General features: G+C 48.4%; 1 protein-coding gene and 1 long non-coding RNA gene across 2 annotated transcripts; both read right to left on the bottom strand.

Annotated features, from left to right (window-relative positions):
- Positions 1 to 65,224: 65,224 nt before the first annotated feature.
- On the bottom strand, positions 65,225 to 66,416 carry TAS2R1 (taste 2 receptor member 1). The gene has a single exon (XM_002714020.4). It carries the CDS (start codon positions 66,235 to 66,237, stop codon positions 65,323 to 65,325), a length of 915 nt encoding a protein of 304 aa, XP_002714066.4. The 5' UTR covers positions 66,238 to 66,416; the 3' UTR covers positions 65,225 to 65,322.
- A 73,598-nt stretch (positions 66,417 to 140,014) lies between these two features.
- LOC138845211 (uncharacterized) lies at positions 140,015 to 408,234 on the bottom strand. Its single transcript, XR_011382080.1, has 4 exons — positions 407,774 to 408,234; positions 365,287 to 365,418; positions 140,399 to 140,496; positions 140,015 to 140,100 (listed from the first exon to the last, which is right to left on the bottom strand). It is a non-coding gene; the product is annotated as an uncharacterized lncRNA (long non-coding RNA).
- Positions 408,235 to 457,480: the final 49,246 nt, after the last annotated feature.

Raw genomic sequence — 457,480 nt, 5'->3', positions numbered from 1 at the left:
GGAAGCAGCGGATAATGGCTCAAGTGCTCGGGCTTTTGTCACCCACTTGGGAGACCCAAATGGTTCCAGGCTGCTGGCTGAGGCCTGGCTGAGGCATGGCTGTTGCAGGCATTTGAGGTGTGAACCACTGGATGCAGTATCTCCCTGTTTCTCTCTCTCTCTCTCTCTCTCTCTCTCTCTCTCTGCCTTTCAAACAGATGAAAATAAACTTTTTGAAGAAATGAACTTGTTTTACAAATGCTACCATTGGAAAAGTAGATTTTTAAAATTAAATCTTTTTACCTATAAGTATTCAGTATCTACAAGTGATTTGGTTCATCAGAAAATACAAATGTGAATTCAATTAAAAATAATTTCAAGATAAAAATTAAAATTTATGTAATTATTAGAAAAAATTACAACAAACCCACGATCATGTAGCTGGATCACTTTTCTCTCAGTAAGCAATGTCAACAGAAAAAAAAGTATTAATTTAGCTATCCTGAGAAAAGCAATTAACAACTATATTCTAATGGGTATATCAAATACTCGCAGATTTACAAAACGTAGCCAAGTCAGGGGTCATCAAACAAGACCCAATGAATTGTGAATAATCTATACCATAAAACCAATTTATAGCATACTAAAAACCATTGTTTTAAATTTCAACAAATTTGTGGGGCCGGCACTGTGGCACAGCAGGTTAAAGCCCTGGCCTGAGGAGTGGGCATCCCACGTGGGCACCGGTTCTGGTCCCAGCTGTTCCACTTCCGATCCAGCTCTCTGATGTGGTGTGGAAGAGCAGTGGAGAATGGCCCAAGTCCTTGGGCCCCTGCACCTGTGTTGGGGATCCTGGGGAGGCTCTTGGCTCCTGGCTTTGGATCGGCACAGCTCCGGCCATTGCAGCCAACTGGGGAGTGAACCAGCGGATGGAAGACCTCTCTCTGTCTCTACCTCTCTCTGTAACTCTGTCTTTCAAATAAATAAAAATAAATCTTATAAATAAATTTCAAATTTGTAACTGGTAAAACACATTTCTAGTAACTCAGACGACTAAGAAGACATGGTGGAAGTTCGGAAAACTCACGTGCCACATCAAAATATAAACATGATGCGGCTAAAGAATAGAGCAAAAGGAATCGATGCCGTTATTACACATGAATGGAACAGACTATAAGAACATTTCTGAAAGGGCCAACAATTCCGAAGCTTCTTAGAAAGGTTAACAAAGCAATCCAACTTCTGGAAAGTCCTGTAACCTCCGAGAAAACTCCAGCTTCAGAAAACTAAAGAAGTCATGAAAATCCAAATAAAACTATAGCCATTAAAGAAACCAAATCAGTAAATACTTGCCAGGTAAAGTACACAGAGACCTGGTGGGTTTTCTAGAAAAAGCCTTCCAAATAGTCAATGCTCAATTAGTCCATTTTGCAAAACATTTCAGTGAACAGAAAAATCATCAGCCAAACTTTCAAAAACTCATCATTAGAGAATTTACTAATATAAATCACCTCATCAACACATCAAAGAACAAAGACCACATGATCATTTCAAGAGGTGCAGGACATACTTTGGTGTTTGCTTTCTATATATTCTATATTTCAACAGACACAGAATATACTTTGAACTCAACTTGTATTATTTTTTGAAAGCCTCTTAGCTAACTACTGGTAGAAGGTAAGTTGCTAATTTGATAGATCATCTACCAAGTAAATCAATAAAAAACTTGATCTTCAGTGGTGAAAAGTTGGAGACATTTTGGACACTTTTCTTCGATGTTAAAACAATGATGGAAAAGGGAGAAATATGGTCGGTGCCACAGCTCACTAAGCTAATCCTCCGCCTGTGGCGCCGGCACACCGGGTTCTAGTCCTGGTTGGGGTGCTGGATTCTGTCCTGGTTGCTCCTCTTCCAGGCCAGCTCTCTGCTGTGGCCCAGGAAGGCAGTGGAGGATGGCCAAAGTGCTTGGGCCCTGCACCCGCATGGGAGACCAGGAGGAAGCACCTGGCTCCTGGCTTCAGATCGGTGCAGCACGCTGGCCGTAGCGGCCATTTGGGGGGTGAACCAACGGAAGGAAGACCTCTCTCTCTCTCTCTAAATCTGCCTGTCAAAAAAAAAAAAAAAAAAAAAAAAAAGAAAAAGAAAAAAGAAAAGAAAGAAAAGGGAGAAATAAACTCTTAATTACAGATGATACAATTATCTCCAATAAAAACACTTGAAATCTACAGATCAGCAATTAGAATACAGAAAGTTCTGCCAATTCTGAAACACTTTCGTAAAAGTTTTATAACATGCGATTTAAATGCCCTGACACTACCCCACATCTGTGTGCGGAATGCTGCAGTTTCTGAGGTCTTGAACACTCCCCAAGGTCATTCCTGGATACACTGCCAGAGCTCATCAAATCTCAAGTGCCTTTTCTGAGGGACTTACGATTGCACAACTTGTACGCAAAGCGAGAGCAAATCTCCAAGAATGGTTAAGGGATTTCTGCAGAAGACGAACAAGACTGGTGGGAATCTGTCAGTGCTGCTCACAAAGCTATAAAGATCGAGACACTGAAACACTGGCCAGGGACAGACAAAGAGAACAGCGCAGCAGAGAGCCCACAAACAGACCTGCCTGGTCTCCCCTTGACACCCAACAAAGGCAGCATGCGGCCAGTGAGGGAGGAGGAACTCAACCAGTAGTTGACCACCTCGATGTAGAGATATGGAGCTAGATACCTCCCTCAAGCCATTCATAGAAATAATTTCAAAGCAGATTAAGGCAAATGTGAGGAAGAACAAATGAACACACTTAGAGAAACATATAAATAAGCTGTCTGAATGACCTCTGGGTAGCGAAGCAGTTATTAAGATACACAGACCATCCGTGAAGGGGAAAAAATCAATACAGAGAAATACATTAAAGTTCGGAGTTTCCATATGACCATATACAACTTAAAAGCAAGCCCGGCCTAGAGGAATTCTCAGTGCATACAAATAACCCAAACTGGTAGGCAGCACAGATTCTCCAACTCCTACTGAGCCCCTAGAAAAGGAAAAGCAGTAGGCACATGTGCTGTGCAAATGAAGCGGGAAGCTCAATGGCCAATAACCATCAGAACATAATAGAACCTTCTGGATCATCATGGAAATTCAATTCAAACAAAGAGGCACCATTTTCATATCAACCACAGTGACAATAATGAAAAGCCTGACCGCATCAACTCTGATCAAACGTTGGCAAGGGGAGCATAAGAGGTGTAAATTGGACTGATCACCTGGGAACGCTCATCGGGAACGTGCATCCCACACAGTGGCTGCAGAAGGGACATGCGTCAGACTCCCAGTTTATGCAAAGTATTTAAACCGAAAAATTCTGTCTACCTACTTTATGGGTACACATACAGTAGTTAGCACAGAAATGATCAATATCAAATTCAGGGTTTTTACCTCCAGGAAGGAAGGGGGTGGGAGGAAAGAGGATATATAGATGAGGGCCACTAACTTTTCCTGTGATTCTGTTTTCATTAAAATAAAAAATAGGCCAGCGTCGCAGTTCAATAGGTTAATCCTCCGCCTGCGGCGCCAGCACCCCGGGCTCTAGTCCTGGTTGGGGCGCCAGATTCTGTCCCGGTTGCCCCTCTTCCAGGCCAGCTCTCTGCTGTGGCCAGGGAGTGCAGTGGAGGATGGCCCAAGTGCTTGGGCCCTGCACCCCATGGGAGACCAGGAGAAGCACCTGGCTCCTGGCTTCGGATCAATGCAGTGCGCCAGCAGCAGCGGCCATTGGGGAGTGAACCAACGGAAACGGAAGACCTTTCTCTCTGTCTCTCTCTCTCACTGTCTACTCTGCCTGTCATAATAAATAAATAAATAAACAAACAAATAAATAAAAATAAGCTAGGGAGCAAATACTGCAAAGCATTAGAATCAAACAGAGCTTGTTGGGTGGGTGTGCATCAGATGATTATCCCTTTCTGTATGCTGAAAAGTTTTCCTAATTCAATCAGAGGGTTAATGGGAAGGAAGGAAGTACAGGCAGCAGGCAGAGGAAGCTCATTAGCGCTGTTTCATCCTGAAGAGAAACAAAGAGATGGGTAGTGGCAGGAAGGACGGGCGCGCAGAGCGCTGCTTTCTAAAGTGGGTCATTTGGAGCATGGTTTTCCTTTGGCTGCCACACCTCCATGGACAGGGAGAAATGCCTACTTAGTGGAAAACTGAGGTAATCCCTGGAACGAGGGCCTTGGGAAGGTAAGAGGTCCTAGGATTCGTGTTTAGAGAGAGCAGCGCCCTCCTAGAATTGTCACAGAGGGAGGACCAGGGGGAGACCAGCCACAGGAGGAATGGGTCCGTTGTTGGTGCATATAGAGACCCACTCTCCCGGAACTGCTGTCTTCCTAATGAAGTACGAGGCCAGGTTTGCAGGGGCACAGAGAGAGGGGGCGTAAAAGTCAGAAGCTGGCATCTTGGAAATCAAGCAAGCACCCTTCCCGGGAAGTGCACCAGACTCTCCATGCTGGTGCAGTGCCAGCTGAAGCTCAGTCATCATCCTAAGATGCGCCCAGCAGTACCTTGTGGGGTTTCCTCCCGTGCAAGGGAGGATAAGACAGAGGACTGGCTCCAACCAGAAGGCAGCTTCCTCCAGACAGCTGGAAGACATTCAGCTGAGACATCCAAAGACATGAGGATGATTGCCAGGACACGGCTTTAAGGAAGATCATACGATGTAAGCTAACTGAGGGGGACAGGGACAAAAATGAGGATGGTGTCAGGGGGTTGGCGGAACCACTGCAATGGAGCCTGCTGGGCTGAGGTGTCTCCGTGGCAGGGTGGCGGCGGTAGAGTTAATGTTTGCTGCAGGAGAAGACAGGTGGATCTCAGAAGAAACGGCAGCATCTTCAGTGTGTGATCAGAATGGATGCTGAAGTCTTCAAGAGGCGGGTGACCGGGGAGAGGCAGCAGACAGCCGGGCACCAAGTCATTGTGCAGGGATTTTAACACATGGTTCAGAGACAGTGAATCTCGGTGAGGTAAATCCCAAACTGGCAACCAGAGAAGCCCGACTCTATACTCTTTCCACTGCACAAAGCGCTGAGACAAGTTTCAACACAGTAGACTTCAACAACGACACCGTGGAATTCAGTGTTAATCTCTGGCACCTCGTCAGAGGAGACGGCGATAACCCGTAACCAGCATGACGAATCAGGAGTACCCGGGGAGTTTTCCACATGCTCAAGCCAAAGGTGACCCTACACCTAGTGAACCATGGCATCGCACCCCGGAGCTGTGATTTTGAAAAGCACCCCAGGTCAGTCTGCAACACAATCGCAGCTAAGAACCGTGGCGCTCAGACCAAGTCAGTATTAGAGCTCAGTTCTCTTTAAAGCAAGAAAGAATTCATCGAAGAGAGCGAAGACCCAGCATGGACCCCCATGCACAGTGGGGCCTGGTTACGGCTCCTTGTCTACCTCTGGGATTCTGGAACCTGTTCCATCCCGGACTGTATTGCGAGATATATTTCTCTATTCAGAATCTCACACGATCACTAAAGAATCTTAATATTTGCTTATCTTGCTCGAAGAATCACAAAATATCAAGTATTATTAATCAGTTTTATAAAGTGTTTTGCTTATCAGTAATATCTTCTGCAAAAATGTTCATTTTCAAACGTATTACTCTAGGGACTGCCTATGCCATTGGTTTCTCTCCCTTCCCGACCAACTCCCTGTGCTCTTCTGCCAAGATCAGCTTTTATGGCTTTGTACGTGGTGGCAGGGCCCTCCATGGGGTACGACCTGAGGAGGAAGTCCCCACTGGGTAATATCAGGACCCTGGATCACTGCTCGCCCCGCCCCTCCCCAATGCCCAGCTGAACTAGCACAGACAGGATCCTTCCACCCTGCCAGCACTGAGCTACAATAATCCAGTCTTCACCTTCACCCACCACGGAAGATGATTATCATCCCAACTCACCCTGAGGAAATATGCCAGGATCTCGGGTAGGTGAGGAACAGGCCTGCACCCAGAACATTCTGCGGCGCCTCCAGCCTCCACCATCTTCAGCGTTGCTCCCCAGTCCGAGCAGGCTGGGCTCTCTTCTCTTTCATCCCCTGAGAGCCTCCCAGGATTGAACGTTGCATGAGAGTCACCCACCTGCACTGGTGGCACAGTGCAGTCAGATCTACTGCCCTCTCACATTGTCTGTGCCGGGGACTATTACTGCCTCCACTTTATGGATGGGCACACTGAGGCCCAGAGCGGCGAGGTGGTTTCCCCCACCGTCACATAGTTAGAAGGCATTGATGGGATTGGGTGGTGGCACTGCTGGCTTTTGACTCAGCGCGCGATGCCAGGGGTTGGCAGCTTTCTCCTGGAAAGGCCTGAGGGTAGATGGCTTAGTCTTGCTGCGAGTCTAGACTGCACATAAATGCATTGTATTCCAATTGCCATTTATTTACAAAATCAGACCAGACTCGGCCCCTGGGCACCATGTGCCCATTCCTGCTCTCGGCCACTGATTCTCCAACGTGAGCAAGCTGTAAAACCACCAGGAGAGCTTGGTAAATTCAGGCTGATGTCCTTCAGCCGCCTGCATTTCTGACTCAGGCCGTCCTGCACAGGAACGCCACGGCTTCAGCCGCCTCCACTGCTTCGGGGTCCGAGGACCACCCTTTGAGGGCCACTGGAAGTCCAGCAGCAAACAGCCTCTACGCTGTCTCCTGGGAGCAAGCCAGCATCCACGGACCCGCTCACACACGCCCCCTCTCCTGATCCGCATCCTGCAGTCTGTGGCCTCGGGCACTGGGTGGAAAATGGTTTTCAGGAACGCCCACTCTGCAGACAAAACAGAGGTGGTGTTTTGTCTTCGGCATTCACAGTGCCTGGTATACTGACTGCTGGGCACAAGGTGCTCCGAAATGTTTACTGATAGAAAGAAAATTCAAAGAGCCGCTAACTACACTGCTGGGCTGGACTGTTTCCGACTATTTAAAAATGTGACCGAAATACCAAGGGTTTGGACAGACTGCCCTCACTCGGAGAACGACACGACCTAGTGTTAGGAGCTCGCTTGTACTGGACAGCGGCTCATCTGCCCCAGCTCACGCGTGTAAAGGAAACCTGCCTTGAAACACAGGGCTGAGTTCTGTTCAAGTCACAGGAAATGCAGCTGCTCAGAGGACGAGGCCCCCTCAGAAGCAGCCATCGGCTGTCCCTGCGGACAGGGCACAGAAGGAGCTGAAGTTGACAGGATTTTACAGAAGGCTGCCCCAGACCAGGGGAAAACGGACAGGCAAGGTCAAAGACCTGGGTCAGACGGCCTGATCAGATTTGGAACAAGTGGGGCCGAGGCTAACAGCCTGGACCCATTTCCCCTCCTGGTGAGCAGCCAGAGGGGAGGCAAGGAGCTGCCTACGTCTCGTCTCTGGGCCACGGCCCAACCACGGAGGCGCCAGTGCCCTGGGCTTCCCTCCACTGAGGAAAACGCATAAGAAAACATCCTCTACCCTATTTTGAATTAGAAAAAAGGGGCCGACGCCGCGGCTCACTAGGCTAATCCTCCGCCTAGTGGTGCCGGCACACCGGGTTCTAGTCCCGGTCGGGGCGCCGGATTCTGTCCCGGTTGCCCCTCTTCCAGGCCAGTCCTCTGCTGTGGCCAGGGAGTGCAGTGGAGGATGGCCCAGGTGCTTGGGCCCTGCACCCCATGGGAGACCAGGAAAAGCACCTGGCTCCTGGCTCCTGCCATCGGATCAGCGCGGTGCACCGGTCGCAGCGCGCTGGCCGCGGCGGCCATTGGAGGGTGAACCAACGGCAAAGGAAGACCTTTCTCTCTGTCTCTCTCTCTCTCTCACTGTCCACTCTGCCTCTGCCTGTCAAAAAAAAAAAAAAAAAAAGAATTAGAAAAAAGGAAAGCCCATTGGGTTCCAAAGCGTGCCTTGTCTCCCCCCGCCCCTGTAATTCTGGGACGAGGTGAAGGCGGCAGCAGAGTGAAAAGCGCACTTGCTGCCTCCTGCATGTGCATCGGGACCTTCCTGCGCTCGAATGCTAACGGGAACTGACAAAACACGCCCGCACTCTCACTGTATTTCATCCCCAAAAAGCAAACTTCACTTCTAAGCGCTTGCATTGCAAGTGTGGAATGACTTACGTTCCTGAGGTCTTCAAGCAGAGGGAGCTGAAGACGAGAATGAGTAATTGCAGACGATGAAGCTGAAAAATTAATATGACTTTGTTAATGCCAAGCTAGGATTTGAGAGCTAGAAGGGGTTTTCGAGAGCGTTGCTCCTCAGCCTCCTCGTACAGATGCAGACACCGAGCCGGGAATGATCCAGACTTTCTTGGCTTTAAAGACCCAGCTGGGGGCAGGGCTGCACCTGATGTCTGGTCTCTACCTCCTGTTCACTGCTTCATCTCCCTTGATCGGAGTGCTACAATTTTCTGCCTCCAGCCACCCACCCAAAGGTCTGTCGCCATCCATCCTCTCACATAATTGGCCCACCCAGCCCTACCCCAGGTGGCGTCCCCATGTCTCATGTCGCTACTGCATCCACCGTCAAGTCTCTCCCTACGCTACCCAGTGTTCTCCAGCCAGGTCCACGCTGGCTCCTACCAGTCTAGCAACCACAAACTAAAAGACCCATTTCCAGGCCACCCATCAGATCTGATGGCAGGAGTGGGAACAGAACTTCTGTTTAGGAAAATATCTGGTGAGTCCTGATGAGTCCTTGCCCTGGTGGTGTGGTCGGCTCCCTGAGCGTGGCAGCAGGCAGTCCCGGCAGAGCTGTCTGGACGGAGGGCCTCGTCCAGGATCCTGCATGGTCCCTCGGCACAGCCTTTATCTCGCACCTCCAGCAGGGTGGCAGGAGTCACCCAGCACAACCTCTCTCAGGGTCACCACGTGGCTTCTTTGCTAGCAGTTTCCTCAACAACTTGGCAGGTGACGACTCTGAATGAGAAATCCAGCATCTGAACTTGGTATCTCCTGTGCACCACCCCCAGTCTCCTGGAGGTGGCTCCCCTGAGCGTGCCAGGGACAGCAGCTGGGGGGGGGGGGGGGAAGGAAATGCCCTCGTTCTGATCTCCCACCTCCCGTTGCCTGGTAGGCAGAGGTTGAGGAAGACGGGATTGGCCAGCCCTACCTTCTGCCTTCGAGGTCTCCTCAGGGCCAGCTCTCAGCAACACTTCACATCAAGGTGAGGGTTTGGCTCCATCCAACTTGCAAAGTCCCAAGAAGGCTCTGCATCCAGGCAAGCTGGCTAAATGGGCCATGAACAAGTTCCTCCAAGAGAACCCAGCCGGGCAGAGCTGCTCCCTGCTGTTTTTGCCTGACGTCTGGCCGGCTCCGGTTTACATCTGCCTCTCATGAGGACTTTGCTCAAAGTGCCAACATCTGCCAGAACACAACACTGAATTTTCTGATCATTTCCCCCAGTGTTGGGCCAGGCATGCATTCTCTCTTCCAAGACACCGCGTGTGACCATGCCATCAAGTGCTTTGTCCCTCCATAACGAGGGTCGTCATCTTTCTACCCACCAGAAGCTGTGTCCAAACCAGTTCCTCTAGGCCAGTGACATCAGTCTGGCCAGCTGGATTCCAATGAGTGCAGAATGCCACATTGTACTTCCAGGTATCAACTTCTGCCATAAGGGCTCATCTGTGATCCAGACTTAGAGCAGCCTAAGCATGCAAGTATCTCTTTCCCCCATGATAATCTGGTACCTGCTCCCCCAGGTCATCAGGGACCCGCAGGCCATGGCTGGGCGATTGTTCTGGTCTTCACGCACCAGAATTTCTCACACCATGTCTGCTTTCCAGCCCGAAGGAAGACACAGTTGGTGCGCTCTTCCTTGTTGAGGCCCAGCCTGGAGGTTTCATACACCAGCTCTTCCCTGTGCCATTATTCAGGGTTTCCCCTCTGGAATACACTCATGCGGAGAATGCCGTGGGGCCCGGACAAGGGTCTGTGCTGCCTTAGAAGCCCAGAAAGCCCACAGCCCAGGACGTGAGCTGTCTCTACAACACTGCAGAGCTAATGGGGTGTAGCTTTTTAATGGTCAGCATAAATATCCAGAAAACGTGCAGTGAATTTGTAGCTGGAACTGTAGTTTAGCTACAGTATTTACATCTTACCCTCCTTATCTGCCAACAAAAAATCCTGGGAAATGTCTTAGCGAAACCTTTAGGGCCATCTCGTTCTCTCCTGTGATTTCAGCGTCCCACAGTTCCCAAGCAGTAAAGCATTCTCACTGGGTTGTATCTGATTAGCATTTCCTTATATCCAAAACAGTATTAACTTGGTAAATAAGTCTTTGTGCGACTGCTGAAAGTTCACATTCTGCCTGTATCTGGTTTCACTTCTCACTTGAACTTGCCCCTTAAGCTTTTACCTTTAATGAACATCATTCTTACTGCTGGAATTTCCATGATATTTCTGTAAAGTATTGGATTTATTTCTGGTTCCTATTGTGCTGTTAGTCATCTCAGCTAGGCTGGTTTTGTAGTCAGCGTCCTATTCTAGCATCTGAATCCACCCTTTGTGTTTTCTGCTGACTCTTGCACACGGTGGATGGTTCTTTTTGTGATCTGTGAATGTAGACTGTGAGTTTGTGATCTATAGAGCTTTATCTGTGAAAATCCTGAGTGTCCTGGGTCAAAATGCTTTGCCCCTTCCAGAAGGTGTTGGGTGTTTAGAAGTGGTGCCAGACGGCGGCTATGTGGCTGCTGCTGTTGACTTCTTTCACTGTGGGAACCCAGGAATAGTAACATCAAACTAAACCGTCCTGGCAGAAATATTGTTGCTGTAATTTTAAAGGAAGAGTTTTTCCCATCAAGAGCCCAGAAGAAGACATCTTTGTTATCTCTTGGCTGGGTGAGTGGATATTTGCCATACCATTCACTCAGGACAGTCAATCCATCGGACTGGCTTTACCGGGGGGAGGGGAGTGATTTCATCACCTTCTCTTGCAAGCCCTAAGGACTTTTTTCTACGACCACTAAAATCCAAGCCCTTTGGGTCACAGTTGCCAAGACAGGCACACTACTAACACCTTCCCCGATCCAAACCAACCAAATGGATTTCTACTTTCTCTTTATTTTTGGCCCTTGGAAGTTCTGTACTTTCATGTGAGCTCAGCTATGCATTTTAAAGCTGTTTATTTTTGCCCAGCTTTTTTAGGTATTCTGTAGTGGGAGTAGCTTCAGAATGCCTAGTGTAGCCTGTTTCCAGAAACAGAAGTCAACCTCCCAATTTCATTCATGAAGACGCAAGCCACCTCCCAGACTTCAAACAAGCAAGCACAGTGGAAGAGGCTGAATGTCTGCAGCATCTGTCAGGGATGGAGTGCAGTATGCTTGTGTAACAGGCCGTCTTTGGCGATGTGACCTGGATCCCACATGCTCTTCCATCAGTCTTACGTGCAAATCCCTGAAATGAGATTTGCACCCTCTGCGGAGGCCAGCGAATGAGCATGAAATGAATGGCAGCATGAAAGGAGCCAAGACCACAGAAAGGGGCCCAGGTTTGTGCTCCTGTATTTCAGGCAAGAGGTCAGAAGCTGTGCTAGGCTGACTCCTGGCAGCTGGGCTGGTGGCCACTGAGCTCCCATAATTCACTGAGGTCCTGAGTAGAAGTACTTTACCCAGCCAAGATGTGGACCATCTGGGTGATGTTAAATGCATAGAGTGCTAAAGAAAAAGAGAATCTTAAACTACAAGATGATTGAAGGACTGTTCAGCGGAAGAGACCTGAAATAGATAACAAACGTGAAAACTAGCTTTGAAAAAAAATGGAAAGAGGGGCCAGAGCCCTGGTATAGCAGGTTAAAGCTGCAGCCTGCAGCACTGGCATCTCATATGGGCACCAGTTCCAGTCCCAGCTGCTCCAATCCAGCTCCTTGCTAATGTGCTCAGGAAAGCAGTAGAGGGTGGCCCAAGTGCTTGGGACCCTGCACCTGTGTGGGAGACTTGGAAGAAGCACCTGGCTCCTGGCTTTGGATTGGCTCAGCTCCAGCCATTGCAGCCCTTTGGGGAGTGAACCAGTGGATGAAAGATCTCTCTCTGTCTCTACTTTGCTCTGCAACTCTTTCAAATAAATAAAATAAATCTTTAAAATAAAAATTTGAAAGAAGAAAACAAAAACGAGGCATCAACTTCATCTACCAAATTGACGAAGATAGTCAAATGTGTATTTTACCCATTTACTTGTGTGACTGTTGGGCATGTAAAATTTTCCAAATGTGATGAAGAAAAATTCTCAGCATGGGCTCTGAAAATATTTCTACCATTTTACTGCAAATTGATTCAAAGAAATAGACAAAGAAGTTTCCAGAAGTTGGGAATGGGGCCGGCGCTGTGGCATAGTGGGTAAAGCTGCCACCTGCAGCGCCAGCATCCCATATGGGCACTGTTTCAAGTCACAGCTGCTCCACTTCTGATCCAACTCTCTGCTATGGCCTGGCGCAGTGGAAGATGGCCAAAGACTTTGGGACCCTGCACCCATGTGGGAGACCTGGAAGAAGCTCCTGGCTCCTGGCTTCGGATTGGTGCAGCTCTGGCCGATGCAGCCATCTGGGGAGTGAACCATCGGATGGAAGACCTCTCTCTCTCTCTCTCTCTCTCTCTCTCTCTCTCTTTCTCTCTCTCTATCTGTGTGTGTGTGTTTCTCCTTCTCTGTGTAACTCTGACTTTCAAATAAATAAATAAATAAATCTTAAAAAATTAAGTTAGGAACAGAGTCTGTCACTGTGACACACTTACATGCAGTGAAAGATGGGAGTAACACAATTATCTCACAAGGGAGAAGAATCAAATACGTGATACTGGATTCATTATCTGGCTATAGTGGAGTCAGTTGAAGCTTACGCTCTTCTCAATTCTCTATTGCAATACATGGAAAAATGGAAAATCACCTATGACATACTCATAAAAGCTATTTACAACATAGTTATGACCTACTAGAACAGCACATATAAAACCATATGTAAAATATCCAATCCTGACATTGTCTATTTGTATAAGGGCACCTTGACAACTAACTGCAAGGATGCACGCAGATGAGTATCACGTTCTCTGATAGGAACATCTCCAGTTTTTGCATTTTCACAGACGGCTATCTCTGGGTCCAGCACAAAAGACAAAATGCGGTTGCGCTGGTTACATTGTCTTCACCAGTTGATTTCCATGGCTACAGCGCTCCTGCTCCCATTGTCCCTGGCAGACGAATCACCCTCTGCCTGCTCGGCTCTGGGCTTGGAGGAGCCCCACTTGGGGCTGAGGGACCCCTTGATTTTTCCCCTTTTTTACAGACCACTGTGTTTCTCATCCCTTTTTATGTAATCTGTTTTTCTTTCTCTTTGTTTTCCAGGATCCCCTTCTGGATTGTTCTGCTGGTCAGCGGTTTGATCACTCACTGCTTGCACTGAGTTTCCCTCACACGGTAGTGATTAATCAGACCAAAGAGCTCGTAAAGAACCATCACTGACTTCCCAGAAAACACGTCTGCTGCAACCTGCTTCTGGTCTACCTAAGAAACTGACTGGGTAGAAAAATTCTTCTCTCTAGTTGGTCAGAAATTCTAGCTAACTGTTCATCACGCGTGGACAGTGGTGCTGGGCAGAGCTCCTGGGGCACTGAGCAACACTCTCATGTCAGCCCAGATTGGTGGACTGTTACTTGTGTATTTTTTGAATAATACTTTCTTACTACTCTAAGTTGTCAACCTAGAGGGTCAGGTTAGAGTACTGACATTGAAATAAGCTTCACGTACATAAATGGATTAGTTTCCTCCTGGCTTTAATTTAAAAGAATAAGCATGGAGAGAGGGAAAAAAAAAGATGACTTTCATAAAATTTTGTGAGTTGAATGGATTCACGAGGTATTTTAAAATAAAATTTAATTTGACATGTAGAAAGCTACAGATGACTGGAAATAACATAGAAACAGAAAATGTAATTGGAAAATGTGCATTTCATGTGGAAATAGAAGAAAAATGAGTCTCGGATTTTTCCTGGTGTTCTCAAAGTGGAAGAGTAACCCGAAATTCAGTTCAGAAACAAAAGCAGGTTGCTTCTAGCAGTTCTTGGGCATCAAATGGCAAACAGGCCAAGTAGATACTATTGGTGCAGTTAGAATTCTCTTTATGACATTTTTCTGCCTTTCACTTCGGTTTAGGAAATGAGATCGTGTTGGTTTGAAAGGGATGAGGTAGCTGGGTGTCCCTGTCTAACTCAGGAGATGGTGTTCGGAGTCTTCTTTGAATGCCTGATGAGCCTGGGTGAGAACTGTGAGTGAGGATGACTGGGCCTGCGTCTCAGAAGCCAGGGAGAAAGGAGGCAGCAGCGATGGCCCGAGGAGCGTCCACGGAGGTAGGAGGAAAAGCAGGGAGCTCAGACAAGGACGCTCCAGAAAGAGACGGCAATGAACTCCACTCAGCTTTGTGAGTAAAACTCTGAGAGACGATGTGAGAAGAAAGAGAGAGGCAGAGTGCACCACTGTTTAAAGTTCTGCTGCGCAAGGTAGAGTCGGGGTGGGCGCTGTGGCGTAGCGGGTTAAGCCACATGGGCACCGGTATGAGTCCCGGTGCTCCACTTCTGATCCAGCTCCCTGCTATGGCCTGGGAAACAGTGGAGGGGTCCACTGCACTCACGTGGGAGACCTGGTGGGGCTCCAGAGCTCCTGGCCTCAGCGAGACCCAGCCCTGACTGTTGCAGCCATTTAAGGAGTGAATGGGAAGGTGAACGATCTCTCTCCATCTCTCTCTGTAACTCTGCCTTTCAAATAAATGGATACACCATTAAAAAATAAAAGAGTTGGTAGCTGGAATCCTAATAATTGCAGACCAGCTGAGCAGTAAAGAGGCCCACATCTCTAAACATCTAGGATACACACGAAAGACTCTGCTCATTCCTGAAAGAAGACACTTGGCAGTGAGATGTGGCCATTGGCAGAGAGAGAGAAGAATGTCCCGGAGTGCTCTAAAGCTTTTCTGTAACTCGAAAGTTGAAGAGGGGATGCCTTTGTTAACCTGGGAGTACACGTTTGCATTTTTTCTTTAAAGATTTATTAATTTATTTGAAAGGCAGAGTTACAGAGAGGCAGAGGCAGAGAGAGAGAAAGAGGTCTTTCATCTGCTGGTTCACTCCCCAGATGGCTGCAATGGCCGGAGCTGCACCAATCCAAAGCCGAGTGCCAGGAGCTTCCTCTGGGTCTCGCCCGTGGACTTGGGCCACCTTCCACTGCTTTCCCAGGCCATCACAGAGAGCTGTGGAGCAGCCAGGACTCAAACTGGTGGCCATATGGGATGCCGGCATTGCAGGCGGTGGCTTTACCTGCTAGGCCACAACGCCAGCCCCCAAATTTGCATTTGATCTTAGGTCTTCTCAGACTTCTGCTTCCTCACTGTCTGTAGAATGTGCAGTGCTTGGGGTACTAGGCCTGGGCCCTTGTTCAAAAAGCATGAAAAATTTCAAAACGTCAACAGCAGTGCGTCAAGCCGAGTATTGAGATCATCTGAGCATGGGGCATGACGTGGGTGCACAGGCGCCGCTTTGTCAGGACTTTGTCAGCTCACTCCCCGTGGGCAGAGAGGGAGACACAGGTGGGCTTGAGAGCTGGTAGCAGGGCAGTAACAAAGCTGGAGAACCGCTTTGACCTCCTTCAATCTGTCCACACATCACTGTCCCAGTGACGCCAACCCAACAGTCTCACTGACAAATGCAGCATTTAAGACACTGCAGGGGATCCCACACCCCACGTTAGAGTGCCGGGGTTCCAGTCCCAGCTCTGCTTCTCATTGAGACTTCCTCCTAACGCACACGCTGAGGGACAACAGATGACGACTCAAACAGCTGGGTCCCTGCCACCCACATGGGAGGCTTGGACTGAGCTCTCCGCTACTGGCGTTGGCCTGGCCCAACACTGGCTCTTGAAGGCATCTGGGGAGTGAACCATTGGATGGAAGTTTCCTCTTTCTCTCTCTTTCAAATAAATTTTTTTAAAAATAAGAAATATCCTGCTTTTAAAAAGAACCTCCCCATTCACCCAGTTCCTCTTACTGATCTGTACTTCGAATAGTCCGTGGAAATGTGTATTATAAAAAACAATGCATAGGCCTCGATTATTTTGCATCAAGGTAATTTTATCTTTTAATTCTATGTTGTCATGAACTTTTGGAAGCACATTTGTATTTTTTCCAGAGCACATGTCACCTTTTAATGAATTATATGCTTTTATTGCAGTTATTGTGGATATCTTCTCATAGTACGATTGTTGTCTGTTTTATCTTGAAGACAGTGTCACGCCCATAGTTAGTGATCAGTAATGTTTGTTGTGTAAACAAATAGGTGAATTGAGTAGGGCCTAATACGCCAGTCTTGATGTGAGGGCTTCCTGCAAAAAATCCCAACTACAAAGTACCCCTTCTGGAATCTGATGCTTAAATTACAGAGGCAGGCCACGCCTTCCCCTGTCAAGTGAAAATATTGCCGGCACCTCCTGTTATTTAACACAAAAGTCAATCAGCGCCTTTGTCTTGGCGGGGAGACCACAGACCAAGGCAAGAATGATGGAAATGTCGCTTCTAAAACTGCGAACAGCGAAAGGCAGGTGCCTGCGGAGGACAGGCAACATTTTCAAGCTGAGTCCTACACACCACGGTGCCATCGTAGCTCAAGACTGCTCCTCCAGGACACCCCGGATTCCTGGATCCTCGGGAAGATACAGGGTGCTGGTGGATGATGGCAGATGGGTAAGTGCTTACGGGGGAAGAGCTCTCCCTAGAGAGAAAATGCCAGGGGTGCAAACAGGAGGAAGCAGGAGAGAGGCACGGAGAGTGGATGCCATCAGTTCCCAGGGCCAGGGCGGCCGCAGCTGCTCACCGGAGGCTGATGGAGAAGTCTGGACTTGGGGTCTCATTTCAGGTTTGTGGAGAGCATCAGTCGCGAGTCAGTTCCTCCTTACGCTGGCGCCTGTTGCTGGTGCTCCAGCTAAGGGGAGAGCCAGGTGAAGGGCTCCTTCAGGGAGACCCACATCTTGCTGTGTCTCTGCCCTTCGAGAGCCACGTGAGAAGGTTCTACTGGGAGCACTTAACCTTCTGTTTCTTTCATTATTGGGGTTCCAGAACAAGATTATGTCTGACTTTTGGGCTTTCCACTGGCTGCCTGCTGGAACAAGTTAAGAGAGGAAAAAGAAATTGGAAAAAAAATAAAAGAAAAAAAAGCAAAGCTCAGGTGTCCAAATCCTACACTTTTCTGTAGTCCATATAAATTCCCACATCCTCCTTGGATGGCGTTGATTCTGGAATCCAAATGTGGCCCCAGCTGGGAGAAGAGCCTTCTGTCCCCCACCCCTGTTCTGCGTCACTCCCCTCAGTGTGACGACCACCTCTGTAGACCCGGGCTGGGGTGCCTCCTGGTCACTGCAGAAAGCGGGAAGGGAGGCACGAGGGGTTATTAATCCTTCCTTGGATGCCAAACTCTATTAAAACAAAAAGCAAAAATCATTCATCATTGCTTGGAGATGATCGGGAAGTCTCACCGTGGGAATTTGAAGTTACATAATTAGGAGTCAGGCTGTGCATAATATGTCAATCTTTGGGCTTCTGTATCAGTCACAACATTAGCAAGAGAAGAAAAATCTTCAGCAGAAAATTGGCAACATCTCAAAGTCAAATCAAGGGTTTTAAAAAATAGTTACAACGCTTGCTAAAGAACCCCTCTGCGTTCCAATAACGTTGAGAAGGATCAGAGTTCCAGCAGATTATAAACACCATCAAGCTCTGTAGAGGAGCAAAGACACAAAATCTCTTGCAAGGTAGAGAGACGTGGCCATTTCCGCCCATCGAGACCCCTGTGACTGCTGTGAGCGCCTCCCAGTCCTCTGCCTTTACTCGTGGGGGTGCCTGCGCTGCCATTTTTCGTGGGTTTCCATGTCAAGGGGAGTCAGACAGGGACCGGAGAGAGGGACCTGGGCTTTAGCTGGTGGGGATTTGGGAGGGTTTTATCCCCTAAGAGAGTGGCATGTGTGGCACACAGATGGAGGGACATGGGTATTTATGACCCAAAGGGTGCGCAGGGGAAGGGTGTGTTGTTCTTATCAATTCCCAGCTCTTCTTCCTGCAAAAGGACTGTCCCCTTCCTCCACACCATCACACTTGACCGTGTGACTCACCTTGACCTACACATGAGAGCTGGCAGCGTACCAGGCTACACCAGAGCGGAAGTCTGATGAACCACGAGCCGTCTGCTTCACCCTGTCTTCCTGTGATCATGACCATGGCATGGCCCAGGGATGGGCTGCTCCTCCGGCTTGGGTCCTGAAATGGAGATTCATGAGGCTGAGCCACAGAGAGCATCAAATGTGAGAGAAGTAAGCCAGAGATTTGGGGGGTGGTTCCTGCAGCAACATGCGGCAAAAATGGATATTTTCTGGAATTGAACCACTGCTCAGAGCACTAGGTCAATATGGGCAAAGATTTTTGTGTAAGTTTAAAGATTTTTGAAAACTGAAACACAGCATATAAACAAAACATGTGGATTATAGCCTAAAACTCGGACTGCGACGATGGCATGGCCTGTGCCCTGTTTGATTGTAATCATCGTGCTATGAGCATTCTTGATGCGTTCGAATCGAAGAGCAGCCTAGTAATTAGAACTCACTTGCATTCTGCATAACTGTAGCCATGTGCTGCATCTGATTCTCCTGGAAAATAATCAAAACTGACCTCTTCAAAGATGGAGCAAAATTCAGAAGTTTGGTTAGCTGAATATCTGCACTTAGAATGGGATGTCTAACCGTAACTGATTCAAATATGATTTCATTTCTCTCCTGCTTGGTGAGCATTCGTGTTAGAGGAGCGTTGGCAGCCGGGTATTCCTTGTTCTAGTCCTTTCTTTTTACCTACTCTCCTAAAATATTAAGACTTCAGGAGTCTCCTCTCCTTAAAAAAAAATAAAAAACACCGCGGCATTAGACTCCTATGTTCAAAGTCATGTGAATAAATGGCATAGACTCCTACCGCCCTACTGCACTCAGTGGGCTCCAAACAGAAGCATGATACAGTGTGTGAATGCTATCAGCAGAGGGTCTGTAACCTTGGCCTTTGGGAAGGACGGCTGAATGAAGACAGATGGGCAGTGGGCTCCCGCCTGTCACACTGCCCCCTGCCAGTTGCGGCTGTCATCACCAAGTGCAACACACAGATGCCACGGCCAGGACAACTGTTCTTCATCTCACCCAAAACCACCAGGCTGACTGTGCTGCTGGCTTTAATCATTCTAATAATGGGACGTGCTGCTCTTTGCTTGCTTGTCTGATCCAGGCTGGAGCAACATCATTTTTCAAAGAATTTTTCCAAATGTGCTAGAATTCATAGCGTCCGCGTGTGTTTCGAGCATTTTTTGGTGCAGCCATTGAGGAAGTTGGCATGCTGGAGTGCAGCCCTGGAGTGAAGCAGGCACGTCCAGATGCACCTGACCAGAGGAGGAATTTACACGCACATGTGCCTTCCTTTCCTTAGATATCAATATTTTACCTTGCCTCAAATACAGAACAGACAGCCACTGTCCATGAATGACCAGGAAACATAGAGCAAAGCCACAATGAGATAGTGGATTTGGGGTCTCTCTCTTTTTTCAATCTTCTACTTTTTTTTTTTTACAGGGAAATACACAGTACCTTATCTATTGTCATCTTGCTGTGCAGTGGAACCCCCAGAACCTCTTACTCCTATCTAGCTACAGCCTGGTACCCAGCAACCAACTTTTCCGCATCTCTGTCCTTCCCTACCCAATCTCTAGCAACCACCACTGCATTTATAACTTCCACGGGATCACCCGCTTGTGAGGACTCACTTACGAGTGAGATCGTGTGATATCTAGCTTACTTCACGTCACATAATGACCTCCAATGCCATCCACACTGGTGCAGGTGACGAGACGTCATCCGCTGTTACAGCTCAGTGCACCCCACTGTGTGTGTGCACCACATTCTCGTTCACCACTGGTGGGTGGGCACTTAGGCTGTTCCCACTTCTTGACTATGGTGAGCAGTCCTGCAATAAACACAGGAGTGGAGACGTCTCTTCAACAGATGGATTGCATTTCCCTTGGATGTATACCCAGGAGCGAGATTGCTGGATCATAGGGTCGTTCTATTTTTAGTTTTCTGAGGAACCTCCATACTGCTTTCCACAGTGTCTGTTGCTAATTTACCTTCCTGCCAGCAGTGTGCAAGGATTCCCTCCTCTCCACATTCTCTCCACCCCTGTTTTTGCTAATGCCCAATCCTGCAGGCGTGAGGTGGTATCTCACTGTGGTTTGATTTGCATTTACCGGATGATTAGTGAGAGTGAGCATTTTTATCATGTAGCTTTTGGCCATTTCGATGTCTCCCTTTGAGAAATATCTGTCTAGATCTGTCACTCATTTTTAATTAGACTATGTTTTATTGGGAAATGCTAGTTGCTGTAACAAATCATATTTTGGTGGTTTAATATAACGGATCTTCGGTTGTTTTTCATGTAGCAGTGCAATGAGAAATTCCTTTTCAGCAGGTAGTTTTCCCCAAAATAGGTTCAAAAATCCTAAAGCCTTCCACATTGTACCCGGGTGCAACTGTAGCCACCTCCCGGACTGCTGTTTCCAGCCAGCAGAAGGGAAAAAGACAGTGAACACCCAACTGCTTCTTAAATACACCAGCCCAGCAGTGACAAAATCACATCCTACCTCACTGGGAAGAACTAGTGTATGGCCAGACCCGGATATGAAATTGCGCTGGAAACTTTTGTCCTAAGATGGACCACCAGCTACCAGTAACTTCTCTATGTTAGGAAAAAGGAGTATCATGTGGGGTAAATATTTCTAAGTTTTAGTCTATATATTTTAAAATACTAGCCTTCATCTTACATCAATATTATGTTAATTCTATTTCACAATTCAAGGAGTAACTTCTACATACAGCACTGAATAATTAACATTCTGTCTCTTTCAACATAAATAATCTTCATTCCAGTTCTTAAAATATTGCTGGGTGACACTTGTGAATATCCACCTATTGGGGCTGGCATTGTGGCATAGCAGATAAAGCCACTGCCTGCAAAGCCTGCATCCCACATGGAATTCAAGTCCTCGCTATTTCATTTCGGATCCAGGTCCCTGCTAATGGCCTGGGAAAAGCAGTGGAAGATGGCCCAAGTGTTTGGGCCCTGCCACCCATGTGGGAGACCCGGATGAAGCTCCTGGTCCTGGCTTTGGCCTGGCACAGCCCTGGCCATTGCAGTCATATTCATATTCTCTCTCTTTCTCTCCTTCTCTAATTCTGACTTTCAAAATAAATACATGATTTTTTTTTTAAATTCACTTATTATTGCTGAGTCAGCTTGGAGAGTTTTAGTCTATGTCCATGATTTCAGGTTGAGGACAAGCATACTATCATACAAATCCAAAATTTCTTGCTTCAGCTATCATAAAAATATCGCATATGGTGGCCCTAGACACGTCTCTCTCAGGAAGAATTCCAGATTTCCAGTAATGTCATTCATTCACTCACTCATTCATTCATTCAGAGATATTTATTATTCTACTAGATGCCAGTCATGAAGTTTCTATTGATATTCTTCATGTTCAAAACATTCCACCTATATAGTAATCTAATCACCTGTAACTTCTCGTGTGAATGTGTGAAGGATTTTTCCACGAGGAACCAACTGTGTTAGCTGATTCATTGCCCCTTTCCCCACCATATCCACCTGCTTACTCATTTCCCGGAAGTTCTCTGGCTTCTCACTGGTCACCCTGGAGCTGTTCTCCCACGGTGCTTTATGTAAAGAGTGTGAACATTTAGCTGCTGTGTTAATCCATTTCTCATTACTACTAAGGTAGGCAACTTTATAACGATAAGACGTTTATTTTGGCTCTTGTTCTGGAGGTCCAAAGTCAGGAGCTCATATCTGCCAGAGGCTGTCTTGTGTGGACAGCCCCCTGGCAGTGCAGGCATCACATGGCAAGAGTCAAGGCAGGCGTAGGTGTACGTGTGTGTGTCTTCCGGTCTCTCTCTTCTTTCAAAGCTCAGTATGCAATCACTGGGGCTCTGCCCTGATAATCACATCTAATCCTAATCCTCTCAAAAGGTCTCACCTCTAAACACCACACTTAGATTCGGTTTCCATACTTAGATTAGGATTACATTTCAACACCCGAATCCGTAAGGGACACTCAAACCTTTCCGCGACCATAGCAGCCGGTTTTCCAGGTATGGAGCAGGAATTCACAGCTCCAGGGAGCACACACTTCACCCCCGTCCCCCAGCTCCTTCCACTGCTTCCCATCATTCATAGTATCCACCCCCTCCTTAGCCCTTCATGAGAAAGGTCACTTTTCTGAGCAAGGGACGCCTGTCGCCATGCCTTGACGGTTCCTGGTGCTCTGTCTCCAAGAGCACACTTCCAGACACGGGGGAAGAAGTCCATCCATACTGGTAAGAAGTTTGGTGATAAATGGGCTGGTGCCGTGGCTCAATAGGCTAATCCTCCGCCTGCGGCGCCGGCACACCAGGTTCTAGTCCCAGTAGGGGCGCTGGATTCTTTCCCGGTTGCCCCTCTTCCAGGCCAGCTCTCTGCTGTGGCCAGGGAGTGCAGTGAAGGATGACCCAAGTGCTTGGGCCCTGCACCCCATGGGAGACCGGGAGAAGCACCTGGCTCCTGGCTTCGGATCAGCGCGGTGCACCAGCCGTAGCGGCCATTTGGGGGGTGAACCAACGGTAAAAGGAAGACCTTTCTCTCTGTCTCTCTCTCTCACTGTCCACTCTGCCTGTCAAAATAAAAATAAAGAAGTTTGGTGATAAAGTCATATTGGTTTCCAAGTCTTGGATCACATTATAGTGGTATTTGGTTGAATTATTGGATGAAATCATTGAAAGTAATCAATGTTGATGCACTGTGGTGGGGTCTTTGGAGTGTTGCTTGGAAGGAGTTAAAAAATGGATGCCATTTTATGAAAATTTTATTTTCCATTTACTTCTGTGTATGAATTTTCTAAGTGTTTGAACTTAGAAAAGTGGTTGAAAAATGGGGATAGAAGTGATGTTGAATTCCTTTTGATTGTAGCAACAGGAGTATTTATCCAGACATATGAATCAAAAGAAGAAAATTAGGAAATAAAAATGATATGAAAAAATAGAGAAGAAAATCATCCCTCTCACTTAGAATACATTTCCCATAAAGTGCTATGTTCTTATAATTACCAAAATTTGTGAGAAATTTTCATTTGTGTTCTATTATGCCATAGTAATTATTATAATGATGACTAAATCCAGAAGTAATTATTGAAAACATAGAGTGGGATATTTAAAACATCACATGATATTTTAGAAAATTAGATTTAAATATATATCCATATTTATATCGCAGAGAAGTATAACCGAAATACACATTTAATGAGGAAAAGAAATGATGTAAAACTGTCAAAGAAGAGTTTTTTCATGTAGTTTGAAAAATAGCAGATGGTGGATATCAAATTACTTTGAAATTCAGATATCATGTGGTATATATATTTTATTTAAAGTTTACAATGTCTATAGGACATTAGAAATTATATCCCTTGGGGCCAGCACTGTGGTGTAGCGGGTAAAGCTACCGCCTGCAGTGCCGGCATCCCATATGGGCTCCAGTTTGAGTCCCGGCTGCTCCACTTCTGATCTAGCTCTCTGCTATGGCCTGGGAAAGCAGTAGAAGATGGCCCGGGGCCTTGGGCCCCAGAACCCACATGGGAGACCCGAAAGAAGCTCTGGCCATTGTGGCCAATTGGGGAGTGAACCAGCAGATGCAAGACCTCTCTCTCTCTCTCTCTCTGCCTCTCCTTCTCTCTGTGTAACTCTGACTTTCAAATAAATAAATAAATATTTTTTTTAAAGAAATTATATCCCTACAGTTACTTCAATTCAGGACAAGACATTTTGGCCCGTAGTGTAAAAGCGTGTGGAAGGACACATGGTTTTTCCACATTCTTTTAGGGAAAATGCTTGGCGATGCCCACCACGGTGTTGGTACCTCACCACATCGCCTTGCCCCAGTGTGGATTATGAGCACACAGTAAAATGACATACAGATCTTCCACTCTGACTCAAAGACCTTGAAGGGCTGGGCCATGCATATTAGTTCACAAAGGTCGTATGATGCCTCTGTGGCATAGTGTGTGACATCCTTTGGTGGGATAAAAATGGCCACATTCCCCCCACTGAGCAGGGATGTGCACTTCCCCTGTCCTGAGTCTGGGCTGGACTGAGTGTGCCTCCATGGGAAGGCAGTGGCAAGGACCTGTACACCTCCAGCCTGGGTCTCAGGAGAGCTGGGGCTTTTCTGCCATCTTCTTGGAGTTCACTCTCTCAGGATCCCCCTGCTGTCTCCCCAAGCACACGTTAGCTGGAATAGGGTAGACCCAGGCGCCCCAAGCTGGGACACAGGTGCCCCAAGCTGCGGCCTTACCACTGCCAAATACCCACCGTATTCCCTTTATAAAATTACTCTCATCCAAGAACCGTTCCTCCTCGTGAAAAGTTTGCATTTTATAACCCCGCCTTTTATAGAAGCCCGATTCTTTATCTTCTGAACATTTATAGGTTGGCGAAAATAGCCAAAGAGAGTAAGAACGATTCTTATCTATTTGAGAAGCAGAGAAATGCAGAGAAAAAGAGCTCCCATCCACTGGTTCACTACCCAAATGCCCACAACAGCTCGGGCTGGACTGAAGCTGGGTGCTAGGAACTCAGTCCAGGTCTCACACCACATGGGTGGCAAGAACCCAGTCACTTGGGCCATCACTGCTGCCTTCCAAGGTTTGCATCAACAAGCATCCTGGGTCAGGAGCAGAGCTGGAGCAGGGAGTGGGAGCCAGGCACTTAGATGTGAGATGCAGCTGTCTAAGCCACTAAGCTAGACATACTTAACACAACACATAAGTGGATGGATCCTGACAGGTGCATCCAATCAAGTTTAATAAGTCTGTTGTGCCTGGAAATTGTGACATATCACATTAAAAAGATGTATGATTTGGCCACATTTCCAGAATCTGTGAGCTTGAGACCTACAACAATCCATTGGCCTCTTTCTTTTGCAAGCAAACACTTTTGAAGAGAACCTGCATTCCACATGCTAAATCATGTAAAACAAGGTAGAAGAGAAAAAAGATTCAATTACACATAACTAAGATTTCAAAGAAAAATGATGCTAATCTCTGTCCCTATAAAACCCTGGAACCACAGTTGGGATGGACACGAATGATTAGCAGCGATCTGTCCGATTGGAAAAGCGAGACAGTTGAGTCACTGAGTTGGAACAATAGCCTCTTACTACTTAAATAAACTCTGTTAAAGATTGAGCGTTCAAGTTTATGGCTTTATAAATTAACATAAGTGGGTTAAAGGTTTGTATTTGTACATGGAGTCACACACATCTCGATTTTACCCTTTCTATGGTGAACATTGACAGCACCGTACTTAAACGTGTGCTAAGAGTCACACAGAGGTGATTAATTCAGGTGGTTTTGCTGATAATTTTTCCCTGAAAGATTGTAACTGAAATACAGAAAGTTTTCACATTTCAAAAGTAATGCAAACCTTCGCCCATTTGCCGCTCATTTTCACTGTACCAAGAACATTTGGAGGGCCGTGTGCCTTCAGGTGCCTGCATCGTAAAGGCAACCTGCGTGGCCACGAGAAGCATCCTGCGCTTTCCTGTGGCTCTGCATTTTTAACGGTTTTCACTCTGCATTGTTAAAAATGTCAACACTTCTTAAATTGGCATAACGGCATAGGCTTTTATCACGTACAACGTGAAGTTCTGAAGCACGCATGTGTTGTGAAGTGGTTAAACCCTTTAACCAATGTGACCACTTCACAGAGCTACCATTTTTGGGATGAGAGCCCGCAGCACCTTCTCCCATTTCACGTTTTCCAGGGACACATTCAGTACAGTCATCTCGATGCACCACACCTCTCTTGAAATGTGGTCCTCTGTAGGACCATCCCTGTACATCCTTTGGCCAACACCTCCCAACTGTCCACCCTGCTAGCTACTCCTTACCGCCATTCCACTCTCTACTTCTGTGAAATGGTCTTTTCTAGAACCTTCATGTTGGCTCTGGATTTCTGTGCACGGTGGACAGTGGAGTCTCGGCGCCCGGTACCATGAGGTATTCATGAAAGAAGAATAACACTGTCCCTTCCCGGGCAGTCACCTGCCTTTCTGCTCCAAGGTCAGCTAACAGCCGAGGGCTTAGGGGCTCCCACCTGCTCCAGGAAATGATCACATCCATGGCCACAGGCTCCCGGACAAAATTACTCAGGAAATTGAGGTCCTTTTGTAACTTGTTATCCAACAAAGGCAATGGCCGGCATTTCTCAAAATCTGTCAGTTCCTAAGAGCCAGGGCCGTGATGAGTTGCCCTCTGTGCTTGGCCTGCCCGGGCACTGTTCCGAGGAGGTGGACTCGGCTGAAATGAGCCGTGCTGAGGCAGAGGAGAAATGCATCAGCCTGTGCTCGCCGGATGTCGCCTGCTCACATTAGGCGGCTCGTTCTGTGGTTGTCTTAAAGCCGAGGTCAGTAATGATCATAAATTAATTGGACCAAGGTGCCGGGGGACGAAGGGCGAGATTGCTTCCCAGGCTGGAGACTGCACGTTGATGAAGTGGCTGGCCGTGCCCACGCTTCCTGGACAGCGAGCTGATTAGCAATACGTCTTTGTCATCAAATCGCAGAAAAGACCGCAAACTCCTCCTGCCCATTGCAAGAGTGAATGCCCCCGAGGGAGGCTGTGTGAGCCTCTGGTGAACTCTAGCAGGAGCTCTTGGACAACCTGCACGGTAGCAGGAGGGTGTGAAAAAGACCAGATGGACTGTTTTCTTCCTTTGTGCATGGAGAGTTAGATTTTACTAGAACAGTGCAAACAATACTGATGATACCATTTTACATGTTGCACCAGTTCTATTAGGTTGGGTTGTGTGACAGGAAGCCCTAAGCTGTACTGCCTTACACAGAATGGAAATGCATTGGTGCCTCCTGCAAAGACTGTCCAGACAGGCATCACAGACACTTAGCACCTGCTACCCTGAGTCTGGCTGACACGTCTGCTATCCTCAAAACCTGTCTCATGAGCCGGCGCCGTGGCTCAATAGGCTAATCCTCCACCTTGCGGCGCCGGCACACCGGGTTCTAGTCCCGGTTGGGGCGCCGGATTCTGTCCCGGTTGCCCCTCTTCCAGGCCAGCTCTCTGCTATGGCCAGGGAGTACAGTGGAGGATGGCCCAGGTGCTTGGGCCCTGCACCCCATGGGAGACCAGGAAAAGCACCTGGCTCCTGGCTCCTGCCAGGATCAGCGCGGTGCGCCGGCTGCAGCGGCGGCCATTGGAGGGTGAACCAACGGCAAAAAGGAAGACCTTTCTCTCTCTGTCTCTCTCTCTCACTGTCCACTCTGCCTGTCAAAAAAAAAAAAAAAAAAAAAAAAAAAAAAAAAAAAAAAACCTGTCTCATGACCTCAGTTTCCCAGCTGGATACCAGAGCTCCAGCTGTCACAGCCATGGTCCAGAGTGGAAGAGGGTGGCCCTCCCGCATTTAGGAGTACTTCCTGGGAACTGCACAAAACACTCCTTACATTTCATTGACTGAAACATGAGGCCACAGTGAGCATGAGGGACATGGGAAGCAGGCATGTGGCTTGGTGGCGAGGAAACCAGGAAAAAGCTGGCCTCTTATTTGCAAGGAAAAGGAGGAGGGGCGGCTACATCTTCAGGGGATGCTCAAACATTCACGCAAAGCGCTCACTGTGGAAAAACGACGCGTGGGTTTCAGACTCTTTTTGCACCAAAATGAGCTCATCTTTTAATTGTATTTTCCATGATTTTTTATAAATTTGCAATTCTGACCTCTTACCAGGTGAGATTCTCAATTGGGAGTTACTTTTAGATAGAGTTTTCTTTTTCAAATGCACCACATCCTGTAATCCTAGAAACAAAGTAAGTGAGGGATGCGTGCCTGATCATGATGATGATACGCTGACTTACATCCCGGCCAGACATTATCTGAACTCCAATAAAATGCACAAGTTATATATTGAATCAAGTTCCTAAATTACCACAAATATTAGAAAGATAACCATAGAGTTAAAACATAGCATTAAAGCAGGGTTCTCACTAAACTCTACAGAGACACTCATTATTGACATTTGTTTTGTAAAAAAAAAAGAATTGAAAACATCAAAAACAACATCTACCAGAGAAATTCCATTTCCCAGTTTGAAGTTTTAAAACTGAAATCACTAAAGCTTTGTAGATTAGAGTTAGGATGAAGCCATAGACGAACTAAATGCTATTATTTTCTTGGAGGAAGGGTTATCACTCTGCAGTCTAGTCCCCTTCCAACACACACACACACACACACAATTTGTACTTTGAATTCTAAATCTGGTTGCTATGACAACTGCAACAATGACACTCACTTTCATTGGGTCCTGATGGCTGATGGCTTCATTTGTTTTTGAAGAAGAGGCTGTGGTTCAGTCCCAAGGAGACAAGGATGATGGATGGGGGCCCAGGGCCCAGGGCAGAAGACTGGTTTCTATTCTCAGCTTCCAGCATTGATCTGTGGGGCCACAGGCTAGCTACCTACAGTCTTCAGTTTAATACCCACTTTCTACAAAGCATAGCTGCTTGCATTCGATACCCACCCATCAAGAACAGTAGGAGACAGCTGGGGAACTGCTGTAGAAGCCCTGCAGGTGCGCATGTTTCTGGACTGCCCTTCTCAGTTCCCCATCACACAATCCTCTCCATCACACAATCCAGTGCCATACACCCAGAGAGGTCTTTGCAAGCCTCCCTGTCCAGACAGCAGAGGAATCAGACTCGGCGGCTTCAAGATGTCAAGGAATGGTCTGGATTCAGATGTACTTGAATTGTAAGAAACCCGTTTATAAGCCATTTGCAGACTGGGCATGGAGGGGCAGGTTTCTCTGGATACTTTTTTGTGGAATGAAGACTAGAGGAGAGAGTTCAACCAAAGCTATGCGTGGTCCAATTCCAAGTCCCAGAGGGGAGTGCAGCTATGAATGGGAGCATCTGTGATACAGACCAGACCTGTCATCTGCAACACCAATGTGCCAAATGAGCTTTTTCTTATCCCGAACGGATCTCTTGCCACATCTAACCATACCAGGCCATTGCTAACAGCTGCATTACCAAAAAGTTCTGAGATAAAACTCCTCGGGTCAAAATAAACCAGTTTACTAAGAATATTCTGGCTCACGAAGAAACTTAGAGACTGCCCACACTTCCACGCCTAGCAAATCAGGCCTTGCAGGAGAGGTGTTGGTGGTGTGCCCTGTTGAGACAACACCTTTCTGTTAGGACAGGAGGAATACACTTTAGCAGTGTATTGTACAGCCTGGTGACCGCAGCTAATGACAAAGTTTTGTATTTCTCAAAACTGCTCAACGAGTAGATTTTAAATGCTCTCAGCGTGCGCGCACACACACACACACATACACATAGGTGATATGCTCATCAGTTGATTCTGTCATCCACAATGTATCCATTTACCAGATCCCACATGTATCCCATCAACATTCACAATTGTTACGTATCAGTTCGAAATAAAAATTTTGAAAAGTGGATTTTCAAGCTGAAAAAAACTATTGCGGAGTAGAGCAAAGAACTTCCATATGCTCCACACCCAACTTCCCCTACTGTTAACGTCTCACATTAGCAGCATGCGTTTGTCACAATCTATAACCCATATCTAGCTTCCCCTATTATTAGCATCTTAAGTTAGCATCTTTGTCCAGCCTCCCATGTTTCTTTAATCCAAACTCCCTCCATCTCTGCTACCCTTCCCTACCCTCTAGTAATCAACATTCTAGGTTCAGACTGAGTTTTTTGTAGCTCCCACACATGAGAACACGCAGTGTTTGTCTGTCTGTGTCTTATTTCACTCAACAGGATGTCCTCCACACCCATCCATTTTGCTGCAAATGACAGCATTTCATGGTTTTGTTAAGGCTGAGTAGTATCAGCGCAGATACACTACGCTTTCTCTATCCATTCCCCTGATGATCAACTTTGGTTGATTCCACATCTTGGCTGCTGTCAACAGCACTGCTGTAAGTGGTGCAGGCATGGCTTTGATACAGTGTGTTCACGTCTTCTGGGGATATACCCAGTATCTGGATTGCTGCATCATGTGGCAAGTCCATTTCTAGTTTTTAAAGAGCTCTCTGTACTGGTTCCCCAGTGACTGCACTAATTTGCATTCCCACCAGCAGTGTTGAAGGCTTCTGCCTCCTCCATATCTTCCCCGGCATTTGTCACTCTGTCTTTGGGATGACAGCCATTCAGATAGGGGTGAGGTGAGATCTCACTGTGGTTTTGATTTGCATGATGGCTCCTGATAGCGAGTATTTTTTCATATAATTGTTGGCCAATTGTATTTCTTCTTTTGAGAACTGTCTGTTCTGTGTATTTTTCAAGAATGTGTTAGCCAGCGTAGCCAGTGTAGGGACACAGGACTCTGTAAGAAGCAGGCAAACATACCAGGTGCCTCTGGCTGATTCTGAGACATCTGTGGCACAGCACTGGTGGCCCGTCCACTCTCAGAGCTTCAGGACAGCACTGCCAGTCACGGAGAGCTCCCCAGACTTCCCGTCCTCCCGGGATCCTACAGCTTCTGTCCTTGTCCATCTGTGGACGCGAGGGCAAGGTCCAAGGAAGGTGGAGGAAGCTGAGCTACCCTGGCCACAGTAAAAGCCCCATGAGTCGCCTGAGGATTGAAGGGTTAACTAGCACGGTTCTGAGAGTCATGGATCCCAACAGGAGAAGCCATTGCAGTTGCCTCAAGAACAGTGGTTTATTCCCAATATTGTTCTTCCCAGATCTAGAAACCACACTTTCCATATTTTTAGCTACAAATTCCACTCACTCCTCTTCTACAGATGACATGAATTCTGCTGGAGAGCATACACAAACCATGGTAATTACATAAGAAAGCAGCAGGTGGAAGAGGACACATCGCCTCCACCTATCTCCTTCTCCCGGTCCACCCTCGCCTGCCATTGCTCAGCGCTGTCCAACACGCGCACATCAGAGACAGTGGAAGGAGTGGCAGCCTGCTTTTGCCAGCACTGCTTTTAGAAGCCTGGCAATGATCTCAAACAGCAGTGTGCAGGGATGCATCAGGGAGGGCCCCGTGGGTGTAAGGGTGTGAGAGAGGAGGCTAGAGGAAGAACAGGGTCATGTGGGGTTTGGGTCTGTTTCTAGGGCAGGCAACAGAGCCTGCACCTTGCAGTCCATCTGGTGCCTCCCCATCGGAATGCTGTCCATTGAGAAGTCCCTCCTGGGTCATTCAACACTCCCCCCAAGCCAGCTCCTCCTGGAAGCTTTGGCAACTCCTGGGTTTATCCAACAGCTGCTCTCTTCCTGTGTTCCCAAATCAGCCTGCACTCAGACCACCCACCCTGCTTTCTCTTCGTCTGCACATGCAAATAGCGATCTAATCTCCAGTGAATGAGTCTTCTTCTGCATCTGGGCCTGACTAGCTCCCTGAGACCAGTGGCCCCCCGGGGAACACCTACCTCCGACGAGGACATCATTATCCTCACTCTGTCCTGGCTTAGCTGGGGTAGGAATGCGGAGGGCAAACCACGCAGGATTCCTCCAGCCAGTGAGAAGCCACACATATTGCCACTCCTCTTGATCAAAGATAGGACAACAATACGAGGGAACAGAGAACAAGGCTTTGAGGCCACAAGAGAAAGCAGTTGCATCTGCCTTTTAATTTAAAAATCAAACAGAGCTGTGCAGCAGAAAAAGGAAGTGCATCTCCAACACTGACTACCTGGGTACCTTGAAGCCAGGACACAGCCCCGGGGAACAGGGAACATCAAACCAAGCGTGCCGATCTGCTGCGAGAAGACTACCACGCAATGGCTGGAAGGGCAGGTGGCAGGGTCCCTGGCGGTATTTGTCCATTCGGTGCTCTTTGTGTTTAAGCACTAGAACTAGACCTTGGCAAACTGGAGGTGAGCGGGTCCAGCCGTAAGCATGTGCACCCTTGGGTCTGTGTGATCGTTTGAGTGCATTTGGGCACTCCTGCTAAGGACTCCTCAAATATGATCTATGTTGCTTGATCCACCGCATCTTTTCCGGTGAACTGGTGATAAGAGAACCTGAAAGTGCACCGCGCCGTGATTATAAAACTAGGATAGATAAACGTAGAGTGGGAGGAGATGACCCTTTTCTACTCATTGTAAGCGCCCCCTGGTGGACACCGCTATACAGACGGCAGGTTAGCAAGAGAATCTTAAATTGATTTAATTTTGGTTTCCATCACGTCGGGAGCCTTCAGAATAAAGAGCTGCAGATGCCAGGGACACTGAAGGTGCTTGGGCAGCCAGGTAGAAAGGTGACCGACAACAAGGGTACAGGCTAATGGTGACAGACTGGGGGGAAGCCCAGTGAGGCCAGCTCGTGCAGTTGTCCCTGGTGCCCTGTGACAGCCTCCCTTCCCCCCAGGCATGGAACACACCCTTTCCAGAATGGACTATGGTGAGCTCTGTTGGACAAGCTAGGACAGAACATCTCCTTCTGGCCAGGTCTCAGACACAAAGGCAGGGCAGAGTTCACGCTCTGAGTCGTGTGGCTGGCTCTGGAAGGAGCTTCTGGCTTCTGTGAGCAGGAATTCTAGATCCTGTCATGCCTCCAGGGGAGACCAGCAACAAGGTCAGACAGAAACATTGCTTCTGTGGCCTCTGTGTTGCAGCGTTATGTTCCAAGCCCCAACATAACACAGAGCATTGTCAGATGAGCAGATCCATGCATCAGAGAGAGAGAGAGAGAGAGAGAGAGAGAGAGAGCGCTTAGACACAAGGCCCATGTATTCTCAGTGCCGGCAGCAGCACTGCCAGAGAGAGGAAGAGATGGTGGTGCTGACGGTGCTGTGCCCACCGACTATGCCTGTGAAAAATGCTCTGACCCTGCATCACACAAAGCAGTCACGGAGGCGTGTGGATCTGAACATGGAAGAGAAAACAGGAGATATATTCATGCCCATGGGATAAGCACAGATTCTTCAAATAAGACTCACAAATTGCTGACATACAAAAAATAAGTGATAAATTGGAGCTGCATTAAAATGAAGAAAATCCGCATATCCAAACACCATTGGCAGAGGCAGCCGTGTGGATGCCTCCTGGACACCTGTGATTCCGGCTTCCTGGTAAGGTGCATTCTGGGGGCACCTGTGATGGCTCCAGTGGCTGGGACCTGCCTCCAGTGTGGGAGAGTAGACTGGGTTCTCAGCTCCTGGCGTGGCCTGGCCTAGCCCTGGCCTTTACGGGCATTTGGGGAATGAAACAGAGGATGGAAGCTCTCTGTCTTTATGTCTGTATCATTCTCGCTTCTCTGTCTCTCAAATAAATGAAGAAATAAATCTTGAAAACACCGCTAACAGTTTGGGAAAGAAACATAAAAAATTTTTTAAATACAGGCTTGAAAAAATATCTATCTTAAAAAGTTTCCAGAATATCTGAAGAACTTTGATAAATCATAAAAAAGGCGAAAAGAGATACCGTGTGCTGCAGATACACGTAAGATGCTGCAGAGTCCATAGGGGAGTGGGAATTAAACTCACAATTAGACATCACCTTGCGTCCACCAGGATGACAAAAGTGAAGAAGACAAAAGTACCAGGCAAGTGAGGATATGGGAGAAATGAGGCTCCCACACACTGCGGGCAGCAGCAAAACTACTTTGCAAAACCATCTGGCAGTAAAACTGACACTGAACACGCCGCAGACCCCACGGCCCAGCTAGTCCCGGCAAGAAGTTCATCCCCAACAGGACCGTACAAGTATGCTCATGAAAAGACACGTATAAAAATGTTCCCGGCACCTCAACTCTGCTTTTCATGGCCCCAAGCTGGAAGCACTCAGATGCCCACTGGCAGTAAAACGGATCAATTGCAGTGCACATAGACGTGGAGTTATTAACCATGGTGATGAGTGAAGTACAACTCTGCGCACCAACACGGATGAATGTCCCACACGCGGCACTGACAGAGCAGGCACAGGCAGCTCGCTGTAGGAGTCGGCAGGGGCGTGGTTGTCGGGGCATTCCCAGGTGCTGGAAATACTGTGCTGCTTCTTTTCGAGAAGATTCTTTGAGCTGTGAACTTTTGGTTTGCATGATCTGTGTATCCTCGGGATTTATGTTCTCCGTGTATACTGCAGACAAGTTCATCACACACACACAAGTTCATCAGTACGAGACTGAGAAAAAGAGTCCTCCCCGGCACCATTCTGGCTGCCAAGCCACACAAGGTTCTGTTGGGACACCCACGCCCCTACTCCATCCCTGTCTCATCATACACCAAATCTTGTCATGACCGTTTGCTTCTCACAAAGCCCACCGCTCCGCTTCTGTCTGAACTCGGGATTCTGCCCCTGGAAGTCTGCCAGCCTCGTTTGATTCCAAGCACTCCAGGGCCTCTTTCGGCTGAGTCAGGAGGTCAGGGATAATTACCGATGCCTCCGAAACTCCAAAGGCACTGGTTGTCATTGCTGTCCCATGGACTCCCAAGAGACTAATCAATATTTTCTATTGTGATTGGTGACATGGCACACAGGATAGATGACCACAGGGTACGGTTGTAAAAACAACCAGAAACCCATGTGACAAAATGACACGGGTGTTTGGTGCCTGCACTGCCCTTTATGGGTTCTGCTCATCTTCATGACCCAAGGACCTGGGTGGCTCGGGGCTCTGCTTCCATCATTGCAGACGGGGAAAGGAGCCGGTGCTGAGTCTTAGAGTTCTGTCCAGGACACCTGTTTCTCTCTGGGGAAGATAAGCTGCAGGTTCTGCTCAAGGATGGACTGCCAGCCACTGGGAGCAGCGCCGAGGACCCCGGCAGCTGCCGTGGTCTGCCCGTGGAAGGCCAGTGGCACCGATCGCATCTGTGTTCTGGGGTAGTCTGGAGAGAGCGGTACTTTGAGCAACGAGTGGGAAGATGCGCACAGCGACCTCAGCAGAGTCCACCTGGATCCTCTCTGAGTAGCTGTGCTCACACCTGGTAGCATGCTGTGTGGACAACTGTACACGCACTATCTTTAGGAAGCAAAGAAAAGACAAAAAAAGAAAGAGAGAAAATCAGCGATGCTTGTTAATACGTGATAGGAGACATTTCACAGGGGCCACAGTGGTGGTTCAGCAGGTTAATGGACTTCCTGGCTTCTGGCTTCAGCCTGTCCAGCTGTGGCTACTGTGGCCATTGAGGAATGAACCAGAGGATAGAAGACATCTCCCTCTCTCTCTCTCCCTCTCTCCCCCCCCCCTTCCTCCTCCCCTTGTTCTCTATCACTCTGCCTTTCAAATAAATAAAATAAATCTTTAAAATAAAAGAAGGACTTTATGGTGACCACCACCAGGATTACAGAGACCACTGCAATAGGAAAACTCTGCATATGGCATGGGCAAGGGATTCACGGCCAAGGAGCAGGAAGGGTGGGAGCGGATGGAAAACTCCCCAGAGGACATGTCAGGGGTGAGGGGACCCTGGCTCACTGACCTAGCAGGCTTCTCGCTGGACAAGGCTGGGGTGAGCAGACCCCCTGGGGGATGGTAGGGGATGAGGACCTGATTAGATACCCAGGGTGAGCAGACACCATGGGGGACGGTGGGGGGTGAGGGCCTGATTAGATGCCCAGGGTGAGCAGACACCATGGGGGGTGGGGGGGTGAGGACCTGATTAGTTACCCAGGGTGAGCAGACACCATGGGGGACGGTGGGGGGTGAGGGCCTGATTAGATGCCCAGGGTGAGCAGACACCATGGGGGGTGGGGGGGTGAGGACCTGATTAGTTACCCAGGGTGAGCAGACACCATGGGGGACGGTGGGGGGTGAGGGCCTGATTAGATGCCCAGGGTGAGCAGACACCATGGGGGGTGGGGGGGTGAGGACCTGATTAGTTACCCAGGGTGAGCAGACACCATGGGGGACGGTGGGGGGTGAGGACCTGATTAGATGCCCAGGGTGAGCAGACACCATGGGGGACGGTGGGGGGTGAGGATCTGATTAGATACCCAGGGTGAGCAGACGTCAAGGAGGGGATTCTGGCTGTGCTGGCCTAGCAAGCTTCTTGCTAACCTGCCTTTTACAGGGCGTGCACAGCTGAGCCTGGGAGAAGGTTCACAAGTTGGACTCAAGTTTGGTCAAGCAAAGAATCTTTGGCACTCCGCAAGTCCAGGGGAGTCTCAGGGTGATGATCCACAATTAACTTCCGTTTTCTTCTGTTGGTCCAAGGCTGCCCTTTAAAGAACATCAAGCGTCAAGCATCGCATGATCAAAACTTACGGAAACAGTCTCTCTATGGACATGAGGGGGGCCCTGCAGCTGTTTGGCTTAATGATGGGGAATGCGGGGAAACTGGCAGCGGCCGTTATGTAGGTCAGTTGACCATCCATAAGCACATTCCTCATTTTCTCCAGGGTTAGGAGACAAAAAGAAATTATTTCCTTAACAACAGAGTCAGATTGAACGTTTGGAAGGACTTACTGGGCTGCATTTTATTGTCTAGGGAGACTGCAAGGTGTTAAGGTGCTAGCAAATGTAATATCCTTCGATTAATTTCTGGATCCCCCCTTCCCCCCCATCAAATTGGGCAACATTCACTCAGCCCTTGCTCACTACATAATAAAAACAACCTCTTGTTCACAGAGTCTGATGGGCACGTGCATGGAGAACCAAGCCAAAGTGAAGTTTATGCTGCCGGTGGCCAGCCTCCATACATGTCGTTAATCATATCAGGTGAATTATTTTATTTTGCCATTTTCTAGGAGCCATCGTTTTGCCTGGGGACTAATGGAGCTGCTTCTCACTACTCAGCTCTGCTTGCAAAGGGAGGGAACCTGATTGCAAATAGCTGTGCTCGTCCTCAAAGGCCGGCCAGACGGGCTTTGAAGCAGGGTCTGTAATGAAGCAGGGTCGCGGGCTCCTGACTCCAGGTGCAGAGCTGCTTCTGATAAGATGAAAAGGGTGTTTTTTCCTACCAGATATCATTCTCTCTGCAAGAATGTTTCCCAAGCAAAGCGATCGCTGGCCAAATGGTGCCATTTATCTCACAGAGGCACAGCTCCCTGCCTTTCAGTTCCTGATGAAACGTTGGCTCCGGAGTTCTCTTGGTGATTTCTGTACCTTTGTTTTCATCCCAATTTTAATATCCCTGCATCAGAAGACAAGCTCAGAGGCTACGGTTCTGAAAGAATTAGTTTGTGATCTGAATTTTCTTTTCTTGTCAAAGCCTACCAAGTAGGGAACTACTGTCTCAAAGTTGGTGCAATTCTGTTTCATTTTTCCCATTGATTTGAAACAAAGGTGTCTTGGTACCTTAATTGTTGCTACAACTTGTTTCACAATAAAGCTGACCAACTGCAATCTTTAGCGCTAAAATGTAGAAAAATAAAATGTATCATTTTCTGTTAGAGTGCATGATTCCACAGCATTCAGCACATTCAAAATATTGTACAAACATCAGCGGGACCTAGTCCCTAAACTTACTAAAATTAAACGTGTCTCGTAATTCAGAGAGATCTTGCTTCCCGTGGAAAATGAACACCTGTTGGCAAATGACTTTATCACGTAGCACTTTCTGACCAAAATGATTGGCTGAGGATTGGGACTGGACATAAAAGGATTTTCCCTTGGAAATTCCACTCCCTGCCCACTGCCCAGTACAGGGCCCTTGAGGGCCTCCTGCCCACAGCGGAAACGGTGCCTCTGGGATGTGTCAGAGTCTTTGATAAACCTTAAGTTCCTGAACCTTCTCCTGGGTTCATCTGTGAACATCCCTGTAGAGCCCACTTTTAGCAAAATCCCTGCTAAGTGAGGTTAGCCAGAGGCCCTCCTCTGCCACATCTGGTTACCTGGATATCCTGCCTGGTTCCTCATCCTCCAACCTCCCTCCCCCCGGGTCATGTCTGGTCACCCTGGCCTTTCTTTAGCAAGAATCCTGCCTGGTCAGTTTAGCCAGAATCTGCCTTATCCCTGAGTTTCCTCCTTGCAATTTTCCTGCCACTGACACCTCGCTCCTTGGCTACCAATTCCCATTTGCCCTGGTGGTGCTTGGAATTGAGCCTGTTTCCACCCCCCCAGGTCCCCGTTCACCCACGGCAATTATCTGGAATCTATTCTGTCATTCCTGGTTTTCTGTGACCGATGACACCAGCCTACTCCCCAGGGGATCCACCTCCCTGGCCCCAGAGGGACAGGCCCAGGGGCTCCTCCCTGCAGCACAGAGCCCGATGCCAGGGAAGTGACCTGTGTTATCTCCTGCCCAGCAGCTCCTTCTCTGGCTGAGCCCCCGACCCCCCAGCCGGTCCCAGGCACTCGGGGGGTGCTTGGCGTCCCTTTCAGAAAGAGAAGCCTGGCATTTTGATACGAGCAGTTGCGAGAGTTCAGAGCCAAGTCCCACTCTGTTATTTAACCTGGAGGTTCTTCTAATTCCAGGCACAACAGGGTGGATAATTCTGCTTTCTGAGACTCCACAGGACTAAGGAGACATCTGGATTTGATTTCAGAGGGAAGGAGAGAGTGAACAATGAAACGAGTGTGTTTCCAAAGGCGACCTTTAAATCGGTGCAATAACTTGGTCCTATTTCTCCCCAAAAGCACACCCCCACTTCCCCTCCTGGGTACATGGGGAGTCAAATCACAAACCCATTGGGCTGCTTTCAATTATAAGAGAAGATTTTAATTTAAGTCCCCAAACTGAGACTTCCTCAATGGGCCAAGCTAGCACTTTGAAACTTAACCTGCTCCTGCGGATGCAGAAGCTTAAGCAAGCTGTGATAAAACCATCCTTATTAAAATATAAGCCCGGGAATTTTGTAAAGAAAGAAACTGAGTTTTCCATTGGCAAAAGCCCTGTTGTCTGAGGCTGTCACAGCCCCGCTGTGGTTCCCAGAACCCAGTGCAGGAGCTGGGGGCGACACCAGCGCTAATTTGCAGGGCAAAGACCTGTGGATGGAGGTGGGCGGTGTCCTGGACAAGGTCTTAGGACTCCCAGGGAAGACAGCAGGGACAGGGAGAGGCAGTGCCAGGGAACCTGAGCACAGCTCCCACGGAGCTCTGTCGGCTCTTGTGTCCTGCCCCTGCCTCCTCCTCCTCCTCTCCCTGCTACCCTCTCCTCCCCACATGTTCTCCTTCCACCTAATTTCCACCTTCTCCGTCTGAGCCGCTCTGCCTTCTCCCTCTCATTTGCACTGCTCTCTGCCCGTGCCCGTCTTCTCCCTTACTTACTGTTAAGTGTGGAAATGGCCTGCGTTGTATCTTGCTATACTAATTGGTGATCTGCTGCTATTTTTAAGTTTTTTCATGGAGTATTGCAACTGTATGGATGTCTCTTCGGCAACAAGCAACACATCATTTTTTATGTTTGTGGCAAAAAGAAAGAGGTGGCCACACGCAGTGGCAGTGGTTCCTGGGAAGCAGGTGCCTGTGTGGGCAGTGGCAGCCCCACTGTCTGGAACAGGTGTGGCACCTGGTGGTTCTCCCTGTACCCTGAGCACTGGAACGCCAGAAAGATGGCCGTCCCCACAGGGGAGGCAGTGACCGCCTGCCCTCGGCTCCTGCTCTCAGAGGAAAACAGAGCACAGGGCCAAGGGGAGAGAAAATTCTTCTTGAGACCCAAGATGATTTTGTTCCTTTCATCAGGTCCCCCAAGGTGCTGCCTCTTCCACCCGCAGCTCCCCTGGGGTGCACTTGGGAAGTGCAGACTGTACAGGTTGAGCGTCCCTCATCAGAAAACGCAAAACCAGAAGTGCTCCCCAGACCGAAAGTGTTGAGTGAGAACATGACAGCACAAGCAGACAGCTCCACATCACGAAACTTCGTTTTGTGCACAAATCATTAAGAATGCTTATAGGGGCTGACGTGTGGCGCAGCAGATTAAGCTGCCACTCGCAACAGCGGCATCTCCTATCAGAGTGCCGATTCCAGAGCCGGCTGCTCTGCTCCTGGTCTGGCTCCCTGCTAAGGCATCTGGGAAGTAGTGGGAGATGACCCAAGTCCCTGGGCCCCTGACACCCACGTGGGAGGCCTGAATGGAGTTCCTGGCTCTTTGCTGCAACCTGGCCCAGTCCTGGCTGTTGTGGCCACTTGCGGAGTGAGCCAGCAGATAGAAGATATCTACCTCTCCGTCTCTCTCTCTGTCACTCTGCCTTTCAAATAAAAAAATCTTTTTTTAAAAACAGAACATTGTATAAAATTAGTTTCAGCTAATGTGCATAAGTTATATATATGAAATATAAATGAATTCTGTGTCTAGACCCAGGTCTTATCCCCAAGAGATCTCATTGAATATATGAAAATATTCCAAAATTTTAAAAAATCCAAACTCCAAATGCTTCTGGTTCCAAGCACTTCAAATACAGGTGCTTCAGTCTATAAATATTTATCCCGCACGATGTGATGTCTGCATGCATGGATCCTGTGTGACGTGATCCCACTCATGACACAGCCATCACCTCACAGGGTTATCTTCGTGTGGGTGGGGAGACCACTGAACGTCTACAGAGCAGCAGTTCTTCGGTGTGCAGTAAGTACAGCAGCCCGCTCTCAACTAGGGGAGCAGGTGGAGGCCTCGCGAGGACCGGATGTTAGTGAATATCTCGTGTCTGCTCTCCCAGCTTCTGATCAGCTGAAAGTTTGCATCACAGAGCGCGATTCCTGAGTTGGTGAGCTGCGAGTCTCTATTTCTTGAGTCAGCAAATGTCCATGTGAAACCTGTTTATGGTCGTCCCTGCAGAACAATCAATACTTCTTTTTCATCATCAAATAGCCTGCTCCTTGACTTAGAGAACTGACTGGCAGATGCTGACCAGCAGTGCCAGCGTGACCCCCCCAGATGTCCTGCTCTCATGTCATCTGAGGAAAAATTGTATCCCTGTGGAAGACAGGCGGAGAACCTGAGGAATCCAGCACATCTTCTTCCAGACACGGGCGTGTTCCACTTCTCCAGAAATATTCATAGAAATGGATTTCCGTGGAGAATGGGAGAGAAACCTTTCTCTGCTTGCACCATATAAATTTGTCTTGTTGCATTTGAAGATCTGCAGCACAGTTGGAAAGGAACCAGTTGTCATCCAGCGCCTGGATCTGCCTCCATGTGAGTGTCTGTGGTTTGCCTCCTTCCTCTTCCACCTTGAATCGCCCTGGGCTTTCCCCTTCTGGACACACAGGGAACAGGCTTTGGGATGGGGCTTGGGGTAAGATGCTCATGCCCAGGCCGGCGCCGCGGCTCACTAGGCTAATCCTCCGCCTAGCGGCGCCGGCACACCGGGTTCTAGTCCTGGTCGGGGCGCCGGATTCTGTCCCGGTTGCCCCTCTTCCAGGCCAGCCCTCTGCTGTGGCCAGGGAGTGCAGTGGAGGATGGCCCAGGTGCTTGGGCCCTGCACCCCATGGGAGACCAGGAAAAGCACCTGGCTCCTGGCTCCTGCCATCGGATCAGCGCGGTGCGCCGGCCGCAGCGCGCCGGCCGCGGCGGCCATTGGAGGGTGAACCAACGGCAAAGGAAGACCTTTCTCTCTGTCTCTCTCTCTCACTGTCCACTCTGCCTGTCAAAAAATAAAAAAAAATAAATAAATAAAAAAATAAATAAATAAAAAAAAAAAAAGATGCTCATGCCCATGTTGGAGTGTCTGCGTACGGCACCCATGCCCGCTCCCAACTCCAGCTTCCTGCTAATGCAGACCCTGGGGGGCAGCAATTGCTCAAGCAATTGAGGTCTTCCACAAACATGGGACACCTGAACCGATATCTGTCTCTCCGCCTCGCAAATTAAAACAGGAAAGAAAGACAGACAGTCACCAGAGGCCTGCATTCCCTCACGTTGGTTCCCAAGCTCTTGCCAGGGCCAGATGAACAAGTCCAGAGGCAAGGCCACTCAGTGTGTGCAAGATGGGGCCGGCTGAATAGACAGAAAACAAAAAGGAAGGAGAATTAACACGCTTTGCCACCTCCACACCTGTACTAGAAATGTTCTTCTGAGGCTAAAAATTCATTTTCTTAAAAAAAAATCCAAAATCTTGTTGCAAACAAATATTCTTAAAATTGCCCTTAAGTGCACCATTTTGCTCAAGATGAACCCATTAGACATCTTTATTGTAACTAAGCCCCACAAAGAGCAATTGGAAGCATTTGTCCAAATGCTAAAGATTAGCTATCAGCTGCGTGCGAGCCGGGGAAACCAACGAACAGATGTAGCTTCGCTGAGCCCGGGAGCTTGTTTGTGTTCTGCTTTGCTATAAAGGGAAGGCAGGTGGCTCAGGATGGTCCCCTGGTGTCCTCGGTATCAGCCTACTTAACTCCCTTTGTTTGTGTCTACAGATGCGATTCACTACTGGATCAGTAACTGTGGGGAATCCTCAAACCCGGCGGACGAACACATCCTCCAATCCAGCTGATGAGCTGTTAGAGCAGCAGACCAGGGTAAGGCCAAGTAGGGCACGAGGGGTCACCCAGACAGGGATCAACCTTGTGCATGGACTGTGACATAGGCAAAGCCGGTCACCCAGCCTCCCACCCTGGCTCTGAGAATTTCAGCTGCATTTTCCCATTACATTGCCCGCCATTCTGCTGTTCATCTCTAATGCTATCTCTGGGCTTCTTCAACTCATGACTTTTTTTAAAAAAGATTTTTGTTTTATGTATTTGAAAGGCAGAAAGAGACAGACACAGAGATTTCCCATCTTCTAGTTCTCTCCCTAAACAGCCTCAACAGCTGGGTCTGAGCCAGGCTGAATTCAGGAGCTGGGACTTGAGTCCAGGTCTCCCACATTGGTAGCAGGGACCCAACTCCTTGAGCCACCACATGCTGTCTCCCAGGGCAGGTGCCAGCAGTACGTTGGATTCAGCAGCATAGCCAGGACTTAACCTCAGGTTCTCTGACATGGGGTGTGGGGATCACAAGTAGCACGTTAGCTACAAAGCCAAAGGCTTGCCCAGACTTGTGACTTCTTTGACTAATGATGACTGAACATCCAGGGAGAATGAAAATCACCGAGAGTTTACTAAACAATAAACTGAAGTTAACCACATAGCCAACAGACGGTAAACGATACGCAAGTGCAGGGCAGCCTGAATGAGAGCATTAATTATTTCCCTGGCATCTCAGTCTCATTATGGATGGGAAAACAAACTCATGTCCTTTTCTCTTCAAGTGGAAAAGAGCCTGCTGGATGGTAAGAGCTGGGTTCTTGCAGGTGAAGAGGTGTGAAGGTGGTGAGACGCTGTGGGTGGATGAAACCACACAGGGCGGGAGTCACTGGGGTGGGAAGGTGTGTGGGTGGGTGTTCTGCCAGGGGCAAGACCTGGGCTCCCAAGGGGCACCTGTTAAGGTATAGTGTGGTGGTGTCAGACTTACGCTAAGAGCTGTGAACTTTGAAGGTGCGTGAAAGATCCAAGTCGTCATATTAGTAGTCATAGAGAGTGGATGTTGTAAGATGTGTGTTTGCCTAACCCTGGGCAGACTGTGGAAAAGTCCCAGAGAAGCCTGGCGGGCCAAAAGCAGCCTGCCATCTGTTCTGTAAATAAAGTTTGATTGGCACCCGGCAATATCCATGTGTCCATGAACTATCTACTGTGGTTTCATGCTACAGGAAGCAGGATTGGGGAGCTGTGACAGAGGCCACACCTGTAGTCCCTGAAGCCTAGGATAAATTTCAGCTTGTTATCTTTTTGTAAAAAAAAATCTTCTTGAGGCTGAGAGAGAGAGTGAGAGAGAGAGAGAGAGAGTGTGAGAGAGAGAGAGAGTGTGTGTGTGTGAGAGAGAGAGTGTGTGTGAGAGAGAGAGAGTGTGTGTGTGAAATGTATCTCCCATCCACTGGTTCACTCCTCAAATGCCTGCAACAGGCAGGGCTGGGACAAGATGAAACCCAAAGCCAAGAACACAATTCGCAGCTCCCACAAGAGTGAAACTCACAGCTGCCTCCCAGGGTGCACCTGAGCAGGAAGCTGGAGGGGGAAGACGGAGCCAGGTACTCGGAAGTGGGACAGGCTTCCTCACCAGCACCTTAACATCTAGACCAACACTGCCCCCGCCCCCGCCCCCGCCCCATTTCAAACTGGCTCTTTACTAAAACACTCGCTGGCCCTGGTGGTTACTTGGGGCTACGAACTCAGAGAGGACTGTGCTAGGGCTTCTCATGAGAGCCTGGAGCCTGTGTGTCTGGTCTGGCTCACGCCAGCACGCAAGGACGTGCCATCCTCAGCCAGCAGAAGGATCAGTCACGACACACTGCACAGGTCCTTGGCCTTCTTAGTTTCACACGTGAATATCAGATGGTATTTTATGTTTACATTGCTCTATGTGTGTGAGTGTGTGTGTGTGTGTGTGTATTAGAAATGAAATGATGTGCTGCTGTACCAAACCTTAACGTATTTATACCTGCTGTGTGCTGCGTTGTTTCCCATTGTTGCTATGACAAATTAGCATCATCTTAGGACTGAAAACAACATGGATGTTCTGTCTTGCACTTTGGAGGTCAGAGCCCATACTCACTCTATGTAGACCAACATCCAGGCACCAGCAGGGCACCTCTGGAGGGTCGGGGCATCCTACTATCTCCTCTCCTCTCCCACTCTCCGCCTGTCCTTGTAAAGACCCTAGAATGACACTGGACCCTGTGAATAATCCAAGACCAACTCCATATTGCAGAATCATTATCGTAATCCCACCTGCAAAGTCCCTTGTTGCCACATAAGGAAGCATTTGCCGTTGCTAGGCAATAGGACATGGACATCCTGGGGAGCTGTCACTCAGCTTCCAGTTGACCATTCACATGGAACCATGAGGCTTTGAGGCTGCCTTCAACCCTATGAAGAACTGCCAGAAGCCCCAGGGAGACTATGGGTAATGGGACTGTTTGGGTCCTGTCTGGAGTCTCCACCTCCCATTCATCCTCAACTCTCATCCAGGAAAGGAGGGAATGCAGGCAGTCACCGGTTCCCAGCACCTGCCAGCCCCCTGTGGGTGAGAGGGCCCGGCCAGGCAGCGGAATGAGCACCTGGACAACCTGGACCTGTGCCCCCGACCTCCACGCTCGTGCCTCTGCTCCTGGAAGAGGCTCCCTTGTCCACATCGTGGTCTTCCATGGCTACAACTTAGGTGGGCGATGAGAACGCCCCACCCTAGGGAAACGGGTGAGGGTCAGTAACTCAATTCTCCAGATAGCTTTAGAGAGAGTTTCCTTCCAATAAAACAAAAGGCTTATGGTCTGTCATGGGCTGAAGCGGGTTCTCTCAAAAATTCCTGAAGTTCGAATCCCCAGAAACTCAGATGTGACTTTATCTTTGAAGGGGGCAATAAAAGCTACAATGAGGTCCACCTGGCTGGGCCTTAATCCAGTGTGAGTGGTGACCTAATAAGAAGAAGGAAACAGAGAGGAGCCTCAGGAGAAGCCAACCCTGGGGTAGGCATTGGGGCACAGTGGGTTAAGCTGCTGCCTGGGACACTGCAGCCCATTTCAGAGTGCTCGTTCTAGTCCTGGCTCGGCCTCTGACCTAGCTTCCTGCTAACAAGCACCTGGGAAGCAGCAGATGATGGCTCAAATCCTGTCACCCACGTGGGGGACCTGGATGGAGCTCCTGGCTCCTGGCTTCATCCGGATGCAGCCCTGGCTACTGCGGCCACTGGGGGAGTCAATCAGTAGATGGAAGAATCTCTCTCTGCATTTCATATAAATTAAATCTTTTTTAAAAAGATTTATTTATTTATTCAAAAGTCAGAGTTACATAGAGAGAGGAGAGGCAGAGAGAAAGGGAGGTCTTCCATCCGCTGGTTCACTCCCCAATTGGCCGCAACAGCTAGAGCTGTGCCAATCTGAAGCCAAGAACCAGGAGCTTTTTCAGGTCTCCCACATGGGTGCAGGGGCCCAAGCACTTGCGCCATCTTCTACTGCTTTCCCAAGCCATAGCAGAGAGCTGGATTGGAAGTGGAGCAGCCAGGTCTCGAACCGCTGCCTATATGGGATGCCGGCGCTTCAGGCCAGCGCGTTAACCTGCTGTGCCACAGCGCTGGCTCCTAAATTAAATCTTAAAAAAAGACAAAGAAGAAGGAGCCAATCCTACCAATTTTTAACCTCCAGACCTGTGAGAAAATCAATATGTGGTTTAAATCCCATGCATGGAGCTACGGTGTGGCAGCCCCGACAATCGAACGTGGATTCTCAGGGGGCGGCGCCAGGGGGTGGGGGGGTGGGGGGGGTTGGGAGCAGCACTGATGCAACAGCTGGGAACAGCATGGGGCGGCCCCCTAGAACAGTGTCCCCCGCAGCAGGTGAGAGCCCAGGCATCAGACGGCAGTGCACATGCCGGGCATCAACCCACATACAAGCTTTTCAGCGCTCTGAGCTACGAGACGCGGAGCTGGGACAGGACCAGCGCCTTCCGAGTCTGGACCCTGGAACGTCTTTGCGGGCAGAACATGCTGTGCCTTAGACACGGACGTCACGCAGCCGCACTGCTGCACTGTCTGCTCACCACGGGCACCTGGCTTCCCTCGACGGCTACAGAGGGTCATTCCTGCCGTTGCCCGGCGTGGGGCCGGGAAGAGCCACTGAATTCATAAAGCAGCACAGAGACCTAGGCCACGTTTCCTTCCCCCTAAATCTAGAAGCTCGTGAGGGCCCTAGATCCTGTGTGCGTGCAAAGCATCCTATTTCTTTTGTACCTCAATCCACTCACATCCGGCTGCTGTCTCTTTCCTTTCTTTCTCTGCAGAACAGGGAGGTGGATTTCTGGGGTCTCCTCGCTCCCGCCTAAGTAGATGCACCTGTCCGTGGCAGACACAGCAAACACTGTCTTCCTCCTCCCTCCAGAGTTCTGTCCTGTGACATGTCTCTCCCCTCGCGACTCCCCTGACCACCGACTCTCGAGGCACGGGATCCGATTTCTCCTCTCTCCTGTGACATCGCGCCCTGTGTGGAGCAGAACGAATAACGGAGACAACACCCACCTTTATGTTCCACACTTAATAAAGCTGCAGCAGTGACGGCATCAAAAGTCGAAGGCACAGTGAGAAATTCGATTTAGTAGCCGAAGACGCGACTGAAACAAAGCGGAATGCCAAGTTGTGCACTAATTTTACACGCTGGCGTATCCCAGCCATGACCCAGGACAGGGTCCAAACAAGCTTGCATGTGTTCTGCCTCGAAGGATGTCAGACGGAGCAGCATCAATACGCGAGGACTGCTTAGTGCAGTCAAAGCTGGGAAAGGAAGAGGAAGAGGGCTGCGAGTCCGTAAGAACTTCCTCTGCAGGGACTTTACATGGCATTGCGATTCTTCCAACAACTGCTCAATTCACTTTTCAGAAATTGAAGGCAAATAAACCAAATGGACATCCACGAGGAGGCTGCAGTCAGCCCCCACACTGCTGAGTTCCGGAACTTTCTCGGTTCCTGGTGTGAGTACAATCGCATCTAGAAGTGGTCGGTGCTGGAAGTGTAGACCTGGCAGAGGCACAGGGCTGCGTCCACTGGCAGTGGCTTGAAGCACGCAGTGGATCAGCTGGTGAATCACTGAGGACTGTGACAATGTGCGCAGAGACGTCTGGAGGCACCTGCGAGGGCCCGGGTGGCTGGGTGTCCTCAGCGGAGTGGGGCCGCAGGAGGCTCCGAGCCCCATGGAGGAGACGAGGACGGAGAAGTTCTCGGCCATGTGCAGGACCAAGGTGGAAGTCCTGAGGGGACAGTGAAGCTGCTGAGCTCAGTAGGGCCAGCCCAGGAGTGGCACAGATGAGTTCCCAGGGGCCCAGTGGCCAACAAGTGCAGCTCTGTAAGGTACCAGGGGTCCACCCTTTGTCGTGGGTGTGGCTAAGGGAAGTGATGTCATTCATCCTGACCAAGGGGACTGGCTGCTAATAGAGCCCATCAGAGCACACCCAATGCAGGACCCAGCACAGCGAGCAGCAGGTGCAGGGCCCAGTACTTTGCTGAGGTTCATAGCAGCCCCGTAAGAACAGCAGCTGTGTCCCTGCTGTGGCCACACAGAAAGAAAGTGGCTGAATTTGGAATGAGACCCAGACTTGTGAGAGCAGGGGAGCCACAGCACTGCACTGTGTCGCAGGGAACATGGTGGAGGAGTGAGACTGACTCAGCACGAAGCCGCCACCATGGCTAGAAAAACAGCTGGAAAGAGGTGGGGTCCGAATGCCAAGTTCATCTGCATCCCTGAGTGCTGGAATCAGGAACTGGAGACCCCAGGACAGACTCTACCCCGGATCAGTTCACGGTCCACACAAAGGACTTAGAGCCTCTGGGATCTGCTGCTTCCCACGTGAGGCTGCTGAGCCAAGGACTCCACGGTGCTTTGAGCCCTCAGTGACCTGTGCTCTATGGAAGGGAAATAGAGGGCACTCTAAGCAGTACATGGAAAGTGGAACTAAAAGGAATTATTTTGGTATGGAAAAAAATTGAAATCCATGAATTGAAGGTTCTTCCCCAAGTTTGTGGAAAATGTAATTATGGAAACAGTATGAATAGATACATATATTCCTCCAGACATACATGCCAAGCGCACGTTTTCCCCAGCCACACCTGCACTGTGATGGATTCCCCAGCCACACCTGCACTGTGATGGGTTCCCCAGCCACACCTGCACTGTGATGGGTTCCCCACAGCCACACCTGCACTGTGATGGGTTCCCCACAGCCACACCTGCACTGTGATGGGTTCCCCAGCCACACCTGCACTGTGATGGGTTCCCCAGCCACACCTGCACTGTGATGGATTCCCCAGCCACACCTGCACTGTGATGGGTTCCCCACAGCCACACCTGCACTGTGATGGATTCCCCAGCCACACCTGCACTGTGATGGATTCCCCACAGCCACACCTGCACTGTGATGGATTCCCCAGCCACACCTGCATTGTGATGGGTTCCCCAGCCACACCTGCATTGTGATGGATTCCCCAGCCACACCTGCACTGTGATGGGTTCCCCACAGCCACACCTGTACTGTGATGGATTCCCCAGCCACACCTGCACTGTGATGGATTCCCCAGCCACACCTGCACTGTGATGGGTTCCCCAGCCACACCTGCACGGTGCACATGTGCCTCCAGCCAGGAGCATCCTAGAACTGTAAACCCCACCACATGCGATCAGCACTCCCTGGAGTTCCTCCACAGAACTCTGGGCGCCAGAACCCCTCTGACACCATGGTCAGTGGCAGTCTCTGTCCAGAAGAGGTGAGAGGCTGTCTCTTGCAGGACTTTCTGCCTTTTTTGGCGTCTCAGCATCTTTGAATACACCTGCTATGTGTGGGGGATTGCTAGCTTTGTGAGTCCTGCGTCACCAGGTTGAGTTCCAGAGGACTTGGAGTCACAGCTCTTGGCAGGAAATAGGAATTTCCAGTTTCCCCAAGCTGGCCCTCACCCACAAGACTCTGCTCTGGGAAAGATCAGCCAAAAAGAAGGTTCCACAGGAAAATATTTTATCTGAATTTTATTTATGGTTATCTTCCACTACAGAAACATTTTATTCCACACTTAACGGAATGGATCAACCTTAGAGACTCTAGCCATATAACTAAGCATATTAATACATAATTTGAGTAAAGGACAATCATAATCCAGGAAAAAATTCTAATTGATAAGAGAACTTTAATGAAAAAATGTTAAATAAAACAACATACCTTATTAAATGCCTTAGATAAAATCTAAAGCAAACTTCTTAAATTTTTTTTAATAAAATGGAATCAGAAGTCATTCTAAAATATCACACTCATTGTAAAATCCTGAAGGCATGTCTACTGCAGTTTGGAAGTGGGATAAGGTGCAGGGTGTCTCCCCAGCATCAATCAATCTTGCTTGGAGGTTTTGGCTAATGCAGTAAAACAGAATCGAGGACTGGCATAAATACTGCCAAGAGGTGGAAGCAGTGTTGCCCTTTGTGGATAATCCCATCTTATGTCTATAACATTCTGGAGGAATGGCTAAAAGAAAACCTTTTAGAATGAATTTTCTTTATGGGATACCCCAGGAAGGTGTCACTATGTAAGATGATTATTTGAAAAATTCAACAGCCTTTCTCTACACTAGTAAAAACCATTTAAAAATTGACATGGTTAAAGATCCCATTCATGACAGCTACCATAACTACAAACAGCTAAATATAAATTTACCAATGAAGTATAGGACTGGAGTATATATTTCAATATTCCTCAATTAGTGGAGACAAAACACAGGACTCCAGCACAGGATATGTCACTTGCCTGGATCAGAAGACTCCACATCGGAAAGAAGTGGCCATCAAAGAAGGAGGTACCTTTCTCTGAACGGAGGAGAGAACTTCAACTTTGCTTATGGCCCTGTCTTAATGACAGAGTTTGTGGACTCAGAAGGCTTCCATAGCCTTGGCAGCTCATGACAAGAGCCTTGGGTGATCACTGACATTATAAATAAGGTGTCAGTTGTTAAATCAACAACAGGAGTCACTGTGCACTTACTCCCCATGTAGGATCTCTGTCCTTAATGTGTTGTACTATGAGAATTAATGATAAAACTTGTCTTCAAACTGTGCTTTATACTTTGTGTGTCTGTGTGTGTGCAAAACTGTGGACATCTTCACTTAGTATAGAGTTGATATTCTATATATAAAGATAATTCAAAATGAATCTTAATGAAGAATGGGATGGGAGAGGGAGTAGAGGGTGGGAGGGTGGGTATGGAGGGAAGAACCACTATATTCCTAAAGCTGTACCTATGAAATTTGTATTTATTAAATACAAGTTTTCTTTAAAAAAAAAAAAAAAGGAAGACTCCACATCAGAACAGCTTCTCAGTACAGGTGTGGAGCTAAAGCAACTCCAGCCCGAATTCAAATGGGTTCTTTATGTCCTCTGGTCTTGCTTGTGAAACTGGACAAATTGATTATAAGTTTCACAGGGCAGAATAAACTTGCTAATTTCTAAGAATTTTTTTGGAAAAGATGAGACTAGGGGATTTGTTTTCCATATATTTGAATGCATATTAGAATTACTCTAATCAGAACAATATAATACTGGTATAGGAATGGACAAATTGATATGTAATATGAAACATAGAATCCAGATACCAATACAAATATACTTGAATTTTTAACATATAATAAATGATAGTTGCACAAATATCTACTAATTTAGAGGGAAAATATATTCATTTATATAAAAATTATTTTTGCATAGATTGAAGATCTGGACGACAGGTAAGCTACATTCAATGTTATAATAAAATATGGAGTTATGGGCTTGTTTTTAACTATTGACTGTGGAAGGTACTTCTAGGTAAAACAAGAAGCAGAAGGGGAGAAAGAGAAAAGGAAGAAGAGGAGGAAGGAAAAGAATAAGAGGAGGAAGAGGAGGAGGAAGAAGAAGATGAAGAAGAGGAGGAGGGGGAGGAAGGAAGAGAAGAGGAGAGGGAGGGAGAAGAAGAAGAAGAGGAAGAAGAGGGAGGATGAAGAGGGAGGAAGAGGAGGAGGAAGAGGAAGAGAGAAGGGAGAAGGAAGAAGAAGAAAAGACAAGACAAAAATCTGCCCCTGATATCTTTGACTCATATAAACATATTACATTTTACAGGTTAGAATATAAAAACTAAACACGAGAATAAGTAACCCATCCAAGATCCCTGAATTTGGTGGCGACACAGACTAATTAGGGCTTCTTAGATAATTAGAATAGTTAATCCATGTAAATTATACACTTTCCCCTTAGCATCATTATTATCTGGAGTGCTTGTTCCAACAGCTACCTTGGCCCCACTTCTAGTTCCTGATTTGATGGGTCAGGTTAGAACCTGCAGTTTTGCATTTCTTGTCGGTCGACTGGCAGTCTCGCTGCTGATTGTAGATTCACACGGAGCAACATCTTGCTCTGTAACTTCTCTATGCAAAAAGTCCTGGTGTTGATACACATGCCAGTTGGGAAGCCACCAATGAACACACATTTGATTCCCACGCACTGTAGTGATGCACCCATGGTTTGGGGCAGGGGAAACAGACCGGAGAGAGGAGCAGGCACCAGGAGTCAGGATCAAGCTCCTTCAGAAGCAGGTCAGGGTGAGGTTCAGTGAAAGCAGCTTAATTGAAGGCATTTCATTTATCAAAACAAAGTTAAGTGACATCCATGAAACAGCAGTGCAAAGAGCCCTTGAGAGTTTTCTTCTCCATAAAAGCAACGAGAAAGTGGCCAGCACCCACTTTTTCAGAACTCTGAAAATTAACCAAAGACTTTGAAGTGTTTATTCAAGAATAAATGCCTGAATTTCAGTCAGGCCAGTGAGCTCAGTGAACTTGCCTTAATCCCACTCCCTGCTCCCCAGCTCCGCAGTAATCTTATAACAACAGAAGCCAGCATCCCCACTGCAGCCTGGCAGCCATGAGAGGCTGCAGGATGCAAAGCCTCCCTCTGGCTCCCAAGGAGTTGCTGCACTTTGACCTTTCTCACAGTCCCCTGGAGCTTTCCCACTTGTCAGACTATCTGTATATGACCAGACGTAGCCTGCCCACCCAAAACCCTCCTCCCCAAGGGGCATCTGCTGAGAACAATTAGAGGCAGGTGTTTCAATTTTGCAGCTGCCTGCTGTGGTGGCTGAAACCTGGGGAAATAATGCACTAAGAAAAACCTTCAAAGGGAAAACTAGGACACAAGCTATTCATAGGAGCCTAGAAAATCCCGGATACACTCCCGGGAATCAAGAAGGGCAGCTGACACTGTGCGCACGCTCCTGGTCAGGGTGCATGGCCCCACCTTCCGTCCTGCGCCCGTGATGCTGGCCACTTAGGGACACACGGAGCATTCTGACCCTGTCACTGCACTCACGGAGACTGATCTGCTCTCTCTGCTCAGGGCGGGTCAGCCCTGCTAAGGGAGCTCGGTGGGAAACCGCACCCGCCACTGAGGCTACGGCTGTGGGTGGCCATGTCCAGACACTGGTGGATTAGAGACCCTGAGGGCGTGGCTTAGTTCTGCAGTCACTCCAGTCCCCAAGGAAGCCCAGGGTTTCCAAGGACTTCCTTAGTCTCTGCAACCCCTCTGCGGTGCTTAAAGAATGACCCACTGAGCAAGGATGTGCAGCATTGTGGCTCTACCAGAGAGGCCAGGGACTCGGAAGGAAGTTCTATCAGTGATGGTAATAATAAAATTCCACCAACCCTGATAGAGGAGAGATGGATTCAGGTTTCAATTCTCTCTACAGAAAGTAGTATTGCAAAATTGTTATCAGAAGAGGCAGTGGGGCCGGCTCAGTGGTGCTGTAGGTTAATCCTCTGCTTGAGGTGCCGGCACCCCATATGGGCGCCAGTTGTAGTCCCAGCTGCTCCTCTTCCAGTCCAGCTCTCTGCTGTGGCCTGGGGAAGCAGCAGAAGATGGCCCAAGGCCTTGGGACCCTGCACCCACATGGGAGACCAGGACGAAGCTCTTGGCTCCTGGCTTCAGATCGGCGCAGCTCCAGCCATGCGGCCATTTGGGGAATGAACCAGCGGATGAAAGACCTTTCTGTCTGTCTCTTCCTCTCACTGTCTGTAATTCATTCTACCTGTTAAATAAATAAATAAAATCTTAAAAAAAAAAAAAAAAAGAAGGGGCAGTGTCCTGGTTGCTCCACTTCTGATCCAGTTCCCTGCCAATGGCATGGGAAGGCAACAGAAGATGGCCCAAGTCCTTGGGTCTCTGCCACCCGCAGGGGAGACCTGGGAGAAGCTCCTGGCTCCGGGCTTTGGTCTGGTCCAGCCCTGGCCGTTTGGGGCATGAGTCAGCAGACTGAAAATCTCTCTTTCTCTCTCTGTCCTCTGTAACTTTGCCTTTCAAATAAATAAAAAATAAATCTTTAAACAATTTTTTAAAAAAGATTTATTTATTTGAAAGGCAGAGTTACAGAGAGGTAGAGGTAGAGGTAGAGAGAGAGAGAGAGAGAGGTCTTTCATCCTCTGGTTCATTCCCCAAATGTCTGCTGGAGCTGGACCAATCTGAAGCCAGGAGCCAGGAGCTTCTTCCAGGTCCCCCACACAGGTGCAGGGGCCCAAGCACTTGGGCCATCTTCTATTGCTTTCCCAGGCCATAGCAGAGAGCTGGATGGGATTTGGAGCAGCTGGGACTTGAACCGGCGCCCATATGGGATGCTGGCACTTCAGGAGGTGGCTTCACAGTTATGCCACAGTGTTGGCCCCCCAAAATAAATCTTTTTTAAAAAAGATCAAGATTTACATTTGGGACTAATTGGCAACAGTAGTCCGACGAGCATTCAGATGAGAAAAACATGAAAAACAAAGTCACCTACTGAACAGGCATCACTGTTACTTTTGTACTCTTTGTATACTATAGATCCTTGTATGCTAATGATCCTTGTAGAGTAGCGCTCCTTATACCCTAGCACTCCTGGTACACTAATGAGCCTGTACACTAGCGATACTTGTACACTAGAAGTCCTGGCACTTAGCACTCCTCTTTTTCTTTTATTTATTTATTTATTTATTTGACAGATAGAGCTAGTGAGAGAGAGAGAGACAGAGAGCTTCCTTCCGTTGGTTCACTCCCCAAATGGCCGCCATGGCCAGTGCTGAGCCAATCCGAAGCCAAGAGCCAGGTGCTTCCTCCTGGTCTCCCATGGGGTGCAGGGCCCAAGCACTTGGGCCATCCTCCACTGCCCTCCTGGGCCACAGCAGAGAGCTGGCCTGGAAGAGGAGCGACTGGGACTAGAACCGGCATCCATATGGGATGCTGGCGCTGCAGGCAGAGGATTAACCAAGTGAGCCATGGCACTGGCCCCAGCACTCCTATTTACACTATACTTATTATGCTAGCCATCTTTTATTAAAAATAGTTTATTTATTTATTTGAGAGGTAGAGAAAGAGACAAACAGCCTGAGAGATCTATTTGGCTGGGTCATTCCCCAGATACCCACAACAACCGGGACTACACCAGAGGCAGAAGTCAGGAGTCAGGGGCTCAATCCATGCGTCTCCTGTGGGTGGCAGGGACTCACGGGAGCGAGGTGTAGCCTTGAGCTGTCGCCATTGCCTCCCAGGGTCTACACTGGCAGGAAGCTTGAAGCAGCAGTCAGAGCCAAGTGTCATACCGAGGTACTCCCACGTGGGATGTGCGTGTCTTCAGGGCTGGTCTGAACACCTGGCCTACACACGCAGTGCTCCGTGCACTGGCATCCCCTGCACTCGCACCCCAGCACTGCGCACTCATTACTCTAGTGGTGCTGTGGGGTCAAAGTCTTTCGACTCTGGGCACAGAGGAGACGTAGCAAGCTCCCATCAGATAAGGCACGGGCCCCAAGACGCCTTTGCTGCAAGCTGTCCTCAACGGGAGGGGCCGTGCGTGGCTTCTCACACGCACAGGGAGGAAGCATGGGCTCCTGCTTGCCTCTCACTTTCCCTGCGTGTTGACTACAGCAGGGACACACGGCAGGGCTGGAGCACCCTGGGGCTATCCCAAAGACCGGCTGGGTTGCCAGTGACCCTCCCTGCACACAAGGACAGCTGGGCGAGAGGGGCTCCTAGCCCTGTCCCCTTCCTCCACAGCCATCTCTGGGGGCCAGAAAGCCACCCAGAGCACGGAGCCTTTGGTGCACACAGCACTCCCCTTTGGCGCAGCCACAGTGAAGGGAAGACGGACACTTCCTCATCCCCAGAGGACTTTCATCTTCGCCTGTGATTTCTGTCCAAGCATCACTGTGAGTTTTGTACCCATGAATTTATGAAGCCCAACAACATTCCCAGAACACATGTAACCGCTCAGTGCCACTGAAATACTGTCAGTTCCGGACACGGCAGCCGTTTGTTCATGGCAATAAACAATGATTTGGAACAGGAAGGAAGGGAGAGCGTGTCCAGGCGAGGCCTTCCAGGAGAAAGACAGAAATTGACTGCGCTTGGTTCTGGTTCAAATGACACAGTTCTGAGTTTTATCTGGAAGTGCACATTCACAGAGACTCCGTGTTCTGCTATTTAATGATATGATTAATGCAACGGTCATGGATTATGTGCGAGTTACACAATTGTTAGTCTGTTAGTCCTTTTAGAGTAAAATCAGCGAGTTCCCACTGCAGTTGTTCTCAACTAGGGGAGGGCGTGGTGGTGGGTTCTGCCTCTCTGGGACATTTGGCAGCAACTGGAGGGGGTGCTGCTGGCATGCATGGGGAGACACCAGGGGTGCTGCTCTGCACCCCGCAGAGACGGACCACCCAGCCCCTAATGTCCCTGTGTGGAAGTTCAGAAAACTGATCCCGAGCCATGAGGAAAAGGGTCAGCTCCCCACGACCTCTGATTTTCTCCTAATTTAACCCAAAGAGAAAACCTGGACCCTTGCCCAGAAAAGCTCGCATGCTACAGGGGAAATGTAGGACAAAGAGGCAGAGCCAACGCCGTGCTGGGGGGGGGGGGGGCGGGAAATCAAGCACACTTCTAGCCCTGGGCCAGTCCCCTGCCTGGGTCTGGCCAGCTCTGAGGTGTGGCCTGTGTCCGCCTCGCTGTGACACTCATCAGCAAATGCCTTGGGCTGTCCTTCCCACAGCTCCCGTCTCAGCCCCTCAGCCTCTCTCTTCCTCCCCTCCTCTCCTGATCAAGGTGAACATGTTGTTCACCGTGCACCTGCCCCATCCACCCCTGCTCCAGGAAGGCCAGAGCAACACCTCCCGGGTTTCTCAGCCTCTCCCACGATCAAGCGTTCCCAGAGCCCATCTTCCAACCGTAGCCCTCCCTGCACAGGTGGGCTCTGCGTGCTGTCCCCTCTGTCGAAGATAACCGCCTGTGCCACACTGCACTACGCACTGGCCCTCCACACCCTGAGGGGTCCGTGTGGATAGTCAGTCTCTTGGTGAGTTAGAGGACCTGGGTTGAATCGGGGTGGCACCAGTCACTCACTCGCTGAGTCTCGGGTTCCTACGGGATCAATCACGCTTGACTTGGGTCTCACATTTCACAACATCAGGATCAAGGCAGCTGATGCAAATCATCACGGCTACTCTAACACACTGATTAGTAAATATTAATTTCTTGTAACCAGCTAACAGATGTTACGTTGACCCTGTGATGTGTCTATCTCCCTGCACGCCAGCCCCACAGGCAGCAGCCCGCACAGCAGGCGCTGCACGCCTGCATCACCTGAACAGGCACCTTGTGTTCAAACAGCGACTTCCTCCAGTGCCTGCTTGCTGATCTGGAAGCTGAGGATGAAAGCAGGGGTGCCGTCCATGCCGCTGGGAGGAGAGCTGACTTATCACTGTGTGTGCTAGGGCAGAGCCCAGCCCGTATCCAGCGCCAGGTGTGCTGCCAGCCTCACCACGGCTCCAGGAAGGACCAGCAGGAGCATCATCACGACTGTGACACACACACGTCCTGTGAGCCTCCTCTGCCTGAAGTCTCTGGCCTCTGCCCTGCCTCTTGGAGCGTTCATGTTACAGCAGGCACTGACAGCCCCGCTGTGCCACACAGGGCAGCCCAGGTGAGCGCGCACCTGCAGGACAGAGCAGGCCCGGGTGCTCCACATGCTGGCTTGAAGGTCTCTAACTTGCCAGACTCGAGCTTATGGAGAAAACCCAAAAGCTAACAAGGTTCCGCACACACCACGAGGAAAATACTAATAAAATGAAAAGCAAAAGCTACCGGATAATTATTTTTAAAGAGAGATTTGCAAGTTAAAGTCTCTCTCTTTGCACCTCTAGAATTAGCACACGGTTAAAGGAAAACAAGACATTTACCCAGCAGTGCTGGCCGAGATGTGAAGCCCAGCACACGGAGCCTCACTAGTGGAGATGAGAGCCCAGAGGACCCCTAGGAAAGGATTTGCTGACGCATTTCACGTCCCCAGACCTAGTCATGCTAGTTCTCAGAAATTTTCTTAGGGAAATTGTTAAGATTAAGGAAAAACACACAAAGGAGCCCATAAACTCTTATTTATAATGCAAAGAGAGACTCAAACGCAATGCCCCAATAAGGAAGTCAATAAGTAAACATGCGACTTTATCTTTTAAGCAAGTATTTGCTAAACGCCTCTACTTCTGGGTACCGTGCTAGGCAAGCTCAGTGAGCTATTTGCAGTCATCAAAATGATCAACAGAAAAAAAAAAGCACAAGAAGTGGAATGAAGTGTATATAATATACCTTTGTCATGATTATAATGATGCGAAGATTAAATATTTATATGTGCAGCATTTGAATGGGAAGGTGATTTATTAGGACGGTGGGTGCTGGGTGATTATCTTCATCACTATTTGTTATTCATTATTACATTATTTACAGTGGAGAAAATCTAATTAAAATGGCCAAATCCCCACTCTTGCAGCCCACTTGACCTGCCTTGGCACTCATGCTCCCCATCGTCATTCTCTGCACATACAAGGCAGGGACCTCCGGGGTCTCACTTGACCTTGGCCATTGGAAAACTCAGCCCTGTGGGCCGGAGTCCACTTTCCCAGGGGGTCCTTGGTTGTTTGGACCATTCTGCTTTGTTTTATTTTTGCTTTCTCAGTAGGCCAAGGAGAACACATCGGGGGATCATTTCACAAGAACTCCATGCATTGTCTTCCTGTACAAACAGGGACAGAGAGAACTTTCCATCCTTGGGGGCTCTCTGGGGACTTTCCAGGAGGAGGGACTCCCAGCCTGTCACTGACAGCCTCACCTCACAGACAACAACAGCGGATCTGAGTGCGAAGGCTGATGGCGCAGCTGTGAAACCAGGAGTGCCCCAAGAACAGAGCCTGATGGAAAGGAAAACGTATCACATTTTCACAGGAAATTGCCCAGCTGGGCTGGCTGAACCAGACCCTGGCACGACTCCTTTTGGGGCCAGGGCAGCCATGCCCGAAGATAAGCTCACACAGGGAGGTCCTTTGCAGGGCTCACCCAGGGAGGTTTTCCCTCCAACGTTCTGGAAGCATGCCATCTGTAATCAGAGTTGGTTCCCTCTGAATGAGCTACAGATGATCAAATCAGTCTCTAGCATTCCTTGCTACAACCAATGAAGCACCGCTGAGGCTCCAAGGGCTAGACTCCCCGCTCCCCGCACACTGGTCCTCAGCTCCCTCAGGACATCCAGAAAAAGAAATATTCTTTGCAGGTTTGAGATGAGTTTCAAACTAAACCCCTTCTTAGAGATGACATCAGAAACCTTGATTTTTCCTTGCTGTAATGTCAACAACCACTGCTCATTTTCGAGGTCAAGGGCCGGTGAAAGGTCTTGTGTGCTTTGAAGGAGGCGGAGTCCACATGGGAACAGCAGTTGTCTATTTGGATTCTAGAAGCGTGTGGGTGTACACCACGTACCCTTTAGCCCAAACTCAAGCTGATTCTGGCCGGGGAGGCTCATTGTGGTTTATTGAGGAGTTAATTCACATGGAGATTCACCTGTTTCCTCCCTAAACAGAACCAGAATACAATGACAGCTGTCCACCGAGCCCCTGCCCTCTTACTTTCACAATATAATTTGATTTTTGGGAATATATACATAACATTTACCTTTGTAACCATTCAGCAGTGGTAAGTACATTCACAGTGTTGTGCAACCATCACACTGCTTCCAGAACTTTCTAACAGTCCAGAAACTCTGTACCAGTGAAATAGCACCTCCTCCCCATTTCCCAACAGCCACCAGCCCCAGCAACTTCGATTCTACCTTCTATGAATTGGCTTGCTCTAAGTCCTTCATGTGAGCAACATCGTACAATGTTTGGAATTTTTGTGTCAACGTGACAACACATTGTCTTCAAGTTCTTCTGTGTTGTCACATGGATTGGAACTTCCTTGCTTTTGAAGTTGAATAATACTCTACTGTATGCGCAGACCACGTTTCATTGGCTCATGTCTGAGGGACATGTGGGTTGTTCCCAGCTAGGGTGAGCAATGCTGCTCTGAATCTGAGTGTACAACTATCCAGCTGGTTCTTCTTTTACCCAGGAGAGGAACTGCTGGATCGCACGATGATTCCTATGGGCAATAACAGCCATATCACACGTCCACGTGCTTTAGTTGTCCTTACTCTCCATGTTGACTGCCATCTCTGAGATTTCCGATATCTCTCTTCTTTACATTGGACTTTGATGGTTGACACACAAGGCCACATGGTCTTCCCACTCTTCCCTGGAGAAAGCCTGCCCCACCGGGGGCTGCAGCTCCAGGGCTGAGGATAGCCACAGGGCTGCTGCAAACCTGCAGCCACCATGTGACTAAGTGACAATAAGCCTGTGTCTGTGCATCCGTCGTCCTGTGGCCGAGCAGCTCCTGACATCCTCAGCCTCCCTTTCACATCTGCATGATTCTGCATGTTTTTTTTCTTTCTTTGCAAGGCACTTTTTCACAGTCTAATTTCTCCCAAATCGGTCCTCCTTCAAGACCTATGATTGACTGATTGACTATTAGGGTGAATCACACAAAACTGTCATTACTGCAGGTCAAAACTCATCAAAGAGCAGTAGTTTCATGTGGTTAATGCAACTAAAAACAATTTCAGTTACCAGACAAATGTCAGGTCCACTACCTCTTCTACTCCCCCCATTAAACTTGGAATCACTCCCATGCCCATTTTAAAGATGGGGAAATGTGAGGTTCAGGGTCATCGAGTCACTTAGCTCATCAATGGTGGCTATAGGTTTCTACTCAGCCTCCTGCTTATGGCCTTCTGCTACCCAACATTTTCTTCCCCACGCACTCTGCTGTTCTCCCAGTGTGTTGATGGGGGTTACCTGTGACAGGAGCTATTCCATCCCCATCACCTGAGGGTTTCATTCATCAGCTCACAGTTATCTCCATGAAGCTTTGCTAAGCATGCGGTGTGCATCATTCTTATTGTCCCCATTGGATAGATGAAGAAACCGAGACCTGGTACACTGTAGTGCTGACTGCACTGCACAAGAGTTATCTACATGACCAAAGCAAGTCGAGGCAGGTCTAATGAGGCAAGTGGAGGAGACTGTGTTATGGACTTTGCTAGCACGATGGTTTGGCTTGCCTGTGGACTAAAGATCTAGCTTTCTACAGCAGTATGCAAATATACCCAGCACCCTAATCTAAAACGTGATGTTCAAGTTTCCCTCTCGCACTTCATAGAGCCAATTCTTCAGACCTATCACCTACCAGCACCACTGAGAAAACCATGCCCTGTGATCCAAGGTGCAAGTCCTTGCTTCAAGACTTTCCCATATTTTAGCAAGCAGTGGTGAACATTCTCTGGAATATTTATCATGAAACTGGACTTGCTGGCCAAATATCACATCAGGTCAATGTTTCTGGGAGCCAATGGGCTGGCTTTTCAGTGAAGTAAGACTTAATAATTTACGACCACAAGAACAGCATCTGCCATACAAATGGATGGGTTTATGGCCAGAGGACATTCCAGAAAGCAATATTAGGTCTTTCCCATAATTAACACTTATTTATTGCCTACCTCCTTTGCCACCCACTCATCTTCAGAAGAATCTGTAGTGGTTCTAGATTTTATCATCCAGGTGGTGCTTACCAAGTCCAAGGACTACCTAGCAATAGGACTTTGAGCTCTACCTGTCCCAGATTTGCACTAGTCACGCATTAGTGTGTGCTTATATTGTTCTATAGAAATCTGTAGGAAGAGGGGAGTTTAATTAATTGAAGCTAAAGCTCTCTGAAGAACATGTTCCCAACCTCAGAAACAGAAATAAACTTACAATGTATCTTTTCTTCTCAGGAATGTTGAATTTGAAATAAAATGAATCTTAGGTCATTTTAAGAAATGGAAATGTATTCAAAGATTTAAGTAGATATTTGATTCAATATTATGGTATGTTGAGGGTGTCCTGAAGGAACATTGAAAATAGAAACAAATAAAACACTAAAAAAAGGAAATCCATATTTCATTGATTTAATATGTTTAAATTATAGGATAAAATCACCAACTCCTGATCCCCAGCCAAAAATATTAAGCAGATCCAGATGTCATATATAGGAATCCAAATGGTTACATCACATCTGAAAACCAATCATTATTTCATCTTTCAAAGGTACAGGGTAATGGATCAGATGCTCTAACCTCCAATGCATTGAGGAGAGAGAGAAAGATGTTAGATTTGTATAGAATGAAGGCAGTGAAATAAATGCCCACAAGTGATCTCCAATTTGTATTGACTCCCCAACAGCTTAATGTTGTCAGTTCCGTGAGCAGATCTCCCTGGTACAAACCCTTTTCCCCAACATAAAGGTTTCCAATGAGAATCTACATCTATTAGGTAGCAAATAGTGATAAATATAATGAAAGGGATACAATACTGATCTTAAGTTTACGTTAATACAACACCTAACTTGACTATAAACTCATTTCCTAGCAAGACCATTTTAAACCATGTGGGTCTCCTCATGTTGGCCGTTTGGATTTTTCTCCAACATTGATGCCATCTGTCAGTAACATCTGTCAGCCTGTCGACTGCCAACATCAATCTGGATGATCTGGCTGATTTCATTCTCTCTTAGATATTTTTGACTACTCGCTTCTCTTCTCATCCAAGGAGGTAGAGCTCTACGCAGACAAAAGTTAGGGAAACCACATTTCTCAAGCCCAAAAGGGAATATTCATAGGCTGAGAAGTGTGGTGGTCCTTATGCTTTCAACGAAGCATAATCTTTCACTGAAGTAACCAGCATGGGTGGTTCTGGCCTGAGGAAGGCATCGCTTCTCAGCCCTTTGGGCAAGACCAAGTGTAGCCTGAAGAAAGCCAATGACAGACACTAACTGTCGGGTTTTTCTAGGACCTTCTGGTCCAGATCATTCTATCTGCAAGCAACTGTGACATCCTAATAAGTGACTGAGAACTTAAAGGGCATTTACAAATGGTGAGACAGTTACAACTGTGTTTATTATTTACAATTCAAGTGGTTACTTGAATGCTCATACTTATAAAAGGCTGTGTCTATAAGCATGCAGGATTAATTTTCTCAATTGATATCACAACCTTAAGTCCCTGTGATGAACCCTGGATTGGAAACTGAGGGAGCCCTTTGTCACGATGGAGAGTACTCAGGGAGACAACACTCGTCTTCTGGGTTGGGGCTGCTCATTGGTCCCCCATCTGCAGTGGAAACAAACATCCCTGCTGAGTGTCTGTTCAGTAAGAGCCTGCCTCATATCCCAGATTCCCTTTTTGGAAGTATTAGCCAGAGTGGTATTGACAGAGCCATGGATTCTGAGTCTTATGGGAAGCCTCAGCATGTGGGGGTGGGGGTGGGGGTGGGGTCCACATGTGCTCCCATAGCCCAGGTTCTCAGAGGCCACATGTCTAGGTGGGGAAAGGAAGATGGGGCATTACAATAGGTCAGCTCACCACTGAACAAGAAGGACGTATGTAGTTAGCCAAGGCTGGCAAGTCCAGCTAAAGCTGGCTCCAGAGAGAAAAAGGACTGGGTACGTTTTGCTTCTGAAATCAAGTTATTGGTATCCTATACAATACCCATCGACATGATAGCCAGGTAGCATTTTTGGAAGAAAGGTATTTCTAGGAAAGCAGGCTGTGAAAATGTTTTAAAAATAGTTTCCTTTACTATGCCCTTGTTTTTTTTTTTTTCTGATTTTATTTTCAATAACTCTTGGTATCATTCAGTATAGAAACTTAGTCATACCTTAATTTTCATTGCATTAACTAGCACTACTGAGGCAGGAGTTGAGTTAAACAGAATCAGAATTGAGTGTCTGAAAAACAACCACACACAAGAGTTGTGTGATTACACATTTTTCCTTGAATGTTTGCAAGTGCAACCACTCCCGTCTATGCACCTGCAGGTACACACAGCATAGATGCATGGAGCAGGTAGTGCCTGAATCCGAGATGTGAGAAAAAGGAAAGTGGTTCTTCATTGTCCTCCCCAGAGCAGAGCAAGCGTGCTCCCCAGGGATGCCCACCTGCGTGCACCATTAGAACAACTTCCCACTCAGCCGGCTGGGGGAAAATGAAACAGCAGGAAGATGGAGGCTGTGGACTTGCTCCTTGGAGAAGGAAGCATGAGGCCCGTCTGGAGGCATCTACAGAGCTTAATTCCGACACCCAAGAAGATAACAGACCTCTGCACCTTCTGAGACGAAGTCTTCACTCCGTTGCACATCTTGCATCAGAACATCGGCATTTGAATCCATAGTACTGTGATGGGCAAATCTAACCCAGAATGGACATTGTCTCATCACACCTGGACTACCAAGGGAAGTTCAAAAAGTTCGTGGAAAAGTAGAGTTAAAAGATAAGTGTATTCTGGTGCCAAAAAAAAAAAAAAATTGAAATTCATGCATTTTTTTTCACAATGCATTTTCCATTAACTTTGTGAAGGTCCCCCATGCAAATTATAACTATATTTAAGAATATCCTTTCCTTTTTTTTACTTGCCTGAAAGCAAAAGGGTTTTGTAAAAGGGTTCTGAAGTGGTTTTAGAAATGTACATATATATCTTAGTTTCCTAAATCATCAACCAAACAGAAAATGCATTTGTGACTTCAAGCAGATGGAGACACCCCCAACGCCACCCACCCACTGATGTTGCTTCATTGGGAACACAGGCGAGGTAGTGGGAGTTCCAAATTGCCACCATCATTTGAAAGGGTCCCAAAGCCGAGTGTACCAGTGTAAACGAAGCATCTCTGCTAGCTGTTGTCTATTCAGGGTGCCCAATTAGGAGCAGCGGGAAATGAGTGTTCAGCCCCAATCCTCCTCCTCCTCTTCCTCCATCTGCCTGCCTTTTTCCCAGTTCATGGGACGCATCACCATGGCATCTAGGTTCTCTGCAGGACGGAGGAGGCGACCATGCACACAGAGACTAAGGCTTCCCGTCCTCAGCTTCCTTTCTGATCTGCAGAGGAAGAATGGCTCCGTTGTCTGTGACGCTGACAAACAGGAGAAACAATACCCAGCCAGACACGGGCTGAGCGGTCAGCCCTTCCTCCCAGGACAAACGCTGTAAGACAAAACACCAAACACACAGGGACCCCACACCATCCGTGCATCTTTCTGACATGGAGGTTCACATAGATGCATCTCTTTTTCTTAATATGTTTTGAGATTATTGTAGATTTGCATGCAGTTGTAGGAAATGATATGGAATGATGCCTACGGCACTTGCCTGGTTTTCCCCGATGGTACTATCTTGCAAGGTGCTAGCACAATATCACAACCCCGATATTGACGTGGGTATGATCCACCAGCGTGTGTTGTGCTTTGAAAATTGATGAGTCCTTTTGAAAAAGCGCCACATGCCTGAGGCTGGACAAAGAGTCTTTAGATGACGTCTTGGGTGTGTATGAAAAGGCTGCTTGGCTTGGCCGAGGGAGCCATGGCAGGCGCCGGTAACTCACGGGGTCACGGGTTCTCGGAACCGATCACAGGGCAAGAGGAGCCTCTTGGCATTTTGTTTCAGTTTTGAATTTCCTAAAATCAAGATGACAGAGTGCCCAGAGGGGTACGCTCCGGAAATCAAGAGGCACAACATGAACATGAGGCTTCCAGGCGGGAAAACTTGAGAAGAGAGCAGAAGAGCAACCACGAGGTGGGAGAAGTAGAGGAAGAGGAAGGAGAGGACTGACAGCAGTGCCCTGACGTGGGCACTCCTGCTGGGGAACCTGGCGCCCGCTGTGGGGCTTCTCAGCTGCCAGGTGTGTCTCCCCAGGGACAAAATCAAGAGCAGAGCAGCAACCAGGAAGACAAGGAACGGGAATGGGAAACCACTGAACACAAAGAAAGATGACAAAGCAGATGTTTCCTTGATTGGACTTGTTGCATTTCTGGAGAAAAAGGTCTGAAGTGCTTTTTGGAAGCTCATCCATGATTCTGTGCTGCAGGTCCCAGAAGAGATGGCTGCGCAGAGCAGGGATCCCAGGACCAGCCATGGCAGCAGCCGGGAAATCCTCATCTTTAGCCACAGGAAGAGCGGGTGATGGAAGGTGGCGATCTTGATGCAGTAGAAGACGCCAAGCCATGTGGCCAACCAGAGTCCCACCTCATTTGTAAACAGGACAATCACAAAACTCTCAAGAGACGTAGACACTTGTATCAAGGACAGAAAAAACAGGTTCATAAAGAAGAACAACAGCTGCAGGCAAATCCTAGAAACTGCCAGGCACGAGAGGAGGAGAGCCAATGGAGCCATTTTTCTCTCCTTGACCAAGTCAATGCCATTCCCCACCAAAATGATGCCATTGGCAAAAATCCCCAAGAGAAGTTGTAACACTGCAAAAAATAGAAAGAAAATGAACTGAGACTTGGGCATTGTCACAACAAAAAGCTCAGTTCCTCTCAAAAACGATGTAAAGATGTTTGGTGGTTTGGATCACAGGCATCCTGATTTCTTCAACTGGATCACTCCAACAGCGAAGGCAGGGGGCTAGGAGGTGGCATGCTTCTGCTGCTGTCACTGCTGTCTCAACTTAGTTCCGAGACAATCAAATAAGAAAGAGATACCCTAGCAGCAATTTGCCTCCATGTGATAGCTTTTGCATTTTTCCAGGTAAATGTGACTTCCAAAGGCATCATAAGCAAATAGTGGGACCTGACACCTTCAGATTGTGGGGAGAAAGGCTTGTTCACCAGACAATCAGCTGAGGCTATTAAATCTTTCCTTTCTCCTACAAATAACTAATCATATCTACAAATGTGATTCTACTTAGCATCATGGAGGTATTCTTTTCAAAAACATTTTTTTGAAATGATCACTTCTACTATAAGATACAACCAGCAGTGTTGAACTGTTAAGTAATTGTTCTCCTATGTGCATTGGTTGAATACTTCAGAATCACCTAAAATGTAAAATAGTCATATAATAAAATATACCCGATAAAGCACAAAGTGTCACAAGACACAATGGGAAAGTAATGAGGCTCACAGGGATCTGTGTGCACTAACTCAAAAGCTCAGAGGAAGGTAATGTGTGACATAATGAAGAGTCAGTCGGCACCATTCTTCCCAGCGAGCTCCTGCAGGATAATTCTGTCATTGTGACGTTTTCCTGTCATTTTTCTAAAGTCATGAGAATTTTATGCTATGAGCTGGCTGATTGGAAAGTAAAGAGAAATATGAATAGTACATGATTCACTTTGCTGCTATAACTGATTACAGAGAAATTAAATGAACACTTATTCACATGTATACTGTGCCATGTATTAGGCTATATCAGGTGATCTCAACCTTATTGATGTTTGGCTTGGACAATTTTTTGGTTTTTTTTTGGGGGGGTGGGGCAGGGTGGGTCATCCCCGGCCTTTACCAACCAGATACCCTTAACACACCCCGTCTCCCTAGGCTGTGATGACCAAAAGTGTACCCAGACAATGCCAGGTGTTCTGGTTGGCACAGTCACTCCCAGCCGAGAAGCACGTTTCTAAACTCTAGGGGCAAATGCGGATGGAATGTGCTCTCTGCTCTCAGATATTTGGAGAGTAAAGGCAGAGTGAGCCGTGTATGTAAGGTGAGATCACCCTAAGTTCTGCAGGCAGTTCACACGCAGAACACAAACGGGACAATTCACAGACTCTGAAGGAGCTGAAGCTCTTCCATCCCGCCACGTGATCAAAATGTGCTCAGCAGATCCCTGCCCTAATGGACAGGACACGTGGTCGAAAGCGTGGGATGAATCTTATGTGTGGAAAACCGGAGGGGAAACCATAGGAAAAAGCAGTTAGCGTGGAGAGGAAATCTCTAGGCTCTTTCCCTGAAATCGTACCATCTGTGCCATGAAGGACTCTGCTTCCTCCCGTCGCAACTCCAGTGAGATAAAGGGAGGGGTTAGGGACAACTTCATGGCCGTGTCCAGGAAGGCAGGTCATGCGCAGCCCCCATCGAAACAGATGCCAATTCAAGCACAACAAGGGACAGGCGTCAACCAATGAAATAATGAAACTCAGAGCTCTCCAAAGAGCAGTTATCACTTCTTCCTCGGTTTCTCAATCAGTGGTCTCTCACTGCACCTGTTCCTTCCACTGCAACTACTGCATACCTGCCTGCGCCCCGGGGGACTCGGTTCTGGGAGGGCAGATCTGGGCTTTCTCATCCTCAGATCCACCTATTCATCTGATGCGTGGCCGCTGGTGGGTTTGTTAAGGAGCATCCAAGTCAGTTATGCAAAGGCTTCATTACAGAGGAAAGCCAGACTACAAAGTCGCTTTGAAAGAGAGCCTTTGTTTTCTAAGCAACTCTGCTCCTAGGAGCCAGGTCATCCCAGCGGCATGCAGGTCACCACGTTTGCTCGATATTGCCACGGCTTTTACGTCCTGCGCCCTCAGTGTGCCAATACCGAGGGAGGAAGTGGAAAAAGAAAATGTTCGATATCCAGTCTAGAATAACAACACACGCTTTCAGCTCGGACAGAACACCAGAGCTGAAAGTCTGCGTTGTTATTCCAGCTGTGAACTGCGGAGATAACGAGATAACGCACAGGACACCAACAATTTAGAACAAATAACCATGTCCAGTCCTATTGATTCACCTGCTATTTGTCTTTTGAATTCCAGCTTCTTGAGAGGGAATTGGTTCTCAGATATTCTATTTCAATTTTTTAAAATATATTTGTTGTTTGAGAGACAGAGACAGACCAACATACAGAGAACTTCTCATTCCCCCAAATGCCCACAGTCACTGGGGCTGGACCAGCCCCAAACCAGATGTCAAGAACTCATTCCAGGAGTCCCACATGGGCGGCAGGAACCTGATTACTGGAGCCATCACTGCTGCTTCCTAAAGTCTGCTTAGCAGGAGGCTAGAGCCAGCAGCTGGGGCTAAGCATTGAACCCAGGTATTCCAGCATAGGATGGAGGCAGCCCCACTGCTGCTTGATCTGCTGGACTTTGTTAGAACTAACTTGTGGAGGAGAGGCGATCCTACACAGGGAACACTGTTTGATGTGGACAGTCTTCTGCTGTGGAAACTCCATGAATAAAAATTCGTGGAGCTTAAGCTGCATTTTTGTTTTGTTACAGAACGTTTGCCACCTGTCTCTTTGTGTGCACACACACACAGCCATGGGAAACATACCTTTCTGGGCCAAGTGCCACCTGCTAGCCCGACTCTTGCCATCTTGCACTGAAGGGTGGCGACTGTGCATTCCTTCAATTGCTGCACTAAGGCCCCATTCTGCCCCCGCCCCTCCCCACCCTGGCAGCTGCTCTGCAGGGCTCAGGTAAAGACCTCCCAGGACGCGGCCTCCTGGATGCTGCCATCTCGGCTAAGGCAGCCAGGGGCACTGGCTGTGTTCCTGGTGCTGAGCGACCCTGACACAAATATTTTAATGACCAACAAACTACATCAAATCAAGTAAAAGCATCCTTACGTATAGAGTCCTTCTGGGTCTTTCAGCCAATTTGCTTTGGTGAGAAGGAAACATCTGAGAATTTCTGGCTCTAAGATGAAAAACATGCACGTCTGGCCTCACCTGTCAGTCAGTGGCTCGGAACGGTGACAGCTTTCCATGGGCAAATGGCTCGGAACAGATGGAACAAGACCCGGAGTGGAGACATTCACATGATCATTACCCCGAATTACCCTGATTAAATCCCTTCCCTCACATTCATCTGTAACGAGCAATCAGGAGAGGAGACAACACCAAAGGTTCTTGAAGTAACTGACAGGCGGAGAGACTTGCTTATTTATATTCAAATCGTTCAGCTCCCCTAAAGAAAGTGCAACTTTTTCACACGCAATTAGATTGACGTGGGCAAGCTTTTCAGCAGGTAGCAGGCTGCCATGTTCCTCTGTCTGCTCTGTGGCACCACACAGAGGTTCACTTTGGGATCAGAGTTGCCATGAAAGTGACAGATGCTTCGAATGCATTTCCCAATGGATCTCCCCACGCGATTCCCCAGCAGACAACTCCTGCTTTAAAGATATGAGTGTGTACTCATATACATAGGCATTCAGTAAGATCCTTCAAACAGGGAAGAAATAGACTTTGGGCAAACCAACACAGGTGTCCTTTTTGAACCATCCCCGGAACAGAGCCCAATCCTTGCAAAACCTATGTGGAATTTATTCCATTGAAAATTTACAACATCTTGGTTAAAAAGCACCAGGCTCTTTCTGACTAATCGTTTGAATGCATTCATTTGCTTCTCTCCACTTGAATTTGCAGTTGGTATCTTGGACTACAATTTTTGTCTTTAATATTCAGGTCAGTTCCAGATACTTGTCCCTTTTCCTCCTCTGTTTATCCAAGTAATATATTTCTGTGCTTTTCCTTACCTCACTCAATATTCTGAAATTTATTTGCATTGCAGCAAATAGAATAATGGAGCAATGCCATACACTGAATTTACATCTTATACAGAAAGAATGAAGAGGGATTTGCAAATGAGACTCTCTTGTTAGCGACGAGGAGGAAACAGAAGTCAGTGACAGTGCACTTTCCTAACAGCTTCCAGTGCTCACAATTTCATCTTCAGCACTGAACTGAGCTCTCCCACAAAATTCCCAATCATTCCTTGCTTCTTTCTCCCTGAACCCTTTCCCACTGCCTTCCTTCCTGTGTGCCTTCCTTTCCCTCTCTACCCTCTTTCTCTCTCAATTCCTCGTTCCCTCCCAACCTTCAACAGGGGCTTACGACATGCGTTTTAGACGAGCCATGCTCCTAAGCATGGGACATCCTGCACGAAGAAGAAAAAGACTGACTCATTTTGGAAATGGCATTGTGTTGAACACATGAGAATTAGACAGGTGAAGACCTAGGTCATTGCAGGGAAGTAGCAAGAGGCAGTACTTCAGACTCCTCCAGAGGGGAGGGGCCGATGGACCTGCATCAGAGATCTGATAATCACTGTAGACAGATGGAGCGGAGGTAGAAATCTCCCCACCCCATAGAAAGAGGGCAGCCCATTCCAGAGAGAACAAAAGCCACAACGCTGTGATATCTGGTGCAGCATGAACAAGAAGATGTAAGGAGGTAAAGTCAGAGGGGCAGGAGCAGGTCATGGGGGCCTTTGGGCCCCCGGAAGCCAGGGGTCTCATCTTCCATGTGATCGGAGTCCATTGCAAAGTATGGGCCAAGGGGAAGTGTGGGCGTGATCAGATCTACACTCCTAAACACTTACTCTGGCTGCTGTTGTAAATGAAGGGCATTTATTCCGGGAAAATACTTTGGAGTCTTGGGAATCAGAAGAGGGCAAGAGTGGAAACAGAAGGACACGAGCTGAAGGCAGCTGTGGCAGCCTAGGCAAAGGATGCCATGGCTGAAATTGGGTTGATGGTAATGGGAAGAAGAGGATGGGCTTATTTTGAAGGTGGAACCAACAGGAATTTCAGATGGCATTGGTGGGGGAGTAAGGAAATGAGAAAAATCACAAACTTCTCTTGGGTTAGTGGCATGATCCCTGGTGAGTGACTGTCATTGTGCAGAGAGGAAGACTGGAGGAAGGTGAAATGAAGACACCTGTGGTGGACGTGTTGTCTGAGACGCCCACGCCCACGCAGGTAGAAACCCTGTTCAACAACAGATGGTGACTCTGACATTCGTGGGAGCCTCGGAAGTTGGATACATGCATTTGGAATTCACTAGCATATAGATAATGCTTAAAGCTGCAAGGCTGGTAAGATTATGTAAGGAATAGATTGCCTACCAATGTGAAAAAGAAATGGGACATTTTGCGCATTCACGTCACCCCGACTGTCCCACGTGATGCCACTTCTGTATGGAAAGATGTCCCAGTGAGAGTGGGTAGATGAGTCACACGTAAGTACCTGCAAGCAACCATACCAACCGTGGCATCCTAATCTCTTTATGTACGGCAGATTCTATTTGCTCTTTCATTTAGAGATTTTGCTCCCTATTTCATAAGGAAGATAGGTCTGTAGATTATTCTGGTGCCTTATTTGATAATTTGATTACTCATGTTCTGCTGAATTTATCAAAAAATTGTTAAGCTTTTTATTAAATTTTACATGCAGCAGAAGAATTTAAATAGCATTAGGAATTATCTGTGTCGTGGGGGATGGAAAAACTTCATAGTGAAAACATGCAGCCCCACAGGCTCTGGGGATGAGATAGAATACTGGCCATTGGCTCAGTGCCTAAATAATGAACAATTAGAAGAGATAGTACCGACTTTGCCTCTTAACAACTCCATGTGGTCCATGAGGTCCATGCGGTCCATATTCTCTCCACTTCGGAGGCTGGGAGTTGCTCTCAGTCACTCCAGTAGCATTTGCAGGATGTGGGTCACAAACTGACTTCAAATCCCAAGGGTATGCTGAACTATGTCTCCCATGCTGACCTCCAACATGATGCTAACGATAGACTTCAATGGTTCAGGCCTGCAGGTTAGGCCTGCCCGTTTCTCCCCTGCCTTTCTTTGGAGGAACCACCTGTCCTGCACTTGGTTTTGGGTCTCATCTGGGTCCAGCTGCATTGCTGAATCCAGGAGGCTGCACATGACCCCAGTGTGGCTGTTAACAAGCCCACTCATGTGACCAGGGGACAGCCCCTCAAGGATGACCGGGAGGCCCAAACTTGGGAAGTCGGCATTTACCCCAGATCTTGTCGTGGAGCTAGCTGCTAAGAACAGATGCCCCACAGCTTCTGGCAACTGAATGGCCAGCAGCAAAGAGAGACAGGAACCTGTTCAAGTGTGCATTCCACCCAGAGGACAGAGGCGCCAGAGCAGCAAGAACAAGGCTGGGACTGTCAGGACATTTCTGCCCTGGAACCAGCCCTCACCTGCGGCTGGCCTTGACCTTAGGTGAATCCATAAATCTCCAGTTTCTGTCGAAGCTGCCTTGTGAGTTTTTCCCCAATTCAAGTGTATTCTCACAGCTGTGATTTGTATAGAGAAGCAAGGATGTGCTTTCTTTTTTTTTTTTTTTTTTTTTTTTTTAAGACAGAGGAGAGATCTTCCATCTGTTGGTTCACTCCACAAACAGCCACAATGACCAGGGCTGGCCAGACCAAGGCCAGGAGCCAGGAACTTCCTCTGGGTCTCCCACCTTGTTGCAGGTGCTCAAACACTTGGGCCATTCTCTGTCCCCCTCCCCGGCACATCCGCAGAGAGCTGGATGGGAAGTGGAGCATCTGGTACATGAACCAGTACCCATATGGGATGCCAGCGCTGCCTAACCCGCTGTGCCGTGGCTCGAGCTCTGGGCTGTGCTTTCTCCTTTCCACATCTAGGAGGTGGAGCCAGAGGAGTCATCTGTCCAAAGCCTGTCAATGAGCCACACACGCAGGGGCCAAGTCCATGATCTCCGAACTGGAGTTCAATGCTCTACCCCCTGAACTCACCGGGTTTTCTCAAATACAATGATATTTCAATGGAGCTAAAAGATACCTTTGTTTTGGTGTCAACAAATTATAAAATCCATGTCTCTGTGTATCTGTAGAAGAATCATTTAGAAAAAGGAATGCAAATTTCTGTTTGGAATTTTCCTCTATACTTAATTATTCCGTTTGCATCACCTACTTCCTCTGACAGCTCAGATTTTTATCATGCTACAAGCAGAGTTTATAAAGCATAAGGTTACCATATGGGCACCAAAGTTCTACTCACTCCAAACGGCACAGAATATCCTTGGCACTGAAGGGCTGTCCCTTGTCCAGAAGATGCACAGGTTTTATACACATATCTGCACACCTGCTGCTTGCAGCCACTAAATTGGGCACATGGAAGAGAATGATGCACACGCTGCCTTGAAGGCTGTACCATCATTTCTGCTCTGATCCAGTAGCATATGGTCCTAGGAACCAGAGTGAGGTCTCCTGCCTCTTAGGGATGGAGCCATGACCCGGCAATCACAAAAACGCTAGAACTGGGCACACCAGTGTTCTCGTGCCTGGAGGTTGCCCTGAGCAGCCTTCTGCAACCCGGTGAGCCCTGGGAGAACCAGGAGTTTGCACCTGTTTTGCTTGCCAGGAAGCGAACACCACACTTTGAGGTTGCTCCCTCGTGTAGTTGAGGGGCTGTGATGCCACCCCTGGCAACCAGGAACAGACGTGTACGTGGGATGAACAACAATAAGAAGGAATCAAACTTCTCATTGGTGGCCAGGCTTCAGCAGTACCTGAACATCGTAACACTCCCTGCTCCCCTGGGTATACTGTGTGATTCCATCGCCAGTGTCACGATGGTGAGACGTGGTGGGGACCTTAAGAGGTGATGGCTATTAAGGAGGACCCAGGGCTTTCTCAGGGGAGTGGGTTCCTTCTTGAGAGGCTGAGTTGCGGTGGAACCAGCCCAGCCCCTCTGCTTGTCCCTCTTCCAACCACACCTGCAGTCCTTCTGCTTGTCCAGCATGACGTGGGGAGCCCTGGCCAGACTCAGCTGCCTGACCTCGGACCCTCCCTCTAGAACCAGGGGATAAAGCGACGTCTCCCCCACATAAATGGCCCAGCACCAGGGCTTCCGTCACAGCGACAGAAACCAGGCTAATGCGCCACCTTCTGTGGGCATCTGTGGCCACAGAGTGGCGAGAAGGAAAACCCGGTGACGAACGTCCAGACCAGGTCTCACTGATTCCGAGGGAGCGGGAATCCTGCATTTGGCCATCTGAGTGAGCTCAGGAAACTTCACACAGAGCCACACCACGCCAGATCTGTGGGGGAAGCTGAATCCGGAGAGGCCTAGAGCAACTTCCTGAGCCTGCCTCCAATTGGAAAACCTGTCTTTAAGTTTCAAATCCCTGGTGGCAAACACCCCAGCCCTAGGGTGCTTTTGCCTAAGGATCATTAAGGTGATGTAATAGGAGTGGCTAGGACCTTTTGCATCACAACACCCCACCCCTTGCCCGCATCGGCTCTGTACCTCAGCTATATACAGCTCCCTTTTACAATAAAGTGAGACCCTGCTTCCACTGGGCTCCACACCGCCCCTGATTGTCCCCCGGGGTTGGGGAAGGCTGAGTGGCGGGTGGCGCACTTCCCCTCCTCCGTCAAGGCAAGCTGCGGGCAGCCTGCCTAATTCTCCGGCGGTGGCGAGGAACAGTCACCGCAGCCATCGAGTGAGCTCAGGAAACTTCACACGGAGCCACACCACGCCAGATCTATAACGGTTGTGAGTGCTGACTGCGCCCACTCCTCATTGTCTATAAAGAGAATTCCAGAAAAATTTGTGATACGCTCACGCTGTTTCAGCAATCATTCAGAAGCCATGTGTTCTAGAACAGGGACTACTATGTGCATCTGTCACCGAGTCATGGCCAGTACATCTCTCCAGAGAGGCACGCTGGGTGGCTGGGACAGAGGCACCTGCTGGCCTCCCAAGGCCCCTGGGAGGAGCTGTGCTCACACCCGCCCCCTCAGATCTGTATCTCACCACTGTTGACTTCACATCTAGACACGGAAGTCTGCAACCCTTCCTGAGACTGTGAGAAAGCAAAATAAGGTCCCACATGGTACCCAGGGCCTTCCAGCTATTCCCATGGCGTGAAATCAGCTCCACACATTTTAAATTGCAACAGTAACATATCAGAAATGGAAATAGACAGGAAACCTTTCCTTGTGATTTTTTGTAGTCATTGGTACTTATTATATACTTTCAGCCCCCTGAATACTCAGATGTATTCCATGATAATATCCAAGAATCAATTTATAAAAATATCCTTTTTCGATTACTCACAAATCTGAATGTTGTCTTGTCACAGCTAAGTAGATAATACCAATTTTTGTAATGTATTCTCCCTACCTGGCACAAAACACAATTTAGATAATCACAGATTCTACTGTAGAACTTTGGATAATGTTAGCAATTAAGCAATCAAGCATTCATTTTTTCTCTGCTTACGACTTACCATAGTCATTTGCAAAGCTTACTTCCTGCTAAGGAGTCTCACAACCATGAAATAAGTATTCTGGGCCCTAAAAACAGGATGAGATCAAATATATTTCAAAAGTAATTATTGTCAGATAAGTACAAAGTGCACCGTTCTTTGATCTAAACCAGAGAAAGTAAATACGGCTGTGGATAAAGAGCAGTATGGAGTAGGGACAAGAGCAGTCCACCACACTGGAGGAAAATGTGATCTTAATCACTATAATTAATGCAATGCAAACCTCTTGTGTTGACCCAGATTGATGGGAAAACACATTTAGGCCACTTTTTAGTTTCTAACCATTTTAAAAACTGATTTAAGGAAACTGTTTCTATGTCTTTTTTTGTTAAAGATTTATTTATTTATTTATTTATTTGAAAGGCAGAGTTGCAGAGAGGAGAGGGAGAGGGAGAAGGAGGGAGGGAGGGAGGGAGAGGGAGAGGGAGAGGGAGAGGGAGAGGGAGAAGGAGGGAGGGAGGGAGAAGGAGAGGGAGAGGGGGAGGGAGAAGGAGGGAGGGAGGGAGAGGGAGAGGGAGAGATCTTCCATGCGCTGGTTCACACCCCAAATAGCTACCACATCCCTGGTTGGGCCAGGCTGAGGCCAGGAGCCAGAATTTTTCCCGGCTCTCCCACGTGGGTGGTAGGGGCCCAAGCGCTTGGACCATCTCCGGATGCTTTTCCAGGTCCATTACAGGGACCTGGATCGGAAGTAGAGCAGCCAGGACTTGAACTGGTGCCCAAATGGGATGCTGGCATGGCAGGTGGCTAAACCTGCTGTACCACAGCACTGGCCTCTATTTTTTTTAAACATTTTTTTATTTATTTGAGAGGGTGGAAGGAAGGGAAGGAGGGAGAGAGAGATAGAGAGAGACAGAGAGAGAGGGAATATGAGTCAGACAGAGCTCCTGGTTCACTCCCCAAATGCCCACACCACCTGCGGCTGGACCAGGTCAGTCAGAAGGCACAGCTCAGTCTGGGTCTCCCAGGCACAGCAGGAACACAGGCAGCAGCCGTCACCGGCTGTTTTCTAGGTTGCACATTGGCAAGAAGCTGAATTGTGAAGCAGAGGAGCCAAGACTCGAACCCGGCGCCATGATGTGGATGCAGGCATCCCAAGCCGTGACTCCGCTGCTTTGCCAAAGCCCACCGCTCACGCCTTTTTCTGCTCTCCACATTATCCATGGGGCCTGCCGTCCGACGGATCTGCATGGCTCCCGTTTCCTTGAGGACCAGCCTGAGCATCTGCAGGGATGGATAAAGAGCCCAAGGCACTGAGCCAAGGCCTCGGATGCTGGGGGCTGTGCCCAGCTGCCCCGAGTAGGAGCAGGGGCTTCAGGCATCAGCTGAATCTCCAGTGTTCCCACACCTGCTAACCCCGGGGGAACAGCAGCAAGGACAGGATGGCGCATTCCCCGGAAAGCAGGGTCCTGCGAGGAGAAAACCTCATCCTGACAGTATTTCTGTGCTGCTCTTTGTAGGGACTTGGCTCATGACGTGAGAACAGTCCACACCACCAGCCTTTGCTCTTAGTTGGATGTCATCACCGGCCAGGGGCATCCTGGACGCATTTGGATCTCAGGCCAGATTCCTTCCTAGCAAGGCCACACGCTCGTGCAGAACAAGGAGGCAGGAGCTCAGCCTCCAACTTCTCCCATCTGGAAATTCCCTCTTCCTTTAGCTCATTGCTAAATCTGATTTAACACTCTGCTTCTCTGGCACTTGTTATAGTGAGCTAGAAACATTTGCTTAATTCTAAGGGTCGACATGAAAAACTTGACCTAACCAAAGGGGTGTAGGAATGATTTTATAATTGAAAACAGCCTTAAAAGTCTGCTAGTTCATTTAGCAGCTGTCCTAAGCCTTATTGTGCACCCGGATCTTTGGCACCGCATTTATCTATGTGTCCAATGAACAAAAGCACCAGGCAGCTGCCAGCTGCCATGCATGGCACACACATGCACGCCTGGCAACACGGCAAGCAGCAGAAGGACCCGGGAGGTTCGTGTATCTATTCAAAGAACTGGTGGAAATTGCATCTGAAACAACTTTTCGGTCACTGTTACGGGGTGGGGGGAGAGTAATACGGCCACCGCTATGCAGACAAGAACAGCACTCAGCAGGAGCGGGGGAGCGTTTGCAGAAGCTGCGCCCAACTATCTGCTGAGTGTAATTGCTGCCCTCATCCTCGTTCCTCAGGGAGACTCGTGCTGGTTTATCTTTCCAAAATGCACCTGGGAGGACAGCACCTCCCTAGAGTGTAACTGCCTGCGTTTGCTTTTCCCAGTTTCCTTTAATGCAACCCCAAGTCGCCAGTATTGCAAGTGCAGGCCAAGCTTCGTCTCAAACACAGGTTTCCAAAACCACAAATGTGCCCGTGTGTGCTCCGGCTAGTCGTTCCGCACCACCCAAATGTGTAGGAAAAGTGGAACCACATTTCCATTTGTTTTGCATTTTTTATTTAAGAGGTCATAATATTCAAACTGCATCCACTCTTGTCAATACCTTCAAGCAGGAGAAAATTTCATTAAAGTGGAGTCAGATTCACGGCCAACACAGGGGCTAACATCCTCCACTTTGGGAGAAAGGTTTTCAAAGACTGCGTTTTTTAAAAAGTAATAGGCATTTATTTCTTATCAAAAAAAGAGAGAATGCTTAACAAATGTGCCTGTTTGTTTTAAACTAGGTATAATAGCCTGCATATAAATATGCAATTAAAAAGCAAACCTAATTATAAGCAGTGTGCAGGCCAAATGGAGATAGTTATACCGTCTGCAATTGGCCCTGACAATGTTACATGAAAAATAAAATTAGTGATAGCGGGAAAAAAAGACTTTTTATGATTTCTAAGAAGCAGTTTCAGAAACAGCCAATTCTTGCTCAAGATCTACGAATACAGAGTACAACAGTAAGAAAATATCTACATTCTAAGTTAAGATGACAGGAACAATAAATCTGTTCTAGCACTGCTTTAGAATTATCTTAAACACATGCTATGCTAGTTTATGGCTGCCTCCACCAAAGGAAACTTTGTCCAAATTAAAGCAGTTATTTTTTATCTCTATCAGCATCTGATTGTGCATCTGAAAACACTGAATAAAAAGTGGAGAGGAATGAAGGAAATATGAAATTGCCTGCGTGAGGCGCATTTTCCACATATTTCCAGCCATGCAGAGGGATGGAGCCACTTCCGCAGCCTGGCCTTGGTCTTCCATGGAGCAACAGGCACATCCCCCTGGGGGCCACACCACTCTGAGCTCTGACTTCACGGTGGGCCTGGGTGGGGGCAGGGCACTGAACAGCCCCTCGGAGTGACTGGTGTGCATGTCAGTCTGTGTGTGATGCCTGAAGTCTAGTTCTCTGGAACCTTCCTTCTCCACACTCAGGAGATCCTCTCCCAGTTCACACCTGCTCAGCTGTCACTCATCCTCAAGCCCCGCCCCGTGTCACCTGCACCCTTCATCCCATTCCCTCTTGTAGCCTCCCTTTGTGTCGGTGCTTACCACTATTTTTTATAATCCGTCCCTCTTCTTAGAATAGCAAATTCTCTTAGAACAGAGGCCAATATTATTCCCCGACAGATCCTCAATATATGGTCCGTGGAACATGGAAGGTGAAAACTAATTAATTAACTTGTTAATTAACTGAATAATTAAATGACCAAAATAAAAATGCATCTTCTCGTAAGTGGCATTGCCCAATGGGCCGCTAGAGAACATAGCCTGGGAAACGGTTTGTGCAACACCTATCGTTTTGAACACTTGGGAAATATCCACATTTGTCCCGTGCGCCGCTGATGGACTCATGGTGTGCAAAGCCCTAAAAGCCTGAGCCGGGAAGTCACAGACGGAAACGCCAAACACACTCCACCCTCAGAGCCTGTCGGGAGGATGCTTTGCAGATGGTCCAGGTGCCGTCCTGGAGGAGCCATGTCATCAGCTTCACATTTACAAAGGGTTTCAATGACAATGCATTCTCCATGAGCCTTTTGGAAGCCCCTTGGACATCACTGAACTGATCCTCCTTGCATCTGTTAAATCTAAACAATGTAAATCCCTTTAGTAACTTTTGCTCAAAGTAGCAGGTTAAACAATTCTTCAGAGAGACACCTGCGTGGAGGGAAAGAATTCTGGCTGATGAAGGATGCCCAAACCAGAAACAGGCAATGCAGGAGTCTCTAGGAGAAAAATGAGGCGTGATCCGATAACTGAGCGTGACTGGAGAACACCCAGTATGCTAAATTCTGTTCTGACAAAGACGATAAATTGGGAAGTGAGGATTCACATTCCTAAGGGTTTTTCATGTTAATGCAAGCATATTTAAAGGAGCAAGCTGCAACATATTTTAAAGGTTTTACCTTTTCTAAAGATTACAACTCAACGCCACATTTTTTTGAGTATCTGGATGATGGCCGTACAAGGAACTGCAGAAGTCACTCCGTCAGAGTGAGCGCGAATCAGCTCTGTGCAGGGAGGTGCTTCCTCACCCCACCACGGGGAAGGCTTAAGAACAGAGAGCTCTCCTGAGGCCAGCGGCTGGCTGAGGGCTCGCTGGAGCCCTACGCTGCCCACGCATTCCCACTCCACTTCCGTGTCAGAGCTCCCAGTGTGCACATGGATTCCCATCTGTCCACATCCTAGCCACACGTGTGGTTTTCTGATAGGATTTCCTAGGATGCTGGAAGACATCATGCGGAGAGGTCACCAAAATGTATTTTAAAAACAATTGTGCTTTCTCAAAAAATAAGAAATAACATAACAATAAAAGAAGCCACACGACACTATATCGATTACTGTCTTGGATTTTAACCAACATCCCTAAAAATGGGTGCCACACCAGGAACTATTTCCTAATGTTCAGGCTACTATTCTGCCCTGCGCGTGAGCCACACCAGTTCTCTCTCCTAAAACCATGCTCTCGGACCACGACGTGATGGCTGTGTGTGAGGGCAACAGAGCAGCCACTCTGGTTAGGAAATGATTTCTTGGGAACCAACTTGCATCATTGCATGTGCCTTGTGAGGTCACTTGAGGTCAGAGGGCCACAGCCCAGCTGAGGAGGTTTGCTGGGGGCACTTGAGCGTATCATGGCTGTGTCTAGAGCAGCTTAACACGAAATAAAAATTCTCCCCCAAAAGCAGGTTCCAGGAAGTTGAGAGCTCTTACAATGACGTTCTACAGGAATTTTGATGGTACTTGAAGTGCTAATTAAAAAGACTTCTGAACTCCAGCTAGGTATTTTGAAAAATGCTTCCTGTATGTGCTGTGCAAGAATAATACTTAATGCCGTTTTTTAAAAAGACTTAATGTATTTAATTTAGAGAGAATTCCTAAAAACTGAAAAAAAAAAATAATAACCTGAGCACCTCAAGAGAGAAACGAACAAAGGTTATAAAGCTGGGAATTTTTATTTTTATTTTTATTTATTTTTTGACAGGCAGAGTGGATTTTCAAAAGATGTATACAGGGCCACATTTTATTCTTAAATGTACGGTGGACCATCTCTAAGATAAGCGCATACCTAGAAATACAAAAGAAAAACACGCGGAGCATTGGGATGAAGAAACGGAGGATTTGAATGCAGAATTCACAAGAAAATAGAGACGGCCAATAAGCATCTCAGAGGCCCCAGCCCCTCTAGAAATCACTGAAACGCAGACACAACTGCCCGCCTCCTTGGCCCTGCCCAGCCGGCTCCCTAGCACCGTGCTCACCGCGTGCCCTGCTGTCCGGCTTTCTTCTTCTCCCCCCTCACAGACAGGGGCCCTGCCGGGGGCAGCTGCAGTCAGAGAGCGGCACACGTGGGGGCTGCACACACGCCCGGAGTGCCTGCCACACGCGGGGGCTGCACAGACACGCCCGGAGTGCCTGCCACAAGCGGGGGCTGCACACACGCCCAGAGTGCCTGCCACACGTGGGGGCTGCAGACACACCTGGAGTGCCTGCCACACGTGGGGGCTACACAGACACGCCCGGAGTGCCCGCCACACGTGGGGGCTGCAGACACACCTGGGCTGTCTCACTGAGATCACAATTTTTAAAGAAATGTTTCTTTATAAAAAAGGAACAAATTTCACATACTTCACATTTTCAGCTTTAAGAGCATAATGGTACTTACCTCCCTGTCTCCCTCCCACCCTCGATCCTTCCTTTCTTATTTCTCTTTCAGTTTTTACAATGACATGCTTTCAATTTACTTGATAATCACAAACGTAACCCTCTACCAAATAAAGAATTCCACAAGCAGCCGAGGAAGGTTAAATTGAATAAACACAGCCAGGACTGGCAAGTTTTTTAATTGTGGTGTTTTTACCCGCCACTGGCAGAAACATAAACAGGTATGATTTTTAGTGGGCGTATTAGCTTGCCTTTGCCAGAGAAACCAGACCAATCGGTTATTTGTAGAGAAAGAGATTTTCTGAAAGGGATGGGTACACGTGGTTACGTCCAAGGTTTGTTCCTGGTGAGCTGGGGTTTCCAGAGAGCTGATGGTGTGAGTTTCAGTGCAAGGACAAGCCTTTGTCCAATGGCAAGAGAACAGTGGGCACAGAAAGAGAATTCTTAGGCAGCCCTTTATTTTGCTTGGGTCTTCGGTGCACGGGAAAAGTCTCCTCTCCCCACCACCACACCCACAGATGGAAAGGGCAGTCTGACCCAGTCCTGATCCCCATGGGACTCTTACCCACAAGCACCAGCGCAGATGGACCCAAAAACAATGCTAACCAGACCCCTGGGCACCCTGCAGCCCAGTCAGACTGACACGAGATTCACCACTGCAGAAAGCCACTTCCAACATTTCCCAGATGCCATTGCAAAACTTAACCCTTTCCATCTAGCAGTTCAGTCTTTAAGAAGAAGCATTCTAAGGAAATCATCAGAAAAGTGTCCACTGCTCATTGGTTAGGAAAGAATCTAAGGGAATCATTAAGGAAATCCTGAGCTGGGTGATTCTCTCTCTCGGCAGGCCTGCTGGGTGATTCTCCCTGGAGCTTCATGGCTGAGCCCTCTTGGATTTCAGGCTCCTGTGGGCACCACAGCAGCTCTGGCCCAGTTTTAGGTGAGAGGGCATTTCACAGTCACCCACTGACCGGGGACCCGATGGGGGCTGAGCTACTGCCAGGCGTGGAGCAGGGAAGCCGACCCGCTTCTTCCCGGCCCCCCACTCCTGCAGAGTGCCGTACTCAGCAGGGAACAGCTGGCCGCTGCTCTGCTCTGTTCCTACAACATCAGAACGGGCATCAGGAGGAGACGCCATCTTCTTAGAGAGGAGAGGAGATGGCGGCAGCCAGTGTCACTGGGGCTAGCGGCAGGGGAGAACTTTGCAGATCACACAGATCTTGAGTGTGGCCTGGGGTGCTAGAGGGCACAGGGTGCCCACCTAAAGCTGTGAAGCAAGAGTACACTGCCTGCTTCCCATCCCCCAATAAGGGCTCCCGGCAAATACCAGGCAAGAAGTGCCACCTTCAAAGGTGGGTACTGCGCTGCGGCTCATGCGCGTGACTAGAGGGTTTTATCTCAGGGTAAATCCATGGTCCCTGCGGACTCTGAGTCTGGCCTGGAGGGTTGGCGGGGCGGGGTACCCTCTGAAGCCTGTGAGGCACTCTCCTTCCCTCTATGTTGCTGGCAGCTCTACTCAAACTGCCACAGCGGAACACTGATGGCAGCTGGCTCTGGGGATGCCACTGCTCTCTCAATGGGCAGAGCAGCCCTGTGAGGCTGAGACTGGGTCCCCTGCTGTCTGTGACTGTGTGAGCCCTGCACACTACAACAGTGGAGATTCCATGACTGTACAACAGGGCATGGATTGTAGCTGGGTCTCTGGGCAATCGCTGTGTCTGGTTTCATAGGCTTAGAATTCCTTAGTGCCTGGGGTAGGTCAATGCCAAGGGCTTTGTGCTCACACTGAGGACTGCACAGATCCTTTGTGTGGTTCTTGTGAATGTGTGGGTGGGATGTGTAGCCACTGTGGGCTCGCCCTGGGAATTGATCACCTTGGCAGAGCAGAGATGAGGTGGTGATCACACCAGATGATGTGATCATACCCTCCTCCCTGCTGACAACAGAGGGGATCTACCATGCCCAGTGTGGGTGTCACTCTGGACTCTCAAACCCAAGCACTGACTGGAGCTCCCTGGCCCCATCCAGCACACACTTCTGAATATCCACTAAATGACCAGACACTCCACTAAGCCACAGAGGCATAATTCAAAGATGAAATAAATCATAGCAGAAAATCAACAAGTAGTTCCACAATTCCTAAAAATAAATGTAGAAACATGAACAAGAAAGAAAATAGGACTCCCCCAAAGGAAAACAACAGCACTTCAATATTAGAATGTGAAGACAGATGAAGAGATGGATGAGATGCCTGAAAAGGAACTCAAGAGAATGGTCATAAGATTACTCAAACGCAATGAGAAGCAAATTCATGAGTTAAGTCAATACATGACATGGATGAAAAAATTTCCCATGAGAGAGATACTGAAGAGAAATCAAACTGAAATATTAGAAATGAAGAATTCAATGTCAGACAAAAATGCAGTAGAAAGCCTAAATGACAGGCAGAAGAAAGAATATCTGACCCGAAAGATATAACAATGCGTCTTTGGAAATACCTCAGTCAGACCAAACAAAGAAGGAGAAATTAGAGAAACTAAAAAAAGTGTTGGATACTTATGGGATAGCATCAAGCAACCCAATAAACAGGTCTTAGGAGTTTCTGAAGGTGTGGAAAGAGAGAATGGATTAGAAGGCCTGTTCAGTGAAATAATCACAGAAAACTTCTCTAATTTGGAGAAAGAAAAGGACATCCAAGCACAGGAAGCACATAGAACTCTTAATAGACATGATCAGAAAAGATCTTCACCATGACACACTGTAGTCAAACTTTCAACAGTAAAGAAAAGATCTCACCACTGCTATTCAATATAGTACTGGAAGTTTTAGCCAGAGCCATTAGGCAAGATAAAGAAACCAAAGGGATACAAATTGGGAAAGAGGAAGTCAAACTATCCCTATTTGCAGGTGATATGACTCTCTATATAGGGGATCCAAAAGACTCCACCAAGACTATTGGGACTCATAGTCGAGTTTGGTAAAGTAGCAGGATATAAAATAAATATACAAAAATCAATAGCCTTTGTATACAAGGACAATGCCATGGCTGAAAAAGGACTTCTAAGATCAATCTCACTCACAATAGCTACAAAAAAGTCAAATACTTTGGAATAAATTTAACCGGGGATGTCAAAGACTTTTACAATGAGAATTACAAAACATTAAGGAAAGAAAAAGAGGAATACATTAAAAAATGGAAAAATCTTCCATGTTCATGGAGGACCCAAGATAGTGTTTGAAGAATCAACATCATCAAAATGCCCATTCTTCCAAAAGCAATTTACAGATTCAATGTGATACTGTTCAAAATACCAAAGACATTCTACTCAGATCTGGAAAAAAAATGAGGCTGAAATTCATATGGGGCACAGGAGACTTCAAATAGCTAAAGCAATCTTATATAACAAAAACAAAGCTGGAGGCATCACAATTCCAGATTTTAAGACCTACTACAAGGCAGTTATAATCAAAACAGCCTAGTACTGGTACAGAAACAGATGGATAGACCAATGGAACAGAATAGAAACACCGGAAATCAATCCAAGCATTGACAACCAACTTAGATTTGACCAAGGAACTAAAATCAATGCCTGGAACAAGGACAGTGTCTTCAACAAATGGCGCTGGGAAAACTGGATTTCCATATGCAGGAATATGAAGCAGGACCCCTACCTTATACCTGACACAAAAATCCATTCAAAATGGATTAAAGACCTAAATCTATGACCTGATACCAACAAGTTATTAGAGAACATTGGCGAAAACCTCCATGACATTGGCACAGACACAGGATTCTTGGAAAAGACATCAGAGGCACAGGTGATCAAAGCCAAAATTGACAAATGAGATCATATCAAATTGAGAAGCTTATGTACTGCAAAAGAAATAATCAGGAAAGTGAAGAAGCAATCAACATAATGGGAGAAATTACTTGCAAAATATGCAATTGATAAAGCATTAATAACCAGAATATATAAAGAGATCAAGAAACCCCACAACACCAAAACAAACTACCCAGTAAAGAAATGGGCAAAGGACTGAAATGGACATTTTTCAAAAGAGGAAATGCAAATGGTCAACAGACACATAAAAAAATGTTCAGGATCACTAGCTGTCAGGGAAATGCATATCAAAACTGCAATGAGGTTTCACCTTACCAGGTTAGAATGGCTCACATACAGAAATCAACAAACAGCAAATACTGGAGAGGATGTGGGCAAAATGTACCCCAATGCACTGTTGGTGGGAATGTGAACTGGTAAAGCCACTATGGAGGACATTTTGGAGATACCTGAGAAATCTGAATATAGACCCACCATATGACCCAGCCACCCCACTCCTCAGAATTTACCCAAGGGAAATGAAATTAGCAAATAAAAGGGTTATCTGCACCCTCATGTTTACTGCAGCTCAATTCACAATAGCTTAGACATGGAATCAACCTAAATGCCTGTCAACAGAAGACTGGATAAAGAAATGAAGGGATACGTACTCAATGGAATACTACACAGCAGTAAAAAAATGAAATCTGGTCATTTGCAACAAAATGGATGAATCTGGAAAACATCATACTTAGTGAAATAAACCAGTCCCAAAATGGACAAATACCATATGTTCTTCTCCCTGATCTGTGATCACTAACAGAGCACCTAACAGGAAATCTGAAGAAGTGAGATGGACACTTTGAGAAGCAATGACTTGAACAGCCCTTGTCTTGACTTTCGAGGAACAGGTTTCTTTTTTATCTCTTCTTTATACTATTTGTTGAACTCTACTTAACATAGATTTAATCATATGTGTATAAAGTCAATTGAAAATAGATCTCAGTAAAAATAAGTGGGAATAAGAGAGGGATGAGAAAGTTTGTAACTGTAAAGCTGTATAGTTCTGCATATATTCCTATGGACTTACTTTTAAGGGTACAGTTTAAAAACTTGCCATGGGACCCCAAATCCCATTAAGCTGAATGGTAAAAATGCCATCCTACATGTTAAAGTAATCATATTAAGTGTTAAAGTGATCATATAAATAAGATCAAATGTCTGATAATAATAATAGAATTAAAAAGGAGAGAATGTTTCAACATGGGAAGCAGCCCACACAGCAGACTCATAAAATGATTGAGCACTCTGACCTCAGAATGAGCCCTTAAGGCATTTTGGTCTGGCTGAAAAGCCCATGAGAGCATTTTAGGCATGGAAAGCCAAGACACTGTGACAAAAAAATTCCTACATGAAGCATCTCTGTGAATGAGATACCAGTGGAAAGAGGTGGCCATCAGAGAAGGATGTACTTTTCTCCAAAGGGAAGAAAGAACTTCCACTTTGCTTATGGCCTTGTCTAAATACTGACAGAGATTTTGGTTTCAAAAGGCATTCATAGACTCGACAGCTCTTGTTAAGAGCTTTGGCGGATCACTGACATCATACATAAGAGTGTTATCTGTTAATTAACAAGAGGAGTCACTGTGCACTAACTTCCCACACAGGACTTCTATCCTCAGTGAGTTGTATTATGAGAATTAACCATAAAACTTATTCTCCATTTGTGTGTGTGTGTGTGTGTGTGTATGTGTATACAAGTTGTTGACATCTTTTCTTAGTATAGAAATATAGTATAGTATAGTATATTGGTCTTCTGTGTACAAAGTTAATTGAAAATTAATCTTAATGGAGAATGGGACTGGGAATGGTAGCAGGAAGGGGAGGTGGGATGGGAGTAGGGGTGGGAGGGTGGGTATGATGAGAAGAATCACTATATTCCTAAAGATGTACTGTTGAAATTTGTACTCATTAAATAAAAGGTTTCTTTGCGGGGGGGGGGGGAGAGAAAGACTTTGTCATCACTCATCCAGCCTTACAAATGATGCTTAACAATGTACTACACACAGAAACACAGAACGATAGTCATCATTATGAATGAATGGGAAGGCAGAAAATCTCCTAATAAAAGCACAAAGGAAATCCAAAGCAATCAATAGGAATATTTACGGAAAAATGGCAGGACTAAGATGTCACTTATCAATGATAACCTTGAATGCAAATAGCCTAAATTCTCCCATTAAAATACACAGGCTGGCTGAGTGGATTGAAAAACTAAATCCATCTATTTCCTGCCTGCAAGAAACACACTTCACCAACAAAGATACACTCAGACTGAAAGTGAGAGGATGGAAAAGGATATTCCATGCTAATGGAAAGCAAAAAGGAACACACAGGGCAATCCTGATAACAGAGAAAATACACTTCAACACAAAAGCTGTTAAAAGAGACAAATAAGGGTATTATGTAATGATTGAGGGATCAATTCAGCAGGAAGATGTGACTATAGGAAATGTATATGTATCCAAAGCCAGGCCAGGCCCCTGGCTATTTAAATCAAATGTTAACAGATCTAAAGGGAGACATGCACTCTAATACAATAGTAATGGAGGACTTCAATACTCTACTTTCATCAGTAGACAGATCAACTTGACAGAAAATCAACAAAGAAACAACAGAACTAATCTACACTACAGACCAAATGGACCTAACTGACATCTACATAACATTTTACCCCACAGTTGAAAAACACATATTCTTTTCATTAGTGCATGGAACTTTTTCTAGGATAGACCATATGCTAGGTCATAAAGCAAGCCTCAGCAAATTCAAAAAAATTGAAATCATTCCATGTATCTGTTCTGACCACAATGGAAAGAAGCTGGAAATTAACAACATAATGAACCCCAGAAAATATGCAAACACATGGAGACTGAAAAACATGTTCCTGAATGAAAAGTTGGTAGCAGAAGAAACCAAAAGGGAAATAACAAATTTCCTGAAAATGAATGAAGATGACAACACAACATATCAAAACCTATGGGATACAGCAAAAGCAATGTTAAGAGGAAAGTTTATAGCAATTAGTGCCTATATCAAGAAATTGGATCCTAAAGCTGTACCTATGAAAAATGCATTCATTAAATAAAAGCTTTTAAAAAAAAGAAAAAAAAAGAAATTGGAAAGTCATCAAGTAAATGATGTAACAATGCATCCCAAGAACCTACAAAAACAAGAGAAGCCAAACCTCAAATTAGTAGGAGGAAAGGAATAATTAAAATTAGGTAAGAAATAAACAAAATTGAGACAAAAAATACAAATATCAGCTAAATGAAGATATTTTTTGAAAAAAATACACAAAATTGATACACCACTGGCCCAACTAATGAAAAAAGGGAGAAGATCCGAATTAATACAGAGATGGAAAAGGAGATGTTACAACAGATACCATGGAAATAAAAGAATCAGCTATATGTTAATTAACTGGAAAAATCTAGAAGAAATGGATAGATTTCTGGACACATACAGTCAACCAAAATTGAATCATAAAGACATAGGAAACCTTAATAGTCCAATAACCAAGATGGAGATTGAATCAGTAAAAAGACCCTCCCAAGAAAGAAAAGTCCAGCACCAGATGGTTTCACTGCTGAATTCTACCAAACTTCTAAAGAACTAACTCAAATTCTTCTCAAACTATTCAAAACAATCAAACAGCACAGTCGCCCAGACCAAGTGGGATTTCTCCCCAGTGTGCAGGGGTGATTCAACATATGCAAATCAATAAATGTGATACATCACATTAGCAAATTGAAGAATAACAACCCTATGATTATCTCAGTAGATACAGAGAATAAATCTGAAAAAAAAATACAATAGCTTTTCATGATTAAAAAAAAACCACTTAAACCAATTGGTTACAGAAGAAACATTCCTTAGTGTAAGGCAAACCCACAACCAGCATCATATTGAATGGGGGGAAGTTGGAAGCATTCCCACTAATACCCAGAACCAGACAAAGATGTCCATTTTCACCACTGCTATTCAATATAGTTCTGGAAGTTTTGACCAGAGTCTTTAGGCAATAAAAAGAAACCAATGGTACACAAATTGGAAAGGGGGATGTCAAATTATCCCTGTTTGCAAATGACATGATCCTCTATGTAGGGAAACCAAAAGATTCCATTAACAAACTATTGGGAGTTTAGTAAAGTTGCAGGTTATAAAATCAACACCCAAATCAATAGCCTTTGTATACACAGATAGTGCCATGGCTGAGAAAGAACTTCTAAGATCACTTCCATTTACAATAGCTACAAAAAAAAGTAAATACCTTGGAATAAATTTGACCAAGGGGGTGAAAATCCTTTACAATGAAAATTACAAAACATTAAAGAAAGAAATAAAAGGAGACACACAAACAAAAATGGAAGAATCTTCCATGTTCATGAATTGGAAGAATTAATATCATCAAAATGTCCATGCTATCCAAAGTAATCTACAGACTCATTGAAATTCCAATCAAAATGCCAATTACATTGTTCTCAGATCTCAAAGGAATGATGTCAAAATTCATGTGGAAACACAAGACACCCTGAATAACTAAAGGAAACAAACAACAAAAACAAAGCCAGAGGCATCACAATACCAGATTTCAAGGCATAATACAGGGCAGTTATAATCCAAACAGGCTGGTACTGGCACAAAAATATACATGTAGACCAATGGAACAGAATAGAAATGCCAGAAATCAATCCACACACATACAACCACCTAATCTTTGAAAAACAAGCTAAAGTCAATTCCTGGAGAAAGGACAGTCACTTTAACAAATGGTGCTGGGAAAATAGCATCTATGCATACAGAAGTATGAAACTAGATTTCCAATGTACACCTTACAAAAAAATCAACTCTAAATGGATCAAAGATCTAAATCTACTTAGGTTTAAATCAAAGCAATTAAGTCAGATTTACTCTTTTCCTAAAAGTCCCATTTGCCATCTAATTCAAATATACCAGCTCTATTTGGTTTGGTCACTGGTCTACACTTCTCCACCTGATGGGACTTCAGCAGCACAAGACTGGGGTGCTGTTTGGGAATGGAACAGAAAGAAATGTGACATTAAAAGCCCACAGGGCTGGTATTTCCATACAGTGGAATATATGTGGCTTCAAAATGAAATAAAATTCCAATATTCTACAATATGGATAAACCCTAAGAACATTATGCTAAGTGAAATCAACCAGGCACACAAAGACAAAAATGTGATGACTTCACTAATAAGAATCATTGGGAGTAGTCGAATTCCTATAGGTAGAAAATACTGGGGCCGGTGTTGTGGCGTAGCAAGCAAAGCCGCTGCCTGTGATGCCAGCATCTCATATGGGTGCCAGTTTGATTCCCAGCTGCTCCACTTTGGATCCAGCTCCCTGCTAATGCACCTGGGATCAGTAGAGGATGGCCCAAATAACTGGCTCCTGTACCCACATGGGAGACCTGGATGAAATGCTTGGTTCCTGGCTTTGCACTGGCCCAGCTCTGGCTGTTGTGGCCATCTGGGGAGTGAACCAGCAGATAGAAGACCTCACTCTCTCTTTCTTGCAACCTCCCCCCATAACTCTGCCTTTCAAATAAATAAATGTTTAAAAATAAAATAGAATGGTGGCTTTCGGGGACTGGGGAAGGGAAGGGAAATAAGAAGTGATAATTTAATGCAGACAGAGTTTAAGCTTTGCAAGATGATAAGAATTCTGAGATTGGTTGTGCAACAGTGTGAGTGTACTTAGCAACACTGAATAATGTACTTAGAAATTATGAAAATGGTCCATTTTATGTTAAGTGCATTTTTCTACAAATTAAAGAAATAAAAGTCAACCCATCTGATTCAGTGAAGGGATCAGATAGACTAGACTTGCTCACAGTCATGAGCTGATGCATGGCTGAGACACTAGCCCTGACTGCCTGGTGGCAAGTCCAGGGCTCCTCCCCTCCACCCCATAGCCATTCAGATGCTGAGCTCTGGGTACACCACATCCATGAACACAGATACTTCTGTCTCACTCTCCCACCTGTAGCATGAGAGCAAGAAAAGCAGCAAACACCTAGAAGGTGCTTTCTCTTTGCCAGCAACTGTTCAGAGCTCACCTTGCATGTATGGGCTCAGCTACACCTCACAGTAACTCAGTTAAAATACTTTTTTAAGAACAAATAAAGGGGCCAGCACTATGGTGTCATGGATAAGGCCACTGCCTGCAGGGCCGACATCCCATACAGGTACAGGTTCGAGTCCTGGCTTCTCCACTTCCAATCCATCTCTGTCCTTTGGCCGGGGAGAGCAGCAGAGGGTGGCCCAAGACCATGGGCCCCTGCACCCACATGGGACACCCAGGACAAGCTCCTGTCTCCTGGCTTCAGATTGGCTCCGCTCTGGCCATTGCAGCCATTTGGGGAGTGAATCAGCAGATGGAAGACTTCTCTCTGCCTTTGCCTCTGTGTCACTCTGTCTTTCAAATAAATAAAATAATTTTTTAAAGAATAAATGAAAGGTGTGATGGAAAATTCTGTGATTGCTAACCTCCCAAAAGCTCTGTTCAACCTGCTCCCTGGACCACGGTCCCTGAGATTCTGACTCAGCAGTTTTTGGTCACGCCCTTGGCTTGGGGTGGGGGGGAACTCTACCAGCTCACAGGCGTTGCCAGCGCTGCTGGTCTGAGAAGCACATGTTAAGGACCACTGCAGGATACTGGAAGTGTTGCAACGAAGTACACCAGCCACTGGAACTAAATCTACTAAACAATCAATGATGGATGAGTTACCCACAGATCAAATTAATTTACCCCAAATGACTTGCTATTGATAGTCAAGTAATTGGTAGCAACACTGGTTGATAATCCAATTTAAAAGCTGTTACTTATTCAACTCTGTGGCAGTCAGCGTGAGGCAATGTGTTCGCACAACAAGCCTGCTGGGAATTGACAGGAATGCAGATCTGAGGAAGTTTGGCTGTAAAACCACCCTAACAGCAGCACAGTCTTCTAATCACCGGAGCGTCATTTTCAGAAGTTGCAGCGAACGCAGTAGGATGGTAGCATTCCCCTGAGCCCTCCTGCTCGCCTTACTCTCAGTCCACACTGCTTTCCCGGGAGAGGCTGCCTAGGATGTTAGAATCATGTCGCCTCCAGAGTCTGTCCTCCCAGCAAATTAGCAAATTGGCATCCAGGACCGACAGATCTGCCTGTTATTAGTTTCCTAACACGGCTCATGCCCCCAGAGTCTGATGTCTGATGCCGTCTGAGTAGCTTCTGGACTCAGAAGTGAAATCTAGACTCGTGTGAGTCAGGGGAGCACTGGGACTCCAAGAACTCCAGCCCCAGAGGAGCAGGGAGCAGCCCCCTCTTGGGAGACAATGAGGCTTCCATGAGTGAGGATGAGTTCTGAAAAAGCTACCTCAACCTCGCTCATTCTGACTTTTATTCCAGACCTACAGCAGCTGGCCCTGGAGAGGGATGGCAGTGCCACACTTAGGGGTGGGTCTGCACCCTAATCTTCCCACCTGGAGGTACCAGCCCAGCTCTGAGAGTCTTCCAGCTTTCAGAGCCCACCTGCAGAGCACCCACATGGTAGCCGCTGGACATAGGCACCTGCCAGCACTCAGCTCCTCTGTCAGGTCTACTGAAGACTGAGAAAGCGAGAAGAGGGTGGGGCACACGCTGGCATGGTCCCAATGCCTGAAAATAGCAGAAGGAGAAGCCCAAGATGCGGACACTCCCACAAGGTCTTAGGGATCAGGCTCAGCACTCAGATCTGCACTGTGTAAGCCGCTTCCCTTTGATCCCACCTTGCCTCTGAATGAGAACAGGATCACATCCGGGCTGGGCTTGAATGAAGCCTCCTGTCGTTAGCACTCCCCAGCCACCTGTGCTGGCCCAGACAGAAGCCTCTCTCAGGCCAGGACCATTCCTCAGGAAGAGCCAAGAAACAAGGCCGCAGGTAGATCCTTGGAGTCGCTGCAGTGAAGAGCCCCACCCCCTGGATCCGGGTTCCCCCTGCGTCTCTCAGGCAGGAGACGAAGGACGGTGAGCACTCATTCATGGAAGAATTGTAAGAGAGGAGGCAGTTAAGATACTTTTTAAAAAACAAAGAAAAGGTATGATGGAGAATTCTAAAATAGTTCTAAAGGAGAAAAAATAAGGCTAAAATACAAACTGTGTCTTCCCTTGTACAGGGCACATCTGGGTGACCACTGAGAACCTGGCTTCCCTGATCTTTTCCTGCTTAAAATGCAAACCACACACTGACCCAACTCAAAGTGAGACCCGGAGGTCACGACATCTTCTAGATGTCACCTGTCCTTCTTGTCCTCTCAGGCCTCCCTGTAGTCCACGGAAGGCTGAGTGATGGACGCCAGGACATCCATGCCTTAATCCCCGGGAGCTGTGACGGTGCCATCTTACTGGGCCAAAAGGACTTTGCAGGCTGCATACTCTGAGACTGGAAAATCACCCTGCATTCCCCTGGAGGGCCCGAACTCATAGAACGAGTCCTTAACACTGGAATAGGAAGGTGGGAAGCTGGGTCAGGGGTGGCAGCAGAGTTAGGGGTCAGCTCCGGCCACTGGTTCTGAGATGTACGGGAAATATGCCAGGATCTCGGAGGGCTACAGGAGCTGAGCCCAGATGATGGCCAGTGAGGACGTGGGGCCTTCAGGTCTTCAACACTCAGGCACTGACCCACACGTGGCCCAGTGAGCAAGAAAGTAGCTTTCTTCTAAGAGCCCAGGACAAGGCCAGAGCTTTGCCAGCACCTTGATTTCAGCCTGGTGATGCTGGCACCTGACTTCTGACATACAGAGCTCTAAGATAATACATTTCTGTTGTACTAAACTGCAGAGTTCTTGGCCATCTGGTATGACAGCAACAAAAAACCAGCACATCATTTTCACTCAAATTTCCCTCTTAATCCAAACCTTTCTGTGTTAGCCTACCCCAGCCCTCTCGCAATCACCTCTAATCAGCATTGAATTCTACATTCTGCCTCCTTCTCAGATGGAATAATCTAGAAGATTCTTCACAAGTTTTTATACACTAAGCCTTCTTTATTAAAAGCACCTGTGGAATTCCAGGCTGCATTTCAGCCCCGATCAGTTGGGTTTGACTAATCCCAGAAGGGTCAGCTAGGAGTGAGGAAACCCTAAACTCTCAAGAGAAAGTGGGTGCTCTCTTCTCTGACCCCAAAGGGTCTGGTCACATCTGGCACTGACTGGGTTAGGTATTCTGGAACACATCAGGGCAAGGAAGGGAAAGCAAAGACGTTGATGCCCTGGGCTCACAATCTGGCTTCAATACCACTCGTCTGCAGAAGAATTAGCTATCAGCAAATGACAGCCGTCTGTCTGTTTTTTAAGACTTCTTTAACATAGCCATAGCTAACCTTATCTTGATATAAATGAAGGAGATTTCAGTAACATCTGATTTCCTTGTTTAGAAAATGGAAAGTGGATCACATTTCTGACCCGACCTGCTGATGCAAGCTAATTTGGTATGTACAACCCTCCGTATGGGTCTGTATCAATAACATCTACAGATGAGTATCACACACACTCTCATATGCACGCAGCTCCAGGATGAGCTGGGTTTCGCCGCACTCTCATTCACTGCCACATACTAGCCATCCAAGGGCAGTTCTTAAAGTTTCTGGGTCAGAAGTTGAACAGGGCTCAGCTGGAGGGTTTTTCTCAGGGTCACTCATGTCACCGCAGTTATCAGGTGGCCCAGCTGGGGCTCAGAGATCCAGGGCAGGCCCATTCACACCCTGGAAGCGGGCGCTGTGGTCAGTGGCCTCCCTCTTCATGTGGCCTTCATCTAAGTGTGCCCCACGTGGTGGTCTGCAGGCCACAGGGCAGTTGAGGATCCAGTAGGTATTTGCCCAGGACTGCACCCATGTCATTTCTCTGTCCCTTGATTGAAGCAAGTCCCAGATCCAGCCTAGTTTCGAGGGACTTGGGACGGAGAACTCGCCCTTGCAGGAAGCCATGGGGTTGGAAGGCACTGGTGCCCACTTGTGCATCCATCCGTCCTCAACTCTCAAAGGTTTACTTCTACACCTGCTGTGTGTCCACCATCATCCACTGGGAGCTTGATCCCCGTTATTCCTCCTCCAGAAATGCAGGATGATGGACGCCTCCCTCCACACACTGTGCTGCGTTTGTGTCAGAGCCAAGGGAGCGACGGCAGCAATGTGTTCTGCAGGAATTGAGACGCTGTGATCCAGAAGCGATGCACGTTACAGCCAACCAGGTCACTGACCACGTAAGTCACAAGGTCACACACAGCTTCAGGGAGCAAGAGGGGACTTGTCTTAAGTCTAAGAAAAAAAAAAAACTCAAGTGTGAGTTATCAGTCCTAATACGTAGCACAACATATACACCCACACATATAGACACATATACAACATCAATTTACTAGTTTGGCTTAGTCACATCTAATATTTGAGATGACCAAATATTTGTTTGGAAATATTACCATTTCTATATTTGAAGTTATATTGTCTATTTAAATATGTTAAGAAAGAAAAAGATTTATAATGGTTTTTTCACTTCCATAAGATATTTTGATATGAAGTCCTCTATTTTTCGAGAAAGAATGATGTAAATAGAAGTTACATGTAAACACCCAATTACCTTTGATCAAACATAGAGAGATTTTTATCTTTAAATTAATTTAAAATCTATTTCTATCATGTAATTATTGCATTATTATTTGCATATAGAATTTGAAATTCCAAGTTGTGGAAGTTAGGGCTATTCCCAAATTATCTAGTGTTTTTCCTCCTTATGAGCCCTAGTTATACCTTCAAGCACTTGAAATTACATGGGATAAAATGACTTGCATTGGTCAGCGAAATTCTACTTTATATTTGCATGCTAGTCTACATTATAAAGTATTATTACATATATTAACTCATAACAAAATTATCAAGATAATTAAAAATGATTTTTTAAAAAAGGTTTATTTGAATGTCTGAGAGAGAGAGAGAGCAAGATCTTCCATCTCCTGGTTCACTCCCTACATGACCGCAGTAGCCTGGGCTGGACCAGGCCAAAGCCAGAAGCCTGGAACTCCATCCCTGTCTCCCACATGAGTGGTAGGGACCCAAGTACATGGACTGTCTTCTGCTGCTTTTCCAGGTGTGTTAGCAGGAAGCTGAATTGGAAGTGGAGCAGCCGAGACTCCAGCCGCGGCCCATAAGGCATGCTGGTGTTGCAGGTGGCAGCTCAACCCACTATGCCGTAAGTCTGGCTCCAGAAATCATCTTAACCTCAGGGAATCCCTGCTAAATTAAAGTGATTCTACAAACAACCATGAACTGAAAAAAGAAAAACAAATAATACCGAATCACCAGAACCGCCAGCTGGAACTTCTGGATCCAACTAATGGCAATCATTTTTAAGATTTAAAATCAAGGGAGAAAAACAACATACTTCTATTGTATTTTTTATATGTTCTTATTTTTCTTGTTGGAATCCTTGCAAGTCTACAATGTAGAAAGAAGAGGGGTTTATAAATTCCAGCTGCCTAAGATGGATCAGATTTCCAGAGATTTAACTCTTTTTCTTCCAAAGAATGAGCTTTTCTCTTCAGGTAGAATGTTACACAAGCATTTATCTGAAACCCAAATTTCAGAAGGCTTTTGGGCTGGCGCCGCGGCTCACTAAGCTAATCCTCCGCCTTGCGGTGCCGGCACACCGGGTTCTAGTCCCGGTCGGGGCGCCGGATTCTGTCCCGGTTGCCCCTCTTCCAGGCCAGCTCTCTGCTGTGGCCCAGGAGTGCAGTGGAGGATGGCCCAGGTGCTTGGGAGACCAGGAGAAGCACCTGGCTCCTGCCATCGGATCAGCGCGGTGCGCCAGCCACAGCGCGCTGGCTGTGGCGGCCATTGGAGGGTGAACCAATGGCAAAGGAAGACCTTTCTTTCTCTCTGTCTCTCACTGTCCACTCTGCCTGTCAAAAAAAAAAAAAAAAAAAAAAAAAAAAAAAAAAAGTAACGCATTAGTAACCCAAACTAGATCTGCCATGTCTCTTCTGGCCCCATAAGGAAACATGTCCCACGGGGTGGCGTCTCGCCCTCTTTCTGGCCCCTTAAGGCGGGTGTGGAGTGTTCCTCCCACCACAGTCACTCATGATTACTAAGGGGCAGGCGAAGGCCTTAAACACAAAGTTGTTTCAGTGTTTGCACGATGTGCTGCTTTATGGATGCCCGTGAGACGCTGGGGTGTGATGTCTAGTGCCACAGCCTCTAGTAACCCTGATGGAGTCAAAGCCTCACCCTTCTCACCTGTAGACTGGACATAACATCAAGTCAATGCTCTCATGGGGCTTCAGAAACAAATACATACATCCCACAGAATCCGAGGACACCAAATATGCAGAACGAATTACTCTTCTCCAGGATCCAATATCTACTCATGAGAATCACGTATGGTTAGGAACCTTGACCCTGGGCCAGATGATCTGGGTTGGAATCTTGTCTCTAATATACAGGAAGAAAACCTCAAAGCTGTTACTTAACCACAGCATGCCTCTGGCCTCACCCATAACCTGAGGCTGATAATAGGGTGAACCTCACAGAGCCTACGAATATCCTAAGTCACATATATATGTGCGTGTATGCATGTATCCGTCCTGAGTAATTCCTAACTCCTGAAAGGGTCCCAGCCCTTCATGAGTGAGGCCATCTCACTGTTCACTGCCCAAGCCTAGTGCTCAGAGCCATCTGGGACTTCAATGTGTCTCCTCATCATTGTCCCAGTGGTCACCAGGTCCTGCAGAGCTGTCATTTCTTGTGAGTCCACCTCCTTCTTTCCATTCTCCATTCTATAAGGAGCACGGTGGTGCAGCACACTAAGCCACCACAGCATTCCATGTCGGAGGGCCAGTTTGAGTTCTGGCTGTTCCACTTTCCAGCTAGCTTCCTGCTAATGCACTCGGGAAGACAGCAGAAGTGCCTGGGCCCCTGGCTGGCTCTTGGCTTCTGTTTGCCCAAGCCCTGTCAGTTGAAGCCATTTGCAGAGTGAATTAGCAGAAAGACACTCTCTGTCTCTGTCACTCTACCTTTTAAGTAAACAAATAAGTCTAAAAAAAATTCTCCATTCTACAGTTCTGGACATTATTTCTCAGTGTATTGAATAACGCTTCTTTTCCCATTTCCATTCCAGTTTGCACATAACCCAGACATCCATCATTTAAAAATTAAATTACAGAAACAAGGGAAAGGAATCCCTCTCACCATTGCTTTCCAAGATCATACTGGGGCTCCTAGCTAGGGCAGTAATACAAGAAAGGGGAACGAAAGGATGAGAGCTGGGAAAGAGGACATGGTTTGTCTCTGTTCGCAGCTGACATGGTTATCCACACAGAAAAGCACGAAGCATCAACAACAAAAACTACAAAAATTCCTGGAACTTAAAAGCAATTATGGTGAAGCTGTAGGATGCAAGGCTAATATTCAAAAGTCAATCGCTTTAATAGCAATGTATACCAGCAATGAATGATTGAAATCTGGAACCACAAACAAATTCTAATTATAATAATACCATAAATGACACACACACACACACATCCATATCACCACCATCACCGATGAAAGAAATCAAAGAATCTAAATAAATGGATGTTCATGGGTTAGAAGACCTAATATTGCTAAGATGCCAATATTTCCCAACATGATCTACAGATTCAGCCTAATCCCAATCAAATCCCAGAAAGCTATTTAGTAGACATCAGTAAAGTTATTCATATACACTTAATATGTATATATAATTTTATGCACCTGATTTTTTATGTTGACTCGTATCCTTCAACTTCACTGCATTTGTGTGCGTGTGTGTATAGTTCTTGAGGTTTTCCACATATAAGATCATGTCACCTGTGAACAGAAATAATTCTACTTCCTCCTTAACGGTTTATATTCTTTTTATTTCTTTTTCTTCCTCCATGGCATCCAGGATCTGTTGAATAGAAGTGGCAAGAGTGGGCATCCTTGCCTTGCTTCTGACTTGAAAGGAAAGTTTTTGTTTTTCCCACTGAGGATGCTGCTGCTGTGGGTTTCTCATTCTCATGGATGGTTTTGAACATTTTGAGGTAAATTCCTTTCACATCTAGTTTGTTAAGTTTTTAACATGAAAAGGTTTTAAATTTTGTCAAATGCATTTTCTACATCTATTGAGATGGCCATATCATTTTTATCATTCATTCAGTGAATGCAACGTATTGCATTAATTGATATGCATTTGTTGAAACAGCCTTGCGTCATGGCTGTGATTCTTACAGTGGGCTGTTTAATTCAATTTGCTAGCATTTTGTTCAGGAGGGGAAATGCATATACAGAATGGCCAAAGACACAGAGTACTCTATAAAATCCTGCAGAAAAACAAAGTTGGAGGATTTACACTAACTGACGTATAACTTAAAATAACAAACCAAGGTAGAGTGGGATTAATGAATAACAGACACAAAAATTAATGGACATAACAGGTCAGAAATAGACCCCTACAAACATATTCAGTGAATTTGATGAGGAGCCAGGGTGCATCAGGATGGTCTTTTCAACCAATGGTGTTGGAACCATTTTTGAAAATGAGCAACCATGTGCAAAAAATCAGCCTAGACACTGACCTCACAATTTTTAAATTAAAGGGATCATCAACCTGAATATAAAATGCAATTCTATAAAACCTCCAGAAGAAAACTTAGCAGAAAAGTCGACCTTGGATTTGGTGATGAGATTTCAGATACGACATCAGAAGTATGATCTATGGAAGAAAAAAATGAGACAATACACTTTATGACAATTAAAAACTTTGGCTTTGCAGAAAGTTAAAAGTATCAAAACAAGTTGCAAACACAGAAAAATATCTCATGTGTTATAAAGTTCTTATATTCAACCATACAATTAATTCTTAAAATTCAATAATAAGAAGATGAACAATTTGATTTAAAAATGAGTAGAGAGTTGGGGCCGGTGCCGTGGCTCACTTGGTTAATCCTCCACCTGTGACGCCGGCATCCCATATGGGCACCGGGTTCTAGTCCTGGTTGCTCCTCTTCCAGTCCAGCCCTCTGCTGTGGTCTGGGAGGGCAGTGGAGGATGGCCCAAGTGCTTTGGCCCCTGCACCCACATGGGAGACCAGGAGGAAACACCTGGCTCCTGGCTTCGGATCAGCACAGTGCTGGCCATAGCGGCTGTTGGGGAGTGAACCAATGCAAGGAAGATCTTTCTCTCTGTCTCTCTCTCTCTCTCACTGTCTATATAACTCTGTCAAATAAATAAAACGAGTAGAGAGGCCAGCATTGTGGGGCAGTGGGTTGAGCAGCCACTTGTGATGGCAATGTCCCATATCAGAGTGCAAGTCAAGTTCCAGCTGCTCTGTTTCCAGTCTAGCTTCCTGCTGATGTGCCTGGGAAGGCAGGCGATGGCCCACGTGATTGGGCCACCCGTATGGGTGACTCAAATAGAGTTTTGGACTCTTGGTTTTGGTCTGGCCAACCCCTGGCTATTAAGGCCATTTGGGGTATGAACCAACAGATCCCTCCCTCTCTGTCAACTGCCTTTCAAATAAATAAATAAATAAATAATACAAAATAAAAATGAGTAGAAAATCTGAACCAACACGTCAGTGAAGACATACAGATAACGAACAAGCACATATAAAGCTGCTCCACATCACACGCCATTAGGAAATTGCAAGTTAAAACAACGAGTGAGCAGCACACACCTATTAGAATGGCTAAAATTCAAAGCACTGACACTAATTACTCACCATGATGTGGAACAAAAGGAATTCTTATTCATTTCTGATGGGAATAAAAGTGGTACAGACACTTCGGAGATAGCTTGATAGGTTTTTTTTTTTTTAAATATATTTATTATTTGAAAGAGAATGACAGAGAGAGAGGGAGGGAGGGAGGGAGAGAGAGAGAGAGAGAGAATCTTCCATTGACTGGCTTACTCCCCAAGTGGCTAACAATGACCAGGGCTGAGTCAAGCCAAAACTGCGAGCCAGGAGCTTCATCCAGGTCTCCCACAAGGGTGGCAGGAGCCCAAGTACTTGGACCATCTTCTGCTGGTTTTCCCAGGCCATTAGCAGGAAGGTGAATTGAAAGTGCAGCAGCCGGGACTTGGGCTGGAGTCTCTACTGGGATGCGAGTGTCATGGGTACCAGGTTAACCTGCCATGCCACAGTGCTGGCCGTGATGGCTTCTTACAAAGCTAAACATAGTCTCTTCATGACCCCACAGTATTGGTCTTAGGCAGTCACCCAGTTGATTACAAAACTTAAGTCCATATGAAAACATTTATGCAAATGTTTATAACTGCTTTATTCATAATCATCAAAAATGAGATGCAAGCAAGATGTGTTTTAACTGGTGCATGGATAAATCAAGGAGCATCAGAAATAGAATATTATTCAAAAACAAAAATAAATGAGCTACTAAGCCACAAAAGACATGATACTCAATATACACTTCTAAGTGAGGTGTGAAAAGGTAATATACTGTATGATCACAGACATATGACATTCTGTAAAAAGTAAAACTAAAGACAATAAAGATATCAGTAGAGCAAGAGGAGGAAGAAAGTATGAAATCTGGTGGGTTTTTAGGGCTTTGAAACTATTTTGTATGATATTATCCGGCAAATAAATGGCACTGTGCATTTGTCAAAACTCAGAATTTTATAGCTCGAAAAATGAAGCTTAGGGTTCACAAAATTTTAAAGATCGCTTAGGAGTTTAGGCAATCTCAGGAAAGAATTTAACTGTCCTACAAATGTATTAAACTGCCACCCAGATGGGAATACGGAAAAAGTTTCTGATTGTAGGAACTTTGAAAATAAATCTGTTAAACTAAAGGCAACAAGGACTGGACGTGAGCACTGTACGCTAGTTAATAAAGTTATCTGCAAAGGGTATGGGGTAACAACGCTGACGCCCCTATACACACTCACTGGGATTCAACAATTACATCAACAACTGGCAGCTGATGGGACCCAGGGTTCTCACTGCAGGTGTGGACATCCAGAGACGAGCAAGGGTAGCAGGCTAGAGTGACGCATGGACAGGGGTTAGAGACATTGGTACCAACTCAGTTTAGCGATATAAAGATGTAGAGAGTTCCTACAGAAATACTCACAAATATGTGGACCTAGGAAGGCTAGTGCATGTTTCTCTACTTCCCGGCTCTATCAGCTGAGAAGGGTGAAGACTGACAGCACCCCAGCAGCAATGGGCACACCTAGTGCCAAGATTGCTCCAGGAAAGGACCCAGAGGTCCTTGGAGAAGTGGCTGACTCCAGGACTGGAGACGGAGATCCCTGGATGAGCCTGGAGCACCTGCAGAGCCCACTGATGAGGAGGTGCTGAAGGGAGAGCCCCTTGGAGGTCTGTCAGAGGAACCCCAGGGCCACTGCCTGGGCTCCCAGCTTAAAAACTGCATCTACCAGAAGAGATCCCAAAGGCTAATCATCTACAGAATCAATAGAATCATACTGGGTTATTACCAGAAGTATAAAATTAACATCCATGAGTCCACAAAGATACAAACAATGAAACAAATGCATAAATGAGGAGAAATCTCCTGCACAGAAAAATTCCCAAAAAGTTATGTAGAAACTCCTGCCTCAGGGTCGGGGTATGAGGACTTAAGTCCCAGTCCTTAAGAGTGAGGTGTGCATAGTAATGGCATCTGGGAAGCATAGTATGAAAAGAGTAGTATGAAAAAGAGTGCAGAGAAGCAATCCGGAAAATGCTGCCTAAGTCAGGTGGTCAAGGTCACCCTCCACAGCCATGCCCCTCAGTCAGGTGGTCAAGGTCACCCTCCACAGCCATGCCCCTCAGTCAGGTGGTCAAGGTCACCCTCCACAGCCATGCCCCTCAGTCAGGTGGTCAAGGTCACCCTCCACAGCCATGCCCCTCAGTCAGGTGGTCAAGGTCACCCTCCACAGCCATGCCCCTCAGTCAGGTGGTCAAGGTCACCCTCCACAGCCATGCACCTGTCGGGTGATCAAGGTCAACCTCCACAGCCATGCACCTGTCGGGTGGTCAAGGTCACCCTCCACAGCCATGCACCTGTCAGGTGATCAAGGTCAACCTCCACAGCCATGCACCTGTCAGGTGGTCAAGGTCAACCTCCACAGCCATGCCCCTGTCAGGTGGTCAAGGTCACTCTCCACAGCCATGCCCCTGTCAGGTGGTCAAGGTCAGTCTCCACAGCCATGCCCCTGTCAGGTGGTCAAGGTCACCCTCCACAGCCATGCACCTGTCAGGTGGTCAAGGTCACCCTCCACAGCCATGCACCTGTCAGGTGATCAAAGTCAAGCTCCACAGCCATGCCCCTCAGTCACGATTTTAATAAACAATGTTAAGATTTGTTCAGTAACTGCCACACATACACTATTCCAATCTAAGATGTTAACCAGTAAGGGGACATGTACGTGGAGTACATGATGACCTCTCTGTAATATCTGAATTATTCTGTAAACCTAAAACTGTTCCAAGAACTAAGACGAGTACAGTGTGAAGTTAGATGGTGACAACCTTCCTCAAGTCCTCTAATCTCTTCTACTCCATGGGGTAAGAGCAAAACTCTATTGCTAGCCTGGAGCACCCTCCCTGCCTCTCTCCCCTTCCCAATGCACACCCACTTCCATTCTTGCAGGGGCTCCTAGCACCCTCAGAACATGAACACACTAACGCCCTCCCACAACCCTTCCCTTTCAATGTCGCTCTCCTGCCCCAGAGCCTTGCTGGCCAATCGGTCATCTTTGAAGATCATAGTAGCAGTCCCCTCTTTAGATGGCTCTTGTCCGAGGGTCCTTGTCTGCACAGTGCCCACTGGGCAGTGCCGTGAGCCTTTTACCCTGCTGCTCAGTGTGGTCCATGGACCCACGGCACAGGCATCCGCCTACAGAACCCAAACCAATCCCCAGATGCTTTGGAGCCACCACGCAACTTGAAATGCTGCCGCCATCTAAAATTAGTTCTCCCCAAGCCCTCCCACGTGGCTCTCTGAATTCTTTTAATCATCTCTGTCCTCGCCACATTATGAACTGGCTGAACACAGGGGCTGTTTCTTTTCTTGTGTTTTTCTTCATCTCCTGTATGACCACGGTCTCTGGGACATTCACAGGAACAGCACTGAGTTAACGGCTGGCTCGAGGACGGATTCAGCTCAAGGCTACATGCAAAATTTTCCAGTTTTTGAGAACAACTGAGAAACGGGCAAGGACCAGGCAGATGATGTGCGAAACATCAAGTTTATTGCTGACAAGGCCGATTTGGTGGAACACGGGTTTTCTGCACAGCTTCAGCCTCTTTGTAATTTTTGCAGAAGGAGGTGGACAAAACGTTTCCCCCAGGCTGCCCCTGGGGAGTGGGCTGTGCAGGCCACGTGCAGAGAACAGAAGCAGAGGGCCTTCCCCTGCTCATGGCCCTGTGCCCGGCCTCCCGTGATGCTGTCCTGATGACCTGGCCCCCACCCAGGGGACAATCAGAGGAAGGAGAATGCAGAAGGACAGAGCAAGAAGAGAGAAAGGCGACACGGCATTTATGATCTGCAGGATGGGAATCTCATGGGGAAGCTCAGGCACTGACACTGAGACCGAGGGCACCAGTGCCCTTGACCGGACGGGGTTCTGCCCACCCCCAGAGGAGACCTTCAGACCCACTGTGGACCAGAGCGTCCAGGTCCTCAGAAGAGCCAGCCTCAGCCCAGAGCCCCAGTTAGACCGCCCCACAGTTAGACTGTCCCACTGGTGGCAGCCAGCACCGTGTCTTCTCTTTTCCATGGACTCATTGATGTCCAGCAAGCTCTGCCCCTTTGCCTACAACACTGCAAGACATGAGACCTGATGGCACCCCTAACTCGTTCAGTGTGAGTGCTAAGCAACCCACAGAAGGGGCGAGGAAGGCGAGAGGACCCTCTAACACAGGGGCAGGCATTCAACACCGAGGTTCCCCATGGGAGTGCCTGGGTGCAAGTGTCAGCTCCACTCCCAATTCCAGCTACCTGCTAATGGGCACACTGGGAAGGGGCGACTCAGGGAGCTGGGGCCCTGACGCTCATGCGGGAGACTTGGATTGAGTTCTTGACTCCTAGATTCTCTGGCAGTTGCGGGCATTTTCAGAGTGGAAATCTCTTCCTCCTGTCTCTCTCCATCTCTCCCTCTCTCTCTCCCACTCCCACCCACATTCTCTCCTTTAGTAATAGTAATAAACTTGAATTACTCAAAGAATCTGGCCCCTTAATAAGAATTTACTTTTACAAAACTAGGGGGTGGCCTTGTGGTATGGTGGGGTCAGCCATTTCTTGTGACACCAGCACCTGTATCTGAGTGCCAGTTTGAGTCCTGGCTGCTCTGCTTCTGATCCAGCTTCCTGCTCGTGTGCCTGGGAGGGCAGTGGGAGATGGTTCAAGGACCTGGGCCCCGGCCACCAGTGTGGGAGAAAGGCAGTTCCTGGCTCCTGGCTTCTGCCTGACCCAGACCTGGATGTTGTGGCCATCTGGGGAGTGAAGAAGCAGATGGGACGATGTCTTTCCCTTTCTGTCACTCTGCCTTTCAGATAGATAATAAAAATTAATCAATGCAATATAATACAAAATTACCAGGGCTCAGAACAACATTATTTAAAGTAGTATGTATTCTTTGCCTTTTGTGTACCAATGAATATAGAAAAGTTGTCTTTCTCACCAAAATGCTTGGATCTGTTATGTATGTATTTGATTTTCTAAATTCATTGACCTGTCCCTAAACATCAAGGACCCCGACTGCCTGTGTGTCACCATTACAAAGCTGTTGTTATTGGGAAAATGTAACTTCCAAAGAAAGTATTACTATGGAGGAAGAGAAGACTGATGCTGGACAAGACGGAGGCATCTGCAGGCATCTCGAAGGGGCTGGATGGCCAGGTGGGAGCCCCGGCCCCTGGCGAGTCTTTCCTGGTAGCGGCGAATCTCAGGGATCTCCTTGGGACTTGGCTTTGTCAGCTGATTAATCACACCCAAGGCCTGCAGCCTGGTGCTCAGTGCAGCTTCCCAGAGTAGGAGAGAGACAGGGAGAGGGAGGGGAGGGCAGGGGAGGGCAAGGGAGGGGAGGGCAGGGGAGTCGAGAGGAGGGGAGGGAAGAGAAGGGGAGGAAAGAGGAGGGGAGGGGAGGGGAAGGGAGGGGAGGGGAGACAAGGGGAGGGCAGGGGAAACAAGGGGAGGGAAGGGGAGGGGAGGGAGGGGAAGGGAGGGGAGGGAGAGAAGGGAGAGAAGGGGAGGGCAGGGGAGAGGAGAGGAGGGGAAGGGAGGGGAGGGAGAGAAGGGGAGGGCAGGGGATGGGAGGGAAGGGGCAAAAAGGGGAGGGGAGGGCAGTGGAGGGAAGGGTAAGGGAGGGGAGGGGAGGGGAGATGAGAGGAGGGGAGGGAAGAGAAGGGGAGGGGAGTGGAGAGTAGGAAAGGGGAGGGGAGGGGAGAAGAGAAGAGAGGAGGGGAGGGGAGGGGAGACGAGGGGAGGGGAAGGGAGGGGAGGGGAGAGAGCAGCAGGTAAAAAATAAAACAGAGAGGAATAAAAGATGTCCTCGAAAGAGCCAATTGATGGGGAGAAGGCTGCATTATATTAAATCCACAAGGTAGAAACTACATTCCTGCCAATATTTGCTTTTCAAAAAAGTTAGCATTACAAAGAAAGCCTTCTGATAAAATATTAATTTTTTACTTGTTAATATTAATTTTTAAAGCAGAATTTAAAGTGGTATATATCAGATAATTGAAATTTTATCTTAAAATATTTAATATACAGAAGACAACTGTAAGAATGAGATAATGGAATTACATCTTTAATAGTATTTATGGATTATTTTTATTTCTTTGTGTCTATTCTGTATTACTTGCCAAATAAATGTCTTCTTTACAAAGTAAAATAACAAATGTTATATATTCTTAAAATATCTGATTATCTGGTGTGCGTGCTAAACAAATATTCAAGATTAAAAATCAGTGTTTCTTTGATCCCCAAGAAGAAGAGAACTTGAATTGTTAATATATAATTCAAAAATATCCTAATATACATGATTATCTTCTAATTGAGACTTAATATATCCGATATATTTTAAACACTCTTCTCAGAACCCAGAATTTGCCAAGAGCCCAGCATTTGTTACTATCTCTCAGAATCTAGCGTAGTAAGAGCAATAACAGTAAACGTCACTGAGTGTTTAAAAAGTAAACACCCACAGGTCCCCCACAGTCGCTTTGATGCGTTTGTCATTGTAGCAAACTATCGCCATGTACAGCAACAGCCACAAAGGGCTGACCCTGGAGAGGAAAGAGACCCTAAAGCCACCAGGCAAATGTCTGTGACTCTGGGGTGAGGCCGGCGTGCATCCTGCACTTCTGTTTCATTCCCCTGCGGGAAGCAGCCTCAGACCGGGCAGACTGATGGATGGGAGCGGTGGATAGCAGGAGGATCAGAGAAAGCCTTGCTGTGCCTCAAAGACATGAGGGTCCTCAGGTGCCTGCTCTCCGTCATCCCCAGAGGCCCGGGGGCCCAGCCTTGTCCCTAGGGAGCCGGGAGCAGGGTGGCGGTGCAGGTCTGAGGATGGGCATTTGTGAGCCGCCTTTTCAGAGACGATGCCCTGCCCCTCACACCCTCTGGAGCACCGAGAAGGCCGAGGCTGTGTCACGGCTCCTGCTCTGTTCCCCTGGGCACGTGCCTGCCACAGGAGCCTCCAGCTGGTGTCTGCTCTGTACAGCTCCGATGGAATGAAGCCCTGATGAGTAGAAGGTGGGAGCCCAGGGATCAGCAGGTGCCATCCAGGGAGCGTGCTGCAGGGAAGTCCCGGGGCTTAGTGGAACCAAAGTGCAGAAAGTGGTGACCTGGACGCTGCCCTACCCACGGGAGCTCAGAGAGCTGGAACTCCCCAAAGAAAGAGTTCTCATTCTACGTTTCCATATCCATGCTAAGTTGGATTAATTACATACCAACACATATCTGGGGGCCCCAGATCACAGAGGGAGTGACTTTATTATGCTGCAGTGGTGTGGTTAGCAGAAGCCTTTACTCTTCACTTCCGCAGCTTAAATGAAGTCCTACAGGGCTAGATGGAAATGTGTCTTTTTCAGAAGCAAAAATCCTTCAAGTCTACCGAATTTAAGGAACACCTGTTGGGCTTGTGGAGCGACAAGAGACAGAGAGGGAGAGAGATACACAGCTCTCCTTCAGAGATTCTAAGTACACCTGGACTGGAACAGGGCTTGGATTTAACAAGTCCCACAGGTTAGCTGGGTGAGGGCAGCCTGGACGTGCCTTGAGAAATCCAGACTGACTTTGATATCCAGCAGGTGCCTGTCTCCCCACGCAGCTGGTAGCAGGGGTGAGTCAGCTGGGCTCTGGAAGGTGCAGCGTCCGCACCTTTTGATGGGGATAATATGAACCACTGTGCAGTTCTGAACCCCAGGCAGGCTTTGCAATGGAAGATCCTGGCTCGGGTGGATGCGCGGGGGGTTACCATGCTCCTGGTCCCAGAGGGCCCATATGTGTCACCACTTGGTGAACCACAAGGCTGCACCAAGGCTAATAGAAGGTATCAGGGAGAGGATGGAGAAATGGGGACCTCGCCCGTGTTGGTGGTACACACTTGGGGACTGGCTGCTTTGGCACTGGACACAAATCACTTAGTGGGGAAAAAAAAGTCCTCAACAAAGATAGCCCTAATCACATGACACAGCACCACCTCCATCATCTGTTCACTCGGGTATTTATTTATTTATTAATTCATTTGTGAGGGGCTGGGGGAGACAGAGACAGAGACAGAGACAGAGAGAGCAAGCGAGCCAAAGCCCGGAGTCAGGAACTCGATCCAGGTCTCCCACGTAGGAGGCAGGACTGCAGTCACTTGGGCCATCACTGCTGCCTCCCGGGGCCTCCATCAGCAGACAGCAGCAGTCAGGAGCTAGAGCTTGAACTGAACTCAGGCATCTGGCGCGGGACGTGGGCATCTCTCAGCCACCAGGCCGAGCAACCACCTGCTGCAGGGCATTGGAAACCTCCAGCTAACCAGGTGCTCCAAGAAGCTGTTCCAGCACGGCTCTGAACCGTGGGCTGGGATTCCAGCTCATTTGCTGGCTTTTATATACCCACGGCTCTGCTCTGATGTGGACAGTCAACTCTCCACCCCCTGGCCCTCGCCCTCGCCCTCGCGCTCCCCCTCGCCCTCGCCCTCGCCCTCTCCCTCTCCCTCTCCTTCTCTCTCCCTCCCCTCTCCCTCCTCCTCTCCCTCTCCTTCTCTCTCCCTCCCCTCTCCCTCCTCCTCTCCCTCTTCTTCTCTCTCCCTCTCTGGTAAAAACACCCTCTGGATTCCTAATACCATGGGCCAGTCCTTCTCCACATCAAGTGTCACCTGAACCATGAGTTAGAACCTCCAGGAAGTTTTCACAACCCACCGAGCTGAAGCTGACTTGTGCTTAAGATTGAGAACTACTGCCACAGGGATGTAACACCCACCAGACATGTCTATCCATAAATGTACATGTGGATATGTGTGTATGTATGTATATATGTGTGTATATATGTATAATGTGTGTATCTATGTGTATATGTGTGTATAGATATGTATATGTGTGTATATGTATGTATATATGTGTATATATGTATATATATGTGCATATATGTATATATAAACCTTGGTCATATATATATATATCTTTTTAACCACTGGAAGATTTGTATTTTTTACTCCTTAGAGTCTTCTTCTACATATTTTATCATAATGTAAAACGTACTTCAGGCTTAAGTATTTTTAGTGGTTACCCTATCACACTTTTCTAGAATGAAGCCATATACACATACACAAAGGTACTTCAGAAAAGTTGTAGAAAATAGAATTAAAGGATAAGTCCACCTTAGTGCAGACATTTGAAATACATGCATAGCAGAGGTCTCCCAAAAGTTCGCGGAAATGCGTACCATCAAAAACTTGTGTGGAGTGTGAAACTTTTTGTGGCAAAATAAAATCTTTTAATTCTATTTTCTACAAACTTTCTGAATCACCCTTGGGTATAAATTGTCATTTAGAATGATTTCCTCTATGTGTATGTTCTAAATATTGACCATTTCGTCAAGCTGAGTTATTACAGTTGCATGATTACAATAAATTGATAAAAATAGCATGACAGGAGGATAACATGACAAATTCATCCAAGGAGCTGAGTGAGGGCCTTTCTTCTCTCAGTAGTCCACATAACCCCGTGGTGAGCTAGACACCTGTGTGCTTTTACACGAGGGAGGAGTCAGCACCAATCCCCTTCCTGTTGACTGCTGTCGAAAAATCAGGTTTGCATAAACAGGTAGATGGGAGTAGAACAAGTTCCTTAGACATTTTCTACTCAGTTCATCCAAGTTTTCTTCTAAATTATGTGACCAAAATCACTTAGTAATCGAGCAAGAAAAATGAAATTTTTTTGACAGGCAGAGTGGACAGTGAGAGAGAGAGAGACAGAGAGAAAGGTCTTCCTTTGCCATTGGTTCACCCTCCAATGGCTGCCACGGCTGGTGCACCGCGCTGATCCGATGGCAGGAGCCAGGTGCTTCTCCTGGTCCCCAATGCGGGTACAGGGCCCAAGCACTTGGGCCATCCTCCACTGCACTCCCTGGCCACAGCAGAGAGCTGGCCTGGAAGAGGGGCAACCAGGACAGAATCCGCGCCCTGACGGGGACTAGAACCCGGTGTGCCGGCGCTGCAGGCAGAGGATTAGCCTAGTGTCCTCAGTGGGGGCCTCATGCTAACCCCATTCCGGCGATGGCCAAGGCTATGTTGGTGTCAAGGACGTCTGCATTCCAGGCACCTATCAGCGCACACCTGGAACCTATTAGCAGCCCAGGGCCCCCAGGTGTCAGTTCAGCCTTGCTCCAGGTTGGTGACTCCTAACAAGTGGGGGAGCGGGGGGTCACACTTTCAGAGCCTCGTGAAGCCGTGAACTTTCAATGGTGGCCTACACAGCCACATTTTTATTTTTGGTACAATGTTCTGGGGGTTCACGCCCAACCTGTTGCATAAGAACAGCTTTTGCAGGCTGCTCCTCCTCACTGGCTGAACCTCTGGGCATGAGCAAAATGCTCCACAGAGAGGCACGGCACAGCAGAGACAGCTGGGGGCCTCCAGCCCCCGAAATGAAACTCCGATAAACAGATGTAGAGCAGAGGGACTAAGAACTGCATTCGGACAGGCACTCTTGTAAATCTCTCCAAATTCTTTTTTCCAATACAAAGCTATTGGCATGAGCATTTGGTACAGGGATAAGGCACCACTTGAGATGCCGGCAGCCCGTATTATAGGGCCAGAGGTGAAATCCCTGCTTGCTCCAAGTTCCAGCTTCCTGCTCATGCACACTCTGGGTGGCAGCCGGATCCAGCTGTTTGGGCCATGTGGTTGGAGTCCTGCCATTCATACTGCAGGCCTCTGGGAATGAACCACTGGATGAGCACGCGCTCTCTCTCTCTCTCTCTCTCCAAATAAATATTTTTAAAAATAAATAAAAGAGTGAAGTATACTAATCTAATCCATTTCTTCAATTTCCTCTTCTGTGTATTCCTTACTCAATAATTCTATGATTGCCTCCATGATGGACTGAGTTTTCCAACAGCACTGCTGTTTCAGTTTTTATTTTAGCACACAACCAGAGGTGAGCCAGTCTTGGGTCCACTTGGAGACTGGTTTGTGTATCATGTGGGCTGTTACACAGTAGTTTAAATAACACGGCCAGTTGTTGCCATTCTCAACAACAATTTAGAATGCAATATATTTCAATAGAATTACACCGGCTGTTATACCTCAATAATCCTCACCTCTAAGTGCATCTTCAAAGAAATAAAAAATGGTAAATTGAGAAGAATGAGCTTTTTCCCCCAAAAGGCATTCAGTGTTAACAAAGCTATTAGGAGTCTGCTGTGTGCACACAGGGAGACTGCTTCTTAGAAATTCACAAAGGAAGATTCGTAACGAAGTCCCCTTTGCCAAAATTCAGACAAAATGAATCACAACTGACCCTTTTAAGTGTAGCATCAAAGACCTCTAACGCTGGTGACAACAAGAAAGCAGATGATAAGTTAAAATAATCAGAGCAAACAAAACGAAGCATGGTTTTAATGCATGCAAATATGGAAGAAGTGAGGACGATATCAAAGGGAACTTAATTTCAGTGGTTGCAAATTAAATGAGGATGAACCCAACGTGACTTCTTATCTCCAGCTTAAGGGATATCAAACCAGGGCTTTGAAAAAAAGTTATTTGCTTCCATAGTAAAGGTTAAAGAATAAGAAAATGAGATTTTGTTACTCCACTTACAAAACAATGGTTTTCTTAATTTTGACTTCAAACAACTTAATACGTGTCACTTTGTGTGTGAAGTATGTTGCCTCCTTCTTCTACCTAAATCTGTGAAAGGAAAATGGTAAAGGGTAATTTCTTTCTTTATTAAAATACTTCATTTATGTATTTTATTTTAAAGGGAAAGAGAGAGAGAGAGAGAGAGAGAGAGAGAGAGAGAGCATTCCTATGTTGGTTCACTTGCCAGAGGCCTGTTACAGCTGGAGCTGAGCTGGGCCAAAGCCAGGAGCCAGGAGCGTCACCCAGTTCCCCAGGGTGGGTGGCAGGGACCCAGTACTGCGGTATCACCGGCTGTCTCCCATGTGTACATTGGCACAGAGCTGGAATCAGGAGAACAGCCAGGGTTCAAACCCAGGTACTCTGGTGTGAGTTGTTTGACCCAAGTGGCGTCTCATCCTCTTCATTAAACGCCCTCAAGGGCCATTTTCTTTCCAATGGATTTCTATTGGCTGATCTTAATTCTAGATATTTTACATTACCTTATTTTAAATCTAGTTTTCTAAGTTATAATATTTAAGAGGAAAAGTTACGTCCATTACAACACAGACATTGCAGAGGCTGGCAGGTGAAAATTAACTTGAAAACCGCTGAAACAATTATTCCTGAGCTTTGGCTCCCCTATTAGTTAATTAGCTTAATTCTGATCAATAATATTCCATGGGAGTCACCACTGAGCCCCGCCTCCTTTTTGAGCACATTTCTGTAGAATTCACCGAATGTTTAGCTCACCATTAAAGGACTTTCGTCCTCCAATCAGTGTCGTGATCCCGAGTTGTAGCTCCTGAGCTTTGGGAGCAGATGAAGAGTTCCACAAAACCGTTTCTCATGCCGGTTCATGGCTAGCAGCAGCCTGGATTCTAGCGCTGTTGCCGGGTCAAACCCTCCTGCCGTGGTTTACCTGCTGTGTGAATTGGCAAGGCCACTCGGCAGCCCGTGACTTTTCCTATCCGAAGAATGGCGGGCATCATGTCATCCATCACACAGAGGGGACGAAGCAAAACAATTCAGTAACTCACGCCTCGTGCTGAGTCCGTGGAAAGCCCACTCTTAACAAAATTGCTGCGATCACTGCTGGTGTTGCTGTAATTAGCACTAACACGATGATTGCTTGTGTAGCTGTTGTTGTCATCTTGCTGTGGTCCCAAGAAAGCCTCGAATCTTTCTCATTAAAATTGACTTTGAGAGGCAGGCGCTGTGGTGTAGTGGGTAAAGCTGCGGCCTGCAGTGCCAGCATCCCCTATGGGAGCCAGTTTGAGTCCCAGCTGTTCCACTTTTTTTTTTTTTTTTTTTTTTTGACAGGCAGAGTGGATAGTGAGAGAGAGAGAGACAGAGAGAAAGGTCTTCCTTTTGCCGTTGGTTCACCCTCCAATGGCCACCACGGCTGGCGCACCGTGCTGATCCGAAGCCAGGAGCCAGGTACTTCTCCTGGTCTCCCATGGGGTGCGGGGCCCAAGCACTTGGGCCATCCTCCACTGCACTCCCGGGCCACAGCAGAGAGCTGGCCTGGAAGAGGGGCAACCGGGACAGAATCCGGGGCCCCGACCGGGACTAGAACCCGGTGTGCCGGCGCCGCTAGGTGGAGGATTAGCCTGTTGAGCCACGGCGCTGGCCTTGTTCCACTTCTGATCCAGCTCCCTGCTAATGTGCCTGATGATCCAAGTCCTTGGGCCCCTGCACCCATGTGGGAGACCCAGAAGAAGCTCCAGGCTCATGGCTTCAGATCTGCCCAGCTCCAGCCATTGCAGCCATCTGGGGAGTGAACCAGAAGATGGAAGATATATCTGCCTCTGCCTCTCTGTAACTCTGCCTTTCAAATAAATAAATACATCTTGAAAAAAAAAAAGACTCTGAACACACAGGAAAACCTGAAAATTCCTAGAGACACCAAGGACTAAGTTTGACCAAGTTACGCTTTTGGGAGGAGTCTATACCCACTCCAGGGCAGATGGCCCTAGATTGAGATAAACAGGGAGTAAGGCAGGGTTGCATGGCATTTGGTGGCCCCCTCAGAGTGCACTAAGAGGGCGGGGGCAGGGCGGCCTGGAGGCTGGCTCTAGCAGCTCTGAGGACTGCCCGGCGAGTCTGCCTCTGGTGATGGACTAAGTGCCTTGGAACACGGGGGGATGGCGGCCAAGGCTTGGTGGTAGGAGAGACACGAGGGCAGGGGCAGGTGTGATGTTTCGGATGTGTTTTGTCCCCTAAGGTTCATGTGCCGGAAGCGTGGCCCTCAGTGTGACGATGTGGGGGATGACACGAGGCTGGGCCCAGAGGGAAGTAAACATCATGGAGGGTACTGCCCTGAGAAGGGATTCTGGCAGCTTTGCTCGGACCCTGGGTAGCTCTTGCCGGTGGCTTTTACAGACCTGGCCCATCCCTGCTCTCCACCTTCCTGGACACCTTGAGCTGTCTACCGCTGTCACACTCCCGGCGTGGTGCCATCCACATTCGGCACTCACCAGAAGCCCAACCAGGGGGGTCTGCCTGGTCTTGGACTTGAGCCACAGGAACCTCTCCTCTTCGGGAGCTGTGCAGCCTCAGGCATCGTGTTGTAATGAATACCACAGCCTGACGACCACACCCCAACAAGGCCTGGAGGAGGAGCCAGGGGACATTGTGCAGTCAGATGTCCCCCTCCCCTCCAGGAGACAGGGTCGTGATGCCTGGGTGGGGCACGAGGAGGCCAGAGGGCTCAAGAACCCCCCCCCCCCACCACCACAGAAGACTTCTGCCCAAAGCAAGCTGAGTGGCACGAGGAGAGAATGTGAAAAGTGTGTAAGCGGTGGATGAAGACATCATGGAAGAAGGAAGAGCTACATCGATGGGATGGAAAATAAATTCCACGGCAGATCAACCTCAGGGCTACTGACAGTGTGAAGGGAAAGAAGGACACCACCCGGCAAGGACTCGTGGAGTCACCTGTTTGGGAAGCCTGATGACACTGGCAGAGCCAGAAAAGCTTCTCCCAGGACCTGGTGGGGTCAAGAGGAAGGGTGGATTTTAGCCTTCCCTTTAAGTAAGAGGCTAAGTAGCTTTTGGAGAAACTTCAAGTTTATCCATCAGACCTGGCATCCCAGGAAGGTGACGCCACCGAAGCAGAGGGCAGCAGAGTGGGTGCCAGAGGCTGGCTGGGGGGTGGGGGGTGGGGGAGATGGGTCAGCAAGTTCTGTGTCACAGCAAGACATCGGGTGCTGTGGTTCTGTGCAGAGTGGGGTGACTAGGGTTAGCAACAGCGTGTTATACAGTTCAAAACCGCGAGAAGAGAAGGATTTTTAATAAGGTGAGGGATCTTCTCATTTCTCTGTGTATTATACAACATATACATGCATCCCATCTCATCCCATAACCGCCTGCAATTATGACATGCGGATTAAAAACAAATAACGAGACTCAAGCCAGCCACTACTGTGCTCCATTCTGAAATGTTTCACATTCTGGTTAAAAATAAGGAATAAAGTAACACTGTTATTTTAGATCACTCTGCATTGTGCAGTAAGACATGGGGCAAAAATTAACCATTAGGAAAGTTCAATACAAAAGATTTTAGCTGGTGGGAATGCAAACTGGTACAACCATCATAGAAAACAGTATGGAGGTTCCTCAGAAAACTAAAGACAGATCTACCACCATATGACCCAGCCATTCCTGGGAATACATCCAAAGGAAATTATATCCGCATATGAAAGAGATACCTGCTTTCCCGTGTTTATGGGAGCTCAATTCACAATAGGAAAATATGGAATCAACTTAGATGCCTGCCAACTGATGACTGGATAAAGAAAATGTAATAATTATACACGAATGTAAACCATTACTCAGCCATAAAAAAACAATGAAAGGTGCAGCAAAATGGATGGAATTGGAGACCAATATGCTAAGCGAAACAAGCCAGACCCAGAAAGACAAATACCACATTTTCTTTTTATGTTTTAGCCTTATTTCACATTCTTAAAAACACTTTGCCACATTCACTTCAAAGGTAGGCATTGTACACATACACTTGCAGCTACTTTCTCTTGAAGACACAGACATTCATATCACGGAGAGGGATTCCTGACAGTGACCACACGTGGGGAGAGAAGAGTAGGTTGTCTTTTGCGCGGTATGATTCAGCGAGCCCATGTTTTTAAATAACAAATGATATCACATCCACACAGTTTTTATACTTTGTTATTAAATTCCCCCAATAAAAGAAAACACGTAATATTTGCAGAAGACAGCCCAATTATGTGGGCGACAGCCACCCATGTGGGAGACCCATGTGGAACTCCCGGCTCCTGGCTTCAGCCTGACCCAGACCTGGCCACTGTGGCCGTTTGTGGTATAGACTGGAGGATGGAGGTTCTCCCTCTGTCTTTTCATTTAGCTTGTTCCTAGCTAATATGGTTAATGTTGTGGTAAAAGCCTTCCCAAGGTGAGAAGAGAAAGGGAGGAACCTGTGCTGGGAATTAACTGTGGCTGCTGTCTGCTTGCCTGCGGAGTTGCTGTCTGCTTCGTTTTGCCTCTTAGCACCAAGCAATGATGTCAACCCTTGCTAGGCAGTGTACAGGCCAGCAGGTGTGGAAAAGAAACATCAGTGAATATGTGACCATCATGGGACTGTATCAGTTCCTGTGGCAGCCATGGAACATGAGAATATCCAAGCAAATATAGGCATGCGACCATATAAGGAAGACAAAGAAGCTGAAACCATGTGTAAGGAAATGCCCCTCTTTGTTTGGGGCTCAGGCTTTTGGATACAAAATTCCCCATGAGCCTTACACTGGCACAAATAAGAGAAGACAACTTCCTGTTAAAAGACCTTGGTGTCTTGTCTCTGGATACAATTCTGCTACACTCTCTCCATCACTCTGCCTTTTAAACAAGTAAATGACTCTTTTTGAAAAAAGACTTCATACAGCAGTGTTTAAAAGGTTTTCAACAGGCACATATGGGTCCCAGTTTGGGTCCGAGCTGCCCTACTTCCAATCCAGCTCCCTGCTAATGTGCTCAGGAAAGCAGTGGAGGATGGCCCCAGTCCTTGGTTACCTGCACCCATGTTGGTGACCCGAATGGAGTCCCAGGCTCCTGACTTTGGTCTGGCTCAGACCCGGCCCTTATGGCCATTTATAGAGTGAATCAGTGGATGGAAGACTCTCTCTCCCTCTCCTTTCCTCCCTTTGTCCCTTCCTCTTTCAAATGAATAAATCAATCTTCTAAAAAGAAATGTTTTCAAGGGAAATAACTTTGAACGCCTTCTTTCTCTGTGTTTCACAATTGTGTTTCTTTCCCCGCAGTATTACACAATCACACACATGCACAATCATGCATACACACAATCTCACACCCACACACTCACCCATGCACAGCCATGTTATGTTCAATGACAGGCTGTGCTCTGAACACTGGGCACAGAGTTCACTTTCACAAACCCGCGTGGTGTGGCTCCATCACCCGGAGGGGCAAGAAGTGCCAGATAGTTGGGGTGGGGCCCACAGCACATGGAAGACTGGTCCATAGCAAGCTTGCTTTATGACTAAAAGGAGTGCACTCTGAATCCATGACAAACCTCCCGCTAAACACACAGAGCAGTGGATGGTCATTCTGGTCATGGTCAAGTGCTACACAGTGCTGTGATTACACTGTTCTCTCACATGACTGACAGCACAGCTTTGTTTCCAACAGCGTCACCACAGACACATCACTGAGGTGCTGCCCATGATGTCATGATGGCTACAGTGCCCCTGGGGTATGGGGTGTTTTCAGCTCCATCTAATCTTCCGGGGCCACCATTGGTCTGTCTACTGAAACACCTCTGTGCGCACATGACCGCAGTGAGAAAGCAGGGACACCACTACTGTTTTCATAAGGAGGGGGTTTCACAGTAAAGGAGGCTGCTCACAGAACTCAGCTGCTGCGGGTCCTGGTTGGCTTCCGCGCACCTGGAACCTAAATGGAGAATATCCATGCCTGCTGGCACAAAACAAGAGAATCGAAGGTGATGGTGAAGCCAGAGAGAAAAGAGCAAGCACACGAACAGAACTTTGTCTTCGGTTCCTTGCCGACCACACCACAAACCATGAGTAGAAGTGTCGCGTTCATGCAAACACACCAAACGCTCTAACCTGTAAGTCCAGCCAGAGACGCCGTGAACTCTGCGGAGAGAATCGAAGAGATGAAGCTGGCTTCCTGGACGCAATCGCTCCCTCCGATGCTTTCATGCTCCCGTTAGTATGTGGCTCGTACAGCTTTCTGACTTCTGAGGATGGCTATTCCTGTGGGGGAGCTTTATGGGAGCTGGAATGATACAACCCTGTTTCATTACTGGTGCTGAGAGTCCTTGATCCCCTACCAAATCACAGAGATTCACATCAAAAGCCAAAGTCAGATTCCATCACCAAAATTCACATGGTCTCAGAATTGCAGGATTTCTTTTTTTATGTCCTGGCATTTAAAACGCTCAAAATACGCTTTCCCTGTGGACTCTAATTTCTCCTGGGGGCCAGGGCTGGCTTCGTAACGTCTCTGAAGTTTGTGCCAACGGTGGACAGTCGTGGTAGGGCCCCGATGTGCTCCGAGCAGACTGCCCACTGGCCTCTCGCCTTTCTTCTTTAAGCCTGCATTCTTTTAATTGCAATATGCTGCTCCTGATTCTTAACTACTTGGCTCTCGACAAAGACATTATTAGCTAAAGGCCTGCAGCATCTTTGAAGTCATAATTCGTTTTATTCTTAATCTCAACAAAAAGTGAACAGAGTCCAGGGGCAACACCAGCCCAGCAAAGAACAGAAACTGCGTCCTTCACAGCAAAGAACCAAGGCCATTTCTTCAAAGTTTGTCCGAGGGAAGGTATGCACGATTTCTCAGGTGCCCTGCTCGTCCCAGGGTCTTCATGGGCTCCCAAGAACTTCCGGCATTTCACCAAATCCTAATGTGTGAAAAACAGCACTTCGGGAATTCACCCTGTCTTCCATAAAGTCCTCCAAACACGATCAGCTGTTTTTCTCATTCTTTTCGCCACTGTCTTCTCATCACGGTTCTGAGCGGATTTGAGAATGACCCCGATTCAGTATCCAGCTTACGCTTCCTCCTGCTGAAATGCAATCATTCATCAAGTTCCCAATTTCAGAATAATGAGATTTCCAGACTACAAACTCTGCGTCAATGTCGTTCCATTCCAAGTCCGATTAGACAGACGGGGAAAGCTGAGATCCCAGGCAGCGGAGTGTTCTGCGACAGACCACACATAAATTAAGGGAGCGTGTCCATGCCTCCACGGAGGTGCCTTTCATGTCTGTGTCCTTATTTTTCACTCATGCACTTGGCTGGAAAGCAGCTCAGAAGACAGCCTGGGAGGCCTAAGCTGCTCAGGAGACCTCGAATGCATTGCCTTAGTTTGCTAGGGCAGCTTTAGCAAGATGCGGTAAATCCAAGATTAAGGTGTTAATTTCTCCCGAGGCCTCTCTTCTTGGCTTTGCTTATTTATGTATTTGATTTGTTTATTTGAAAGGCAGAGTTACAGAGAGAGACAGGGAGGCAGACAGAGCCATCTTCCATCACTGGTTCACTCCACAAATGGCCACAATGGCCAGGGATGGGCCAGGCTGCAGCCAAGAGCCTGGAACCCCATCCAGGTCTCCCCCCAAGTGGGAGGCAGGGTCCCAAGTACTTGAACCATCTTCCACTACTTTCTCAGGTGCCTTAGCAGGGAGCTGGGTCGAAAGGAGAAGAGCCAGGACTTGAACTGGTGCCCATATGAGGTGCTGGTGTGCGGCTCATCTCCACTGCCCCGCGATGCCAGCCCCTCCCCTCTCTGCATCTTCACAGGGTCTGTCCTGGGTTCTAATCTCTTTTTACAAAGAAGAGAGCAGTCATACCGGATAGAGGCCCATCCTAATGACCTCATTTTTAGCTTGCTTACCTTTAGTACCACTGGTCACATTCTAAGGTTTTGGCAGCTGGAATGCCAGCCCATGAACCTGGGGTGGGCCCACGGTTCAGCCATAAGGAACAGGAAGCCAGAGCATTGCAACATTTCTCCAAGGAACGAGGGGCCTGCTGCAACACTCCCGACATGATCAACGCCACGGGCCAGTGCAGACCAAGTGTGGGAATGGGGAAGACACTGGGTGCGTGGGTGAGCAATTGAGAGAGAGGTTCCCACTGCAGCGGCAGCGGGGCAGCCATACACGCACCCGGGGAGTCCCCTAACGACTTTCATCTATCTCTGCCCGAGCTCGTCTTTTTCTCTCTGTTTCTGGCAACAAGATGAATGGCCGCGCTTCTAGCTGGGACCTGGTTGAGTAACTGTGAGTTACTGCGTGGAGCAAACTGACAAGAACAACGGAAGGGGAAGGGGTGGCACTAGGGACTTCAGGAGTGCTCCTCGGGTCTGTGTGTCGTTGCACACAGGTGTGACCTGGAGCCATGACAAGGGGGAAAAGACGCCTGCTTCTCCGAGGATCAAGCAACCAGTGAGCGATAGATCGACGCGCACTGAAGGAAATCTAAACGCTATGACCTAGGATCGATGACTGTTTGTCAAATACGCATTTTGGAGTGTATCCGCGTAGGAACTGCAAATGTTTTCATGAAGTTGTTTCTTCACAAACTGACAAGTTTTCTCTGATTCTTATTCAGACAGTTCCTCACATGTTATGCATGTTTTAAAGGATCATTGGACTTTTCCAAAATCCAATTTATACATCAAGGTTAGCACCCCGCTTCTTTCTTGCAGTCATACTGTTAGCATTCAGGATCAAATATTTCACAAAAATTAAAGGGAATCCTCTTTTTTAAAAATGGACTCTGGGGTTGATGTTGTGACATAGTGGATATAGCCGCCGCCTACAATGCCAGCTTCCCATTTGGGTACCAGTTCATGTCCTGGCTGCTCCACGTCCAATCAGGCTCCCTGCTAGTGGCTTGGGAAAAGCAGTGGAAGATGGCCCAAGTGCTTGGGCCCCTGCCACCCACGTGGGAGACCCAGATGAATCTCCTGGTCCTGGATTTGGCTTGGCACAGCACTGGCTGTTGTGGCCATCTGGGGAGAGAATGAGTCGAGGGAAGATCTCTCTCTATCTCTGCCTCTGTCTCTGTAACTCTGACTTACAGGCTGTTTCTCAGTTTAATGTCAAGTCTCTGCCAGGGAAAGATGGACCTGACCTGTGAGCACGAAACCATCTACTTTACACAGACAAAAACAGCAAACGCAGGTTCCCATGTCAAAAGCAACTCAGAGGCAGTAGTGAGCAGCAAGTCTCTCCTCTGCTACTCCTAGGTTCTCTCATTTCTCCAAGTCAGCCCATTTCAAAGCCTTCCTTTTTCCTTACATCTGGAAACATTCAACCTGGTTAAAAACAAAAACAAAAACAAAAACAAAAACAAAAACAAAAAAAACCCAGACCTGTCCAGTAAGTGTCAAATGTTTCTAAAAGCTTTCAATGGGCGGGGATTCAATAACTTCATTCATTAATTAACTATGCATTTATTAAGCTTTTCCTCTTCCAGGCATTGCACTAAATCAGTGCTTCTCAACCAGAGGCACATTTGCTCTCCTCTCCCAATTCCTGAGACATTTACAATGTCTGGAAACATTCTGGTCACACTCAGGCAGAGGCTAGCCACCAGCATGCAGTAGGCAGAAACCATGGATGCTAAACACCTAACAAGACACAACACAGCGTTTCCAGCAAAGAATTATCTGGTCCAAACTGACAGAGGTGCTAGGGGTGGAAAATCTGTGTGTGAATCCCTGGAAATAAGGAAAAGTCACAGATGGAGACCCCAAATGGATGGAAGCCCACTCAGCTAAGCCCAGCCTGCATTGTCAACCAGAGAACCATCGTTACTGCAAACCACAAGGCTGGGGGCTTATTTGTGACACAGGAAGAGCTGATTGACACACATGGTAAAGAGTTCATCTGCAGGAGGGCCCCAAATGGTCCTGCCCAGTTAGAGGAGGTGAGAGCAGAAGCAGAGGACACTGGTGAGGCAGGTGTCAGAGCGGTGGTGGAGAAACAAGCCAGCGGAGTGACAGAGGGGAGGGAGCTGACACAGCCAGCGGCTCAAGGAAGGAGGAGAAAGCGAACAGGTGCAAGGGAGAGGCCAGAAAGAAAGGACTGGGAAGGGCCTCTTACACAAGGAACACCTCCTTTCACATCATCCCCAAGACTGGATGAAACCAGACCCCAGGAGTGTCCACGGGGACGTGGACCAGGACAGGACTGGCACTTCACTGGCCTCCTGTGAGAATAAGTGCACAGATGACCAGGACGCTGGTTGGTACCCATCATACCTCATACCAGAGCTGAGGGCAGAGCCCTGTGCCCACAGGTGCTTGTCCTTATACAGGAGGGACGATGGCTCGCGATTTCTTACTGCATAGTTTGAAAACGTCCCCCAAAGTTCATGTATTAGGAATATGATCCCCAAAGTCCTACATTAAATGTAATTGGAGGTAGGGCACTGGGGAGGTGATGAGGATTAGGTGACCTCAGGAGGGAGGGGCCCCGTGATGGCACCCGTGGTGTTGGAAGAAGAGGAAGAGAGACGGGAGGTGACACACTGGCCCTATGTCGTCCTGTGACGCCTTCTGCCGCGTCGTGGCGCAGCACAAAGGCGTTCACACAATGCCACCATCATGTCATGTCATGTTGGAATCCCCAGCTTCCAGAACCATGAGCCACTTCAACGTCTTTCTAAATCACCCAGGCTCAGGGGCTTTGTTACAGCCACAGAAAGCAAAGGAATGTAGCCATCGAGGTCTCACCGGGGCCACAGCCTGTCAGGGCAGCAGGGCTTCCGGGTGGGGGGCTATTAGGAGAGGCTACACACTCCAGAACGTTAAAACTAGTATCTCCTAAATAGAAGGCTGTAAGAAACCGATAACTGAACTTACAGTATCAGCAGGTGCTCCGACCTGAAGCCTGACGTGTACAGAACAAGAGAGCACTTGCTGGTGGGGACAGGAACAAGGCCCCTGGGGACAAGACGGGGGCTAGTCAGGGGGGTCTTCACAGGCGAACTTGCTCAGCGGGCGGCGACTGCAGGAATGCATCTGACCCATTCTTGGTGGCCACAGGGCTGGCCGTTGAGTCGAACCTGAGTGGCCATCAGGAAACCATGTGCCCTTTCTTGGATCAATGGAAAAACGAGATGTGGGGCAAAGTTGGCACTCCCAGCACACGCCAGGGGAAGACTTGGAGCCTTGCTGGCTTTGCCTCAGTGCCCACTGCCAGCCCAGTGCAGCTGGAGAGGCTGAGTAGCCAAGACTGGGTGTTAGAAGAGGGCTTTGCTGGGGCCAGCGCTGTGGCACACACCACTGCTGGCATCTGATATGGGTGCAGGTGCAGGTTCCAGCAGGTTCCCTTCCAATCCAGCTCCCTGCTAACGCACCAGGGAGAGCAGCAGAGCATGACCCAAGTGCTTGGACCCCACACCCATGTGAGAGGCCTGGATGGAGTTCTAGGATCCTGGCTTCACCTTCGCTCAGCCCCAGCCACTGTGGCCATTTGGGGAGTGAATCAGTGGACAGAACATTTACGCTGTCTCCCTCTGTAACTTTGCCTTTCTAATAAATAAATCAACTTTTTAAAATGGTCTTGTTTCTGTGCTTCTAAGAGGAACACGTTTATTTTCTCTTTAGCTGCTACACCACATCCACACTCAGGGAATTAACATCCCTTCAGACCAAGAGCTTATCTAGGACCGAGAGTTTCAACTTTATAGTAATGGAAACTGATTCAAAACAGTCAAAGTTATAAAGCTGAATTGTAGTTAAATTTTTTTCTTTTTTTTTCTTTTTTTTACAGGCAGAGTGGACAGTGAGAGAGAGAGACAGAGAGAAAGGTCTTCCTTTGCCGTTGGTTCACCCTCCAATGGCCGCCGCGGCCGGTGCGCTGTGGCCAGCGCACCGCGCTGATCCAATGGCACGAGCCAGGTACTTATCCTGGTCTCCCATGGGGTGCAGGGCCCAAGCACTTGGGCCATCCTCCACTGCACTCCCTGGCCACAGCAGAGAGCTGGCCTGGAAGAGGGGCAACTGGGACAGAATCCGGTGGCCAGACCGGGACTAGAACCCGGTGTGCCGGCGCTGCAAGGCGGAGGATTAGCCTAGTGAGCCGCAGGGCCCGCCTAGTAGTTAAATTATACAAAGTACCCATTTACCCTAAGTCCCTAGTCTGGAGAATATCTGAATGGACTACATTCTACTTTAACAGGAAATATTAATCAACACTCTGATAGAAAAATGAAGGGATCAAAACTGAGGTGTAGTGGTTTCCCTATCCCCAGAAAATCAAGGACAAAATTCACATTCAGATCCTAGGTGTCATTGCCCATGAACTTCAGTATGTCTTAATTTGTGTTTTATGCTATGTTGATCCCAGTCTCTGCATGACAATGTCTTCCCTCACCAGAGTACCTTCTTTTTTATTGACCCACGTTCCTTGTCAATTTCCTAAAGCAACAGCTCTGCTGAGAAGAAAATTCAGATATTAAAAATTAACTCCGTATCGTGAAATAGATCCCACAGCGGCAGGCTGGCTGCTTAGGAGACCGAAGTATTTAAGTAGTGAGATTGAAGTATTGAAGTGTGCATGGTTAGTATCAGCAAAGCACAACAGAAGGCTATTTGTGAGGCAGAAACTAAATAAAGTTATCCTAAACCTGTGATATTCTTAAGAATCAGGAGCATGAAGATTTCAAAAGGGATGCGGAAAACATACAGAGGACATGAAAAATTAGCTCATGCAAAGCACTAGGTAAGTGGCCAATTAACATACCACTGATGTTCACGCTACTAAAACAATGAAATAAATTCTAGATCCTCATTTTCACTATCAGATTGCAAAGACCGAGAAGTCTGATAATATTCAGGCATGATAAGAGCAGTCATTCTCAGAGTGTGAGTAGCAGGCAAACGGACACAAACTTGTGGAAGAATCTGGAAGTAACTAAGTGTGAAATGACGTCGCCAGCAATATGCTCATCTCACTTTCAGAAATGCATCCAACAGGTTCATGTGCACACGTGAGCTACAACTCCATTCACTGCAGGTTTATTTGTAGCAGTGGAAAATTAAGCACGAGCTAAATGCTTATTGGTGGCCAACTGGACATTCTTCTTCAGTGGAAGAATCCTACATGGTCATTTTTTAAAACATTTTAGACAAACGTAGGTTTGTTCATAAGGTTAGAACTGCACAAATAGAAGGCCTGCAGAAAGTCCCACTGTTTGGAAACTGGTTTGCAACCCATGCAGGCTTCTGTCTAAAGAGGATTCTATGTGTACAGAACACTAAGACTCACCAGAGAAAGACTATGAGGGGCTACACTGCTTATAAGTTCTGGGGAAGGTGGGGGGGGGGGTGATAATTTTTAATTTTTGCACTGTGCTCCTTTTTCCTGCCTAAATGTTTCTTGTGAACATGCATCTATATTGCTTTCATAATGACTGAACTTTTCAATAAAATTGTATACTTCATAGAAGCAAACTAAAAACAAAATTCAGGGGGTGGTGCTGTGACGCAACAGTTTAAAGCCACAGCCTGCAGTGCTGGCATCCCATATAGGTGCCTGTTGGAGTCCCAGCTGCTCCACTTCCAATCCAGCTCCTTGCTAATGCACCTGGGAGTGCAGCTGAGGATGACCCAAGTCCTTGGGCCCCTGCACCCACATGGGAGACCCGGAAGAAGCTCCTGGCTTCAGATCAGCTCAGCTCTGGCCATTATGGTCATTGGGGAGCGAACCAGCAGATGGAAGACACCTCTCTCTCTCTCTCTCTCTCTCTCTCTCTCTCTCCTCTCTCTGCCTCTGCCATTCAAATAAATAAAATAAATTTAAAAAATCAGTGCTACTTGATTGTGTCAAATTGCAAGTGTCATTTCCATCAACTTACTTCTGAGTTCGGGGGAGGGTAGAGACCTACTGTCGTGGTATGTACAGAGGGAAGGTTTTCTGGGATGTAAGAGACTCAGTGTTAAAACCAAGACATTCCCCAGAGAAGGAGGCCACTGCAGTGGGCCCAGTTAGAAGCAGGACCCTGGTGAGTGAGTCTCCTCTTGGGTGGGCTTCCCTAAGGGACAGTCCTTATTGGGGTTGGAAGAGAAAGCAGCAAGTCCCTTTGGCCCTTACATGTAGGCCATGTTCTCCAAAATCAACTGTGTTAGAAACGAGTATACCGCTTTGGATCCTATCAGAACGTAGACCCAGAAAGATGGGTGTTATCATTTAAGTCTTCCTCAAAACCCCGACAATTCATTCAGGGCCCTGCACAGCAAGCTAGCTCTACTTCTCATGGCAATAATTCCAATGTCCCTACCCCAACTTCAGGGATGCCGAGGCCACCTTGGACCTCTAGGGGGAGGGAAGGAGCGAGGCTATGATCTTCCTCGGGGCCAGGGGAATGGGTGTGGACTTCAGTGCTAGCAACTCAAACCCAGAAGCACAAATCAGGCTCCACTGAGGCCAAGACACCCACGAGGAGGAGCCATCTAGGGGGTAGGAGTGGCAGTGGGCGGCAGGGGACGGCGCAGCAATTCCTGGGGTCCCAGAGGCCACACCGCCATTCACAGTTCCGGTTGTTCTACCACATTCTGAGCAAAACCCAATGTGCTAGTGGGGGCGTGGCCAGGTCCAGCCTCACAGGAGGTGCGCGCTCTCAGTTACTGCATGAGGGTTTGGGGAGAATCATCCTTCCCATCCAGAAGGAAACACCTTCGCAGACCAAAGCAGATGCTGAGATGCTGAGTTGTGGCGACGATGAGTTGACCAGACGCTGGGCCGTCCGTTCAGTCGTGCAAACCCAGGTGTGTTTGAATTGATGAGAAGGCAATGAGAACTTCAAGCAAAAACTTAGAGCTCAGAGGATGCAGTGTGCTCCGCACTCCCCCACACCACCGCACCACCGCAGGGAGAGCGGAGCTCCACACCTTGGCTAGCGCTCAGCAGGGGGTGTCCTGTGCCATGAGCCCTGGCTTGGGAACCAGGAGGTGAAATCTTGCATCCTGCCGAGCAGGGCTGGGAAAGCAGGCCCTGACACCCTGACACCGAGGGGATCTTTGCAAACACTCTGACGTTTTTGCTGCGTGTCTGCCTACTTTTCTTCCCCTTAGTTCCCTGTGTCCCAGTCTCCCCGGGCAGGCAGATTTCAGTTCTCCTGCTTACAACTGACTCGGGCAAGGGAAGAGGCCACAGGACAGAAGGACGCTGAAGACACTGAGGTTCCGATTTCTAAAGGCAGTGGCTGCCCCAGAGCCCAGAGAGGGCTCCAGGCCGAGACAAAAAACCTGAAACCCAAATGTTAATTTGGCTTTGACTGCCTGTGCCTCTGAGGTCTTTTCCAAGAAGTCTTTGCCGGTGCCTATATCTTGCAGGGTTTCTCCAATGTTCTCTAATAATTTGATCGTGTCAGGTTGTAGATTTAGATCTTTAATCCATGTTGAGTGGATTTTTGTGTAAGGTGTAAGGTAGGGGTCTTGCTTCATGCTTTGCATGTGGAAATCCAGTTTTCCCAGCACCATTTATTGAATAGACTGTCCTTGCTCCAGGAATTGGTTTTAGATTCTTGATCAAATATAAGTTGGCTGTAGATGTTTGGGTTGATTTCTGGTGTTTCTATTCTGTTCCATTGGTCTGTCCATCTGTTTCTGTACCAGTTCCATGCTGTTTTGATTACAACTGCCCTGTAGAATGTCCTGAAATCTGGGCCGGCGCCGCGGCTCACTAGGCTAATCCTCCGCCTTGCGGCGCCGGCACACCAGGTTCTAGTCCCGGTCGGGGCGCCGGATTCTGTCCCGGTTGCCCCTCTTCCAGGCCAGCTCTCTGCTGTGGCCAGGGAGTGCAGTGGAGGATGGCCCAAGTGCTTGGGCCCTGCACCCCATGGGAGACCAGGAGAAGCACCTGGCTCCTGCCATCGGATCAGCGCGGTGCGCCGCCTGCAGCGCACCGGCCACGGCGGCCATTGGAGGGTGAACCAACGGCAAAGGAAGACCTTTCACTCTGTCTCTCTCTCTCACTGTCCACTCTGCCTGTCAAAAAAAAAAAAAAAAATGTCCTGAAATCTGGTATTGTGATGCCTCTGGCTTTGTTTTTGTTGTGCAAGATCGCTTTAGCTATTCGAGGTCTCCTGTGTCTCCATATGAATTTCAGCATCATTTTTTCCAGATCTGAGAAGAATGTCTTTGGTATTTTGATTGGTATCGCATTGAATCTATAAATTGCTTTTGAGAGAATAGACATTTTGATGATATTGATTCTGTACTGCAAAAGAAACAGTCAGGAAAGTGAAGAGGCAACCGACAGAATGGGAAAAAATATTTGCAAATTATGCAACTGATAAAGGATTAATAACCAGAATCTACAAAGAGATCAAGAAACTCCACAACAACCAAACAACCCACTTAAGAGATGGGCCAAGGACCTCAATAGACATTTTTCAAAAGAGGAAATCCAAACAGCCAACAGGCACATGAAAAAATGTTCAAGATCACTAGCAATCAGGGAAATGCAAATCAAAACCACAATGAGGTTTCACCTCACCCCAGTCAGAATGGCTCACATTCAGAAATCTACCAACAACAGATGCTGGAGAGGATGTGGGGAAAAAGGGACACTAACCCACTGCTGGTGGGAATGCAAACTGGTAAAGCCACTATGGCAGATGGTTTGGAGATTCCTCAGAAACTTGAATATAGCACTACCACAGGACCCAGCCATCCCACTCCTTGGAATTTACCCAAAGGAAATTAAATTGGTAAATAAAAGAGCTGTCTTCATCTCAATGTTTATTGCAGCTCAATTCACAATAGTTAAGACATGGAATCAACCTAAATACCTTCAGCAGAAGACTGGATAAAGAAATTATGGGATATGTACTCTATAGGATACTACACAGCAGTAAAAAAAAAAAAAATGAAATCCGGTCATTTGCAACAAAATGGAGGACTCTGGAACACATCATGCTGAGTGAAGTAAGCCAGTCCCAAAGGGACAAATACCATATGTTCTCCCTGATCGGTGACAACTAATCGAGCACCTAAAAGGAAACCTGTGGAAGTGAAATGGACACTGTGAGAAACAATGATTTCATCAGCCCTTATCCTGACTGTCGAGGAACAACTTACTATTTTATTCCTTTTAGTATTTTTTTTTTGTTCTACTTAATACCATTGGTTGAACTCTTTAATTAACACACAATTATTCTTAGGTGTTTAAATTTAACTGAAAAGTGATCTCTGTTAAATACAAGAGTGGGAATAAGAGAGAGAGGAGATGTACAGTTTGGCACATGCTCACTCGGACTTACCCCTAGTGGTAGAGCTAGAAATGTGCCAGGGGATTTCAATTCAATCCCATCAAGGTGGCATGTACCAATGCCATCTCACTAGTCAAAGTGATCAGTTTCAGTTCATAAGTGATCATACTGATAGGTCTAAGAGTCAAAGGGATCACACAAACAAGACTAGGGTCTGCTAATACTAACTGATAGAATTAAAAAGGAGAGAATGATCCAACATGGGAAGCTGGATACACAGAAGACTCACAGAATGACAGACGTCCTAAACAACACTCTGACCTCAGAATCAGTCCTTAAGGCATTCAGATCTGGCTAAAAAGCCCATGAAAGTCTCATAGGCACGGAAAGCCAAGACACTGTGGCAAAAAAACAATGACCTGGCTGGCGCTGCAGCTCAATAGGCTAATCCTCTGCCTAGCGGCACCAGCACACCAGGTTCTATCCCCAGTCGGGGCACCGGATTCTGTCCCGGTTGCCCCTCTTCCAGGCCAGCTCTCTGCTGTGGCCCAGGAGTGCAGTGGAGGATGTCCCAAGTCCTTGGGCCCTGCACCCCATGGGAGACCAGGAGAAGTACCTGGCTCCTGCCTTCGGATCAGCGTGGTGCGCAGGCCGTAGCACACCAGCCGCGACGGTCATTGGAGGGTGAACCAACGGCAAAGGAAGACCTTTCTCTCTGTCTCTCTCTCTCACTGTCCACTCTGCCTGTCAAAAAAAAAAATGACCTAAATCAAAGATCTCTGTGAGTGAGATCTCAGTGGAAAGAATGGGCCATCAAAGAAGGAGGTACCTTTCTCTGAAGGGAGGAGAGAACTTCCACTTTGATTATGGCTGTGCCTAAATAAGGTCAGAACTTGTGAACTCAAGAGGCTTCCATAGCTTTGGCAGCTCATGACAAGAGCCTCAGGTGATCACTGACATCATAAATAAGAGGTCAATTGTTAAATCAACAACAGGAGTGCACTCACTCCCATGTAGGATGTCTGTCATTAATGTGTTGTACTATGTGAATTAATTAATGGTAAAACTAGTACTCAAACAGTATTTTATATTTTGTATGTCTTTGTGGGTGCAAAAGACTAGTGTCTGCTAATACTAACTGATAGAATAAAAAAGGGAGAGAACGATCCAACATGGGAAGCGGGATACACAGCAGACTCATAGAATGGCAGATGTCCTAAACAGCACTCTGGCCTCAGAATCAGCCCTTAAGGCATTCGGATCTGGCTGAGGAGCCCATGAGAGTATTTTAGGCATGGAAAGCCAAGACAATCTGGCAAAAAAAAACAAAAAAAAACAAAAACAAAACAAAAAAAAACAACCATACACCTAAATGAAAGATCTCTGCGAGTGAGATCCCAGTAGAAAGAATGGGCCATCAAAGAAGGAGGTACCTTTCTCTGAAGGGAGGAGAGAACTTCCACTTTGACTATGACCTTGTCTAAATAAGATTGAAGTTGGCGAACTCAAAAGGCTTCCATAGCCTTGGCAACTCATGACTAGAGCCTAGGGAGATTACTGATGCCATAAACAAGAATGCCAAATTGTTAAGTCAACAACAGGAGTCACTGTGTACTTACTCCTCATGTAGGATCTCTGTCCTTAATGTGTCGTTCAATGTGAATTAATGCTATAACTAGTACTCAAACAGTATTTTTTTTTTTGACAGGCAGAGTGGACAGTGAGAGAGAGAGAGAGACAGAGAGAAAGGTCTTCCTTTTGCCGTTGGTTCACCCTCCAATGGCCGCCGCGGCCGGCACGCTGCGGCCGTCGCACTGTGCTGATCCAATGGCAGGAGCCAGGTACTTATCCTGGTCTCCCATGGGGTTCAGGGCCCAAGGACTTGGGCCATCCTCCACTGCACTCCCTGGCCACAGCAGAGAGCTGGCCTGGAAGAGGGGCAACCGGGACAGAATCCGGTGCCCCAACTGGGACTAGAACCTGGTATGCCGGTGCCGCAAGGCGGAGGATTTGCCTAGTGAGCCATGGCGCCGGCCTACTCAAACAGTATTTTACACTTTATGTTCTGTGTGGGTGCAAACTGATGAAATCTTTACTTAATATATACTAAATCGATCTTCTGTATATAAAGATAATTGAAAATGAATCTTGATGTGAATGAAATGGGAGAGGGAGTGGGAGATGGAAGGGGTGTGAGTGGGAGGGAAGTTATGGGGGGGAAGCCATTGTAATCTATAAACTGTACTTTGGAAATTTATATTTACTAAATAAAAGTTTAAAAGAAGTTGTACTTTCAAAATTTATATTTATTAAATAAAAGTTTAATAAAATAAAATTAAAATAAAGACAAAAAAATACTGAAACCTCAACAGGAGAAGGATTCCCCTTGCCAGCAGGGAGACTGAAAAGAGGAGACCCAAGGTAAGACGGACAGAGTACGCACGCACACCTGCACGTAGCCTCGCTCTCCCCTACACGCCCACAGTCCCCAGCTGAGCTGCCATTCCCCCAGCAGGACACAGGGCAGGGCCTGTCTATCCTCACGGGTACTTCCACACCCACGTGTTCTTAAAAGACCGGAGAACCACTTGGCCTGAAGGTGTCCATCAGCAGAGCCAACCAATGTCTCCACAGCCTCCTGTTCAGTTCTTGGCCCTGGTCCTCCCCTGACCTTTGACACTATGTTACATTCTGGAACATTCTGCCACAACTCAAGGAGGGATGTGGTGCAAAATAACTAAGTTTGACTGGCGCAGGGATTGTAAAATATTCTTTGAATGAAATTAACTGATCAATGGGTGCTTGGCATCTTCCAAGCCATGCTGCTGAAGTGAGCATGAGCCTGTGCAATAGCAGGCACACACTGTCTAGTGTGGACAGACTGTCCTCTTCCTTCGGTTCTCAGACAAGAATCCCTGAGATGCTGCATCACACGGCACACTCAGAATTGTTCACTCGTCCTACATGGTGTCCTTTGCAAAACTGGACACACCATTCTTTTCAAGGCCAACTTACTATGTGCAGAAATACAGACAAAAGAGGTAAAGGAAAAATTATGGAATCACAAAGCAATGGAGTCTTGCTTTTAGTCTTCTCTCTCTGTACAGTCTAACTGTCACACACATTGATTAAAAGCTCTACCTGGGGGCCAGTGTTGTGGCTCGGTGGGTTAAGCCACCACCTATGATATCTGCATCCCATATCAGAGTGCCAGCTTGAGTCCCAGCTGTTCCACGTCCAATTCAGTTCCCTGCTAAAGCACCTGGGAAAGTAGTGGGCCAAAGTCCTTGGGCCCTTGCCACCCACCTGGGACACCCTAATGGAGTTCCAAGCTACTGGCTTCAGCCCGGCCCAGCTCCAGTCACTGCAGCCATGTGGGGAGTCAGCCAACTGATGCAAGATCTTTCTCTTGCTCTTCCTCTCTTTCTTTCCCTCTCTATCACTTGTCCTTGCAAATAAATACAAATAAAATCTTTAAAACAAACTGGGCTCTGCCACATGCTACCCTCAGTACTGTGAGACTTGACTCGAGAGTCCAGGTGGTCTGGGCTCCAACCTCAGACCACTGACTCATTGCCCATTGTGACGGTTAGACTTGTGTCAGCGTGGCTAGGCCTCAGTGTCCAGCTGTGCGGTCAGACCCCAGTCTAGTTGTTGCTCTGAAGGCATTTCTGGGTAAAAGTAACACATATGTATATCAGCAGAACCTGAGTCTGTCTGTCTACTGTAACTTGGGGTTCATCCAAGCAGGCAAAGGCCTGGAGAGCACACAGAGGCTCTCCTACGAAAAAGGAGTCAGAGGCCTCAACACTGCAGCACTCAAACCCCACTTGAATTGCCAGCCTCCTGGCCCGCCCAGTGGATTTTGGACTTCCCAGCCCACAAATCATGTGAGTGAACTCCTAAAATAAATATCCTCTTTATGTGTGTGTGCACATACATGTATACGTGTGTGCATCTGCAGGTACACACATGCACACACGCAATCACACACACACATCGTTCCTCCATGTGCTGCTGGTTCTGCTTCAGGAGAAGCCTGCTCAGGGTGAACACTCAGGGTCTTTCATTCCATTTCTTCCAGAACTTTCTGAAGCCCCTGCGTGCCCAGCTCCAGCATTCTTCACACTTCCTATTTCTTTTTTTTATAAAGATTTATTTTATTTATTTGAAAGACAGGGTTACAGAGAGAGGTAGAGACAGAGAGAGAGAGGTCTTCCATCTGCTGGTTCACTCTCCAGATGGCTGCAATGGCCAGAGCTGCGCCGAACCAAAGCCAGGAGCCATGTGTTTCTTCCCAGTCTCCCACATGCGTGCAGGGGCCCAAGCACTTGGGCCATCTTCTACTGCTTTCCCAGGCCACAGCAGAGACCTGGATAGGAAGTGGAGCAGCCGGGACTAGAACTGGCGCCCATATGGGATGTCAGCGCATTAGGCCAGGGCTTTAACCTGTTGTGCCACAGCGCCGGCCCCACACTTCCTATTTCTGACCTCCTTGTCCTTGGTCATGCCCTTGGTCTAGCCCTACCCCCTTCTACCAGGACCTCCCCCCGCCCCCGCCCCCCCAATCATCCGCACTCCTGTAAGACTCAGCCATCACCTGCCCCAGTCACCCCCTCCTCCAGGAAGCTCCCTGTGATTGTGCAGACTGGAATATGAGACTCTCCCCAGTGATGCTGCTCCCGGAGCCCTGTCTCAACCCTCACCCAAACGGGAATAAAGCGACTCCTGGAGCAGGCCTCTGTGCCTCTGTGCTGGATGGACGAATAAATAGATGGATGAATCCTAACGTATTATTAGCAGGGAGGACAAACAGAGCGCAGCCTCAGACAAAAGTAGTTTTATAGAATTATCATGTAAATCACTGTCGAATAGAATAAATGCTTGGTAATTTAGGGTGGAACAGAAGGATTTTCTGGGCTTCTGGCAAAGCTTTTTCCCAACTAAATCATTCCAGGCACAGCTTTTGCAAATGCGTCTTCTGCTGGCCATAATTATGTGCCTCCCACCCCCCACCGCGCTGAATTACTTTGTGCTAACACCAAAATCGCTCCACAGAGACTGGGATTTATTTGCTGCAATGTGACAGGGAGAAGTGGGATAAGAGACATTCTTCACGTGGACCGCCCGTGGCCAGCACAGCTGCATTTCAGAGAAATATATTTTCGTCCTTTTGCTCCATTTCTTTTGTAATTTAATAACTGAAGTACAAAGCTCATGAAAGCTGGGAACGCGTTAGAAGGTCAGGGAGGGAAAACACACGTGGTTCGGTCAGGAGGAATGGAGGAATTCAAAGCAGAGGGGTCATTGATAACCTCTCCGGCCAGCGACTATCGCTAAAGTCTGCTGTAGCTAAAGACCAAGCACAGCTCAGAGCCACAGGAAGTGGGACTAATTAACAAACTGTGTGAACAGAATCCCTTTTGTGTCTCTGCTGTAAACCTAATTATTTGCTTAAAATTATTTCTCCGAGGTCCGAGAGAGCCATACTTTGATGTGCATGTGTGAAAGCAGTGGTGTTGGCTGGCGCTGCCCGCTGAGTGGCGACCCACACCCTGACCACCTCCGCTCACCTTGCCTGGAGCCCTGCCTGCAGCGGTCACCAGCCCCTACAGCATCCTCCTCCTGTGCACCAGCGGCTCCAGGTCAACTGTCCACACCCACAGAGGCTCCGGAAATCTGAACAGGTCCCTCAGGACAAGTTGACAGGTTTCCCTCCCTCCCGGTGGGGGAGGAGATCTCGCAGTCCTTGTTTGGTACTGCGTCTCTAAGTGGGGTGGAGATAACATCTCAGCTTCCCCGGACTAGAGTCATCCGCATCAGCGTTCACTAACAAACACAATGGGCCAACTGAACTTTGGCATCGGTGCTTTGGGGAGAACCGAGTCTGTCTCAGTGTAACAGCTTGCTGGATGTCATCGAGCCGTGCAGGGCTGCGATGAAGCCCGGAACACAACTACCGCATCCCCAGTATCCGGGGTCGGCCGCGCCATGCGGTGAGATCCTGGGAAATCTGGCCTCACTGAACCCTGAATCCCCTCCTCTCCAAGGAGGCAAATCCCAGTCTCCTTGGAGTCTCCATCTGGAGATCAGATACGGTGAGCTCAAGCCCTGTGAATACGGATTGGCACAGGAGAGATGACTGGCAAGGCCAGAAGGTGTTTAACAGAGAATGCAGACCATACCAGCCCTGTTGGTTTGGGAGTCTGGCTGCAATTTGCAACTAAGAATGGAACAAAAGCCCCTTGTGTTTCCACAATAAAGTGCTAAACGTGGACTTCCCAGGAGACCGCAGGGCCACAAAAGTCATTTGTCACGCAGCGACTGTGCCCCTGAGGTGCCTGAGGTAGAATCCCAGCTCCACTCCCAACCCAGCTCCCCGCTAGTGCACATCCAGGAGCGCTTGGCTCCCTCCCACCCCCGTGAGGTCTGGGCACCTGGCTTCAGCCTGGCCAGTCCTGACTGCTGTGGCCATTTGGGGAATAAACCAATGGATGGGAGACACCTCTGTTTTCTCTCTCTTCCTCTCTGCCTTAAAAAAAAAAAACAAAAAAACAAAAAACAAAAACAAGATTAAGAAGAAACTAGGCACATTTTAAGAAGGTGAGATAGGTGTTTAGCTGCACCACATGCTATGTAGTGGAGAAAACAGCTCCTTCGGACCCGAGAGGTGTGTCCCCCGGAGCCCAGGGCCCCCAGGAGCACCGTGGCCTCGTCCTCTCCTGGAGACCTCTGAAGATGACAGGCTGCCTGGAGCAGTGCACAGCAAGAGCTGAGCAGAGGACCCACCTGGGGTTGCAAGAGAAAGTGACCACACCCAGTGCCCAACCAGGCAGTCAAGGGGCGTGAGCTCCCAGCATGGCGGGCAGTGGTCACACCACCCCCAGCAACAAGAGAGGAGACTGCGGAAGATCCCCCTCCAGTGCACTGACCCGCTTGTAGAGGCCTCTGTGGGGCCACCAGACAACCACAGAGATGCTCTTAAGAGGGTGCCAGCTCTGGGGGCCCAGCCACACACAGAGGGGACGGGGGCCTCTCGCAGCATCGAGCCCTGAACACGTGTCCCTTCTCCTCCGGCTGCTGTGCCTCGAGCCGGAGAGCAGGACGGCTCAGAACTGAGCGTGAGCTCGAGGCACTCACTCTATGAAAACTGTTTTTTCTTTTTTTTATTTATTTATTTTTTTGACAGGCAGAGTTAGACAGTGAGAGAGAGAGACAGAGAGAAAGGTCTTCCATTTCTGTTGGTTCACTCCCCAAGTGGCCGCTATGGCCGACGCGCTGCGGCCAGTGCGATGCGCAGATCTGAAGCGAGGAGAGAGGTGCTTCTCCTGGTCTCCCATGGGGTGCAGGGCCCAAGCACTTGGGCCATCCTCCACTGCACTCCCTGGCCACAGCAGAGAGCTGGCCTGGAAGAGGGGCAACTGGGACTAGAACCCGGGGTGCCGGTGCTGCAGGCAGAGGATTAGCTTAGTGAGCCGCGGCGCCGGCCATCTAAGCAGAGTTTCAACACCTGACACTGAATCCACTCTGGAAGCTCCTCTGTGAACAGGGAAGGGAAATCTCCCAGAGCAAGGCTGAAATCAGAACGGGATGAAAATAAAGCCATTTCTTACTTTATAGGTGAGAGGTCAGAGCCTACGCTGAACTAACCATACACCACCAGGTTATTATAGAGGCTCCAAATGAGGCATGCACACCCCATTCTGCAAGCCAGATTCTCCCTCCCAGCCAACTAGCAAGGCGTGGTGGGGGTGGGGTCTCTGCAGGGCCTCTACCATTCTACTGGTGACCATCACACTTACTTCAGAACAGCCCGAGGGAGGCGTGCACACTGCTACAGCAGAGTGGGGCAAGGCTCCAGGGACAGTCAGAGCAAGTCAACCCAGGTCCCCACCAGCTCTGCGTTGTACAGTTTTTTACTTCAGTGACTTCCAAACTCTTTTTCCTCCGAAGCCCCCGCACATGAGCCAATGGATTCCCAAGTTTACACCTCAAACTATGAGCACCCACGGTCTTTCTCTCAGAAAAGACAGTGTTTCACCTGAAATCCACTTGAGAGTTCCCTGGAGGTCAACCTTGCTAAAACATGGCCCTCAGGTTTGGGGAACAATGGGAAGGGGGCTCCGGGACCCCATCCTCCCTCCCTACACAGCCACGGATTCACGTGGGCACAGAGACGGGACTCAGGGAAGAGCTGTGACAGGTGCACAGGGAGCAAGGGGCCGAGACAAGCACACACACAGTCACCCCAGGAGAGGAACTGACACAGGAAATACAGCATCAGCCCCGTGCATTGTGTGCCCTAACCTCCGCCCATCCTCTTGCGGACTTTAAATCACCTGTAGATCACCGTAATGCCTATCACAGTGCTAAATGCCACATAAATAGCTGGTACGCCTTACGGTGTAGGGAATAGCGACGTGAAAGAAGTCCATGCACACGTTCATTGATTTTTAGCATTTTGACCCACGGATGGCTGACTCTGCAGATGCTGAGCCGGCAGAGCCAGAGGGCTGATTGTGTAACGAAACAACAGGTGCCCCTTGGAGATGAGGCAGCCAAGGGAAAGGAGGGCATTAAAGGAGAGAGATACGGACCCTGCAGCAGCACAAATGCAGGCTTGAACAAGCGCTCTTGATTCGGATGCCTCAGTGCTGCCAGGATGTCAGCTGCCCCCAAGTTAATCTGTGAATGTAACGCAATCCCAGTAACAAGTCTAAGGAGCTTTTTATGGAGATAGACAAGAAAACAACACACAGAAGAGCTAGGAAGAGGCTAAAGAGGAATAGCCTGGGGAAGGGTGGAGAGGGGGACTAGCCCACCAGATACTAAACACAACACAAATCCTCCACAATTAACACCCAGTGAAGCTGGCCCATGCAGGGATGGTGGATCAAAGGAACAGAGAGCAGTGTCAAGGAAAAGATGAAAATGGGAAATTTCCATTTGGGAAAAGATACCAGCAGACACATTCCTGAAACCACACAGCAGTGTGAACTCCAAGTGGACCGAGGGCATAACTGTAAACAAGAAAGGTATACACACTAGAAGAAAACACAGGTGATGTCTCCTACAACCTGAGGATTTAGCAAAAGCTACTTCTGACTTAAAATCCAAATACAATAAAAGATTAACACGTTAACTGCATGAAAGCAGTAATTTTTAAAGTCTGGCATAACCGCTCAATAAGTAAAGATTTTTAAATGACAAAAGAAATTCCTTATAATATATAATATATATTGCAAGTAAAAGGCTTAATGTCACTAATGTATAAAGGACTTGGCCACATCAATGGTTAAAATGCCAAAACCCTATAGAAAGATGGGCAAGGACACAAACGAACTACTCACAAAAGGAAATACATAACGGCCTGGACCATATGCAATGATGCCCAGCGTCACTCGTGCTAGAAGACACGCACATTAACCCACACTGAGCAATCACTGCTCCATTGCCAAGCTCTCACAATGCAGAGGCTTGATGACCCCACGACGATGGGAGAACAGGCACTCTTCACTGCTGGTGGGAATGACCTTGGCACAAACCCCTCTGGAAGCGAATTAGGCAGTACCAAAACATTGCAATCCCACTTACCCCAAAATAATCCAGCAAAACAGAAGTTTGCATGCACAAGGTTATTCATCATTGCAGCATCACTTACAATTCTAAAATGCAAGGACCTACCAAAAGCCCAAACACAGGAGGTCAGCTGGAGTCACACAGGGGAGTCCTACACAGTTATAGAAAGTGAGGAGCAGGCTCTCTGTGACCTGGTCAGGAGAAACACAGGAGATCTCAATGAGTTAAAAAAAATGTGAAATCCATGGGGCTTATACAAGAAACAAGGGAAAATAAAAAATACACAGATCTTAGTGCAAAGATAAACCAGGACATCATGGAATTGATGACCTACCAAGGATGGGGGACTGGGCCAGTCCTAAATTCAGAGTTAAATAAAAGGGAACAAAATCCTTGATGAAGAGCCCCACATGTCCTAAGTAACCCTCGTGGGCACTGAGCAAGTAGAATCTATAAAACGTGTCACACAAAAGCTCTGTCCTCACCCACCTTTGAGAGCTGCTGGAGGTTTTCCCTCTCCATCTCATCTCCTAGAGGAATTCCACTCCGTGTTGACTAATTGTCTCACTACACATCATAGCGAACACCTGAAATTAGAGGAAAGCTTTTAACTAACTAGGGGGAGACTTTCCTTGCTCTGGTAATGGGAAATACCGCACAAAGGGTCTTCAAAATTTCGTGGAAAATACATATAAAAAACCAGGTAGAGATTTCAAGCTTTTGAGCCCCAAAATACACTTGTCTTTCTTAATGGTTTTGTTTATTCATTTGAAAGGCACACAAACAGACACAGAGCGAGCTCCTATCTGTTGGTTCCCTCTCCAAATGCCCTCAGTGACTGGAAGGTGACGCCAGGAGCAAAGAACATACTCTAGGTCTTCCAGGTGGGTGCCAGAAACCCAACTACTTTATCCATCAAGCTTATTTTTAATTCCATTTTCCATGAACTCTTTGAAATACCCTCAGAGGAAATTGAAAGAGAAGCAAACATGGTATTACTTGAGTTTATCAAATAGGCACAAAATTTCATTTCTAGAAGGTTTCATATATTTTCCAGGAAAAATCCATTGCTAGTTTTTCTGCTATGCTGCCTTCAACTTACCCAAAATATTACCAGATCAGGGATGATAGTAGTCACAGGCAGACATGCCTAGTCGCCGTGCGAGGCAGCTTCTGAAATGCCCGTGGCTGGACCAATAACTTCCTGTCTCTGAGATGAGCTTATTAAAAAGTTTGGCTTCCTCCCTGTTCTCTTCCTCTCTCCCTCTCTGTCTTGCTTGTTTGCTCTGAGCTGAACTCAAGCGCGAGACGGTGATGGAGAGCAGAAGAGGAGCTGAGACCCTCAGCCCCACAACCCCAAGCCCAGCAGCATCTGCTAACTTCCAGGAGGACCCTCAGTGGCCTGGAGCTCAGGGCGATCCTGTGGAGAACTGGATTGCAAGACCTCACGGAAGACTCAGTGCCGCTGGACCTAACCTCACTGTGCCGACTCCCGATCCACAGACACGAAACGCTCATAAATGCTTTCCTGTTAAGTGACTCAGGGTAATCTCACATGCACCACATAAATAGATATAGATATACATATACATATACATATACATCATATACATATAGATAACTAATACATCTACACTGTACCAAGTACTCTGGGAAAGTGTGGATTTAATCAAGGGGTGAAAAGGAGAAACCCAGTGAATCTCTTTTTCGTCCAGATATCTGTCCCTTGGACCCTGATGATTGTGGTGGAGCACTCGTCACAAATAGGAAGGCTCAGCATCAGAAGCAGGGCAAAGCAGAAGTTTAAATCCCTAGGTTCTTTCTACTTGTATTCAGCACCCACGGATCCAGCATCTTCCCTCCTGTGGCCTGGACTGTCTTCTAAATTACCCGTCCTTGCATTGCACCATGGCTGCCTAGCACAGGAAAAACTCCTCCTGGTATCCAGAATGCCAACACGCTGAATGCCATCCTCACCACTTACGCTGATGCCAATGCTGGATAATTGGTGCTTGGACTATGCCCGGCTCCGTCTTTACAGAGGAAGCCCCAGCAGCTGCTGCTGGCTCCTGTCTATGTAGCCTGCTGCACAACGGTGGACATTCACACTGCAAAATGGCCAGACAGAGCAGCCCACCACCAGGAAGCCCTCTGCTGTGTGACCAAGACCCCTCGCGTACAGACTGTGCCCAGTTCTTGAATGGGCAACCTGCCTCCAAAGCAGATGGCCCAGGCCAGGAATGAGCACAGAAATGTTTCGTTCTCAGGTTGAGTGGGGTTTTGGGAGCATGCTTATAAAATCCCTAGAGTTACATGTTCACTAATGCAGCTTGCAGAGGGATTGATGCTTTTCAGTTTCTTAGGCTGTGGGAAGTTTTGATGGTTTTGTCTTGGTGCCGGTTACCTGTCAAAAGGCTATAAGGCACCAAGATCCTGCCACTTAATCACAATGGCTTTGTGTCTTCTCCTAAGGGGAGAGGGACTTGTCATTGTGGTCCCTGAAGGGCAATGTCTTATCACCCATCTTCCTGCTGTGTTACGGAGGGTCAGCATCACGTCTCTATGAACAGAAGATGACAAAATGGAAGAGGTGAGACCACCTTCAACTCCTGCCTGCACTGTTCTGCAGAGGCCAGTCATGGATGATGTTCACAGCTACAGCCTCCTCTGCCCAGCGCCCTCTTCCTCAGGACCACTCCTGGGAGAGGGAAAACACCTACCTCCACTGCCACAAAGAGGCAGAAGCCTGCTGCGAGAGCTTGGGTGCAGGGAGCAGCGACTGTCTGCAACCCCGATGCTCCTGCAAGCCATGTCCTCCAGGCTCCCCCAGCAGTGTGTCTCCCCGAGTGACACTGTGTGGTGTCACAGCCAGTTGGACTGCACATGCTAGGCTCTTAGCTCAACCTGCCTCTCTTAGTCCTGGGAAGAGCTTTCCCCCAGGTCTAAGGATAAAAGAAGAAAGCACTGGAACCTTGACACTGGGGATAGTGTCACAGGAACAAAGCCACCTCTCGTGGTTCTTCTGGGCCCTCCCTTGGCACTGACCCTGTGCCCTGTGGAAGATGGGCACACCTGTCTTTCTTCTGTAGAGATGCGGCTGAGAATTACATCCACCACTTTGCAGAGTGGCCTCCACGTGAAGACCTCTCTCGGCCTCAGGGTGAGCAGTTTCCTGAAGAGCTGGCCAGCGTGTGCTTCATCAAAACGCCAGCCTGGGCCTCACTCCATTCGCACCTTCGCATTGGACCTGGAAGCAGGTCTGCGGCCCACTCCTCACCGTGTGCAAGACTGGACGGCTCTTCTTCCGGATTTATTTTCATTTCTGACCTCTAATCCTTTATGAGGCTTTTTGAAAATGACTCTGAGATTTCTAGATTGTGTATCATGTTGAAATGTCATATCACTGAGTCATTTTACAATCTCCCTTTGCAATGAGACTTGTAGAAAATAAATTACTTAATATGCTACAAGAAACTTATCCTCCAATTGTTATCTCCAAGGGGAAAAACATTTATTTTATTTTTAAATCCCACTCCACTACATTTGACTACAAATGGTAGTCTTTGGGTTGTCCCTGAGTCCATCTATCAATAGGTAAACCATTTTCTGATCTGCTGTTAAGGCAAATTCTATCCTTGAACAGAATGCAAGCAGTAACTGACCAGTGCCTGGCATCACAGGCTCAGGCTGAGTACAACACTGACTTTATTGCTTCAATAAACATGAATTTCCCTCGAGTGACTTTTGTGGGCAAGTCTTCCCTGTGGGTGTGGCTTGAGGGACATAGTTCTGTGTGGCCATTTAGCCAACGTCAGGCACAGAGTTGGAACGTGGACATGTAGGGGAATCTCAAAGGACTTTATAATTTTGAAAAACAGCCGAGGGCAATGTAATTCTCCAATAAGCAATGGAAAACTCGAATCAGAATCAATAGGACTGTACTTTGGGAATAAGGCAGGTGTTTCATGGGGCAGCCCATGGTGGTGCCTCTGTGGTTTCATAACCAGCAGTGGCATGGGTCACCGAGTCACTGGGATGCCTACCACAAGGAGTGGTCCCGGGGACAGCAGGGACTTAGGAGAGAAAGAGGGGACTTGGGTGATGGAGTCCCAGAATCTGTGGGGGCTGGGCTCTTGCGGGTCTTCTGAAGTCAACACTGGGGCTTCTAAACAGAGCAACTGAACAGCAAGGCTTCAGCAAGGCATCTCTGTGTTGATAGCAAAGCACAAGTCAGCATGAGACACCCTCTATAAAAGACCTGTCGTCTCACGAGTTTCCCTTCAGAGGAGGTTTTTATGTAAACCGTGAGCAGCTGAGGGGCACATCTTCAATGCTGGAAATGCTATCTGCACACGGCTATGCTCAGACTCTGGGAAGTGTGGCCCTGTTGCTTCATGTCGGTGGGACAGGCAGTCATTTCAGATTCTGGACAGGGATCCCTGGGCACCAAACATGCCCAAGAAACACCACGGATACTCAAGTACCCAGCGTGTGATCGCGCCTGCATGGCAGTGTCGTTTGTTCACACGCAGGCACTAAGCTTTTCATGATGGAGGCAGGTCATTTCTCCTTCATTCTATCCTTGAATTGTTGGGCTGGAAGGAGACAAGATGTTGTGCTGATAGTCATTGCGGCTTCCTGAGATCTCAGTACATTTACACCAGGAAGCAGACGTCCAAGAAATGGTTCTTTAATAAATAGAGGGCATGGAAGAGGAAAAAAATCTGTCTCGGATAAGACTTCTGCAAATTAACTGGTATTACCCCTCCATCCTCGCTTTTATTCTATTTGAGAAACAATTGCATGCAGAATCCCGAGCTCAGGGTGAGGCACTGACCATGCCTCGGGAGCTCACGGTCGAGGTCCCCAGGAAGAGGCTGTCGGCCCTGGATTCTCCCACGAGGAAGGAAAGGATTATCCCAACTGGAGGGAGGAGAAAACATTAGACTGGAAAACGGGAGCTGGGATGCAGGGCCAGGGCTGGGATGCAGGAAGACAGCACCAGTGCCCCGCACAGACAAGCTGGAGGTGGACGAGCCAGGCTGCAGGGCCACTGGGCCTGTCAGACTCCTGGGGACCAGGCCCCGGGTGGCAGGAAGGAAGCAGCAAGACCCACAGTAGTGACAGCTGTGTCGGGTGCCCCACTGCAGGGCCCAAGGCAACCGTGCAGCATCCCCAGGGTCCCAGGGAGGTGCAGGAGGAGCTAATGCTGCATGCGTGCAAGTGCCTGGCCCTGGCCCAGTGGGTATCAAAAGGAAGAGGCAGAATGAATCCTGGGTCAAGCACTAGATCTATGGATGAGCCAACCAGGAACCGGAGATGATGGACACGCACAGGAAGGTCTGGAAATCAAAGACCAAGGAGGCAGGCAAGGTGGATGCAGAATTCTGAACAGGCAGCCAAGTCCCAGCAGGGCCCTCCATCTTATGTTGCAACCTCCCTAGCACTCAAAAGCAGATCCCAGAGAGACTGGGAAAATCCAGTTTGGTGGACTCCATTTCTAACACCCCAAAGCCAGGGTTTCAAAGTGGAGGCAAAGAAAACAAAGCAAAGCAAAACTAATTTCTTGCATGTGGAGGTGGTGCAGATTGATACCCGCTCCTGGGACTGGCACTGTGCTACAGCAAGTTAAACCGCCACTTGCAATGCCTGCGTTCCATACTGCAGAGCCGGTTCTGGTCCTGGTTGCTCTGCTTCCAATCCAGTTATCCTGTTAGCGCTGCCGGAAAGCAGCAGAAGATGGTCCAAGTACCGGAGTCCCTGTCACCCACATGAGAAACCCTGCTGGTTTCTGGGCGTTTGGCTTTGGCTTGGCCCAACACCAGCTGTTGCAGCCATTTGGGGAGCAAGCCAATGGATGGAACATCTCTTTCTCTCTTTGTGTACATCCTTCTCTCTGTCACTCTGCCTTTCAAAACAATCTTTTAAAATAAGGAAATCCACCACCATGCCAATAACAAGGATGCTTCCTGCAATGCAAACGGAGGGGCATCAACCTGAGTTTAGCACAGCTTTTGTTAGTTTCATAACTGAGACATTCTAAAAATAAGAGAACAAAAGGCAAAGCTCCAACACAGCATTCTGTTTCCACAGCGTCTTGCCTACTTGAAATCCAACAGCTTTTTAGACAAAATAGTCCAAGAATGCTACCCTGTGTTTTGTGTTCTCAAATATTCAAGGTGGAGGAAGAGGTCAGGACTCTAAGAAGCCTGGTAGAAGTCAAGTTTGTAAAACCTAACTTACCCAAATTTATGGAAGCTGGCCCTACCAGGGGGACCCATTCTGAGTGGCTGTAAACAGTAATTAGTAATGGGAGCTGGGAATAGGGAAGTCCATTCACAGGTGAGCCCCAGAGAAGGCGAGAGGCATCCAAGGGCCAGCAGCACATCCATGAGTGGTGCTCGCCTTCTCTCCTTGTTTCCTTCGTCCGCCTCAAAGCAGATCCGGCAACTGGGAGTTTGGAGGATTCAGCGCACTCCCTTTCAGGAGAAAACCAGAGGCTCCCGGAGTTCCCAGAAGGGAGACCCCATGATGCTGCCCCAGCAGGGAAGACTGAGCCCCCAGGAGCTCTGATCTGCTGTCTGGTTTGGGATACAGGCAGTTGCCCTGATGAAGGCAGGAAGCAGCTCGGTGTCTGCCCACAGGGCCAGCCCGAGGCTTCCTTTGGGTTCAGAGAGGAAGAAGAGGCAGGAAGCCAAATAAGCATCTCCTGTGCCAGAGGTGCCTCCAGCCCTGCCCTCCCTTCTGATCCTCACCTCTTACCCCCATTTTATAACATTCCCAGTTGCAGATAAAGCCAGGGTGGACCCAGGCCAGGCTGAGCACAGGTGCATGTGTGTGTGGCAGGAGGAGGCAGGGGGAGGCAGGGGCACAGCTGGGGACTGCAAAGAAGTCCGTAAAGAAGAAGTGCGTCCCCACCTCTAGGGACAGCCTCTCCCAGGGGAGGAGCCCGCTCTCTGATGTCACAGGCCGTGCACTCAAGGGTGAGGGTCTTTCACAGGGTAGGGCTGGCAGCCGGGCTGGTCTGGGCCCTCCACAGAGCTGGCTGTATCTTCAGTTGTTGGAGAGTGGAGGGACAACCTTGGGTCACACACAGCTCCTGCCTCACTCCATTCCCAAGGCCTTGAATTCGGCCTCATCACCAAGCATCAGTTTGGCAAAAGCAACATTCATAGCCAGATTGAATATTGTCCTTCTGCACTTTGCCTCTGCTCCATGGCCCTGTTGATTCCTAGACACACCCCCTACTACATGCTACCACTGCTCTCCCTGCCCAAGAATTACATCTGGAAAGTTCCAGAAGCTTCTAGAAACAGAAAGCTGGAAACGGCCCTGTCTTAATTTGAAAGGAGACAACCGGTTTGCAGTAGGCATACACAAAACCAGAGGCAGTGCTTAGCTACTGGGCGCCCATGTTTCTTCAAACATTTCTTTAAAGTCTACCTGCAATCCTTTGGAAAGGTTAGTGATTAATGACCAGTGGCCTGTGATTTCAGAGCTGCATTAGCACTTTCATCCTCAATGACTTTCTCAACATAAAGAACAAGAGCAGATGCCTACACGTGGACCGATCCAGTGACCCGTCTTCAGGAGAGTAGCAAGTGCATCACATTTTGAGTTACAGTTTATTGAGTGTTAAGCTTTATTTTTCCTTTCTTTTTTTCCTCATTTTCCAAGAGATACCCACAGGCATTTTCCTATAATTTTGTGTACTATAACCAAGTGAAATGTGAGAATGATAAACAGGTGGATAAAGGAGGCAAGGATTCAGGAGAGGCAATGCTGGGAGAGGCAATTCAGTTTATAAATATATGAACACCAACTCCTTGATTTTATTTTTGGAAAAGCACTCTGTCTAATACACCCACATAAAGTCGGGGAGTAGGCTGGCAATGACTCCTATTTGTCCACATATATCATTAGGTAACCATTTTGCAAGACACAAACATGGCTTTGATGCATTCGGATTGCACATGGGCTCAGACAGAACTGAGGGGAGAATTACCCATTGGGCTGTATGGTGAGCCCTGCAAGGAGGCCACGGGAGCTGTGAACACCTTGGCTTGAAATAGAGCAAAACTGAGACAAAAGTATCGTCTTTACAAAGCTCAGCAGAGAAAGGTTTTACACCTGGCTACAAAGCAGCAAGCAAAGGCAGGCGTACTCCACCTGTGCAGGTGGACCGACTGGGCGTAGCAAACCATCAGGAGTCCAGCAGGAACCCTGGTGGCATGAGCACATCCCAGAGCATCCGGGTACAGCAGAGGTTCACTGCTGTAGTGGAGTGGGCTTCTGGGACTCAAAGACACAGAGGGCTCTGTTTGTCCCTGTAGCAATGTCCAGCTGCCAGGTGAGACCCGGTGGCCTGACAGATGACACACAGACCAGCTGGAATGTGCTGCTCCCCATGCATGTCCACGAGTGCCTCGTGCCCTCCTCCAGCTGAGCAAACTGGGAGTCCTATCCCTTCCCTCTCATGCGCTGCTCACAGCCAGTGCACGTGCAAGGCCTCAACTCTCTGCTTCTCTACCTTAGTCTGACGACTCGGCTCCCTCCTCACCTCCACGCACTCAAAGCAATGCCTTCGCTCACTGAATCTCCTCACTGGTGTCTCTGCCTCCTCTTCCTCTCTCCCATCTGTATCTACCTGCACACTGCAGTGAGACTCAACTCCAGCAAATATAAATTTGATCACGGTGCTTCCTGACCAATGCCCTTCTTCTCATGTCTCTCATTGCTCTTATGGTGGGGTTTCCACCCTACATGTGGCCCACAAGCCCCCAGGGTCTGTCCCTCCACGCCCCTGCTCCATCAGCGTCACACACCACCTTCCTGGCTGCACTTCTGCCACGTCAACCAGACTCTGTGCCTTGTGCATTCCACGTTTCCCCTGCCACCAGACTTTCCTCTTTCTGGAATGTTCCCTCAACACTCTTAATAAATCGCTACTCATCATTCTAATCCTATCAAATTATCCATCTTAATGAACGCTGTCCTTGACTCCTCACAAGGTCATAGCTTCCATTATATTCTCCATGTCTGGCCCCTTGCAGAACTTCCATGTTTCCTTTATGTGTGTCATTTTTTGGTAATTGAGTGCCATCTCGTTAGACCAGAACCTAGAACCTTGTAGTGGGCAAGACTTGCCCTGTTCTTTTTTTTTTTTTTTTTTGGACAGGCAGAGTGGACAGTGAGAGAGAGAGAGAGACAGAGAGAAAGGTCTTCCTTTGCCATTGGTTCACCCTCCAATGGCCGTCGCGGTTGGCGCACCACGCTGATCCGATGGCAGGAGCCAGGTGCTTCTCCTGGTCTCCCATGAGGTGCAGGGCCCAAGCACTTGGGCCATCCTCCACTGCACTCCCGGGCCACAGCAGAGAGCTGGCCTGGAAGAGGGGCAACCGGGACAGAATCCGGCACCCCAACCGGGACTAGAACCCGGTGTGCCGGCACCGCAAGGCGGAGGATTAGCCTAGTGAGCCACGGCGCCGGCTAAAACCTGTTCTTACAAACCACAGTAACCCTGGTGCTTAGTTCAGTTGCTGACATATAGTTGGCATTTTTTAATTCATTTACCAAGGTGTGGTTGACATTGTGCCAAGTTCCAGAGCTTACATAGAGAACCAGCCAGACACGGCCCTTGCCTTACAGGAGTTTGAATTTTAGTGCAAGAGACAGATTGTAAGACAAAAAAAAAACCTGATTAGGGGCTTTGATGTTGGAGGAAGGCTATGATGCAGAACAATCAAAGGACATACAGAGTCCCTAGCAAGTGGCATGCTTAAACAAGTGGTAGGGAAGGCAAAGTCTGAGAGATGAGAAAAGATTAGCTATGCAGGGCCAGGGAAGACTGCTCCCAACACCAGAGCAACAAGAACGGAGACCCTGAGGCAAGGAGGCTGGTGGCCTCCGGGGATGTGGCCAGAGGGCTGGTGCTCCCAGGGCTCCCAGGGCTCCCAGGGAAGGGTGATAGGTGACACCCCTGGAAAGAGCTGCAGAGACCAGCATGAGAAGGAAGCGTCTGGATGTCATTCAGAGTGAACCAGGCGCTGCTGAGAGATTGCGGCAGAAGAATTACGACATCTGATTCATATTTTCTCAAGCTCTGTAGCCGGGCTATGCGGAGAACTGATCGGAGGGGACCAAGGGCAGGAGCCCAGAGTGGGAACTCGGAATGGGGAGGAGCTGTGGAAACAGGATGGGGATGGGAGGAGAGGTGTCTCAGCGGCAAAGCCAACAGGGAGCCAGAGAGTCTGGTTTTAATCACTGGGTGGAAGTGGCACCATTTACTGAGCTCGGGAGGACGGCTGAAAGAGTGAATACCTGGATGGATGGATGGATGGATGGAGGGACGGGTGGACGGAAGGATGGACAGACGGATGGATGGACAGACGGGTGGATGGATGGATGCAAGGGTGGATGGAAGGATGGATGGAAGGACGGATGAATATGCAAATGAACATTATGTAAAGATGATAATACAACAAAGTAGATTCAGCATTTAGGTGAGAAAATGTGCTGGGCACAGTGGCTCCTGTACTGGTCAGGAGTTCTCCAGAGAAACAGGAGAGAGAGAACAAGTACATGAAGGGATGAGCCCGTGGGATCGTTTGAAGTGTGTAGGGCAGGCTCGTGGGCTGGAAACTCAGGCAGGAGCCAACGCTGCAGTACGGAGGGGGAGACCAGGGAAAACCTGTTTTTTTTTCCCTTAGTCTTCTAGTGACTGCATGAGCCACGCCCACCACCACCACCACCACGTGATTGAGGGCCCTCCTCTTTGTGCACAGGCAGCTGATCGCCGATGTCAACCACACTAGAAACCACTCTTTCCAGAAATCTGATTAAATACCTGGATGCTACAGCCCAGCCAAGAAGACACATGAAATACCTCTCGCAACTCCAAACAGCAGTTCCACGGAAACTTAGACTTCCTCAATGACGGAGCTCAGGGAGAAAGCAAACTGTCACTCGCAGGCAAAATTCTGCCAGTGTCTTGTTTTTAGCAACAAGATTTATTGGAACATGGCCACGCCCATTCATTTGTGCATCGGCAATGGCTGTTCTTGCATGACGACCACAGAGCTGAGCAATGATGATGAAAGTGGATGTCCCACAAAGCATAAAGCGCTTACTCTCTGTGTCTTTATAGGAAACGTCCTCTGAGCCCTGATATAGCTTCCTCTTGTGGAGTTACTTGAGCAAGGCCACTGCTGGTACTCAGTGGAAGAGTCAGGATTGAAAACAGTTAACAGGCTGAGCCCGGGAAGATCTGGGGGAGTATTAGAGGGAAGACCAGCAGGACACGAGCATCGCTGGGGAGAAGAACCTTTCGCACTTGGCTCCAGAGCCGCCCGTTTTCTGGCATTAGCACGCCATGACCTCACTGCTCAGAAATGCAGGTCTGGAGTCTCTGGAATGAAACACGGCCCTCCTAATAAATCGCACACAGCACATGCAGCCATCTGCACGCACGCTCGGTCAAACAGTGCCGGGACGGCAAAGCACCACCAACCTGCTTAACAGTCTAAGTAGCAATTGGGCCCAGTTGAATTTTCTTATTGCTTATTTGTTTATTACTTCAGATTACTTGAAAGGTAGTGTGTGTGTGTGTGTGTGTGTGTGTGTGTGTGTGGTTGGGGGAGGAGGGGGAATTTTTCATCCACAGGTTCACTCCCCAGCTGCCTCCAACAGCCAGGGCAGGGCCAGGCTGAATCCTGGAGCCAAGAACACCATCCAGGTCTTCCGCGTAGACAGCAAGGGCCCAAGTACTGAGCCATCAGCCGCTGGCCCCTGGATGTGCCACAGCAGGACACTGGTTGAGATGCTAAGTAGCTGAGACCTGAAGCAGGCACTCTGATGTGGGCCGCAGGCATTGGAAGCGCAGCTGAGCCCCTTGGCCACAACAGCCACCCGCACCTAATCTTAAGCAGCCCATCATCACCCCCAAAAAGGAGAAATAGCCTTTGAAAAGCTGCACTGCCCTCCTTGGAGAAGAGCTTATTATGAAGCTCTCAGTGCTAATGAAGTAGTTTTCTCACATAATTATCTCTAAGCTTTGTGTGCTGCTGGATATCTTGAAATACTTTGCCACTTCAGCGGAATCCACCCCTTTGTTTTTCTTTTTTGGAAATAAACTTAACTAAAACAAATTGATAGAAGCATCTCAATTCATCAACCAAAATAATGTTTCTCTGAGAATCTACTTTGAGAACTGACTGAGTGGAAAATTATAAGGTATTTATAACCTTTTTAAAGATTCAGTTTGATTTGTTCACAGGTGAGAAAACATAATAGCACAGAGACAAGGCAAAATAAAACTATTCTAGAAGGCGAGAAAATCTACAATGCTTGGCCAAAGACAATTGATCTTGCTGATTCGCCAACCATATGTTGACCCTTTCTGTTTACCAAGCGCTGTGCCAAGGGCTCAGCACCCTAGATGCTCTGCAAACCCCACAGGATCCCAGCAGGTGCATCCCCTTTAGCCTCAGGGTCACAGACAAGAAGCCAAGCCAAGCCAGGCCCAGCCGACTCCACAGCCCAGGTCCTCAACCACCGCCGGCAGCTACGTCCCTAATTTGGAGAGAACAGAAAATGTCTGCTCTGACTTCATAAATTATTGTCCTGCCTCACGTAACAACGAGAGCACATGCTGAGAAGTGCACCATTAGGTGATGTTCCCGTTGTGCGAATCTCGTAGAGCACGCTGGGACGAACTCGATGGGAGGGGTCAGCTGCTCCCTGCAGCTCTCCCGGGATCAGGGGAAGCGGCACACGGGACATGGCCGAGGCCACTGCACTGGAACATGGCACACAGCACCCCGTTCACAGTACCTGTTCTTCAGTGTGTGATTGTCTTCGTCTACTTCACTGATTGACAGAGAGTGAGAGATACACAGACAGATTTCCCCATCAGCTGGTTCATTCCCCCAAACACCTACAATAGCCAGGGCTGGCCAGACTCAAACCAGAAGCCCAGAACTCCATTGGGATTGCCCACATGGGTGGCAGGGGCCACTGTCTGCTGCCTCCCAGGACACATTAGCAGGAGGCTGGGTGAAAAACAGGGGAACTGATACGGGATGCTGGTATCCCAAGCAGCAGCTAAACCCCCTGCACCACAACACCCACCCCAAGCCACTTGTTTTTATTAATAGTAAAGAGTATATTTTAAAATAACAGAAGTATAGTTAATTCATAAGCCAATACCACAGCCGCTTGCTGCCATTATCACGTAGTATACACTAACCCTAACTGTACTATACTCTAACACACCTGCAGCTCGGCGAGTTTGGTAAGAGCAGCATCGCAGACACGTGCGCGATGCTGGTGCTGTGACCTTAGGACAGCTAGCACGGCAGGGACCCCCATCGTGTGCATGGCCCACCGCTGACCAAACCAGCGTTCTGCAAGGCACCGTTGTCTATGAGCTCCATACCTTGACCCACATGAACAGTGCTGAGCTGGCACTGGAAACTTTTTAAAGGAAGTGAGATTTTGAGAGGCCCTGCAAAGGTGCCTTCCAAGAATGTGATGTCACTGTGTTCACACTCAGTATGGAGACCCCTGCACCAATCCTTGTCCCACCCCTCATCCCCCAGACAGAAGCAAATTAGGGCCTAAGCAGCCACTTTCCTTGTCACCCTTGACAGGGCCCCATTTATCCCAATTAGCAGCCTGCGGCTTCTTTATTTTGCTCACTGAGGGCAATTCATAAAGCGCCTTGTGCTGCTGTTTGCAGTTTTTGCAAAACTGCTTTCAGCCTGTTCTGGGATTTTATTTATTGCTCAGCTTTTCATGAGGGGTCTTCAAAAAAGTTCTTGGAAAATGTGTGTTACGAAAAAACTGCATGTGGATTTCAATTTTTTGCACCAAAAATAAATGTATCTTTCGTTCTATTTTCCCACGAACACCCTGAAGCCCCTTTGTATTAAAGCAGTCAGAGATCCCACTGCTCCTTGCAACGTGTTATCCAGGTGCTGCTGAGAACGGAACCCTGCCACCATTCCTCTTGGGCTTGTTCTCTTGTCGTGGCCAAACCAGAAATTATCGAGAGACCCTCACCCTCTCAAAAGGACTTGCTTTTTGCTTCCCTGGCTCAGGGGCCAACCTTGACGGCTTTCTGTTCTGTAACAAAGACCTGAGGCTCAGCAGGGATGGCACAGGAATGTCCAGTCCACAAATCATCTGTTCTGGCCCTGCCAAGGCAGCTGCAGGTAGAACTTGAACTTCAACAAATCTACGGTGGGCTAATTTTTAAGGTGATAATTTTGTATGGCCACCAAATGATGCTGTAAATATACAGGAACAGGTTTCCCCACCCCTGTAAGAGGTCTATACGGCCCACAATTCTGGGACAGGCAGGTGCAGACATGGAGCACCAGTGAGGGCCCCCTGGCTGTGTCACAACACAGCAGGTCAACAGAAAGGGAAGGAACTGGCCACGTGCAGCAGGGGCTGAGGGCCTGGGGGGCCTCACTTTATCACAGCCTGCTCACCCCAGAATTCCCTGAAGAGTGAGAACCCACTCAATGATAGCCCCCACCTGCTGTCCTGTGGAGCAGATCCAAAGTATCCATGAATCATAGTCCTTTGGACAGAGGTGGTGGATCAACTGCCCTCCTGTCCCCCTTCAAGTGGGTGACCACAGTGGGAACCCACTTGGCGAGGCCCCCACTCTCTCTGCTGTGTCTGGAACAGCCCATTCCTGACTGCTACTTCCTGGGATGACCTTCCCAACAAAGAACCTGCGTTGGTCCCTCGAGATCCGCTGGGGGTGCAAACTCAGTTACTATGACACAAGAAGCAACACATTATCTCTTCTGAACTGGATCGTATGCCAGCCCTGTGTTCTACCCCACCAAGCCTCAAGAGGGCCTGGCAGAGGAGCCAGGAATGCCCCCCTGCACAGCCACGTGCAGGGTCACGGGCAGGGGCAGAAACAGCCCCGCCCACCTCACTCGGGCCCCCACTCTCCCTCTGGTTTTCCCTGCTCTCCGTTCACACCTTATTTTAAATGTTTTGAGACCTGGGTTGATTTCAGCAACACTACTCTGTATTGTCCACCCTGTTTCATTGTTCTAGAGTCTTCCTAAGGCTGTGCAAATGGGCAAATCACAACGGAGCAGGGAATGCTCTGACCTCCACGGCTTGTGAAAACGTGCAGCCTGCACCCCTGCACAGAGCAGGTGCAACCTGCACCCCTGCACAGAGCAGGTGCAGCCTGCACCCCTGCACAGAGCAGCCCTGGACCATCCTGCCTGGGGACATACGATGTAGTCCTGCCAGGACACACCCTCATCTCCTCTAACAGAGGGGCTGTTGATTCACACGGCAAGTCCAGGTAGCTACAAGGGGTTCTAGAATCTAGCCAACTTCCTGGCTGAATAACCTTGGGCAAGTTATTTAACTTCCGACTGTTTTCTCACCTGGAAATTGGGGTTACTTGCAATACCGCTGTCACAAGGTCTTCGGGAGTGTTAGGAATAATGGCAGCACCTTGCAGCTGAAATTCTGAGTGCCCCAGTTAAAAGCCCAGCCTCGCGGGGTTAAGATAATGAGGGTGCCACAGACAGGAGCCCCAGGCTGCTGAGACAGGTACGGCCACTCCATTCCCTGGCTTCTCCCGGATGGCAGTGTGGACAAAGAGAACCAGTGGACACCGTGGATGGGGAGCCACGTGACTCATTATCCACATCGATTGAACCAGAGTCAATTAGCCATGGTCCAAAGCTCTGACCCGCAGAGGCGCAATGAACCCCTGAAACACAAGTTAAACCCCTCCCCCTCATGGCTTCATTCTTTACGGGCCAAAGCCCCAAGCCCCTCCCAGACCTTTGGCCAAGGTGGGGCCAAGCTCTGTCATCAGCAGGGCTGCCCCCTCTCATGTCATGTTGTCCACTGGGATGCAGCCCCCAGAGAGGGCGCTGCCCCGCCAGGGCGACCCAGCACAGGACATGCAGCCTGCAGGCCTGCAACCTGACCTTTCGCACGGTGCTCCGGCCGCCCTCGCACTGTGATTAAAAGAATATCAAGTTCTTTCACAATTCTCACTCTCTCTCACACATAACATTTGAATCTTTTCTCTTCGAGTCTGGCTGGGTAATACATTTTTTTCACTTTCCTGGAAATCACCACTTCTTCAAGGATGATTGCCACCCCATTTTTGGAGTTTCTAAGTCCGAGGACAAGGACCTCAATCAACTGGGGCCAGGTTGACGCTGCTGCAGACAATGAGATGCCCCTGGGATGCCGCAGATAAACCCCCGACCAGGTGGCTGTCCCATTTCCTGACAGGTGAACAAGAGGATTGGAGGAAGCAGATGGGAGACAGGAGCCCCAGAAAAAGTGGCCCCCTGCAGAACGCTGGCCCTGAGACCCAGCAGAGTCCTTCCTCTGGGTGCCCAAAGGCAACCAGCACTGAACCGCCGTGTTCAGTCTGCTCTGCCTTAGCTGCTGTCTCCAGCCAGCCTAGCAGGACTATTACACTGTTTGCAGCTGCCACCCTCTTCCGTTTCTCCAGGCCGATGTGCTCGGGGATGGACTGATTCTTGCTACCACGGTGAGGGAGTAACAGGTACCACCGCATGCCTCAGGACACCAGCTCTGTCTTGACATCCAATGTCCAACATGCTGAATCAAATAATGATGGATAAACCACACGTGGGCAGACACCAGGGCCCCGAAGAACGGCTTCCAGGCCAACAGTTCTTTAGGTGAACCTCAACTAGTCTCTCCCAATGTTCACCTATGACAAAGGCCTGGCTGTAAGGTCGTGTGTCCTCAGACTGGAGACCATGGGACTCCCCTCTCAAGCTGCTGGAAACAGTTCAACATAATTACATTTTTCTGGCTATTTTAACTCAGTTTGGGGCTTTTTCCCCCAAGCTGCCTCTGTCTTGGGAAAGCTACCCAGCCACCAGAGACAAAGCAGTCAGCTTTTACCTGCTTCTGAAGCAAGAACTTGGTCACGTTGCTTCCCTGTTCTTTCCCGGAGAGATCCCATGCGTGATTTCTCATCTGAGCGGCACCTGCTAAGCAGCGTGCCGCCTCACCTGGTCCAGCCCTCATCCCCTCTCTGCCAGTCCGGTGGGTCCACCGTGTCCAGGAGAGGTACAGTGATGGGTAGTGGGGCACGCAAACTTGATTACAGACTCACTCACTTGAAAGTGGAATTAGTAACATGAAGGATTAGTGACGGATTAGTGAAAAATGCTAATTTTGGGTGGTTGCAATTGTAATATGCCAAGCAAACCCAAACCGACAAAACCGCTGAAATGCACTCTGTCATCCTTGGCAATGAACTAGCATCTTGGTTGCTTAATCTGTAAAAGGCGGATATAATGCCAAGTAATTCCTTAGAGTTATGGTGGAAGTTCTAAGCACAAAAATTATGCTTGTTAAGAGATTCAAGCATAAAGGTCTTTTAATGCTCAGAATCTCTTCCTAATGCCATTCCCATGCTCCAGTCAGGGTCTGGGAGCAAAAGCATTTCCGACTCAGAACACAGGAGTACTTGAATTCAGGAAATTTAAGGCCATCTCTAAATCAGGATGAGTGTTACAATTTAAGCTGTGTCATAGTTTAACCAGCAATGTTTTTTTTTTTTTTTCATGCAAGCATGTAAAGTAATGGTGTATTTTATAATCAGTCTCATTTTAGAATCAATGAAATACAGCAGCTAAATTAGGCCTTCCAGAATTCAAGGTCTTTTTGAAGCAAGTTAACTTTGATATTGAGTTTAATTCACAGTTCAGGAGCTTTTCCCAAAGTCCGCAGAACTTGCACCATGCCAGCCTCTTCATGGAGCTGGAAGCGATGGGAAACCGTCTCCCAAATGCAGAGACATCCAAAAGCATGGGACAAAGGATCTGTGAACCATTCGTTGGACAAAGGATTCATGTCCTCAAGGAACTAAGAAATCTCTACAACAAACAACGCCATTGGGAAAGGAACAAAGGATCTGAGTAGACATTCTTCTAAAAAAGAAACACAAATGACCAACAAATATTTGGAAAAAATGCTCAATATTACTAGCCACTAGGGAAATGCCAATAAAAACTGTGGAGGCCATCTTGTGCCATATTCTCCACGGTGTTCCTTGGTGACACAATGTAACCAAAAACATTTCTCATGTTTAATAAGTTTGGGAAGTGTGTCAAAGTTGACTCAGAGCCTCTTGTACATAGTAGAAGTGATGTTTTTGTCCAGATGGTGTTCTAGTTTAGGATTTCTCTCCCTTACTTGACCGTAAATGTTTTCTCTTAAGACAAATTTGTAGGAAGCAGTGAAGCCCCAAGAAATGACATGATTTTCCCCAAAGACCCAGCTAATAAACAAGAAAGCAAAAAACACATTCTGGGACTTCTGTATCTGGTTCCAGTTCTACAACACAGCACCATTTCAGGCTTCATTTTTCAACGGAAGGAGGAAGGCAGGCACCATGGTCCATATTCCTAACATTCTCCAAACTACCAACTCAATGCAACTTAATTAAATGCAGATTTACCCTGGAAATCAATGCCACCTAAATTGTGGGATTTTTTTGTTCACTGTGATATCCATCAGAATCTGTCACCCAGGTGCCTTCCAAGACCATGGTGCAGCTACTGGACCATGCAAGCAGCCCAGTCGGGTTGAGGGGCAGAAAGCAAGAGAGGATCAGAGCTACGTCCCAGGGCCATGTTGCATCTGACAGAGCTCGAGGGCAGGCAGGACCAGGAGCAGGGCCATTGCTGCTGGCTTTGCAGCTCCTTCACTTCTGATTATGAAAATATCCTTATTACATTGCATCGCATCGTAACCATTTGCATTTTTATTGTTTTCACTCAAAAGCTCCTAAGCTATTTAGATAAGCACCATTAAACAAAAATCTGAGTAATTAGTTCTTCTGATGCATCCTGGTGGCAGCGGAGGAACTCAAAGACATTTATTAACAATACAATCAGTCCCAAGTGGGACTTATTATACACAGAGCTTAGCCCCAGAGCACCCGCTCATTAAATCCTGAACAGGCATCAGGTATTTCTCCCTTCCCATGCAGCCTCTGCCACTTGGGTAGGATCATTCTATCTATTATACTATGAAAATGCCACAATTCATTACCAAGGCAGAGTCCCAGAGGGCGGCCAGACAACAATGACACCCTCCCTCAGAGACCTGGGAACTGGAAGATCAGGACATTCAGTTCATCCGCTGAATCTGTACAACTCAGATTCAGAACGCAAAGTTGCCATAGTATACTGTGCTGCCCTCTCACTTGGCAGGTCAGGGAGATGTAAGCAAATTCAGAGTTCCTCAAGGCACATAGCCGGCCAGTGGGTGCCAGACCTCCTTCCTCTCGCTCTGTAAACTTCCTGCCCCACCCGCACACTCCAGCATCCCCTGGGACCAGCGCCTGCCAGTTGCCTCTGGATTCTAGATATTCTGTTACTCACCAAGGGCAAACACCCACCCTCTCCCTAGAATAACAAATGTCTCTGGTGCAGGATGTGTTAATATGCAGAAACTTGCGGGATGAGAGAAAACGACACAAAGAGAAATGTACATGGGGGAAAAAAGAGTGGTTGGATCTTGTGCCTAGTGGAGGACAGAACTGTGGGGTTGGTCAGCACCTACGGCAGACAGGAGACCTGGATTCACATCTGTTCTTACTGCTCCAGGACACCCAGTGAGTGCCTGAGTTCTCCAGTCTGTCAACAGGTCCCTGGCTGGACCACAGAGGCGGAGGGTGAGCTGCTGCTGCTGAACCCGAAGGTTCCTTCCCACGGGCTTCTGGCGCTCCGCTGTGATCAAGTGCTGTCAAGCTTCCCTCTGCGAGGCGCGATTTCTCCAGAGTGCAGGTGCCTCTGACACTGAGGTCACACAACCCACAGCAGCACAATCAAGATTTTCCAGAAAAATTTGTTTCTCTCCCAATTGCTAACAGATGATTTCCAGAGCCATCATAGCAAGAGACTCTCACCTGCTGAGAAGTAGCTGCCCGACAACTCGAGGTGCAGGGGTGGGGGGATTAGAAATCTATTTCCACCTGCATCCCCACCCCCATGCATCACGCAAACCCTCACTGGAATCCTTAGCGCCACCCCGACTCCCCCTCAATGATTCAACACAGCAGCCTCTGTCTCCCTAACAGAACATCTGTCAGCGTTGCCACCCATGGGGAAACGCACACAAAACAGCAAGTCTATAGGGCAAATTCAGTGTCTTTGGATTTATCCCTAGCTTTCTATTTTTCCTCCCTTCTATATATGCGAAAAACCATGCAAGCTTTAGTGTGGATTTGCTTAACGAAAGAAAATGCTTGGGTTTCCACCCCCCCACACCCTGCCCCCGCCATAGATGCACTTTATTTCAACTCAAATTCCCGCTATCACCCATGCACCGCCTTAGCAACCCCTAAGTGCCACGAAGAAACGAGAAGTTTAATTTGTTAGACAAGGGTCAGCCGCACCTAATCAGCATCATTTTCAAGGGAAGCTGAATGTCTTTATCTGCTTGAAGACTGTAACAGCAGCAGAGAAAGAAACTAGAAAGGGAAGTGAATGACTCATGGCAGGCTCAGACCTGGACCTGCAGAGGAGACGGCAGAGACGGAGAGGGACGGACAGGGCAGGGGCAACTTCAAGGATGAGGAATGGCTGGGCCACACTTGCAGCAAAAGCAGACTCCCAGTGAGAAGCAGTCAGAGCGACACCCAGAATGTGCCAACAGGTGATGGAGCCAACCCGAGTTTGTTTCTGTGCCGTCCTGTCCAGCCAGTCACCCCCAGAAGACAGGGAGGGAGCGCCAGACCACCTTCTCCATTGCTGTGGGTCCCCTGTGCCTTCCTTGCTCCTGGATTCCCATCTGGATGCTGACGGATGGGAGCAATTGTAAGTTCCACAGTCTCACTTGAGCCGTGTTATTCTTTTCTACCGGCAATAAGGAAAAAAATAAATTAACTTGGAGGATTTCTTGATGGAAACAGTTTACAACCAAACGCCCCACTGTTGACAAAATCCACATAACTGTCACTTGATGCCTCTCTGCCAACTACATAATTAGTGTCATTACCAGGAAGTCATGGAAATATAGATGAGTGTGACTTTTACACCATGGAGTTGCATAAATATGAATATTTTATGGCACCTAAGTGATGTCGCAAATTGTACAAGACATGGACTTGGCACCTGCCTCCAGCGGATCTTAAGATCTCTCGCCCAGACGAGCTGCCGTCTGATGAGATGGTTTTAGAACGAGGTTTTGGGGCGGATGTCACCGGAGGCAAGTGATGAGGCGAGGAGGGGAAAACATTCCATTTGGGGCTGGTTTTAACATACATTAAATTGTCAGCACATTTTTCAGTTTGGGACATGCAATTTCATTTCTTACATTTTCCTAAGTGGAATATAATTTCAGAAGAAAACATTCTTTAAATAGCAGAGTTTAATGATCAATGCATCTAATTGCGCATCACCTACTCTACCAGATCATTCACACTAACACGTTGGCAAAGCTGCGAATGTTGAGATGGTGGCTCTGCATTCAAGTTGCCTGTACTCTGTTCCCCAGGGGACCTCCTCCCGGGCTCAGGACCAGCTCCAGCCACCCTGCTCTCCTTTCCTTGAGTCTCTAAAGGCTCTGTAAAGTACCCATATATCACTCTGTCCTTTTTGGTTTTGGTTACACCTTTGGAATTGCCAACATCGGATGGAGAGGTCATAGGCATTCCTTAAATATGTAAGGAAAGTCATCAAATTAAATGTGCATGTCTGTTAATCTCCATAGAAGATAAATTGGGAATGGAAAACCATTGGATGAAGCCCAGACATTCCTTTCTGCAGAGTGACAGTGTGGCCATGTCAATCAGAAACACCCATGCAGCGAAAGTTGGACAGCAACTCCTTAAGATGTGGCTGTGGGGGCTGTAATATACCTTCCTGACCAAGGAGATTATTCATGGCAAACTTAGATGCACTGTAAGGAGTGGCTGACTCATACATGGCATCATTAGATATTAAGTTCCATGAAGGGCTGGCGCCGCGGCTCAACAGACTAATCCTCCACCTAGCGGCGCTGGTACAATGGGTTCTAGTCCTGGTTGGGGCGCCGGATTCTGTCCCGGTTGCCCCTCTTCCAGGCCAGCTCTCTGCTGTGGCCAGGGACTGCAGTGGAGGATGGCCCAAGTGCTTGGGCCCTGCACCTCATGGGATACCAGGAGAAGTACCTGGCTCCTGCCTTCGGATCAGCGCAGTGCGCCGGCCGTGGCGGCCATTGGAGGGTGAACCAACAGCAAAGGAAGACCTTCCCCTCTGTCTCTCTCTCTCTCTCACTGTCCACTCTGCCTGTCAAAAAAAAAGTTCCATGAAGGATGAGAGTTTTGTGTGGTTTGTTTGCAGCTGTGTAGCAGTGTAATAGCTCCCAAAAATGTCTGCATTCTAACCTATGAAGCCTGTTAGGCTATAAAACAGGCAAAAATAAAATAGTCTTCCACTCTCTTCTTCCTATGAAGGTCCAGAATGTGTTTATCTAAATAGATTTTTCACCTTGGCTCAGTTATTATGTCTTTTGAATATTGATACCAGAAAATCTCTGAAATCTATGGCTGCACAAGACAAAGGATAAATCTACCCATTCAAGGTTCAAAATAGAGATTTCTGCTGGAGAGATGAGGGGCAGAAGGCTGGAATCCTGTCTTACAGGGTTTACAGGACACAAAGCAATTGACAAGACGACATCTGTGCTTGTGAAAACCCAGTCCAGGGACGGCACAGAGAATGACTGACTGAAAGGCGAAGGCAGAGCAGGTAGGAAGTTGTTGCATCATGGATGGTGGCAGTGGGGATGGAGGGAAGTGGACACATTCCAGGGGACTTAGGAGGTCATACTGGCAGGGGTTATTGACTGGAGGAGGGAGAGGAAGAAGTCACAGGGATTGCAGGTGTTGGGTCTGGACAACAGGATGGCTGACAATGACGTAGCAGAGTGTGGGTCCTGACGCTGAGTACGAGGTACACTGTGGTTGGGCGGGAGACCTGGTTTACACCCCTGTTTCTAAAGAGGGAGGAGATAGAACTAGCCACGGGAGGTAATGAATAACTGATATGTCAATCTGAAAGGAGATATCTTGTCAGAAAAACAGATGGGAGTCTCTGACATGTGAAGGCGGATGGAGATCTTCGCGTTGATAATGCCCATGGTAAGTGTACTGACTTAGAGCTGGGGGAAACCTCAGGGGAACACCATTTTTAAAGGTGAGGACAGAAGAGAAACAGACACAGAGATTAAGCTCATGGCCAGAGCTAAAGAAAACCAGGAGAATTTTATATTCGGAGGGCTGGCAGGGGCTTTAAGGTGATGGTCATCTCCCAGGGTACCGGATGCTGCCGGGAGATGAAGCAAGGCGGGAGGGTGAGCGCTGGGTTTTGCAGTGCGGGTATTGACAGAGACCTGGGTGAGAGGTTTTGATAGACTATGGGGGACAGAGATCAGCTTACAGGGGTGAAGAAGAGGTCACATAAGTGCAAGGGGAGAAAGCAGAGAAAACAAATGGGAGGCCTCTTGCCAGAAGTTCCTAAAACAAGCAAAGTAAGAAACAGGAGAGTCAAGTTTTCCAAAGAGAAAAGTGCTGCTCCCGTGAGGCTGGTGGAGAGGGCAAGGCTGATGCTTGAGGTGAAGAAGGTGTGACTGGTGTCCCGAGGTCCTTGAGGAGCTAGGCTGTACCCTTGCAGAGATGCAGGGACGTGTCAACAGAGGGACGAGGGACGGGACGCGTTTGTTGTCCTGGGATGGAATGAAGAAAGGCGGATGGGGTCAGGGGTCGCAGGTGAGTTTCCAAGCTTGATGGAATTGCCATCTGCTTGCTGGCTTTTATTTTTCTGTTACATGGAAGAGGGTGGCACCTCCATGCTTTATCTTGAAAAGAGGCCTTCTAGCATTTAAACCAAATGCTTCATACACATCAAGCCATTATTTTCTACTGCTCCCAGCCGACATGGCCTGGAGTTTTCAAAAACAAGAGCCCATTGGTTTACAGTCGTTCAAAAGGGGCTTCAACTGTATTTGGTGCCAACCATGGACGTGTGGAAGAGCTCGTTTGTAACACAGAAAGAACGGTCAGTTCCTCTGTTCTGGCACTCGCCTCTCACTCCCGACACTCATCCAGACTGTGCACCATCCACACCCACCTCTGCCCACGCACCCTTCCCACTTCTTGGGACATGCTCTTCAGCTCTCCACTAGGAAGGAAAATGGAAACTCAGGCACTAAACCCTTCCTTCTGCCTATCTGCTCTCCAGCTTCAAAGGGTCACATCACAAAAGACCCAGGAACAGGCCAGGCCAAGGCAGGATTGTACTCAGAAGACTATCCCAGGAACACAGCAAGAACAAACGGGGTAAAGAACGCATGCATCAGTAAGACGGGGCTGCCCTTGCAGAATGCGATGTTAACACGGAGAATGGCCCAGCGTGGCCATCACCATTGCAGCGCAGCTCTCAAATGCCGAGGGCTGCCTCCACCAGGGGACAGAGGTTAAGTGGATAAAAGGGTGATCAATAACTCTGAAAAATTGACCATGGCACAGCACACTGGCTGATACTAGACAAAATTTAAATTATTGATCATGTGTGGCATGTGCACACTTTAGGCATTAAATCTTTAGATACTAAAAGATTCCAGATAGGATGAAGAGAAATGTGGGCCACAGGACGTGCTGGAGAGCAGAGGGTGGGTGGAGCCAGTAACAGAATCCCCTCAGGCACTGATGAAGCTTGGTAAGCCCACAGGGAAATGCACAGTGCACTTAGCTCCCCCACGGAGCTGCTGCTGGAATTGCTATCTCTGCACGCAAACGAAAGGAACAACCGAACTCCTCCCCCACAAAGCGACAGTTCACTGAAGCTGTTTTATCAGTCAAGTATGAACCACAACTAAGTCCCACCGGCTTCACACAACAAAATTGGTTCCTGCTTATACCCAGTCTTTTGTGGATCCATTAACCATCAAGACAGGTGGCCACCAAGCAGTGGCCAAGAATCCCAGGCCACTCTGATAATGCATCTCCTGCAACTGAGCTCTCAGCCACCCAGAACGGCTGCCAAGGGCAGGAGAGCGCTGATGGGGTTCTGTGCTGGACATGTCCCTCTGTCCTTCCACAGGCTACCACCAGCTTCCTCCAGCTGCTGGGGGACAGGAGGCCGATGTCAGAAAAATACACAAGGAATCTGCTACCCACTGTGTTAGACCAGTGGACTGCACCAGCAGGAGACCTACGGGCAGAAGCTGGGTGAGTTCAGTGTTATTCTTCCCTTCAATTTCTATGAGTTCATGGTGGCTGGGCTGCATCCCTCTCCTAAGGGGCAGCCCACGCTTGCACACTACCCACTTCTCTCTTTGTATTCTCATCAAGGGCTCCACACCTTCCCAAGTCCGGGTGCTGCACCCAGAGTATACCACCATCCTGGTTGCACCATGTGTTAGTCCATTTTCTGTTACAGTGTCAAAAGTCCTGAGGCTGGCTACTTGATAAACAAGGGAGGTTTATTTTGGCCGACAGTTCTGGGGGTGCAAGTGACCTCATTTGGTGAGGCATTCTTGCTGGCAGAAAGCACCCCAGTCTGTGTGTCTCCACCCCTCTGATCCTAGTCACCAGGATTCAGCCTTGAGGGCTCCACCTCAGGCAGCTTTGTCTAATTCCAATCACTTCTCAAAGCCCCACTCCTCAGACCAGACTCATTAGGTTTCCATTCCAGTCCCACAGTGGGGATTAAATTTCAGCCTATAAAGCCTTGGAGGACCACGTCCCTGAAACCCATTTCACACCGTTGCCGATGCCCTCACAGACTCACACCAGCCTGGCCCCTTTCATCAACTCATTCCCCAGGATTTAGATGCTTTGGTGTGGAGGTGGCACACATCACTTTCACTGGCCATCATTGACCACGGTTAGTGACCTGCCTTGCTTAACTGCAGCAGAACCTGGGGGGTTCAGTCCTCTCAAGGATACGAGAGAAAGGAGAAGCCCATGTTGGTGAAGACCAGCAGTCTGCGGCAAAGGCCCGTCCACAGCTGTAATGGGATGCACGTGGTAGTCACAGGGGGCCCTGTCCCTCTGCCACTTCCACCATTAGAAACAGCACGCGACTTCATCGCAATTCCTTCTGTGTACTCGCAGGCAGTTGGAGCACTTCCAGGAGCAGGGATCAGGTACAAAAGTAGCAAGTTGACCCCAAATGGGCATCAGATTGAGAAAGCAGTTTCCGCTCAGGTTGGAGATGCCCCATGCGCACCTCGGAAGAACGAGCTGGTGAGTAGCACCGCTGGGGAGATGCGTCCACACACGCTATCCCGTGGACGGGCTCTCAGGGAGCAATCGCACCGCTGTCACAGAAGGAACCCATGTACACTGCTGTTACGTCAACAGCCAGACAGAGGGAGACCCAAAGCCCAGCACAGCACCGATGGGTCCAGAAGAGACAAGTGTATACAGAATCAGTACAGGGCTGGAGTTGGGGTCACAGACTGGGCTCATGCAGAACAAGCCCAAGTGCTTGGTTCACATCTCTAGTCTGGGTCCTTGTGAGTGAACTGAGACTGCTGGATTGAGGGCTTTTAATCTGTGACACCTGAGACCTGCTAAAACTATGCAAACTTTGGGATATATTTGCATGTATTATTTTTGTTTTTGACAGGCAGAGTTAGACAGTGAGAGAGAGAGACAGAGAGAAAGGTCTTCCTTTTTCCGTTGGTTCATCCCCCAAGTGGCCACTACAGCCAGTGTGCCGTGGCCAGTGCTGCACTGATCTGAAACCAGGAGCCAGGTGCTTCCTCCTGGTCTCCCATGGGGTGCAGGGCCCGAGGACCTGGGCCATCCTCCACTGCCTTCCTGGGCCACAGCTGAGAGCTGGACTGGAAGAGGAGCAACTGGGATAGAATCCGGCACCCCAACTGGGACTAGAACCTGGGGTGCCGGCACCGTAGGCGGAGGATTAGCCTAGTGAGCTGCGGCACTGGCCTTGCATGTATTATTTTTAACATATATTTGTTTTATTTGAATGGCAGACAGACAGACAGGAATCTCTGACCCACTGAGTGGTTTATTCCCCAACTGCATGCTACATCCAGGGCTGGAGAGAGCCGAACCACAAGCCAGGAACTCAATCTGTGCCTCCCATGTGGGTTGCAGAGACCCAACTACTTGAGTTGTCACTTGCTGCTCCCAGGGTACACAAGAGCAGGAAGCTAGAGTCAAGAGCAGAGCTGGGGCCTGAATCCGGGAATTCTGATACGGAATGTGGGCGTCCCGAGCAGTGGTTTAGCTGATGCACCAACAGCCAGCCCTTTGATTTCTTTTTCCTATGGAAAGGAGTCACAGTTTTCGTGAGAAACAAAGTTGAGAACATGAGACTACATGATGTCGTATGATTGTTTTAGCTCTAACATTTGATGACCCTATTGCAACTTCTTGTCAATATAATGGTGTGATGAGAAGAATGTATAATATAGTCTCATAAAACAATGAAAGTTTTTTAGTGTATTACTATATAGTTGGTCTTCAATAAAAATATATGAATCTGAGCTGTATCTTCTTCCCTAGTCTTTGGATAAGTTATTTTTAGAAGGTCATAAAAACACCTATTATAAAGGCTGTTTTTGGTTTCTTTTTCCATTTACTCAAGAATAATGAGCTCCTCACTTGCTTTCCATTCCAGATTGCTGCTTCACTCTCAACGACTGCAAAATAAGAGGTGGACAATAACTTCCTCCAAACAAGTCAGGGGACACATTTTAGCTAAACTGCTCAGCTTTGAACGAAGATTCCAAAATACCTGCTTAAGTACCCAGTAATTGTTCTGCACAAACTCTTGGCCAGAGAAAAAGAGTTGGAACTCCTTATGAGCAACTCTTAATGGACCAAATTTTCCAACTTAAATGCCCTAGCATTCCTAAAAGGCCAGCTTTCAGCCTCACTGTCCAGTTCCTTTAATTAACCAAAGCTTCACTTCTCCTTGCCTTCTAATTGACTCCTTGACTAATTACGCATTAAATATGTGGCCGTGCCCTGCAGATCATCTTATAAAGTCTCCATCTCTCTCAGCTTGAAGATGCAAAGAGAAACCAACCTGGGAAGGCTTCAGAATACTGTGCTTGGTGGTTTCTATGGAAACAAAAGGAGGAGGAAAAGATTTAAACGGACTCCGAAACATGATCCATATCCACGGGCATACATCAGAGATTGGAAACATTTAAAATAAAGTTTGTCTCAAGTTAGGTGCACTTTTCATTTTGGCATTTTTAGAGTGCACTTGGGTTTAGGCGGAATACATTTTCAGGCTCAAGAGAGGGGTGGAACATGCAGATTCCCACAAGAACAGGTGAGACCGGGTTCCTGGTATCTACCATTCTGTCAGCCAAGGTTAGCCTTGGCAGGGGCAGAAGATAAGTCTACAGGATCTCTGTACACCAGACTGCACGCACCCTGCCGACTGCTGGCTTTCCCTCTGCATGTTTGTCCCTCCACCCCAGCCCCTAACACCTGAGCCCCTGAGGTCTCCTGTCTTCCCGGGCGTACTGTGACTGTGAGTGTTGCCCAGTGTTCCAGCTCAAGCCACTCAACCACACTCTTTGGGGGCTGTGCACAGAGAATTCCTACGTGTGGATCCTTAATGCAGACATCATCTTTCAAACTTTGTTGAGCACGGGCTTCCTGTAATTTCACGTCAGGCTTTGCATTTGCTTTTTGGTAAGACACAGAATTCGTCAAGTTCATTCCAGTTTATGGTTCAATACCCCAACTCTGAATACCCCTAAAGGCAGAGCTATGGAAAGAATGTTCTAAGCATGGACCCAGCAACAGGAAAATCCTAGGAGCTGCATGGAGCTGGGTGAGCATCAGGCACTGGACCAAATCTGGTTATGGTTTGGAATACCAGGGTTTTCTGGCCTAGCCTCTGATTCCCTGGACAACACAACCCTTTACCCACCTGCCCTATTTTACTCATAAACCGTTAACAGGAAATTTTTCAAAAGGCTTATTTTCAAATTCACAGTATCATAACTATTGTGCAAATATCAAATGAGGGGCTGGTATTGTGGCATAGCAGGTTAAGCCACCACCTGCAATACCAGCATCCCGTATAGGCAATGGTTCAAGTCCTGGCTGCTTCATTTTTGATCCAGCTCCCTGCTGGTGTCCTGAGAAACAGAGGAAGATGGCCCACTTGCTTGGGCCCTGCATCCGTGCAGTAGACTCAAATGAAACTCCAGCTCCTGGCTTGGGCCTGTCCCAACCCTAGCCTTTGTGGACATTTGGGGAGTGAACCAGTAGATGAAAGATCTATCCCTTCTCTTCCCTCCCTCTCTATAATTCCACCTTTCAAATAAATAAAAATAAATCTTTAAATACATATGTTTATATATACATCATATATGGAATGTAGGTCACTGATTCAAAGAAGAATCTGAAAAACAGACATATCTAGACACCACCAACGCTACTGAAATGAATATGCTGATAGATGTGAAGTAACCCACAACATAATATCTGCAATGATACTTGTACCACCTTTTCTACATAATAGAAATCAATCGTCTCTCTATCAGATCAAACACATTTGCATTCCTGTAGACAAGAATCACTTTGATTTCTACCAGTTTTCTCCAACTAACAGAGCTGTAACATAGTCCAGTGATGACCGAAGGATCAGACCACTGTAGATGAACCTGACCCTGGAGAATCTTTTAGACAACTCAAGCATTCCATAACCTGCAAACTTCTGCCCATTTCAAAATCTTTCAAGGTATTTCCCAAAAAGTTTACCTCATGAGTCATAAATACATCTCCTAATTCCATGCTTGGTCCCCAAAACGTTGGTCTTATGAGATGTAACCTCCTTATTTCCAGGGTGTTAATTTACCACTTATTTGCTGTGTCGATTGAGGACCATGCATTACTAAGCTACTAATGAGGCCACAGAATTAACTTCTCCCTGGGGGTTTTCCTAAGGAGATTGAATTGTATTTTTAAAGCCTCTGGGACTTACTGTCCAGAGGTTAGGAAACCAAGTCCGGAAACTCTCTCCACCAGATCTCGTTTGCAGAATGAATAACTGAGCGATTTCCTCCCTTCCCAAAGTCCCCAGGACTCCTCAGGCTCTTCTCCGGCCAGGCAGTGGCTTCCTCTCCAAGTGTAAGGCCACAACCTAACCCCTCACCAGGGTGTACCTTCTCTGTGTAAAGCAGCACACCATTCCGGATTAAACAAGAATCATTTTCAAACATGGCAATCCTTAGAAAACCTTGGTTGCACAATTCACTGATAGTCTGGTAAGAAGACAGGCAGACTTGTATTAAACCTATGTGATAACTACATTGCCATAAAACTAGACACTCGGTAAGAGCTGGCGAATTCCGGGGAATCTATAAGAATGGACAATTATTCAAAAACGTTCCCTGTCCTGTACAAGGGCAGAGTTGGCGGGTGGAGATGACTCAGAAAGAACGAGAAAGGGCTTCCTAATATATACTTGAAAAAAATAGAACATTCACAAACACCAACAAAATGAAGCAACCAATCACAGCATTTTCCCCATGGTTCCTTACCTCTCCTGCCTTGATCATGAAGCCATCTGCCCCCAGACTGAGAACAGACCTGGAGCTCTTGCCCAGTACAGGGGTACAGATTCCCTGCATCTGAATGGCACCACTCGGAAGCCTGAAGCCGGGAGCCTGCCCTGGCAACACCCATAGGTCACAGCCCTGTGACCGTCCTTTCCGTGAGAGGTAAGACTACAGGCCAAACTGCAGGCCTGCTCCTTACGGTAGGGCCTCAGGGAAGCAGCTGAGGGAAACACAAGGATCTGCAGGTGACAAAGACTTACTGGCTGTAGTGGATGTATTACTACCGTCGATAACACTAGAAAGCAGAATAGAACTCCCCACTGGAACGCAATACATGATTATTTCCTAAGGGTTTGATCAGTGCTTCCCTTGAGAGCAGGACAAACCCTGGGGTTCTCCTAAGGGCCCGGAGATTCTGAAATCTTTGTATTCTTTGTGTTGTATCTCGACAAATGCAAGAGAAGCGCAAGCCCTCTTCTCGACGACTCTTCCTGCACAGCTGTTGCCACAACACCGTTGGGCTGATCTAGGAAATGCCTGGCACATCAGACTTCCCTGTTTCCAGTGTTCCTCTGTTTATACGATGACAAAGGAAGCCTGATGATGACTCTGGAGCCGTGGGGAAATCTCAATGAGAGTTTTGCGTGTGAAAAAGACAGCCTGACATTTTTCGCGCTTTTTCTAAACACAGCACCCAAGCTTGGGAAGGCAAAGTCAAAGCAGTCATCAGAGGAGGGGGGCACCCGACTTCCGCAGGAGCACAGGCGTCTGAGAGGCACCTGCGCAGTGATCGATCAAAGTGGCAGAAGATTCTGAACCACACATAAAAGGCAGCACACTCAAAAGGCACCTGAGCGCTTTCACACAAGGGAGGAAACTTTGTGCTTTGGATTTCTTTTTTTTTTCAAGTCAAAGACACAATCAAGTCAACGTAGAGATCATAGAAAAATACAGACACTGTTCGTGTCAGCACAGGCTCTGCGCTACCCAGACAGATTTCACAGAACTTAAAGAATCTTCTGTCTTATAGATGAAGGCATGAGTCAGTAAACACATCAGAGCAAGTCAGCCTATCAGGCATGAGCGGCTCGCTAAGACTTTCACAAATGCTATGCCTTCTTTCCAGATTACATTATCATAAACCAAAGGAAACAAAACTCATTGGGACTCACAATTACTCCTCTTTTCCTTGCAAAACAAAGGCACGGCCCCCCTTGCATTCCTCTTGTCATCCAGACTGCAAGGATAGTCTCAAGCATGTATATTGATTATAATCCTCACCAAGCTGAGACATCTCCACTTCAGAGAGAAGATGGAGCATGCATAATTGAGAACTGTCATTCTGCAGTGTTTTAGCAAAGTAACAGTTTGTGAATCCATATAACACAGCTTTCTACAGGCACACTCTCCCGTTTATATTGTCTTTTATGTTTCTAATGATTCATTGATTTATTTGAAAGGCAGAGTTACAGAAAGAAGGAGGGAGAGGGAGAGAGAGGGGGAGGGGGAGAGGGAGAGAGAGAGGGAGAGAAAGGAAGAGAGAGGAAGAGAGAGGAAGAGAGGGGGAGAGAGAGGGAGAGAGAGAAGGAGAGAGAGAAGGAGAGAGAGAGGGAGGGAGGGAGGGAGGGAGGGAGGGAGAGAAAGGAAGAGAGGGGGAGAGAGAGGGAGAGAGGGAGGGAGAGATTGATCTTCAATTCACTGGTTCACTCCCCAAATGACTGCAACAGGCAAGATTGAGCCAGGCTGAAGCCAGGAGCCAGGAGCTTCTTCCAGGTCTCCTGTGTGGGTGCAGGGGCCCAGGCACTTGGGCCATCCTCTGTTGCTTTCCCAGGCACATTAGAAGGGAGTTGGATTGGAAGTGGAGCAGCTGGGACTTGAACAATTGTCTATATGGGATTCTGGCGCTGCAAGCCGGGGCTTTAATCTGCTGAGCCACAGCCACCACACCCCTATGTTGTGGCAAAAATGAGTACAGCCAGTAGCATGGCCCAAAAATATAGACTCTTAGAGCAAAAAGGAATATGAAACCTAAAATTATGCCTAGTAATCAATATTTCAGAATTCTACATTACTTCCAAAATAGTAATATAGCCGAGAATTATCATTTAATTAACTCAGTTAACATTAGTTCAAGGCTTTAAATAACCTAATGACCTTGGAAATTATGCTAAAGATGGCATACTACAAAATATAATTACTATTAGAATTAAGTTTGCTAGAGGGACCAGCACACTGTGGCATAGAGGGTAAAGCCACTACCTGCAGTGCCGGCATCCCATATGGGTGTTGGTTCGAGTCCTTGCTGTTCTACTTCTGATCCACCTCTCTGCTATGGCCTGGGAAAGCAGAAGATGGTCCAAATCCTTGGGCCCCTGCACCCACGTAAGAGACCTGGAAGAAGCTCCTGGCTCCTGGCTTCGGATCGGCGCAGCTCTGGCTGTTGTGGCCATCTGGGGAGTGAACCAGCAGATGGAAGACCTCTCTGTCTCTCTCTCTCTCTCTCTCTACCTCTCTACCTCTCTGTAACTCTGTTTTTCAAATAAATAAAAATAAATCTTTAAAAAAAAAAGCTTTCTCTCAGTATTCTATTCACCACCACACTGGAAATCCTCACTCACGCAATGAGACATGGAAGATAAGTGAGTGTTTTACAGGTTGGAAAGGAAGAAATAAAACTGCCTTCATCCAAGATGACATAATTGCCTATGTAGAAAATCTCAGAGACCTACGAAATAACCCCTGGAACTGATAAGTGCCTATAACGAGGCAAAGAACACAAAGCTAGTAACAAAAGGCAATTTCTTCATATCTGAGGGGTCTGCATTAAAATGTCCAGGGAAAGCCTGTGTGATGAACATCTATGCAGGGATTTCAAAAATTTTGCACCGAAGTCAACGTTTTTTCCCACAAATTTTTGAAGTGTCCTGGCAAAGAATTGCTCTTTCCTTGTGGGACAAAGCTAATCCAAATAAGCAGGCATTGGCACTCTGAGCAATCGTGGCCAAATGAAGGAGAAAGCTCACCTTCTCTGGGGAATCAAACTTTTTATTTGCAAGGAGGGGCATAACACACACTCCTTGCAGATACTGCAGATACATAGTATTCCTCACGTTTAATTTTCTTTGGTATTCCAGGATAGGAGGTATGCAAGCTACGAGCCAGGTGTTAAGGACAAATGTCCAACCTGGTTACACCTCAGCCTCAGAAAGAAGAGAACCATGCTGTCTAGTTTCATGAAGGAAAACGGAGACTTAAGACACATCTCTGAGACACTTTGGAGACCCGGAGGGTGGGGGAGAGTGTGCTATGGGTAAAAAACCAAAAATTAGATAATTTTGTTTCGTTGCATGCTGATTGCACGAGGGCTCTCTGTCATGCTCTTTAAACGCCACCCAGACTACTTTGACACCTTGTATGTGGACCATGATGACTTTGCTCAGTTATCCAACAGGCTGTGACCCTCTACGTCCATTCTCCAAAATCCTGTGTGTGCCATCAGATGCGAGGGTTGCCACAGTAATCACCACACGCGACGGAACGGCCCTGTGATCCCGAGTGCTAAGCCCGGCATCACCGCGCAGACCACACCTCAGCCCAGCTCTGGACAGGGCTCCTGGGTGAAGCTCATTTTCCACATCTTTGGGTGAATCCCCCAGAATGCATTGCCAGAACGCCAATATGGCGACATTTCCCCAGCCCAGGGCTCCTCGGCAGAGGCAGCTGGGTCCTGGGGGTCCCCTCCTTCCTGGCTGCTTCCAAGCCCTCACCAGCCCAGAGTCCGCGGGGCACCACACCTCCTCACTACAGGACGTGGGGGCCTCCGCCCCAGCCTCAGGCTGGAAGGGATCAGCGGCCACCTGTGTACCTCTGCGGCCAGGGCCCAGTCTTCCTCCGGCCAGCACTCTCTTCACCAGGCCCCTCCCATAACCACAAGGAGCAAAGCACCTGTCCCAAGGCATTTCTCCACATAGAGACACAAAACCAGACACTGTGCCTTTCATATCTTTCGAGAGCGTCAAAGACTCCCGTCTTGAATGATCAAAATCACCCACACCTGGTTCATATCACCAGCCTCACCAGGGGGGAAAGGTGTGAGGTTTTACAGCATTCCGAAGTAAAACGCATCCCTGGTGACGCATCGTTCCCCACCACCCAGCCGCTCCCAGCGTCACCGTGTGGGTACGTGTCCCAGGACATGGCAGTGGAGACCCGCGAGTGCTCTAGGGAACGTTCATTTTTCCAGAATGGGCTTCAGTGTGAAAGTTTATCAAGATCTGCATCCTGCCCTTGCAGCCCCATTCTCAGAAGCTAACACGGAAGCTGCTAAGAAATTTAGGCCTGACGCCTCCTGGTTAGCATCGCGCAGGGAGGGCGTGAGGGGTCCAGGGCACTGGAGGAGGGCAGCTGCAATCTGCAGGAGCCCCTTATCTCCAGCACCACACAGGAGCACTCCTCTGGGGTGCTCAGCTTTGCCTGAATTAGAAACAGAAAGAACTCCCTTCAGGGATTCCTACCCTACATGACCATTGCTATTTCTCAATGGAATTCTCATCTACACACATAAAAAAAGATAAAAAAGATGCTATACCAGGAAGCTTCTCCACACACAGCCCATTCAGAGAAAAATAAATCTATGAATTTGTAAATACAGAAACTGAGCAATGGACCACAAGTATGAATTAACTTTTTGCTCTTTCTATAATATCATCAATATTAAAACCTGGCTGAAGCCTAACCTTTGCAGAATTCATTTTGAAGGACTGGACATTAGCTGAAGCCGTAGAATCCAGGAAGTCCCACAAAAGAAGTGTTAGAAATCATATGGTTGAGCAGACAGCAGTGCCAGCACTCCTTCTGACTCAGGAATCGGAACAAAAGCCTAAAAGAAGAAACACTCCACGAGGAGTTATGGTGCATAAATGGGCCAGATGTGCCACGGCAGCAGCACACCTGCTCTGCCCAGAAGAGGGAGAACAAGGCTGGTGAACCCGCACACAATGACGCCTGCAAGCCATGAAACCCCAGCAACTGGGCATTCGGCTCTGTGGAGACAAGAAGCAGGACACAAACATAAAACAGATCCTTTTCCAGCAAATCCCTGCATGCTCCTTGCCCGTCTGCAGAGCCAACAACATGGAGAATAAAAGCCAAGGTGTGTCGAAATGAAAAAGTGAAATAATGTAAAAAGCTAAGGACATCCCAGTCTAGGGAGGATGAAGCCAGAAGGCACAAAGGCCGGTAGGGAAGACCCAGAGGACCTCCTAAGCCTTTATGCTCCCCAGATTTCCGCGGGGTTGCGCTTCAAATCCAAATTCAAGGTTGTGCGACTGACCGACAGCCTGAGGAGGACGACAAGGGTCTGAGGGACAGAGGGGTGATTCCAGTTCTGTTTGGGAAAATTGAACGCAAATGCATAAGGATCACCTCTGCATCTGAAATCCTCACAAACGTGAACCAATCCGCTCTCCCGTCTCCACTCACCCGCCTGAGCCAGGGCCACGCGGGACGTTTCAGCAAACTTACTGCCACACAACTTCAAAGAGTGCTTTGGAAGGCTGGTATCTTCCAGATTAGAGTCCCCTTTTGGGTTGGGATGCTTAAGATTAAAATCATCTCTGGCTAGCATCATCATATTGAAATACCTGCAAAGACTAAAACTCATATTTTCAACAGACTCAGCATCTGTCAGCTTGTAACTTAGACTGGGGAGGAATTTTTGCTACGGAAAAGGCAAATCCAGGAATTAGAACGAGTTCACTAACACGAATGCACCTCCACTTACAAGCACACAGCAAACATTCTCAGCTTCCCAGAAGGTAGGAAAGCCCCAGGTCCTTCATGCTGATTGTGTCCTGTCTCAGACGCACTTTTCGTATAGAAGTCTCCAGATGCACCAAAGAGAAAGAGGGGCAAGGCCCAGCGTCCAGAAAGTCCAGCTCTAAGACCTCCGCCTGGTCCTGGCCAAGACCTAAGCATGGAGTTGCTTATGGTATCTTTACAGTTGCAAATGGGGGCCGGTGCTGTGGCACAGCGGGTTAACACCCTGGCACGAAGCAGCAGCATCCCATATGGGCGCTGGTTCGAGACCCCGTTGCTCCACTTCTGATCCAGCTCTCCACTATGGACTGGGACAGTGCTGGAGGATGGCCCAAGTCCTTGGGCCCCTGCACCTGCGTGGGAGACCCAAAGAAGTTCCAGGCTCCTGGCTTCGGATTGGCATAGCTCCAGCCATTGTGGCCAGTTGGGAAGTGAACCATCAGATGGAAGACCTCTCTTTCTCTCTGCCTCTCCTCTCTCTGTGTAACTCTGACTTTCAAATAAATAAATAAATCTTTAAATAAAATAAAATTGCAAATGAAGAAACTGGCAACATCATGAGAACAGCTACCTAGATGGCAAAGATTAAATAAATTATGATTTTACTTATCATGAGATTACTTACAAAAACTACAGAGAAAATTTAACAACATGGAACATACTCACTATACATTGTCAAGTTATAAAAATAGAATATAAAATATATTTATAGTATGTACCACCCAAATATATATTTACAGTATGAACCAACAATATTAAAATCACACACATACACGTCTAGAAAAATCCTGGAAGTTAATAAACAAAGAAGTTCCTAGTGGTTGCTTCTAGGTGGAGGGAACAGTGAGTGATACCACTAGGATTTCTCTGTTGTGAGCATGGCTCTTTTCTAATAATAAAAATAGTATAAATATTATTGCATGACTGAAAAATACATGCAGTGCCTGTGGAGACTTTGACTAAGACTATCACATTTCTGTTAACAGAGACAAGTTCATTATACTTTTCTCAGTCCTAGATGATACCATCTGCTCCCTGGACTGGGACGGGACACAATGAAACAATTTAACTAAAACAATATATTTCAGCGCCAGCTACAACTCCAGCACACAGGAGGTTTCACTAAGTGCCAGCACATCTGAACACATGTGATGGAAGTCACCAGGGATCTGTCTGGAAATAGAGTTCTCAGCTACAAAACAGAATGAAATCCTGTTTCTAGCAACTACAGTAGGGGGAGTCTCGGGGGCATTAAGGAAGAAAAATGAGCCAGGCACAGAAAGACAACTGCCTCGTGTCCTCACTCGAAGGTGGAAGCCAGAATAGCACATACCCAGTAGAAACACAGAGTAGGATACCAATCAGTTACCAGGGGCAGAAAAGGGTAGAGAGAGCCTGGGGAATGGGTAACAAAACACAGTTTGAGAAGAAGAATTGGGGCAGGTGCTTAGCCAGCGGTGAAGATGTTGGCTAAGACTCGCATGTCCCAGGTCAGAGGACCCTGCTCCAGCTTCTGACTCCATCTGCCGGCTCAGGTGCACCCCGGGAGCAGCAGCAATGGCTCAAGTGCTTAGGTTCCTGCCACACCCGTGAGAGAACCAGAGTGAGTTTGTGGCTCCTGGCTTCAGCCTGGCCCAGTTCTGGCCACTGTCGGCATTTGGGGAGTGAGCCGGCAGTTGGGAGCACTCTGCCTCTCAAATAAATAAGTGGATACCTTTTAACAACAAAAGCGTATAGAAGGTGTAGACATTAGACTTCATGGTTGAGATGCGGCTCAAGATGTGAAAATCCTGTATCAGAGTGCCTGAGTCTTGGCTGTGTTCCTGATTCCAGCTTCCTGCATAGTAGACACTCGGGGAGGTAGCAGGTGATGGCTACACAGTTGGGTGACCTGCATTACGTTTCTAGCTCCCGTCTTCAGCCTGGCCCAGCCCCAGTTGTTGCGGGCATTTGGGGAGTAAACCAGCCAATGGGAGCTCTATATGATATTCTCACTCTCTCCCTCTGTGTCTCTCGTATAAAATTAATGAATTCCAACAAGCAAGGAGGAATAAGTCCTACTGTTCTATATCACTGTGGGGTGAGCACAGCTTGCCACTATTATCCATTTCGAAGAAGCTAGAAGAGAGCATTTGAGGTGGTGGGGATGCTAATTACTCTGATTTGATAAATATACGTTATACTCATATTATCAAGTTATCTCACAGTGCACTAGAAACACATACAATTAAAAATAAAAGGGAAAAAAGCTCATTGCAAATCCATTTCCCCTGCCACCCCTGCCAGGCCTGGCAGCACAACATACCCATTCTGAGGGTGCCCAGAGCCTTCCACCTTCTGAAGATGCTTCCAAGCACAGGAAGCGACCCTGCCTCCGATGGGTGCCAGGTGGCTTGGAAGGCAACAAGGAGATCTCCCACAACTCGAGCAGCAAGACACAGGGAGATGAGAACCGGAAGACCTAACACAGGACTAAATGATTCAGCACCAAACTCTACAGCAAGTCCTTGCATCAGTGCCCCTGGAATAAATTTAGAATGTGGAGCTAAAACTCTGTGTTCATGTCCCACAAGGACAGGGACTAGATTACCCAAAGACATAAGCATCAACGTGTGCACGGCACACATAGGTGGCCTAAGGCAATGAGAAATAGGTTTTCATTTCACTGCATTAATATTTTATCTGAACTGCATTTCTCCTTGTCTGGTGTTCCATGATATCCTTGGCAGTTATTCATAGCCAAGATGCAACTTGGCCTTTTCAGATGTATTTTTCATTGTCTCTAAATAAAATAGTTAAATTGTATGCAGCGTAAAAGCCCAAGAAACTCTCATGTATTTTTTAAAGGAAATCAGTGTCCTGCAGCCAGAGATACAACAGCAGGGAGTATTTACATTGTGTCAGGGAAAGTCTTCGACAAACCTGGATAATCCTGAACATGCAGGTGTTTAATCTTTGCAGTGCACACAAATGTTACACACATGTTTACAAATTCTCACTTTAAATTCAACATCAGGTCCTAGGAGAAGCCAAAAGGTGTGGGAAAGAGGAGTCTAGAACACTTTTTTTAAAATTTCAAGCTGGCTGAAGATCAAAACTAGAACAGCCTTTGGGCTCTCCTCGGGGAAAGAAGGAAAGAAAACAGAAGTGGCAGGAGAAGCCAGGAGGCAGGAGGGTGCGTGCAGTGCAGCCCAGCGTGTGCGTGCAGAGCAGTCCAGGATGTGCACCTGTCGTGGGCTGCGGGCTCCCTGCTGGGCTCTACTGCAGGTCCCTCCCTCCACGTGTGCTGAAGCACAAGATGTAGAGAACAGGGTTTATTTGGAGCAACATAGAAGTGCAAGCTCAAGAACCAAGTAGAGCATGAACAACTAGCCAAAGCCACAAAAAAAGCCCCAAAGAGAAACTCCTCAAAATGTCCACAGTGAGCAAGCCTCCCACAAAGGAAAAAGTACTCCCACCCCACCAACAAGGTCAGGCCTTCCCTTTGCACCTTGCAGTGCCATGGAGGGTGATATCTGGGGTGGAGCCCAACTGAATATTCAAAAGGGGGTGGACTTTTGGACAAGGCTTGAGCACCACCTGTAGCTTTGCCCTTTTGATGAACTATCGGAAGTGTCAATGGTGTCTGATGTACGACGGGAGTGGGTATACTTACCATCATAATTTTATTATAACAACATCATAATGACCTAAAGGTCATGGCTGTTGTGGGGGTGGGGACATATCTTGCATTGTGTTGGATATTCCCAGGTAGCACATGGAATTTTAGCTGTGAAACTTGGGACTTCCACTACTTGGAAAGGGGTAGGGGCTTACTTGGGGCATGGGTGGTAGGCCTGCACCATGCATAGAAAGGCAGGCATGGGCTGTCCATAGAAGGGGACTTGTCACATGGGCTGGGCTTGCAGCCACAACTGTCAAACTCTAGGTCACTGGAGCTGTCAATCACCGACCCAGAGTCAACAAGGAACTGTCCAGCAGCAGTTCAGCAGGAACTGTCAGATCTCAGTCCTCTCCCCTAGCTACCTACGCTCCCATAACAAGATTTCCTACAGGCACGCCAGACTCCCTCAAAGAATCCCAGGAGCCACCTTGGTGGGTTGAGCCTCCTAAACCCTGCTGAGGCTATGCTCCCAAGCCAGCATCCATCCTCCAGCCTGTGATGTCAACTGGACAGAACCTCAGTGTGGTGTTGGGATCATGGGCTAGACCTCGCACTAGGTTGTCCAATGCCTCTACCTGGGCAAGTTTGGGTTTCCATTATCCCATCCAAGACAAAGCTTCCCCAGCTTGACTTGGATCAATGACTACTCAATGCCTGTTGACAAATTCAGACAAGTTGGAGCACACAAAGAGGAAGCAAGTTAATGAGTCACTGGGCAGGGATAATTAAGTTATAAACCTCAAACAGGGAGCCCACAGAATCCTCTGGTGCTTTCCTCCACCTGCTGTGTCTCCAGTCCTTCTAGGCTCCTGAGAGTGGTATGCCTCAGGCCAGCTCCTAAGCTCCCCACTCTCTCTTCTTTCTTTTTTTTATTATTTTTTATTTATTTGACAAGTAGAGTTATAGACAGTGAGAGAGAGAGAGAGAGAGACAGAGAGAAAGGTTTTCCTTCCAGTGGTTTACTTCCCAAATGGCCGCTATGGCCGGTGCTATGCCGATCCGAAGCCAGGAGCCAGGTGCTTCTTCCTGGTCTCCCATGCGGGTGCAGGGCCCAAGCACTTGGGCCATCCTCCACTGCCCTCCTGGGCCACAGCAGAGAGCTGGACTGGAAGAGGGGCAGCCAGGACTAGAACCCAGCACCCATATGGGATGCCAACGCCACAGACAGAGGATTAACCAAGTGAGCCACGGCGGCGGCCCCTCACTCTCTCTTTTTTCACATATTCTTTCTCTCCAGGGGTTGACACATAGATGGTGCCCTGACCACCTCGCCAGCCTCCACCTGCCCATGGCTTCCATGAATGCATCCACTTGCCCACCCCAAGATCCACAACAGCTTCTGGAAGGCATCTATAACTTAACATATTCAAGGTTTCTTTTTCCTCCTCCAGATTTCCTCCCTTCCCCAGTCTGCCCAACTCAGCAAACGGCTGAGCTCAGGCTCCTAGCTGGGAGTCTCGCTTCATGTTCTCCTCACTTGCTGCTCTCACACCAGCTAAGCTCCTACACAAGCTTACAGCTCTCCTGCTTCTCCCTCTGTCTGACTCCCCAGATCTCTCGCCCATAAGTAGCCTCACCCCTGGGGCAGAGCCTCTAGGTCAGTACCTGGATTGCAGGGACTGAGTCCTGACCCTGCACTCCCAGCTCAGTCAACGGTGTGTGCGTCTGTTTCCCTGGCTGTAAAATGACTCATGGGGCTGGTGGTAGCACTGGCCACAGGAAGCATCCTTCCCAGAGTCATGCTTCTCAGCAGGCCCCCTGATCAATTCTGCTGCCACTTCCTGCCCCATCACCGTCCACCGTGTGGGTGGCAGCCACCATAAACCAGCATAAACCGGATCCCATCACTTGCTTGCATCAGCTTCCTCCTTTGGTTTTTAATTTATTTGACAGGTAGAGTTATAGCCAGTGAGAGAGAGAGACAGAGAGCTAGGTCTTCCTTCCATTGGTTCACTCCCCAAATGGCCGCTATGGCTGGCGCTACGCCCATCCGAAGCCAGGAGCCAGGTGCTTTCTCCTGGTCTCTCAGGCAGGTGCAGGGCCCAAGCACTTGGGCCATCCTCCACTGCACTCCCGGGCCACAGCAGAGGGCTGGCCTGGAAGAGGAGCAACCGGGACAGATTCTGGCGCCCCGACCAGGACTAGAACCCAGTGTGCCGGTGCCGCAGGAGGAGGATTAGCCAAGTGAGCCACGGTGCCGGCACCAGCTTCCTCCTTTTTAAAAGACTCAACCCATGGCTCTCTCCTGCCCCTCTTCTGACTGCATCTGCCTTCACCACCCATCTGACACACTCACCACCCATCCACCTGCGTGTTCCCCACACCCTAAGGTGGTACTCTCAGAGTCTCAGTCTCTGTCTCTCTGTCTCTCTCCCTCCCTCCCTCCCTGCAGTCTTCATGTAGCTGGGTTCATCCTGACCCCTGGGGCTCACCCAGATTCAAGTGGTCAGAGACACCTGCCTTGACCGCCCTATTCTGCAGGGCTCCCAGCCACTCTTTGGGGTTTCACTGTGCCCACAACACCCACCATTCCTCTTCTCTCCTCCCCAGTGCCTCCCAGCATGGAACCGCATGGCCACAAGCAGTATCCAGCCAGCCAAGGACATTAATGAGGCTGTCAGCTCCACCTCATTTCCAGAGACTTTATTTCGCAGGGCAGCATCACTCACCCTACAGCACTCCCATTTCATCCTTGGCCAGCTCATCGCCTTCCGGTTCCCTCCAGTCCTCTCCTCCACCAGCCTCAGCTGCTCCACTTTCCTTACCCCATCAAGTGCTGGATGTCCTCTCTCCCTTTGTTATACACTTCCCATTCCTTTGTCAGTCGTTACCATTTCCCCTGCTTATGCCCTGAAATCGCTCGGTTCTCATACTTTGTCACATTCATCTGGCAAAACCACTACCCTGAAATCCACCTCTCTCCCAGTTGAATGCAGCTGGATAAAACCAACCTTTGACTGCTCCCTTTTGAAATTCATGATGGGGAGACTCAAGCTGGCCTCAGCACTGCAGGTGTGCCAGACCTGAGAGCCTGGGTCACTCTCTTCCCGTTTCCCCTTGATGACTATTTCAAGTTTCTCCTCTTCCCCTAAGTTCCTGAAACCTCTCTCCCCTGTTGCCTGCCGTTTGGCCCGGCCTTCCCTCTGTAGGACAATGGAAACCCTCAGGGAAGGTGACCGGAGTTGCTCCCACACACCCCACCTGACAGGCATCTGTGTTCTCTCTTCACAGTTCTACCTTTTATCCAGTGACCCTCCAGTGGCTTCAGATGCACTCTCTTGATCACTGCTAGAGAGAAGCCCACATCAAAGGCCATTCTGTGTCCTACATCCCCTCTGACCTCAGACGCAGTACTGCAAGGGGCCCTTCTTCCCTACACTGTCCATTCCCCTCTCTGCACAGTCATCCCCAGCAGCATAGAAACCTACCGCTAACCAGCCCATCTCAGAGAGAGAAAAAAAAAGACGGACTCTCACCACCTCTAACGGTTACTCGACCCCCAGTTCTCTGCCCCCTATACAGAGATGTTCCTGGAAAGAGCTACCTTTGCCTAAGCCTTCTTAACTCCCTGCTTGAATTCTCTGATAGATCCACTCCCAGGAGAGTCCACTTCTCCACCCCCCACTGCACCCCAGGGAGCCTTGTCACAGTCATCCAGGACATCTGTGTGAAATCCAGAGATCAAGTTTACAGTCTGGGTCCCTGGGTTACTTGGACACCAGCTGCACTTGACACAGCTGCTTCTGCTCACTGAGGCATGGTCTTGATCTGCAAGATTCCCTGCTCCTCATTGGCCACTCCTGCTCCATCTCCATGTCCTTGTGCTCCAACATAAAGAGGCTGGGAGGAGCGACTCTTCCTCATTTCCTAACTATAGCTGCTGTCTTGGTAAATTCAATCAGTTTGTAGCTTTAATGCCATCTGTGTCAGTCAGGGTTCTCCAGAGAAATAGAACACACACACACACACACACACACACACACACACAAGTACCCAATGACTTAATCAAACTTGAATCTAGGTATTTTGTAGATGTGATTGCCATATATAAGGTCATTTACTTGACCTTGATGACACAAGCTCAATCATGTGAGTTGACTTCATCAAATCACTTGAAAGCCTTGAAAGCAAAAATTGAAGTTTCAGGAGAAAAAAGAATGTTGCCTAAAGACAGCAGCATCAAGTCCTGTTCAAGTGTCCAGCCTGCTGGCTTGCTCTACAAGTGTCCCACACTTGATGGATGACTCCTTGATCCAATCTGTTCAAACATAATAGACCTGTGGCCTAGCTAGGAGAAACCATAAAACTCACCATCATACCATCCAAGTACATGGCCACCAATTCGTGTTTTTGGTACAAATTGCCTTGTGCATTTGCCTGCCCACTCAGTGTCTCCACCTGGGGAGTCAGGACAATTGTTGCTTGAACTTGATCTTCAGTCACCTCTGTGTGGCGGCAACTCCATCCCCCCATCCCAGTCTTGTAAATTCTGAACCATCCTTAGCTCCACATTGAAATCCCACTGGCTCAGCTTTCCCACTCCCACCATCCTTCTCCCAGCACATCAACTCCCACCCTGCCTGCTGCAGTGGTCTCTGAACCTGCTCCAGCCTTGCTGGCTCAGGTCTGATCCAATCCAGCAGCCTGAGCCACACGCTGTATCTCAGCCTGTGCAAGGAGTTCCTCGCTAGACCACACTGAGTCTGTAGTGGAACTCAGAACACAAGCCAGTCCTGCGGTGCCCTGGGGCCCTGATCTGCCCCATTCTCCTTGCTGACCTGACCCTCTATTCTGCCCTTTACGTGGACCATTGATTACACAGTGCTCCCATCGGAAGCTCTCTGCTACCTCTGCTCAGGATGGTTCCTCCAGACCCACACAGGCCAGCCCTGCCTTGCTTGAGTAATTACTTGAATGTCCCTTCCCAGAAAGTCCCCCAGAGCATGTTATGTGAACCTGACTGTCCTCAGCCTGCTCTGGCCTGTTCCCGTGTCCCCACCTTCTATTTCATTGCATTTACTGTCTCGCTCTTCTCTCCCGCCGGGGAGGGGGCAGATGTCTCTCTCTGTTTCTCAGTGATGTTTCCCAAGCACGGAGGACGGTGCCTGGCTTGTGGGGGCCCGCAGGACCTCTCTGTGGCATGATGAGCCCTTTAGTGAGTGCACCTTCTCCTTGTGCCCTCCCAACATCTCTCCTTGCATAGGACTGTGAGCTCCATGGGGACCAGGACTCGCCTCTTAGGTGCTTCTGACAGTCTGCGGCATAGGACAGGCCCAGCAAATCTTGCATGGGCTTGTCAATCAAGGTGTTTGGAGATGAAAGAGGAGGCCAGTTCCTACTAGTGACAGGCTCTCATGGGCCTCTTCTCCCGGGGCTCAGTGGGCTTGGCTTTGCAGGTTCTGGGAGATCGTCCAAGGAATACTCCCAAAGTCTCCAACTTACAGATGCCCTTGCTCTGTCCTTTCCCCTCCCTACTCTGCTGCTTAGACCAAGGTGACCTCACTGGGAGGGCACGCAGAGGTCCCTCCTACTCCATAAGCCCTGACCTTGCCGCAGCTGACCTGAATGTTTGAGCCTTCCCACAAGTCAGAGCGACACCTGTCTGTCCATGCCCGGTGTGATTTAAGAACTCGGGCTCCTTCTGCTGCTCCGCTCTGCTGCCAGAGCCCTTGTCTTTCCATCATCAATGAACACTTTAACCAGCAAGTACAAGTTGTACATTTGAGAAGCCAAGTCCTCTTCATCTGGGATTTAGAAACCCTTTTAAAGGCAATAAACTTCGTCTTTCCCATCTAATCTGGAACTAAATGTTGCATTGTCAAGTAAAAAAATTCCTACTTATAAAAAAGTCCTTTGGGGGAAAGAGGGTGCGATGCTTATCTGGAAACTGATGGGGTGAAAGGGCTAGCATTTTACAGCCGCTGTAAAAGCCAGGAAGACCTATCAGGAAGAGGACGTTAGGGAGGACAGAAACTCACTGTGCACCGGGAGGTCGGAGCCCTGCCTCTTCCGTGGGTGTTGCTGAGCTGACAAACGGCAGGCTCTGCGTGGCAGGCAGCCTCTCTGTCCTCTGCCTCCCCGGGCTGCAGGAAGAGCCTGTCTCCTGTCTTCATCAAAGCCTTACAGTCCTCTCCATTCCTTTCTCTACTGCACTTCATTAGCTTTGAAATCCACCCACTGAGAGCCTTGCATAGATGAGTCCCACTTTGCCTAACAGAACCACTGCATCATTGGGTCTCTCCTCTTCCATGGAAACCATCTCACTCAGCCACCTGGAGAGATAACCTCGGTGATTCTGCTTTAACTCCTTAGCTGTTAAGAACGATAATGAGCACCACAGGCCAAGCTGGCCATGGAGCAGGGCTGCTCCTACAGCATATGCCCAGTGTAGCAGATGCATTTGCCTGGCTGGCCCTGAGGACAGCGCAGCCAGAGTCGCCCATCCAGAACCAGATGGCCTCACCAGCGTGTCCATCTGGACCTGGCTACAGGGGCCAGGTTCTATGCATACGGTTCTGCCAGGATAGCCTTCCTTGGGTCCAGCTGGAGCTGGACCTATGTCCTTTTCTTTTCATAACCACACTGCAAATGCCTGAACAGGTTTGGCCTGGCGTCCTCTGGAGTAAGAGAATCTGGGGTCTTAACAGAATGAGACTATTTTTTCTATTTCTCTCTTAGTTCTAGAGCTTCAAAATATGAACATCAAAACTGCGTGCTATCATCTCAAAAAGGCCAAGTACTCTTAGATATAGAACTCATAGTTCACCAGCTCGGTTTAAGAAGATACCGTGCCCAGTGGATGAACCAATGAGAGTGAGGCTCATAGAACAGCAACGTGCCCAGCACTTGAATGCCCTGAGGGCGGCGCCACCTCCAGGTCACCAGCCCAGCCACCAAAGGAGCTACCCGGATTCAGATCCCAGTTGCACCTCTTGCGGGCTCTGAGGCCTTGGGCAAACGACTTGACCTCTCTGTTCAGTCTTCCATGGACAACACCTGGATGACAACAGCACCAGGCACCAGGAGGATGTGAGATTCAAACAAACTATAAATGTGTAGGACATAGGATAAAACGGACATGCCGGATGGCCGAATAGGGAGAATCTGCACTGATCTCAGCCAGAGAGAGATACCAGAGAAGCAGAGGAAGCACCATGTTCCCGGGGTGCTGACTGAGCAGGGTGGACAGAACATTAGAGACCCCACGGGGCAGTGAGGAGAGAGAACAGACACACTGCTCCTGACCGTGCTGCTGGCCACTCCTGCACCTACAGTGGCTGGCTCCTGGCTGGGAAGCACCAGCTTGCCCAGGTACCGTGGAAGGAGGTCACCGTGGCCCTTGCCACTGACAGCTTTTTCCAAAGGGGAATTGCACAGACCCCACTGGCTTAGAGTCTGGCCTGGGGAGCTGGTGGGGTCTAGACGAGTTCTTTGCTCCAGGAAGGAAGGCCATGTGGAGTCCCTCCCACTTCCCCAATGCAGCACAAGGCTCAATTTGCCAGCTGTGGTGGGATCACAGCTGAGCTCTGTTCCACCTCAGGGAACAGCAGGCAGTCTCGCTGCTGCCACAGGCTGCTGGGGCTGGGGACAGGGCAGCTTGCAGTGTACAGAGTGACACCTGCACCATGTGGGAGTTCTGGCCACTGGCCACAGAGCTGAGAGGCATGCAGGTTGTGGCTGGGTTCCTGTGCACCCACTCAGTCTGCCTGTGGAGACTCAGAGATGCCTGGACACTGGCAACAGATTTCTGCCAAGTAGGTCGGTGCTCTGGGCGATGTGCATGCCTGGGTGGGTGAGGTGTGCTGGCACCCTGAGCTCACCCTAGGCTGTGAATCACGGCACAGAGAATGGTTGGAACGGAGCGCACTAGCTGGCTCCAACATCCCCTCCCCTCACTGTAGCCAGAGGTACTCCACCATGCTCATCTTGGGGGTCACTCTGGACTCCTGCCCCACCCACACAAGTCAGCCAGAGTGCACTGGCCCTACCCAATGCAAATGCCTGGAACTCAGCTGTAAACTTTCAGCCCTACACCAAGTCCCAGAGGAACGGCTCTAGGAATAAAGCCTTCAATTAAAAAAATCCTTCAAAAGAGTAACAAGAGATCCTCTAGATGTGTAAAAATCAACATAGAAACCTAGGAAACATCAACAAAGAAGAAATATGGCTTCAAAATGAGGACCACTATACATTAATATTAGACTGTAAATAAGAGAGACTGACAAAATGCCCGAAGAAAAATTCAAAACAATAATTGTAAGGGTGCTCAAAAATACAGAGTAACAACGGAATGAAATGAGGAAGTCAGTACGTGACATGGACGAAGAATTCAGCAAAGAGATAGAGATATGGAAGAAAACAAATAGAAATATTAGAAATCAAGTACCCAACAAGTCAACTAAAAAAACATAGTGGAAAGCCGTAACAAGAGACTTGGTGAGGCAGAGGAAAGAATGTCTGATCTATAACACAGGTCTTTTGAAATATCTCAATCACACCCACAGAAAGGAGAAAAATTAGAAAGAATAAAAAGACTGTTTGGGACCCATGGGCTATCATCAGCTGACCAAATACACGAGTCTTAGAAGTTCCTGAAGTTATGGGAGAAAAAAAGTATTAGAAAATTTATTCAGTGAAATAAATAGCAGAAGTGTTCCCTAATTGGGAGGATGATAGGACATCCAAATACAGGAAGCATACAGAACCCCAAATAGACTCCGCCAGGAAAGATCTTCCACACAACACACTATAGTCAACATTTCAAAAGTAAAATATAAAGACAATATCCTAAAATGTGTGAGAGAAACTCCAGATCTCCCATCAGCCTGACAGCAGACTTCTCAAGAGAAATGCTGTAGGACCTGAGAGAATGGAAATACACAGTCCAAGTCCTAAAAGAAAACAACAAAAACCTGGAATATTTTATACAGCTAAGCACTCATTCATAAATGAAGGTGGAAGAAAGGCCTTTGAAGACAAGCAAAAATTGGAAGAATCTCTCACCACCCAGCCTGCCTCACAAATGATACTTAAGGACATACAACACACAGAAAACAGGGAAAGACAAGCAGCATCGGGATAGAATGTGCAGCAGCAAAATCTCCTTTAAAAGGACAAAGAAGATGCAAAATAAACAACAGGAATATTTATGGGAAAATGGCAGAATCAAGTCATTACTTATAAATAATAATATTTAATATAATGGACTAAATTTTCCAATCAAAAGATAGACTGAAGAGATTTTAAAAAAGACCCATCTATGTGCTGCCTAGAAGAGACACTACATAATTAATGTGCATACAGACTGAAACTAAAAGCATGGAAAAAGATATTCCATGCAAATGGAAATCAAAAGTGAGCAGGGGCAGCTATATTCATATCAAGCAAAATATAATTTAAGAAAAAAGTTGTTAAAAGAGATAAAGAATGTCATTACCCTAATGCTAGGGTAACCAGTTTAAAGGACAAATGTTAATGGATCTGAAAGAAAACATAAGCTCCAATACAATAATAATGGAGAACTTCAATACCCTACTTACATCAATGGGCAGATCAACTAGGCAAAAAAAATCAGCAAAGAAAGAACAGAGCTAATCTACACTATGTGCCAAGTGTACCCAATAACTAGCTACAGAACATTCTTTCCCACATATGTAGAAAACACATTCTTTTCTTCAGTGCATGGAATATGCTGTAGGCTAGACCATATACTAGGTCATAAAACAAGTCTAAACGAATTCAAAAAAACTGAAATCATATCATGTATCTCTTTTGAACACAGTGGGGTAAAGCTGGGAATTAACAACAAAAGAAATTCTAGAAAATATGCAAACACACGAAGACAGAACAATTTACTTCTTAATGAATAGTGGGTGACTAACAAATATCAAAAAGTAAAACAAAGACTTCCTTCAGAGATGAATGAAAATGAAAACATATCAAAACTTAAGAGATACAGCAAAAGCAGTGTCACATTGAGAGTTTATAGCAATTAGTGCCTGAATCAAGGTATTGGAATGATATCAAACAAAATTTCAAGGACCCAGAAAAATACAAACAAATCAAAACCCAAATTAGCAGAGGGAAAGAAATAATAAAAATTAGACTATAAATAAAATTGAAAGGGGCCGGGGCTGTGGCGTAGCAGGTAAAGCCACCACCTGCAGTGCCAGAATCCTATATCGGCGCTTGTTCAAGTTCCGGTTGCTTCACTTCTGATCCAGCTCTCTGCTATGGCCTGGGAAAGCAGTGGAAGGTGGCCCACGTCCTTAGGCACCTGCACCCACATGGGAGACCCAGAGGAGGTTCCCGGCTCCTGGCTTCAGATCAGCATAGCTCCGGCTGTTGCCGCCGATTGGGGAGTGAACTGGTGGATGGAACTCACTCACTTGCGCGCGCGCTCTCTCTCTCTCTCTCTCTCTCTCTCTCTCTGACTCTCCTCTCTCTGTGTAACTCTGATTTTCTGGTAAATGAATAAATCTTTAAAAAAATTGATAAACCATTTTCCCAACTAACAAAAAAGGGGAAGAAGATCCAAATTAATAAAATCATAGCTGAAGAAAGGAGATTTGCAACTGATAATAGAAAAATAAAAATAATAATCAGGAATTAATACAAACAGCTATGTCCAACAAACTGGCAAAACCAGAAGAAATGGATAGATTTCTGGACACATACAATTTACAAAAACTGAGGTAAGAAGACATGGAAAACCTAAACAGATCAATAACAAAGACAGAGATTGAATCAGTAATAAATACTCTTCCAGCAAAGAAAAGCCCAGGACCAGGTGACTTCCTTGCTGAATTCTACCAAACTTATAAAGAACTAATTCCAATTCTTCTCAAGCTATTCAAAACAAGTGAAAGGGAGGAAGTCCTCCAAAACTTCTTCTATGATGCTAGCATCACCTTAATTCCTAAATCAGAAAAAGATACAACAAAGAAAGAAAAATATAGACCAATATCCCTGATAACACAGATGCAAAATTCCTCTCCAAAATACTAGCTAATTGAATCCAATGACACATCAGAAGGATCATTCAACTGGACCAAGTGGTATTTATCCCTGGCATACAAGGATGGTTCAACATATGCAAATCAATAAACGTGCTATATCACATTAATAAATTGAAGAATAAAAGCCATATGATTATCTCAATAGATACAGAGAAACATTCATTAAAATAAAGCATCGTTTCATGATAAAAACCTTAAGCAAATGGTCTATAGAAGGAACATATCTCAACAGTAGTATATGACAAACCCACATCCAATATCATATTGAATGGGGAAAAGTTGGAAGCATTCCCACTAAGATCCAGAACCAGATAAGGATGCTCCCTCTCACCATTACTATTCAATGTAGTTTTGGAAGTGTTATCCAGAGCCATTCGACTAGAAAAAGGAATCAAAGGGATATAAATGAGAAAGTAAGAAGTCAAATTATTATTGTTTGTGATGACATGAGAACAAAAAGATCCAATAAGAGACTACTAGAATTCATAAGAGAATTCAGCAAAGTTTCAGGATATGAATCCAACACAAAAACTTCATTAGCATTCTTATACATCAAAAATGTTTTGAATGAGAAAGAACTTATAAGTTCAGTCCTATTCATAAAAGCCACAAAAATTTAAATTATTTGGTATAAATTTAAACAAGGATGTGAAAGATCTCTACAATAAAAATTACAAAGTCTTAATTAAAGAAATAGAAGAAAACAGAAAAAAAATTAAAACATCTATGTTTACAGATTGGAAGAATTAATATCATCAAAAAGTATATATTACACAAAGCAATTTATAGATTCAGTGTGATCCCAATAAAAATACTCAGGGCTTCCTTCAAAGATCTAGAAAAAAATAATTCTAAAATTAGAATAGAAACACAAAAAAGCTCAAATAGCCAAAGCGAACTTTATTTTTTAAAGATTTATTTTATTTATTTGAGTTACAGAGAGAGGTAGAGACAGAGAGAGAGAGGTCTTCATCTGCTGGTTCACTGCCCAGATGGCTGCAACAGCCAGAGTTGTGCCGATCCGAAGCCAGGAGCCAGGAGCTTCTTCCTGGTCTCCCACATGGGTGCAGGGGCCCAAAGACTTGGGCCTTTTTCTATTGCTTTCCCAGGCCATAGCAGAGAACTGGATCAGAAGAGGAGCAGCCAGGACAAGAACCGGCGTCCATATGGGATGCCGGCACTTCAGGCCAGGACTTTAACCTGCTGCGCCACAGGGCCGGCCCCCAAAGTAATCTTAAACAATAAAAATAAGGCTGGAGGCATCCCAACACCAGATTTCAAGATATATTACATGGTTATTATAATGAAAATAGCCTGACACTGAAAAAAAATAAACATGCAGACCAATGGAACAACATAGAAACCCCAGAAATTAAACCACAAATCTATAACCAACAAAGGGGGTACTATCATTCCCTGGAGAAATGACAGTTTCTTCAACAAATGGTGCTGGGAAAATTGAATCTCCACATGCAGAAGTTTGAAATAAGACCACTACCTTACACCCTTACACACAAAAATCAACAGAAAATTGATTAAGGATCTAAACTTCAGACCTGAAACCATTACTAGAGGAACCAATTCCTAGAGGAAAAGAGGGGAAATGCTGCAAGACACTGACATAGGTAAAGACTTCTTGGGTAAGACCCCAAATGCACAGGCAATAAAAGCAAAAATAGACAAATGAGATTACAACAAGTAATAGGCATCTGTGCAGCAAAGAAAACAATTAACAAAGTGAAGAGACAAGTAAAAGAATGAGAGACAATATTTGCCAATTATGAATACCATAAAGGATTAGTATCCAGACAGAATACCTAAGGATCTCAAGTGGGGCCGGTGCTGTGGCATAGTGGGTAAAGCCACTGCCTTCACTGCCAGCATCCCATATGGGCACCAGTTTGAGTCCTGGCTGCTCCACTTCTGACCCAGCTCTCTGCTATGGCCTGGGAAAGCAGTGGAAGATGACCCAAGTCCTTGGGCCCCTGCACCAACATGAGAAGACCCAGAGGAAGCTCCTGGCTTCTGGATTCAGATCGGTACGGCTCCAGTCATTGCAGCCAACTGGGGAGTAAACCAGCGGATGGAAAATTCTCTCTCTCTCTCTCTCTGCCTCTCCTTCTCTCTATGTGTAACTCTGACTTTCAAATAAATAAATAATTTGTTTAAAAAAAAAGAAATTTAACAACAACAAAATAAACAATCCAGTTAAGAAATGGGCAAAGGACATGAACAGGCATTTTTCAAAAGATGAAATACAAATAGCCAACAGATATATGAAAAAATGCTCAGGATCACTAGCCATCAGGGAAATGCAAATCAAAACCACAATGAGGTTTAATTTCACCCCAGACAGAACAGCTCTCATACAGAAATTAACAAGTAAAAAATGCTGGCAAGGATGTGGGGGGAAAGGTACCCTGATTCACTTTGATGGGAATATATACTGCTGAAACCATTGTGGAAGACAGTATGAAGATAACTCAGAAAACTCAAAATACATCTATCATATACCATTTGACCCAGCAATCCCACACCTAGGAATTTACCCAAACAAAAAGAAATCAGCATATGAAAGAATTATCTGTACTCCCATGTTTATTGCAGCTCAATTCACAATAGCTAAGATATAGAATCAACCCAGATGTCCACCAACTGATGACTGGGTAAAGAAATTATGGTACATGTACACTATGGAATACTACATACACAATGGTAAAAAAAAAAAAAAATAATGAAATCCTGTTGTTTGCAACAAAATGGATGCAATTGGAAACCATTATACTTAATGAAATAATCCAGTCCCAAAAAGACAGATACCATGTGATTTCCCTGATCTGTGGTAACTCACAGAGCATTTAAAACATAATGTATTTGACTGAAATGGACATTTTGAGATTTGATGATCTATAGCCCTTGTCGATACTGTTGCAGAACAGTGTTTTTTTCTTCATACTATTTGTTGAACTCTTTACTTGGTATAGAGTTAATCTTGTGAGTATAAAGTAAATTGAAAATAGATCTTTGTAAAAATTAAGAGTAGGAATAGGAAAGGGAGGAGGGAGAAGGGTGGGAGTGAGGGCAGGAAAGATCACTATGACCCTAAATCTGTATATACGAAATACATGAAATTTTTATATCTTAACTGAATTTTTTAAAAGTTAAATTATATAAATTTTGGAAGGCAAAAAAGAGATACTTGCACTCACATGTTTTTAGTAGCTCAATTCACAATAGTTAGGATATGGAATTAAACTACATGTCTACCAACTGATGATTAGATAAAGAAAATGCGATATATATACATGATAGAGTATTACTCAGTCATAAAAAAGAATGAAGTCCTTATATTTGCAACAAAATGATGCAACTGGAGATAATTATGCTAAGTAAAATAAACCCAAAAAGACAAATATCATGTTTTATGTTATTGTAGCTGGTGGTTAATATACAGAGATAGTATAAAACTGTATAGATAACATAGCACAGGAGCACATTCTTGGAGAAGATGCTTGCAAGCCTTTGACAATGGGCCCCTGTGAAAGTTCCATCACAGTGTGTTTTCCCCTTGATTGCCTCCACATTTGCTGTGACTTTGACACTGGTACCATGAAGTCTCAGTGCATATCCGGTTACAAATACTGCTCCACTGAGTCACATCATATAAATCACAATGGACTCTTCTTTGCCACTTTAAAGACAGAGATGGGGTGGGAATAGTAAGGGCTCCTGAGGTACTAGTAATGTTTTGTTATTAATTTGGGTGCTGGTTGAGTGTGGTCAGAGGAAAAACCTCATTCATCTGCACACTTATGGGCCTTTCTTGGTGTGTGTACTGCATCTCAATAAAATGGTTTTTTTTTTTTAGAAAAGAACATAGACTGGTGCTGGACATTCGTGTCACAGAAGGGCTCACTGTGAACGTTAGTTCTTAATTTCCTACAAATGAACAAATTTTTGATTCTGGGTATCAGATCCAATCAGGCTAGCATAAAACTTATTTCTAGTCCTTGGGAGTTCTGTCTAAGGGAGTGTCCCCAACTCCCCAGGCCAGCACCAGGCCCAGGTCTGTGCCTACAGGACCCTACTGAGACTCCATGGGCTCCCCTAGTTCGAGGACTGGCCATGTACCTGGGTCCCCCAAAGGTGCACCTGCCTGAACATGCGGCTCAGACACCTCTACACCGGCAGTGCTCAGTGCCTGGCACGTGCAGTGACACTCAGCTGGCAAAGGCACATGAACAGACGGCCATGGAGACAGCACAGGGTCTCAGCCCCGGATCCCAACGTGTCCCCAGGAAGCTGACTGGAGTATAAAGGTTCAGAATTCACTTTATGAGGTCAGCTGACTTGACACAAGATGCTTTCATATTTGGGGAGTCCAGACAAAATGTAATATGGTCTGTCCTAGCAGAAGATGTGACGACATGGAAAATCTGACAATATTATGTTTGAAAATAATATTAAGATTTTAAAAAGAATCAGGCATTGTTCCTTGGTACCCTGGAGATGTTTACTAAAGTCCCACAAACACTGTAGCTTACGACATCAGAGCGTGTTGCCCCACACGGGAGGCAAGTATGAAACCCAGATATCAGCCAGGACCTGCTCACTATGATGCCCAAGAGGACCCCCCCCCCAAAAAAAAAGAATCTTCTGGATCCAGACACTGGCAGAGCTTGCATTCCAGGCTTGCAGTAGCATCACACCAAACTTCGCTGTTGATGTCACCTGGTTTCTGCTCCGTTGCCTCCATCTTCATGTGGTCATCTCACAGGGATGCCAGTCCCACTGTATTTAGGGTCATCCCACTGTGGTGTGACACCAGCTCAACATAAATAATTACATGTGTCATGGAATCATGAAATCACAGGAGTCACCGCTTCTTTCTGTGAAACAAAATTCCACCTGGAACAGCAACCCATGTTAGATTAAAAAGGCTGCACAAGAGAAGTCTTCAAAAAGTCCAGGGATAATGTGTGTGATAAAAACAACCGTGCATGGATTTCAATTTTTTGCACCAAAATAAACCTACATTTTAATTTCATCTTGCCATAAATGTTTAAGGTATCTTCCTATTTTCCAGGGAAAAGAACTCAATGCAATTCTTTATAAAGACTTAGATACATAGTTTTATCTGAATGCCATTCCCGACACAGCTTCCCTCTTCTCCCACTAGGTGAGCCTCGTTGCCACTCTGAGTGCATCCTGCTGTGTGCCTCCACTGTTCAGATGTTCTTTGCACACCTGGGGAGGAAGACTTCTGCTGTGTAAAGATGAATCTTCACTGGAGGTTTTGGTCGCCATTTTACAAAAATAGTCAATCATTTTAAGTGCATTTCCTTATCCTTGCTCTTCTCACACAATAATATCTGGTAGATGTCCTGCCACTCCATTGAAGCAGTCTCTAAAGCATTGTTTTTAGTGATGGCTTTACATGTCCTCAGTACAGGCATTAGCCAAAAATTCACCATGATTGCCTTAAGATACTTGGGGACAGGATCTCTCCTCTTTGATATTTGTTTACACACAGAGGCTAGCACATGCCTGGGATATGATAACTGTTCAAAACGCCCAAATGTCTTTGAACTGAAGCTGAAAGGTTTTTCAGAAATCTCAGCTCACACTCTGGTAGCACTGATGTCACAGACAGCATCTTATTCCCACTCGAGAAGCACATGAACTTTTAGGGTCCCAGGGACCATGGGTAACATTCTGCATAAGCCTCCATGTTCAGCCACCTCACCAGCCCCACCAGATCAAAGCCTTCTCTTGTAGACGAGGGAGAAGGCTCAGGGGGAGGAAGGGGTGCACAGTGGTGATCAGAAACAACGTTCAAACTCTGCACTCCTGGTCTCCAAGCCCATCACTACCTGTTACGTCAGGTGTCAGAAGCTCACCACCTCCCTGGCTAGAATTGGAAGTTAAACTTAGAAAGTCTAATTTCAGAGGCCAGAGTTATGGCATAGAAGGTTACCATCACCTGTGATGCCTGTATCCCTGTGAAAACTGGTTTAAGTCCTGGCTGCTCCACATTCAATCCAGCTCCCTGTTAATGTGCCTGGGAAGACAGCGGAAGATGGCCCAAGTGCTTGGGCCCCTGCACCACATGGAGTTCCCAGCTTCTGACTTTGCTCTGGCCCATCTGGGGAGTAAACCAATGAATGGGGAAAAAAAGTCTTGCTTTGGTCATTCCAAAACCAACTTTCTAGTTTACAACCATTAAAAATGTACAGCATCAGAGGTTACACAGAAATAATCTAAGAGCAGAAGAGGAACATTACATCACTGCTGACTGGGCAGGGGTCACCAGGAACTGGTGAGATAGGTGTGGAGCTGGGCTTTCAGGCACTGAACTGAGGGAGGGCAGTGGTGGCCCTGAGACCACAGCATGGCTTAGGTGACCATGTGCACTCACTGTCTCTAGGAGCACATTCTTGGAGAAGATGCTTGCAAGCCTTTGACAATGGGCCGCTATGGAAGTTCCATCACAGTGTGTTTTCCCCTTGATTGCCTCCACATTGGCTGTGACTTTGACACTGGTACCATGAAGTCTCAGTGCATGCAGTGACTAAGCATCGTCACAGTAAGGCATTGTCGTGAATTTCAAAGGTAAAAGATGCTTAGGGTCTCCTTCCATCCTTCCCTTGGACAGCACAAACAGTACCAGGGTTCTCAGCCTTACTGTACCCACCTAGGGGACTTCAAAGAGGCTGATGCCAGTGCCTCAGCGAACTCATGTAGTTGGTTCAGCTGAAACCCACACTCCTGGGAGATTCAACTGGGAAAGACTAAAACTACCGAAAATGAGAAGGGCTGTTTGTCAAATAACAGGAGAAATAACCTGCGCTTAACAACAGGACCTTCCAAGCTCTGCCCCTGGCCTTGCTCCACTTCCACCCTTTCCTGCACTTTCTTGCTATAGCTGAAGTGGACATTCCCAGTGTAAACCACACCACTGCTCTCCTCTGGCACCTGGGTGCCCCTCCCCAGGAAAGCATCCTCTAAATGCCCCCTGCTCTTTCTTGGTGTTCCAACCTGGGCAATCCATCATGGTGAGGCTTTCCTCGGAACTTTCTGCTGTGGACTCATTCCACTGCATTCAATTGCCTGTTTTGGTACAGGTTTCTGCACTTGACCTCAGCAAACCCCAGAAAACCAGAGCTGCTTTCCTATTCACTCGGGTTCCCATCACCTCGTCCAGGGGCCAACATTGTTGACAGTCAACCATGGTCGCAGAAGGGATGGTGAGCACAGACTGTTTATTCCACAGTTGTAGCAATGACAAGTGTATGGCCTCGACAGCCACTCACGTGTAGGACAATGACAACTTGGTAGATGACATCCCCTGAAAAGTGCAAAAGAAAAGCTAATAAAAGAAGGGCAAAGGAGAACCTGCTGCATCTTTTTTAGTGCTTCTCCATTTTTTCTTTTGTCCTGATTTTGAAAAAGCAAGTAACTCAAAGGTACTTAATAGGCACATTATTTATCTTCAGCCTGATGGAAGTGGAAGATACTTAATTTCTACAAATGATCTTGCAGAAGGAATCCCTTTCCATTGGAAGATCTAAGCATCCTGTAACACACGGTTGTGAATGTTTGCTGACCTTGCTCATTAATCCCCCGCGAGCTCATTCAGAAATGACAGCGCCACTTCAGAAATGTCTGCACCTGCTAATTTATTCTTTGACTGTCTTCCCAGAAAATTAAGGACCTCACATTTCTCCCACGTGCTGTGCAACCCTGGGGCTACTCTTTCCAACAACTTTGTAGGAGACCTGTCAGAACTCCTTTAAAACAAGCCTGAAAGAAAGGACCCTGGAGAGTCTACAGTAGAGCAAATGGTGCCAACTTGTGGGCAGACTTATGCCAAATGCAACGTCTGGTTCTAAAGATGAAGTTCTTGTCCAGCGTTCCTGGCAAGCATGTGGTGAACTGAATGACAGCAACTGGACCAATAGCTTCTGAGTGGCAGATGCTTGGTGTACGCTGTCAATCTCAGTGTAGCACACAGTGAGCCTGGTGAGGGCTGGGGACAGTCACATGGGCAAGGGGCACACACAGAGTCATGATGGTCGGCCATCACAGAGCTGGAGACCAGCCTGGGCAGCCCCTTCATGCTCCTCACCCTCCGAGAGAGCTGCAAGAGCTACTGATTTCCTACTAAAGCACCATACAGGTAGGAGCAGTTATCATCGGGTCCAGTCCCAGTCTGTGGGCTTACACTGGAGCCTCTCCCTACCTAATCCAACTGGGCTATTTGCACTGTCCAAATGCACCAGTTGATTCTTGGAACTTTGTTTCTGCGTTCATCCGATGGGCAGCTTGAGGATGACTGACTGCAACAATAGGAGCAAGTCAAGTTGGGGCTGTATGGAACAGTCCCTATCCAGTTCCCCTGTGCATCACTAAAACGGCTCAAAGCCACCACGTCACCCCTGCTGGCATGCAGTTATTTCGCTGTCACTCACCATGGCTGGCAACCCTTATCTTTGACCTAAAAATCCTTGAAAGCTAATTCTAGAAAGTTAAAGAGCTTCCAACAGGTATGTGAGAGGAGAAGCACTTCTATTAAGATCTTTGTCTCTTTTTTAAAAAAATGAGAATAAAGGAGGAGATAGGAAGCCAATTGGAAATAAATGCGAGTACAGTCCTATTTGCCTTGCTTTTGATCTCGGAGAGCACTTGGGAGTCTCGTGTAGCATTTGTGTTGATCTCCACCGAACAATAGTAAACTCATCAGAAGCTATTCAATGGGACAGTTTAGAAAAGAATGCAGAGAGGAAGTTGCAAGTGAAATGAAAATGTCTTTATTCTAAAATGAGATAATTTTTTCTATGGGAGTTTCTTCATAATATTGAGACAAAATTGAGAGAAAAGGAAACAATGAAAGACAGTATGACATGAAATATTGGCCTCCCAGCCAAAAAACCACGGGCTATGCACAGATAATGCATGCATTTAGACACACAGCTGCATAGCCCTAGCTTTCACTTTCTTATCTGCATTATATTTTCACGATGAAAACACCTATTCCCATCTCCTTACCAATCTCTAAAGCAAACAAACCCAACAGAAACGAGCTGGCATCACCTACTCCCTTTCTCCACCACTACCCCCAACTTACCCATTGTTTGAAAAGCAAAAGGAACATCAAACTAAAAACCGGGGAGAGATGCTGATACAAAGCATGGACTCCTCTGGGCAGTGGATACAAAGTGACAGCTTCAAAGGCAAGGTGACCATGGGAGGCCTCAGATCCTGCTCTCCAGGAAGAGTTTGACTTTGGCTTTAAAAGTGGCACAATTTATTCCTTATTTGGAGGATGCATATACACAATCCTTTGTTCATGAGCCTCCTTGAAATGAATGAAGCCCTTGACAGATTTTTAATCAAAACGCTTAGGAGATGTGCACAGGGATGCAGCGTGTGGAACAGAATATGATTTTCCACCCAAGTGAAATGCAGAAATTCGCAGTAGAACTTGTGACGATGTTTCCAAGGCAGCCCTGGGGACAGTCACACCTTTCTTCTTCAAATGACTAAGAAAAATATTCATAAACTAAGCTACTGCAGGATGCCTCAGTGCAGTCTGTGTACAAGACACCTGCATGGGTCATACCAGTGTCTCCTGTGCTCTCCTTGGGGATTTGCCAACCCCCCTGTCTTGGGCTGCACTGGTTACCCTGAGGGAGGCAACGCTTCCACAGTGATCACGTAGCAATTCGTGTTCACCTGCTGCTTGTCTTAGGTGCCCTCATTAGTCAGGTTTTGAGAAGTTATGTTGTGGTAACAAACACTGCCCAAATCCCAGGGATTTAGGACAACAAAAGTTGAGTCCCCACGTGTGTTATGTGTGTTTGAGAGCTGGCAGTGATCTGTCCCGCAAGTCCTTATTCCTGGGCCAGGCCATAGGAACAGAGCTTTTTGGGACCTGGTGTCCCCAAGGCAGAGGTGAAGAAGAACAGGAGAACAGTGTGATGGCTCCTGAAGTTTCTCTCATGAGGACCATTTAGGAGGATATTTCAACAGTTTGTAAAGAATGGAATTCTTGGGGCCAGCACTGTGGCACAGCGGCTTAACACCCTGGCCTGAAGCGCCAGCATCCCATATGGGCGCCGGTTCTAGACCCAGCTGCTCCACTTCTGATCCAGCTCTCTGCTATAGCCTGGGAAAGCAGTAGAAGATGGCCTAAGCCCTTGGGCCCCTGCACCCGTGGAAACCCAGAGGAAGCTCATGGCTTCTGGCTTTGGATCAGCACAGCTCTGGCCATTGTGGCCAATTGGGGAGTGAACCATAGGATGGAAGACCTCTCTCTCTCTCTGCCTCTCCTCTCTGTGTAATTCTGACTTTCAAATAAATGAATCTTAAAAAAAAAAGAATGGAATTCTTGAAATTCATGCTTATGTTTTTTGCAATACATATTTTCCATAAGCTCTGTAAAGACCCAGCATATCACTCCTTTTGCACCACCTTACTCACAATCTCTTGCCAAAGAATTGACAAGGCTAAGCATGCCACCACAGGAGGTGATGCATGCTCCTGCCACAGGCAGGTGCACACAGGTGGGGCCCTGGAGGGAGGGGTCCAGTACACAGGGGCAGTGAATATTTGAACAAGAACCCCCATCTCCCATTAAGTCTTTAGCAATCATTTGCAGTAAAATGGAGAATATGGTTATTCTAGCAAAGATCAGTATTTGCTCCAGTAGCAAGGCATGGATAGCCTGCTTCTTGGTTTTCATACTTTTTGTCCAAATCTTTCCTTTAAATGCCAAATAATCGGTAATTTTTGGAAATACTTGAAACATCAATTAAATTCAACTATAGAGTCATCAACGACACACATGACTCAACTGAAATAATGTTGTTGTGACAACAGGACCAATTGTAGCCATACATAGGTGTCTGGCCATATACAGGTATTTAGCCACACACAGGTTTCTGGCCATACAGAGGCAATGTCAACTGTGTCACAACTGCTGTCAACAGCAACCACAAAATCTCATTGTAGGATGCGTATCAATTACACATTCCCTGAAATGCAGAAAAGAAACAAGTATTATAATAAATGAAATACAATGTTTGTGTGTGTGACATAAGATTTGTTGATTTGTCTTTAAATGCCTCCCAGCACTACTGATGCCACCTGGGAGCTGCGTAGAAAGCAACATCTCAGGTCCCTACAAAAACCCCTGACTTGGAAGACTGGCAAGGTCCACAGGTGGTCATGCTCCGGAGGGGGATGAGCAGTATTCCACATGGCATCAGCCCCAGCATGCGTGCACTGGAGCAGTGGGGACCACACACACATGGCTCATGGCACAGTCAGAAGACTCCCCCCCAAACCCTGGAGCTGCGCCTTTGTTGCTATAACGTAACAACTGAAGCTAGGTGCTAATACAGAAGAGAGGCTTATTTAGCTCAAAGTTTGGAAAAACAATGTGCAAGTTTGTAAGCCCCATCAGTTCTGGCTCTGATGAAGGCTTTGTGGCCAGTGGCACTGTGATGGCAGCAGTGGCTGTCTAGGACATCACAGGGCAAGGTTGGAAAGCAGACCAAGCAGGGGCCAGGCTTTCTCTTTTTCTAACCATCCACTCTTGCAGGAGCTAACCAGAGCTCAAGGTAACTACATGAATCCCTTGTGAGGGCAACACCCCAGTCACCTCCCACTGACTCCCCCTCTTAAAGGTTCTAGCACCTTCCACATCACAACCCTGGGGACCAAGCTTCCAGCACGGAACTCTCAGGGGGAAAACCAGATCCAAGCACAGCTCTGGGCACAGGTGCGAAGCGGAGAGAGCATCAGAGCAGCCCAAGCATGAGGACGGGGCAGGTGGAACATCTCTACCCTGGCTGGACCACAGAATCACCTGCACTAGCTTCTTTTAAAAGTGCTCCATCTGGGCCCTGTCCTCTGAGGGTCACATGATATAAATCAGCTGAGTGCTTACAAACAGCTGTGACAGGTGACTCAAAAGTCTAAGTTGTCTACAAGGGATAGCACGCCTGGGTGGTTATAGACTAGAGCTTATTTTGTTCGGTTGTTTTAAAAGCAGGACCAGTTCTTCATAAAAATAAAGGATGCTTTATAACTAGCCTATTTCTGGCTTCTGTACCTCTGCTTGGTTGATAATGGCCAAGGCCACCAGACTTGCCTTCTCCTGGCTGCAGCCACAGGATAACACAAGGTCAGGGACGCCATGCCTGACCCCCGCCGGGAACTACTGAATAGTCACATTTTTCAAAGAAATAAAGTTTAAAAGAAACTGGCTGATTGGCTAACTGCTTCTCGCTTCTGTATGCCTGCTTTCTGCTTGCAGAAGCCCACATGCATGATTAAATGACTGGTAAGAAGAGGTTTTGCCTTTAAACCCCACCACCACCACCACTGCAATGCAGGGCTGTCTTCTACGGATTTGCTCTGTGAGAAGGCGGTCGCCAGCTCGTTATAAAGACTCCTAATTTGACCTCAGAAGTCTCACTGTGTTTTTAATCTGTGCGCCCAACAATCTGACAGCTGTGTGGCTTGTGGGGGGGGGGTGCTTTGCATGCAGGGGGGCCACGCTGAAGGGGATGCAAGGTCTGCTTGTGAGCTGTTTGTGGCCCGGGAGCAGAGCTGTCAAAGCGCTCCTGGGAGCAGATAACTCTACTTCGCTCCCAGAGTCACTGTGGAAACACCGTCTGAGTTAGGGCACAGGAAAAGGGCTAGAGTTGCCACAGTTAAGACTCAAGTAGCAGCCGGCACCGCGGCTCACTAGGCTAATCCTCCTCCTTGCGGCGCCGGAACACCGGGTTCTAGTCCCAGTCGGGGCGCCAGATTCTGTCCCGGTTGCCCCTCTTCCAGGCCAGCTCTCTGCTGTGGCCAGGGAGGGCAGTGGAGGATGGCCCAAGTGCTTGGGCCCTGCACCCCATGGGAGACCAGGAGAAGCACCTGGCTCCTGCCATCGGATCAGCGCGGTGCGCCGGCCGCAGCGCAAGCTGCAGCGGCCATTGGAGGGTGAACCAACGGCAAAGGAAGACCTTTCTCTCTGTCTCTCTCTCTCTCACCGTCCACTCTGCCTGTCAAAAAAAAAAAAAAAAAAAAAAGACTCAAGTAGCGTCCAGATTTGACTTAACTGCAAACCCGTGTATAAAGATGCAGTGTGCACCCAATGGGAGGAGTGGGGGAGGGGGCTGCACAAGCTTGCAGCCCAAAGACCTGGAGTTGAAGCCAATCTCATCTCCTCTTTACCACTGAATTGCCAATCTACACTCCCTCTCGGCCAGCTGTCACACTGTCTCAAAGAGGCGTCCATGGAATGTAGCTTATGTAGCTGCTCCTATTAGCCTGCACTTCATTACTGCAACAAAATGCCCGAGGCAAGCTACCTTACCAACAAAAGAAGTTCACTTTGGCTCAGAGGTCTGGAGTCTCCACATCCAAGCGGCAGGACTCAGGCCTTGGCGAGGGGCCCTGGGCTACTTCACACTCTGGTGAGAGTGACTTGGTCTCTGTGTGCTCTGCTCCACCAGGAGCCAACCACAGGGCTTTCCAAAAACCCCACCAGTGAGCACCAAGGTCAGATTAAGCCCCCGCCCCGTCATCCCCTTCAGCTTGAGGATTAAATTCCTGCCTGAGTTCCCGGGGACCGGTCACTAGCAGAGCACAACAGCACTATACAGACACGAGGGGAGCTCATTTCTATAACCTCAGATACGTGTTCTTAGATTAGCTCTCTGCAGAGTGACTACCTGTGAGTACAAAGAGATCGCCTCCTACCTTCTTACCATTTGAATCTAAACTGAGGAGCTAAACTCCTGAGTTTTCACACTGTGTTTCTTGAGGCACTGGGGCTTCCTATATTTAGATTCCACTGAATATTTTCCATGTACAACTAGGTTTTAGCTTTTCTTGGTGAGGTAATTGATTTTTTTCTCCACATTGAAATTTTCTGAGAGCATATATATATATATATATATTTGATCTCAATTTGGTTTGTCTTCCAGCCTATGTTTCCACCTTACCGTAGCATCATGTGGTTCTAGTTAAGAAAAGCCCAAGATTACATCAGAAAATAAGCAGTAAAAATATTATCCCTGAGTGGAAGACTATTTGGAAGAATATTTGACTCTTTGAGTATTATTATCTTTATTTCTGATCTAATCTCAGTACTTTTTGTGATATACATATGTATATAAATAACACTTGCTTTTATAGATAATTAAAGCAGTATATTTTCAGAGTTTCAAATATGCGTACATATATACATACATACATATGTGGATAGATATATTTGGTACATACTGTGGGTAGATACAGCATATATGTAAAGTGTGTAGTATACATTCATACTCACAGGTAGCAATACTGTAGCATGGTGAGTCTCTGCCCTGGGTTGCCAGGGGTCATAGATTCACAGGGAACCAACTGTTCCACCCAGTAACCTATAAACACAACCCGGGACTGACGGCATAGTTACAGGAGGAAGCACACTTTCCTTCTGTGTTTTAACTTCGAGGTGTCTAACCCATCTTGAACCGGGTTACAGCACTGGCGACAGTCACCCAGACGTCTGAAGTGGAAATATCACTTGTTCTGCAGCTACTGACAACAGGCCTTTCATCCCAGAAGGATATAAAATTCAAAAGCGAATGTGGATGCCGGCGGTCCTATATTTCTTTGCTCAGGTGTCAATGCTACCTCTCTGGGAAGTTCCCAAATGACTACTCCTGCTTGACAGCTTACGGGGAGACACGGCAGCATCATTAATCTCCCAGGGAGAGTGGTGTGTGCAGTGAGAAAAGAATTCTATATGAATCTTGACTTCTACTCTGGGAGACAAAAAATAGGACTCCACGGGGGGCGGGGAGACCAAGGCCTCTACGATCTTCTTCCTCCACCCAGCTCTGCGCTGCATCCTTAAATTAGTGTGAGGCTGGCCAACATGCTCACTTCCACCCAGACCCTAGCTTATGCCCTTGCGGGTGGAGATGACCACACAATTACAAGGCCAGATCTTGTCATTGCACTACTAGATCATTTCATTGAGTAAAAGACGCACATTTCTAGCAAGTCCACTCGTGAAACAGACTTCTCTTGGGGCTGTCTACAAACAGAGGGCGAAAGCCAATGAGACTACACCTCAGGAAACCACTTCTAACACACCAAGAACACCACGATCTTGATAAGGAAGAAGAGTCACTCAAAATGAACTTGGCATTTTTCTCCCATGTGAGTTTTTTTTTTAAGGGAGTGGGACATAATAGGATGAAAAAAGACTGGATTGGGTTGAAGAATATTCTAGAAATTAGGAGTGCATAGAGAGTACTGAAGATGAAAGGAAATAAAACTCTCGTATTAGGGGATTTTTCTTTTCAAAATAACTCATTGTTAAGGGTAGTTCTTTCTACGCAAGTAACAAAGTAAAAACCAAGCCTTGATCATTTCAAAGGCAATCAAACACAGCAAGTGGGAAAACGTTAAGCAGAGAGAGGGAAGCCGAGTATCAGTTTGTAAGAGTATAATATAGAGCAGTCCTTGGAAGATCCAGTAAAATACATCCGTGCACCTGACGTGAAGCCAGGGTCAGGGGCTCGGCTGCAGGCCCAGCCAAGGATGCCCCCAGTCCTGCTGTCCACAGGTGATGGCCTGCGGCCTTGGACCTGAGGATGACCTGAAGCCTGTGGTCCAGAGGTGGTGAGCCTGTGGCCCTGGAGGCGGTGTGTTGAAGCAATCCTGAAAGCATTCACCGATTCGAGTGAGGGAATTAGGAGTTGTGAATGACGGGGTGTCTGTCGTAACAAGTGAGTAAGGCCACAGCAAAGCCACGGGGAGGCATGAAGACCGAGGCTCCGAGGGGCCCTGTCACCCTGTGAGCAGCCCGTTCCGGAGTTGGTTCCAGAGCCTGTGTCCCGGCCCAGACTCGGGCCACACTGCCGACCTCAAGCCACATTCCAGAGCTGGACCTCAGGTATACCTCAGCTCTTCCTGGATGATTAAGCAACTTTGTAATCAGGAAGGGGAGAAATATTTCAGAGTTAATGAAGCAGGCCTCCCCCACAGCGTTAATACTTCTGTGCTGAGTTTAGGCATGACTGTGCAACCATTATTTTAAAAACATGCACACAATTTCCATGTCATTTAAGTCATGTCCAACACCTGTGGGATTTCAGCAAATTAGAGCATGTGACATATTGGCCCTGCTTGTTTAAGTTAATTTATTTATTTGAAAGTCATAGTTACAGAGAAGAGGAGAGACATAGAGGGAGAAATCTTCCATCCACTGGTTATTCCCCAGAGGGCCACAATGGCTAAGGCTGGGCCATGCCAAAGCTAAGTGCCAGGGTTTTCATATGGGTCTCCCACATGGGTGGCAAGGGCCCAAGCAATTGGGCCATCTTTCACTGCCTTTCCCAGGCCATTAGCAAGGAGCTGGACCAGAAGTGGAGCAGCTGGGACATGAACCGGGATCCGTAAGGGATGCCAGCATTGCAGGTGGCAGCTGTGCCCACTATGCCCTGGCCTTGGGTTTTGATTAGAATTTTTAGCTCATTCTAAACTTGTAGACTTAGTTTCAAAGGAATAAGGGAGATTAAGTTTGTAAACTGTGTATAAGAGAACTGGTTTTATCTGTTTATTATATTTATATGAGCTAGAGAACTGTTTAGGAGAAATATTCCCATTGGGTTTATAAGTATGCCTCTCAGATATATGTATATCTATCTATATCTACCTATCGATAGATATCGATAGATATTGATAGGTAGATATAGATAGATATAGATATGTGTGTATACCTACATATATGTCTATTTCAGATACATTCAATTTTGAAAATACTTTTTAAATACTTTAGGGAGTTTAATTAAGTGTCCAAGTTTAGTTGATTGTTTAGGTGAATCTTTTATGTCCAATCTATGATTCTATAATTCAATAAATATTAATAAATAAGTTCAAGTGCCTATTCTTATTTTTATACTAAAATTACTGAATACATTCATGTAAAATATTTTATCTTAGCAGCCTAGAAGTAGATTTTCAACTTTAAAAACTGAGCCTTGACTTACACAAAACTTATTATCGTCTCTCACCTGTGATTTTAGTTAACTGCAGGTCAGCTACAATCCAAAAATATTACATGAAAAATTCCAGGAACAAATGTCTCTTAAGTGTGAAATGAAGCACCACCCTGAGTGGCACATGAAACTCTGTGCTGTCTTGCCCCTTCCTTCCCTGGAAGGGAAGCGTCCGTTTGCCCAGCATATCCACACCACACACCTGTTAACCACTGAGCCGTGGGCTCCCCTCCCAGACTGCCGGCCATGTGCGGCTGTACTGTGTTCACGGAGCCCTGGCTTCACGGAAGGACGGCCCCAGAGCACGGGAGCAGTGGTGCTGGTGATCTGGATATGCCCGAGGGAAGCTGTAAAGCACTCTCTGCAGACAAAAAGGTAAACGCTCTCAACTTAATAAGGAAAGGGGCAGAAGTGAGTACAGTTAAGAAGGCATTCTGAGAGAGAAGCTACATTACACTGCAGCTTTAAAAGTCTTCTATGTTATTAACAGTTACTGTGAATCTGTTACTGGGTCTAATTCATAAAATAAATGTTATCACAGTTATGCAAGCATAGGAAGAACAAATAGAGCTGCATCCGCTTTGGCACCATTGGCAGGCAGAGTCCCGGGGAGCGACCGGGGTACTGGATGACACGCTTGGCAGAGGAGAGACTATTAGAGTCTTTCCTGAGTCAAAATCCTTCCTAGGACGTTCACATGGAATCTTAACCATGATATACCTCAAACGGACTCAGGAAGGTATCACAGTTTTTTCTTTGAAATATCAGTAGGATTCTTTTGCTTTCTTCATTGACCATATGGGGGGGGGGGTGGAAATGGCCACAATATTTCAGCTGGTGTCAGAGCCCCTGCCGCACTGAATATGATCTTTTCTATTGTAACCGTTCAGCTTACACTCAGTAGTAATAACATAACAATGATCATTTTAGCACCTTGGTTTTTAAAGCATGTTCCTTGGCTTGTCTAATCAGAATTTTCTGTACAGCAACCAGAGTCTACATTTTGGCTGTTCTCTGTGTCCTAGAAACCTGAAGGCAGGTGCGCTTTTCCAACGTCATTGTGAAGTGTCCTTGGAATTGACAGCTAAGGCTACTTTGTTTCCAGATTTTTTTCCCCTTAAGCCTGCAGAGAAAAGCAACGGCTTCCAAAACTAGAAGCTCTTTAACATGAGAAGGCCCAGCCCTGGACCCAGCACACAACAGGGGCCCGACATACCTGGGTCCCCTTCCCAGCTCCCTATCATCAAGCCTTAATTGCCCTGTTATTTTCTCCAGGAGATAAAAAGTAACCAAGTCTAGGGGCCTGCACTGTGGCCTAGCCGCCCCCTGTGGTGCCAGCATCCCATGTGGGCATCGATTCTATTCCTGGCTGCTCTACTTCCAGCCCAGCTCTCTGCTGTGGCCTGGGAAAGCAGTGGAAGATGGCCCAAGTCCTTGGGCCCCTGCATCCATGTGGGAGACCAGGAAGAAGCTCCTGGCTTTGGATCAGCGCAGCTCCAGCTCCTTTCTCTCTCTCTCTCTCTCTCTCTCTCTCTCTCTCTCTCTCTAACTCTGCCTTTCACATAACTAAATAATTTTTTTAAGAAAGTAACCTAGTCTGGAAGCCAGGAAGCCCTGGAGGATTTCAGAAGGCTCCAGGACCCAGAAGACACAGCTGCGCTGGGACGCAGGCACGGCCTCTCTGCCCTGGGCGCACTCAGCCCTGGGAGGGCCCATCCCAGGCAGAGCAGGACCCACGATCCTGAGCACAGGCTCAGCTCCTTCTCCCCGGTTCCTCCACTCCTGCTCCTCATTGTGCTTTTGAGAGTCCCAGTTCAAGGTCTGTGTCCTGATCCCTATACCCGGGAGACCATGGATGAGTGTGAACAGGAGTCTTTGAATCTGTGTGCTAACTGTGGAGAAGGTATGGCAATGGTCACTTTATAGAGAGAAAATCCTTTTCCTTTAAGGGTCCCACAGCCAGAAAAGGTAAGATCAGTCCTTCCAGATGCTCCACAGCCCCCACCACCACCCAAACCTGCTGACTCTCACCTCTAGCAGGTGGATAAGTCAGTGCCAGTGCCGATGGATATGTGACCTCGGGATTACTCTTGAAGAACCAACATCAGTTGACTTTGTCAATCAAGGAGTCGGTGACATGGCTTGCCAGACACACTGACAGATGGGAAAGATGCTTTAGATTATAAGCTAAAGATTACAATACAGGGGAGCACTTTCTCTGGGCTGATACTGGCAGGAGATACACAGATGATTGCTGATGAGTGTGTGTTCCGTAGCTCTCCACTGTGGCCACTCCTGTGGACCCTCTGCCCACGCCTGCCCTCCTGTGTGTCATGAACCAACCCCAGCAGGGAGGCCAGGACCCTGTCACCCCACCCAATGTCCCAGAGAAGAACCTGCAGCTTTGAGTGGTAGGGACAGGGAGGTCACTCTTCAAGGTGGGACATCACACATGCAACTGCCTCTCCCGCATCAGGAGACCAACCATCCGGTTTCAGCATTGCAAGTCCTGTGTCTTGGGAAATCTCTCCATCCTGGCAATTGGAATCTTTGGTTGCCCTGCCAACCAAGAGCCCTGAGTTCCCTGTCTTGGAAAGCGTGTGGGGCCCTCTGCTGAGCCAGTGCCACAAGGGAGCTGCCCAGGAATCTTGAAGACATGTCAGTTAGAAAGCACGCAGGAACTTCTGTTGGGGAGAGGGGTGGAGAATTGTTCTTTGCCGCCAAAGAGCAAGGGTCCACCTGGTACAGACAAATCCCACCACTTCCTTGCTGAGCAGCTGGCGTGGCCAGTGCTGGGAAGCTGTTTTTGACTCAATCAGCACTCCACATTAAGTCGGAGTTAAATGAAAGGGTTTTCCGCCTTCCGACTGTCGTGTTTCCAGCCACTTGTTTTCTGAAACAACCTCCTAGCAGCACAAACACATTTCCCTTCACAGGACTTCTCTGATTTAGTTGGCAGGCACTGCATTTTATTTATTTGTTTATTGTAATTTTAAAAATATTTGAGAGGCAGAGACAGAGAGAGCTCCATTCATTCCCCTCAAATGTCCACAAGGGCCAGGACTGGGATAAGCTAGCTCCAGGTGGGAGAACTCAATCCAGGCCTCCCATGTTGGGGGCAGGGACCCCACTATTGAGCTATCCCTGCTGCTTAGCAGAATGTGCAGTAGCAGGAAGCTGCAGTCAGGAGACAGAGCTGGGTACCGAACCCCGGTACCTGATGTGGGACAGGCAGGCACTTAACCACCAGACTAAACACCCATCTCTCAGTGAAGATGATGTCACTGCAGTCCTTGGGAATTATTGCCACATTATTCTAGGCTGCCTGGATCCAGAGAACGTAGTCCGCTCTCCCACTGCCTCCTGGGATTCTCCTGGTCCTGAGCGGGGCTTTTCTGGCTGACTTATCCTCAGCTCCTCTACATAAAGGGCAGGGTGAAGGGCAGGGGAGTTCATAGCTGTCCACTAACCCAGTTCTTCCAACCAAGACGATCTTGCTCCCCAGACTCCTGGGACACTGACAATGTTTGGAGACATCAGGGTGTCACAACTGGAAGAATTGCTGTTGGCCTCTAGTGGGTAGCAGCCAGGGACGCTGCTGCTACCTCTGCAATGCACAGGGAACCCAGCTCCCTGCACCCCCACCCCCACACAAAGGAGCCAAGGTCAATGTCAATAGGCTAATGCCTTTCTCAGGGCATTTTGAAGATCAGGCAGCCAAAGCTCACACACTTATCACTTTCTCTAAGACATTTCCCCACTGTTGCTGAAAATGAGAGAAGCACCTTCCTTTTGGAGGGAGACAGCAGAGAGTGTGAATTAATCACAAAAAATGCTAGTCTAGAATAGAAATCATCTCCTACCCATCTCAAGTATTAAGAATATTTAGTGCCTGATAAAGGTTGCTGACTATGATACCATTGATGTCAATCATGCTGCCAATCATTTTGCAACCCACCTCTCTGCTGCATTGTGTGGGGTGCTGTTTTTAGCTTACTACTGAACTCAAATAATAAATTGGGAACATGTTGAAAATTCACTTTTTAAATACCTACTGATATAGGGGCCAGCACTGTGGCACAGTGAGTAAAGCCACTGTCTTTGGAGCCGGCATTCCATATGGGCACTAGTTTGAGTCCTGGCTGCTCCACTTCTGATCCAGCTCCATGCTAATGTGCCTGGGAAACAGCAGAAGATGGCCCAAGTGCTTTGGCCTCTGCATCCACATGAGACCCAGAAGAAGCTCCTGACTCCTGGCTTCAGATCGGCCCAGCTCTAGCTGTTGCAGCCATTTGAGGAGTGAATCAGCAGATGGAAGGTCTCTCTGTCTTTGTCTCTCTCTCTCTCTCTCGCTATACCTCTTTCAAATAAATAAATAAATCTTTAATTTATTCACAATGGCAAAAGAGAAGAAACAATCCACTCGCCCATCAGCTGGTGAACAGGTAATCAAAGGCGCATATTGCACAATGGAACGTTACTGGGTAATAAAGGAGAATAAGGTGCCGATACATGCCACATGTGTAAACCTCCAAAATGTGCCAAGTGAAAGAGAAGAGGAAACACCGCATGTTGTATGGTTCCACTAGCATGAAATGTCTTCTCTAGAAAAGGCATATCATCTAGGAAGAGCAGCCCGCGGTGGCCTACAGCTGGCGGGGGTGGGGGTGGGGATGGGGGACCTCCTAGGGCTGGAATGGAGGCTGGCAGCAAACAGGCACAAGGGACCTTGTGGGAGTGACAGGAAGCTCTGCACGTGGACTGTGCACTAAATTTAATACAAATTCATCAAAGTGTATACTTACAGAGGTGAATTTATGGTATGCAAATTATACCTCAATAAATCTACCGGACTTGGAAAAAAATCTCTGGACTTAGAAGGATTCTTTTCCTGAAATTTGATAAGAAATGTTATAGGAAGAAGACTTAATTGGAAAAAATTTTATCTATATCCTAGCCCGGATTCTACCCTTAATCAACCATGTTACTAAAGGCAACACGCTGGTTCTCTCCTGACTTCAGTAATCCTCCTATATGGTGATTGCAGCCTTGAGGTGGTGCTCATCTGTCAAGCTGTGACCTTTGGTCAACTGACTCCTCCATTACAGTAGGAAGAGCGGAAGACTACAACTCAACTCAAACGCCCACGTCAGGTCCTTACAGCAATTAAACTGCGCTTGGCTCCAATAAGTAAGGCTCAGGACATGCGACAGCTGCAGCCAGCGCTCTCCCTAACCCAGCCTCCAGCAGTGAAAAGGGGGCTACCTTCCCATCATCCGAGTCACAGAGGCTGTCTGCCATTGGTCATGCAGATCCCGCAAAGCGTTAGAGCAAGGCGTGTCATTTCATTTCCTTCCTCACAGGCAGGTACGCACACCCCCAAGGAAATCCGCCCTCTCCTCCCAAGACTGGCCCTGGTGCCACTTTATCCATTCTGTACGAGAGCCGGACCCCCAGTGTGAACCCAGAGCCTAGCGCCTTCTCACCCTCCCCGTGCCTCTCAAGTTTGTCTCTGGCTCACTGTGTATCACTGTGTGGGCAGCAGGCATTGACCTCACCGTGTACCACATTTAGGCTATCAAGACACTAGCAAGAACAAAACAAGGGTTTCCTAAAATACAGTCACTTTGCCACTCACGAATGCCCCACCCATGTCACGTAGAGTGAAGATTAATTAAAACCAAGTATCAGTGATGACCCCAAACCTCCATTTATCTACCAAGGAGGATTCCCTTAGGAAAAAGGTAGCCAGGCTGCCTTAGATCAGGGAGATGAGCTGAGAAAGCCAAAATTGAAGGAATCACCCCCGCCCCATTTTCCAGCTGGTGGCCAATATTTGTGACAGAGCATGCTGTGTCAATAACAGCAGCCTGAGAAACACAGCAATCCACAAATATCTAATTATTTCTCCTACTAAAACTGTCCAGCTGTGTCTTTTCCCATAATGTTGTTCCACTGATCCTCTGAAATCATTTGCAACTGTCACTGTATTGCTAAATTAGGGAGCGTAATTCTCCCAATTAAGCACGCAAGTCAAGAAGAAGAGGAGAAAGTAACATCTTCCGGCATATTTTGCTAAACTTAAAGACACTGAAGACTTGATTCTGCCAAGCGGTAAGTGCTAAGTGCTGAGGACCGTCATGGCTTCCAACAAGCTAACAGATGTTTGCTCTCAAGCACGCTTCCCTCTCAATGGCATAAACTTCCTGACACGGTATTCCAGCGGAAATGTTTTTTGAGGTTATTTTATTATAAAAAAAAAAAGCCAACCAGCATTTCTGAATAGATGTTGGCCCATATGAGCAGCAGATGAGATTTGCAACATAGGAGAAGCTAGCAAGGACGAGATCAAATTCATTCTCACAAACACTTAGACCTCGCTGGGCCCTGATATCCCCAGCATCAACCAGAAGTGCAGAACCAGGTCAGATTTTGTCCCCCAAATCTTACACTTCTGAGAAGACAACAGTTGGCAATGGCTGAAGATTTTCCTTTTGTTACAGCTGGGGATGCTACCGGCATCCTGAGGGTAGAGGTCAGGGATGCCACTCAAAGTCCTATGATGCACAGGACAGACCCCCAGTACTATTACCCAGTCCCCGCATGGCAACAGCTGTAGGGGTGGAGTGACAGTATCAGGAGGTAGAACCTTGGAAGCTATGTGTAGATGAGGTCATTAAGGCAAAATGCCCATGATGGGATTAGTGTCCTTATAAGAAGAGACACCAGATAATGCTTTATCGTGCATGGATACAGCAAGAAGACCAGGAAGAAGGCCCTCACCAGAACCCAGCCATGCTGACAACCTGACTTTAGGATCCCAGTATCTGAGAAATAAATGTCTATTGTTTAAGTCAGCCAGTCTATGAGTATAGTTAGATAATTAAGACACAAGTTGGTACCGAGAAGTGAGATGATGCCAGAACAAACCCTAAAAACACAAAAGTAGCTCTGGAACTCGTGATGGGTAGAAGATGGAAGAATTCTGAGGCCCATGCTAGGAAAATCCAAGACTGTTGTGCAGGGGTGCTAAAGGTGATCCTAATGGGGGCTCAGAATAAGAGAAAGCTTCTATCTTCTTAGTACATAAAAAATCCCGAGCAGAACCTTGATAGAAACATGGATGACAAAGCCCTCTCGGCTGACATCCCAGACAGCAGTAAGGAACATGTTACAAGGGCATGGAGGAAAGCCAGACCTATGTTAAGTGGCAGAGAACCTGACTAACCTGTGTTCTGATTCCAGTGTTTTGTGGAAGGTAGAACTTGTGAGCAACGAAATTGGATATTTAGCTGACAAGACTTCTAAGCAATGTGTTGAAAGGTCAGCTTGGTTCTTCCTAACTACTTGTTATTAAATGTCAGTAGAGATAAATCTATTGAAGAAGGATTGTTAGGCAAACAGAAAACAGAACTTAAAGACCTGGAAAATACTTTTTTGAAATGTTTATTAATATATAGAGAACAGATTTCATGTATTTCATAGGTAAAACCACATTTCCCTCCCTCTCCTTTTCCTTCCTTCTATCCCCTCCTTCCTTCCTTTTTTTTTTTTCCTCTAAGTTTTGCAAAAACATAATTTCAATCCACACTATAATCACGGGTTTAAGGCACAACTAATGATACTATTCAACAAGTAAAAAGTAGAAAATTCTTGACCTACTCACACTGAGAGAGAAAGAGGCTGGTGCTGAGGTGTAGCTGGTAGAACAGCCGCCTGTGGTGCCAGAATCCTATATAGGCACCGGTTCAAGTCCTAGCTGCTCCACTTCCAACTCAGCTCCCTTATAATGTGCCTGGGAAAGCAGTGGAAGATGGCCCAAGTGCTTGGGCCCCTGCACCATGTGGGAGACCCCAAAGAAGCTCCTGGCTCCTGGCTTCCAATCAACCCCACTCGGGCTGTTTTGGGCATTTAGGGAGTGTACCAACAGATGGAAGATCTCTCTCTCTCTCTTTCTGTCTCTCTCTCTGCAACTTCATCTTTCAAATAAATACATCTTGGGTAGGGGGGGAGAAGAGAGGAGGAAGAGAAAACAGGGCGTGGGAGGGAGGGTGAGTTTGAATGACAACATTGAACTGAATGATCATTTTTTTTTTTTTAATTCACAAGCTTTTATTGGGATTCCGCTCCCAGGCAAGGTTCCCCAGTCCCAACAGAGCGGAGGTCACCCTGAATGATCATTTAATAAAGAGAATTACATAGTGTAAACCACAGAGCCAATCAGCCATCTCAGTAGGGGCCAGAAGCAGAAATGGGATTAGACTGGCAAAAACTGTTGCTGGCTGGGACCAAAGGAAACACAGAAAAGGGAGAGAATGAAGGAAACCTTCAAACATGTCAACTCTCACGAAAAGGGGGGAATGATGTGAAAAGGGATTCAGACAACACCAGGGCTGCCACTGCCCCCAGCCCCAGGGGTGGGGCCGCCGCAGAGAGGCTGGGAGTGGGGTGGGGCCCCATGGAGCTGGCAGAGCAGGGTCACACTGCCAAGCCATGGACGCACAGTGGTCCTGGACGGCAGAGCACTGGACCAGACGATTATTCTACAGTCTTAATGCCAGTGGAATCGCTCCTTTGGCCCATCACCGCTTCCTTCTGTCCTACTTCTCCCTTTTGGAATGAGAATGTGTATCCTAGACCAGTGCCACTGCCGTATTTCGGTAGCAAATGATCTGTCTGGCGTCACAGATTCACAACTGGAGAAGAGTTTTGTCTCCAGATGAATCACACCTCAAGTTTCACCCTCATCTGACTCGGGTGAAATGTCTCTTTGACTTTGGAGTTTGAACTTCAGAGTGGATTCTGGATCAACTGAAGACTTTTAGGCTGTTGGGATGGGACCGATGCATTTTACAAGTGGGGAAGATTTGAATTTGGGGGGCAAAGTATGGAAATGGTACAGGTTGAACCTTGGTGTTTCCCCAACATTCGTATGGCAGAACTCCAGCTGGAAATGTGAGGGTATCAGCAGGAAGTGTTTTGGGGAGGAAATCAGGTTCAGATGAGCCTCCGTGACGGCATTAGTGCCCTTGAGGGAAATGTCAGGCCATGCAGAGGGCCATCACCAGATCCTAACCTTGCCGCAGGTCTTCAGAACTTTGAGAAGCAAACGCCTGTTGTTAGGCCAACCGGTCTACACTGTTTTATTACAGCAGTCTGCAAAGACTAAGCCAGACCCTCGCCATTTTTCTCCATGTTCGCCTTGGAACCCTTGAGCCAATAAAACTCACCAGCTCTGTCACACTCTCAACTCTGTCCTCTCTCTTCCTTTATCTTCAATTACTATCAAGACCGCCTTTCTCACAGGGGATCCTTCTACGCTCCTTCTCAGAGCTGCATGGGAATCTATACTTATCTCAAGAAAAAAGGATAAATCTGAAAAGCATGCCTTAGTCTTGAATGACTCCAACTATCTGATGTGCCCACGGTGAACACCTAAAGTTCCTGGACAATCAGGCTGGTCTGTGACCAAAAACTTTGCCTGGAAACTCTCCCCTCCATACTTCAATTATTTTCAAATTTTTTATTAATATAAACAGAACAGACTTCATGTGTTTCGTAGAGACAATTCTAAGAAGATATCTATACTTCCCAAATTCCCTCCTCCCCCTCCATCTCCCTCCTTCCTTCCTTTCTTTTTTCCTTTAATTTTTGCAATAACATAATTCCAATTCACTTTATAATCCCAGGCTTAATGTACCACTTTATTTGAAAGGCAGAGCAATGGGGAGGGAGGGGATCGGTACAGAGGAGAAGCAGAGAGAGAGAGAGAGAGAGAGAAAGGGAGCGAGGGAGGGAGGGAGGGAGGAAGGGGGGAGGATTTTTCCATCCACTGGTTCATTCCCCAAAAGCCCACAACAGCCAGAGCTGCATCAGGCCAATGCCAGGATCCCAGGACTCCATCCAATGTTCCCACGGGGGCAGCAGGGACACAAGCACTTGGCCTTCATCCACTCACTACCTCCCCAGGTACATTAGCATGGAACTGGATCAGAAGCAGAGGGGCCAGGACTCAAACAGTACGGTGACGTGGGATGCTGGCATCCAAAGCAGTAGGTTAACCCGCTGCACCACAACGTCTGCCCTCACATTTTCATTCTTTGTCACTTAGCCTTTTAGCTTTATTACTGATTCTCAGGAGTGTGGAATGTGTGTAGTCCAGGGCCTCGACTTTGCCTTGGTCTCTGGGGGCCAGGCAAGCTCACTTCCAGCTCATGTACCAGGAAGGTACACTCCGCTTCCTTTTTAATGGACCTCACACGGTCTTCTTCCTCACTAGCCAACGAAGTCGCCCTGGACAAGGTCACGGATGTCTCCATCTGCCGAATCCAGATGTGAGTGAGATATTACACGACCTCCATTACCACCTGCACATTCCCTTCGCTGAACACAATCCGCTCTCCTGGCTGAGTCTCCCGGGGCAGGAAAGGAAGTTTAGACAGCACGACTACTACAGCAACCTAGCAGTGCTGTGTTCCCTTCTGCTCATTCGGGCACCATGAGAAGGATGAAGTACAAACGTCTCCCCATACTTCCTGGCAAGGCTGGAATTCTAGGGCCTCCTGGTGCTCCACAGAAAAGAAAAAAAAAAACAGCTTCACTTGCTCTGAGTTTAATGGGCCACGACTAGTGAGAAGGAAGTGGATCTCAGGGCTGTTGCGGGTGAAAGGATCAAGATGAAGACACACAAGAGAGCGGGTGGGAGAATAAAAAGCAGGAAGCCATGGCTCCAGATGTGTCCCTGGAAGCCCGGAGCTGACACCTGGGAAACGCCTGGGAAGCAGAGGAGCCACAAGCAGGTGGCACTGGGGGAGTGGACAGAGACAGAACCATGTCCGGGGCATCGCGAGAGCCCAGGAGATGGAGAGGGCAGCCTTGCCCGCCAGCCTCCAGGTCTTCCTTCCACAGAGGAGTTTCCACTCTCTGCTCGAGGATGCCTTCCCCGGTCTCTCTCCTCAATAGAAAGAGCTCCCCTCCTCCCAGACCAGCAGCCCGGCCGTCTACTAACCAGCAGTAGGGCCCCCAGCTCTGTCCCAAGGCTCTGGGCCGCATCACATGATGGGGTCTCTGGGATGATGGTAGTGGGAGTGGGGCCTTGGAGAGACAGTTGGATTCTGTGGGTCCACGCAGGCTGCCTTGAGTGACACTGCTGAGAGAAGACCCCCGCCCAGGAAGCAGAAAGTGGCCCTCACCAGCCACCAGATCTGCTGGCATCTTTCTCTCCAACTCGCCAGCCTCCAGCCTGCAGGAGATAAATGATTCTGGCTCATCAGCCACCCAGTCTAGCGTATTTCATTACAGCAGCACAGACTAAGACTCTCCTGGACATGTCTGAAAGCTCCATGAGCCCAGGGAGCAGGCTGCAGTCACGGTGGGCATCTTCCGCCCCCTAAACTTGATGGGGAGAGGGACCCAGGCTAGGGCAGTGGGCAGGAAGCTCTTCCTCTGATCTCACTGGAGGGTTTTGCTGGTTCTTCCTCCTCACATAAGCCTAAATGAGGAGTCCCTCCAGACCCTTCCTTCCCTACCTGGGTGATCATACCCATCACCATGGCTGTAGCATCTAAACTCTGATAACTCCAAACTGACACCCCCAGTGTAGGCATCCAGCAATGGCTTCACGGCCACACTTACTTATCCCTTGACACCTCAGGTTAACTACCCAAGGTTAAGGGCCCTGTGATTCGTTCTTGCCTGTCTCTCCAGCCAAACGCCAATGTGACAGCGCAGCAGCACCTGGGGTGCGCTTTGAATTTACAGACACAACATACCTCTTCCACCACAGGGCCTTTGCACATGATACTGCTGCTGCCTAGTGGTCCCCCCAACCCATATCTCTTCAAAGAGACTTGTGATGCCACTGTGCCTAAATAAATCTGCTTACTAATTTCTTTTTTTTTTTTTTTGACAGGCAGAGTGGACAGTGAGAGAGAGACAGAGAGAAAGGTCTTCCTTTGCCGTTGGTTCACCCTCCAATGGCCACCGCGGCCGGGGCACTGCGCTGATCTGAAGCCAGGATCCAGGTGCTTCTCCTGGTCTCCCATGGGGTGCAGGGCCCAAGCACTTGGGCCATCCTCCACTGTACTCCCAGACCACATCAGAGAGCTGGGCTGGAAGAGGGGCAACCGGGACAGAATCCGGCGCCCTGACCAGGACTAGAACCCAGTGTGCCGGCGCTGCAAGGAGGAGGATTAGCCTAGTGAGCCGCGGCACTGTCCTTACTAATTTCTATAACTTCACCCTTGATAGCACTGATCACCATGGGTATTTAACTGTATTATTCCTTGCCCCACCTAACCCATAACTTCCACATTCTCAGTAACTGGAACACTGCCTGGTCTATAGAAAACATCTGACACATACTCACTGAATGAGTAAGTGAATGAATGAGTGAATGAATGAACATGGAGACTACAGCCGAGATGGGTAAACGAGAAGAGAAGTTGGAGAGGCGTCACAAGGCAGACACAGCCATGAACTTGCATTCAGCTTAGAGAATCCAGAGCACAAATGAATGGAGAAATCCAGGAGGTGACTGGACACACATGCACAAGGGTAAGAGAGGCCAAGGATAAAGACCAGGAGCCAGTGGGTTTCCAACACCGGGGCTGGAACCCTGAGTGAGGCTGAAATGCACTAAGCAAAGCCAGTAGAGAGAGGAGGAAGCCAAGCACCACTCTTCCAGGTCTTCCCCAAGTCCTGCTGCCCAGACGGCCTTGTCCAGCAGGCAGGGCCAGAAGTTCTACACTTGGAAGAGAAGCTGACAGCAGGACCTTCCCTGGACTCCTGTCTGCTTCCCGCACAGCCGGATCACAGCTGTGAGCACCCACTCACCTGCGCGGGAGCCTCCACTGACAACTGATCGGAGCAGGTGAGGTTATCTCCCACCAAGGCACCGAGGCTGCTTGCTACTGTCGGCTGGTCATCAAAACCTGAGGACCCCTCAGTTAGCAGTTACCACAGTAGCTGCAGGAAAGAGCAGTGGCAGGACAGGCAGAGCCCCACCGGCAGACAGCTCAGAGTTAGCGAGAGCAGCCGGGTAGACAACGGCTGGGAGGTGGAGATGGTGCTGCCTAGTACATTTCTTTCTCCTGTATCACAGCGGGGCGTATATATGGGTGCCAAGAGAGAAGCTGTATCTCTCAGCCTCCCTTGTGGTTCTGCATGAATGTGGACTAAGTTTTAGCTGCAGGATGTGAGCTGCAGGAGAGAGACTCTTAGGGGCTGAAGTGTGTACTCCCCGCCCGTTCATATGTTGAAGTTCTAAGCCCTAGTAGCTCACAATGTGGACTTATTAGAAAACACAGTCCTCCCTCACAGAGGCAGTCCAGTGAAAATGAGAGTATTGGGGTGGCTCCTAAACAATGCGGTTGGTGTCCTTATCAAAAGGAGAGATTTGGACCCTGATAGGCCCACAGGAGGAAGAGAATGTGGAGACGCACAGGAGAAGACGGCAACTTGCAAGCCACGGAGACAGCCTTGGAACAGGGCCTCCTCTACAGCTGCCTCCAAAGAACCATCCCAGCTGACACCTTGGCCTTGGTCACACAGCTTCCACACTTGCAGGATTTGACCTTGGTCACACAGCTTCCACACTTGCAGGATCTTGACCTTGGTCACACAGCTTCCACACTTGCAGGATTTGACCTTGGTCACACAGCTTCCACACTTGCAGGATTTGACCTTGGTCACACAGCTTCCACACTTGCAGGATTTGACCTTAGTCACACAGCTTCCACACTTGCAGGATTTGACCTTGGTCGCACAGCTTCCACACTTGCAGGATGATAGGTTTTTGTTGTCCAGGCCATGAGTGTGTGGCACTTTGCTACAGCAGCACTAGCAAACTAATACAGAAACCACTCCCTGGTCATCACCCTGCAGAGGGTTGGGCATGAACTTCCTGATGCTCCTCCCTCTCTGCCCACCCTGGGATGAGGGTCCTGAAGTGGCCATCTTGGATCCAGGGGGGAATCCATGAGGTGAGCTCGGCGGAGCCATGCTACTGTTGACAGAGCACCGTGGACTACACCCCTCCTGACTGTCGGAGCAAAGAGAAAGCTCTACTGCGTCCAAGTCACTATGCTTTGGGTCTCTGCCACGGTAACTTCATCTGCATCCTAACAGATAGATCTTGCACAAAGGCCATAAATAGACTCACAAAGACTTTCAAAGAAAGCTTGAGAGAGAACTGCACTGACCTCTATCATTTGTATACCTTCCACATTTACAGAACTTTTAGTGCATCCCGCCCACCCCGAGCCATCCAGTTCTAACTTGGATTTCGTTGTCAACCTCACTTCCCTTTTCCTTGACAACCACTCAGAACAACTCTTTCAAGATTTCTCCCTCTTACCCCTCAGCCAATCTGATTTGCAAGTTCACATACCTCCTGGATTACAAGATGGGCACCACACCATTCTTTGCAACCCAAACATGACTGACAGTGACTTCCCCAAAACACTCATCCAGCATGGCTCTTGTGTCGTGGCTTGGATGAGCCATCCCCTGGAGACCATTATGCCAAATCAAATAGCCAGACTCAAAATGAAGAGTATCACGTATTTTCTCTCATTTCTAGTAGTTAATATAGAGAGAAAATAAAAATTATGTGGACGTCAGATCATTTGATACATAGTATAAGTATCACCTCACTGAATCATAGCCCATAAATGACAATACACTCTTATTTTATGTGTTTAAAAAAAAGGAGAGGGAGAGAAATAGCGAGGACTCTTTGGGTACTAGTGTGGGGAACAGCCCGGACTGGACTGAGTTACTGGAATTAAGACTTATTCTATGCATCTGCTCTCCCACAATATGGCGCTGGGAGAGAAGTAAACAGCTTCTGCACAGCTGCCTCCAGTTCAACCAATAAACTGTAGGACTTGCTCCTGATTGGAGGAGAGCAGTGTACTCGGCGTGTGGGCAGCCGAGTTGGGATTGGCAGAGGAGGACTATAAAGGAGGAGAGAGACGGCATGCACCGGGAACATCTAAGGGGAACATCTGAGGGAACACCTGTGCAGCCCCCGAGAGAGCCGGCCGGCGGTGTGCCGCTCCCCTGCGGAAGTGGGGAATGTGGCCAGGGGGAACTGCCCTTCCACGGAGGTGGAAGGGATAGTAGCCAACCCGGGAGGAACCAGCAGCAAACCCGGGGAGGGCCGAGCAGACAGAAAGAACAGCGCAGGGTCCTGTGTCGTTCCTCCACGAAGAGGGGGAGCGACATAATGGTGCCGTGACTCGGATAGGAAACCCAGGACGGATAGCAAACTTAGGAGGGAAGAAACGGGAAGAACTGGGAAAATATCGGAGAGAGAGACTAGCAAACAGCCTAGGGAAAAGCCGGACGAAAAAGGTGCCGGAAGAAGCTATTGAAAGCCTAGGCATAGACTCAGATATGGACTACGGGGGGAAGCTGGGAGAAATCTCTAAGGTCGAAAGTGAAAGTTAGAACAAACAGACTTGGATGCGGACTGTGGGGAGAGGCCAGGAGAAATGAGGGAGGAATATTGTTGGAGGAAAGCTTGGGGAAACATACCGGGTAGAGAAAAATGTTAGGGAAATTGAAGCCGCGGGGGGCAGGCCGAGGCGGAAACGAAAGCCACTTTGGGATTCTCAAGTTAGCCCGGGAATGGGGGGCGAAAAGTTAAAACCAGAAGCGGAAACGTAAGCCTGGTTGGGATCCGTCTGATTAGCCCGGGGAGCAAAGGACGGGAAGCCAAACCGTGGGGCGGAGACGTAAGTTGGGTTGAATTCGCCAGGCTAGCCCGGGGAACTTGGATTGAATGCTAGTGGCGGAGACGCAAGCTACGCTGTGTGACTCGCGGAAGCCGCCGCGTGCAGAGAGAGCACGGGGCGTGAATAGATAGGGAACGGGGCTGGCGCGAGGCCGTGGTTCAGACGCGAAAGGGCTAGTGAGTAACCGCGGAGTGTGCGCGCAAAGCCGAGCCGCGCAGATGAGAGAGGCGCGGGCTGAAGCGGCTCAGAGCCGGCGAGGCGCCGAGAAGTAGCCTCGGGGCTGAGCCTGCCGGCAGGACGAGGCGCCAGGAAGCCGCAGGGATAAGAGAAACAGAAGTTTGGAAGTGGAGTGAGAGAAATGGGAATGTTGGCAGACAGAAGTAAAATGGGAGAAATAGGAATGCCCGGAGATAGAGAAATAGAGAAATAGAAAGGCCTCCCTACAATTAGAAGGCTTGGATTCGGTCTGCCCGATTAGTGAGGCGATGAGCACCTGCGGGCGGCTAGCAGCTTATGCGCCGCAGGTCACTGAAGACAGGCACGAATTAACATCAGTAAGGCCTCCCCACAATACAGCAATTAGGAGGCTTGGATTCGGTCTGCCTGATTAAGGCGGTAAGCACCAGCAAGCAGCTCGACCAGAGTATGAGCTGCAGGTCACCGAAGATAGGCACGAACCAACACTAATAAGTCTCCCCCACAATACGGCAATGAGAAGGCTTGGATTCGGTTTGCCTGATTGTTAGGGCTTGTAAGCCCCTGCAGGCAGAGCAGAGCATGCGCTGCAGGGCACCGAACACAGGCACGCATCAGCACCTAAAAACCTCCTCACAACATGGCGAAGAGAGGACCCGGATTCGGTTTGCCTGATTGATAGGACTTGTAAGAACCTGTGGCAACTCTAGCAAGTAGAGCAGAGTGTGTGCCACGGGACACCGAAGACAGGCGCGTATCAACGCCAAAAAATAAAAAGAAAGGGGGATCTGTGGGGAACAGCCCGGACTGGACTGAGTTACTGGAATTAAGACTTATTCTATGCATCTGCTCTCCCACAATATGGCGCTGGGAGAGAAGTAAACAGCTTCTGCACAGCTGCCTCCAGTTCAACCAATAAACTGTAGGACTTGCTCCTGATTGGAGGAGAGCAGCGTACTCGGCGTGTGGGCAGCCGAGTTGGGATTGGCAGAGGAGGACTATAAAGGAGGAGAGAGACGGCATGCACCGGGAACATCTAAGGGGAACATCTGAGGGAACACCTGTGCAGCCCCCGAGAGAGCCGGCCGGCGGTGTGCCGCTCCCCTGCGGAAGTGGGGAATGTGGCCAGGGGGAACTGCCCTTCCACGGAGGTGGAAGGGATAGTAGCCAACCCGGGAGGAACCAGCAGCAAACCCGGGGAGGGCCGAGCAGACAGAAAGAACAGCGCAGGGTCCTGTGTCGTTCCTCCACGAAGAGGGGGAGCGACATAATGGTGCCGTGACTCGGATAGGAAACCCAGGACGGATAGCAAACTTAGGAGGGAAGAAACGGGAAGAACTGGGAAAATATCGGAGAGAGAGACTAGCAAACAGCCTAGGGAAAAGCCGGACGAAAAAGGTGCCGGAAGAAGCTATTGAAAGCCTAGGCATAGACTCAGATACGGACTACGGGGGGAAGCTGGGAGAAATCTCTAAGGTCGAAAGTGAAAGTTAGAACAAACAGACTTGGATGCGGACTGTGGGGAGAGGCCAGGAGAAATGAGGGAGGAATATTGTTGGAGGAAAGCTTGGGGAAACATACCGGGTAGAGAAAAATGTTAGGGAAATTGAAGCCGCGGGGGGCAGGCCGAGGCGGAAACGAAAGCCACTTTGGGATTCTCAAGTTAGCCCGGGAATGGGGGGCGAAAAGTTAAAACCAGAAGCGGAAACGTAAGCCTGGTTGGGATCCGTCTGATTAGCCCGGGGAGCAAAGGACGGGAAGCCAAACCGTGGGGCGGAGACGTAAGTTGGGTTGAATTCGCCAGGCTAGCCCGGGGAACTTGGATTGAATGCTAGTGGCGGAGACGCAAGCTACGCTGTGTGACTCGCGGAAGCCGCCGCGTGCAGAGAGAGCACGGGGCGTGAATAGATAGGGAACGGGGCTGGCGCGAGGCCGTGGTTCAGACGCGAAAGGGCTAGTGAGTAACCGCGGAGTGTGCGCGCAAAGCCGAGCCGCGCAGATGAGAGAGGCGCGGGCTGAAGCGGCTCAGAGCCGGCGAGGCGCCGAGAAGTAGCCTCGGGGCTGAGCCTGCCGGCAGGACGAGGCGCCAGGAAGCCGCAGGGATAAGAGAAACAGAAGTTTGGAAGTGGAGTGAGAGAAATGGGAATGTTGGCAGACAGAAGTAAAATGGGAGAAATAGGAATGCCCGGAGATAGAGAAATAGAGAAATAGAAAGGCCTCCCTACAATTAGAAGGCTTGGATTCGGTCTGCCCGATTAGTGAGGCGATGAGCACCTGCGGGCGGCTAGCAGCTTATGCGCCGCAGGTCACTGAAGACAGGCACGAATTAACATCAGTAAGGCCTCCCCACAATACAGCAATTAGGAGGCTTGGATTCGGTCTGCCTGATTAAGGCGGTAAGCACCAGCAAGCAGCTCGACCAGAGTATGAGCTGCAGGTCACCGAAGATAGGCACGAACCAACACTAATAAGTCTCCCCCACAATACGGCAATGAGAAGGCTTGGATTCGGTTTGCCTGATTGTTAGGGCTTGTAAGCCCCTGCAGGCAGAGCAGAGCATGCGCTGCAGGGCACCGAACACAGGCACGCATCAGCACCTAAAAACCTCCTCACAACATGGCGAAGAGAGGACCCGGATTCGGTTTGCCTGATTGATAGGACTTGTAAGAACCTGTGGCAACTCTAGCAAGTAGAGCAGAGTGTGTGCCACGGGACACCGAAGACAGGCGCGTATCAACGCCAAAAAATAAAAAGAAAGGGGGATCTGTGGGGAACAGCCCGGACTGGACTGAGTTACTGGAATTAAGACTTATTCTATGCATCTGCTCTCCCACAATATGGCGCTGGGAGAGAAGTAAACAGCTTCTGCACAGCTGCCTCCAGTTCAACCAATAAACTGTAGGACTTGCTCCTGATTGGAGGAGAGCAGCGTACTCGGCGTGTGGGCAGCCGAGTTGGGATTGGCAGAGGAGGACTATAAAGGAGGAGAGAGACGGCATGCACCGGGAACATCTAAGGGGAACATCTGAGGGAACACCTGTGCAGCCCCCGAGAGAGCCGGCCGGCGGTGTGCCGCTCCCCTGCGGAAGTGGGGAATGTGGCCAGGGGGAACTGCCCTTCCACGGAGGTGGAAGGGATAGTAGCCAACCCGGGAGGAACCAGCAGCAAACCCGGGAAGGGCCGAGCAGACGAAAGAACAGCGCAGGGTCCTGTGTCGTTCCTCCACGAAGAGGGGGAGCGACATACTAGTATCATTTTTAATTTGGGTTTTGGTTATGATGATCAGATGATCCAAAAAACTCAGTGATCTGGATACCTAAGTGCATTTTTTGGTAAGTATGTAATATTTTAACAAAACAGTTGCTAAAAAATGAAAATGTCTTCTCCCTCTGATAGAGTTCAAAAACACTAGGATTTGGCTGGTTATTTTTGGCCTTTTTAAAAACGTCACCATGAGACTACAGATTGCTTGTTAATTGATATCTACACGCTTTCTTAACATATGGAAAAGAAAAGAGGCCAACAAATCCTAGCACAAAATGCTAGCTAATTTCTATCTCACTTTAACACAAGTCCACAGCAAGAACGTTCTCTCAACCTAACTGGAACACCTAGAGTGAGAATGCTGCACGTCACACGTAGGTTGCTTCAGTTTCCAGGATGATCTGCTTGGCTGTTCCTGAGCCACTTTCCCAGGGAGATATTCCACAGCCTGCAAGGAGGGGGTCCAGTCCACACTCCAGATCAAAACAAGAAACCACGAAAGCTCTTGTCTACAAATGCAGACTACTCCGTCTCACCGCTTTTTCCCTGTAGAACGAACAGCAACATGGACACATTTTTTCACTCAACAATGAGGTAACTTACTTCTCTATGACCACTTTTTTTTTTCTTGCAAAATTTCAGCAGCTCCGTGGACTAAAGCAGAGGATAAAATATGGAAAAATCCTCTTTCTTTCCTGGACTGTGTCAGAGAAAGACTGTTTGACCTGGGGGAGAACATGTTTTCTCTGGCTTTGCTTCCTCCTTTGCAAAACAGGAAAAGCAAAGTCCTCCCTAATTTAGCAATAAGTTATCTCATTACTGCGCATAAACACTGTTATTGTTCAGCATTTCTTTCTGCAATGTGTCAGGACACTTTGAAATTTCTGCACGAAACAGACCAGCTAATGCACCCCTTCTCCTTCTCTCACACGGCATGTCGGTGGAGGCACGGCAGAATGGTGAACACATGGACGATATAAATGAAACGCTATTTAACTTATTTTCCAACGGATAAAAGGCAATGTAATTAAGCTCTCTTAAAGCCTTCCAAAGGAACTTCCCCTGAAGGAGTAGAAAGTAGGTCGTCATTGATCAAAGCGGTTCAGCCAGCCTCTTTGACACTGGAAGATGAGGACCAGATTGGGGCACCAGGACAGAACGGTCTGTGATGGAGACCACAGACCTCACAGGATGGAGGGAAGGCCCCCGAAATGCTGACCTGATGCTGGTCAGCGCCGAGCAGCAACGCCCTCCACATCGGAGGCCGCGCACCCAGGTTTGCAGTTGCTGGAAGGGAACTCACTCACTCTCCCTTCCTCCCCTCTTCAGGCACACACAGCAAATGTGTATTATTTCATGGTGAAAATCAAGAAATCACAAACCCGCACAAAGCAGAGAGCAAGAAAGCTGCAGGGATATTCAGGCCCCTTGAGAAATGTCTCCTTTTGCTATGCCTGCTACCAGGAGGGCAGAGGAGGAGCCACACAAAACCATGACCACTGAAGAGTCTGTGCTGGGGTGGCTGTTGTAGCATAGTGGGTAAAGCCACCGCCTGCAACATTGGCATCCCATAGGGGTCCCGGTTCAAGTCCTGGCTGCTCCACTTCTTATCCAGCTCCCTGCTAATGCACCTGGGAAAGCAGCAGAGGATGGCTCAAGTGCTTGGGCCCCTGCACCCATGTGGGAGACCTGGAGGAGGCTCCTGGCTCCTGGCTTCAGCCTGGCCCAGCCCTAGCTGTTGGGGCCATATGGTGAGTAAACCAGCAAACTGAAGACCTCTCTCGCTCTCCCTCTCTATCCTTCTCTCTGTAATTCAGACATATAAAAAAAATAATGAATTTTTAAAAAGGAGTCTGTACTGTCTGTTTGCTAAATGCTGAACTAACACTTTAGAAAAAAGACCTCATTGGGACAAGGCCGCCTCTAGATAGAAACACTCAACACCCACATGTGTTTTTAGCTACGGCCAGGTTAGGTGTGCCAGTGAGTGTGGACTGCACGAAGACCACATGCTTTGTATCTGTTCCACAGTTATTCCCCTTCAGCATGTGTGTTCAGCTGACAGCAAAACTGTACTCACTTCCCAGAACTCTGAAAGCAAGTACAAGAAATGGTCACTGTTAGGGTCTTTCATGTGCCTGAAATGCACCTGTCCCAGAAACTGGCATTTTTATCCTTTTTTAAGTATAAGTGCATCTCCTGACTAATCAATAGCCTGGGCACACAGAGGCACCTAACTTTGGATTGGTCATGGGATTAATTCTTATGTATGAGCAGGGGAAAAGCTATCAAGATACAAATGTCCTCCCTGAGAGTTTATATGTCTTCATCCTAAAAATCATATAATCACTCATTTCCATCAAAGAGTAAATATTTTGTGAACTATAGTTTATCAATTGTGACACACACCTTGGATTATTATTAAAAAAAAAACATTTATTTGAAAGGCAGAATTAAAAAGAGACAGGGGAAGAGAGAGAGAGAGAGAGAAAGAAAGAAAGAGAGTCCTCTATCTGCTGGTTCACTCCCCAAATGGCTGCAAAGGCCGTAGCTGGACTAAGCTGAAGCCAGGAGCCAGGAGCTTCATTCACGTCTCCCACATCGGTGCACTTGGGCCACCTTCTGCTTTTCCCGGTTGCATTAGCAGGGAGTGCAGTGGACAGGAAGCAGAGCAGCTGGGACTCCAAATGGCCCCATATGCTACCCCAGAGTTGCAGGCAACGGCTTCACCAGCTGCGCTGCAGCACTGGCCCCCAACATTGTATTATGCAAGTTTCTCTCTCTTTCTCAATGTGATCACATAAACACACAATTAAATCTTACTTCAGCACATTGTTTTTGAAAATTTAATATCCAGTGTTAATCTGCCATAAAGTAACATATTACCAGGCATAGTAATTGATTATAGTTGATCATAGTTGATTTTTTTGGCTCATTGTCTTTTAAACAAAGACAGTAAGTATCTGAAACATTCAGTGGTTGAAACAAGGTTTTAAAACTGAAATAAAAAGTATGAAACAATGACCAGAAATGAAGCAAAATTCAAGCACAATGTAACGTCTCTGTAAGAAACCCAGTCTTTGAGTCACAGATGAGCATGAGCTGAAAAAATCTTGGCTTTCTCCGGTAGACAGTCCTCAAGGCAGTGCCACTCTCCCATTTTTGAGAGGGAGATGCTTATGGAAACAGAGAAAATGTGTCTTGGGGAGAAGCATCTCGTTACCAGTGATAAATCAGCCGGTCTAACCAGCCAGTTCTCCCGGTCTGTTTCAAAGAAGTCTGTAGCAAAAGGAATCCCCAAGAATGCACAAGAACCATGAAACACTGAAGTCCATGATTCTAATAACAGCATAATTGATAACCTACACATTTTAAATATAATTTCCTAGCAAATTCATTGCAATTCTTTAAGAGAGCACAAAATAAAAGCTTAAATGAATTACACTAAGATAACGGTGGTTAACTTAGGAAAGGGTTAATCAAGGATCAGTTTTATTTCACTCTCTTCAGCTTATGAATTATCTGAAATACATAGCAGGTATTTTATAATAACAATTTCTATATTATGTTTAATTTTTCTCAAATGTATGCATTATCCTAGTTACCTACAGAGCATCACCCAAAATATAGCTCTCACTGGATCATGTGAGCCAAGGGCTTCAATAAGACTCAGAGGTCTAGGATAGTAAGGAGAATATCATGAAAATCAGTGTCTTTTTAAAAAAGTTTTATCTTCTTAAAATTTTTTGTTTGAGAGGTAGAAAGAAGAGAAAGAGAGCTCCCATCTACAAGTTCACTTTCCCAACGCTACAACCACTGGGTGACCAAAGCTGGGAGCTGGGAGCTCAATCCAGGTCTCCCATGTGGTTCTTAGAAACCCAATGACTTCCGCTGTCACTGCTGCCTCCTAGGGTCTACACCAGAGAAAGCCTGAATCGGGCATAGAACCCAGGTTCCCGGATGTAGGACATGAGCATCTCAGTCATAGCTTGAACACTACGCTAAATGCCTGACCCTGAAAATTAATCCTGAAGCACCTGTCACAAGGCAAAGAACAGGAGCTAGTTACACTCCATGTAGATGAGTGTGAGTATCTGCGAAATACGCTCTTCTCCCAGAAAAATGGCCCCCAAACTGAAAAGGCTGGTAGACTTTTTTTTTAACACTATTGTATTTATGTGAAAGGCAGAGAATTACAGAGAGAGTGAGAGAAAGAGAGACCTTCCATTGACTGGCTCATTCCCCAAATGGCTGTAACAGCAGGGTTGGACCAGGCCAAAACTGTGGGGAGCAACTGGGACTAGACTGTTACTGGAATTAAGACTTATTCTATGCATCTGCTCTCCCACAATATGGCACTGGGAGAGGAGGAAACAGCTTCTACACAGCTGCCTCCAGTTCAACCAATAAACAGCAGGACCTGCTCCTGATTGGAGGAGAGCAGCGTACTCGGCGTGTGGGTAGCAGAGTTGGGATTGGTGGAAGAGGACTATAAAGGAGGAGAGAGACAACATGCACCGGGAACATCTATCTGAAAGAACACCTGAGCAGCCCCCGAGAGAGCCGGCCGGCGGTGTGCCGCTCCCCCGCGGAAGTGGGGAAAGTGGCAGGGGGAACCGCCCTTCCACAGAGGTGGAAGGGACGGTAGCCAACCTGGGAAGAACCAGCAGCAAACCCGGGGAGGGCCGAGCAGGCAAAAGAACAATGCAGGGTTTAGTGTCGTTCCTCCACGAAGAGGGGAAGCGACATAATGGTGCCGTGACTTGGATAGGAAGCCTAGGCAGGGTCTAGCGTCGCTCCTCCATGAAGAGGGGGAGCGACACAAAACCAAGATCTTTATCTGGGTCTCCACATGGACACAGAGACCCAAAGACTTGGACCATCTTCCACTGCCTTCCCAAGCACAATAGCAAGGAGCTGGATCAGAAGTGGAGCATCTGGGACTCCAGCCAGCACCCATACGGGTTGTTGCGTCACAGCAATGGCTTTATGCATTGTGCCACAGTGCCAGCCCCTGAAGATGGGAGTGACAGTGGATTTTACTTTGTATTTTGCATACATCTTTAAAAAACTTTTCTGCATTTCTTTCATTTCTATATTTTATTTGATAAAAACTCCTTTTTTAAAGAAAAAAAGATATACTTTTTAGTGAAAGCCCTACAAACTTTGAGATGCCCTCCTGTTTGGCCATGGGAAGGGGAGGTTCAGAGTTGGCGACATCGGCAAGATGATGTCCCAAGTATGTGCTTCCATGTGGGTAGCCAAGTTCTCACCCACTCTGTGGCCCATGGTGGCAGCTGCACTGTCTAGCTTTTGTTACATAATCAGTCATTGCTGATTGCCATTGGTGCACCTCATGATCCTGCAGGTTGGCCATCTTGGCTGAGATTTTCTGGGCTCCACAGCTGGTGGCCAGGCCATTAGGCTGGTTATGAGCTGGGTTGACCAAGAGGCTGGAGCACATCTTTCAGGTAAACTTGGACTTTTTGGTATCATGTAGCAGGCTGCCAAGAAGACAAGTCAGTGTGTGAGGTTTCCTGAGCCCAGACTCAGAACTGCCACGGGCCACCTCATGCACAGTGTAGCTGGTCTAGCCTGGACTCCCAGGCTGGGAAAACCATCTCGCCTGTGTATGGCAGGAAGCTCCGGGTTCCACTGCAAGATGGACATCACAGGGAGAAGATAACTGTGGTCTCTTCTTGAAAACAAGGAGACAGACTCCAAAACTGTAAACACAAGGAAACAGACATGCCAGGGCTCTCCATTCACAGAGCTAATCCTCCCAGTGGGGCACAAGGAACACAAGGATTCATGACTTCGAAGCTGGGTGTTTCTCAATCAAAGAGGAAGAGTTTTCAGCAGTCTCCCGACGTGACCTGAGATGCTCATTGCCACTCTCCCGACAGCCCCCAAGAGCTCCTCAGCCACCACTTCTCACAGACAACAGAAGGGGAGCTGTAGCTCATGCCTGGTCCTAGCTAAGGATGGCTGGGAGCCGTCCAGGGTGGCAAATGGAGAGTTAAGGACTCAACAAGTCCGAGCCCAGAGAAGGTGCCTGGTCAGTGATTCTTAAAGCCATGGACCATCCACGTGCTTGAGTTCAACCTCCTCAAAGCTGAGACCATCTGCTCACGTCACAGCCCTCAGAACATTTTCAAGTGGGCTCAATTTTACAGCGAGAAGGTGAGCACCACCAGGAAACAGAGTCGCAATCTCAACGTGCAGTAAATGAGGCAGAAGTTTGTAAGTATTTCTGCACATCAGAAACCATCAGTCAACATTAACAATATTGCTTCCTGGGTTCCACTGTCAAATAGTATGATCCAGTATATTGGAAGTTAAATGGACAAAGCTGTAATTTTAGCAAGCATCCCAGTTTTTCTGGGGAGTTTGCTTAGGGTCATTATATCATTCAATAGATGCTCGAGTAGACATGATTGGATTGAGGTAAGCAGATCATTTAAGCCAGACTAAGTATAGATACACCCTCTAGGGCAGACACATTGCCACCTTACTCACTGGAACCCTGTTTTAGTCTCTTGTCATCTACTAATGATTACTTATTAAACACCTTTGCTCTTACTCCAGGTATGTGACAAAAAAAAAAAAAACACACAGTACTTAAACTTAAACAAGATAGGGGTTTATTTATTCCCATCTAACTAACCCAGCACTGGCCTGCCCAGTCAGCTCCAGGAAACCATAGACACAGAGGTACAAGTCAGAGGTGGGCTCCAACCATTACATCCACGTCCAGGCAGAAGACTGAAGGATTGGGAAGACAACACCAACAGCCCCCCACCTTGAAAGAAACTTCCTAGTTTTCACACACCACTTGCACGCACATTCAATTGGTCAGACTCATCATGACATCAAAAGAAGGGAAATCACTAGAAGAGAAGACAGAAAGAATCAATCTCTACATGGACATGGGGCTGAATTTCCATGGAAGAAAGAGAAACAAAAGTGGTAGGACAAGAAATCCCTGCATAACTGGGCTACGTGGGAAAATCTGCAACTATTTACAACCTACAGGAAGTGTTATGCACAAAGATATACATTGTAGAATGACCAAAAGAACAGTAAAGACTTGAAAACACATTAAATGGCCAATAATAGGGAAATAATTGTTAAATGTGGGGAATCAATTTAGTTAAACGGTGTAGAATGACCAGAGAGATTGGTTACCAAGAGGACACAATCATTTTCAGCTTGAAATGCACGGTGGGAATTTCCACTTCTCCCTCCAACACCTACAGGGCAGAGACCCTCGTAGCACTGAGACCTGGGGCAAGAGAACGAGCCTGGGAGGAACACCCACAGGTGGCACAGGGTCCGGGGAAGGTAGACCCACCCGGCTTCAATTCATGGCAGACTCGAACTTTCTGTTATGAAACAAATGCCTCTTGCAAACAAAAACAGAAGAACAAAGACAAGAAGAGTTTCCATCCCCTAAACATCTGGCCTGAGGCCCTGGTCTCTGGCCCACAACCTCAGGCCCCCGTTCCACAATGGGGGTAAGCAGTTTACCCTTCTACCAACATCAGTGAGCCCTCCTGCACCTGCACAGAAACATAGACCCCAAGGAGGACTTGGCAGGAAGTGAAGAGAAGAGGCCAGGAGAATCGTGTTGGTTTCTGGTTGATGATGTCTCAGGCATAAGGCTTTAAAGGTGGAGAGAGAGAGAGAGAGAGAGAGAGAGAGAGAGAACCTGGACAACAGTGCCCAGGCCAGGAAGAGCCATTTTGCGTTGCTTCCCGTGTTCTGAGAACCACAGAACCACACAGAGAGGGCAGGTGCACCCCTCACTGAGCGCCCTGGAGCCTGGAATCACAGCAGCTGCTCTGCACAGCAGACACCCCCTTCCAACTGCAGATTCCAGAAGAGTTCCCCCGCACCATGAGTGGCCAGAGAGAAGACTCGGGAACCCTCCCCTTGCCTTCCGTCTCCACCATCTCTGCACGGGAATAGTTTCCTAGTCTGCTGATGCATAGGAGTGAAACACGGCTTCGCACCTGGAAAGATCTGCGGAGGCACAGAGCTTGGAAGGTCTGCTGAGTTAGACAGGTGATTTGGTATCTTTTGTAGAATGCGAGAAGGTTGGGCAATGCTGAAACACCCTCAGAGAACTCACAAGGCAAGAACGGGCTGGGATGTGGAAGGTCGAGTGTGAGCGTCTATGGGAGATGTTGGGGTGCAGTCACAAGGGGACACAAGATGCCCCTGCAGATGGGGCTCATCTGGGAGGACCCAGGACAAGTTGATGATAGTGACAGCCTTTAGCGCAGGGATGTGCAGACTGGCTTTAGAGGGAATGTTACTTCGCACTGAAATCTAAGTGTATTCATTATACTTTTAACGTATTAAGTGTTATATACTAAGTGTATTAAGTGTAACATTTAATAATATTTAATTACTAAGTGTAATATTTAATGTATTAAGTACATTATGCATCAAGTGTATTCATTATATTTTTAATTAAAAAGAAGAAAGAGATGAGATTAAACATTTTTCATTCTGATTCTTCCTTCATTAATTTCCAGCCTTTCTATCTGAGAAAATAGGAAAATCACTCCAAGTGTCAGTTTCTTGTATATAAACTGCAGCACCCAGTGCCTCCTGCAAGAAGGAAGTAAAGAAAGAACAGGAAGCATGGCAGGTGTCACCTGAGACCCCGGACCTGCAGGTGTGGGGGTGGGGACACGCGCTGTGGTGGACCACTGCCCTTGCTGCCCGACACCTGTGGCCACGCCAGATTTGTGTCAGATCGCCTGCTCCTCTCTTCTCTGATATGCTGCTCGCTCGCCTTGGGAACGTCACACGGGTCAGTCGTGTGCTTTTCCTGGTTTTCCTCCTAATTTCCACTGGGTTAATTCCTATGCTGTGTTCTGATTCCTTTCCATCACGTCCTCCATCAGAAAGGACTTTTTTGAATCAGCAGACACATTTCTTGTCTCAGAAAACTACTCTGCTTCATATTACACATGTGCATATTTTATATATATAACGCTTATTTTATAAAACACGTAATTATGTGATGCATATGTGTGTCCTTCACCTTGCTTTCTTACATAAAACTGTATCTAGTTAATATAATCCCTGTTCGTTGTGCTTCAAAGAAAAATCTGCAATTTTCAATCCGTCCCTGGATGATGAAATTAAGGTGATTTTCCCAGCCTTCTGCTGTTAAAAGTTGTACTACAATTTTAAAAACTGCTATATATATATGTGTGTGTGTGTGTGTGTGTGTGTGTGTATATATATATATATATATATATATTTTTTTTTTAACAAAGATTCGCTGGCAAGGCGAGAGCTGCAAGGGCTGGCCACCGCGGCTCCTGCAGAAGGCACAGCCGGCAGTGCTGGGTCGGCCCATGCAGACTCCTAGCCAAGTGGGAAGATTTCCCCTCCAAGAAGTCTGGGCTTGGACGAACGCAGGACTTCTGTTCCACCAACAAAAGGGGAAACGTGAACACACATGGAAGCAGATTTCCCATTTGTCTGCGCTAGGACTCAAGAAGGACAAGAAGGCGCCCCCTGTTGGCGGAGTGTGAAATGCTACACGGGGAGCTTTTAGGCCGTGTTGGCTCTCTCAGCTGTGGTCCTGGTCACACACGGGGTCTGGTCATGGGCTGCGCGCGTGGCTGCGCCGTCCACCCACCCCGAAAACCATTTTCACCGTCTGGGGTACCACTCGGCCCCGCCTGAGAATGCAGCCTGATGACTGCTTGGCCTCGCGGGTCGCGGCGACGCTGTGTTCCGCCGAGCGCATCCCCGCTGGCAGCCGCGACACCCACCTCGCCTGGGTAAGGCAGACGCTGGCACGCGCCAGAGGGAGATGAGGGCAGCCAGACCTCCCCCTGCAAGACACAGAAACCCGCTGGTGGGCGTGGGTTGGGCACCACGGAGGGGCTCCCCGACCTCTCGCCTGGAGGTTTTCATCCAGGTGAGGCTGCTGTGGGCCAGTGTCCCCCTCCACAGCGCCTTCCCGCCCCCGGGGTGGGGGTGGGGGGAGCAGGCTGCCCGAGATGAACTGTCCCTCAGCTAGTGACACCCTCTGGGCACCTACAAGTGGCTTTGTCTTCAAGAAAGGCAAGGAAATGCCCACTTCCCCCTTCTCTAACGTTCACATAAGGGTTTCAGTGCACTGCTGTCTCAAACAGCACCACTGAGTTCTTTGTGGAAACAGCGTTTCTCTTTGGTGAACACGTTATAGACTCACAATTTTCACATGTGACCCACTGAAATCAACAAAAATCACTTTCATGAGCAAATGGTCGACTGTGACCAACGTAAGCGTCAGTCTGTGTCCTATGCCGTGATTCCTTATACGGAAGAATGATATTAAAGACCAAAATCTGGTGGCTGGAGGTGCTCAGACATAAAAGATGCAATTATTAAGAAGTGAGTTATAGGGGCCAGCACTGTGGTGTGGCAGCTGAGCCTCTGCCTGAGGTGCCGGCACCCCTGTGGATGCCAGGTTGTGTCCTGGCTGCTCCTCTTCCGACCCACTCTCTGCTGATGCTTCTGGGAAAGCAGGGGGAGACGGCCCACATGCTTGAGCCCCTGCAACCGTGTCGGGGACCCAGAAGCAGCTCCTGGCTCCTGGCTCTGGACTGGCTCAGCTCCAGCCGTCGTAGCCATTTGGGGAGTGAACCAGCAGATGGAAGACCTTTATCTCTGTCTCTCTCTCTCTCTGTAACTCTACCTCTCAAATAAATAAAATCTTTAGAGAAGAAGTGAATTATAAGATCCTTTGGTTTTAATCTCATAATGACAACATCCTTGGCTTTATTCTATTGTATAAAATAATTTTTAAACATTATCCATATTATTACTAATAATTAATTTTATAATCTCTTTTGTCTTCAGGGACATCAAATTAAAGACTTTCAGTGCTGTATACTACAGTGGCTTGAAATAAGTCCTTCTCTCTGTTATGTTGCCAATTTGATCTACCATTATATCTGTTTCAATTTACTTTAAAAATCAACCATACCTATGTAACTCAAAAGTTAAAACAATATAAAAAGAAACATATTGAGATGGCTCTAGATGCAACTATCTCATTGGTTTCTTGCTTTTTCTTTTATTGTTTCTTTCTACAAATACAGTATATACATAGGAAATAAAAATGTATTTCTCTTACAAAAATTAGCATACTCAAATACACGTTAGTAAGTTTTTCGTTTAATGTGTGTTGGAGATTTCCTAGTATCTTTTTAAAAGTTGTACAAGATGTCTTCTTTATAGGTACATATTTTTAAAGTTTTTCTTTCAGAAATCGGGTACTCCTTCTGCCTTGAGGCATTTAAAAAAAAAAAAGGAAAAGGGGCCATTGTTGCAGAGTAGGTTAAGAAAGCTGGTTCAAGCCCCAGCCATGCTGCTTCCCAGCCAGCTACCTGCTGGTGTGCCCAGAAGGCAGCAGAAAGTGACTCGAGTCCTTGGGTACCAGGATGGAGTTCAGCCTGGCCCAGCCCTGGCTGATGCAGCCACATGGGAAGTGAACCAGTGGATGGGAGACCTCTCTTTCTCTCCTCTCTCCTCATTCTCCACTCTCACTCTCCCTCTCCTTCTGCCGCTCTTTCAAATTAATTTAAAAAGAAAAAACTATTTAGGGACACATTTAACCCTAACCTTGCTTCTCCTCTGGGCAGCATTTGGCACGTGCAGATCTGTCTCTTTCTGGGAATATTCTCACTTCTTATGTTTCCATAGATCCCCAGCCCTTTTGATTTTCTGCCTCCCAATTCTCAGGTTCCTGACACCTCTCCTTCTCATCACCTGTGAAAAGCTGGCATCGCTTCAGACCTCCCACACCTCTCACTCTGCACAAACTCCATTTATCCACCTCCTGAATTCAGTTTCCATCTATCTGAAACAATCTCGGTTCTACCACTTCACCCATGACCTAACTTCTGGGCTGGAAGCACAGAGCTGACCATTCACAGCTCCCTCTGCCGTCTCCCACGGGCACCACACATACAGTCACGGCAGGTGGACGGCGGCATCTTGCCCCTCTTCTGCCTCCCGTGTCCAATCTTCTGGTGTTAGAAATGACACTGACCTAAGGGCCCAAGCGTCAGGCTTCTTCGCCCCCTCATCTCTGCCTTCCTTTGGCACCAAGAGACCCCAAGTGCTCCCAGATCCACCTGCAATATAGCACTCTGCCTGCCACACTCACTTGTCCTAGCCCCGTCAAGTCTCCTGGGTCAGGTGAGCACTGTCTCCTGTCAGGGCTGTTCCGACACCCCCTGCTGCCTGATTCATCCTCTCTCACCCACTCTCCACACTGTTTTCAGGATGATTGCTTTAAAGCACAACTTAAACCTGCACATTTCTCTGAAGAAAATCCAACAGCCTCTGATCAACCTCACATGAAAGTCCAAACTCCACCTCCGTACATTCCAAAACAACACATCTATTTATAACCCTTGCATGATAAAGAAGCCCTTCATTAGCGACCTGGAGTAAATGCAGTTTTGCTAAACTTTCTTCTCATTCCCAGAATTCCAAATATTTCTTCTAGTGCCTCAGTGTTGTTCCAAAACTGTTTTCTTTCTTTTTTTTTTTTTTTTTTTTTTTTTGACAGGCAGAGTGGACAGTGAGAGAGAGAGACAGAGAGAAAGGTCTTCCTTTGCCGTTGGTTCACCCTCCAATGGCCGCCGCGGCCGGCGCGCTGCGGCCAGCGCACCACGCTGATCCGATGGCAGGAGCCAGGAGCCAGGTGCTTTTCCTGGTCTCCCATGGGGTGCAGGGCCCAAGCACCTGGGCCATCCTCCACTGCACTCCCTGGCCACAGCAGAGGGCTGGCCTGGAAGAGGGGCAACCGGGACAGAATCCGGCGCCCCGACCGGGACTAGAACCCGGTGTGCTGGTGCCGCAAGGTGGAGGATTAGCCTATTGAGCCGCGGCGCCGGCTCCAAAACTGTTTTCTCTATTAGAATTTCACTCTTCTCCCTACTCCCCTTTCAAATACTTAGCACATACTCATTCTTTAATTAATTTATAATTAATTTTATTATGATTATATAGTATATATTTTATATAATTTATTGTGAATTATAATTATATTATATAAAATATATAATATTATAATGTAATATATAATTGTGTAATTATTATATTATAAAATTTATTTTTATTGTAATTATTAATTTTTAATGATGAATAAAATGAATTTTTATTAATAATTTAATTTCAAATACTTAGCATGTACTCATCTTCATTACTGCAACTAGGAACCAGAGTATTGTTAAGTGTAACAGACAATACTTCTTTTTTTTTTTTTTTTGGACAGGCAGAGTGGACAGTGAGAGAAAGAGACAGAGAGAAAAGTCTTCCTTTTTGACATTGCTTCACCTTCCAATGGCTGCCGCGGCCGGCACGCTGCAGCCGGCGCACTGCGCTGATCCAATGGCAGGAGCCAGGTGCTTCTCCTGGTCTCCCATGGGGTGCAGGGCCCAAGCACCTGGGCCATCCTCCACTGCACTCCCTGGCCACAGCAGAGTGCTGGCCTGGAAGAGGGGCAACCGGGACAGAATCTAGTGCCCCGACCGGGACTAGAACCCAGTGTGCTGGTGCCGCAAGGTGGAGGATTAGCCTATTGAGCCGCGGCGCCGGCCGAGACAATACTTCTAATGTACCAAATACAGGATCTGACACGAGACAGACTGTCTATACATGTTCACTACTAATATTTCGGGAGTTCCCTGACAGGAAGGTAAACCCCAAACTGAATTTGCTGTTGAGATACACTAATGCATCAGATTTCATTCACATCCCTGTTATTCTGTACTCAAAGCTAAAAATGTGTGATTTTTCTAATTTGTGAAGTCATGAAGCCTTAGTGAAAGTAGCATTCTGAACAGTGCGGTTGGATTCCAGACCTTTGTAAACAACTGTTCGTTTTCAACTGCATGTTATAAATCATGCTTCCATCATATGTATTTTTTCCATCATATATATTTTTAAAAGATTTATTCACTCATTTGAAAGTCAGAGTTACACAGAGAGAGGAGAGACAAAAACAGAGAGGTCTTCCATCCGCTGATTCACTCCCCAATTGGCCACAATGGACAGAGCTATGCCTATTCGAAGCCAGGAGCTTCTTCCAGGTCTCCCATGTGGGTGCAGGAGCCCAAGGTCTTGGGCCGTCTTTCACTGCTTTCTCAGGCCCTGGCAGAGACCTGGATCGGAAGTAGAGCAGCCGGGACTCGAACTGGTGCCCACAGGGGATGCCGGCACTGCAGGCGGCAGCCTCATCAGCTACGCCACAGTGCTGGCCCGCCATCATATATTCTTATGCCAGAACTGCTTCAAATCAGAGAGATGATGCATCAAACTTGAGACATCACTCTCTAACAAAAACAAAACTCCAAAATAGGGCACAGCTTTTTATTTTACTCCAGGTTAGTGGAAAATAGTATCACTACCTCTACTTGGAATACAGACATTTCTCTGCAGGAACACTCACTGTAAGGCTGAGCTTACAGCAAGTGCAATGTCACAGCACAGACGAGATGTGTGTCTGCATAGTGTGAGTGATAATTAGCGATTGATAAAGAACCTCGGCTGTGCTGAGAACTTGAAATAAATGGAGTGAAGTTGGGAAGGAAACCAATGAATTCAAAGCCATATGGTGCTAGGGAGAAAAATTACTGCAAAGTAATGATTATTTAGCCAGAGGCCAACATTTCTCCAAGAGCTCTGAGATAAGAATTGTGAATAATCGAAAGCATCAAAATTTTAACCTCACTAGCTCTTGTTTTATTAATACATAGCCCTAATAATTCTCACAAAAATAATAAAAAAGTTTTCATTATTAAAGGGCAAATGGGTGACACGGAAAAAAGATCAGAATCGCGGAAGAGGAGAGGGACGCAGAGATGTCACCTGGTGGTTCTTCTGAAAACCTCTCAGGATGTTGAGACTTTATGCTTGAAGTCAGAGACGAGGAAATATTTTCAGTGAACAGAGATTTGCTTAAAGCAAAAGTCCGCACTCAGAAACAAGCATGGGCAAGCTCGGGAGATTAAGGGCATCCATAGATAAGGACATTTACTTTCCTTCAAGATCATTTTTGTGTCTGCATCCCCTCTTGAGGCCCAAACTTTTGGCGATGGTTCTTGCAATCAGAATGCAGGCGTCTCCCTTCCTCTCTGTGATTGCCACACAACAATGAGTTCCCTACTTTCTGCCTCAGCTCCCTGCTGGAAAGGCTGGGACCTGGTCTGCTACACCCCAGCTGAGAACACAACCCACAGGCTGAGGAGCAGCCAGGAGCCACCCACTCCGTGCCAGGACGGCGACAGTGGTCCAGGTAACCCAGCTAAGGTGCTCCTCCAAAGGTCAGGACGGAGAGGGAAAGCTGAAGCACAAACGGACCCTGCCTGTAGTACACCACCAGAAAAAGATAGATGGCTTTTACGCAAACCGTCTACAGCTTTGGCTGTGGAAGGCAGTAACTGCAAAGGGCTCTATGCCTGCTCAAAGAGTGACTGGATAAAGACAAATAGGAGAAAGGCAGATAAAACACATTTAGATAGATGGATACATGCGTGCCTATGCAAAGATACATACGGCAGATTACTGACTGATAGATGCATAGACAGACAGATGACAGAGAGCTATATATGCACACATATCGGGATAGATATGACAGATAGATACATATATGGACAGGTGGTAGGAAGGCTGGACAATGGTGTGAAACCATTGAAATTTTTCATTGAAAGGATCTTAGGATACCTGTCTGATATCAGAGTCAGAACCACTTCTCTGCTATCCCTAACTAACAGGATACCACTCTGAGTTCTCCTCTCTGTCTCCCTTCTTTTCCAAGAGCATAGCTTCATGGCCATAAAGATCGCCGGGTTCAATGGTTTTTAACGAGTTGAACACACAGGTAGAGAAGCTGAGGCATTTTTCCCGAGCTTCCATTCACCCAGGGTTTTAATCTTTCTGGAGAATGTCTATGCTTGTGGGTTTCCTTGACTCATCTCATGTAGGTGCTTGGGAAAGTCTTGAGGCTTAGTGACAAGTCCAAGTTCATTCTGGGGTTGGGGAACACCGTGAGATGTCAACGACTCAGCGGACAAGGTCGATGAAGAGAAGCAGCAAACATAATGTGATCACCGTGTAACCGCTGGAGGGCGTGCTGGTGGGAATGGGAGCACACTGATGCTCTGCTGAGAATTTTCTGGAAGGCAACTCGACAACCTCATCAACAACCTCCAATATATCCATTTCTATCAGTCCAGACAGCTCAGGATTAGTATTCTGAGAATATAGAGCTAAAATATGGAGCCAATTGTCACACATGTTTTCCACAGGGTAACAACGAAAGCAACAAGGTATACAGTGATAGAAGCCAAGAAGTCATGGTATTATCTCACGAAAGAATCAAATTTGGAAATTAAAGTCCTCCTGCTAATTTACATTTAAAATAATAGGACACTGGGCCGGCGCTGCGGCTCAATAGGCTAATCCTCCACCTTGCGGCGCCGACACCCCGGGTTCTAGTCCCTGTCGGGGTGCCGGTCCTGTCCCGGTTGCCCCTCTTCCAAGCCAGCTCTCTGCTGTGGCCTGGGAATACAGTGGAGGATGGCCCAAGTGCTTGGGCCCTGCACCCGCATGGGAGACCAGGAGAAGCACCTGGCTCCTGGCTTCGGATCAGCGCGGTGCGCTGGCCGCAGCAGCCATTGGAGGGTGAACCAACGGCAAAAGGAAGACCTTTCTCTCTGTCTCTCTCTCTCACTGTCCACTCTGCCTGTCAAAAACATAAAAAAAATAAAATAAAATAATAGGACACTGAACTATATAAAATCCAACATTGTCTAGACTTTTTAAAGTTTCTTATTTATTTATTTGAGAACCAGAGAGCAAACTCCAATTTACTGGTTCACTTCCCAAATGCCAACAGTGGCCAGGGCTGAGTCAGGTGGAAGCTGAGAGCCAGGAGTAACATCCAGGTCCCCACATGGGTGGCAGAACCCAACCACCTGAGCCATGGCTGCTGCCCCTCAGGGTCTGCATCATCTGGAAGGTGGAGTCGGGAGCTGAAGGTGGGTACCAAGGTATCCCAGGTACTGCGACGCCGGAGACGGGATCCCTCCAATAAGCTAAATGCTGGTCCCTAGGCGTTTCACTTAGAGAAAAATGCTGGAAGAAAATCCAGTGAAGCCCTGAAGCTGGGGGTGATGCTGTGTTTGTTTCTCTATGTGCAAACTTTCTGGACTCTCAGATTCCTCTAATGAGCATATTTCATTTTTTTTCCAAATCATAACATATTTGTTTCAAATAAAAGCTAGGCTTCTTTACTAAGCTGATTTTATTATCAATTTCTATACTATCGTAAAGTTACTGCCACTCCTTTGTCTTGTCCCTTCCAAGACAAAATGATTTTTGATTTTAAAATTTTGCTGTGGGGGCCAGCGCTGTGGCACAGGGGTTGAGCCTCTGCCTGCGATGCTGGCCCTTTGAGTCCCGGCTGCTCCACTTGACCCAGCTCCTTGCTAATGCAGCTGGGGAAGCCATGGATGATGGCCCAAGTCCCTGGACTCCTGGCACCCATGTGGGAGACCCAGATGAAGTGCAGGACCCTGGCTTTGGCCTAGCCCAGCCCAAGCTGTTGCTCTCATTTGGGGAGTGAACCAGCTGATGTAAGATCTCTGTGCATGTTTCTTCCTGCCTTTCAAGTAAATAAATCTTCTAAAAAAACAAAACAAAACAAAAAAACACTTTTCTATGTAAGTCCCAGGTACCAACTTCTTAACTGTATTTGTTATTCTCTGAAAAAGACTCTAGGTCCTTCTTTGACAGCATTTTAGAGAAAATTCTACCATATAAGAGAGCTCACAAGGTTACTGTGGCGTTGACATTCTCAGAGACACTGCAGTTTTAGCTCAAACGTGCTCAAAGTTGTGGGTGGGGGAGGGGGAAACGAGCCGAGCGCAACCGCGTGGCCCTGGCAGTTTCAGAGCCAGGCAGCACCCTGGGCAGCTCCTTACTTACGTTCTCTTATTTACTGCCCCTGCCATGGAGCCCAGCCGTCTGCAGCTGGGTCCTCGTTCCCTCCCTGGCCGCAGCCCACTCTGGCTTTCAGTCTCACGTTTGCTTATTCATTAAACATAAGAACAGTAAAAACATGCACCCCCCTGACAACGCTGTGTTTCACCAGTTCTCAAACAAATGGGAACATTTTTCTTCCTTTTTTCCCAGACAGGCTCAGACCCTCCTTACTCAGACACTGGAATTCAGCAGTGGTGAGGCTTAGCACAACACAGTTGATTCATCTATAGTATGTTTGTGCTTGTCCTGAGCTACAGTCATACACTTGTGATTACAAACAGGTGCGAAGGGCAGCGTTTGGCCCAGTGGTCAACATGCCCCTGCCTTGTACAACATGACTGCATCCTCTACCACATACCCATGTCCTGTACAACACACCCCACCTCCACAACGCACCCAGATCCTCTACAACATACCCCATCCTCTACAACACACCCACTCCTCTACAACACACCCACTCCTCTACAAAACACCCACATCCTCTACAACATACCCACATCCTCTACAACACACCCACATCCTCTACAACATACCCACATCATCTACAACACACCCACTCCTCTACAACACACCCCTCCTCTACAACACACCCACATCCTCTACAACACACCCACTCCTCTACAACACACCCACTCCTCTACAACACACCCACATCCTCTACAACACACCCGCATCCTCTACAACACACCCACTCCTCTACAACACACCCACATCCTCTACAACACACCCACATCCTCTACAACACACCCACTCCTCGACAACACACCCACTCCTCTGCAACACACCTACTCCTCTACAACATACCCGCATCATCTACAACACACCCACTCCTCCACAAAACACGCACATCCTCTACAACACACCCACATCCTCTACAACACACGCACTACTCTACAACACACCCACATCCTCTACAACACACCCACATCATCTACAACACACCCGCATCCTCTACAACACACCCACATCCTCTACAACACACCCACATCCTCTACAACACACCCACATCCTCTACAACACACCCACTCCTCGACAACACACCCACTCCTCTGCAACACACCTACTCCTCTACAACACACCCGCATCATCTACAACACACCCACTCCTCCACAAAACACGCACATCCTCTACAACACACCCACATCCTCTACAACACACGCACTACTCTACAACACACCCGCATCCTCTACAACACACCCACATCCTCTACAACACACCCACATCCTCTACAACACACCCACATCCTCTACAACACACCCACTCCTCTGCAACACACCTACTCCTCTACAACACACCCGCATCATCTACAACACACCCACTCCTCCACAAAACACGCACATCCTCTACAACACACCCACATCCTCTATACACATCCACTCCTCTACAACACACCAACATCCTCTACAACACACCCACTACTCTACAACACACCCACTACTCTACAACACACACAGTCCTCTACAACACACCCACTCCTCTACAACACACCCACTCCTCTACAACACACCCACATCCTCTACAACACACCCACTCCTCTACAAAACACCCACATCCTCTACAACACACCCACATCCTCTACACACATCCACTCCTCTACAACACACCCACTCCTCTACAACACACCCACGTCCTCTACAACACAACCACTCCTCTACACACATCCAATCCTCTACAACACACCCACATCCTCTATAACACACCCACATCATCTACAACACACACACTCCTCGACAACACACCCGCATCATCTACAACACACCCACATCCTCTACACACATCCACTCCTCTACAACACACCCACATCCTCTACACACATCCACTCCTCTACAACACACCAACATCCTCTACAACACACCAACTACTCTACAACACACACAGTCCTCTACAACACACCCACTCCTCTACAACACACCCACTCCTCGACAACACACCCACTCCTCTACAACACACCCACATCCTCTACAACACACCCACATCATCTACAACACACCCACTCCTCTACAACACACTCATGTCCTCTACAACACACCCACTCCTCTACAACACACCCCATCCTCTACAACACACCCACATCCTCTACAACACACCCACATCCTCTACAACACACCCAATCCTCTACAACACACCCGCAACCTCTACAACATACCCGCATCCTCTACAACATACCCACATCCTCTACAACACACCCACATCCTCTATAACACACTCATGTCCTCCACAACACACCCACTCCTCTACAACACACCCACATCATCTACAACACACCCACATCCTCTACAACACACCCACTCCTCTACGACACACCCATATCCTCTATAACACACTCATGTCCTCCACAACACACCCGCATCCTCTACAACACACCCACATCATCTATAACACACACACTCCTCTACAACACACCCACATCCTCTACAACACACCCACATCTCTACAACACACCCGCATCATATACAACACACCCACTCCTCTACAACACACCCACATCCTCTACAACACACCCACTCCTCTACAACACACTCACGTCCTCTACAACACACCCACATCATCTAAAACACACACACTCCTCTACAACACACCCGCATCATCTACAACACACCCACTCCTCTACAACACACCCACATCCTCTACAACACACCCACTCCTCTACAACACACTCACGTCCTCTACAACACACCCACTCCTCTACAATACACACATTCCTCTACAGCACACCCACTCCTCTACAACACACCCACTCCTCTACAACACACCCACATCCTCTACAACACACCCACTCCTCTACAACACACTCATGTCCTCTACAACACACCCACTCCTCTACGACACACCCGCATCATCTACAACACACCCACATCCTCTACAACACACCCATGTCCTCTACAACACACCCACATCCTCTACACCATGCCCATATCATTGTATCCTTTACGACACAAGATTTCTCTTGGTCAGTTGTGAATAGACACAGTGAAAAACGCAGAATGACCAAGAACGAATGAAAATGAAAGGATGGCCCCATCTTCATGGACAAATGCAAACTAAAAGACAGTGAGGAGACATTTACATCAGGCAAAAAAAAAAAAAGGATGCTATGGTGTCACTCAAAAAAAAAAAGAGGGGGGCTGATGAAAGATAAATATCCACAAAAGATGGAAAATGTGCACATGGTGCAAGGGAAAAATCATCCCACCCACTAGGACAACCTGACTATGGCTGAACCCATCTGTAGTTACAAACATGATTTAAATATAAAACCACATCACCATGTGGAATTGTGGTTTTAGTGGGTCAAGAAGTTTGAAGTGGTTTAGCCCAACGCATTCACATACATTCATTCACATACATACATTCACATACAAGGTTTCCCCAAGCCTATCCTTTTGCTACAGCTTGAAAATTCCCAACTTAAGGGAGCCCCTCAGTCCTCAGTGTTGGCTCCTCTGGGATCCCAAGAGTGTGAAAGTGGACAGCAGGACACCGCAAGGCAAGGGAATCCTGCCCTCCCTTAATCTCACCTTTCCACTTGCCTAGCCCTGGACCCGGCCCTCGAATCCCAGAGCAGAATGGGTTTCCCAGGCATGGAAGGGCAGGGAAGGAAACTCTGAGCTCAGAATCTGCCTCAGGAGCAGATTATGGGGCCAGCATTGTGGTGCAATGGGTCAGGCTGTGACGCCAGCATCCCTTATGAGCAATGGTTCAAGTCCTGCCTGCTCTACTTCCCACCCAGCTTCCTGCTAATGTGCTTGGGAAAGCAGCAGATGATGGGTGCTTGGGCCCCTGCCACCCATAAGGAGACCTAGATGGAGTTCCTGACTCCTGGTTTTAGCCTAGCCCACCCTGGCTGTTGCAGCCATTTGGAGAGTGAATCAGCAGACGGAAGATCTCTCCTCCCTGGCCCCCATCTTTCTTTCCCTCTCTCCCTGTAATTCTGACTTTCAAATAAATAAATAAATCTTTAAAAAAAAGTAGGAGCCATCTCAGCCATGCTGCTTCCAAGCATGTCTATGGTATCCTGTTTCCTAATTAGGGAATTAGAGCCACAGAAAGCCTGCCTCAGAGGGTAATGACTTGTCTGGGTCATGACCCATACAAGGTGCCTAGAGCAAATAGTGCCCAGTGCATTAAAAAATGCACACACAATAAATACTAGTGGTTGTTGGTAATTTAATATTTCATGTGGATATGTACAATTCTAGAAAAGAAAAGCTGTGCACACACATACAAATATAAGGGGCAGCGGTTGAGATGCCCACATCCTACATAGGAGTGCCTGGGCTGAGCCTGGCTCACCTCCAATTCCAACTTCCTGCTAATGCACAGCCTGGGAGGCAGCAGGTGCTGGCCAGGGCTTAGGTTCCTGCCACCCACATGGGAGCCATGGATTGACTTCCTAGCTCCTGGCCTTGGGCTGATTCAGCATGGAGTGTGGTGGGCATCTGGGAGGTGAATCCAAGGATGGACAATCTGTGTGTGTGTGTGTGTCCATTTGTCTTTCAAATAAAAATAAATAAATATATATTTAAAACATTCCCCCAATACAGAATTATATAAGCTAATGAAGCCATGCCTATAGATAAATGTTTGTAGAATGAGAAAAACTTTAAAATCAAATACAGCAAAGCAACCCTAGCGAATCCTTGCATTTGTCTAGTCCCATCTTGAGATACTCCCCAGGGAAGTAGGCAATATCTCCCTCCCGTGCATTATAAAGACGGCTGTCAAAATTAATCTGCAGTACTGGGGGCAGTGCTGACAGCTTCATCTCTGTAAATGTTATTACTGTTTGTGAAAAACCCACAGACCTCTGCCCATCGCTCTCTGTCCATGCACTCAGAGAAGTCCTAGGGAGAGAAGCACTTCCCATCGATAGAAATTCAATCTGCTGCTCAAGTTAAGACGCAGTAAACTTCTCTCCCCCTTGCTTTACTGCTGCTTGCACGATCATAAAACGAGCCTAATGTGGAGATGTTGGAAAGCACTTAATGTTTAATCGTTGGAGATTAAGTCTTTTTCACGATGCCTGAGCTGCCCAACAACAGGTTAGAAATTGACGGTCCACCTGCTCCCGGGGCTGTGGCTGCCGCCCAGAGAAACATCTGTCCTCTGCATTCCAAGGCTCATAAATGACAAAGGAAATTAAAAGTCTCCTTTTCCAAAGCAACTGGAAGTTCTGAGCGGTCAGCACATGACAGCATTTGGACCAGGGGAGAGGAGACGGGTGCACGCAGGTGGGGCTCCAAAGTCCGGCCACAGGGGCAAGCTGCACCTTCCACGGGGGCCAGGAAGAGCCTCTCCGTCCCCGTGGGCACGGGGTGGAATGGCAGACGGGCCTCCCGGGAGAGCCGCCTCTCCATCACCTGCCTGCTGGGTATTCATTCTGCCCCAGGTGGCTGAGACCCGTTCCGGCGATCAGCAGGCACTGCATGCCACAGACGGGTTTTTCCTTTGTGCCTCTGAATAAAGAATGGGGAACGCAGGCAGAAGGAAGAAAGGGATAATTGCTTGCTGTCGCTCATTCAGCCTCCAACACAGCCGATTTTGGAAGAAAAAGAATTCAGCGCTCCCTCCTGGCAGGACGCTGACCCTGTGAATGACATCATGCACGCCCCCTGTAACCACGGAGGCCTGGAGAAAGAGGAAAGGACCCCACGGTGCCCCGACCGCCACTCCCCGCCACGCCTGGAACGTGACACTGGGAGAGGAAACCTGGAGGCAGGGGGCTTGGTTTCAAATCCCGACTCACCTCCTCGCACATGCGTGTCATTGAGCATGAGCTCCCTTCCCTCCAAGTTGGTTTTCTCCTATAAGCACAAGCCCAGGACGCCTGGATCCCAGTGTGTCTGAGGTGCCTATGCAGGAAAAGCCATTCAGTAGGAACCCGGGAAGTGTTCGTTGATACTGGATCTGAGACAAGCCCGTCATCAGAGCCCAGATGAAGTCACTTCTTGGTCTGTGCTATTGGGTCTCAACATCAAATCCGCTGTCCCCATCCGATCTCCTGTTACCACAGTGTCTCCACCTCAACAGGACCAGGCTTGAGGTCAATTACGTCTCTGTTGCCACGGCCCCTCGCGTGAAGTGTGGGTTTGAGCAGCATCCCTGGTTGCCACTCTGTAGGCATCAGCAGCCACCCCTCACTCCTCCCAGGAGAGACTTCGGCACATGTTGCCCTGACGTTGGGGACAGAATCCGCCCAGGCACGACCCACAGTGCGTTATGTGCTGGAATGCTAGGAGATGGAGCTGCAAAAATAATTCTACTGGGAATTCTACTGGGAAATCAGTAGAAGATGGCACAACTGCTTGGGCCCCTGCACCCACGTAGGAGACCCACATGAAGCTCCTGCCTCCTGGTTGTTGTAGCCATTTGGGGAGTGAACCAGCAGATGAAAGATCTCTTTTTCTCTCTGCCTTTCAAAGAAATAAATCTCTTTTTTTTTAAAAAAAAAAAAGATTTCTTTGAAAGGCAGAGATACAGAGAGGTAGAGGGAAAGAAAGAGGGTGGGAGGGAGGGAGGGAGAGAGAGAGAGAGAGATCATCCATCTGCTGATTCACTCCCCAGATGGCTGCAATGGTCAGAGTTGCACCAAGCTGAAGCCAGGATCCAGGAGCTGCTTCTGGGTCTCCCACGTGGGTGCAGGTTTGGGCCATTTTCTACTGCTTTCCTAGGCCACAGCAGAGGGCCGGATCAGAAGTAGAACAGCAGGGACTCAAACTGGCGCCCACATGAGATACCGACACTGCAGACCAGGACTTTAACCTGCTGCACTACAAGTGCCAGCCTGTGGGGAGCAACTCGGACTAGACTGTTACTCGAATTAAGACTTATTCTATGCATCTGCTCTCCCACAATATGGCGCTGGGAGAGGAGGAAACAGCTTCTACGCAGCTGTCTCTTGCCAACTTGAGTAGTGACCTGCAGGAGCTGATCCTGCTCCTGATTGGAGGAGAGCAGCGTACTCGGCGTGTGGGTAGCAGAGTTGGGATTGGTGGAAGAGGACTATAAAGGAGGAGAGAGACAACATGCACCAGGAACATCTAAGGGGAACACCTGAGGAACACCTGAGCAGCCCCCGAGAGAGCCGGCCAGCGGTGTGCCGCTCCCCCGCGGAAGTGGGGAAAGTGGCAGGGGGAACCGCCCTTCGACGGAGGTGGAAGGGTCAGTAGCCAACCCGGGAAGAACCAGCAGCAAACCCGGGAAGGGCCGAGCAGACAAAAGAACAGCACAGGGTCCTGTGTCGTTCCTCCATGAAGAGGGGGAGCGACACCAGCCCCATAAATAAATCTTTAAAAAAAATTTTTCAAGGCTTTGTCCATTTACAGCAGCAGAGCCTGGAATGTACATGAGAATAGATACTAATGGCATTAGACTAAAGAGCATGGAGTGTGACTCTTGAGTTGGTCCTAATATTAAAACCAGCATATGCCACTGAAACATTCCAGAATAAAGATGTCAGTTTATGCAGTTGGAAATGGCTCTAACACTTGGTCAATCAGTTGATTGATTGGTTGGCAAGCTGGCTGAAATGTGAACTCGACATTGACCTACTTTTAATGAGGCAGAAATGCCAGAGCTCTTCCGGAACACTGTAGAGCTGAATCCAAGGGCTTAGGAAAAGAAAAATACTGGAGCAGAACACACACATCATCACCATCACCATCACCATCACCATCACCATCACCATCACCCATTCACCCATGCATCCAACCACAGAGAGCTCCAAAGACTCTCACCCAGGCACTGAACACCGAGAAGGCACCACATCCTCACACAGTTCAGCAGTGTCTGTGCTCTGTGGTCCGAGGTGGCAACCACATTGGGCTCCCTGACATCAGTGGGGATGATGGAACTCCCAGAAGAGCAGAGGCCAGCAAGTGTTTAACTAGGAGACAGCTTGGGCATGTCGGACACATGGAAAGCAGGGATTAGGTGGAAATCCAAATTTTTGGACCTACAGGAGTCTCTGGCGGTGACTAATTAATCAGAGTGTCCCCAGGAAGGGAACGAATGGGTGGTCTCCTACATTGTTCCTTGGTCCATAATCACAGAAATGAATTCAGTTCTGGCAGCCAGAATGGAGACGAGGCCTCTCACCTGCTTCCCAGCTCGGGACCTGTACCTTCCTACAACCTGACCCTGCCCAAGCTCCTCACTCCAGATACTTAGCCTCCTTCTTTGCTGGGTGTTCCCCAGAGTTTATATGCATCTGCATCAGAAATGCCTTCTTCATTCATTAACGAACGCCTCACGCACGTGGGCTGGTTCTGGGATATGGAGATGAATGAAACAAAGATCCCTGCCTCATGGAACAGCACCGTATTTCCCTCATCTGTGGTGTATCTCTCCACGTGATCGCAATGTCCTAGAGAGAGATGACACATTGTTGTAACATCTGGGGTGTTGAGCATCCTATTCACTGCTCTGTGACTAGCAACTAGAAAAGTGCCTGGCATGCTACGGGTGCAAAATAAATACAGGCGTTCTGCACCCGCTGCTTCCTGTCGAGCAAGACCATCTGTGGCTCCTTCGTGGCCTCTCATTTCTCAGTTACCTTGAGTCCCAGCCTCGCTTCCTCAATCTGGTCACAAGGTTGAGCAAGGCTCAGCTCCAGCGAGCATCTCTGCCAACTCCATGGGTGAACGCAGGGACACCTGCCCCCAGGGCAGCAGGTTTTGGTCTAGGATGATTAACAGAGTCACTCTGGAAGCCTTGAAAAAAATCACAGATCCCTGGGTACAGATCTTTGAAACTGTAACTTTCTAAGTCTGGGATTGGGTCTGGAAATCTGGAAAAGTGCCTGGGAAGACGTGGGCGGCTCTGCCCCAACCCACCCATCCTCTGCATCCATGCCCTAGCCTCACCTTGTTCCAGGAACATCACTGGGCTCCTGTGCCTTCCTAGAATCCAAAGGACTGAGAGTTCGTGGGAAGCAGGGGACTGCATATGGCATAGAACACCCCCCTTGGAACATGGTGGCCCCGCCTAAGTACTCTGGGAAGACATGTGTCCACTCTGCTTCCTGAGCTGCCTCCTGAGATGCATGGTGCCATTTCCAAGGCACAAAAACAAAAGCTGCAGACAGAACCTGTGGCAGTGACAGCCACATGTCAGTATTGTGCAGCGATGGCCGAGACACAGATTCCGTGCTCCAGCAACCAGCGGCCATTGCTGACATTCGACTCTGATTTTAATGAGCACAGCTATGAAGATGGAACAAACCAGAGGTTCTGTGAGTTTTAAATGCTGAGCGACTCTTAGCTCTCCTGGGCATCACGTCCTAGCAAGCCCAGAGGAGAGGATTCTTTGATATAAATTGTTTTAGGAAGACAGTAAGAGGCAATGATCTCATTGTGAGGGAAGCTCGGTGCCTTAAGGTCATCTTCCAAGCTGGAAGTGAGTCACGTTGAGAACGCTGACCTACAGCGCTAGCTCTGTTGTGTGCTTAAATGTCAGAAGCTCGAGCAGACATGCGTGGTGCCAGGGGAGCCGGGAGGTGGAAGGCTGGGCTTCCAGACTGGGACTAGGTGAATGGGTAAGTCTAGCCCAGAAAGCTAATTACAGAAGCCCAGGGACAATGTGATTCCTGACTCAAGATCGTCACAGTCTGCATCTGACAGGTCTGTATTATTCCTGCCACGACGAAGCCGAGGCTGAGCAGCCACTGGGGAATAGAGAACTCTGCACTTGGCAATGGAAATCCAAGCAATCAGACCTCAAGAGCTCAGAGCTTTGCTACAGCACAAAGCAAGCTAGGGGCACATGTAGCAGACAGGGGTGGGGTGGCAGCAGACACACAGAAAAGAGAAAAATAATTTAGGCTGACTGTGTTCCAAGGTGTCTTATTCAGACTCTCGTGCAAATAGTGAGCAGGAAGAACGCATGCATAACGCCAGCAATAAAGCAGCATCCTGTGTTGGAAGACGATGAGACGCACTGACGGCAAACCTTGGAGTTGCACAAAGACAGGCAGACTCACAAGTGAGTGAAAACTGACGCCATCACTCTTTTCTCCCTTATGACAAAATAAGGACCAGAAGCTTTCAATGGCGTGATGAAACTCCTCGAAATGACTATCACAGCATCCCTGGCAAGCTCAAGATGAGGGAGGTGGGCTTCACACTGCAGCATGAGGAATTGCGCTTGGGGAGCCCAATGAGTGAAAATGACTCGGAGCCCCATCACAGCTGACAATAAAGAATGAGTAAAACTCTCCCAGCCTGAACACCACGGGTACTAAGCGTTTTACAGGGCTGAACAACAGATGGGTACCTGTTGTTACGTGCAGCGCAGTCAGAGGTTGTCAGAAGAGCACACCTTTGCAAAAATCAAAAACTACATCCACTGCAGGTGACTTGATTCTCAAAATCATCACCATTTTTCCTGCCTTCCAATATCAAACATTGGACTGTCACACCTTGGCCATTTTAACATCTTATCTAATGTGATATGTTGTGGTATTTCTAAGGGGGAGGGAATTTCACCGCCTTATCATGTCAGCCCTGTTCTACTCAATATTCAAGACGTGGCCGGCGCCGCGGCTCACTAGGCTAATCCTCCGCCTTGTGGCGCCGGCACACTGGGTTCTAGTCCCGGTCAGGGCGCCTGATTCTGTCCCGGTTGCCCCTCTTCCAGGCCAGCTCTCTGCTGTGGCCAGGGAGTGCAGTGGAGGATGGCCCAAGTGCTTGGGCCCTGCACCCCATGGGAGACCAGGAGAAGTACCTGGCTCCTGCCATCGGATCAGTGCAGTGCGCCGGCTGCAGCGTGCTGGCCGCGGCGGCCATTGTAGGGTGAACCAACGGCAAAGGAAGACCTTTCTCTCTGTCTCTCTCTCTCACTGTCCACTCTGCCTGTCAAAAAAAAAAAAAAATTCCAAGACGTACGTCCTGCTGAGAGAGTTCTGGATGCAGCCCGTTAGGACAATGACTTTGGCGGGGCTGTGGTTACAAGAGAGCTGACTACGTGATAAAGGATCCGGACTCCTGTTCCCTCTGTGCCCCATATTTCAGCTGCACTTTGTTTCTGCCTGAGGTTTTGCCACCAGCTCCGTGCCTGAATCACGTCGTTGGAACCAGTGAGGCAGGGCTGACCTGCCCACACGAGATATTCTTCACTCTGATTTTCCCAGCGAGCAGGTGCCTCAGTGCAGTTGATGTCTAGCTCAGACATCTCCTCTGTGATCCATCCAACACCAAGTAGACGTCTCCTCTTCAAACTTGTCCAGAGTTCTCTGCCTGAACAAACGGCACCAATATTCATCCTGTTTGAAATCTTTTCCATTTTTGTTCCCTCTTTCTCCACTCCTGTCTATTTTTAGTTGCACATCATCTTACTGTCTTTTCCTGCTGACTAAAGATTTGAACATGCATCTTTGACTTATCAACTCCAGCATGAAGGTTTTTAACACTACCCAATGTTACAGAACTTTAACTCCATTTACCTTGTCATGTTTTTTGAATACTTGTTCTAATTCTACATACTCTGCATATACTCACATCAAAATGTTTTATTATTTTACCCAGTTAATATTCACTTGGGTTGTGATCAATCATTGTTCATTTCTTACAATATTTCTGTGTTCTGATGGGATCATTTTGCTTTCATCTGAGGAACTTACTTAAGAAAGTTTTTAGAGTCATACAGAGCTCTTTTATTTATTTATTTATTTTTTTGACAGGCAGAGTGGACAGTGAGAGAGAGACAGAGAGAAAGGTCTTCCTTTGCTGTTGGTTCACCCTCCAATGGCCGCCACGGCCGGCACGCTGCGGCCAGCGCACTGCGCTGATCCGATGGCAGGAGCCAGGTGCTTTTCCTGGTCTCCCATGGGGTGCAGGGCCCAAGCACTTGGGCCATCCTCCACTGCACTCCCTGGCCACAGCAGAGAGCTGGCCTGGAAGAGGGGCAACCGGGACAGAATCCGGCGCCCCGACCGGGACTAGTACCTGATGTGCAGGCGCCGCTAGGCAGAGGATTAGCCTAGTGAGCCGCGGCACTGGCCTGAGAGCTCTTGAATATGAGACCTAACATCTTCCAACTGTCATTTTCTCTTGAAATATTACTTATGCCCCTTTCACTTTTTCTTCTCACTTGGGACAACTGTAAATTGATTACTGTCTCTCACCATATTTTACGTTTCCTTATTCATGCATATTCAACTTCTTGCCTTGCTGTATTTCCATCTGGCTATCTCCTACATTCAGTTTCCAGTTCACAAATCGTGATGGGTTGAATTTGCTATTAAATGTCTATAAAGACTTTTTAATTTTATTTATTCAACTTTCCACCTCCAGAGTTTCCATTTATAGATTTCAGTTCTTGGGGACATTTCCCACTCTGTCATCAACTTTAATAACACATTGCAAGAGGCAGTCTCCTTTGGCCCTAAGAATCCCTCTGTGTCCCTTCCAGATGTGCCAACCATGACAGGTCCCAGACACTCTTTTTGTGAGCCATTTCTAAAGTATGCTTGCAGCCAGAAATTTTGAGGGATGATGTAACGTCTCCTTCTGGGTCAAAGAGCAGGGTGGTTACAAGAGCAGAGAATTCTCCCAGGTAATAGTCTCAGCTGTGATGTAAACCTACTGTGTGAGCAGCCTGACTGTGAGTCCCAGTGAATTGCCTGCTGAAACTTGGCCCACAGAGGCAATGCAGATGTCCTGCTGCTCACGTTTCTTGCTGAGCCATAAGTCACAAAGTCCTTTCTCCGGCCCGGGAGCCTCATGTTCTCTGCCAGCAACTATGAAATGGTAGCATGCTAACTTATTTTCTTTTAAGTAAGTCAAGCTCCAGACCGTTCCATCAAGAACAGTTATTTTAATGTGCAAGTGTAAAAATTCATTATCTTTGAGCCTGTTTCTGGTTTGTTCCTTGACTTCCTACCCCTCTCCCCTCCCCCCTGCCTTTTTGCCTTTTTTTTTTTTTTTTTTTTTTTTTTTGTGCTTCTGGTGACTTTTTATTGAGAGTCCAATGTTATCTACTAAAAATAGCATAGGCAAAGCTGACACTGTGCCAAAGTGGGTAGTGGGATGCAGTGCTGGCATCCCATGTGGGCGCTGGTTCTAGTCCCAGCTGCTCCACTTCTGATCCAGCTCTCGACTATGGCCTGGGAAAGCAGTGAAAGATGGACCAAGTCCTTGGGTGCCTGCACCCATGTGGGAGACCCAGAAGAAACTCCTGGCTCCTGGCTTCGGATCTGCCCAGCTTTGGTTGTTGTGGCCATTTAGGGAGTGAACAAGTAGATGGAAGACCTCTCTCTCTGTCTCTCTGCCTCTGCCTTTCCGTAGCTCTGACTTTCAAATAAATAAATAAACCTTCAAAAAGTAGCATAGGTTAGGGCTGGCCCTGTGGCATAGCAGGTAAAGCTGCCACCTGCAGTGCCAGCAACCCATAAGGACGCCTGTTAGTATCCTAGCTGTTCCACTTCCAATCCAGCTCTCTGCTATGGCCTGTGAAAGTGGTAGAAGATGGATCAAGTCCTTGGGCCCCTATACCCACGTGGGAGACCCAGAAGAAGTTCCTGGCTCCTGGCTTCAGATCGGCCCATCTACAGCCATTGTTGCCATTTGGGCAGTGAACCATCAGATGGAGGACCTCTCTCTCTCTACCTCTGCCTTCCTGTAACTCTGCCTTTCAAATAAACAGATAAATCTTTAAAGAAATAGCCCAGGCTGTAGAGCATGTTGTCTTCTTCCCAGGAAGATCCTGTCTAATTTCCTGTTGCAGTCTATATTCTAGAAGCAGATGAACTTAATCCAACAAGATACTGAGCTGATTGGAGCCAACGTTGCAGTTTATAACATCTGTCTATCTATGGTTCTTGTGTACTCCTGGGCCGTAGCTTCCAGGGGTCCCCAGTGGGAGCCTGCAGCATCTGCTGTTTACCAGAGCCCCTCCTCCTTGGCCAGTCCTGACCTGCGAATTTTATGGCTTAAGCACCTTGCAGTCACCAAAACCTTCCCCTGCTTCTCTGTAGCTCTAGTCAGCTCCGTAGCTTCTTTCCCAGTGCGGTGTAAGTCAGACAAACACCTCGAGGAGAACAAGGCACTGAAGGCTGGACCTACTTCCGTGTGCCATGCTTATCTCCAAGGATTTGGCCTCTCCTCTTCTGCCTATCTTGGTAACTTTACTCTCCAATTCTAGGATAAAAATTCAGCTGGCTCCCCTGCCTTTTATCTAGGGCTCTCTGCCTGGCTTCTCAACCCCTTGCCTGCAGTATCTCCAGGGGACACAAGTAGCTCTCTAACGTTCTATCCCCTCTCTAACGTTCTATCCCCTCTCTAACATTCTATCACCTCTCTGTAACTCTCTTGTCTCTCCGTTACATGCCCTTTGAGTCTTGGCTGCTTCGGCAGTTCCTCAATATCTTTGATCAGATTGCTAAAAACAGTTTAATCTTTTTCTTATTTTACGGGGAAGCCTTTGGTCTTTCGCCTTCCAGAATCCAAGGAGCCATTTCTGACAAGTCCTGCTCCTTGACCTCCTATAAGCCCCACTTTCTAAATGCGTCTCGACCCATTCCACTCCTCCCACCCCAGCCACTATCAACATCCCATCTCTTCTGTATGTCAGGGAGCATTCTTCAACTGGTCTACCCTCACCCACTCTTCTCTCTGGGAATCCATTCCCTAAAACCAAAATGTTATCCTAACACATAGGTGTTGATTTTCTACTGCTATAACAATGTATCACACATTAAGGAGCTTAACCCAATGTTCATGTATTTCACCTTCATTTCTGCGGGCCAGGAGTCCAAACACAGGTCGGTTCCATTGCCTGCACAGGGTCTCACCAGCCTGGTGAGCAGTCTCCTCTGTCTTCTCCCAACCCAGCCAGTGTGTGGGCAGACTTCATTTTCTCACAGCTGTAAGCCTGAAGGCCTCAGCTGTCTGTTGTCTGGGCACCAGAAGTGTCCCTCAAGCCCCAGAGGTCTCACTCAGTACCCGGCCGTGGGAACGCTCCCACTACACATGGTGTCTTCATCAACAGAGCAAGGATAATTGCTTGTCTATTGCAGTCTTCTATAATGCCAGGTCTCCATAGCACTGACACTGCCCCACCTTTGCCATATTCTGCTGGCTAGAAGCGGCAAGTTGCATATTCTCTTCACAGACAAGTAAAGGGGAGATACACATGTAACAAGGGGCTGAGATCATGGGGACAGTCTTAGAATTCGACCTCCTATTACAATAGCCTTGTCAGAGTAAAACCCTTCTAGGACTTCACATCGCTATTAGGGAAAAGCAAATCCTTACAAAGACTTCTAAATTCCAGCATGTCCTGAACCCTAGCTCTCTATCTTCATCTTACTCTAAGCCAGGCCTGATTTATATTCTCTAACCATATCTTCCAGTCTATTTTCCATATTCCGTCTTCTCCTAGGGCCCTTGCACAGGCAGTTCTTCTAGCACACTTCAATTCTTACCTAGGTAATGTCTATTAATTCTTGACATTTTAGTTTAAGCTTAATTTCCTCTAGAAGTTTTCGTTGGCATTCATAATCAAGAAAAGTCCCTTTCAAATAGCCCCAAATGTCTCCCCTTTGTGATTTCAGATACAGCATCCAGTTACTGCGTGATGAGCTGCTTGTCAGTCTGCCCCGCCCCCTTCTCCTGTCAGTCAGGTGCTCTGCTGGGACCTGCTCCATAGTGTTCCCTTTGGCTATGATTTCTGTACTTTCCTTGGAGTCTCTCAGCATTTTGTTTTGCAGTGAAAATTTTTTCCTTCAAAAAAGCCACGTAGTCAAAGGCCTTCGTAAGCCAGTCGATTCTTAAAGACTACGACAGGATTTAAAAAAAAAAAAAAAAAAAAAAGCGTGCGAATGAAGCCATTGCTGCCGGCAAGTCTTCCTAAAGTGGAGGTCTAATAATGACCTCCACGTGACTGATGTCTGCAGCAGCCGCGGGACGCCAACATTTTTCTGCACTCCTTACTTGACGTGAAAGGTTCTTTGTAATCTGGGCCCAGCCAAGATTTCCCAACCTGCTTCCTAACACACTGTGCTAGGAACTAAATGTGTGTCTCTCTGCCAAGTTCATCTTTTGAAGCCACAATCTGCTTGCAGATGAGGCATCGGACAGCTAGAATCAGATGGGCTGAAGAGGGTGGAACCCCATTAAGGGTTACGAGCGAAGGTACCAGTGACATCACAGAAAGAGAGCAATCTCCCACTCCCTACTCTGCAGGCACAGGGAACGGCCGGTAGGCACACAGCGAGATGGCTGTGTTCAGGCCGGAAGCAGTCGCTCAGCCGGAGCCGCATCTCCTGTGTCTCCATCTTCTACTTCCAGCCTCCAAAACGGTGAGAAATGGGTTTCCATTGTTTAAACCAGCCAGTCTCCAGTCTACGGCATTGGGGGTGCCCCAAGGGACTAAGATGTGTTCCCCCCACGGGCATTTCTGCTTCTCCGCGCACAGAACCCGGGCCTCCCCTCTTGTCGCCTCACTCACTCTCATCTCTACCCACTGGTGTCCATGTTGCAAGAACTTTTTTCACTATTAAAACCATATAGACCGAATCTAAAAGTTGAACTACATGAAGTGTGAGGATGTTTGGAAAGGTATAAAAATAGCAGCAACTGAAAACAAACCAAAGCACATAAATATATTCTTCATAAATAGCACTTAGACTGTATGATATATCAAAGTCAAAATAGGCTGCCATGAGACATTCATAGTGAGAATTTAACGTGAATTCTTGTTTTATCCATTGCTAAACATAAAACAAAGGTGTGTAGAATGAACAATAATAAATATTGTCCATTTTTCATAGTGGCCAATATCAAACCTTATCTAGGCCCCTACTGAACACTAGAGTTTAGAGTTATCACCAGCTGTCACACACGGCATGGATGTGTTTCTTCCCAGAGGCCCAAGGACCTCAAAATTCATTCTATTAATCTCACTTCTTTTTCTCCAGCCCAGCCCAGTCCACCTGTCAGGATAGAAGGTGATAAATCAAATCCAGCGGCAAAATGAGGTCTTTCTCCGGTCCTTTGGTCCCACAAAAACCATGTGGTCCCCTTTCTTTTTACAACTATGTACCTGTGGGTCCCTACAGAAAAAAAATGTGTATAAAAGACTTAAGAAAATGTTAAATATTCTATTAGTGATTATTTCAGACCACCAGTAGCCATTCGCAGTACCTCCAGAGAATCACTAATGTCCATTTCTTCCCAACTGGACACTCAGTAACATCATGTTGCTGGCTTGGAATCAGCCATTCTGGGAGTGTTTACACAGCGGAAATGGACAAACACTGCAAAGAATGACCTTCTCCAGCCCCTCCCCACCCCCCGCCTCCAGGGAGCCAGTTGCTAAATCACCCACCAGCATACGGCTGTCTGAACTGAAATATAACTTCGGCTAGGTCTGCTGACTCGGAAAGTCAGAGAGCTAAACTCCTCCGCTGTTTGCTGAGAAACATTTCCACTGAACCCCACAGTTCCCTCCTCTGCATACTCTGCCATCATGGAATCTGTACACCTCGTGTCGTCTTGATCCTCAGCTTGTCTTGTAGAGGGCATTGGTGGTAAATTTGCCCAATGGCTTAAAGTGTCATTAAGTCAAAAACTACTCTGTTCTGCTTTATCTCCCCCATAGAGCCTAAACCTGTATTTTGTATGAAGTAAGCATTTAAAATACTGTTGAAGAAATTAAGTGCAAGTGAAATTAGCTTCCAGGCAAGCATAGAAATGAAAGGCAGAAAAAAAAAATCAGTGTTCTCTAGGGGTCAGCTCAGTGTGTTTTAGCTGTCAGGTCTGAGAAAGTTGCAAGGTACCAAGAGGATGCCTCATTCAAATGCAACTGGACCCCACGTACTTCAGACACGCGACGCATGAGAGCTGGACGTCCCCTCAGGGAAGCAAACAAGGAAAGGAGAGAGAACGGAAGCTGAAGCCAGAATCCTACGAGGCTGTCTGCAGGTGCAGGGTGAATTAAGGACCAAGGAAGACAGGACACGGGAAAACGCCTGGGAAGCATCCCCCACGTGCCTGGATTACTGGCGCTGTTCTTCGTAGCTCGGTGACTGATGGACATAATGGTGATTGACGATGCAGGCAAGAGCATCCTGGGAGACAAAGAGGAGCATTCTGGGTAAATAATCCAAAGCAAGAGCAAAAATCCACCCGACCAAACCAAACCAAGTGCAGCAAAGTCAAATACTAAATAAAATGGAAGATAAGAAGTGAAAAAATATTATCCCTACATTAGCATGAGCTGGGGAGAATAATGTCTCACTCTGGGACCAATTACCACAAAGCAGCAGCTAGGAAACGGGAGCAGTAAACTATTCTTTAAATAGAAAAAAAAAAAACGTGTAACAAGCATCATTAGACGAGATTTATACGAACCAAGAAGGTGATTTCCAGTGGAGGGCCAGAGAACAAAGAAGGTCTTTGAAGGCAGAATCGGAAACTTCGAAGGGAAAAGTGAGCAGCACGCACAAGCTGACAAGGTCCTGGGACTCTGGGTGCTACAGACCCATTGCTGTGTGTCGTTTCCATAGATAGCACCCTGTCTTTCGGGCAAAAGAAAGCAAGTCCCTGGAGGGCATCAAGGAGGTCTTATCCATTCTGGTCTCCTCAACGGTCTGGAACAATGCCCAACACACAGGAAGCGTCCAATACACCCGAGCCATGCTGGCTGTGCCTCCCCTTCCCTCACCTTGCTCCGAATCAGCACAATGGCTAGAGCAAAGAAGGTTAGAGATCCCTCCTGTCTCCTTCCAGAAGGGCATGCACTCGTGCCCTCTAACAATGCCCAGTGCTTACCTTTTCTGGATACTTTTATTTACCCTTGGGAGAAACAGCACTTGGGTGGAAAAGTTTGCTCGAGTTGAAATCAATCACTAGACACATTCGCATGCACCCACACGAACCCAGGCAACCACACTGAAGGCCGCCTGTAGAACCCGAAATTTCTTGAGGCTCAGAAATTCAGAAAGCTGATATTGCAATAGGAGCCAAACCATGCTGAGTGTTAAAAACACCGCTGGCCATGTATTTTCCCGCTTCACTGATCCTTTTAAAGCTTCCAACTTCTCCCCATTTCCCCCTCCTCTTATTTCCTCCAGAGGCCTGCACTCCTCTCTGGTAGGACCAAGGACAGACTCCAAGTTCCAGTCCCAGGCCATCTGCTCTTGGCTGCTCTCGCTGACGCCGCTCTCTAACCACAGTCTGTGAACGCGAGTCCCAGAGCTTCAGCCTGCTGTGACATCTCGTCCTCTCACAAGTCCTGTCCAGAGAGGAGCTTACAGGAAACCTTCACAGACGTCCCTGAAACTCTTAACACTCACCAGCTCCATCCAAGCTGGTCCCTGCCCTCCCACACCAGCCTTGACCTATGCCCAGTCTTGCATAAAACAATACTCTGGACAGAAGGGTCTGCTCAGAATCTTCTTTTAAGCAAGTTCTTTGGGTCCTCCCATTTGGGCTTCCATAAAATGATGCTCTCGATACCTACTGTGTAGACCCCTGAGACAGGGCACAATGGGAAGGGGTCCCTTTCCCCAGGGTTCTCCCAGCCCTGTACCATCTGTCTTTCACCAGCTTTGTAAGAGGCAGCACGTGACATGATAGCTCTGCTTCACCTGCTCTGCGAAGCAGGTGCTCTCGGGAGAAGGGAAGCGACGGCAGCAGGCTGCAGCAGGCTGCAGCAGGACACAGCAGGACCCAGCGTGCTCTCGGCTGGGTGTCGCAGAGAAGTGAGGTGTACCAATGACAGCACAGAGGTGGTTCTACCTTGAGACAGGGCACCTGCCATTTGTCAGCCTTTGACAGTGAGTATGCCGGGCACGCGGGGGCATCACCTCTCAGAGGGTTCTAGTAGCCAGGGCCAGCTCTCCAGAGACAGGCAGCTGAGAGGTGCAGCCACACTCAGAGCAGCTGGGGCAGGAGTGTACCTGGGTATAGATCTCCCGAGCAGGGCATCAGCAACACCCTCAACACTGGGAATTCTCCAAGTGTGGGCCCCGGACCTGCGGTGGCAGCACTGGCCAGGAATCTGTTAGACACGCAAACTCCCATGCCCCACCCCAGGCCTCCTGAACCAGAAACTCGGAGAGGGACCAAATCCCAATTGCTATGTCTGAGCCATCTCTCTCCATGCGATTCTGATGTGCACTGAGAGTCATGCACACCACCGACCAACAAAGAGCTCCAGAAGATTTCTTAATTCCTGAATTACTGTTTCTCCACCCATCAGCAACTCCTACCTCACTGTTGCCCATGTCAAACAAAACTCCCCGGGTCAACAGTACATGCTTTTCATCAAATCAGACCCCTGCCGATCGCCCCAGGCACATCTCAGCAACCTGCTTCTCTGGGCTGTCGGTCACCAGGGAATCACAGGACATTGGAAAAGAACTTGGAGGGTAACTCATCTGGATCTCACCTTGTGCAAATGAAACAACAGAAACTCCCATGTTCTAAGTATCTCAGCCAAGATTATACAGCTAACATTTGGGACTCCTGACTTCAAGTTTAACATTATAGTTGCATTCCTTGCCAATTTCAGAAGGGTACGAAATTTCAGTTAGACGGGATGAGTGAGTCCCGACATCTATTATTCAGCTTGGAGACTAACGTGTATTTGGAAATTACTAAGAAGAGTAAATCTAGTTGTTCTTTTTTTTAAGATTTATTTATTTACTTGAGAGGCACAGTGAGAGAGAGAGACAGAGAGAGAGATCTTCTACCCCCTGGTTCACTCCCCAGATGGCCACAACAGCTGGAGCTGGGCCGATCCAAAGCCAGAAGCCAGGAACTTCTTCCAGGTCTCCCATGGGGGTATAGCGGCCCAAGGACTTGGGCCATCTTCTACTGCTTTCCCAGGCCATAGCAGAGAGTTGGATCAGAAGCGGAGCAGCTGGGACTTAAACCAGTGCCATATGGGATACCAGCACCATAGGCAGATGTTTAACCCGCCACACCACAGCGCTGGCCCAATCTAAATGTTCTTACCACACACACAAAAAAAATCAGTGTGTGAGCCAATGGAGACGTTAATTAGTTGATTTAACTATTTCACAATGTATGCCTATATCAAAGCATCTCAGTGTATACTCCATACATGTATACACAGTATATATAAATTATTTATTAGATATATAAATTATATATTTTGATAAATTTTTGTTAATTATACCTTACTAAGGTTAGGGACTTCTTTTTAAGAAAAATAAACTTAAAAAATTATTACATCAGAGCTGGCATTGTGGCACAGTGGGTTAAGATGCTGCCTGCAACACAGACATCCCTATCAGAGTACTGGTTTGAGTCCCAGCTGCTCTGATTCCAACCCAGCTCCCTGCTAATGCACCTGGGAAAGCAACAGAAGGTGACCTAAGTGCTAGGGCCCTTGTCACTCACATGGGAGACCCAACAGAGTTCCAGTCTCCTGGCTTCATCCTGGCCTAGCCTCGGCAGTTGCAGCCATTTGAAGAATGAACCAACAAATATTAACCTCTCTCTCTGTCTCCCTTTCTTTGTCACTCTGCCTTTCAAATAAATAAAATAAATCCTTCTAAAAATTATTCCATCACTTAGCTACAACTTGGCCAGTCTACCTCTTTACATTTATTTTTGTGTTTTTACCTCCAGTGGATATCCCTGCCCAATGTCTCTGTTTTGTTACCTTCTTTGGAAAACCCTCCATAAGAGACGTGGTGCAATATGTCATTGTTCAGCAAACACCTATGGTCCCCTCCACCTCTCCACGCTGTTTCCTTCCCCAGTGACCTCGGTCTTGGCCACGCAACATGAGAAGCTGTGATGTCCCTTGAGGGAGGCACCAGGTTTGCTCTGTGTTATGACACACCCTCTTTGGAGAGGTTTCTGGGAGACTTGTGGATGCGGATCTGCCCCTCAATCCTGAATCAAGCAGGTGACACCACCCAGCAGAGTTCCCCCGGTGCCAGGCCCATAAGAGAAAGACAAGTGTTTTTTTGGATGCTACCCCGGATGCTCTGCTAGGCAGCACAGCCACAGCCACAAAAATGCTGGTGCACTGACCAGAGTTGGGGCCAGGCGTGTTCTACACATGGCACACACATTAATCCTTGCCACTGTGGTAGCAACCCCATGGAGTGGATGCGGTAACAAGGCCCATTTCCCAAAGGAGAAACTAAGGCAAGAGAAATAGTATAATTTACCCAAGCAATGCAGCTGGGACACAGCTAACTCGGCTCTGAGGGTCCCACTGCCCTCTGCTGTGCGGGTGGCCTGCCAGGTGTCTGAGTCAGCATCTCGCTTCTCTGTGTTCCTAGCCTTCCTGTAGCCTTGCCTTTCTCCCACTGCACTGAGCTGTAAGGGTCTTCCCTCCTAGGTGGGGTGGTTGAAGGTTACCTGGTCCACGTGAACAGCATTTAGCCAGGTACAATAGTCAGATTTTCATCACTGTGAGATAAGAAGATTGATCAGGGATGGACTCTGAGGGGCCAGGGTACAGGGACATGGCTTTGGCCTTGGAGAGCTGGCCAAGATGAGGACAGAGTTGTGCTGCCCTGGATTCAGGAAGGGGCATGATGCTACAAAGGGAAGCCAGAGGCAAGCTGCTTTATAACAAAAAGAGGTTTAGTTTGGCTCACAGTTCTGAAGGGACAGAGTCTAAAGACCTCTGTTGGTGATGATCTTCTTGCTGTCAGAATCCCAAAGTGTCACAGAGCATCACCTGGCAAGACAGGGAGTGCACACGTTTCTCCACGCACCTGTATCCCTCTGCTTACAAAGCCACCGAGATAAAACCATGGGGTCTCTACCCTGACGATCTTATCTTCACAAGGGTCCCACCAGCAAACACGACTCTCAGACTGTTTCTACCCTCTGAAGACTTCATCACGGGGATGAGATTCCAATGCATGAAGCCGTTTTGGACACTCAAACCATATCCAAACCATAGCACTAGGCCTATGGAGGCATAGGTGTCGATCAGTTGGCAAATTACAACACCCCCAACTTCGCACTTGACACCAAGGGCTGGTGCAGATGCCATTGTCTCCTAACCAAGGCCCCACTTCCTGCCATGCCCCATCCTGAATCCAGGGCAGCACAAATCTGTCCACATCTTAGCCAGCTCTCCAACACCAAAGCCATGTCCCTGTACCCTGGCCCCTCAGAGCCCATCCTTGATCTTATCTCTTCTTCCGCTTCTCCTTCAGCTAAGCCAGCATTGCACTCTGCCCCTTGTCCCTACCTGAATAGGAATTCCCTGAATCTTCCTTCATCCTTCTAACCCTCACTGCAGGTGCAAATCCTTTATATTCTCATGCCCACCCCACCTACTGCTCCCCCAGGTACCCATAAGCTAAGGATCTTCTTCCCGCGTCTAGGATGGAGAGCAGATTTCTGGGGCTATGAAGTATACTTCTCTAAGCCTAGGGCATTCCCTATTTACCAACTATCTATGTCATGTCTATTTCTGTTACTGCTGGAAGCCCCTAAAGGCTACAGTCAGGTCAAATCCACCTACATCACTACAAATCAACCAGCACAATGTCTTGCACATAGTAGGCATTCAATAAACATTTCCACAATGAACCTCTGCTGTTAAACTGGCTTGCTTTTGTAAGCATTCACTGTTGGTTGGTGATAAAGGGAGTTGGGTGACAGTGCACAGGGGAGTCCATCACAGAGGGGACACCCCCGCCTGCTCTCCGTCTGCAGATGTCGCCTGTCGCAGAGCAGCACGCCACCCTGTCCGGGCGCTGCTACCAAACAGAAGGTTCTCTTGGCAGGCCTGTTAGCACATGCTGTGCACAGCGGGCTGCGCTCCTGAACCCACTCTTGCCTTGGCAAATGGGCTTTCTCAGATTTGGCTTGCCTCATCCTTCGCCGGCCACCCGCCTCCCAAACAGATGGGTATGAGTGCAAATATGTCGGGGAGCGCTCGTGCACATCAGTCTGGAGAGCTTGATAAAAGATGTGTCTCTTGTACATGGTGTCAGCCCTGTCCAAACAGCCGAGGCACACTGCTGTGTCATGGGAGGTGCTACACAGGAATTGCTGTCATGTTCTAATTTTGGCATGCATAATTAAATCCCAGCCTGGAGGTGGAGGGTGAGATGAGAAAGAGCTCGGAGCAAACACTCCGGCTCCTGTTGGTAGGCGGCACCCATGGAGCCAGGGAGGGATGCTTTCTCTCCCCAGGTGGAGCTCGGATTGAAGACTTGTCTTTAAGCAATAGCTAAATCCATGACCTGGGACTTCTATGACTGCCAGGGACGCAGCAGATAAAAGACAGTCCTCCCAGGGCCGAGGAAGGCTGCACACACAGAGAGGAATAAAAGTTTAAACTCTTCCCATTGGAGCCACATCTATAAACCACGCTCCAACAGAAGAGGCTCGGAGAGAAGAAGAATACACTCACCATCCCGCCTTATTGATGACCTGGTTGCAGTAATGTCCGACCCTAAGCTGAAAACTTCTATTGATTCACAGCCTGTCTCGGCCGGCGGGCGGCACACGACGGCTAGACAACAGATCAGCGGTGGGAGCGGCCAGCGTGGCCTTTGGTGTGCATTACAAATTTAAAAGCCTACAATTGACAAAGAGATAATACCATCCACAACTCTAAAGCACTTTAATTCTCGTTTTTTTTTTTTTTTTTTTTTTTTTTTGAGGCACTAAAGACAAATAGGAACCGCATTGATCCACTTGGTCTATAGATCTCACAAGTAATTTCTTCTGCTGGGACTTGTTTTTGGCTCATACTTTCCAAACTCTCAAATACCCATGACTCACTCGGAACACAAGGAAGCACAGCAGGAGCATCCCAGCTGGTCATCTGCAGAATACGCCAAACAGAACAGCTCATCTGGTGGAGCAACTGTCCGGCAGCCAGCAGGTGCCCGAGTTGCTGGACCGATATACTGCCCAGTCCTGGAAGGTGCCCAGTCTCAGAAATGGGCTGTAAACATTCACTCGGGGCTGTGACATTTGGAAGCCAAGAGCCTTGAAGACCTCAAGCTTTGCTGGTCACACCAGGGGAGTCAGGTGCTTCTCTGTAGATAAAACTCCTTGCAGTCTGTTTATTGTTTGCCTTTGAAAAGTCACCCTTGTTTCCACACAGCTCCAGAGAGAAGCTTGACTGGGGATTAAGACTCCATGGTGAATGTGGTGAACAGATGCCAACAAGGAGCACGGAAGAAGAGGAGCTTAAATTCCTGCTGCACACGGAATGTCTCATGCTGACAGCTCCAGACGCTGTGTTCATGCAACAGTGAAAAGTGCTGTGTAACATCTCAGCTGTGCCTGAGACATCACATGGAAGGGAGAACTCGATTTATTTCTAATAATGAGTCAAGTGCTGTTATCTGGGAGGTTGCACACCCAGTTAGAGAGCTCCCAGAAGTAGCCAAGCCTACCGATTTTCCCAAGTTAGGAAGAGTCCACGAGTTTGACTTTATCATCCTTGGATGACTTCACTGTGGATTGGAAGGGTGTCCAGACTCATTTCTGCTGCTCAGAATTCTTTCCACTCCCTACTCTCGGTGGCAGGAAGTCACTACAATGTTCATTTGTCTGGTGGCAGGATGAATGGGCAACTCCTGGCATGTACAAGTTGAGGAAGCTGTAATTTGCTCCCAGTTTTCCTTGAAGGTCACTAAATTTAATACTGTGATGGAAACTCAACGCCTCCTATAAATCTCCCCAGAAGTGTGATTCCTAAGAAGGCAGATAATTTGGAGGTGGGACATGTTGACCTGTGCGCGTGTGTTAAACAATTACAAATTGTTTCCTTTCATCTGTCTCAGAAGTAATCTATAGTAAGGCTCTGAAGTATAAATCCTCTGCAAAATGAGACAGCCAGGAAATAGGCTGCAAGGATTGGTGGGTCCATCCACGGCGCTGACACCCTTGTGCGGCTTCAGATGGTGACAAATGACACTGATTTTCAGCACTGGCTTGACTTGAACCGGTGGCTTCTATCTCTGGCTTCCTTCTTGCAGAGTAAAAAAAATATGTCTCATTTATCCGCTTGGCATCACTCCCAGCCAGGGCAAGGAGTATGACACTTCTCCCAGGTAACTATCAAAAGTTTTCTAGCTGAGCTAGTTAATGCAGAAAAGGCTTTGGCACTGCAAAAGAGGTGATAAAAATTCTCTTACTTTATGCCTGGGAGGACAAAGTAGTTTGCCTTTGCCTCTCCTAGCCCTTGGACCTTCTGATACCCCGAAATGGAAAGTGGATTTATCATTGGATACACATGGCTGGAGACCTCTAGGTCCTGGAATTGAAGGTACAAGGGGTGCAATGAGGAATAAAATAGCACAAGAACCCAACGGCGGCTCCTGGGGGAGTGGGAACAAGTGTACAAGGGTATTTGAGGCGGAATGACTGCTGACCGAGCACCACCACAAGAAAGGGAGCACCCGAGAGTGTGGCATCCACCGTGACCACAGCTGTTCTGGCTGAGTGCCACCTTGCCCTCTAGTGACCCTGCTGGCTGTCCCCACCTGGCGGGACAGACAGTCCCTGAGGAAACCTGCCGGCTGGAGCCGGAACCCCATTATCTGGTGCCTGTAAGGGGACTATTTCTTGAGGAAGCCCAGGTGTTCCTCGGGGAGCCGCGTGGTACCTACATGTAGCTTACCTACATGTATGATTATCTTATTATATGATACCTAAATGTATCATACAAATGTATCCTATAAACCCCGTGCTACTGAAGGGGGTGTGAAGATCCACATGCTGCAGCAGTGAGACCCTGAAACTATGCTTCTGCCCACGATTCCCCCAACAAGCCAGGAACTTCTAATCCAGGGTTTGCCCAAGTCTTTCTTCGGTCGTTCCACAACTTCTGCCTTTAGTAGTTTCTTCCCATACACTAGGTGTTTTTTTTTTTCCCCAAAGATGGGAAGCAATGAGAAAATCAATGACATTGCCAAACACTGAACCCTCAACCCAGCCCTCCATCCACATTGGTCTAGATGAAAAGGCCTCCCTCTGATTTTAATCACTCATCATTTCAATCTCACTTGCCCTGTCTCCCTCTGTGATACTGGAGCTGTCACGACCCAACACCAAAATCGGGTGATGTAAGAAACAGAAATGGGTTGTCCCACAGTTCTGGAGTCCACAAGTCCAAGACCAAGGCACCAGCACGGCTGCTTCCTTGTGACGACTGTGAGGGCGTCTATTTCAGACCTCTCTCTGTAGCTCCCATCAAGTTGCTGGCTGGAATTTCTGGTGTATGTGGCTTGTCGACACATGACCCTGGCCTCTGCCTTCATGTCCATGTGCCATTCTCCGTGTGTGTGTGTGTGTGCGTGTGTGTGTGTGTGTGTGTGTGTGTACGTAAAGTCTTCCTCTTAACAAGGACCCCAATCATAGTGGCCTAGGGGTCCACCTTGACCAATTACCTGCACAGTAACTCATTTTCCAATTAAGGTCAAGTTCTGAGGTACAGGGGATCATGACTCCAGCATATGAATGGGGGGCAGTCATATTCAACCCAGAACAGTCCCTAATGCCGTATTTCTGTAGCAGTTCGCATCTTCTTTCTTAGGCTGTGAGAAGCTGGCCTTGTCCACCAGACATTTATGAGAAAGGACAAAGACCAAGGACAGTAAGATGATATTCTACATTCAAAGATATTAGAAAACAGTCTAGATGAAAACTGTAGCACCAAAGAGAGAATCAGAGACCAGTGACCTAAAAGAAGAAAGTCAGGGGTTGGGACAGAGGGCTTGCATTTAGCCCGGTGGTTAAGGTGCCAGTTCTCATGTCCCCGTCCCACATCCTGTCCCCGGCTCCCACACTTGATCCAGGTCCCTGCTAATGAAAACCCCAGGAGGAAGTGGTGGTGGCTCGAGTAACTGGGTCCCTGCCCACCACAGGGAAGGCCAAGGTTGAGTCTGCACCTCCTGGCTTCAGTGCCAAGCCAGTCCCAGGCTGCTGGGGATGTGAACCAATGGAGAGAGGATCCCTCCCTCCCTCCCTCCCTCCTTCTCTCTCTCTCCCCCTCTCTACCTCCCTCTTTCCCTCCCTCTCTCTCTCTCTCTTTCTCACCCACTCTCACTCTCATACTCTCTCCTGCTCAGATTTTTTAAAAAGAAAACCTGATGGATTGCAAAATTAAAAGTGTCAAAAAGAAACATGAAAATTAAGATAAAAATATAGGGAACTGTAAAAACAGAATCTACCATAAAACAGGAAATAGCCAATAAATTGTGCTGCAACTATCAAAACTAAAGTTTGAATAATACTTTCTCATGCCAAAATGTATTCATGCTTTTGTGGAAGGGTGAGCAGCCCATCTGAAGCAGGCCTGTGAGTCCCAGGTAGAGTCTCTCAGATAACGCCCTGGGGCCTTGCTGTCCTGGGGCGATGTTAGATGCCTGGAAGAAGCTCACTCCTCCCCTTTATTGGATTCTGCAGGTTCTGGGGCCATTTTTTCTAAGCAAAGAAACTAAAAGATAGAGGCCTACCTTCTGGGAGGTATTAAGGGCAGCTTTTACTTTTTATTTTATTTTATTTTATTTTTTGACAGGTAGAGATAGACAGTGAGAGAGAGAGACAGAGAGAAAGGTCTTCCTTCTGTTGATTTACTCACCAAATGGCTGCCACGGCCAGTGCTGTGCCGATCCGAAGCCAGGAGCCAGGTGCTTCCTCCTGGTCTCCCATGGGGTGCAGGGCCCAAGCACTTGGGCCATCCTCCACTGCCTTCCCGGGCCACAGCAGAGAGCTGGACTGGAAGAGGAGCAACCAGGACTAGAACCTGTGCCTATATGGGATGCGGGCGCTGCAGGCAGAGGATTAACCAAGTGAGCCACAGCACCCGCCCCAGCTTTTCCTTTTTAAAAATGATGTTTTCTAGTTTGGGTTTGCTTGTTTGTTTTTATGAAAAACACAAAATAAGAAAAGATTTCACTGATCAATAAAAAAGAATTGGATTTTCATTTTTTTTAAAGAAATCAATGACTTCCATTTCAAATAAAAGCAGCCTCCAGATGAAAGCAAAAATGCTGGATAAGATATTTAAAATATTTCCTTACAAACTATTTGAAAACCAATGAGAGAGTCAACCCAAAACAGGTAAAACAAAATCTTAAAAAATAAAAAAGCCAAAATCCAGAGATCGAGCAAAAAAGATTCAGTCTACTTTGATCTGAGGGCACTCACCTAACTGAGAAACTCTGCTTTGGTTTCACAAGCTGCACTGGGCAGCACAGGAGACAGACCCACCCAATGCAGATGCCAGCAGAGGACAGACCCTCCTCTGCCCTGCCCAAGCCGGGGTGAAAGGGACTGTAACTTCTGGGCACAGGTGCAAGACGCTGTCCAAGCACAGCCCTCAAAACATAGCTGGCCTCTTCATGGCAATCATTACAGCTAAACTGCAGTGAAATAATGTGTGTAATTACACTGAAAGGAAATAATCAGTGACCATCAAAATCTAACTCAGAAATGAGAGTGAACTACATTTGTAGTAAACATAAGTGGAGATAATTCTCCAGCAGCAGACTTTCAGAAAGAAAATGTGAAATATGTGCTTCAGGCAGAAGGGAACTATTCATGAAAGGAAAACATGAGATTGGGGAAAAAATAAAAGAAATGAAATCATTTTTAAAAAGAGATAACTATAATACTGGCTAATAAAACAACAATATAAATACAAACAAATCAGGCATGCGAAATAAAGTTAAACTACTATACCTTCCAAGAGAAAAAGAAAGATGCTCAGATATCCAGACTGTGAGAAGTGTTAAGAGAATGACTCAGAAGATACATAACTTTGAGAAGATGGAAAGAATATATGGGTAAGAAATATTCAATCACATGAAACTAAGACAAAAAAAGAAAAGAAAAAGAAGCATAAATATGAAAGAGCAAATTGCAAATGCAATCAAATGATGGCACATTTCAACTCCAACTTAGAGGCCATTACACAAAACATAAATGGATCAAATGTTGCTAATAAGAACAAGCAGATTTCTAAAATTCCAGGTATCTGTATGAACAACATTCAAACATAACATTCAAAACATAAGGATCCAGAAAAGTTGGATAAAAGGATCAAAGTCATATATATGCAGATATATGCATATTATATATTATATACAAATGTAAACACTAGCAAAAAAGATTTTATTTTTTTCCTTTTTTGAATTTTATTTTTTAAACTTTAGGATGTGACAGTTTTTAAAATTTCACCATATTTGTTTCATATGTAAATATTATGTACATACACATATATCCTATTTGGGGAAAGAAGGGTCTTTTTTTCTAAGATTTATTTATTTGAAAGTTACTGTTGGGGCCGGCACTATGGTATAGTGTGTAAAACGTCTGCCTGCAGTGCCGGCATCCCATATGGGCACAGGTTCAAGTCCCAGCTGCTCCACTTCTGATCTAGCTCTCTGCCAAGGCCTGGGAAAGCAGTAGAAGATGGCCCAAGTCCTTGGGCCCCTGCACCCGCGTGGGAGACCCAGAAGAAGCTCCCAGCTCCTGGCTTAGGATTGGCACAGCTCTGGCCATTGCAGCTGTCCAGGGAGTGAACCAGCAGATGGAAGACCTCTCCCTCTCTCTCTCTCTGCCTCTGCCTCTCTGCAACTCTGACTTTCAAGTAAAATAAAAGATGTAACTTTTTATAAAATTATATTTATTTGTTGATTTATTATTTATTTTAAAAGTCAGAAACACAAACAAGCAGGAAGAAATTTTCCATTCACTGGTTACTCCCAAATACCCACAATAGCTGGGGTTGGATCAGCCAAAGCAGAAGCCTGGAACTTGAATCAAGTTTCTCACATGGATGTCAGGTACTCAAGTACTTGGGCCATCATTTGTTGCCTCCCGGGGTACACAATATCAGAAAGCTGGAATTAGAAGCAGAGCCTGGACTCAAACCGGGCACTCCAATGTGGGATGTGGGCATCGACAGCAGTATCTTTATTTTTAAAGATTTATTTATTTATTTGAGAGAGTTACACAGAGAAGGAGAGGCAGGGTGGGGAGGGAGGGAGGGAGTTGGTTCACTCCCCAGTTGGCGGCAACGGCCGGAGCTGCACCGATCCAAAGCCAGGAGCCAGGAGCTTCTTCCGGGTCTCCCACGTGGGTGCAGGGGCCCAAGGACTTGGACCATCCTCCACTGCTTTCCCAGGCCACAGCAGAGAGCTGGGTCAGAAACGGAGCAGCCAGGATTTGAACTGATGCCCATATAGGATGCTGGCACTGCAGGTGGCAACTTTACCTGCTACGCCACAGCACAGGCCCCTACAGTGATACCTTAGCAGCTGTGCCAAATTCTCATCCCCAAGATGTGGTTTTTAATGTAAGAGAAGTAGCTGTTGAGGAAATAAATATTCCTAGAGATAAAGTGGATTACTTCATAGTAACAAAGGATATAACTCATTAGAAAGATACAGATTTTAATTTATAATATTTTTTAAATTATATTTATAAATTATCATGGGCTGACTGGTGTCTTCCAAAATACTTCCCTACTCCGATGCCCAGAATCTGTGAATATTACATTATTTGGGAAAATTATCCAGAGGTTGATTAAAAATAAATAAAAAGCAAACTACCAATATGAAGAATTAAAAATCCTAAACAAATCTTAGCACACTGGTTCAGAAACTTATTTTAAAAGCAGAGAGTACATAAAACCAAGGCGGGTTCATTCCAGGAATGTGGACTTAATTACCATTAGATATTAAACTAACGTGCCTCCCCTTCAATGGGTGTACATTATCTGTTCCGACACATCCTGTAGAAGCTAATGCACAAAACATGGAAGAGGACTTCCTCGATGTGGGAAAGGAAATGCAAAAGCCATTCCTGTTTTCCTTTCGTAGTTTCACGGTTCCACTCTCACATTCAGATCCTCAGTCTGTTTTGAGTTGATTTTTGTGAGACACGGGCACAGGCAGCATCGCTCGGGCTGACTCCAAAAGCACGAGGCAACAAAAACAAAACGAGACAAATGGGACTCTATCAAGCAGAGAAGATTCTGTGCAGCAAAGGAGACAATAAACAGCTTAAAGATGCAACCAACAGAATGGGAGAAAATATTTGCAAACCACACACCTGATAAAGTATTCACTCCAGAAGACATAAGGAGCTCAAAAAGTTTAACAACGGAACAAACCAGCCAGTTAAGAAATGGAGAATAGGGCCAGCACTGTGGCACAGCAGGGAGAGCCCCCACCTGTGATGCCAGCATCCCATGTGGGCGCCAGTTCCAGTCCTGGCTGCTCCACTTCCGATCCAGCTCTCTGCTAATGGCCTGGAAAAGCAGCAGAAGATGGCCCAAGTGCTTGGGCCCCTGCACCCACGTGGGAGACCTGGAAGAAGCTCCTGGCTCCTAGTTTCAGCCTGGCCCAGCCCTGGCTACTGCAGCCATCTGGGGAGTGAACCAATATGTGGAAGCTCGCTCGTGCTCTCTCTTTCTCTCTCTCTCTCTCCTTAATTCTGACATTTAAATAAATAAGTAAATCTTGAAAAAAAGACAAAGTACTTGAATAAACATTTTTTCAAATGGCCAACATAGACACAAATGGCCAATGAACACCTTAAAAAAATCCTCAAGATGGCTGGCCACCAGGGAAATGCAAATCAAAGCCACAGTAAAGGAGCACCTCACTCCGTTAGAATGGCTATTACTCGAAAGTCAAAAAATACCAAGTAGAGGATAGCAGGTGGAGAGGTGGGTACATTAAGACAGTCTTAGTGGTAATGCAAATTAGTATGGTGGTTACGGAAGGTAATATGAAGATGCCACAAAAACTAAAAACAGATCCACCACGCGACCCCGCTATCCCATTGATGCATTTCTAAGAAGAAAAAAATACTTTAAAAAAGTAATGACATGATTATGGAAAATATCGGTTCAAGGGTCACCTCCTGGGAGAGTAACAAGCTGAGAAGGAAACTGGGGTCTGACAAGTCTGTTATTCTTGTACCGTGTGGTTGTTAGGGAGCGCTTGCTCCAGGTGCCCACTAAACAACTTATGTAGATTGTGCGCGATTTTCTGTTCGCATGATACATTTCAAATTCAAACAAGGAGATAACGTGCTAAAGAAAATGTCTCCTGGGGACCTAAGACATAGAAGGCAAAAGCAAGAATGGGTAGGTAGCAGACGAACTGTGGGCGACCTTGCACGACTGGGCATTCACAGTGGTGTCGGCTGCGGGTTTGCATGTCCAGAGGTGGATGGGCTTAATAGCTGTGTTTAAAGTGTCAGATGCAAGAATAATAACAGTCTTCCTTAAACAATTTCTTGACTAATTCCCTCAGTTCGAGAAGCTTTTCATTAAAATGCCCCTTTCCCATCAAACAGGACAATTAAACCCCCACCAAATGGCAGCCCGGGTCTTAAGTCAGACACTCCCCATGGCCTCCAAAATGCATCAGATCTCCGCACAGTCCAGGCAGCAAAGGAAGGAAGCCCTGGAGGAAATCAAGCAACAGCAGAGATACAGAAAGCTGGGGCTGTTAGCCTGCAGGAAGGGCTCAAGGCATTAAGCCACAAGAGCTTCCCGTGAGCCAACAGGTCCTCCATTTGCAGCCGGCGTTGGGTTTCCCGTAGAGTGCGCTCATTGTTACTTAGAACTGAAAATTCAGCATTCCTTCTAAGGGGCCTTTTTTTTCACATTGATGGAAACGCCCCGGATGGTTTCGTTTATAGTTTCCCATTGATTACTGCGGTCTGCTCCTGCAACCCATAGGCCGGCCATCATCAGACTGGCTGGGGGTATCCATTGTTCTGGTCTCTAATGCATTCTGTCCTGAGTCACACACGTCCAGTGCAGAGGGCCAGAGGAAAGCCGCCCGTCACAAGCTCAGCTGCTGCTTCTCTGCTACTCAGCACTGCACCTGCCACTCCAGCCGCAGTCAACACACGCCCACCGACAACAGCACCCTGTTTGTGTTCAGTCCCCTAGAACAGGAGCAAGTGGGCCCGAGTCTGGGTCACACCATTGAAACTGCAAGGACAGTAAGTCTCACCTCCCTCCCAGGAGTCAACAAAAAACTAAAGGAGTACGAATGAATGGAAAACATTAGCGTAAAGGAGCTAAACGCACCTCAAACATCCTTGTAGAACTTACAGTCAGCAACTCCGTCTCTGCTTGCCACTCAAAGGTCAGGTTGTGAACCATGGAGACCTGATCATGTGTGTGTGTGTGTGTGTGTGAAGTTCTAAGAGAGAGAGTGGTGATCAGGACAAGGAAGGTGGGTAGAAAAGCAATCCAAAGAAGACACCGTGACCCAACAAGCACACAGTTGCATTGAGTCTTTGAGGAGTTGGATCTGCTGGACAATCAGACGTACGTGGACAGGGGCAGAAGACAGGAAGAAAATTCAGACTGGGACACAGGTCTGACACTGAGGGAAGAGGGAGGGATGGGAGACTGGCCAGCAAGAGTCTCGGGCTGCAGGAAGAACCGTGTGGGCTGTGCCCAGCCAGGGGCCAGTTGCAGCCTCCGGAAAGGATGGGCTTGGTAAAACATGGGTGCGGTTAGGAAGGGGCAGACAATGAGGCTACTGGCCAGCTGTGCCTCCCACAGCAAGACGATCTGAGCAGATCCCCACGAGCACTGTGGCTTCACCTGTGGGTCCCTGAAGACAAAGGCCCATGTTTCCTGCTTAACCCAGGGCATAGGAGTTGCAAACTCTATTATAGGCAGAATCTGACAAAGATGGAATTTTTTGCCTTTGTTCTTTGTCTGTTTTGGGATTTGGGTATTGAACAACTTTTTTTTTTAACTTTTGAGCTAGTTACCAATATTTTAAAAATCCACACTTCCAGCTTTTCTGGAACTGAAAAGCACAGGGCAGCACTACTTCAAGGTGGAACAGCCATGTCTCCCGCAGTGGGCACTCACACTCCAGCTGGTCACAGTCCCAACACTCCCCGAGGCTCACACCAGCCCCTGCAACTGGACACCGACTGGCCCCTCCCGTAACTGAACTTTTGGCTTCCTTACATCTGTGCCCAAGCCACGAGCCCAAGTCGCTATTAGCATATGATATTCCTGTAGGCCGTGATTTTGTCCGTATGGATCCTCAACATCAAAGTACAGGGCCCAGAAGAGTGGCAGGTGCCAAGCAGCTGCTCAAGAAATCTTTGTTCAACCAAGGGTGGCGCGATCAGCCCAGAGTGCTGGGAGAAACCACTGGGGTGGACAGTGGCAAAGAACAAGCAGTGGTTTCCGGGTTTTGTCTGGGGCCGGCCGGGTGCAATCCTACCCAACCAAGCTGGCACCTTTGGAAGAGGCAGGACTCCAGGTGCAGCCGCGGAGTGTGTTTTTCTCAGGAAGATGTTGACTGGTGCAGGGTCAGACTAGAACAGAACGGGTGTGCATAAAGCAAAACTCTACCAGGGCATGCCCTGCCCTTCTGCACAAGGACCCCTCCCTTCCCCTGCCTTACCTCGGGTCAGGGGGCAGCTTTGCACAGGAAAATGCTGCTTCCCTCAGCTCCTTCCTTGGCTCCAGCTCAGCCCAAAACACGACCACAACATGCCCCCTGGGCCACATTCCAGGGCGGCCGGGTGTGAGGGGTCCTCGCCCTAGAGCTGACACACACCAAGGCATAATGGGAAGAACTGAGTTCAGCGATGTGGTGTGCGATTCGCAAATGGCACAAAACTGCACACGGACAAGTGTTGCAAATCAAACAGGGGGACTGCCTGCCAGAGGCAAGTCCCCCGTGGTGTCTCACTCACTCTGCAAATGACTACCAGATGACAAAGCAGAGCAGGCCCCGTGCAATCTGATTACCGGGAGGGACTGGCAAATCCATTAGGAGCAAACAGGTCGCCTTCAAGTCCATCTTACTTGCTGAAAACAAGCAACGTCAAGGTGCAAAAAAAGAGAGCGAGAGTGAGCCAATTTTTCATCTCGTTTCTCACTGTCTTAATATTCGTGGTATCCATTTCCAGCTGAAAGAGTAGGGAAGATCTGATTTGGGGCCAGACTGTTGCTATTAAAATTCAAAGTTGGAGCTAGGCTCCGCAGAGCAGAGGCTGCTTCCTTTAGTTTGTGGCCCACTTGCTCTGCTGGCCTCAGAAGCCCCCGAAAAGCAGGCGTGGGAGAGGACGCAGCTCCGAAGGTCGCCTTGCAGGCAGCACGCTGCACAGAGTCCCGTACGCAGCGCTGTCACGTCATCGCCTGGCTCCAGAGATAGGGAAGTTTACAAAGAACCCACTGTGGGAACAGGAAGAGATCCTGGCAGGTGGCTGAGTCAGCCTCTCATCACTGTCACAGAACACCCAAGGCAGCTAACTGTACGAAGAGATTTATTTGGCTCATAGTTCGGGAGGTTGGAAGTCCAAGGTCGGCTGGGGTCCCATTGGTTTGGGCTCTGGTGTGGGTGGTGGATGACAGCACATGTGTGTGCTGAACCGGAGCAAAGACAAGGACAGTGGGGCCCCACGATCCCCTCAGAGGGCTCACAAGTTCCCAGTGAGCTAAGCACCTCCCATTAGGTCCCACCTTGGAAAGGGACCACAGCACCTCCCAACCCTAGCCCTCCAGAGAACAAGGCTTTACATATGGACCCATGGGGAACACTCACCACCCAAACCTCAGCAGCAGGTGCACAGCCCCTCCTCCTCCTAGACTTATTCTAAACCACATCCCGTTGCTGTAAGCACAGAATCTGCATCCACAAGATTCCAACTCTACCTCGATCTTACAGGAGCTTGCTCACTGCACACTCTCATATTACCTGACTCATATAGGCTGCTCTCCAAGTACTCAATTCTTTGCTTGCAAAACAAGACATCAAACTCAAGAGTCCCAAAACAACAGCAGACTGTGAAGTGCTTCTTCGAGGATGGTCGTTTACATAGCAGTCATTTATCTTGGTGTCATTCTGATAGGGCTGTTGATGCTCCTGGCCGACACAGACTCCGCTCCAGGAGTTCTTGCCAATGGAAAGCAACCTCCTGGGGCAGTTAGCCCGGGGAAGTTCAAGATGTGGACTCCACGAATGGCTGTGCAGGCTTCCAACAATCTCCAGAGGACAGAGCTCTCTGGTAAAATCTGGATTAGAGAACAGGACCCGGAACGGAGGTCCACCAGGGATCTTCTGTTCGGAACCCTATTCCAGACACCCCCACAACTGGGCCAACTGAAACAGGAAAACGGAGACCTCTCCTGCAAGCAGGAAGAAGGACCCTGCTCCACTGTGCTTTTCCCAGGAGAACAAGAGCGCAGGTGGGTTGTTCTTCTTGAACACACACATACGGGAAGCCACGCTGTGCCCGAGACAACGTGAACCCCATGGGCATAACAGGAAGAGGAGAGAGCCATGAGTTATTTCATGCTGACTTTCCCACCCCACAGGAAAACGTGACCCTAACAGGGGTTTCCCCTTTCTCTTCTTGGAAGGTGAAGTAGCCTGTGCTATAGTGCACACACCATCATTCAGTTTCCGTGAATGTAACTACTTGGACCTACTAAGGGCATTCCATAACGAACCAGCAACTGAGGAGTCTGAGAAAGATGACAATGAGCAGGGTGCAGACAGAAGGCGACTGCAGCCTGAGACACGCAGGAGGGCCCTCTGTGAAGTGACAGGTGGCACCAAGCTGCCTGTGACCACAGGAGGGTACCTGCTTGGAGCTGTGGTCCCAAGGGCACCAGCCAGGTGACAAGCTGTGGCCACTCAGGAGGTTGGATTTTTGGCCTCATCACACTTTCCCTCTTCCTTGGGTCAGGAGACGTTCCAGGAACAAAGTCTTCTGAGAGGGTGAGTGGAGGGAGTCGGGAGAAGCCGTACTTTGAGATGCGATCATGGAGACTGTCAGCAAACAGTCTATATGAGGTGCAGTGGGGAAGCAGGAGGCTGGTGGGCGTCTTGCAGGCTTCCCGGAGGAAGCTGATGGTGGTCTGGACCATGGATTCAGTGGAGGAATGGACAGAATGACCCAGGTTCAAGGGGCAGACAGCTTGTGGCAGCAACCAAACAAGGTCCTGGGTTGAACATGGCGCTGTATCCCCCATGCGATGACTTTAATAACATCACCTCCAGTCACTCACCTCCCAGAGTCTGTGCCCTTCTCCTCGTGTTTGTAGTCACCAGTATGTGAGGCATTTGAACACACACCATGCAGCAACTTCCCGTTGTCTGCTGGTTGCACTCTCTGCATTCTGTGTTTCCATCTGGGATCATCTTCCTCCCAAGTGGAGAGCTCCCTGTGTGGCTTCCGCTGGTGCAGAAAGCTCTTGTGGCTTTCCTGTCTCTGTGTGTCACTGTCAATTCTGACGAATATTCTGCTAAGTAAAGAGGTCTGGGTTCTCAGTTGATGTTCCTCCATCACTTTGAGGAGATCATTCAATTGCACTGTGGCTCCCAGTGCTTCCCCCTCAGAAATCAGTTGTCAGTCTGTCTGCTTTCTTTCAAGGTGATCTGTGTTTCCAACATCTCTGACTGCTTTTAATGTTTCTATTTGTCTTTCAGTTCAGAAACTACAGAGATATGTCTCAGGCATAGTTTTCTTTTTCATTTTACCTTGTTAAGATTCATAGGCTTTGATTCTTAGCCAATTCAGTAAAGTTTCAGCTTATAAAATAAACATACAAAAACAGTAGCTTTTTATACACTAACAATGAACTTGCCAAAAGAGAAATCAAAAAGAAAAACCCTAATCAAAATAGCCACAAAAAAATCAAATATTTAGGAGAACATCTAACCAAAGAAGTGAAAGATCTCTACAGTAAAAGTAATAAAACATTAATGAAAAAATCTTAAAGGACATGCACAAAAAATTGGAAAGATATTCCTTGCACATGGATAGGAAGAATTAATATCATTAAAATGTTTATACTATCTAAAGCAATCTACAGATACAATGTAATCCCTATGAAAATATCAGTGATATTCTTTACAGAATTATTAAACAATAATCCTAAAATTCATATGGAATCACAAAAGAGCTAGAGGCATCCTGATACCTGATTTCAAAGCATACAACAAATCTATAGTAAATAAAACAGCATGGTCCTGGCAAAAAAGCAATACATAGATCCATGGAACAGAATAGACAGCCCAGACATTAATCCATGTAGATGCAACCACCTGATTTTTTACAAAAGTGCCCAGACCATACAGTGGAGTAAGAATAATCTATTCAATAAGTGGTGCTGGCAAACTGGATGTGTATATGTGGAAGAATGAAATTAGATCCCCTACCTCTTACCATACACAAAAATCAACTCAAGATGGATTAAAGACCTAAGACTGTGAAGTCACTGGAACAAAAATGTAGGGAAAGCACTCGAGGACACTGGTATAGACGACGACTTCTTGAATGAGACCACCAAAGCACCAGTCACAAAAGGATAAGTAGATGAATGGGATTGCACCAGACTCGGGAGTTTCTGCACAGCAAAGGAAACAAGACATAGAACAGAGACGGCCCACAGAATGGGAAAAACACAGAATTTATCAGCAACCCAGACAACTCAACAATAAAAAACCACCAATCCTGCGGGGAAAAAATGGGCAAAGGACCTCAATAGACAGTTCTCAAAAGAAGAAATACAAATGCTCAACAGATATATTAACAAACACTCAACATCAGCAGCCATCAGAGAATGAAAATCAAAACCACAAAGTTTAAAAAAAAACACAAAGTTTTGAAACCTTATTTTTAAAATTTTGTAATGACATGAAATAAAGTATTTATATTTTATAACTCTTTGGATATATTCTACACATTTACTTCCAATTCAGTTCTCTCCATAGCAAACTTCAATGGTCTTATCCATTGTTTGATATTTCAGTTTCACTTATTTCTCTTTTTCCATTGTAGTATTTCTATTGCAATTCTTTTTATGGTTTCTAGTTCTCTGCAGAAACTTATCCTATACTGTACTGATTATCTTATAAATTTATAATTTATTTACTCTAGATATTTAATGCTCTTATAGAAACTCCAATGGTTGTCTTGTCTATGGGTCACTTTCCTTGACCTGCTTTCTCTCTTATTCTTGGTCAAGTCTTACAGCTTTGTATGTTCAGTGTTTGATTTAGCTGTGTGCCAAAAGCTGAGCATGAAAACTTTAGAGGTAAGCTGAGGCTTTGGATAAGGTCACCAGTCTCCAAACAGGAATCAATTTTTCCTCTGGGAAGTTACTTTGTTCCTGTCTGGGACCCAGCTATTTGGAAGTTGCCTTTCATTGTTGGTGAATAACCGGACATTTCAGTTCCCCCTTATTCAGAGGGTACAGGCATTTATCTTCACAGCCAAAAACCATGGCAACCTCCTTAGAACGTCCATCATCACAAGTTTTGCCACTCCAGCTTTGTGAGATAGGAGGAATTTTCCCATCACCTTAACCTCTCAGATGCCACCTTTGTTATCTGAGTTTGCATTTTCCTTGTGGTCAAAGGCATCCCCAAGTTCCAGATACCTTTCTTCATTTCCCAACTTTTCTGTATCACGGCCCCAGAAATGCCCACAGTGTGGATCGTTCCTTACAGCCTTCAAGCATACGTGAGTGCAGCTGTGTGCTGGCTTTTCTTATTCCCCTTTCTACATCCAAAATCACCTGCTTAGCCAAACACAGGAAGCGGCAAAGGATGATGCTTGCATCTCTGACTTGTAGAACTGATACTCTCATCACCTGGACGGAGAATTCTAAAACAGAGTCCTGTGCGGAAAACAGTAACAAAGCAGGCCTGACTTCTGCCGTCTGAAAGATCCACTTACAAGGCTGGCATCTGGGAACTTACATTTCTGGATGATTCTTGCCATTAACTAATAGGTGTGGATTTATGGAAGCAGCTGGCTTACGCCAAACAACGGCTTTCCTCTGGGTGTCTGGAATGCGTGCACAAGTCAGATACAGGGGAGCACCTGAGACCAGCCCCCCGTAAAAACGTGGAACACCGAGAGTCTGAGGGCTCCTCCGACGGCCACCTTTCATATGTGTAGCGACACACTGACAGGACGCTCAGTGCACCTTACGTGACTCCGCTGGGAAAGGACTCTCCAAAGCTTTCCCCTAGCTTCTCCCAAGTGCCGTTCCTGTTGCTGGTTGCGGCTGGAATCCTCTCCCCACATCAATCACAGCCACGCCTGCGAGGAGAAGCTAGCCTTGGACGTCCTTCCAGCGAACCCCAGACCTGGGGTGACCCTGGGAACTTCCCAACACAGAACAACTCAGAAGGGAAAATCATGGTTTCGGATTTCTACATACCGAGTTTTAGTGTGATTTTGCACGACCTCTCTTTTTCCCAAACACCCTTTCCATTCTCCATTGGCCTTTCAGCAGCATTCACTTCATTGCCCACCCTGAAACCACGGCTGCCTTGGCCTGTTACGACACAGCCCTCGCCTGGTTTACTTCTTGCTGCTCCTCGTCTGCCTTCCTCGTAAGTGGCTGACTCCAGTCTCCTGGGCCTCCTTCTCACACCACGCTGTACTGCTGTTCAAGCCCTTCCCCCCACAGTCACAACTTCCAGCACCTCCTACGTACAGAGGACGCGCACGTTCCCCACCCTGGTCCTCCTTTAAAGACAAATATTAATACCCTACTTACCTCACACGCCGTTCAGAGTAGCACCCAATGCTGGGCCACGCTAAGACCCCAACAAGTGCCTTATTGCATCCTTTGTCTCTCTCTTCTTAGCTGTTACACGGTGTGCCTCCTCCCCCTCACAGGTTCAGACCTTACTGAACATCTAGTACATACACGTAGGAGGCCAAGAAGCTCCTGGATCCTAATTTTGGTCTGGCCCAGCCCTGGCTGTTGTGGCCATCTGGGGAGTAAACCAATGAGTGAAAGATTGATCTCTCTCTCTCTCTCTTTTCTCTCTCTTCCCCTCTCCATAACTCTGTCTTTCAAATAAATAAAATAATATTCTTAAATGTGATTACAGAGCACAGTTAGAATATAATGTGAGTCCATGAAAGCAGATGTGATCCTATTCCCTGAGAGATGCAGAGGAAAATTCTTGGGCTGCATTTGGAAGTAACTTTAGGGTGGGTGAGAGGACAAAACACACACAGCAGGGAAGGATGTGCCAAAGTCACCATGCCGTGGAAGCCCACAACCAGAATATCACACAGATTAAGCCAGCTTAAAAGGCAGGGTAGTGATTGTTTAAAAACAGCCAGAGAATGTGAGAGAATGACACAGAAGGTGCCTTTCTGGGGTTCTGCTGAATGATGTAGGGCTTTACCGTGAAGGCTCTGGACACGGCTTCTCTGGATCTCAAGAGCGGTTAGTAGGTGCCTCCCTTTCCGTGAGGGCAGGAGACAAGGCAGAGTCAATCTCCAGGACAGAGACAGGAGAAGGGGGCCAAAAGGACCATCGGAGGAGATGTGTAAAGAGAACTGGGAAAAAGAAGCCAATCAAAGATCAAAACCGGGGGCTGGGCTGATGCTGCGCCGTAGCGCGTTAAGATGCCACCAGCCACCAGCATTCCATACAGGTGCAAGTTAGAGTCCCAGATCCTCCACTTCTGATCCAGCTCCCTGCTAATGGTGTGCAAAAGTGGTGAGGGTCACTTGGACCCCTGCACCCCCATGGGAGACCTGTAAGAAGCTGCTGGCTCCCGGCTTCCGCCTGGCCAGCCCTGGCCGTTGTGGCCAATTGGGGGTTGAACAAACAGATGGAATACCTCTCTCTCTAACTCTACCTTTCAAATAAATAAAATGAAACTTAAGGGACAGGACCCCTTCCCTAGACAATTCTTGATGACAACTGCCACATTTGACCATGTCCCTTCCAAGGCCAACCTGAGAACAAGTGTCATTCCAGAGGTTTGATGCGTTTGTAACCAGCATCATGGTTTCCCTTAGCTAATGCTACAATTACTACTCACAGGAAGGTCTGGCTAAAAATGACTTGGAAGCACCCAAGTCAGTCTGCAGCATCCATTCTGTCTGACTTACTGCCATCTCCAGCCCTGGCCCAGCAAAGCCAAAGGTTCCTCCTCATCCAGCATCGCTCAGACTCAGACTGGAGGAGCCTGACCACCAGACCCACCATATCCTTGGACGAATTCTATCCTAGAATTTCCACTCTTCGTGTGGGAAAAAGCGTCATCTGAAACCCTCTTGTCTGCCCATATGGTGCCCGGATAACGGGAGAGGCATCAATTGAGAGCTGTCACTCAGTTCAAGTATCAAGTGTTTTCCACGAATAAGTGTCTCTGCCAGCTGCCACTGAGCACTTTTGTAAGTGCAGGACAGGGTTCTATCCACAAAGGAATACATCCTGGGAAACAGACGACCCAATCAAAGTGCCACTTCATCCATCACCAGCAAACACGATGACCAAAGAGTGGATCTCTAACACGGATTTGTACACAGGGCAGCGAAAGATCTCCAGAAAAAGTGATTGCAAATAACTTTGACTCATTGCTGACTTCAACGTGTAGATTTTATTATACAATAAAGTGGTCTATGTATCTGGTTAGCATATTACAATCTATAGCTATTTTCTCTAGTTCAACAAAAGGAAATTTATTTGTGCAGACATATTTTTGCTACCAGGCTTATAAACACTTTTTTTAGTATGGTGGCCTTCAAAATCAAGACAGGAAAAACTTGCTGAAATTTTCCCCAAAAGGTCCCATGTAATTCAGAGAGCTCAGCATTGACAGAGCTCGGGGCAGCGAGACACGGCGATGCAATTCACAGCCAGCTGCTTCGCTTTTTATTTTCCAGACAGTTAGCAATTATCTGGGCTGGAGGATGGGTTCCCCAGAGCAGGGCACACCAACAAAGAGAGAATCACATCGATGGCCACAGGTTCTAATTTTTATAATCATTTTTCCCGTTGGAAAAGCCCTTTGTCCAAGCCAATGCAAATAATAAGCATTCAAAACTCAAAACCCGTATTCTAATCTCCGCCCTCCCATCACTGTGGGCAGCAGAACGAATGAACTGGAATTAGATACCCAATTAGGTGTTTCCAAACAGCACTAGTGCATTTTCTCTCCCACTGCCTTCACAGCAACCGTGGGAATTTCTACCAAAGTTGGAAGATGATACATGAGTGCAAATAAACCCAGATACATCCAGAAATTACATTTCGTTGGTGAATTTATCCCACCCTCACACCACTCACCAGAGATTATTCAGGTAGACTAATCAAATAGTTTAATTCTAGCCCAGGAAGAAGTGATTTGTTAATTAAATATGGGGAAGTAATATAACAGGCAAAAGATAATAGTCACACCGTCAGGTGCAACAGAACGGACTTGAAGACAGCACATCCGACCCGGGCCCTTGCTGGTGTCCTGTTACCACTAAGTCCTCCATTAATTCCACAAACCATTAAACCGTCAGACATGGGCTGGCCTAGGAAGAGTTGCAACCGTTATTTTGAAGGCTTAGGCATGACAGGGATGGTGCTGAGTATCTCACAGTCAACTTGGAGGGAATCTTCCCAGCAACCAGTGACATGGAACTACTCGGATTTACATTTTACCAATGAGGAAGCACAGAGTTAGAGACGAGGAAACTCGTCCTGAGTTTGACCCTAACAAGCGGAGCTCACGGAACCAAGCCTCATCCAGGCCCAGGCTTGTGTGGTCTGCTGACAACTGTCCCTGGGCCCTGGTGTCCCTGCAGAGGTGGGGACCGTCCAGCTGGTGGGCTGTCCGCGGCCTGCAAAATCATTTGGTCTGGCCCTGCGGAGTCAACCACAGGCAGGATGCGAAATTCAGGCTAATTTTTGGTCATGACCCTAAGCAGAAAAAAGGGTCCCTGCACCTGCCCAGCAACTTCTCCTTCCCCACAGGGTGCCGCTCTTCAGGAGCCCTGCCACTCCTCAAAGGCTCCTGGAAGTTCAGGCAACGCATGTGGCCTTCTCCCTGCCCCACGCGAGAGGGCACTCACAGGACCAGACACAGAATATTCCAAATATTCGAAATATCACTGCAACACCGACATCGACCCTATTCTCAACAGTGAGTATGATAAACACCCAGTACCTTACCCGCTGGGTGGGAGGCTGAGGATGAGAGTAGGGTGCCGAGAGAGAGAGACAAACACGGCAGGATTTGGGTAATCAAGGTTCATTTTACTTCACTGCATCAAATATATCTTCCGAAATTGACTACAGTGTTCTAAAGCAAAAATGCACAGCATAAAATTTGAAAATGTACTTTCTCTGCATTCATTGTTTTCAACTATTTTTTTTTTTACCTTGTTGGGAGAAATTTGCCAACTGGTTTTCTTTAGAAGAACTCTCCCTTTAAGATTTTATCTGTTGGGGCTGGCACTGTGGCGAAGCGGGCAAAACCATCGCCTGTAGTGCCGGCATCCCATATGGGCACCGTTTAGAATCCCAGCTGCTCCTTTCCCATCCAGCTCTCTGCTGTGGCCTGGGAAAGCAGTAGAAGATGGCCCAAGTGCTTGGGCCCCTGCACCTGCATGGGAGACCTGGAAGAAGCTTCTGGCTCCTGGCTCTGGATAGGCCCAGCTCCTGCCGTTGCAGCCAACAGGGGAATGAACCAGCAAATGGAAGACCTCTCTCTCTCTGTCTCTCTCTTTCTCTCTATGTAATTTGACTTTCAAATAAATAAATAAATATTTTTAAAAAGATTATATCTGTTCTACTCCTTTGAGTTCCGTTAATACATTACAGAGGTAATAGGTGGTAGTCTTGCATGGTTTTGTCTTCCGTGTCCTGTAGGAAAAAGTAAGATGTTAACAAGGCTATGCTACAATTGCAGTTGTCTATGAACACATATAAAATTCTAGAAACTACTGGATTGCTGTCACTGACCTCCCAACATCCACCTCCTGTGGGCAAGACTCTGGGAGCCTGGTTCACACTACAAGTCCAAACATCAGGGCCACAGGAGAATCCTAACGTCCTGCAAAGAGTTCACCCCTGCTGGCCCCGTCAGGCAGCAGGACATGCCTGCCTAGGGCTTCTCTCTTCTTCTTTCTTTTAAATTATTTGTATTCCAGGTCCAAAGTTCCAGTGGGGCTCAGGTTAGGCCTGATTCTCTCCACTAGCTGACCTTGATACAGAGCATGGAGCCCCAGACAAGGACTCAGAAGACCTGGGGAGACAGGCCCTCTTCATGCAGTCCAAGCAATAAAACCACCCCTGTAACTCTTCTTTTCCTACTTCCCAGTCAACTGAAACAGCTCTAGAGGCTGTATGTTGAGCTGAGCTTTTGTTTGGTTCCATTAACTTTGGATCTTCAAGTCCAACCACGTTCAAAGCTTCCCAGAGGTGATGCAGAAGAGTGCCGGGCCTCGGAGCTGGGCCTCCTGGTGTTCTCACGGTCACGGCCCTTCCAAACACAGCTCTTGGCCTTAGGAAGCCACCAGGAAGGTGGTGTGGCTCTCTGATTCTGCAAAGTCCAAACAGGCACAGGAAAAGGAAGAAAGCCTACTGGATATGCAACAATGCACACACAGACTGCACGGAAGAGAGGAATTCTTGGGAGGCAGCCAGTCTTCATTGTCTTCCTCCCGTGGATTGCAAACTCAAACAACTTTGAGAAACTCCAAGAAGGGGTACGCAGGAGCTATCTGGGGGTCAGGACATCTGGTGAGATGGAAAAGGGACATCCAGCCTCTACCTTGATGCCGGCCAAATCAAGTAAGGCTTTCTGGCGAGTCCAGGCCCTGCACTGCCTGCAGGCACCTTCGGGTTTAGCCTGTGCCATCAGTGAGGGAAGGCATTGGGTATTGGGAGGTACAATTTGTGAGCTTGGCTCAACCCGTGCCATGTGACAGGAGCAGCCCCAGGACACTCCCAGGAGGGGACACTCCCCCACCAGTCAGCATGCAGCATGATACCCCACTGCCTGCCCCACAAAGTGCTGAAGGCTTGGTATGGGAGCAGGTGGCTTGGTGTGCTGCTGGCCAGCACTGAGCGGCAGCTGTGATGCAGCGGCTCCATGCACTTGGAGGGGAAGAGGGACACAGGGAAGGGTCAGCAGGACCAGGAATCTCCTTTGCACCGAGGATTCAGCGACTGGCCACGGGTGCCAGGCGAGCCCTCGCTCGAGGTTGCTGTAGATTTCTGGGGAAGAATTTAACCCTATCTGAAGGCCCCTAGGGATTTTGCTATTTAGTAGCAAGGTTTAGTCTGTCCATGTCTACGCTGTAACTCCCATGTTTAATCAGAAAATACATTTACACAACGAGGTGTGGGGGTGCCTTGGAGACACAGGCTAGGCCTTGTCCTACCCCCAGCCATCAGGGAGCCCCAGAGGCAAAGCAGAAGCCCAGTGGTCACTGAGAGGCAGACACAGGCATAGAGGGACCCTGCTGGAGCTTGGGCGTGGCTGGAGCCGGTCCCCCAAGGCTCATTCATTGCAAGGCTGGTCTCAGCACACTGGGACATGGTGAGTTCTTACAGGGGCGGGGCCTGGTGGGAGGTCCTCACCGGTCCCTTCCTGTTGGTCCCCCAGCTTTCTGTCTCTTGCTATGAGCTCCACCTCCTGCACAGGCTTCTGCCTTTGTGACACCACTCATCATTAGGCCCTCCCCAGAGCAGAAACGGCGCTGGCATGGTGCCCTGGAACCTCCACACCTGTGAGCTAAAAAAAAAACTATTTTCTTTATACAGAACAGAGCCTCAGAAATCTCACTGTAGCAATGAAAAATGGCCCAATACAGACCCTCTCACACCCACGCCATTCCAGAAGGACCAGGGCCTGGGGTGCACAGGGCGCTGGAGGAAGCTGAGGAAGGACAGCAGGTGACCTGCAGGGCGGCTGCATTCTGTGAGCACCTGAGTTGAAGCTCAGAGTGGAGCGAGGAGCTTGTCCTGCCCTGGCTCCTTTGCAGCGTGGTTAAACTACAACTCCAGATCCGCCTCCTTTCCCTGTGCTGATGCCTGCTGAAGTCCATGATTGCTCTCTTGCAAATTTGGCTAGGAAATCCATCTTTCACAGGAGCCACAGGGAACATTCCATCTATTCCTAAAGCAAAATCTGTCACACCCGGCAGCACGGTCTTTCTCTCATTCTATTTTGTAATGAATATTGCCTTTGCTGGTAGGGTTTTTAAAAAATATTATTATTAAATAGAACCTTGCCAAATGTACTTTGCAGAAGTGTCTTTTATGGAAAACAGATGGAAAGAGCTAACCTAAAAACGCAAATCATAACATTGTAATGACTTCTTAATTTTAGAAATTATGGAGACCACATCCCAGGAGGGACTGAAAGAGACAGCGACAACAGCTGCAGAAGAAAATCAGAGGTAGGAGGTGACTGCAAATCCTAGGGAGCTGGGCAGCTGCAGAGAACACAAAAGGGAGTCCTTGGTCCTTCAAGACAGTGCGCTAAATGCTCACACGCGCTTCAATCCAGAGCACTCCTCCAGGAAAGGAAAGAAACAGAGAAACACCCATTACTCGGACACAGATTATTCCCACAAGTGTCCGCAGTGCCACGAGGAATACAAAGTTCTAGAATTGCGCATTTAAACTGCTTCCTCCTCATTTCCACAGGTCCCTTCAGACAGGAATACGAATCAGATGCTGGTGATTCAAATAGAAGGGAAACATGAAGAGGTTCATGGAAAAGTGGAATTAGCAAATATAAGTTTATTTTGCTGCAAAAAATAAGAAATCCAGGCCTGGTTTTTGGTTTTTTTTTTTTTTTCATATCATGCATTTTCCATGAACTTCTTGAGGATCCCTTGTATGAATCAGATTTGCAAGTCTCCCTGAAGTCAGCATTCTACACGGAGCTACCTTTTCCGTCCACAACCCGGGAGCCTCTCTTGGAACCCACAGTTCAAGAAGTTGAAACATTCCCTTATTTTTTAGAAAGTCACTGGGTTTTCTTCTCCAACTATGCCTCCTACCACCGATTAACCCTTCTCCTTCCCAGCTGTACAAGAGATTTCAGAAGCATTCTCAACTCACTAGCAAATTTTAATATCACCCCTGTGAATCCAAGCCAATATATATGCAAAGTACGCTTCTGTCTTCGCTTCATCTCTTGGTAAATTATGAATAGCAAGTCACCACAGGTGTTAAAATACACCGTCTCCCAGCTAACATTTAGAAGCTGCTCCAGGAGGCACTCCTGTCTCCAGCAGTGACGTGCCGTCTCCAGCACTCTGCCCCAGAGCTCTGTGGCCCACCACGGTCAGAGCAGCAACGCCTCCCTCCCAGGGAATTGCTGACATGCATATGCTCTGCAAAGCCCTCATCTCTATAGCAGCGATCGAAATTAAACAGCTGGAAGTATTTTCAAATTTCTGTTTGGGGACTACTTATGTATTGGAACTCAGCATGGATTTCCCATGGAGATGGAAGCAAAAAATCTGTTCTTATTCCTGTTCTTTTTTGTATATAAGGAGATATTTCTTTTCTTCCCCAAAGAGAACATCACAGGTCAGAGAGAAAGACAGGAGTGCTTAAGTCTGTGGTTGTTCACCGCCTAATGGGGAAATTGATCAGATCTCGCTGGGGCAGCCAGCAGGGGAGGAGCTGCTGTTTTACATTGTATCTGCTATTTCCCTCAGCCAGAATTAGGCATAATCCACTCAAGGTGGCTCCCCTGCAAGGCAGTAACTGAAGATGTTGATGGCCTTGTGTGGGGAGCAGGAGTGACACCGGTTCTCAGTGAATGCATGAGTCTGGAAGACAGTCACCTCCATGTCACACACTACAGCAGAAGGCAACACACAACAGCCCACCTTGAACACTCTCCAGGGTGCTGCAACACCGAGAGCACCTGCAACATTTCTTCCCCGCTGCACCCAGTCCCACCACCTGGGACCGTGTGATAAGGCAAGTTTCCGGGAGGGGATTTATCACATTCATCAGAATACTTCTGCTCACTAGACCCCCGAGCTAGCTAACAGATCCCACATGCATGAGCACTGCAAAACTGGCTACCTAACAGATAGAAGCCGACAGCACCGGCTGTGAACCAAGAGCCCCGCATCTCAGCAGCAGCCATCCATCACGCTTAGACAGAATGAGCCTTTTAAAGGCTACCTGTTGTCTTTAGATGGTTGCACCATGCTTCTTGGTCCACGGCCCTAACTGCATTCGTGACAATGGGTTTTGAACATGGTGACTGCCTAAGTGTAGGGATGAGACGATCCACAGGGCTTCCTGCAAGTGCAGTTAGAGAGAACACTGAGGATCTAGCGGCTCCCACCAACGCCTTCCACACCAGAGGGAAATTGAGCCAAACCGCGGGGTGCTCTAGCACCTCGGAACTGTGTCGCCCAAGCTAAGCTGAAAGTCCATCTCCCAGAGTTTGTTTCCTTGTGTGGAGCTGGGTGAGCCCCGGCCACAAGCGGATATTTCACATGAGATCTGGTTATGGATGTAAAATAGCAGCTCTTATCTTGCTCTGCAGGTCAAGGTCAGGAACCAGCACGGCAGAGCTCACACACAACGTCACTGACTCTCCAGCTCGCCTGGATGGTGCAGGCAATGCTCAAACCCTGAGCTCTGTCAGTGTCCATGAGCAGGGTAGTTCTAGGGAGAGGGGACTGCGGAATCTGCCTCAGGTTACGGTATTTAAGGGGCACTTAGCAGTCAGATAAATAATATTTTCATTTGATGCTTTTTAAAAATAAAAAAATAGAGAAATACAGGGCAAAGAAATTACCAAAACATTAAATAGACCGGGTGGGTAACTGCTGGGATGAGCTGCACTGGAGCTTGAAGTAAAAGGAAGAGAAAGAAATAGTGATCACGTGGCCTGCCAGACCGCCTCCTTCAGCTTCCCCAGGTCCTGGGTCTGGCACAGGCACATTTCCATGGCCATGGGCACCTGCTTCTCCTGCACGTCTCCCACAGCAGTGGATGGAGGTGCTAAGAGACACCTGCACGTTCCAGTCTCCCTCTCAGGATCCAGTTCCTTTAATGGGTCCCGGGCACGGGGGTCCCAGTCTGCCTGCGCTCTCATCAGCACCTAGCTCTCCTTGCTGTCACTCTGAAGACCCGCTGCAGCTTCCAGTCAGCACCAGATGCAGCCGCAAGGGGTCAGGTGGCTCTCGCAGCACCCACATCTGCAAGGCTAACCTCTCAGTTCCTAGAACAACTCCCACGTTCCTCACCATTTGTTGTGGTTCTGCCTACAGATGTGACTGCTGCACAGGGTCTAGAGTATGCCAGTGAGGCACAGAGCGCACAGCTTGGGAGTGCTAAGGTGAAAATGGGTGATGCCACGTCCACAGCTCGCTCTCTCTGCCCATCTGACCCAGCACTGTGGCACCAGCACCAGCCCAGACACAGCTGTCTAACGTAATTTACAGAGAACAGATCACCAACAGTCCCGGAGTCTGTGTCAGGACAGAGACTTGGGTCTTCATCAGCAATGAATACAATGACACAGTCCCCTAAGGAGTCATACAGTGCATTTGATATCTGAAAATTCCAGAAAGTTGAATTCCATTGGAGGAAGTTACTATTGTGGCTAAAGGCACCAGTTACTAACTCCAGCCACGCATGACATATATGAAGGGACTTCAAAAGGTTGGTGGAAAATGGAATTAAAAGAACTTTAGGGGCTGGTATTATGGTGTAGCGGTTTAAGCTGCCACCTGAGACACCAGCATCCCATAATCTGAGTGCCAGTTTGAGTCCTAGCTGCATCACTCTTGATCCAGCTCCCGCATAATGTGCTTGGGAAAGCAGCCAATGATGGCCCAAGTGCTTGGGCCCCTGCTGCCCATGTGGGAGACCAGGATGGAGCTCCAGGCTTCAGCCTGGCTCAGACCTGGCTGTTGCAGCCACCTGGGGCATGAGCCAGCCGATGGGAGTTCACGTTCTTTCTCTCTCTGTGAGTCTGTCTCTGTGTGTGTGTCTCTTTCTCTCTAACTTGGCCTTCCAAATAATAATAATTCTGTTCTTAAAAAAATAAATTTAGCTTGGTGCAAAATTTTTGAAATCGATGCAGACTTTTTTTTTATAATGCACATTTTTTTTTTTTTTTGACAGGCAGAGTGGACAGTGAGAGAGAGAGACAGAAAGGTCTTCCTTTACCATTGGTTCACCTTCCAGTGGCCACTGCGGCCAGCGCACCGCGCTGATCTGAAGCCGGGAGCCAGGTGCCTCTCCTGGTCTCCCATGCGGGTGCAGGGCCCAAGCACTTGGGCCATCCTCCACTGCACTCCCGGGCCACAGCAGAGAGCTGGCCTGGAAGAGGGGCAACCGGGACAGAATCTGGTGCCCCGACCGGGACTAGAATCTGGTGTGCCGGTGCCGCAGGCGGAGGATTAGCCTAGTGAACCGCGGCCACAATGCACAATTTCTATGAACTGGTTTAAGACCCCTCATACTTACAGGAAGGAAAGGTGGGTCTTTGTGAAAATCCCAGGCTCTGACATGTTGGATTTGACTCTGGGTAATCCTGGGTGTGTGATACACTCTGGAGCTGGCTAAGCTGGAGGCCGAGGCCCCCCCAGGGTCTTGGGGAAAGAAATCTGCTTCTTAGGCAATTCTGAGTCAGCCTGGATGAACTCCAGTGCCTAAGAAAGATGAAGCTTTGTTCTCCTGGAGGAGAACGCCTGGGCGATGGAACCCCACCTGCAGCTGTGGCAGATTAACAAGTTCACTGCCAAGGGAACCGTTCTCCGTGATAGATGGAGACCAGGCTTTCTCAGGAGCAACACTGCTGACAACTTTATGGGCTAATTCTATCCTGGGGTGTGTGGGGCTGTGGGCTTGCATGTTGGGGAAGGTGAAGCAGCACCCCAGCCACCACAGGGAGATGCCAACAGCACCACAGTCCCCATGGTGACACCAACAATGTCTCCAGACATTGTCAAATGACTCTGGAGTAGCAGAGCCGCCCCCGGATGAGAATTGCCAGTGTGGACAACAACACAGGCCCCTTCCGACCACCAGTGCAGGGGCTGGGGTAGTAAAGGCAGAAGTAGGAACCAATTCCAGGCCAGATTGGTAGAGTTTAGAGGCAGAGTCGCTGAAACCTTGTAGATAAAGTAAAGGCAGAGTTGGGGACAACGAGAGACCCAATTCCAAGTCAGTCATCAGAGGTGGCCCATGCCAGATCAGAGGTATTTGGTAACAGTGACTAGGGAAGTTTGAGACCCTAAGAACACGACACTAATATTTAAGGACTAAGATGCTAAGTCCCTACAGGCAAAACTGACTGCACTGGTCAGATGTTGCTGCATAATAAACAGCACCGAAACCCCACGACTTCAGCAGTGAGCCTTGCCCTCTGCCCTGGGCCTCTGGGCCTCCTGCAGTCCTGGCTGGGCTCGTGCACGCGGCTGTGGTCCCTTCAGGGCCTGGTGGGCAGCTCTAGGGCTCGGGGCTAGGACTTCTCATGTACTTAGGTTAGATGCAATGAAACAGGAAGCTTAGGTACCTTTGATCCCAGCTGTTCCATTATGAAACATAACTCACTGCTGTTGATGACCAAGGCATCATTCCACAGGGACCACCGTGGTTGGATTCTGGCTGTTCTGCCACGTGAACTATGACTACGCTGTAGGAATGGCACCCGCAGCAGTCACGTGTGCCTACGCTAGCATACTTTCCTCAGTTAGTAACTCTTATCTGAATGCTAGCTTGAACACTGACTTTTTTTCTAAAAACTTGCTGCATATATATATATAATCATTTCTTTTTATACACTGCCTGTCACTCAAATTGTCCTTCTGCTGTCACACAGACCCCTGCTACTTTTTTTTTTGGACAGGCAGAGTGGACAGTGAGAGAGAGACAGAGAGAAAGGTCTTTCTTTTGCCGTTGGTTCACCCTCCAATGGCCGCCGCGGCCTGCGCGCTGCGGCCGGCGCACCACGCTGATCCGATGGCAGGAGCCAGGTACTTATCCTGGTCTCCCATGGGGTGCAGGGCCCAAGCACTTGGGCCATCCTCCACTGCACTCCCTGGCCACAGCAGAGAGCTGGCCTGGAAGAGGGGCAACCGGGACAGAATCCGGCGCCCCGACCAGGACTAGAACCCGGTGTGCTGGTGCCGCAAGGCGGAGGATTAGCCTAGTGAGCCGCGGCGCTGGCCAGACCCCTGCTACTTTAAAAATGGCCTTATGTTCCAGATTGACATTCACTTTCCGTGCTAAGTAGGTCATCAAGCATAACAATGGCAATGACACCCAGCATTTCCCGAGTGTATCCTGCCTGGCAGGCACTGTGCCAGGCGCTATACTTCATCTCCACCGTGACCATTCTTAACAGACAAGGCCCTGAAGTGTCCAAAGTATAGCGACTCAGTCAAAGTCAGTTGAGTTAGGAGTGATCTGGGACGCAAACCCCAGGGCCCTCGCTTCTAATCGGCATGTGATTGCCTCTATAATGTTGACTGTGTTATAGTTCATGACGTTTTTGTGTTTTGCTAATCATTATGAGGTTGTGATCTTTGTAAAGGAAAGCTAACTGTAACAAGTACAGCCATCTGGTTTAAAAAAAAAAAACACACAAGATTTCTGCCCACTTAGAAATTCAAAGATTGCCGAGTGGGCTAACCCAACAGAAAATTAATTCCTTTCATTTGCTGTATGTAGCTATTACTGTAGGCAAAACACAAATTATTTAGTGTAATAGAACTCAATCTCTAGCTATAATATACCATAACTTTGTTCCTGCAACACTGCTCTAATTGACTCTGATCAAACATTTTTCAGTTATATAGTGTAGTTAACTACAGATGTTTTAAGAAATTAAAGTCGAAATGGTTATCAGGGGAAAAAAAGAAGTTAAGGTTTGAAGAGGAATAGTTTCATAGTTCTTTATCAATATTCGATCAACATGTAAATGTATCCCTGAAGAGAAAATGAATGAGTTAATCAACGGACAATGATGTGAGAGATGAGCAAGGGCCACTGAGTCAGGAAATTGGGGGTGAGGGGCACAGTGCATTGCAGTGAGTGAACCTGTGACAGAGACGTGTGAAAATATAACTCCAGTGGCCAGCGCCGCGGCTCACTAGGCTAATCCTCCACCTGCAGCGCCGGCACCCCGGGTTCTGGTCCCGGTCGGGGCACCGGATTCTGTCCCAGTTGCTCCTCTTCCAGGCCAGCTCTCTGCTGTGGCCCGGGAAGGCAGTGGAGGATGGCCCAAGTGCTTGGGCCCTGCACCCACATGGGAGACCAGGAGAAGCACCTGGCTCCTGGCTTTGGATCGGCGCAGTGCCAGCTGTAGCGGCCATTTGTGGGGTGAACCAACAGAAAAGGAAGATCTTTCTCTCCATCTCTTACTCTGCCTGTCAAAAAAAAAAAGTTAAAAAAAAAAATATATATATAACTCCATAAAGACAGCTGTTAACAAAACCAGCAAAATGGTCACTGGAAACTTCATTTGCAAATAAATGAGGATGGGGCCAGTGCTGTGGCATAGCAGGTAAAGCCGATGCCTGCAATGCCAGCATCCCATATTGTTGCCAGTTCAAGTCCCAGCTGCTCCACTTCCGATCCAGCTCTCTGCTATGGCCTGGGGAAGTAGAAGAAGATGGTTGGGCACCTAAACCTGCGTGGGAGACCTGGAAGAAGCTTCTGGCTCCTGGCTTCAGATCGGCGCAACTCCAGCCATTTCAGCCATTTGGGGAGTGAACCAGCGGATGGATGACTTTCTTTCTCTATCCCTCTCTCTCTGCCTCTCTATAACTCAGCTTTTCAAATAAATAAATAAATCTTTAAAAATAAATAAATAAGGAAAACCATTTGAGGAGAAAAATAGTAAAAAAAAAATAGTACATGAAAAAACTAGTTTCTCATACCTTGCTACCAACTTAATTGATTGCTTGCATTCCTAAAAGAGGAATTAGAGCCATTACAATTCCTCTGTACATCTTTCAATGAATGATCCAAAGGGGAAACACCCTCCTAACTACCATAGAGGTCAAGGGATAGGACATTTCTATGCCCAGAAGCCTGTCCAAGTCTCCCAAGTACTGTCCCCAAGTTCCCCCCAGAGGCAGTCGCTGTCCTGGCCTTGTACAGCACAGTACCGCTTCTCCTTTGTCCAAGTTGCAGACAGTCGGTGCTGCACCTCCCCGCACAGCACCCGCTCCTGGCTGGCTTCTCGCACTCGGCATACTTTGCGAACTCTACCAGGTGCTCCCTGTTCTGCCTCACTGCTTCCCACGGCTCACTAGGCGTCCACTGCAGCATGTCCCGAAGTGTGTTGCTTCCACTGCTGGTGAACACTGGGGTTGTCTGCAGCTTCAGGGGCCTTACAACCAAAATGCGCCTGGAGCACTCTCATGCCTGTCTTATTGTACAACACGTACCCATGTCCGCTGGAGATGGAATGGCTGGGTGTAGAAAGTCGATGGGTGTTCACCCAAATGGAGACTGTCAAAGTATTTTCCAAAACAATTAAACTAATTTCCACAGTCTCAGCAAACCCCAGGGTCTCTGTTGTCCTCATCCGGCCCTCACTTTAATTCTTATTAAGTTACAGCTTGATTCTACCACATACAAAACCCCGCATGCAATTGTTAATTCTAATTGTTCTGTAACAGTAGATATTGGTCAACTGGTGTGGAAATCTCTTATACTGTAACACCCCATACATCTATGTTAGTGCAAAGTCGCTGGCTATAAACCTTGTCTTCCAACACAAGGATTTCAAATGACTTTAAAACAGCCTTCGCATTTTAACTCTCCACCAGTCCCAAACCATCTTTCCCAGTTTCATGAGCACCTTCGTCTCACAGAATTTCAAATAGTTCCTTCTCCCCCTACCACCTTCACCCCATGGCCTCTAGTCATCCGTCTGTCCAGTCCATCTTCAACACTCACCATGCAGGACTTCTGTGCCACCTGTCCATCAGTCTGGGAGCCCACTGGATCATCTGGCATTCATTCACCCACAGGTTCCAGGGACGGCCGTTTGTACATTTCTATGTGCTTGATGCCAAGCTATCTCTAAGTTCACAGGTCAAAGAGACAAGGACTCTGGCCTCAAGGGGTTCACAGCCCACCAGGGAAAATGGGTGTAACAGTAAACAGATACACAATGTTATAATAACCACAACGAGAAAAAGAGAAGAGCAGTATAACACAGGCATTAGAAAGTCAGGCTCTGTCTTCCTGAAAGGGCAGTGGGTAGAATCTGGAGCAGGTTGTTGAAAGCTACATGGTTGCCCTGCAGGAAAGGGCGTGAGTCACAGGCAGCACGCCAAGGCTGCAAAGCATGAACCTGGCCCACCACAGCAGGAGGGCACGCTGAGGCTTAGATGGTGCCGGATGGCCCAGGGAGAGCCACGGGCCTGACCATAACCACTGAGCCTCCTACTCCTCAACCCCTCCACGACCTCTGCGATGGTTCATTTTAAGGCATAACCTTGAGTGCACTGAGCAATACCAAGAAACCTGGAAAAGCTTCATTCTGAGTGTGTCTGAGTGTGTGTGTGCATGCAACTCTGGGTGCACTAGGTGGGGAAGACCCACCCTCAACATGGCAGGCTCCCTCCAATCTGCCAGGGACCCAGAGATCCATCCAACGCAGCGGCAGGTGAACTGGGCTCTCCCCAGGAGAGCTGGGGCACCCTCACCTGCAGGCTGCCCGGCCTCAGGACTGCAGACTTACACCAGCAGTGCCTGCAACCAAGTGGCACCACTGGTTTCCCCAGTTCAGTGGCCTTCAGATTCGGACTGAGCCAGGCTTATCAGCATCTCAGAGTCACCCTCAGGTGAGCTTCCACAATGGCCACGTGGGTCTGAAACACCAGGACCCAACCTTCAGAGATCCCGTAACTCGTGGCCAAGTTGAGACGGGTGCATCCACACAGGAGTGAGGGGAGGCCGGAGGTAAAAAGAGCAGACTCTTTCGTGTTCCCTCCAAGAGGCAGCCCGTGCTGGGAGCAAGCACAAAGCTGGGCCAGCGTTGTGGGCAGCAGGCTAAGCTCTGCTTGCAACACCAGCACCCCACCTAGGAGTACCGTCTCCAGTCTCCACTGCTCCACTTTTGATCCAGCTCCGTGTTAAAGCACTTGCAAAAAGCAGTGAAGCATAGCCCGGGCACTTGGGCCCCTGCCTCCCACATGGAAGATACAGATGGAGTTCCTGGCTCCTGGCTGAAGCTTGGCGCAATCCTGGCCATTTCAGCCCTTCGGAGAGTGAACCAGATGCAAGACTGCTCACTCGCTCGCTCGCTCGCTCTCTCTCGCTGTCACTGTCTTTCAAATAAAAAATCATTAAGGAAAAAGAAAGAGCACAGACTCCTAATGTTCTGTAATTCACAGTTCAAACACCCCATTGTCGTACCTGCCTGGAAGCTCGTCACCAGTGGTTACACCTAACTCTCAAACTCCCCTGGCACCTGCCGCACCCTGAAGGACCCGTCATCCCCCACCTGACATCTCGGAGTCCAGTAACCAGCAGGTCCCCGTCTGAGCTCACGTGTGGATCAGTTATTATGATCTCCCTGGCCACTCCCCTCTCCACCTTCCAAACCACATTCTCTATCATTCTAGGGCTCATGTTGCCAACCCTACAACAACAGAGCATCACATAATTTCAGTGTCAGATTCTTTCTGAGTGAAAGAGAGGGGAAAACGTGTTTGAAATCAGAGAGACTGAAGGTGTCCTGGCATTTTAAACACAGAAGTGTCCATGTAGAGGAACCATTTCTAGAGGGCCTTGTCTTATAGGACTGTTTCTCTTTTTGCAATTCAATATCTAAGTGACTGACCTGGTGAATGTATCAACAGAATCACATGTCTGCTTTAATAGAGAATTCCAACAACCAGACACACACAGAGGGGAGACTGTACTCAAAGTTGAGTACGGGGGTTCCCTAAATGGACCCCTGTTTCAGGAGCAGCAGCACTGGGCTCCTTTCTGCTGCCTCAACCCTCAAATGGTCATCTGGGGACCAACAGGTCCCCATGGCCATTCAGTTGTATTCACAACATTCTGAAGTTGTCTCAATTTTGCACACCACAACAAAATACCACATACATAATTTATGAAGAACAGGAACTTATTTTCTCACAGTTCTGGAAGACTGGGATACCCAAGATGGAGGGCACCTGCTGTCCAGTGGGGGACTTCCTGTTGGGTTTTCACATGGTGGAAGGTGGAAGGGAAAGCAGGGATGAACACTGTATCCTCACTCAGGAGAAGTGCAAAAAAGAACCCAGAACCCATTCCCGTATGTCATATGTATGGTGGCATTAATCCCTTCCTGAACCAAATACCTCCCCACACCACTGCGTTGGGGACTGATTCAACACGAATTTTGGAGGTGACCAGGACACTCAAACAGCAGCCTGAGTCATTATTTGGCTGTTTGAGTCTCCTCCTCTCCCAAGTCCATAGTGGACTTCTGATGCCCTATCCAAGAAGAGCTCCAACTTCCTGGAAAAATAAAGAACGCTACAATAGCCTTCTATCTTTCAGCCCCACACCTGGAAAATAAATTGCAACAGACTGAACACAAAGGCCATTATGGGAAGACAGCTGCTTCTTGTACACAGATTGCAAAAAAGGCCAATCTCTCATTTCATATTTTTTGCTTTGAAAAACTGTAATCTCTCATTACATGATGGCTAACATATAATAAATGTACACTGTTGCCTTTCATGAACTCTTAAAGAAACATTTTAAAATTTTCATTCCTAATATGGCAAAGATCTACAGATGAAACCCACAAAGGCAAAGCTCTTTAGGACCAGGGGATGTGTGAATACTTTGGAGCCCATTCGCTGGGTGTGACTTCCGCTACATCACACTGACCCACCAGGGTGCTTGTTTTCACACATCTACCAAGGGCCCAGAACCCAGATACAAGTTGGACAAAATCCCCAAAGCCCACGGTGTCCCCTGTGCACACAGCACACACCTTGTGCCCTGCAGAAAGAAGCCCCGAGGCCGGTGCTGGACCCTGGTTTCTCTCCAGCCAGTACCCACCAGTGCAGTATCTGCACCTAGGTCTTCAGCGTGCTCTCAGGACCACTACAGCTCCTCCCAGAACCCAACAGCCATACCTGCCCTCATCCGCCAGTGAAAAGTGCAGAGCTTGGCTGCGTGACCCCAAAGTATTCTCCCCTGCCACCTCTGGCTTCCCCAGGACACCAAGCCCCGCCCACCTTCACAGCCACCCAGGCTCTATTGTTATTACGGTATCACTCTCCTCCATCAGAACCCAGGGTCCCGAGCCACAGCCCTGTCTCTACCCTCTCTCTCTCCCTCTTTCTACAACACCTCTGAACCAAAAGGAGCAGGTTCCACTCTTACAGGCTGTGGACATTCTGATATCTGTGTGCTGTGCCAGGCTTTAAAATGCTAAATGATTTCCAATCCACCCTCCTTGCCACACCACAGCCCAACAGCCTTGTTGCTGCACTTGCATCTTGATCTCTGGAGATCCCTCTCTCTAAGAGTTCCCAAGCTTTGCCGTGTTTTTTTCCCATTCCTTCCCTCCAGTTATATCGCTTTAGGCCAGCCAATGCTCATATTAAGTTGCACATTAGAATCCAGGACAAGCCCTATGGCAACTACAGGACAACCTCAGGAAGAGCCCAGAGGTGCCAGAGGTGTTTCAGGCTCCCCAAAGATGCCAGCGAGCAGCCAGGACTGAGAACCGGCGGTCCAGGCTAGACATGGGTATTTAGGACGCATCTCCTTAATTCCCTGCACCCAGGACCCCTCTGCCACCCACATCTAGAGATACTGGAGAATGTGCCGTCTCTGCCCATTCATCCCACTGCAGCGTGCCCAGGCTGGCTGGGTGGGTGGAAACAGGCTGTGGGAAAGGCCCTTCTCCTGAGAACTAACGGGGGCCCATTTCTATTCCTGTCTCTCCTTGGATAAGGAATAAAACGAGCAGGAGGTCACTGCATTCCTCTGTTCTGGGGTCACTCCCAGCAGTGAGCAGGACAGACCTGACTCTTGGTCACGCACCAGCAAAGGCCACATGCCCCACCACAGAACACCCTGTGCGGCTTTACAAACTACCGACATCTCCTCTCTCTGGAGACGGACGCAGCCAGGCTGTCTGGAATGGAGCTCAGGCCCCAGCATTGTTAACATTCCCCCAAACAGCTCTTAACTGCAGCCAGAGTTGAGACCCGTGGCACCTTTGCAAGTCTGCAAATATCTGGGCCATGCCGCGGTGGGCCTGGCCTTCCACATCGCATCTTCTGCTATCCATTGTCTCGCAGGTCCCCTGAGCACCTGTCTCCTGTCTGTGAGTCTCCTGTCTCCTGTCTGCAGAGCTCAGCCCATCTTCGAGCTCCCTAACTCAGTCACTCGATGGTCTTAAAACTTGAAGCTTGTAGAGCCCAAGGGCTGACAATGTTCCTTCAAATGTGGGTTTTCCAGTTGGCCTGGACAAAAAGGTCCACTGAAACACTGTATTCTATAACTAAAAATGCTTTTTTACTAAAAAAGCTATATATGCCTCTAATAAAAAAATTCACAAAGCATTGAAGTGTGTAAGGACCCAAAAGCCCCATTCCAGCTCCCCAGAGACAAACACTTCCACACAGATGCATCTTCGTATTTCCACACCCAGCCCGAGGGCTGGTCCCTTTTCAGAAAGCAATGCACACCCCTGAGATCTGTCCACTGAACAAGATTCTCTGGGAGGAAAATGCTCACAACCTTTGGGTTCGCAGGGAATCGCAAAATGCAAGAAAAAACAGGGAGTGTTGAATCTGAACGTTCACGTGATGAAGTGCTAAGCACCAGTACCTCGAAATGAAACCTCTCCTGAGGATAATGGGGGGGTTAAGTTAAAGAGAAGACTTGAGCATGGGCCCCGATCCAATCTGGTGTCTTTAAAAAAAAAGAGAGAGAGATTTGGATGTGCAAAGAGGGACAGTGGGGTGCACACAGCAGAGGAAAGACCACGTGACGGCACAGGGAGACGAATACCACTGCAAGCCGGGCCTCAGGAGAAACCAGCCCGCTAACACCTTCAGCCTGGACTCCCAGGCCCCAGAAATGCAAGGAAATCAATTTCTGTGGCTCCAGCGCCCAGTCCGAGGTATTTTGTCATGGCAGCTTGGCAGCCTGATTCAGTGAGCTACTGAATTCGCTCCTGGCCACCCAGACGAATAAAGGCGGCCTGCAAACAGGTCCTGGACAAGACAGACTCCTGCAGGGCCCCGGAGGTGGAACTCCGCCATAGCAGGTGTCTGCGTGTGGTCCACTTAGTAACTGTTGGCGGAGGCACAAAGCGAGCTTGTCTTACGCCGGCTTCCACCCAGGATACTGAGCATGAGATTTTCAGGTTTGCTAGAAGAGGGCCCATGCTTTTCAGACACTTAAAACACGAAGGCCAAAGGGTGACCCACATGCATCTAATGTATTAGAAAGACCATGCAACGCTAGAGATGTTTCCAGATGAGCCCAGGGCGACAACCACAGCTTATTCTCCACCTGTAGGCCAAAGCCCACAGCTAAGCCCACTCCCCTGTGTGTGGGTGTATGTGAGAGCGTGTGTGGGTGTGCATGCGTGTTTAAATGTGGGTATGTGTGTAGGTGTTACTGTGAGTAGTTGAAGGGGTTCAAGCACCATGGCTTATACAAACAGCTGTGACAGCAAAACCCAAGCCTTCTAATGGAAGGCCACGTCACGAGGAAGAGACTCCTGGCTTCCGCCTGCTTTGAAAGCAGACCTGGCTTTGATCAATAAGCTATTATAAATATGACGCCGAGCTCTGAGGATAATAACTTCTGTTTCAGAGGAAATGGCCCGGATGAAGGCAACACCATTGCTTTGGACGTCGGCACCCCCGCAGAGCCGGAGCAGCGGCAGCCCACGCGCCATCACGGCAGGTTTCTGGGCAGCAGGTGGCCTGCTGATTACGAACACCGCACAGCCTCGGAACGCCTGCAGGGGCACGGTTTTCTTTTGAATCAGTGCAGAGCCTGCGGTCTTGGGATTTGCTCTGGGGCTTTTTGCCTAAACCCTAGGAGGTGGACAATGACTACTACAGCTCTGTGCTCTTGAAAATCCAATCTATGCAGCCAGCGCCTCCAGGCACGCTCCCTGCAGGTCTGCCCCAGCCCATGAACCTATGACAATTACACTGTGAGAACTCTGTGAAGATGGTGTGACACTATATGCATGCCAGCTCATTTAAATTACAGCTTGAGAAGCATCAGTTGCCCTAAGAGTCCAGTGCGGGTTGGGGTCTGATGGGGTGACCATCAAGAAGCCAGGACCCCCAAGTACTGCTGTGGCTGCACCTGCAATCCGGGTCCCAACCTAGAACTTGCTCTTTGCCCATTAGCACACTCCATGTCAGGCGTGGCCTGCAAAACTCCCAGGATGAATGTGACAAATAGGCTCTCCCCATTCACATGCTGGCATGAATATTACAGAGACACCCCCATGCCACGCAGTGCGTGTGAACCCCGAGAGACCTGTCATCACCTTCCGCCTTAGAAGTGAGCAAGGGCTGGGGCCCTCCGCCTCCTGGGTCCGGCCGGTGTGGGAGTTCCTGCTCCTCTGAGGATGATCCCAAGACAGGGCCTGGTGAGGCTTCCTGCCTCTTGCTGTAGTTACACAGCAACACCTCAAAGCATTGCGACGCCCTCAATCGTACAAAACTGAACCATCTCCCTTGTGTCTTCTGCTCAACGGCCTTTGTGTAGCAAACATCCAAATAGGTGGCAGAATGCAGCCATTAAAACTGGGAGTTGAGGTTGCAGAAGCGTACCCACCCGTCAGCCACCTCCGCCTTCCTGCGGGCCACATTATCTCCCAAAAGGAACCTAACTGGCTTCGGTCCGTTTGCAAAGCACGTCCATCGTCCATCGTTACCCTGCAGGCCAGCAAACCTCTCCAAGCCCTGGGACGCTTCCTCAACTTCCTTCAACTAGCCACCCGCATTCTCCACGTCCCCCGGCTCAACCTCTCCAAAGTCCCCTACTTCTCCAGCTGGGCAGCCTCCCCTTTGCTTTGTGCCCTGAAGCAGAGACTGAAGAAGCCACACCGGACTTCAGCCTCTTGCCACGCCCCATTTGGCAATCTTACCTAGATCTGAACACTCACGCCTATTTGCTGGGCCCTCTGAAGGTAAGGGCCTTGTTATCCACACAAGCTGATCCTGATGGCTAACTTCAAGTGTCCACAGGACTGGATCAAGGACTACCTAGTACAGAACTGGAGAAGCAACACTGTGGGTGTGCCTGTGCCAATGTTTCCAGAAGAGAGTGGCGTGTGAGTGGAGGGCTGCATGGGGAAGAGACACCTGCACGTGAGCATGGGGGATCCGACCCCCTGGGGCCCCTGTGGAACAAAACGGGAAGAGAAAAGGCAACTTCCTCTCTCCGCCTCCACCTCCTACAATGGACGCTCTACTCCTCCTGCCCTGGGACATCCCAGCTCCAGGCTCTCTGATGGTTGGACCCCAGGACTTGCACCAGCGGCCCTGGGAGGGCCCTCAGGCCTCCAGCCTCCAACTGAGAACTGCAAGATCCTATGAGCAACTCCCCCTAACAAACTCCCTCCCCCCGCACTTTGCCTCTCTCCTAAGAACCCTACCTAAGACACTATTTGGGGTCTCCCTAAGCAATGAGCCCAATTGCTTGCTAAATGTGTCCACTGCCGCTGCCTCTACTGTGCTCATGACAACTTGGAGGCTCAAAAACGACACTGCAGCTCGGCTCTTGGCATCCCCAGGAACAGATGCGAGGAAAGAACCTGGTGGCCGGTGGCTCAGAAAGGCAGGTCTCCCGGTGAGCCCCCCTCACGCGCACTTTCCTGAAGCCACATCAGCACGGTGAGTTTCCAGGATCCCAGCGAAGGCGGCGACCTCCGCAGAAGGCTGAGCGTGAGTCCGGTGTTCCTTCCAGCTGGTTCTTTTAAGGGAGAGACTGGGTGTTTTCTTTTTTTTAAAAAACTATTATTTAGTAAATATAAATTTCCCAAGTACAGCTTATGGATTACAATGGCTCCCCCACACACACCCGTAACTTCCCTCCAACCTGCAACCCTCCCCTCTGAGACTGGGTGTTTTCTAAAGAAAACTAGATGTGCCATGGGCAGATTCAGGTTAACAATCCAGCACAGTATGTATAACAGTAGGCAGATTATTTAGTTTCTTTGAATTTCCAGATGCTCATATACAAAATGGAAATACTGTTCATTCAACAGGGTCCCTATATGGATTGAATAGGTAATGTGTTCTGTATAGTCTAAAATGCTACACAGGTGTAAGCCATTGTTCTTTTCAATTACTCACTTTTTTGGGCCCAAGATAATCTTGAAAATACTCATTTCAAACAGAAAAGCCTATTGAATTTACCTGAATAACCTATGAGAATTTCTAAAGAAGAAGAAAGGAATGTACTTAAAAAATGCCTACTTGAGTTAAAATTGCTGCATTTTTATAAATAGCACTCTGACCTCAGAATCAGCCCCTAAGTCTTCCTGGTCTGGCTGAAAAGCCAATAAGAATTTCAGGCATCCGCACAGGCACACCCACAGTATTGCTTCTCCAGTTCTGTACTAAGTAGTCCTTGATCCAGTCCTGTGGACACTTGAAGTGTCAAGAGCCTCGGGTGATCACTGACATCATACCTAAGTGCTGATTGTTAAATTAACAACAAGAGTCACTATGTGCAGGACCTCTGTCCTCAAGAGTTGTACCATGAGAATCACCTGTAAAACTTATTCTCAGTTTTTATATTTTGTGTGTATGTGTGCAAGTTGTTGAAATCTTTACTTAATATATAGTTGGTCTTCTGTGTATAAAGTTAATTGAAAATGAAACTTAATGAAGAATGGGACTGGGAATGGGAGAGGGAGAAGGAGGTGGGTGGGAGTGGTGGTGGGAGGGCAGGTATGGTGTGAAGAAGCTCTATCTTCCTAAAGTTGTACTTATGAAATTTGTACTCATTAAATAAAAGGTTTCTTTAAAAATGCTGCATTTTAGGAAATTTTTGGTTTTTTATTTAAAACTATGGTGAGTACACAACCTCTCACAGGCCTGCTATCTTGCACCTGCCACTTTTTCATTATTTCTCACGTAGAGATAAGGGTAATAAATGACAAGCAACAGACAGCCTTCTACCGTGGGCCGTCCAGGTAAATCTGGGAGTGTGAAATTCTGGACTCCAGCTACCTGCCAGCAGCCCCATCTGTGCTCCGTTGATCTGTTCAGACACAGGGTGCACCTCCATCCCCAGGACAAGGGCACTCATTGGCAGTTTTCAGCTTCAGTGAGACTTGTGGGGGAATGATGAAGAAGGCAAGTGTGGGGAGCAGCCCGGACTGGACTGAGTTACTGGAATTAAGACTTATTCTATGCATCTGCTCTCCCACAATATGGCGCTGGGAGAGAAGTAAACAGCTTCCGCACAGCTGCCTCCAGTTCAACCAATAAACTGTAGGACTTGCTCCTGATTGGAGAGCAGCGTACTCGGCGTGTGGGCAGCCGAGTTGGGATTGGCGGAGGAGGACTATAAAGGAGGAGAGAGACGGCATGCACCAGGAACATCTAAGGGGAACATCTAAGGGGAACGCCTGTGCAGCCCCCGAGAAAGCCGGCCGGCGGTGTGCCGCTCCCCTGCGGAAGTGGGGAATGTGGCCAGGGGGAACTGCCCTTCCACGGAGGTGGAAGGGATAGTAGCCAACCCGGGAAGAACCAGCAGCAAACCCGGGGAGGGCCGAGCAGACGAAAACAGCGCAGGGTCCTGTGTCGTTCCTCCACGAAGAGGGGGAGCGACAGGCAAGCACTATATTTGTGTCTAAAGACAAGGTTCATGAAAGCATGCATTCCCATTCTTAGCAGGCTCAGTTTTTACTGAATTAACATCAGAAAGAGGAAGTCACTTGGCTTGATTAAGCATTTTTTTCCCACTTTTGTAGACCAAGCAGTTCAAATGCGCTAGCAAGATGATGAAAGCCACTGAACAATTTATCTGAAAGGAGCCAGCGATGAAGTCGTAGCACCCCCAGATGAAATAGCCCTCTTTCTGTTTCAGATTGATACATAAACACAGCGCTTACAGACGAAACAAGGGCCAAGGACATATTTTAATACATGCCCTCAAATCTTAGCTTTAATTAATCCTCTGAAATTCACAGCAATGCATTTTCTAATTACACAGGGACTTGCTTCAGAATTCCAAGTAGGACTGGTACTGTTCTCAAGTCAGCTTTGTGTTGCCAACGACTACACTTTAAACTGTTAATACATAGCTTCAGTTAATTAAGTGGGCTCATTTTCCTTATCTGACAATTATTCATAATAATCTGATACTGTTTAAGCTCCAACATTACCATCTAGGGAAAAACTACAACCTCAGCAGTGGAGAAAATGTGCCAATAAATTGCTAAATAAATTTTTCACAAGAATACATCCTGAAAGTAAGAAACACACAATTCTCAGACATGAGGGGCTCAGATTCTAAAGCACCCTATTTCCCACTTTGGGTGATATAATCAAGTCTCATCCTCAAAAATCATCTTCATCGCCAGGCTCCAGAGAAGAGGGACCTGTTCAAGTATGAAGAGCAAGGCAGGAATGCTGGCTGCTTGCATACTGCAGGTGTCTGGGGACCAGAAAGAACAGGCCCCTCCCACATGGCTCTGCCACCACCAGGTGGCGTGTCACCGCGCTGGCAGACTCCAGCAGAACCCAGCCTCTCACATCAGTGCGTCTTGCAACTGGATGGGCGTGAAGCAACCTGCTCCTAGAGGCTCCAGGGCACACAGGAACTGCTCCAGGACCTCGTGCGGTCAGGACGTAGAGTTCTTAATTAATGGCAGGAAGTGAAATGGATCGAGGACGACACACAGCCTGATGGGCCTTCTAGGTGCCTGCACCCCCTGTCCGCGGAAGGGCAGAGGGACAGGGCAGGGTGTAAGCAACCCCCATGTGCAACCATCATGGACATGCACCATGCATTTCCCAGTAAAATACCTCTGAAAATGCTGACTCTAATCAACAAACCTCTAGTGCAGGAATTTGCAGGTGAAGGGGGCAGTGGATGCTGAACTGTGAATTCTTTTTGTTGTTGCTGCTCAGTGTTTTTAAAATGCTGACTGTGTCTTCTACTGGAGTGAGTACTCCTCTTTAGAACAATGATGGCGGCACAGGGAGTAATGTGAACACACACCTACAGCTATTTTACACCATCAATACTCTAATGTTTCTAAGGAAAATTCCAGACAGATAGCAGAAGCTAAAGAGTAAGAGTGGCACTCTGGACGCAGAACTTCAGGATGGGAGTGACCATTCTCTTCATTTTTCTCTTCCATTCCTTTTTACAAACATCCACGTTTTGTGAATTAGGACCCAAGGGGAAATTTTTTCCCCTACTTGTTGGAACACAAGACATCAGCGTGAAAAGTTGAAGTTAACAGATTCAGAGTAACAAGGCATGAAAACATGTCTGGTTTGGGTGCTTTTTTTCCTCTCCTGATAAGAGTTCTAGAAAACATTCATGCAATTGGCTCACTGTCTGGAAAGACACAGGACCTAAGAAAAGGAACTGCAGGGGACTGGAGAGGTCAAAAAACAAAAATAACACAGGAATCTAGCAGAATCGCCCTACTAAAGAGAGTGCATGGGCCAAAACACAGAGAGGGAAGGAGCATCCACCCTGATGGAAAATAACACAGCTAGAGGGGACGAGAAATGGAAATAATGTTGAGGAGACTGCAGACTCAATGCCAGGAGACGTAGACTACCGGGTGAAGTTTCCTCTTTGCCCCGCCTGTAATGGGGACCACCGGGAAGGATTTAAGAGGAGCGTACATCATAAACATGGTGTCTGGGGCAATGAGCCCTCCTGCAGGGAGAATGAGTCCAGGAGACAGAAAGCAGGGAACTGGGGGGAAACTATTTCAACTGTGCCAATGCGAAATGATGTGGGTCTGGACCAGGATGGGCCAGTGAGACCAGAAATCAAATGGTTCTATTTATTTTTCTGGAGGCATAAAGTACTACCCTAGAAAAATAGCCCTGGCGGGTACCCCACGTAACAGGTCGTCCGTCCTTCATTTATTTCACCCTGGTGCCTTTGTTTTAGCTGAACACGGAGCAACTGCCTCAGCGCCAGTGCGTTAATCATCCTTGCAAACCCAGCCCAGCAGCCCCAAGCTGGAAAAATTTCAGAAACAGCAGGTTCCCTTGACTGCAAGAGCCCATTCCTGCTCATCTCTCGCTACTATCTGACATTCCACCTGCCTCCTCCTCACCTCACATCACAGTTGGAGAGGAGAGAAGCCTTACACGCTACCCTGGTGTGCCACTGAATACCACACTCCACTCTCTCACCTCACCAAAGATCTCTGAGGCCGGAAACCCCTGTCGTAAAGTTCTTATTCAAGACTTTATCCTTTTACAGGATGCTGCCAAGGCATGAGATACCGAGTGCGGCACCCACCATGCCCGTGGCACACCCTAAAATCTCATGGTCTTGGGTCCTCCAGAGAGTCTCCTTCTCTCTAGCCTAGACGCAGGAGCCCTGTGTAGCACACAACACCTCAGAGCGACCCCAGCCATGGACGCCACTTGGATGCCAGCAACCAATGAGACAATTTCCTTTAAACCTGGCATCCATTTTCTGGTCCAGCCTGTATGGAGCTTGGAAGTCACCGCTTTATCCTGACGAGTGAAATGCTGAGCAACCTGAACAATCAACCGCTCTTCTAGACCCCTGAGAGCAGCAAGACCGAGGGGCAATCCCCACCCCCCAGCATTGGAGAAGCAGACAGGTGAACACAGGAAAAATCAGAACTTACTGAAGCAAAGAGCCACGCGCAGAGGCCTCTGAGAAGCCATGCTGAGACAGGAAACCCTGACTGCAAGTGACATCAGCTGCAGGCTCAGGGTGGCAAGGTCCGAGAGTTAAACCCCCCAGGGACACAGTCTTTGCCCTCCGACAGGTCCGAGAGTTAAACCCTCCAGGGACACAGTCTTTGCCCCCCCAACAGGTCCGAGAGTTAAACCCCCCCAGGGACAGTCTCTGCCCCCAACACACATTTTTATACATTCAGGAACGCTACCAGGTTCTCAAAATGAAGACAGGGAGAAAGCCATGCAAGAGAAAGGCAATAAGGCACTCCAGCCCCCACAGTCGCCCTGTCCCGTAGAAGGCTGAGACCCCATCATAGGTACAGAGAACACCCATGTTCACGGCCGTGTTTCACCAGCTCTGCCACCAAAGTCATACTTACCAGAGTTCCTTCCACGCAGCTCATCACGTCCACCTCTCACCAAAGGTAACAAGGCATTCCAAAACATAAAACATACAGTCTGAAGACAGCAAGCATCAGAACCAGTCCCAGACATGTCAGGGAATCTAAGGAATTATAAGGCCATGAATTCCAGACAACTACGATCAAAATCTATGGGAAAAGCAGACAACATGCGAGAACAGATGCCCAACACAGGCAGAAAGACATTCCAAGAAAGAGTAACATGAAATACCAGAGAGCAAAACCAGTCACAGAAATGAAGAATCCTTGGATGGCTCCTTAGCAGACCGGACACAGCTGAAGGAAGAATCTCTGAGCTCCGGAATATCTCACCAGAGACTTCAAACACTGAAAACTAAAGAGGAAAAAAGAAAGAAAAAGAGGGAAAAAAATCCCAGAACTGTGGGACAGCTACAAAGGTGTAACTTAGGTTCACAGGAATAACCACTGGAGAATAAAGAGGCAGAAGGGAAGAAAATCTAAAACAATAATGATTAAGGATTGCCCCTAATTTAATACCAGGCATCAGAAAAAACAGGTCCTGGAAACTCAGACAACAGCAGAAAGGATACACACACACACACACACCTGGACAATCACATTCAACCTGAACAAAATCAAAGATAAAGAACAAATATTGAGAGAAGCCAGGGTAAGGGGAAAATCGTGCTTCCAAAGAAGCAAGGTAAGAATTATATGCAACTTCTCCTCTGGACCCCGGCAGGTAGGAAAAGAGCAGAATGAAGTATTTAAAGAGAGAGAGACAATGAACCTGGAATTCTGTACCTTGCAAAGGCACCCTTCATTAGTGAAGAAGAAATACAGACATTCTCAGAACACAGACATGGCAAGAATCCGTTACCAGTAGACCTGTCTCGAAAGACATGTCAAAAGTTCTTCAGAAAGAAGGAACTTATTATAGGTCAGATGGCCACAATGGCCAGAGCTGGATCAATCCAAAGCCAGGAGCTTCCTCCAGGTCTCCCACACAGGTGCAGGGGCCTAAGGACTTGGGCCAGCCTCTGCTTCTTTCCCAGGCACATTAGCAGAGAGCTGGAAACCCAAGATTTGAACTGGTGCCTATATGGGATGCTAGCACTGCAGGTGGCGGCTTTATCAGCTACACCACAGTGCCAGCCCCCGGTTTTATTCTTAATTGATATAAATAACAATTTGCTCAAAATAGCAATGGGAGGGGCTGGCATTTTGGAGCAGCAGTTAAAGCCTCTGCCTGTGGTGCCAACATCCCATAAGAGCACCGGTTCAAGTTCAGGATGCTCCACTTCTGATGCAGGTCCCTACTGATGCTCCTGGGAAAGCAACTGAGGATGGCCCATGTGCTTGGGCCCCTGCACCCATGTGGGAGACCCTAAAGAAGCTCCTGGCTGCTGGCTCCAGGCTGGCTTGGCTCCAGGCTGTTATGGCCATTTGGAGAGTGAACCAGCGGATGAAAGATATTCATTCATTCATTCATTCATTCTCTCTCTCTCTCTCTCTCTCTCTCTCCCTCCCTCACTCCCTCCCTCCCCCCCCCTTGTCTCTCTGTAACTCTTTCTTGTAAATAAGGAAATAAATTTTAAAAAAATGATGATGGGGTGATATATTCAATTATACATGCATACTGTATATATGTATTTTGTATATGTGAGTAGAACAGCAACAATGATACAAGAGGAACTAGGGATATTTTGTGATTACAAGACACATGAAGTACAGGTGAAATGATACATGTTATTTGAAAGTGGACTTGAACTGAACTATGTAAACTTTAGAGCAATCACTTTTAAAAGTGTAAATGGCACAATTAACATACTAAGAAAAAAGAGGAAATGGAAGTTGAAACTGTAAATGGCAGGAAAAGAAAAAAGTAGGAAAAAAGAACAAGGGCATGAACAGAAAACAGTAGCACGCACAGCAAATGTTAGTTTAATTGTCAATGATCACTCTGAATGCTAATAGTCTAAGTGAACCAAGTAAAAGACAGAAATTATCCACACAGACCAAAGCAAGCAAACAAACCAGACACAACATATATTACCACTAGTGGGAAGAAAGAGTAGCTGAATTAATTTCAGAAAGAACTGATTTCAGACAGAGGAAAATTATCAGAAATAAAGGGGTACATTACATAACGATAAATGGGTCAAAGATTCCATAACGTTCCTAGTATACAGTTTCAAAATACATGAGACAAAAACTGGTAGAACTTCAAGGAGAAGCAGAGGAATCTGCTACTATAGTTGGTGACTTCAACACACTTCCTTCATAAATGGACAGCCCCAGCAGGCAGAAAATCAATAACAATGTAGTTGAACTCAATAGTATCATAAATCAAATGGATACAATTGACAACTATAGACTACTTCACCAAACAACAGGATAATATAGATTTTTCTTAAGCTCACATAGGACATTCACCAAGATAGACTGCATTGAGGACCATAAACTCACTTTAATTTTTTAAAATAATAGTAAGTATGTAATGTCTTCTCTCACACCATAATGGAGTTGAGCTAGATACCAACAACAGGATGATAGGTGGGAGAATTCCAAAATAGTTGGAGATTAAGCAGTATCCCTCTAAATAACACATGGATCAAAGACAAGATTTGAGGAGAGATCAAAATGATCTTGAACTAAATGGAAATTAAAATACAGATTATCAAAATATATGTGATGCTATGAAAGAGGTATTTAGAAGAAAATATATTGCACTGAACGCATATTGCAGAAAAGAGCTCAAAACAAATTGTCTAAGTTTTTACTTTAGAAAACTATGAAAAGAAAAGTCAATCGGTTCTGAGACCAAAAAAAAAAAAAAAAAAAAAAAACAAACAGTAAGACTAAGAGTGGAGAGCCAGCACTGTGCGTAGCAGGTAAAGCCACCACCTGCAGTGCCAGCATCCCAATTGGGTGCTGGTTCTAGTTCCAGCTGCTCCACTTCTAGTCCAGCTCTCTGCTATGGCCTGGGAAAGCAGTGGAAGATGACCCAAGTCCTTGGGCCCCTGCACCCAGGAAGAAGCTCCTGGCTGCTGGCTTCAGATCAGCGCAGCTCCAGCCATTGCAGCCAATTGAGGAGTGAACTAGCAGATGGAAGATCTCTCTCTTTCTCTCTCTTGCGCCCGCCCTCTCTCTCTCTCTCTCTGCGTCTCCTTCTCTCTGTGTAACTCTGACTTTCAAATATATATATGAAAGAAATAAACAAACATCTCTCCAGTGGGAGAAGAAAAAATAAATAAACAACTCTGTTTGAGAACTGAGAATTTGATAACCTATATAAAATGAACAAGTTCCATAAAAGACTAAACCTGTCAAGACAGAAACAAAGAAATAAGCAATCTGGACAAGAAACTGAATGAGCAATGAACCTTTGAAAACAAAGCATTAGGTCTAGATGAGTTCCCTGGCAAATCCTACCAAATATCAATCATCTATATTTTCTTTCAGAAGATAAAAGCAGAATAAATACCTCCTAACCAAGTCTATGAGGCCAGAATTACCCTAATACACAAACCAAAGACAACACAACTCCCTCTCCCTCTTCCTCTCATGACATAGAATCAAAAATCCTCAAAAAAAAACTTAGCAGAGCCAATTCAGCTGTATATAAAAAGAATTACACAATGTGGCCAAATGGCATTTATCTGCATTATGCAAGGCTGACTTAATATTCAAAAATCATAGTAACATAATCCATCACATCAGGAAGCTAAACAAAAATTACATGGTCACACTAATAAATGCAGAAAAAGTATTTGACAAACTATAACACAAATTAATGATAAAACTCTTAGAAAAATATAGAGTAGTAAGGAAACTTCACAACTGAATATACAACATCTAAAAAATTAACAGTTCACATATTTAATGCAAGAACCTAGAAATTACTCTATTAAGTTCATGAACAAGGCAAAGATGCCCCCTTGGTGCTTTTCAGCATCATAGTGAACACTGCAGCTAATCAATAAGATAAAAAAGGAAATAAAAGGTGTGCAGATTGTGAAGGAATGAATAAAATAGTCTTTGTTTACAAATAACATGGTTACCTATGTATCAAATCTGAAAGAATCAACAAAACTTTCCTGGAACTAAGAAGTGATTAAGCAAGGTTGTAGAATGAAAGGTCAATATTGAAAAGTCAACTCCTTTCTTATATTCCAGCGATTAACAAGTGGAATTTGAATTTAAAAATGTTACCATTTGCATTAGCACCCCTCACCAAAATGCCACAGACTTCAGGGCTTCAAACAACTCGCAGCATCTGCGGATCCCAAGTCCAGGTGCCGTTTCACAGGCTCTCTCACAGACTGGAATCGAGTTGTGAGCCGGAGTGGGGGTCTCCAGTCTGACTGGAGAAGAATCCCCCTCCAGGCTCGGCTGTCGGCAGAAGTGGGTGACTCAAGGCTGCCTGTCAGCTGGAGGCCGGCCCGGGTGCTTGTCTCATGAGTTCCTCCAACATGGCTGCTGGCTTCCTCAAAGCAGGCAAACCAGGAAGGACTAGAGAGAACGCCACAACCTGGAAGGAGTTAGTGTCTCTGGTGATCTAACCACAGAAGTGAAGGTCCAGCACCTTGGCTACATCAGATGGGCTAGAAGCAAACCATAGGCTCTGCCCCTCTCAAGGGAGGAGGAGAATGACCCAGGGACAGGAATTCCAGAGGGCTGAGGTGGGTGTCAGCCACTGGGGAAATTGTCACCAGAGAAAGCATGCCTTCTTGCACACAGGAAGTGGTCCCAGGGCTGTCTCATTCTTGGGTTTCATGAAATTGTCCTTGAGATGTTGAGCAGAGTAAACAAAGCCCAATCCATCCTTTCAGCTGAGCCATGATGGCTTTGTTTCCCCCTTCAGAATGCAAAAAATTGAAACAAAAACTGAACAGAACTCCTTAGAGGTGAAATTGTCCTGGGCCCTTTCAGAGTGAGCTAGAACACACTCCCTGTTGCCTAGGTCGTACGGTGTAGCAGTGGTGGGAAAGGCCTTGGTTCCACAACTTCCCAGTGATCATCACTCGAGCACCTCGTGTGCCGTCTGAGCACCGGCGCTCCCTCTGCAAAGCCGGAATGCCCGCCTTGGAGTCGACACTTCTTCAAATGATACGAGATCTGATTAGAATAGATGTTGACTTCCCTATTCCATTCCTTTCTTCTTTTCTCTCCTCATCCCCAGACAACATTTTATTTGCTTGCTAGGGCTGCTATAACAAATACCATAGACCCAGTCTTAGCATGGCTGCCCTCATGTCCTCATGGCATTCTGCCTGCATCTCTGTGACCAAATTTCCCCTTCTTCTACGGACACCAGGAATTTGGGATTAGGACCCAGCCGGTGCCGCGGCTCAATAGGCTAATCCTCCGCCTTGCGGCGCCGGCACACCGGGTTCTAGTCCCAGTCGGGGTGCTGGATTCTGTCCCGGTTGCTCCTCTTCCAGGCCAGCTCTCTGCTGTGGCCAGGGAAGGCAGTGGAGGATGGCCCAAGTGCTTGGGCCCTGCACCCACATGGGAGACCAGGAGAAGCACCTGGCTCCTGATTGCTGGCTTCGGATCAGCATGATGCACTGGCCACAGCACGCCAGCCATAGTGGCCATTGGAGGGTGAACCAACGGAAAAAGGAAGACCTTTCTCTCTGTCTCTCTCTCTGTCTACTCTGCCTGTCAAAAAAAAAAAAAAAAAAACCACCTTGCTGCCTCTTATTAATCAATTACACCTGAAGTGACCTCACTGCCAAATCAGGTCATAGCCTTGGCGTTCTGACTTCAACCTGTGAAATGTTGAAGGCATTGATAACCATGACACAAATCAACCCATAGCAAACATACACAACACGTAAGGTAGATCAGGCCATTTTCCCAACCTATCTGTTTAATTCTATCAACGTCACTGTCTCTCCCACCTTCTAAGTGTAAACACAGCTATCATAAAACACCTTGTGAGAGTAACAGCAGCTCTCAGCCCAACGCTTACTGAGGTTCCCCAGGCCCCAGCCTGGTAAAATGAGAGCACTCCTTCAGGCCTCCCAACAACACCAGATTCCCTCTTAGCACCTCTACTCCAGTCCCTGAAATGGAGAATCGAGAGCATGCAGGAAAATCCGTACATGGAGAGAAGTTGAAAACAACTTAAAGCGTGCGAAGTGTTTTCAGGAATTTACGGAGTCTGGCTCAGGTCACCTTTTCTGATGATAAGTGGAGGATTTCCATAATTCTGACAGCACATATCAGTATTCTTGCTATTGCACACAAGAGGACACATTTTATCAGATGTTGTTCTCCCAAGCTGCTAAGCTCTGGACAAGGGGTCTTGGTGAAGCTGGATGGACAGATGGGGAGGGGTGGGGGGTGGGGAGAGAGAAGCTGCTGCCATCTCCATAGGATGAGGAATTGCTGTAGCTTGGAGTAATCCTATGCTCCTTAATTGACCCATATTCTGGTTTGGATCCAAGAGCTGGGTCAAGGATTTTCCCATAGTGCTGCACTTGCCATTCCATCCCCTGATAAAGATCAGGCACACCACACAAGATAACGGGCAAAGCATAGGAATTAGGGAAGGTGAGAAGGCGTAGGAGATGACCACAGATGAGAGCAACGACCGGATGAATGGGGACAATCAGGATCCCCCAGTACCAAACCACAGGGGATTTACACCCTGGACAGGAGCGGGCATGGCCCCCGTCTATGGCTTCCGTTTCCTCCCTGATTTCTGCTTTCGAAACTCATCCTTTACTTGTGATGACTTAGTCCAGGCTGGAACTGCACTGTGATTTCAAACATTCTCCAGCATAATTTTCTTCCCTTATCTCGGCTGGAAAATCAGATATCATATTAATATAATATATGACACTAGATTTTACCCAGAGCATGCAATAAAAGCTATTTTCCAACCTTTTCAGTCTGAGCTCAAATAAAGTTAATCTAATTTAATATGTCATCAATAAAAGTTTGTCTATGGACCAATAGTTATTTAGGGATGGGGATGAGGGAGTTAGAAGGATAATTTAAAAGTTGGTTTGCTTGAAGACAAGTTCAAGTTTACCAATGCAATTTTACTGCATATACTATACATCTCTATGATGAATGCAAGGCAGGAAAACCAACCTTGCCATTTTCTATCTATAATTGATGAGTGGCTTCCAGCAGGATTGGGGAGAAGAGAAAATTGTGATTACAGGAGACCAGCTCACTTGGGCAGCATCAAATCTTCTAGAGGCCAATTTAAACCAGTCCAGATATCCGCACTCTCACTTGCATGTTCTGGGGTTTTACAATTTTTTTATTAAAGTCATGATCAGATGAAACCTGATCAGAAAGGAATCACAGAACACCAATGATAAGATGATGGTTTAAATGATTAAAGCCAAAATGAATGACACCAGCTTCGGTCATGTGAGGTTGCTAAGGAAGTGCTAGAGGGGAATCAACTTCTCCTCATGCCTCTGACTCCACAAACTAGAATCTCCCAGGTGGTTTCTACCCAAAGACAAAATGCACTCCAATGGGGCAGTCATAGTGCGAAATTCCAAGAATAGAGGTGGCCTTAGCCCCTCTGGGCATTCAAAGCTCCGTCCTGCCTCTGGTCAGGTGAAGCCCAAACTCTGGGGGCTGCGATTAGCCCTCTCTGTCCCTCCTCCATGACTCCTGCGGGGTGGGAGGTGGGAGGTGGTGGTGAGCATACCCCCACTATATGTCACCCATCCCTTCCTGAAACCAATGTGCCTGGAGACTGCCTAGCTTCTGCACCTGCATCCAACGACAGGTATTGTTTGGAGTGGGCAGACAGTGAATGTCATCTATGACCTTGACTTTGCTCATTTTCCTGCCCTGCCTGCCAGGATGTTCAGCATCACTCCCGTGTACCCGCATCCCAAGGCAGAGACATGACTTCCCCACCCCCGGTCTCACCCTCAACAGACACCCTATTCTGCTTGTTTATTCCTTTAACAGAGTAATTTGAACAAAACAGTTTATTTTGTTAGGGACATAGGGTTCTCAGCACTGTGGTCAATAGTTGTCAATCCTAACAATGTACCTAAAAACTCAAAAAAATTAAAATTGAAAAATAATATATTAGAAGCTTAAATCCAGCCCCCCCCCCTTAGAGATTAGGATCACATTGGTTTGAAGGGGGCTAAGAAACCGACATTTTTTCTGTGAAGTGCAACCAAGAGTTAAAAAAAAAAAAATGTAGCGAACTAGTGGCTCATCTCTCTGTAAACCCTGACCCCACATGCTCAAGGCCAGCAGGGTCTCCTCGGCACCCTCCAGCCCCTGCCTGCTGTGTCTCCTGTTGAATGATAAGCTCGTGTGTCAATAGGGCGTCACCTGCCCAGAGAGAGGCACACACACGACAACAGCAGTGTTCCCTGCTGGAGCATGTGATGAGACCCCTTAAGCAATCAGGATGCCCAACTGGAAGGGTTTAGGTCTTGCCTTATGCCAGGAAAACCATGGTCAGAACTCATGGAATTTCGGTGGAGTCCTGGGAGGCCCCTCTGTCCACAGCAACTGTGCCACAGAGGAAGAGAAGCCCAGCTTTGCCCAGGGATTCTCCACAGGAAGGCCCATTACATGACCCAAGTGCAGCACCACTGCTGCCCAGAGCAGCATCTACTTAAGTCTCTTGGCAGAGGCAGTGGAGCTAGGTTCCTGCTAAGAGGTGAAGAAAGGGATTCTAAAGTCCAACCACTTCCCAGCAAATTACAACCTGCCATTAGCTAGAAGAAATCACATTTTGCTCATTTCTTTGTATTAATAAAATGCTGCCATGTTTAAAAGATCTCCCCAAAATAATGAAGCATTTTCAGGCTTTTTTATTGGAAAATGTTATGAGCTGACATAATATCTGACACTGTAATAACTGGAAACAACTATTAAAAAAAAAGGAAAAATTGAAGAAATGATAACCCGACCAAAAGATTCCAGACCACTAACACATCAGTTTCTTATTTTCCACCAGTGGCATTTCCACAGTGACATTCATTTAATCAAAGGACTGCTCTCAGGGTGACAGAGCGAAATGATGAAGACACGGGAAAGATGTCACTTCTAATCAATATGCTACAGATTTTCTTAGAGTTTTTCTGAAGATCAATAAATTGGGCATCAGTTTCTTGTTTTGGGTAATATCAGGGTCTTCAGAAAGTTTACAGAAAATGTGTGTTATGAAAAACCACGCATGGATCTCACATTTTTTGCATGAAAAAAATCATACTAACTTGTCATACTATGTCTAAGCAGGATCTAACTGAGGCACCAAGGAGCATAAGATGTCAGTTTGCAAAGAGCGCCTCTCAGAGTAACAAAAACTCCACTACAAATGCAGCTAAAAAACCAGAAAATCCACAATGAGGCTGGGCAAAAGAAGGTGCTATCACCGACACTTCAAAAGAAAGTTTGTGAGGACAACGCACCAGAGAAACCAGCAGTTTCCAAGTAGGTAATTTATTTCAAGAAGGGATAAGATGAGATTGAAGACAAAGCCCACAGCGACAGACCAGCCACATCAACCTGCAAGGATAAAACAGCAAAACCACAGCCACCACATAAACATCTCCATGCACTCAGCCTGTGCGATCCCAACTTTCAGCTCACTGGAGACCAACTGCAGCGCCCAGAACAGCTGCAGACCACAGCAGAGCTTTTAGCAGACAGGTCCAGCGAGTGCGCTCACGATCCTGAAGCACTTCTTCAAAGAGCTGTGACCAGAAATGAAACACAGCTGCACCAGTCTGATCCTGAGGCAAAGCACAAAGCAAGGGCGACCAAGAGGGGAGGCGGTCCTGTTACAGGCAAGAGCAGAGGTCGTGACAACAGCTTTTTCTTTGGTGTGTGATGGGGGAGCTCAAAGCATTTCCCTGGTTGACTTCCTAGAGAGCTAAGGACACCCCCAATTATTACGAGAGGATTGTGAGAAGTCAGCCAAAGTGTTGGCAGAAGAAAGCCCAGAAACCTCCACCAGGACACCCTTCTCCACCACAACAATGTCCCCGCCCATCCCCCTCACGAGACCAGGGCGACTTGGTGCCAGTTTCAACGGGAAATCAGTAGGCGTCCAACTTAGAGCTGGGGGCTGACTCCTTCTGACTTCTTTTTCTTCCCCAGTCTAAGGAAGCCTTTAAACAGCACCCATTCTTCTGCAGTTAATAATGTAAATGTGACTGCATTTACAAGGCTAAACTTCCAGAAACGTTAGCTCTTTAGAAATGGACTAAAAGGCTAAGATCATCACTTCCAAAGGGATTTCAACTTGATGGAGCTCGTGTTGAGAAACCAGGTTTATATTTTTTTGTGTCTTTAACTTCCATTTTCCACACACTTTTTGCAGTCCCTTCATATACACATGTGTATGCATGCACATGGGACATTGAACCGGCATCATACGGGCATCTCACATGTACAGAACACATGTACATATGTGTAGCACATACATAATACATTTATATAACCTATGTGTACACACACATGCACATACCTCCCCACAGTAAAAATGAAAGTTATAAACATAAAAGAATTGATTCTACCTTGATTTAAACCTGAAAGAAACCCCAATGTTGACTTTCCAGTTTTGATATTTTCACAGGTTAGGTTTTTTGATACCATAACAACACAACCTGAGGCAGCTAAATTATAAAGAGAAAAGGTTCCTTTTGGCTTGCGGTTTGGAGGTTCACAGTGTAAGACTGGGTGGGCCCCACGCGGGGGTCTCTGTGATGTGTTCTTGCTGGCAGAGTCCCAGGGTGGCACAGAGCATCGCACGGCGAGGGACAGGGAGCACCCACATCTGTCTCTGTCTGTTGACCTCTCTTTATGGAGCCAGCAGGCCTCCCTTGTGAGGGCTCTATCCCAACAGCCTAACCCGAGCTAACCACTTCCCCAAGGCCCCATCTCTAGCACTACCACTGGACTAAGTTTCTACCCGAGCAGTACCGTTAACTTCTGGTTTGCAGGCCCAAAGTCACATACAAGCTTGGGGACCAAATCATATCCCAACCACAGAATACTAGGCTGGTGTCATACAGGCATCGCCATCAGGGGACAGCAGGTGAAAGGTCCGCGGGTTCTCCCTCTACATTTGGGGAGGGGGAACCTACTTCCTGTGGATCTAGAATTATTGCAAAACTTTATAAACGAAAATGAGATAGCAAATGCTCCCCACAAAGGAGATGGAGCGAGGCCTTGGGAGGATACAAGCCAGCGGCAGACCTGCACAGACACTCCATGGTGGCTGCATAGATGTACACAGGAAGCACTTAGATTCCACACCCACTAGGGGGCAGTGAAGAAGGACCTGAGGTGCGTGGAGAGGACTATCTTGTTTAAATCCAAATTTACAATCTACGCAGGATCCTTGTCTCTCTCTCTCTCTCTCTTTTTTTTTTTTTTTTTTTTGGACAGGCAGAATTAGTGAGAGAGAGAGAGACAGAGAAAAAGGTCTTCCTTCCGCTGGTTCACCCCCCAAATGGCCACTATGGCCAGCACTGCGCCAATCCGAAGGCAGGAGCCAGGTGCTTCTCCTGGTCTCCCATGGGGTGCAGGGCCCAAGCACTTGGGCCATCCTCCACTGCACTCCCTGGCCACAGCGGAGAGCTGGCCTGGAAGAGGAGCAACCAGGACTAGAACCTGGCACCCAAATGGGATGCCGGCGCCATAAGGCAGAAGATTAACCAAGTGAGCCACGGCACCGGCCCCAGGATCCCTGTCTTCTAATGTTTACTGAGAGGAAGTAAAAAGCTTCCCAAGACAAATCAGTCCTAAATTATATTTTTTTCATTTAATTTCTCAAGCACTCAACCATCCATTTGGTGGTATGTGAACCGCTCAAAGCAGGCAACATAGCACATTGCTCATTAAGTCTATTGAATATGTTGATATGAGACAGGCAGTTTGTTTATTTAATTGAAAAATTAATTCCACGATCTGTATTACCTGTCCTGCCCTACAGAAGACACGCGGGTTCTTCTTTTCAGAGTCCTAGACTCTCTGGGCGGCAGCTTTCTCACTTCCGGACAGCTTGAAGGTAAATCACTACGGTCGCAGATCCAAGCCCAAATTCACTTCATTTGTGCCTTTGTGAAGCATCTCCCGCTGCCAATGCAATAGAGAGAGAGGGTGATGGGCACCAGCAAGAAACATTGCAACAAACCCAGGGGTGCTTAGGGTACAAAGCACCTACTGTGTGCCCAACGTCGCTCTCCACACAAAGGGCTCAGTGGTGAACACAATACTCGTGGAGGAAGGGAAGCCATCAGGACAAATCCAGGACATCAGAGGGGGCTAACAGCTACTGAAGGAAATCAGACAGGAGGGTATGATAGGGAACAGGTCCCACAGGGATCGTGGGCCAGGTAAAGTCTCCCCACGGGGGACACGAGAGTGGAGACCATCAGAGTAACAGGTGCGTCACTGAGCCTTCCCCGCGAGGCGTGCAGAAACCTCCCGGGAGGGCGCGGAGCTGAGACTCAGCGCTCACTGTCCGACGGTCCTGCCTGCTTTCCATACACAGAAGATTTGGTTTGACACTCGCGCTCCCCCAACTAGGAGCCAAGTTTGAGGGCCACAGCTGACCTTCACTCCCTCCAGGAGTGCCCGGGAGCCAGAGCCGGCCCCGGCACAGCAGCGCCCCCTCTGGTTCTCAGTGGCCATGCAGCCTTCAGTCCTCTCCTTGGTGTTTATGCTAAGTGGTCTCTCTCCCTCTAGAACGTGAGGGAGGGGTTAGAACCAGGCTCTGCCTTGCTGGCTGCCCTTATCTTAGTGCCTACAGCAGAAGTGGGCATGGAGTAGACGCCAGTAGGTGCAGGGTAAATAAAGCAACCCATTAGCAAAGTACATGCGTAAGTGCACACGTTGTTCCGTTTCCACAAAGTTTGTGTTGAAGGACATACGATGGTGCATTAAAAAAAAAAAAATCCCAGTGAATCCCAAACAATGATTTCATAACCGATAATTCACTGTAGTTCTTGGAACAGGCATCACAGCATGAATGTGTGAGTGAATGAATCAAAGAATTGAGTGAATGATTACGGAGGGGCTAAGGAGGAAGAAACGCACATTAATTTCTCTGTGATCTTTTCCCGTAAGTGAGGCATGTTCCAAGAGCTGGACTTGCAAATGCCCATCTGTCCCGGGGGAGATTCAGGGGACACGCACTGCACACACGCAGCAGCCCAGGGCCTGGCTCGCAGCGTAACTGGGCGATGCAAGCGTGCAGCTGTCATTTTTCATACGGTTCCCGAGACTCCCTCCGAGGGCGTATTTGTAAATCACGCGCGGCTGATGGAAAGTGACACTCCGCCGTAGCCTCTCATTTCCCTGACAAAGTGTCATCGAAACAAACGCAGTCCGTACGGTGCCCTTCCACATCAGCCCACGCTCCAGCTGCCCCCCGCAGGACCTGGGCTGTCTAATAGCGGAAATAGTCCAGGGAGGCTCTGTGTTTTATGCTACAGTGACAGCCACCGTGGGTCCCCAGTGAACGTCCCCCCGCACTGCAAGGTTCCTCCCTCTGGTGCCCACACGGGCAATCAGCACCCAGAGAGAGAAGTCTCCACCACCTCGCCCCTCGGAGGTCTCGCGCGGTCAAGAGGCAACCTTCTGATGAGTAACCGGTACAATAGTCGGTGCCACTGAGTGAGGGGCATGAAATTTGGTTCCGTGGGCAGGCCCCGTGACCCACAAGCCACTTTGCTAAATGGCTACTTTAGCCACGCGGGAACTGCTGGGCCTAAGCAGCCAGGAAGCAGTGTCGATAGCCATGGCTTAGAAATCACATTGAAGGATAAAGCGGAAAGAGGTGTCCAAATATGCAACTTCAATAAATTACGTCATCACTAGTGCCGGCCACTCAGCCTAACTCTTCTGTGCAAATCATAGTGGTCAGTGGGTAGCTGAGCCTGTCGCGCCCTTTTGCACCTGCTGCCTTCTCACACACTCAGGGTCCACGCTCTGAAAAGCCTCCACTGACAATAGCCTCTTTAATAATGCAGCCTGGAGGAGCAGGCTAGAAATTTGTTATCTTGTTATTCTGCCAGAAGCCAGTGACAGGAGAAAATATTTTCCAGCCCTCACATCCTTGAGATGCTAACACTTGATTTGCAATTAGCTTGCTGCTGAATACCGGCAGCCGATATGACGGCACGCAGCGAGGCTGGGGGCCACTGTGCAAGCCACACAGAACACTCTCATTCAAGACGCTTTCAATGCAGAACAAAAGGCACCCTGGAAAGGGCTGTCCGGCTAACCGAACTGCATTCCTGAGCAGCGAGGCCTGCATTTAATGAAACGACATGAAACGTGTGCTCCTGGCATCTAACGTGTTTGGAATGCTCTCCCTTGTTCTTGCTGGAATAGTTTGGGTTTGCATTGCTAATAATACATGGTCTTGGTGAAGCAGTATGTGTGTGTGTGTGTGTGTACACATGTACAAGTGTGCATGCTGTGTGCATAAGTCAACAGCAAACACCCACAGCAAACAGCTTGCTCTGAAAGGAACACTACTGAGTTTTATCACCCAGCATGCAAGACTTGGAGGTAAGCACCTGTATTAAGAGGCTGCTTTAGGGACTGGGATGGTCGTGATTCCATAATGATCACTTCCGTTCTGCCATAACCGCCTCGGCACGCAGACTTATCTATTCGAGGTCCACAGAGACTCATCTCGAAACAGGGAGACCACAGGGAGCTTTGGTACACAACCATTAAGACGTAAAAACAAACGCAGAAAGAAAAATTAAATTACCTCTCAAAGTGTTATGAAGCCAGATAGGAATGCTAAGGAAACCCTTGTAAGCCTTCTTCTAGCTATGTCTGCTCAGAGAATCTTAATTCTGGGTGATGGGCACACTCTCCGAATCCCTGAACACACAAAGGGGTGAGCTTTCAATGAAGACTCAGTGTGGAGTTCCCGCGTGTGACGGAAGGGAGTTGGAGGGGAGACAATGGCTAATGAACTAACAGCAGCGACTGCTTCCATTTGAAATTGGAGAGCTCCTGGTAAACAGTCGGCACAGATGTGACATTATTTACATGATCATTTCATGCCCCTCAGCACACAGAGGGAAATAAAACTTGTCATGTGCCACAATAGGGCCATTAATTCTATTAATCGATCATGGGTTTTTTCTAGAACATTTCCGTTGTTTCATTTTGTTGATGTCATCGAAAAATCTTGTTCTATCTGCATCCCATCACCTTCTGGGAAAGTCAAATCAGAAAGAAAACGTGGATGGCTGTTTTCCTGGGAAGAGAGTGTTTACCGGCGTCTGAAGTGTGTGAGGCACTACGTTTGTTCATTGAGACTGACCCCTTAGCCAAAGTACGAGGATATATTGCAGGACTACAAAGTTTCCACTCGCTCAGAGAAGAAACCTAAGAGCCTGCTCTACAGTGCTTATTCCAGAAGGCAGCGAAGAAACAAGCCCGGCTCAGCTCAAAGCATCGCAGCATCTTTGCCACAATGCTGCTACTGTTTGCTCAGACTCAGCTGAATCAGCTACATCTCAGTGGCAATACTTTGGAACCAAAAAGTGATAGATCACGGTGTGGCGCATCCATTTCTAACATGCAGGAGGAGTGCGCTTCCCGCTGCACTCACATTTCACCAGTTACTTGCAATTTCGGTGGAGTAGACGCCAAACCGGGAAATACGGGGTGGCCAAGGCACGACTTCACATCCGGGAGATTGGCGATGCACCCTACACCCTGAGAAATGCTCCTCGTGGTGGGTCTGGAGATAGAATTACTGCTCCACTACCAAGAAGCCCTCGTGCAAACGTGCCTGGGGGTCGAGGGAAATTAAATGCCTATGAAAAATACCTCCCTGCACAGCGACATCTCTCTGCTGGGGGCTTCCTCGACTTTGCGATTTAGAGCCACGCAGTAGGCTGCCTCTCGCTCAAGGCACACTCCCTCTCCCAGGCGCGGGTGGGTGTGTGATGTCCTTGTCACCCGTGGAGCTACATGGGGCAAAGAAATTACTTATTGATTTTCCTTTCTGTGGAACGCTGTCTCGGGATGGTTTCTCGAGCCGGGTCAGTAATGCGCAGACCTCTGCAGCGGGAACTCAGCCCTGTTGGGCTGTCCGGCTCCCTGTCAGCCCTTCTGTGTCCACCACTGCCAAGATCACCTGCTCCCAGCTCTTTTAATAAGGCGAAGAAGGGTACATGTGATAGAAGTATTCTCTTATCTAAGCAGGTGAGACAGCATGGGTTTCTTCTGTACTCTAAGATAGGCAGGATGTTGGGGGAGTTTTGCACAGTGGTTAGGACATTGCTTAGGATACCCACATCCCAATCAGAGAACCTGGTTCAAAGCCTGGCTCCACTTCCCACCCAGCTACCTGCTAATGAGCACCCTAGGAGGCAGCAGATGGCAGCTCACGTACTTGGGTCCTGGCACTCACGTGGGAGACCTGCACTGAGTTCTGGGGTCCTGAATTTGGCCTGGCCCAGCCCTGGCTGCTGCAGGCACCTGGGGAGTGAACCAGCAGATGGTAGATCTCGCTCTCTCTCTGCCTGTATGACTGTGTGTATATGTGCGTGCACACACACACACACACACATATGCATTTCAAGTAGAATGAAAAGAAGTAAACAAATTTTTCATAAAAAAGAAATTTTTTTCTCCCGATCCTGGAGGTAGGAGAGTCTAAGATTGAGTGGCTGGCATCCGGCAGAGGTCTTCTTGCTGTGTCCTTCCACAGTGAGGAAATCCAGAGTGCGAATTTGCTGTTACAACAAGCCCACTCTCGTTGTAATGAACCCACCCCCACGCTGATGGCGCTCACCCATTCCTGCAGGCAGAGCCCTCCTGGCCTCGTCATCTGCACTGGTCCCATCTGTCAACTCCACTGCATCGGGGGATTAAGTTTCCAACGTATGAACTTTGGGTGGGATACAATCCTACCGTAGCAGATGGCCCCCACCCCTACAAAGAAGAGAAGGCAAGACTGGACAAGCAGTAAACACAGATCACAGTCAGTTGGCCCACGCAAAGTGCAGGAGGAAATAAGCTAGGATTGGGAGGTACAACTCAAAGTTGAAGAGTCCTTTGCAGCAGGCTGAGGAGTTCGTGTTTTATCCAGGTGTTGGCAAACTGTGGCCCATGCATCAAATCTGTTGCAACAACAGTCACGCCCCTACGTATTGCTCTGGTGCTTCTGTACTATGGCCAAGTTGAGTCGTTACAGAGACTGGCTGGACCACAGAGCCTAGAAGGTTTTTCATCTGTCTCTGCACAAAGGAGTGTGCCAGCCCCTGTTTCAGGCTACACAGGGATGTGCTGACAGGTGCTCTCGATAAAAGATTCAGCAGCTGTCCTTGGTCACGCCTCCCTACCTGCCCACCACCTGCTGACCCCAACAAGCTGCCCATCTGGCCCAGCTTGGTAGGAGCATAGGGGCCCAACCCTATAGAAGTAAATAAAGACCAACCACATAAAAGCAATACAAGACTATTTATTCAGAGCTTGCTGGCTGAAGAGAGTCAGCCACCACCCCTTGTGGTGGGCAGAGACTCATGATGAAGCGGGGAACTTCACAGTGAGGAGAGAGAAGGGGCTGGATGACTGGAGGAGGTGTCCCCTGGGACCCTGCAGGTGGGTTAACCAGAAGCTGGACATCCTATGGATTGGTAAGGAGAGTGCGTTTGGTGTTTTTTCTGGTTGGTCCTAATCCCAAGTAGGAAGAAGTGAGAGAAACTGGCCAGTTGGGGCGCACTGTTACAGTAGCCACTGTGTGGCTTCCTGTATGGTTGCCACAGGTAGAGGGCCAACACCTTCGGGTCTGGCTCCCAGGGAGCAGGCAGGCTGGCGTCCTGTAGATAGCGGATTGGTTTCCTGGGCGGGTTGCTGCAGGCTGTGGTACAGCTGTGTTCGCCTACATGGCCTGGCCCTTGTCCAGTCATTGCTGGTATCTTCACACTCTCACTCCTTTCTCTGAGAAGGTTGAGCATGGCTTTGTGCTGAGCTGGAAGAGAATGTAGCACCCTGAGCAGCCCGACACCCCCCACTAGGGGATAGGTGGCTTTAACCGCCAGTCGGTGACAGCCCCATTCTGGAAGTCGCACACAAGCACGAGGGTGGGTGCCGTCATCTGCAGATGTCAAAGATCCCTGTGAGTGTGACTAAAACGTTTTCAACGCTGCAGCATAGCAGGTGAAGCTGCTGCCTGTGATCCCAGCATCCCACACGGGTGCCAACATGAGTCCCAACTGCTGTTTCCCGTCCAGCTCCCTGCTAATGCACCTGGGAAAGCAGCAGGAGTTGACCCACCTACCGGGGCCCCTGCACCCACGTGGGAGACCCAGATGAAGCTGCTGGCTCCTGGCTTCGGTCTGGCCCAGCCCCGGCCATAGCAGCCCTCTGGGGCATAAATCAGTGGATGGAAGACTTTTCTCCCTCTGCCTCTGCCTTTCAAGTAAGTAAATAAATCTTTTTAAAAATAGTTTTCTTCCATCTCACAGGAGACTGCGCATTGGTTCTTCAGTGCACACCTTGGAACGTGTCAAATCCTGTTATCACATGAGCCAATCCTCGTGAGAATTCTTTTCTGTATCAATGTACACATTCTGCTAGTTCTGTCTCCCTGGAGAACCCTCACTGACACAGCACGTGTAGGAAGCCCTCATTTTATGATGATATCGTAACTCAGTAGGTCAAGTTTATGGGGGAGGGACTGTAGCAGAGTCCCCGGTTCGCTCGTGCTTCCTGGAGGCCTTTCTATAACTCCCTTCACGCTCATCCCAGGCTCAGCCTGTGGCTACCTGTTCACCAGGGACACAGCTGCCAAGGTGATGGAGGGCTTACAGACTGTTGCTGCCTTTTTGCTACTCATGAACCCGGAAGCCACCATACGAACCAACCCAGGTCAGCTGCTAGAGAACGAGGAGCCACATGCAAAGTCCTAAGTGTGGCACCCGTGCCGGTCAAGGCCACCGGACCTCCCTACAAGGTCACCTGAGACTGGCTTGTCCCAGAATTGCACAACTCAGACCCAGTTACCAACCCAAGGTTAATCGGGAACTACGCAAATGGTATTTCAAGCAGCAAAGTTTCCGGTGGTTTGTTAGGACACATTATTAAGAAGGCGGACTATGGCCTTGGCTTTCATTCCCCCACAAAACTCACGGGGAAGCTTCTCTCCGAGGCTAACATGGTCCTGGCATTTGGAGGTGGTGTCTTTGGGAGGTCGTTAGGGTTGGAAGGTGTCCTGAGGGGGTCAGTGTGGTGTTCAGCAGGTTAAGTTGCCCCTTGTGACTTCGGCATCCTTTATCAGATGCCAGTTCGAGTCCCAGCTGCTCCACTTCAAATATTGCTTCCTGCTAATGCACCTGGGAAGGCAGCAGAGGATAGACCAAATACCTGGGCCCCTGCCACCCATGTGGGAGACCAGCATGGAGTTCCTGGCCCCTGGCTTCAAACTGGCCCAGATCTGGCTGTTGGAGCCTTTGGGTGAATCAGCCTTGCGTGAGGACTGAGCGACCTGAGCTGAAATACACTTGCATTTTCTCACATGTAACCTCTCTGCCTTGCTACAATGCATCAAGAAGGTCCTTTCCAGACACTGGCCCCACACTCGACTTCCCAGCCCCCAGAGCTGTTAACAAAATAAGGTTCTACTCCTTAGAAGTGACCCAGGCAACAGGAAGTGTACTATGACAAGGCTGTATTAGAAATGATTAATAATGGTTATCCCTACTTAGAAATTAGAGACCACTTTTGGTTCATTTTTCTACCCATCTTTCCATGCTATCTATACAGAGTGCATATTATGTCTCTGAGTGCAAAAAATAAAAACGCATTTTCATTTCAGAGAAGATCATTTTTTACCAGTCATCTCTCCCTTCTCAGACTTCCTGCCATAATTACTGTTTGGGCAACTAATTCACCAATTAATCAGGAAGAGTTTTCATATACAGAATTGATATTTGAGAGCTTTATTGTTATTTGACTGTGGGAATAGAACCTGCAGTCATAGTTATAAAAAGTGTTTGTTATCATCCACAGTTATTAAACCTACCCCTGGAATACCGAACTGGGAAATACATACATTATGTACTCGATTTGGAGTCATTGTTTTGTGTTAACAGGTAGGGCAGAATAAAGAATCGAGTTTGTACAAGAAGAGAGGCCCTGGCTTATGGCAATGGCCAACGATGAGCGAATTACCTAAAACCCCAGCATCAAAGCACTTAATGCCGCTTGTCACTGCCCCTGCCTTGTGTTGATGACAAGAATTCCTCAACACAGCTCTCTGCTTCAAGGTCTAATTTCAAGTTTAATTTGGATTCATTTTATCTATACACACACACACACACACACACAACAAATCACAAAAAAACAAAATAGGCTATAAATGAAAATTACTGTTAGCTTATCTGGGAAGAGAATGGTTTTTAAAGAATAAAGAAAACAAATAATAGGATGGGAAAAATTGTTTAAGCAGGAGCTGGCATTGTGGTGTAGAAGGTTAAGCCACCTACAACACCGGCATCCCACATGGGAACAATGGTCTAAGTCCCAGCTGCCCCATTTTTGATCCGGTTTCCTGCTAATGGCATGGAAGGCAGCGGAAGAAGGCCCAGTACCTGGGCCCCTGCCATCCAGTGAGGGGACTCCTGGCTTCAGCCTGGTGCAGCCCCGGCTGTGCAGCCATAAGGGGCGTGAACCAGAGGATGGGAGACCGCCCCTCTCTCTGTCACTCCACAGTTCAGATCAATTACATCAATCTTTAAATGAGTTGTTAAGACAAGAAGGACTCAGATGTGAAAGAGGTCATCCCCAACGAACTTCCTGGAGTTTGATTTTTAGAAGAAATGGCCAAAAAAGAGCTGTTCTCTTTGTTATGAAGTCTTTGAACCTGCAACCAGGTTAATAAAGAAAGGTAAGGAAGCAGGCGTCTGCCAGCTGTCTCTGATTTTCTACAAAGACTTCGTGTCAAGTTTGGAGAGAGAGAGGACAGAGACAGAAAAGCAGACGCTACAAGCAAGGTCCAAAGACTGGAGCGAGGCTGCCCCTGCTGTCAGCTTCCCTTCCCATCGGCCGCGAGGTCACCAGGCCCCTGCGAGAGGGGAGCCAGGAGCTCTGGGCCCAGGTGTGGGGGAATGTACATCATGCAGGTAACTGGGCCAGCAGCAAGCAAGTGCAGCCCAGCCCAGGAATCAGCCCAGGGCTCATCCAGAGATGACGACTCCCCTCACCTTTCACAAAGCACCTTTAGCGGAGTGGCCCCCCTACGCCTCCTGGCCGGCCACGCACTTATCTTAAGGGACCAGCAGCGGCCACACAGGAAGCACTCTCAGGGAAGGCGATGCACAGCAGGGACCCAGAGGAGAGGCTGGGCCAGGGAGATTCTGCAAACAGCAACGTCCTCCGCACACCCAGGAGAGGGATCTAAACCAGCAGAGCCAGCAACACAGTCCTGCACCAAGCCCTCTCCCAGCCACCTCAGTGCACACAGCATCCAGAACATTCTGCAGAGGGAGCCGGGCCAGCAGAAGGCACGAATCTGAAAGAGGACTCATAAGGGATGAGTCCTTGGGGTAAGATCATACATATAGCTATATTAGATGTAGTGGTTCATCTCTAAATAGGCTCAAAGAATGTAGCTTTATCTTCCTAAAATAAGGAAAGCAACTAAAATTCAAAAAGAAAAAAAAAAAACCTTTCTGTTGGCCAAATAAAAGCGTTCCCAGCTTTGTAGGCACTCAGGGTTAACAGGTGGCACAGCAGGCAGTGGCCCAAGGGAGAAAGGGACACCCCGCTGGTCTATCACAGGTGGCACTTGGTGGCGACCGCAAGAAGCAAACCTTCCTCCCATCCATCTCTGCTCTCCCCTCCTCGTCAAGCTTAGCAGCACAGAGGACAGGGATACAGCGCGATGGGGGTGCTCAGACACTGATGCCATGAGGAACCCCTCCTCCAGCCACCTCAGGTGAGCATCCAGCTCCCAGAACATTCTCGGTCCGAGTTTCCTACCCTCCTCAAGCAAGGTGCTATGTCCAACAGTACAGGGTGTGGTTTGCCTTGAGCTGGGAGTAAACCGACTGCTTCCCTGGGCAGCCCCGGCAGTTGGAAGCCCAGCGCACACGGAAGATGGGACTTGGCTTGCACAGCTTTAGGAGCCTGAATTCCAACTTCCAGAAGCCTGACTGTTAGAAATGCTCTGTCTTGGCCGGCGCCGCGGCTCACTAGGCTAATCCTCCACCTGCGGCACCGGCACACCGGGTTCTAGTCCCAGTCGGGGCGCCAGATTCTGTCCCGGTCGCCCCTCTTCCAGGCCAGCTCTCTGCTGTGGCCAGGGAGTGCAGTGGAGGATGGCCCAAGTGCTTGGGCCCTGCACCCCATGGGAGACCAGGAGAAGCACCTGGCTCCTGCCATCGGATCAGCGCGGTGCACCGGCCGCGGCAGCCATTGGAGGGTGAACCAATGGTAAAGGAAGACCTTTCTCTCTCTCTCTCTCTCACTATTCACTCTGCCTGTCAAAATAAATAAATAAATAAATAAATAAATAAATAAATAAAAATAAAAAAAGAAAAAAAGAAATGCTCTGTCTCTTGGTTTGATCACTGAGGCAGTTGTTGACAATAACCATCCCTTCTGGGGACAGCGAGTGGGAGACAGCGCAGTTCAGCCACAGGTCAGAGTGCATGAGAACCGGGAGACCCCTGCTGGACAGCATGAGGAACCAGGGCGGAGGCGCTCAGTGATGCAGGCTCCCACCCACCACCCACCGGGGGCCTGCGTATTGCTGGAGGGTTGGGTCAAAGGCAGACCTCGGCCCCGCCCACAGTTCCCCTGAAAAGATGCTGAATTGTCAGTGTGAGACATCAGGTGCCTGGGACCCTCCACGCCCCCAAAGCCCTTCCCCCAGCTGCACTCAGGCTTCCCAGCATCCAATTCCAGGCATTGTATTTCAAGGGAGACAGTGACAAATGGGTGTCGCATTCCATTAGCTTGGCGAGTCCTCTGGAACCAGGTCATTGAAAGAGTTGTTTAAGGAATTTAAATTGGAAAACTTTAATGATGTCCTAAAGTGGGCTGGCCTTGTGGATCCTGTAATGATGGCTCCCATATGACTGCTGGTTGAGTCTCAGCTGCTCCACTTCCTATCCAGCTCTCTGCTAATGGCCTGGGAAAGCAGAAGATGTCAAGTGCTTTGGCCCCTGCACCCATATGGGAGACCCAGAAGAAGCTGCTGGCTCCTGGCTTCGGATCAGCACACCTCCGGCCGTTGCAGCCACCTGGGGAGTGAACGTGGGATGGAAGTCATGTCTCTCTCTCTACCTCTGCCTCTCTGTAACTCTGCCTTTCAAATACTAAATAAAATCTTAAAAAAAAAAAAAAAAGAGTTGTTGGGCTATTTGATCGTCTTTGAAATCCAGCTGCATGCTGTGCAGTCCCCACCAGCCACATTTCAGGTGCTTACGAGCTACAGTGGCCATGGCTGCCAAAGCCATCAGAGCAGCTCTGGAGCGATCGGGCTGTGGTGTCCTGGAAGAAGCATCAGGTGTGTCCAACGCCTGTGTGACCAGAGGCCCTTGCTTCCCTAAATCATTATAAGACCAAGGAATTTGCTGGTGATGTTCCTTTTGCAATTGGAAAAAAAATTTTAAATATCTGTTTTTCATCTGAAGAAAATCACAGCAGTTGGCTATCTTCTAGTCATCCCAACCAAAAACCACCTGTTCCCACGTCTCCCTGTAATAAACTACACCTTCCCTCCTATGGCAAATGACCCATACCCCTCCACTGCCCTACCATCTTCCACTTCCCTCTCGCATTTCCAACAGGCACAGTACCTTGAGGGTGCCTCCTACAGCTCACTGTTACCACCAAAACCCATGAACACCACATGAACCACGTGCAGCTTCATGCCGCCAAGGGACAGCTATAGGCAATCTGACCCAGGCAGGGACGCACCTGGTCACAGTGCATCCATAATATCTTAGTGCCCTTTGTGTTTCTTATCTGCCTTGCAATTGTTGTTGTCATTGTTTTAACCCAGGCAACGAATTATTGTGAAAAATACCCCTGCCACGTCCTGTCTAATTTCAAGACTGAGATATTTTCTTATATAAATTTTGTTCCAGAAAAGCCTCAGTGTGTGTTCCCCCAGGAGTGCTCCCCATGGAGAAGCCCAAAGCTGGTGAGACGAGTGCGAGGTATCTGGAAACACACAGCCTCCACGGTGCTACAGGGACGTTAGGGGATTTCTGGAACTGCAGGCGTGTGGTGCGGGGTCTCTGCACAGATTCTTCCACAGATGGCAGTTGTATCATTTTTCCATCGCAACCAGGAGCTAATAAACGGGGCTCTGGCCTTGCTCTTCCTAACCTGACACCAGGAGGACGCGGCCACTGGTACCCATCAGCAGGATACTCTCACTGTGCTGGGCACCAGGGGATGCCAGCCAGTACATGGTGCTAAGCACTCACTTCTAGAAAGAAAACAAAATGCATACAATAGGTCTCCCAGCTTGACTTAAGCCAAGTGCCAGGTTCAGTATTTTAAGAATATTCTTGCCATAGAAATGGGAGGGGGGAAAAAACAAAACAGTGTCAGAATAATCTGTAAATGCAAACTTTGCTGGTTTTTATGCAACTTCTGCACACCAAGAAGGAGCGTGGACATTAGCTGGTCTGACCCCTGCTAGCTGTCTCCATGGGCGCCGGGGCATGGGGAGACTGCACGGTGCAAGAGTCGTCTCAGGACATTATTTAAGGTTCTCCTCAGCTGTCTGCACCGCACATTGACTTTCTGTCACAGCTCTGTGTCTGCAGGGCTGGAGCTGGCCATCGATCCAGAGGGAGCATTTCTAGTGCCTCTCAGAGGACAGAAGGGGGGACGCACAGGGAAGGGCGGGACCGTGCTCTTAGGGCTGGACACACAGTGTCAAAGTCACATAAAATGTTAAGCTGAAGTTGGAATTCTTCTAATGTTCTGAAATCTGTTGACATGTGAGACTCAACAGGACACGAGAAAGGGAAAGCATTAACACCTTTTTTTTTTTTTTTTTTTTTTTTTTTTGACAGGCAGAGTGGACAGTGAGAGAGAGAGACAGACAGACAGAAAGGTCTTCCTTTGCCGTTGGTTCACCCTCCAATGGCCGCCACGGCCGGTGCACTGCGGCCGGTGCACCGCGCTGATCTGATGGCAGGAGCCAGGCACTTCTCCTGGTCCCCCATGGGGTGCAGGGCCCAAGGACTTGGGCCATCCTCCACTGCACTCCCTGGCCACAGCAGAGAGCTGGCCTGGAAGAGGGGCAACCGGGACAGAATCCGGCGCCCCGACCGGGACTAGAACCCGGTGTGCCGGCGCCGCAAGGCAGAGGATTAGCCTAGTGAGCCGCGGCGCCGGGGCATTAACACCTCTTCTAACGGAAGAAGTTCCCCCAGTGGGATAAAAGCCAGCCCTGGGACCTGATAACAGAACCCTGTGTTTATCTTTCCACGGAGGACTTCAGGCTGTAAATCACAGGTGTCTAGACCGGAAAGTTCAATCAGTCAAGATGCAATGATAGCGGGTCAAGGTCACGAGTCCATCTAAGAACAGACAGATCAGCTTTGCCCCCTGGCAAAGGGCTGGGGTCACAAACCTTCATGCGAAGACCCGCGCTGTTCTGAGGAATAAGTGGCTGACTTCCTCTAGTCTGTCACAGCACAGGACAGAATTGCTGCCAAGGCAGAGCTGTCCACTGCCGTGGCCAGAGTACCAACCGCCCATGGCAATTCCAGAGCACTGCAGGGCTGGATCGGGCTCACCCTCAGTCTGCCCACACGGCCACACAAAATGCAATGGGCTGGGGGATCAACCAGCAGACATCGATGATCTCGTAGTTCTGCAGGCTGGAGGAGTGAGATCAGGGGGCAGCATGTTCAGATTCTGGTGAGGGTCTCTTCCCGGCTCCCAGCAGGCCTTACCTCAGTGTGCGGTGCATCTCACACACACAGGTGAGTGAGTGAGTGAGCTCTTCCTATTCTTGTAAGATCACCAACCCCGCTGGGTGAGATCCCACCCTTTTGGCTTCTTGTAACATTACTTCCTAAGGGCCCCATTTTCCAACAGTCCCACTGGGGGTTAGAGCTTCCACGTAGGAATTTAGGGGACACAGTTCAGTCTGCAACACTCACCTTCCACACAGAGCCTCTTTTCACCTCCCTAATCAGAGCTGCTCTTCACTGAATAAAAGAAAAAAGGGATGAAAGAAGACGATGGCTCCTTGGACCGAGACAGCTGGGACCCCCTTTAATCTTTCCCTAGATACCAACAGAGTTGACCTAGTACGGGAGAAATGATAAAATAACTCACTCACAAAGGCAGTGAGGACAAAGCAGGCTGGAAGGAAGACAGCTCTCACAGGCTTCCACCGTGGGCTGCACAGCACCAGGTACTGCACGCCCTTTCCCTGTCTCTTGAATGAACACACGAATGTATGAATGGTGAATATGTTCTGTGAATGGAAGGAGGCCAAGATGAATTCACACCAAAGCCACAAATGGCCTACTCAAGGCTAAAGTTGACCTAAATTGACTTTTCTTTTAAGTGAGGACTTCAAACTATAAAACTATGGCGTTTCAAACACTGATAATTGTATTTCTTATCAAATGCACAGATTCTTGTACAATAATTCAGTTTAATATATACTCAGTTTAATTAAACTTTCTAAGTGGCTGTGGACGAAACCAAGTATATCTTAATTAAATCAGAACATGGCTCACAGATGTTAGGGTCGACCCCAATTTTAATAAAGGAAATGCAAATACAATCATTAGGGATTTGGCTGAGTAATTTTGGCAAGGTAGAAAACAAGATGAATGGGAGGCCAGGACAGTGTCTTCTACTCAAGGCTGAAAAACACAATTACTCACCGTGCAAGACAGGCAGAGAGATGGGTGGCGGCTGAGACATGGACACAGGAAGCTCCTATAGGAACACTCACTCCGTCCTGTACAGAACTTTCTCCAAAGTCAGGAAGGAGGAGGAAGCGTCTCTGACATTCGCACAACAAGGTCCTGGCCAGTTGCATCAGCATCAGCAGCTCAGAACGGAGACAGAGCAGTCTGAGCAGTCAGTGCTGAAGGCTGGGCGACGCCAGCAACAAGGCTGCCCGGCGAGTCGCAGGTGCCCACTTAGATTCGGATCTCAGACAGGCAACATTTTTTGTCCCATTCAAGACACACTCTGGAGTTTTTTCCCCTGTATTTGGCACCTATGCATGAACAGAGCCTGTGAGAAAAGGCTTGTAAAGGAGTTCCAGTAATCCCAACATGAGCAGTCGCCAAGAGTTATCATTCAGGGCTGCGTGGAGCCTTCGTGGGCGCGGAGCACCTACATTACGCCATAGGCTTTCCGCACGCCCTCGGCCGGCGAGGGGAGGCACAGCCACATTTCAGAGTTTGGGCCACTCCTCCCCACTGCCTGGGAGTCCTTCTTTGGAAATCAGCTTCTTCAGAACAGAGCAGATGGGAGGAAGCGGTCAGTCCCGGGGAGCTAGGTTAGAAAATCAACCCCTAAGTGTTTATTCCGGGTCTATTCGGTGGGTGGGACTGTCGGATTGCTCTTATATGAATCAAAGTCCAGCAGTGCCTCTGCACCACAGGGCACTCTGCAGGGAGATAAGAAACTGGGGCCCTGGTTAGCAAAGAGGCTTAGCTCGCTCCCAGGGCAGAGCTAGGACCAGCATTCGGATTTAACAAATTATCTTCCCCGTGAGAGTCCCAATACAGGATCAAATTCCCAAGGGCTCCTGAAGCTCAGAAATAAGCTCATTTCCCAGCTTTTGATGCTCAGGAAAGATCTGGATCAGTTAAGACACTGATTCACCCACTTATTCAACAATATTTAGTCATTGTCAACTCAGCACCCAGCACTGTGGTCAGTGCTGGGACCACAGAGGCAGTGCCTTCTGCCAGGAAACTGACCAGATGCTCACCTCACCCTCCCCACCTCTTGTCAGGCACAGCCAGACTGCATTTCCCAGCCTGCTTGCCCTGCAGGTAGGTAAGGTACCTTGTGGGTAAGGTACCTTGTGGGTAAGGTACCTTGTAGGTAAAGTACCTTGTGGGTAAGGTACCTTGTGGGTAAGGTACCTTGTAGGTAAGGTACCTTGTGGGTAAGGTACCTTGTGGGTAAGGTACCATGGCCGTGGGGCTGAGCAGCCATCGAGAGAACATGGCCAGGAGTGATGTCACGTGTTCCCAGGCCAGGGCCCCCGGCAGCCTGTATCATTCACTGTTCTCCAGAGAAATGGAGTACGGGGAGAGCGGAGGAGAGAGGAAGAGCGAAGGAGAAAGAGACGTATTCTAAGGTATTGACTCAGGCAGTTCCCAAGGCTGAGAAGTCTCACTATCTGTTGCCTGCAAGCTGGAGATCCAGCAAAGCCAGGGGTGTAGTTCACAGGCCCGACGGCCAGCAGCTGAGCACACAGATTCCAGTCTGAGTCTGACGTCCTGAACCCAGGAGCACCAAGGGCAGGAGAAGACCCTGTCCCAGTGCGACCGTTGGGCAGAGAGCAAACTCACCTTCCTTCCATGTTTTGTTCTACTCAGGCCTCAGTGGACTGGATGATGCACACCCACCCTGGGGAGGGACGTCTGCCTCCATTAGCCCATCACTTAAAATGCCAAACTCTTGGAGATTTCCAGGCATCCAAGGGCCCAGCCAAGTTGACACACAAATTAAGTATCGCAAGTAACCGTCACACCTTTCCCATGAAGGAGACAGAGTTGCAGTCACTAGAGGAAGCAGCAGCCACAAAATGGGTCCTTGACTCAAGACCTGGAAGGCTATGCACCATTGACTCAGACCTACCTGTGAAAATGATAGACAGATAATGGATGGATGGACAGATAATGGATGAATGGATGGATGGATGATTAGACAGATGATGGATGGATGGATGGATAATGGATGATAGATAATGGATAGATAGGTAGCTAAATAATAAAGAATGGATAGATTGATAGGTAGCTAAATAGATAGATAATGGATGAATGGGTGGATGGATGGATAATGCATGATAGATAATTGATGAATAGATAGGTAGCTAAATAGATAATAGATGAATGGATGGTTAGATAGATAGGTAAATGGATGGATGGATAGATAATTGGTGATAGATGATGGATGGATGATTAGATAGCTAAATAGATAGATAATAGATGGATGGAAGGATGGGTGGATAGATACAGGTAGATAGACAGATATCCCCTTTCTGTAAGAAATCGCTGAGGTGTAGGAGGTTCTTGTTACACTGACCTGGTGGAACTGTGAGGGATAGAGAAGAAAAGGGGAAATACACAGCCCCAGACAGACACCAGAGAGAGATGACCACAGCAAACAGCTTGAGTAGCCAGAGGATAACTGAGACAGAGGGGGCTGCTTCCGTGTGTTTGTCACGACTGACAATGAGCTGACAGGGATGATGAGAGAGCAACAGCCAACACTTCTAGGGCTTCCCCTCTGTGACAGGACCTGGGATGGGCAGTTCACACCTTAACTCCTCCTCAGCAACCCTGCAAGGTGCACGTTATTATTCTCTTCATTTTACAGATCAAAGTAAGGCTGCCTGGGGTCAGCACACATTCTGACTGGTCGCAGCCAGAACTGTGCCGGCTGCTAAGTCTTTCCAATGTCACCCCAGGCTGAGAGGTGCTGAGTGGCAGGGACCATTTCAGGTAGGACAATGGTTCTCAGCTGGGTGTGCCTGGCAGTGTCCCCACACATTTTTCATTGTCACAACTTGGAAGAGGGAGGGAGATGCTGTTGCCATCTGGTTGGTAGAAGCCAGGGATGCTATCAAACATTTTGTCATGCACAGTACAGTCTCCCACCCCGCCGCCCCAACAGAGAATCACCCAGCCCCAAACACCAGCAGTGTTGACAGGGAGAAAACCTGTAGGAGAGAAATGAACATCAGCAGTGACCCAAGATCGAAAGCCCATTTGATGTTTAGTGATGGAGAGGTGCCGGATGAGGTCAGCAAGCAGGGAAGCCCCAGGGGACACAGAAGAACTCTTGTGAGATACACTAAGGGTGCTTTATTTCAAATATAGAGGGGAGTGGCCAGCACCACGGCTCACTAGGCTAATCCTCCGCCAGTGGTGCCGGCACCCCGGGTTCTAGTCCAGGTTGGGGTGCCGGATTCTGTCCTGGTTGCTCCTCTTCCAGGCCAGCTCTCTGCTGTGGCCCAGAAAGGCAGTGGAGGATGGCCCAGGTGCTTGGGCCCTGCACCCACATGAGAGACCAGGAGGAAGGACCTGGATCCTGGCTTCAGATCAGCACAGCACACTGGCCTCAGCACACGGGCCGTGGCGGCCATTTGGGGGGTGAACCAACCAACAGAAAAAGGAAGACCTTTCTCTCTCTCTCTCTCTCTGTATAACTCTGCCTGTCACACACAAAAAAAAAAAAAAAAAAAAAAAGAAAAAGAAAAACAAATATACACCATTGATGGCTGCTAAAGACAACACAACATACAAGGGGTCAAGAGTTGTCAAGTTGGGGCCAGTGTTGTAGCACAGTAGTGTTGTGGCATAGCAGTGTAGCATCTCATATGGGTGCTGATTCATGTCCCAGCTCTCCACTTCTGATGCAGCTCCCTGCTAATGAGCCTGGGAAAGAAGCGGATGCTTGGGCCCCTCCACCACATGGGAGACCTGGAAGAAGCTCCTGGCTTCCCGCGGACCCAGCCCTAGCCATCATGGTCATTTGAGGGAGTGAACCAGTAGATGGAAGATCTCTCTCTGTTTCTCTAACTATGCCTTTCAAATAAACAAACAAAGCTTTTTAAAGAAAAGGTTGTCAAATTGAGATGGGAAGAGGGAGCGACAGCAGAGCTGGAAAAAAGCGATGGATTTGAACTACCTTAGAGCCGGAAACAGCAGGTTTTTGTTTTGTTTTGTTTTGACAGGCAGAGTGGACAGTGAGAGAGAGAGACAGAGAGAAAGGTCTTCCTTTGCCGTTGGTTCACCCTCCAATGGCTGCCACGGCTGGCGTGCTGCGGCCGGCGCACCACGCTGATCTGAAGCCAGGAGCCAGGTGCTTCTCCTGGTCTCCCATGGGGTGCAGGGCCCAAGCACTTGGGCCATCCTCCACTGCACTCCCGGGCCACAACAGAGAGCTGGCCTGGAAGAGGGGCAACCGGGACAGAATCCGGCGCCCCAACCAGGACTAGAACCTGGTGTGCCGGCGCCACTAGGCGGAGGATTAGCCTCGTGAGCCGCAGCGCCAGCTGGAAATGGCAGTTTCTTTATGGATGTTCATGGCTTGCAAGGACTGGGGAAGAGAGAAAAGGACGATGCTCGCAGCTCTGGTTCCAACAACTAGGTGAGCTGGGGAGAGGAACAGGAGGAGAAATCCGAGACGGCCATGAGCCAGTAAGCCAGAGACATGCCAGGGGTAGTTGGCCATAGGCGCCTCAGGCTCACGTAAAACATAAGGGCTGGAGACTCACACGTGGAAAACAGGAGGCTAAATCAGAGCTCCCGGGGACAGAAAGAGAAGGGGGCCACCAAGCGATCCCTGGGACCCTCAAATATCTCACAGGAAGAGGAGCAGAAAGCAGCATGGACAGAAAGAAGAGGCGAATGAGAGGACAGGCTGGACCGTGACGCCACAGGAGAGAGGACGTCTTCCGGACAACCAGATCATCGTCTGTCCCAGCTACACTGAGAAATCAAACGCCAGCTGGAAGCCATCGGTGACCTTGAAGAGGGCAGTTGAGACAAAGGCAGGGGTAGAAGGGGCCAAGAGAGTAAGCAGAGAGGGGAGGTGTGGACAATTTTTTTGAGAACCGATGATTTTTCCTGGGAAAGGGAGCACAGTGACAGGGTAGCAGATGGAGGAGGGAGGGGCTGAGGGAGCCTGAAGAGGATGGGGAGACCCAGCGACTGCTGCGCGTATGCTGTGAGCGGTGATCCAGCCCAGGGACGGGGAGCAGGAAGGAGGTAAACCTTTGGAAGACCGGAGGACAGGCAGCCCCTGCAGAACAGGAGCCCAGCCTGGGGGGGGGGGGGCTCCTTCCCGTGCAGGGAGGTTCTGAATGTGTCCTCGCTGAACAGAGATGTTCCCGCCTGAATCCTTCTGTCCTCACCGCTAGCACACACTCAGCTATTGACTCGTTCCCAGAGGCACGGGAAGGAGTCACGTGACTGGGGATTTCAGGAGAAACCCTCAACCATTAGTCACCCTACAGAATGGAGAGCAAGTATCCCAGGGATCAAAGTCAAGGCAGTGGGCAATGCTGAAGTCCAGAGACCAGGAATTCGGAGTGAACTGAGTCAGCCAAGTTGTCTGACAAACCAGAGGCTATGTGCTTCCAAGATCGGGGTACAACTGACGTTACGAACCCTCTGGCACGCATCCAGACCCCTCCAGGGACGAGGTCCTCACTCTCCAAGCTGTCCAGAGTCTTGGCTGAAGGCCCACAGCTCAATACCCTGCCAGCATCCCTCATGGGACCCGCCCTTGGCTAAAGGGAGCTGTCCAATCCACGGTCACGGAGAAGCGTCCTCCTCGCCCCAGTGAAGAGACACGCAGCGGCATAACAAGGTTCAGACTGTCACCATCGGTGCAAAGAAAGCCACGCCCCCTCAGAGCAAGGAAAAGGAGGCTCAACGGCCACATTTTAAAGGCTATGTTTTATAGTAGTTTAAGGTTTGCAGAAAAAGTGAGAAGAAAGTACGGACAGTTCCCACATTCCCCGTGCTCCGCAGGCTCCTGCACCCGCCAACATCCCACACCAGAGCGCGACTTCACTGCACCCAAGCAACCCACACAGACACAGTCTAGGGCATGCATTAAAGTTCACTCTCAGCTGGCGCCGTGGCTCACGAGGCTAATCCTCCGCCTGGCGGCGCCGGCACACCGGGTTCTAGTCCCGGTCGGGGCGCCGGATTCTGTCCCGGTTGCCCCTCTTCCAGGCCAGCTCTCTGCTGTGGCCCGGGAGTGCAGTGGAGGATGGCCCAAGTGCTTGGGCCCTGCACCCCATGGGAGACCAGGAGAAGCACCTGGCTCCCGCCATCGGATCAGCGCAGTGCGCCTGCCGCAGCGCGCCGGTGGCGGCCATTGGAGGGTGAACCAACGGAAAAAGGAAGACCTTTCTCTCTGTCTCTCTCTCTCTCTCTCACTGTCCACTCTGCCTGTCCAAAAAAAAAAAAAAAAAGTTCACTCGCTCGCGACGCTGCGTGTTCTTCGATTCACGGTCCCCACTTCTAGCACTACACACAGCAGCTCCTAGGCTGCATCAGCCATTTCAAAATGGTTCCTGATCCATTTCTCGGGCCACCCTAGCAAATGACCACAAACCTGGTGGTTCAGGACAGTATTCTGTCCCAGCACTGGAGGCCAGAGCCAAGGGCAGGTGAGGCCATTCTGCCCTCGAGCCTCTGGGGAAGACCCTGCGTCTTGGCTCCCAGTGGCCACAGGGGACCCTGGATCTGCACTGGCGTGAGGGTCTCTGCCCCCACTTCTCCTGCTCATCTCCTCTCATTCCCTTCTCCCCTACACATCTCTGAAGGACACTTGTTCAGGCTCCATCCAGAGCTCAGAGAAATCGTCTCAATTCTTACCTTACACACATCTGCACAGGCCCTGGCCACGCTCACCGGGTTTCGAGGACCAGCAGGTGGACGTCACTTTTCAGAGGCCACCGTTCAAGCCACTGCAGTTCCTCAGACGTCACTTCCTCTGACTGGGGACAGAGCTGCCTGGAAATGCTTGTGGCTGCCTCCTCCTCCAGGAGACAGATGAGCATCCTGGGGTGAGGGCGCAGGTGGCCGCGACACCGTGCCAGGCTCCACTAGCTATGACGGAGCTGGTGGGAAGGGTACAGGCAGCCCGAAGGTGTCCATTCCAAGTCAGTATTCAAGAATTAAGATCCAGGCCTTGGGGCCAGTGTTGTTAATGCATAACGGGCTAAACCACCACCTGCAGGGCCGGCATCCCAGGTGGGCGCCTGTTAGAGTCCTGGCTGCTCCACTTCTTTGCTTTTTTAAGCAGCCAGTATCTTTTGTTTTTCCTTTTTAAGACTTATTTATTTATTTGAAAGGCAGAGTTACAGAGGGAGAGGGAGAAGGGTTAACAGAGGGAGAGAAAGACCTAGAGAGAGATCTTCGATCTGCTGGTTCACTCCCTAAATGGCCAAAATGGCCAGAGCTGAGCTGACCTGAAGTCAGAAGCTTCTTCCAGGTCTCCCAGATGGGTACAGAGATCCAAGCACTTAGACCATCTTCCACTGCTTTCCCAGACACCTTAGCAGGGAGCTGGATCAGAAGCAAGCAGTCAGGACTTGAACCAGTGCCCATATGGGATGCTGGTGCTACAGGCTATGTCGCAGCACTGGCCCCACTCCACTTCCTTTTTTTTTTTTTTTTTGACAGGCAGAGTGGACAGTGAGAGAGAGAGACAGAGAGAAAGGTCTTCTTTTGCCGTTGGTTCACCCTCCAATGGCCGCCGCGGCCTGCGCGCTGCAGCCGGCGCACCACGCTGATCTGAAGCCAGGAGCCAGGTGCTTCTCCTGGTCTCCCATGGGGTGCAGGGCCCAAGCACTTGGGCCATCCTCCACTGCACTCCCTGGCCACAGCAGAGAGTTGGCCTGGAAGAGGGGCAACCGGGACAGAATCCGGCGCCCTGACCAGGACTAGAACCCAGTGTGCCGGCACCGCAAGGTGGAGGATTAGCCTAGTGAGCCGTGGCGCCGGCCCCCACTCCACTTCTGATCCCTGCTAATGACCTGTCAAGAGCAGCAGGCGGTGGTCCAAGGGTTTGGGCCCGGGCCACCTACATTGGAGACTCAGATGAAGCTCCTGGCTCAGCTCTGGCCTTTGCAGCCATCTGGAGAGTAAACCAGTGGATGAAAGATATCTCTGTGTGAATGTGTGTTTATGTGTGTGTTTGTGTATCTGTCTCTCCCTCTCTTTCTGTAACTCCCTCAAATAAATCAATCTTTAAATAAAAAAGAAATCCAGTTACCACCATCACTTGGATGCTACCCTCAACAACTTGTATGAAACCAAACTGTTCTAAAATAAACAAGGCACAGCCAACCCCGGTGCCCTGTGTGCCCAGCAATGACTAGCACAGCCCAGAGCTGGAACGAGAAGAGAAGGGAAAGTCTGGCTTTCACAGAGGCACCTGGACTGCAGGGGTCCCCTGGGCCCCACGGAGCCTGACTATTCAACAACAGTTTATGTCAGCATCTACACCCACTCTGGGGCCAGGCAGGCATCAGGACATATTTACCTTAATAGAACAGTGGATTCATTTTCCCACAAAAATTCTTCCTTTAAAGGTTACTGCTTCCAAAAGAATGGAGCTGCACTGAGCCACCGCCACCCACTCACCCAATTTTTAATCAGATTCTTCTCCAAAGCACAGCTGGGCGCCTGCTGTGTGGACCCAGGGTGCGTCATCCCAGGGAGCAGCGCCAAAAACTGTACTGGCTCCCCAGGCTGGCCTCCAAGGTCATTATCTCAGAGTCGAATTACAAATGTTTTGAGATAAGGCAACTCTGCAATGGAAAACAAAATGATACAGAACACAATTCTGGCAGTGGTAATTAAAATATAAAAACAGTAATGTGTAAAGGAAAATACTTTGGGCAAGCATTCGGCACAGCAGTGAAGATGCCACTTGGGATGCCCATATCAGAGGGCCTGGGTTCAAGTCCCGACTCCACTGCTGATTCCAGCTTCCTGCTCATGTGCACCAGGTGATAGCTCGTGTCCTTGGGTCCCTGCCACCTTGTATGAGAGACTGCATTGATCCTGGTTTTAGCCTGGCCCAGGCCCAACTGTTATAGGAATTTGGAGAGCAAACCAAAGGACAGAAGTGTTTGTCCTCTCTTTCTCTCTCAAAAAACAGATTTCTTAAATAAATGAATGACTGAACACTGAAGGAAGATTTTTCTAGGTCCCCTGAAATGTGATGGAAGAAAGTGTTGTTGGAGGAGCCAGGGACAGGAGGAGGGGAGCAGAGATTCCACAGGGGGCGCTCAGCACCCCCAAGACCCCAGCAGCACCCAGCGCTTGCTCCCTGTATCTCCAGTCCACCTCCAGAACGGCCTGGTTCACGATTAACATCAGCAGGGACAGAGCCTGCCTGTCCCGCTCCTCCTTGGCCAGGGGCTGAGAGCGGCTTGCTGGTCTGGTTGTTGCTTTATGGTTTGGATTTGATTCCCCAAGCGAGTGAGAAGGGAGAGGGAAGATGAGCTTAGTGTGACTGAGCAGAGCACAGAGAGCAGAGTAGGAGCAGGGAGGGCGGGGAGCGCGGGTCTGAGCGCCATGGGGCCGAAGAGTGGGGGTGAGGAGTGGGGGTGAGCACCGTGGGGCTGAGGAGTGGGGGTGAACACTGTGGGCCGAGGAGTGGGGGTGAGCACCGTGGGGCCAGGAGTGGGGCCAAGGAGAGGGGGTGAGCACTGTGGGGCCCAGGAGTGGGGGTGAGCACCGTGGGGCCAGGAGTGGGGGTGAGCACTGTGGGGCCAGGAGTGGGGGTGAGCACTGTGGGCCGAGGAACGGGGATGAGCACTGTGGGGCCGAGGAGAGGGGGTGAGGAGTGGGGGTGAGCACCGTGGGGCCAGGAGTGGGGCCCAGGAGTTGGGGTGAGCACTGTGGGGCCGAGGAGTGGGGGTGAGCACCGTGGGGGCCAGGAGTGGGGGTGAGCACCGTGGGGCCGAGGAGAGGGGTGAGCACCGTGGGGCCAGGAGTGGGGGTGAGCACCATGGGGCCAGGAGTGGGAGTGAGCACCATGGGGCCAGGAGTGGGGGTGAGGAGTGGGGGTGAGCACCGTGGGGCCGAGGAGAGGGGGTGAGCACCGTGGGGCCCAGGAGTGGGGGTGAGCACTGTGGGGCCGAGGAGAGGGGTGAGCACCATGGGGCCGAGGAGAGGGGGTGAGGAGTGGGGATGAGCACTGTGGGGCCGAGGAGTGGGGATGAGCACCGTGGGGCCAGGAGTGGGGGTGAGCACCGTGGGGCCCAGGAGTGGGGGTGAGCACCGTGGGGCCAAGGAGAGGGGGTGAGCACCGTGGGGCCGAGGAACGGGGGTGAGCACCGTGGGGCCGAGGAGTGGGGGTGAGCACTGTGGGGCCAGGAGTGGGGGTGAGCACCATGGGGCCGAGGAACGGGGGTGAGCACTGTGGGGCCGAGGAGTGGGGCCCAGGAGTGGGGGTGAGCACCGTGGGGCCAGGAGTGGGGGTGAGCACTGTGGGCCGAGGAACGGGGATGAGCACCGTGGGGCCGAGGAGAGGGGCCGAGGAGTGGGGGTGAGCACCGTGGGGCCCAGGAGTGGGGGTGAGCACCGTGGGGCCGAGGAGAGGGGTGAGCACCGTGGGGCCGAGGAGAGGGGGTGAGCACTGTGGGGCCAGGAGTGGGGGTGAGCACCATGGGGCCAGGAGTGGGGGTGAGGAGTGGGGGTGAGCACCGTGGGGCCAGGAGTGGGGGTGAGCACCGTGGGGCCGAGGAGAGGGGGTGAGCACCGTGGGGCCGAGGAGAGGGGGTGAGCACCGTGGGGCCCAGGAGTGGGGGTGAGCACCGTGGGCCAGGAGTGGGCGGCGGGGGTGAGGAGCAGGGGAGGGCTCTGCCTATCACAGCGCCCCCACCCAGGACCCGCACCCCGTCCTGCCAGCCCTGCAGGTTTTCTCAGCCTGCTCCCTGCTGCTGTAAAGAGCAGCACAGACTGGGGAACTTAGGACTCGTGGTGTGGAAGCTGGGGGGTGCAGCATTAAGACCCCAGCACCCAGCACCCAGCACCCAGCACCCAGCAGTGGCCTTCTTGCTACGTGATCACGCGGTGGAAGGACTGAGAGAGCCCCCTTCCAAACAACTTCCATAAAGCACTAAGCCAGCTCTCGAGGGTGGGGCCCTAATGACCTCTTAATGCACCCCCCACGCCCACTTCCTTGGCAATCGCATTTCTACCTAAGCCTGGGAGAGGACAACCATTCCAACCAGAGCACAGGTGTCCGCCCCTGACCACTGCTGGGACACATGGAACCCCTGTGTACAGGGAGCAGCCCTCCGTGGGGACTGGGGGGGACTGGAATTGTCAGGAAGGGCCACACGGTCGGAGCGGGGTGTGTGTTAGCGAGGCAGCTGGTGGGACGCTGGCCTCTCCCCGGGGGTGGATGCAAAGGCTCTGCCTTCCCGGAACCAGCACCCTCTGGGCCCCACCTTCCAATGGGATGGGGGTAAGAGGCCAAGAACAAGCCGGGCAGTCACTGGAAACACAGGCTGAGCACAAAGTGCCATGCAGGTGGGAGACGCCTGTCTCAGCGCTCAGACGGAGCTCACCCTGGAGCACAATCAGGTGGCATCAGAGGATGGTCAAAGACAAGAATCGGTTCCCAGCACGACCTAGGTGTGGGGCTCACAGAGGACTGCAAGGCTGGTGCTGCTCACGCGGGCTCACCCCCAATGCTCTGACTCCCACCCCTCCCACCCACGGTTCCCGCTGAGCCATGCCCTCTTCCCTGGACCCAGAACACCGAGATGCATTTCTGTTCCCACCCTCTCCATCCCCACTCCTGCACCTCCACCAGCCACTGAGCCTTGATCCCGTGGGATAACAAGGAAGTCTGTCTGCCCCTGCCCGCCCCCCAGGTCCATTCTTTATAACATACACATTAAGAATCTGCATGTGTGGATTCATTCGTCTTCTGACAGTTGAGGTTACTGAATCTCAAACACCATTTTCCCGTTCCAACAGCCCACCTGTTACAAGTCAACAGCTCTAGATCGGAAGATTACGGTCTTCACAAATTCCTAAAGCATCTAAGAAACTCCTCGTAAAACACAGCTTCTCCATTCTCCATCCGCTGCTGATGGCTTTGACGACAAGAGCACAGGGACACCGCCACATCCATGGGGTGGAGACCAAGGAAAGGAGTGTGAGACGCACTCAAGTGTGGCTGTCTGGAGTCGACTGCCCTGACTCACCACAGTTGAGTAACTACTCCTGCATGTGGATAGCCCAGCTGCCTAAACAGTGGTCCCGCGTGAGCATGCCTGGGCGATAACCATTGGAGAATACCGTAAACACTTGTGCAATGTCCCATGTGAGCAAGTGTCTCTGTTGTAACTGCGGCAGAATACTATACTTGCCTATGCAATTGTCCCACCTGAGCGTGTGTGTCTGTTGTAACTACTGCAGAAATTCATACATGCCCACCAACGGTCCCAGGTGAGTGTGTCTGTCATAACTACAACAGAATATCATGCATAACTACGAAATAGTCCCATGTCAGCATGTGTCTCTGTCCTAACTACTGTAGAATTCCGTATGTGCTTAAACAACAGTCCCATGCTTGGGCCAGCGCTGTGGCCTAGCAGGTGAAGCTGCTGCCTGCAGTGTCAGCATCCCTTCTAGGCACTGGTTCAAGTTCTGACTGCCCCACTTCCCATCCAGCTCCCTGCTAATGCGCCTGGGAAAGCAGCGGAAGATGCTTCAAGCTTCGGGCCCCTGCACCCACATGGGAGACTGGGAAGAAGCTTCTGGCTCCTGGCTTCAGAGGGCACAGATCCTGCCACTGTGGCCCTGTGGGGAGTGAACCAGCATATGGAAGATCTCTCTCTGCCTCTGCCTCTTTGTAACTTCACTTTTCAAGCAAATAAATAAATCTCTAAAAAAAATAATAAACAATGGTCTGCATGCAGTTGTGTCTGTGTGGTAACTACTGCAGAAAACCATACGTGCTTACGTAATGGTCCCAACCGTGTGCGTCTGTGCCGATCTGAACAGAGGGCATAACCTTTGAACAGTATATGACTGGGCAACGGGGTGCTGGTTAATGCATGGATTTCTGTGTTATTCAAATATTCTGCCCTGCATATGTGCTGTAACTATTATCAAAAATAAATGACAGGGGCGGACCTAGTAGTTAAGACAGACACAGCTATATTATGAACTCAATTCCCAAATGGCTGATGGTCCAGCTCCCCACCAGTGCACACCCCAGGAGGCAGCTGTGACGACTCAAGTCACTAGATTCCTGTTACCCACGTACAGCCCTGGGTCGAGCTCTCAGCCCCCACCTCTGGCCCCAGCCGAGCCGTGCCCATTGTGGGTTTTGGGGGGAACAAACCAGTAGGTAGGAGCTGCCTCTACCTTTGTCTCTCTGTCTCTGTAACAATATAATAGGTAAACTGTTTCAAAAGACATAAGTAAGATAAAATCATTGGGTGCTTTAAATCATAGTCCCATTGTCACCAGGGAAACCAAGGCTATGGGGCTTGACCTGAGGAGCAGCCCAGGCCCGCTCTCTGCCTGCGTTGTCTCCATGGCCCTGGGCACAGGGCACCGGACACCTCTGGACCTCTCTGGCTCTTTCCAGCTGGAGCTGATTCCTTGGGACTTTCCCCAGCCCAGGGCTTTTACCCTCTCCCTCCTCCATGCTCCAGTGATGGATGATGGGAAATTTTCAAAATCAAGACCATGAGATTCTTCACAGTGCTGTCAGAGCCCCAAAGGGTCGCCCTGTATCTAGCCTTGAATGGAAGATTCCAGAATATTTGCTCACCTCCCCCATGCTCCCAGAGAAGACGGAGCCTCGTCCAGCCTCAGTCAAGTCTTGGCCTGGATTCATCCTGAATTCTGCCCCCCTCTGGAAACTGTGGAATGGCAGGTTGAGAGATGGCCCCTCACGATGTCCACTCCCAGTGCCCCAGCCCTGTGACTGCGTGAGACGTCAAGAAGATACCGCAGCTGGCACAGCGTCTCAATAGGCTAATCCTCCACCTAGTGGCGCCGGCACACCGGGTTCTAGTCCCGGTCGGGGCACCAGATTCTGTCCCGGTTGCCCCTCTTCCAGGCCAGCTCTCTGCTGTGGCCCAAGAGTGCAGTGGAGGATGGCCCAAGTGCTTGGGCCCTGTACCCCATGGGAGACCAGGAGAAGCACCTGGCTCCTGGCTTCGGATCAGCGTGGTACGCCGGCCGCAGTGCGCCAGCCGCGGCGGCCATTGGAGGGTAAACCAACGGCAAAGGAAGACCTAGCTCTCTGTCTCTCTCTTTCTGTCCACTCTGCCTGTAAAAAAAAAAAAAAAAAAAAAAAAAAAAAAAAAAAAAAAAAAAAAGATACTGCAGGTTTGATCAAGGATCTTGGCGTGGGCGGATTACCCTGGCTGGATTTTGTAAGCACAGAGGTCCTCCTAAGAGACAGACAGATGTGAAATAGTGTCATGGAAGAGGAAGGGGATCACCACCACGCAGGCTGGACACCGCTCAGGAGGGAGCCGCCAGGAGCAGATTCCTGGGGGACCTCCAGAAGGAGCAGCCCTGCCAACCCCGGATTTCTCCATGGTCCCCAGAACTGGAAGACGGACAGTAATTTTGTGGGAATTTATTACAGCATTCCCAAAGACCCTTCCTTCCCTCCGACCACTGCCACCCCCTGGCCTAACGTGGCAGTGGTCGGAGTCTCACTGTGCTCTTACAAGCTCCAACGGCATGAATGCAGGGACCCTGGTGAAACACGGGTCGTTGAGGCTACACCGGCAGCAAACGCACCTGCAGGGATGGAGTCCATGGGGAACCAAGCAAGGACCACAGGCTCTGCATGCTTTTGCTTTCACTCAGCGCAGGGGCAGGGAGTTCAACGCGGATGCTCTATCATCTGTCTAAGGAAGTCCATGTAGTTGCCACTGCCCACAAGAAGTAGCAGTTAGTGGCCACCATCCTCCTGGTCAGAGGCAGCACACCAAAATCCAAGAGCCAGCTGTTCCAAGGGGGATCATGGGAGGTCAGAGGCTCGGGGCTCTAGTTCCAGGCTTGGCTGTCCCTGATGACCTGGCTGAGTGTCCTTTAAATAGACTGCCTGTCCAGTCTTTCATCACTGTGAACAGAATTAATTACGCCTTCTCTCCAGCGGTTGTACAAAATCAGTCCCTTTAAGCCTGAGCTAACTTTCACAGCATTTGTAACTAGCCAACGGTTTGAGCACAGCCTGATGTGTGGGGTTCAACCCCCTTGGAGCCAGATGAGAGCGGTAGCGTGGTTCACTTTTCCTGAAATGGGCCCATGTGGCACCCACCCTGGTGACGGAGCGAAGGCTGGAAACCAACACTGCTCTGGAAAAGACGGAACCTAAGTTACCAGGACTACATAAACTGGTCTCCCCAGAACACTCTGCTCCAAAGTTTGTGAAGTGTTGAGCTGGAAGACAATTACCTAAAGTGCAACCTAGTCGGAAACTCAACGTGTAAAACTGATAAATGTGGCCTCACTCAGATCAACATGGCGAGCAGATCTCAGTGCCCAGCCAGGCCCCCGTGGCCCTGCCCCAGGGAACTCTGGAAAACCTAGGCAGGACCCAGGGGAGCTCAGCCCAGAACCACTGTGCCGATGTGAGCTCAGGGCTGTTAGGGCCCCTTGCTCCCAGCGGCTCCAGAATGTTCTTAATGAAAACGGGACCTTTCACATGAGAACACAGAGGCCCAGAATTATCGTCTCATTGGGCAGATGCCAGGTGAGTACAGAGATGAGTTATGGAGCAGAAGGGAGCTATAAGGAGCCTATAAATCGGCTCCTTGTTTTACATCACCGGGTCACCTGACTCCCAGCCCTGTGTTGTTTATGTTAAACCCAAGACCCCCTCCCACCTTCTCCAGTGACTTCCTGCTCTCCTCTCTCACACCCCAACCAGTCCCTTTACAGCTTAACCCCTCCTGGCTTCTCATCCATTCTCCTTTCATAACCAGCTTCATACACTCATATATGCCCCCCGAATCTCTCCTACTCCTAAGTGTGCCTCCTGTGCCAGTTTTCTGCAATTACAGAGTACTGGTCTACCCACAGGCAACTCTGTTCAGTCACTGGGAACAGAGAAAGATAAAGAATCGTATAAAACAGCAGAACTTCTAAAATGCCAGGGTTGCACACAAAAGCGGCTTTAGTATGTGCAAGCTTCCACAGTTTCCGGGGTACATCCTGACATCTGTCACAGATTTTCTGGTTACACCCCCTGGTCCTGCCCTCCACCACCACCAAGGTCTGCCAGTGCCACAGGGCTCCGGCTCTGCAGCACAGCGACACGGACGCCGTGGAAAAGGTGGACAAAGGAGAACAGATCTCAGCCGTCAGAAGCAAGTGTGTGGGAAGTACACACAAACTGGCCAGAGAGCAAGCACGGCTCTCTTCTGAGCTTGCTGTAGCAAGGCAGGCAGCCACCTTTGCTTGCACGCGGGCAGGAACTCAGACAGGCAGAGCAGACGGGGCGCTCCACAGTGCAAGACAGGGAAGGCCCAGGTGTGCCCTGATTGGCGGCTGTTGGTGCAAGAAGCTGCAGGTGGGATAACCAGGGACAGGATCGGGAGTGGCATCCTTGACTTTGCCTGTTGGCCCCGAGTTGGAAGCAGGGGAAAACTAAAGCAGCTGCCTCTAAGCCTGGCCGCTGGGAGCTGACCCCTCCAGGCATTTTTGTTTAGCATCATTGGCTGGTTACTAGGATGTGATGGCTTGGATATGGAATACATGTCCCTCTGCCCCCTCCCACCCCATCCCCACCAAAGGTTCTTCCATCATCAATCACAGGTCTTTGCCTAAGCCTACACTTTGCTGTTTGGGCTTTCTTTCAGCCTCCGAAAGTAAACTTTGCAAAGTTTGCTTGCCTCTGGAATTTCATTCTAGTAACGAACACAGACTAATACAGAGAGACAGCAGGCGGACTTCCTGCACGTCTGATTTGTGCACAGTGGGCTGGTTTGCTGGGCTGATTCTGTGGACGCTGGTTGGCCCCCTGAGCAGATCTACGCAGATCATGGGTTAGAGCTGTTATTTATGGCCTGGCCATTGTCCACTTTCACATTCATCTTCTGGGCAAGTAAACCAAGCATTTACTGCCTACTCTGTCCACATCAGCCTCCTCAATGGGTTGAATGGTGACCCCCAGAATTATATGTCCACGTCCTAATGTCTGGAAGAATAGGTCATTTGGGGGTGTGCCCCTGAAAGACATTGGGGAACCCCAGTCTCTCTGCAGCTTCCTGTGTGGAGATATGAATATGACCTGCTGATCCTTAAAGGGCCTGGCCCTGTCAGCAGACTGTGGACTTCTGGCCTGCAGGACTGTGAGATAATAAACTGGGTCTTAATCTACCAAGCGTGTGGCCGTCAGCTGTGGCGATCTTGGGAGACTGACACAGGGGCACCTGTACCTGTGCACATTATAACTTTCTTGCTCACTGCCTGAGGGGAGAGACTTTGGGGAAAATGACGTGTTCTACACTTAGTTCAAATAACCAATGTATTTGGAAGAAAAAGGAAATATGAAAACATTAATGTATTTCAGGTTAACTTTTTTACTTTTTTTGTGATGTCATATGCTAATCTTGTTGACATAAAATCATTGTGATATCATATTTAATTTTGATATTGTAACAAACATTGTGATGTCACAAACCAGTATTTATGCCACACAATCCACCATTTTTGTTAAATATGTACCATTTTGATGCAACAATCATGACTCATTAAAATGGTGATACTTAAATATACACATTGTGCTATCATTTCTAATGATGTCATAAGCTACAATCACGTTGTAATTCACTTGATGTCATAACACCATTGCTGAATCAATCGTGATTTCCTGAACCACCATTATGAGTTGAGCTGTCATACAAATAATATTGAAGTCAAAAATCTAGTGCAGTGTCATAAAAATCTATTGCAACATCATGAAGCTACAACTGTTATATAATCAATTATGATATAAAATTTTTGTGATATAATCAATCAGGATGTGATAAAACACCATTGTCATATCATAAACCTAACATAGTAATGTACTCATTTATGAAACCACAAAACGTTGTGACATCACAACCCAACTGTGATGTCATAATCAATTTTAACAACTTGTGGTTTCATAAAGCAGTAATGTAATGACATAAAAACTTTGTGCTAACAGAAACCTACCATTTATATGTTACAATAAATTGTGAAGCCATCAAAACTTCTGGCTTCATACACATAACATTGTGATGTCATAATCAATTGTGACACCATATGCTAGCACTGTGATATCATAAACCACCATGGCAATGTCCCAATGAATAGTGATGTCATAAATCACCATTATGATTTAAATTGTGATCTCATAAAACCATTGTGATTTCATAAAGCAATATTTGATGCCATAAGCAAACCATTGTGATGTCATAATCCAACTGTTGTGATGTCATGATTAATTGTGAAGTTCTAAATCCATTGTGACATCAAACCTATTGTTCTGATATAATAAATTATAGCATCACAAAATTAATATAAAATGAGTAGTTATTTTGAAGGCATTACAAGCATAAATCTACTGTGATGTCATAATCAATTGTGATGTAGTAAGCACCCATGTGAGGTCAATATCAATTTTGTGATATGAGGTCAATATTAATATTATAATGTCATAAAAACCATTGTGATGTCATAAATCAACATTGGATGCTGTAACCCTACAATATTATATAGCACAAACATTGTGTTATCATAATCAACTGTGATTTCATAAACCTACCATTATAACATCACAATCAATTGTGATGTCATAAACCACTATTTCTGTAAAAACCTATTATTAAAACCATTGTGATGTTTTAAGCCTTCTGTTGTGATGTCAAAAATCAATGTTTATGATGTCATAAAGCAATTTACTTGCCATAAGTCTACCAAAGAGATTCATAAAACTACCATAGTGATAACATAATCCATCAGTGTGACATGATAATCAATTGTATTATTATGAACCACCATTATGATGTCATAAACCAACTACTGTGATAAGTAACCCCACAGACATTATTTTCATATTATATTGAATTCTGATGTCATAAAATAAATTTTGAAGTGATTACAGATGTGTTCTGCTGACCGGCGGAGACAGGTGGTGAGTGGTTCAGGATCTGCTTTCTGTGGTCTTTCTTTACTTCAGGACCTGGCAAGGAGGATGTCGGGACATGTTGGAAGCTGGGGAATGGTAGAGTTATAGACAGAGAGACAGACAGAGAGATTGGTCTTCCATCGGTTGGTTCACTCCCCAAATGGCCACTACAGCAGGTGCTTCTTCTTGGTCTCCCATGTGGGTGCAGGAGCCCAGGCACTTGGGCCATCCTCCACTGCCCTCCCAGGCTCAGCGGAGAGCTGGACTGGAGGAGCAGCAGCCTGGACTAGAACTCAGCGCCCATATCATCACCAGAGTTTTAATGTAAAATATTGGTTTATGACATCACAATGGATTTTATATCACTATTAATTATAATACAATGGTATTTTATGACAGCTCAATTGATTATGATGTCACAAGTTCAATTTATGATGTTATAATTGTTTGTGACTTCACAGTTGATTAGACATTAAAGGGTAGGTTTAGTATATCACAATGGTGGATTATTAAATATTCATTACAAATGTAATTTTACAAAATTACAATTAATTGTGAAATAACAATAGTAGCTTTATAACAGCATGATGGTTTTTATGTCATGAAATTTTGGGTTGTTACATCACAATGGTTTCTGTGACATCACAATTTATGATAACATCATAATAGTATTCTATGATATAACAATTGATAATAAAGTCACAATACTAAGTTTATGATCTCAAAGTGGTTTTAATGACCTCAGAATTGACTATATTATCACAATGAAAGATTTATTATATCAAAATGGTTTATCATGCCTGAGTTGATTATGACATGAGGTTTTTTTCAACAATCGCAATTGATTATAACAATGGTAACTTTATGATGTCATAACTTTTTTACTTCTCAATGAATTCATTAAAAGGCAGTGAGAGAGAGACAGATCTTCCATCTGCTGGTTCACTCCCCAAATGCCTACAACAGCCTGGGTTGCACCAAAAAAACACAGGAGCCAGGAACTCAATCCAGGTCTGCCACATGGGTAGAAAGACCCAAGAACTTAAGCTACCACCTGTGCCTTCCAGAGTGTACATCAGAGGAAGATGGAATTGGGAGCAGTGCGAGACTTGAACCCAGCACACGGATACGGGAGGGAAGCGAGACTTGAACCCAGCACACGGATATGGGATGGAAGCTCAAAGCAGCATTCTAATCACTGCACCAAATACCTGCCCCTCGGGGTAATTTTCCTGTAACACATCATGAAAATAAATATCTGGGTCTACTTTTTTTCTAGATATTTAGCCTTTTGAAGATAGAGACTTTCTTTGGTATGTGGTCTACAGTTCCTTGTGGGTCCACCTGGAGGTATGTCCTTAAATACGAACGGAGTCACAGATTAATAATTAATACAGTGGAACTTATTTATAGCACAGGTCTACTATGCAGACGCAGACAGGGCCATACATAGTCGGTTACCTGAGGAACTGCAGCCTCATTCAGCAGATCTCAGATGTTTGAAATGACCATCTGCCGACAGTCTCCCCGGCCCCGAAGTTTTTTCTCTTTTTCTCTTCCTTATCTCTTGCCACTGTTCTGCCCACTTCTGAGTTAGCCACCCTTGCATTTTAGAAACAAACAAAAATGTACGTGGCAAAACATATGTTGCACTGCTTTCCTAATTAAGGCCCCAAATTGTTAACTCTGGGTCCATTACCATTTTCCCCGATGCAGCGTTCTTGTCATGTTAATCCTTCGTCTGTGACTACCTGGGGTAGGGGTGGGTGTCTATGTTTTTAAACAGTAGAGCTTGGAGCTGTGATTAATATGCATAGCCAGTGCTCATGGAAATTCACAGCAGAGTATCCCCAGGTGTGGCATTCGGCTGTCACTGCGCCAAGCCCACAGAAGGCCACAGCAACCCAAAACACAGCCCCTGTGGCAGTGGGCACGATCACCTCCACGCAGCGGCAAACACGCTGGAGGCCAGTGTGGTGCAGGTGCACAGGGTGCACCTGTGTCAGCTCTGTTCCAGCCTGCCCGGCTCTATGGCGGGGATGGACTCCCGACAAGAAGCTGCCCTCCGACTTTCTGCAAAGCAACCAGCTCCCTGTGCTGGCCAGCTTCATCTCCCTTCTCTGCTCTCTGCTCAGAGCAGGGAGAAGAAACGGCTGAGTTCAAACAGGAGGGAAGGTGCTCTTTCTAGCGGACTTAGCTTTGTCGTAGTTCACAGAGAACTGATCGATTCACCTGGTCAGCCAGGAGTTTACACAGAAAGTGCCAACATCTCAAAATCAAATGTCAACATGTGTCACAAACCTTTAAAGTGTGCGTTCCCTGGAACTGCACTTCTAGATATTGATTCTCAGAAAATATCAGAAAAGGACAGAGGTCAAGGATACTCACCACAGCGGTGTTTACTATAGAAAAACCGAAACCCAAGCCCGGAGGCACTGTTGATGCCCAGCCACAGAAGATGACCAAAGACGGATGGCTTAGCTCTGTGGTGCAAAGTCAATGGGTCATTAAAACAGAGGCTCAAAGAACTTGCTTACGCACCTAGGAAATGTTCATGGCCCATCTAAGTGGAGTCTGTTTTAGTTTCCAGTGGCTGCTGTAACAAATCACCACCAATTTAGCACCTTAAAAATCACACAAATTGGGGCTGGTGCTGTGGTGTAGCAGTTAAAGCCATTGCCTGCAGTGCCGGCATCCCACATGGGCACCAGTTCAAGTTCCGGCTGCTTCACTTCCGATCCAGCTCTCTGCTGTGGCCTGGGAAAGCAGCAGCAGATGGCCCAAGTGCTTGGACCCCTGCACCCATGTGGGAGACCCAGAGGAAGCTCCTGGCTCCTGGCTTTGGAATGGTGCAACTCTGGCCATTGTAGCCACCTGGGAAATGAGCCAGTGGATGGAAGACCTCTCTCTCTCTCTCTCTCTCTCTCTCTTTCTCTATTCCTCCCTCCCTCTCTCCTCCCTCCTGTGGGGAGCAATCCGGACTGGACTGAGTTACTGGAATTAAGACTTATTCTATGCATCTGCTCTCCCACAATATGGCGCTGGGAGAGAAGTAAACAGCTTCCGCACAGCTGCCTCCAGTTCAACTAATAAACTGTAGGACTTGCTCCTGATTGGAGAGCAGTGTACTCGGCGTGTGGGCAGCCGAGTTGGGATTGGCGGAGGAGGACTATAAAGGAGGAGAGAGACGGCATGCACCAGGAACATCTATGGGGAACATCTAAGGGGAACATCTAAGGGAACGCCTGTGCAGCCCCCAGAGAGCCGGCCGGCGGTGTGCCGCTCCCCTGCGGAAGTGGGGAAAGCGGCCAGGGGGAACCGCCCTTCCACGGAGGTGGAAGGGATAGTAGCCAACCCGGGAAGAACCAGCAGCAAACCCGGGGAGGGCCGAGCAGATGAAAGAACAGCGCAGGGTCCTGTGTCGTTCCTCCACGAAGAGGGGGAGCGACACCTCCCTCCCTTCCTCTCTGCCTCTGCCTTTCAAATAAATACATATTTTTTAAAAATCCCATGAATTTATTGCCTTGCTGTCCTGGAGGTCAAAACTTCAATGGGCCTCTCTGGGTTGGTGTCAGGACTGGGTTCCTCCCGGAGGCTCAGGGAGAAGCTACTCCCTTGCATTTTCCAGTATTAACAGGCCACCTGCATTCCTTGGCTTCTGGCCCCTTCTTCCACCCACAAAGCCAGGAGCATGGCGCGGCCCAGCCTCCCTCCGACGGTGATCTCTGCTCCATGCTCTCCCCCTCTTACGAGGACCCATCGATTCTGCAGGGACACCTGATCAGTCCAGGCTAACCTCCTCATCTCAAGTTCCTTCACTTAATCAACTGGCAAAGTCACATTAGCCGTGTGATGTGTGACAATCACGAAGTCCAGAGGTGAGCACGCGGACATCTTCGGGAGCCTGTTATTCTGCCTGCTGTGAAAGCTCAAATCACAGACTAATAGGCATATGTAAGTGGATTCCATTTTCCTGGTCATGTCTGCCGAAAGGCATTCCTAGCACTGAGAAAACACCACGGGCGTTGGGAGCTCTGTGGCAGAACTGGGGAAAAGACAAGACAACTACACCACATCGGTTCTTACAACTCGCAGGTCAGAGAGAGACCTTGGTCCATCCGCAGCTGCAGTAACAAACTCCCCGAGACTGGATTTCTTTCTCGTACTCCTGGAGGGAAGTTCCAAGACTGAGGGGACCGCGGCCGGCAGGGCTGTCGTCTGCACAGTCACATGGTAGAAAGCAGAAGGGAAACAGGTGAAAGCAATGGAGGGGTCAAGTTCACGTTGGTAACAAGCCCCCCCCCCACGAAGGAACGCACTCCCACAACACCAGCACTCACACCTCGCAACCTACTCACTTCTTCCAGGTCCCACCCATCAACACTGCTGCATCAGAAATGAAGTTTCCAAAGCACATTCAAACCAGAGCCAGCCCCTCCTGACTGTCTCTTCTTCCTGCACTTGGCACCCCTTTCCTTCCAGAATGATTGCAGAATAACTTGGGTATACCTAAGGGGAGAAGGGCACACTGAAGAAGAAATGAGATGGCTAACATACACTCACACAGTGACACAGCGCCTGCCCCTGGGGAGCTCACAGCCAAGTAGTGGAGACAGATTGCAAATAACCACACAGAGAATTATTCCATCACAATGGCGCATCAAAGAAAAAGGACCAGGCATTGTGTGAGCTGAGGCCAAGGACACCTAACACAGACTCCAGGATCAAGAAGACTGATCATGAATCAGTGTTACTGATCTCGTAGCACTGGAAATAGGACCACTACAGTGTCTAGCAGTGCCACTCCTGAGCACGTACCGAAAGGAAGGAAAATCCACGTGCCAGTTATCTGCACTCCTGTGTTTATCACACACAGTTCCCAGCAGCCAAGATACGGCATCCACACCAAGATGCCCACTGCAAGGTGAATTGGTAAAGGAAGTGCCGTGTATATATACAGAATGGGAGACTCTTCACCCACTAAAAATGAGATTCCGTCATTGACTGCAACATGGATGGAACTGGAGGAAGCGCAATTATTTCATTCCGTCATCTATAAGTAAAAGCTGAGCAGCTGACCCCATGGAAGTGGAGAGTGGAGCAATGGTTCCCAGAGTGGGGAAGGAGGAGTCATTATTCATGTTCTAGCGCACAGAAAGATAACTGGTTGACAACAGCTAAAAGACAGGATGTGGAATGTTCCCAGCACAAAGCAATGATAAATGCTTGAGCTGGCGGATTGCTAGTCCTCTGACTTGATCACTGCATATTGTATACATGTATCAAGATACCACAGTGTAGCCCAGACATCTGTACAACTTCCACATGTTCACTAGAAAGATAAAGAAGGGCTGTGCCGGGCATCTCCAGGCACTGAGAGGGCTGAGGCATGCGCAGGTGTTGGTAGCAGAGCTGGGGTTGGGGGTGGTGTCCAAGCCAGGAAATGTGTCTGAAGCCAGAGTTGGTAACCCTCTGTCCAAGGAACAGAATGTGGGGGTCGCATGGAGCCCAGAGGTCAAGGAGGTGGAGGAGGAGGAGGAAGAGGAAGAGGAAGAGGAGGGGTCCTGTGAGTCAGAGAGAGGGGTCTGTGATTTTCTGATGAGCAGCAGGGAGCGGCTGAACGATTAAGCAGGGAGAACCACACGATCAATGTTATGTTTTAGAGACAACTCCACCATGGTGGAGGGAACTGGGGGAGGTGAGTTTGCTTGCTGTTTATGTCCACGTGACATACAGCTGTGCCATTCACCCAGATGCTGGTGCAGAGACCGAGATGGCCCTGCAACAGGAAGGGGACATGTGTGATGCCAGATTTTTCTGCCTGAGCAACCAGGTGTTGCTTTGAACTGGTAAACAACAGGGAGCATCCAATTCGGGGACACGGTGGGAACCATCAGAGTAGAGAACGAATTTGGTTTCACAAATACAAGTGTAGTTTTGATGTCAATGTCCCTTTCTCCTGAAAAACTCTTGGTATCTCTCAGCGAATAGGCTCTTTTAGTAACCAAACTATATTTCCAGATTTCCTTCATTATAAAAGAATGCTTTTTTTTTAAATCAGGCCAAAAGCCTTTGGGTCCAAACATCAGACCCCTGCAGCTTAAGGAGTGATGTTAATTAAGCACTTCTCTAAAGCTTATATCCACCATAACTCGTAGCATGACGATTGTAATAAACACTGGTACACTCTTCTCTCTGGACAAAGCACTATTTGGAAACTGAATTCTGCAGGTCCCTCTGGGATGATTAGCATCCGCCAACCCACTCCATGTGCTGCATTTAACCTTGATTGAACAATGGGAAACACTTGGGGACAATGAGGCCTCTGCAAATGTCAACAGCCAAAGGACTTTTACCCTAGGTCCCTCCTGCAACGTGGCAAGTTTCCCTACTCCGCAGTTCCTAATTCACGGACATGGAGCTAATCTATAACCATGCTCCAGCCGAAACATTGAATACTGCTTGCTGTAACCAGGGAAGGATGGAGCATACTGAAATTGTTACTAACCGATTTTCATAATCAAAAAGGAGTGTTCACTATTGGCCAAACTATTAGTCATGGGATTAGAATCCATCCTCTTTGAATAGCCTAATCCTCTTAAAAATAGCTCAGAGTAATCAGGTTAGCTTCACAGCAAATTCTGGTAAACCCATCACTCTTATGTAGGAATTTCAGAACAGGAGAGATCAAACGGTTTTTAAAATCCTTGATGCTGATGAAACACTGGGCAAAATACATGTCTTACAAAGCACTTATGTAATTGATTTAAGCCAAAATATCCTAATAAAGATACACTTGCCATCACAAATGGATTGTACTACAAAGCCTTCCACCCTGGAAACAAAAAAATCTCAGCGCTTGTTTTCTGAACTGGCAACATAGTAACAAGACAGCCACAATAAATGGCTGAGGCAAAGGTCTCACCAAGCACCCTGCCTCCTAGAAATTTTTTCAAGACAGCAAGATACCCCAACCTTTTTTTTAAAGGGAAGCCCTTTGGGGGCAATGATACTCAAATATGCGATGACCTGGTAGCTGATTGTTCCGTGACGTTCTAGCAAAAAGAGCACCGTCTCCTCTCCCAGGAGGATAACGCCGATTCAACAAGCAAAACAGCTCAAGTTTCTGAAAGCATCCAGTCTGCTTTGAGGAACTCCCATCAAAAGCACTCACAGCTCCAGACACCCGAGTCTGTCTTCCACTTGCTGTGTTAACTAAGCCACAACCCTGCCTTCCTGCAGCTCCCGGAAATGCTTAAGCATCAAGAATGGAATCACAGCTGTGCTCCAGGTATTCGTCCCCTCAGCTCATCTCTCTGTGTCATACAGGACCTTACTCTGTTATCAAATATATCCTCTGTCCAATATGGACTCATAGAACTGAAAGAATCAAAATACTTTTATATATGTCTATCTGAATGCCAGTTACTGACAAAAATGTTGAAAAGGTCACAGATTCTAGGGCAATATCTTTTGTCAAGTTGAAGTTGAGGGGCAGGCAGCAGGCCTAGCGAGAGTCAGTCAGTACCCTCACATGCCGTGTCAGAGTGCCTGCATTCGAGTTCCGACTCTAACTCCCAAATTCCAGCTTCCTAACAAAGCAGAACCCAGCCGGCAGCATGGATGGCATGAGTGAGCGGGCTCCTGTCACCATGTAAGAAACTTGGATTGTGTTCCCGGCTCCCAGCCCTGGCCTGACCCAGCCCCGCCACTGCAGGCATATGGAGAGTGAACCAGTGTGTGTGTGGAGGGGTGAGTTCCTCCCTTCCTTTCCACTCCCCTCACTCTCTCTCTCTGTATATGTATGCACGTGTGTGTGTCAGCCTGCCTGTCTCTCTGTCTCTGAAAAGCAGCTGGGGTCCACGCTGACATGGGCCAGCACTGTCACTCCCTGGGTGGCACTTCCCAGTCAGTGCCCTTGCACCCAGCCCTTTTTCTAAAGGCTCGCCTGAGGCTGACCGCACGTGCAGGGCAGGTCTCAGGAGTGCCCACAGGACCCCTGCGCTCGGGTGGGCTGCAAGTTTCAGAGCCTGAATTGACAAATGAGCAGCGAGCAATCCCCTGACTCCTCCCCAGAGAAAGCAAGCTTCCACGACCATCTCCTCCTTGCCAGGAGACGCCACTACCAGCTAGCGGATTCCAGGTGCCTCTCTCTTCTGCCAGCACTGGTGGATGGCTAGCGTGGCCCGCCAGCCTGGTGCGGCCACTGTGCCCTTGACTTCCAGAGGGGTCAAATGTTACTTGCGGAGGTGTTCTGGAAGAGAATCACATCGGATCGGAGGGCTTGGAGTAGGCCAGACTGCCCTCCAATCTGTGCACAGGCCTCATTCCGTCAGCTGAAGGCCCGACTAGAACAAAAGGCTGACCTCCCCCGAGCAAGGGAGAAGCCCGCCAGCAAGTCCAAGTGCTCGGCAGCCCCTTCCTCCGTCTCCAGACTGAGCCCTTCAGGCCAGAAGGCAGGTCTGGACCTGGCCGGCCCCCACGACGGCAGGAGTCACTGTCTCAGAATGCTGGTCTCCCTGTGGGGGGGGGCTGGAAGGGTGTGCACACACACACACACACACACAGGTACGGATGCATAGATATGAGAGTGGGGAATTGCACACACACATGTGTGCATGTATGTACGTGTGTATGTATATATATGTAGGTGTGGATACGAGGGTACTCCAAACACGTCATGGATAAACGGATGTAGAGAGTGAAATGTTTTGGTACAAAAAAAATTTAAATCTCTGCAGCTTTTCAAAACAGCATTTCCCATGAATTTTCTGTAAAACACCCCCACCCCACCACACACACCTCCTATTTGGCTCTGTTTGTCTGTACAGCACTAATACAATTAGAAAGTACTTTAATGTAAAAAGTGCAAAAATTTCTTATTCCATAGCACGAAACAACTGCATACCGGCAGGTGCTCAAGCTAATCAGAAATGATACCATCATTACTCTCGTTCAGTGGCTCATGTCACAGCTCCACACATCTCGTGGGGTGCCTCTACCTGCTTATTCGTGCCTGAAATCCCAGGAGAAGGATGCGAACAGGTGGCCTCTGCGATCCCAGGTTTCCGCTCTTCAGAGGCCAAAGACGCAGCTGCTCTGTGGGGATTTCTGAAGACGGCAGTATAGCAACGGGACCATCCGAGTCACACAGGGCAAAACAGATCGTTAAAAAGCAGAGAAGACACACGCTGGAGATGGAGCCGTGGGAAACTCTTGAGAGGAAGCTCCGGAGAGCTACAGAGACTGGGCAGGTCCACGCTGAAAGAGCAAGTAAGAAAGGGAAGTGTGGAGGCTGGGACTGGGGAGGTTGGCGCCAGCCCCCAGCGGACCAGGTGAGACGGGAAATCACGGGTCCACAGAACTGCAAATAGCAGCAGGAAGAAGAGCGTGGTGAACTGCTCTGAAAGGTCCAGGTCGGGAGAAAGAGAAGGCATAGAGGAACAGAGAGGTGGGCACCTCCCTGCCCACCTCCCTCCCCCACACCCGGACCTGCAGCCAGCTGGGAGAAGTCATTTTGCTTGTTTATGTTTTTTAACACAAGCAGGGAGCTCCCGCCTTTGCCTCCCATACACACGCCCATCAATTGCGGGGGCCACCTCACTACGCCACCCACCCAGGAACAAGGACCACAGCATTTCAGAAGAATTTCTTCCCCACCACGCAAGCTGTACAACAAGGAGAAGTCCTGAATATCGAAAACTCAAGCCCGCTCCATCCCATTGGGAAGCAAGCTGGGCCCCAGTTGGCAGGGCTACAGGCACAGAGCTCATACCAGCCTCCACTACGATTGCGAAGTGAGCTGGGCTGCAGTAGACAGTAGACATGGCCCCATCCTTCGATTTGCAAGCACAGACACACAGCAGCTCATAACAAAGGGAAATAAGAAAATCTCCATAGATTCAAGCAAGGAGATCTAACCCTGAACATACCAGAGACAAGCACTGGGGCATTCCACAATGTGAGGAGAAGGGAGGGTCACATGGACAGAAGTGAACGACCTCCTCCAACCAAAAACCAGAGGAAAGCCGCAAAGCCCCATGGAGCCTCACACTGGATCCCTCCTCCACCCCGGAACACTGAACAGGGCACCCAGGCCACATCCAGAACACACCTCTTGGAACTCACTAAAGTACAGACATCCCACTAAATCACAAAGACACAATTAAAGAGAAAAGCAAAGCAACCAGGCCGAAGAGAAGAAGGAGGAGAGAAGGAGAAGGAGCACAAGGGGGAAAGAAGGAGATGAAGAAGACGAAGAGGAGAAGGAGAAGAAGGAGAAGAAGGAGGAGGAGAAGGAGAAGGAGGAGGAGGAGGAGGAGGAGAAGAAGAAGAAAGAAGAAGAAGAAGAAGAAAGGAGGAGAAAAAAGAAGGAGGAGGAGAAAAAAGGAGGAGGAGGAGGAGGAGAAGAAGGAGGAGGAGGAGGAGAAGAAGGAGGAGGAGGAGGAGAAGAAGGAGGAGAAGAAGGAGAAGAAGAAAGGAGGAGAAGAAGAAAGGAGAAGAAGAAAGAAGAAGAAGAAGAAAGGAGGAGAAAAAAGGAGGAGGAGAAAAAAGAAGGAGGAGGAGGAGGAGGAGGAGAAGAAGGAGAAGAAGAAAGGAGGAGAAGAAGGAGAAGAAGAAAGGAGGAGAAGAAGAAAGAAGAAGAAGAAAGGAGGAGAAAAAAGGAGGAGAAAAAAGGAGGAGGAGAAAAAAGGAGGAGGAGAAAAAAGGAGGAGGAGGAGGAGGAGGAGGAGGAGGAGGAGGAGGAGGAGAAGAAGAAGAAGAAAGAAGGAGAAAAAAGAAGAAGAAAAAAGAAGAAGAAAAAAGAAAGAAGAAAAATACACAAATGCCAAAAAGAGAAAAAAACCTAAATCAGAATAAGGAAGACACTATGAGCCCGGAAAGGAACACTACAAATCTTTAATAAGAGAAGGTGAAGATGAAGAGATCGAGGATAGGCCAGAAACAAAATTCAGACAGTTAATCATCAGATTACTCGAAGTAATTAGAAGCAAATTCATGTTCTAAATGAAAAGTTCTCCCAAGAAATTGAGATATTAAAGAGAAGTCAGAATGAAATTCTAGAAATGCAGAATTCAATAGATCAAATTAAAAATACCATGGAAAGCCTTAACAACAGAATAGGTGAGAGAGAAGAAAGAATATCAGAACTAGAAGACAAATTTCTGGAAATATCTAAAAAAAGAAGAAGAAATTATAAAACTAAAACACACGGTTGGAGATCTGTAAGATATTATCAAAAGACCCAACATATGATATGAATCCTAAGAGTCCCTGAAGGTATGGAAGGAGAGCAAGGACTAGAAGGCCTTCCTAACAAAGGTCATAACAGAAACTTCCCCAATCTGTAGAAAGAGAGACGTCCAAGCACAGGAAGCACAAAGCATTCCCAATAGACACGACCAAAAAAGATCTTCACTGTGACACATTGTAGTAAACTCCCGACAGTAAAAAATAAAGATCCCAAAATGTGCAGGAGAGGAACACCAAATCACATTCAGAGGAGACCCAATCACACTCACGGCAGACTTCTCATCAGAAACTCTACAGGCAAGGAGAGAATGGGGAGATAGATTCAAGTCCTGGAGAAAGAACCACCAACCCAGAGTACTGTATCCTGTCAAGCTTTCATTGATGAATGAATGAGATCTTCCACAACAAACAGAAACTGAAAGAATTTATAATATCCACCCATCCCTACAAAAGATGCTCAAGGATGTGATACACACAGAAACAGGAAAATTACTATGAAAGAAGATGAACACATAAAAGGACGCAGTAAAAGTACAGAGGAAACCCAAAGTAAAAAATTAGGACTATTAATGGAAATATGGCGGGGCAAGTTGGTACTTAACAATAGTCACCTGAATGTAAATGATCTCAACTCCCCAGTTAAAAGACAGAGACTGGCTGAATGGATTTAAAAAAAAAAAAAACACATCTATTTGCTGCCTACAAGAAATACATCTTGCCAACAAAGATGTACACAGTCTGAAAGTGAAAGGATGGAAAAATATAACCCATGCTAAAAGAAACCAAAAAAGAACTGGTGTAGCCATCCTAATATCAGACAAAACAGAGTATAACACAAAAACTGTAAAAAGAGACAAAGACACTATATAATGATTAAAGGATCAATTCAACAGGAAGATGTAACTATTATAAACATATATGCACCTAATTATAGGGCACCTGGATATCTAAAAGAAACGTTAATGGATTTAAAGGGAGATATAAACTCAAATATATTAGTAATGGGGGACTTCAATACCCCATGTTCAGCAATGGACAAATCAACCACACAGCAAACCAACAAGGAAACACAGAGTTAATTGACTCTATAGACCAAATGGACCTAGCAGATACCCACAGAGACTTCCACCCTACATCCACAGAATATACATTTTTCTCAGCAGTGCATGGAACCTTCTATAGGATTGATCACATGCTAGGTCATAAGGCAAGAATCAACAAATTCAAAACAATTGAAATCATACCATGCATCTTCTTGGAGCACAATGGAATAAAGCTGGAAATCAGCAAATCAAGAAACCCTAGAGCACATGCAAACATATAGAGACTGAACCAAATGCTCCTGAGTGAACAGTGGGTCACAGAAGAAATCAAAAGAGAAATAAAAAAAAAATTTCTGAAAACAAATGAAGACCACACAACAAATCAAAACATGGATGGCCGGTGCCACGGCTCACTAGGCTAATCCTCCACCTAGCGGCGCCGGCACACTGGGTTCTAGTCCCGGTCGGGGCGCCAGATTCTGTCCCGGTTGCCCCTCTTCCAGGCCAGCTCTCTGCTGTGGCCAGGAAAGTGCAGTGGAGGATGGCCCAAGTCCTTGGGCCCTGCACCCCATGGGAGACCAGGAGAAGTACCTGGCTCCTGCCATCAGATCAGCGCGGTCCGCTGGCCGCAGCGCGCCGGCTGTGGCGGCCATTGGAGGGTGAACCAACGGCAAAGGAAGACCTTTCTCTGTCTCTCTCTCTCACTGTCCACTCTGCCTGTCAAAAAAAAAAAAAAAAAAACTTATGGAATACAGCAAAAGCAGTGTTAAGAAGAAATTTTATAGCAATAGGTGTCTACATCAAGAAATTGGAAAGGAACCAAATAAATGAGCTCTCAATGAATCTAAAGGATCTAAAAATACAACAGTAAACCAAGCCCCAAATTAATAAGTGGAAAGAAATAATTAAAACTAGAGAAGAAATCAACAAAATTGAAACAAAAAATGCAAAGGATCAGCAAAACAAAGAGCTGGTTTTTTGAAAAAACAAACAAAACTGACACACCATTGGCCCAACTAACCAAAAAAAGCAGAGAGAAGACCCAAATTGATAAAATTAGAGATGAAAATGGAAATGTAACAACAGACAACACAGAAATAAAAAGAATCATCAGAAATTACTACAGAGAGCTATATGCCAACAAACTGGGAAACCCAGAAGATATGGATAGATTCTAAGCACATACAACCTACCTAAATTGAGCCATGAAGACACAGAAAACCTAAATAGACCCATTGCCAAGAAAGAAACTGAATCAGTAATAAAGATTCTCCCAACAAAGAAAAGCCCAGGACCAGATGGATTCACTGCTCAATTCTACCAGATATTTAAAGAAGAACTAACTCCAAGTCTTCTCAAGTTATTCAAAACAATTGAAAGGGATGGAATCTTCCCAAATTCTATGAGGCCAACATCACCTTAATTCCCAAACCAGGAAAAGACACAACAGATAAAGAGAACTATAGACCAGTATTCCTGAAGAACATAGATGCAAAATTCTAGCCTCAACAAAATTCTAGCCAATAGAATTCAACAACACATCAGAACGTGGAGTTTATCCCTGGTATGCAGGGATGGTTCAACATTTGCATATCAATGTTACATCACACTAACAAACTAAAAAACAAAAACCATATGATTATCTCAATAGATGCAAAGAAAGCATTTGATAAATTACAACACCCTTGCTTTTTTTTTTTTATTTGACAGGTAGAGTTATAGACAGAGAGAGACAGAAAAGTCTTCCTTCCATTGGTTTACCCCCCAAATGGTCACCATGGCCGGTGCACAGTGCCAATCCAAAGCCAGGATCCAGGTGCTTCCTCCTGGTCTCCCATGCGGGTGCAGGGCCCAAGCACTTGGGCCATCTTCTGCTGCCTTCCTGGGCCACAGCAGAGAGCTGGACTAGAAGAGGAGCAACTGGGACAGAATCCAGTGCCCATATGAGATGCCAGCACCGCAGGTGGAGGATTAACCAAGTGAGCCATGGCACCAGCCCCTACAATACCCTTTCATGATGAAAACTCTAAGTGAACTGGGTACAGAAGGACATTCCTCAACACAATCAAGTCAACTTATGACATACCCATAGCCACCATCCTACTGAATGGTGAAAGGTAGGAAGCATTCCCTCTGAGATCCAGAACCAGACAAGGATGACCACTCTCTCCATGGCTATTCAATATAGTACTGGAATTTTTAGCCAGAGCCATTAACCAAGAAAAAGAAACCAAAGGAATTCAAATTGGGAAAGAAGAAATCAGACTATCCCTAATTGCAGATGACATGATTCTATACATAGGGCATCCAAATGAATCCACCAAGACTATTGGAACTCATAGAAGAATTTGGTGAAGTAGCAGGATATAAAATCAGTACACAAAAAATAACAGCCTTTATATACACAGACAATACCATGGCTGAGAAAAAACTTCTAAGATCAATCCCACTCACAATAACTATAAATAAATCAAATATCTTGGAATAAATTTAACCAAAGATGTCAAAGATCTCTATGATGAGAACTACAAAACATTAAAGAAATAGAAGGAAATACCAAAAAATGGAAAAGTATTCCATGTTCATGGATTGCAAGAATCAGTATCATCAAAATATCCATTCTTCCAAAAGCAGTTTAGAGATTCAGTGTGATACCAATCAAAATACCAAAGATATTCTTCTCAGATCTAGAAAAAAATGATGCTGAAATTCATATGGAACACAGGAGACCTCTAAGAGTTAAAGAAATCTTATACAATAGGCCAGTGCCGCGGCTCAATAGGCTAATCCTCCGCCTTGCGGCGCCTGCACACCAGGATCTACTCCCGGTGGGGGTGTCGGATTCTGTCCCAGTTGCTCCTCTTCCAGGCCAGCTCTCTGCTGTGGCCCAGGAGTGCAGTGGAGGATGGCCCAAGTGCTTGTGCCCTGCACCCACACAGGAGACCAAGAGAAGCACCTGGCTCCTGGCTTCAGATCAGTGCAAAGCGCCGGCTGCAGCACGCTGGCCGCGGCGGCCATTGGAGGATGAACCAACAGCAAAGGAAGACCTTTCTCTCTGTCTGTCTGTCTCTCTCTCTCTCACTGTCCACTCTGCCTGTCAAAAAAATAGAAAAAAATAAAATAAAATAAAGAAATCTTATACAACAAAAACAAAACCTAAGGCATCACAATACCATATTTCAAGACATACTTTAGGGGCCAGCACTATGATGTACTGGAGTAACACACTGACTGAAGTGCTGGCATCCCATATAGGTGCCAGTTCGAGTCCCGGCTACTACACTTCTGATCCAGGTCTCTGCTATGGCCTGGGAAAGCAGTGGAAGATGGCACAAGCCCTTGGGCCCCTGCACCTGTGTGGGTGACCCAGAAGAAGCTCATGGCTCCTGGCTTCAGATCGGCGCAGCTCCAGCTGTTGCAGCTATCTGGGGAGTGAACCAGCAAATGGAAGACCTCTCTGTTTCTCTCTCTCTGCCTCTGCCTCTCTGTAACTCTGCCTTCAAATAAATAAATAAATAATTTTTTTAAAAAAAGACATACTACAGGGCAGCTAGAATCTAAACAGCCTAGTATTGGTACAAAAACAGATGGACAAACCAATGGAAGAGAATAGAAATGCCAGAAATTAATTCAAACATCTACAACAAACTAATATTTGACCAAGGAGCTAAAACCAATCCCTGGAGCAAGGACAGTCTCTTCAACAAATGGTGCTGAGAAAACTGGATTTGCACATGCAGAAGAATGAAGCAGGACCCCACCTTACACCTTACACAAAAATCCATTCAAAATAGATTAAAGACCTAAATCTATGATGTGATACCATCAAATTATTAGAGAGCATTGGGGAAACCCTGCAAGACATTGGCACAGACAAAGAGTGCTTGAAAAGAAGACCCCAGAGGGGCAGGCAATCAAACCTAAAACTGACAAATGGGATTACATCAAATTAAGAAGCTTCTGTACTGTAGAAGAAACACTCGGGAAAGTGAAGAGGCAACCAACAGAACAGGAGAAATTGTTTGCAAATTATGCAACTTTTAATGTATTAATAACCAGAATATATAAAGAGACCAAGAAACTCCACAACAACAAAACAAACAACCCACTTAAGAGATGGGCCAAGGACTTAAACAGATATTTTTCAAAAGAAGAAATCCAAATGGCCAACAGACACCTGAAAAAAATGTTCAGGATCACTAGCTGTCAGTGAAATCCAAATCAAAACCACAATGAGGTTTCCCTTCACCCTGGTTAGAATGGCTTCCATGTAGAAATCAATAAACAACAAATGCTGGTAAGGATGTGGGGAAAAAGGTACCCTAATCCACTGCTGATGAGAATGCAAACTGGTAAAACCACTATGGAAGACAGTTTGGAGATGCATCAGAAATATATAATACCTCAGAATCTGAATCTACCATATGACCCTGCCATCCCACTCCTGGGTTTTTACCCAAGGGAAATGAAATCAGTAAACAAAAGAGTTACCTGCACCTCCATGTCTATTGCAGCTCAATTCACAATAGCTAAGACATGGAATCAACCTAAATGCTCATCAACTGAAGACTGGAAAAAGAAATTATGGGATATGTACACTATAGAATACTACACAACAGCAAAAAAAAATGAAATCTGGTCATTTTCAACAAAATGGAAGAATCTGGAAAACATCATACTTAGTGAAATAAGCCAGTCCCAAAGGGACAAATACCATATGTTCTCTCTGATCTGTGGGAATGAATAGAGCACCTAAAATGAAATCTGTAGAAGTGAAATTGACACTTTGAGAAGGGATTATTTGAGCTGTCCTTGTCTTGACTGTCAAGGATAAGTTTTGTTTTTTGTTTGTTCAGTTTTTTCTTCATACTATTTGTTGAACTCTTTACTTAATCATATGTGTATGAAGTCAATTGAGGATGGATCTCAGTAAAAAATAAGAATGGGAGTAAGAGAGGAAGGAGGAAGTTAGTAACTGTGAAGCTGTATAGTTCTGCATATGTTCCTATGGACTTATATCTAAAAGTACAGTTTAAAAACTTGCCATGGGACCCAAAATCTCATTAAGCTGGGTGGTAAAAATGTCATATTAATTGTTAAAGTGGTCATATTAAGTGTATAATTGATCATATAGATAGGATTAGGTGTCAAAGGGATCACATAAATAAGACCAAGTATCTGGTGATAACAATAGACAGAATTAAAAAGGAGAGAATGATTCAACATGGGAAGCAGTCCACACAGCAGACTTAGAGAATAACAATCCATCTAAATAGCACTCTGACCTCAGAATCAGCCCTTAAGGCGTTCAGATCTGGCTAAAAAGCCCGGGAGAGCATTGCAGGCATGGAAAGCCAAGACACTATGGCAAAAAAAAAAAAAAAAAATCATTGTCCTACATGAAGCATCTCTTTGAGGGAGACCCCAGTGGAAAGAGGTGGCCATCAAAGCAGAATGTACTTTTCTTTGAAAGGAGGAGAGAAGTTCCACTTTGCTTATGGTCTTGTCTAAATACTGATGGAAATTGTGATCTCAAAAGGTTTCCATAGCCTCAGCAGCTCAAGTCAAGAGCTTCCAGTGGTCCCTGACATCATTTGTGTGTTAATTGTTAAATTAACAACAGGAGTCACTGTGCATTTACTTCCCATGCAGGACCTCTGTCATCAATGAGTTGTCTTATGAGAATTAACTGTAAAACTTGTTCTCAAGCAGTTTTGTATGAGCATGTCTGTGTGTGTATGCAAATTTTGGAAATCTTTACTTAGTATAGAGCTGGTCTTCTGTGTATAAAGTTAATTGAAAATGAATCTCAATGGAGAATGGGACAGGGAATGGGAGAGAGGAGGAGGTGGGGTGAGAGTGGGGGCAGGGAAACGGGTATGGTGGGAAGAATCACTATATTCTTAAAGTTGTATTTATGATATTTTTACTTGTTAAATAAAAGGTTTCTTTGGGGGAAAAGAGAGCACTAATGACCCCGCTGGATTTGAGTCAGGCTTCCTGAAGAGAAGAAACACAGGGCACAAATGCACCTGGAGGCAGATGAGAAAGGAAAACACAACAGGGAGACAGGGACTGGAGTCTCCCAGGCTGAGGGGCCCACAGCTCAGGCACTTCCATGGGAAGAGAAATGTCATCCTGGAGGGAGGCACTCCCGTGACAGCCACTCCCTGGCTGCAGCCAGAGAGGTCATGGTCTAATGAGAGGCCACCACGGAGAAACCAAACCACATCAGTTCCTAGAAAAGCCGAGAGACAGGCAGTGCCGGGCGACGCTGCCAAGCAGTCTTCCCATTTAAATTACTTGTGGCAGGAGCAGACAGCCAGAACACGAGTCACGAAAGCCAACAGTCATTCCAGCAAGTGGTCCGAAGTCTTCCCACCAGACCCTTTGCTACAGTGAATGACAGGTGTTGCAACTGCAGAGGAGAGCGGCAGAGCCTACCTGCAAAGGGAGGTGAGAACTGAGGGCCCCCAGGAGAGCAGGGCTGGCTGAGGTGCTGGCAGAGACTGGCTCCATCTGTCCTGAGATGCAGAAATGACAATTCTGGTCCCTAAATTCCCAAGAGAACTCTTTGTTCACCGTGATCCTTTTCACTTCTGGTCAGCACATTCCCTCCATTCTGAAAACTTCACCATGCACAGTGAGATGACAAAGGTTGTTTGATGAGCACGTAGCGCAGACAAGGGAAGCCTGTGGAGTAACTGCACAGCAGTGACATCAGGACAGGCCTTTCAAAGAGACCAAAGCTGGGTCAACTTCTCAGGGTATCCGCTCCATGTGCAGGAAAGTCCCGGCACCAGCTGCATCTGACTCACCAACTCCCCGCCCCTGACCCCTTGCTGGTGCTCTGCCTTCTGCTGGCAGGGTCCCGCGGACCATCCAGTTTAGGACAGGCAAGGGGTGGCTTCCAGCCTGCAAACGCAGCTCTAATTTCCTGAGATGGCCCTGACATCAGGATTAGATTCAAAGTTTCTAAGATCCCCCCAAATTCCAGAATGCAGATCACCCCACAGGATGGGTGTTGCGGTATGAACTGTGTCCCTCCAAATTCACATGTTTAAGTCCTAACCCCTCCCCAGTACCTCAGGATGTGACTGTACATGGGGGCAGGGTCTTTAAAGGGGGTAACTAAGTTAAAATTGGCTCACTGAAATGAGGCTTCAGCCAATATGACAGAGGAGGATAGGACACAGAGACAGGCACAAACAGGAAAAGTGATGTAAAGATATAAAGAGAAGACACCATCAGTGCCAAGGGGAGGGGTGGGTGTCTGGCACAGTGTTACGTCACTGCTTGGGGCACCCACATCCCACATCAGGGTGCCTGATTCAAGTCAGGGCCACTGCTTCCAAACCAGTTCCTGCTAATGCACACCCTGGGAGGCAACAGGTGATAGCTCAGGTAGACTGAGCTCCGAGCTCCTGTCTTCAGCCTGGCCCAGCCCTGGCTGCTGTAGGTATTTAAGTAGTGAACAAGCAGATGGAAAAATCTCTGCCCCTCTGCCTTTCACATAAAATGAACATAATTAAATACCCTTGAAAAAGAAAGCAGACCAGGGAGAGAGACTGGAACAGGGAGCAGGACCCTCCAACCCAGTACAGGAAGGATCCAGCCCTGCTGACACCTTGATCTTGAACCTGTGGCCTTGAGAACCATGAGACAATAAACTTGTGCTGCTGCAGCCCTCAGTGGGTGGTGCTTAACCATGGCAGCGGGTGAACACTGACACGATGGTTATACAGACCCCCCCACACACACACACACACACACGGGGTTATTCACAGTTTTGGGAAGTTTGGCTTCTTGTTTGCTTGTTTCCCCTACCTGCTACCACCATCAAACACAAAAGTTCCTACTCACACTTTAGCTAAGGGGCATAGAGACGCCTCTTGGGAAAGGAAAGAAGCTGGTGTAAAAGGGGGTGGGGATATTTGTATACCCCATGACAGCAGCTCAGAGTAGCTGCTGAGTGCATGCAGAGGTCGTGCGTGCATCCTCATTCATGCTGTAGAATACTTATGAAACAATGCTTCCAATATTCTCCCCCCCGCTTCCTCTCAACCACCTGCAACCTCCTCTCCCCCACTTCCAAATCATTTTCTCTCCATGGAAGGTCACAATCCGGTGAGTGGTTTTCTACTACAGTTTTCTGCCTTTAATCCCCTCCTCCTCTTTCAAGTGTCGATGTTTACTGGTACAGAAACAGATGGATAGACCAATGGGACAGATTAGAAACACCAGAAATCAATCCAAACATCTACAACCGGCCGGCACTGCGGCACAATCCTCCGCCTGCGGCGCCAGCACCCCAGGTTCTAGTCCTGGGCGGAGCGCCAGATTCTGTCCTGGTTGCTCCTCTTCCAGTCCAGCTCTCTGCTGTGGCCCGGGAAGGCAGTGGAGGATGGCCCAAGTGCTTGGGCCCTGCACCCGCATGGGAGACCAGGAGAGGCAACTGGCTCCTGGCTTCGGATCAGCTTGGTGCGCCAGCCGCAGCGTGCCTGCCGGAGTGGCCATTGGAGGGTGAACCAACAGCAAAGGAAGACCTTTCTCTCTGTCTCCCTCTGTCTCTCTCTCTCACTGTCCACTCTGCCTGTCAAAAAAAAAAAAAAAAAAAAAAAAACAAAACACACACACACACAAACATCTACAACCAACTTATATTTGATCAAGCAGCTAAAGCTAATCCCTGGAGCAAGGACAGTCTCTTCAACAAATGGTGCTGGGAAAACTGGATTTCCACGTACAGAAGCATGAATCAGGACCCCTACCTTACACCTTACACAAAAATCCATTCAACATGGATTAAAGATCTAAATCTACAACCCAATACCATGAAATTATTATCTAACATTGGAAAAACACTGCAAGATATAGACACAGGCAAAGACTTCTTGGAAAAGACCCTGGAGGCACAGGCAGTCAAAGCCAAAATTAACAATTGGGATTGCATCAAATTGAGAAGTTTCTGTACTGCAAAAGAAACAGTCAGGAAAGTGAAGAGGCAACTGACAGAATAGGAAAAAATATTTGCAAATTATACAACTGATAAAGGATTAATAACCAGAATCTACAAAGAGATCAAGAACTCCACAACAACAAAACAAAGAACCCACTTAAGAGATGGGCCAAGGACCTCAATAGACATTTTTCAAAAGAGGAAATACAAATGGCCAACAGACACATGAAAAAAAAAATGTTCAGGATCACTAGCCATCAGGGAAATGCAAATCAAAACCACAATGAGGTTTCACCTCACCCCAGTTAGAATGGCTCACATACAGATGTCTACCAACAACAGATGCTGGCAAGGATGTGGGGAAAAGGCACACTAACCCACTGTTGGTGGGAATGCAAACTGGTAAAGCCACTATGGAAGTCAGTCTGGAGATTCCTCAGAAACCTGAATATAACCCTACCACACGACCCAGCCATCCCACTCCTCATAATCTACCCAGGGGAAATTAAATTGGCAAATAAAAAAGCTGTTTGCACCTCAATGTTTATTGCAGCTCAATTCACAATAGCTAAGACATGGAATCAACCTAAAAACCTTCAGCAGAAGACTGGATAAAGAAATTATGGGATATGTACTCTATGGAATGCTACACGACAGTAAAAAAAAAAAATGAAATCCGGTCATTTGCAACAAAATGGAGGAATCTGGAAAACATCATGCTGAGTGAAATAAGCCAGTCCCAAAGGGACAAATATATGTTCTCCCTGATCTGTGACAACTAACTGAGCACCTAAAAGGAAACCTGTGGAAGTGAAATGGACACTGTGAGAAACAATGATTTCATCAGCCCTTGTCCTGACTGTCAAGGAACAACTTACTATTTTACTCTTTTTAGTATTTTCTTTTTCTACTTAATACCATTTGTTGAACTCTTTAATTAACACACAATTATTCTTAAATGTTTAAATCCAACTGAAAATTGATCCCTGTTAAAAATAAGAGTGGGAATAAGAGAGGGAGGAGATGTACAGTTTGGCACATGTTCCCTCGGACTTACCCCTAAGGGTAAAGCTAAAAAATTGCCATAGGACTCCAAATCCCATCAAGGTGGTATGTACCAATGCCATCTTACTAAAGTGATCAGTTTCAGTTCATAATTGATCATAATGATAGGATTAAGTGTCAAAGGGATCACATAAACAAGACCAGTGTTAGCTAATACTAACTGATAGAATTAAAAAGGAGAGAACGATCCAACATGGGAAGTGGGATACACAGCAGACTCATAGAATGGCAGATGTCCTAAACAGCACTCTGGCCTCAGAATCAGCTCTTAAGGCATTCGAATCTGGCTAAAAAGCCCATGAGAGTTTCTCAGGCATGGAAAGCCAAGACACTGTGGCAAAAAATGACCTAAATCAAAGATCTCTGTGAGTGAAATCCCAGTGGAAAGAATGGGCCATCAAAGAAGGAGGTACTTTTTTTCTGAAGGGAGGAGAGAACTTCCACTTTGACTATGGCCTTGTCTAAATAAGGTCTGAGTTGGTGAATTCAAGATGCTTCCATAGCCTTTGCAACTCATGACAAGAGCTCGGGTAATCACTGACACCATAAACAACAGTGTCAGTTGTTAAATCAACAACAGGAGTCACTGTGCACTTATTCCCCATGTAGGACCTCTGTCCTTAATGTGTTGTACTATGAGAATTAATGGTGAAAATAGTCTTCAAACAGTACGTTATACTTTGTGTGTCTGTGTGGGTACAAACTGTTGAAATCTTTACTTAGTATATACTAAGTTGATCTTCTGTATATAAAGATAATTAAAAATGTATCTTAATGAAGAATGGGATGGGAGAGGGAGTGGGAGATGGGTTTGCAATTGGGAGGGTGGTTACATGGGGAAGAACCAATATAATCCAAAAGTTGAACTTTTGAAATTTGTATTTATTAAATTTTTCTATTAAATAATAAAAAATAAAGTGCCCCTGGTCTACATTTCACCATGTCACAATGAACCCACTTGTCTTCTTGCATCTCTGACTGTCCTTCTCCGGGCCTCTGCCATGGAAATTACTCCTGCAACTGTCTCATAAATATGAGTAGTCCTTGAGCCTGTGTCAGCCCACTTCTATCAACAGAGAAATTTATCAATCACTTGTCTGCTGAAGACATCCACATCTAGGTCAAGAATCAGCCTCCTCCCGCTGTGTTCACCCTGGTAGGGCTCGTCCAGCTCTATGATAAGGAAACATGACACTAAGTCCACTCTTACTCCAGCAGAATCGTATCTGCCGAGCAGAGAGCTCCAATCTCCAGAAATCCCCCGAGCATCCTAGAGGCCACCTGAGGGAGCCAGGCACTGGAAGGGAGAGGGTTGAAATCACGTCACTTTGAGAATTAAAGGAAATGATTTCAACTGACACCTGTGGGCTGATGAGGGCTGGACCACCTTGTTACCAAGGCGACCGCAGCCTGGCACTCACCGGCGGTGCACCCCAACTAGCAGGCTGCAGAAGAGTGTGGTCACCACCATGTCCCATCACTTCCTATCCCACGTCCTCTCGGTTGTGAGATGCGTTGCCTGCTCTCAGGAGAACACGGGGAGTGTGGCACTCGGAGAACAAGAGCCAGCTGTGGAGACGGCAACTTCTCTGGCTGCTTGCTATCACCTCCCGCCATGTGAATTAAAAGTAAGAAATATGTGTGCCTGAGTGTGTCTGTTTATGGTTTATATGCAAAGTGATTGTACCATGTTAGAGAACTGGAACCTTATTTGGCAATTTTCTTCTTAATATTGTAAATTACTTCTTTAAAAATTTTTAAAGCCCTACATTTGGAAAAAAAAAGTTACAAGTGGAGAAGCACCATAAACATCTGGAATTATCAGCAAGAACATCTCATGCTTACCAACTGGTGCAGAAAGACCAGATCCCTTGGAACACCTCACTAAAGTTGAGAACGGGACTTTTATTTAGTCCATAATTAAATCTAGAAGACCAATCCTAGAAGTCACTGAATAACAGGGCTAATTGGAAGAGAAAATCCACACCAAATGTTCCCCCCAACATATACATTAACGCGCTTTTCTTTCCAGCAGAGGCTTTTGTACCCAATCACCTTGATTTATAGTACAGAACAGATCAAAATTCCTGATGGGGGAAACACTGATGAAGGGCAATGCTAAAAGAAGAGGAAGAGGAAGAAGAAGTCAACAGTAGCCAGCGCCATGGCTCACTAGGCTAATCCTCCGCCTAGCAGCGCCGGCACACCGGGTTCTAGTCCCGGTCGGGGCACCGGATTCTGTCCCGGTTGCCCCTCTTCCAGGTCAGCTCTCTGCTGTGGCCCGGGAGTGCAGTGGAGGATGGCCCAAGTGCTTGGGCCCTGCACCCCATGGGAGACCAGGAGAAGTACCTGGCTCCTGCCATAGGATCAGCGCGGTGTGCCGGCCGCGGCAGCCATTGGAGGGTGAACCAACGGCAAAGGAAGACCTTTCTCTCTGTCTCTCTCTCACTGTCCACTCTGCCTGTCAAAGAAAAAAACAAAAAGTCAACAGTGTCGTCAGTCCTCAACATCACTCTTCCAACAACGTGATTTAGGAGACCACGGTCGCTTAGGACTCCCTGAAAACAGCACAGTGAAGACTCCTGGGACCGAGAACCGCGCATCCCCAGCCACTGTGGCCATGACTTAGCTCCACTTTGCCGTAAGGCAGGCCCCAACTGACCACTGAGCTGGGCTTACAGAGTTCTCTGGACATTAACCGTTCAGAACTCAGACCCCTCACCCAAGAAAATGAAGTCCAGAATGTGCTGGGTCTAACAACAGAGCACGGTGCACAGAGGGGCTCCAGCAGCAGGCACTCGTGGTTCCCCAGTTCCGGAAGCTGCCATTCATGGTCAAGAAGCCCACAGATGGCCGGCGCCGTGGCTCACTAGGCTAATCCAACACCTAGTGGTGCCGGCACACCAGGTTCTAGTCCCGGTCGGGGTGCTGGATTCTGTCCTGGTTGCCCCTCTTCCAGGCCAGCTCTCTGCTGTTGCCCGGGAGTGCAGTGGAGGATGGCCCAAGTGCTTGGGCCCTGCACCTGCATGGGAGACCAGGAGAAGCACCTGGCTCCTGCCTTCGGATCAACGCAGTGCGCAGGCGCAGCGCGCCAGCCACGGCAGCCATTGGAGAGTGAACCAACGGCAAAACGAAGACCTTTCTCTCTGTCTCTCTCTCCCACTGTCCACTCTGTCAGAAAAAAAAAAAAAAGAAGAAGAAGAAGCCCACAGAGCTGCTTCCTCCAGAGCACCTGTGCCACCCTCGCCCCTGCCTCCCGGGTTTGCTGCAGCCTTCAGCATCTGAGCTGCGCCTTTCTCTCCTCTCTGGTGTCTCTGTCTAAACTTCCTTTTTTTTTTTTTTTTTTTTTTTTTCTGACAGGCAGAGTGGACAGTGAGAGAGAGAGAGAGAGACAGAGAGAAAGGTCTTCCTTTGCCGTTGGTTCACCCTCCAATGGCCGCTGTGGCCGGCGTGCTGCGGCCGGCGCACCACGCTGATCCGAAGGCAGGAGCCAGGTGCTTTTCCTGGTCTCCCATGCGGGTGCAGGGCCCAAGCACTTGGGCCATCCTCCACTGCACTCCCGGGCCACAGCAGAGAGCTGGCCTGGAAGAGGGGCAACCGGGACAGAATCCAGCGCCCCGACCAGGACTAGAACCCGGTGTGCCGGCACCGCAAGGCGGAGGATTAGCCTAGTGAGCCGCAGAGCCAGCCTAAACTTCCCTTTTATACAAGGCCCACCCTACTCCACTAAGACCTGATTTCAACTAATCCCATTTGCAACACTCCAAATGTAGCTACACTCTCAGATACTGGGGTCAGAGCTTCAACACAGAGATTTGGGGAAGACACAATTCAACCCCAAGCATTGGACTTGGCCCCTTGGGCAGCATCCCAGGGAACACCACTTCCGGCAGAGGCCACTTGGAGCCTGGGGTTCTCGGAGTGCGTGCTGTGCTGCACTTGGAAGCAGAGGAAAACAGCCCTGCGCACTAGTGAGCTGTGAACTCACCATCTGCGCGAGCCAATCTAGCACTGGAGGCCACAGTACAAGTCCCCTCCAGTGGCACTTGCCTCCCACAGTAGAGGACCTCAAACTTAAAGTGCATCCAGATCACACGGAGGGAGTGTGCCAAACAGGAGCCCCGAGTCTCCAATGTGGTACATCTAGGGCAGGGCCTGGGGGTCTGCATTGCCCCCCAGCCCCCAGTGAGGCTAATGTGCCTGGCCCTGGACCACACGTTGCGAGCCAGTGCCCTAAAGCACACATGATTGTGAAGAGTTGGTTTCTGATTAAATCACTGCTGCAGGAGGTAGGCGGTTCCTCCCCGGGAACACCATCAAGGAAGGGTAGCTGCTCCAGAGGTCCCGGCTCCAGGACCCCGTGACTGCGACTTTATTTGGAAAAAAGGACTTTTGCAGATGTAATTAAGGATCTCAAGATGAGATCATCCTGAATTAACCAGATAATCCCTGAATCCAATGACCCATGTCCTGATAAATGACAGAAGAGAATTCACAGATGTAGAGGGGTCGGCCCTAAGACAGAGGGCAGAGAGTACCAGGAACTCCTGGGATGGCCCTAAGACAGAGGGCAGAGAGTACCAGGAACTCCTGGGATCCGGGGGTGGGGGTGGGTGGGGGTGGGGTAGGATCTACTAGGAGCTGTAGACACTGGGGGCAGGGAGAGGGGAGGGGAGAGAAGGATCTACCAGGAGCTGCCCAAAGGAGCTACAGTGGAGTCCCCAGGGGAGCCTTCACCTCGATTTCTGACTCCTGGCCACTTAGACTGTGAGAAATAGATTTCTGCTGTTTTAAGCCAACCAGTTTATGCTAATTCGTTAGGTCAGCCCTAAGAAACTCATAGCAGGGCACTCGTTTACTAAGGGTTAAGTATGCACAAATTAACCCAGAGAACAATGCTATCGTCCTACATTGCCCAGAGATGGGAAGTCACAAATTAACATCCGTCAACCCCCCTTTATTGCTCATCAGAAAATTAACATGCTCGACTCAACAATGTCACGCTACACAGAAAAGTTGTGGAGTGTTTTTTCAGTAATAAAAACGTGGGAAAAGAATGATTGCCACTGTTGAGTGAATTATGTTCTGAAAATTGTGGCTACGAACAGGATGCTGTGAAACAATGAAAGATGCAGACAAAAGCCCCAACAGCTGCCAACTCCTCCGCAGCCCACACACAAGTCAGGCCCTGGCACACCCACGCCTCTCTCCACAGGACAAACAAGGGCACAGTGCAGCAGAAAAGCCATTCAGTCTCAGCCTTCAACAGAACAGACCACCAGGAGCAAATGGGGGCGTGGGCTTACAATACACATAACAAACACCCACAAGGTGCATGCATACTGATGCATTGTGTATCCAATTATCCTACACCCTGACAGTTCTCTAGGTTTGCGTCCTTAGATCTCACTCCAGAATGTGGACCTGGGGACTTTGACACACCCCTCTGCACACCTTCCCCAAGTGATGCACAGAGAATCTGTGCTGCTTTTGCAGGCTGAGGTCCTGAGCACACTTGGCAGCAGCTGAGCTGTGTGGCCGATGTGTGACGTCACTCGCTGTCCTGTGCTTGCAAGCTTGGAAAAGGCCCTCATGACTTCAGTGGCTGTTGGAGTTCAAAGCACCTCTGTCCCCACCCAAGGGTGTCGGAGCAGCCTCCTGACCACTCTGGGCACTTTCCAGGTGGGTGACTCCAACCTGCCATTTCATCCAACTTCTCTCTTGCTCCAGGTCTGCCTCGTCCCAGGAGCCAGCCGAGATGGGGTGTGCTCCCGCCCTGGTAGGACTGTGTCTTCCTGGTGCCTCTCCCTCCAGGCCTTGCGGCACACACAGAACACAGTGACACCATGGTGGACACAGTGAGCAAATAACCCGCCACCTGCTCTTGCCCAAGGGAATGTTTGACTTCCTTCTGCCAGTGCCCGGCCAGCAGCCAGACACTGCAAGCGCCCTCAGCTACTGGGGCTGAGCCCATCTCCAAGGGGTCTGAGCTCCCTTCCAGGAAAGGGGACAGAATCAGATCAGAAGCCGCTGTGCCAGTACAAACTACCACACGTCTGGTCCAAAACCCTGAGTGAGGAATGAGCAGTGCAGATATTTCCTTGTAACTCCACAGCTGAGTTCCACTGCTTGTTTCTCATGAGCATGATTTTTCCAATTAATTAAATATGATGACGCTGGATAGAGCCCACAGTCCTCATGATGGAGAGGGCTGATGTGTCTCATGTTTAGTAAACGCTATCAGAGCTCCCTGGCACCAAAGAAACTCAATTTACCAAGAGCAGCAGTAACCGCTTAGATGATAAACCCACTGGGACATTTTCCGCAGAACCATGTGCAATCCACTGTATCAGGGATGAAGAGTTCCTATTAAAAATATATCAACACTCTCATAAAGACCATTTTCCCCATGCAATCTATTCTGAGAAATAATAGCCAAGCCACAAATTTGCCAACAATCAATTTTTGCCTCCCCGTGCGATGCGGTGGAAGAATATCTGTTTTTAGTAACAGGACGGTTCACACGCACAGTAACATTCAATTACCAGGTGCAGTGACACTGCCCAGCTGCCAGTGTTTCCTCTTCTGTGCGGACGCAGCTACACATCTGTCATTGACCCCAAACCCTGCGTCACACCGAGGACGCGCTGTTTGTATCAGGATTCCTAAGTGGGCGTCGCTGACTCCAAGCTCGAATACCATCCATCTCAGACCTCAGCGACATCATGAACCAAGGCTCCTACGACAGAAAAGTTAAAAAGCCACTCGGGCAGGAAGTGGGTGAGTCGGGCAGCGTGTGTGAACCAGCCCAGGGATTCGGATACCTGAGGCCATCTGACGTGAGCACCGTGAGGCTCCTGGGACAGAGGGGATCGTGAGTTTCCATGCAAACCCCTCAGAGGAATGTCTGCCAACACATTCAAGGTAGACACCTTCCCCCGCGCCCGGAGAGGAAGCACGACTCAGCTTTGCTCGATCTGTCACGCCCCACCACAGCGGCTGCTGCAGGGACAAATGCCCACTTCAACCAGGGCGGAAGCCCCTCCCTGCCAAGGGGCTTTGCAGGAACCATCAAAGTGACACAGAGATCCAAGAAGACAGAACAGGATAAACCGCACTAACTTGATCTGCTCTGGGATACCGAGAGACCAAGGAAGGACTGTGCTTCCAGGGGGCTGACTGATGGAAATTTTCAGCAAAGAAGAAAAAATGACGAAGACCCCACAGGACAAGAGGAAAAGACAGAGACACCACCGCGGCCAGCCACGTGGTACAGCCCGTTGCCCGCTGTGCGCCTCCATCTTCACGCCAGTTAGAAGGACTCGCCATGACTTGCCAATCGCAGCTTTAGCTGATGGGATCCCACAGTCACCCACTGACTGCAGGGCTGACTGGGGTCTGAGCAACTGGCACACTTGGAGCAGGGAAGCCAACTTGCTCCTACACCTCCCCGACTCGCACAGAGCTCTCTGCTGTGGCCTGGGAAGGCAGTAGAAGGTGGCCCAAGTCCTTGGGCTCCAGCACCCATGTGGGAGACCCGGAAGAAGCTCCTGGCTCCGGGCATTGGATCAGCGCAGCTCCAGCTGTTGTGGCCAATTAGGGAGTGAACCAGCAGATGGAAGACCTCTCTCTCTCTCTTTCTGCCTCTCCTTCTCTCTCTGTGTAACTCTGACTTTCAAATAAATAAATAAATCTTTAAAAAAAAAAACCTGTGGGATACAGCAGAAGCAGTATTAAGAGGGATGTTTATAACATTAAGTGCTTACACTTTAAAAAAGAGACAAGTATCTCAAATTAAAGATCTAATGATGCACGTTGAAACTTAGAAAAACTAGAATAATCCAAACCCAAAATCAGCAGGAGGCAAGAAATAGTAAGGACCAGAGAAGAAATGAATGAAATTAAAACTAGAAAAACAATACAAAAGATCAACAAAACAGAAAGTTGGTTTCTTTGAGAGGATAAACAAACATCTAGTCAGACTAACAGAAAAAAAAAGAATAATGCAAATAAAATTAGATATTAAAAAGGAGACAGTACAACTGACACCACGGAAATACAAAGGATCATAAGAAACTACAATAAAGAACTATATGTGGCTGGCACTGTGGCTTAGTAGGCTAAGCCTCCACCTGTGGCACCAGCATCCCCTATGGTTGCCAGTTTGAGTCCCAGCTGCTCCACTTCCGATCCAGCTCCCTGCTAATGGCCTGTGAAAACATTGGAAGATGGCCCAAGTGCCTGGGCTCCTGTACCCATGTGGGAAACCCAGAAGAGGCTCCAGGCTCCTGAATTCAGATCAGCCCAGCTCCAGCCATTGCAGCCATCTGGGGAGTGAACCAGCAGATGGAAGTCTTCACTGTGTGTGTGTGTGTCTCTCTCTCTCTGTCTGCAACTCTGCCTCTTAAATAAATAAATAAATCTTATAAAAAGGAAAACCTTGAAGAAATAGACAAATTCCCGGATTCATATACCTACCAAGATTAAATCAAGAAGATACAGATGATCTAAACAGACCTATAACAAGGAATGAGATTGAAGCAGTAATCAAATGTCTTCCATCAAGGAAAAGTTCAGGACCTGAATTCTACAAAATATTCAATGAGGAATTAACTCCAAAACTCCTTAAAGTATTCCAAAATATTGAATGGGATAGAACTCTCCCAAATGCTTTTTATAAGGAAGGCCAGTGTTATTTTGATACTGAAACCAAACAAAGATAAGACATGAAAAGGAAGCTACAGCCCTGTTTCCTTAATAAACCTAGATGCAAAGAGTGTCAACCAGATACTAGCAAACTGAATCCAAACTCACATCAAAAAGATCATATATCACAATCAAGTGGGATTTATCCCAGAAATGCAAAGGTGGTTCAATGTTCACAAATCAATAAACGTCATAAATCACACCAGAATGGAAAACAAAAACCATATGGTCATCTCAATAGATGCAAAGAAAGCATTTGGTAAGATCCAACACCCCTTCATGGTAAAAACGCTCCACCAACCAGGTACGAGAGGAACACTCCTAGGAATCACAAAGGTCATCTATCACAAATCAACAGCCAATGTCGCACTGAACGGAGAAGAACTGAAAGCATTTCCCCTCAGATCTGGAACAAGACAAGGATGTCCGCCTTCAGCACTCTTATTCAATACAGTACTGGGAGTGTTAGCGAGAGCAACTAGGCAGGACACAGAAACAAGGGGCATCCAAACTGGAAAAGAAGTCCAATCATCCTTGTTTGCAGACGACATGACGTTGTATGTGGAAAAACCTAAATGCTCCACCAAAAAGCTGTTAGAACTGATAAACCAATTCAGTAAAGTTGTAGGTTACAAAATAAACATACAAAACCCAGCTTTTTGTAGGCTAATGATGACCTCACAGAAAGAGAAATCAAGAAAGAAATCCCATTCGCAATAGCCACAAAATTTTTTAGGAATAAACTTAACAAAGAAGTAAAAGATCTCTGCAATGAATTTATCAAGCATTAATGAAAGAAATCACCAAGGACGGAAAAAGTGAAAAGGTATTCCTTGCTTATGGATCTGAAGACTCAATATAAACAAAATGTCTATATACCTAAAACAATTTATATGTTCAATGCCATCAACAGCAATAGCATTCTTTACAGTTAGAAAAAACAATCTTAAAATTCATGTGGAAACACAAAACACCCTGAATAGCCAAAGTGATCCTGAGCAACCAAAACCACGCTGGAGACGTCATAATACCCTATTTCAAAGCATACTACAAGCCTGTAGCAATTAAAACAGCATGATACCAGCATAAAAACTGATATAAAGATCAACAGAACAGAATAGAGAGCCCAGAAATTAATTCATGTACATATAGCCAACTGTTTTTGACCGAAGTGCTCAGACCATACAGTGGAGTAAGGATAATCTCTTCAACAAATGGTGCTGGCAAAACTGGATTTATACATGTAAAAGAATGAAATTAGATCCATGCCTCTCACTATCTACAAAAATCAACTCAAGATGGATCAAAGACCTAAATTTAAGACCTGATACTCCAAAGTTGTTGGAAGAAAAGAAAGAGAAAACACTCCAAGACATTGGTGTGGTGGACAAGTTCTTGGACAAGACCCCCAAAGCACAGGCAACAAAAGCAAAGCTAAACAAATAGGACTGCATCGAACTTAGAAGTTTCTGTACAGTGGAGGAGACCATCTGTCTCCCGAGTGAAGAGACATCCAACAGAGGAAAAATATTGCAACCACCTGACAGAGGATTAATATTCCAAATACATCAGCACCTTGAAAAACTCAACAACGAAAAACCAACAAATCCAGTTGAGAAATGAGCAAAGGATGTCAATAGTTCTCAAAAGAAGAAATACAAATATATGAAAAAAATGCTCCAAATCAGTAGCCATCAGGGAAATGCGAATGAAAACCACAGTAAGATACCACCTCACCCCATCAGAGTGGCTAAAATCCAAGTCACACAGAGTAACAAATGCTGGTGAGGATGTGGACCAATGGCAACAGTTACACGCTTTTGGTGGGAATGTAAATTAGCACAGCCACCATGGAAAACAGTGTGGAGATGTCCTTAAAAACTAGAAGTAGACTTGCTATAGGGTCCAGCAGTCCCACTACTGGGTACAAATCCCAAAGACTTGAACACAGTGTACCAAAGAGATACCTGCACCACCATGTCCCCAGCAGCCCTGTTTACAACAGCCAAAAAAAAAATTTTTTTATTTGACAGAGTTAGTAAGAGAGAGAGACAGAGAGAAAGGTCTTCTTCCTTTTTCCATTGGTTCATCCCCCAAGTGGCCGCTACAGACGGCGCGTTGTGGCTGGCGCACTGTACCTATCCAAAGCCAGGAGCCAGGTGCTTCCTCCTGGTCTCCCATGCAGGTGCAGGTCCCAAGCACTTGGGACATCCTCCACTGCTTCCCAGGCCACAACAGAGAGCTGGCCTGGAAGAGGAGCAACCAGGACAGAATCCGGTGCCCATATGAGATGCTGACATCGCAGGCAAAGGATTAACCTAGTGAGCCACAGCGCCAGCCCCTCAACAGCCAAAATGTGGAACCAATCAAGGTGTCCATCATCAGATGACTAGATAAAGAAAGTGTTGCCTACATGCACAATGGGATATTATTCAGCTATTTTTAAAAAATGAAATTCTACCATTTGCAGCAAAATGGATACAACTAGAATACCTCATGTTAAGTGAAATAAGCTGGACCTCATGGTCTCCTTTATGTGTGGGAGCTAGAATTTAAAAACAGAGAAAAATCAAAGAAAAAGAAATGTCTGTGTGTTGTCAGTATTGCTGCAAATATAGTTTTCTAAAACTTTGTTTTATAACTTTATCAAACCAGTAGTTAAGAATGTTACTACTACAGTTTTAATGATCTTTGATTATTTTAAAATTTACTGAATACAGATGAGATGATCCTTTTTCCATTCAATTATTGTTTATAGCCATTGTCTATATTCCCACTAAACTACAAAACAACATCTCGTCACATGCATTGAAAGTCAGACAACAACCCAAGCACTAAAGAGCACCACCTTTAAAAACAAATACAAGGGGCCAGCGCTGTGGTATAGCGAGTAAAGCCACCTCCTGCAGTGCTGGCATCCCATATGGACACCGGTTCAAGTCCCAGCTACTCCACTTCCAATCCAGCTCCCTGCTAATATGCCTGGGAAAGCAGCAGCCAGATCCTGTCACCAGTGTGACAAGGACGTTAGGATACACTGAGACAAGGCACGACTAGCCACAAACTGTGCATACTGGCATTGCTGTAGGCAGATGGTGAGGAGGCAGCACTTCCCAGGCATGGCGTGGATTAGCAGGGAGGCTGGGTCCAGGCCTGGATGTCCTGCCTGCGTCCACGGGATGGTACTCCCTGCTGTCCTCACCCGAGGGCAGAGCCGAGCAGGTGCTGGCTTCCCCATCACGGCTCGCCTGCTCAGCACAGCCCCATCCGGTCGGTGAACTGCGTGTCCTGGGCTACCCGGCAGCTGGTTTCTTACAACACAGCTATTAATAAGATAATTGCTAGGGTTTCCTCTCCGACATGAATAATGGATTTGTGGCAACTCTCCTTCCAATCAGCAGAAAGTAGAGCAACCTTTTTCGTGTTGCTTACAGAAAGGTTGGATTTTGTATTTGTTTCCAACAGCAAGTGCCATGAGCCTGGAGAGGGGACTCCAGCAGTCTGGGCTCTCGGGAGACACAGAGCCTGCAGCACGCAGAGACAGTCTGGTGGGGGGAACTAGCTCAGGAGAACATGGGGACGCAAAGTCCCATGTAGCCTTCTGTGGCTGGAGGCCCAGGGAGCGGGGGTGTGACCCAAGTGAGAGTGCCGAGAAGGCGGATGATTGAGCTCCAGTCGGGGAGAAAGTGCACCCCGTGCCCTCGGCGGGGCGGGTGAAGCCCCTCACCTGGAGAGGCCAGATCTCCCCCTGTCTGCTGACGCACAAGCTGATCTGACGCCCAATCCCGCGCCCCTGAGCCTGGTCGTGGACACGCGACTCCAACTATCCTGAAACTCGCCCAGTCCACTCAAATTCCAGATGCAAGCGGGATCTTCAGAAAGTTCACGGAAAAATCTATACAATGAACAATCATGCGCAGATTAAAAAAAAAAAACTTTTATGTCAAAACAAATGGATCTTTTAATCCCATGTTTTGGGTCTTCTGAAGTGCAGTCTTATTTAGAATTTGATATGGGCTGCAGATAGCGGGGGTGCCTATCTTCAAATTTGCATTTTGTTGACAAAACAGTGATTCCTATATGTACACATACAAGTATATATGTCAATATAAGCACATGTATGTGTAGAGATCATATGTGCATTTGTGTGCACCGTGTGAGGACACACCCTTGATATGCTCCCAGTGATCATCCATGAGCACTCCCAAACTTACTCCACAACCCGCCGCCCCGCCGGGAATGACCCAGCTCCAGTCAAAACGCAAGAGAGAGCCAGAGAAGGAGCCGGGAAGAGGAAGCTCTAGCCCGGGTAATTCTGAGAAGTGGAGGCAGAGCGGACACTGGCAGACCCCCGGGGGGACAGGAGTGCTTCTCCCCACGTGACGCACCGCTAATTCCATTCTATCTCGGCGCCGCCCCCTGTGCTGTGAAGCGGCTGCAAACACGCTTGGGACCGGCGGTCACGCAGGCTGTCCCTGCACCCATGCTCCACAAAGACCCCGTGCCACACCCAATCGCAGATTTTGGATCTCAGAGAATGGGAAGGCGCACTCCTTTTCCTCAGCGGGTTAAAGCAGAGGGGCTGATGGCCAAACTGAGAACCGAGAAGTCAGCTCCTCACTGGGCTGGGGCTTCTCCCTCAAACCAAGCAGAAGAACACTTCCGCCTGAGGCTGAGGTGAGCTCCTCCCTCTTCCATTCTAGACCTTCGGGTTCAGCTGGGAGCTGCAGGACCACAGCCTACCTGACACCCATCACCAGGCGGAGTCCAAGAACAAGAGGGGAGGCCCGAACAGGAGGTGACCAGCCACTGCGCCAGAGCCCAGCAACTTCCCTCAGTCTCCAGAACCTTAAAGCAGAGCCTGGACCCCCAGGAACAGGTGTGGGAGAGCCCACCCAGCTCTCAGAAGGCAAGACTTCCCTTCCCGTCGCCAAGAGCCCGCCAGCAGGGAGGAGGAACCCAGGCCACTCCCTCAACACCCACCGTTTATGGGAAGAGCGACAGATCTCTCTAGAAACCTCAGCAAGGGAAAAGCTTTCCCTTACCTACGAATCCACCCAACTGCACAGAACCTGCACCTGCAGAGAGAAGCTCCAGTACTGAGAGTTGGTCTTGATGCACAGGGGTGCCAAGAGCCCTGTCTCGGTGTGTGATGACCCAGGTAGCATCTCCAGTGCTGGGTACTCTCACAGCCCTCCCAGGGCAACACTGAGGGAGCAGCGAGACAGCATCTCTCCACACGGCGCTGCCTCAATGGCAGGAAAATGGTTACAATGTCTGGAGATGCTGGATTGGGGTTTACTCCTCCAGAATTCCGATTTCTCTGACCTCACACTGGATTTCATCCACAGGAAACATTAAGAAGGATTTTTACTGGGGCACCCATAGGATACGGTCCTACTCAGCTTCTACAACATCCACCAGTATTTGCAAGCCACATCTGAAACATGCTATCATGAGATCAAGAACCCTTGCTAGAGTCCCCACAAGTAAGCAGGCTGATGTCTGGTGTTCGACCCAACCCTCCTCGCATTTCGTTTGCAGGTGCTCTTTTTTCTGTCTTCAAATAATCTCCCTTCTTGGTGGGCACCTGCGGATCACATGTTTGAGATGCACTGGGTCTCCGTTTAGTTACTTAAGCTTCATTCCTGGATCTCACGGAACGCACAGAGAATATCTGGGATATGTGACAGTCAGGACTTGACTTCCTCTGGGCAATTCTAAAGAAGACCTAGTGAATGACAATCTACTTGATTGATCAATTGAGGTGATAAACGGGAATAAAGCAAGAACACAGACCGGAAGCTCTTGCCAGGAAGCAATCTACAACCATTGGCAAAACAGACGGGGAGCTTAAAACAGTTTCAATCAATATCGATTCTGCCATATGAATAAATGTTTAACTAATGCATCCTATCTGTTCTAATTCAGCTTTGAACTGTCACAAGATGTCATAAGAAACATCTGAGGAGAAATTGGGAGGAAAAAAAGCCTAAATCAAAAAAAAAGATCATCATTTTTATGGCATTTATGCTGGAATCATTTCTAGAATAATGCAGTCTCACAGCTATAATTCAAAGTAGGTTTTAGTCTATTGGTTTAACTGCAGCATATCTAAAATTTAGAAGTTTTTATAGCCCTCAATCCCACATAATGATGGCTAAAATCTTAGAGGAAATTCAATTATAGTAGAGGAGAGTTTTACCCTTTTTCCCCCTTAAAAATGGACTTCATTTGGAGACCTGCTTAAATAGCCACTTCCAAGTTTCCAACCCAGTGTCTATAAAAATGAAGTGGGTTAGTAATCCAAAAATTCTATAGAGAGATGTATAGATTATTAAACATGGCACAGGAACATTGGAGAAAGAACTCAATTCTCAGAGTAATTCTTGTTCAGGTAAAATATATTCTCATCTTAATAGAATTTTAAGTATATCACAAGATGAATAAATATACACGTCTTTAATACATACGGCAGCAGTAAGAAGCCAGGGGCCAGTGTTGTGGTGTAGTGGGTAAAGCCACTAGCTACAGTACTAGCATCCCATATAAGCACAGGTTCATATGCCAGCTGCTCCACTTCCAATCCAGCTCCCTGCTAACGGCCTAGGAAAAGCAACAGAAGCTGGCCCAAATATTTTGGCCCCTGCCACCCATGTGGGAGATCTGGAAAAAGCTACTGGCTCCTGGCTTCTGCCTGGCCCAGCCCTGGTAGTTGTGGCCATCTGGGGAGTGAACCAGAGAATGGGAGATCTCTCTCTATGTCTCTCCCTCTAACTTTGATTTCAAATAAATAAATGGATCATAAAAAGAATCTAGAAAAGGTCCAAAAATGCCAAGACCTAGAGGCCTTTCCTGTTAAAGAAACTGGAAAAGGGAACTGATGGGAGGCAGCACATGGCCATGGATGCTGCCACCTCCCAGGTACCAAGGACAGCACCACACCCGCTGCACCTGCTGTCCTACAGGAGAGCAGGAGGGCAACAGCTGCAGAGGCGATTTAGCGCCCTCCTGTCTTCCTCTCCATGTCTGCCTACTTCACCAGGGCCGTTCTTCGAAGCTATTTGAAGAGGGGAATAAATGAGGTGAGGGAAAGGTTGGAGTTATTTAGAGTTCAAGTTCAAAGATTATTAATTACAAATATCTCCGTTTGACCAAAGAGAATGATGACGGCGTCCCTTAGAACCTTCTCTCTAGCGGCCTCTGCTACCCCAGGGCCAGGAGTCACAGGAAGACCTGGGCGCCATGTTGGAGGGAGATGATGGGCTCTGGGCTGCATTTGTCCCAGCTGATGAACAGATCTGCATCTGTGGGATTCAGCTGAGAAGCAGTGGAAGTGAGCCACACGGACTGATGTCTGTCTTGGAGCTTGTACACTCGTGCTTCATCAACTCACATCATCATGCATCAGAACACACTTGCAAGCTGAGCGCAGGGAAGAGCCAGGGACTGCGACAGCCTGGCAGGTAGCGTCTGACTCTCCAAGCCCCACCCCACCCCACCCCAGGCCCTGCAGACTCTGCCTACAGCCCGGTCGCTGCTTTGATGTGATAGCATGAAATGGATGATTTCAAAATCAAATATTTAAGACAGGACACAACAAATATGAAATATGCAATAGACTTGTTTAATCCATTAACAGAGCCAACTCTCCTTCTTAGAATTAGGATTTGGGGGGTGGAGGCCGGACTTCACATTTTTGCAGACTAGCCTTGTGCCAAGGGCCCGTGAAGATTCCAACACTTCTGGCAAATTTTAGATATTTTCTTCAGAGGAACCATGTAACTGCTGTTCTATTGCATGATGCTTGTCTTGTGTGTGTTTGAATTTAGTCTTACATCTCCTTATTCTCACTATTTTTCTTAGTTTATTTTCATATGTATTCCAAGAGATTTACAAAGTCAAATCCATTTTTTCATTTTTAAGGAAGCACTGATTTTTTTTTCAGTTCTCAATGCTTTAACTGAAGATTTCAAGCACATGTGTGTCTGAGTACCGTAGTCACAATTTAAAGGGGAGAATGATTAGAACAGAAATGTGCCTGGATTCCATTAAAATGGTGTGTGTGAGCTTTGCTAGATCCCGCCAACGCTCCATAAGTGAATGTTGTGGGATAGAGCAGTATGAAGAGCTGCCTGCGGTCGAGGGGGAATTCCATGAGCCATCCGCTTTCCCATAATCCTGGTGCAGTGCCAGACTCCTTGCAGGTCCTGAGAGCTGCTACACGGACAGGCACAGTCTGGCTAGCAGTAGAAGCAGACCCGGCTACCAGCGGTCACAGCAGCAGCGAAGCCTCTTTCTTCATGATCAGGAAATCTTGCCCACATTGGGCCACCACCTAAATTAAATGGATCTGACGAGGACAAACAAACTTTTGAGTTCTTCTTCCCTTTTTGCACCTCGACTCCTTGTTAGCGGGATCAAGAAGCTGAAAGTCACCATATCAAACTGCTGATGCTGTACAATCTGCGAGAATCTGGCAATGGTGGGAACCTGAAGACCAGCCCAGCAGGCTGCTGGTCCCTGGGAAATAGGATTTCCTAACAATGATGTTATTGTACTTTATCTTCTGGTCTCGACTCCTAATCAAAGAAAGCTAACACTCTACTGTCAGACACAGTGCACGATGAGCTGAGCTACGACTTGAGCTGCACATCTTTATTCATCTGTCTGCTGGCTACTTGGCCTTTTCTGGAAGCCTGACCCAAAATTGTTAGGAATAGTACCTACCACTGTGAAGGCAGCACTGGGGTCTGCTAAAGGTGTTATGTATTCCCAAAACATCCTACTGTGCCTGTAGGAGAATTTCTAGTGCGAGAGGCGAGGCAAGGCGAGGCAGGTCGGGGCACTTTCTTAAGTGGTGGCAACCTGCCTGGCACCCCCTCGTCTTGCCTTCCAGGGTGTTCGGAGTGAGCGCACGTCTACCTCCTTGATGAAGACAGCTCTGAGAATTGTTTGGCTAAGGCAGGCTGTCATTTCAAGCCAGGGCTAAGGAGCTGCCAAGCAAACGCTGCACAGCAAACAAAGGACACAGCATTCATTTCACTCCCAACAAAGGAAGACAGGAAGTTGGCTCCTTGGAACAAAGCAAAGAAGGGAAGTCATCCTCTCCACGTCTGCTCTCTAAGCAGGGTCCAGCCCCATCTGCCGCCATCATCATCATCGTCGCTATTTTGTTCAGGTTTTATTTGAGGTAAGAAAACAATGGAGGTCTGACATTACACTAAGTGAAAAAGTTAGACACAGAGAGAAAAATATCCCAAGATTTCATTTATATATGGAGACTTAAATTAAAAGTCAAATGAGAGAATAAAACACTAGTTGGCGCAGGCAGGATCAGCAGGAAGCGATGGGGAGGTGAGTGGAGGGATGTAAAGTAGCATACATTTAGGATGAAGCCGTTGGGAGATCTAGCGTACGACAAGGTTAATTACGGTGCAGAATCTCCAGAATTTTTGGAACATGAGTAAATCACCTGGTGAAAACGGGCAACTCTGTGACGATGGATGTGTTCATTTGTTCCACTGTAGTAACTGTTTTACTATGTGGGTGTTTGTATCTGTTAACATCATGTTGTACAACTCAGATAATAAAGTCGGTATTTTTTTTAAAAGGCCTGGGCATCCTAGTCTGGCTGAAAAGCCCATGAAAGCGTTTCAGGCATGGAAAGCTAAGACATCGTGCCAAAAAGTGTTCTACATGAAGGATCTTTGTGAGTGAGATCTCTGTGGAAAGAAGGGGCCATCAAAGAGGAAGGTACTTTTCTCTAAAGGGAGGACAGAACCACTTTGCTTATGGCCTCGTCCAAATACTGATAGAAATTGTGGACTCAAAAGGCTTCCATAGCCTAGGCAGCTCATGTCAAGAGCCTCAGGTGCTCACTGACGTCATACATAAGAGTGTTGTTAAATTAACAACAGGAGTTACTTACTTCCCGTGCAGGACTTCTGTCCTTAATGAGCTGTATTATGAGAGTTAACTGTAAAACGTGTTCTAAAAAAGTTTGTGTGTGCACGTGTGTGTGTATACAAATTATTGAAATCTTTAGTACAAAGTTGGTCTTCTGTGTATAAAGTTGATTGAAAATGAATCTTAATGGAGAATGGGACTGGGAAGGGGAGAGGGAGGAGGGGTGGGAGTGTGGGTGATAATGTGGATATGGTGAGAAGAATCACTATATTCCCAAAGTTGTACTTATGAAATCTGTATTCATTAAATAAGAGGTTTCTCTGGGGGAAAAAAGTAAAAATTAAAAATAAATAAAAAGGCCTGGAACACTCCAACGGCTGTGTTTCTCTGACAGCTGTCAAGGGCAGGGTGGAGGCCTTGAAGTGGATCCAGGATGACTTGACGCAGACACCGAGGCAGAGGGAAGAGTGTGCCCAGCTGTCACAGCCGGACAAAGGAGTCAGCTTTCTCTCCCAACATCAATACAAAGCCAAAGTCCTTCACATGGACTAGGAGAGAGGCAAAGCTGTAAGAGCCTGGCCCCAGAGTTCAGGACTTCATGTTCTACCATGGTGCATGCACTGTCATCGAATGCTTTCCCTAGACACGTGCCTCCACAAGTCCTCCCACCGCAACAATGATTTCTCTCCCCTTAGTGTCTCAAGTCAAAAACCCTTAGTGTCTTGGGTTCCCTCACACCCACATCAAGTCCATCCTCAAAACCTCCTGGCTCTGGCTCCGAAGCTTATGCTAGATCCAGGCACCATTTGCCACGGTTCCACCACCATCATCCCCGGCCTTCACTGCGACGGTTCCTGTGCTCACTCCCGTCCCCCTGTGGTCTGCTCTCCACAACTGAGCCAGAGGCCGTGTCCCTCCCCACTCAGGGCTGTCACAGGACTGTTTCCCGAAAGCTCTCCGCATTGTCCTGGTGTCGGATCAGATGCCCTTTACTCCCTGCAGACCCTGATTGGACAGCGAACGGTCACTCCACTCAGCTTCGTCAAGACTTCTATCACAACCTGCTCTGGTGTGCGTTTACACCACTGATGGCCTGCAAACTCCAGAGAGCAGAGACCGAGCGCTTCTGCTTTGCTGCTAGTTATCTAGGACCTAGAGGGAGACCTGACACACAGTAGGTGCCAAATGTTGTTATCTAGGACCTAGAGGGAGACCTGACACACAGTAGGTGCCAAATGTTGTTATCTAGGACCTAAAGAGAGACCTGACACACAGCAGGCGCCAAATGCTGTTATCTAGGACCTAGAGGGAGACCTGGCACACAGTAGGCACCAAATGTCATTATCTCAGACCTAAAGAGAGACCTGACACAGTCAGTGCCAAATGTTGTTATCTAGGACCTAAAGAAAGACCTGATACACAGTAGGTGCCAAATGCTGTTATCTAGGACCTAGAGGGAGACCTGATACACAGTAGGTGCCAAATGCTGTTATCTAGGACCTAGAGGGAGACCTGATACACAGTAGGCGCCAAATGTCGTTATCTAGGACCTAAAGAGAGACCTGACACACAGTAGGCACCACATGTTGTTATCTAGGACCTAAAGAGAGACCTGATACACAGTAGGCGCCAAATGTTATCTAGGACCTAGAGGGAGACCTGACACACGGTAGGCACCAAATGTCGTTATCTAGGACCTAAAGAGAGACCTGACACACAGTAGGCGCCACATGTTGACGGGATGAGCAACCAGACGGCTGAATGTTCTAACTCTGCTGAAGTTGGTGTCGACATAGCAGCAATGGCTCCCCAGAGAGTCTGAAGTGTGTGGGGAGCAACTGGGACTAGACTGTTACTGGAATTAAGACTAATTCTATGCATCTGCTCTCCCACAATATGGCGCTGAGAGAGAGCCCAAACAACCTCTACGCAGCTACCTCGTCAGTTTGACGAGCTGCAGGAGCTGATCCTGCTCCTGATTGGAGGAGAGCAGCATGCTCGGCATGTGGGTAGCAGAGTTGGGATTGGTGGAAGAGGACTATAAAGGAGGAGAGAGACAACATGCACCAGGAACGTCTGAAAGAACACCTGAGCAGCCCCCGAGAGAGCCGGCCGGCGGTGTGCCGCTCCCCCGCGGAAGTGGGGAAAGTGGCCAGGGGGAACCGCCCTTCCACGGAGGTGGAAGGGATGGTAGCCAACCCGGGAAGAACCAGCAGCAAACCCGGGAAGGGCCGAGCAGACAAAAGAACAGCGCAGGGTCTAGTGTTGTTCCTCCGTGAATGGGGCAGCGACAGAAGTGAAGCTCCCCTGGGCCTGCAATGTCCACTCCCGGCACCGTCGCTCCCCGGTCGCGGGCTCCAGCTCTCAAGTGTGCTCCCGCTCACGGACTGAAGTTACCTCGAGGCCCCACTGACTCACACCTCCCCTCTTCTCCCCGAACTCCTGGGGAGCACCCCCATGCAACAGTGGCAGGCGAGCTTCCCTGGAACCCACAGCCACCACACGGGCCTGGCACGCCACCTGGGTGGGCTCCTCTGATGGCCTTCCGAGGGGTTCAGAGAGCCCTGCGGCTTGGACATAGGTGGCTTTTTCCCACAGGTGCACGTGTTGCAAGCTTGGGCTCCAGTGTGGCAGGGTTTAGATGGCAGAGCCTTTAAGAGGTAGGACCAAACGGGTGGTAATTAGGTAATGGGGCCGCACGGGGCTCCAAAGGATCAACACAGCCAGGTGGAGTGAGCTCTGGTCAGAGCGCGGCCTGCAATGACCTCACTAAATGCCTATCAGTGTGTATTGACATAATTTTTTTATCCTCTCCCTCCCCAACAAGGGCTTTCTAGACTTTTCCTAACCACCACTTCCTGTGAGATCTGGATAGCAAATATGCTGCCTCTCTGTGTACACACCGCAGCCTTCAGAGGGCCACCGTCCACTGTCATAGCCCAGACTGTTTGTGAGGAGCATAATGCAGGGCCATGAAGTCAAGCTGCTTCCGCAACTCGGGTCTCGTCCTCACCTCCCCCTCTCCCACACCATCAGTAACTACAGTCAGAGACAATTACCTTTCTTTAGCAAGATATGCTTTTAATTAACCTATGTTTGTTCCCATTGAAAACGCCTCCCCAAAGCGTACACCTAGAGTCCCTCTGCCCTGGTGTCTTGAAGAACAGACAACAAACAGCAAACAGCTACTGTTCCCACAGTTCCTCCATTCTCCAGACGATCGGCAGCTTCTGAGGACAGAGATGCCCAGAGAACGAGAGAGGAGGCTGGCCCCGGGGCAACAGGACCAAGGCTTCTTTCGGCCGAGTTACTGAAGGCACTGTATTAGCCATAAGGAGTTGTGATGACATCTATCCTGCTGCGTGGGCCTTCTCTCATCACTGGGACCAGCCTGGACCAACATCTCATCCTGATGAGTCATACGTTGTCCAAAAGCGAGTGGATGCTTCCCATTTTCCATAGAAAGCAGAACTAGCATCCATAAAAACAACCCAATTTAAATACTAGCAAAGGACTTGGACGGACATTTCTCCAAGAAAGGTCTATAAATGGCCAACAAGCACATAGAGTGTGCCTCGGGAACATTAATCATCAGGGAAACGCAAATCGAAGCCACAGTGAGCTTTGCCACCACCACCTACACCTGGCTACAATAGACAATCTTGGGGCTGGGCCTCCAGCTGCAGTGCCGGCTCCCCTATGGGCACCAGTTCCAGTCCTGGCTGCTCTTTCAACTCAGCTCATGCACCCACATTGGAGACCTGGAGGAAGCTCCTGGCTCTTGGCTTTGGATCGTCCCAGCTCTGGCTGTTGTGCCCTTTTGCAGAGCAAACCAGAGGATTGAAGCCCTCTCGCTCTCGCTCGCTCGCTCGCTCTCTCTCTCTGCCTCTCTCTCCCTGTCTGTAACTCTGCCTCTCAAATAAATAAATACAATTAAAAAAAAAAAAGACGAAGAAGGGTGATGAGGATGTAGAGAAAGCAGAACTCCCATGCCGTGTTGGGGAAAGGTAAAAAGTTACGGTTGCTGAAAACAGAACTCAGTGACCCTGGGAACGCCATTTCTGAGCATACAGGCAAAAGAGTGGAACACCTGGGCCATCTCCTGCTGCTTTTCCCAGGCCCCTAGGAGGGAACAGGATTGCAAGTGGAGCAGCCAGGACACAAACCAGCACTCACATGGGACACCAGCACTGCAGGAGGCAGCTTTATCTGCTTTGCCACAAAGCTGGCGCCAGATGTGGTATAAACTTACCATGAAATATTATTCAGCCTTAAAGTGGACGAAAACTCCAATGCACACTACAATACGGATGAACCAGGAGACCACGATGCTCAACAAAATAGTCACAATTAACATTTGATTTCACTTATGTGACACACTTGAGTCAAATTCAGAGAGGACGCAGGGGCAGGCACTATGGTGTAATAGGTTAAGCTTCTGCCTGCAGTGCCAGCATCCCATGTGGGCACCAGTTCAAATCCCAGCTGCTCCTCTTCTGATCCAGCTGTCTGCTGATGGCCTGGGAAAGTGGTAGAAGATGGTCCAAATGCTTGGGCCCCTGCACCCCCATAGGAGATGTGGAAGAAGCTCCTGGCTTTGGATCTGCCCAGCTCAAGGCATTGTGGTCATTTGGGGAGTGATCCAGCAGATAGAAGACCTCTCTCTCTCTCCTTCTGAGCGTTACTCTGCTTCTCAAATAAATAAATAAAAAGATAAATCTTAGAGAGGTGGGGGGGTGGAGAGGGAGAGAGGGAGAGAGGGAGAGAGGGAGAGAAGGGAGAGAAGGGAGAGAGGGAGAGAGGGAGAGAACAGAATCCTGATTGCCAGTGGCACCACTGCAGATAAAGACCCCAAAAGCAAGTTCATGGAGTTTTTAGGAAGCAACAAAGCCCTGCCTTACTTGCACTTCGGTCATCTGAGATGACTCAACTCTAAGTCTAGGTTATACACAGCGCTTGCAGGCTCACTGGGACTTCTCTGCAATTCAGAAAACCTCTGGCACTTGCTGGCAGGAGCTGGTCAGAGCCATGTGGCCCAAAGAGATGGTGGATGCTGTAGGTCGGGGGCTCTCAGCCAGGAAGCTCCTTGGCAGAGCATGGGGACTTTTCAGTAGCCACAAGTTGAAGGACATTGTGGCATCCCAGGGACACTGCTGCACACCCTACCCCACACAGGGCAGCCTCCCACAACAGTGATCCCACCTAAAACCCCTGCTGTAGACAAAGTCACTAGAAATGGAAACAAATGCACCCTCCCACGTTGGTTTCTGTATTGAAATAGCTAAAATTAAACAGTCTTTTAGCCACTATGTTAAGAAGACTTGTTGCCTGCTGGGGGAGTAGGGGCAGCTGTTCCTCTCTAGAGACAACCACCACCTGCTGCTCTCAGAGCTTAGCTCAGCCATGCACCTGCCAAGGAGGCACTTGACAAACTGGCTTGTTCCAGTTAGAAGCTGCAGAGGCCACCACAGCGGCCAGCCAGCTGAAGGGGTCCTCGGGAACCCCATCTCAAAGCCTATTCCTTACCCCGCAGGAGCTGGCCTGCTGGGCACTCTGCACGGTCAACCCCCACCTCGAGGTGCCCAGGTCCTGCCTGAGCTCGGACAGGGCACCCGACAGCTCGCATCCTTAACCTTACCCTCCTCTTGCAACCGGAGCAGATTCCAAGTGGCTGTCGGCAGGACCTAATCCTCTCTTGCAGAATTCTTACAGGAACACTCATCTTTATCAGCAGACATGTGTAGGGGAGGGACAAGCAGCTCTCGGTATTATTCAAGTTTAAGCTCTCCGTGCTGACATATTGTATCTGTAAAATCTGTCTCTATGATTAACCACTAACTGCCCTGCATCCTTCCTTGATCTAACACTTATCAAGTTTATCTCCAAGGCGGGAGAGCAAGCTTAACTCCACACTGGAAGAGAACACTACTCTGGAATATTCTGGATCCTTACTTGCACCCTCAGGCCAGCTTCAAAGTTTTAGAACAACTTGGGGACTACAGAACTGTGCTTTATGTATTTAAAACCCAACAGACAACTGGCCCTGGACCTTCTGACCCATTGATGTGTCCCCACTGCAGTCACAAGCGGGCCATCCCCGTGGTAATTAGACAAGACAGCTACTTAAAAGAAATCCTGGCCAGCGCTGCGGCTCACTAGGCTAATCCTCCACCTGTGGTGCTGGCACCCTGGGTTCTAGTCTCGGTTGGGGCGCCGGATTCTGTCCTGGTTACTCCTCTTCCAGGCCAGCTCTCTGCTGTGGCCAGGGAGTGCAGTGGAGGATGGCCCAAGTCCTTGGGCCCTGCACCCCATGGGAGACCAGGAGAAGCACCTGGCTCCCGGCTTCAGATCAACGCGGTGCGCTGGCCGCAGCGTGCCAGCCATAGCAGCCACTTGGGGAGTGAACCAACAGCAAAGGAAGACCTTTCTCTCTGTCTCTCTCTCTCTCACTGTCCACTCTGCCTGTCCAAAAAAAAAAAAAATCCCTTAGCAAAGTTCCAGATTTCCCTGAGAACCCTAAATCCCACTGGTTCAAAAGAAGAACAAATATGTACTCCATGTAAATACACCACCTCACAAAAACCAGGGGTTCAGTCACACGTGGGACACTCAATTCCGTATTGGAGCCCTGGTTGGAGTCCCTGCTACTCCACCTTTCTGCTAATGCACCTGGGAGCCAACGGTGGCCCAAGTGTGTCCCTGCCGCCCACAGGGGGGACCTTGATGGAGTTCTGGGCTCCCGGGCCTGGCCCAGTCCAGGACACTGGTGGCCTTGGTGGCCTCTGGGAGAACAGCCAGCAAGCTGCGTGCTCTCCCCTCACCCTTTCTCACTCTTTCCTTCTTTGTTACAGCACATTTCAAATAAATAGATTTTTAAAAGACCCCAATACATTTCTCCATCATATTTTCCAAAGGTGAGAAAGAGCCTCCATTAATTTTTTAGCTTTGTTTTATTTAATTTGAGCTCAAATTCGAGTGCAGCAGTTCCCCTAAAAAAATAAAATCACTGTAGCCTAAAACTTTTATACCCAGTTTCCAGCTACAAACTCCAGCTTAACTATGAATGCAAGTTTTAAAATACTGAAACAGAACTTAAAAACTGAGATTCTAATGTTTTTATAACAAGAATTTATAAGTAAAGGAACAAAAAAGAGGAGAAAATAAAGCTGCACACATGAAACTGAGCGCCCTGTCTCATAAAAGCCAATCCCCGGGAGCGCGTTATGTCAGCAGCTGGGCGGGCCGGTGCTTCCTGAAACTTGCAGAGAATAAATCGGATACCACGTGTTCACGGCGGTAACTGCCTATCCTCTAGAGCAAGGGCTCCTCACTTTTCAGGAATCCTTCTTGAATGTCAAGAAGTTTGGTGAGAACGCCCATATGATTGAGAAAATACAAAACACACGCAGACAGACAAGTGTTGGCATTAATTTTGCAGGTGCTTTGGAGCCGGGGTGCCAGGGGCTGGCTTCTGCTGATCTGGTGCTGTGATAGCCAATACGGCACCCAGAAATGACCGCCTCCATGCACACGCCGTGCCCCCCACTCCCCTTGAAACCCCAGCAATCACTGTGTCTACATCACGCGTGCCTGTCTTAGAAACACATGTCAGCCGGCGCCGCCGCTCACTAGGCTAATCCTCTGCCTTGCAGCGCTGGCACCCCGGGTTCTAGTCCCGGTCGGGGCGCCGGATTCTGTCCCGGTTGCCCCTCTTCCAGGCCAGCTCTCTGCTGTGGCCAGGGAGTGCAGTGGAGGATGGCCCAAGAGCTTGGGCCCTGCACCCCATGGGAGACCAGGAGAAGCACCTGGCTCCTGCCTTCAGATCAGTGCGATGCGCTGGCCGCAGCGGCCATTGGAGGGTGAACCAACGGCAAAAGGAAGACCTTTCTCTCTCTCTCTCTCTCTCTCTCTCTCTCTGTCTACTCTGCCTGTCAAAAAAAAAAAAGAAAAGAAACACATGTCCTCTTTTCCCCCTTAGTCTTCGCACATAGTCTGCTAGTCTGCTACTCGGGTTTTATACTCTATAAATTTACCTTTCTAGTATTCTCTAATTAAAGTAAAAAACTGTTCACCTTCTTCTCCAGCATCAGATTGAATTGTGGGAACCCACAGGCTTCATGACGGGCCTTTCTATATGCAAATAATAAGTGTGATAACTCATCATGCCCACCATCGCCGCGATTATCCACATCCATCTCGGCTGTGCCATGGAGAGCCGCATTCCATCACTCTGCAGGTCCGTGGCACTGGGGGTGATAAGCCAGCCTTCCCACGTATGTAACCCTCTCTTTCGCTGGCTGCAAGAATCTCAGCAAGAAATCCAGGTCCAAACGAACCATCTCATGCCAATGTCACGCTGATGTCCAACCCCAGTGTCTCTGCCAGGCGCTCAGGCCCCTTGGAGAGGGCTCCTTAGTCTCCACGGCCTCTAGGGAACTCTCACCGACACATAAGGAATGCAGGGGGGGCTCCTGTTGGCTGATTCTTCATTTCCTGGCCCCGCCCTGCCTCTCACAACCTCTGCTCTAAGCCTCTGAGCCCAGGCCTTAGAATCACAGACATTATTTGGGTGGCACGGATTCACAGGGAAATGTACTTTCTGTACCATCCATGTTTATGTCTTCATTTTCATGAACCTCTAACAGAAATTTAGTATTTCCTTCAAATGTGAATGCCGGCGAGAAACCATAGTAGTCTCAGAGCCTTTATGGCCAAGAGAAATCCTGGCTGTTTTCACATCACGTTCAGGTGGGGCAGCCATCTCAGCACCCATCTCCTCTCATCACCGTTCCAGTGTCCAGTGTTCATTGGCCCTGCCCCAGGAGCTGGCTATGAATGTGACACTAAAGCTACCGCTGTGGTTTGAACGTGGCCCCCAAAACCACATGTGAGGGACACTCACCCCCCAGTGCCACGCGCTGACTGTATTTGGAGGTGGGTCTCCGGGAGGCCATTAGGATTAGATGAGGTCATGGTGGGGAGGGGGCTGTGATGGCATCACTGGCCTTACAGGATGAGGACAAGAGACCTGAACTAGCGCACTCACCCGGCCCCACAATGCAATGCCCTCCTCCGTGCTACAACACAGCACACAGCCCCTACCTGACGCCAGCACCACACCCTTGGGCCTCCCTCCTCCTGAGCTGTGAGCTGAATAAGCCTTGTTTCTTTATGAATTATCCAGTCTCAGCCATTTACTTAAAGCAACAGAAAAGGGACCAAGTAGACACCCATGTATCACCAAGACATCAACCTGGAGCCTATATAATTGGTAGTTATATTTTTAAGGCTTTATTTATTTATTTGAGAGTTAGAGTTACAGACAGAGGGAGGGAGAAACAGAGAGAAAGGTCTTCCATCTGCTGGTTCACTCTCCAAATGTCCACAATGGCTGGAGCTGGGCTGATCCAGAGCCAGGAGCCAGGAGCTTCTTCTGGATCTCCCACATGGGTGCAGGGGCCCAAGCACTTGGACCATCCTCCACTGCTTTCCCAGGCCGTTAGCAGGGAACTGGGTCAGGAAGTGGAGCAGCCTAGACTAGGTCCAGCACACATGGGATGCTAGAGCCGCAGGTGGATGTTTAACCTACCTCGCCACAGTGCAGACCCCAGTAATTAACCTAACTGGTTTCCTTAGTCATTCTGTGGACTTTCTTTCATGCTTTTGAAAACATTATTTAGAGAAAGAGTCTGGCGACCTCACTTGACAGCAAAGGGACCCAGCACACAAAGACCACAGATCCCTGCGAGTCCTTGAATCCTCACTCCTGCCACATCCCCCAGGGCCCTTTCGCCACCATCCAGAGCCCACAGCCTGAGTCTCCTGTATCTGCTCCCAGGGACAGGCCCCCCCCCAGTGGCCCCTCAAAGCAAGGGACATTCGGGGCAGGTGGTCTGTCTGGGAGGGCTTAGCAAAGCACCCACCCTGTGGCTCCTTTACAACGCCCCGCTGCCTTACTTATAGGGCAAGTGGCACAGACTTCAGGCCTGGCCCCTCATCCTTTCCTACAACGGTTGAGACACCCTCGGAGAACATTTCATCTGTCTCCTAATTCCACAGTGAAGCCAAGACAATCCCAGACAACAAAAGGGCCTGCCCCCAAATCCCACAGATCATTCATTCTGCTGGCCCTCTGGGAAGTTCTCTCCTGAATACCGCACATGCACAGAAAATGACAAACAGCATTCCTACCCTCTGCTACACATCAGGCACTGCTAAGTGCTATGCGTATGACGTCTGTTTATCACTGTGGTCCTACCAGGTAAGTTCTGCCTTTTCTGTATGCTCAGAGTAGGGAAGCAGAGCCCGAGAGTGGTTACGGGATTTAGCAGTTTCTACCTACAAATGATGGAACTGGGATTCAAACCAGGCAGCGAGACCCCTGTTCCAGCCCCTTTACCACACGGCCTCTGGAGCAGAAGCTAAGGAGGAAGCTAGGCGCCAGGCCAACCAGAGGCGGCCTCCCAGATCTCTCTGGTTAGCAGATGACAAACTATTTCCTCACCATGTACATAGGCCTAAGAGGCCTACCTTGGAAAGTTGGCCCTAGAATTAAATAACATACACACATCAAGGGTTAAGTATGGCTAGCGCATGAATTTGCAAAAGTGGTAGCTACTGAATGCTTTGCTATAACTTTTGTCCAGGGATACTAAAAGAACAGTGGGCAAAGGCGAGATGGATGGTGAAAATGCAGCCTTTTGGCTGAAACCGAACTGAGGACGAGCAACCCAGCTGTCAGTCCCAGCAGCCTCCTAAAATCCCATCTTTCCTCTCTTGCCTTCCAGGTTTGCACCTGCTCAGGCTTCCCCTCATGGGTCAGTCACCACCTGGACCCTCGTTCACCTTCTATCCTGCCTCCCCCCTCCAAGTCCCACCCACAAATCCCGTCAACCTGCCCTAGAAATACCTTCTACAAAATATGATTAAGCGTTGAATTTAATTCTCTCCCCAAATTAGCACCAGATGACCAAAGAAAATGTGCATCCATGCTGGAAAATTGGAAAGGTTGACAATGACATTCAAATGGTATTCAAGGATTGTTCCATGCAAAAAGCAAGACCAGCCAGAGCACAGGACACTCTGGCCCCCGATTTCCAGATGCAAGGGCGAAGCTGCGTGGGAACAGGAGGGAAGGAGCAGCAGGGAGCCCCGGCTCAGCCCTGCCAGCACCTCCTGGCTTGGAGAGGGTGGCGATGTCTGCCCTTCCGCCTGCTCACCTCCCTCTTTGGGGGAACTGTGTACCCCAGGAGGTATCCCAAGCATCGGGAGCCACACCTGGACCACAGAGTTGTGCCTGTGGCCAAGCAAGGTCAGAGAGTTTGCTTCCTGAAAATTCAGCCTTAGTGGATTCGCACAGGGAGAAGGGGAGCAAGGTGAATCATCTCTGACAGCTACACCCAAGTGGGGGGGGGGGGCGCAAAGGCTCATTTCTGAATCCCCAGAACAGCTCCATGTCCTGCCCTCCCAAGGCACGATGGCCCCATCCTCCTGTGCCTCTATACAAAATAAAGAATAAAACAGGGGCCAGCCTGTGGCACAGTAGTTTAAGTCTCTGCCTGCAACACTGGCAGCCCACATGGGCACTGGTTCAAGGCTCGGCTGTTCCACTTGTAATCCAGCTCCCTGCTAATGTGCCTAGGAGAGCAGCAGATGGCCCAAATACACAGGCCCCCGCACCCCCCTGCAGACCCCGAAGCAGCTCTAGGCTCCTGGCTTCCACATGGTGCAGCCATTTGGAGAGCGAACCAGTGGATGGAAGATGGATCTCTCCTTCTCCCTCTCCCTCTCTCTCCCCCTCCCCCTACCTCTCCCTCTCTCCCTTTCTCCCTCCTCTCCCCCTCTCCCTTTCTCCCTCCCTCTCCCTCTCTCCCTTTCTCTCCCCTCCCTCCCCATCCTTCCCCCCTCCCTCCCTCTCCCCCCTCCATCCCCCTCCCTCCCTCTCCCCCCTTCTTTCCCCCCTCCCTCTTCTCTTCCTACTCCTCTTCTCTTTCAAATAAATAAAAAAAATTTTAAATAAATACTAAACCCTAAGAGAATTCCTGAAAGATACTTGCTGCAAGGCAGTGAGGCAGGACCCACTGCAGACTGAAATGAAAGGAAAGAGTTATATGCTAATTCTACCAAGGAAAATGGAAGCTATTAAAATGACTTAAAAGCATGAAATAAATGAGAAACCCAACCAAGTACGAAAGGAAGTTTGGGGGAACCTCTGGGGCTGAGGGCTGCACTCAACTCACAGTTAGGCCAATAATAGCTGAGAGTCAAACCATAAGACCATGAGCTGCAAGGTCGCCCTATCTGAAGGGTCCGGCCTAGGAGCTGCAGGGGTCTCCCTAGAGGCCAGCGTGTGCATTGCAAACTCAAGAAGCCCTAGGCATCCAGTCCGTGGTTCGCACAGAAAACTCTCTTCAAGAGATACAGCCTCTGTTAGCAGGCGGGGGCCCCCTGTACCTGGAATGGTTACACTCCTTTCTCTGGGGGTATCATGCCTTGGAAGGCAGCAAGTGTAGTCTCCTGCAAAGCACTTCAGCAGACCCCGTGCTGTGAAAGCTAGACCTCATGCCCAGCTCGAAGCCCAGTGCACACTCCCCAGCCAGTGGTCAGCCTACTCCAGCAAGCCCAGACGTCAGAGAAGGCTACGGCAAGAGCTCAGCCCCCCAGATCCCTGTCACGACCAGAGTTCTTGCAATGAATCTGAGGGCCAGAAAATCATTTTTGTCAGTGAGATCAATGGTAGCCAAGTTATAGGATTAAAAATCGTGTTAGTAACAATCCCTGCACTTCACAGACAGGACAGCACAGCTCAGCAAGAATGATGCCCTCAACCTGTGATGTCCTCAGAGCCCCGTGTCCAGTCTGCCCCGTGGGCACGGCCACATCTGCCTCAGGTGAGCCTCCATGCACGGCAGTGAGACCCCCGAAAGAAACGGAACTCCCAAAATGTGCCAAGTCCCTGAGGTGACGTACGTGTTAACTGGCTGATTCAGCTGCCCCAAGCACATTGTAAGTGATAGGTATACACAACTTTTCAATAATTAAAAAATAGGGACTGAATTGAGCTCCCAGGCTTGACAACAGTGCTTACTTATTAAATTGCCAGATAGACAGCACAGTTTGATTTGCCACCTGCTTCCCCAATGAACCATGATGACCCACCTAAAAGCCCAAGTTTCCAACCATCAAATAGGGGAATTCACAACAGAAGACCAGAACATCAAGGCTCTTGTCACACTGAAGAACCACCGGCAGGTATTTGATGTTTAAAGGGAATGGGGAGAGGAGGGTGTTTGCCCCAGCAGTTAAGACACCTGTGTTCCCCACTGGGTGCTGGGGTTTGAAGTGTGGCTCCAGCTTCTGATGCCAGCTTGCTGCTAACGCAGACCCTGGGAAGCAGCAGTGAAGGCCATGACAGAGACCTGGACCAGGTTCCTAGAGCCTGGTTCCGGTTCCAGCCCCAGCCCCAGCCCCAGCCCCAGCCCCAGCCCCAGCCCCAGCCCCGGCCCCGGCCTGGCTGCAGAGGGAACTTAGGGAGTGAACGAGTAGACAGGAGCTCTCTGCCTCTCAAATGCATTTTAGAAATTAAAGTGTTTGGGGACAATTTGACCTCTCAAAGCCAACTGATTCACTTTGTGATTCCACTCAAACGTGCAGTATAGTTTTTTAAAGATTCATTTATTTTGAAAGTTAGAGTTAGAGAGAGAGAGAATCTTCCATCCACTGGCTCACTCCCCAGATGGCTGCAATGGCCAGGACTGAGCCAGGTGGAAGCCAGGAGCCAGGAGCTTTATCCATGTTTCCCATGTGGATGTCAAGAGCCAAACCACTTGGGCATCGTCCATGTGGCATATTTCTAACCTGAGATTTTAAGCTTCAAGATTTGAAAGAACTGGGCGAGGTTTATCAACAGCATTGAGATGTTAAAGGGAACCTAAGATTTACTCTATTCATAAGTTTAATTTATCATATTACCTATAGAGGAGAAATCAAGTATTATATTTATACATGCAGCAAAAATATGTAAAGGAATTTAATTAACCAAGTTGTAAATGGTCTGTTCATTTAAGGCAGTTTTATCCGTTCAGCTGGAACACCCTTGAATAGGATGTTAAAATCCACTGCATTTATAAAAAGAATAATGAGATTTACAAGCGGGACTTACATAGGCTGAGGGAAAACAAGACATTTTAAGGGTTTATTTGAATAAATTGAATATTAATTTAAAACTCCCTTCTTGGGTGTGGGCCACCTTAAAGACCGCAACATCTCACATCGAGACACGGGCACCCAGCCAGCAGCTCACCACAGTTGTGCCCCGCTTTTTCGGATTATGCAACCTTTGGAGAATGCCTCTTTGATCCGTATCTACTTACTGACATGCGCAGTGGGCACAGCCCAGAGCCCCCTGCAGTGAGGGACTATCAGCCCAGCTGCTCAGAGCACCAGGGGCATGGAGCCCAAGGGGTCAGTCCCTCGGGGATACCCCGGCCAGGGAGCCTCCGGGCTACATGCACGACCCTCCTCTGACAAGCCCACGCGCACTGACTCACCCAAACAGGTGGTTAAAGACCCAGTTAGGACGACGCTGCAGGGCCAGTCTAGTTCCCGAGCCCTCCGTGGGGTTGGACAAGGCTACTAGGGCCTGCGTCACAGCCTGGGCTCTCCCTTTGCCCCATGTAAAGGGATTCTCCTGCCCAGCACTCTGCCTGCTACACACCCTGCCTGTTTATCTCCTCCTGACCCCTTCTGAGTCTGCCTCCTGGGGAAGCCAACCTGGGCCACACACTGTACCCACACACTGCCCAGCTGGCTTGTTACACATGAGCAAAGCTTACTCGATCCAGGATCTCAGTGTCGTCAGACTCGGAAACAGAGGCGAGGAGACCCGCACGCTGATGACCACCAACAATGGTGAGGTTACTGTCATCTCAGTCCACCCAGGCTATCAACAAAATATCCTGATCTGGGCGACTTGCAAACAAAAGATTCGCTGCTCCAGTCCTGGAGGCTGCAAAGTCCAATACCAAGCCACTGGCAAATGCAGTGTCTGGTGAGGGGCTGCTGTCTGCTCCAAGACGGCTCCTTCCATTTGTCCTCACATGGCGGGAGGGCACAGGAGCTCACTCAAGCCTCTTAGTGAGGCACACAAGTCCATCCATGAGGGCTGCATCCTCAGGACTTAACCACATCTCAATGTCCCGTCTCTCAATGCTGTCACCATGGGTATTTGCTCCCAGCCTAAGAGTCCTGAGGGAAACCCAACACTCAAACCATGTCAAGCCTGTTATATAGTCCATAGTTCACAGGAAAAGACTCTACCACTCAGGACACACATTCCATATAGTCCCAGCTCTGACTTTGCCCTTAGCCAGACAGCTGTCCTTCTAACTTGTCATTGCCTGCTCAGAATCAAATGACAAAATCGCCTGCATCAGAGGCGCATGTGCTGGTGCAGCAGGTTAAGCTACCACTTGGAACACCTGCAACCCATGTAGGAGCTCCTGGCTCAAGTCCCAATCTCCGTTTCCAGTCTAGCATCCTTGCTAATGCACCTGGAAGAGAACAGATGTTGGTCCAATGCTTGGGTTCCTTCCACCTACATGGGAGACCCAGAGGAAGATCGGAGGCTTCCCTGAGCTTCCAAGTTTGGAACTTCCTTGCTAAACAAAGCTTTTTGGGGCAGAATTCAGTGGAACACTTGCTCTCATTGCTAACATTGGGTAGGAGGATGTGGTGGGTGGGAACCAGAGATTTCTCCCACCTCTGCTCTTGGGAGACAATCTATAGCCACAAAAATCACAGGACAACGGTGAGGGCTACACTGACCCTCCTACCACTTTTAGCATACCCAGTTCCTGGCCTCCAGTCACCACCATTACCAAAACCACTTGTCCTGGTCACCCTGGGGAACTGATTCAAGAGCTGTGACCCAAATCATGAACCTTCCTAATCAGGAAATCATCTCTCCTTGGCACAAATACACGAATAAAAGCATACTGGCATATGTTCAGCTTTGGGAAATTTGTTTAATTTTGTCCCAGGTAATTAGTTTATTTGTTCCCTGAAAGTGGCCCAAAACTTATCCATTTGGAGTCTCTGTTAGTAACAGACATACAATGGTTGCTAAGCAACATCACGCATTGTTATTTCTTCATCTAATTTAAAATCCTCAATCCACAGTTAAGGTCTTCAGAGAGAAGTTACTGTTCAGGGTGGGCCAAATACCATTTTTCACTGTAGCCCATTCAATTTAGAAAAGAAATTATAGAGTACTGTTTAATCAACATAAAATGATTTGTGCAGAACATTTAACATCTTCTTGAAGTACAGCCGTCTTCTTTTGCTGATCAGATCTACTTAATTTATCTTCAACTTTCCCAAGGAGATTCCTTTCCCCTTCAGCCCTTGTTGTCCCTTCCTGCATCCCCCCACTTCCAAGCATGAGAAAGGACAGATCTGCGAAGAAAGATTTAGAAACACAACTTACACTCTTATTACCCTGCGATTCAGTCATGGGAAAGGGCCTCACAGAGTGGAGTCATCATCCCCAAATCCCAAGTTCATCATAAGGAAGTCATATGTAACATGGTAGTTTCCTGATATGAATGTTGCAAAACGAATCAATTGTTTGTTCTAATAATAATCCAGCTTCGCTTGGAATATCTTGGGGGAGTGTTACAGAGGTGCCCTCCCGGAGGAGAGAATGTCACATTGTTTTCATTCCCCCAACAGCATTTCTTGGCGTCAAGATGAACTTCTTGGCAAAACCAGTTGGAGAGGAAGTGCCTTTTCACAAAACCGGCAAAGGCGTCTCTACGAAGTGACCGCCTTGCTGTGTGTCGAGTGTACTGCAACATCAAGTCAATCAAAACATGGAACAGACTCCCACTTACTGCGATCCCTTGGAACCTTGAACAAAAAACTCAGATTTTGGCTAATGGGAGAAAAGAACTATAAAAGTGAATAAATGGCCAAAAGTAACTGGAATATTTTAAAGGAAATATAATTTCCTTACCATAAGAATATGGAGAAAACCCGATTTGCTTAGCAGTAAACTCTCTCCTAGGAGAAGATTGATTTTTATTGGCTTAAAACCTTGTTAGGGCTCTTGGCTGTGCGTCAGTGGGGAAGGACACTCCCCAGAGAGGATATTTAAATTACAATGGAGTAGGGGCCACTGAGTTCCTGGGGTAGCAGTCTGCCGATCTCTGGATTTAGGGATTTGTTTTCATGATGGAGACTGTTTTGAGGGGATATGGGGGCCAGGCAGCCACTCTACAAAGGAGCTTTTGGAGAAAGAGCCCAGCCATTCCACACAGGGGCTTTACGAGGGGTTTGCCACAGACGTGGGGTCTCACGCTGCTCCCCAGTGAGGCAGCCCACCCGAAATCATCTGGGTTTCCACTTCAGCTGCGAGGCTTGAGCTCAGACCCCAGATCGCTCACTCTTACCTTTCTGGGCCTCGGCATTCCCACATGTCAAATGGGGACGATAACCCCCAGCCCGTTGCCACAAGGACAGAGCCAGCTTCCTGGGCTTGCGGCCCATGGGGGCCCTTTCCGCTCAGCTTAATGTTCTGCTGTACTGTCCTGGAATTCTTAATCATTCTTGAACAAGGAGTGCGGGATTTTCCATTTGCTCGTGGTGCAGGAGGTCCCTAAACGCGTGTAGTTAGAGCAGCGCCTGGCCCATCCCGAGGACCAGCTGTTGGCTTTACTCCCCTTCTCCCACCAGATAATGTTCAGAAAATGTCTAGCCCAGGACTCAGACCCGCCACAGAGGCTGGAGTATTGGTGGGGAAACGGGCAGAGAGGGAGTGGGTGCACCCACACACTAATTTCTGCAAAATCCCCACCCACGGGCCAGGATGAGAACAGAGACAGCCCAAGGACGTCCAACCACATCTGGGTTATTTTACTTCCAAATTCAGATAGAAACCACACAGACTGGCCTAACATACTTTGACAGAGAAGTCTTTGAGAATCCAGCGTGGTGACTGGCTGAGCGCGTGATGGACACGTCACTGAATGACACAGAAACGGGCCCCGTGAAGACACACCAGATGACTGAAGACACACCAGATGACGTGAAGTACCTTAAACCTCACACTCACTCCTGTCATTCCCAGCGCAAGACTTTATCAAGCTACAAAATCTTCTAAATAAACTACCTTTTCTACTTCATCAAAGACACCTTCAAATGCCCTAATAAGACAAAGTTTAGGATTCTTTCATTTCTCAAAGATGTTCACGCACACGCCGATGGACACCCCTGCCCTCACGCCCAAGCTCCTGTTGGACCCCTGGCTCCTGCAGTCAAGCCTCAGCTGCCTCTTGGCCAGGGCCACACGGACCAGTGGCATGGGCTGCCTTCCACAGGACAACCCCGAGGCAGATGCCAGTGCAGGCCTTGGAGTGGATGGAGGCTGTTTGCAGGGAATTCCAGGGCTGTGGGTGCTCAGCATGAGGTGTAGACAGTGAGGCGGGGGCTAACAGGGAGCACCATCCAGGCTCCTCACCTGGTGAGGGGGCCAGGAAGTAGGTCAGAACAGGGCTCTCCAAGCACAAGTGGAATGTCACCCCGAGACCTCGGTCCCCCATTCAGTGTGCAGCTGAAGTGTCAGCTTAGGGGCCGGCGCCGTGGCGCAGCAGGTTAAAGCCCTGGCCTGAAGCGCCAGCATTCCATATGGGCGCCAGTTCTAGTCCCGGCTGCTCCTCTTCCAATACAGCTCTCCGCTATAGCCTGAGAAAGCCGTGGAAGACGGCCCAAGTCCCTGGCTCCTGGCTTTGGATCGGCACAGCTGCGGCCATTGCGGCCATCTGGGGAATGAACCAGTGAATGGAAGACCTCTCTCTTTCTCTACCTCTCTCTGTAACTCTGTCTTTCAAATATATAAAATCTTAAAAAAAAATTTAAGTATCAGCTTAGATAAAATTGAGCTGCACCTGCGTTCCACTGCATGGTCGCAAAGTCACATGGTACAGAAACACCGAATTGTCTGGCGTCCCATTCCCAGCCCTGCAGCTCTGCCCGAGCACCGCCAGCCAGCAATCTGGAGTTCCGCCTCACACACGCTGCCACCTGCCTCCCTCCACCCTCCAGGGCACAGGTGCTGTGCCTTTGCGCGTTTCCCACTTTCCCAGGGACAACATCAGGGCACCTTCTCCAGGAACAAATGGGTTAATTTATATTGCTGTGCTACCACCTGAGATGAAAATATCAGCAACGTATCCATTATAGACACAAAGGTCACCACGGGAGAGGGGGAGAGGGGGAGGGGGAGAGAGGGGGAGAGGGGGAGGGGGAGAGAGGGGGAGAGGGGGAGAGGGGGAGAATGGGAGAGGGGGAGAGGGGGAGACGGGGAGAGGGGGAGAATGGGAGAGGGGGAGAGGGGGAGAGGGGGAGAGGGGGAGAGGGGGAGAGGGGGAGAGGGGGAGAGGGGGAGAGGGGGAGAGGGGGAGAGAGGCAATGTCATCTTGGCAAATGGAGCCCACGAGTATTCTAAATACAGCCCTAGTCAGGACAGTCCCAATAGTCTAGGGACCTTTTAGAAAATCATTTTTCTCATGCTGCCCTTTATGGCTGACAAATATTGATTTGAGCTGTGTTTTGAATAGCAATGGAAACCGTGCTTCCGACTGCCTCGCACTCAAAGCGGAAAGAAGCCTGCACTGGCGGTGCTGAGACAGGGCGGCCCCTCCGGAAGAGAGCAGAACCCTCGGCAGGCCCTCAGCTGCTCGCTCCTGCTCTGTCCCGCAGGGGGAGGGCACATCTGGCCCGCCGGCCACTCATCACGTGGTCTGGCTCTCCCAAGGCCCCACCACAGGCCAGACTCAAAATTCAACAAATTTTAATGAGGCCAGTTTTGAAGTTTTGATGATTTTGTGTGGTCCACAAGTGATGTTATAAATATCCAAATGGCCCTTGGCAGAAAAAGATTAGAAATTCCCCAGCCCTGCGTAAAGAATCAGAAGTGTGGAGTGGGAAGGGGCCTCTTAGACAGTCAGGTCTAACACTCCAGTTTCACACTGGAGAAGGCTGCGGACTGCCATCTAACCAGCTGATGTCACAGAGACCAGTGAGCTTGAGCGGAAAGTCCCACTGTGAATGGTTGGCGCGCAAGCACCTCTGGGACCCTCTAGGTCCAAAGTCCCTGCTTTGTAGCATCAGACGCTTCCCAGCATCTCAGCTGGCACATGCATAATTCTCACCAACAGATTCCCCCTATAGAAAAAAAAGGTTTGTGGGGCTGGCACTGTGGCATAGCAGGTAAAGCCGCCACCTGCAGGGCTGGCATCCCATATGGGTGCTGGTTTGAGTCCTGGCTGCTCCACTTCTGATCCAGCTCTCTGCTGTGGCCTGGGAAAGCAGTAGAAGATGGCCCAGTGCTTGGACCCCTTGCACTCACATGGGAGACCTGGAAGAAGCTCCTGGCTTCGGATCAGTGCAGCTCTGGCCATTGCAGCCAATTGGAGAGTGAATTCAGCAGATGAAAGACCTCCCTTTCTCTCTCTCTCTCTGCCTCTCCTTCTCTCTGTGTATAACTCTTTCAAATAAATAAATAAATCTCTAAAAAAAAGATTTGTTAAAAAAGAAGAAGTATTTTCCACTAAGTAGGAAATCAACAAGATTCGTACTAAGAAAGAACTGGGAGATGCCCAAGGAAGGAGGTGTTCGAGGACTCTCCCTCGTGGGGCTGACCTCGGAAACCAGGCTGTTTCTCATCGCACTGCACTTGGATGAGACCAGGAAAGGCGGAAGTCTCTGGGTGGCCGAGATGAAGACGGCGACAATCTTCCCTCGGGAGCAACTCTGGCGTTGTATCCTGACGACCAGAACGGAGTTAGGAGGCTTCCCTCCTGCGGGACCCGGGGCCTGTGACACCATCTTCACACACATTTCCAGTCTACACAGACCAAGGAGGCCGGCCAGGGCTGGCGGGCTGACCTGCGGGGAAACAGCTTCAAGGACCGTTCTTCCCCACGTCCATCTGAAAGCCAGCCTTAGAAAAGCCCTAACCCTAACCCTTTAGCGATTTCCTGCTAATGGCTCTTAAAATGTCTAATTGGTGTAGCCATCTGGTACTACCTGGACAACTTGTTTAATGGAGAACAGTTTACAGAAGCATCTACTTACTCTGATGTGAACATTATACGAGGCATACGCACATGAAGACATCCCATGGTATCCCATAAATAGGCACAGGCGTGCGTCCATACAAGGTAGAACGGTGAGTAATACCAACGCCGTGACTGAGGTGTTCCTACACCAAGCATCGTAACAAAACGACCCTTCTTACGTTATCATGAATCACAGGCTACAGAGGAGGAAATGTCCACGGTTAGGACTATTAGCCAGAGCCCCAAAGAGCCATGGCTGCCTGGCCTCTCTCCCAAACACCGTCCCGATGACTGGAGCACTCGCCACTCTGCCTTTAACCTGGCCCCCGCTGACGCACGCCCGCTCATCCCCTGGGCCCGGGAGTTACACAAAGACAGGTCTGTGGATCTTTCAGGACCACAGCCTGAGCTGGAGGACGATTAAGGACTGAGAGGGCACTTCCTCCCTGCACCCAGGCGCCATTCCTTGCTGCTCCCTGCAGAGACTTCCCTCCCTCATCACTGTGCACCTGCCGCCTGGAGCCCAGCTCCTCCAACCTCCAGTTCTCCTACAGAAAGCTCTGATGTGGAGCAGGAAGGCACCCTTGGTCCACGAACCTTAGAACTCCAATGAGCTTAGCTGCAGATAGCAGGCACATGGCCACCATGGTGGACCCCCACCCCATCAAGGAGGAATAGCCCAAGCTCTTTGCCTGGTAACAGCCCTAGGTCACTGCCCCAGCCCTCAGCCCTCTCACCTCTGCCTGGATCTGTGCCTGCCCCATGCACCATCTCCCTGCCCCAACTCCAAACCTCAGGGAGGAAGGCAACAAAACTCCCTAAGTCCCCCGCATTTTTGTTTGGGTGTTTTGTGACATGGGAAGTAGAAAACATCAAGTATGACCAGTATTTCAGGGGTCAGGCCATCAGGGCATGTATCCAGGGAGCAGCTTGGATGGGACTCTGTCTCCCAGGAGCTTTCAAGTGCTCTCATTTGTGGTGTTCAGAACCAGAATCTCGGAGCCACCCATCAGCTGCCCTCTGCAACGGTACAGGAAGGGCCACCACGGTACCAGCCTAAGTCTCACCTCACTCTGAAGATGCAGTATCTGAGGGGTCCCCAGGATCAAGGGTCACCACAGGGGGCTACAAAGATGCCAGGCAACACCGGGAGACTCCTCCCAGAAGGCTCTAAACCCACAGCCACTGAAGGCCTCTCCTCTGTGTCATTCAGATACAACCGTGAGAAACAGAATCTGATTGGACAGTCATCAGCCAATGGGACTGCCTCACCTGACCGGGTCAGAGATGTCCTAGGGCACAGCTGCCAGAGCTTGCTGTTTCCGGGGAAGGAAGTTTCCAGGGAAGGAGGCATGGGCTTGTGTGGGACCCCTTACCTGTCTGTCAATTACTTACTTCTGTGCCCAAAGCTAGGTAGTTCCTTAGGCAAGATTCTCAGGCAAACACTGACGTCGTGGGAGGCAGTTTGAGGGAGATTTACCCTAAAGACAGGCACACAGGGGCCAGCACGGTGGCACAGCGCCCCAGCCTGCAGCGCCAGCATCCCCTGTGGGCTACGGTTCAAGACCCGGCTGCTCCACTTCCCGTCCAGCTCTCTGGTAATGGCCTGGGAAAGCAGCAGAGGATGGCCCAAGTCCTTGGGCCCCTGTGCCCACGTGGGAGACCCAGAGGAAGCTCCTGGCTGCTGGCTTCTGATTGGCCCAGCTCCAACTGTTGCAGCCATTTGGGGAGGACCTCCTTCCCTCCCTCTCTCTGTCTCTACCTGTTTCAGATAAATAAAGTAAATCTTAGAAGAAGAAAAAAATAGGCACACAAGGAGAGTTCACTCAGCACGACCTGCTAAAATGCTGTCCTCTGTCCCCAGCCCATGTCTCCTTCACGTCTCTCTCTGGCCGGTGGAGGTTGCGTAGCTTGGCCCCTCCCACATGAGGGCGGAACAGCCACGCGCTCTGGCCAGGGGTTGACCTGATACAGCACAGCACCCTGGTCCCTCTTCCCTGCTGCAGCCCCCGGAAGTCATGTGTTCCAGACAGTGCACCAGCAGCAGAGCCTCCACCAGCCTGGCCCAGAGATGCCTCGGTGGGCACGGCTTCCACCCACTGTGCCGGATCGGCAGGGAGTGGGGATAAGCTCGCGTCAAGCCACTGAGATGCCGGGGTTATTTGTTATCACAAGTTAAAAAGAAAAAAGCCCGGCCGGTCTCAATTAATGCTCAGTCGTCTCAATCAAGTCCCAGGTGGATCAAACCCTGACCTTAAGCCAACAAGAAAGGTCTGTGGAGGCCTTGGTCACTGGGAGCCACCTTTCAGAATCACAGGACGTGTGGCCCTTCCAGAATCAGGAGCGAGCGGGCACAGTGCTGTGAACTATACGATGACGGGACTGAATGTACAAAAGCACTTGAGACTCTGCCAAAGAGTTGGGCCCGGAGGACCACAGCTTGACTGACCAGCCTGGAGCAGGCCTTGCCCGTGCAAAGACACGGACCCAGGGCCAAGGCAGCCCGATCACTTGTCAGACAACCACAGAAAACCGGTCCCTCCTTTTCTGCCTTCATCCGCACGTCAGGCTGGCCTCATTTCCTACAATTTTGTCCCCAATCACTTTTTCCTCCCAAACAACCTTATAATTGTGATAATTAGGAGCCGCAGAGCAGACAGAAGTTTGTAAGCGGAAATTAGATCAGTGCAGGAGATGGCCCTACCCAATTACAGTAATTATATTAACATTCAAATGCCACGACCAGAATTCAGAGCCACCTCACAGCCACGTCACTCCGCAGCACGTCCACAATGTCACTGTCACCGGCCATCAGCCAACGCAGGGGCAATGGCAGGGCTCTATCTGACTCACTTCACAAACATGGCAGCCCCGGCACCCGGGAACTCAGCAATCCAGTTGGTCTCACTGCTGCACTTGACCCTGGGGACTCACCTTGGAAACTCTACACTCAGCTCCTGCAGCTCAAGTTTTCCTGCCACCCCTGGGACCACCTCTATGTGCCCTTTGTGGGCGCTCACTGCCTCTAGTACCTCCCCTTAATGATGGTGCTCTCCAGGGGTCCCCCGCTCAGCCCACTGCATTCTCCCTGAACCACCGCACCTGGTCTCGTGCAAGACACACACAGTGATGCCCAAACCGCTCTCCTGAGCACCCAGTGCTGACACAGCCTGCACATCTCCTTGCCAACTCCATGCACCTGACACTAGGCTCAGCACTCTCTCCCCATCTCCTGCCTCACTGGTGTTGCCCGGGGACATGGGTCTACCTGGTCCTTCAGAATGGCACCCAACCAGAGTAAGAGCCTTTGTGGATGTCATTAAGTGAAGGACCTCACGTTCACCCGGAATGTAGGGTGGGCCCTACATCGAATGGCTGACGACCTTACGGAAGATGGGAGGATGGTTGAGACATCTGCAGGGGGGAGCCACGTGCAGACAGAGGCTGGGATCAAGCAGGGCTGGCGCAGAAAGCAGCACTGAACAGGTTCCAGCCCCAGAAGGAACCAGCCCTGCTGGTACTTTGACTTTTGGGCTTCTGCAGAACTGTGGCACAGGCGATCCACGCTGTGTGAAGCCGCCCAGCTGACGGTCATTTGTTTCCGCAGCACTGGTCGCTCGCACCGAGGCCTTCTCCTCTCACAAACCACCACCCAGGCTTGCTGACCCTTCTTCAAAATACCCCCATGTCTGCCCTCCACTCTGGCCTCCACCGACCCCACTGAGACCCTCACCATCCTTGCCGGGGGTCCCACCAGGACCTCCACACTTGGTTCTGTTGGCGTTGAACTTGTCTCGCTCAACCCCACCTTCACAGACACCAGAAACACCACTCTAAACCCAGAGGAGAGCACGCCCCATGGCCAGCTCCCCAAGGGCCCTACGGCAGCACACACAGGCCTCCCTACCTGGCTTCTGTGCTCCTGCGGCCCCGCCTCAGTCCCTGCTGGCTTTTCCCATCGCCTGGACAGCGGCCCACACTGCCTGGCGACCTCGGACTTCACGACGCTCTTTCTCGCCCTGGATCTCATCCCCTGTCTTCATCCTGCACCCAACTAACTCCTAGCTACTCAGTTTTTAATGCATAACAGGTGAGTAACAGGCCGCCCCTCCCCCAACAACAGTCCTCCTCCAGCGCCCAGAGATATCCAAGAGTGTCGGCCGAGAGACTTCACATCCGGTCACCAACCAAGCAGAGCCAGTGCTGATCACGGCCCTGGAGCAGGGGACCCTGCCCCACCCCGGCCTCACCCCACCCCTGCTGTACCAGATATAGCCCTGTAATGACTGAATCCTGGAGCCAGAACAACTAGAGTGCAGGACCAGGGCACACAGCCTCATCACCAGCCCTGTCTAATTTATACAGTATTTCTACAAAATTGCATTATAATCATTTGTCCTACTTTTTTTTTTTTTGACAGGCAGAGTGGACAGTGAGAGAGAGACAGAGAGAAAGGTCTTCCTTTTCCGTTGGTTCACCCCCCAATAGCTGCTGAGGCCGGCGTACCGCGCTGATCCGAAGCCAGGAGCCAGGTGCTTCCTCCTGGTCTCCCATGTGGGTGCAGGGCCCAAGCACTTGGGCCATCCTCCACTGCCTTCCCAGCCCACAGCAGAGAGCTGGCCTGGAAGAGGGGCAACTGGGACAGAACCCGGTGTGCCGGCACCGCAGGCGGGGGATTAGCCTAGTGAGCCGCGGCGCTGACCCATTTGTCCTATTTCTAACAACCAGCACAGGCTCTGCCATAAGTATAAGGGGACTTCAAAAAGTTCACGGAAAAACAATATGGAGTTAAAAGATGAGTTCATTTGGTGCCAAAAAAACTCCGAAACCCCTGCATGGTTTTTTGATAACATGAGTGTTTCATGAACTTTTCAAAGACCCAGCATCGAAGTTCTATGAAATTTAACAAAGCTTTTGAAGCAAAGTGAACTGATAAAGGAACTTAAAGGAACGAGAAACTCCCAGGCCCCACTGAATGAGTGGGGAGCGCAGGTTGGAACTGATGTTTGTGTTGTTCCAAGGAAACGTGCTGGCAAGACGGGCCCTGTCCTCACACTCAAACAAGCCGGAAGCGCCTCACGGGAGGGCTCGCTCCTGCGGTCCTCCCTGAACCGCTGACATGCCGTGGCTGGCACTCAAGCGTGTGGTGGCGGCACTCTCCCCAGGAAGACATCTTGGGCAGGTGCTTAGGGCAGCAGAAGCAGAGCAGCATCCCCTGGCTTCCTGGGTTGGGCAATGACCGGGCACGGTCCACACCGCAGGAACTTGTGCCAGACCTGTTGCTTGGTGTGGGAGGCTCCCCTGGGGCCTTCTGGGCAACTAGGACCCAGGTTTCCCGGCTTGCAACTCAGCCTCCTGCCCAAGCTCGTGGCCGGGAGGAACCCCTGGGGACTTTCGGGAATGGGGAGAGGGGAACACGCTGAAACGGTGCCACTGCAACTGTGGACTCCATGAGGCCCTGACACCCCTGCGAGGCCTAGCTTGTCATCCACAGGTGCTGGGAACCGATCCACAAGTCCAGGACGTAATGAACTTCATCTGCAAATAGTTGAGTAAAAAGAAATCACCTGCTGGGAGACATGCACGGTTATCTCAGAATGGAAGCTCTGAGCTCAGGAACCAGGAGCACAGGGCACACCTGAACAGGTGGCAGCCAGGAGGCGGCACAGGGTCAGCTGATCACCCTTTGCGTCAGAGGGCGACGTGGCCTGCACAAAAACCTACTTAAAAAACCCATATAGGCCAGCACCGCGGCTCACTAGGCTAATCCTCCGCCTGCGGCATGGCACCCGGGTTCTGGTCCAGGGCGCCGGATTCTGTCCCGGTTGTCCCTCTTCCAGGCCAGCTCTCTGCTGTGGCCTGGGAGTGCAGTGGAGGATGGCCCAAGTGCTTGGGCCCTGCACCTGTGTGGGAGACCAGGAGAAGCACCTGGCTCCTGGCTTCTGATCAGCACGGTGCACCGGCCACAGCGGCCATTGGAGGATGAACCAATGGCAAAGGAAGACCTTTCTCTCTGTCTCTGTCTCACTGTGCACTCTGCCTGTCAAAATATATATATATATAAACTGTGATGCAGCTGCCACAGTTATAACCTAATTTATACTCAGGCAGTGCTAAATTAGATGTAACAGGTCCTTATCAGCAGCAACACCAGACTTTGGTGATCAGCATGGGGAGCTACAGAGAACCTTCCCTCGTTGGCCTACGACACGCACAATGTAAGGATCACTCCTGCTGGGGCAGGTGTCAGAATTCTCTCCCTTTTTAAGGCTGAACGATACTCCCTTGTGTGGATTCGCCACGTCTTGTTAACCCTTTCATCTTTCCGTGGACATCTGGATTGTGCACTGTCAACAATGCTGCTAGGAGCTGAATGCACAAATAGCCCTTCATGGCCTCACTCTCAGTTCTTGTGTCTTGTTTCTGTGGGTGAATTCACTACATTCAGGGTGGTGGTTGGTGGGGCACATGCATGGGACTCCCCGCCTGTGCAGAAATGGACATGGGGATCGGGCTCCTCCCGTGGCAGAGGAGCGAGGTGCTTGGCCCAGAGTTCCATGGACCCAGGTCAGTGCATTGTGCTGACCACAGGGACACTGCCTGGCCCAGGCAGAGCCTCACCTGCAAATGAGGATGTGCAGCCTGAGGGCAGAAAGAAGGGTGACACCCGTGCCCTGTCCTGTCCCCCACTGGAAACCACCAGAACCTGTCCATATTTACCCTGGTAACCTCATATGGGAGCAGTGACAGGAGGTGAGTGGCTTAGAGGGGGTGGGGTTTACTCTGTCTACAAGTGATCTGGACAGTGCAGTGCTGGCCATCCTGGGAGGAGTCAGAATGAGGGTGTGGGAGCAATCGGCTGGGCTCCAACACAGGGAGAAGCTAAGAGGCTACAGTGGCCCTCCAAGAGCAAAGCAGTGTCAGGCTTGGGAGGCCTGAGCTGGCGGCTGCGCGATCGCAGCACAGACAGAAGCCTGTCCATCAAAGCAGGGCCCCCGTGGCCAGGTCAGGGGACCGTGGGAACTTGGTCTCAAGGACAAAGCAGGGGAGGGCTTCTCCAGGCAGCCAAGGCCCTTGCATCCCCTGTACAGAGTTCGATTCCTGACCACAACTTGATTCCAGCTTCCCGCCGTTGCAGACCCTGGGAGGCACTGGTGGTGGCTCGAGCCTGGACTGGTTTCCTGCCACTCACATGGGAGACCTGGATTGAGTTCCTGGCTTTAGCTCTCAGACAGCTGTTAGGAATTTTCTCTGGCTCTTAGATAGATAGATAGATAGATAGATAGATAGATAGATAGATAGATAGCAAAGGCGTTGGCATTGTGGTACAGTGGGTTCAGCCACTGCGACACCAGCATCCCACGTGAATGCTCGTTTGAGTCCAGCTGCTCCACTTTCAATCCAGCTCCCTGCTAATCCGCCTGGGCAAACAGCAGAAGATGGCCCCAGTGCTTGATAGGAGACCTAGATGGAGTCCCAGGCTCCTGGCTTCAGCCTGGCCCAGCCCCGGTCACTGTGGCCATTTGGAGAGTGAATAAGCAAATGGAAAATCTCTCTCTCTCTCTCCAACTCTGCCTTTCAGATAAATTTTAAAAAGAAAAAAGAAAAAAGCCAAAAACAGTTACAGGACCCGGGAAAGATCAGAGTGACACTTCCAGCAGGCTGATGCAATGCTGCTATCGGCATCTGAATGTAGCCAATCCTCAGAGCCTGAGGTCCCCCGCCTTTGCAGCAAACCAAGTCACCTGGTAGAGTTAGAAGGGAAGAGCTTTGAGAAGCAGCCCATGGCTGGCAGCCCCATGTTCAAAAGCAGAAGACGGCTGAGGGCAAAGCCCAGGCAGCAGCACAACGGGAGGGGAAGGAGCAGGATTTGGGATACAGACTCCGCGAGCCAGGAGTGCCGAGCAGATGGCAGCCACTCCGGCGCCCTGCGCTGGCCCTGCTGACTAAGCACAGAGGTGCCAGCCAAGCTGATGGAGAAAGGAGCGGAGCAGAGAGCAGACAGCATAGAAGACCGTTAATGAGTGTTGTCCAGTGGGAGTCTGATTTCATTTCTGCTGTGCAGCCAGAGATGGGAATTATCTCTGCCATCTCTTCTGAAACCTGGGGCTGTGCCTGTCTGGTCCTCTGTCTGAGGATGTATGAGAACACCAAGTCCCGCTCTCGGGAGGCCTGGAGGGGGACAGTCACACCACGGGATCCCACACCACCCAGGGAAGACAGCCAGTGAGGGACAGGCGGCTCTTCCAACCCAGCCCGCCCTTGCAGAGGTCAGAGACGCAGGGCACAGGACAAGGAGCCCTCCCCAACCCCACCGCCGCCACCACTTCCTTCTCCACCTGGCACTGAGCTTCTGTGTCTGTCCCGAGACCTAGGACATTGCTTTGTTTAGGATGCTGAAAGCCCCGCAGTCCCGTGTGGTCAATCTATATGCCAATCTATACGCTGCACACTCTGTCCCTCCCGTGGTTAATCGGAAGGTCAGCTGGCAAAGAATACTCCACCCTGGGGATGGCTGGAATCCTCAGGACCATGAAAAAAGCAAAACCCATGCTGCCTTCCCTGGAAAATTCTCACAAGTGCATCCAAGGGCATCAGGCAGGTGAAGCAATGATGTCCCAGGTCAACCTCAGACGGCCGGCGCTAGGACCCAGGTGGAGCTCAAAGACACATTTCTGAGTCTGAGTCGGTGCCTTTCCATTGCCTGGGGGCCACTATTAAAAAATGAATATATTAATTGGATCACAGCCAGCCTTTTCACCAAGAAGTTCCCAACTTGCAATTTAATAAACTCCTGCCACGGTGACTACAGTTAATGGAAAGTAGAGTGTTCCAACCCTGCTGGCACCCACCCCACCCTCGCCCGTCAGCAGGGCTGGTTCTCCACAGCACCCAATTTTCAACCCGGGGACCCTCATCTCAGGGAGCTGTGAGATCCCACGTGGGTTGCCACGCAAGAATGATCGCCACAAAACAACTTCAGGTTTAGCTTAGAAGGGAAAGTCCTGCATAGGTCCAAAGTGGAGACACAATTTTTATATTCCTGTTTCCAGAGAAAGGTCACGGCCAGCAGGTAATTCCCCGGGTGCAAGACAACAGTGGCCGAACGCAGGGCGATTCTCCAGCCGAGGTGGCCGCTGGGAAGCTGCTGGCGTCCTGAGAAGGAACTGCTCCTCGGGCCACTTTTGTGCAGAGAAAGAGAAGGGTAGGGCGGACGCGGGAGGCAGAGGTGGGCGGCGCCTGTACATGCCAGCTCCGGCTTGGGTCAGCTGTCACTGAAGCCCACAGGTACACCCTGGGGCTCGGGGACGTCTGTGGAGGCCCATCCCTGGGGTCTTATTACCCCAGAAGGCTCAGGTGCCAACCTCTTCATCCCCAGCTTCACGGCCAGGGGAAGCGAAGGAGGAGCCAGGCAGATGCGTGTGTTAGATTTGGCCCCATGGGAACTCTGCCTAATGCTTCCCAGATGAGTGACCAAGGTCAGTCTGCCGTAAGGTAAGACAGCCAATGAACTATTGCCTTCCACCAGGTCAAGAAATCTCCACGCGACTTCCCAGGCACACCCTGGCCCACGCCTACCCAGCCAGCCATGTTTCCAGGAAGCACAGGTCCTGCAACCAACCTCCCACAAATCTCTCTGTCTCTCCTGCTCCATCACGGTGCTCAGACCCCAGTTTGCCCTGTGCTGCAGGTTCACAGCGGCTTCTCCCAGACAAGTGGAGCAAACTCCGTACAGCTTTATCTCCCCTCAGAACGCACCACCGCCCCTCCCCTGCCCGGCTACCTGCACCACGGGCACTTTCTCAGGGCAGGAATCCATGGTGGGGCTGGTGAAGTAGCAGTTCCAGCACACGAAACTCGCGCTGGGAGAACCAGAGTCAGCACAGGACCTTCGGCCAGCACCGTTTCCTGGAGCCCAGCAGGTGCATGTCGGGTGCGACGTGGAGCGGGCATGGAGGGGGCCGCTGTCGCAGAGGCCTGGAAACACACTGACCTCCACCCGTGGTCCCCGGCTGGTCTTTTTTAAATGTTATTTTAATTTGTAATCAGTTTTTAACAGATTCAATGTGCTTCGGAGATATAATTCTAAGTACAGAATGCTATTTCCTTCTGGATCTCACACTTCATCCTTAACATTTTGAAAATTAAACTCCCAATAAATACATATTTATAAGGCTATCGATTACTCATTTATTAATTTTACATACATATGTATGTGCTACCACACTGCAGGGGATGTCCTCTATAGACATACTTGGAAAATACATAATATAATCCTATTCTAACTCCAACATTCCCTGCCTGTGTGCATCCCAAGCGGCCTTGGGGACACAGAGCCGGCCATGTGGAGCTGATACCTGGACCCCCACCACTGTCACACCCCCAAATTCCTCCTCTTCTCCACCATCACAAAATCCAGGCTGGAGTAGCTAAGATTCCCGCCCTGAAGTGCCTCAAACCTGGTGAGCCACGTGCCACACAACCAGGCAAGGTGCAAAGTGCTGGAGCACCAACGTGGACACAGGTCTGGGTGTCACAGAGGAGGTGGGGGTCTGTTCCTGAGTGGGGAGAAGAGTTGTCAGGGCAGAGATGTGGAGGGGGAAGGGCGGGTCCTGAGCCTCCTGGGTGCCTGCCAGGCTGCAGGGAGCAGGAAGGGCTTCCCAGCAAAGGAGCCAATGACACCTGACTGCCCCTGCCCCCCCCCAGATGGCCTGGGAACTACTCTGTAAATCAGACTCTGTATGGGGGGTGGGGGGCAGAGTCAGTATACCACCTCCCCTCCTTCCCACCTGCGTCAAGAGGGCCAGAAGGCAGGCTAGGCCCCCAGTGGAGCTGTAGCGTTGGCTAGAAGTTGATTTAAAGATCACATTGTCAAAATAAGGGGGTAAGAGGGTGCATTTGGTACAAGTGTAGCCACTGCTTGGGATGCCCGCATCCCATATTGGAGTGCCTATGTTCAAGTCCCAGCTCCACTTCCTGTCAGTGCCCATCACGGGAGGCAGTGGGTGACGGCTCAAGCAGCTGGCTTGCTGTCACCCACATAGAGGACCTGAGTCAAGTTCTCAGCTCCTGGCTTTGGCCTGGCTAGGCCTCACCACTGTGGGCATTTGAGGAGTGAACCAGTGGATAAGACTGCTCTTTCTCTCACTCACTTGCTTGCTCTCTCTCCCTCTCTCTTTCTCTCATCCTTCCACACAAGTTAAAAAAAATCATATCCTCAGTGTGAGACAATGATAAAAGAGCAAACCAGTGAAAGCAGTTTTTTCTATATTCATATAGTTCAGCCTCGTAGCATCCTTCTAGTCTACTTGGGCTGATAGACCAACGATAGACCTAAACAACAGGCATTTATTTGTCACAGTTCTGGAGGCTGACAGTGCAACGTGATGGTGCCAGCAGATCTGGTACCTGGTGAGGGGCCTCCTCCCGTGTCCTCACACGGCAGGGAGAGAGCCCACCAGCTCATCAAAACCGAGTTAGCGCCCGAAGGTCTCCGTCACTCTGGAGGTTAGGGCTGCCACGTACCAATTTGTGGGGCATGCAAACATTCTGTCCATTAACACACCGGTTAAACCAAAGTGGCAAAAAAGCTTAATACCCCCGGCTACGTTTGGCCAGACGCCCTTGGTAGAAAGCGCTTGGCAGAGCTCTCTCGTCTGCCAGCTTGCCTCCTCTTCCTCCTTCTGGGAAACCTCCTCTCCTCTCACATTTTCTGAGCTCTCACTTTGGCCCCAGGATGGAGAATGTGGTCCAAGCCCAGGCGAGCATCAGCATGGCTGTGACTCCCAACTCTAGAGATTGAAACGGGGCAGAAATTCACACAGCAAACCTGAACCACGGGAGCTAGGACATGTGGCTGGGATGGCTGAGGGTGGGGAGACACGTGCTCTTTCTTTCTTTTCCAAAGTAACAAAATAGAAGTGAAAAGAGAAAATGTCTAGGTTTCCAAAGAACAGTTTGGTACATACTCACCATGATCGTGCTACAATAAAGCCACCTTCTTAAACTCCCGAGAAACTATAAAATATAGATGGCCGAAATTGGCTTGATCTATATAACGTACAGGATAAACTCTGGTTACAAGATGTATCCCTGATTGCTAATAATCTGATTCGATAATTTTCTGAGGTTCTTTTCCAAAGCCCACATGTAAAATTAAGATTATGAGGTTACGAAGCTTGAATTAAGTTCAGTTAAGCATGCATCCATCCAACAGTGGGCCAATTAACGGGGGCCACGTGCCTGCATGTACCAAGCTGCACACTGGGCACGAGGTTCAAGGCCCAGATGTGAGATGTCCACCGTGCTTGAGAACCAGAGAAGCGTGAATTTCACCAAATCGTCACGGGCGTTTTGTGGGAAGGAATCCCACACTGTCTGAAAGATTGCTCTCTGACTCTCCCAAGTTCCCTTTTACCTTAAATTCTAACTGCTATCTCGGCATTTTCCACCTTTTATTTTGCAGGTCTTATAAAATCAGAAACAAAGATGGTAACTGAAAAGATTAAGAGATAGCAAGTCCTGGGGCAAACGTGCTGTGTGCAGATTCCAGAATTGCAAGTGACAGAAATACAACTGGGATGCTTGGGGCAGCAGAGCGAAGCGTGCTGTTTGCCGCAGGCGCTCTGTCCTCGCTAAGGGTAAGGAGACATGGAACCAGCGACTCCCTCGTGCAGGAAGCTCTGTCTGTCACTGTCTGCAAATGGACTTGATCCTCTCAGACCAGCTGAGTCCTGAGCTTGGAAAGAGCACCACCCTGGGCTCACACCTTGGCAGTTTTGTGGCCAGAAAGTCTAAAGCTCCTAGTGTGTGCGGAAGTCTGGTTGGCCAGCTGAAGTTCAAGGAGGGGACCAACCGTCCCAGCTTGCCTCTGGCTAAGGAGGTCCCAGGGACATGGGGCTTTCGATTTTGAGACTGGAAAAGTCCAAGTGCAGACTTCAATTAATTAAACTTGGTTAAATGAATTAATTTAAACTTAGTTAAATGCCACATACACCCCCAACCTGTCATTGTAGCTACGAGAGTTGCTAAGACTCCAGTTCAGGTGAAATGCTTCATCTTAAATCGATTAGCGTTTCTAGGAAGCTGGATCACACATGATCCAAGAGATCCCTCATCAGGTGGGGGAAGGGTGACATCACCTGGAGCTGGCTTGGACACAAACCCTGAAACGTGACTCCTGCAAGTCAGGCAGCTGCCCCAGCTTCTTCCTGAGGTCCGTACCTAATAATCTGACAGATAATTCTGAAAGCATCCCCGTCAAATAAACCTACCGCGGAATTTTAGTTCTTACTCCGTTATTGTTTCAATGTAATAAATGCTACCCTACTGACCTGAAAGAGTTAATACTCAGCTTAAACCACTTCTATATCTAAGAAATCGAATTCATTTCTTAGAAACTACCCAACTAAGCACTGCATTAATCACTTGTCATGTCTTCAAAGCTACAATGCTCTGTCAAAACATATCCTCCAGTTGGATTTAAACAGTCTGAAGCATTTATAACAATATAATCTATGTGTGCTGTCAGACTGCGTATTTCAGCTTCTAGCAATTTCCTTTCCTTGAGAACTTGGTTTCAGTCCCACGTGTTTCAGAATCACCTGAATTCTTGTGGTAGAGCAGGATAAGCTGCCGCCTGCAGCACCGGCATCCCTGTGGATGCCAGTTCGAATCCTGGCTGCTCCACTTCCAATCCAGCTCTCTGATAATGCACCTGAGAAAGCAGTGGATGACAGCCCAAGTGCTCGGACCCTGGACCCACTTGGGAGACCCGGAAGATGCTCCTGACTCCTGGCTTCATCCTCGTGCAGCCCGACTCTTGTAGCCTTTTGGGGAAGTGAACCAGTCCATGGAAGACCTCTCTCTCTCTCTCTCTCTCTCTCTCTCACCCTCCCTCCCTCCCTCCCCCCCTCTGTCTCTGTAACTCTGCCTTTCAAATAAATAAAACAAACTTTAAGAAAAACCACCTTTCAAAAATAATAGTAAATCTTTTAGAAAAAAAAATCCCCTGAATTCTTCAGTCCATTCTTGCAGGAAACAGAATTAATATTTAAAGGCAATGTAATTTCAAGAATGTCTTAGTAAAAACCAGAGTTCCCATAACATAAATTATCCTGTCCTTTTAGTGGTCTTATTTCCTTTCCAAGTCTCACAGTCAAGACAAGCCGGGAGGACTGGGGCTTAAATTCTATCAAATCTCCCAGAAAGACTTGGTTTTGTTGGACTGAGTTACAGCATCAACAAATGCAACCACACGCGGAAGCGCTCCACTGCCTTTAGCCCCCAGGGCCTCCAAGAAAACAGATTCAGTGCCGTGTGAGCAGGGCACCAAAGAGCGCAGAGGAAAAGTCTGCTGGGCTAGGAAGGCACCAACAGTCACAACTGTGCACGGCTCTCGGAACCATTCCGCTCTCCCAGCTAGCAGGTGCTCCGGGGCCCAGTCACGGGCTCCTGGGAGCATGCAGACCTCTGCAGCACGAAGGCTCTCTTCCCCCCCTCCCCTTATTTAGCAGATGCAACCTTGCTATTTCTCCAAAGGATGTTTAATAGAAAACGCAAGGGCCAAGAAAGCAGTAGAAACACGAAAGGACACGGGTATGTTTACAGTGTCTTAGTCTATTTCCTGTTGCCATAAGAAAGGATCTGAGGCCAGGAACTCACAGGAAAGGAGGTTGAATTAGCTCACAGCTCTGGAGACTCCAGTGCTGGGGGGGCGGGGGGCACCTCTCAGTACATCACAGCACAGCAGGTGGCGTCGTGGTGGGAGTGTGAGGGCAAGACCACAGGGCAAGACGCGGAGGCAAAGGGGCTAGGAGCCTGCTCGCGTGGGAACCAACCGGGATCCGGTAGGAATTAACCAAGAGTTCCCCAAGAGCAACATTAAAACTTCTGGGGACGATCGCTTCCCACTAGGTTCCTCCTCTTTTCTTTGAAGTTTAACTTATTTATTCCTTTGAAAGGCAGGCGGGGGTGGGGGGAGATTCCATCCATGGATCACTCCCCCAAATACCTATCATAGCCAGGTATGGGCCATGCAGAAGGCAGGACCCAGGAACTTCATCTGGGTCTCCCATGTGGGTGACAGGAACCTGAGTATGTGAGCCATCACCTGCTCCCTCCCAGGTGCGCATTAGCAGGAAGCTAAAGTTGGAAGCAGAGCCAGGATTTGAACCCAGGCACGCCAAAATGAGATGCAGGTATCCCAAGTGTCATCTTTAACCAATGAACCGCAGCATCCACCCACCCACCAATCCTTAATACCCCTCCCTGGGGACCAACTCCAGCACACAAACCCTGGGGACAAACTCCATCTCCCTGCCACAGCACAGAGCAAAGGCGCTTTGTTCTAAGTCAGATCTTATTTCCTTCTGGCCCAAGCAGGGCCCGGCCCCCTCATTTTCAACCCTAGAAGACACGGATAAGAACAAACTAGGTCCTGCCCAAGGAGGAGCCCTAAGTGCCTCCTGTTCCCAAGTCCCATCTCATCCCTGGTCCCTGCCTCTTTGAGAAACCCGCACAAGGCTGTGGATGGCAGAGGCTGGAGGTGAGAGTGGGGAAACACACACTCTAGAGACTGGACTGAGAGGCGTGGATGGAACGGAGAGCCCGGGGATAGGAGGGAACAGGAGACACATCTGCGCCTCCAAAGACAGCCTGGGGATGAGACACAGAAGGTGCCCCCACAGCAGGGCAGGGACAGCGGACATCCCGCGGCCCAGGATGGTGAAGATTCTGCCTCGCTTCGCCGGACCCGCAGCCTCACACATGAATCTCCTCCCAGGAGAGGACAGGACAGCGGACACCTTCAACCATGAATCCATTCCCTGAGTTTACGATACTCATCTTGCTGAAGCCCTGAAATCAAAAGCAGGCTGAGACACAGGCTCCTAATCATAGAGAAAGGGTGGCTCAGTGAGTCTGTAACACAGCCCTGCAAATCCACGCCCTTCTCAGGGTAAATCTAAGGACCAAGACATGGGCAGGTAAAAGCTAAACACCACTCAGTATGTCTTTAATTCAGAATGGCACTTGTACAGTTAGCTTAAGGCTGTTGACTTTGTATGCTCAAGAAATGACTGTGTTCTTGGCATTGCAGATTGAATATGACACCCCCCTACACACACACACATACACACCCCCAAAAGAAAATCACAGCTTAACCTCCGCACCTGTGAATGCTATCGCAAACAGAAAAAAAACGTATTTTTCAAAGGTGGTTGAGTCAAGGAATTATTCAGATGGATCCCAGATGCAATCACATGGATTTCTAGAAGACACGGGCAGAAGATTTGACACATGCCGAGGAGGAGCCATGTGACCGTGAGACAGACAGGAGATGTAGACATGAGCCAGGGAGGGCCAGCCGTCCCCAGAGGCCGGAAGAGGCACGGAAAGGGATACAGCTGAGACCCCCTGGGGGGGGGCAGCTCTGCAGGGACCTTGATCTTGTCCCAGCGACACGGGTCTCAGGCCTTAGGGCCAGAACTGTAAGAATGAGTTCCTGTTGTTTTGAGTCATCCGGTTATGGTCATTCACACAGCACCCACAGAAAACCCACACAGTGATGGTAGGATTGATATTTCAGGATGGCATGAAAGATGTACAATTACAAAATCAAAGAAATTAAATGTATATGCTATTACGAAAATGAAGTTGAAACTATCAACGTGAACTGGTAAGTTTTTAAAATAAGATACTGCATTGAATCTAAGATTCACTTTTTGTTTTTAAATCTGTGAAATCAGGATTTGTCTTATAATGATAGGCAAGTCAAACAACATCTATTTTATAAAGGGCATAAAGAGAAAGGCGTGCCATACCGTGAATGATGTCTAATTTGGATGAAATGTCGAATGGTCTTTCTAGTGTTGAACATGGAGGAGAAGACTAGGAGGCCCCACTCTCCGAAGCTGTAATAATTTGAGCAATAACAATAATATTGATTATTGCAGATGGAAACACAATGAATCAACAAAAGTGCATGAGTCCACCATGATACTAACACACAGGGAAATTTCTTACGTCACCTTGAGCTATGAATTACTTTGAAATTCAGTAACTGAAATGACAACCCCGGGCCTTCCTCAAACCTTTCTGGTGAAAATGATTTTGCAGAGGAACAGCCATCTGCCTGAAGCCAGCCCATCTTCACAGCAGTAGGACGGGTAACAAAAGGAAAGACAGCCTCAGCCGGCCGGCGTCCTGCACCTCTTTGTGAAGCCACGGACCGCGGCGAGGGCGTTGCGATGTTAAAACTGCCGGGCATAGAGTGGATGGAAACAGGAGTCACAGATCGCCAAAGTAGCACCACACAGGTTGCTTTCAAGCCTTAAGCAGAAAATCAACAATTGTACTACGGAGGAATCAGTCAAGCTGTTGTCATAGTAACCTAGTAGTCAGACTAACTGATGATGTCATCACGAGATTATGTTCCCCTATGTAGTAGGAGATAGAGGACATCACCTGTGGTTCCTAATCAGAAACACGCAATTTGGATGTTTTTAAGCCCACAGCAGGAACTTGTAGTTAACATGATACAGAGAGGAGGGAGGATCAAGGTGAATAATGGCACAAGGAACAACTGTGACAATGCAGAAAGTAGGACACTGTGTGGGAGGCTGGCCTGGCCGTCTTCACAAGTCAAGGCCTTGAGACACTGGAGGCTGCTCCCGAGTCAAGGAGACTCAAGGAACCAATAACCAGACTCTGTGAGAGGGCCTGGGTCAGGGCTTCATGTGGCCATGTGCAGGATAATTGGACAATTCTCAACATGGATTGTGCCTAAGATCAAATACCAGTGGAAAAGTGGGCATTGCTAACTGAAAGAAAAATTTGCCACTTAGCACAAGAACTGTGATCCGATCTTGGCTTTTAAAAGTCTCCATGGGGCCAGCACTGTGGCATAGTGGGCTAGGCCTCCGCCTGCGGCGCACAAATCCCTTATGGACACCAGTTCTAGTCTCAGCTGCTCCACTTCCAATCCAGCTCTCTGCTGTGGCCTGGGAAAGCAGTGGAAGATGGCCCAAGTCCTTGGGCCCCTGCACCTGCATGGGAGACCTGGAAGAAGCTTCTGGCTCCTGGCTTCGGATCCGCTCAGCTCCAGCCATAGTGGCCATCTGGGGCATGAACCTGCAGATGGAAGACCTTTCTCTCTGCCTCTCCCTCTCTCTATCTCCACCTCTCAAATAAATAAAAATATTTTTAAATAGTCTCCATGAATATATATCATATAACACACACACACGTGCACACTCGTAAAACACACTATGAAACAATATATCCAAGATAGAAAAGGGACTTCAGGAAGAGTATAAGGTGGTCTGGTTTTCTTATTCTTCTTCACTGGCATTTTCTAACTTCCTAGGATGTCCATTTACTGCATTTGCAATAACAAAAATTCTATCTTAAATAGAAAATAAAACCCATTCAGGCCTCGCATTATGAGCAGTATACAGACGAGTTACGCAGGCCAGTGCTCTCACAGAAACAACTAAAAATGTTGGCTAAGACATAAAAACACCTATTAAAGATTTTAATGAAACAGCAAAAAAGCGGACTTCTCCAAAGCAAAAAGAAAGTAAAAGCAGCAGCCAGAAAATTGACTTCAACAGTGTGCACGTTAAAACGTCCAGGTAGACACTGAAAGATTGAAAGGAGAGTACGGAACAGATGGATTGAGAGGGAAAACAGACAAAAGCAGCAAATAACAAAGTACATGGTAGATATTAACCCAAATGTATGTCAGGATGAGGCAAATGAACTCGGCTCCAGTTTACAGTCAACAGTGGTCAAGTTGGATTGGAACTTCTTCGTGTGGTTTCCAAGAGGCATATATGTGGGAGATAAATTCAAATCCTCATCCACGTGGGAAATTGTCACATATCCCTTTTAGTAACCAACAGATCAGAAAGAAAACGCATTTATGTACATGATTATCACTAAAACTACAACAGATTTGAACACTATGGCCATGAAGGTTTATTTAAGGTACCTATAAAGAATACTATATCCCCCAAAATGGGAAATTTGTGGGTACTTCAAAAAGTTCATGGAAAATAAAATTGAAAGATGAACTTTTTTAGTGTAAGAAAATTTGAAATTCATGCAAACTTTTTTCATAGCATGTAATTCCGTGAACATTTTGAAGACCCCATCATACAAACTCTTAGAAGCATACACAGAGCATTTATAAAACTCAACACCATGTTGGGCCACAGAGCAAATCTGCACACATTTTACGGGATTTGGATTATCTGAACCATTATTCAATCGTTACAAATCAGTCACAAGAAGACAAAACATTTTCTTTCACTTGAATAGCCATTGAGTTTGAAGTGCGATGAATCTGACTATAAGCTGACGTGCTGAGCTGGCCACAAGCCATGCTCTTCCGGAATCTACTAGGAGAGCACATGTGAATGGCCGCCAACATCAAGGACGACATCAATGTCTGTGCACAGGGGCTACCTGGGACTTGGGCCCTCCTCTTCTCCAGGGTGTGGAGACTCTTTTGTTCCTCAGAAATTCGCAGGGTTTTCTGGTTCAGCCTGGGATTTCCTCAGCCAAAATGCTCCTTCCCACGCCCCAACAAGAAAAAAATCCTGCACTCAGGACAGCTGGATTTTAAAGACACCCTTGTGAGTTGGGTCTTTATTAGGATAAACGAAGAAATCATTATGTTTAGGTCTTCTTTCTTATGTATTTGGACTCAAGCTCTAAATACTAACATCAAAAAAAAATACATATTGGATGCAAACGCATTAAATCTGTAAACCAAGCTGAAAATGGGGCGGGAGGAGGGGAGCCTGTAGCCACACTAATGGAACTTACCAATAGCAGCTAAGGAACTGTTAGGCGGTCATTTATGTTGGACGGGGTACGTAGTGCTGTCTGCTTTTATCTGGAAGATATCCTGGAATGTAGGAAAGACAGATGTGCATGGAGCAACAGCAGTGAGCAGGATCCAGGACGTCCCGTGATGGTGAGTGTTACTGGGCCTGCTGTGCTCCGAAGCCCTTCCCCAGGAACCGGAACCATGGATCAGCCTCTGCGCACACCGCGGGCTCCCAGTCCTGTTCCTGGGCATTTACACAACATGCTAGGAGAAGCCACGAGCTCGGAGACACGGCTCGCCTTGAGCAAGTTCATCTCCGATGGAAACAGACATCAGAATGCCAGGAGACGGCTGGAAGGTGTGATGGTAGGAGACTGAAGAAAACGAATTACACAGCAAAGAAAAGGCCACAACAGGACGGAAGACGAAGAGGAAAGTGACTCTCAAAGTGGTTTCCAGTGTAGCTGCAGCTCTGGCTCAGAGCTAGAACCAGAACACCGGCTACCCCGCGGGTAACTGAGACTGAAAAAGCTCTTTGTTTCTACTCGCATCTGAGCTACTTAGTTCACAAGCAAGAGCAACAAAGACAGAAAATGATTATTTCTTCCCAGCATGCTGGCCAAGGCTGCTGACCACATGGACCAGCCCAAACCCTGCTCCACACACGCCTCAGGCCTGATAGGGTCAACACAGACTGCACACACTGAGACGCTTGACCTAAGCGCCTGGACGAATCGCTGACTCACAGGTATCTCACACTTAACAGCCCATGTCCAACTCCACCGCTCCCTCCCAGGCTCCACTTCTCCATGGATTCCCCATCTCGGCAAGTGGAACTCCATTCTTCCAACTGATCAGACCAGAACTCCTGGATGGAATCTTGACCCATTTGCTTTCCTTACACCCTGCTATGCACTGAATTTTGTCTCTCCCAGAAAGATACGCTGAAGCCCTAAGCCCTAGTACCTCAAGATGCGACCTCATCTAGAAACAGAATCAGTGCAGGTACATTAGTTAGGTTTAGATGAGGGCCTGTGGATTAGGGTGGGATCATCATCCAATGTGACAGCTGTCTTTATAAACGAGGGAAATCTGGACCCTGGTGGGCCTGTAGAGAGAAAGCCATTTGAACATGAAGGCTGAGATTGGGGTTTTGCTTTGGCCAAGGAACACCCAAGATGGCCGTCAAACCCTCACGCCAGGGAGAGGCGTGGAAAGCATTCTTCCTCCCAGCCCCAGATGGAACCAACCCTACCAGCACTTGGATCAGAATTCCAGACTCCAGGACTGTGATTTCTACTGTTTGAGCACACAGGGAGGGGCACTTGGTTTGCAGCCACTCTAGCAAGCTCATTTGTCCAACCGCAAGTCCTCTGGACACCACTGGGCAGAATCTAACCACTTGCACCCCATGCCTCCCTCCATATCCTACTCCCAGCCGTCTCATCCCTTGCCTGGACTCATGCCATGGCCTCCTAGCTGGTCTCCCTGCTCCTACTCTTGCCCCTCTCAAGCCCCCCACAGTCTATTCTGAGCACAGCAGTCCAGGTTCATCATCCCTTTCAAAACCAACTGAAATCATGTCGCTCCTTTGCCCATGCCAGCCCGTGCAGAGCAAAGACAAAAGACAAGCTTCTCACGGTCCGGCTCCCTGGTGTGGCCCCCACCTCCCTGCAGTCCACTCTCCTTGCTTATTTCTCCCTCTCTATGCCCCCACATGCCTCTCACTCACAGCTTTAGAGTTGTTGAGCTGGAACACTCTTTCCCTAGGGACCCACACAACTGGCTTCCTCATATCCCTTCTTGTGGGGAGCAACTGGGAGCAACTTGGACTAGACTAAGTTACTGGAATTAAGACTTATTCTATGCATCTGCTCTCCCACAATATGGCGCTGGGAGAGGAGGAAACAGCTTCTACACAGCTGCCTCCAGTTCAACCAATAAACTGTAGGACCTGCTCCTGATTGGAGAAGAGCAGCGTACTCGGTGTGTGGGTAGCAGAGTTGGGATTGGCGGAAGAGGACTATAAAGGAGGAGAGAGACAGCATGCACCAGGAACACCCGAGGAACATCTGAGCAGCCCCCGAGAGAGCCGGCCGGCAGTGTGCCGCTCCCCTGCAGAAGTGGGGAAAGTGGCTAAGGGGAACTGCCCTTCCACGGAGGTGGAAGGGTCGGTAGCCAACCCGGGAAGAACCAGCAGCAAACCCGGGGAGGGCCGAGCAGACAAAAGAACAGCGCAGGGTCCTGTGTCGTTCCTCCACGAAGAGGGGGAGCGACGTAATGGTGCCGTGACTCGGATATGAAGCCTGGGCAGGGTTTAGTGTCGTTCCTCCACGAAGAGGGAGAGCGACACCTTCTGTGTCATCTTCCCAGAGAGGCCTTCTCGGGCCATTCCATGCAGACTGCAACACTCCTTCCCGCCGCCCAGCACCTGTCCCCGGCCATTCTCTGTGCCGTGCCCTCCTCAGGCACACGTGCATCTTGGGTCCCATTCACTGTGTAACAAACTCCCCACTCTAAGTGGTGCCGTTCATGAGTGTGGGAAGCTTTGTCCAGTGTATGACTGCACTCCCAGCACTTGGACTCAGGCATGAGGCATGGTAGCCCCTCGGTGAATATAATGATGGAAGGAATGAGTGCCTGTCAAAACCCGCGACCACCCACGCAGACCCAAGGGAACAGCCCCTGCCTGGCCCATGACACCAAAACAGAGCCTGGCCCTGCTGTGGTGGGGGCTGCCTGAGAGGTGAGTGCCCAGATCTTGCTGGTAGAAGACCACCAAGCATGGACCATCCACATCTGCAAAAAACCGGGGAGGTGTGGTTTTAGCAGGAAATACTGAAGAGTCTCTTCTAGGATGGTCAAGTAAGAAGAGAAAGGATAAAGCTTCCCGTGAGAAAAACAGGATCAGAACAGTCACCCTGGTTTTCATAGTGTAGGATTCACAGGGACACGCCAGGTCCATACAACATATTTTGGAGCCAGTGTGGAAAAAAAGAAAAGAGCTACCACAATATTGCTTTAACTTCCAAATGCAAGTAGGATTTCTTAATCATTTGTATTATTATTTCATTGTATTGAACAAGAGAGGAAGCAAGGGAACTTGAAAACACATTAACAGGCAATTCAAAAAAGAAGCAGTAAGAAGCCAATAAACACATGGAAAAAATGTTTAACCCCACAAGTCATCACAGAAACACACATTAGAACAATAATGATACAATTTTCCTATACACTGGGTAGGATGATTTAAATGATAATATCCAATGAATTTCAAAACAAGCACAGGACTGCAAAAATTGGCATAACCTTTCTAAAGTAAAGTTCGCATTCTGTATCAAAAGGTTTTCTTAAATTCATTCTCTATTATTCCATGATAGTACTTCTAATTTATTCCAATTTGTCCACAAAGCTTTTTGTGCCTAAAAGATCATTGCACCTGTTAGTTCTCAAGCTCAGAGTGGAGCAGGTGTGGCTACGTCAAAGCTGGACTTAGCAAGCTCTCCACCTCCTGCAAAAGGGAACTCAAGATCTTAGATGCAGAACTTTCAATCCACGGGCAAATGGGATGTCAAACGCTTTCCCTGTATCTGGTGAAAGCCATGATTTGACCTGCAGAACACCCAAACCGAGACAATCCTGAAACAAGTGAGACAGTACATTGAGAATTTAAAAACCCAAGCACAGACTGTAAGAGCACATTACCAATTCACATCACAATGATGTACTTAGGAAGGTTATCTTAACAAGAAATTTCCTGACATTCGCATGAATAAATGCATGTACACATTGGAATAGATTTAAGATGCGTGCTCTAGAACTCCGCTTCAAAAGAGCTCTAACCAGAGACACAAAACACCAATTACCTGGCAGACTTGAGCTTATGCAATGTAGCATTATTTTGAAAGCCTCCGTCACAAAAACAAACAAAAGACAAGTAGGACTCTGCAGTGCCACAGCCTCCCCCTCCAGTCAGCCCATCGCCTGGGGATTGTACAAGGTTCCTTCCAAACACGGACGAGACAACTCGGATGGGAGCTGTTCTCTCGGAATTAATGCATTGCGAAGTCGAGGGCCAGGCAAGCAGCCACGCTCATCAAGCAAGTGACAGCATTAATCTCCTGTGGCTCAGCTCAAAATAGGACATGCCACAGGTGACCCCAAGTCCTTCCCTCCCTTTCTCAAGCCATTAGCTGAACATCATATTTCTTTCTGCTGCCAAGCCTGGCGCCACCAGCAGCATGCCCCACATCGGGGGCGGGGGGTGGGGGAGAACACACGTGATGAACACAGCTTATTAACTCAGCCTGAGACTGTGTTCACCTGTGGCGGGTTGGAAGGCACTCTCTCCATTAGCCCAAAGTAACCAGAGGACAACCCTGAGCCAATTCCCCTCCACACCTCACAGAGGATGAACAGCTAAGAACACTGAAATTCAGATTTAAGCCCTGCATGGCAAGGACCAACAGGAAGCTTCTGCCGAGAGAAATTTTAGGAAGAGATTTGTGCTACCCTTCAATTGCAGGATCTCAGTGAGATGAGGTCTCGACTCTGCTCCAACCTGGCCAAGCTCTGCCCTGAAGGCATGGCTTCAGGAACAAATCAAATACGAATGAACATGTCATTCTGCACAAGCAAGGACTCTATGGAGGACCTGGCAGACACACAAGGGAGGTCTCCAATCCCCTGTGCATACTGGGAGATGCCCTTTGCCTCCCATTTCCACCGCTTTCTAAATGCCCCCCTAATTCCACGCCTGCAATGGAAAAGTCTACTAAATGCTTGTCATTGCTGCAGGGGCGCTCGCTGTGTGGCCCTCCGGCCCAGGGTATGACCATCCAGAATTCTCTTTCAGTGTCACGGCCATGATCGCCGTGCAGAGACCATGTGCTGCCAGACCATGTGCCTTCCCCTTCCGAATGGCAGGCTCTCGCAAGCTCTCTGCATCCATTTCCTTTGGAGAAGAAATCAAGGAAGAAATCACCTTGGAAGTATTTCTCCCACACTCCTCCCCTAAAGGCTGGGGGCAGACTCACCCAGGCTGGTCCAAAGGGGGCCCCAGATTCTACAGAAGAGGCAGCCTCAAGGAGTCCCCCACCATGAGCCCAACTCAGCTACAGCTTGTAGGATCAGGTGTGCACACCTGGCCCAAGGACCAGGCTGGCAAGTTCCCTGTGAGAGCACCGCAGCCGCAGGGCACCTGGGACGGATGCGTAACTCAGAAAAGGAGGGCAAGGTGCAATTTAGAGTTGGAAATGTAGGCTTGCAGGAAATACCGCCTGCTGTTCCCATAACGCCTGCCATAGAATGTAGCGTTTGCTGATTCACTTCTGTTCAGAGGCACACAAGGTGGTGACGAGAGATTTCAAAGGTTACACACCACCAAAAAAAGAGAGTAAAGTAATAGAGTCAGGTTGGGGCACTGGAGTCGCCTCTCCTAGGCTCCTGAGTCTTTGCATCCTACAAGAAAACCCTAAATACTAAGAGCACCATGAGCCAGACAGTCTGTGGAGGACATGGATAAAATGGCATCTAAATGAATGACTAAGAACAGAAAAGGGGAATTGAGGGTAATTTAGGGTGAGTTACAGGGCTATTTGCATCTGCTGTTGCCCTAGGGTGTCCCCCACTGGTTCTCAGAGCAGGGATGCTAGGAGGCAGACCCTTGGAGAGGCGGGGCTTAGTGGGAGGGTGTCGGCTCACTGGGTGCTGTCCTCTGTAGGGGTTAAGGTAGTTCTCGTGGGCCCGAGTTAGTTCTCCCAAGAGCGACTTGTCATGGAAGAGCAAGCCTGGGCCCTCTCCACCTCCCTTCAATGGTCTGGACATGGTGTGACCCCCAAGGGTCTCTGTGTTGGAGGCTTGGTCCCCAGTGTGGCCATGTGTGCAGTGATCAACCTGCCGGAGGTGGGGCCTAGCACGAGGTCCTTGTCATGGGGTGCTGCTCTCAGAAGGGAATGCTGGCTCTTGGAGTGAGCTGCTACAAAAGCCTGACCTTGACCCCGAATTCCCACCCGGCTTCCTGTCTGGCCCCAGACCTCTCCTTCTCATCTGGCTCTAACGCCATCTGCCTGAGGCTCTCGCCAGAGCTGAGCGAATGCCAGCACCGTAACCTTGAACGTCCACAACCATGAGCTAAACAAACCTCTTTTCTCTATAAAATTACCCAGTCTCGGGTACTTCATTACAGTAACAGAAAGTGGACAACACACTTACCACGTGGCCCCACTCACACCTGCTCTCATCCTCCAGGGGGCCCTCGCCGGAGGCCAAATAGATGGGACCACCTAATCCTGGACTTCCAGCTCCAAAAATGATGATGCAAATAAATCTCTTTCCTGTGTAAATTCCTAGCCTTGGATGTTCTGTTAGAGAAACAGCGAACAAACTGATACAGTACATTCATGACTTTAAGCTGTATTCCCTAAGAAACATTCCCTACTTTTTTTTAATTTATTTGAAAATTAGAGTTACACTGAGAGAGAAGGAGAGACAGAGAAAGACAGAGGTCTTCCATCCACTGGTTCACACCCAGATGGCCACAACGGCCGGAGCTGCACTGATCTGAAGCCAGGAGCCAGGAGCTTCCTCTAGGTCTCCCAGGCAGGTGCAGGGCCCCAAAGACTTGGGCCATCGTCTACTGCTTTCCCAGGCCATAGCAGAGAGCTGGATAGGAAGTAGAGCAGCTGGGACTTGAACCAGCGCTTATATGGGATGCCGGCATTGTAGGCGGTGTCTTTACCAGCTACACCACAGCGCCGGCCCTGAAACATTCTCTTTCTAAGAATGGCATTGATACTTCTCATGCATTCATAAATATTCCTTTAACATCATGCAACATCAGGAAAAACACCAATTCCACTTTCAAAGCTTAACCAGCTTATGTATCACATAGGAATTTCTGTAGCTTGCATCTCACTCAAAAATACCATGGCAAAAAGAAGAATGATAGGGTTCCACTGTACTGTTGATAAAGCTAATTGATGCAAACACTGCTATGCTTGCTGATGAGAGAGACTGCTTGGATCAGTAGACAATGGCTGGTCCACATATAAAACTGGAAATGTGAACTCAGGACCTGCCCCAACCAGCCTGGGAGGCCACGCCACTGCCCACGACAGCCCGCCCAGGAAGCCATCCTGCTTTAAGTCAGCCACTGCCTCCAGACATAACCCAGGAAGCCTAGACAGTTTCTGTAATAACTGGCCCCAACCAGCCAGGACTTGACCCACAGCTCCTTAAAGTTTTCCTCTACTCCCAAGATGGGACCAACCAGAAAAACCCAAAAATGCCTCCCAACCAACCTCATCGGATGCTCCCTTCTAGTTAACCTAGCTCAAGCTCCCCTGGGCCAACAGCCTCCACCAGGCCCACCCTTTCTCCACCACGAAGCCTTCCAGCTCTTCCATGCGCCTTTGGGGACCTGCCCAGCACTAGGGATGGTGGCTGCTACCCTGAGGGAGCAAACACAGAATGCAGTGGCCGTGGTGTGTTCTCATTCCCCCACCTTTGTGGGCATTTCTAGAGAGAATTCCTTAAACACAAGCAAAGCGGTCAAGCCAGACAGGCCACGCTGTGGCGACGCATCCCTAGAGCACCTGTCTGCGAGCAGTTGGAGCCCTGCCTTTCGCGCCATCTTGCTGGAAGAGGGATCCGAGTGTTGCCCCTCGGGACGTGGATGCGCTGTGAGGCTGTGAGTTTCTGTAAAGCGTCGGTTCAACAGTGTACAGATTTCAGGATCGAAACAACAAGAGTCCTTTTGCAACAAGACGCAAGGGTACTTCAGAACAACGCAGTGAAAAGAGAGAAAACTGGGCCAATGTAGAAACCCCAAGTCATCCAAAGAATCTCAAAAACAGGAAATGGGAGAATAGAGAAGTCTTTCTGACTCGATTTGCCTTACGAATTTCTTGTAAAGAATCCATCAAGAAAACAGAAATGAGCAACAAAGCAAAGCCCCAGGCCAGCCATCAGCAAGCCTCCAGTCCTCCCAGGGCCCGAGGCCACAGTCTCAGGGCACCCACACGGGGACTGGGGACTCTCAGCCTAGAAGATGCTCCAAGGTGACAGCACCCTCAGGACTGGGGGAGCAGGCAAGGGGGAGAGCGACAGAGAGCACGTTTCAAAGCAACAAGAGTGAACTGGCCGACCTCCCAGCAACCGTGACTTGTGCAAGGCTCACACCGGAGAACACAGAAACTCAGACTCCGAAATGAGTGACGTAGGGGCGGGCTCTGCCTGGCGGTTCAGTCGCCACTTGGAAGGCTCGCTTCCCGCATGGGAGGGCCTGCATGGAGTCCCAGCTCCGTTCCGGAATCCAGCTTCCTGCTAATGTACAACTTGGGAGGCAGCAGGAGACAGGTACGTGCTGGGTTCCTGCCATCCACGAGGGAGACCTAGATTGAGTTCCCAGCTCCTGGTTCTGGCCTGGCTCAGCCCCGGTTGTTGTTGTATATGGCGAATGAAGCAGTCCGTGGAGGATCTGTCTCCATCTGTCTTTGTCACTGGCGCTTGCTCGCTGGCTATCTCTCTCTCTCTCTGCCTCTCAAATAAATATGTTTTTCAAAAAAAAAGTTAAATAAAGAAATCAGTGAAGCAAACAAGAAGCCCCACCAAAGGGAACTCATGGGATCCTGGGGCCACACCAGTCAGTTACCCCGGAAGACAGGGAGTTAACAGTCACGCCATCTCCCACCGGCGTTCGGCAGAGACAGCGTGGCACTGAGAGCTCGCTGTCCTCAACCCTGCACCTCAACCCTGCCTGCACTGGTTACCTGAGCAGCAGGAGGGGAGCACTGGAAATCGCAGTCACACATTAATGAAGAAGAAAGCAACCCTCCTGGCAGACGCGGAGGACCACCAGCCTGCGAAGATGAGCAGGAGCTTCAGATCCAACGCAAGGCGTGTCACCAGCCTTGGCAGGCCTGTCGCACGTCAGCCCCCGTCCCTCGAGCCCTCGCCCGCCCTGCAGGTCGGCTCCGTTTATCTTCCCTGGCGGGTGTCTGGCAGCCGTCGCGCCGCAGGAGGCCCGAGCCTTTGTCGCGGAGCTGGGGGTGAATAGCACCCTTAATTGCAACATCAGTTACAGCGAGGTCTTAGCTTTTTAATGGGAAAGGCCTTCCAGACGCCCCGCGTGGTAATCGATCTTCAGTTCAGATCAGAAGAGGGCGCGCACGTGTCCCCAGACTGGGCGGCATCTTCCGCCCAACACCAGGGGGCGCTGAGAGCGGAGCCGAGCGCTGCTGCTGTCCACCTCCCTCCCAGACTTGGTGATGTTTCCCAGGCCCCCTGGGGCTCCTTGTGGTAGCCAGGTCTCCTGCAGGCAGCTTGAGTGTAAGGAAGCTGAGGGGCCCAGCTGGGAGCTTGATGGCGTCCCTGAAAAGTCCATACATTGAAGTGCTGACCGCCAGTATCTTCTTTGGAAGTAGGGTCGTTACAGCTAGAACTAGGTCTCAGAGTGGCCCAATGCATACAAGCGGTGTCCTTGCCCGAAGGGGAGCTGTGGGCCCAGCGGCACGCACGCGGGGATCCATCCCGTGAAGGAGGAGGCAATGTGCCCGGCGATGCTTCGACAAGCAGGGGCACCCAAGCCCACCAGCAAAGCCCAGGAACCTGGGGCAGAGGCACGGACGGATCTTCCAGCCCCGCCTCTGGGATCAAACCCCGACCTGAGGCTTCCAGCCTCCAGGAGGACGACAGACTTTCGAGGGCAGCCAAGGGGACTAACACGACACCATTGTCATTCTTGCAAACACCATCCCACCTCCCAGGAGCAGCCGCGGGGCATCAGTCCTCCCTGCAGAACACACGTCTGCACCTTCCTCCTCTCGGGTCTGCCCTGCCAAGCTACACACTCTCCCCTACTCTCAAAGCCCCCACGTCACATCCCAAAAGCTGAACTCATATTGCAGCCAAGCCACTGCGGTCACTGCAATGACAAAAAATGACCGTCATGTCCTGATCTGGGACATCTTAAAGTCACGGGCTTGTGAAATATTTTACGTAGGGAGTCAATAGGAAACCCCTTCAGAAAACAAGGGGGCAGAGGTGAAGACAAGGAAATGATCAGCCGTTGGTCCCGTCACCCACTGATCCTCACCCAGGGGAACCTGAGCCCCCCTGTCGGTCATCCAGCGGTCTTCTCTTACCCGTGGGTTTACTCTCCACAGTGTGAGCTACCCAAAGGCAGCTGCAGGGTGAAATGGTAAATGGAAAATGCCAAAAATAAATGACTCCTGGGTTTTAAACTGGACCCCATTCTGAGGCGTGTGATGGCATTTCATGGCAAACTGTCTACTGCCTGGGATGTGAATGGTCCCTTGGCCCAGCGTCTCCACACTTTGCACTGCCCTCCCTCTAGTCACCCAGCGGCCTTCTCACTCACCGCCGCTCTTCCCCCTAGGGAACGCACACGTGGCCTCTTCTCCCTCCTGGGTCTTCCAGGCCGGTGCCTCTTCAGGAGTGGACGGAGGCAGGAAAACACACAGCACAACAAACACCATGTGCGGGGCGCGGATCCGGGGCATTGCTCACCTTGCATTCACAGGATTCTCTTCGCTCTTAAGAGAAGTTGGAAAAGGGTTAGTTAGAGGACTGTGTTCCTCTGATTTCCTTTAGAAGTCACCTGCTGCCTCCTGTCCCCCTCGGGCTGCAGGTGGGTCTGGCCCACCGGCCGGCTCCCACCGACTCCTCCCCCAGGCCCCGTGCAGCCATTCCTCTACCAACCTGTCACCATCGTCACATCACGCTCTCGCTCTCGCTCTCTCTCTCCTTCCTCCCCTCCCAGCTTTATTGAGATACAGTTGACACACATTACACGCAGCCTACGTCACGCCCGGACACAGGAGCGCGCAGACGCCACAGGCGAGCCAGTCGACAGAGGCATTGCCTCTTGGCTTCAGTGCCTGTGGGGGGTGGGAAACGAACTCTCCCTTCGCAGCAAGCTTCCACAGTGCAGCCCAGCGCCGCGGTCCTCACCCCCACCCCGCCCTAGGCCTCAGACCTCCAGAACTCACTCCCCTGCCGACCCACAGCTCTGCACACTTTGGGGGAGTCCCCTCTCCTCGCAGGCCCTGGAAACCACCCCTCATTCTCCGCATCTACCAGTTTAACTCCTTCCGGTTCCACATGTGAGACCGGCAGCAGCTCTCCTGTGTCTGACTCCACTTAGCATAATGGCCTCCAAGTTCATCCATGCTGTCATGAGGGCAGAATCTCCTTCTTCAGGGCCGAATAATATTCCATTGTGTGTATTTAATTTTGTTTCATGATATATATCCTTATATATAGAATATAACACAAATTCTAGATATCTTTATATTTCACATATAAAACTTATAACGTATTTTATGTGCTTGACATGTAGATATATATCATTGTAGGTAGAAACTTATCTTTATCCACCTGTCAGTGGACATTTAGGGTGTTCCTGCATTTTGCAAGTGCCTCGCTCTCTCTGCCTCTGCCTCTCCTGTTGCCATGGATACCTGTCCTCTTCCTCCACCCCGCAGGTGACAGCCAGCATCTCTTACGCCCTGCTTTGTGCCTCCCCAAAACCACCCTGTTCAACCCAGCCTTTGGGGCCTCTTCTCTGAACGTCCAGCACCTCTCCAGGGTCTGCCCGCTCTCATCCTGAAGTTCGGAGCCCTGTCCCATGGCTGCGCACCTGTCCGGGGGCGTCACCTCCTGCCCCAACTGCTCCCTGAGGGAAGCCAGCTCCAGCCCTGGCTCCCAGCAGTAATGCAATGGTTCCATAGCTTCGCTCGGTGAACGGACTCACTGCTGGGAGCTTGCAGCAAGTCAGACCCGCCCCATCCCCTCCTGCCTCCCGGGGTTCCTTTCTGCAGCCTCAGGACCCTACGTCTCACACCCCAGGGCGGTGACAGAATTTCTTCTCTGTTAAGGGTCACGCTTGGTCCCAGGATCATGCTCAGAGCAACCCCGCTGCCGGGTAACCCACACAAACACTTGGAGAAGTTGTGTGGCCTGCCTAGAGCAGAAAGCCAACAAATCGGCTTCTGGCACTGGGCTGCCCCTACGGGGCTGTGTGGCCTGGGGCTCTGGGGCTCCCCTCCGGCCTGGGCTTGGTCCCTTGGCAGCGGGATGGGCTGGGCTGGAGCCCAGCCAGCCTCAGTGTAATCGGCTGTGTGATGAATCCCTGGCCCCTGCCCTCCCAGGCGAGGCCTCTGATCCTTACATCTCTGAGTACAAATGACAAGAGGGATCTCTATTTTATTTATAGCTCTAAATAAATTGGCATGAACATCAGCCAAACGTATTTATTTTATTTCTCGAGAAATATACCCCCAGAAAATGTCAAGGAAATGATCTTTGAAAAACGCACATCGGAATGCGATATAAAATATTTAAGGGGATGGCTGCGCGCTGCCTTTCCATTTTCACTTAGATTACTCTGCAGGCTCTGGCGAGAGTCAAGACTGTGCTATTAAAGGCGGAAAACGGCGCGAGTGAAGAGAGGGCGTCAAAGCCCCAGGGTTCTTGGTTTCGCGTTTACTTCCAGCCTTTTGCTTTGAATGACTGACCTCAGATAACTTAGACATTCAAAGATTGATGAAGGGCACTTGGCAAGATAGGGCTCAGATAAAGCTGATGAGAACTAAGCTAGCCACCAATGTCCTGACCAGACACGCGCCACGCCACATTCAGTGGGTCCCTCCCACACATCCTCCACGGTCCGTCCCCAAATTCCCTGTGACTTAAGGAATATTTTCCACATTGGCCTGTGGTGTCCAATGAGCCAGTCATATGGGCTCAGTAAGAAGAACCCACGAACTGGAAGTTATTGTTTAAATTGCACTGTAAATCCATCCAGTTGAGTCGGCGAGGGTTTGAACCCGCACACAGGTTGACTCACCTCGTCCTTCACCAACCCTGAGAAGCAAGTTCTGTTTCACTCCCTTTCCAAGATTTGGAAACTGATGCACAGGGCAGTGGATCCTTTGCTCGACACTCACGCAACCAGACCGCAGCCAAGCCAGAGTGTGACCACCGGAACCCAGAGCCTGGTGCTCCGTCCCCACTGATACGACCACTCCACACGTGCCGGCATCACCTGGTGAGCGGCAGGCTCGGGGAGAACTGCCGATGACCTGAAGCTCATCCACTTCCCTGGGATGAAGCAGTGAGCTGAGCTGAAGGCCCCAAGCCACAAGTCCCTGCCCCCTGTAATTCTATCCCACCTGTCAATCAAACACCCCCACTTCCTGGGGTGCCTTCTTTTGATCCAGGACCTGGGGGAAGTCGCCATGTAAACTTGGATGTAAGCTCCTCCACACCGGCCCCTTCCTGTTGGGACCAGGGGTGTGTAGCGGGGTCCAGCTGCCCTGCCAGCCTCCAGGTCTGCGGTGCTGGACGTAGCTGTTGGTGACAGGGACACTGCTCGCTGTGGCTCCAACGCAGCAGGCCGTAGAGAAGGCCCAAGCTCTGGTCCTGAGGTCAGTATCCTTGTCTTTACTAACTGCTAACCCTAAGAGAATTTAGAAATTCTTGCTGCCTCGGTTTTCTTATGCAAACATGGGGTGAAGACGCCAGCTCTGCTGGGTATGAGGAGGAGGAGGTGAGATAGGCCGGTGGTGGTGTCTTATTAGCGTAAGGTACTCAGAACATGTGTCCACCATAGCACAAAGAGGGCTGCAACACCACTCTGCTCGCCCTGGGCCATCTGTCCTCCACTGCCCGGTCTGGACTCAACTGTAAAACGCTGCAGATGTGCGGTGTGACGTAAAGCATGCTGCACCGTCCCCAGGCAGAGCAGAGCCCACGTGGACCCCTGACCAGGAGCAGCTGCTGTGAGCACTTCTCTTGTCAGCAAGCAAGATTTACGCAATAGCAAAGGTGGTGGCTGGCTGGGAGCCTTCGGCCCAGTGGTTAAGATGCCACTTGGGATGCCTACAACCCCTATCAGGGTACTTGGGTTTAAGTCCCAGCTCTGCTTCTCAGTCCAATCTCCTGCTAACGTGCACCTTGGGAGTCAGCAGGTGATGGTTCCAGTACCTGGGTTCCGGCCACCCACATGGCAGACCCAGATTCTGAGGCTCCTGGCTTCTGGCCTGACTCAGCCTGGCTGTTGTAGCTGTTTGGGGAGTAGGTCAGTGGATGGAAGATGGGAAGAGCTCCTCTCTCTCTCTCTCTCTCTCTCTCTCTCTCTCTCTCTCTCTCTCACTTTCTCTACCCCCCATCTTGCTCAAATAAATAAAAACAAATGTTTTAAAAAGTAAATATTAGGAATATTTATGGAAAAATGGCAGGGCTAAGTTGTTACTTATCAATAGTCACCTCGAATATAAATGGCCTCAACTCTCCAGCTAAAAGATACAGACTGGATTAAGCGGATTAAAAAACAAGACCCTCAGGTCCAGTGCCCTGGCGCAGT

This window comes from Oryctolagus cuniculus, chromosome 14, assembly GCF_964237555.1.
Source record: "Oryctolagus cuniculus chromosome 14, mOryCun1.1, whole genome shotgun sequence".
NCBI lineage: Eukaryota > Metazoa > Chordata > Mammalia > Lagomorpha > Leporidae > Oryctolagus > Oryctolagus cuniculus.
Note: the sequence above shows the minus strand (reverse complement) of the source record. Positions and strands in the feature narration are given on the sequence as shown.

Bases quoted from the DNA above. Each gene is read 5' to 3' on its own strand.
- TAS2R1 (XM_002714020.4), bottom strand. From the start codon at position 66,237: ATGCCCAAGTCTCAGTTCATTTTCTTTCTATTTTTTGCAGTGTTACAA.